The following is a 576,716-nucleotide window of genomic DNA, read 5'->3' as shown; positions in this document are numbered from 1 at the left end:
GGGATCGGTCCCTCCTGATAACATGTCCAAAGTACATGAAACGAAGTCACGACATCCTCTTTTCTAAGGAGCATTTTGGCTGTACTTCTTCCAAGACAGATTTGTTTGTTCTTCTGGCAGTCTGTGGCATATTCAATATTCTTTGCCAACACCATAATAGCTGCCAAGCATTTATTAAACTTGGGTATTGGTTTTTAAATTGTGTTTTAGGTGAAAGTTTACAGCACAAATTAGTTTCTCATTCAAAAATTTATACACAACTTGTTTGGGGACATTGGTTGCGATCCCCACAATGTGTCAGCACCTTCCCCTTTCCCGTGACACTCCAGGTTCCCCGTGTCTATTTGTCCATAAACCTGGATATTCTATGATGAACAGCCCATTACTTCCTGGCCATTGCCAATTAAGGTCATCCTTTTGTTTGTTCACTAATTCATTTATTCATGTAGCATTGACCTGTTTTGTGTCAATGTTGTGCTAAGTACTATACATGAATGATCACATGCTCTCCCAGTAACCCATGAGGTAGGTGCTATTACTATCTCTATTGTTACATATAAGTAGGGGTATTGATTGCTTGTGATTTTGTCTGTTGTCACACAAGTATTCTGAATTGAAAACCATGTCTTTGACTCTTAAACCAGTGTTGTTAACCATGATGCCATACTGCTCTTTTTATCCTGTAAAACATTGTCTATAGGATATTAGTTCTAAACCCTTGTGTCTTCTTTCCCCACCAAAAATTCTTGTGTGTATTTGGGATGGATGGGTGGTTGATGGTGGGGTAGAGATATGTATGTGGAAAGGAAGCCCAGCCCATTATGACTGTTGGTATGCTGTTGTCCCAGCAGCAAGACCATGAGTCCATCCCCTCGCTAAGCTGTGAGCTCCTCGAGGGCAGACGGTGGCCTTTATCTCTGGCCTTCACCTCTGGCCTCTTTGCACCTGGACCTGGACTTGGACCTGGTGATGTCAGCACTCTGCTCTGGGGCTAGGACTTTGAAAACTGCTTTTCTTCTTGGTCACGTGGCTCCCTGCTGTCAAAAGTGAGCACAAGAGGGAGATTGGAAGGCAAGAGGAGAGAAGGACTTTCTCTTCAGTTTGCTTCCTCTTCTTGTCAAAATTGCCACAGCAACGGAACTTTATTCTGGTGGCAGCAGTTGGTTCTATCTCCAGCTTCTCTCATCCCTTCCCAAACCAGCCTCATTATGCCTTCTCAGAGGTATCAGCCTCGCTGGGTGGTGTTCTCTACGGAGTCTGAATCCCAGGTCCACAGCCCCTTCTCAGAGCTGCTGTTGTGTCACCAGCAGCCAGGCAGCAGCACTCTGTCATCGGAGGTCTGAGCTTTTGAGATGTCAGCACCCGCTGTGCCAGGCCTTTCCTTAGAGGTTCAAGTCCCAGCTTTGTGGGGCTCTGATAATCAATCCCAGCCTCTTTTCCTTTGTTCCTTCAACCCTCTGGGGGATGGGTAGCTCCTCCCTACAGTTTTTATCTTTGGGTTAGCTCAGCATTGCCTTTCTATTCATTCAGCTCTCCAACACTTGTGTAACCAATTTCCTATATTAAATTCCCTCTGCTGAAATACTTTCTTGACGTCTGTTTTCCTGACTGATACATGTTGGTGTCCAATAAAGGTGGGTTGCATGAGAGACAGAAAACTGCATTTTGAAGTAAGAGCTAGAAGATTCCAGGGATCACACTGCAAGTTGGTGTTCTCCTTGGCCAGCATCTCCAGGATGCCTTCCACATTGTGTTATTTCATATAGGAGATCCACAAATTCTACCTCTCGTGATCATGCTGCCCAGGCTCTGGAGAGTAGTGGTGGTTGAGGAAAAATACAATGGGCAGTATTTGACACATTGGAAATGTGGGCAAGGGTAATGAAGATTAGGAGCATCGTGGAATGTCTGAGGTTACTTGAAAAAGGGGATTTAGGGAATTCTTAGGAATACCCTCTGTCTCACCTAGACTGTTAGTGGGACGCTTGGATGGCCCCCAAGGTCCTCAGTTTGAGGAACGTTGCTCTGGGAACACCTGGTATTGGAGGTGATCTCCAGAGGTGATCTGAGGCAGGCCTGTATTTGCTCCATTCTGAACAATCTCTATCCAGCTTTGCTTCTCTCAAAAGACTCTACCTATCTCTCTTGCATCCGTCTTCTTCAAAGTCTCTTCCATCGTTTCTCCTCTCCTCTGGAAGTCCATTATGCCAGTGATTTATTATTATTTTTATAATTATTACTATCATTTATTGAGAGCCCAAACATGCCACACTTTGTGCTGTTGTTGTTGTTATTAGGTGCTGTTGAGTCCATTTTCAACTCCTAGGGACCCCATGTGACAGAGTAGAACTGCCCCACAGGGTGTTCTAGACTGTAATCTTTATGGGAGCAGATCACCAGGTCTTCCTCCTGCGGAGTGGCTGGTGGGTTTGAACTACTACCTGTTGGTTAGCAGCCAAGCGCTTAACCATTGTGCCACCAGGGATCCTTTTAATCATTGTGCTCTGCTGTTTATATACTCTAAGGAGGGCAGTTCTACTCTGAAACACTGGGGTTGCCATTAGTCAATGGCAACTAGTTAATGTTTCTTTGGTCAAATCCAAATTGTTGGCCCTCTGTCCTCCTTCTGAACTCCAGATTCTGACTGGTCCAGGTGGCTGCCTCTCCCACTTGAGTATCGGCCTAAACAAACCCTAGTTAGATTGATCTGCTGCATAAACAAGCCAACACAAAAACACAGCACGTTTCCCCAGCCAAATAGAAATGAATTTTGCATAATCTGGGGTTTTCTAGATATCGACACATCTGCTTCCCTCCCAACATTGATAATCAAGTGTTGATTATATGGCAGTCCCATCAGTGAGTCTTGTATTCCAAAAGGTACTCCTTATTCCCTCCTCAAAAAGATAGCCCTCTCCACTTACTGGCAACGGCAGATGTAAGATGCCATGTGTTCGGATAACAAAGAAGGCACAGCAGTTTAAGCATAGACAACTTTTAAATTAAAAAAAAAAAAATGCTATATCTATAGCTTACAGGATTTAACTTTCAAATATTGGAGTACAATCTGTCATTTGCTTATCAAACATAAAATAATCAAAAGTAAGTATCAACTTTTATACAAGTTATCCTCAGTCAGGGGCAGTTTCCTCCCTGGAGGATATTTGACAATGTCTGGAGACATTTTTGCTTGTCATAACTGGGAGGTGGGGGAAGTTTTACTGGCATGTAGTGGGTAGAGGCCAGGGATGCCACTAAATATCCTACAATGCACAGGACAGCCTCCCACAACTAAGAATTGCCCAGTCCAAAATGTCAACAGTACTGAGGTTGAGAAACCCTGATCTAGACTGTTTGAAATTGTGTGAATTTTGTGTCAGTTCCCTATTTAAACAAAAAGCCCAAATCGAAACCTGTTCCCATCAAACGGATTTCAACTCATGACCACCCCATGTATTACAGAGTAGAACTGCTCCATAGGATTTTCTTGGCTGCAATTTTTACAGAAGCAGATAGCCAGTTCTTTCTTCTGAGGTGCTAACCATCAACCTTTAGGTTAGTTGTTGTTTGTTGTTGTTAGGTGCTGTTGAGTTGATTTCCACTCACAGTACCCTATGTGACAGAGTAGAACTGCCCCATAGGATTTCCAAGACTGTAATCTTTATAGAAGCAGACTGCCACATCTTTCTCTTGTCCTGTAAAGATTACAGCCTAAGAAACCCTATGGGGCAGTTCTACTCTGTCCTATAGGGTCGCTATGCATTGGAATTGACTCTACAGCACATAACACAACAAAGGGTAATTCTAGCACTTCTGCCTCAGGCTCTGTGAAGGAGTTCCAGCCAAGGAGGCAGGTGGAAGCTGAAACCCACTCTATGCTCTGCTCCTCAAGCCTTGGTATGACTTGCTCCACCCAGAAGAATGGCTGCTTTTATCCAACTCATAGACCAACAGGGGGCGCCTTTTTCAAGTTCCCACAAAGGCATGGAATAGACTAGCAGCTGCCCTGAATACTCGGGGTCTGTTTATTTGCTTGATCTGCCTGTCTAACTTCTTACTGCTTATCGTCAACCTTTGGTTGCCCAGGGCCATCCACACCCAGCAGGATGTATCCCCCAAGAGGCCACACCCATGACCCTTAGGGTTTCTCATAGTATGACTCAAGAGCCACCTGCACCAGAATTATCTGGGTGGTTGTTAAAAATGAACCCCATCCAGATGGCCATATTCATACTCTCTAGGGGTGAGGCCTTGTAATCTGCATTTTACAAATACCCCAGAAGATTCTTATGCCCTCTAAAGTTTTGGAAGGACTCCTCAGTGTTCACTGCGGACCCCTCAGACCTGGGGGCCTTAAATCTATCATTGCCCACTTGAAAACTCTTGGCTCTGTAACTGATCCTCTGTGCTCTTTCAGTGGTCCAGACTCAGGGGTTGTGCTCAGTCTTGCCATGTTAGAGGCCTGGTTTTCTTTCTGGGATTCTTCACTCAGTTGGCGCCTCTGGTGCTTTGTGCTGCCTCAGGTTGTTGTTAGGTGCCCTTGAGTCAATTTGACTCAAAGTGACCCCACATGACAGAACTGCCCCATAGGGTTTCCTAGACTATGATCTTATGGGAACAGATCACCAGGTCTTTCTTCAATGGGGGCCTCTGGGTGAGTTTGAACCACCAACCTTTCGATTAGCAGTTGAGCACCTAACCGTTGTGCCCTCAGGGCTCTAGAGCCACTCATTCTGGTGAGATGAAGATTCTGGCATAACTCAGGCCTTAGCTGACTGCTCTGGACTCTCACTCTTGCCTGTCTGACCCTTTGGATCCTGCTAGCTCCTCTGGAACTTCACCTCCCAATCTCCTCTGGCCTGGCCAAAGTCCTGGTCACAGAGAGACTCATTCTAATAATACTCATCTCTGTGATCCCCTCAGAGCCTGCCTGGTCCTAAGGCACAGAGGCCCAGGGGACCAGACACAGGCAGAGAGAGAATGCCAACACTGTCTAGAGATCTTCGCTTCCTTCTCAGTACATTTCCTTTGCTGTTTGGCCCAGGCTTGCCCACAGCTTATAGTTGCGGAAACATGTAATGGGGTTGCTGGTTTATAGGTTTGGGGAACTGCAAGGAAAACCTCAATTCTCATATGTGAGTCACTCAGAGTAAATGTTAGGGCTGAAAATGCTTTCTTTTTTTTAAAGCAAGTTAAAGAAGCCAACAGCAAAAGGTTGGATATTTGTATTTTAGTGTTAAATATGTCATGTGGTAGCACCCACAGAAGCCTCAAGGTTGAACTGCTTTTCTTCAGGAGAAATGATTTAATTACAATGATAAGCCATCATGGTAATAAGTAATATGATATTTTGCAGGTTACCTATATTGTATTTTATTTGATCTTTGTGTTTTTTTTTTTTTTGTGTGTGTGTGTGTGTGTAATACTAATGGCTAAGTTACTCTGTGCCAGGCATTGTGTTAAGACCTTTATGTTAATTCCTTATAGGCATAGACAGGTTAAGTAACTTGTTCAAAGTCACGTAGCCTGTGAGCAGCTTAGCCAGGATCCACACCCAGGCAGTCTAGCTTTAAAGTCTGTACTTTTAACTATAAAGCTATAACTAGCACATATCAATGTAGGAAGATAGATTTAATATCCTTATTTTACACATGAGGGACCTGAAGCTGAAAGAAGTGAAGTGACTTATCCAGGTGAATCACTATCATCTTTTAAAGTTGGTGGCTCAGGATGTACAGGGCATACCATCTGTGCTTCAGTGCACATGCCCTTACAGCTAGTGGGGGACCTCCTAAAAGATGGGAGAAGACCATGAGAGTGGGCCAGAGAAAGCCCATTTCTTGCTGATCGGGCTGGCATTTTGATATTTTTTTGAGTATTTACTGAGAATCAATTGTGTTCACACTAATTTGCATGTGCTTATATAGTCAGCCATTGTACTAGGCTTGGAGAATACTGAGAGGAATAAATTATAGTCTCTGGCTTCAAGGTGTTCATGATTTAGTGTGTATGGGGCAGGACAAGGGGGCGGATAAGACAGGGAACAGAGGGGCACCTAAATCTGCAAACAAAGTAACAGGAAATGGGCCAGGGTGCAGAAACAAAGCCATTCCCCAGAACAATGTAGCAGCGTATTAGAAAATAGCCCACAAACTTTTTAAAGTTGTCTTTCAGAAGCAGCTGGATAAAACCAGCCCCAGGGATATGTGCAGAACATCCACCTGTGACCGCTGTGTAACCTTCCACCAGGAGCAGTGAGGGGCTGCAGCAGCAGCCAGGGAATCAGATTTGGGGAGAAAGAGACTGTGCAGGCATGGCACCCCCATAATAAGTCCTGCTACAAATCCCAGAGGCCTCCTGGACAGGAGACATCTTAGGAAGCTGGTGCGCATGCCCTGTAGTTAACATATCCCCACCTATGCCTATGAATAAACATGAATCTTTTCCCACCCAAGAACTTTTAAAAACCCAGGCAAGCCTTTTGTTCTGTGAGATGAGGGTAAGCGTAGCTTAGGCCCTCCTCGTCTCCACTTGCAAGCCTCTTCAATAAAGCTTTGCTTGTATGGAAAATTCTGCATGCCTTACCGGTTCATTCTTGACCAGTGAGAGGCAATAACCTTATTCGATTCTGGCAACAGGGCAGGGGGGAGGGGGAGGGGGGTACAAAAAGACACAGGGGGAGAGAGAATAAATCAGAAATTATAAACAATGGTTTACATGCTGTGAGGGAGATATACAAAAGTATTACGGGATTATAGATAAGAGTGTGTGAGGAGTCAAGAAAAGACTGTGGATTGGATTTGGCAAATAAATATTTCAAGATATGCTTACTGAGAACTTTCCAAAACTAATGAAATACATGAAGCCATGGATTCAAAAAGCTCGATCAACTCCAACAAGATAAATTCAAAGAAATATCACACTTAGGGAAATCATAGCACAATTATTGTTAAATCAAATACAGAGGGAAAATCTTAAAATTAGCCCTGGAGAAAAAGGACATATTACTTTCAAAGCAGCAACAGTAAGATGGATAATCGACTTATTTTCAGAAATGATAGAAGCCAGAATACAGCAAAATTATATCACTAAAGTGAAAGAAGGTGACTACCATCCTGAATTTTATATCCAGCACAAATATCCTTCAATATTGAAAGCTAAATCTATTTCAGGAAGACAAAAACTGAGAGAATTCATCACCAGCAAGCCTATCTACACCAAAAGAAAATGAAAGGAAGTTCTTAAGGCAAAAGGAAAACGATCTGGAACAGAAGCAAGGAAATGCAATAATAAACAGAGAACAACAGAAAAAGCAAACATGTAACACATCTAAGTGAAATTAGACTATACGAAGCAAAAATAATGATTTTTTTCAGGGTTTAGAATGCACATAGAATTAAAATGCTTTCATACAAAAATGGAAGGAATATAGAGGGAGTTAGCATTCTAAATTTCTTGCATTGTTCAGGAAGTGGAGAAGAACACATTGATAGTAGACACCAATACATCAGGGATATATCTTTAACTTCTAGGGTAACCACTGGAAGAATAATAAAAAAGTGTAATTAACAATTTAGTAGGGAAAAAGGAATAATGAAAATCTTGATTAATGTAAAAGAAGACGAGAAAGGAAGGAAAAAAACAAGACTGGTAAATACAAATCAAATAGTAAGATGGTAAATTTAATCTCAAATGCATCAGTAATTACCTTCAATATAAATGGACTAAAGACTCCAATTAAAAGATACATATTACCAAACTGGCATTAAAAAACAAAACAAAACAGCACCTGTATGCTGCTTTCAAGAAGACATTAAATACAGGGACACATAAATGTTGAAAGTGATAGGGTGGAAAAAGATACACCAGGCGAACCCTTACCGAAAGAAAGCTTGAAGCAGGCACAAAGACAAGAAGCCCTATTAAGGCTTAAACAAGGACATTTTGTATTGTTAAAAAGGTCAATTCCACAGGAAGATATGTTGTTATTGATGTTGCTAGCTGCTGTTGAGTTGGCCCTAAACTCATGGCAACCCCATGTACAATGGGATCGGAGCGTTGTGATCCATAGGGTTTTCATTGGCTGGCTTTTTGGAACTAGCTTGCCAGGCCTTCCTAGCCCATCTTAGCCTGGACGCTCCTCTGAAACTTGTTCAGCGTCAGAGCGACAGGGAAACCATCACTGACAGACACGCGGTGGCTGCGCATGAGATGCCTTGGCTGGGATCAAACCCTGGTCTCCCACATGGAAGGTAAGCATTCTACCACCGAACCACCAATGTCCCTTACAATGAAATACTAAAAGGCAATACAAATGAACAAAGTACTGCAAAATGCAACAACATGGAAGTTTCTTGCAAAATAATATTAACTGAAAGAAATCAGACAAAAGAGTGTATACCATATGATTCCGTTTAAATGAAGCTCAAAATCAGGCAAAAGTAGCCAATTTAGAATGAAGTCAGAATATTGGTTACCTTTGGGAGGGTGTCTTGGAGAGAACAGGAAGGAGGCTTCTGGAATGCTGGTAATATTCTCATCCTCAATTTGTGTAGTGGCTACTTGGTGTGTAAATTCTGTAAAAGTTCATCAAGCTATACACTTAGGATTTGTGCTCTTTGCTATATTCATGTCCTATGTCAGTAAAGAGGAGCCTTGGTGGTGCAGTGGTTAAGTGCTCGGCTTAAGGTCGGTGGTTCCAACCCACAAGGCACTCCACAGGAGAAAGATGTGGCAGTCTGCTTCTGTAAAGATTACGGCCTTGGAAAGCCTGTGGGGCAGTTCTACTCTGTTCTCTAGGGTCACTATGAGTTAGAACCGACTCGACTGCAATGGGTTTGGTTTTGGGGATGTCAATAAAAGGTTTCCCTAAAAAAAAAAAAATAGAGGGGAGTAGCATTCCAGGCAGAGGAGCTAGCAAAAGCAAAGGCATGGGGGAATAAATAATACAGTGTGTGGAAAATTACAAGTAGCGTGACGTTGCTGGAGCATAAAGTGTGAGGTAGGTTATAGCAGGGCTGAGGGGAAAGGGGTTGCACTGGCCAGATCGTGGGAGGACTTGCACACTCCATTAAAGAGCTTGGACTCCTTTTAGAGCAATTAGGAGACTATGAAAGATTTCATGCGAGAGGTGACATAATAAGATTTGAAATTAAAAATAATGTCCTGTGTCAACTGGTGAAGAGGGACAAAAACAGGTGCAGGGCAACTGGTTTGGATGCTCTTGCAAAATTCCAGATGTGAGGCAATGAAGGATTGAATCAGGGCAGTAGTCGTGGGGGTATAAAGTGAATAGGATTTGAGAAATATTTAGGAGACAATATTAGTAAGACATTATTGCATGTGGGAGGTGAAAAAGAGCAGGGTTGAGATGATTCCTAAGTTTGCAACACAAATGACTGTGTGGCTGGCGGCGCCACCAAATGAGGCTGAGAAAAGCCAGAGGGAGTCTGGAGAAAGGGCAGAAGGCAAGTTCAGTTTTAGACAGGTTTTGCAGGTAAGGCAGTACTCAAGTCAAGGGGAGAGTCTTTGGGAGGTATTTTGCGGTCTCCTGTGTCCTTTTTTGTGTGTGTGTGTCCTAGACTTGGTGCCAGATTTAAATGCTGGGTCCCTGATGTCCAATTACTGTTTGGTTTTCTTGCCTCTTCTGGTCATTGTGCACATTGAAGTCACAAAGTCAGAGTTGTCAGTAGCACAGCCAGCGGCAACCGCTGCCCTGGGGTCTGAAAGACTTCATCTCTCTTTCCGCCACGGCTCTGGACAAAGGCTGTCTTATGCACCATCTATTTCAGTCGTTTTTATGAGCACCGTGGAATAGTTTCAAACTGTCCCTTTTAAGCATTATCTCTTGGCAGTTAAGAAAATAGATCCATTGCAAGCAGTGGAGTTTCTGAAAAGGGGGTTAAAAATAGCTCAGGGCGCCAGGCTGCTCTTGAGAAATTGAGCCCTTTGCTTGCGCTTTTGCCGGTTTATAGTTCAGCCTTGCACCTGGAAATCCATAGCTTCTCCTCTGCCAAGGAGCAGATGCAAAAGGGGGAAGCATGGGCCAGGGGCCTCTCTTCACTTGGGGCCACACTTGGAAGTCTGTGAATGCTGAGAAGGCACCGGGGTAAGCAGGAGAGGGTCAAGAAGAGTGAGCCCATCAAGATCTTACATTTGAAAAAGCCTACCCAATATTAGAATGCATCTTTATATTTAGAAATAAAAGAAAATAAGCCTTTTAGTTTTGTCATACAAATTATAGGAAGTAAATCCAGTAAAGTCGCCCTGGCTGGTAGGGATAGGCTTAGCGTGCATTCTGTCATTTAATGCCTATGACAATGCCATGAGGTCATTGTTACTGCCCTTTCCATCTTACAGGTATGAAAAATAACGAAGAGAATTGTTGAGTGGCGTTGTCTACACAGGCAATCGTGTCATGTGCTGTATACCTTTTATTTCTTTGGCTTACCTTATTGCTCTGGCTAGAACTTCTGGTACAGTGTTGAAAAAGAGTGTTCAGATCAGATATCCTTGTCTTGTTCATTAAGTGTGATGGTAAATGTAGATTTTTTTATAGATCCTTTTTATCCAGTTGAGGTAGTTCCCCTCTATTTCTCATTTGTTGAGAATTTTTTATCATGAATTGGTGTTAGATTTTATCAAATGCTTTTTCTGCATAATATTATGGTATGGTTTTTCCTCTTTAGACTGTTGATATAGTGGATTATATGTATTGGTTTTTAAATATTGAACCAGCCTCAAATATCTGGAATACATCCTACTTGGCTGTAAAGTTAGTGTTATTATTTTTTCATGTGAGGTAGAATTCTCCAGTGAAACCATCTGGACCTGGAGATTTCTTTTTCAGGAGTTTTTAAATTACAAATTTCTTTAATGGTTTTAGGACTGTTTAGATTATCTATTTCATCCTGACTAAGTTTTGGTTGGTAGTTTGTTGTTTTTGGGGAATTGAACTTTTTCTTCTAAGTTATTAAATTTATAAATGTAAAGTTATTCATAAACCTATTGCCCCTGAGTTGATGCCTACTCACGGTGACCCCGTGTACTACAGAGCAGAACTGCTCCGCAGGGTTTTCTTGGCTGTAATCTTTAGGGAAGCAGGTCTCCAGGCTTTTCTTTTGCAGTCCCACTGGGTAAGTTCAAACTGCCAATCTTTTTAGGTTAATAGTCAAGGGCACACTATTTGCACCACCCAGGAACCGAGTCATTCATAGTATTCCCTTATTGTCCTCCAGAATCTATAGTGACACCGCCTGTTTTATTCCTGGTATCGGTGATTTGTGTCTTCCCTGTTCTTGTCTTTGTCAGTCAACAACCATATTTTTTTATTAAGGAGAGACATATACAGTAAGGACACACTTTTTAAATTGAGTCAGTTCATTTAAACAGTAGTTTATGCAGTACTTTTGTGCAAAAACTGTGCTAAGGACTGAGGGTAGATAATAACTGGATCCTTTACCTGGCCGTAGGACAAAAAGTTTGTTTTTCATGACAACAATGTTGTTGTTGTTATGTGCCATTGAGTCAATTCAGACTCATGGTGACCCCATGTGTTACAGAGTAGAGCTGCCCCATAGGGTTTCCTGGGCTGTAATCTTTATGGCAGCAGATCACCAGATCTTTTCTTCAGAGGAGATGCTGGTGAGTTCGAACTGCTGACCTTTTTTAATTAGCAGCAGAGAGCTTAACCATTGTGCTGCCAGGGCTCTTTATAATAACAATACACCAAAAACCAGACCAAGCCCATTGCTGTCGAGTTGATTCCGACTTATAGTGGCCCTATAGGACAGAGTAGGACTATCCCATAGAGTTTCCAAGAAGCGGCTGGTGAATTCGAACTGCCGAATTTTTGGTTAGCAGCCTGAACACTTAAACACTGCACCACCAGGGCTCCTATTACCATTTAATGGATCTCTTATAATTTCCCAGGTGCTTTACCAAAACCTTCCATGGCTTATATCTTCTAATCCTCACAGTATGCTATCGAGCAGGTGCTAGGAACTCTTATGAGCTCCTTGTGTGAATTAACATAGTTCATCCTTACTACCCTATGAAGGAAATCATGTTATTATCTCTGTCTCACAGATGACATATATGAAGTCCATGTTTCCAAGAAAATGCCTTTGGAAAGTTATGGGGATGCAATTTGAACCCAGGCCCCTGAGTGAGGCTCATTCTCTCCGTCCGCATTTTGGACAGATGGGCTGCAGCTCTTCAACTCCATCAACATCAATGTTCTGGTGAGCAGACCACATAAACTGTCCCCTTTCCCTCAGCCTGTCTGGGACCTTCACTTGGGGTTGAGGGGCCCATGACAAGAGGATTACCCAAGCTGAGAGGGCACTCCCAAATGGGTTAGTCTGGCGAGATGAAAAGAGCGTATGCTATGGAGTTCGTCAACAAATCCTGGATGAAATCTATTGTGCAAAACCCTTTGTTCTCACAAGGTTGCTCTGATGTTCTAGGTGAAAACGTAGATAAAACTTTATGTCTATTGTAGGCCCTCAAAGAAGGTTCAGAAGAGAAACCTTTGGACAGTTTTAAGGCAACTCATGACTGCTTAGAGTGAGAATTTCCCTAAACAAATGATCTTGCATTTTCACATCTAGCTATCTCTTCTGCAGAAACATTGGCTCATGTCCCAGATATTTATATACAGGGAAGTTCGTTGTAGCTGTAGCTGCAGTAGAAAAAGATGGAAAACAACTTGAATGTCCAAAGATAGACAAGTGGCTAAATATATATTATGGAGCATCTATGCAATGGAGCCACTGACAAAACAGCCAGCACGGACAGTACATCAGCCCACAAGGTTAAGTGAATACAGAAGTCTCAAAACAATTAGTATAACTTGATCTTATGTTTAAAAATGAGACGACTTATAAATTGGGTTTTTAAATATATACCTATAGATTGTAAGGAGCCCTGGTGGCCCAGTGGTTAAGAGCTAAGGCTGCTAACCGAAGACCAGCAGCTTGAATCTACCAGTCGCTCTTTGGAAACTCTATGGGGCAGTTCTACTCTGTCCTATAGGGTTGCTATGAGTCAGAATAGACTTGAAGGCAATGGGTTTGGTTTGGGTTTACATTTGTAAGTTTAAGTATGTATTTTTTAAAAAACTCTATCACCTATTGTAAACCTATTCTTAACTGCATAGCAAAATGCCTGGAAGGATTAGACACCCAGCTGTTAACAGTGGATACCCTTGGGGAAGGGAATGAGATTGGGGAGAGCACAAAAAAAAAAAAAAAAAAAAAAAAAAACCCACTGCCATCAAGTTGGCTCTGACTCATATTGACTCTATAGGACAGAGTGCAACTGCCCCATAGAGTTTCCAAAGCTGTAAATCTTTATGGGGAGAGACTGCCATGTCTTTCTCCCTCAAAGCGGCTAGTGGGTTTGAACCACCAGGGAGAGTACAAGGAGGTTCAATACAGAGCTTTTAAACAATTTATAAATGTATTTGGTTTTTTTTTAAAATTCCATAATGATAACGTATTTGTTTACTGCTCTGAAGGCATTGGCGAAAAACAAGGCTCCAGGAACTGATGCAATATCAGTTGAGATGTTTCAACAAACAGATGCGGCAGGCACTGGAGGTGCTCACTCGTCTATGCCAAGAAATATGGAAGACAGCTTCCTGGCCAACTGACTGGAAGAGATCCGTATTTATGCCTTTTCCCAAGAAAGGTGATCCAACCAAATGTGGAAATTATAGAAGAATATCAGTAATATCACATGGAAGCAAAATTTTGCTGAAGATCATTCAAAAACAGCTGCAGCAGTATATCAACAGGGAACTTCCAGAAATTCAGGCCGGTTTCAGAAGAGGATGTGGAACTAGGGATATTATTGCTGATGTCAGATGGATCCTGGCTGAAAGCAGAGAATACCAGAAGGATGTTTACCTGTGTTTTATCGACTATGCAAAGGCATTCGACTGTGTGGATCATAACAAACTATGGATAACGCTGCGAAGAATGGGAATTCCAGAACACTTAATTGTGCTCGTGAGGAACCTTTACATAGATCAAGAGGCAGTTGTTCGGAAAGAACAAGGGGATACTGATTGGTTTAAAGTCAGGAAAGGTGTGCTTCAGGGTTGTATTCTTTCACCATACCTATTTAATCTGTATGCTGAACAAATAATACGAGAAGCTGGACTATATGAAGAACAGGGCATTAGGATTGGAGGAAGATTCATTAACAACCTGCGTTATGCAGATGACACAACCTTGCTTGCTGAAGAGGACTTGAAGCACTTGCTAATGAAGATCAAAGACCACAGCCTTCAGTATGGATTACACCTCAACATAAAGAAAACAAAAATCCTCACACCTGGACCAATGAGCAACATCATGATAAATGGAGAAAAGATGGAAGTTGTCAAGGATTTCATTTTACTTGGATCCACAATCAACAGCCATGGAAACAGCAGTCAAGAAATCGAAAGATGCATTGCCTTGGGTAAATCTGCTACAAAGGACCTCTTCAAAGTGTTGAAGAGCAAAGATGTCACCCTGAAGACTAAGGTGCGCCTGACCCAAGCCATGGTATTTTCAATCACATCATATGCACGTGAAAGCTGGAGAATGAATAAGGAAGACCGAAGAAGAGTTGACGCCTTTGAACTGTGGTGTTGGCGAAGAATATCGAATATACCGTGGACTGCCAAAAGAACGAACAAGTCTGTCTTGGAAGAAGTGCGGCCAGAATGCTCCTTAGAGGCAAGGATGGCGAGACTGTGGTTTACATACCTTGGACATGTTGTCAGGAGCAATCAGTCCCTGGAGAAGGACATCATGCTTGGCAGAGTACAGGGCCAGTGGGAAAGAGGAAGACTCTCAATGAGATGGATTGACCCAGTGGCTGCAACAATGGGCTCAAGCATGAGAACGATTGTAAGGATGGCGCAGGACCGGGCAGTGTTTCGTTCTGTTGTGTATGGGGTCGCTATGAGTCGGAACCGACTGGACGGCACCTAACAACAACAACAACATACCTAAATAAGAGTATAAATAGTGTGAAAAAAATAAGTAAAAATTCCTAATGATGCAATTTCAGGCACTAGTACTTACAGGTTTTGGCAGTCAATTTTTATGGGGATCCAGGATCCCTAGGTTCTGTTACTGGCTCCGACACCACCTGTGTGGTTTTGCACAAGTCTGTTTTTCTCTGAGTCTCATTTTCTCTTAAATGAGGAGGCTTAACTACAGTACTGATCGTTAAGCATTTTTATTAACTTTCAAGAAGCTGACTACTCTTTCCAAATGCATTTTTTGTGTGTGGAAGACCAATACACTAAGTGAATCAAAGTGTGTCAACAGCCCAACCGGTTGTGCCCCATATCCATTTGAGCACTAATGTTTTCTGACTCAAGTTGCAGGCGGTGAATCCAAATTCACCAGTCAGAGCTGACCTGCCTCTCAGCTGAGTGGAAAATAACTAGGTGATTTTAAGTGACCCACAAAGGCTTACGTGTGACAGTTGCTCTTGCGAAGCATTTCCCTGAGCATTAAGCCCGGATGCTGGCAGCTATCTCATGGCTCAGGGACTGTTTGGGATCCAAGGAGACCATGGCTGTCTCTAGAAAGTTCTGTGAGGACCCTGGCTCTTTAGAAGAACCATCCATGGGTGGTTTTCAGGGGAGTCAGGTCTGGTTTGGTGGTCTACTGTGCCCAGGCCTCCCAGGCCCAGCCCGAGAACTAAAGCTTTCCAGCCTTGGGGCTGCAGCAGGAAGGCAAGGTCACGTGGAGAAGGAATGAGGGCAAGAGAAGAGGTCAGGCCAACAAACACCATGTAGTGAAATATGAGTAAGACTCCTCAGTGTCCTCCCCTGCTCTGAAAAGTGCCATGTGAATTTCCGTGGAGTTTTCTCCAGCCTCCTTTTCTATAGCTGGTGTGATAAGGATTATTTTGCCCCTTTTAAGAGGAAAGCTAGATGCCCCACAATTCTATGCTTCAGGAGATTCCATGGACAGTAATGTCCACATCCTAAGTTATAATAAGCAACACAAGAATAAAGCGTGGATCCTGTGCCCACAGGATTCCATTTGTATCTGGCCCAGATTGGCCAGACTTGAACTCAAAGGAGGTGGGAGTCCCTAAGGAGGGGAAAATGGATGTGCAGGGACATTTGAGTAGATTCTTTCCTGCCCCAAGTCTTCTCCAGGGACAGAAGCAAAAGGTTGACAGCCAGCATTTCTCACTTGCTGGTCTTACTCTACCCATGTGTGGGATGGAGATCTGGGGCCTGGGTGAATGACCTCTTACAGCCCGACCCCACTCCTACTAAGGCACACCAGCCTCAGCACCAGGAGACCTGGGCTGAAGTTCCAGTTGGGGTACTTGCTCACTGTGAGGCTAGTCACATGCTGTTATGGGTTGAATTGTGTCCACCAAAAAGAAATGTGGAAGTCCCAGCCCCATACCTCTAAATATGACCCTGTTTGGGAACAGGGGTGTTCTTTTTTTATGTTAATGAGGTCATACCACATTAGTGTAGGTCATACCACTTTAGGGTGGGCCATAAACCTTATCACTTCTGAGTGGTGTCTTATAAAAAGGCAGAATAGACGCAGAGACACACACAGGTGGAATACAGATGCCATATAAGGACCCATCTACAAGCAAAGGAATGCCAAGAATTGCCAGCAGACCAGATTCCGCAGAAGGAATCAACACAGTCAATACCCAGATTTGGACTTTTAGCCTCCAGAAATGTCAGCAAATAAATTTCTGATCTTTAAAGCCACCCACTTGCAGTATTTTTTATTACAGTAGCACTAGGTAACTAATACTCATACTGACTCTGGTCCTCAGTTTCATTTTTCAAAAAGGCATCAGACTAGATGCTTTTCAAGGTCACTGCCGGGGCTAACTCTCAGTGATTCTAGACAAGATTGTAAGGGCCTTGACACCAGTAGGTCCCTGGGTAGTTCAAATGGTTTGAACTCAGCTACTAACCGAACTAACCGAAATGTTGGTGGTTCAAACCCACCCAGCAGCACCATGTAATAAAGGCCTTGCAATCTACTTCCATAAAGATTATAGCCAAGAAAACCCTATGGAGCTCAGTTATGCTCTGACACAAAAGGAGTCACTGTTATGGATTGAATTGTGTCCCCCCAAAATGTGTGCAAACTTGGCTAGGCCATGATTCCCAGTACTGTGTAATTATCCATTATTTTGTCATGTAATGTGTTGTAAATCCTACCTCTGTGATGTTAATGAGGCAGGATTATAGGCAGTTATGTAAATGAGGCAAGACTCAATCTACAAGATTAGGTTTTGTCTTCAGTCAATCTCTTTTGAGATATAAAAGAGAGAAACAAGCAGAGAGACAGAGGAACCTCACACTACCAAGAAAGCAGCGCCAGGAGCAGAGCGTGTCCTTTGGACCCGAGGTTCCTGTGTTAAGAAGCTCCTAGATCAGGGAAATATTGATGAAAAGGACCTTCCACCAGAGCTGACAGAGAGAGAAGAAAGCCTTCCACTGGAGCAGCCACTGTGAATTTTGAATTCGAACTTCTAGCCTCCCAGACTGTGAGAGAATAAATTTCTCTTTGTTAAAGCCATCCACTTGTAGTATTTCTGTTATAGCAGCACTAGAACTAAGATAGTCACCATGAGCTGGAACAGACTTGATGGCAATGGGTTTGTTTATTTTTTAACACTGTTTGCCACCAAGTCGATTCCAACTCAGGGCAGCCCCGTGTGTATCATTTTAGAACTGTGCTCCACAGGGTTTTCAACGGTTATGAAAACGGCTTTTGGAAGTAGATCGCCAGGCCTTTCTTCCACCAGACCTTTGAGGCTTTGGCATTCCCCACTTGCAGCTCTCCTTCCACCTTCTCTCTGAGACAGCCTCAGTTGGCCTACACGCTGATGTCCTTGACATTCTAATTAGTTGGTGCCCAACTATACTTGTCAGGAGTCTACACTTAAGGAAGGTTCTGGTCATGCCAGCTGCTCTCCTCATTGAAATGGAGCAGCTGGCACGATAAGAGGGCAGGTAAAAAAGGTACCTCATCCTCTGCAAGCCAAAGTGTAACTGCGACAAGGATAATGTAACAATGACTGAGTTAAGTATTTTACACATGTAATACATATTTTTTTACTTATGACCTATAGGCATTATCATTTCATTTTACAGATGAAAAAAACTGAGGCTCAAAGAAATTAGTTTCTTGCCAAAAGCCACTGACCTCAAGGCTCACACGCCTAACCAACACAGTGTCTGACATTGCAAATATTATTTTGCTATGTTGTCTCCTTTCCCATCCAACCTTAGGGTTAAAATAGCACCTTTTCTCTCTCCCTACTTTCCGTTCTGGTTGGTTTGGGGCCCTGCCTAAAGCTGGTGAGTTATAGGGGAGGCAGGGCAGTAGCCATAGGCAGTATGACCTCGGAAGCTGGGCAAGGCCTGGAAGAGGAAGCCCTTCCCTGGGGGCCCTCCCTGTGGGGTTTTCCCCAAGCTATGAGACTTTCGAAAGCTCCTCACTCTTGTGCAGGGATTGAAATGAGCTCAAGGTTTGTTCTGGAGGCTGCTGTCGAAGGTCCTGCAGAAAACACCATTGTTTCCATTGTTCCAGAAAGCAGGCTGGGTCAGCCTTTCCCAAGGGCAGAGTCCTTGGGCAGAGAGACAGGGCAGAGGACAGGAAGTGGTGGCAGCAGGGCTAGGGGCTCTCCAGCTGCTTCTTGGGCTCCCCCATAGGCCACTGTCCCTCTCTCCCTGAATGGCTGTAGCTCGATCTTGCAGTTTTCTGATTATAAAAGTAACTGGTGATTTTTTTTTAACTAAAATAATACAAGACAGAAGTGTGTAAAGTAAAAAGGAACAGTTCTTCTCACAATCCCAGGCATTTGTAGGCCCCTGGCACAGAGCCGACTTCAACTCACAGCTACTCCATGTGTGTCTGAGTAGAACTGTGCTCCAGAGGGTTTTCAATGGCTGATTTTTTTAGAAACAGATAGCCAGGCCTTTCTTCTGAGGTGATTCTGGGTGGACTTGAACTTCCAACATTTTGGCTAGCAGTTGAGTGTGTTAACCTTTTGCACCACCCAGGGACTCCTTTTGGTGTATTAAAAAAAAGTATAGCATTCTCTAATTCCTCTGTTCATGTACAAACATCATTGTTGTTAGGTGCCGTCCATTTAGTTCCGACTTACAGTGACCCTATGACAACAGAACAAAACACTGCCTGGTCCTGCGCCATCCTCACAATCGCTGTTCTGCTTGAGCCCATTGTTGTAGCCACTGCGTTAATCCACCTCGTTGAGGGTGTTCCTTTTTTTTTTTGCTGACCCTCTCCTTTACCATGGGTGATGTCCCTCTCCAGGGACTAGCCCCTCCTGAAATATGTCCAAAGTACATGGGGTGAAGTCTCACCATCCTCCCTTCTAAGGAACATTCTGGATGTACTTCTTCCAAGACAGGTTTGCTTGTTCTTTTGGTGGTTCACGATATATTCAATATTCTTCATCAACACCACCATTTAAAGGCATCAATTCTTCTTCAGTCATCCTTACTTGTTGTCCAGCTTTCGCATGCATATGAGGTGATTGAAAACACCATAGCTTGGGTCAGGAGCACCTTAGTCCTCAAGGTGACATCTTTGCTTTTGGACACTTCAAAGAAGTGTTTTGCAGCAGATTTGCCCGATGTAATGTCTCCTTTGATTTCTCGATGGCTGCTTCCATGGGTACTGACGGTAGATCCAAGTAAAATGAAATCCTTGACAATTCTAATCTTTTCTCTGTTTATCATGATGTGTCTTATTGGTCCAGTTGTGAGGATTTTTGTTTTGTTTGTTGTATAATCCATACTGAAGGCTGTAGTCTTTGATTTTCATCAGTAAGTGCTTGGAGTCCTCTTCACTTTCTGCAAGCAAGATTATATCATCTACATATCACAGACTGTTAATGAATCTTCCTCCAATCTTGATGCTGCCTTCTTTTTCTTGTAGTCCAGCTTCTGGAACTGTTTGCTCAGCGTACATATTGAATAAGTACGGTGAAAGGATGCACCTTTCACCTTTCCTGATTTGAATGTATGCAGTATCCCCTTGCTCTGTTCAGATGATCGCTCCTTGGTCTCTGTACAGGTTCCTCATGAGCACAATTGAGTGTTCTGGAATTCCCATTCTTCACAATGTTATCCATAATTTGTTATGATCCACACAGTTAAATACCTTTGCATAGTCAATAAAACACAGGTAAACATCTTTCTGGTATCCTCTGCTTTCAGCCAAGACCCATATGACATCAGCAATGAAATTCCTGGTTCCAAGTCCTCTTCTGAATCTGGCTTGAACTTCTGGCAGTTGCCTGTCAATGTACTGGTGCAACCATTTTTTAATTATCTTCAGCAAAATTTTAATTCGGTGTGATATTAATGATACCATTCAATAATTTCTGCACTCTTTTGGTTCACCTGTCTTTGGCCAGGTAGCTAGCTGTCTGTCAAATTTCTTGGCATAGAAGAGTGAGCACCTCCAGTGCTGCATCTGTTTGTTGAAACATCTCTCTTGGTATTTTGTCAATTCCTGGAGACTTGTTTTTCTTCAATGTCTTCAGTGAAGCTCGGACTTCTTTAATACCATCAGTTCTTGATCATATGCTACCTCCTTTTGGCATATAGGAAACCCTAATTCTTCTATACACATACAAACATTATAAACATATACATTAAATAAAAGGGATCATAATAAGCACATCATTCTTTATCTGCTTTTGCCACTGAATGATATGAGAGTATGTTTCCCGTCTATATAAAAGGATCTCTCTCATTCTTTTAATGGCCGCACAGGGTTTGATTGTTTCATTGCATGGATGAAGCATAATTTATGTAACTAGGCTGCTATAAATAGACTTGTATTTTGTTTCCTATTTTTCATTCTTACAATGCCATAAAGAAAATTCTTAGACATAAATTTTTGTCCTTTTGTTGAATTATTCCATTAGGAGAACTTCTTAAAACTGGAATTTCTGAATCAAAGGCTAAGCATATCTAATAGTTAAAAATTGGATGTGTATCTCCAGATTGACCTGCCCAAATGTTAGATATTATAACATCTCCATAAATGTTGGCTATCATAATGTTCCCACCAATAATGTTTGAGGCTGCCTGTTCCCCAACCTCTGCCAACTAAGCTTTACATATTAAACAGAAGGAAAAATTGTGTCTTGTTTTAAATCACATTTTTTTTTTTTTTTTTAAATCATGAGTGAGGTTGACTATATTTTTGGTCATTTTCTTTGGTTGCCGTGTATGTTGTTCCTGTACTGGAGCGTCCTCATGGGATCCCAAGAAAATGATTTCCTTCACTTGTATCTGGACTTTATTTAACAAGGTGAACTCTTTGTATTCTAGGTTTTCAATTATCTGGGGGAAAAGCAACCAGTAACTATGAGACTTGGAGGCTGGTTATAATCATCCTCTCATGGCTCCATCAATTCTTTGAGCAATCCATTAATTTACTCTTTCATTCACTTGGAAATTATTCCCTTAGTAATCCACTAATCTGTTTTACTCATTAGTCGTTTTTCAAGTAGTGACTGAGCATCTGCTGCCTGTGAAACGCCAGGTCTCCTGGGGACTCAGAGAGAAATCCAATGTGGTCCCTACTCTCCCTGCCTAATGGTGAGACCAGTCCTGTAAATGCTGCTACAGGAATTCAGAGCCAGCTGTGTGGAAGGAATGGACTGTCAGGCTGTGATCAGGGAGGACTTCCCAGAGGTGGTGTTAGCAGATGGATGGATTTGGGCTTAAAAAGCTGGAGACAGGATCCCAGCAGGGAAGTAGATAGGGTTGTTGTTGTTGTTGTTAGGTGCTGTCAAGTTGGTTTTGAGTCATAGGGACCCTGCGGGAGAGAGTAGAACTGCCCCTTAGGATTTCTAAGGAGAGGCTGGTGGCTTTGAACTGGCAACCTTTTGGTTAGCAGCCAAGCTCTTAACCACTGCACCATCAGGGCTCCAGAGTGAGGGTAGGAAGAACTTTATAGGTTGAGAACTGTATGTCGTTGTTGAGTGCCCGCAAGTCGGTCCTGACTCATAGTCATAGCGTCCCCATGTGACAGAGTAGAGCTGCCCCATAGGATTTCCTTAGCTGTAATCTTTACGGAAGTAGGTCTTTCTCCTGCAGGGCTACTGGGTGGGTTTGAACCACCAACCTTAAGTTTAGCAGCCAAGCGCTTAACCTTTGGACCACCAGGGCTCCACTGAGAACAGTATAAACAAAGGCAAAGATAGGAGCCTTAGCCCAGTGAGAGGATGGCTGGTGGAAAGGTTCTTCTTAAAAGCGGATTAGTGGAGATGAAGCAGGATTGGGATAGTGGCCTGTGACTGCTGTGCTAATGAATGTGGACTTTCTTCCAGAATCCCTGGGGAGCTGGAGGAAGGCAGGGCTGTATTTCAAGAAGATGGATGGATTGGAGGGAAAAAGACCGAGGCAGAAATGTTAGTTATGGCCATTGCAGTAGTGAAGGAGAGTAACAAGAAGAGCCTGAATTAGGACGCTCAGTGGGGAGACGTAAGACGTAGGATAGCAGGAGAGAACTGGACGAGGAGTAAGGAGACTGGAGTTTCACTCCCCATGCTGCTGCTAGCTTGTTGGTTTCAGAAAAGTCAGAAGACGGTCTTTCAACAGCTTCCAACCCAGGTCTATGTCACTCCACTAATCACCAGCCCATTGTTGAAAACCTGCTGGTTTCAAGGTACTTCATGAGGTGCAGGGGCAAATATTAAACGGGAAGTAATAGTTGCATGCAACAAGGAAGGCAGCCTGGGCTAAAGGTAAGAGTGTACATGAAACCGTAGGAGAAGAAATGAGATGTTGAGATAGTCTCTTTTTTCTACTTCATTCTTTTGACAGCTGGAAAGCAATTCCATAGGATGGGTGCACCATAAGATGGAAAGGTAGATGAAACTTTGCAATTTTTTAAATTATAAACAATGTTGCCACGGAACTCTATATGCACCAAATTTTGAGCCTAAGTGAGAGTATTTTTGAAGGGCAGTTTCTCAGTAAGGAGCCCTGATGGTGTGGTGGTTAAAGTGATCAGCTGCTAGCCAAAAGGTTGGTGGTTCGAAACCACCAGTGGCTCCATGGGAGAAAGATGCGGCAGTCTGCTTCTGCCGAGATTTACAGCCTTGGAAACCCCACGGGGTCTCTATGAGTCAGAATTGACTCAATGGCAGTGGGTTTGGTTTTTCTGGTTTTGCTGAATTGCCCTCCCAAAAGGATCACCTTTATTATTCAGATAACTACACTGAGGTACAGGGAGGTTGTCATTAGTCCCTGGTCATATCGACACTACTGATGTTATCAGAATTTGAGCCTAGTTCAGTCATCTTCAAACCTCTCTTCTTTCCTTGACTCATGGCGACTCCACATGTTACAGAGTGGAACTGCTCCATAGGGTTTTCTTGGCTATAATCTTTTATATCAGCAGATCACCAGGCCTTTCTTATGTGCTGCTGTCGGGCAGGTTAGTACTGCCAACCTTTTGGCTAGTAGTCGAGTGCAAAACCTTTGTGCCACCCAGGGACCTACTCTATGTGATAAGTTACTAAAACTCTTTGCACTATAACTCTCTGATATTTATTATTCTTTGGTCCTCCATCCCATGGCCATCAACAGGAAAAACCTTCCAATGAAAGTGCCTTAGGCACCTGTTTGGAAGACAAAAAATGGGCAGTGAGGAGGCCAGAGTTTCACTCCAGGGTCAGCACTGGAAGGGTATGTTAGTCACCTAGTGCTGCTATAACAGAAATACCACAAATGAACGGCTTTAACAAAGAGAAAATTATTCTCTCACAGTCTAGTAGGCTAAAAGTCCAAATTCAGGGCAGCAGCTCCAGGGGAAGGCTTTGTCTCTGTCAGTTCTGGAGGAAGGTCCTTGTCATAAATCTTCTCTTGGACTAGGAGCTTCCCAGCACAGGGACCCCAGGTCCAAAGGACGTGCTATTCTCCTGGCTCTTGCTTCTTGGTGGTATGAGGTCCCCATGTCTCTCTGCTCACTTCTTTCTTTCATATCTCAAAAGAGATTGGGTTAAGACAATAATCTTGTAGGTCTCATCAATATAACTGCCACTAATCCATCTCATTACACCATAGTGGTAGGATTTACAACACATAGGCCGATCACACCAGATGACAAAATGGTAGACAATCATATAATGCTGGGAATCATGACCTAGCCAAGTTGACAAATATTTTGCGGGGACACAATTAAATCCATGACAGAGGGGACAGGACAATTCCCCAAGACTAGAGCTGGTGGTGGCATCTTGAATGTGGTGAAGAAGGCCGGCTGGTCTTCAGTGGGAGGAAGACAGCCCAGCCTGAGAGGGAGCCCTGAGGGTTTTCTGGGAGAAGTTATGGGAGGTTCCCTGAGAGTCTGCACCTTAATCTAGCTAAATCTTTGATAAGACAAGGTCAGCTTCAAATTCTTCCTGTCAGCCGAATTACCTTGGGCCCTCGTGACATCACTGCCCCAAGAGGTGATAGTGAGGCAATGCTAGCGTAGGTGTCAGAGTACATTTCCCCAGGGCCTCATGGGATTCAGCTAAAATTCTTGGCTTTACTCCCTTTCTAATTCAGCTTGTCCCTCCAGCTCACCTCCACATGCCATCTTCATGGAGACATGAAGTGACAATTCACAAAGTTGGAAGTTCCCGCATTGAAATTCACCTGCCCCAGGTGTTTGTCGTAAACTGTGTGAGTCGGCTGCTGGGTCAGAGGGCAGACTCTGGAATCAGTCAGCGCCCTGCTGGAACCTCAGGCAAGTGACTCAAAATCTCATCATCTGTAAAATGAGGATACGACTGACTAACACCTACATCACAGGGTTATTGACAGGATTAAGTGAAATTCTTTTTTTTTTTTTCCCCATTATTATCAGACTACTGAGGTAGCTGGAGTCAGGGTGTCTGACATTTGGCACAGAGGTAAGAAGAAAATACTGACAGCATTTAAGGGATGCTGATCCTGGGTCTTTACATGTATTGTATTAGCTATCCATTGTTCCTTAAATACCCCCAAAACTTAGCAACTTAAAATATTAAACACTCATTATTTCATGAAGTTTTTGTGGACCAGGTTCTGGGAGCAGCTTAGCTGAGTGGTTCTGGCTCTGGGTCCCTCATTTTGTTCCTATAAGGACGGCAGCAGGGGCTGCAGTCATTTGAGGGCTCGATTCTGGCTGGAAGATACTATTCCTGATGGCTCCCTCATGTGTGCTGGCTGTTGGCAGGAGGCCTCAGTTCCTCACCATGTAGACCTCTCCATAGTGCTGCTTGAATGTCCTATGATGTGGACACCGCAAGGAAGCTGCAATGTCTTTTATGGCTAGTCTAGGAAATCACACTCCGTCAATTCCATAATATCCTATTGGTAACACTAGTCAACCCTATTTAGTGTGGGAGGGGACTAGACAAGGACACAAATTCCAGGAGTCAAGGATCACTGGGGGTCATCTTGGAGGCTGGCTAAAACCAGTTGCAGCCAAGTCGACTACTGACTCATGGCGATCCCATGTGTGTCAGAGTAGAACTGTGATCATAGAATTTTCAGTGGCTGATTTTTTCAGAAGTAGATCACTAGGACTTTCTTCCAAGGTGACTCTGGGTGGCTGGAACCTCTAATATGTCAGTTAGCAGCTAAGCACGTTAACAGTTTGCACCACCCACACCCATGTATTAACTCCTCTAATCCCTGAAATGCACCAAGGGAGGCTTAGTTAGAGAAGACCGAGTGGAGGAAGGAAGCGCTCAGTGTGGGAGACTCAGGTTTTGAGGGCATAGGAGCAGAGCTCCTAGACTCAGTGCTCTGTGCCAACGTCAGCGACCTGACATGACGCCCGCTGTCCAGCGGCAGTGTTGTCCACAGTAGAGAAGGCTGGTCAAGAGAGTTTGAGAATTGTTCCTGTTTCTGCTTCCAAACCTGAATCTTTGGCTGGAGAGTCTGTGAGCTACCAAATGGAATATGCTGGACTGCTTAAATGAGTTGGAGATGTTCTATTATCTGCAGTGAAGACCTGCAAGGAGACTGTTCAGAGCAGAAAGGTACATGTCATTCTCGTAGGCTGAGCAAGGCAAGTATGAGAGGGCCATCAACACCACATGGACGGCCCAAAAGTTACATCATCTGAGGTTTTATTAGCATGAACGTAACCCATTGCCGAGGAGTCGAAACCGACTCATAGTGACCCTATAGGAGAGAATAGAACTGCCCCATAGGGTTTCCAAGGAGTGGCTGGTGGATTCGAACTGCAGACTTCCTGGTTAGCAGCTAAGCTCTTAACTACGGCACCACCAGGGCTCCAGCATCAACAGTGAAGGAGGTGAGAGTATGCTCCTTCTCTGCGCTGGTCAGATGACAGCAGGAATATGGCGCCTGAAGGCCGTTGTTTAAAGAAGGGCAGTAACAGATTGGAGCATGTCTAGAGGAGAGGAGCCAGGGTGGCCACATGCCTTGAGGACTAGGGCACGTTTGCCCTGGAGAAGGGGTGACACCAAGGGTGAGCTTTTTTCATGTATGTGAAGAATTCCCTTGTATCATGGTGCAGAGAAGTTGGACAGACTCAGATTCAAATCCTGGTCATTTCTTCTAAGTGGCCCTGAACCCAAAACCCGTTGTTGTCAAGTCGATTCCGGCTCATAGCAACCCTGTAGGACAGAGTAGAACTGCCCCATGGAGTTTCCAAGGAGCGCTTGGTGGATTTGAACTGCCAACCCTTTGGTTAGCAGTCATAGCACTTAACCACTTAACCACTACACCACCAGGGTTTCCAGGCAAGGCTCTTAGTTTCTCTAAGTCATGTATGGTAATACCTGTTGCTGTTGTTGTTGCCATTGTTGTGTGCCGTTGAGTTGATTCTGGTTCATAGCAACCCTGTAGTTGATAATGACAATACCTGGCATGCAGTAAATGCTTAATAAATGTGGGTTCCCTTCCTCTCTACCCTCAGTATCGATAAGGATTGTAAGAAGCAGATCTACACTTAGTCTGAAAATAGAATGTAGGCAGTAAGCGCCTTGCCCTTGAAGGAATTCAAGCACAGGATGGACGGCCCACTAGACTGTCTACCCTCATCGAGACCTTTTGGAGGGTTGTGTGCCATGCTAAGTATGTTACATGCATTTTCTTATTTATTCCTATTGACAATTTATAAAGTAGACGTTACTATGTCCATTTTACAGACAGGGAAACTAAGGCCCAGAGAGGTTAAATACCTTCCCATTGTAAGTGGCAGCAGCAGATTTCGAATCCAGAATTTGTCTGACTCCAAAGCCTGTGCTTGTAACCTTTATAGTCTGCTGAAGGTGGGGGTGAGGAGGTGGGAGGGTGGGGAGGGTGAGGATTAGGAGGAGCTGGCATGGATGCCCTCTAAGACTCTTTCTAATTCAGACCTTCGAGATCTTCAGTTTCCTTGGGGCTGTGAGACAAAGTTCCTGGCTCAGGCTGTGTGCCCCCGCCAGCCTCCCAACCCCTACAGAAAGTCTGACACACGGCTCCCATCTCCCACTTCTGCATGCTTGGAAGGAGCGAGACAGTGAGGGGGTCTGAATACTCCCCAAATGCCATGGCAGACCGTCCCTGCAGGGCTCCAGGCAGCCAGCATTGTGCAAACAAGAGAAATAGGCCCCAGAATCTTTTCTTTGCTGGAGAATTTACACGCAGGACAAAGAGAGCCATTATCCGTGCGGCCACAGGGGTGGCTGCCCAGGCCTGTGGCCAGGTGTCCCCTGCGGCCCCATCTCTCAACCTCTTTCTCCCTTTGTCAGTGGGATCACAGAGTCTTGGCCCTGTTCCCTTCGCAGACATCCCCCAGCCCCCTCCAGACCTCAGTCCCTGGCCACTGCTTTTCTGAAATGAACTTGGATCCCCCACAGACATCCGTAGACCAGAGTCAGTTGTGGGCTGATGGGAAGTGGTCAGTTTGGGGGTTCCGCTGCCTCTGTCTCCCTGCTCTGCATTGTGACCAAGTCTGACCCCAACCCTGTTGGTGGTGGCTCTGGCACCCTGAGTGGTTTCCTCAGGCTCCTCCAGGACTTCCCATTGTCTACAACATACAGGTTTAGCTTCTCAGTCTGGCCTACTAGGCTTTCCCGACTGGACCCTGCCTCTCTTTCCTTCTCCCTGCTTCATAGTCTATGCTGTGGCATGGAACCAGCTTCTAGTAGCTTCCTGTCACCTGGCATGCATTTCCCACCTTGGTGCTTTCACTCATGCTTTCCTTTTGGCTTAGAATTCCCTGCCAACTTTTCTTCTGGCCAGGTCTTCCTCATCTTTCAAAATCAAGTTCAAGTGTCACTTGCAAAAGGCCCCAGTGCGCCTCCACTGTGCTGCTTTATGGGCAGTGTTGACTCGCTTCCATTGTTACCTGCCAGAGTCAGTGTGGTGTGCTGGTTACGAGAGGGCCTCTTGACTCAGACTACCTGGGTTCAACTCGACCCTGCCATTGACCAGCCATTGGCCTTGGGAAAGTCTTGCTTGCCTCAGCTTGTTGCCCATAGAATGGGAATGGTTGGTTGGTTGCTGTCAGGATCTTATGAGATCACACGTGTGGTCGTACAGCCACTGGCACATAGTAGACATTCAATCAAAGACTACTACCATTTATTCAGAAAACATTTACCAAATGCTCTCTGTGTGTCAGGACCTGAACAAGACAGATGTGGTCTCACGGTTCATGGAATCATGCAAACAGACCACCGAGAGACTTCCCAACCTCTGAAATACAGGTAAAGGAGAGGATTGGTTGAGATACAACAAAATGGAACCTGGAAAGGGAGTGCCATTTGGGAAGATTCTGTGTCCACATTGTTTGGGCGAGATCCATGAATTCCAGGTAAAGCTGGGCGAGGCATAGGACCACATGCATTTGTCCCCACTGCCACCACCACCATCTCACCCCAACGGGCTGCTGCAACAACCCCCTGAGTTCCCTGCCCTCAGTTCTCCACACAGCATCCAGAGTGAAACCTTTAAAATCTGTTTCCCTTGAGCAAATCTTCCAGGGGCAACAGCTTCCCCTCCCTCTGAGTAAATGGCAACATCTTTGGCACATTCTACATGGCCCAATGGAACCTAACCTCTGGTCAGGGGCAGATGATCCAATAAGCAAGGTAAGCACAATGCTTACGTCGCTTCCTGGATCATCTGTAGTGAAATTGTTCACTACAGGTTAGTAAGTAAGCACAAGTAAGCCTGTGCTTACCTTGCTTACTGGTCATCCACCCGTCAGGGATTGTAAATTTGAAAAAAGGCTTTAATTCTGTAGGAACATGCTGCGGCGTTGGGAGAGAGACAGATGCCAGCAATACCTAGAAGCAGAATCTTTGATGTGGTTAAAAAAAAAAAGTGAAATTATTCACTGGAGATGATTTGGTAAGCAAGGTAAGCACTGTGCTTACCTTGCCCATTGGATAATCTGCCCCTACCCCTGTTATCAATCCAACTTCTTCGAGCACTCACCCCCTCCGTTCCACTCTCCTCAAACACATGATTTTGCTCATTTTGACACGAGGTGTTCACACAGGATGTTCTTGTGCTTGGAAGGCTCACCCCCCAGGCACCCACTCATCACACTCCTCACATTCACACCTCCGCTCGAACAGACCTCCTCTGGCAGCCTGTTTTATTTTCTTTATATCAAAAGTATTTATTTGTTTATTATCTCTTTTCCCCACAAGAATATAATCTCTTCAAGGGCAGGGACTCTATTGTCCTGTTACTTCCATATCTGCAGCACCTAAAACAGTGCCTTTCATAAAGTAGGCTCCATACATGTTTGTATCTGAATGAATGAATGAATGAAGAGGGGAGGCTGCCAGCTGAGGAGTAGGTCAGCTGGGAGTGGCACCTCCCCTGTCAAGAAGAACACTAGAGAGGCAGAAGATGGGAGGTGAGGCCTCTGAGGGAGATCGTCTCTGTGGCAACAGAGGCTCAGCGGCCCCCCTGGCTGCTCTTGGGGTAAGGCCAGAGGAGGCAGGCGAGCTGATGGAGCCTGTGGGGACGCCAAGGGAAGCAGAAACTCAGTGCCCAGGCTGGCATCCAGCTCAGACAACAGGACGCCTTCCCTCACACCACTTCATTCTCTGGGCTTGGCACACCCAGCAGATGGACTCGCGGCAGGGACCTGGAACTCAGCAGGGTCGGCTTTGCTCGTGCAGGACAACTCCCCAGCCTTCAGCTCTTGAGCCCGTCAGAGGCTCTGGGAGCCACGGACTCCTGGATTGTAAAGCTGGACAGAACCTCACGGGGCAGAGGGCCACCCTGCAGCAGACTGCAGATAGGACACAACGATCACAGTACCTAGAATAGTAATAATGTGGGCAGTGGTGGTTCAGTGCTGGAATTCTCTCCCTCCACGTAGAATTCTCGGCCAATGTCCCTCATGTGCAGACACTGCCTGTCTGTCAGCAGAGGCCTGCATGTTGCTATGATGCTGTGCAGGTTTGAGCAGAGCTTCCAGACTAAGACAGACCAGGAAGGAAGGAAGGCTGGTGATCTACTTCTAAAAACCAGCCAGTGAAAAAACCCCGTGGATCATTTGGGGATGGTGCAGAACCAGGCAGTGTTTCCTTCCATTGTGCATGGGGTTGTTGCAAGTCAGGGGCTGACTCCATGGCAGTGAACAACAACAAAGAGTAGTAGTAACAATAGTAGAGAAACAGCAGCCACCCTGCCTCTCCCTGTGTGCCAGGAGTGCTACTTATCTCACCCTATTTAATCCTGACCACAGCCCTGGGAGAAGGCGGCTGTTTGTTTTCCTTTAAACGTGAACCGGGAACCCTGGTCGCGCAATGGTTAAACATTGGCAATTCAAACCCACCAGTGGCTCTGCGGGAGAAAGACCTGGCAATCTGATTCCCTAAAGATTAAACAAAAAAAATTGCTGTTGAGTCAATTCTGGCTCAAAGTGGCCCTACAGGACAGAGTAGAGCTGCCCCATGGGGTTTCCAAGGCTGAAATGTTTACAGAACTAGACTGCCACATCTTTCTCCCTTGGAGACACTGGTGGGTTCGAACTGCTGACCTTTCAGTTAGCAGCCAAGTGCTTAACCACTGGGCCACCAGGACTCCTCCCTAAAGATTACACCCAAGAAAACCCTATGGGGCCGTTCTACTCTGTCGCATGAGGTCATTATGCGTTGAAAAACATTCAACAGTATACAACGACAACAATAAATGTGACCCGAAGGCCAGAGAGGTTAAGGGGCTTGTCCAAAGTCACACAATCAAGAGATGTTGGGCTTGGGACTCAGGGCCCCGTCTCCTCTACTCCTATTCTGTGCCTGGCATATAGATCCCTTCTGGGCAATCAGGTCAGGTCCCTCGAACCCCCTCCTTAGGTGTCTTACCAGAGAACCCTTCTTCCCTATGCAGCGTGTCACACTGCGTGTCTTGTCCTTTGTGTGTGGCTGACTCCAGGCCATTTTGGAATCATATTTTATCTTGATATTTTAGTAATGAATACCCATTGCCATTGAGTCAATTCCAACTCACGGTGACCCTATAGGACAGAGTAGAACTGCCTCATAGGGTTTCCAAGGAGTGGCTGGTGGATTTGAACTGCCAGGCTTTTGGTTAGCAGCCGAGCTTTTAAGCACACATCATTAATTCTTTTGACAAACATCCACTGAGCTCTTGCTCTGTGCCAGTTGCTGGAAGGGTAGCGATGAGTAATAGCATCTCTGCCACTTACTGAGGAGTGTTTCCTCCATGCCAGGCTCGATTCAACGTGCTTTGCATGTATACACTCTTTCAGTTCCCACAACAACCCTATAGGGTAGGAAGTTTTGTTGTTCCCATTTTTCAGATGAGAAGACTAAGATACAACCAGGTTAGTAAGTGGCAGAGCTAGGATGAAAGCCAAGCTCACCTGACTCGGATCTCTTAATCATTGGTCTATACCAAGCAATAAGGCCTGAGAGAAGAATGGGCATGGAGCCCTGGGAGTACAGAGAAGGGAGTGTACATCCAGTTTGGGTTCTCATGCAAGTGGGCAATGAAGGATGTTAGGGATTCCACTCGAGAGAGAAGGCAAGGGCGTTCCAGACAGAGAGATAAAAGTCTGGACTAAATTATGGCAGCCTTAAAGTTCCTAGTGGGTTCGTACCAGTGATAGTTTCTAAGTTCCTTGAAGGCAAGAAAAGAATCTTGTTCAGCTTTGCGTTTACCCACTGCTCAATAAGTATTTGTTGAATTAAATAAATTAGATGAAAGATTTCATCTATCTTGGCTCCTAGTGTGGGGACAAGAAAGGAAGAAACGGGTGTTTGCTGAGTACCCACTAAGTACCAGCCCTTTTTCTCATGTGTGTGTCAAATGGTACTCGGACAACCCTGCAAGGTGGGTATCAGCTCTATTTCTCAGCCTTGGAGACTGAGGCTCAAACAGGAAGTGCCTGTGAGAGACAGAGGCAGCAACACGCCTCCCACTTAGGCCCGACCAACTCCCAAGCCCACTTCCTTCCCCCTTTACCTCAGTGAGACCTCTGGAGCTGTTTCCGCCTCCAGAGGTGACAACTGTGAAGTGAGCGAAGAGATGTCTTGTGACATCATCTCCTCTTTGCCCTGTGCACTTCCTGTCTTCCCCTCCCCCATGTCCGCTGTGGAGTCTTCCTTGTCTAGGACAGTGCCTTAAACTCAGATCCTGACTTTCCTCATATCTCATCCCCTATTGGAGCATACCCTTGTTCCCTATGTCCCACCCCATGTCTCCCAGGCCCTGCTCTCCTGAGAACTGATAATCCTCTCTCTTCCAGAACCATATGGGTTATAGAAGTTTCAAGGGGATAAGCATCCTTTTTTTCCCCCAAAACTAAAAATTTATATTACAAAATCACTCCATGTTCATTGCTAAAATTTCTTGCAGATTCTGAAAAGCCACGTTCCCACTGTGTGATCGGGAGCAAGCCTCATCAGCTCTGAGCCTCAGTAACCAAGAAATGCCAAAGGGAATAAAAAATATATATACTCTAAGTGCACAAAGAGTTTGTAGATACAAATCTGCTCATCACAGAGAAATCAGAAACTACCTGAATGCCCATTAATAGGGGATTGGTTAACTGAATTATATGGATTCATACAAGGCCTGATAAAAAAACATGATGGGACTGAGATACTTCATTGAGTGAAAAACTTCTTGATTTACCATTGAATGATAAAAGTTGCATTATAGCAGATATGATATTTTCTGCTTGCCCCTCTGATCCTCTCTCCTCCTTTCTCCACCCTGCTCTGTGCCCTGGGAGATTAGCCTTTATGGACTGGTCAGTGGGTCCCATGCCCTCTAATTCTGGCTGGGTTGGCCAAGGGGAGGCACCAGGGCAGGGTGAGAGTGAGGTCAGGTATTTATTCCTCTGGCTCCTTCTCTGCTGGTTTGCTGGGGCTAGCTGTATCTCTCTGCAGAGGGCTGACAGTCAACCATCTCCATCCAGCTCTGGTTTCCAGTAACCATTCCCTCCTCCTGCCCTTCAGACCTTGAGATGATAATGGCTCTCCCCTTTTGCTAGCCCTAGGGTACTACACTATTCCTTGCTGGTTTTCCTAACCTCTGCCCACACCTTCGTAAAAAGCCTCTGTATTAAATTCTCCTCACCCATCCAGTTCGGCGTGCCATCTATTTCTGCCAGGAACCCAACTAATATAATACTATAATCACATTTATGTAAAATTATGTTTATCTAGAGTCCATTCTCATCATTCAAGGTAGCTATGTCCTATAAAGTTGCTGTGAAAACCAAATTAGTAAATACTGAACTACTGCTCCTAGCAGAAATACAGGATTAGGTTCCGAGAGCCTCTAGTCAGAACATTATCACCAACTGATCCCAATACATAACCTTGTTTTATGTGCGTTTTACACACAGGGAGAGAACGAGGGGGGAAAATCTGCTCAACCCTCTAGAACAAGTGAGAAGTGGCCCTCAATCAGCAAAAGATAAGTACCTGCATTTAATCTACCTCGAGGATCCAAAAATACTCCTTCTGGAAACACCTCTCTCCCACTTACCTGCTCCTTTCCCGCTCTGCACTGGGTCCCAGCTGGCTGCATTCCCTGGGCCAGAAGAAGGAGCTTGCACTTGTCCTGAGCCATTCTCCTGGCCTTGGAGAGGGAACAAATCAACAAACAAGTTCCCTAAGCCGGGAACTCAGGGCAGAAACAGCTCCTTTGCATAGGCATATTCTCATTAGCACAGTACAACTAAGAATATACCTGAAGTCTAACTTCAATTGTTTCAGCTACATGGCAGAGAAGCAGGTTCATGACATTTGACATCACTCTGCCTATTAAGCAGGGTACTCTCCTACCCAAATCAGGGGCCTGAGGACTGGTGTCTCCACCCACGACACCTAGCCACCCACAACAAGGGTCCAAGAAAAAGTGGTACCTCCCAGTCCTTATAGCCAACAGCACTGGGTGTCCATAGTCTGGCTGCAAGACCCACCCACCTACAGGATCTAGGGAACAGGGACTTTCCTCACAGGCAGTCAGAGGCTGGTATCAGCCCCCTGCCTTGCTCAGCTCATGACCCCCTGCTGCAGCCAGGTACCTGTGCCTAAACCGATCATCCCTGCTCGTCTAGGACTGTAGGTGAGAGCCTGCACCACATACCTGGTGACTGACTATCTGGACACCTGAGCTGAATTCATACAAGAAAACTGAATGGATTCCTGGGCTCACATGCCTAGTAACACCTCTAACCACCTGGTGATAGGACATTAGAGCTTCAAAGACACCAATAATCAAACTAGCTCACTTGAGCAGCCTACTTGGGCATATCAAAACAAAACAAGAACACAGTAAGCAAACATAAAATAAAATAAATACATAAAGTAAATAAATACAATAACTTATTGATGGCTTGGAGACAACAGTCAATATCTAATTACATAAAGAGGCAGACCCTAATGACCTCAGCAAGCACCCAAAACAAAGAATCAAGAAATCTCCTGGGTGAAGAAAATTTCCTGGATATAGAATACAAAAGATTAATATACAGAACTCTTCAAGAGATCAGGAAGGATATCAGGCAAAGTGCAGAACAAGCCAAACAGCACAAAGACAAAGCATTAGAGGAACTTACGCAGAGTAGACAAGACTTAATAAGCTGCAAGAATCCATACAGAGAGAGAGCAAAGAGAAATTCAGAAGATTAACAATAATATTTCAGAATTAGGCAATTCAATAGAAAATCATTAAGAGCAGAATTGAGGCAATGGAAGTCAGACTTAGTGAGATTGAAGATAAAGATATTCGAGGAAAAAATAGATAAAAAGAATTAAAAAAAATGAAGAAAACCTAAGAATTCTGTGGGACTCTATCAAGAGGAATAACCAAGTGACTGGAGTACCAGAACAGCGTGTGGGCGGGGGTGGGGAACAGAAAATACAGACAGCGTTTTTGAAGATTTGTTGGCAGAAAACTTCCCTGATACCATGAAAGATGAGAAGATATCTATCCAAGATGCTCGTAGAACCCCACACAAGGTAGATGCCAAAAGAAAGTCACCAAGACATATTATAATCAAGCTTGCCAAAACCAAAGATAAAGAGAGAATTTTAAGAGCAACTAGGGATAAATTGTGGATCACAACAATTTATGGATAACACTATGAAGAATGGGAATTCCAGAACACTTAATTGTGCTCATGAGGAATCTGTACATAGATCAAGAGACAGTTGTTTGAACAGAACAGGGGGATACTGTGTGGTTTAAAGTCAGAAAGGTGCACGTCAGGGTTGTATCCTTTTGCCAATCTGTATGCTGAGCAGATAATCCGAGAGGCTGGACTGTATGACAAAGAATGGGGCATCAGGATGGAAAGAAGACTCATTAACAACCTGCATTATGCAGATAACACAAGTTTGCTTGCTGAAAGTGAAGAGGACTTGAAGCACTTACTGACGGAGATCAAAGATTGCAGCCTTCAGTATGGATTACACTTCAACACAAAAAAAACAAAAGTTCTCACAACTGGGCCAATAAGCAACATCATGATCTCAAAAACCTGTTGCCGTCGAGTTGATTCCGACTCATAATGACGCTATAGGACAGAGTAGAACTGACCTATAGAGTTTCAAAGGAGCACCTGGTAGATTTGAACTGTTGACCTTTTCGTTAGCAGCCATAGCACTTAACCACTACACCAGCAGAGTTCCCATAACATCGTGATAAATGGAGAAAAGTTTGAAGTTGTCAAGGATTTCATTTTACTTGGATCCACAATCAACACCCATGGAAGCAGCAGTCAAGAAATAAAGAGACACATTGCATTGGGCAAGTCAGCTAAAAAATACCTCTTTAAAGTGTTGAAAAGCAAAGATGTCACGTGGCAGACTAAAGTGTGCCTGACCCAAGCCACAGTATTTTCAATCACATCTATGCATGCAAAAGCTGGACAATGAATAAGGAAGACCGAAGATGAATTGATGCCTTTGAATTGTGGTGTTGGCAAAGAATATTAAATATACCATGGACTGCCAAAATAACAAACAAATCTGTCTTGGACGAAGGACAACCAGAATGTTCCTTAGAAGCAAGAATGGCGAGACTGCCTCTTACATACTTTGGACATGTTGTCAGTAGGGATCAGTCCCTAGAGAAGGACATCGTGCTTGGTACAGCACAGGGTCAGTGAAGAAGAGGAAGACCCTTAACGAGATGGATTGACTCAATGACTGCAACAATGGGCTTAAGCATAATAATGATTGTGAGCATGACGAAGGACCAGGCAGTATTTTGTTCTGTGGTACATAAGGTCGCTATGAGTCGGAACCAACTCAACGGCAACTAACGACAACAAAAACAAGGGAAAAACAAAAAGTTACTTACAAAGGAGAGTCAGTACAACTGAGCTCAGATTACTCAGCAGAAACCATGCAGGCAAGAAGGCAATGGGATGATATACATAAAGCCTTGAAGGAAAAAGATTGCCAGCCAAGAATTATATATCCAGTAAAACTGTCTCTCAAATATGATGGTGAAATTAGGACATTTTCAGACAAACAGAAGTTTAGGAACTTTGTAGAAACCAAACCAAAATTACAAGACATACTAAAGGAAGTCCTCCACTTAGGAAGTCAGTACCATCAGATAACATTCAGTGTAGTTATTGATAAAAACTAGAACACAGGACAGAGCAACCAGATATCAACCCAGATGGGGAAATCACAAAAATAAATCCAAGCTAAAACACTCAAAACAAGGAAACGGAGACATCATTATGTTAAAGATGACAACATTAAAAAAAAAAGAGGGACTAAAAAATGTAGTCATAAATCTTTCATATAGAGAGGAAGTCAAGGCAATATAAAGAAATAAAAGATTGGTTTAAACTTAGAAAAATAGGGGTAAATATTAAGGTAACCACAAAGGAAACTAACGATCCTGCACATCAAAATAAAAAAACAGAAAAACATAAAGACTCAGCAAATACAAAATCAACAACAATGAAAAAGAGGAAAAGAAAATTCATAAAGAAAAGCGACTCAGCACAGAAAATTAAGTGGAACAAAGAAACTGTCAACAACACACACAAAAAAAGACATCAAAATAACAGCACTAAACTCATAAAAAAAAAAAACCTATCAATAATTATGCTGAATGTAAATGGACTAAAGACACCAATAAAGAGACAGTTGAGTGGCAGAAGGGATAAAAAAAACATGATCGGTTTATATGCTGCCTACAAGAGACATACCTTAGACTTAAAAATACAAACAAACAAAAACTCAAAGGATGGAAAAAATGTATCAAGCAAACAACAATCAAAAAAGAGCAGGGGTGGCAATATGATTTTCTGACAAAATAGACTTAAAAGTTAAATCCATCAGAAAGGATAAGGAAAAAAAAATAAAATAAAAGGAAAGACACTATATAATGATTAAAGGGACAATATACCAAGAAGGTATAACCATATTAAATATTTATGCACCCAATGACAGGGATGCAAGATACATAAAACAAACTCTATCAGCATTGAAAAGTGAGACAGACAGCTCCACAATAATAGTAAGAGACTTCAACACACCACTTCCGGTGAAGGACAGGACATCCAGAAAGAAGCTCAGTAAAGACACGGAAGATCTAAATGCCACAATCAACCAGCGTGACCTCATAGACATACCCAGGACATTCCACCCAACAGCAGCCAAGCATACTTTCTTTTCCAACGCACATGGAACATTCTCCAGAATAGACCATACATTAGGCCATAAAGCAAGCCTTAACAGAATCCAAAACAGAGAAATATTGGAAACTATCTTTTCTGACCATAAAGCCATAAAAGTAGAAATCAATGACAAAAAACAAGGAAAAAAAAATCAAACACATGGAAACTGAACAACACCTTGCTCAAATGCTATTGGGTTATAGAAGAAATTAAGGACTGAATAAAGAAATTCATGGAATCGAATGAGAACAAAAATGTGAAAAACACTACGAAAAAGACACTTGTTCACAGTATGAGATCTGAAACAAAAAAGGCAGCGCTCCACCTTGTTTGGCCTCAGCTAGGAAAAGGTGCTCAGGTGACTGAAAATTTTTTCTACTCTGCACATGTCTGTGAATGACAGTGAAAGCGCTGCAAGCATTGATTGTGGGGTTACAAATGAATTCTAGGGTGTAAGTGAATTCACGAATATAGAAACCACAAATAATGAGTATCACCTGTGTGTATCCAATTAGGGAGGTGTGCAAGGATGCTCATGAAAACATTGCTGTCACGGTGTGATGGGGTTTGGGGGGGATTTTTCCTCTTCTTTATAATCTTCTGAAAATCTTTTTTTTTTTTTTTACTTTCTACAACAAGCAGGCATAATCTGTGATTCCAGAAAAGAAAAACAATAAAATAAAACAGTCGTTGTAAAGGTCAAATGAGAGCAAGACAGGAAAAGTGCTTTGTACGTTTTGGCCTGTTGTTCCAACTTAAGGTCTTGATGAGTGAACCAGTTAGGCCAAGGGTACTTAGGATGTTTGCATATGAGACCTAATATCTGATTTCCTCAAGGAGGCGAATGCTTTGCCTCCAGAGTGGAAGAGCTTCATGGAAATGACCCAGCCCCGCACTCCCTGGCTTTCCCATTTCGGAGCACCTCAGCAAACAGATTCAAGTTCAGACCAGCTGTCTCCAGTTCTCTGCCCCATCCTGCCCTCCAGGTCAGCGACCCATACAGCCCTCCCCCAGCCCCCACTGGGTGCAAGGGCAGAGCAGCCAGATGAAACCGAGGGTGATGAACTTGGAGTGAAGCTGCCCCTCCTGGTCTCGTGGGTTAGCATGTCTGTGCCAAAATAAGAAGAGGGGACATCCAAAGGAATGCCTCCTTTCTCGTAGAACTTGGCTATGAATTAATCATTGTTTATTGGGGCTGTGTGATCTTTAGTCCCAAGAATGGTGCTAAGACATAAATCATAGCTCTTTGGGGCAGGCTTGAGGAGGGGGCCCAGGATAGCTACGAAGCCCTGTTCTTCTCACACAGGAAAAAAAATGAACTTGTTTTCAAGCGATTAGGAGTGGATTTGGGCTATTTATAATTTGCTGTGGAGTTAAGGCGTTTCTGCAGCTGGGCCCAGGAGATAATCAGCACAGTTTTCTTCTTGAGCCAGGTCTGCAATACAGACCCCTCTTCTCCAGGAGCCCACCCCACGCCTCTTGCCCCAGGCCTCCAGAGTCTGGCCTCCCTTGAACATCCAAGGAAGCAAAGGGTGCATTTAAAAGTAGAAAGGCCAGAATATCTCTGCTCAGAGATGAAGGCAAGGATTGTGACCCGCTGGGGAGACGGGTTCATCTAGAACAGGCGTATGGAATGTCCACAGGATTTGGCACAAAGGGCCTTTTAGAGATGTGGGGAAGGGGCACATGCCACGGGCTTCTTTTCCTTCTGCCAGAAGTTGCTGTGGATAGAAAAACAGGGTCCCAGGGAGGGCAAATTCCAAAGTACTCGCCTTGTGAGTCTTGGCAGAGGAGCCAGTGTAGAGGCAAAACCTCGAGAACAGGACTAAAAGGACCTAAAACATAGTCTTGCCTCTAATGACTAGCTGGTGACCCACAGCAAACCCTTTCATGTTTCTGGGCCTTTGTTTTCTCATGAATAAAATCGGAGGCTAGGTTCAGTGGTTTTTATGCTTTTGTTGTTGTTAGGTGCTGTCGAGTAGGTTCCGACCCATAGTACAACAGCCTGGTCCTGCATCATCATCCTCACAGTTGTTGCTGTGTTTGAGCCCATTGTTGCAGCCACTGTGTCAATCCATCTCATTGAGGGTCTTCCTCTTTTTCGCTGACCCTGTACTTTACCAAGCACCATGTCTTTCTCCAGGAACTTGTCCCTCCTGATAACATGTCCAAAGTACGTGAGAGGAAGTCTCATTATCCTAGTTTCTAAGGAGCATCCTGGCTTTTACACTTTTAAATGCACTGAAGCTCCTTTGAAAATGTTTTCTTCTGGAAAACAGTTTGGTGAGTCCGCAGAAAGTTAAACACAGGACACCATACCAAACCAAAAACCAAACCCAGTGCTCTCGAGTCAATTCCGACCAAACCCAGTGCTCTCGAGTCAATTCCGACTCATAGCGACCCTATAGACAGGATAGAGCTGCCCCACAGAATTTCCAAGGAGCGCCTGGCGGATTCGAACTGCCGACCCTTTGGTTAGCAGCCGTAGCACTTAACCACTATGCCACCAGGGTTTCCTACAGGATACCATATGACCCAGCAATTCCACTCCTAGGTATACACCCGAAAGAATTGAAAACCAGGACGCGCACAGATACTTGTACACAAACGTCCATAGAAGCATTATTCGTGGTAGCAGAAACAATCCAAGTGTCTGTCAAGAGGTGAATGGATAAACCAACTGGATAAACAAATTGTGGCCTATTCATATAATGAAATATTATTCAGTCATAAGAAGAAATGAAGTACAGACCTGTGCTACAATGTGGATGAACCCCAAAAACATTATGCCAAGTGTAAAATGGCCACATATTATACAATTCCATTTACATAAAATATCTGGAATAGGCAAACCCATGGAGACAAAGCAGATGCGTCATTCCCAGGAACTGAGGGAAGGGGGAACGAGAAGTAACTGCTTAATGAGGATGGAATCTCCTTTTGGGGTGATGAAAATGCTTTGAAACTAGATTAAGGCAGTGGAGGTTGCACAGAATTGGGGGCATACTAAAAGCCACAGAATTGTTCACTTTAAAATGGTTAATTTCATGTTATGTGTATTTCACTTTAAGAAAAAGCAATCTTGCATAAAAGTGGAGCATGTAAAACAGACACAAGCAGAGAAATTAGTTGAAGTGGAGGGGGGAGGGGAGGTCGAGACCTGGAAGCCCACCCACTTGGGTGAGGATGGTGAGGTAGGGAAGAGCCTGAGTGCCCAGGACCCTGGGAAGACATGACATCAAGTTCGGTTTTATTTGAAGCGCAATGGAAAACTTATTGGAAAATCTGAGCAGAAAAGTAAAATGTCCAAAGTATAAAGCTCTCTCTCGATGCCCCACGGATTTGCCAAACTGAGGTCTGGTTCCCTCACTGGCTAGCCTGAGAAATAAACATGTGCTACCCTCAAATCCTTCTTTGGATTTACGCAGGGACATAAATAAATGCCTATAAGGAGCTCGGGTGGTGCAACAGTTAAGCGCTTGGCTGCTAACCGAAAGTTTGGCAGTTTGAACCCCCCAGTTGCTCTGCTCAAGAAAAGACCTGGTGATCTGCCCCCATAAAGATTACAAACTCTATGGGACAGTTCTACCTTGTCATATAGAGTTACTATGAGTAGGAATCTACTCGACGGCACCTAGCAACAGTAACAACAAGGTGTAATACATGGTAGTACCTCAGTTTTTTATGCATGTAATAGTATTTAATTTTTTATATCAGATCTCCTAAGAATATAATACCTCAAAGTAAAGGAGTAAGTCTTCCATGTGACCACTTCAGCTTCCACCGCAGGAAAGAGGAGGAAGTTTTTTTGTTTTTGTTTATATTTTAGAGCAGTTTTAGCTTTCCAGAAAAATTGTACAGAATGTACAGAAAGTTCCCACATATCTCTCTCTCTCTCTGCTGCACAGTTATTTCCTGGGAGGGAGATATTTTTAGGAGGGAGACCTCTCGGTGCCCCTTTAAACCACACTGTAGGCATGGCCTGGCTCAAGCGTGCGGCTGTTCTTGACTATCAGCTTTCATCATGGAAGTAGCGTGGGCAGGCTGAGGTACCATATGTTGCCAGGAATGCCTGACCAGAAACTCCTCTCGGGTGTGTCCCGGAACTGCCTCCCCTTCACTTGACCCCAGAGCTCCCAGCTTCCTGGCCTTTCCAATCTTCTAGAGGCAGGAAGAAGCCCAAGCTCTGCATGAGGCCTCTCGAGTTTAACTTCACAGGTTTGCCACGTGCCCCTGAACAAACTGTCTAACCTCTCCATACTTCACATCAACATGTCCCCATCTACATGAATTACCACCAAATCCTACCAGAAGAATTAGGATAAAGTTACGGCAACACTTGGAATTCATTGGCAAATTGTGCACTGTTAATGGGAAGTACTCTGGTGGCCATTTTTTTTTCTTGCTTGAGGAGAAAGTCCCTTGTTAATCATTGAGACAGGCTGAGTAAGCTTGTTCCTTTGGATTTGGTGAGTAAGGAGGCTGTTCATGCTACTTCATCATATTTCCTTCCTCCTCTCCATGGGTACCAACACTCCCTTCTGCAGGACATGCTGAGGAATTATCATGAGTCAAAACAGGGAAGAATGATGAATAAGTTATTTTTCTGGTCTGCAGTCAGGAGGGCAAATTCAGTCCCAAAGTTAGCAGTTCCAACCGTCTTGAAAGGTACAGAGACTCTTGGGCCATTATACTTGGTATTTTAATATGAAAACTGCCTACCTGCCCCACAGAAATAGATTTTTTTCTTCGGTTTACCTCAGCACCCAGTCTTTTCAGGCAGTGGGGTATTGTAGGAACCATCTTGGCCAGGAACTGTGAGCTATTGTCCCAGTTCTGACACATTCTCCTGTGAGACTTTGGAGAAGTCACTTAACCTCTCCCTGCCTCCCTGTCTATTAAGGGTGTATACAGACTGCCGAGGCAGCCTACTGAGCAGCCATCTCCACTTCCAGAGAGCAGGTATTTTACTGCATTCTTTTGATCTAAGGACTCCAAAATTCGATCCCAAAAATTTGCCTGAGAAACATTTACACCACGGGAGCTCAAACCAAGTAATGAGAACTACTGAAAACAAGTCATCAGCCTGTGTCCTGAAGTTACCTCTTCCTGGGAGTCTCAGGAGGTTCCCTCTGCTTTCCCTAAATTATATCTTCCTTCTTTTCCCTTCCCTTCCCTTTCTTTTCTTTTCTTTCCCTTCCCTTCCCTTTCCAGAGGGCAAGGCCCACTGATCCACAGAGCCTGTGTTTGCACAGGGCTGAGAAATTACACGTGTATCAGGTAAAATCACACCCAGGAGAGGATACCACTCTATCAATCAGGACTGAACGTCTAGCCTTCTCTTCTCAGAAGGAGGTCTCCCAGATGAAATTATCTCAGTGATTGTTTCAAGACTCCCAAACTCAGTTGAAGTCAACAAAACTTGATTAAGCTACCCCTGGGTGCCAGACGCTGTGCTGGGTGGTGGAGATTTGGAAATCAGTCAGACAGACTTCCTGCCTTGAGGATTCCCCTGTCTGGTGAGGGAGAGTTACCCTAGTAGAAGGCCACAGGTATTGTGGTGGGGATAAACATGAGGAGCAAAGAGAAGACAGACAAAAAAGCTCAACTTTCTGAGAAAGGTGCAATAACACCTTGATCAAACCTTTCTCGTCTTTTTTTTTTTTTTTTTAACAGCTTAAGAAGCATTTCACACATGGGATCTCACTCATTCCTCGCAACCACCCAGCGAAGCCAGTACAACCGTGATTGTTCCCACCTGATAGATGGGGAGACTGAAGTCTCATGGGGGATAACAGGTAACTACCCAGCTTCCCATGGCAGATATACAGCGGTTTACTACTGGTGAGAATAGCAGGAATGCTTCCATCGACTGAGTACTCCCTCTGCCACGCTTGTGCTCAGCCCTTCAAAACATGATCTCTTTTCCTTCTTGCAACTCTTCAAAGCTGGCATTGTTAATAGCTTTTTTACAGAGGGAAACTGAGGCTCAGAGCTGTTTAACTTCTCCCCATGCACCAAGTGGAAGAGCCAGGAACCATACCTAGCTCTATATGACACCAAAGACGGGGTTCCTAACCACAATGCCATCCCGCCTCTAAAGAACGTGGGTTTTAACATTAAAAATACCTGAAATCAAATCCCAGCTCTTTCGCTAACTGACTGCGACACTGAGCAAGAGAGAGGGTGGTAAGGATTAAGTGAAGCGACACGTTTAACTATAGTGCCTGGCACATAGTGGGTACTGAATAACATTGGCTTTTTTTATCATTATAATAAACGGTAGCAAGTTGCATAGGAGCCCTGGTGGACAGCTAACTGTTAAGCACTTGGCTGCTGACAGGTTGGCAGCTCGAACCCCCCCAGCGGCTCCACAGGAGAAAGACCTGGCGATCTGCTCCTATAAAGATGACAGCCTAGGAAACTCCGGAACAGGTCTACTCTGTCACATGGGGTTGTTAAGAGCTGAAGGTCGACTCGGCAGCACCCAACAACAAGCAAGTAGGTCAGAGAGCCAGCTGAAGACCCCAGATCCTGTAATCCCTCAGCTAGAACCTTCCAGGTGGGCTGCACCTTGGGTTGTGAGTTGTGAGTAGCATCTATGCCACCTTTGTTGTTACCTTGCTGCCCGGGACAGACCAGGTCTGAGGCCTGGACCTGCCATCTGCCATGCACACTTCTGTGCCAGCCCAGGGCTGAGGATGCAGCAGCCACTTGTGGGACAGCAAGGTGTAGCAAAGGAGAGCACTGTCTGGGAGTCAAGAGAAGTGGGTCCTAACCCAGTGTGGCCACTCGACAGGCTCCTTCCCCTCTCCTTGGGGCCTCAGCATCCTCACCTGCAGATCAAGAGTTTCACATGCAGTGATTGCCAGGGTTTGAGTGGTCTTCTCAAGGAGGGGACTTCTCAGCTGCCATCTCAGTGTAGTGTGGTAAACGGTATGGGTTGTGGAGTCAGACTGCCTGGATTCAAACCCTCAGACTACTGCTGACTCAGTGTGTAACCTTGAGCCAAGAGCTTATTATCTCTCCAGTCTTTGAGTTTCTCGTTAACAAAAACAGAGGATAATAAAAGAGCTTGAGTTATGGGGCTGTTGTCAGGATTAAATGAGATAACGTACCTGGTACAATTAAGTGCCCAGTAAACGCTGACTATTAGTGTTCTTATGATTATGAGCATGAACACGTGACTTCTCGGCTCTAGATGACAGATCAAGAGTAGTGAGAAGAGGTCTAGTGGAGCCAAATGTTACTCACCATCCATGGCGCTCCTTTGACAATCCAGTCGTTGTGTGCCATTGAGTGGGATTTTGACTTATAACGAGCCCATGTGACAGGGCAGAACTGCCCCATACAGTTTCCTAGGCTATAATCTTTATGGGAGCAGATGGCCAGATCTCTTCTCCCATGGAACAGCTGGAGGATTAGACCCGCCAACCTTTCAGTTAGCAGCCGAGTACCTAACCACTGCACCGCCAGGGCTTCCCATTGACAATAGGAGTGGTAATGACCTACCGGAAATGCTGCGAGGATTATAAATGTAATGTGCCCAGTGTAGTACCTGACCCATAATAAATGGACATTGGTGGTGGAATTATTCCTATTTTAAATCTGTTCCTTCTCACACATTGTTGGCGAAAGTGTAAATTTGTTCAATTCCTATGACAGGCAATTTGGCAATAGCTATCAAAACTCCCAATCCATCCACCCTATGACCCAGCAACTCCACTCCTAGTTACAGATACACAGTTGGTCATATTTGTCCAAGGTTATTGTTTGAAGCTTTGGTCGCAAAGGTTCACCAGTCTGTTGTTGTTGCTGTGTGCCGTCAAGTTGATTCTGACTCAGAGTTCACCAGTTTAGGGCTGATTAAATAAATTACAGCACTATGAATTGGAAAGCTATGCAACCATAAAAAAAAAAAAGCGATAGGGGAAGCTCTTCATATTCTGATATGAAAAGATCTCCAAGATAATTGAGAAAATTAAGGTATAGAACACTATGTACCGCCATATAAATGTTCGCCATTTGTATAAAAAGGAGTCGGGGTGTATAATCATATTAACATGCAAATGCTTGTATACGCACTTTTAAAATATCTCTGGAAGGATACACAGCAGGAAGTCTTTCTGAGACAGAGTCAAGGGAGGGAGCCTTTTCACTCTATCTGTCTATCTATCTGTCTATCTATCTACCTACCTATCTACCCACCAGTACCAGTTGTTGACAAGTTGACTCCAACTCATGGTGGTCCCGTGTGTGTTAGAGTAGAATTATGCTCTATAGAGTTTTCAACAGTTGATTTTTTTGGAAGTAGATCTCCAGGCCTTTCTTCCGAGGCCCCTCTGTGTACACTCAGCCTTCAACTTTTCAGTTAGCCACCGGGTGTGTTAACTGTTTGCACCACCCAGGGAATAGATAGATAGATAGATAGATAGATAGATAGATAGATAGATAGATAGATAGATAGATAGATAGATAGATAGATAGATAGATAGATAGATAGATAGATAGATAGATAGATAGATAGATAGATAGATAGATAGATAGATAGATAGATAGATAGATAGATAGATAGATAGATAGATAGATAGATATAGATATACACACACACCTTGAGAACGTATTGTCCACTAAAAAAATTAAATAAAGTAAAATTTTATTAAGGAAGGAAGGAGGGAGGGAGACATTAGGGAATGACAGAGGAAGTAGTGGAGGAGTCTCTCTCTGGTCATCCTTCCGGGCAGACTAAGAAGGATCAGATGCAGCTGCTGGCAAGCAGGCCTGCCCTAGTCAAGCAGGGGAGAGATGGCTGAACACCTATGTACTCCATCTAGCTGAGCTTGCAGACCTAGATGAGGAGGGGGCACTGACTTTCGGGACAGAACCGGATAGTAGGAGACGTCTGGCAGCCCTATTGGACCAGCTGTCGTTTGACAACAGTGTGACAGTGAGATTCGGCTCTGCCCTTGTTTCAGCAGCTGCATCTACACTCATGGTCCCCTCCTGGGTGGGTGCCCCCACTCCCAGAGTGATGGGCCCAGGGTGAACTTGTAGTCACTCCCTCTCTCCCTCTCCGAAAAAAGAGCATATGCATAAAAGGAAGGGCCAGTTGCATTTTGTCCTTCCATTGTGGGATTTCTTAGATCAATTTACATGGCAAATGTAAGAGCCAATGGTACTAGGTCTTCCAGGAACCGGGAAGTCTTAAACACATGAAGGCAGAGGTGGTGACATTTGCTCCCTAGGCTAGCACCTCCCTGACTTCAGGGACAAATGACTTAGAGAACCATCCTCTTCAGCCTACATTTATTAAGTTCTTGTCTTGAATGGTGTGAATTTAGAGATGAATACACGGTGGTACATATAGATATATATTTCTGATTGTTTTCACAACATTTGACTGTATGCAAATCTCTTTCCCTAGGCTTTGGCATACACTACTATTATAATTATATTGTTAATACATACAATATGTCAGTTTGTATAAAATTCATGAATACATCCATGGAAAATAATAAGAATGAATGTAACAGCAATTTGTAGGGTTTTCTTTCATATTCTTTATCTCATTTGCCCTACAAACAATCTTCTAAGGTATGTATTGATTCAACATTTACTGAACACCTATAGGGTCGCTAGGAGTCAGAATCGACTCGACGGCCACAGGTTTATAGTTTTTATTATGTCCTAGACACAGTGGTAGGTCCTGGAGATTCGAAGATAAGACGACATGACCTTGGTACTCAAGGAGGCAATTGTCTAGACATAAAGATTGACACACTAATGGGTGAGGCAGTGATAGATATATATACAGGGAGATGTGGACCACACAGAAGGGGCACCCAACCCAGCAGAGGTGTGGGAAAAAGATCAGAAAAGGCTTCCCAGGGAAGGTGTGGCTCCAGCTGAGCTTTAAAGGGTAAGTGGTTAAAAGCTATGGGTAACCAAAAGGTTGGCAATTCAAATCCACCAGCACCTCCTTGGAAACTCTGTGGGGCAGCTCTATTCTGTCCTATAGGGTTCCTATGAGATGGAAGCAACTCAACGGCAATGGGTTTGGCTTTTGGTTTAGGACAGGGAAAGGGACCCCTGGGTGGACTAAGGAAACCCTGGTGGCATAGTGGTTAAGAGCTACAGCTGCTAACCAAAAGGTCGGCAGTTTGAATCCACCAGGCACTCACTGGAAACCCTGGAGGGCAGTTCTACTCTGTCCTATAGGGTCGCTATGATTTGGAATCGACTCAATGGCAGTTTTTTTTTTTTTTTCAGGTGGAGTAAACTGTTAAGCACTTGACTACCAGCTAAAAGGTTGTCAATTCAAACTCACCCAGAGTCTCCTCAGAAGACAGACCTGGTGATCTGCTTCCGAAAAGTCACAGCCTTGAAAACCCTATGGAGCACACTTCTACTCGGCACACGTGGGGTTGCCATGAGTTGGAGTCAGCTTGATGGTAACCAACAAACCAAAAACCAAACCCAGTGCCGTTGAGTCAATTCCGACTCATAGCGACCCTATAGGACAGAGTAGAACCACCCCATAGAGTTTCCAAGGAGCGCCTGGCGGATTCAAACTGCTGACCCTTTGGTTCGCAGCTGTAGCATTTAACCACTACACCACCAGGGTTTCCAACCAACAACAAGGACAGGACAATGAGGGAGAGGGCTGGCCTTGGACTATACAAAGAAATCTTCATCCTTAGTGGGTTTGAGGTGAGGAAAGAGTAAGGAAGTGGTAGGCGAGAAGATGGATGAAAACATACAGAAACTTTTGAGAGTGGGTGGAAAGTTGAGAGAGGGATGTTGAGACACCGGCTCATAGAACTGTATCCTGACAAGTCTTCAATTCCCAGATCAAGTTCTCCTACCCTTGTACTTGTCATTTGAGTTGAAAGTAGACAAATTAGAAAGTTGAACATGCCAGTCCCAAACAATGGCCTGATACCATAAGTCTTGACCTTGCATCTACATGGACCCAGACCGGGGAACCATTGAGTCAGAGGTCTGAAAGTGTTTCCCAGCATCCTTCTCCTGTGAGCTACAGCCAAACAATAGGAGAAACTCAATGCATCTTAGGTGGCTGTCCATAAATTAATGTTACACATTCCTCAGGAAGTTATTTGTTTTTGAGTTCAAGACCTATTCATTTTTGCAAGTAGTGGTCTGTCTAGTCCTCTCACCCAGCACAGCAGGGCTGCTCCCTCACACAAGTCTGGACAGGGCCCTGAAAACCACCTCTGGCTTTACAACTCACTGTCCCACACCCTAGGAGGAGGGCTGTGTCTGGACCTGCTTGAGGCTGGGAACAATGAAATCTGCCTGGAGCCTACTCAGCCCAAGCCCTGAGTGGAAGTTGGCACAAGCCTCAGATGTTGTGCCCTGGCTGGGCGTGGGGTCCCTCTGAGTGAGCAGAAGGAGCATTCTGGCAGTAAGAGAGGGGTGGTTGTTGTTGTTGCTGTTAGTTGCCACCAAGCTGATTGTGACTGTTACAGAGTAGAACTGTGCCCCATAGGGTTTTCTTAATGGAAAGAAGCCCTCGTGGTGCAATGGTTAAAGTTCTTGGCTGCTAAGCGAAAGATCAGCAGTTTGAGCCCACCAGCGACTCCATGGGAAAAAAGACCTGGCAATCTGCTCCCATAAAGATTACAGCCCAGAAAACACTATGGGGCAATTCTACCCTGTCACATGAGGTCCCTGAGTCTGAATTGGCTCAGCCACAACAACAAAAGCAAACTTAATGGAAGCAGATTGCCAGGAATTTCTTCCATGGCATTGCTAGGTGGGTTTGAACAGCCAACCTTTAAGTTAGCACTTGAGCACAAACCGTTTCCCCCACCTAGGGGCCTTAAGTGAGGGGTTTAAGAAAAAACCTTTTGCTGCCAATCGATTACAACTCATAGCAACCCTAAAGGAGAGAGTAGAACTATCCCATAAGGTTTCCAAGGCTGTAATCTTGGGAAAAAGCGTGGCTCGAAAAGACAAAGTAAAGCATTACAATGAAATGTGCAAAGACACGGATTTAGAAAACCAAAAGGGAAAAAGCATACTTGGCATTTTTCAAGATGAAAGAACGGAAGGAAAAAATTCAAGCCTCAAGTTGCAATACTGAAGGATTCTATAGGCAAAATATTAAATAATGCAGGAAGCATCAAAAGAAGATGGAAGGAATACACAGAGTCACTGTACCAAAAAGAATTGGTCGATGTTCAGTCATCTTAGGAGACAGCATATGATCAAGGATCAATGGCAATGAAGGAAGAAGTCCAAGCTGCTCTGAAGCCACTGGCAAAAAACAAGGCTCCAGGAATTGACAGAATATGAATCGAGATGTTTCAACACATGGATGCAGTGCTGGAAGTGCTCACTTATCTATGCCAAGAAATCTGGAAGACAGCTACCTGGCCAAGTGACTGGAAGAGATCCATATTTGTGCCCATTCCAAAGAAGGGTGATCCAATAGAATGCGGAAATTATCGAATGGTATCATTAATATCACACACAAGTAAAATTTTGCTGAATTAAAAAATAGTTGCCACAGTATATTGACAGGGAACTGTCAGAAGTTCAAGCCAGGTTCAGAAGAGGACCTGGAACAAGGGATATCATGACTGATGTCAGATGAATCTTGGCTGAAAAGCAGAGAATACCAGAAAGATGTTTACCTGTGTTTTATTGACTACGCAAAAGTATTCAACTGTGTGGATCATAGCAAATTATGGATAATATTGCAAACAATGAGAATTCCAGAACCTTCCATTGTGCTCATGAGGAACCTCTACATAGACCAAGAGGCAGTCGTTTGAACAGAACGAGGGGATACTGTGTAATTTCAAATCAGGAATGGTATCCTTTCACCATACTTATTCAATCTGTATGCTGAGCAAATAATCCGAGAAGCTGAACTACATGTAAAAGAATGCGGCATCATGTTTGGAGGAAGATTCATTAACAGCTTGCGATATGCAGATGACACAACCTTGCTTGTTGAAAGTGAAGAGGACTTGAAGCCCACAGCCTTCAGTATGGATCACACCTCAACACAAAGAAAAAAAAATATTCACAACTGGATCAATAAGCAACATTATGATAAATGGAGAAACGATTGAAGTTGTCAAGGATTTCATTTTACTTGGATCCACAATCAATGCCCATGGAAGGAGCAGTCAAGAAATCAAACGACGTATTGCATTGGGCAAATCTGCTGCAAAAGACCTCTTTTAAAGTATTGAAAAGCAAAGATGTCACTTTGAAGACTAAGGTGCACCTAACCTAAGTCATGGTATTTTCAATTCATATGCATGTGAAAGCTGGACAATGAATAAGGAAGACCAAAGAAGAACTGATGCCTTCAAATTATGGCGTTGGCAAAGAATATTGAATAACCATAGACTGCCTTAAGTATGAACAAGTCTGTCTTGAAAGTTGTACAGCCAGAATCCTCCTTAGAAGGGAGTATGGTGAGGCTTCGTCTTCAATACTTTGGAAAGGTTATTAAGAGGGACCAGTCCCTGGCAAAGAACATTATGCTTGGTAAAGTACAGGATCAGCAAAAAAGAGGAAGACCCTCAATGAGGTAGATTGACATAGTGGCTGCAACAATGGCCTCAAACATAGCAACAATTGAGAGGATGACACAGGACTGGGTAGTGTTTTGTTCTGTTGTATGTAGGGAACTGACTTGACTGCACCTAACAACAACAATCTTTATGGAAGCAGACTGCCACATCTTTCTGCCTCGAAGCAGCTGGTGGATGTGAACAACCAACCTTTTGGTTAGCAGCCAGCAAGGGGTAGTGGAGGGAAATTTTCCTCTGCTTCCTGGTGAGCAAAGCGAAGGTACATAGGATGGTGTCCTGTGTTGGGGTCCCCAAAGCAGGCCCTGAGATGAGGGCCCACTGCAGGTGAAGGGGGCCACACAGGCTGCCAGCCACACTCCTACACCAGCCCAGGGTTGAGGAGGCAGCAGGCTTTTGTGGGACAGCTAGGTGTAGTAAAAGAGAGCACTGTCTGGGAGTCATGAGGAAGGGGAGGCAGACTTATTGTTGTGGGCTCAGAAGGTGGGACTAGGACCAGTGGGCTCTGGTTGGAGTGGTTGTCTCCAGGTCAGACAATAAGAGGGTGCATTGTCTGTGGGGAACTTAAAAACAATGGTAAAACTGATGAAAAACCTGCCTGCTTTTATTACCATTGTAAACTGGAAATTCCAAACAACTTCGGTGATTGAAATATTCACTCCTGCTGGGGCAGACAGCTCCCAGTGCCCCTCTACCACTTGACACACCACTGCCGATAGGGAGAAATTACAGGGAGTTAAGTTAAAAAAAAAAATTTTTTTTTTTTGTAAGTTTCAGCTTTGGTAAAGATCTTTCCAACAGACAGTAATGGAATGTACTGTCTTGGGATTGATGAATTATCCATCACTGGCAATATACAAATAGAGGCTGGAAAACTACTGTTTTAGGATGTTATTAAGTAGATTACTGAATTCAGTGGGGAATTACCTTAGATGACCTTGAAGGCACTAGCCAATTCCAAGAGTCTATACAACCAATGGCAAGTGAATGATTGAGACCACTCTGTTGAACTTAGAAAAAGGTCTTTGAACAAAAGGAGGGTATTTGGGGTCTTCCCCATGAGGATGTGAGTAGCAATGAGATACAAATACTCTAGGCTCAACTCCTTGAACACTAATCCCCCACGGGCCTTAGAAATCTGGAAAAGAAGATGTAAAGTCTGGGGTTATTAATGGTCAGAAATATGCCAAGGTCAAGGGGGCACGGGATGGACTAAGGGAGGCAAAGTTTCAGAGTCCAGAAGGTCATGTAGAAGAAGACCTGAGTACTTGCAAAGGGACCCCAAAGTGCATGTGATCCCATCACAGTAACCTAGGGCAGGTTATTTAAGCATAGGTCCCCCTCACTGGGCTGTATAAATGAGTTAATATGCAGGAAGCCCTCAGAACAGTGCCTGCCACAACAGTGCTACATGTTAGCCGTTATTATCTTTTCTTAGGGGATCTCCTCTAGACAGCTGTAAACCTCTTTCTGCTCTCCCACATTGCTATGAACTAGCCCTCCCAGAATGTGAGGGCCAAGTTACTTCCCACTGTATAAGTTTCCTAGGGAATAAGCATGGCCTGAGTGAAAGAACTGAGAGAATGCTTTTCTTTGATAGGTAGTGAGCTCCTTATCACCAGAAGTACTCAAGCACAGATGAGATGACCACTTCCAGACCACTGGAAATGTGGTAGGTATAAATGATCTTTCAGACATTTTCCAACCTGGGACTGATCTTAATACAAAGTGTTCTTGCAAGCAAGTGCCCAAAGTTTACCAGTTCCCAAAGCCCCCACCTGAGTGGGGACTGAAGTAGAATGTGGGTGGATGCAGTGATCTGGCAGCCGGCAAGTGAAACCAGACACTAGAGAAGGTGGAGCCACCACCCGGGTATCAGATGACCTTGAAATCACAGTCTTAAACAAAAGAGATGGGTGTGGACGCCCACACCAAGGCTGGCACGGGGCATCCAATAGGTGGGGGCTTCTCTTGTTATTACATACCCAACTAAAAAAAATTTTTTTTTGCCAGATCACTGTTTCTTTTTCGTACAACAGTGCTTTTGCACAAAATGGTATCCAGGGGGTTGAGGAGTAAGATTATTTTCCTTTCCTGCCAAGAGATAGTCCTCAGGCACTTGCAGGAGTGGATCTGGCAAGCACTGTGATCTCATCCCATCTTCCTCACACAGGTTCGGTGAGTGTTGCTGGAGGCCTATGTCCCAGACCTTCCGTGGATTGCAGAGTCTGGAGATGCATGGTTTCTCAGAATGTATGCCTGAGCCCCTACTTTGTTTCCCTTTTCTGGAACATAATAGCTACCAACATTTTAGGGTTCATAAGATAAAAAATATTCAAGATACATTTGCAAATTCCAGGTCTTCAAAGCACAGAACCATAAACCCTTGTACACTGTGGGCAAGATTGGATCCCATCTTCACAATATTGTGTGAGGATGGTACTATTATTATCCTCATTTTACAGAGGAGTGAACCGTAGGGTAACTTTGCCCTGGAAAGTGGTAGAGCCTGTAGTTCCCTTCCTCTTAGTAGGATGCAAAATGTAGCAATTAAGAGCATAGCTCTCCATTGTCATTAAGAACTGGACTCAAATTCTAGTTCTACTGCTTTGTGGTTATGTGACCGTAGGTGAGTACTTAATCTCAAGTTCTCTCTTTGGAAAAAGTCTCTATCTTAGTTCCTGGGACACTGTGGTTCCCGTGTTCTCCTTCTGGGCATCTCATTGCTCCTTCTCTTCAGTTCCGTTAACTTCTCTCCTAGCCTCATACACTAGAAGTTCCAGACAGTCTGTTTTCCTTCCTCATTTCTTCCCTTATTTCTATTTATTCTCATCTCCTTGGCAGCCTCAGTCATTGTTGCAGGAAAAAGAGGGATGGAGAACTTCACACTGGTTCTTAAGATTTCCACTTGCAAATATAACTCATCACTTGTACTCACATTTCATTGCACAGAGAAAATCACGAGACCATATCTAACTTCAAGATGGCATGTGTGCTTGAAGGAGAGAAGCACCAGGTGAGGAGAGTCTCAGAACATTCTTCGAGAGCCACCTTATACATATTGGAGTCAACTATCACCCCTATCCAAAAGAGTTCCTAATCTGTATTTCTTATCCACTGTGAATCTTACAACTGATCATGTTTCCTTCTTTGCTTTGGCTGCTAGGAAACTCAAAGCCAAATTTACTGCCCATTTCTACCTATTTTATAGGATTTTATGGCTTGACGATTATGTATTGACCTTATGGTTTAAATTTAATATTTAATTTCCCTTATTTTTCATTTGTGCAGTTGCCCTTTGGATTTTTTTTTTTTAATCCTTTTGTTCATATTTGTGTAGAAATCTGGAAGGCTACATGACAATATGTTAGTACAAGATTACATATGCTACATAGATTAACTGTGGATTTCTATGGATGATGAATTGTAGGTAATTTGTATTTTTTTTCCCTTTGAGGGGGCTGTAATGTCTAATGTTTTCGGGATTATTTCCTAATGTTTTAGGGATCAGGTACATAGACATTATTTGAGTGATTTTTTTAAAAAGGAAGTTTCCCAAATGAGAAAAAACAGCCCTTCCTTGCCACACCCGTGACCAGAGCATTAAATTCACAGGATCTGCAGGGTGTTTGGGAGTGGGGGAACCTGTTCTCCACCTGTTCTGTGGGTTTGTGGCTCCCGGGTATGCCAGGCCTTACAACCTTGCACCAATCAGAATGACAGAATTTCCCTTTACAAGTTTAAACGGTTTTAGGGCACTTGATTAGTTCAGAATTAACTGACTCTGCCCTCTTGGGAGAGGGGTAAGCAGAGTTTGTGTATAGAGCTTTCAAAAGGGATTAATCATGGCTTTGGGAATTGTGGTGGTGGTGGGAGGGGCTATGGGAATGTTTACACGTGGTATTACTGTCCACCATGTAAGCAGCACCACCTTCACCACCGTGTTTTATGTCGTCAGTCTCCTAGGAGGGAAAGGTGGTTCGGCCATGTTTGTGAGGGTGGAGAAGCTGGAGATCCAAACATGATCAGTGACTCATTGAGGGGTGCCCAGCAGGAACCAAGCCATGATTTAGGGTTCTTGATTCCATGCCCTGTCCTAGTGCCAATCTTCTTTTTTTTTCAGCTGCTAACCTGAAAGGTTGGCAGTTTGAACCCACCCAGTGGTTCTACAAGAAAAAGATTGGCGACCTGCTCCTGTAAAGAATACAGCCTAGAAAACACTATGGAGCAGTTCTCCGCTGGCACATGGGGTCACTATGAGTCAAAAATCGGCTCGATGGCACTTAGGAACAACAGATGAGTGCACACTGCCTCAAACAGAACAAGGGCTCCCTCACTCCCCTTCCATGAGACTATTTTAAAAATTCTTTTGTCAACATGATCTTTTCCCCAGAATTTTTCCTTTTAGAAATACTCAAAGCTCTTTCCTGCAGTCTATTCCTATCTATACCCTCCCTGGGGGAGCAAGGTTCACGGCAGGCTGCTACCATCTCTGCCTCCACATTGGGGTTACTGCTTGGGAAAGTCACCACCTTGTGTCCCCAGAGCGATTTGTATTTTGCGGGTTATCTTGAGCTCTCGCCTGGGTGGTTAAGCCATCTTCATTCTAGGCGTCCTCCTCAGTCCAGCCTGAGCCCACTGCTGCCACGCACCCCCTTCCTCTTCTCATGCGCTGCTCCAGCCACCTGGGCCTTGCACCATTCCCCATTTGTTACGCACACCTCCTAACTGCACAATGGCTTCACCGCTGGAATGCCTTCCTGCACCCTTCTCTCCCTGTTCATCCAACACCTTAGTTTATCAATCACTTACAGAGTGCTCACTCAGGGCCAAAGATTAAATCAATCTCACAAGACCCATCATTTCTTTACTCATTCAACACACAATTATTAAGTACCTACTATGTGCCAAGGGGAGCCCTGGTGGCACAGCAGTTAAGAGCTCAGCTGCTAACCAAAACGCCAGCAGTTCAAATCCACCAGCCACTCCTTGGAAACTCTATGGGGCAGTTCTACTCTGTCCTATAGGGTTGCTCTAAGTCAGAAGGGACTCGACGGAACCGGGTTTGGTGTTGGTTTTTACGTGCCAGTGAGCCCCGGAGGAGCAGTAGTTAAGTATTCAGCTGCTAACTGAAAGGTTGGTAGTTCAAACCCACCAGTCACTCATCGGTTGGAAGATGTACCAGTCAGCTTCCGTAAGAAAAAGACCTTGGAAACCCTATGAGCCAGTACTGCTCTGTCTTATAAGGTCAAGGTCACTATGAGTCAGAACCAACTTGATAGCAATGGGTTTGGTTTGTTTTTTTTACTATGTGCCAGGTAGAGTCCTTGGGTGATGTAAACAGTTAACTCACTTGGCTATTAACCAAAAGATTGGAGGTTTGAGTCCACCCATAGGCACCTCAGAAGAAAGGCCTGATGATCTACTTCCAAAAACTCAGCCACTGAAAACCCTATAGAGCACAGTTCTACTCTGGCACACATGGTGTTACCATGAGTCAGAATCAACTCGACAGCAACTGGTACTGGTAATGTTCCAGGCACTGAGCTAGCTTTGGAGTTACAAAGTCACCCAAGACAAGGACCCTGTCTTCAAGGAGCTCACAGTCTAGTGGGTGAGACAGACGTGCAAGTGAACGTGTCAAAATCAGAGCTGATCCAAATAATTTGCTTTCCTATTGGAGAATTTATGGGAATGTAGAAGAGGTGTTGTGTTGTTGATAAATGCTGTTGAGTCGGTTCTGACTCAGTGACCATATGTACAACAGAATGAAGCATTGTCTGGTTCCTGTGCCATCCTCATACTTGTTACTATGTTTGACCCCATTGTTGCAGCCACTGTGTCAATCCATTTCGATGAGGGTCTTCCTTGTTTTCGTTGACCCTCTACTTTACTAAGCATGATGTCTGTCATGGATAGAATTGTGTCCCCCCCAAAATATCTGTCAGCTTGGCTAGGTCATGATTCCCAGTATTGTATGATTGTCTACCATTTCATCACCTGATGTGATTGCCCTATGTGTTGTAAATCCTATTTTTTTTTTTTTTAAGATGTAATGAGATGGATTAGTGGCAGTTGTATTGATAAGATCTACAACATTAGTGTCTTAATCCAATCTCTTTTGAGATATGAAAGAGAGAAACGAGCAGAGAGACATGGGGACCTCCTAACACCAAGAAAGCAGCGTCAGGAGCACAGCACTTCCTTTGGACCCGAGGTTCCTGTGCCAAGATGCTCCCAGACCTAGGGAAGCCTGATGACAAGGACCTTCCTCCAGAGCTTACAGAGATAGAAAGCCTTCCCTTGGAGCTGGCACCCTGAATTTGGACTTCTAGCCTACTGGACAGTGAGAGAATAAAATTCTCTTTGTTAAAGCCATCCACTTGTGGTATTTCTGTTATAGCAGCCCTAGATGGCTAAGACAATGTCCTTATCCAGGGACTGGTCCCTCCTAATAACACGTCCAAAATACGTGAGACGAAGTCTCACCATCCTCATTTGTAAGTATCATTCCGGCTGTGCTTTTGGAAGAAGTACAGCCAGAACAGAAGAGGGGTTAGATCAAGGGAAAGCTTTGGGTGGGATGTAAGGTTTAAGCTGGGTCTTACAGGGTGGTATGTCAGCTGGAGTTCTCGGTTGCAAGCAACAGAAAGCTGCTCTGGCTAACTTAAACCAAAAAGGCGAACATATGGGAAGGAGAACAGGGACTCACAGAATTGCCAGGTGGCTGAAATGACCAGATTTGGAAAATCAGCAGAATCAAGGGATCCACGGGAGATAAGTGAGTACAAATCTTAGCAGAAGCAGAAGCCACACACGAGGAATAGGCTGGTTTATCCTTGTTGCAAGGAGCCCTGGTGGCATAACGGTTAAGCACTGGGCTGCTAAATGAAACCCGCTCCGTGGCTTTTCCGGAGAAAAGATCTGACAATTTGAGCCTGTAAAAATTACAGCCTGCGAAAACTTATGGGGTAGACCTACTCTGTCACAAGGGGTTGCTAAGAGTTGAAATTTACTTGACGGCACCTAAGAACAACAACATCCTTGTTGCTGCTGGGAACATCCTTGTATCATTCTCTCCGAATCAAAGTCCCAGAATAAAGTGTATGATATGCCGAGGAAAGTCACATAATCAGCCGCTAGCTAGGCCAGGATGAGGAGTAGAAGACGACTCTGGTAGCTTTGGCTCCTTTAATGGGACTTGGCCATTCCCTCCCATCAAGACAGTAGAGGATTCCCTGAAGGGATATCAAAATTCTAACAAGAAGAAAGTGATGTTGGGTTGTTGTGTTGTTAGGTGTCCTCGAGTCAGTTCCGACCCGTAGCGATAGTATGTACAACTGAAAGAAACACTGCCCAGTCCTGGAGCCATGCTCGCAATCATTGTTATGCTTGAACCCATTGTTGCAGCCACTGTGTCAATCCATTTCATTGAGGGACTTCCTCTTTTCCTCTGACCCTGTACTTTACACCAAGCATGATGTCCTTCTCCAGGGACTGATGCCTCCTGACAACATGGCCAGAGTATGTAAGATGCAGTCTCGCCATCCATGCTTCTAAGGAGCATTCTGGTTGTACTTCTTTTAAGACAGATTTGTTCATTGTTTTGGCAGTCCATGGTATATTCAATATCCTTTGCCAACACCACAATTCAAAGGTATCAATTCTTCTTCGGTCTTCCTTATTCATCATCCCCCTTTCACATACATATCACGTGATTGAAATACCATGGCTTGGGTCAGGTGCACCTTAGCCTTCAAGGTGACATCTTTGCTTTTCAACACTTTAAAGAGCCCGTTTGCAGCAGATTTGCCCAATGCAACATGTCATTTGATTTCTTGACTTCTGCTTCCATGGGCATTGATTGTGGATCCAAGTAAAATGAAATCCTTGACAACTTCAATCGTTTCTCCATTTATCATGATGTTGCTTATTGGTCCAAGTTGTGAGGATTTTTGTTTTCTTTATGTTGAGGTGTAATCCATACTGAAGGCTGTGGTCTTTGATCTTCACCAGCAAGTGCATCAAGTCTTCTTCACTTTCAGCAAGCAAGGTCGTGTCATCTGCATATCTCAGGTTGTTAATGAGTCTTCCTCCAATCCTGTTAGGTATAGGACAGCAAAAAAGAAAAAAAAAAAAGACGAAGGTCCCTTCAAGGATGTAGGATGTCAATAGTAGGCAGCAAGGAAGGAAAGGTATTCCAGGGATGGAACAGGCTCTGCAGAGGTGTGGAATGAGAGAAGTTCAGGGTTGTTGAGGGAATGGAAGAGTTCAGGGCCATTGGAGTATTGCAGAAAGAGATATTGAAAGATAAGGGTAAACAGGTTGGAGCAAATTGCAGAGGGTCTTGAAAATGCCACTATAAAAAGTCTAGGCCTTATTCTGCAAGCAAGTGGCAGCCGTGGAAGTGTTGTGAGAAGGTAAGTAGTGATGCCTGTGACCGAATATTAGTTAGAGGTTGTGTCTCTCACTTGTTTTCTCTGTCTGCTTAAACAGGTACTGGCTGTGCTGTGATAATAACAGTGAAAGCCACAGAAGCGCTTTAGGAGAAGAAAACGAAGGTGTGCAGTCGGTGGAGGACATTACCCTCTCCCTGTAAGATTGGATCCAGCATCACAGCTGGAACCAGATGGCCCCCCTCAGGAGCCCAGTGGCAGAAGCCAGAACTCAGGGCAGGAATTGAGCTAATAAGATAGGCTTCACTGGGAAGAAAAGCTTTCAAATTGCTTCATTTGCCACCGGATTCACTCTTCCTTATTAGTTAACGTGCAAGGAAACTGAGAACTGCCCGGGTCTCTGTGGAATGAAATCTGGGGTGGTACTGTACCTGCCCAGTAGCAATTTCCACCTTCTGCTGTAAAAGCACCTCTGATTTTAATTTGAAGCTCTCCGACCCCACCTCTATCAGATTCTAAATCCATGGGTTTTGGAAGGGGCTGACCCTCTGCTCTACTCAGGGCCCCTCTGGATGGGTATGGGCTGCCCAGTTTGCCATAATCCCCACCCAGCTGCTTTGCTCATTTAGGTTACCTGCCTGACACCTGGAGGCATATGATTCACTGAAAATGTCTCAAATGCCCCAGACGCTTAGATATGGCTGAGCACCGGCTTGTAGGATTACGCCACTATTGTTGATGAGATTATTCCCTGGAGCTAGATGTATACAAGCTCAAAATCCCTAGGGGTCAGTCTTTTTTTGTTGTTGAGAATATACAAGGCAGAATTTACATCAATACAACAATTTCTACATGTACAATTCAGTGTCATTGATTACATTCTTCAAATTGTGCAAGCATTCTCACCATCTTTTCTGAGTTGTTCCTCCCCCATTAACACAAACTCACTGCCCCCTAAGCTTCCCGTCTAAACTTTTGAGTTGTTGCTGTCAACTTGATCCTGTATAGATGGTTCTCAAAAGGGCACGATGCTCAAGGCGGACATTCTTTACCAGTTAAGCTAAACTATTGTTCAGTTTTAAGCTGACTTAGGGGGTATTTTTAAAGATTATCTCAGGGCAATAGTTTTGAGGGTTCATCCAGCCACCATGGCTCCAGTAATTCTGGATTTAGTGGGAATTTGAAATTCTGTTCTGCATTTTCCTCCTTTTAAGCAGGAATCTCCATAAAGTCTTTGATCAAAATGTTCAATAATGGTAGCTGGGCACCATCCAGCTCTTCTCGTCTCATGGCAAAGGAGGTAGTTTTTCATGGAGGCAATTAGCCACACATTCTATTTTGTCCTCCTATTCCTGACTCCCTTTCTTCCTTTGTTGCTCCAGCAAATACAGACCAATTGTACCTTGAATGGCCGTTTGCAAGCTCTTAAGACCCCTTGGGGTCCATCTTGTAATACCCATACTAGTAATTCCCTTTGGGTTGGGAGCAAAGGGTAAGTGTATGAGAGGAAGAAGAAATATGAGAAAAGATACCCTTGTCCTCCTTTGGTTGGTTTAATCCTGTTACCAAAAGAGCACAGACCCTTGGAGCCACAGTGCCTGGGTTTGAAACTCAGCTCTGCCAGTCACGGTCAATGTGCTGTTGGTCAATATGCTGAGCCTCAGTTTCCTCATCTGTAAAAGCACTATACATTCTCATCTGTGAAATGTAATGAATTCTCATCTCTTAGGATCATTATGAGAATTAAATTAGTTAATAAATTTAGAACAGTGTCTTGCACATAGTAAGCACTCAATAAACGTTAACTAAATTATATGTTATATAAGTATTGTTTCCATATTCATATATAAATTTATAAGACCATGATGACAGAAATATGTTTATATGCAAACTTATACAGCAATATTTATAGAAATGTCATTTATCATGCTAAATTTATATGTTCCACATATGTTCATACAAAGTACATTTCTATAAAGTAAATCTTTTTATCAGACTCTATTATAAAAAATAATGTGTTTTTAGTAATTTGGCAATTTCTGCTTAGAAAGTGAAAGCAATGGATAATGACAAATCACATGAGGCCCTGGCAATTGCTATTCTTTGTTATCCATATGGTTTTACCCCCTCACTAATTACAATTTCCATAAATGCACATACATACTTCTAATGAGAGTTTAAGTTGCTACAAGTTTTTTTTTTTTTAATACAACAAAACCTTTTCCTTTAAAACACCAATAGCTCTGGAGAACCAGACCTTCACCATATCGGGAGTTAATGAGTGGAGTGATGTCAAAGCCCAACACGGCTGTCACCTCTTTATCAAGCCAAAGAGTTTGAACAGTTGAGGCATATTTATAGAAACATCTTTTATTATACAAAATTGATTGTTCCAGATAACATGAGTGCAAATTAAATTTCTATAAAGCAAATCCTCCTTTTCCGCTAATAAAAAACACAATTCTGTGGCCATGAGTTGGAATCTACTCGAAGGCAAAAAAAGGTTGATTCTAACTCATGGCCACCACATGTGCTATCGAGTAGAATTGCTCTATACAGTGTCTTTGGTTGTAATCTTTATAGAAACAGATTGCCAGGCCTTTCTTTCATGGAGCCACTGGGTGGGATTGAACTGCCAACCCAACTGCCAAAGGTTACTAGTCGGACACAATAATTTACAATAAAAATAGAGTATGTGTTCTCAGGGTATAAATAATTTGGGTACAAGATTTTTGCTTGGTAAGGAATTTTTTTTTTAAGGAATTAGCAATGCTGAGTTTTATGATACCCTGCAAGTTTCCTGTACAGAGATGGGATAGCCTGATATTAAAGCCCTTGGCCTTAGAAATCAGGTATTTACAAGTTGTGTGGCCTTGGACAAATGGCTTCTCCTTGCTGATAGGCCTCAATACCCTCATCTTTAAAATAACAGGGATCACGGTACCCACCTCCAAGGACGATTGTGAAGATAATATGGAAAAGAAACCTTGTACAAGGCCTGTTGCTTTCGGATGCCATCTAGTCGATCTCCACTCATAGTCATCCCATGTGATAGAGCAGAACTGCCTCATGGTGTTTTCTAGGCTGTAAATAGCGACTCTATGCACAACAGAAAGAAACACCGCCTGGTCCTGAGCCATCCTTAGAATCGTTGTTATGCTTGAGCCCATTGTTGCAGCCACTGTGTCAATCCATCTCGTTGAGGGTCTTCCTCTTTCCGCTGACCCTGTACTCTGCCAAGCATGATGTCCTTCTATGGGGACTGATCCCTCCTGACAACATGGCCAAAGTATGTAAGACGCAGTCTCGCCATCCTTGCTTCTAAGGACCATTCTGATTGTACTTCTAAGACAGATTTGTTCCTTCTTTTGGCAATCCATGGTATATTCAGTATTCTTCGCCAACACCACAGTTCAAAGGCTTCGATTCTTCTTCGGTCTTCCTTATTCATTGTCCAGCTTTCACATGCATATGATGCAATTGAAAATATCATGGCTTGGGTCAGGCACACCTTAGTCTTCAAGGTGACATCTTTGGTCTTCAACTCTTTCAAGAGGTCCTTTGCAGCAGATTTACCCAATGCAATGCGTCTTTTGATTTCTTGACTGCTGCTTCCATGGCCATCGATTGTGGATCCAAGTAAAATGAAATCCTTGACAACTTCCATCTTTTCTCCGTTTATCATGATGTTGCTCATTGGTCCAGTTGTGAGGATTTTTGTGTCTTTATGTTGAGATGTAATCCATACTGAAGGCTGTGGTCTTTGATCTTCATCAGTAAGTGCTTCAAGTCCTCTTCACTTTCAGCAAGCAAGGTTGTGTCATCTGCATAACGCAGGTTGTTAATGAATCTTCCTCCAATCCTGATGCCCTGTTCTTCTTCATATAGTCCAGCTTCTCGTATTATTTGCTCAGCATGCAGATTGAATAGGTATGGTGAAAGAATACAACCCTGATGCACACCTTTCCTGACTTTAAACCAATCAGTATCCCCTTGTTCTGTCCGAACAACTGCCTCTTGATCTATGTAAAGGTTCCTCATGAGCACAATTAAGTGTTCTGGAATTCCCATTCTTCACAGTGTTATCCATAATTTGTTATGATCCACGCAGTTAAATGCCTTTGCATAGTCAATAAGACACAAGTAAACATCCTTCTGGTATTCTCTGCTTTCAGCCAGGATCCATCTGACATCAGCAATGATATCCCTGGTTCCACGTCCTCTTCTGAAACCAGCTGAATTTCTGGCAGTTCCCTGTTGATATACTGCTGCAGCTGTTTTTGAATGATCTTCAGCAAAATTTTGCTTGCATGTGATATTAATGATATTGTTCTATAATTTCCACATTCGGTTGGATCACCTTTCTTGGGAATAGGCATAAATATGGATCTCTTCCAGTCAGTTGGCCAGGAAACTGTCTTCCATATTTCTTGGCATAGACGAGTGAGCACCCCCAGCGCTTCATCTGTTTGTTGAAACATCTCAACTGATATTCCATCAATTCCTGGAGCCTTGTTTTTCCCCAATGCCTTCAGAGCAGCTTGGACTTCTTCCTTCAGTACCATCGGTTCCTGATCATATGCCACCTCTTGAAATGGTTGATTACATCTCAATACCAAAACCAAACCAAACCAGTGCCGTCAAGTCGATTCCAACTCATAGAGGCCCTATAGGACAGAGTAGAATTGCCTCATAGAGTTTCCAAGGAGCGCCTGGCAGATTTGAACTTTTGACCCTTTGGTTAGCAGCCATAGCACTTAACCACTATGCCACCAGAGTTTTCTACATCTCAATGAATCTGTTAAAAGGAAAAAAGACTCCAAAGTTCACCTGAATAAGCACCCACTAACCAAAGATGGGACATTTAAACATCAATAAGTATAATAACCTCAATGTATTTAAACATATCAAATATATCTAAATCAATGAGTTCATAATGATGCTAACAAACAAACAACCTTCACTGGTCACCTTCAGAGGATGCAAGGGATATTTTGAAAATTTGTAAATATAGGGAAAGAAATAAGCAAGCACTTATACTAATTTCCAGTACTATCTATACCTCAGGTAACCATATAGTAGATGAGGGGACGTCTCTCTTTACAGATATATTCCAGCTATTAAATGAAGAAGTAATGACAGAATTGGAACACTACCACTTTGCAACTTCTAAAGAATTAATGGTTCCAAATAATGGTCATTAATGGCTGATAAACATTAGTGATCTAGGCATGATCACCAATGGCTAATAACCTCCCAAACAGAGAAACAACCAGATGCCTCCTGATAGGAAAACACAATACCGCCTAGGAAGCAGCCTTCAAAACAAAACCTGAGTCAAATCAAGCCTCTAGCTCTAACTACCAATTTACAGTAAATACAGGGGACAGAAGATTATGTTAAACAACACCCTGAGAATACAATCAGAAGAATCCAGAACGTGGAAAACTCTACAGAACAATCCAGCTTCTTCAACTAAAATTTGCAAGAAAAAAAGAAAGAGATGGAGAGGAAAACAACAGACTAAAAAATATTTAAGAGCTACATCAATCAACTTCAACTTTTGGACCTTATTTAGATCTGTATTTTTTTAATGTAAAAGAAATATTTATATAAAAGTTGGGAAATATGAATGCAGACTGGATATTTGATGGTATTAAGAAATTCCATTGATTTTTTTTTTAGATGGAATAATGGGTTTGTGTTTTGTTTAAGAGTCTTTATCAATTTGGAGATGTATACTCAAATATTTAAAAAAAATATGATGTCAGTGATTATTTCAAAATTATAGGGGATGGGGTGGGGGAAACTGGTGGGGGAGTAGAAATGGAAGTAGGATTGGTCATGTACTGATAATTGTTGAAGCTGGTTGGTGGGTACATTAGGTTCATTTTATACGTGTGTGTATTTTATATATGATTCTAAATATTCCTAATAAAAAGTAGACATACACATATGTATTTGTGTATAGGGGGTGTGTGTGTGTATATATACACAAACATATATACACACATATATCCACAGCAGCATTAATTTTAAATGGCTCTGAACTGGAACTAACCCAAATTTCTATCGACAATAGAACAGGTAAATAAATTATGGCATATTCATACAATGGAATACAACACAGTAATGAAAATGAGCAAACTATAACCACATGAAGCCACACTCGTGGATATCATAAACACAATTTGTGCAAAAGAAACCAGACCCGAAAAAATACATACTGTGTGTTTCCATTTATAAGTAATTCAAAAATAAGTAAAAATTAATCTAAGGTGCTAAAAATCAGGATGGGGGACCTCTGGGGAGGAGGATGGAGATTACAACTAGCAAGAGCACAAGGGGCTTGCGGTGTATCACCAATGCTGTATTCCTTGACCTGAGAGGTAGATGCAGGGGTTTATTCACTTTGTGGTAATTCGCTTAAAAAACGTAAAAATAGGCTCTGAATGAAGGCCTGAGGAACTTTCCTTTCACAGCACCTCCTGTTACCTTTGAAAGTGAAAACTCGGAAGGGCCAAGGTCAGGTACCCAACAGGAAGGTTGTGGTGGCCAATATTAACTATGTGGAAGAATAGCAGTTGAGGGGAAGCAGGAACCTAGTCAACAGTAGGAAATGCCTGTTCAAACCAAAGTTGAAGGGACAGTCCAAGGTCAGAGGTTGGTGGGAAGGCAAGGTCAGGCCACCAAGAGTGCATCGCCTGTTCTCTTTCTGGAGGAGGTGCAGTGGGATGGAGGTGCACAGGGTAATGAGCAGCCCTGAGCTTACTGTGCAGGCCCAGAGCAGGACCAGGGGGCTTCCACCAAAGCAGACATTGGGGTGTATTCTAAAAGAGGGATGGGGCTGAAAATGGGATTAAGAGCCAAAGATCAGGAGAACTGGCCCAGATTGGGAGGGAGCTCAGTTGAGAGCTGAAAATCTGGAAAGACTGTGGTCTATGGAGCTGAAGGTCACAACTTGCCTTTGTTGGCCATTGGCCAGGGAAGTGGAATGGAGTAGCGTGTCCATCTCTCTTAAAATATATGGTCAGGGTGGAGGTCAAAAGGACTTTTACATGGATCAGATTTACAGCAGTGGGGCCTTTGCCCAGCGGTCAAGTCTTAAAGGCAGAGAACTCTGAACTCAACCAACAACACATATAAGAAGGCTTGGATTCAGAGACAGAGAAACCCGGATTCAAATCCTTGCTTTGTGACTCAATAGCTAGGTGAGTTTGAGCAAGCCATTAAACTTTCTGTAGCTTATTTTCCTCATCTGTAAAATAAGCATAATAATACTTAATTCACAGGCTTGATGTGAGGAATAACGAAAAGGGAGTGGGCGCAAAGTGCCTGCCAAGGACTCGCGACATAAATGGCAGACAGCCTAGAATAACGACTCTGAGAGCATTGGTGGGCACACACTGTAAAATCTATTTTGGCAACTCTGCTGCTACTTGCCATCTTCCCTGATTCTCAGTTGTACTTGGTATAGATGAGATTGTTGGACTAATCAGCTCCAGCGTAGTGAGCTGTGACTGTTGTGTTAGTTTAAGCTGTGTTAAGATTCTGCAGCTTCTCCCAGATTGTTCCCAAGGTGCTAGCTCTTGAGAAAGGGCTTCTTTGAGGGACAGTCCCTGTCTTCCAGCCTGGGAGGGAGGAGCTGGCATGGAATGACCCAGACTCTAGCCCAGCTATCCTCTGCATCCTACTTTGGCCGTAGTCTTTATGAGGATTCTGTGGAGCCCCAGCTGGAAGAAATCAAATCTCTTCCCCCGTTCTGAGCTTCCCAGCAGCAGCCAGCAGCCAGCTCTGCGGGCCCTGCTGGAGAGACCAGGTGGGTCCCAGCATACCAAATAATTATTTTGCCTGCTGCATCCTGCCTTCCCAAAGGCCTCACTATCCTGCCTCCTCGCTTGATTCTCTGAACTCCCTCTTGCTCTGTCTACAGACTGCTTCTGCCTGAACTTCTGAAGACGAAGCAGGAACTCATTTCAGCCACATCTCTTTGTCCCTGAAGTCCTGCTGTGTCCTTGATAGCTTTTTTCAGTTTGGGTACCATGATCATTCAGTACTTCAGCTGCTTCATTTCACCAGATTGTTTGACAGTTGTTGCTCCCCAAATTTAGAATAAGTCTGTTATGGATAGAATTGTGTCCGCCCAAAATACCTGACAACTTGGTTAGGTCGGGATTCCCAGTCTTTCTTGGTTGTCATCTATTTCGTGATTGATGTAACTTTCCTATGTATTGTAAGCCCGAATCTCTGCCTGCAGTTAATGAGGCAAGGTTTGGTTATGTTAAAGAGGATTAGAGTGGGATGTAACACCCTTACTCAGGTCACATCCCTGATCCAATGTAAAGGGAGTTTCCCTGGGGTGTGGCCTGTATTACCTTTTATCTTACAAGGGATAAAAGAGAAGCGAGTAGAGAGTGGGGATCTCATGCCACCAAGAAAGCAGTGCCAGGAGCAGAGCATGTCCTTTGGACCTGGGGTTTCTGCACAGAGAAGCACCTAGTCCAGGGGAAGACTGATGACAAGGACCTTCCTCCGGAGCCGACAGAGAGAGAAAGACTTCCCCTGGAACTGACACCCTGAATTTGGACTTCTAGCCTACTAGACTGTGAGAGAATAAACTGTTTGTTGAAGTCACACACTTGTGGTATTTCTGTTAAAATAGCCCTAGATAACCAAGACAAAGTCTAAACGTATAAACACAGTTCCTAGTATTTATGGCACATTCATAGTCATCTATGGTGGCTGTGATTTCAAAATTAGGACTGTTTTAGTTATCTTCCTTTTTATTGGCCACACGATGGAGTAAAAATAGTGATTGAAATCTGAGTGTTCCCATAGGTTTTCCTACTCTGTGCCTACTAAGGAGGACTCTGGCTTGGACAGCTTGGGTCTCTTATCCTCCTCCCTGCTCCAAGGAGGACTTACTCTTGTTAGTTCTTGGGATTTCGTGATGGATAAATATAAGAAAATGGAGAAGATCTGCAAGGGAGGTAGTTTTTCCTAAGGGATCATAGGAACAGAGGCACAGGGGCAGCTGCAGTGTGTGAGGACAGTGGGTGGTCAGGGAGAAAGGTGTTCACAGTGTTTGGTGAATACAAGTGATTTTGTCATTACTTTATTCACACGAGCTACATTTCTTTAACCATAACTCTACTTCAGAACTGGACCACATGGGTCATGATTTTATAAATGACACAGCTGCAATGAGCAGAGACTCCACTCAAGTTTCTCAGAAAAGTTGGGGAGATGTTAAGGATATAGAAAGGCAGGAACTAGAATTTGTGCATGGCTGGCAGAGGAAGAACTCCAGGCAGATTCTTCTCCTGGGCGACGTGGTCTCTCCCATATGGCTTCTCTGCCTCTCCATTGCAACTTTTTTCCTCTCCTCCACTGAATGGTTTCCTCTCATTATACATGGCGCTGTGAGTCAGAATCAACTCAATAGCAATTGGTTTTTTCTTTTTTTTCTGTTTACACATGGTTCACACGACTTCCCTACTCTTAATGAATTAATGCACAAGAATTCCTGGAAGAAGGAATCTGATTGTCTCAGATCATCATTTTGAGCTAGCCCACATCGTAAGTAGTTGCCAAGATGATGGACTGGCTGCCTTGGGTCTGGTACACACTGCCGATCCAACAGGATTTTGTTAGAAGTGGCAGGTTCAGTTGGAAGAAAATATGGCCTCTTTGGCTCTCCTTTGAGCAGGGGTGTTGGTGGCATTTTCACCTTGTAAGGGTGTTAAAAAGGAGCCCTGGTGGTGTGACAGTTAAGCACATGGCTGATAAGCGAAAGGTTGGTGGTTTGAGCCTACCCAGCAGCTCCATGGGAAAAAGACCTGGTGATCAGCTTCCATAAAGGTCACAGCCAAGAAAACCCTATGGTAAAACCTGTGACATATGAGGTGGCTATGAGTTGGAACCAACTCAACAGGAACCGAACAACAACAACAAGGTACAAAAAACTGAAAACCCAAACTACTTGCTTATTGAGTTGATTACTTACTATTCATGGTGGCCCCATGTGTGTCAGACTAGAACTGTGCTCCATAGGGTGTCCATTGTTGGCAAAATGAGATCTTATGGTCTTGGTATAGTGGAAGGCTCAAGCCTAGATTCTGGTCCTGACCCTGTCTAATGTTGTGACCTTGAGTATGTCATATAACTTCTCTGAACCTCAGCTTTCTCATCATGACACTTTCGCCATCATCATCCCGGAGCTGTTGGAAGGTCTAAATGAAATCATATGTGAAAAGGCATGGAGAATTTCTAGGTGCTTTACAGATGAAATAATACTAACATTTTATTGTAAGACAACCTGATTTTTTAAAAAAGCATAAATATGAAAAATATGTATTTGTTATAATAATATATGATAACAAATACTCATTTTTCGTATTAATGCCTTTTTAAAAAAATCGACATGCCTTACACTTGCCACATTATAATTGATGTGAACATTTAATGCTGGAGTATTTGTTTCCCCAAATGTTATTAAGTCAATGGCATATCTTAAAATCAATGACAGGTCCTACAGAAGGTAAACTGTATTTGCCTCCTATTGCTGCAGAACAATCACCACAATTTAGAGTTTAGAACGACGCTCATTTATTATCTCAGAGTTTCTGACAGTCAGTAGTCTGGGCATCGCTCATCTGGGGCCTCTGCTCCAGGTCTCACAAAGCCGAAGTCAAGGTGTTGGCCAGGGCTGGTGGCTCATCTTCTGGGCCAGATTCCTCTTCCAAGCTCACTGGTTATTGGCAGAATTCAGTTCCTTGCAGTTGTAGGACTGGCCTGTAGGACTTCCTACAGGCCACTCACAGTTCCTTACCACATGACACTCTGTACAACATGGCAATTTGCTTCTTCAAAACCAATGGAGAGTGCCTCCACTGCTTTAATCTCTGGCTTCTTTCATCTCTGACCTCTTGCATTTCTGACCTCTAAACCCTCATTTAAAGGGCTGCCTGATAAGGCCAAGGCCACCAGGATACTCACCCTCTAGACTAACTCAAAGTCAGTTACTTAGGACCATCAGCAAATTCCCTTCACCTTTGTCTTGTAAGGTAACCTATTAAAAAAAAAAAACCTAATAGAAGGCATGAAATTCCACTATATTTTCAAATACCTCACACTCAAGAGTGTAAACCAGGAGGCAGGAATCTTGGGGGCCACCTTAGAATTCCGCCTACCACAGTACCCCAAAATCAAGGTAATATGGTAGTATTATAAGGAAAAGACAGATGTTTCCCAACTTCCTTCTGCACCTTCCTGCTCCACCCTGAGGGATGTGCTCAAACTCCTAGTAGAAAACTTACTGATTTTACTCTTTGCAGCCTTTCCTCCATTTCCCCCAGGCCAAGTAGTCCAGGTTGGAAAATAAACTTGAGTTTGCTTACCAATTCTGCAGTTGCTGCCTGGTGTTTTCTGTTGAGGAAGATTATCAACACTGCATTTGAAGGCTCCTCAGATAAATTACATTCTAACGCCGAAGGCACTGCCTGTAATGGATTCCCTTCTCTCTTGTGCATCTAGAATCCTGTTCATTGTGTAAAATCCTTAGGAGAACTGAGAAAACCGCTATCTCTGTGTTATCTGGCTCAAGGAGGAGCCCTGATGTCTGCCATGGGGCCGGTGAAGGGAGTGATAGCTTAGGTGCCACGCATCAGCAACCTCTGATTCCCAGCCTCCAGGTTCAGTGCATCGCCACCTCCACTGGCACCTTTCCTTGAACACCTCCAAGGCCTCCTCTGCAGTATGAGCAGAACACACAAGAGACAGTCCTTTTAATAGCTGATCAACTAAGAAGTCCCTCCCTTTACACTCACTTTCTAACTCAACTGTGCTCTTCATTACCCTTCTCTTTTCCTCCAAGGATTAGGAAAAGTCAACAAATGGAAAAGCATCCCTAGAGCTGAAAATGAAGGTGCTCTGGGGGTCTCTGGACAAATTGTGATTGTCCACCCAAAGCTTGGCTTTGCTTTTAAGGGACCGGTAATATATTACTTCCAGTAAACAGAAAGCTTTGACAACTTCAATCAAATCAGCACAATTCCTTCCCCCTTATTTAGCCTATTAACAGTCAAGCTTATTCACACTGATCTCTCCTGTAAATACCTGGGGTGTTTTTTTTTTGTCTGTTTTTGTCTACTTGTCTGACTTGACTGTGAGTTTCTTGAGGGAAGGGGACCATATCTTTTTCTCTTTTCATTTCCATTGCCTGGAATATGGCCACACAAATTCTTGTTGATTGAATGAACAAATTAATGAATGACTTTACTAAGTTCTTTCCATGCAGGTACTCAAGACCAAATAGTCTCGTTTTTGTGTTTGGTTTTGTTTTTTAATAAAGTCCAAAGGTGTTACCTCTCTCCTTCCCTCATCTTTAGAAGGCAGTCTGGTTTAATGCAAAAAGAAAAAAAATAAAATGTGGGAAGAAGGTAAGTGAATTGCACTAGGATCTGAAAGGAAACAGATAATGCTCCTGATTGTTCTCACGGGCTTGTAACAGGCAGGATATAAATACATGTCAGAGAAGAGGAAATTCAAAACAGACACAGGGAAACAGGTTCGAGGTTTTGAAGAATGGTATGTTGAGAACTGCTTACTCAAGGGCAATTAGAATTTGACCTTAGGAGGCAACAGCATGGAATCAGAACCCAGAAGTCCAGCTCCAGTAGAGTCAGGTCCCAAAGGGGCTCAGTTTTAAGGGGTCCTCAGGAAGAAAACACAGAAACTTCCGAGACGAGAGAATGAGGATATTCCAGGAATTGGGAGAGAAGAAGATCTAGAGCTAAATGCAAAAACAACATTCAATCCTGAATATGCCTAGTCAATGTAGCAGTTGGATCATTGGCTAAGATAAGGAACAACCCATACCAAATTAAGAAGAGATTTCATGCATTCATGGTTTCAATCTCAAGACCAGAACTCAAGAATGCGGCCAACCTCTTAACTGGACATCCTCCTGGACCAACTATTGACTGCATCAACTCTGGACCCTGGCTTGGAGCCTTTACATATGGAATTCTCAACACCATCTTTGACTTGCCTGGTAGAGAGTTTATGGATCAGGTGCAAATGGTGTCAAGTTATTCCCAGATGATGACCTACAACACTGTCAGAGCCTGCAGTAATACCATCATCGCAATCCCTCTTGTGGCTCGTGAAATTCCAACATTCTTGGAAGCTGAGAAACACGTGAGAGCAGTTCTTGGGGTAGATTTCCAGTATGCCGGTGCTATTCGGCATTCTCAGGCTTTGAAGGTGGCCCCAAAGGAATTCCTAAATCTCTCAGCTGCCACAAACGACTGGAACAAGAACACCCTGAGAGTACTCCTGCTTCCTCGCTATGCTGGTCACCAATTCCGCTAGGAGGGTCCAGCGCGGAGGTGACGATACCAACTTATGGTAAAAGCTGTTGCTGCTATTCTGAAAAGCATTAGTATCATTGGCTACACAGTGTGAACCAACCCCTAAAAAAAAACCAAAAAACAAAAAACTTGACAAATCATGTTTCACTTTGTTGTTATTATTTGAATGAGATGAAATTTTACAAACCCAGGAGCTCCACCTCTTCTTTCTTATTTCACTGGAGCATAAATTATTTTCCAAGGGAGGAGATTTGAGTTAAGGATGCATGGTTTCCCCTTCACAGAGAGTCCGAGCTGACCAAAGGAGAGTGCTGTCTCTCTTCTTGGTGACTCCCTAAGCCTACTCCCCGCCCCCCCCCACCCCCCGCTAAGCTTTAATTTTCAAGATGTTCATGGGGGAAAAAAAGAAAATAATTATAGTCTTTCACCAGACCTGCCATGGGTTATTTAAATTTACCTTGGTTTTAAAAAAAAAAAAAAGGAATTGCTTTCACTCAAAAAATACATGTATAGTTAACACACAGATGGCTATTTTGAGTTCATGAAAATGATTTCCCTTGCCAATGGCAACTTGTAACCGAAGGAAATCAATGTCCTTTAACTGTCATGTGAACTAGAGGGTTGTTATCCTAGATGACAGGACTGGGTCTGCAAATTGGGCTTCCAAACGCTCCAGGAGTTCGGAGGCCAACACTTTGCAAGGGAACCGTGGGCCTGATGCTGGTGTCTGGTTAACTTCCAGACCAGAAATACAGGGTTTACAACAGAAAACCCTACAGGTAAAAACCAAGTGCTTGGCTACCATGGAGCTAGCAAGTTGAGCAAAACGTAGGAAGAAGGAAGAGAGGAATTCTCAGACTACCCGCTCCCTCGAATCTTGATCCTTAACTGTCCTTATGTTGTTGCCTTTCTGGTCATGCTTCCCGGAAGAATCCAGATGCTTCCCAGTCACCTACCTGCTGCATTCTGACTCTGGAAAATGCAACTGCCTCCTGTTCCTAAAGGACTCTAGGAAAGGACCCAGCCAGCTCAGTCTTCCCTAAGTTGTTTGTAGTGGACACGTAATGGCTAGCTCATAAAGCAAGACCCTTGCTTCCATGTTTACTCTCCTTGATAGGAGAAAGGGTTGCATGGTTTAGAAATACTCAGGCTCCAAGTCTCTCATTTGGAGCGGCCAGAAAAGGGGCACAGGAAAACTTCCTCAACTGGCTTCTGGTACTAAAGAAAGGTATTTCTAGAATGGAGCCTACATTAAAACTCAAATCTCTTCTAGGGCTACACAGGAAATAAATGAGAGATAAGTGGGGGAGATTATGGCAAATGACAAAGACCATTCCCTGCCTAAAGGCATTCATATTCAGGCTTTTGTTTCTTTTTTAAAATAATTGGCTAGGCAAACCAAACACAGCTGTGGGCCATCTTTGGTCATTGGTCAGCAGCTTGCAAAGTCCTGCCTAAGTGGTCCTCTGAGCAGGTTGAATGTGTCTTGGGGGTCAGACACACCCTGGAGCCACCCACTGGTGACTTTGGACGATTGTCTTCCCCTCTCTGAGCCTCAGTCTCTTCATTTGTAAAATGGAGATAATACCAACCTCATAAACTCTGTATGTGAGAACGAGACGGGATTCTGTATGGAGAACTCTACTGTGCCTGGCACAGGTCTAGCAGTGGCAGTGAACCCACAAGCCACACTCACACATCAATTCCCCAATACAAAAAGTAGCTCCAGGCAACCAGCCCTATCTTGTCTAAAGCTGTGGAGCCTCAGCTCGCATGCCTGCCTGCCTGCCTGCCTGCCTGCCTGGCCCCTCGCCTCCTGTTCCATCCCTGGGTCTCTCTCCTGTCCCACAGCTTCTCTCCTTCACGGGGCCCAGTACTTGTTTCTGGGACCCAGTTGCAGATTCAGTTTCTCTGCCTTGACTTGAGGCAGGGGGGGTGGGGGAGGCGGAAGGGAGGGTCTTTCTTGGAAAAGGTTTGCCTCTGTCCTTCAGATCCCACTGGAGGCACCTGACCCATCCCTTCAAGTTGTGCTGCCTCAGGCTGGGTTCAAGCCACAGCACGCATCACTGGGGAAGAGGGCTGTGGAACCGAGAGAGAACTGATTAATGACTCGGTGCTGAGGGACTCTGCCTACCAGATCCTTCTTGTGGTCCCATCAGTGACCAAATTCTCTATGGCCTCCGAATCTTCACAAATGCTGTCTCCTTGCTCCCCTGCTTTCCCCCTAACTCCTACTCATCCAATTAGTCTTAGTTTAAATGTCCCTTCCTCAGAGAAGCCTTTCTTGACTGATAATTATAAATTCACCTCCCACATTATATTCTCTCAGAAAAAATTTCTGTCATTGTATGTATCATAATTTATACTTAAGTGGTGATTTGTTCAAGATGTTTTTCTTCCCCTATATTTACTAGGATATATGTGAGAGGAAAACTCCATATAACAGAACAGAAGTTTATTTTTCTCTCACAAAAAACATGGAATTGGTATGGCGGCTCTGCCCACAAAGCCTCTTGTTTGGCCGTCCCTGGGATGTTGCCTCATCTATACATTCGGAGGTGGCTCAGCACCATGTCCTCATACCTGCCAGTGGGAAGGATGGAGGGGAAGCAGGAAGTCACATCCTTACCCTTTAAGGGCAGGAAACCAGAAGTTGCACACATCACTTCCTCTCATATCCCATTGGTCGAAACCTGGTCATAAGATCATATGTAGCTACCAGATAGGCCAGGAAACGTAGTCTTTATTCTGGGCACCCATTTACTCAACTAAAAACCAGGGATTCTATTGCTAGAACAGAAGAGACAAGTGAATGTTAGGGGGACAATGAGCAAACTCTACCTATCATCACCTTACACTGTAAGAAACATGGCTCCAGAGACCCATCCTTCTCTTTGTCAAGGCCTTGTACTCAGAGTCAGGTGTAGTCCCAGGTGAGAGATGGTGGGCGCTGGGTTAGATGAAAGAGTGGAAATTTAGAGAAGTGGGTGAAGTAGAACATAGACATGGGTTCAAATCCTGTTTCTACCATTTAACTAGCTATAGGAAGTTGAGCCTCAGCCTTGTGATCTATAAATTGGAGATTAAAATGCCACATTGTGGGGTTGCAATAAGGATGAAATGGGCTAATGACTGTCAATGTTTAGCACAGTGCCTGCCATATATTGCACACCTAAGAACTGGTGGCTGTTAACACTGCTATGTAGCCCCTCACCCATGTAGGACCTAGCACAGGGAGTATCAATCACTACTTGTGGATGAGTAAGTACGCAAATTGGGCAGTACTTGTGCTCTAAAAAAAAAAGCAACATTTTCCAAAGTAGACTGGTCCCTGCTGGATGTCTAACAGACATCGGCTTCCTAGTGGCCCCTTCTTCACACGCTCTTCTTTCCCAGGAAACAGCCCCTTCCGGGATTAGACAGGCTGAGTTCTGTGGAGACGGCCGGTGGCTGATTTTCAGAGGTCCAGCACCCACACCCAGTTCAAATACCGCCTCTTCTGTGAAGCCTTCCCTGACCCTCTTCCTCCCACTCGCTTCCTGCCCAAGAAGGCCTGGAAGAGTGAGTCACTTCCCCTGTGCTCTTGCTGCTCCCTGCCTTTGTTCCTGTTTGAGCCTGTGAGGCTTCTCTTTCCATTCTTTAACTACCCAGAGCCTTGGGCCACTAAGAGGAGGTTGCCTAGACAAGATTAGTCAGAATGCGGTTGAGCAAAGTCTTGAGGGCACACATGGGCCGCACTTTCACTAATTCCCAGAGGGAATACTGGTTGCTGAGGAGGAGATCAGAGGCCAAGGAGAAGGACCACCAGTGTAGCTTCCCAGCTCAGACAGTATACATTGTTCAGAAGGGTAGAAATGCCACACGCTACAGGTGATAATTTTGTTTCTAGGGAAGCACCTGGTTCTGTCGTTGGGCTGTGCTTGCTGCAAGGAGGCTGCCTGGGTGGGCCTGTGAATTCTGACTTTGCCCTACCATACATGCCCCCTCTAGGTTGGGACCCCTCATCCTGGGCCCCATAGACCCCACTGACGTCTTCCTTCAGGATGCCCCGGAAGATTCTTCTTGTCTCTGAGAAGGAGGGGGGAACCTTTACTGTTTCATTTTGTAATTCCTAAACCTCAAGTGTCCTCAAGGTCAGGCTTTTGACAAGACACTCGAAACCTTTTTCTCTAATTCTTCTGTCTCATCCCCTCGCTGAGGCACAGATGCAGGGCCTTTCAGTTACTTGAATGTGAAAGGGGTCACAAGGCAGCAAGAAGCATGGCTGAGTGCTTGGGGGAGGGGGATACTGGCTAAGACTTCAAAGGCCTTCTACCACATCACGCTGTCTATCATTGTTCCTGCTAGTTTCCCTAGTCAGACTGAGAGCGACCTGAGGGCCAGAACTGGCCTTATTACTTTTTCATTCAAGGCCTAAATAGGGCCACATCTTAGACAGAAGTTTATTAAATAAATGACTGTAAATGTGAATGAGCAACTTCCGTTGGGAAATGACCATAGCCTACATTTGTAAGCACTTCACAGATCTGCCTCCTTTATTACTTTTTTTTGGTCCTAAAAACAACGTCGGTGAGGAAGGACAGGCATTATTATTTATCTCTTTATGGGGATGAGAGAATTAAGAGACTTGCCCAGGGTCCTCTTGCTGTCTACAATAGGTCTGATACTGAGACCGAGGTTGGCTTCCAGGCCTGTGTTCTTTCCATTAGCAGGGAAAGCAGGAAAGAGAGAAGGAGGGAGTGTGTGCTCTTATCAGAACAGGGTCATCTGTTCATATGCTCAACTGCCCTTTGAGTAAATAGTGCTCTTCTTTAAGGGTCATATTGAAACCTGGAGTGGGAGAATAATTTGAAAAAGAATGCTAATGTTGAATGACTCCTCACTTGGTCATAGCAGCTAATAGGAGCCTTCATCACTTTTGCCTAAAGCATAGATAGCTCTCCAACTATTTGGTCTCAGGACTCCTTTCCATTCTTAAAAATTATTGAAGAACCCCAAAGATCTTTTGTTTATATGGGTTGTATCTATTGATAGTCACCATATTAGAAATTAAAACTGAGGAAGTTTTCAACGCTTATTATTAATTTGGAAACGCTGGTGGCGTAGTGGTTAAATCCTATGACCAAAGGGTCAGCAGTTTGAATCCGCCAGGCGCTCCTTGGAAACTCTATGGGGCAGTTCTACTCTGTCCTATAGAGTCGCTATGAGTTGGAATCGACTCGATGGCACTGAGTTTGGTTTTTGGTTATTACTAATTCGCTTAAAAATAAAAATGTTGTGTATATACGAAGTGGCATTGTTTTATATTTTTATATCTTTAATACATGGCTTTATAGCAGACAGCTGGATTCTCCTACCTGCGTCTGCATTCAGTCTGTTGAGATGTGTTCTTTTAGTTGAGAAATATGCAGAAAATCCAGCCTCTCACAGATAAAAAAAAAAAATTTTTTTTTTTTTTTTTTACTCACAGATAGGTACTTGGAAATGCAAGAATTATTTTAATAGCCTAGTCAATAATTATGAATATTCTTTGCTACTACACAAGGCTCTACATGTGAAAATTTCCTAAAGGCTAGTTGAAACGTGGAATCTGAAACCACATCAATAAAATGTTCATACTGTTACATTAAAACCCATTGATTTATCTTGCACTTTGAATGGCTCTTTAACCCATACTGATTTGTAACATCATGCACTGGTCATTTGGAAATTATTACTGAGTTATGCAGTTCTTTCAAAGGTAAGCCCCTCTTTTATACAATGTACAAAAAAAATACATTCATTAATGTCACCACTGATATTAGAAAAGACTTTAAGTATTGGAAATCTGTCAAGTTCATAGTGGCAAATACAAGTTTATTCCCAAATTATAATCACTTGAAAACCCCAATTTTATCATTAGAAACAGTCTATGCTAATTCATGTCAGTTGTTTTCCTTGATGGGGCAGGCTCACTTTGTTTTTACCAGATTTTTAAGCAGGCATTTAAGAAAACGGCTGCCAAATCACCAAGTTTGGATAACTACAGTTTGTCAGTCATTCTCTCAAGTAAAAATTGCTTTCCATTGGAAAAAAGGGATAGTTCAGCTGGCAACTGAAATAATTGTAGAAGTACTTTTCTTCAAGACAACCATGGTATTTTGCAACAGAAATGATTTGTGAACTTCTCATTCCATGACATATTAGTATGAAATAGGCTTTTTTTTTTTTTTTCTGAGAATGCCTGGTGGTGAAGAATACAATGACTGCTAGTACAGTTTGGTGCCACTGCCTTGAGTTATATACCATCTATTCAAATGTCAACACAGTGAAAAGGCAAATAACGTCTTAGTATTATTAGGAAAACAGCTTTGACTTTGCAGACTCTCCGAGAGGGTCTTGAGAATCACTGGGGGATCCACAGACCATCTTTTGGAACCACTGACCTAAACCAATAACCACTGGTGGAAATTCAGAGTCAGAATTCAGGGTATGGAGCTCCTCACCCACCCAACAATCTAGCACAGGGAGCATCAATCATTATTCGTTGATGGATTGGTATGCAAATAGGGGGAAATCCAGGTTCTGGATTACTCTTGGTTTCAGGGGATTTGCATTTAGTCCCCAGGCTTCAGTATGGCCCTGAAAGAAGAGCCCTTAATCTGAGCCTTGGTTGTCTCTTCTGTAAAATGGGATAATAATATAATACCTTTCTTACAGAGTTTTTATGAGAAGTCATAACGATAACGGTGAAAGCACATTGCTGTGGATAACACTCTAGGTATATAAAATAAATTAAACAATTCTTTCAGGGTCTGTGAGTATTCTTGGGAGCGGGAGAAACCTAAGACTCATGTCATATTGCCAATATGACCACCTGTTCTACCCATGTAACTCAAGCTAGAAGGAGAACTAGCCCTGCTTCTAAGCACATGCATCCCCACCAGTGAGTAGAAGGTGCTTTGAGCCCTCTTCCCTACCCATTCCTTTGCCACCCACCTTTGGATCTCAAGTGAGCCCTCAATTCCACCAGCAATCCTGTATTTCTTTAGTCAATTTACCCTTCCACTTCCCAAGACAACCACAGCAGAAAATGTACGGGTTCTAGGGTCAGGCAAAGAGTTCTTAGATATGACACCAAGAGCACGATGATCCACACAAAAAAGAAAAAAATTGATAAGTTGGAGGTCATCAAAATTAAAAATTTTGCTCTGCAAACGACTCTGGTAAGAGGAAGAAAAGACAACCTACAGACTGGGAAAAAATATTTGCAAGCCACATGTTCTTTTATCTAGAATCTATAAGGAATTCTCAAAGCTCAACAACACAAAACACAAACAGTCCAATCAGAAAATGGGCAAAAGACATGAATAAACATTTCACCAAAGAGAATATACATATCCCAAATATGTGCGTGAAAAGATGCTCAACGTCATTAGCCGCTAGGGAAATGCAAATTAAAACCACAATGAGATATTCTAGTTGTGATATTATACTATAGTTTAGCAAGATGTTATCTTTGGGGGAAACTGGGTAAAGGGAACATAGGACCTCTCTGTATTATTTCTTACAACTGCATGTGTATCTAAATTATCTTGAAGTAAAAAAATATGTATATATATAATTTAAAAATAAATTAGGTGATGTCGTGCCTCTGTTCCACACCTCCAAAAGCTTCCCATCGTACTTAGAACACATCTTGTCTCACAGGGTCTGTCTGACCCCTGCCTCCAGTTTCATCTCCTGCCACTCTCCTCCTCACTCACTCCTAAGAATGCTCACTTTCTTGTGATTGCTTGGCAACCCGAGCTTGTTCCTACCTCAGGGCCTTTGCATTCGAAGTTTCCTCTACTGGGAATCCTCTTTCACCAGGTCTTTGCACGATTTACGGCCACCATTTTTATTCAGGTCATGATCAAATATAATGTCTCCAGAAAGGCTTTTCTTGACCACACTATCCGAAATAGCACCCACACTGTCACTCCTATCACTCTCTCTCACTTTAATAGTATATATGTATTTGCTTATTTGCATATTGCCTGTCTTCCTCCCTAGGCTACAAGAGCAATGTGGGTAGGGTCTTTGCCTGTCGTATTTACCACTACACCTTCACATCCATGACACAGGGTAAGTGCTCAATAAATATTGTTGAATGAATGAGTGACTATAAAGATGTCAGACTGACTTAGGTAAATCCTCGCCTTGTCACCCATTACCCTGAACTGATCCCTGCTTACATTTCTTGCAAAGCAAATCTACTTAGGTATGGTGGAAATAACTCCAGAAATAGGAAGACCTAAGTGTGAGTCCCACCCCAACACTAAGCTGGCAACGTACGTTTGGGCAAGCCTCATCACCTTTTGGAGTCTCTTATTTCCTCATCTGAAGTAAGGGTTGTCCTAAGGAGCCCAGGGATAATATCAATAACTCTTCCCCAAATCTGCTCCTCCTGACTCCCATCTCAGCACATGATACCATCGTCCACCCACCCACCCAAGCCAGGAATCAAAATGAATCAGACTCAGCAACTTCCTTCTTTACTGCCCCCACACCCAAGAAGTTGCCAAGTCTTGAGTAAAAAAAAAAAAAAAAATTTTTTTTTTTGTGTTGAGTAGCCACTCATAAATCTCTCCCACATCTCTCTTCTACCTCTTGCTCCCTAACTCTCCTTCCTTACTCGTTATCTCTTGCCTAAACCATTGCAATAGCCTCCCTAATTGGTTCTTTCCCATTCATTATCCATACCACTGACAGAATAATCCTTCTGCTGTGTGAATCTGATTATATCAGTACCATGCCTAAAACCCGTAAATGGTCCCCCATTGCTTTCTGGGTAAAGAGCACATTTCTTACAGTGGCACTGATCTGGCCTCTCTGTCTCTTACACTTCTCGTAAGCTCCAGCCATATACTGAAACAAGCCATTCTGAGTCAGACCTCCCTGACTTTGCACATGCTGTTTCATATGTCTGGATGCTCCCCCATGCTGTCTGACACCTACGAGATTGTGAGACTCAGCTTAGCATCACCTGGTGGGCATCCCTGTCGTGCCAATCTGCTGGGTGCCCCTCTTTGTTCTTTCATGATAACCCATGCCTGACTATCATGGCACAGGGCTTAGCACATAGTAATCACTTAAGAAATGTTTCTCAAATGAATGATGTGGGTTAGACATTAATAAGGATGTTCAACCCCCAAAATACCTTTACAAGCTTCGACCCTGCCTAGGGACAAAGGGTCGGGCAAGATGACCTCTGAAATCACCCATCTTCATGGTTCTTCCTGCTCAGCGTGTGGTGTGATCGTGGCTAAAGAATTAATTCTGGACTCAAGGAGATGTGGATTTGAATCCCAGTTCTACCACCAAGTGGCTGAATGACCTAGAGTCTCAACCTCAGTGAGGAAAATAATGGGACCTCCACAAAGGGTGGTTGTGAGGAGTCAATGAAATGATGCAGGAAAAACACTTAGAATACTGCTTGGTACATAGTAAGTGTCCAGTAAGTGTTAGTATATCTCCACCTAGTGGTCTTTGTACAAGAAGAACAAGAGGCACTGGAGAAGTGAGGGAGGCTGGAAAGGGGCAGCTCTCTGTGAAAGCTTGGCCAGAAGAACTGTAGCTCCCTCAATGCAGAGCAAATGAAGTAGACACAGAAAGTCAGAGAAGGAAGTGGGTAGGAAGGGGCTTGTGGGAAGTGGACCTTCCTCTTGTTCATAAACATCAAGGGCAGTACTATGGCCAGCCAAGGTTTAGGGGCCTGGGTAGGTATTCCCAGCCCACAGGTGGGTTGGTATGCACCTAGGTTATTATCAGAGTTAGGGAGAGTGGAATCCTAGGCTCCCTGCCAGCCTATGACACTCCTATGTAAAGGTCATTTTTACTGCTTTCATTCCACCAATACCTCGAAAGCACTTAGTCGATGCCAATTATGGGCCATGCTAAAAGGTGGGTACAGGGTGAGGACTGAAAGGAAAATCCAAAATTATCAGCCTGGTATATTTCAGAGTATTATTGGCTTTGGAGTCAGGGAGGCCTGCGTTACAATCTGGGTGAGCCAACTACCAGCTGTGTGACATGGGCTACGTCATTTATCTTTTCTGGCCTGCAATTTTCTCGTCTGTAAAATCAGGATAAAATACCTGCTTCAAAGCATTTTAGGGTATTGAGATAAAGGTGAAAAGTGCCTAGTATGTAATAACCAAAACAAAAAACAAACCCACTGCCATCAAGTCAATACCAACTCATCTAAATTGCATCTCCCTCCCTTTTATCCAAGTTGCTAGTTTTTTTGCTTTTTTATTTTTTATTTGTTTGTTTGTTTCATTCTTAGTGCTTACGACTTAACGTTGTTGTTCGGTGCCATTGAGTCGATTCCGACTCATAACAACCTTGTGTACAACAGAACGAAATACTGTCTGGTCCTGCACCATCTTCACAATCATTGCTATGCTCGAGCTCCTTGTTACAGCCACTGTGTCAATCCATCTTGTTGAGGATCTTCCTCTTTTTCACTGACCCTCTACTATGACTTAATAGTTTATATAGTTTACTTGTTTATTTTCTGTCTCCCTCATGAGAGCAGAGACTTTGTCTAGTGTTTTGTTGGCTTCTACAATCTTGGCACCCAGCAGTACCCGGGGGTGTTGAATAAATGAACAAATAATTTCTTCCACTTGAATGCAAACTCATGGCAACAGAATTGTATTAGTTATCTATCACTGTATAACAAATCACCCCAAAGCACAGTGGTTTCCAGCAACCACCATGGCTTCTGTGGAACAGGAATTGGGAAGCAGCCCAGTCAGGTGGCTCTGGCTCAGGGTCTCTCATGAGGGTGCAGCTCAGATGTTCGCTGGGACTGCCATCATCTGAAGGCTTGCCAGGGCCTGGGGGATCCACTTCCAAGGTGGCTCACTCATTTGCCAAGCTGGTTCCTCTCCACATGGGCCTTCTGCAGGGTAGCTTGACTGCTTCTTGACATGGCGGCTGGCTTGCTCTAGAGCAAGCAACCCAAGAGACCACGAAGGATGCTGAAAATGGCTTTACAATCTAGCCTTTTGCCACCTGGAATTAGAGTCATATATCATCACTTTGGCCATATTCTATTGGTCACAGAGGTCAATCCCAATTCAGGTGGGAGGAAACCATATATAAGGGCATGAATACCAGGAGGTGGGGATCACTGGGCACCATCCTGGAAGGTGGCTACCATAAAGATAGTTAATTTAGCAACGTGGTGCCAGTGCCTGGCACATGGTTGGCATTCAAACAGTATTTGTTCCAATCAGTGAATAAATGAGCATGTCAGGCACTGCCTTCAAGGAGCCGGCATTCTAGTGGAAGAGACAGACACATAGAGGTATTTATAATGCTGTGCCCGGTAGCAGAAGGTGGTCTAAAAATTCCAGGAGGAGCATTCAGTCAGTGGGAGGAGAGGGTCAGGGAAGAGTTCCCAAAGTAGGTGACATGTGGCCTGCATTCCAAAGGATGAACTGAAGTAAACCAAGTGAGGAAGGGAAGGAAGGATGTTCCAAGGAAGAGGGAACAGCATGTGCAAAGGTCCAAAGAAAGAAAGGAAGACATGAGCAAAAGGAGGGTGAAAAGGATAGAGAGGGGATCCCGTATCAGCATTCATGTTTATGCCCCTTTTCTGTCTGTAGTAATAGTAAAATAGTAAAGACCAGTAGGATAAGGAGGGAAGATTGAAAACGAATACCAAGATGATGTGCTGTTGAGTCTTATTAACCCACCATTGTTTCTATCCAACATGTGTGGAGCACCTACCAGCCACGGGGCTGTTGCTAAGTGCTGGAGATTCCAAAATTACACTATATATGGCCTTTGTTGGAAAGCAGCTCAGGACAGGACGGGGTGGGAGGAAGGCATGTTCACGACTGACAGCCATGTGAATCAGAGTGCCAGAAGTTCCTAGTGAGAGGCACGTAGTAAGGGTTCAGAGGGCCAGAAGCTATCGCAGCCATCTGGAGGGAGACTGGGTACACATTCAGGACCTAAAAACCTCTAGAAGACCAACTGGACCCATTTTCCACAAAGATACAGGTCTTTGTATGACGGACCTGGAATCTTTCTTCAGGACGCTTCTTCCTGCACCACCCTGAGGCGCAGTCCCACCCTGTTGACCTGAAAGCTCAGGGGAGAAGATGACCTGGGGTGTGCTGGAGGGAGCCGAGTGGGGTTCTGGAAGCCTCTCCTGCTTGCTGGTCTCCTTTAGAGGCATAGGGATCAGGCTTGCCTGAGCCACTGGCTGGAGAAGTGCAGAAAGGAAAATGGGGACGTAGCAGCCTGGGCCCCTCCAAGCCCCATTTCTAGATGGTTAGGGCTTAAATAAATGATTGCTTCATCTTTCTTCTCCTCTGGGGGGAGGCTAACCCTGCATCTTTGTTCCTAAAGTACTTCTTACAGAGTCTCTACTGACACCCATCGTCAAGCTTGCCAAGCGAGGAGCAGATAATTGTTCCAGTTGAAAATGAAGGGTGTTAGAGGCAGGAGGCCCCACCCGACTTGTCCAAGTGGCTTGTGACAGGGTGCAATAGGGCTTTTGACCAGCAAAGATGGGCAGGAAAAGGCCTTGGGAGCTGGCCTGGGAGTGGAGGCCTATAGAAGGAGCCTGAGAAGGAACTTGGGGAGCCAAATCCGGTTCCACAAGGAAGGGGCTAGGCAAGGCAGTATGGAAGAGCTGCACACAAATCCAGGACATTTGAGTCCCCATCTGGTACTTGCCACTGCATCGTGGACCTAGCTCAAGTCTCACAAGACCCCTTTGGGAATTTGAGGAATTTAGATCCAAAGGAAGTGGGGCAACCAATCCCACCCTTCCTGAGCAATTCACTATCCCAGGCAGCACTCCCCAGGATCTGGAAGCCTTGATGCCCCCTTGCCCATCATGTTTCTACCCTAGGTCATCTGACCTGCCATCATGGCACTGTTCTTTACACTGAGCATTAGCTTCAAACCCACATCCCTGAGACGGTGAGAAACACCCTCTCTCTCTGGGCAGAGAATCAGTTGTGCCACAGGCCACATAGAGCATTGCATTGGGAGAAAACAGACCCTGCTTTATCCTCACCCATGTTAGTCAACAAGGTCAGAAGGTGTTCTAGCTACAGCAACGCCCAAGGAGGGAAGAGGTCAGTTCTCCAAGGGGTGAGAGTGGGAGGCAGTCAGGAAAGGCTTCGTAAAAGAGGTATTGTTTAAGTTGAGCCCTCGGGAGATGTGTCTGCCAGACACTGGACTGACAGGGAAGACATCTTGGGGAAAAAAAAAAAAAACTTCAGCAAAGGCAAGAGCAGCCTGCTGCATGGGCACCTATGAAGAGTTATAGGTGACTCTACAGAGCTCAAGGCTAGGAACATGGCGAGGGATAAACCTGGAGTGAGAGGCAGAGTCTGGGTCACCAAGGATTCTTTGGATCAAGCTAAAAATGTGCATTTTCTCTGCAGGTCAAGATGTGGGGAGTCACTGAAGAGTTCTAGAGACTAACATTGGATCAGGCCTTGCTTTTTAATGGCTGTGTGAGCCCAGACAAGATCCCGAGCCTCTCTGTGCCTCTGAAATTGAGACAGTGAGAGTATGTTCCTCATAGGGTTTTTAGGGTGGTTGTAAGAGAGATTATACATGTAAAGAGCTCAGCGCAGTACCTAGCCTATAGTAAATGCTGGACTAATCATAACGGTAAGAACAATCATAAACGACTACCTCTGCCTCATTTTAGGATGACCTCTCTAGTCTCCAGGCAGAGAACAAAGTAGAAGGGAACAAGAATGGACCAGAGAGACCCTCTGGGAGGCTATTGCTTTATTTCAGGGGTGAAATGGTGACAGCGTCAACTAACATGAGGCATTGGGGCGGGACTGCGCAAAACCGAAATGAGAGATGTTGAGAAGACAGAACCCTCTGGAATGGATGATCATTGGGAAGTGGGGGTGGTGAGGGAGAGAGTGGGCTTGCCTGGTAGTCGCTGAGAAAGAAAATACAGTTTGGGAGACCAGAAAGGAGGATGACATGTTGAGTTTGAGAATGTTGACAGCCCGGGAGAAAGCAGTGAAGCATACATGTCTGCAGAACGGTAGTCTAGGGAATGCAGCTATGAGTCAGAGGCACGAAGCTGGTAGCTGAAGCCTTTGAGAAGACATGATGGCTCAGGGGCTGTGGTAGTCTCAGAGAGAGGAAGGACAGAAACTTGCCAAAATATTTGAGGGGGTGGGTTGAGGTCTTCTTCTAACCCACCACATCAGGTAATAGAGACCCTTGAAGTTCTTGTCTATATCACCCACCAAGAATGCTGGATTTTTTTTTTTTTTTTGGTAAATTAAACTTTATTTTCCATACACTAAGGGCAGTTTCTATTTAAGGGTTGAAAAAGTGAATAACTCTTCATGTGGACTATTTCCTAAATACAGATCTTCCCATCCTGGGTAACAGGGTCCTTTTAACATCTGAAATTTAAAATGGGCATTGCCCCATCCAGTAAGCTTTTAACCCACACTCTCTGCGAACAGTTCAAGGTCATCAGATAAGTGCCTCACCTGCTCTGCTGAGCCAAAGCCCACCTGTCTTTCCAGACCCAACACAAATGCCACCTCTTCTGCCCACTCTTAAGCGCGATCATCCCTTCCTCCCCTACTCACAGGCGCCGACGTGGAAAGGGTTCTAAACTATGTTCCACAACAAAAGCAAGGAGACATGATTTATGGCTCCAGACTCTGCTTGCAGTTGAGAATTACCTGCAGAGTTTTTTTTAATGATACACCTGCCTGGGCCTGTCCCTGGAGCTATCAGAATCCCCAAGGAGAGTCTCCGTGAGGCCGGGGTTGAGAAACACCAGGCTGATTAAAGAATCAGGTGTCCTACCTGAGTAGCAAGGTCGCTGGGGGTCAAGAGATGAAGCACCAGAGATCTGAGTCAAGTGCAGACCCACCTGCAACCCCCAGCCCCCATGCCCCATGAAGGAGGCACTTCTGTGGCTACACACCGTGATGGCAGCAGCCCGTTCTAGCTCAGCATGCCAGACCTGAGAGGGCTGGCTAGTGTGAGCCCTTTGCATCTTTTCTAGACAGCCACTGTCCAGAATTGAGTGGAAAAGGCCGCGAGCTGAAGTCTCGACAACTTGTGGTCCCTGGTCATCCCTCTGCTATGAAAAACCCTTCAGGAATAGTCCTTCCTGGTTAGAAGTTCTTCCCTCAGAGATCTTTGTGAGATAGGCCTGCGGCCCAACTGCCTCATCACCTTCTGTCTTGTGTGACCGTTAGCATGTCCCATCCTCGTCACTATTGACATTTTGGGCCCAACGATTCTTTGCTGTGGGTCTTTGCACTACAGGATGTTTAGCAGCATCCCTGGCCTCTACCCACTAAATGCCAGTTAACAGCTCTCCCCCTTCCCCAGCTGTGATAACTGAAAATGTCTACAAACATTGCCAAAGGTCCCCTGGGGGCAAAACCATCCCTGATTGAGAGCCACTGTTCTAGAGATAACTCTGAGGGCAGGGTTTGTATCTGCTGTAGCTCTCTGGCCTCTTTCAGTTCTTGTCACCCACAGTGTCTGGCATGAGGTGGGTGTTTACTCAGTGATTGCTAGATGAACTGCTTTCTGTGCCATGATTTGTAGATGTTGGGGCAGGAGGGCTTTGTCAGATGTTAATGAATGATTTTTCCCTCTATTGCCTCCTCCCCATCCAAGTATGTGGCAAGCTCTGTGCTTCTCTGCCTCTAGTGAGACTTGCAACCCGACTTCTCACCCCCACTGAGGTGAACAGGGTTTAGAACAAAAGGATTTTCTTCTGGCCTAAGAAGAGATTTCCAATGGATTGGCTAAGAGGTAAGAGAAACATTGGTGAATCCCAGGAGTCTTCCAGAGCTGTGGCTGGAAATGATGCCCCACGAAGCTTGGTCCTGGTCCCAAGGCCTGCGAGCTTGACCAAGACCTTGGGTCCCAGGTGTGGCACTGAAGCAGCAAGGACTTCCCGGAGCAGAGATAATGGACATCTGAGTGCATGGGGGACTGATGACTGGCAGGAACTTCCTGAAACCTAGGCATTCAATATGATCTCCAATCCCTGACCCAGACTCTGGAGGACTCAGAAAAGATCAACTTTAAGAATAACTGAGGTGCTATGCATGGTTGGAGTCAAAATCATTGATTTTTAGGAAATAAAGAGGTGCCCGTATTTCTGGCACACCTGAGTTTCTGGCTTGGGATTCGTGGCCATGATAAATATAAATCTCCATATTAATAATAGCTAATATTTATTGAGTGCTTACTATGTACCAGATGGTGCCCTTTTGGCTTTTGGTGTATGACATTTTTTTTTTAATCTTCAGAAGAATCCTATCAGTAGATACTACTGTAATACCCAAGTTACAGAGGAGTAATAGGAGGGATAGACTAAGGGACTTGCTCAAGGTCTTATAGCAGCCAAATAATAACAATAGCAGGCATATATAGCACTTACTGTGTCAGGCACCATTTCATGTGCTTTACATGTATTAACCTACTTAATCCTCACAACAACCTAATGAGGTAGGCACTATCACTACTCCCATTTTGCAGAACAATAAATGGGGGAACAGAGATTAAGTAATGTGCCCGGCTCATACTTGGCTGACATGGAATTGAACTTGAGGAGCCTGGCTGCAAAGTCTGTGCAACTAACCATTAAGCTGGACTTTGGAGACACCAGGACCCAAACTCTTAACACTGCTCTGCTGGTGGATGGATGGCTGGATGGCCAACTGGATAGCCACAAATGACTGAGTGGTACAACGCAATTTTAGTGGAAACCAAAGGGTTGGTTAGAACCAAAATAGCTGCTCATGCCCTGGAAAAGAAAAATCAGGCAAAACTCTTGAGTTGTTGGCCTAGCTCTGGCATTTCTTTGCAACTAAGACGGAGTCCTAGACCAAGTTACCCACTCATGCAGTTATTAGCTTTCTTCATCCCTAAAATAGAGACATTAATGGTCATCCAAGGACTGATAGCTAAGGATGGCAAGTCCTTGTAATATGTCTGTTGGAGACATTGAGCAAGTGGAATATGCTGAGAGGACCAGGGGAAGGAGGTGAAAAACCATGTCAAGAGAGAAACAGTGGAAGGAATTTGAGAATGTTCAACTAGGAGAAAGTCTGAGAGGGAACACAGGTGTCTTCAATAACCCTATGGATCAAAGGGTCAAACCATCCAGGAGTCAGTATTGCCTGGATGACACTTCGTTCTCAGCCACCCAGAGCACTTTAGGGTCACACTTTCTTGGTTTATGTTCCATAGTAAGCTCCCCAGATACAATGGGTGACTTTGTTTAGACCCTAAGTTAAACTAACAGTAAAGACCTTTTTTAGATAATCAGAGAAATCCAAATGTGGATTGAATACCGGATGATAATAACGAATTAATGTTATTTTAATGGGTTTGATATTGGCATTGTAGTTATATAAGAATATTCTCCCTCCCCCACCCTGTCCTCCCTTCTCCCCTCACTCTGCCCCCACCTTACTGCTCCCCCATTCCCCACCCCCCGCCACCAACTTCCATTTTTTAAAGATGCATTTAAAAGTGAAATGATTTACTATCTGGGATTTACCTTTTGCTTCAAAATACTTCAGGAAAAAAATAGGTTGGGATAGATGAAACATGTGTGGCAAAATGTTGATGGTTGTTGAAACTGGGTGATGATTACATAGGTCATTGTATCCTCTACTTTCGTGTATGTATGTCTGAAAATTTTCACAATAAAAAATGTATGTGCGATTTTCCCCCAAAGAGATAGTGACAATTAGGGAACGCAGAGGTTACATGGCTAAATTTGCCTCTGAGATGGCTTAATAGATTTCATTTAATAGAATCCAGTAGTCAATACAAGTGTAAAGGCAGGGGTCCCTGTCTAGGTCACTTGACTCATTTTCTACGTACGCTGGCTTAAGCCTCACCTGAGCCCTTTATATGAACACAGCCCGGGTGAGTCATGTACCATTCTCTAAAGCAAACTGTCTTTCGTCTCAAGCAAACCGCCTCACCCCAGCCATTTCCTTAATCAAGAGCCTCCTTGTCTATGGTTACAATGAAGGGCTTCTTAGCACATTTGTCCCCCCCAAATAAGGGCTTCGTCAGGGTCAAATTTAGAGTGTCCCCCAGGCACGTGGGAAAAATCTGCTATAAAATTTGACACCTTGAAAATCTGGCAACGAGCCATGGCAATGATCTTGTGTATCAGTCCGTCTTCTCCATTGAAGGCAGAGACTGTTAGTGCCTACCACAGGGCTTGAAGACTAGCCATTCAGATACATCAATTAATACAGATAAAAATCGGAACTCTTAGGTGTGGAACCGTTGTGTACAGCGGGCCAGCTTTGGCATAAGAAAAGAAGTGATATAAGTAAATATACATACAAACACATACATATACATAGTTGCATGCATTTCCAAAGACAAACAATGGAAGGATACCTGCAAACTAAAATTATTGTCTTAGGGTAAGGGAAGAGACAAGGTTAGGCAGGTAGAATCAAGACTTCTGTGACAGTACCTGCTATGTCTTCCATGACCAAAAAAAATTAAACTAAAAAAAACTAAAGGGGGGGAAAAAAAACTACCTGGCTACACATTTTGACTTTGGGATGATGCAAGTGTTTTACATACATTTTTAAAAATGGGCAGGGGACGGGGGATGCAATCTCTAAACCCTGAAAACTGCTGAAACAAAGAACCTAAGTGTTTACCCAGGTGGTGGCATAATCCCATAGAGAAAAGAAATAACTTCAAGAGTTATTTCTTCAAGAGACTTTCCAAGTCATTATTTTGATGATATATTCCCACAACAGTAGCTCTTAACCTGGGGCAATTTTGTCCCCTCCCCCAAGGGACATTTGGCAATGTCTGGGGACATTTGGGTTGTCACAACTGGGGGACTGCTACTGGCACATAGTGGGTAGAGGCCTGGGATGCTGCTAACCATCCTACAATGAATGCACAGGACAGCTCCCCACAATAAATAATTACCTGGCCCAAAATATAGTATCAAGGTTGAGAAATTCTGCCCTATTTGTAAAGGCAAAAGGAACTAAATGCTGTCTTTTCAATATCACAATATCAATATGACTGCTCATTTTCGTATTGTTCTTAAAGTTATTTGGTAGGTTTATGAGATTATTGTCAGGTAGAGCAAATAACTAGGTAGAGCAAAATTTTTAGAGTAAGAGTGTTAAATGTTCAAACTCAACCCATAAATGTTGGCTAATCTCACAGTAACCTCAGGCATTTTCCCAGTGCCATTTTTCAGAGGCGCACAAAATTTTATGCCAGTTGACCTGGGTAAAGTTCAGACCTCTTTCAAGAGAGAGCACACTCAGATGTTGGAATGCACTAACTGGGACAGAAGAACCTGCATTACATTAGTTTGACAGTTAAAAGTCCTTCTGACCCAGTCAACCAAAGCCAAGCAATCATAAAGACACCTATACCCAACAGTAACCAATGAATTATCTTTCTCAGCTTTTATAATCCCTCCCTTCAAATTAAAGACTTCTTACTTAACCAATCACTCAGAATTTTGTTAGTGTTTCCCTCGCTGCCTTTAAAAGTCTTTCCTTCATTTTTCAAAAATGAGCTTCATACTGATTAGGTCCAAATGCTCCTCTGTTAGCAGATTAATCACTTGTTTAAAGAACTCTCTGTTTCCTCGATTCAACAAGAGATGCAAGTATAAAATCAGAGAAATTTAGGTTAAAACTGTTTTCTTAAATTTTCCTATGTCTGCTGCTTCAGCGTTCTTTGGGGCACTTCCTTTCTCTCCACTGGGGCATTTCATCCTCCTGGGTCTCTCCAAGTAGCCTTCTGGGGCTTCTCACAGCATGGTGGTCTCAGGATATAGATGAACATTTTGCGTGGTGGCTGACTTCCAACAGGCAGAAAGAAAAGCCTCCCGAAACCAAAACCAAACCCGTTGCCGTCGAGTTGATTCCTACTCATAGCGATCCTGGCCAATTAAAGACTGTGCCTAGAAGTGGCCCAGCATCGCTTCCACCATATTCAAAGCAGTTGAGGGCCTGTCCGAATTCAAGGGGGGTAGAAAAACAGATTCCACTTCTTGATGGAGCCTAGATGGAGGGGGGGGGGCGGGGAAAGGGGCAAGCTCACATTGCAAAGAGTATGTGGGAAGGGAGATACTGTTGTGGCCAACCTTGGAAAATACAATCAACCATGGTGGGATGGTGGGGTGATGGCTAAGGAGGTAGCAGGGCCCAGCCTCCCCAGCAGTGGTTACAAACATGGCTTCTGACTCCAGGAATTGCAAGGACTGGTAAGTTCCCAAACCACTTCCCACCTGGAATCAGCTTGCCAACCCTCAAGCCTCTCAGGGTCAGAGTCTTCCAGGACTCTGAGTTACTCCTCAGTTTCAGGTACGGCTACATTTGCCCTGAGAATGGTGTGGCGGAGTGGGCAATATCTGGGAGCTGCAAGAGGAAGTCCACAGCCCTCTCTGCATCGGTGGAGACTGAGTATGGAAATCCCAGTCCTCAGGTGTACCTGGCTTTCACCTGACCTGAGCCCTAATGAGGAGAGCTGCCTGCAGGCTGTGAGGAGGGCAGGGCCTAGAAACCATCTCTCAAAACCACTTAGTGACTGCTATGTTGCTATGCTATGCTATGCTTTGCCTTTTGGCCCACATCTGCCTGTTAATCATCCTGCCGAAGGAGTAGAAAGATGAGGCAAAACACTGGAAAGTTCTGGCAAGAGGGGTACTCGAGGAAATTGGAGGAAGCAGGACACAGAAAGGATGGTGGGATGGCAGCGCCTAACTTCAAAGGAACAAACGTTCCCAACACACTCTTTCATCCAGAGAGCTTCTCAAATATGTTAAGACAAGCAGCTCTGTCCATTCGGTTCCTGTGCTTGGTACATTCTAGGGATGAATATGTTTGTGAAGGGAAGAGCATGTAGGAGAAAGTGGGAAGAGAGATGACGGACTGTGGGCAGGGAGTGGAGTGCAGGCAGGGAAGCTCTCATCAATGCAAGAGCCTCTACCCTAGTAGCGATGGTTTTAGCTAGCTCTGTGGGGCCCCAGACCCTTTCAAGAGAAGGCTGGCTGATACTCCATTCCCTGTTTACTGATTTGGCTAGTGGGACTAGTGTGGAAGGTGGCTGGTCTCTCCCCTCCCCACCTCCAGGGTTTAACCCTGCTTGTTTCCAGAGGAGGCATACATCTCTTAAGGCTCAGTCTGACTCTACTAGGTACTCCACTGCACCCATTTGGAGAGGGAGCAAAAAGAAAGAGGAGGGGAGGATGAAAGGAGCTTCAATCTGAGTTTCCTCTGCAGGGGGCAGGCCCAAGGGCAAGAACACAACCACATTTGGGACCAGGATCAATTCCTGAAGAGGAAACGAAGCTTCTTTGCTCTCATGTGGTTTCCACTCTGGCCTCTTCTGGATGTCTGAAGCAACAGTGATCTCTTGGTAAGCGCAGTTGGAGAGTTATGGCCTGGGTTTTAGCAGCTCTCAGTAAAACTAAAGAGTTACTTGGTAGTCTACTCCATCATCTTAACCAAGCCTTCCAGGTCCCAAAGAGCATCGTTGCCCATGATGCTGGTCGGATATGGTTACCTTTCATTTTTGCTTGCCAAGTCTACCTTCTACTTTTATCTGATACCAATTTCTTCGGGAAGAAATTTGGATTTATTTCGGGAAGCTACCTCTTCCTCACTTTATGAGGTCCTGGTCAGGAGCTCTAGCATGATGTGGCACAGTACAGTGGACAAATGACCTGATCTAGTCCAAGAACTCCACCCTCCCCAGCATACAGACTAGTTCAGGGTGGGCAGGTGATGCAAGCTGGGTCAATGAGGAACTTCCCTAGGATTTTATGTATGGATGCTGGAAGAGAACATGGTCTGTCCTCTAAATGCAGGGGCTATAAGGACTCCGTAAGCCTAGGGGCGTTGATGGAGCCTGCCTGAGAGAAAGAGAGGACAGCATAGTCAAGACATGCAGAGAGAGAGAAATCTGACCACACCATTTGAGGCCCTAGAGGGGGCTCTAAACAGTCAATTTCAGAAAGAGTAACACTGTGCTCAAGTCTTTCTCAAGCAACTCTTTCAAGAGCTTTTTTTTTGCCAAATAATAGATGGTGGCAAAGATCAAATTAAGAATATCGCTTTCCCACTTAAACTTGTTTTTTTAGATGTTCTCAGACAAGTGCACTTAAATCAAAATGTGGGAGTTAGGCAGAGCGTGGAAGTCAGTAAATAAAAGATTTTAGGCTAAAACCTATGCCAACCTATTTTCACATGAATAGACTCAGAGCCTACTCGGGTTTTCCCATGGAGTTTCTTGCCAAGGAAGCGACAAGCCTGACTTGCCAAAGCCCTTGACCCAGGCCCTAAGCTACGAACCCACACCAGCAGGGAAGGACTGTAAAAGCTCTGCAGCCCTAGAGAAAGACATAGCTCACTTACATTAAATAAGGCAGAGCTTCCCAGAGGGAAATGCAAAGGGCACAGAGTATGTTGGCCAAGGGAGATGGTCCTCCAGGGCCATCAGTTGGGCCGACCACGTGACAACCCACTGACAGAGACCAGAGTCTTCCAGGTCCTGACCATTGCTATGGACCAGCAACTTGTATATGCCTTTCATCTCTTTTCTGAAGGGGGATTTGTATGGCAGGTTTCCTGTTCCTACACCACCATTGTGTATTGGTGTAGGACAGCTAGGGGGATGGATCACTTGTGTTTTCATTTCATGTGGTCCCACCACAAGGAGCTATGCCTGGATCTGATTGCTTATGACTGAGAAGCTCCTGGACTTTGAGCTGAATCAAGGTATTTGGGGTTGTCTCCCTTGGGGAGGGAGTAGGTGTGTCTGTGTTTGAAAACAGGAGTGCCGATTAATATTTGGTGGCTGTTATGGATTGAATTATGTCCCCCAAAATTACATATTGTAAATCCTAGCCTCTATAAAATACCTATGGTTATAATCCCATTTGGGAATGGGTTGTCTTTGTTATGTTAATGAGAGAGGATTCGCATAGGGTATGTCTTGAGTCAATCTTCTGAGATATAAAAGAGGTTAAATAAGCAAGGGAGTAAGCAGAGGCGAGGAAGAGAAAAGCCAAGCCAATGAAGATTGTCCAGGAACAGAAGCTCAAAGACACAAGGACCTTCCCCCAGAGCTGAGAGAGAGAGAAAGCCTTCCCAAAGCGCTGGCCACCTTAAATTCAGACTTCTAGACTCCTGAGCTGTGAAGAAATAAATTTCTGTTTGTTAAAGCCATCCACTTGTGGTATTTCTGTTATAGCAGCACCGGGTAACTAAGAGGGGCCCTAGTGGCACAGTGGTTAAGAGCTTGGCTGCTAACCAAAACATCAGCAGTTCGAATCCACCAGCTGCTCCTTGGAAACAATATGGGGCAGTTCTACTCTGTCCTATAGGGTTGCTATGGGTCTGCAATGGGTTTTTTAGATCACTAAGACTGGCTAAAAGCATGGGCCAGGACAGACTCTGTTACAGGTCAGTCAGTGCTAGTTCTTCCTGTCTTTCACACTAAGACTATTTTTCTCTGGGCACATGGCTAGTCCATTTTTAGCCTCCCGTGCTGCCAGGTGTGGCCATGCTGCTGGTTCCCAACTGGAAATGAGCAGAAGTAATATAAGCAACTTCTGGATCATGCCCTTACAAGGAAGGGGCATATCCTCTTCCCTTTTTCCCACCCCACTGCTGGAATTCACATATGGTTGTGAACTATCTTGGACAATGCAGCCAAAGGCAGTCCTAGGAATGGCAGATTCAATGTCAAATCCTCAAACTTGCAAACTGGTCTCAAGCTGTATTCCTTATCTTTTGAGGCTTTTATAAATTCTGCAACTCTGAGAAAGTATAGCAAACATATCCTATAAAAGTGACTATAATACTGGGCAGGTATAAAAGCAGTAACCTTGGGAAGCTATAATATTAAGAGTAAAGATTAGAATGAAGGGACTAAAACAAATTTGAAGTCACAGGGTTAGTATCTGGATTACTGGTTTCAGTACAAGTGTCTAGCTTTTCAAGTGGACTAAACAGTGTTAAGATTGGTTGTTACTCAGTCTCACTCTACAAAGTTTCTGGTAGAATTAGCCAGAGATTCAGAATGCTATCAGCCATGTGGTGTTGGAAGGTGCTGGAAGAGCTTAACACTGTAGTGCACTCAGCCTTTGGCCCCCAACCGGTTACACGCAAGTTGATTTCGGCTCATAGCGATCTTATATGACAGAGCAGAACTGCCCTGTAGGATTTCCAAGGCTGTAAGTGCTTTTGTTTTTGAATCTTTGCAGATGCAGACTGCCACATCTTTCTCCCAAGGAGTGGCCGGTGGGTTTGAACTGCTGACCTTTCGGTTAGCAGCTAAGCATTTTAACCACTGCGCTACAAGGGACCTTCTCTTTGGCCCCCCAGAATCCCCGAAAGATGTGAGTCCCTCAGATAATACAGTCCTCAGGTTAGGGGACAGGCCAAGCTGAGGCACTCTTTCTACTGCAACACGGCCCATTTTTTGCTACGGGACTGCAGCATCATGGCAGGATGAGTTTATGCCAAAAATCCATACACTTAATTGAAAATATGCTCAGACTTCGTCCACCTCCAATGTTTTGAGCCACAGCATTGGCAAGGCCCCTTCTTACACAGGAGGAGGAGAAAACAGCACGTGGGCAGACATCCAAGAGCAAGCAGAATCTTCCTCTGGCTTTCACATGTCTCAGAAAGCCATTTCCCCACAGTATAATACTTCCTGTAATCACAGTGACTTCCTGGGCGTGCGTCATCTGCTTAAGGTGTTTAGAGCATGTAAAAGAATCTGATGTATTAGATTCATACATTTATGTATATAAGAGCTGGATTAAAAATTTGTAATTGATGTTTAAATGTCCAGGGAAATTTAATTTCTTAAATTCTTAGGCTTTGGCAGATTATGTGTAAACAATGAATAAATTATTTGGAAATGTTGAAAGCTAAATATTAAAATAAATGCAGGTTTAGAGAATAATGGATTAGCACATTGGTCATTAAAAAAGAAGACAGGTAACTGAGTTTTTCTCTTTGTATTAATGGCCACTCAGACTTTAATACTACGCCTAGTTAAAAGTGATAAAAAAAGGTATTTGAATTATTAACATTTTTTACGGGTCTTGGTTTCCTTAGCTATACAAAGTAAGCTAAGGGGTTGGACTCAGTCATTGCTCAAGGTTTCATCCATCTCTAAAATACTGCATGTCATTAAAATTCAGAAACTCTTGTTCATGTTGATAACATTTTTCCACCCTGAAATAATCAGCTGCCACAGATAAATGGAAGCCAGATCCTCCACAACAACTTAGACCTTCAGCATGCCTTTCATTCTTTTATAATGTCACAGCTGCCTCTGCGCAAATAGACTGTCAGCATTACATCAAGGCACGTGTCTGATTGGTAGGTCAGCCAGCCACACTTACATACAATCAAAACTCAGCCTGTCTCACAGATAATTACCAGCTTCAGCACATCTCAGCTGCTGCCAGTAAACTTTCATATTATGTGCACCAGCTTCCCATAGCATTGAAAACAAAAATCCTTCCAACTTCATATGCTGTTTTTCATCAGAGTTTACAAAGACCTAACATTTGAATAGTCTTTTAATTCCCATCCTTACAACCACCTTTGTTTTACAGATGAAGAAACTAAAATTCAGAGAGGCTACATGGCTCCTCAAATCACACAGCGGTAGGGCAGGACTCCAATTCACGTGTGTCTGACTCCAAGACCAATGGCTTTTCCGTAAAATTATTCCCAACTCGTAACATCTATGCACCATTTAGGGTTATCATGAAAGATGCTGGCTAACTTCGCATATTTTTTTTCTGCAAATACTATAGAAACTCTGAGTAACACTAATCCCAATACCTTCTCTCCACTATATTAGCTCTGGAAGAGGTTGTCTCTAAGGGTTGGACAGGAAAAAAAAAAAAAAAAGTGTGACTTCAATTAAAATGAATCAAAGAACTGATAGGAGCTCCAAAATTGTGATGTCTTTCTGCCTGCTGTCTGTGCCTAGTGCCTAGCTCTGTTAAGGTTATTTCCTCCCTACTGTTAACTGCCAAATGTTAACCGTCAACTGCCAAAGGCTGCCTCCCTGATGACAGACCTGGTCACATGACTTCCTTTGACCAATGAAACGTGAGCAGGCATGGCATGTGCCACTTACCAGTAGAAGCTTTAAAGAGCTATTGCACATTTCCACTTTCTCTCTCTTCCTTTTTTCAGATGATCAGCATATTCTAGACAGAGGGTGCTCCCACTAGCTTGGTCCCGTAATGAAGCAGCAGCCAACCTGTGAAGATCAAGAAGGAGAAATAAACCTTTGTTTTGTAATCCACCGAGATTTGGGGGATCGTTTCTTTTTGCAGCATAGTTTAGCTTAAGCCAGCTGATCTGAGCACTTACACCATTGTATTAGAAATGTATGTCAGTTGGATCCTTGTGAACAGGTACTGTTTCTTGACTACCTTTCAATTTCAGAACCTAGCAGAGTGCCTCACATGTAAGAGGTACCAAATAAATCTTTGATGGCTGGCTGGCTGGATGGGTGGGTGTGGGCGGGTGGATATATGGGTGTATGGGCAGATGGGTGGGTGGGTAGAAGGAAGAAGAGCTAGATGAGCACTAGGATCACAGAATACTACGAGTTCGAAACCGAGCACATATTCCTCAGAATGGAATCATGCATCAGTAACGGTCGCCTGGATGGTGTTTTGTGCTCTGATGCCATCATGTCCACTGCTATCTGAATAATCATGTAGGACATGCTGATTTCCTCACATCTCCTACCATCCAAATCTGCACTTCCCAAACAATGTCTCTAGATATTGTTATTTGTGTCTCCATGGGCCAGCAACCAGTAAAACATAATAGGAAACATGGCGCAATAGCCATCTGCCCTGTCCCTGATCCATTAAATAGGGGTCTCCTCCCGCTCACTATACCCTTGTGTGCGGGAAATAGGCAGATGCAGGCAATAGCTCTTGGCCCAAGTATCCACCAAGCAGACACTTGTATTATTTCTTTGTTATGTCCCTTCCTGCTCTTTTCTGCATGGTTCCGTTCTGGCAGAATATCATAGTAGTTCAGAGTACAGTCTCTAAAGCCAGGAAGACCTTGACTGAACCTTGATTACATGAGTTGCTGCCTGTGAAACCTTGGGACAAGTCACCAAATGTCCTGAGTTCCTCACCTGTAAAATGGGGGTGAATAATATCTATCTGATGTGATTATCGTAAGCATTAAGTGAGAGGTTGTATCCTTTATACACAGAAGCCCTGGTGGTGTAGTGGTAAAGCGCTTGGCTGCTAACCATAAGGTCGGTGGTTCAAACCCGACAGTCTCTCCATGGGAAAATGATTTGGCAGTCTGCTCTGTAAAGATTAAAAAACCAAAAACCCATTGCCATAGAGTTGATTCCAAATCATAGTGACCCTATAAGACAGAGTAGAACTCCCCCATAGATTTTCCAAGGAGCGCCTGGTGGATTCGAACTGCCAACCTTTTGGTTAGCAGCTGAATTCTTAACCACTACACCAGCAGTGTTTCCCCATAAAGATTACAGCCTTGGAAACCCTATGGGACAGTTCTTCTCTGTCCTATAGGGTCCCTATGCATCAGAATCAACTCAGCAGCAACGGGTTTGGTTTGTTTCCTTTATATACTGTAATACACTGAATGCTTAATAAAGGCTAATATCCTTGTTGCTGTTATTGCTATTATTATGGATATCATTCTCACTCTAGTTCTTGAGATCTGCCTTTGATCCCTATTTCAATGACCCATTCTGATTTCTTTCTCTGACTTACCAACCTCATCCTCTATCCTCTACTCAACTCTTAGCTCTGTGAGGGTTCTCTTGACTGTGGACTGCCTGAAGCTTAGAGCAATCACCCCCAGTCCCAGCCCCATGAACCCCCACCACTGGTGTAGCTTCCTGGCCCTTTCTTCCCTGCTAAGAGGAACACAGATCAGGATACATGCAATACATAAATTCATCTCTGTTCCTGAACACTAATCAGGACAAGTTACTGAACTTCGACATACAGAACTTTAACATATAAATGGCTGAGTTTTTGGAAGTAGATCACCAGGCTTTTCTTTCTAGGCACCTCTAGGTGGGTTTGAACTTCCAATCTTTTGGTTAGCGGCTGAGCAGATTAATGGTTTACACCACACAGGGACTCCCTCCTCTGACTACCAGGTTGGTAAGGAGCACTCTATCTTACCAGTGAACATTAGCTCACCTTAAAAATTGTGGGGAGTCTACCCACAGATTGGGGGGAAAGGGGTCATAGTGGAGTAGGAGAGAGAGCAAAGGGTATTATGGCAGGTGGCCTTACACAAGTCTGTTCTTATGAATTTTGTCCAACATAAATTTCAGTGACTTCATTGGAAATTTTGGTCCATGAAAATGTTTTTCCTGAGGAAACAGAATCACAAACACAAAAGGCAATTCTCAGACAGGGCACTGCATGACTTGTTTCTACTTGAACACTTTCAAGTGATTTACCTCTTAGAAAGATGAGGAAGTCCCAACATGTGTGCTAAGCGCATCATGGAGTTTGGGGACAGGAAGAAGAAGCTCTAATACTCAAATCAGGCTTACCATGTGCCAAACGCTGTTCTCAGCACTTTCCATGTATTAATTCCTTTAACTCTCATAACAGCCCCATGAGATGGGTTCTATGATGATCACCCACATTTTGCTGATGAGAAAACTGAGGCACACAGGTGTTAAATAGCTTTCCAAGTGGTAAGCTTGCCAAGTGATCCCAAAGTGGCAAAGCTGAGTGTCATGGATTGAACTGCGTCCCCACAAAATATGTGTCAACTTGGTTAGGCCATGATTCCCAGTATTAAGTGGTTTCCTCCATTTTGTAATTGTACCTTTATGTTAAAGAGGATTAGGATGGAATTGTAACACCCTTACTAAGGTCACATCCCTGATCCAATGTAAAGGGAGTTTCCCTGGAGTGTGACCTGCACTACCTTTTATCTTACAAGAGATAAAAGGGAAGGAAAGCAAGCAGAGAGCGGGGACCTCATACCACCAAGAAAAAAGCACTGGGAGCTAAGCTCGTCTTTTGAACCCCAGGTTCCTGCATGGAGAAGCTCCTAGTCCAAGGGAGGATTGATGAGAAAGACCTTCCTCTAGAGCCAACAGAGAAAGCCTTACCCTGGATCTGACTCCCTGAATTTGGACTTCCAGCCTACCAGACTATGAGAAAATTAATTTCTCTTTGTTAAAGCCATCCACTTGTGGTATTTCTGCAATAGCAGCACTAGATGACTAAGACACTGAGCTACGAACCAGGCAGCCTGGCTCTATAACCCGGCCTCCTAACCACAGTACTCTACGGAAAGTCATATTAGCTGAGCCCCCGGTGGCACAAACAGTTAAACTCTCGGCTGCTAACTCAAAGGTTGGTAGTTTGACCCACCCAACCACTCTGCAGGAGAAAGAGCTGGCGATCTGCTTCAGTGTACAATTAACCCACTGCCCTTGAGTCATAGCCACCCTATAGGACAGAGCAAACTGCCCCACAGGGTTTCCAAGGCTGTTATCTTCATGGAAGCAGATTGCTGAAGAGCAGCTGGTAGGTTCAAGCTGCCAACCTTTAAGTTAGCAGCTGAGCACTTAACCACTGGGACACCAGGGCAATCAAGAAATTGGTATGGAGCAGTTCTACTCAGTCACATGGGATTGTTAGGAGTTGGAATTGACTCAATTCCACCCAACAACAACATCTGCTTTTCTATATCTTCTCTAATTGAACCTGAAAAAACCCTAGGTAAGTATTACTCTTATTTTACAGATGAAAAAACTGAGAATGAAAAAAAATTAAATGACTGTATTAGTTTCCAAGGGCTGCTGTAACAAATGACCACAAACTGGGTGACTTGAAACAACAGAAATTTATACTCTCACAGTTCTGGAGGCCAGAAATCTGAAATCAAGGGACCACGCTCCGTCTGAAAGTTCTAGGGAAAAATCCTTCCTTGCTTCTTCCAGTGGTTGCCAGCAATCCTTGACATTCTTGGCTTGCAGTTGCATCGTCCCAATCTCTGCTACCATTGTCACATGGCTGCCTTCCCTCTGTGTGTCTGTGTCTTCACATGACCTTCTTATAAGGACACCAGTCATTGGATTTAGAGCTTAGCCTACTCCATTATGACTTCATCTTAACTTGATTACATCTGCAAAGACACTATTTCCAAATAAGGTCACGTTCACAGGTACATGGGTTAAGACTTCATCATATTTTTGGGGGGACACAATTCAACACCCAGCATTTACCAAAATTCACACAGCTGGTAACCCAGGATTTGAATTCAGAAACAGAATCCCACCTTTTAAGGTGGATGAGCAGCCAAAAGATGTTACTTTTTCAAGGAGAAAGAAGCAGTGGCCATTTCAAGCACAGTTGTCCTATGACAGAAGTCCCTGGGTGGTATAAATGGTTAATGTGCTTGGCAGCTAACCAAAAGGTTGGAAGTTCAAGTCCACCCAGAAGGGCCTCAGAAGAAAGGCCTAGTAATCTGTCGTTGTTGTTAGGTGCCATTGAGGCAGTTCCTACTCGTAATGACCTTATATACAATAGAGCAGAACACTGCTCGGTCCTACACCATCCTCATGATCATTGTTATACTTGAGCCCATCGTTGCAGCCACTGTGTCAATCCATCTCATTGAAGGTTTTCCTCTTTTTCACTGACCCTCTACCAAGCATAATGTCCTTCTCCAGGGACTGATCCCTCCTGGTAACATGTCCAAAGTATGTGAGAAGTAGTTTTGCCATCCTTGCTTCTAAGGAGCTTTCTGGCTGTACTTCCCAGCCAGACTTGCTCATTCTTTTGGCAGTCCATGGTATATTCAATATTCTTCACCAACGCCCTAATTCAAAGGCATCAATTCTTCTTTGATCTTCTTTATTCATTGTGCAGTTTTCCCATATATATGAGGTGATTGAAAACACCACGGCTTGGGCCAGGCACACTTTTTAGTCTTTAAAGTGACATCTTTGCTTTTGAACACTATAAAGAGGTCTTTTGCTGCACACTTGCCCAGTGTAATGTGTCATTTGATTTCTCGACTGCTGCTTCCATGGGTGTTGATTGTGGATCCAAGTAAAATGAAATCCTTGACAGTTTCAATCTTTTCTCCATTTATCGTGATGTCGCTTACTAGTCAAGTAGTGAGAATTTTTGTTTTCTTTATGTTGAGGTGTAATCCACACTGAAGGCTGTGGTCTTTGATCTTCATTAGTAAGTGCTTCAAATCCCCTTCACTTTTGGCAAGCAAAGTTGTGTCATCTGCATAATGCAGGTTATTAATGAATCTTCCTCCAATCCTGATGCCTGGTTTTTCTTCATGTAGTCCAGTTTCTTGGATTATTTGCTCAGCATACAGATTCAATAAGTATGGTGAAAAGATACAACCCTGGAGTACACCTTTCCTGACTTTAAACCATGCAGTATCCCTTTGTTCTGTTCAAACAACTGCCTCTTGATCTATGTACAGGTTCCTCATGAGCACAATTAAGTGGTCTAGAATTCCCATTCTTCGCAATGTTATCCATAATTTGTTGTGAATCCACACAGTCGAACGCCTTTGCATAGTCAATAAAACACAGGTAAGCATCTTTTTGGTATTCTCTTCTTTTAGCCAGGATCCATCTGTTATCAGCTATGTTATCCCTGGTTCCATGTCCTCTTCTGAACCTAGCTTGGCTTTCTGGCATTTCCCTGTTGATGTACTGCTGCAACTGTTTTTGAATGATATTTAGCAAAATTTTACTTGTGCATGATATTAATGATATAGCTCAATAATTTCTGCATTCAGCTGGATCATCTTTTTTTGTGATAGGCATAAATATGGATCTCTTCCAGTTGGTTGGCCAGGTAACTGTCTTCCAAAAGACAGGCTAGGAAGAAGGACCTGGTGATCTACTGCTGAAAAAAATTAGCAAGTGAAAACCTTATGAATAGCTGCAGAACATTGTCTGATATAGTGCTGAAAAATGGGCACCTTAGGTTGGAAGGCACTCAAAGAACGGCTAGTGAAGAGCTGCCTCCTCATAGTAGAACCCTGCACATGGCTGCCTTCTGTCTCTAGGGTCTTGGCTAGCAGCCCTTCTCTTCTCATGCCATGACCTATCTTTGCTCACCCAGTTAGCTCTGTGGCCTATTTCTTTCTTCAAGAATTACTTCATAACTTTTGCCAAGTAACTACCACATGCTAAGCACAGCAATCATGGAGTTGGACAAGTTAAAAAAAAAAAAAAATCCCTTCAAAATGTGCAGAGCAATATTTGTGATCCCTGTAGAAAGACCGGAAGAAAAATTAAGAACAGAGTCTCAGATCTGCCCTTTGCCTTGCATACAAGGTGGTTTCCTTTCACAACAACTGCCCTAAATCCTGCCTTCCTCTCTTGGGGCTGGATCCAGTAGTGGCTTTCTAGTTGGTTTTTCTGCATCCAGAAATTTCCACAGCCTATTCACATAAAATCTTCTCAAACCTGCTTTTTGTCATCGCATCTTAAGTACCTAAGGTTGGTTCCTGATTGCCAATAAAATCCACTCACCATGGAGAATCCTGGTGCCAAAATCAGGGAAAGAGTGAGTTAAATGTTGGTAAATGATGTAGAGGTGTTAATTAGGCAACATAATTAGATACTGTTGAAAGAGCCGAGCTATAAAATGCAATAATAAGCTGCCCATACAACCAAATGGGTATAATTAAATGTAAAAGCTCTTTCCCTCACCCTTTCCGCTGTGTAGGCCTTTCTGCTCCTCAAGCCCAAACCTGCTGGTTCCAGTGCTTCCATCTATGTTTTGTTTTTGTTTTTGTTCTGCAGGCCCTGGGGTCTTGGCCCTAAACCCTTGCTCAGCTGCCTCCTCCTACTCTATACCTTGGTGTTCCTCCCCCATGCTTAGCCTTCCTTGTGGCCGCATTTTCCAAAGGAAAACCACGAAGTTTAAGAATTTTACAGAACACCAAAAACCCAAACGAAACCAGTTGCCATCACGTCGATTCTGACTCATAGCAACCCTATAGGACAGAGTAGAACTACCCCATAAGTTTTCCAAGGAACCCCTTGTGGATTTGAGCTGTCAATATTCTGGTTAGCAGCCGTAGCTCTTAACCTCTACGCCACCAGGGTTTCCTTACAGAACACATGGTTACAAAAAAACAGCAAAGGTAGTAAAGTTGAAAAGCCTACAAATTTCTTAGACACGACCTCTTTTCTTTAGCTCCTAGATCCCTCTCAAATGTTGACTGGAAGCCCCAAAGGGTATTAGGACTCAGCTCCGAAGGTGGGGTTCACCTTCTTGACCTCACTCCCACCCTGAAATGATCTTCTCAACATAAAAATCAGAACGAGGTATCACTCCCCTCCTCAAAACCCTTCCATGCCTTGATTGTGCTTAGAGCAACCTCCTGGCTCCTTATCTGGGCCTCCGGGTCCTCCATGATCTGGTCTCTGCTCTTCTCCAACCTCGTCTTTGCCATGCACCCCTTCATACTCCATGGTCCAGATTAATCTGGTCCTCTTGCTGTACTTTGCATACTCCCATGTCTTTCCACCTCAGGCGCTTTGCATTGACTAATCCTTCTCCCAAGAGCACCCCTCATCTATGTGGATGGCTCCTTTTCATCTTGTGAATCTCACCTGAAATGTCATCTCTTCAGAGAGACCTTCTGTGATCACCTTATCTAAAGGAGACCCCTCACCCCAGTCATTCTCTATCCTATTGCCCTCTTTTGTTTTCTTTAAAGCACTAACCACTATCAGAAACTGTCCTGATTATTCACGTGTTTTTCTCTTGGCTGTCCCTTCCCCTGCTAGGCTGTAAACCCCATGAGGGCAAAGACTATGTCTGTCATAGTCACTGTCATGGCCCCCAGAATCAGACAGTGCACAGTCCATAAATATTTGTGGAACAAGGGAACATGTTATTTCACCTGCCACTACCTGAGTCTTCCAGAACATGTAAAGAACCACTAACCAGTTGCCATTGAGTCAATTCTGACTCATGGCAACCCCATGTGTGTCAGAGTAGAACTGTGCTCCATAGGGTTTTCAAGGCTGTGACCTTTCAGAAGCAGCTCACCAGACCTGTTTTCCAAGGTGCCTATTGGTGGGTTTGAACAGCCAACCTTTCAGCAAATAGTTGAACACTTAACAATTTGTGACACCCAGGGACTCACTCCCTATGAAACACTTATTTACAAATGGTTAGAGTAACTTGGAATTTACTACTAGTTCTCTGTTGAGAGAATCCATAACATACCACCCTAATCAAGTGGGGCAAGTGAATACCAACGGTAGAGGAAATAATGGAAACCAGGACTCTCCTGATAGGAGCTATGTGAAAAACACAGCAACACTTCTGTGATATTGCCACCAAAGAAGATGTATAATCTGAATCAAATCATGAGGAAACATCACATGAAACCCAAACAGAGGGACGTTCTATGTATAAAAAAAATGTATAACTGGTCTGTAATCTTCAAAAGCATCAAGGTCATGAAACCCAAAGACGGAAGAACTATTTCCAGCTGAAGGAGACTAAAAGAGGCTTGACAGCTGAACACAATGTGCCATTCTCAACTGGATCATTTTGCTAGAATCACTGGCAAAAATCAAACGAGATCTGAGGATCAGATAGTAACTGCCAATGTTAATTTCCTGGTTTTCATGGTTATATTTTGGTTATGGAAGACAGACAAAGAACTGATGCATTCAAACTATGAAGAATTGATGTGTTTGAACTGTGTTGGTGGTGAGAATACTGAATGTACCGTGAACTGCCAGGAGAATGAACAAGTCAGTCTTAGGAGAAATACAACCAGAATGCTCCTTAGAAGTGAGGATGGAGAGACTTCAGCTTGCTTATTTAGGACACGCCATCAGGAAAGACCAATCACTAGAAAAGGACACCACGAAAACAGGGGAAACCCTCAATGAAATGAAGTAACACAATAGCCACATCAATGGACTCAAGCGTATCAACTATCACGAAGATGGTGCAGGACTGGGCAGAATTTCGCTCTGTTATGCATAAGGTCACCATAATTCGGAGCCAACTAGGTGGCAACTAACAACAATTTCAGTTATGTAAAGAAATTATTGAAAAGTCATACTGACAAAGATAAGCAATTGTGGTAGCTTGTCTCTAAAGTGGTGGGCCTCCACCAATTACTCCTCTCTATATACATACATACAGGAGCCCTGGTGGCACAGTGGTTAAAAGCTCGGCTACTAATCAAAAGGTCGGCAGTTTGAACCCACTAGCCACTCCTTGGAAACCCTATGGGACAGCTCTACTCTGTCCTATAGGGTCACTATGAGTCAGAATCGACTAGATAGCAATGGGTTTACACACACATACATACATATATATACATATATATATATGCACACGTACAAAGGAAAACTGTGGCAAAATGATTAAGCGCTCAGCTGCTAACTGAAAGGTCAGTGGTTCCAACTGGGGGCAATTCTACTCTGCCCTGTAGGGCTGTTATGAGTTGGAACCAACTCCATGGCACACAACAACACACAAGTATATACACAGTATAACTTCAAGCCATTTCTCTATCGAGAGATACAGTCTATTCCTTCACTCCCTTGAAGTTGTTCTGAATTGTGATGACACTACAGATGTCATTCTGCGTTATTTCCATGACAGAAGCCTAGGTAATAAGAAGCTTTGCAGCTTCTGCCTGTCCATAGAACACTTACTGCTATGTAAGAAGTCCAACTATTCTGAAACCACCATGCTGTGAGGAAGCCCAAGCTAGCCATGTAGAGAGACTGTGTAAAAAAGAGATGCCCTCCAACTGCCACCATTTGAGGCATCTCAAGCAAGCCTGCCCCACTGAGCCCATCAGGCCCCAGAATTGTGAAAGATAATGATAATTTTTTGTTTTAACCATTACTAAGTTTTGGTATTGTTACACAATTATAGATAACAAGAACAGCAATTATATTTGAGTGGCAATGGAACTATGGATATGTGCAAACATCTCAGTGTTTGTTTTTTGGCATTAAACATACACTAAATTTGTAATTAAAGAAATCACTTATTTTCCCCCAGCACTTTAAGATAACAGCATCACTGCCTAGGGTGTACCGCCCAGGATAGGGCTATATCCATTAGACACAATAATTTATTCATCATGATACTGTTAGCATCCAACACAACTAAAAATGCAACTTAACATTTACTAGATGTAGTAGGTGGTTAATAAATATTTATGAAATAATTGGTGTGTGGGAGAGCATTGGATAAACTCTTCCAAAATGAAAGGTTTTTACTTATTTATTTACTTACTGTGGTATAGTGAATTACTTAATATGGCCCTTCCAGCCGTAGTCTTTGTAACTCCCACCAAATGACTGGGTGGGACTATGCAAATGAGGTGCTTGTGGCCCACCAAAGGGATTAGGTAGCTTGCTAATAACATAACTTAGGTGCATGGCACTCTTGTGAGGGTAGGACCATGCAAATAAGGTGTATGAAACCCTAACAGAGGGGATTAGTCAGTTTTGCCATCCTGTTAGGCTTAAAACAAACCATCCCAGAGGCGGGAAGGGGAGACCTCACAACCACCAAGAAGAGATGGGAGTGGGGCACATTCTTTGGACTCTGGATCCCTTTGCTGAGAACCTCCTTGAGCAGGAGACTAAGAGAGAGAGCTGTAATATCGATGGTGAGAAGCAGGGACAGAGACATGGTGACAGCAGAGGCAGCAGAACCAGAAGACCAGCAGGAGGTGGCACAGTGGGTGTGCTGACTCATGGAGCAAGAGAGCTGAATGCCTTTGGGTAGGAGGCTTGCTAGCAGAATGGGTGCCTCCAGGCACTTATGGACGGAGCTAAAAGAGCTTTGCAACACTTGCCCAGGCAGGGCAGAGGCCAGGCCCAGGGGCCGAGGGCCAGGGAGAGGCCTGCCTAAGGCAAGGCTGAGAAGAGGCTGTCCTGATCGAAGAACTGTATCCTCAGCATTCCTGAAATTGTATTGTGACCTGTTACTTCCCTAATAACCCCCAAACTGTAAGTATGGTCTGTGAGTTCTGTGTGGCCATTGCAATGAATTATTAAACCCTGGGAGAGACAGACGGTGTCAGAACTGGTTAAAACGTTGGAGGGTGGAGGCATGTCTGACCTCTGCCTCATGGGAATCAACCTTGGGCAGTTGGTGCCAATGGTGATTCTCCTCCTCCTTTGTGAAGTTAGATGAGGTCAGATGCCTCCACTGCACCATGTTATACTTACTTATTATTACTATTTTTTAATTTATGTTTATGTTAGTCTGGCAATATACTTTTTTCCCCCTTACATCTACTTTAAATACTCAGCCTTGAAGAGACCAAAAAGAGAGGCCATGTTTTGAAGCAATGACTTATTGCTTTTTTTTCTATAGAATTATTTCTCCTTATGATTATCACTTCTGCTTCCTCCCATGACTCTTCCACTCTAGCTGTGTGGACATTTTGCCCCCACTGCTCAACATTTGCACATTTCTAGGTAAAGATTCCCAGGTGGCACAAATGGTTTGTGCTTGACTGCTAACCTAAAGGTTGGTGGTTTGAACCTACCCGGCAGTATCACGGAAGAAAAGGCCTGGCGGTCTGCTTCCATTAAAATTATAGCCAAGAAAACCCTATGGAGCAGTTCTACTTTGTAACACATGGGTCTGCCATGAGTTGGAATCAGGCTTCAGACTGATTCTTCCCAGTTCAATCATGGCCGAGGAAGTGACACTGGAACAGACTTGAAGTTTTAAAATTTGAGTGAACCAGAACCATAATCAGAACAGGAGAAACTATAGGTCGAAGCCCTGCTAAAAATGTAATATCTCTTTTAGAAAACAAGGGCAACATATGCATTGCATAGCAACCAAATCTCTTCCCCATAGGATTTTGTGTGGAGGTGGAAACAGCGGTCCCCTGCTCAAAGAGGGCAGCTGACCACACTACTTTGAATGCGTGTCACTCTCCTCAGCGCTGGCAATAATCCAGTCTCAAGCATCAGGCTTCTAAAAGGGCTCACTATGCCTCTTCCGAGTCTCCTGTTCCAGGACTTTAACTCGTAATTTTACCTGTTCAGGTTATGGGTACAGATCGCCCAAATTTTCAAAATTTGGATCTGTTCTGGTTTTACTTTGTCAGCCATGGCTAAACCTGTTTGAACTGGTTAAAAGCCCCGTTCGGAATTGGCTTGACGGCAGCCAACAAAAACAGGCGAAGGTAGCATGAAAAATAAAATTATAAACCAATCTCTTTTGCGACTAAAACTTAGATGAAATACTAACAGCCCAAATCAATCAATATATAAAAAGAATCAAGGATCAATTTCAAAAAACACAAGGATAATATAATATTAGGAAATCGATTACTATTAATAAACTACATCACTGGATCAAAGGAGAAAAATATTATCAATTTTTCCACCCTGGCTTTTTAAAAAAACATTCTTAGTAAACTAGAAGGACATCACGGTGGGTAAAATAGAGCGCCACTGAAAACAAGTAAAACCCTCAATGAGATGGACTAACACAATAGCCACAATGATGGACTCAAACATACCAATGATCATGAAGATGGCACAGGACCAGGCAAAGTTTTATTCTCTTATACATAAGGTTTCCATGTGTAAGAGCAAACTCAATAGCAACTAACAACAACAACTCCAGAAAAAAATCTGTGGCTGAGGAGAAATGCCTTTATTGAGCTGGCGAGTGGTATTTGGCTTCTGGGTCAAGAATCAATCAATCTTTATCTCTCCCTTACCCACATAATTCCAAATGGTTCAACGAGTACCCATGCTGTTGTTGTTAGGTGCTGTTGAGTTGGTTCCGACCCATAGCAACTCTGTGTACAACAGAACAGAACGCTGCCCAGCCCTGTGCCATCCTCATGATCGTTGTTATGCCTGAGCCCACTGTGGCGGCCGCTGTGTCAACCCATCTCGTTGATGGTCTTCCTCTTTTTCGCTGACCCTCTACTTTACTTTTTTCTGCTTTACTTAGCGTGATGGCCTTCTCCAGGGACTTGTCCTTCCTGGTAACATGTCCAAAGTATGTGAGATGCAGTCTCGCCATCTCTGCTTCTAAAGAGCATTCTAGTTGTACTTCTTTCAAGGCAGATTTGTTCATTCTTTTGGCAGTCCATGGTGTAGTCAATATTCTTCACAAACACCGCGATTCAAAGGTGTCAGTTCTTCTCCTGTATTCCTTATTCATTGTTCAGCTTTTGCATGCATATCAGGGGATTGAAAATACCACGGCGTAGGTCAGGTGCACTTTAGTCTTCCCCCATGCATCTGTCAGTTTGTTGTACTGTGGGGGCTTACATGTTGCTGTGATGCTGGAAGCTATGCCGCCAATATTCAAATACCAGCAGGGTCACCATGCAGACAGGTTTCAGCTGAGCTTCCAGGATAAGACAGACTAGGAAGAAGGACCTGGCGGTGTACTTCTGAAAAGAATTAGCCAGTGAAAACCTTATTAATAGCAGTATCCATGCTAGTAATCCTCTATTACACCCAGATTTGTTCTCCTTAAATCTAATTGTATTGGTATCACTTTGTTTGCATCGAGATTCTTTGGGGTTATACAGGGTTGGTTTGCTCTGCAGCCTCACCAAACAGCTGCCTCTGGAGCCACCTGCTGACACAGTTTAGAATCTCAGCTGACACATCACAGCTAACATGGGAGAAGTACAATCTAGACTCCACTCTATCTCCTTTACTTGCTGTAGCACCAGAGCCAAATTGTCCAAAATATTTCTCCCCTCTCCCAACCTCCACATCCACCTATCTACCACCTTCAAGGAGGTGTTACAATCTCCTTTAAGTATCTATTTTAATACAGGAGATACTCTGCTTTGGGGATCCATGATTCTTGGGTTTCCAGTATCTTTGGAGCTCTGTGCCAGTCCACTGACTCTCTCCCTAAGCCTCTGCTGTTTCACACCACCCTGGGGCCGTACTGAGTCAGATGCAATGGCATTCAGAACAAGGGTTGTTTCAGTAAGAATTGTCTGTGTATATTCCCAGGCCAACTAATGCAGGGGCAGTGGGAGGAATCCATAAGGTTTTCATCAGACGTCATGTGTGGTGAAGCAGAGGGCCAGCAAGAGTGACTGTCAGTGAGACGGACGGGCACAACAGCCACAATGATGGACTCAAGCACGCTGGTGATCTTGAGAATGGCACAGAACCAGGCAACGCTTCATTCTGCTGTATATAAGGTGTCCGTGAGTTGGAGTGGACTTGTTGGCAGCTATTTATCAATTGAACAATTAATCTATCTATACGGTAGGAGGGGGAATGATGGGGAAGAGAAAAAGAGCCAAGAATCAAAAGTCACTGAAGCTTAGGGAAGCTTGATTTCTTGCTGAAGGGTTATTAATTTTGTATGTGAGACAAAGAATTTGCTCTGATTACTACATCACACTGCCCCTCGCCATGTGGCATCATTGGCATTTAGTGATTCTATCATTTTAACCATCTGCTCTTTTAAAATGCAAATATCCCTGGGAAGGATCAAACCTATTGATAACTGTGAACTGTTCTGATCATATAATCATATCAGTACCAAACCCATCTCTCAGAGACAGAATTCCTGGGCTTGTGGAAAGGAGGAGAGATTGTTTTCCTGGTGGTGGTGATGGCGGTGATGGCGGTGGTGGCGATGGCTGCGGCGGTGGTGAATCAGCAGGGCTGGGAAACTGGTGGCCATCTGAGGTGAGCAGTAGGACGCAGGGAAAGAAGTTCTGATTGCCTGGCAGGAGGGCTTCAAGGCTTTGAACTCGTTTGTTCTGGTTCGATCCCCTGCTGAGAATTTGCATTTCCACCCTAGATAAACTGAATCATACTCTATATTTTAACAAGATCCCTAGGTGATTCTTATGTATAATAAACTTTGAGGGCCACTGCTGTACTAGTGGTTCTCAGAATTGGTCCCTAATCAGCAGCACTAGCATTGGCTGGAAACTTGTTAGAAATGCAACTTTTCAGAAGGGGTTCAAGCCAGAACAAACTGGTTAGAAGCCCTGGAAGACTCCCAAGCAGATAAGAGCAGATTTTGTAATTTTACTGAAGGCCTCAATGGGGCAAGTGTCTCCCCGGAAACGAGGCTGTTCTCAGTGCAACTCAAAGTCACCTTTGACCACAAAACCAAAAACCAAAACCTGACTGCAAATCTCACTTAACCTCCCCTAAAAGGGCCCTCCTTCCCTGGTCTACCTCTCAGGTCTATTGCTTTCCCCTCTCCCTTCCTCTCTCACTTCTGTGCCACGCACAATGTAAAGAAAAAAATAGAGGAAAAGAAGGAGGGAAAGACATGGGCAAATTCCTAGCCCTCCGCCCACCCCACGAGTCTATTAATTTCACCCTTAACTAGGTTACGATGTGTAAGGGAGTGCAGTTTTGGTGGATTTTCTAGTCCTAGAAAAGGGGTTTTAATTGGTGATCCTTGAGCCCCTCATGCTTGGCTGGGCTTCAGACTAGGTGTGAGAAGACCTTAATACTGTATGAAAAAAATTGATGAATCTGTAATCTTACTTTCTGGAGTGTTTTGTCAGTCAGGGCCCAACACAAAGGGGTAACTGAAGCTGGTTCACTGGACTGTTTACCAGGGTGTGGACAGGGCTACGCACCTTGGAGCTATCAACTTAGGGAAGCCATTCTGCCTGTAGGCCTGAAGGAAGCAAGGGAAGGGAGTTATTGACATAACCCAGGGAGAGCTGTGTGGCCTCTGCCAAACCACAGTGGGCTAGGAGGGTGCCAGAGAACGGGTACACTGCCTCCCTCATCTCCAGCCAGCACCTCTCACTGACCAAAATGAAATGGAGTTAGAGGGCAAGGGAGTCTGGGTCATGTATCCTGTAAAGATCAGTTTGGTGGGACACAGAAAAGTTTGGAGAAAAGATTTGGAAGAAACAAATGGAAGACAAACAGCATAAAGGTCTATGGCTGTTATCAAATTCTTGAAGTAGTACCTGCTCATCAAAGTTCATAAGTATTGTCCTTCCATCCCAGGCGGAAAGCTTCCTTCTTCCCTTTCTAGCCCAATTCCCCATTAAACCCACATTTTCCTTCTCTTGTGATGGTACTTTAAACACATTTTTTAAATTATTTTTTTTGGTGAAAGTTTACATGGCAAATTGGGTTCCCATTTAACAATTTCTATATATATTATTTGGTGTCACTGGTTACATTTTTCTATTAACTCTCTGTTTCTGTCCTTCCTCCCTTTTTAATTGGATTACTGACTTCCTCATGGAGTTCTAGAACTCTGTACAGATTAAGTAAATTAGCCTGTTATTTGTGACTTTGTTGCACACCAATGGCTTGTCTTTTTACTTTATTTATTACACCTATTGCCATCAAGTCAATTCCTACTCATAGTGGCCCTATGTGTGTCAAAGTAGAGCTGTCTCCATAAGGATTGAACCATCAACCTTTAGATTAATAGTCAAGCACAAACCGCTTACACCATGTAAGGATCTTCACTTTATTCAAAGTGATTTTTTGTGTGTATGTGCAGGAAATTGTTTTCCATTACCATATATTCCCTGTTACCTTCAAAACCTACATCACTTCCAGAATTCATAAAAACATTACCATTTCCCATGGTTTTCAATTTTGTGATTTTTTGTTCTTTCATTTTGGCAAATACTCTCATCTCCCAGCTTGTCTTTCAAGGTAGACATATCTCAGTCATCACTGACTATTCTTTCCCTCACTTTTGACACTGAATCAGTCCCCAAATCCTGTGATTTCTCCATCACAGTGTACTTGAACTCTGTCTTCAAATCCTTGTCTCCTCTGCTACTACTTTAGTTCTTAATCTTATCATATCTTACCTGGTATCATGGATTGAAGTGTGTCCCCCCAAAATATCTGTCAACTTGGCTGGGTCATGATTCCCAGTATTATAATGACTGTCTACCATTTGATGTGATTTCCCGATATGTTGTAAATCCTATCACTATGGTATAATGAGATGGATTAGTGGCAGTTATATTGATGAGATCTACAGGATTAGAGAGTGTCTTAAGCCAATTTCTTTTGAGATATAAAAGAAAGAAGCAAGCAGAGAGACATGGGAACCTCATACCACCAAGAGCAGAGGGTGCCCTTTGGATCTGAGGTTCCTGCACAGACAAGCTCCTAGACCAAGGGAAGATTGATGACAAGGACCTTCCTCCAGAGCTGACAGAGAAAGCCTTCCCCTGGAGCTGATGCCCTTAATTTGGACTTGTAGCCTACCAGACAGTGAGAGAATAAATTTTTCCTTGTTAAAGCCATCCACTTGTGGTATTTCTATTATAGCAGCACTAGATGACTAAGACACCTGGGCTATTGTAAAAGTCTCCAGTTTGTTTTTTCTCCTTATCCCTCCATCCTCCACACTTATAAACACCAACTAAATTGAACTGAATTCCTATTGTCTATAAATTTCATTCCTCAGCTTGGGCATATGTGATCCATTAAAATCTGCCCTTTTCCAAGAAAAAGACATAAAGGGCATCCAAATTGCTCAAGCAGAAGTAAAACTGTCCCTATTTGTGGATGATATGATACTATACATAGAAAACCCAAAAGGCTCCACGAGAAGACTACTAGAACTAACAGAAAGATTCAGCAGAGTAGTAGGATATAAAATAAAAGTACAAAAATCAGTTGGATTCCTATATACAAATAAAAAGAATGACGAAAAGGAAATCAGGAAAGCAATACCATTTATAATAGCCCCTAAAAAACAACAACAACAACAACAAAAAAACCTGCTGCCATCGAGACAATTCCAACTCATAGCCATGCTATAGGACAGAGTAAAACTGCTCCATAGAGTTTCCAAGGAGCACCTAGTGGATTTGAACTGCTGATCTTTTGGTTAGCAAACTTAGCTATTAACCACTATACCACCAGGGTTTCCATATTAGCCCCTAAAAAAATACAATACTTAGGAATAAATCTAACCAGGGATGTAAAAGACCTACACAAAGAAAACTACAACACACTACTGCAAGAAATCAAAAGAGACCTACATAAACGGAACAACATACCATGCTCATGGATAGGTAGACTAAACATTGTGAAAATGTCAATTCTACCCAAAGTAATCTACAAATACAATGCAATCCTGATCCAAATACCAACAACATTCTTTAAAGAGATGGAAAAACTAATGATTAACTTTATATGGAAAGGGAAGAGGCCCCAGATAGGTAAAGCACCATTGAAGAAGAAGAATAAAGTAGGAGGACTCGCACTACCTGACCTCAGAACCTGCTATACAGCTACAGTAGTCAAAACAGCCTGGTACTGGTACAATGACAGACACATTGACCAAAGGAAGAGAATTGAGAACCCAGATGTAAATCCACCCACCTACAGTCACCTGATCTTTGACAAAGGCCCAAAGTCCATTAAATGGGGAAAAGACAGTCTTTTTAATGAATAGTGCTGACAAAACTGGATGTCCATCTGAAAAAAAAAAATGAAACAGAACCCATACCTCACACCATACACAAAAACTAACTCAAAATGGATCAAAGACTTAAATATAAAAACCAAAAACAATAAAGATCATAGAAGAAAAAAATAGCGTCAACACTAAAGGCCCTAATACACAGCATAAACAGGATACAAACCATAACTAACTATACGCAAACACCAGAAGATAAGCTAGATGGCTGGGATCTTCTAAAAATTAAACTCTTGTGCTCATCAAAAGGCTTCACCAAAAGAATAAAAAGATAACCTATGGACTGGGGAAAAAAAAAATTTTGGCTATGGCAAATCTGACAAAGGTCTAATCTCTAAAATCTACAGGAAAAACCAACACCTCTACAACAAAAAATCAATAATCCAATTAAAAAATGGGCAAAGGATATGAACAGATACTTCACCAAAGAAGGCATTCAGGCAGCTAACAGATACAGAGGAAATGCTCAAGATCACTAGCCATTAGAGAAATGCAAATCAAAACCACAATGAGCTACCATTTCACCCCGACACTACTGGCACAAATCAAAAAAACAGAAAACAGCAAATGTTGGAGAGGCTGGGGGAGATTGGAACTCTTATGCACTGCTAGTGGGAATGCAAAATGATACAACCATTTTGGAAAACGATATGGTGCTTCCTTAAAAAACTAGAAACAGAAATACCATATGATCCAGCAAACTCACTCCTTGGAATATATCCTAGAGAAATAAGAGCCATCACACAAATAGACACGCGCACAGCCATGTTCACTGTAGCATTATTCACGATAGCAAAAAGATGAAAACAACCTAAGTGCTCATCTACAAATGAATGGATGAACTACAGTACATATAAAAGATGGAATACTACGCAACAGTAAAGAACGATGATTAATCTGTGAAACATCTCACAACACGGATGAATCTGGAAGGCATTACGTGGAGTGAAGTAAATCAATCACAAAAGGACAAATATTGTGTGAGACCACTACTATAAAAACTCATGAAAACGTTTACACACAAAAAGAAACAATTTTTGATAGTTACATGAGAGGGGAGAGGTGTTAAGGAAAAAACACTAAATAGACAATAGATAAGTGGTAACTTTGGTGAAGGGTAAGATAGTACACAATATTGGGAAAGCTAGCACAACTTGACCAAGGCAAGGTCATGGAAGCTCCGTAGACACATCCAAACTCTCTGAGGGACCAAATTAATAGGCTAGGAGCTGTGGGGACCATGGTCCTGGGGAACATCTAGCTCAACTGGCATAACATAGTTTATAAAGAATACGTTCTACATTCTACTTTGGTGAGTAGCATCTGGTGTCTTAAAAGCCTGAGCGCCATCTAGGATTCTCAACTCGTGTCACCCCTTCGGGAGCTAGGAAGAATGAAGAAAACCAAAGGCACAAGAGAAAGGTTAGTTCAAAGGACTAATGGACCACAAGTACCACAGCCTCTACCAGACTGAGTCCAGCACAACTAGATGGTACCTGGCTACCACTACCGACTGCTCTGACAGGAATCACAGTAGAGAGCCCCAGACAGAGCTGGAGAAAAATGTAGAACAAAATTCTCACTCTCAAAAGAAGGACCAGACTTGCTGGTCTGACAGAGACATTCTTGCAATCACAGAAGCAAGGTAAACCAAGAACACAGTGGGGATCAACCCAGATGGAGCAGAAGCTCCCACAGACTGCAGAGCCCCAAGAGTATGGCTCACGGACATCCTTTTAACTCAGTACTGAAGTCACTCCTGAGGTTCACCCTTCAGCCAAAGATTAGACAGGCCCATAAAACAAAACGAGACTAAATGGGCACACAAGCCCAGGGGCTAGGATAAGAAGGCAGGAAGGGACAGGAAAGCTGGTAATGGGGAACCCAAGGTCAAGAGGGGAAAGAGTTGACATGTCATGGGGGGTGGCAACCAATGTCACAAAACAGTATGCGTATTAATTGTTTAATGAGAAACTAATTTGCTCTGTAAACCTTCATTTAAAGTGCAATTAAAAAAAAAAAAAATCTCTGCCCTATTCCAGTCTGCTCACCCACTATAGTGCTGGCTTCTGCCTTCCTCTTCGACCAATATGAAAGCTGTTTTCCATTAATCCTGAACTTCTGACCATTTGTCAAACAAATGACCTTTTCAGAACTCTGTTTATACAAGTACTACTCTTCTCTCTGCCTGATAGGTCTTTTTACCTAATAGAACCAGCAAACTCCAACTCATCTTTAGAAAGCTAGTTGATCTCTTCTGCAAGGCTTTTCCCCTTTCCCCTGCTCCTCTGGGGACAGTTAGTCTGCTTCCCGCAGAATCGAAGTAATTTAAAAAATTTCTGTTCCATCATTATTTTCCTTTTACATAGAAGTCTTCCCCAGCAGCTATTCCTGGTTATCAATTTTACCGCAGTGCCCAGAACAGGAAATGCACAGTGCACAGTACAGATCAGACCGGGAGCTCTTGTTTTGAAGAAAAGGCGTGTATCAGGTTAGTTAGTAGAAAAACAGTGTAAGTCAGTGAATTCCTGGGGAAAGGATATAGTCAAGATAAGGGTGGAGAGGCTGCAGAATGTTTACATTCTTGCAATCACAGAAGCAAGGCAAACCAAGAACACAGTGGGGATCAACCCAGATGGAGCAGAAGCTCCCACAGAGCTGAATTCAGCAAGCTCAGCTTTCAGCTGCCTGTCTGCTAGCCCTTCCCCTCCATGGTTTTGATATTATACTAATAACTTAAAAAAAGAACTTGCAAAAACAGGAAAAAAAAAAACCCAAACCCAGTGCCACTGAGTCGATTCCGACTCATAGCGACCCTACAGGACAGAGTAGGACTGCCCCATAGAGTTTCCAAGGAGCGCCTGGTGGATTTGAACTGCTGACCCTTTGGTTATCAGCCATAGCACTTAACTACTATGCCAAAAGCACACAATAATCAGATCCAGTGTAGTCCAGTTAGTGTCACACTTTGGGGAGGTCCTGGAATGAGTCTGGAAAAACTTTGTGCTCCAAAGGAGTGAGGTCAAGGGTGAAAGAATTTGAGTTTGAGTTATATAAAAAGGCGTTAACTTGGGTCCATGCCGCTGGAAGAGCTTTTGGATACTGTTACCTAGAAGCTTCTCCTGCTGTTTTTGTTGGCTTCAGTCCTGTCAGTCTCCCCCTCTTCTGATTTGGTTAGGGCAGCAATAATCTCATCAGCTCCATAGAGTGTATCATGATTGGCCTCAGCCAATCACAGCAATCTGTTAACCCTTGGCAGTAATTGGTCTAGTCAGTGGACATGTGACCCAATGAGATGGAAGGGGAAGTCTACTGGGGGTTTTTGAAAATATGTTTCTCATTGATAAGAGAGACATGAAAATAAAACCCTTTTTGCTCTTCTTCCTTTCCTTTTTGCTTCCGATACAGCGGTGTTAGGATACGACGGGAGGAGTTGCTATAGCCATCTTGTAGCCATGGAGTGACAAACCTGAGGGGAGTTATTATCAAAATGCCGAGGGTGGTGCAGAGGAAGGAAGAAAACAGCCTGGGCTCAGGAAGGTATCACTCAGCTACTTATTCCACCCTGGAACTGCCTGCCTTAGACTTTTCTTAAGTAAAAAATGAAAAGCTGTTATGGTTCAGATGACTGTAAATTAGGTAGTTTGTTACTTGAAGCTGAAACATTCTTGTTGTGTGCCACCTAGTCAATTTCAACTCATAGTGACCCCCGTGTGACAGAGTGGAACTCTGTCACCTGTTCGTTTTTCTTGGCTGTAATATTTACGGAAGCAAAGTACCAGGTCTTTCTCCCACTTCCTAGAGGACCCAAATCAACACAGTTTCAACTGTTATTCTCATTGACACTGATGCCTGGAAACTGCTATGGACTGGGCAAAGACAGAAGCTCATTCTCCTAGTGGCCTTGTCAGCCGGCCAGGGACCAGGGCAATTGTGTTAGGATCTATTCAGGTTGATCTTCTCAGAAAGTCATCAGCCAGTGACAGTAAATATTTGTTGAATAAATGAATGAAAGCACAAAGGAAATAACAGAAATGGAAGAAGAAGTAAAGGGGTTGTTATAGATTGAATTGTGTCTCCCCAAAAGAAATGTGGAAATCCTAACCTATCTACCTGTAAATGGAATTCTGTTTGGAAATAGGGTTTACTTTTGTTGTGTTAATGAGGTCATAGCAGAGTATGGGGGGTGGGGGGAAAGGCAAGACTTGCTGTGGAGTTGATTCCGACTCATGGTGACACTGTAGGGCAGAGCAGAACTGCCCCATAGGGTTTCCAAGGAGCGGCTGGTGGATTTGAACCGCCAGCCTCTTGGTTAGCAGCCTAACTCTTAACCACTTGGCCACCAGAGCTTCTACCAGAGCAGGGTGGGCCCTAAACCTAATCACTTATGAGTAGAGCAGGATAGATACAAAGACACGTACATGGGGAAGACAGATACCAAGGAACATCAAGGAAAGTCAAGTCATCAGATATTAGGAGACAGGGCCATAGAGAGAACTGACATGGCCACGACCCTGATTTGGAATTTTAGCTTCCAGAACTGTGAGAAAATAAATTTCTGTTCTTTAAGGCAGTCACGAGATGGGCTATGATGGACAGGAATATGGTGCCAGAGGAGCACATGGTAGGAATTTGACCCTGTCAGGGAGGTCATGGAGAGCCTTTGTGAAGAAGTGATGTGTGAGCTGAAATCTGAAGGATGAACAGGCTTTTACCAGGTAAAAGAAGACAGCAGAATCAGATTTATCTTTTTTGAGAAGACCACGGTCTTCAGTGAGGAGAATGAACGAGAGAGGGGCGAGGATAAACATCTGTAGGACCGTTAAGAGGCTATGGCAATCCTGCGTGTGAAAGGTGATGGCTGCCTGAGTTAGGAGGGACATTGGTGGTTGAGAGAAGTGTCTGGATTAAGGCTCGTTTATCAGTAGAACTGGCTTAGTTACGGATTGGTTGTCGGACATAAAAGAAAGGGGGGTGACAAGAAGGAATTCTGGATTTCTGCATTAAAGGATGGATGGTTGAAAGAAGGCGTACTGGCAGAGGACCATGGTTTATGTTTGTGCATATGCGTATGGGGAAGGACAGTGAGAGAACGAAGATTATAGTTTTGATTTTTGGTATGTTGGGTTTGAGGTTTTACTGAGACTTCCAATATGAGATATTAAGACCATTGGTTATAAGAGTCAAAAGCTTAGAGGTGTGACGTGGACTGGAGATACAAATATGTTTGTCATCTGTCTGGGTGGTATTTGAAAACATGGGAGTGGATGAGATCGCCTAGACAGAGAACATTGGTTTATCAGAAGAGAGGGTCTAGAACTCGATTTAAGGAACCTCAACATTTGGGAAGACTAGGCTTGTAAAGGAGACTAAAAGGACTGACTAGAGGTTTTAGGGGAAAGCAGGAGAGCATGCTTTCATCTCAAAAGGCTGTTTCAAGAGGAAGAGTACTCAGCAGTATCAAGACTTCTGAAAACGGACCTAAGAGCTGAAGAATACCAACTGCACAAACAGCATGGAGGTCACTGGGGGTTTGTTGCAGGACAAATGGGCTAACAGCTGAGTGGGAAGGGATGAAATGGAAACATGGTGTTCAAAAAAAAATTAGGGAGTATTTTGGAGTGGGGCTGGAGTTGAGAAAAAGGTTAATTGAAACTTTTTCGAGAAGGTGGGAAGAAAGAGTACACACAGATGAAGGAATTGTTTTAAATGTAACAGGGGTACAGATTTCAGTAGAATTATAGGTTTGATTTCGTGGAGGTAAAGGGCTTGGCTTCTATTTTCTCTGTAGTAAAAGCAGAGAGATTAATTGCTTCTCCAAGTATTTTTAGTGCCATTGTTTGTAAATTAACTGTTTTGTATGCGGATGAATGTCTCAGCTCTCCAACTGTTTCACAGATGGTTAAGTATATATCGGTGAGAACAGAGACAATAGCTGCTTAATAAATACGCTATTGATTTTGATTCCTATGATGATGATGATAAATGTGATGATGCCCTGATGGCAGGGAAAAGGATAAGCTCCCACTAGACCCCTAGTAGAAAGCACCCGACAGGTGAAGAACGCGATCTTAGCACAGGTGTTGGGATCCTAGCTAAGTCAGAGAATCACAGAAAACACAGGGAAGGAAAATCCACCGGCATCCTTCTTCTTCTCCGGGCCCCTAAGGGTTAAGATCAACGAGAGTTGCCATCACTGTTTCCTAGAGAGGCTCCAGCAAAGCCGGTCGGGGAAGGTCGGGTAACTTCCTTTTTCTGTCCTGTTTTGAGAGCTTAGGACCCTGGGTCGGTGGGGTCAGAAGGAGCGGGGGTCTCGTTCCTCCGGGACAGCAGGGCCTGGTGGGGGTGAAGGGCGCCTTGTGTGTGGCCCCCAGAACAGTGAGTTCCTTCTTAGGGGGACGGGAGCTGAGGGCTGCGGGCTGAGCACTGGGAACAGCACCGCCCCGGCGGCGGTCTCAGCCCCCGAGAGGGACCTCAATGCTGCCAGGGGGCCGAGGCCCCACATCTTCGGCCAGACTGCGCCTGCCTCGCCTGCCGGCTTCCCAGAGATTCTTGTCTGCAGAAGTCGATCCCGGTCTCCGGGGACCTCACCTCTGGTCCCTCTATCAATGGTTCTTTAAGCTAAGCTGCAGGCGGTGGATTTTCTTTGGCAGGCTCTTCTGATCCAAAGCCTGGCCCACCCCATCACCTGCTCGCTGTAGGACGGTCAAAACTGCCTTACTCTGTGGAGTGGCATCTTAAGAACAGCCTTTTAATATCATTTATAACCTAAATTTTGCAGCCGTTTCGTTGCACCAGTGTTATCAAGGGTCCCAGTCTATTACCAAAGTTAACAGAGAAAATGTTGGACCTTTTTACCCAGACTCTTGCTTCCTTTGCGTATACTTTGATAGAATAATGTAATTCAGACAGCAAAACATATTACTCCATTTGAACATGGTTCTCTCTCTCTCTTTTTTTTTTTTTTTTTTGCGTTCAGTGGTGTGTGTGTTTCACTCAAATACCATGAGGATATTTGTAAATTAGACTAGCTTCACCTTTGCCCATAACAAAGCCCTAGCTTGCTGGGTGTGCTTTGGGAACACAAACTCACATTGGTAAATCTGTTTTCCAAAAATTCAGTCAATGTATTCCAAAATGAGGTACTCTGAGGCTCATTTGCAGTTTTCGGTTATGCCCAAATCTACTTCCTGCTCTAGTTTACTGTAATACATATAAGAGTGTAGACATCAAGTCCAGCAGGCTTGGGGCTGAATCCTGCTCTGCCTCTTACTGGTGTGTGACCTTGGGAAACTTTCTTAACAAGTTTTTCACTCACCTGTAAAATACTGAGAGGGCTATTGTGAGAATGAAATGAGAAATAATATGCGTAAATTCTTTAGTTCACCACCTGGCACCTAATGGGCAGAAATAGGATGAAAGTCATAAGTATGCCAAGTTTTTTTCATACATGTGCCTTCGTTTATCCTGTTTTTATTTTCCCCCAATGATACCATTATTGAGTTCCTCAAATGAATGTCAAGTCCACATACAGCTGCCCTCCAGTGGCAAATCACATTTTCTGGTCTCTTAAAGTATGTCAAAAGAGCCCTGGTGGCGCAGTGGTTAAGTGCTCAACTGCTAACCAGAAGGTCAGCAGTTGGAACCTCCTGGCCACTCCATGGGAGAAAGCTTCCATAAAGATTTATAGCCTTGAGAACCCTATGGGGCAGTTCTACTCTGTCCTGTAGGATGGCTATGAGTTGGAATCGACTCAGTAATGGGTAAAATAGGTCAAGAGTTGTGGCTGGTTCCAGAAGATAAAGTTTAGGATGAAGTGGATATTGTAATTATTATAGATTTAGTGAGAGACAAGGAAGGAAGAGGCCCATCTTTAACCTGCCTTTTTTATTTAGGGGTTATTGGCTATAATTACTCCTCTCCTGTTTTGTCCTAATTTCTTGTTACTAATTTTATAAATCTTAACTTTTCTTTGAAATTGACTTCTAAGTTTTCTTCCTTATGTCAAGGACCAAGTCATTCTTTTGAAACTAAACAGAATACTTTCTCTTTTCTTTCTAAGTTTCTTGCCATGTATTTACTCTAAAATGCTTCTTATGCCTGCATATTGATTCCTTACAGTTTTTATAAGTTTTATTGTTGGTGCCATCCTCAAAAAAAACTTTTTATTTTTTTCAATTAAAAGAACATACCAGTGTTTCTAAGCTGTGGTGGACAATAAGTGCTTGTGTTCATTTTTTTTTTTTTTCAAACTTAATTCTCAGACCTTTAATGTGAAAATTTAAATTTTTTATTGCTATTTCCTTAGAAAAGGTAAATTGGATTAACTGTTAATTCTAAACATTCGCCTTTGAAATAAGATTTTCTAAAAGGGCTTAAGACCGTGTTTCTTATTTTCAGTGTGGGGCACAGAACATTCTGTGCATACAACTGTCTTGTTGCCACAGTGGGAAAGAAAAGAGGAGGGATAAAGCTTAATAAATACCTTCAAACATGACCTGTTTCCTTCTGCAGTATTTCTGATCCCTAACCTGGCTGTGATCATTATGATGGAGCACGAGGAAGAACGGTTGGTCTCAGAATCTGATGGCTTCAAGGAGAGAAAGAGTTTGAAAAACTCTTGTACAGGTGAGGGATTAAGAAGATGATCTGAACCCTTGGGAAATTCTGTATCATACGGTGTAAGCTATGGAGTGTTGTGGAAGGAACAGGGCATTAGAATGAGACAAACTTTAATTTGATTCTTTGTTCTATTACTTACAAGCTGTGTGAACTGTTTCAGCCTCAGTTTTCTCACCTTTAAGAAAAAAAAGTAAATGATAATATCTGTCTGATTTTTTTTAGGATTATGGGATAACACATGCAAGCTACTTGTTCTTTATAAATTGTGGCAATTATTGTTATTTCTATAGTTGCTTAGATTTTAACTAAGGTATTGTCTAGTTTTCACCTCAGATGGGATGCTACCCAGTTTCTCCTCTACTCCGATCTCCTTTTTTTTGAGAATAAAGTTTAATGTACTTAATTTTAGATTAACAGTCCTCTTGGAAATTGCTGACAACACAAATACACTAGTGTTGCTACTAAGTACAAAAATTCCAGCATAAAACTATTTTAAGTGACCTGCTTCTGGTGAATACATAGAGTAAAACTAGCTTACAAAACTCTTTTATATAAAATAATTCATGAAGTTTTACTCTGCTGTTCATTTGTCTTCCATGACAATTCAGAATTTCCTTTCCTCTGGCAGATTAGGGAATATGTTTAGAATATTTCTTTATTCTTTCAGGAGATGAGAGTAAGAATCATTTGGAAACTGTTCAACACAATAACCCTAAGACAAATAAACTTAAAGAGAAACCGTCAAAGTGGTCTAAAAGAGATGGCCCACGAAATTCTAAGTATGAGGATACAAAGGAAACTCTATTGGTATTGTCTAAAGGCGATGAGATTTGGTGTCATCATTACTATGAGAATAACGGCAAGTCAGAGAGTCAGTGGGAAAATTCTATAGGAAGAGAGGAGGAAAAATCCAATCATTGGGAATGGGACCTAGAAGAACACGCCAATGTCTCCATCCAGAAGAATACATCCTCTGGAGGCAAACCCTACAAATGTCCTGAATGTTGGAAAAGCTTCAACAATAGTTCTCATTTGCGTATTCACCAGAGGACCCACTCAGGAGAAAAACCTTATAAATGCTCTGAGTGTGGAAAATGTTTCAGTAACAGCTCTCACCTGATTCAACATCTGAGAATACACACAGGAGAAAAGCCCTACCAGTGTGGTGAATGTGGAAAAAGCTTCAGTAATACCTCCCATCTCATTATTCATGAGAGAACTCATACAGGAGAGAAACCCTATAAATGTCCTGAGTGTGGGAAGTGTTTCAGTAGTAGCTCTCACCTTATTCAGCATCACAGATCACATACAGGTGAAAAACCATATGAATGTCCTGTGTGTGGGAAATGCTTCAGCCACAGCTATGTCCTGATAGAACATCAGAGGACTCACACCGGAGAAAAACCTTATAAGTGCCCTGACTGTGGGAAGAGTTTTAGTCAGAGTTCCAGCCTGATTCGCCACCAGCGGACACATACAGGTGAGAAGCCCTACAAGTGTCTTGAGTGTGGAAAAAGCTTTGGCTGTAATTCTACCCTAATAAAGCATCAAAGAATACATACAGGAGAAAAACCCTACAAGTGCCCAGAATGTGAGAAGAATTTCAGTCGAAGTTCAAACCTTATTATACACCAGAAAACACACATAAGAGAGCAATTCTATGAAAGTTTTGAATGTGAAGAAACTTTGCGTCAGGACTGTGATGTGATAGGAGAATGCAGAATCCAGCCAGGAGAGAAACCATATAAATGTTGTGAGTGTGGAAAGAGTTTTAGCCTTAGTTCCCATCTTATTAGACATCAGAGAACACATACGGGAGAGAAACCTTACAGATGTTCTGAGTGCTGGAAAACTTTTAGTCAGAGTTCCACCCTGGTGATTCACCAAAGGACACACACGGGGGAAAAACCTTATAAATGTCCTGATTGTGGTGAATGCTTCAGTCAAAGCTTTAACCTTATCAGGCACCGGAGGACCCACATAGGAGAAAAACCTTACAAATGTGCCGACTGTGAGAAATGCTTCAGCAGAAGCGCCTACCTCAATCAACATCGGAAAATTCACACAGAAAAGTCTTTTGAGTCTCCTGAAGTTGAGGATTTTCTGCATGAGTGGACTTGGAAAAACTCTTCAGGGGAAATGACCTTCATCCCATCATTTTCAGTTCCAAATTCATCTTTCTCTTGAATCCCAGAGTCGTCGTCGTCTTTTTTTTTTTTTTTAATTGGACCATTACAACTAAGGTAGTCTATGAACTTTATGCTACAAAGTTTCTTTGGTGTGCTTGCCAAAATGTCTGGAAAAGAAGTCAATGTACTAGTTTAGAGGATGGAAGACACACATAACCATGTCATTGGATCTCTCCAGTGGAAGACACCACCAAGAATGGAGAAAAAGAAGAAATTTTTATTTTATTTTATTTAAAATAAGATTAGCTTCAAAGGAAAGTGTAAAGAGTAATCCTGGGAATAACAAAAGGACACCTGAGGTCTTGCAGCTAGGGTTTCTACTGAATTATGCTATTTTCCCTTGCCTTACTGGGTGGAGGGAGATCATTACTGGCCCCCAGAGTTTAGCCAGAGAAAGATTCTTTTTGAAAAAATAATGTGATTTCTGGCTGTTTTGTTGAGTCCTAAGAAAGAAAAGACTCACTTGTTTTAAATGCATTTTTATCTACTTAAAATCAACTTTTGTAGCATCTAAAACTGCACTGTCTTGATAGCCTCTAGCCGCATGTGGCTATTTAAGTTTATATTCATTAAAAATCACAGTTTAAAATTTAGTTCCTTAGTCACCCTAGCCACATGCCAAGTGCTCAGTAGTCACATGGGATTGGTAGCTCTTGTATTGGACATCATCACAGAAAGTTCTTTCTCCCAAAACCATTATTCTTGACAGATTTGTAAATATTTCCTGTAAGACTAGGAACTGTGCTCTGGGGTTTCTGCTCTTCAGTGAGACTACAATATAGACTAAAAATGAGAGAATTTTGAAGCCACCACATCTAGATACTGGATGTTCTAATAACTGGATGTTTTAATTTATGTTCAACCGACAGTGATAGGAGCCCATCATCTCTTGGCCAAAGCCAAATAAGGAGGCAGGATTCTTGAATTCTGCTCTTAAATTGTTGATAGTTATTTCCTCTGAGTTCCCTTGTTATGTAAATCAAAAAGTGAGTTCTTTTTCTAAAAATTAACCCACTGATTCTCAGCCACTGTCCAGGAGACAAGACTCCTGAGTTCCAGTCTTGGCAGTTTTCTTTTGCCTCTGGACTTTGTTAGTATATGGATCTGATAACTCAGACCCCATCTTCCCTACTTGTCTGTTTTATAGGAATGATGCTTTGAAAAGTATTTGCTATTTCCTATTCACTCCCCCATTTTTCTTGCTATTGCAAAGGTAGATGTGAAGGAAGGGCAAGAATCTTGAGATGCCCAGAATTTCTTCTCATTTTTTGATTCAAAATATATTTTATGAAGAATATGGTACAGATGCAAATTAGGAGTGTGGAGCCAGATAGGGCCAATTGTAGCTCCTGCAAATGGCTATAGCTGGTGGGTCACGAATTGCATGGGGATTATATCTTCTTTCAAGATTGTGGTACAGCTGACTGGCAAGGCAATTATGTCTTTTTGTATTGTCATGTGATTAAAAACACAACAAAAGCTAACAAAATAAAAAATAAAGATATTTAAGAAGTGTTTGGGGATGATTTTCTGCTTTCAAAAATGGGGGAAACATCAGGCATTATAGCTTTTATGTGACCTCAGCCTAAGCATCATTATACATTTGTATGTTATAGACAACCAAACCAAACCCATTATTGTGAGTTGACTCTGACTCATGGCAACCCCATGCGTATCAGCGTAGAACTGTGCTCCCTAGGGTTTTCAATGGCTGATTTTTGGGAAGTAGATCGCTAGGCCTTTGTTCTGGGTGGACTCAAACCTCCAATCTTTATCTGCAGCCAGATGAGTTAAGCGTTTATACCACCCAGGGACTCCATATGTGTGGACCAGTTTTTATAGTATTCATTGCCACACACAGCTAAGAGTTTGATTAATGTTTGATAATTAAATTTGAGGCATTGCTATTGAGGCTGGAACTCAGTTGCAGGGCAGCAGCTGTTGGAGTGGTGCAAAATCTTTGGTCACGTGATCTCGGGCAAGTTACTCAGCCACTCTGAACCTCAGTATCTTCATCTGTAAAGCTGAGATAATGCGTAACTTGCAGGGTGGCTTAAGGGTTACATAAATGTTCAAAAAGCATCTAGCACAGTATTTAAAATACAGCAGGCTCCAATAAATGGTAGTTGATGATGATTATTATTAATTGAAGCTAAGTGGGAAATGTGGTCCACAAATTTCTAAAATAGGAGTAGCAATCCAGTGACATATTTAGCTATGCAGACCCAAACCACTTTTATTTGATTCAGCTTGTTTACAACAGAGAGTTCATTTTACTGAAATTATTTTTGTCCATGAAACAAAGGATTCTGTTTAAGTCTGGAAAGGAGAAGAAAAATATAGCAAGTTCAATTTAAGTTCATTTGCACCTGAAAAGCTTAACAAGTAAAATTTATGTCCTATGACCATAACATATACTATGCTTTATGACTGCCACAATAATATAAAAACCATGTTTCACAAACTTTGATGCCTATAGGAATGCAGATTAGGAGTGTGGAGCCAGATAGGGCCAACTGTAGATGGGTTAAGACAGGCTCCATTAGTAAAACAATTTGGCAAGACTCCTAGTCTGTTTGGATTGAAAATTAGGAAAACATAAGAGATTTATCACTTATAATGGAGAATGGAACATGGTTAAATTTAATCATATTTGACAATTTTGCCTCAATTTATCAGCAAATAGGTTTTTTTTTTTTAGCTCCGTGAGAAGTAAATATTCTGTATCTTCTGTTTTCCTTGCTAGCACAAAGGATCGAGCACCTGAATAAGCATTTATTTATTCTTTTTAATTAAAGGGAAGACTCCTATTTTCATATTTTTTCCTACTCAGAGCAGGAGCTCGCATGTTTTTTTCTGCAATGGGATGGAGAGATCCATGTCAATGCATATCTTTACATATAGAGCAGGGAACTTACTCCCTACCTGCTGCACCACCTACCAGAACATAGGCAAGCATCACTTTCAGACTTGAGGTAACGGCTTGCTCTGCTCATCCCAAGTCATCCCAGTTGGGTATACCAACTGGGCTGTCTCCATAGTGCTCTACAATTTTCTTCACTGATGATGACAGGTAGTGGAGTACGATTCTGTGGTTACTGGCCTTATATATTAGGCCAACATATTAATCTTGGGAAATCCTGGTGGTGTAGTGGTTAAGAGCTAGGCTCCTAACCAAAAGGTCGGCAGTTCAGATCTACCAGGCGCTGCTTGGAAACCTTGTGGGGCAGTTCTACTCTGTCGTGTAGAGTCGCAATGAGTCGGAATTGACTCGACGGCAATGGGTTTGGTTTTTTTGGTTTATTCATCTTGGGCAGTCTCTCAGTTTCTAAAATGACAAAACTGGTATTACATCTTTGTTCGTATTTGAGTTTATATAACTGGTTTCATTCATTCATTCACTCAACAAATGTTTACTTGGTGCCTAACATGTATCAGACATTGTTTAGCTGTGGTCGGGTAACAGTGAGAGGGGCGAATGTAAGGATGGAGCAGTGGTAGAAAAACGTGGAGCTCTTCAGATGACTACTTTCTCTTTGGAAACTCTGGAACTATACTTATTCAGCTGAACCCTCCATCTTCATACTTAATAATCTGATAATCTGAAGAGGTAGAGATAGATATGGATTAAAGTGAATCAGGTTGGCTCTATGAAAATGTGAAGTATGACAGTGTTTTGTACTTAGTGGTGCTCAATGGTTACTGAGTAGATGTCATATGTTTATATGTTTTATGCTAATGTTCAAGAGTATGCCCTTCCAGGGTATACATTATCTCAGTGATTATGCTCCTACTTAGACTATAAACTCCTTGAGTACAGCTAATGGATTTCATTTTTGTAACCCCAAAGCCCACCCTGGCGTGTGCCATGTTCATTGATTTTGGTTGAAGAGGTGAATGAATAAATGAAGTCTACTGGATTAGGCTGTATAGTCTCAGCATCTCCTCAGTCCTCTCTAAACTTTTCCTTGGTCTAGCCCACAGAGGCTGGTCTGGCTTGGAAGTGAAACTGGCTGCCCTGGAAAGTTGGGTGTATCCTTACACTAACCCTAACCAAAAACACCACCAAACCCATTGCCTTTGAGTTGATTCCTATTAATAGTGACCCTATAGAACAGAGTAGAACTGCCACACAGGGTTTCCAAGGCTGTAAGTTTAGGGAAGCAGACTGCCAAATCTTTCTCCTGAGGAGCAACTGGTGAGTTCAAATTGCTGAACTTTTGGTTAGTGGCCAAGCACATTAACCACTGCACCACCATGTTGTTGTTGTTGTTAGGTGCCGTCGAGTCGGGTCTGACTCATAGCGACCCTGTGCACAACAGAACGAAACACTGCCCGGTCCTAAGCCATCCTTACATTGTTATGTTTGAGCTCATTGCTGCAGCCACTGTGTCAGTCCACCTCGTTGAGGGTCTTCCTCTCTTCTGCTGACCCTGTACTCTGCCAAGCATGATGTCCTTCCCCAGGGACTGATCCCTCCTGACAACATGTCCAAAGTATGTAAGAAGCGGTTTCGCCATCCCTGCCTCTAAGGAGCATTTTGGCTGTACTTCTTCTAAGACAGATTTGTTCGTTCTTTTGGCAGTCCATGGTATATTCAATATTCTTCACCAACACCACAGTTCAAAGGCGTCGGTTCTTCTTCGGTCTTCCTTATTCATTGTCCAGCTTTCACATGCATATGATGCGATTGAAAATACCATGCACCACCACAGAGGACCCTTAAAATGGCCTGGTTGTTCAGAATCCTATGGAGGTAAGACCTTGAACTTTGGAGTAAGACTATCTAGGATAGGTTCAAAACATGGTTTGAAATTTAGGTTTCACTTATTAGCTTTGTACTCTGAATTTACCTTGTAAGATTTGTTAAGCATCAAATGAAATGAGGTACCTGGTATATTGTAGGTGTTAAGGAAATAACTGATTTCCTTTCCTGTCCACCCTCATTCTCATACTTCTGCCAAGGATAGGCTCTGGATTGGTTATTTCTAGGTTTCTAAAACAGATATTAATAACACTTAGCTCATGGGTTTGTTGTGAGAATCAATGAGACAATATACATAATGTGCTTAGCATTGCTGGTACTCAGCAATCACTCCACAAATGTTAACTGTTTTTATTATCATTGTAAAGTGGCTCTACTCAGTCTTTGGATCATCTTTGAAAGTAGCCTCAGAGACGTGGGTTCGGGCACTGGGCACCCACTAAAGTGGTGCCATTCATTTTTTTATTGTTTCCCTCATGAACAGAAGTGTGTAGCAAGCTGCTGAGGAAGCTAATAGTATAACGTATCTATTGTAATATGGCAGATATTTGAACAACTACTGCCTTTTCTATTTAAAAATTACTGTACCTTTCACCCTGTTGGCTCTTTTTTTGTTTTCTTTTACTGCTCTCTGGAGCTAACCTTCTCTTCTGCCTTCTCTATCCATATTCTAACCCAAATTTAGGCTTTTTTTCTACCATTTCATTTTGTTCCTCCAATCCCTTATACTGAAGTAAGCTGGCATCAAGTCAAGCCTGAGGACAATCCAGATGGTGGGGTTTGGTTATAAAGAAGTAGATGGGATACGGATTTCTGGCCATTATGACATCATGGGCATGTCGCTGCTTGCAAAAAGAGGTAGCTAGTGGACACCAGGACAGTCCAGTTGCTAATCTAACATTATCTGACTTACGTAAAATCAGCAGACATTCTAGGATTTGTTTAATAGGCTGAGGGATGGAGTACAAACTTGGTTGAAAATAACCATGATTAATTTTGTGTCAATTAAAGAGCTAAGTCATGGATAAATGGTCAGATTAAAAAGAGTATTAGTTGAGTAGATTGACAAACACAGGTGAAAGATTTTTTTCCCTTATTTTCTTATCATTAAAGTAATATATGCTAATTGCAAACTATACAAAGAGGTATAAATTAGGAAATGCATAAAAATAAAACAGCCAAAATGAAAATGACAGATTGTCATTCTTTCTAGAGATCATTCACCATGAAAGTCTTGGGTTCTTTCCCCCAACAACCCCTTTTCTAAGCAGATACATGAATATTTTTAAAAATTGGATATATGTGTATATATACTCTATATGTACTATTGTCTTGATTTTCTTACCTTTATCATGTCATTTTACTTGTTTTAGAATTCGTTTAACTACGAGATTTTTAAGGGCTTCATGATATTATACTGAATGGACATGCCATAACAATTTAACTGTTCTAAAGTTTTTTTTTTTTTTTAATGTTGGACAACGGAAACCCTGGTGGTGTAGTGGTTAAGTGCTACTACGGCTGCTAACCAAAGGGTCAGCAGATTGAATCCGCCAGGTGCTCCTTGGAAACTCTATGGGGCAGTTCTACTCTGTCCTATAGGGTTGCTATGAGTCGGAATCGACTCCACGGCACTGGGTTTGGTTTTTTTTGTTGATTTTGGACATTTATATCATTTCTAGTTGTTTGCTACTGAAAATAACTGCCTTGAACTGGGCTTTTTTTTTTTTTTGCTACCTAAATATAAGTGAACATCTGTGTCCCCTTAGGATGAATTCCTACATGTGAAATTATTGAGTCAAAGAACATAAAATGCTTTTAAAGACATATTACCTGTTTTTCCAGAAATGTTTAGCAATGCAAATTACTCCAGTGAATTCTATTTGTTAAATGGCCTTTTCTGGGAAAGAAAAACATATAGTTCAAGGCCAGTGTATTAAAATGATGAAAACTTTTTTAATACATTTTGTTTAGATAGGTTTTTTTTTTTTTTTTCTTTTTAAATTTTGCTTTGTATCAACTGAAATTCACTTTAGGTTAAATCAATTTAGGAGCTATTTAGATTTTCCTTGTACTGTCCTAGGTACAATTCCAGTGGATGTCACTTAAGAGCAGTTCCAAGAAAATGAGATAAGGCCCAAAGCCCAAAGGAAGAATAGTTGAGGAGAGGTCTAGGTGAGTTGTTTAAATACATGCATTACTTTCTTTTCATTTGCTTCTGGACCAAGTTGCTACCTGATGCAGAAAATAAAGTACAGCCCAAATATAGGAACCTAAGTTAAATTCAGGTTTAGCAAATGGATGAGTATCTTTTAGTTTTTAAAACTGGTGTTGAAGGTAAAGCATAATAGAGACTTATGAAAAGATGCCAAGTTAGACTGCTCAGAAAAAGATAGAACCATTGTCTTTCCAGTCCTACCACTATCCACATTTCAGTGAGAAACATATTATTGATGGCGGCACACATTAGTGTTTTACTCATGGAAAACACACACACACACACACACACACACACACAGGATGAAAGGATGAAAGGGGAAAGGAAATGTCATTGACACTGACAGAGGTTATACTTGGTAACTCTTACTAATTTTTCAAACCTCAGCTTAAAAAGTAACTTCCTTCTGGTAGGCTACCTTCCTCGACCCTGGTTTAGTTTATATCTTCTTATCCTCCAAAGCAACATGTGTTTTCTCTTTCATTGCCATGCATGTCATCTGTCATTACGTGTCTACTGATTGTCTTTTCCACGAAATTCTAAACTCCAGTATGACAGGTACTGTGTCTGCTTTGTTCACTGCTTTATTCCCAGAACCAAGCACAGGGCCTGACACAAAGTTGACACTTAAGACATTTATTACATTGACTTGGATTGATGCATGCTCTAATTATGGCTTTACAACCAATATTCAAAGAGGAAAAAAAAAAATGAAAACACAGTTACAAATTAATATAATTGGCTCCATCACTTGCAACTAGAATTTGCAAAAGATTGCACAAATGCTGAGGGGAAGTTGAAGAAATGATGGGGTTGCTGCTACCTGAAAGTCGGCGGTTTGAACCCCCGCAGTGGCTCTGCAGAGGAAAAGGCCTGACGATCTGCGCCTGTAAAGATTACAGCCTGGGAAGCTCTAAGGGGTAGTTCTACTCTGTCTTTAAGGTTCCTGTGAGTCAGAATCATGACTCGACAACACCTAACAACCACCACTGCCCCCACCGCATTTTTAGATGAGGTGAATGGTGAGCAAGAGAGTTCTGGGGGTTTTGATTTAGTGTATTTTAAGTTAAAACATTAACGAAAACAGAATTGCTTAGTTTGGTACAAAAATGGAATAAAATGAAAAATGCTTACCACATACAGCTGAGTATACAGCTATGAATAAGACGTGGTCCTTGCCTTAGGGGGTCGTATCTCATGCAAGAGACATATATAAATAGATAGTTGTAATACGGATTGATGTCTGCTATGACAAAGAGGCAGAGTTACGGAAACTTTAAGAGGAAGACATGATGATTAATCTTGGTCTTAAAGAATGAGGAGTTTCAGAAAGGGGGACATGGCTTTTTCCAGCATTGAGAATGGCACTCAAAAAGGCACAAGGCTTGGCATGCCAAACTAGGCCAACCAAATCAACTGAGGCGGTTAATCCAAGGAATGGAAAGACCAGGGGTGCTCTTTGTTTTTAAGGTAATTAGATTGTGTTAGCAGTTTCAGTGGAGCCCTGGTGGTGCAATGGCTAAGCCCTTGGTTCCTAGCCGAAAGGTCAGCGGTTTGAACCCACCAGTGGCTCCATGGAAGAAAAGGCCTGGTGATCTGCTCCTGTAAAGATTACAGACTAGCAAACCCTATGGGCAGTTCTACTCTGCCCCATAAGGTCTGCCATGAGTTAGAATTGACTCGATGGCACACAGCAACAAGATTCGTGAGTCAGATTTCTCGAGTTTGGACTCTGGGTCTGGTACTCACGAGCTGAATGACCACTTCTCTGTGCATCGGTTTTCTTGCCTATAAAATGGGGCTAATAATAGTACTTACCTCGTAGTGTTATTATGATGAAATGGGGTAATATTTGAAAAGCACTTAGAATGCTGCCTATACTATGTAAGTGTTAGCTCTTGTCACAATTGCAAATGCTTGTCTCATGGATCTACTCCACAGCAATATTACTTTCTGCCAGTAAGTTGCTGATTTTGTGTCAAAGTTTACAGCCTTTGCTCCAGGCCGGAGGAACAGACTTTTGTATTGGAATAAACAGAGCCATGGCAAGATTCGAACAGGTAAGAAATGGTTAGACAGCATTTAATTCAGTTCAGAAAATGCAGGCACCCAGAATGTGCTCCATGCTAAGCATTACAAATGCTCCTTTCCCCCCAAATTCAGGAGTGGATCTTGAACTGCCCAAAAGGTTATCTGAGGACCTAACATTGGACGAATGGCCCTGTAGAGATAAAAACACACGAAGAAAGTTGCTTTCAAAAGACTTAAAAAGTTGCCTATTTAGAGGATGTGGAGAAATGAGAACCCTCACCATTGCTGGTGGGAATGCAAAATGGGGCAGCTGCTGTGGAAAACAGTTTGGCTATTTCTCAAAAAGTTAAACTAGAACTACCATATGAGCCAGCAATCCCAATCCTAGGTATATATCCAGAAGAACTGAAAGCAGGAACACAAACGGAAACCTGTACACGAGTGCTCATAATCACAACAGCCAAAAGGGTGGAAACAACATACATGTCCATTGGTAGATGAATGGATAAAATGTGGTACATGCAAACAATGGAATATTCCAAAAACCAAAAACCAAACCTGTTGCCACTGAGTTGATTCCACTCATAGCAACCCTATAGGACAGAGTAGTACTGCCGCATAGGGTTTCCAAGGAGCGGCTGGTGGATTCCAACTCTGACATTTTGGTTAGCAGCTGAGCTCCTAACCACGGCACCACTAGGGCTCCAATGGAATTATTACTCAGCCATCAAGAGGAACAAAGTCTTAATATGTACTGTAACATGTATGAGCTGTGAAAACATTATGCAAAAGGACAAATATTATATAACCCCACTTACACCCGAAATGGAGCCCTTGTGGCGCCATGGTTAGGAGCTACAGCTGGTAACCAAAAGGTAGGCAGTTTGAATCCACCAGCCACTTCTTGGAAACCCTATGGGGAAGTTCTGCTTTGTCCTATAGGGTCGCTGAGTCAGAAGCGACTAGACGAAAACGGGTTTTATATGAAATAGGCAAATATATAGAGGCCAAAATTTATTACTGGTTACCAGAGGTTGGAGGAAGCCGGCAAGGGAGACTCATTGCTTAGGGGGCAATGCGTTTTTTGTTAATCATGATGAAATAATTTGGAAAAGGATGGTGATGATGGCTGCACAAAATGACAAATGTAATCAATGTCACTGAATTCAACAAAAATAGTTGAATTGGAAAAATTTTCTACCACAGTAAAAACACGGTTAAAAACAATACATAAGCAAATAACTAAATAACATAACTGAAGATCATGGTAAGTGTTATAATGGTGCTCTGGAAATATTATGGACAATAAACCTTTGTCTTCTTAAAAAAAATATCTATTGGAGAACAATGACCATTTAACACAAGAATTAAACTGAAAAATTATTTAATAAGAAAAAATCTTATGACAATCTCAACTACAGGGTAAGCAAGTAAATTATTCTATAATATTTACATTCTCATCTCAAAGAGTCAGCTGCTCAAGTCTTTTTATCATTTTAGCGATATGGGAACTCACAGATACCAATATGGATTTCATTGAAGAATTATCTTCAGGAAAATGATTTCCCAATTGAACTGATCTCTTAAGTCTTTTTTAATTTGGTACGTGTTTCAAACAGCCAAATTCGTTGATACCAGTGAAGAATATGTTAGAGCAAGTGTCTTAGGCTGGGTTCTATAGAGAACCAAAAGCATGTACATATGTATAGAAGAGAAATTTAAAGAAATGGCTCACGCGGTCGTAGAGTCTAGAACGTGCCAAGTCCATGGGTCAGGGTGGAGGCTTCTCCTGATTCATGTAGCAGCAGGGGCTGGCGAACCCAAGATCTTGAACCCAAGATCTCATCGCGGAGGTGATCATATCATTACACGACTGCCAAACTGTATCGTAACTGCCAAACCACTGAGAATCATGCCCCAGCCAAACTGACACATACCCTTAATGCTGACAGCAATCAAAGTCTTGTTTTTATAATGGCGGAAAGTTAAAGCAGTATTAATAATTAATTAAGAGTACTGGGGAACACGAGATTTGGGGATCAGGGTTTAACTTTTGGCTTCATCGTTTACAAGCTGTGATTTGGTCAAGCCATTTAACCTCTTTATCATTTTCCTCATTTTTAAAATCAAGATTGTTTTGATGGTTAAATGATGTATGTGGAAGAAATGTTTTAATAAATAACTTGTTTTTTTTTATCAGTTAAAACAACAATATTTGGGATGAAAAGTGGTAAGGCAGATGCCATACTTTCTTAAATCCTGTAGAGTATCTGGTACAGAACTGGAAAGGGTCTTAAGACTTCATGAGGAAATTACCCCTCTCCTAGAGATGATTTATGACTTGTCCAAGGTCACAGAGCTGGTAGTGGCAGCCAGAATCTAGGTCTTCCTACTACACCTCTGTCATTCATCATTCATTCATCTAGTAAATTCTTATGGAGGATAAACTAAACGCAAAGCTAGGTGTTGTGAGTGATTCTTATTGAGCACAGATGCTTCCCTCAAGACTTAAGCATAAGTGAAAGGATCAAGAAAGTATGAAAAAACTATTTTGTGACTTGGTGAGGGTCAAGGGAGACTTGTTGGAAGAGATGCCGATTCAGCTTTGCTTTCAAAAGCAGGAAGGATTTGTACATAAGAGTCACGGAGTTTAAAGAAGGCAGTCCGATGGTAAAACAGTGAGCAAAAACACTGTCTTAAGCATCAATAAATATCTGTGGTATTGAAAACCAAAAAAACTCATTGTCCTCGAGTCCATTCTGCCTCACAGCAACCCTTTACGGCATAATAGAACTACCCCATGGAGCTTCCAAAGAGCGCCTTGGAATTGCTGACCTTTTGGTAAGCAGCCAAGCTCTTAACCACCGTGCCACCAGGGATGACAGCGGTGTAGTGAAGGTGCTAGGGCAGGGAGTTTCCTATTTTATATCTGGGGCTGCCTCTCACAATTATCGTTGCCTCTGGCACGCTTGCCCGGAAAGTTTCTCTAGGACACAATTCATGTGGCCTCCCCCAGAGGCCTTGCAGGACTGCCTCGTTTCCAGGGTGCCTTGGCCACCCCTCAGGGCACTGATGACACACCTCTGTACATTTATTCTTTGTCGTCCCCCCGCCCCCATCCTCCCACTTGTTTCTCATTTCCTTGAGAAAATAAGAGCTGTTCTCTTCAGTGTATCTTTGACCTGAGCACAGTGCCAGATGCTAGGAGCCTAACAATTTTGGGGGAAGGAAAGTAACACGTGGCCCACTGTCTCCTGTCTTCTGGCAAACATTTTTTCCAGTCTGTCAAATTCCTCAAGCACCCACAGTTCTTTGTACGGACCTCTACACACACCAGGCGCAGTACACGAAGTGTGTGTCTGATTCATCTCTACGTCCCGGGAACTCACGAAGTAAGCGCTCAATAAATGCTCGCGGAGTGAATGGAGACATTTAGACTTTAGACGGCTGACCTCCCGGGAGGGTTTTCCGCAGAACGAGCTCCATCTCGGCTTGTGGAGGAGCCCAGCGGCTGGGGCTGAGGCAGGCGAAACGATGCCTCCGTCAGGAGCTCGCTGTGCCGCCGGACCCCACCCCACCCCACCCCACCCCACCCCACCCGACCTCACCCCACCCCCGCAGCCAGCCGGAGTCTTCCTCCTGGTTCCACCGGGCGGCGGAGGCCCCATCCCCACGGCCCCACCCCATACAGCACGCAACATCGCCCTAGCGCCTGTGCTAGCGTCACCGCGCGGGCTCCGCCGCCTGCGATTGGCTGAACGCCGCATAGCGCCATCTCGGCCTACTCCGGGGTGCGCGCCCTCATTGGCTGGAGGCGGCGGCGGCGGCGGCGGCGGGGGGCGGACCCGGCGTGAGGGGCGGGGCGGGCTCGCCTGGAGCCCCGCCCCCCGGTCCCTCAATGGGGCCCGGGGGCCCTGCCGTCCAGCCGCTGAGGCGCGCGGGGACGGGCGGTGTGCCCGTGTCTCCCTGCGGTTACTCTGGTTACTGCGGAAGCGCTGCCGGGGAGGACGTCGCCGCCGCCCGGGAGGGATGCTGGTGTGAGGAGGCCGCTGGGAAGCGCCGCCGCCGCCCTGTGAGGAAAGATCTCTGGAGACCGCAGTTCCCCAGCGGGAAAACCGAGTCGCGGACTGGAAGGTTCGGGGCTGGGAAGTCGGGGGCCGCAGCTGAGGGGAAAGACGCGGAAGTGTGGCCGGGCTTCCTGAAGCCTCAGTCTTGACTCCTTGGGCATCTCTGAGAAGGAAGCCAGAAACTTGCTCTGTGGAGGTGGGCCGGGCAGTGTCGCCGGCTGGGGCTCTTCCTCCGCGCTCGCGCTTTCTCCACGCCGCCGGGGGAGCGCTGTCGGAAGGGGCGAGGCCCAAGATTTCCCCGCGCCTGGATATTTCTGGAAAAATTTCTCTCGTCCCTTTTCTGGCGCTGGTGATTTCACCCTCCGACGAGCCAACATCTAAATCATCCTCCTCACCAGCAGCCACCTCTGGGAAGCCCCCGGGAAAGGGAACAAGGGAGTCCCTGCAGGAGGAGCGTGCCTAATCGGGGGCCACCGTTCTGTGAACCCTGGCGTGTACTCCCGGCCACCTCCCCTCCGCGCCTGGGGTCCCTTTTACTGACTGTCTATGCTTTGGACACTTACTCTGATTTCATTCGACATCCGTGCTCGTGTTTACAGGAGTTTGGCTTTTTGGTCCCATATTTTGGGGAGAACCTCGAATGACCAAAACCTTCCAAGTCAAAAAGCAGCTCCCCACTGACCGGTGCCACCAAAGAAGCCTTGAGCCATGTGGACCTTTCTGGGCATTGCCACTTTCACCTATTTCTATAAGAAGTGCGGGGACTTCATCACCTTGGCCAACAAGGAGCTCTTGCTCTGCGTGCTGGTGTTCCTGTCGCTGGGCCTGGTGCTTTCCTACCGCTGTCGCTACCGAAATGGGGGCCTCCTCGGGCGACAGCAGAGCCAGTCCCATTTCGCAGCCTTCTCGGATATTCTGTCAGCATTGCCCTTCATTGGCGTCTTCTGGGCCAAACCCCCCGCTGGATCCGAAAAGAAAGAGCAGCCAGAGTCTAGGAGGGTAAGTTGGCGTCCTGGTGGGCAAATGAATGGGTGGGTCTCTTTTATTTTTAAATTAGGATTGGGGCCCCCCAAGTTTAAGTTTTCTCCCACTTTAAAACAGCGAAAGGTGTTAGGTGGGAGACTCTGGTATACATTCTCATTTAGCTGGACTTTTTTACAAAGGAGCTCTGAGCACTTCCGTGGCTACATCCTTGACGTTCTGGGGAGTGACTGAAAATCTTGGTATCATTTAGGGTTAGTTGAGCCTCAGATGAAGGTGGAATATTCATTTGATTATGAAAGGTGAAATCAAACGGTCAGATTTCATTTTACAGGAGATCAGAATCACTTTCTGTGATGAAAAAAATAAAGCCATTTTTATTTAAATCCTTGGGTAAGGATTGTATTTATACCTGGGAAGAAGAAACCTGCTGTCGGCAGGTCCACTGCTGAAGTGACAACTGGCTGTGGAAAGTGATGGAACAAATTGAGATCAGGCAAGAGACTACAGAATAGGCCAAGTGAGGGGATGATGGTGGTTTGGGGTTAGCAGAGTCAAAAGGCTCACCATTTTAAAGCTGTGGGCGAAAAACTCTCCTCCACCCATCAGGGGTGTTCCTAAGTCAAAGGACAAGCCTTCAAACACCTGTGATGGGATTAGGCTCTCCGCGTGGAGCAGAGGAGGGAAATGGTAGGAGATGAGGGGGAGAGGTCACTAAGGCCCCATCATTTAGGGCCTATTTACCATGGGAGTTTGAGTGTTTTCCCAAGAGCACTAGAGGCTTTTACACATGGTTGTAACATTTGATTTTAACTTTTTGAAAAGAACATTCTAGTTGCTGAGTGGAGAATGGATTGCAGGGACTGATTGATTACTCAGTAAACAAGGTAAGCAAGGCTTTACTTGTGTTTACTAATCTGTGTGTATTAGTAAGTAAGCACAAGTAAGGCCATGCTTACTTTGCTTACTGGGTAATCCGTCCCTGTCAGGGATTGTCCATTTGATAAGAGGCTTCGATTCTGTAGGAAAGTACTCTTGTGGGGTTGGGAGAGAAACAGATGCCAGCAGACCTAGGAGCAGAATCTGATGAGGTGAAAAAATGTGAAATCTTTTACTACAGACTAGTAAGCAAGCCCTTGCTTACCTTGTTTATTGGATAATCTGCCCCTGAATAGGAGTATCAGAATGGAAGCCAGGGACATCAGACAAGAGACTACAGCATAGGCCAAGTGAAGGGATGATGGTGGTTTGGGGTTAGGTGAATGGTCCACGGAGTAATTTATCCTTCGAGGGTTCTGATCTACATTGAAACCTTGGGCATACTGCTTTATTTCTGTAAGAATCAGTTCCCTGTTCTCAGGTGGGCGCCACCCCAATCTTATAGGTAGTTAGGGAGTTAAATGATTTAATGCTTGCAAAATGCCTGGTCCATAACTGCTTAATAGTAGCTATTAGCATTAGTCTAAAGGTAATGTATATCTGTTAGGAGCCTTTTGAGTAGTCAAAAGGAATTTAGCTGTGTGGTGGGTGTGGATTGGAGGAATGGAAAAGGAGGCAGAGGGAATCCTTAATTCTCAGTTTGAAATCTTTATTGTCTGAGGTGACCTCTGCTCCTCCACATGGCTGAATGCCTCAGGCTGTGTGCTTATTTCCAAACCTGGGAGTTGTTAGACTGTGATCTATTGACTGATAAGCTCCCATTAGTGCTTTCTGTACTGAGCAGGCTCTGAAAGACTTAACTGTCTCCAGAGTTCCCGTTCCAGAATTTTGTGTGTGTGTGTGTGTGTGTTTAACAGGGAAAACTTTGGAAGAAAAATTAATCAAAATTTGCTAAGATGACAAAAGGGGCTTCCCAGAACGGACTAAATACTCTGTTCTGGCCATACTGTTGGGAAGAATAGATTTTATTGTCTTCTCCCCTTGATCAATGACAGAAGGTATTTCTCTAAGAGAAATTATAAAAAATGGAATGGACAAGTTCTCAATCCATTGTAGAGGTAAAAGAAGGCTAGGTGAATATTATTGTTGCTGGGTGCTGTCTAAGTCAATTCTGACTCAGTGACTCCATGTGACAGTAGATTTTACAATCGCAAGAAGGGAGTTAGGGTTAACCTGTCCCTTTATTGCCTATTAAAACCCCATCAAATGACATTTAGTCTTACGTTAATCATTACGTTCAGAGAACTCAGGAAGATGGTTCCTTGCAATTCTGTGTCTCAAATGTTTTCACATTTGTGAATCCGTCCACCAAGAACAAATACTACAAGATGAAATTATTCACTATGGGAGGAAAAAAAAAACAAAACCAGGCATTACTATTCTTGATGTGCATAAATCTCAAAAGAGAACTTTTTCATCTTCTGATCAAAGTTAAAAATTGTCCTATCAACCCAGCCAGTGGTGGGGTTTAATATTTATCCTTGTTTCTGAATTTAAGGACCTGCTGTTTGATCAGACTCTCTTGGAGTATCAGGAGTAAAGGAAGGGATAAATTAAACATGTCTTTAAATGTTAAGAACTAAAACTGTAAATTCCAAGGGGCAATATGAGTTATGTTGTTCTTTTGGAATTTTGTTGAATGATCCTCAATTAATAGATTAATAACCACCATTTGAAAATCTCTTTGTTATAAATAGTAGTGATTTTTAGATTAAGGAACATTTTTGAAGCGAAACTCCAGAAGGAGAAAATGAAGGTGAATAGTAGAAATATCTAAGAGGTGTTGAAATAGTTTGCAAAATGAAGTCAAAGCAGAAGTTAGTTAATAAGTGATTTGTATCTGGTAGGTGCTCAGTATATATTTGAAGAATTGAGTAATTGATGTAAGTCAATTACTGTAAGTCTTTGAAGCCCCTTATAAATGTTTGCTATATTTGGCTTGGTGAGGATTTCCAAATGTCTGTGTGACAGCCGTTTTCTAAATACCATGTTTGGAAAAGAAACAGTTTTATTGAGATGGTATTGTACATTTTTTATTTAACCAACATTTTGATACCACTGATTTGTACATAATATTTGGATTTAAAAATGGAAAGTCCATTTGTTTGGTAATGTTTAAGTTCTAGCTTTTTTCTAAGATGCAAAAGTCCATTGTGTCTATATAGTAGTAGTATGATTTAAGGGTAACAAATGTGGAAACGTAATTCACTTTTTTTTTTAAACAGCGTAAAAAAGGAGTGAATATTTCAGAAACAACCTTAACAGGAGCAGCAATAACTTCTCAAAATGATCCTGAAATTATCATCGTGGGATCTGGCGTACTTGGCTCTGCTTTGGCAGCAGTGCTTTCCAGAGATGGAAGAAAGGTGACAGTAATTGAGAGAGATTTAAAAGAGCCTGACAGGATAGTTGGAGAATTTCTGCAGCCAGGTGGCTATCAAGTCCTTAAAGACCTTGGTCTTCAAGGTAGGTTCATATTGATTTCAGGAGAGTTATGTGGTATAAACTCTTTAGACTCTTATGACCAGCAAAAAGATATTCCGTTTTATTTTTATTTATAAATGAATTTATGAATCTAGAGCTCAGAGGAGTGGTTTGGGCTGGCTGGAGTTACAAATTTAGAAGATGTCAGCATATTAGTAGTATTCAAAAGCCATGGCAGTGATCAAGACCAGCTAAGGAGAGAGAGTATAGGGAGAAGAAAGCAAGTCCTGGGAAACGCTGATATTTAAAGGTTGGGTAGCAGAAGAAAAGCCCTCAAAAGAGACTCAGAAGGAACTGGCAGAATGGCAGAAGAAAGCCAGAAGTGTTGGGTGTTACTTAATCTAAGGGGAATGTTTCAGTAGGAGGGAAAGGGGTATGTATCAAGAAGGGAAAGGACAGCCGTATCATGGATTTGCTAATGAAACGTCAGGTGAGATGAGTATAGAAAAAGGACCATTGGATTTGGCAATTTGGAGGTTATTGGTGACACTGAAAAAGTGTTTCAGTGGAGTTATGGAGGCAAGACCTAGAAAAAAGTAAAAAAACAAAAACAAAAACCAAATCATTTGCTGTTGAGTCCACTCTGACTCATATAGACCCTACAGAGAGAAGTAAGTGGGAGATAAAAATTTTGAGACTAGAGACTACTCTTGATTTTTTTTTTTTGATAGAAAACATTAAGTATGGCAGGGACGAGATGGGGATGTGAGGACAGAAAAGGAGCATTTTGATACTAGCTTGAGGATGATACAGTAGAGAGGGAGAAACTGATGATGCAAGAGTGGGAGGAGGTGACCAAAGGTGTGAAATTCATTTAACGAATATTTATTAAGCATTGCACAAATGGTAGGTACTGCTCTGGATGCTGAGGCTGTGGTGGTGAACAAAACAGACCAAAATTACAGCCCTCATGGAGTATACATTCTAGTGTATGGGGGGTGATAAAAGATGCTAAATAAGTATATGTTAGTGATAACAGCTTTAGCAAAAAGTCAGAAAAGGGGGGGATAGGGAGTTGGGTGTAATTTTAAATAGAGTGGTTGAGGAAGACCTCATTGAGAAAATGACTTTGGAGTAAAGGAGTGAAGAAGGTGAGGGAGCAAGCCCTTGGGGATATCTGAAGGAAAAGAATTCCAGGCAGAGGGAGCATCTAGTGGAAAAGTCCTGTGGGAGGAGCAAGCCTGCTTTGTTTGAAGAAGGAGGAAGGAGGATAGTGTTGACTGGAGTTGGGTGAGTGAGAGGGAGAGCAGTTTAAGAGGTCAAATAGCTAATGGAAGACTGGATTCCATAGAGCTTTGTAGCTACTATAAAAATTGGCTTTTAGTCCAAAGGCAGGCCAATGGACAATTTAAAAAAAAAAAGGGGAGTTATATACTTGCATTATAAAAGTATGATTTAAAAGTATTGTTTTTATGTGGAGAAGAGAATAGATAGTAAGGTGGCAAGGTCAGAAGCAAGGGAGACCCATCAAGGGAGACCCATTAGGAGCTTGGAACATGGTAATCGCAGTAGAGTTGTGGGAAGTGGTCGCATTCTGGGGGAGCCAGTACTGCTTGCTGATGGATCAGATGTTAGGTATGAGAGAAGAGAGGAAGCATAATATTTAAATGAGACTAGCAGACACAGTCAAGAAGAAATCCAAGACTGAACTCTGTAATGTACAGAGATCAGTACGGAACTGAGGAGGAGCCTTCAGCGAGGAAGAGGAAAGCAAAGGATCACAGGGTCATGGGAGCGAAGTGAAGAGAGTGCTTTCCAGCCACGTCCAGCACTACTGAGAGGTTGAGTAAGATTGACTGCTGATTACTGAGAGGTTGAGTAAGATTGACTGCTGATTCTAACGGTGTGGAAGTCAAGTGGAGCAGCAGGAACAAAAGCTTGTTTGGAGTCATAGCACTTGAGGAGCTTTGCTTTAAAGAACGTACGGAAATGTGGTAACTGGAGGTGAATGTGGGGTCAAGAAGTGTGTTGCTTTCTTAAAAATAAACATTAGGAAATAATCCTACCCTTTCTGTTTGGATTGGGAAGTCTACTTTTCATATATTCGTTCTTTATCAGCTTTTTAAAAGAGTTTCCATTCAGTTTTTACTTTATTCTCTTTTGCCAGTACCACACATATTCATATTTTGAAAAATGATGATAAGGACCAAATGTTTTCCTGTGTCCTTATGGATAGAACAGGTTTACTCAGTAGAGGATTGTGGCTTTATTTCACATCGCATTTTTTTCCTTGTTTTTTTGAGGTAATGTGGAATTACAGACCTGAAGTAGTTTCATGTATGGTTATCTTTATTACAGATTTGCTAAGACTGCCATTGTTCGCCAGAGCATTAAGATTTCTGGTATAGCTATGTTAATTGTCCAGTTCTCCAAATGGTATTATAATTTCATGAAGGCAGGGACTCATTTTTTATACCATTGTATCCTTCTTGGCACCTAGGATAATTATGGACGTATAAAAAAAATTGATTCTTTTAAACCAAATTGATTTGCAGATACAGTGGGAGGCCTTGATGCCCAGGTTGTAAACGGCTACGTAATTCATGATCAAGAAAGCAAATCAGAAGTTGAAATTCCCTTCCCTCTGTCAGAAAACAACCAAGTGCTGAGTGGAAGAGCTTTCCATCACGGAAGATTCATCATGAGTCTCCGGAAAGCAGCTATGGCTGAACCCAAGTAAGACCACAGCTTCAAATGTACAGTGTTAAATAATTAATGCATTTAAATTTGGCTTCTGTATAGATGCTGTTTTATAAATTTTCCTAAGTTTTGAGTATGGGCTAGTATATAAGTAATACATTAAAATAAATGATATGTTAGAATGGAGTACTAGATCTTTGTTGCCTTTAACAATATCACATAGCGAATTTCCTTTCGAATGACATAGAGGTATAGAGAATTTTTCTTTGACTACTTAAATTTTGTGGTGGAATTTAGAGGATACAGTTGTTGTAACTAATGAGTAAGTTGGTGTGTGCTATTTGGGAGCTTGGGGTTGTAGTTATGATACCTGCTACTGAAAGTCAGGTCAGGACTGCAAGAGATAGTCCCTGTCCCATCGTACTAAGAATAAGAATCTAGTCTGACAGGACTGGTTTCTTCTCTCGATTACGAACTTGTGTTTGCCTCTCACCTTTAAATACTATAACTGAGAAGGTTTTAGATAGGAGAACCCTCGTGTGATTGACGTAGTCTTAAGTGTTGACAAAGCAAGTGAAGAGATAATTATCCTTAGGACTGAAAGGACTTGATATCCATGGAAGTAGAATACTTCCATTGTAGAAAAATTGAAAAACACATCAAAATATAAAGAAGATTGTAGAAATTATCCCACGATTCTTGTTAACAGAATAATTAGTTAAAAATTTGGTAAATAAAACTTCATTTTTTTCCCTTTTGTGTATGAAAGGTGCCTGGGTATATAAAACCTCTCTCTGTGTATATTATTGCCTAATCAATTCAGATGAAAATCTGTTTTTAAAAATACTTTTCTTTGTTATTAGTAATATGTATTTATTGTTAATAAGTTAGAAAATAAAAACCACACAATTCTAAAGCCCACTAATGATGCTTTTCTCTGTCATTTCAGACCTTTTTATATGCACATCTGTGTATGCACAAATACGTGCAATAGATAGCATTTTTTGGAGCTTGATTTTTGTAGTTTCATAGTATTCCATGTTGTGGATGACCTACAATTTATTTATTGAAATACAATTTATTTGTTAGACATGACACTGTTTCTACTTTTTGGACTATTAATAAAATAATGTTGCATCGAACATCCCAGTATGTGAAAGTTGACACCATCTCTATAAGTAGAATTGTTGGCTAATAGCTTCCCAAGCTGATTGAAGGAGGTAGAATAGTATAGTAGCAGTGTATGTCATTTACAAGTTTTATAACCTTCTAGCCAGTTATTTTGTGTCTGTGTGTTCTTCTCTGACGAATGGGAATAATACATCTACCCAGAAAGGTTGTAAGAAGTTCATGAGATAATACAGGTAAAGAGCTTAGTGTTTGTTGTCTGGCATCTGGTTTAAGCAGGCAAAAATTGTACTGTTATCATTATTATGAAGAATTTTACAGGTTACTCCCTGTGGTGATCAAAATAAAATGCCCTTTTTTTCCCCTGAATTCTTGCCAACACTTAGTCTTACTTTATTTTAAAACTTGCCAGTTTGCTAGGCATTAGTGGGTAGTTTTGGTTTTAATACATATTTTATCATTAGTAGACTCGACGGCACTGGGTTGGGTTAGCGAAGTTGTAAATTTTTCCAAATGTTTTACAGACATTTGTGTTTTTTCCTTTGTCAATGGCCTTTGTCCAGTTTTTATAAGTTAATTTTAACTGAAATTATACAAGAGTAGAAAATCATTAGGATAATTAAATTTTAAATGATAAAACAGTATGCTTTTATTTGTAAATTTTAGTAGTATTTGCAAAATTATCTGTGGTACATGGGTAAACTAAAAAAAATAAGGACTTTGTCATATCTAATTTAAATTGCTCACGTGTGCTATGATAGAAATTTATTTATCCTTTAGTGCAAAGTTTATTGAAGGCATTGTACTCCAGTTACTAGAGGAAGATGATGTTGTGATGGGAGTTCAGTACAGGGATAAAGAAACTGGAGCCATCAAGGTAAAATTTATCAAAAATACCTCTTCCCAGAGATTTTTGTTTCCTTCTACCCCCTTATAAAAAAAGTAGGCTCATCAATTTATTATTTGTCAAATGGACTGATGAATATCAGGATCATAACACATTGCTCTTCAGAGCACCTCAAGATGCTATACAAATACATTTTTAAATAAACATCACTATGTTAACATTATTAGAAATGGAAATGAGAGAATTTCTCTTTGGGGTGATGGTTACATTTTGGAAATAGACAGTGATAATAGTTGCACAGCACTGTGAGTGTGATTAATGCCACTGGATTGTACAATTGAAAACGGTTTAAATGGCAACTTTTATGTTGTGTATATTTTACCACAGTTTAAAAAAGTACCTAATCAAAAATATGTGGGGAGACATCATATATACACAACTTAACTGAAATGAGAAACGTACACCAATAGAGAAGCAGAGGGGAACTGCATGGGGAGAAAAGGAAGAATTCAACATAAAAGAAATGATTACGTTAAAACAAACAATTGTTTAAATCAGAAGGGCAAAAGGTAGGAGGATCTTTGAGGAAATGGCAAACTAAAATAGTTCCCAGTATTTGCTCACGTTGGCCTGACAAAAAGAGAAGAGAACCAAGGGCTAATCTGTTGATTTTTCTGGGCTGTTCCGTATTGTATTTTAATGAGGGAGATTTCTCTGCTCATAGTATAGTAATATAAACATATACACCCATGTGTACAAAAATTCTTCTAAGCCCTAGCCACTGGCTGAAAGCACTATATGAAGTTAGAAAATTCTACGATAAAAGAATCTGGCTCGTCCTTGGAATTTATAATGAGATTCAGCTGTCTGTTGTCCAGGCTTGTCCTGTAGTTGTTTCCCTTCCTGCTCTTCAAGTGGAGAGTAATCTTAGATGGTTTGAATGGTAGAGTAGGAAGGAAGGCAATCTTCAGGGACTCAGAGAAGTGTCTCTAACGATTGGTGCTACCTTAACTTAAGCTCCACATGTCAGCTGAGTAAGTTTCCAGTATGTGCTCATGTTGACCTGACAAGAAAAGGGCCTAGGGCTAATCTGCTGATTTTGCTGGGCTGCAGCGTTATCTCCAAATACTTTCGATAATGTTACCACGCACATATTTCAATTTGTTCATACACAATTTTAAAGAGGAGTTCTGTTGCTGTGTATTTCTAACCTTTTATCGAGTATTCTTTATTTCTGTCACAGGAACTCCATGCTCCATTGACTGTTGTTGCAGATGGGCTTTTCTCCAAGTTCAGGAAAAACCTGATCTCCAATCAAGTTTCTGTTTCATCTCATTTTGTTGGTTTTCTTATGAAGGTACTGTAGGAGTGTGATTGTAGAAAAATAAAAGCAACAGGAAATTTGAAAATTACTAAAATACTTTTTTTCTCCCCTCTTATAAAAAATTTTTTTTTTTTTTTTAGAATGCACCACAATTTAAAGCAAATCATGCTGAGCTTGTCTTGGCTAATCCAAGTCCAGTTCTCATCTATCAGATTTCATCCAGTGAAACCCGAGTACTTGTGGACATTCGAGGAGAAACGCCAAGGAATTTAAGAGAATACATAACTGAAAAAATCTATCCACAAATTCCTGGTAAGAAATAGGATTTCACTCCCACCGCAATGTACAGTCTGAAAGCAGCTCTCACAGAAAACTCTCCTTCATCTCCGGTTCCTGCTAAGGCAGTATCTAAAATAGGCCAGAGAGAAGGGTGGCAGGTGAAAAATGCATCCAGTCATTCAGATACGCTGGAGCTGAACTGTTTAGGCTAGTACAGGGAAGGAAAAAAAAAAAATTCCAAGTTAAAAAAATACAACTTCAATATATTTTTGTTATGTTAATAATGAAGTTTTCAGTCATTATTAATTTGGCATATATAGTAATAAGAAAATCTTGAAGGCAATCTTAGGTCTCTGAATTCTTGAAATATCTCTTATACTTAACTGTATTTATGCTTGGTTTTTGAAATAATGGTAGCTACCATTTGTTGAATGTCTACTACTTAAGAGGTGTTTTAGAAACATAATCTATACAACCACTGTATGAAGTAGGTGGCATCACTATCCCCATTTCACAGAGGATGGAACTAAGGGTTTAGAGAGGTTACTTAGCTTCTCCAAGGGTAAAAACTATTAGTGACAGCAGAGCCAATGTTGAACCCAGGTCTCTTTGCCCTCATAACAGGAGTGCTTAGAGGGACCTTTGAGATCATTTTAGTTTTGAGTTGAATACAGAAAGGCTTCATGAGATTTCAAAGATCTTTGTAAAGACGCTCATAAAAATGACCGTTTTACAATCCAAAGTTTTCATGATACTCGCTTTTTTTGAGAATGGGAAGATAAAGGGAAGAATGTAAGAAATTGTTGAGAATTTTGATAAAATCGGAGCGAAACTTTGTTTGCTAATTATGACATGGTTGTAATTACAGGAAACTATTCTTGGTATGCTGTATATTTTGTTTAAATATTATGGTTTTTTCATGTTAGTTTTTAGACCAAGCGAAACCACTCTGTTTAGTAACTAACAGGGCATTAACAGAAATGAAGTGAAATGAAGGTATATGTGGACCAACTTAGATTTTCAATAATGACATTTTCAACATATATTAAAATATTTCAAAATATTTTCATTTAGTTAAGTCACTTTGAAGCTTGCAGTTGAAAAAACAAAGGTTATGCATATTTAGGAAAAGGATTGTCAAATTATCTGATATTTTTCGCATTTTTGTCTCCTTTTACTGTAGACGTGGTGTTTTCTCCAATTGAACAGTTAATTGGAGCAGCATGCCCTGAAATCACATGGGGAGGTCATTTGTCGGTCTATGTTAAGATTAGTTGGGTCACTGAGATTCTGTTCCTTTTATGGAATAGTTGCTGACATAGGGATTCTGCTCCTACGTTCCCCTGTGATACTGGGAGCTGTATGAAAAGTTCATTTCTATACAGGTAGAATCTGAAAACTCTGAAACTGGAAAGTATCTTAGAGATGAGCTAATCAGACCTTTTCATTTTTGAAGGAAACTGAAGCTCAGAGAGGTAGACCTGGCCTGTTGCTCTACATTTAATTCTTTTCTAGTGTGTACACCCTTCTGTGAGTTGGTAGTGTATTTCCTCTGATATTAGCAGAGCATGGGTGTGATGATGAATTAACTATTAAACATGATGACTATTACAGTTAACATTTGGGAAAGAGGTGGGTGGTTTTCTTCCATCTCATTTTGTCTGAATTTGCCTCACTCTGTTGTGAAGTTTTTTTTGTTCAGCTCTATGTCTGTTTACATTAATTTTCTCTTAGAGAAAATTATTCCTTAATATTAATGAAAAACTAAGTTGTATGAAAAAAGGCTTAACAGTAAAATAATTAGTTCTTATTTTAAAAATGTATATGTAACAACCATAATGGATATATCATAGATATTTGTACTTGATAAGAAAAGATAATTTGAAACTGAAATGTTATAAACTGTTTATTCGGGGGGCTGGGGTTTATTGCAGATCACCTCAAAGAACCATTCCTAGAAGCCATTCAGAATTCTCGATTGAGGGTCATGCCAGCAAGCTTCCTTCCTTCTTCACCAGTCAACAAACGAGGTATCATTTTATCGGACTTGACTTTTATAAAGGAGTCACTAAATGACACATATTTGATTAAATGTATACTGCAGGGAATTACGTGGGACAGAGAACTGGTTGCTGTACATTAGCACTAGTATATTGAAAAGTTTTAAACAAGGTAGTAACGTGATTAGATTTGTTTTAGAAATCTCACTAACATCGTTTTGGATGGTTTGGAGGAAAATGGGGGAGGCCATTTGATTACTCCATGTGAATGGTGAGAAAGGCCTGATCTAGGGTTATGGCAATAAAAATGGGAGGTCGGAAGTGTATTTGGGCAATAAATGGGAGGTAGAATGCATTAAACTCAGTGATTAGTTGGATATTGTAGAACAGGGGAGTGAGGCCTCTTGATTGATTCTAGTTTTCAGGCTTAGATGAATGGTGTTTGGACAGTTTTGTCAGCCATTTGCTGATGTAAGAAATACAGAACAAACAGTATAAGTTTTAAAGAAGTGGGGGAGAGGTGATGGTTTCACTTTTGGAAATACTTAGTATGAAGTGCTGCTAGGGCATTTGGAGCTCAGAAGAAAGGTTGGAACGGGAGCTGTAGATAAACTCTGGTTCTTGACTGTAAAGAGACTGTAGTCTGCTATGGAAACACATGGACAGTAAACTATAAACTATATTCACATAAACTATAATGCAAAGCAGAATGAAGCAAATGCCAAGTCAATGTAAACAATATGCTGTGGGAACATATTCTAATTGCTGGGAATGAGACTGTTCCATGGAGAAGGAAGAATAAAAGCTGGGCACCATTTGTGCCTTTTTAATGAAGGCATTAGAGTAATACAAAAAAATCTGAATTAACATTTAGAAGCTACCTATAAAGCCAAAAACTATGAACATCACAGAAGAAAAAATAGGTTCAATGCTAGAGGCCCTAATACATAGCCTTAATAGGATATAAACCATAACTAACAATACACAAACACTGGAATATAAGCTAGATAACTGGAATCTTCTAAATTAAACACTTAACGTTCATCAAAAGACTTCACAAAAAGGGTAAAAAGAGAACCTACAGAGTGGGAAAAAATTTCTGGCTACGACACATCTGACAAAGGTGTAATTTCTAAAATCTACAGGAAAATCTAGCATCTCTACAACAAAAAGAACAATAATTAAAAAATGGGCAAAGTATATGAACAGACACCTCACCAAAGAAGACATTCAAGCAACTAACAGGCACAAGAGGAAGTGCTTGTGATCACTAGCCATTAGAAATGCAGATAAAAATCACAGTGAGATACCATCTCACCCTGACATAACTGGCACGAATCAAAAAAACAAAACAGCACATTTTGGAGAGGCTGTGGGAAGATTGGAACTCTTCTGCATTGCTGGTGGGAATGTAAAATGGTAACAACCATTTTGGAAAACAATATGGTGCTTCCTTAAAAAGCTAGAAATAGAAATACCATATGATCCAGCAGTCTCACTCCTAGGAACATATCCTAGAGGAGAGCCATCACACGAGTAGACATATGCACACCCATGCTCACTGCAGCATTGTCCACAATAGCAAGCAGATGGAAACAACCTAAGTGCCCATCAACAGATGACAGGATAAACAAAGTGGGGTGCATACACAGGATGGAATAAAGAGCAGTGATGAATCTGGCAGTGAATGTTGCTGTGAAGTGCGGAGACATCTTGGTTTTTTTTCTCTTGTAGAAGTCTTGCTTTTTATGCTTGATGCCCGTCGTCTTTTTGCCTATATCATTTCAACAGATGCCTTATAACTGTTTGGACATGGTGTGACTTAACATTAGCGTCGCATGTGAGTTTCATGAGGGTAGAGACCATTCCCTTGTTCTCACTGTATCTCCAGTCCCTGCCACATATTAGGTGCTCAACAGATACTTGTTGATTGAATCAACTCTTGAATTTTTGGCTTAACAAAATTTTGTCATTTTTTCCCTTATATTTCCACATGCTTTTTAGCTCCTAGCTCCTATCGGTAACTTTTATAGTCTCTTTTTTTTCTCAAAGGATGCTTCAGGAGGTGATAATTTTAATCCTTTCTTTATAGGTGTTCTTCTTTTGGGAGATGCATATAACATGAGGCATCCTCTTACTGGTGGAGGAATGACTGTTGTTTTTAACGATATAAAACTATGGAGGAAACTGCTAAAGGGCATCCCTGATCTTTATGACGATGCAGCTATTCTCCAGGTAAGATATTAAATTACACTTTGACAAAAATGTCTCCAACTATGTTTCTTTCTGGGGCTGAAAGGAATGGGGTTTTGATGGAGAGATCTGTACTTGGGAGCCTGATGCTTAGTCATGGTTCTTAGGCAGTCCTGTTCAGGGTTAAAGACCCCGACTTGCAGCCTGGGCATCTACAGAGTTGCTGAATTTCTCTATTAGAACTTTGTGGGTGATACTGGATTCCTGGGTCACTTTGCTCATCAGAATTGTGAATCTGGCTTCAGAGTCACATAACCCATTGCTCTGGAGATTTTTTTTTTTTTTTTGAAAATGATAAAACAGATACACTTGCATTACTTGTAGGAAGGGCTCCGGATAAGGATCAGTTTGAGGGGATTATAAACATCAGTTCATACTTTTTTTTTCCTCACTTACCATATTATATGTGATTTTTCTTTTTAAGGCCAAAAAATCATTCTATTGGACAAGAAAAAAGTCTCATTCCTTTGTTGTCAATATCCTTGCCCAGGCTCTTTATGAATTATTTTCTGGCACAGATGGTAAGTACAGATATTTCTAATGAACTCTACTAAATGTCAGATTTTTAGCACAGGAAGAGAGCTTCATTACAAAAAAGTCTGTCATTAGGTCAAACATATTACCTGAGTTTGCTGACTCCCAAGTTAGTGACCTTTTTTTTAACTTCATCCTTGAGCAAGACTTTTAGCTTCTAAATGTCCCATATCCACCATTTTGTCTGGAATGTCTGTTTTCTTTCCTCAGATAACATTAATAGTAATAGCTCAGTAACGTATTCATTGTTAATTCCTCTGGGCCAAACCAGGTCATGCATATCCCCAAATGCACAAGATTGTGATGGAGGCTCTTCTGGCCATGTATTAAAGGCAACACAGTTGTCAGTCTTTTTCTGAACGTTAGTTTCAGTCTGTTTTCAATGTATTTCATACAATGAACGAGCTTCGAGTCTAGCTTCTCCCCTCTGAAAATGTCCAAGCAGCAGAATGCATCCACCCTTTACTCGTTTGAAATATTTGAGTTCTTCGTTTCTCTATTACAGTGGGGCGATGGTCAAAGTATATGCTCAGGCAAATGTGACTTCGCAGAAGCACCGTTAGAAATGGAGGAAAAGGCAGTTCTGTCCCTTCCCAACCACAGCAGTGTATGAAGCAGCTCACTGTAGGTTCATGAAATTCCAAAAATCAGACCCGTTGCCATCCAGTCGATTTTAACTCCTAGTCATCCTAGAGGACAGAGTAGAACTGCCCCATAGAGTTTCTAAGACTGTAACCTTTTTTTTTTTCTTGTGCTTTAGACGAAGGTTACAGAACAAACTCATTTCTCATCAGTTAGTACACACATTGTTCTATGACACTGATTATAAACCCCACGACATGCCAACACTCTCCCTTCTCAACCCTGGGTTCGCTATTACCGGCTTTCCTGTTCCTCCTGCCTTCCAGTCCCTGCCCCAGGGCTGGTGCACCACTTTAGTCTTGTTTAGTTCCATGGGTCTGTTCAATCTTTGGCTGAAGGGTGAACCTCAGGAGTGACCTCATTACTGAGCTGAAAGAGTATCCGAGGGCCATATTGTCTGTCAGGCCAGCAAGTCTGGTCTTCCTTTTTGAGTTAGAATTTTGCTCTACATTTTTCTCCAGCTCTGTCTGGGACCCTCTGTTGTGATCCCTGTCAGAGCAGTCAGTGGTGGTAGCCAGGCATCATCTTGTACTGGACTCAGTCCTGTGGAGGCCATGGTAGATGTGGTCCATTAGTCCTTTGCACTGATCTTTCCCTTGTATCCTTAGTTTTCTTCATTCTTCCCTTGCTCCAAGACTGTGACCTTTACACAAGCAGACTGCCACGTCTGTCTTCCATGGAGCGGCTGGTGGATTCAAACCACCAACCTTTCAGTTAGCAGCTGAGTGCTTAATCACTGCACCACCAAGACTCCTAAAACTAAATATAACTCAAATCTGATTAGTGTATTTGCAACTAAGCTATTTGTATAACCTGACCAAGGCCCTAGTGACTAGTGCTTTAGTCATCTGCTTCCACAGCATGATGCAGTACAACAGCTTTCCGTAGCCACCACTCTTGCTGAAAGAAAAAAACACCTCATTGATAGTGCTTTGTCAAGCAAATCTCTTCCTAATTGGCATGGAAGTTAAAATGGCTGCTTGGAGAAGTGAAAAAGAACTGAGCTTTGAGTTTTTCTAAGCCTGTCAGGAGTTCTTGCATTATGAATTTGAATCTGCCAACAAAACATTGAAAAAAGTTATGGAAGATTGGAGGAGGGAAGAACTTTATTAAAGTTTGCTTACTGAATCCTGTATCTGTCCTAAAGAAAAATCTAGGTGTACCTAAAAAAAAACATTGATTCTAAACTATTAAAAAGGTTATATTGATGGATTATACTATGTTGTGAGAATTTAATGAATTACTTTGGTAGGTATTGAACATACTATACAGACATACCAAAACAAAAGCCACCCCATTGCCATCGAGTTGATTCCAACTCACAGTGACCCTATAGGCAGAGTAGAGCTGTCCCATAGGGTTTCCAAAGGAGTGGCTGGTGGTTTTGAACTGCCGACCTTTTTAGCAGCCAAGCTCTTAACCACTGCCCCACCAGGGCTCCACACAGACATAAGGTAGTATTATTTATTACTATTCACAGCCAATCTTTTTATTTGATAATTTACTGCTCAATTAGAGGTATGAGTTGGGCATCTTAAGACTGGGAATGTGGTTTCTAGGATTGTGTTATACAACAAAAAAGTTGACAAAGTATTTTGCATCATATAATGAATTTAGAACATAAGGAAATAGCTTTTAAACGGTTCTGAGACCGAAATGTTTGGTATATTAATTTATATATTAACAGAAAAGAATTCATACTTATATTGCTATCCATAATGTTGACTGTAGAATTTAAAAGAAATCATGGATTGTTGAAATTCCAGGACTCGGGTTTTTTTTAAATTACATATAAGATTTGCTATTTGTTGTATCATTAATTTTTCTGACATATCATTAGTGCTTTTACATAAACGTGCCAAAATTTTGGTTGCAAATAATTTTTAAATTTTATTTTAGATTCCCTGCATCAGCTAAGAAAAGCCTGTTTTTTTTATTTCAAACTTGGTGGAGAATGTGTTGCTGGTCCTGTTGGGCTGCTTTCTGTGTAAGTTCTCTAGGTGGCACAGAGAAACAACTATGCCAGATTTTCTTGGGACATTTCAGTGTATGATTTATTGTAAATCTTTTCTTCCTTAGACATTTGGTCATTGTATTATTCATTAGCATGTCATTCACAAGGTAGCCCAGAGAAATGAATACAGGCAACATTTAATTCTGTGTTTTACTTCTGGGAACAGCATTGATTAGAAGTGGGGGTAGAAGAGACTAACTGCCCGTGGATCTGTCCATGCGGTCTGATGTTGTGGGAGCCATGGATAATTGAGAACTTTGTATTTAAATATTAATTTGATAGAAGCACAGGGACTCAGGAAACTCAGTCATAGTTTTGATGGTGCAGACATATGTGGAACTATTTCTTGAGAAGTCTGCAAAGTGAAATTCTTTGTTTTTTCTCATTCACTTATAATCTGAATGTAAGTATTGTCATCTTTTGAAAAACCTAGACTCCCATAGGCCAGGCCATCCAGTGCTTCAGACTGGGATTTCAAAATGATTGAAAGAAACTAGCTCAAAGCCTGAGACTGGTGTAAACTAGAGTAGGAGGAGTTACTGAAAGGGGAGATACATTCTAAGTGTTTCTTGTAAAAAAATTATTTGTGCCTGCCATCAAATTTAGCAGGGAGACACAAGCTTGTGTAAGTTCTCCAAAATGTAGACTTTTGTGTTAGCTTTATAGATGATGCTTAATTGGTGACTTTGATATTAAAAACCAAAACACCAAAGCATTTGCTGTCAGGTTGATTCTGATCGTGGCAACCCTGTATGGGTCAGAGTAGAACTGTGCTCCATAGCATTTCCAGTGGCTGATTTTTCAGAAGTAGATCACCAGGCCTTTGTTCCAGGGGTGCCTCTAGGTAAACGTGAACCTCCATCCTTTTGTTTAGCATTGAGCATGTTAATCATTTGCATCATGCAGGCACTCCCACCTTTTATATTAGCTGATTCAGAACTGCTGTCTTTTTATGAGCAAATTTTAATTTCTGGGTTTTACCAATGTATTTTTCTTTTTTTTTAATTGCAGATTGTCTCCTAACCCACTAATCTTAATTGGACACTTCTTTGCTGTTGCAGTCTATGCCATATATTTTTGCTTTAAAGCAGAACCTTGGATTTCAAAACCCCGAGCCTTTTTTAGTAGTGGTGCTGTTTTGTACAAAGCCTGTTGTGTAATAGTTCCTCTTATTTACTCAGAAATGAAGTACTTGGTTCGTGAGGCTTAAAGGAGAGCCATTTGTGAATGAATATTTGGAACTCACCAAGTCTTAAGAGACTTTTGGAAGTGGATGTATATAGCGTATACTATATTCCTTCTAAAGTGAAACTCTTGGATCAAGATTAGAATTTGTTTTTGAAGTTATTTGTATATAAACATGTAAATATATCCTTTAATTTGCAACTTAAAATGAAGGGTAAAATAAGTTAGATATTTAAAAGAAATGACTGTTACCATAAATTAGCACGAATACTAAGGAATTAGTTTTTCTTCTGCATTCACTATTTGGGACGCGTCATTATGGGACATGCAAATAAAACGCAGAGCGAACTCACTTGTGCTTTTTGTTTCTTGTTGTGGATTTCTTTATATAGCTTCATGATAATGGTAAAGAAAATCGTAAAGAATACCCAAAACATCTTTCTTGTTTTTATCCAACTTGTTGATGTCCAAATTACCAACAGTACAATGGCTGCTCCCTGTTCAGAATAATTTTCATGCAGAAGGTATACTCTCCTGGCTGCTGGGGAAGGAAAGAAGAGGCTGGAAGGAGCAGCTGAAGTTAGGGAATCCTATAGAGGGATACTGGGAATTCCCCAGGGTATCTGGGATTGGAAATAGACCGTGAGCCTCAGACACCACTAAATGTTTCTGTGGCACGTGGTCGTTACATCTGCCTACATGTGTCTGCCAGCCTGCTAGCTGTTGTTGTTGGGCTCACTGTGCTACCAGGTTCATCTCTCACCTTCCAAACATGACTTTTTACAGGGTGAATATATAGTTTTTGAAACATAAGCAGAAAGCAGCAGGACAACTTTGGGTATTGGCAGTATTATTTTGCTAAAAATTGGGAGTTGCACAAAAAGTTCTCTTGAACATAAAACTAAATGGATTTATACATAACAATTCAGCATTTATAACAGGCAGTACAAAAATGTGTTCTGCATCTACATAATATAAATTGCATATAATACCATGATTTAAACAATATTAATTATATTAACTAGTGCTGTGAGATACATCTTACTCAGAATGTCTGATGTTTCCCCCAATAAAAGGAAAAAAGCAGTTATATGAGCAGTTGTGTTTCTTTTCATTTCCAAATTCATTTTAGTGATGGTGGGAAGGTTTAAGGACAATCTTTTCACTGAAGATGTAGAAGAAGAAAAACGTTACAGCACTGTTCTGAACTCATCAAAAATGAAATTAGGCACGTGTGCTTCAGCTACCTACAAAATGAAATAGAAGAGTTAAGTTATTCAGTGTTACAGAATTCAGAACAAACTAAAAGATTTCCACGAGTTTCTCCTATTTATGGGACCTTAAACAAAGAATGTAAGATATCCTTTGGAGTAAGGTGAATCAACTGTCTTTTTCCAAAGTACTTACTATGGTGGAGAAGGGAGGAACACCTTAGAGTGAATGAGCTACTGGGCCTCCCTCCTGCTGAGTCCAAAAAAACAAAACCAAACCCGTTGCCCTTGAGTCAATTCTGACTCATAGCGACCCTACAGGACAGAGTGGAACTGCCTCATAGGTTTTCCAAGGATTTGAACTGCCGACCTTTTTTGGTTAGGAGCTGGGCTCTTAACCACTGTACCACCACTATAATTACCATCTTTTTACAAAAAGGTCATTAATACTGTTCTTTACTATCACTTACCCTCCTGGGTAGCTTTGTGTATCGAACATAATCCTCCAGGAACAAAAGGGCACCTACAACATCTGCAGGCATTTCAGGTACCTTCTGGCTGTAAGAAAGAACAGTCTAGATCAATTAACTGCTTTATACATAATATATCCTCAATCGACATATGGAAGGACTAAATAAATAGTAAGTTATCAACTGAAATCAGAATAGACAAGTTTATGGAATATTCTCTTGATTGGGACAAGTCATCATGCTGCTCACACATCTTTATGAACTTAACCTACAGGATGAAACCTATACTTCTCACTATGGTTTACATGACTCTTAACAATATGGCTCCTGCTGTCTAGACTAATCTCCCTCTGTCTCCATCAGAACTGCAAGGTTCAGCAACAGTTGGCCCCTGACAGGTCCCTGAGCAAGCCATACTCTTCCACCCCTCCAGCCCTTTGCAGCTACATTTGCTGTGTGTGCTTAGTTGAAAGCAAATTCCCAGACAGCTTTCAGGTCCTTGCTCGGGCACTTCCTCTGTAAAGTCCTCCCTGACCCCTCTGGGCAGATGCTGTCTTTCCTGTGCTCATTGTACCTAGTCTATTCCTCAAAGCCTCTAATTTTTCAGTTGTTTGTGTGCCTGGTTCCCATCTAGAGTACAAATTCCTTAAGGGCCTGGGTCATGTCTTCATCTTTGTATCTCCAACATCTGGGACTGTGCCTGGCACATTCTTGTGTATTTGAGGTTGTCAGATACACACAGCATCTGATAATTTTCCATATGGGATCCTCCTCATATTCATCCAACAACTATATTGCCTAGCACCGTCCGAGGAGGTGGGAATACAGCAAAGTACACACCAGTCTGCACACAGAGCTTCTATGCTTTCTTGTTATGTCTAAAGGAGTTTCTAGGTGTTAAAACAATTTCCAATTAATGTACAACTTGGCATTTTCTAATTAGAAAAGAGTTGCATAGTACTAGATTATCTATTTCTCTGAGGAGTTTTTGATTTTGAAAAGAAGGTTTAAGAGGGGTTGCACCTCAAAAAGCACCCCGTGCTCTCAGTATCTCAATGTGTGATCAGGGTCATATCTGCTTAACTTCAAGGAATAAGGGTTACTATTTTGGAATGAGAAGAACAGTTAATGCATTAGACAACAAACACACACCTGGACATTTTTATTTGACATATGGTCAGACTTGTTTCAAAGAGCAGATGTTTTGCTAATTCGTAAAATAGAGCAAAGGGAGCTTGGAAGGATAGGGAAGTCTCAACAATGCAATTCTCACGATCATGAAATGAGGCCAGTTGTAAAGGACGGCAGTAGGCACCTAAAAGACCTAAGCACGTGGTGCAGCACTGCAGAGGGGAGGCCAAGGAAACCATACAGCTGAGGAGAAACAGGAGAATCAAGTGGGTTTTGAAGATTAGTGTCAGTAAAGCTAATGCTGTGATTAACTGAAGCTTCCCAGAAATTCTGAGAAAAAACAGCCGGAGTTTGCACTCGGTTTGCTTGTTTTTAAAGCAAGAACAATGAGGCGAGCCAGGCTGCCTGCTTCAGGTGGAGAATAGACCATTAAGAGGCAGCACAGCCTTCAAGTCCTAGTCTGCTTCTCCTCTGCTTTGTCAATTAGGAAAAATAATCTTTAAATTAGAAAGGCTAGGGTGAACATACAGCCTATGTTGTTCGATATTTTAATCAACAGTTTGAAGACATACTGAAGTGTCCTACCCAAATTAATGATACGATTGGAGGAATAGCTAATATTGATGACACAAATAGAATTCATGAATCTTTCATGTTTCAAAATTAAGATAAACTTTTTCCTACCACCTTACCCCCGCACTGAATTAACTTTTTTCATTATCAAAGTAACAGTCATATTCCAAATGCTCCTGTCAAGTGAGGAAGCGGAAAAAAAAATCACTGATTAAGCCACTGTCACAACACTGTTGGCATTTAGTGTACGCCCTTCCAGTCTTTTATCCAAAGCCTTTGAAAAACTGTAATGATATAATAAATCAAATAGCCTTTTTTTCAGATAATACTATGCCAATGATGCTATGACTGTCTTACACAATGCATTAAAATTTAATATAGTTCTATACTTTTGACTCAGAAAAAAATAAATTGATCAAATACACGATGGGGAAGAATGGGCCTGGCAGCAGCTCATGGAAAAAAGATGTTGGGATTTACAAGACGGCAAAATCAATATGAGCCACTGGCACGCAGTGGAGGGCAGGAGCCTGCTACTGCAATTTCAGTTGCACAGAAGTATGTTCTGGGCCCAGAATGAAGGCACTTATGTGATAGCCTACCCCCACCGAGGGGAAGGCTGTATCTGGAATCTTAATACAAGTCTGGGAGTCACATTTTGAGTGGCCAGTAACAACCTGGAACTCCTAGGAGAGGAACTTGATATGGTGAGTAGTCTCACCTCAGCACGTGAGACAGGTGAAAGGGGATTACCTAGAGAGAAGACCTAAGGTACCACTGGACATTAAAAATTCAAAGTGAGGAGGCAGAGCCAAGATGGTGGAATAGACAGATGCTTCCAGCGAGCCCTCTTACAACAAAAACACGAAAAAACAAGTGAAACGACTATTTATGACAAGCTAGGAGGCCTGAACGTCAAAGGCAAGCTTAGAAAACGAACTTTTGGGGCAGGGGGAGGACGAGAAGGTTCAGAAGCGGAGAGGAGTTACCGGACCTGAATGGTGGGGAGCCCTCAGGCACCATTCCCGGAAGCAGCGGCGTGGGCTGGTATAAGTGTTTGGCCACAGTTTCCTCAGGGAAAGGCAGCTAGCCACACAGCCTACTCACACCTCTGGAACCAGAGAATAACTGCGCTCTAGGCAAAAGCTAGGTACTTGAGTATTTTCATGCGCCCCTGCTGCTCCCAAGCCGGCGTCAGCGGCTGATTTCCTTGGGCCCAAGATGGGCCCTGTTGAATGCCTAGAGCCATGCTCCCGGCCTTGGAAAAGGAATAAATTTGCAATTGGGGGAAAAGATAATTTGCCAGCTCCGCTAAACGGGGGAGCTCAGGACAGAAGTGGCTCCTGTCAAGGCATAAACAGTCTGTGGACATTGAGTACCTTTCCTCTCTGGATGGACCTGTGTGGGCCTATTTCAGGAGAATAGGCCCTTGTTGGCAGACTCCAACCGTTCCAGCTGTGCGGTGGAGAGGTGGGTGTTTGATGTTCGACATTGCTTTGCCAATAAACAGGGTCCTCACCTACCCACATCAGGGGACCAAGGACTGGTGGCTCCACTCAGGTCACCCAGCCACCTGCAACAGGGGTCCAAGGATAACTGGTACCTCCCAGTCCTTACAACCAAAAATACTGGGTGCCCACGGTCTGTCTGCAGAACCCACCCACCTGTATGCACTAGGGAAGAGGAACACGCTTTCCTCAGAGACATGTGGGGGATGATTCTCAGCACCCTGCCTTGTTCAGAGTGTGACCCCCTGCTGCAACCAGATAGTGGTACCTACAACAATCACCCCTACCCCTCTAAGACTGTAGGACATAGCCTGTACCACACACTTGATCAGCTATCTGGACACCTGAGCTGAATTCATAAAAGAAAAGTGAATGGACTCCTAGACTGATACACCTGATAACAGCTCTAGCCATCTATGGACAGGATGTCAGAGCTCCAAAGGTAAAAATAATCAAGCTAGCTTACTCCAGCAACCCATCTGGGCATATCAAAACAAAACAAAGAAAGAAGCTACAACACAGTAAGCAAACATAAAAGAAACTAATACAATAACTTATATATGTCTTGGAGACAAGAGTCAATATCAAGTCACATAAAGGAACAGACCATCATTGCCTCAACAAGCTCCCAAAACAAAGAATCAAAGGATCTTCTAGATGAAAGTGCATTCCTGGAATTACTAGAGGGGCAGAATACAAAAGACTAATATACAGAACCCTTCAAGACACCAGGAAGAAAATGAGGCAATATGCAGAACAAGCCAAGGAACACACAGAAAAAGCACCTGAAGAAATTAAAAAGATTATTCAAGAATATAATGAAAAACTTAATAGGCTGGAAAAGTCCACAGACAGGCTGCTATGAGAAATTCAGAAGATTAACAATAAAATTACAGAAGTGGACAACTCAATAGAAAGTCAGAGGAGCAGAACTGAGCAAGTAAAAAAAGCTAGAATTTCTGAACTTGAAGATAAAGCACTTGGGACTAATATATATGAAGAAAAATCAGATAAAAGAATTAAGAAAATGAAGAAACCTTAAGAATCCTGTGGGACTCTATCAAGAGAAATAACCTACGAGTGATTGAAGTACCAGAACGGGGACAGATAACAGAAAATACAGACAGAACTGTTGAAGATTTGTTGGTAGAACACTTCCCTGATATTGTGAAAGATGAGAAGATATCTATCCAAGATGCTCATCGAACTCCACATAAGGTAGATCTTAAAAGAAAGTCAGCAAGACATATTATAATCAAACTTGCCAAAACCAAAGATAAAGAGAGCATTCTAAGAGCAGCTAGGGATAAACGAAAAGTCACCCACAAGGAGAGTCAATAAGATCAGACTACTCGGCAGAAACCATGCAGGCAAGAAGGCAATGGGATGACTTATATAAAAAAATTGAAGGAAAAAAATTGCCAGGCAAGAATCTTATATCCAGCAGAACTGTCTCTCAAAAATGAAGGTAAAATTAGGACATTTCCAGATAAACAGAAGTTTAGGGAATTCGTAAAAACCAAACCAAAGCTACAAGAAATACTAAAAGGAGTTCTTTGGTTAGAAAATCAACAATATCAGGTATCAACCCAAGACTAGAACACTGGGCAGAGCAATCAGGAGTCAACCCAGACAGTGAAATCAAAAAAATAAATCAAGATAAAAAAACGCTCAAAGCAGGGAAACAACGATGTTATCACGTAAAAGAAGACAACATTAAAATAATAAAGAGGGGCTAAGAAATGTAGTTATAGATCTTCTATATGGAGAGGAAGACAAGGTGATACAAAGAAATAAAAGTTAGGTTTAAATTTAGAAAAATAGGGGTAAATAATAAGGTAAACACAAAGGAGACAAACTATCCTACACATCAAAATAAAATACAAGAAAAAAAAAAGAGACTCAGCAGAAACAAAATCAACAACAACGAATATGAGGAAAGGACAATATATAAAGATAATCTACTCAGCACATAAAATTAAGTGGGAAAAAGAAACTGTCAAGACATAAAAAAAGACATCAAAATGATGGCACTAAATTCATACCTATCCATAATAATGCTGAATGTAAATGGACTAAATGCACCAGTAAGGAGACAGAGAGTGGCAGTATGGAATAAAAAACACAATCCGTCTATATCCTGCCTACAAGAGACACACCTTAGACTTAGAGACAAAAACAAACTAAAACTTGATGGAAAAAAATGTATCAAGCAAACAACAATCAAAGAAGAGCAGGAGTGGCAATATTAATTTCTGACAAAAATAGACTTTAAAGTTAAATCCATCAAAGGATAAGGAAGGACACTATATAATGATTAAAGGGACAATATACCAAGAAGATATAACCATATTAAATATTTATGCACCCAATGACAGGGTTGCAAGATACATAAAACAAACTCTTATCAGCATTGAAAAGTGAGATAGCTTCACAACAGTAGTAGGAGACTTCAACACACCACTTCTGGTGAAGGATAGGACATTCAGAAAGAAGCTCAATAAAGACACGGAAGATCTAAATACCACAATCAACCAACTTGACCTCATAGACATATACAGAACACCCCACCAAATGGCAACCAAGTATACCTTCTTCTCTAGTGCACATGGAACATTCTCTAGAATAGACCACATATTAGATCATAAAAGAAGCCTTAGCAGAATCCAAAACATTGAAATATTACAAAGCATCTTCTCTGATCACAAGGCTATAAAAGTAGAAATCAATAACAGAAAAAGCAGAGAAAAGAAATCAAACACTTGGAAACTGAACAATACCCTGCTCAAAAAAGACTGGATTATAGAAGACATTAAGGATGGAATAAAGAAATTCATAGAATCCAATGAGAATGAAAACACTTCCTATCAGAACCTTTGGGACACAGCTAAAGCAGTACTCAGAGGCCAATTTATATCAGTAAATGTGCACATACAAAAAGAAGAAAGGGCCAAAATCAAAGAATTATCCCTACAACTTGAACAAATAGAAAGAGAGCAACAAAACAAACCCTCAGGCACCAGATGAAAACAAATAATAAAAATTAGAGCAGAACTAAATGAAATAGAAAAACAGAAAAACAACTGAAAGAATTAACAAGACCAAAAGCTGGTTCTTTGAAAAAAACCAACAAAATTGATAAACCATTGGCCAAACTGATAAAAGAAAAACAGGATGGGATGAAAATAACCCAAATAAGAAATGAGATGGGCGATATTACAACTGACCCAACTGAAATTAAAAGAATCATATCAGGTTACCATGAAAAATTGTACTCTAACAAATTTGAAAACCTAGAATGGATGAATTCCTAGAAACACACTACCTACCTAAACTAACACAATCAGAAGTAGAACAACTAAATAGACCCAAAACAAGAGATTGAAAAGGTAATCAAAAACTCCAAACAAACAAACAAAAAAAGCCCTGGCCCGGACCACTTCACTGCAGAGTCCTACCAAACTTTCAGAGAAGAGTTAACACCACTCCTACTAAAGGTATTTCAGAACAGAGAAAAGGACTGAATACACCCAAACTCATTCTATGAAGCCAGCATATCCCTGATACCAAAACCAGGTATATATATAAAAAAAAAGGTATAGACACCACAAAAAAAGAAAATTACAGACCTATCTCCCTCATGAATTTAGATGCAAAAATCCTCAACAAAGTTCTGGCCAATAGAATTCAACAACATATCAAAAAAATAATTCATCATGACCAAGTGGGATTCATACCAGGTATGTAGGGATGGTTCAACATTAGAAAAACAATGTAATCCATCATATAAATAAAACAAAAAACAAGAATCACATGATTTTATCAGTTGATGCAGAAAAGGCATTTGACCAAGTTCAACACCCATTCATGATAAAAACTCTCAGCAAAATAGGAATAGAAGGGAAATTCCTCAACATAATAAAGGGCATTTATACAAAACTGACAGCCAACATCATCCTAAATGGAGACAGCCTGAAAGCATTCCCCTTGAGATCAGGAATGAGACAAGGATGCCCTTTATCACCAGTCTTATTCAACACTGTGCTGGAGGTCCTAGCCAGAGCAATTAGGGTAGATAAAGAAACAAAGGCATTCAGATTGGCAAGGAAGAAGCAAAAGTATCTCTATTTGCAGATGACATGATCTTATACACAGAAAACCCTAAGGAATCCTCAAGAAAACTACTGAAACTAACAGAAGAGTTCAGCAAAGTAAGGGGATACAAGATAAACATACAAAAATCAGTTGGATTCCTCTACACCAACAAAAAGAACATCAAAGAGGAAACCACCAAATCAATACCGTTTACAATAGCCCCCAAGAAGACACTCAGGAATAAATCTTACCAGAGATGTAAAAAACTGATACAAAGAAAACTACAAAACACTTCTGCAAGAAACCAGAAGAGACCTACATAGGTAGAAAAACATACCTTGCTCATGGACAGGAAGACTTAACATTATAAAAATGTCTATTCTACCAGAAACAGTCTATAGATTTAACGCAATTCCGATCCAAATTCCAACAACATTTTTTAATGAGATGGAAAAACAAATCACCAACTTCATATGGAAGGGCAAGAACAAACCGGGAGGCCTTACTTTACCTAATTTTAGAACCTATTATACTGCCACAGTAGTCAAAACAGTCTGGTACTGGTACAACAACAGACACATGGACCAATGGAACAGAATTGAGAATCCAGACATAAATCCATCCATTTCTGAGCACCTGATATCTGACAAGGGCCCAAAGCAGTTAAATGGAGAAGATAGTCTTTTTAACAAATGGTGCTGGCGTAACTGGATATCCATCTGCAAAAAAATGAAACAAGGTCCATACCTCACACCATGCACAAAACCGAGCTCAAAATGGATCAAAGACCTAAATAAAAAATCTAAAATGATAAAGATCATGGAAGAAAAACCAGGGACAATGTTAGGAGCCCTAATACATGGCATAAACAATGTACAAAACAGTACTAACAAGGCAGAAGAAAAACTAGATAACTGGGAGCTCCTAAAAATCAAACACCTGTGCTCATCCAAAGCCTTCACCAAAAGAATAAAAAGACTACCTACAGAGTGGGAAAAAGTTTTTAGCTATGACATTTCCGATCAGCGCCTGATCTCTAAAGTCTACATGATACCGTAAAAACTCAACTACAAAAAGACAAATAACCCAATTAAAAATGGCCAAAACATACGAACAGACACTTCACTAAAGAAGACATTTAGATAGCTAACAGGTACATGAGGAAATGCTCAGGATCATTAGCCATTAAAGAAATGCAAATCAAAACTACAGTGAGATTCCATCTCACTCCAACAAGGCTGGCATTAATCCAAAAAACACAAAATAATAAATGTTGGAGAGGTTGTGGAGAGACTAGAACACTTATATACTGCTGGTGGGAATGTAAAATGGTACAATCACTTTGGAAATCAATTTGGCGCTTCCTTAAAAAGCTAGAAATAGAACTACCATATGATCCAGCAATCCCACTCCTCGGAATATATCCTAGAGAAATAAGAGCCTTTACACGAACAGATAATATGCACACCCATTTTCACTGCAGCACTGTTTACAATAGCAAAAGATGGAAGCAACCAAAGTGCTCATCAACAGATGAATGGATAAATTATGGCATATTCACACAATGGAATACTATGCATCGATAAAGAACAGTGATGAATCTGTGAAACATTTCATAACATGGAGGAACCTGGAAGGCATTACGCTGAGTGAAATTAGTCAGTTGCACAAGGATAAATATTGTATAAGACCACTATTATAAGAACTCAAGAAATAGTTTAAACAGAGAAGAAAATATTCTTTGATGGTTACGAGACAGGGGAAATAGGGAGGGTGGGAGAGGGGTATTCACTAATTAGATAGTAGATAAGAACTACTTTAGGTGCCGGGAAAGACAACACACAATACAGGCGAGGTCAGCACAACTGGACTAAACCAAAAGCAAAGCAGTTTCCTGAATAAACTGAATGCTTCAAAGGCCACTGTAGCAGGGGTGGGGGTTTGGGGACCATGGTTTCAGGGGACACCTAAGTCAACTGGCGTAATAAAATCTATTAAGAAGACATTCTGCATCCTACTTTGGAGACAGGCGTCCGGGGTCTCAAATGCTAGCAAGTGGCCATCTAAGATGCATCAACTGGTCTCAACCCACCTGGACCATAGGAGAATGAAGAACACCAAGGACATAAGGTAATTACAAGCCCAAGAAACAGAAAGGGCCACATAAACCAGAGACTACATCAGCCTGAGACCAGAAGAACTGATGGTGCCCAGCTACAACTGATGACTGCCCTGACAGGGAACACAACAGAGAACTCCTGAGGGAGCAGGAGAGCAGTGGGATGCAGACCCCAAATCTCATAAAAAGACGAGACTTAATGGTCTGACTGAGACTAGAAGGACCCCAGTGGTCATGGCCCCCAGACCTTCTGTTGGCCCAGGACAGGAACCATTCCCAAAGCCAACTCTTCAGACATGGATTGGACTGGACAATGGGATGGGGAGGGATGCTGGTGAGGAGTGAGCTTCTTGGATCAGGTGGACACTTGAAACTATGTTGAAACTATGTTGGCATCTCCTCCCTGGTGGGGAGATGAGAGGGTAGAGGGGGTTAGAAGCTGGCGAAACAGACATGAAAAGAGAGTGGAGGGAGGGAGCGCGCTGTCTCATTATGGGGAGAGCAATTGGGAGTATACAGGTAGGCGTATATAAGTTTTTGTGTGAGAGACTGACTTGATTTGTAAACTTTCACGTAAAGCACAATAAAAATTAAAAAAAAAAAGAGGTGATGTTGTAAGGGTAAGAAAAAAAACTTTTTTTAATTATCCTTATGACATCATTTTTTTTTTTTAATTTTTATTGCGCTTTACTTGAAAGTTTACAAATCAAGTCTAAGAGACTGCATTTATTTTAATTTCAAAGGGTAGAAAAAAGCTCAAAACCCAAACCAAACTAAATCCATTGCTGCGGAGTTGATTCCAACTCATAGTGACCCTATAGAACAGACTGGAACTGCCCCATATGGTTTCCAAGAAGCAGCTGGTAGAATCGAACTGCCAACCCTTTGGTTAGCAGCCAAACTCTGAACCATTGTGCCACCAGGCCTCCAAAAAAAGGCCCAGTGAGTGAAATTTTCAGGTATGGATTTCTGATCACCACAATCGGGAACTTTCTAGTGATGAGAACAACTGACTCTCTACCAGTGTACTGTGTTGAGGAGAGGTCAGGAGTGCCTCACAGATGATCAGAGACCAGACGACTACCTGTCAGGGACGCCTCAGGGCTGATTCATGCACTTGGTGGGAGGTACATTAAATGGCCTCTGAAGTCACTTCCAGTTTTAGGATTCAGTGTTGCTTTGGAGGATTTGAAAGAGCATTTTCATTTATTAGTCTTTAAGTCACATTGGCAAAAATGACAAAGTGATAATCTTTCAAATTCTGAATGTGCAATGTGACAAAGAAATGTCTTTAGCCAGGCCTACCCCTTGGTGGGGAAGGATGTTCAGGACTCAGCATCTCATGTAAATAACTTATTTTTCTATCCCACAAAAAAGTCACATTTGGAATTTGATGAAGGAATAAAAAAATACCAGGAATTAAAGGTTCACCAGCTTGGTATCCTTCTGTGTTATTTCTGTTTCATTACACACCCAGAACTTGGACATTACGCAGGATTTCATGCTGATGTGTTCTCTAACTCCCACTGAAGTATGGGGGACCGTTTCTGGGCAGTGAGCCAGCTGGAGTTCACGGGCTCTCTGAGGGCTGAGAACTGGATTGAAAAAGTGGAGCACCAGGACGGCACTTTCCTCCCCTTGGTGGTTACTGACCCTGGGCACAGCTCCAGATTCCTACTTGGAAAATCACTGGAAGTACACCTATAGGAGTGTCCAGAGAGTGACTAAGGATGGGCACACCTTTAATTTCTCCAAACCAGGAGGTGTGGCCTGACTTGTTTTACAGAGAAGAATAACCAGCCATTTCCCATCCCTACTAGGGAAATGAAAAGAGGAATCTGGCTTACACGGTTTACATCACATTTTGCAATGGTAAGTTGCATTTATTCCCAGTTGGCCTTTTGTACCTTGTACACTGCTCCACTGTGGAGCGGATAAACTGGCCAATCAGCGCCAGGAACTGTTCAGTGTACCGGGAATGAAACTGCTTCAGCAGAGTGAGGAGTCCCAGGACAAGTGGTGGCCAATCGACAGGATCGGCAGGCTTTCGGCAGACCATTCCTGTGAGGGAACAAAATTCAACACCAAGTGAGGGGCTTGCCTCTGGCAACACTTGAATATGAGCCACTGGGATGCAGCAGAGTGCAGGAACCTGCTACTGCAATTTCAGCTGCACTGAAGCACGTTCAGGGCCCAGTTCAATATTAACTCTTGTGACACCATCACTAGCAGATGGCTACCTGGAGGAAAGGACTACTCTGACTACATTTTGAATTAGCCACAGGGATAGTGGAGGCTTCCAGTGGTCTGATGGTTAACCAATTTTTATAATCACCATTACTGTTTTTTGTTTTCATTACACAATTAACAGATACCATTGTGGAAAATATTAAAGATATACAAAAGTATAAATGAAAAAATAAAAAATCGCACATTGCTGACTTCTGCTAATTCTGCTAATGCAGTTCAGATGACGTATCTTGAACTGCTCCCATAAATGAAAACAACTAAAATGCTAAATAAAATACAAAAAGTTCCTTCCGACACAATGTTGAGCACTGTATAAGAAAAGAATCTTCACAAGACAGTGAAAGAAGGAAATGTGTAAAGAAAGTGAGTGCCATAGCCAAGCTTTTCACCAAGGGTTTCTGCCAAAATGTGGAGACTTGGAACTTTTGCCTGGATGTTGCATGGGGCACAGGAGATCAAGCTTAGAGTCTTTAGGAGGAAGCCAAACAGGACAGTCCCACACAAGTGGGACTACAAAGGTCTTTAACTTCAGTGGAAGCGTAAATAAGAAATAAATTTCAGAAGGGAACAGCAAGGTGCCTGCCTTGACCTTGGTGCTGGGTAGAAGGAAAAAACGTGCCTGAAAATTTGTAACCACAATTTAAGCCTCACGCAGACACACAGTCTGAATTCAAACGAACTGTGTGGTCAGAAAATCTTGAAATGGCGAATTTAATGAAGAGTGGGCCTGGATTGGTAATACTCCCACAAGAAAAATACAACATTAACCTGGGTCTCAAGTAATTCTCACAAAGTTCCTCAGAAAATGAGAGGTCGTACTTAAAAATCACAAGGTACCAGCAGAGAGAGAGTCAGCAGAAAAACAGCTGTATGAGATCACAAAACAACCAAGAAGTTGTGAAAAAGAAACAAATTGAACTTCTGAAAATAAAAATTATATCAATTAAAAGGTAAGTGTACAGATTAAATAGTTTATTAGACACAGCTGAAGAGAAAATTACTGAACTGGATGCTACAATTACTTGGATTATAACCTAAAGAGAAAATAAGATGGTAAATATGAGAAAAGAAGTTACAGTACATGGAACAGAGTAAGAAGGTCTAAAATGTCTAACTGGAGTTCCAGAAGGAGACAATAGGGAAATGGGGGAGAGGCAGTATTCAAAGAAATAATGGCTGAAAATTATCCAGGACTGTTGAAGAATACCCATCCTCAGATCTAGGGAACACAAGTAGGAAAAATAAAAAGAAATCCATACCTAAGCAAATCATAGTAAATCTGCAGAACATAAAGAAAAAAAGATACTTTAAAAAGCTGCCAGAAAAAAAAAAAACAACAGATCTTTTAAAAAGAGAAATGATCTAACTAACCAATGGCTAACTTCTCACAGGAGCAGGAGAAGGCTGATGCAGAATTATATCTTTGAAGTGTTGAGAAAACATAATAGCAAAAATACTTTTCCAGAACAAAGATGAACTAAAGAAATTTTCAGACAAATGAATGTGCAACACCTCTACACTGAATATTATAAGACACTGTAGAGAAAAAGTAGACAATCTAAACACTTGAAACAGGGGTGGGTTAACCAGTAAGCAAGGTACACACAGGCTTACAGTAAGCAAGGTATACATGGGCTTAATTGTGTTTACTTACTAATGTGTAGTGACCGATTTCACGTGGGTTGATATTAAACCCACTGTTTATATTTCATGAAAGGACACCATATTGCAGAGGTACAATGACATATTTTATTAGCACGCATTTAACTAAAAAAAAAAAAAATCTCATATCTGACATAGTATTGTATATAAGCAGCTATTTGATTCAATATTAATTTATTGTTACTGTTACTTATTGCAAAGAATAAATATACAGTACCTAGGTTTTTGTTGTATTGAAGTTTTGGCAACTGGGCGATCAAAAATAGAAAGTTGACAATTGGGAAATAAGGTAAGCGCTTTGTTGTTATATATATCTGGGAAGAGAAAAGTCAGAAAAATAGATGGTTTCTTCAAACTGCACAATACCATGGAATGCATTTTCAACTGTAAAGCTTCAGTTTCATTCCAATTTGCTCTTCAGACAGGCTACCTAAAACTATGATGGTTCCATTAATTTGCTGCCTTCAGATTTTTATTTAACACCAAACCTAAACCAAACCTGTTACTGTCAATTTTGACTCACAGTGACCCTACAGGACAGAGCAGAACTGCCCTATAGGGTTTCCAAGGCTGTAATCTTTATGAAAGCAGACTGTCACATTTTTCTCCTATGGAGTAGCTGGTGGGTTCGAACCATCAACCTTTCAGTTAGCAGCCGACAGCTTAACCACTGCACCACCAGGGCTCCTATTTAACACCACTGACCCCCAAACATGAATACCTATATAACGATTAGCCCTTTTGGGAAGGGAATACATTTTGCTTAGCTATTCCAAAAAACCAAACCAAACCCACTGTTGTTGAGTCGATTCTGACTCATAGCAACCTTGTAGGACAGAGCAGATCTGCCCCACAGGGTTTCCAAGGCTGTAGTTCTGTATGGGAGGAGATCGCCATGTTTTTTTTCCCACGGAGCTGCTGGTGGGTCTGAACCACCAACCGGGCACTTCAACCATTGTGCCACCAGGGCCCCATGATTCCCATTAATGTCATTAATAAAGGGAAGGGGAAAAAAGGGTGATGGGCAACATAAAGAGACAGCAAACTAAACTGCATTCAAGGCCAAGCTGGAGGGATGATAGAGGGGGAGCGGAAAGGAGGGAGAGACAGACAGACAAGGACAAGACCCGTGTAGCGGGGCAGAGAAGTACATAAGCAGAAAATAAGCAAGTATCTCATGTGTCATTTGCTTTCCCTGGCAATGTCACAGAGCGGTCTCCTTCCCTGTCAATATGGCAGAAAGACCAAGTCAGGCACATACGGCCATTTCTACCCTCCCAGCTCGTCCTTGATTCCATGGGAGGTGGGAGTCCACAATGGCTGGAGGCACAGACTACTGGCCCCATCACTTACCAGTGTGGAGCTCTGGGCAAGTTTCTAACCTCTCTGTGCCTTAGGTCCTTCAGATTTCATAGTGTTGTTGTGAGACTGGGATGAGCCATGTTCCAGGTTTAGCATGGTGTTTGGCATCCAGTAAGAACTCAAAAAACACTAGCTGCTATTCAAGTTCATAATCTTTTATCCAAAACCCATGGGATCACATAGGCTCCAGAATTTGAAATTTTATCGATTTTAGAAAGGTATTATAGAGCCTCCGGTAACAGCCTACGATCAATATTTCTGCATCAAAGCATATGATTATTCACACTGAGGGGGATACATAAGGAGTGTAAATAGCTTTATGTCAGTTTAGGATGGGTTTTGACACCAAATGAGATCTGCCACCAACTTAGGAAAAAAACATTCAGTTCTCAGAGGGTTTTGGAGATCAGAATTGTGGAAAAGAACCTGTAGCCTCGTGTTACGATTGTGATTAGAGTCAGCCATGGAGGGAAGTATTTTTGTGCAACAAGGATCAATGCTACCTGTTATGTGAAGTTCAAACATCAAACCCTGGACAAACCCGAACTAATCTCTGACATCGACACGAAGTCTTTCAGTTTTTAACAAGCTTTGATGAGCACTTCGTTCCCCACAGTCCTGAGCCAGGGGTGACAGGTGTGATCATCCTCATAGTATACACTGGGAACTGGAGCTCAGAGAGGGCAGGTGACCTGATAAGGTGGAGGCTCTGGGATCTGAGCCCAGCCCACTGAGCTGCTACCTGGGCCCAGCTGCTCTATACTGTCTCCCACCACTACGTGTTTTCATCACCAACCTTATTCAGTGGATTGTGAATACCAGCGGCCTCCAGATAGGCTGTGATCTCATATAAGAGTGTGTTATCTTCTTTGGGGTAAGGAAGTGAAGGGTCCTGATAGTGGGCCTCAATATCTGCTAGGAGAGCCCTAAATGAAGGAGAAAAAAAGAAAAACCAAAATAGTAAGAAACATTAGACATCAATTTATACAAGTTCCTACAAGCCAGTGATGTTATCTTTTGAGGCTTCAGTTTATCTGTAAAATGAGAACCTGTTCCAACTCTCAATTTCCATGCCTGTGACTGGTTCTAAGTGGAAAATCTGACCTAGAGTTCCTTTATCTTTCAGACCCATTGTTGTCGAGTTGATTCTGTCTCATAGCAACCTTATAGTACAGAGCAGAACTGCCCCATAGGCATTCCAAGGCTGTAATCTTTACAGAAGCAGACTGCCACATCTTTCCAACTGCAGACCTTTTGGTTAGCAGCCAAGTGCTTAACCACTGCGCCACCAGCGCTCCTCATCCAAATTTTTACGAATTGACTGACCTATTTTCAATACCTAGTTTGTGAAAAGCACCGCTTTAGTAACCACGAAGCATGGATTGTTTACCTTTGAATATAAGGCTCAAAATGAGAGCAAGGTGCTGGTGAGGTGCAGGACGTGACTGCACTCCAGTGCACGCGTGCCTACACCCCTCCTGGTGATTACCACACTTTAACCACCTTCTGGATAATTAGTGACTCAGTTCTGTAGAAAGCCCATTTGGATTTTGGTGATAATTGCTTTTGCAATATGGGTAAGTACTTAGCACAATGTCTGGTATGTACTATATGATCGATATCTTAGCTGAATTAAAAAAAAAAAAATGAGACCAAAGGACAACGTGACAATACTGAGAAAAGAGGCTTTTGAAGATGGATTTTGATTCTCCACAGGAAGGAAGCCTATGAAATCTGAGAGACTTCTTATGCAAAAAGAATTTAAAAGAGTTGGTACTGAAGAAACTGGAGAGCCAGTTGATGTTGAAAGATCCAGGCCCACAGATGGCGGTTTCAAACCCTGGTACTTACTTATTGAGATTCTCCAGAGCAGCTGCCAGATGTCTGGAGTCAAACCGACAGGAGAAATTTAACTCATTTGCAATCTGCTGTCTCAGGATCTGCATCTGTCCCACCTGTGAACCAGAACCAGTGAGGAGAACTAGGACACATTGGCATCTCAAAGTGACAGTAAGAAGGCAGACTCCCAGGTGACACATTTTCATGGGAAGGATCACAACGTCCTACAGAAAAAGTTAAGGATTTCCTGGACTCCTCCATGGGTCATTAAGGCCAGACACTTGGCCCTTAGAAGGCACAAGAGACCTTTCAAGAAAAGTATGGATAGACTTCTGTACGCCAAGTTCACATAACCCCCAAAGTCTAGTATTTTACAAAGTGATCCACTACTGCTCATTCATTCAGGCATTTTGAAGCTGTATTTTCCATCTTTTGGATTAAGGTTTAGCAGCTACTAAGAGAAGCCCTACTTCTTTGTATTTGTCCTATGTTGACCATTCTCAAGTCCAAGGATGCCATTCCATTCTCGTATTCTAAAATTCAGTGGAAATAAATCTTGGGATTATAGATTATGCACTAATCCAGATTATATAATAATCTACATAAACTCTAACAAGAATGCACCTATAACAATAACGACTCCCTTGATGTAGGGATTCTTTAGCCATTTTTTAATGCTCTGAACCCCTCGGAGAGTCTGGTGAAGCCTATGGGCCCTGTCTCAGAGTAGTGCTTCTAAATGTATACAATAAAACACACAGGATAACAATGGAAGCCAATTATAACAAATATAATTATTAAACTACTAAAAAACAAATTTGAGCTATATTAACATGGCAGGTCTAATAACTCCTGTAATTTCAAAGTAGTGATGAGAGTAAACACTATTTGGACAGTTCAACAATTGCTGAGTGGGACGAAGTTATCTTTGGGTCAGGCTGAGATGGAGTACAGCCTGCTCCCCAAAGCTTCCTTCCATCATAAGTCAATAATATACTCTAAGTTTCTGTGCCAGCTCCCTTTTTTTCCCTACTCTGAGAAAGGTATCCTATGAAATTGGCTGTTTTACAATGCCAGGAACGAGAAGGTGTAAATGAACACAGTTCCTCTGAGTTGTTGTTGGAGGCAAGGTTAAGAAAAAGAAAGTGGCCTTCTCTAAGAGTAAAGAAAAGCTATTATTTAGATAAACAGAGCGTACACCAATTAAAAACTGTTAAATGTAGATAGGAAACTTAAGGGGCAGTGAGTTTATGCTAATAGGGGAGGAACAACTCAGAAAGAGAGGATGAGACTGATTGCATGACTTGAAGAATGTAATTAATGTCACTGAATTGTACCTGTATAAACTGTTGAGTTGGTGTATGTTTTGCTGTGTATCTTAACAATAATAAAGTGTCAAACGATCTTGAATGTACTACTTTCGACCACTATTCTTACTAGACTATTATTCTACTTATGCATAAAAAATAAAAGTCAATCCAAAAAGGCTACTTATAAATAAGAAAGCTTGTATTTATAGAAAAATATATTATTTAAAAATTACAATAGGGCAAGGTCTAGAAAATAGCAGGTCCTTTCAGCCTCCTCCACACTGCTCCTCACATCTTGTATCTGGCCCCAGTAATTTCCTGCTTAATTCTAGGAACTCTATGTCTAGGTCATTCTATGTCAAGGATTCCCCTGAAAATATCAGTCTAGAAATGGAAATAAAGTCAGTTTCATACAACTTGCTCTTATTTAATGCACCCTGAACCTTAGTGGTCACAATTTTCTTTTTGTGCTCACTGACTACACTCCACTAATAAGCTACTGGAGAGGTCAAGGAGCCTGATGACAAACAACTCATTTTACCTAGACATTTGTCTATTTAAAGATATTTGGCATATCACACTTTCTCCATGATTTCTCTAGAGTTGTACTGCCTAATACGGTAGCCACCAGCCTCGTGTAGCTGGATAAATTTAAATTAGTTAAAATGAAGTAAAATTAAAAATTCCGTTCTTCAGTTGCATTAGCCAAATTTCAAGGGCTTAGTAGCAGCATGTAGTAGTGGCAACTGTTCAGAACAGCAAAGAATGTTTCCACTGTCGAGAGAGTTCTTTTGGCCAGTGCTGCTCCAGATCAACACTGACTGAGTGATGGCAAGTTCCTTCATTCAAAACTAAAAGGCAAATGGGTCCTTGGGGCTTTTACGTAAAGATCAACGGTTCAGGCACAACCGCTTGGCTACTACTGCATTACCATCAATTGTCTTTAACTAATAACCACCTGCAGAAGCTGCTGGACCCACCCAGCAACCAAGAAGAAGCCTGCAAGCCTCTCCAAAGAATCACTGGCCTCCCTAGGCCCCTACAGAAATGAGACCTGGCAGTCTGTCCAACCGCAGGTAATTTTTGACTCCTTCTAAAAGGTTTCCTAGCAATTAGAAAATCGTTCGAATAAACTTGCATATCTAAAAATCAAGAGGTTACGGGAATGTCAAACCTATATAACAAGAGGACACTTAGCAGAGCCAAAGTTTCCTTGGATTACTTATTCATGTGCTTAGCATTCAAGAAACACTGTCACTGAAATGATGGAAAATATATTGCACATTCGGGTGAGACACCAATGAATACTATCTTAACAAGTAACATTTAAGTGGGAACAAACGAATGGAACTTATCCAAATTCCCACAGCGTTTTAGACTTTTTTTATGTATGTCAAACTTTTAACCACAAATCACAGTTCTCTACTGGAAAATCTACCCCTAGATTTAAGTAGGCTTTCTGAGGATACAGATAGTGTTTCATTTAGCTCTAGTTGACAATGCTTTGTACATAATGGGTGCTCAGCAAAAGGTTGTTGACTATCTTGATCACCAGATGAGAGAAGGGCACACAGGAGATCACAGTGTAAAGGCAGAAAGGTTGATGATCAGATTCTAAAATAAACTGGATTTCCACCCAGCAAATTAATCTCATTTCTCTATCTTACTCATTTCCAAAGACACTATATTCTGCTCCCAATGTAAAGATAATTTATGACCCAAATAACCTGGCTTTCTAACACCTAGGCAAACATATGAGGGGAAAGAGATAGTATGTCCTATTCTAACAGCTACTTAAGAGCAGATGAGATCTGTAAACTGATGTTGTTGTTAGGTGCCACTGAGTCAGGTCCAACTCATAGCGACCCTGTGTACAACAGAACGAAACACTGCCTGGTCCTGTGGCATCTTCACAATCATTGTTATGCTTGAGCCCATTGCTGGCAGCCACTGTGTCAATTCATCTCATTGAAGGTCTTCCTCTTTTTCGCTGACCCTCTACTTCATCAAGCATGATGTCCTTCTCCAGGCACTGGTCCCTCCTGACAACACGTCCAGAGTATGTGATATGTACTTGCCTGCTTCCAAGGAGCATTCCAAGACAGATTTGTTGGTTCTTCTGGCAGTCCACGGTATCTTCAATATTCCTTGCCAACACCATAATTCGAAGGCATCAATTCTTTTTCGGTCTTCCTTATTCACTGTTCAGCTTTCGCAAGCATATGAGGTGACTGAAAATACTATGGCTTGGGTTAGGCTCACCTTAGTCCTCAAAGTGAAAGCTTTGCTTTTTAACACTTTAAGGAGGTCTTTTGCAGCAATTTGTCCAATGCAATGTGTCCTTTGATTTCTTGACTGCTGCTTCCATGGGCATTGACTGTGGATCCACGTAAAATGAAGTCCCTGACAACTTCAGTATTTTCTCCACTTATCCACTTACCAGCTAGTAAACTGATAAGAAATTCAATGAGCTTGTTAGGTAAGAATGGAATATTACTGACAGAGGAAAATTTTCACTGGCTTGCATGGAAGCACCTCTTGCAAAAATGCATTTCAAAACAGTTTTTTGCATAAAAAGAAAACAACAGACCAATGAAAAGCAAAGGCCATAGTCAAGAATAGCCCCAGAAAGGAAGATAAAGAAAAAAATAAATTTAGAAATGATGATAAACTGAAGTATTATATTTTCATTTTAATAACCAAAAAGGAAGTGTAGCTTTCTTTGGGCATCAAAGTTACAATAATAATTTAGAAAATACAGTACTGATTATCGCAGTCAACAGTTGGTTCCCTCTCCCCCACATCATACCTTCATTATAGCCTCGAGATAAGCTGTCCAAATCTTCTGTGTTTTGGCAATGGCGGAAAAGTAAATTTTATTCGAATTTGCTGGAAGGTTAAAATATAATTTTCTACTTAGTAAATTTAGAAAGGCTGTGGTGCTATCTTTATCTCAGAGTAGTTTCAGGACACTTACCTACAATACTTTTCAGGGGGCTGACAGCATTCATGAGGGTTTTTAAAGTATCCTGAACAGTTCTGTCTCTCAGGATAATTTTCTGAAACATACTGAGGAAATTCTAAAAACAAGAAGGCATGATCAAAGAACAAACACCATGTGCAGAATGAATAAATACTCCAGTTAATTAAAATGCTACAAAGAACAGAGACTGTGCCTAAGTCATGCCAGGCCTATAAACAGGATGACAGAGGAAAGCAGTAACTTTGGGTTCTTATTAGAAACACCCCCTGTAAAAAGAGTTACTGGTTTCAAAGACAAAAGGTACTTCCCAAGTTGAAACCCACAAAAGCAAATTACTCATAAAAGTTCTACATTGGCCAAAAACATTCTAGTTTTTTTTAGTTCTTATCTATCTATCCTGATGTTAATATAAGCAAGCATGAAAGAAAAGTTAAAGGAGCTTAAGCTGTCTCGCAAGACCTATTCCCATCTTTTCCAGGGTAGCAGAATGTAAAAGCCTCACCTGTAACTCTTTTACAATCATAAAGCACAGAAGCCTGTCTAACCCATTCAGACCAAAAGTCCCCAAGGTGGTCTGGATTTCTGAGAAGAGGCGGCTGCTGGTCACTTCTTGATGAGTTTTCATATCATACCAAGTATTCAGCTGGTCAATGTGACATGTCATTCTAAAACAAAATAAGTGAAAAACTCAAAAGCAATTCAGAATTCATCCTAAAGAGATGTGGGACTCATCAGGAATTGGGGCATCAAATATGAATTATAACAGTCACGTGATTTGTGTTTTCTAACTTCTGTATCTGCATCAAATATATCTTCACGGTGACTGCCCAATGGGCCAGTAAATTAAAGTCCGGTTAAATCATTTTCCTATCCTAATCTATGGTTTGAGTGACATATTTCCCCTGAGTTGAACTGTTGTTTTGAGCCACAATGACAGGACAAGGTTAGGCTTGGTTGTCAAACTGAAGAGTTTAGAGTCCAGTTGTGTCGTCATGTGGTCGTTTTTTTAGTTTCCAGAGACAAACCAGTCTGTGGACATTGCCATTTTGGTAAAGAAAGGGACCTGGAATCCTCACTGTGAAAACATATGATATGATAGAAACTCAACTATGCACGCACAGCTGGGGAGTAGAAATCATTTTTTCCTGGGTCAACCCACCAGCTGTTCCACTTAGTGGGCACGTGCCCAGAAGTGAACATGAGGCAGAAGACATGAACCTGCCCTTTCCTCAGATGGTCTTAGTACCAACTGCTTCACCTGAGGTTCAACTGAACAGCAAGGAGGAAAACCGTGCTCCACTGTACTAACTGAGAGAGGCAGCATGTTAGTCCCCAGCATGGTGTCCACCTACAATGTTCTCAAGGGCAGTTCTGATTATGTGAGTTTTTTGCCCAGCTCTTGTTGACTCTAGAACACTTGGGGCCCAAATGTAAACTGGGATTCACTATATGTCAGAGCCATGCAGTCTGTCTTTGAACAGTGCAGCGCGTATGAGCTGGGCTTGGAGTCAGAGGGCTCGTGTACTGTAGGTCCACCACTTATTAACTCTGTGGTTTCGGGCAAGTGACTTAGCTTTTCTGTGCTCCAGTTATTTCATCTTTAAAATGGGAATAATAACAATGCCTGACAGATGAGACTGCTGTAACGAGGAAATGAATGTATGTGTATAATATGCTGAGACCAGTGCACAGCATAAGTGCTAAATAAATGTTAGTTCTTACTATCAAAAGTGCTTGTGTGTTGGGCTAAGAAACAAGGAGGTAATCTTAAATGGTCAGGATAAAACCCAAACCAAACTCAACTGCCATCAAGTTGACCCTGACTCATAGTAGCCAAATAGAGTAGAACTGTCCCACAGGGTTTCCAAGGCTGTAAATCTTTATGGAAGCAGACTGCCACATCTTTCTCCCATTGAGTGGCTGGTGGGTTCGAACCACCGACCTCTCGGTTAGCAGCCAAGTGCTTTAAGCACTATGCCACCAAGGCTCCTTTATGAGCTGACAAATGCAAGATCCAGTGACCAGTTTGGGGTAATGTGCCAGTTACACAAGGTACAGCTGAGCAATTTGTGACAAAAAGCCTTAATGTACTGGGGAGTCCATAGGGCCATGTGAGAAGAACATCAGAAGGCAAGAGCAGCAAAGACTAAAGAGTGGCCAAAGAGACCTTAAGCTTGTTTCAATCTATGTTTTGTTGGACAGGGGCCTCTTTAGTCACACTGGGGAAAAGACACAGCCTCAAAAAGAGTACATTGTAATAAACCCATTACCAGGGATTCAACTGTGGCAGAAGCAAGGGTGTGATCTGAGATACACAAAACATGTTTGGAGACTTTGACTGTCCATGTCAGCAAGGTCACTGGAATTCAGAAACACCTACTTTGGGTCTGTGATCCGCAAGATTTCTCTACAGAGTCGACCAATAAATGTTACGGACTCGTCCACAGGGGTAAACTTTGGTATTGGAATATGAGTGGATTGGTACATACTTTGCCAGTCTTGAATCTAGAAAACAAAACCACAAATATTCAGTACATCTTTGATAAAGTAACTTAGTTATCCTTTTTCCACATACTCTGACAAAGATAATATTGCATGAAGAGTGATAATAAAAGGTCCTTGATATTGAAGAAGAAAATTTTAAAAATGTTTTAGCAGCCTCACAAAATGTCATATATGACATTTATAAAAAAAAAAATTGTGAAAAAGTGAAGTGACTGAGGAGAAGTGTGAAGAGGAAACTCAGGAACTTCTGGCTTTTTGTCTTATGAGATGACATGTATCAGTGTAATCTAAAAGTTCAGAATATCCTAAGGCTGGAAGATAATCTTTCTGAAATGTCACCTGAATCATATCAATTCCTACTTAAAAACCTGCAGAGTGGCTCCTTGTTAGCTACTGATGAAAATCAAACTTTTTAGCTCTGCCATTTAAGAATTTTGATGCTAACTGGCCATGTCAATTTCCTTTTGCGTGACTATTTTCTGTTCTGCCCAGTAGAGCTCGGCAGCCTCCAACAAAGCCTTGCGTTTTACTACCATGCTTCTGATCCTGCCATCTCTATTTCATCATCTCCCCAACACTGACCCACCAAGGTCCAGTTTGAGCACTATCTCCTATATGAAGCTTCCCCTATATGAAGAAATCCGGAGTCTTCTGAACTCTTGACCGCTTCGATTACAACAGTCACAACAGCTTTGTTTTGTAGCCATCTGAGTACAGTATATTTGCTTTCTCCTTAAGGAGCTTTGGTGGTGTAGTGGCTAAGTGCTGGCTGCTAACTGAAAGGTCCGTGGTTCTAATCCACCCAGCAAAAACACCCTGGTGATTTGCTTTGTAAAGATTACAGCACAGGAAATCCTACGGAACAGTTTTACCCTGCCACATAGGGTCACTATGAGTCAGAATCGACTCGATGGCAACAAGGACAGCTCCCCAAGGCCTGGTGCCACGTCAGTTTTTCTGAATTCCCCACATGCCTGAAGGAACTCCCAAGGTATTCATGACTATCTACAGCTTCCTGACTTTCAGTAATTACTTTTTGGTATTTCTGAGGTTTGGGGTTGTATTTTAAATGTCAAAAAGAACAAATACAGTCAGGGATTTAAAAAAAGATTTAGATACCTTTGTTCTTAAGAAGTTATTACACTCTTGTTCCACATTGTAATTTATAATACGAGATACTTCTTCCTGCCAGATCTTCAGACCATAAATGTTGACATAGTCCTGGATGTATTCAAAAGAACGATGGAATCCATCCATGGTAGCCCCCAACTCTTTCAGCTTGGGCATCAATTCACTTGGCTGTGCAAAAACGGAAAAGTAATTCTATTACATTGGAGTAGGCTGTCAACCATTAATACTTACATGATACACCCAATAAGAGATCAGAGTCATCATTTTGGAAATACTCATATTTAATCTCAAAACTGATGTAAGACATTCAGCAACAAACAGATTTCAATAATTTGGTAAGAAAACCTCAAAAGAATGTAAAAAATGGTGTGGATTATTTCCCTCATACCAATTGATGAATATATCTAATCTGAAAACATGATATTTCAAATTGGATTTATTGAGGTGAAAAGTACCCCACATATAAATTTCAGGCCTCATTTTTCTTTGCTGAGAAAAATGACCATATTCCATAACAGATATAGCAAAGTAAAAAATTACAGCCTTTAAAGTTCCTATATGCCTTAGGGTTATGAAATTCTTTTAACTATAAAAGGAACTCTGAATGAGAAACATTAGTTAAATGTTAAATTCTTAAACTTGTGGATCAGCAGGTGAAGGAAAGAAGCAGGGGTTTCAAAAAGGATTTTCTCATAATGCGAATAGATTATAATAGAAGATCAAAAAGCACTCCAGTTGCTTGTATTGAAAATCATATACATTAGATATATATCTGACAAGAAGAAAGGCCTGACTCATAAGCGGTTCAAAATGGTGTTCTAGTCCATTTTGCAAGCTGAGTGGGGAGAAAGGATAGCGCCATTGCGGTCATTTGGTACCTTGGCTCGAGGGTTGAAGATCAGTCCCCTATGAAGGGCAAAAGCAACACGTTTAACGAGCTCCTTCCTTATTCCATCTTCCAGCAACTGCTTTGGATCTACCTACATGCAAACCAAAAAGTAGTAAATGGCAGTTAGGGAAAGCTCCATCTTAAATAAACCCAGAGGAAAAATGGTCCCCAGAATCCACAGTGGAACTTTCCCAGCTCACCTCTAAATGATTTGGATTGTTTTCCTTCCCTGCCCCTTTGACCCTGGGCAACTTGGATGGAATTATTAAACCTCTAGCCTTCTTAGGACTTGGTTTGACTCACTAAAATTCAGGATGCTCGTGTTAAAACAGAACTTTTCAAAGACTGGGGGAGAGGTACGGTAATTTTTAAACTGCCTCCCATTTTTATCATTTCATTAATACAAACAAGTGCCTTTCCTTATCACTAGGAGGAGGTGGTGGAATGAAAAGCTGAATTTAGTTGTGTGTCATTCCTCCAAACGTTATCTCAAGAAATCGATATCCACACGAGGAAAATCAAGTTTAGTGTTGGACCGCTCGGTAGATTGAACAATTCTCTTTCCTTTTGGAAACCCTGGTGGCGTAGTGGTTAAGTGCTACAGCTGCTAACCAAAGGGTTGGCAGTTCGAATCCACCAGGCGCTCCTTGGAAACTCTATGGGGCAGTTCTACTCTGTCCTATAGGGTCGCTATGAGTTGGAATCGACTCAACGGCACTGGGTTTTTTTTCTGGGTCTTTCCTTTCAGTGTTCTTGGTGTGCTGTTTGTAATTAGGAAGATAAAATAGGAGAAAGCATATCTACTACCTAACTCTATAAGCTTCATTTGCTCATTTTTTCTGTAATGAGAAAGCTTTTTTCATTCCCTAAAATACAGTAGGATCCAGAAAACAGCAAATAATTATACCACACTTTCTTGAATTCCCTGAGACTTGTTTCTCTTAGGAGCTATGAGTTGGAATCGACTCAAAGGCAATGGGTTTGGGGTTTTTTTTTTTTTGGTTGTTTCTTTTACTTTTAATTTGTAAAGAATCATTATCTTAAAAAGTCATAAAGAAGACAACTGATGGATTTTACGTGGTTTTATCTTTAAACTTAAGGAAGAAAATTCTAATAATGGTGCCAACGGTTAAGTGCTCAGCTGCTAAACAAAAGGTTGATGGTTTGAATCCACCCAGTGACTCCAAGGGAGAAAGACTTGGCAATCTGCTTATGTAAAGATTATAGCCAAGAAATCCCTTTGGGGCAGTTCCACTCTGTCACATGTGGTCCCTATGAGTTGAAAATGACTCGATGGCACCCAACAAACGTCTTTTACTACTACGCCATAAAGACTAGCATCAAAACTTTTACCTTGATAATGCCAACCAAAGTTGTTTTCATCATTAAGATGCCTTCAGTAAAAATGGAAATAGCATGAGTAAGCTTGGCAACCTTTAACAAAGAAAAAGAGGTATAATGAAGTACTTCAGGCAAAAGACCCATCATTCCCATGGAAAGCTAAAACAGCTGGCTAATAGTCCTGGAGTGGTCAAAGAGAATAGAAATGACTATGCAGTTTCTATGCACTAGGACCCCTGTGTACACACGTCTCAGACAGAAATGAGGCTTTGGGGTATAACTGAAAGACTACTGTTAGATATATTGGGTAACTGAGTGAGAAGACATTAGCTGGCTCTTTAACATTTGATAAATCATTTCCCCTTCTTTGGGCTTCAGTTTCTGTCACCCATCCAATGAGAGGGCAGGACTCAATAATATGGATGGTCCCTTCCAGCCAGAAAAAGACAACTAAGACTCTGAGAAGGTAATTTCCCCTTCGCTGTCCTTCACATTTTTTTCAAGCAACACCAGGGGTCATTGAGAAGGCAGACAGAGGCTGTATTTTTGAGTTAGAATAAACATGGCCATACCATCTAAATAAATTCTTTTTATTTAGATGGATACCAAGCTTAGTAATCTAAATTCCTGATGTACTTCCTTGGAGTTGTGTCAGAAGATGTAAAACAGACACTGGACATTGCTTTTCCAATTTTCAGTTGATTTTACTTTTCACAGCTTTAAGTTCAGAGAGAAAGAAAAGCAGGGGGTATTGGGGGAGAACAATCTCTGAGGTTGTGTAACTGCTAACTGGGCTTAAAAGTCTGGCCTATAGGAAGTGGTTAATGGGATATAGATTATTTTGAGCCACTGGAATGGTGTATAAAGCAGTAACTTGAATATGAAAAGTCTAGAGAATTTAGCCTAAAGAGATGGGCTGATTTACCGAAGTTGTTCACGAGGAAAGTGGTCAGCTAAGCTCCATTGCCACTAAGTGCCAAGCAAGGCATTAAATGACACCAGGAAACGGAGGGATTAAAGGTCTGATGGTACAAAAATGGCACACCATGGTTATCACTGAGCACAAGAAAAACACATCAGCCTTGGTCCTGTGGTCATGGGGACAGCCATGCAGACAGAGGAGGGCCTCTCAAGGTCCCTTTGGAACCTATGAAATTTCGTGGTTTTTAGTTTTACGTATCAAAGGGCAAAAGTTGCAGGAACACAGCACCTCGTATCGTGGGCCAAGCTGGGCATAGTCCCTCAGTTTGTCTTTGTCCAGGCGGGTAGGCACTTCAATGATATCGTGGGTCTGAAGCTTTATGATCTTCAGAAGAGAAGTAAACATGCTTTCTGGAATGATCTGCAAAACCTTTAATGAAAGAGAAAAGAGGAAAAACAAATGGCCATCTATTTTCTTTTTCTTAGCTGATGAAACACTAGGATGAAGGGTGCCAGCATTCACAAACAACATTTTGCACAGGAAGGGATGCTGAGAAGCTTAGAAGAGCTGTTTTAATAACTGCTACCAGGCTCGTCCATAAGGTTTTCAGACGGATGAATCATTAAGATGACTCAGGACTGGGCAACGTTTCTTTTTGTCATATATAAGGTTGCCATGAGTTGAAGTTGACTCAGTAGCAACTAACAACAACCATTCACAGGGTTACATTCCTTCAAACGTTATCACAGAATATAAAGCTAATCATCAGAAATATCGCCAAAAAAAAAAAAAAAAGGCCATTCCCACAGTACAGATTTTAAAAAGACTGAGGTCCAGAGATGCTAAGTCATATTGCCTTAGATCACTTAACTAGTGACACAGCAAGATTTTGAATCCAACGTAAATTTGCTTTGGTGAATTTCTTACCTTTCTCACATAGGACACCAATTCGCCAGAGTAATACTGAGACACACTGAGAAGGTCAGGGCTATTTGCTTGGTTAATGCGAAGAAGAGGCAGGTCAAGAGCAGAGGCAAGCTGGAAGACAAATGAGATCTCTGTTTCTTTGCAAGGGAGGCACAGCGGTTAAGAGCTCGGTTGCTAATGAAAAGATCAGCAGTTCGAATCTACCAGCTGCTGCTTAGAAATCCTATTATTATTATTTTTTTCTTTGTAAGAGTCCAAGAAATCTCCCTCTTTCAGAAATGGCAATGAGCTACAAAGCTCTTGGGCTCTGAGCAACAACCACTGCATCGTATCAATATCATTAATAGCTTCTAACTTTACATGAAGGAGCCCTGGCGGCACAGTGGTTAAAGCACTCGGCTGCTAACTGAAAGGTCAGTGGTTTGAACCTACCAGCTGCTCTAAGGGAGAAAGATGTGGCAGTCTGCTTCCGGAAAGATTCACTGCCTCAGAAACCCTTTGGGCAGTTCTACTCTGTCCTACGGCACCATTATGAGTCAGAATTGACTGGACAGCAATGGGTTTATGGGTTAACTTTACATGAAAGAACAGAGATGCCATTAAAAAAAAAGATAGTCATCTGCTATGGTAGTGGTCCTCAAAGTGTGGACCCTAGCCCTGCTGAATATCAGCATCACCTGGAGCTTGTTAGAAACGCAATCAGAAACTGAGGGGTGGCGCCAGCCTTCTGTGTTTTAACAAGTCTTCCAGGTAACTGATGCAAGTTCAAGTTTGAGAATCACTGCGGTACAGAAGAAAACCACTCCTTTATGGATATCAAGGATCCCCGGTGGCACAGTGGTTAAGCATTTACCTGCTAACCAAAAAGTTGGCAGTTCAAATCCACCAGCCTCCTTGGAAACCCTTTGAGGCAGTACTACCATGTTCTATAGGGTCGCTATGAGCCAGAATTGACTTGAAAGCAAGGGGTCTGGTTTTTGGTTTACCGACAGCAGACATTTCGGTTGATGGACAACTGTACTTAGTCTAATCTAAGAGGCATTAAGAGTAAGAAGTGCCATTATTTTATGCACCAGTAAGAAAGAAAAAAAAAAAAAAATGCTGACAAGTAAACTATGATAAGCCATCAATTGTAAACCCTTTTCCAATTACAGATATTAAAATATGAAAAAAGTACATCTCAGAATTGATAACTCCTTCATAAGACATTGAATAAATGATTTGTTCATTTAAGCAAGGGTCATGTCTGTATTGTTCACCATTACCCTCTCATCTTTAGAGTAGGCCCTAGCTTGTAGAAGGCACTCAATAAAAATTGTCTGAAATCTTCAAACCACGAACTGAAACTATCTTCTAAAGTCATTTTTAAACAACTGTTTAGCTAAGCTAGTAAAGAATGTTCACCATGACAAGCGAGCTCTTTTAAAGAACTATCTACATGAGATCAAGATGTCAACAGTAACTCTAAAGCACAGATGAGGAGTTCAGGAGGTAGTGAGTCTAAGTCAGTGGCCGTGAAACAATATGGTGGAGACAGCGAGAATGATGGCACAGCATGAAGGACGTAACCAGCGTTACTGAATCGTACATGCAGAAATGGATGAATGGATGTCTGTTCTGCTGTGTATATTTTCATGAAAATTAAAAAAAAAAAAGAATTGTTTGAATAAATAAGTAAAAGGACTTAGTTCATGTGTAGGGAATAACAGAAGACCACGGGACTCACAGTTTTAGCACATTAATAAAACCGCAAAAAGCTTTGCTTCATTCAAAAATAATTTTTCTGTACGAAACTCCAACTTTATTATTCATTCAAAATTCTAACATTTCTGGCATCTTTTGAAACTATGCTCTTACGGAAAAATTGCTAACAATTTTCAGTATGTAAAAATACTAAAAAATGTATCTAACTTTCCAAAAGGATGAAATCTTGGGCTGAATGAATGAAGGAGGTAATAACGAAGGCCAACACTTCTCTAGGGACGGAAGAGGCAATGCCACGGTTCTTTCCTTACCTTTAGGAATGTAGCCCTGAGTTTAGTAACCATGGATGGGTTTACCCTTATGCTCTCTTGCATGATGGATGTAAAACTGTAAAAAGAGATCAAGGAAGAAGACGTTTGTAGTGTCCTTCATCAAGGGCGAATGCCAGGCTGTCTTGTCTTGATTTGGGAAAAACTAGGTAGGTGTCACCGTGTTCGCGTTACCTGTCAATTAACTGCCAAGCAAAGGAGAGGTCCCCAACGATCTGCATGGTAATCAGGACCTCCTCCTTGATGTTAATGGTTCTGATCATTTGGTGAAGGAACTTTCGAGTATCAGCAAGAAACTGACGTACTTGCAGATTGGATTCCAACTGGTGAAACTCCTGAACCTGTGTTATGAAAGTACATTTCATTTTCAAAATTCTGAATAAGCACACTACTTACTAATGACTGATAAAATCTGCATTTCCAATTACAATTTTAGAACTATATAACCCAAGTCATAAAACAATGCATGTGTTTCTCTGATTAGAAAATGTCCCACTACTTATTACTCTGTATGACACAGTAAGTGAATACTTCTATTGGCCATTTTAGTATCAATGAACGTATTTTGTAAAATCCTTCTAATTCTGAAGATCTGTAGGATTGTTAAAAAAAAAAAAGTTACATCATAACTAAGGCACTGACATTTATATATTAAGTTCTTTTGATGTATTCTTTAAAACAAAGTAATGATTTCACAGCGCCCTGAAATTTCGATGTGTAGAATTCCTGGGGCCTGGGCTATATGCTAAAATAAATAATACAAAAGATATAATGCATTCAAGTTTTTTTTTTTTAAATTGTGCTTTAAGTAAAACTTTACAGCTCAAGTTAGTTTCTCATACAAAAATTTATATACCCATTATTATGTAACACTAGTTGCAACCCCTATAATGTGACCACGCATTCCTCTCCACCCCGGATTTCCCCTGTCTGTTCAACCAGCTCCTGTCCCTTTCTAACTTCTCATCTCATCTCTGGACAGGAGTTGCCCATTTATTCTCATGTATCTACTTGTACTAAGAAGCACACTCTTCACAAGTATCATTTCATGTCTCGTAGTCCAGTCTAATCTTTGTCTGAAGAGTTGGCTTCAGAAATGCTTTTAGTTCTAGGTTAGCAAAGAGTCCAGGTCCCATGTCTTCCCGGCTTCCTCCAGTCTCAGTAAGATCATTAAGTCTGGTCTTTTTACCAGAATTTGAGTTCTGCACCCTACTTCTCCACTGTGCCATCAGGGACTCTCTGTTGTGTACCCTGTCAGGGTGGTCACTGGTGGTAGCCGGGCACCATCTAGTTCTTCTGGTGTCAGGCTGATGAAGTCTCTAGTTTAATGTGGCCCTTTCTGTCTCTTGGGCTAATATTCTCCTTGTGTCTTTGGTGTTCTTCATTCTCCTTTGCTCCAGCTGGATTGGAACCAATTGATGTATCTTAGATGGCCAGTCACTAGCTTTTAAGATCCCAGACACCACACAGCAAAGTGGGATGCAGAACATTTTCTTAATAAACTGTTATGCCAATTGACCTAGATGTTCCCTGAAACCATGATCCCCAGATTCCTGCCCCTGCTACTCTGTCCCTCAAAGTATTTGGTTGTATTCAGGAAACTTCTTAGCTTTTCGTTTAGTCCAGTTGTGCTGACTTCTCCCGTATTGTGTGTTGTCCTTCCCTTCGCCTAATTCTTGTCTACTATCTAGTTAGTGAATTTCCCTCTCCCTCCCTCCCCACCCTCCTAACCATCAAAGAATGTTTTCTTCTGTATTTAAACCACTTCCTGAGTTCTTATAATAATGGTCTGATACAATATTTGCCCTTTTGTGACTAAGTTCACACAGCATAATGCCTTCCAGATTCATCCACATTCTGTTTCTCAGGTTCATCGTTGTCCTTTATCGTTGCGTAGCATTCCATTGTGTGAATATACCACAATTTGTTTATACATTTGTCCATTGATGGGCATATAGCTTGTTTCCATCTCTTTGCTATTGTGAATAGTGCTGAAATGAACATGGGTGTGCATATATCTATTTCTGTGGTGGCTCTTATTTCTCTAGGATATTTTCCAAAGAGTGGGATTGCTGGATTGTATGATACTTCTATTTCTAGCTTTTTAAGGAAGTGCCAAATCATTTTCCAAAGCGTTTGTGCCATTTTACATTCCCACCAGCAGTGTATAAGTATTCCAGTCTCTCCACAACCTCTCCAACATTTATTATTTTGTGTTTTCTGGATTAATGCTAGCCTTGTTGGATGAGATGGTATCTCATTGTAGTTTTGATTTGTATTTCTCTAATGGGTAATGATTGTGAGCATTTCCTCATGCATCTGTTAGTCACCTGAATGTCTTCTTTGGTGAAGTGTCTGTTCATACAGAAGGATGAATATCCAGATGGATATCTAATTATGCCAGCACCATTTGTTAAAGAGACTGTCTTTTCCCCATTTAATGGACTTTGGGCCTTTGTCAAATATTAGCTGCTCATAGCTGGATGAATTTATGTCTGGATTTTCAACTCTGTTCCATTGGTCTATGTATCTGTTGTTGTACTAGTACCAGGCTGTTTCGACTACTGTGGCAGTATAATAGGTTCTAAAATCAGGTAGTATGAGGCCTCCCACTCTTTTTCTTCAGTAATGCTTTACTTATCTGGGGTCTCTTCTGTTTCCATATGAGGCTGGTGATTTATTTCTCCGTCTCACTAAAAAATGTCATTGGAATTTGGATCGGGATTCCATTGTATCTGTAGATCACTTTGGGTAGAACTGACATTTTCACAATGTTGAGTCTTCTATCCATGAGCAAGGTATGTTTTTCCACTTATGTAGGTCTCTTTCGGTTTCTTGCAGTAGTGTCTTGTAGTTTTCTTTGCATAGGTCTTTTATGTCTCTGGTTATATTTATTCCTAAGTATTTTCTCTCCTTGGGGGCTATTGTAAATGGTATTGATTTGGTGATTTCTTCTTCAAAGTTCTTTTTGTTGGTGTAGAGGAATCCAACTGATTTTTGTATGTTTATCTTGTATCCTGATACTTCGCTGAAAACTTGTTAGTTTTCTTGTGGATTCTTTGGGGTCTTCTGTGTATAAGATCATATCATCTGCAAATAGAGATATTTTTACTTCTTCCTTACCAATTTGGATGCCCTTTACTTCTTTTTCTAGCCTAACTGCTCTGGCTAGGATCTCCAGCATAATGTTGAGTAAGAGTAGTGCTAAAGGACATCCTTATCTGGTTCCTGTTTTCAAGGGGAATGCTTTCAGACTCTCACCATTTATAATGATGTTGGCTGCTGGCTTTGTATAAATGCCCTTTATTATGTTGAGGAATTTCCCTTCTATTCCTATTTTGCTGAGAGTTTTTATCTCAGATGAGTGCTTTGTCAAATGCCTTTCCTGCATCAATTGATAAGATCATGTGGTTCTTGTCTTTTGTTTTACGTGATGGATTACACTGGTTGTTTTTCTAATGTTGAACCATCCCTGCATAACTGATATGAATCCCACTTGGTCACGGTGAACTATTTTTTTGATATGTTGTTGAAGTCTACTGGCTAGAATTTTGTTGAGGATTTTTGCATCTATGTTCCTGAAGGATACTGGCCTCTAGTTTTTTTTTTCTTTTTTTTTTTCTGGTGTCTTTACCTGGTTTTGGTATCACGGATATGCTGGCTTCATAGAATGAGTTTGGGAGTATTCCATCCTCTTCTATGCTCTGAAATACCTTTAGTGGTAGTGGTGTTAATTCTTCTATGAAAGTTTGGTAAAATTCTCCATGAAGCTGTTACGGCCAAGGCTTTTTTTTGTTGGAAGTTTTTAAATTACCTTTTTCAATCTCTCCTTTTATTATAGATTTAGTTGTTCTACCTCTGTTTGTGTTAGTTTAGGTAGGTAGTGTGTTTCTAGAAATTTGTCCATTTCCTCTAGGTTTTCAAATTTGTTGGAGTATGATTTTTCATAGTATTCTGTTATGATTCTTTTAATTTCAGTTGGGTCTGTTGTGGTATCGCCCATCTCATTTCTTATGTGAGTTATTTGCTTCCTCTCCTGTTTTTCTTTTGTCAGTTTGGCCAATGGTTTATCGATTTTGTTGATCTTTTCAAGAAACCAGGTTTTGGTCTAGTTAACTCTTTCAACTGTTTTTCAATTCTCTATTTCATTTAATTCTATTCTAATTTTTATTATTTGCTTTCTTCTTGTACCCAAGGATTTCTTTTGCCTCTATCTATTTGTTTAAGTTGTAGGGCTAATGTTTTGATTTTGGCCCTTTCTTCTTTTTTGGGTGTGTGCATTTATTGCTATAAGTTGACCTCTGAGCACTGCTTTAGTCCCAAAGGTTCTGGTAGGATGTATTTTTATTCTTATTTGATTCTGTGAATTTCTTTTTTCCATCCTTAATTTCTTCTATAACCCTGTAGTTTTCTTGCAAGGTGTTGTTTGGTTTCCATGATTTTCCTCGTTTTTTCTGTTATTGATTTCTATTTTTATAGCTTTGTGGTTAGAAAAGATGAAAAGCATCCCAGTTTTATAAAGTTGTTTAAAGTTGTACTATAGATACAAAGATATAAAAAGCAATGAAAACAGAAATAGTACAGAGTGCAATTGTTCTGGAATGGATAGGGAAACGCTGGTATGCCAGCGGTGGAGTATTATATCATGTTCCCATTAATAATAACCATCCCAGAATCCTTACAGAGATAAAGCCTGTAAGAAAGCTCACAAAATGAAGAAAGTATTACTTTCATCTCTGCAAAGACGTACAATCATACCAACTGGAACGGGTTACAGATTATGAGCATAGATGTTTTAAGCAATAGAGTTTATGGTTATTGTTCTGATGCTTTTGTTATTCTTCATTTTAAGTCTACTTAAACATACAAATAAATTTTTAAGGATGGTAAGGCACAATCATGTTTGGGGAGATTAAAAACAATGAACTTTTTTTTCAGAAAATACAACACGTATAAGCTTATGATCATTATACGACTATTTTCATTTTTGTTTATTACTTTCTAGATTTTTTTCCCAATGCACACACTTTTTACAAATCTAAAAACAGTTATTAGATGCTGTCAAGTTGGTTCTGACCCATTGCGACCCTATGTACAGCAGAACAAAACACTGCCGAGCCCGGCATCATCCTCACTATCATTGGTATGGTTGAGCCCATTGTTGTAGTCACTGTGTCAATCCAGCTCGTTTTCACTGAACCTCTACTTTACTGAGCATGATGTCCTTCCCCAGTGACTGGTCCCTCCTGATAACATGACCAAAGTAAGTGAGACCAAGTCTCTTCATCCTTCCTTCTGTTGGTAAAGAAGAGGTAAAAGCACTCTAGCTGTACTTCTTCCGAGGCATATTTATTCGTTATTCTGGCAGCCCATAGCATATTCAATATTCTTTGCCAACACCATAATTCAAAAGCATCAGTTCTTCTTCAGTCTTCCTTATTCATTGTCAAGCTTTTGCATGCATGTGAGGCAAATGAAAATACTATGGCTTGGGTCAGGTGCACCTTAGTCTTCAAGGTGACATCTTTGTTTTTCTACACTTTAAAGAGGTTTTTTGCAGCAGATTTGCCCAGTACAACATGTCATTTGATTTCTTGACTGCCACTTCCATGGGCGTTGATTGTGGATCCAAGTAAAATGAAATCCTTGACAGCTTCAATATTTTCTATTTATCATGATGTTGCGTATTGGTCCAGTTGTGAGGATTTCTGTTTCTTTATGCTGATGTGTAATCCATATTGAAGGCTGCAGTCTTTCATCTTCATGAGTAAGTGTTTCAAGTCAAGTATATACATGCAGTTTTGTTTTCTGCTTCTTCCTCCTGATCACAATTTCCCCAATGTTTCTATATTATTTTTGTAACTATTTTCCTCAAACTATTTATTTCCTCAGGTTGAAATATGAAAATTTTTCCTACCATTCTCTTCATGCTGATATTTCCCTAATTTAACAATCCTGTATATATTACAGAAACCCTGGGGGCATAGTGGTTAAGTGCTGCGGCTGCTAACCAAGAGGTCAGCAGTTCGAATCCATCAGGCACTCCTTGGAAACTCCTTTGGGCAGTTCTACTCTGTCCTACAGGGTTGCTACGACTTGGAATCGACTTGACGGCAGTGGGTTTGGTTTTGGTATATATTACAGGTGCCCTGGTGGCGCAGTGGTTAAAGGGCTGGGCTGCTAACCAAAAGTTCGACAGTTTGAGCCTACCAGCTGCTCTGTGGGAGAAAGATGTAGCAGACTGCTCCTATTAAGATTTACAGCCTTGGAAAACCGAAGAGGCAGTTTATTCTGTGTGACAGGGTCACTATGAGTCGGAGTTGATTTGACGGCAATGATTGGGTAGATAATGCTATAGTGAGCGTATTGACACACAGTGCTTTTGTTTTCTGATGAAACATTAAGATTATATTTCAGAAGTAGGATGCTGGAAAAAAAAATAGCACCTATGAACCAAAAAAGGCCCAACAATAGAAAAATGAGCAAATATTTTTTTTTAGACATGCATTTTAAGATCCCTTATTGACAGATCCCTCAATTCCCAGTCTTCAATCTCTGTAAAACCTCTAATATGACGATAATGATTATACTCTATTAAAATTTCATTCAGCTGTGCAAAAAAAAAAAGTAGTAGATTGCTGGGTGAGTCCGAAAAGTACGATTCATGACCTAAAAACTGTCATTTAAAAAGACTCTCCTTACCTCCTCCAACGCCTGGATTAGTTGCACAGTTTTTCTGCCCGCAGCAGTAGAATCATCATAATTTAGAGATAAGATTTGTTTCGCGATCTCTCTGAACCAAGCTTGAAGATTTTCTATTAATACAGAAACAAGGAAAGGCTGCTAAAATTTCAGAATTCCTGTAACCGTGGCTTTGAGTTTGAGTAATCTTTGGTAACCCTGGTGGCGTAGTGGTTAAGAGCTACAGCTACTAACCAAAAGGTTGGCAGCTCAAATCTACCAGGCGCTCCTTGGAAACCGTGTGGAGCAGTTCTATTTGGTCCTATAGGGTTGCTATGAGTTGGAATCAACTTGGCGACAACGGGTTTGGTTTTTGTTTTACAAATCCAGTTCTCAGTCATGGAGCTTTCACTATGTGCCTAACAGTGCCCTCAGGAGCTCTCCAAACTGTACCACTAACCACAAAAAGACCTGGAACGTGTGACCTAGTAGAAGGAATCACACTTTCTACATAAATAACAGTCTATAGTAGCTGGCAGAAATGGTGAAAGGCCGAGTACATGTCATCAACAGTACGTGCAAAGATGGTAGTGGTGGTGGGGAGAAGTCGGAAAGGAACTGAGCGACGTGCCAGAGTTCCCGGGAGAGTTTTCTGGAGAAGTGAGGCAGGGTAAAGGCTAGAGAGGCAGAGATGGAGAAAGGTAGTCTATCTAGATGAAGGGACGAGCACTCAGAGCTTCATGGCAGTAATGACAATAGCATGTCTGGAGGGGAGAGAGGAGCCCATCATGCCAGGAGTGGGAGGTACGAGCGGTGAGTTGTGGGACAGGTCTGGAGAGTTTAGTGGTGACATCTGCATTCACAAAGCAGCCACATTTCACAAGGCAGAGAAAGGGAAGGAGAGCAGTGTACTCTGAGTACTGCAAAGTGTTAGGTGAAGTTCTGTGTCTCATTTAATCATCATGATCTGTGGAGGTACGAATTATTACTCTTCACAGACGAAGGGGCCGATGCTCAGAGGTATTAAGAATGCTGTCCAGGAATTGTCACACTTACCTGTCCAGATTCAATGTCTGCTCTTTTCACCTCACTGAGTTGATTCCTTAAAACCTTAAAGCTTTTTTTTTGGGGGGGGGGGGGTTTGTTTTACCAATTGCATGTTATCACTTTATTAAAAAGATCTAATAATTTACAATCTAAGTTATTTCAAGGATTGGCACGAGGGACACTAGCTATAATTTTTTTCTTTGGTAGGACTGAGGGACAACTATGTAACAGTAGAAAGAGCATGAGATTTGGAGCCTGAGGTGCTCAGTTAGAATCTGGGCTCTGGACCTTTGGTATCCTCAACAAAACGTTCACATTTTAAATCTTTGGCTTCCTTAAATGTAAAATAAGGAATAAGAGGCTTATCTGATCGGGTTGCAAGGATCAAATGAGAAATAGCTGTGAAAGTACTTTCTAAGCTGAAATATGCTATAGAGCCACAAAAAAGTATGTAAGGTGGTGGTTTCTGAATGACCCATGAAACAAAGCTGGTACTACAGGCACCTAACGGAGCACAGTTCACTCTGACACACACAGGGTCGCCACGAGTTGGAGGTGAACGGATGGTTTAAGAGAGACCACAGCAGAGATTAATGAGCCTGATTCTAAATAACTGATTTAGTCAGATTGTTACAGGTGGTTCTTTGCTTTTTAGTCACAGTATGGTAACCTCCAAACCTGTTGCCAATTTATACCACATCATTGGAAGTTGGCTTACTTTCTCCAATAGGAAGAATAACACAATTTAGAATATATTCTGGACCAGTCACTCAGCCCTGGTGGCACAGTGGTTAAGAGCTCGGCTGCTAACCAAAAGGCTGGCAGTTCAAATTCACCAGCTGCTCCTTGGAAACCCTATGGGACACTTCTACTCTGTCCTATAAGTGCTGCTATGAATCAGAATAGACTCAATGGCAATGGGTACTAATATGGTACTCAGCATCAAATAAATCATCAATATGATTAAAATATGATAAATGCCAAAATACAGTGGTGACAAGCTCATATTGATTAAAATAGTAATTTTTTAAAAATAAAAAGCTATACTATTAAACAATTGTACTGCACTATTAACTTCATTGGAAATAAATCTAACAGTTAAAATAAACATTAAGCATTAAAAAAAATTTTGTCATCTTAAAGGTCAGAACTGTCTTCCAGGGCATTTTGAAAGGTCCCATCTATATAAACATTTGAAGTGACACCATAATTATGCTATGGAGAAGATTTCCTAAAGAAGCAGGATTAAAATCATTAAAGTAAAACTTTAGCTTGCTTATAGTTTGAAGTTCTGATACCTGCTAGAGCATTGGTAAACCCTGACAACATTCTGCTGAGTGAAATAAGTCAGACACAAAAAGACAAACACTATATGATCCAGTTATGTGAAATATCCAGAACAGGCAAATGCACAGAGACCCAAGTATTAGTAGTTATTAGGGACGAGTGAGAGGGGGAGCTGGGGAGGTATTACTCGAGGGTACTGGGTTTCTGTTAACGGTGGTGAAAACATTTGGAAACAGAGAGTGATGATGGTTGGACAACATGGGAAACATAATTAAGTCACTGAACTGTACACATAAAAATGGTGGAGATGGCCAATGTTTTGATATACATCTCATTACAATAAAAAACCCCACAGTAGTCTGCAGATCCCATTTTCTGCCACTAGATGGCAGGTGTGTTGATAAAAGGCATCAAGAACCCAACAAGTTTAGAAGACAAGCAGCTCGGATATCACCTATGTTGGTAGTTATGAATACTCTTGGGTGATAAATCCTTCCTAGAAGACTATGAAAGCTATAAATCCTCTTCTCCCATCACTTAAACGCACAGAAACTTACACACATAGTTTTACATACTATTCACAGGGGAAGCTATGATTCTCTAAACCCTATTTACAAACTACAGTATCGGAACCTTTGATTTAGCCTAACCCCATCTTTCGAAGATAAAGGACCTGAAGTTCAGAGATGATAACAACATTGCCCGAGGGGGCACAAAGTTAGAAGCAGCCAACACTAAACTTCAGATCTTTATCTGTTGTTGTTGTTGTGTGCCATGGAGTCGATATTCAACTCACAGCAACCCTGCAATGTTAAAACAGAAGAGGGCAATGTTACAGCATAAAATGATGAAAACATAACGACTTTTTATTATGCCTGTTTCTAATACTTCAAATAGTCCGTCTATACATTTCAAACACATCATTATTTCCTCTTCAGCAATTACCATTTTTCTCCACTCTGGTTAGGGGTTTCACTCCTGAAAAGACATCAGCAAGCTCGGTCATCCGCTCCGAGCCTTCCTTCTTAAAATGCTCCCACTTGGCCTGCTTTTCTGAAAGCATCTGCTTGAACATCTGTTGAAGAGACAGAAAAGATTTATTAACATTGGAGAAAATACAAATTAAGTAGACTACTAAGAAAGCCTGAGAGAACCCCAATTTACTACAATATATACAAAGATAACTAAAGAACCCTGGTGGTGTAGTGGTTAAGTGCTCAGCTGCTAACCAAAAGGTCAGTGGTTTAACTGACCAGCCGCTCTGCGGGAGAAAGACGTGGCACACTGCTTCTGTAAAGATTACAGGCGATGAGGTCACTGTGAGTCGGAACCGACCTAACGCAGGAAGTTTGGTTTGGTAAAGGTTAACATTTAACATCACGCCATCCTTGAAATGTTACTTAGGTTCCTTTGGAAGCTCTTGCTTCTTTTCTCAGGGTAGTGTCGCAGGCTAGGACAGGGTCCTGTTTCACGTCTCCAGGGAACCACATTCTTTTTCATTACAGCATTTACCTCAGTTGGCATTTACAGTTCACTGGCGTGACACTGTGATTAATGTCCGTATTCCTCAGTAGACTGAAATGTCCAGTCTTGTGCCTTTTTGCCCACCATGGTATCCCTAGTGACAAATGTTTGCTAAATGTTTAATCTTGTCCCCTTTCTACAAGAACTACCTCAGGCAGCTAGAGTCTGTAGCTTAAATCAGAGACACAGGCGCTAAATCATTGTTACATATTTAAAAAAAAAACTAAGACTTTGGCACTTATTTATTTAATATTTTTACCTCTTTGAGTATAAACTCAAATTGTGCAGTATCCAGCAGCAACTGGAAGAGGATCCTGGGATTGTACCTACAGTCTGTTAGAATCTGGTCCTTGATTTGACGGAGGCGTTTGTTGTTTGGATCACAGGCTAGAAATGGGAAGAGGAGGCTTAGCTATTTATTAAGTGTGTACAAAGTATCTATGAAATACACAATAAATTCTTAAAATACTGACTTTCATTCATTTTAAGCATTTGAAAGTCATAAGTGAAACGTACACCAATGAAATAAATTACAGTACATCATGCTTGGAGTACGACCGAACTGCTGAATGTGACAACTGGATCTGACATGGAATGTCATCCTTGATAGGCTGTGGAGTAAGAAAAGCAAGCTGCAGATCAGTGTTTCCACATTTTGTAAGCATTTTGGGGGAAACGTAAGTATATTTTGTACACATATTATAAAACAATACGTGTATATGTACATATGCATGAGTGTAGTTTATATACACACATTAAAAGGACCAGAAGACAACACTCGCCATATTTTTAATGTGGTTACCACCAGAGAATGGATATGAGGCTTGGAGTGTGAGTGGAGATCAAAGGAAGGTCAGGAAGGGGCTTTCGCCTTTATATTTCTCTACTGTTTAAGTTTTACATGAGCATATATTATTTAAAAAAACTAATGATACAATAAAAATCATAAACACAGAAGGCACCCTTAAACATCATGAAGGCCCAAAGGCATGGCAGGCACTCAGAACTTTGTGGACTATTCACTACCCAGGCATGAAGAGCTTAGGCAAGCAGGCCAAGGTCACAGTGTTAGACAGTGACTGACCCAGGGGTAAAGGCCAAGGACACAGTGTTAGACAGTGACTGACCTGGGGTAAAGGCCAAGGTCACAGTGTTAGACAGTGACTGACCCCGGAGTAAAGGCCAAGGTCACAGTGTTAGACAGTGACTGACCCAGGAGTAAAGGCCAAGGACACAGTGTTAGACAGTGACTGACCCAGGGTTAAAGGCCAAGGAAACAGTGTTAGACAGTGACTGACCCAGGAGTAAAGGCCAAGGACACAGTGTTAGACAGTGACTGACCCCGGAGTAAAGGCCAAGGTCACAGTGTTAGACAGTGACTGACCCAGGAGTAAAGGCCAAGGACACAGTGTTAGACAGTGACTGACCCAGGGGTAAAGGCCAAGGAAACAGTGTTAGACAGTGACTGACCCGGGGGTAAGGGGCAAGGTCACAGTGTTTGACAGTGACTGACCCAGGAATAAAGGCCAAGGTCACAGTAACAGTGACTGGCCCAGGGGTAAAGGCTAAGGTCACAGTGTTAAGACAGTCACTGACCCGGGGGGTAAAACACCAGAGGTGACGTCTTGATTTCTAGGCCAGCCTATTGGCTGCCAAGCTAAACTATTTCAAAGAAAAGAAACGATACATTCAAAGAAATGTAGACAATAAAAATACTGATATTTGTTGAGATTAGTTTATTGGGACAATTATTTATCTCAAAAAGAACAAAAAAGTAGGATATGGCAAGGATACTTACAAGAAAAAGCTACCTGAACTGGAAATAAGACCAAAATAACAAAATTAACAATAGAAACTGTCATTAATTAGCCATAAAGTTCACAGTTGAGTAACACATAAGGTCTTTGGTGCCACACTAGCGTTGTATGTGTGAATTCCCTCATTTTCCCCATCAAATATCATAGATGGCAGGCGAGGTTGACAAGAAGGCCCTTGGTAGTTGCAGTAATATTACATACATATATGCCCACTTTCCTAGATCTCTCCCTCCCTGTCCCCCCTGCCCCATTTATATCACAGGATAGCTGGCATGTGCAGAATGAACTTTGGTATATGAGCACGTGTTACAGGGTATTTTGGGCACTTCAGCTACGGTGAAGCCTGTGGAAGGCCATTTTAAATACTGATTTTTAAGTTATTTCATTGAGAAGGGCTTGCTTTTCATAGGGAACTGCAGAGTTCTGATTTACCATGTATTCTCCAGAACGATCTGGGAAGAAATACACTGGAACTGGTGACTTTGATTACTCAGAGAGGAAAACTTTTTCAGTTTACACTGTCTAACTGAAAAAACAAAATTAAGAAGTTCCACTTGTCTGTATCAGTTCTAATTCAACAAGAAGACTTCTGATATTAATTTACTTTCATTTTTGGATAGGGGACATACTAATCTAGTTGACAGAGAAATACTCTGTATTCCTCAGTGGGCATTAACGATTAGCTAATTAGCTCCTCAGCAGCAACTAGGTTTGGTTCCAGTGTTTCTAGGGTCTGACCATCTCTCTTAAAATCAAACCATAAAGAATTAGAACCAGAGAACTGACAGCACACATCCTACAACCATGGTGACCTTGGGGTCAGTCTTCAATAGCCAATGTTGCCTCAGAGTGTTTCTTTAAGAGCACTTCAGAAGTATCTGAAGCCTAGGCACAATGACCCCAGGAGGTTAATAGTATCTGGTGTGCCTTCTCTCCTGCACACCATGATCAAAACACCATAAAAGCTAAATAAGCAATTATTTTTCTACCTACGGCTCACAACCAGATAGGCGAATAATTTGTCCCTGGTAAATCATGACCTTGTGCAATCAGGTCAGACAACTGGCCAGGCACAAAAATGGAAACCAGATGTGGTTGATGATAAAAGCACAGGCCTCTGGTGAGCCGAGGTTTTCCCTGGCATGGGTGCAGAACCGGGAACCTACTGGCTCGGCTGTCAGGCACAGTCGCGCAGAAGACGAAGATGAGGCTGAGTCAGTGGAAAAGCAGACTCAGTTTTAGGATAGGATAAAGTAAGGGCCTGGATTGTTTATATGCTGGTGAATTTAAGGCTTTTGGTGAAGAAGACTGTAAGCTGAGTCAATGTAGTAAAATCTCAAATTAGAATTAGAATTTATGCCAAAATAAACTCTAATTGACAACAGATCCATTAGATGATTAAAAACTTCAGCCACAGTATTCCTGCTGTGGGTAAATCGTGAATTGGAAAGGGATCTAGGCCAATAAGCAAAATGACGAAAAAATTTAGAAAGTAGTATTTGTGAGAACGGGTTTAAGATGCTGGGGATTTCTAGTCTGAGGGTAGAAGGCTGATGAGAAATCCCACACATTTTCAAAGATACGAAGGCTGAGGAAGTCCAACTGCTGTTCTCACTTCTGACCACTCGCAGGAAGTGGGAACCGATGGGAGCCAGAGTGACTGTGTGGTGACACGTGGAAGAACATCTCGACTGAGGGGTGTGAGATGAGGGGCTTGGGTGCTAACTGAGGGAAGCAGCAGAATAATCTCGTATGGACAGATTTTTTAGAGACATGGTTTTAGCTGAAAGAGCAAGGAAGGGCTGAAAGCTGTACCGTCTCAGGGCGGGTCCTCAAGAAAAGTTTGTTGAATGAAAAACAAAAAGCAGAGGCCTTTCCAGGGCTGCTGAATTGCACCGCTCTGAGGGGGAGGGATATACAGCTCTGGATGACCGAATTAATTTGTTAATTAATGTTGATCAAGCATTTACTAAGTGTAAAGAATTGTGTCAGCTCTGAACAAGCTCAGAGGTGTGACTCAGCCCAAGCAATTTATTTTACAACTACGAAACCAGGAGTTTGGGAGTCAGAGATGCCTTGAGCAGGGAGGTTAAATTTCCTCATATTCCCCAGGACCTAATAGTACCTGACAAAGAACAGCTATTCAGGTATGTTACTGACTTGTCCAAGCTGACACAAAAATGACCGACCTAAAACAGTAACTTGATTCTCAACCAAGGGCTCTCTAACTGCTAAACCACACTGTATCATGGAGTAGATATAAATTCTGAAAGCCTCTCTATGGAGCAATATAAATGGCCGTCTTTCGTGCATTACCTGAGTCTGCTGTATGAAGCATTAGCCATCGGATGGCAACGTTGCAATCTCTCAGGCAATTCAGAAGCCTTGGGATGTTGTCCAGAACCATCTCCTCCCTTAAGCAGCCTTCCTTCAGAAACTGCTGCACTTGCGTGTGCACTCTTTCACTGACAGTAGCGTATCTGCTTGCCTTTGGGGGGAAAACTTGAATTATTTTCAAAGAAAGAAAGAATTATTTATCTTGAAAATGAATCACATTCAAATGAATTCCTTGACACATAATAACATCTCTCTCTACATGAGGTAAATCCTGTTTGGACTCAAGTTTACAAGGCACAAAGGCAGCCGGTTGATTGGGTTTTTTTTTTTTTTTTAAATAATATTTTATTGTGTTTTTGGTAAAGGTTTACACGCAGTTTAGGTTTCCATTCGACATTTCTATACAAGTTGTTCAGTGACACTGGTTACATTGTTCATAATGGGTGAACATTCTCCTTATTTCCTTCCTGGTTGTTCTGTTTCCATCAATCTAGTTTCTCTGCTTCTGACATTCTTTTCTTTGTTTTAAAGTAATTGCTGACTGTTTGGTCTCACATAGGTGGTTTTTTTAAAGAAGCACAGTACCTACAGGTAATATTATTTTTTGAGCCAAGTTGTTATTTAGCTACAAGGTGACCTAAGGGGTTATTATTTATTTATTTTTTAAAACAAATTAGAGGTTCTGTTCCACATTTTTCTCCCATTCTATCAGGGTCCATCTATTGTGGCCTTGATTAAAATGGTCCGTAGTGGTAGCCAGGCACCATCTAGTGCTACTGGTCTCAGAGTAGATGAGGCCATGGTTCATGTAGACTATTTCCCTGCAGACTAGTTTCTTCTTTGAGTCTTTGGTTTCCTTCTTCCTCTTTTACTCCAGATGAGTAAAGACCAACAGTTGTATCTCAGACCGGATGTTTTTAAACAGAGCATTAGAATTAAGAGACTAAATCCTAGTTCTGGCTGTGGCTAAATACGGGTATGACTTTGAACTTAACCTCTGCATTCTGATTTCTTTAAATGTCAGATGGAGAACTGGATCAGGTGACCCCATAGGTCCCTTCTATTCTTAACTTGGATGAAAAGAAACATAAAGGCAGAAACTAAATTGCTTATTCTTCCTATTATTATCGGCTGAAGGAGGCAGAGAAGAGCAGAAATCAAAAGATAAGACTTCTATAGGTATATGAAAGCTAAACTAAACAATGAGCCTCAGTCTTTCAAAACTGAATTTTCAAGCCAGCCTTTTGGCAATCTATTCATTCTCCTTTCCTAAAGGAAGAGTTCAAATAAACTTTAAATGTCATTAACCTAAGTCAAGTTAGTTTAAAACTATCACAAGGTATTTCATCAGAAGACTCTGAAGAAACTTCTTAAAATGTCATAAATGAGAAAATGCAAATGTAGAATGGCTATTTTAGTAATGAAAGATTAAAGCTCTGATGCCAGTAAGTACAGAAGTTCTGTTTTCTCTAATATATTTCCAGGAGGTATGCCAAAATTGAAATTATTTTGTGCATTATTTATGGAATTCAATTTACTTGAATAAAACATGCTGAAGTGTTTGGAGACAACACTGTTCTATCCACAGTGGAAACTCAAAAACCCAGACAGCCAGGCGGGGTGACACGCTGGTTTAGAAATAACAGTTATGCTCCCTAATAAAAGATTTTGTATTTGTTCATCTCTTATACAGGCATTTCCTTCTGCTCTGTGTTCTTGTTAGGGAGACAGGATATCACCGTTTAAATTTTGAGATGAGTAACTTGAGCCTTGTTGCTTAATTAGGGCATCAGAGATGATGAATTTAAATTATAGTGATAGGACGTACTGTGTACATTCAGTTACCATCTTCAACATTCATCCTACTGATAAAAGATATTAATTTCAGATACTGGTGAAATCAGCTTTGCCCATAAGGGCATAGTCTTTAAGCAGGGTAAACTAAGTCAATTGAGACCCTATATCACTGATTCATTTTAGGATCGTCAGTCTTCCTTAGGACATTTACACACATCACATAATTAAAAAATTTATAATAGTCTACCTTATTCGAACATGCAAAATTCACCCTTCGTTAATCACTGCACTAAAACGTCTATGTGGACATTTTCCAAATTCCTTGGGAAATCTACTGTGCTTGTTTCGTACCTCAGATAGGAGGCTTGTGGTTGTTAGAGAATTCTCCCTGGTTAACCAGAACCTGGAGCCCTGGTGGCGCAGTAGCTAAGAGCTTGGCTACTAACCAAAAGGTCGGCAGTTCAAGTTCACCAGGCACTCCTTGGAAACCCTGTGGGACAGTTTTACTCTGTACTATAGCGTCTCTATGAATCGGAACACATTCGACGGCAAAGGGTTTTGGCTTAACCAGGACCTACCTGTTCTCTGACATTGGCAAGGTCCAGGGTATTGTTTAAAGCTGTTTTTGCAGCTTTGTACGGTTCCCAAGCATCTGCTAGATTCACTGTGATTCCCATGTAAATACTAATTACCTGAAAGAGGAGACATTCCTTTAGTATTTGTTAAACACTTACTTCAAGGCAAGGGCCTGGGAGAAGACAACATTATGACACTGCCCATTCCTTCAAGTCAAAGATCGTATTTACTCCATTCCAAAGAGAAAAACAAGGTTTTCCAAAGGCATAGCTAAGTATCCCTCCTATCTGCACTTTAGAACAAGAGTGACAATGTTGCTATTCATGGAAAAATAACCAAAAGAAGGCTTTCTTTTCTTTTCAGTCCACCAGGATGTTTTTATAGGTGTGTATGTAAGCTGGATTTTGACCTTCCGTCAAACTGAAAACGTTTCTGATTAGAGTATTATGGTCAAAACTTCTTTATTAAATTTAGACACATAAAGCCAGACTATCAGTGGCTTCCTCTCAATGGTTCAACTCCAAGCTGATAAGTATGATTCATTTGTGGACAGGAACCATCATCTCCTAATTGAAGGCTGTTCTTCCCCTACTGCCAGTAAAGTGCCTCATCCAGGTCCCTCATCACAGATAATTAATGTGATTCAATAGCTGGTAAGAAGTAGAACAGGACCTGCTGACAATGTGTCTGCCCTTCAAATCTTGGTGTTTCCAATTCATAGTACTTTGTTAAACCCTCCATGTGTAAAGAAAACATTTCATACATATTAAGTTCGCTGAGTCATCTTTATTCTTTAAGAATTAATATTTTTAACTGAAACAAAAACATTAACAAACTTACAAGCACATCCCTACCATAGATAGCCTTAACAGCCCCATTACTGCTGGCTTATAGATAAAACTTAGTATAAAAGTGAAATCCTCATTCACAAAATGACAAATCAGACAAATTTTGCTAGCTTAGATGGATAAAATAGAAAAGAATAAAAAAAAATTATGTAACTTAGTTGCAATCTCTGTAGCTAAGGGAAGATACATTTTAATATGTGGTTTGACCTTGAGAATCTCCATTGTGGAAAAAAACTAACAGGTTCTTCAGGAAATTTTACTGACCGGTTTATTCCTTCATGTTATGATGTATAAAATTCTTAACACAGTAATTTTACCACGGTGATTTTATGTGCCATTATTTATAAAACTATGCCCTCTGGGTAAAAGACCAATAGAATTTAAAGTCAGTATTCTAACAAATAACTCTAATACTAGAGTGAACAAAGGGTACTGTAATACTTGCCCAATTATCTGGAAAGTATTTATCCACTATCTCTCTCATCTTTGCCTGATGGGTGTGCAGAATGGATGGGTCAAAGTAGAGAATCACGTATAGCATAGCAGCTTGATTTGCCAGGGCAGTGCTGCGATGCTCAGGCAACGGGTATGCAGAGACCTGCAACACAGAGCCCACGCCCGGGAGAGTTAGCTGTTGGCAACACTCGAATGTATATGGGCTCCATATAAGTGACCTAGCTCTAGGGCCTATCAGTCTCTCACCAGCCCATCTCCTGTGAGGATCCTGGACACTGGAATGAACTGTGGCATCGCTAAAGCACAGCCTTCTTTCTTACCCCTAATGCCACAATATTCTCTCTTCCTTTTAGCCCGAAAGTTGTCCCATTTCTGTGTCTTTTCCAACACAGATAATGAAGTCAAATGGTAGCTGTCTCTGGTATCTTTGAAATAAGTGAATGGTCCACGTAGTGGAGGGGAGACTGAGACAACTTGCAAATGCTGCAGTACCTTACAGCCCTGCTCATGCCACCTCCTTAGCTGCATTGCCTGGTCTGCCTTTGTGGCCTGCTGCCATCTTGCTAGTCCTGCTACACACTCCAAGACACCCTGTGCTTCCCCACCACAACGTTCACCCGGCTTTATCATAACTCCTTAGCTGTCTTCTTTCCTAAGCTACAAGCTCATTATGGGTAGGGACCATAGCCTGCCTTCTTCCGTGACGTCCCCAGAACTCAGCACGTGAACTGGCACATAACACACACTCAGTAACTCTTTCTTGAATGCCTAATTAAAGAAGTGCAACTTCTTTGCAAATACGGTTCAAATCCCATCTCCTCCCTAAAATCTCTCATTCTAACAAAATTAACATCCCTCTTTCCGCTACCCTCCTGTAACATAGCTCAAGAGGGTTTACATGGTTTCTAGCTGTTCTTCCTCTTTTGAGCAAGAAGGAAGGAAAGGAGTAACTGAGAAGGAAAGTGAAATCTGCCTCTTAAACTATTAAGATCGTAACAGATTTATTCCCCACCTGGTTGTAAATATCATCAGATCTGAGTCGACCAATGACCATACTAATGAACAAGTCACTGATAGGCACTCTCTGGAAATAGCTCTCAGGATAGTTGGGTGGTCTTTTGGCTCCTGGTTGGCTGGAATAGCCTGTACTTCGAAGCAGCTTACAAATATCGTCCATGTTTGAATCAGCAGAAGATCGGGCAGCACTGAGTCATATTCACAACAGGAAAAGACCAAACACACCTGCATATCAGAAACTCAAAAATACAGCAAGGCACAAGAATTCCAGTACAACCCGACTACAGTTTTAGACATGATCATGAGTCAATTTATATCATTAAGATACAAAATCATACTTTCAGAAAGCCTATTATAATATGGCAAACTTACAAGATGTGTATTAGTTCTACGTAAAAGCCCACAGTCTCTTTACCAAAATCCTTGGGTCTGGATTCATTTTGTAATACAGCATTTTTCAAATGTAAGAAAGTAATGTGGTGCACACATCATACTTAATACTCCAGCAGGGTCTGAGTTGGCATCCCACAATCGACACATTAGTATTTCTACAATAAAATTTATGAATATGCACACAAATGAGACAAATAGAAACTATATAGCTTCACATTTGTTCTGGTCAGGTTTTGACTCCAACTGATTTGAGCTTAGATCAGGTTTTGCTGCCAAAGGAGTTACTGTGTGCCTGTGTTTTCAAAGCTCTCTGGATTTCAGGACTGTAGATAAAGAATGTGAACCTGTACCGACATTTCACAAATTAAAAAATAATTCTAAAAAAAATTACGTCATTTTAAAGTAGGATATATACTAACTGGTTTTCAGTGGCAAGCTGCTGCTTCTACAGACATCTAATACAAACATCCATGCTTTTAAGGGTGGTTTAGAACAGCAATCCCTGAAAGAAATGAACTAGCCTCAAAGAACTGTAGACTTGGCCATGACCTCCTCTTTACACAAGAATCTCTGTTATGCAACACTGACTTGCAATTGTGCAGTGTCATTTTAATAACAGATGTTCACATTCCAATGAATTAATAACTGTGCCCCCAAAAGGGCAAAGCCATATTTTCGACGGTATGAGCTTGATGAAAAAAAAATTTTTTTCTTCTTCTTTACATTATTTGTTATTTCTGTCTTTCAAGGTACTTTTAGAAATACAGGCAAGGGTATTCCAATTTCCTTTAAAAACGCAGATGCAAAATAGCTTGTGGTCAGGCTGAGCAGATGCACTGTGCATACTGGTGGGCACTCCCCTCACATCCTGATAAAGCCCACAGACTAGTGGAGTAACCTAGCACTGACCTGCTGCAGGGCGGCTGCAGGACCCGGAGCAGCTGAGTGGATAATGTCCTCAGACAACCCCCTCTCTTGTCCTATTTATTTTGTGCTAATCTGTAAGCTTGAAAATGGTCATTCTAGTCTGGAAGTTCCTAACGGATGCCTGCTCACTGTCTGCTGCTTCTCAGAATCTTCCGTATTTCTAACTTTGACCTTGTATCCAGATTTTGACTCGTTCGTTCAACAAACTAAAAACCTGTATGCTGGGTACTGGCACTAAAAAGTTGGTTGGGGGCTCCTGTTTTCAAAGCCCTCCTTCTTGAAGAGCTACACCTCTAAACAGACATAAGCAACCCACAGCTGTGGATGTGAGCTTTTGTTCAGCTTTTGTTTCTAAGCATGTGAGACTTCACTTCCAACCTGACCCTGAGTGGTAACTTTCCAAAGTCAACCTGAAATGACAATAGAAAACTCATTTAATTCCCTTATGTCCTGCCAAGGAGTAATATTAGAAAACTTAAAAAAACCCAAACCCAAAACCAAAAAGAACATTCATAGTGCTGCTGTGTGCCCTCAAGTCAATTCTGATCATAGCAAGCTCGCGGGACAGGGCAGAGCTGCTCCACAGTGTTTTCTGGGCTGTAATCTTTATGGTTACAGATTGCTAGGTTTTTCTCTCACAGGTCCGCTGGCTGGGTTTGAACTACCAACCTTTCAGTTAGCAGCCGAGAGCTTAACTATTTGTGCCACCAGGACTCCTTGGATTTCCAAAGTTCTTTAAAATTTATTTTCAGTGTTAAGGAAATTCAGCTTCCTTTTTTTTTTTCTTTAAACTGAGATACTATTATGGATATAAGAATCTACACGGTATAGTAATAGCCTATACTATATAGATTATTATTATTTATATATAAGAATGGTACAGTGGTTAAGAGCTCAGCTGCTAACCAAAAGGTCAGCAGTTCAAATCTACCAGTCGCTCCCTGGAAATGCTACAGGGCAGTTCTACTCTGTCCTATAGGGTCACTATGAGTTGGAATCAACTTGATGGCAATGTGTTTGGTTTTTGGTATACAGATCATACAACATATAGGTTATTATGATATAGGGAGCCCTGGTGGTGCAGTGGTTAAGAGCTTGGCTGCTAACCAAAGGGTTGGCAGCTTCAATCCACCAGCTGCTCCTTGGAAACCCTATGGGGCAGTTCTACCCTGTCTTATAGGGTCACTATGAGTAGGAACCAACTGGATGGCTATAGGTTTGGTTTTTTTCCTTTTCTTTTTGGTTTATGATGTATGCGCTATAATAATTGTTAAATTCTTACAATATGCTCAAAAGAAATGAGATTCTCATACTTCTTCCCCCAGCCAATACTGCTGCTGTTCACAATAAGAGCACCATGGAAACATGCAATGCATTTTACCAATAGCAGGGCTTTTGGAGTGTGCGGTCCTAGCCCAGAGATACCTGTATCGGTAGTAAGAAACCAGCATTCTCTCTCTGACTTCTCCTTCAATCTTTTGGTCAATGACCAGCAGCATCACTCCATATAAGTACAGTGCTTCACACTATGAAGAAAAAAAGACAATGGCCTAAATCATAGGCACATGTACTCTTAATGGACTGAAGTTGTTTATGGTTAGCAAAAATCAATTTGCTGACATCCCTCCTAAAAGCTCGATATTGCAAGGAGAATGCAGGCTTCCTTGAAGGGCTCTCACCTGTACAGAATGGGCTTTGAAAAGTTCACGCAAAAGAAGTTTTAATTCACAGTGATTATCTTTCAGCCGACCTGTTTTTGGTATTTTGCTTAAGGTATCAAAATAGAATCCCACTATTATAAATATCTCTTTATCATGAAGTCATTCATTTATTTAATAAAATTTCTTCAGTGATCTTTTTTTACTAGCTACCAGGCCAGATGTCAGGAATACAAAAGATAAAGATAGGGTTTTTACACTGACAAAGTTCATGACTGCTACTTAGTCTTCTATTTACTTGTAATTTTGTTTACAGTCTACTATGTTTTAAACTCAGATACAGGCCTGCCAGTTAGAAGACAGTTAACGGCTTATTTTGCATCTCTTTAAAGACCAGTGTTCTGTATGTACTTGGGACTTGAGACAAGGAAAGTGATGCCAAGTGTGATACTACTGAACTTCTGTTTTGAATGGTCACTATTACTTACTAAAAGCTGTTTTCCATCTTCATTGAGAAGCACAGTTTCTAAGGTCTGCTGAATGTAAACACCTTCATTGAGGTCATCTAGATATCTGAAAAGGAAACCATAAAGCAAATCACTCACTGATAATACGAACTTTAACGTTTTTGAAGAAGAAAAGATCTTTTAAAGACAAGGCAGGATACCAGGTATTCTGGCCTTTAACTAATTCATGGTCCTTCATGCTCTTAATAGGGTCTTGCGAATAGGAATTCATAGTGATTTAGGACCATAGCTTGATATTTATGGCTAATCCAAGTAAAAGGAATTATATTCTAGTCCTGATTTATGAATTACAAATGTTTCAGGAATAATGGCATAAGAATACATAATAAAAAACTAAAACAAAAACCCATCGCCGTCAAGTCGCTTCCAACTCACAGCAACCCTACAGGACACAGTAGAACTGCCCCACCGGGTTTCCAAGGATTCGAATTGCTGACCTTTTGGTTAGCAGTTGAACTCTTAACCACTGTGCCACCAGGGCTCCAAGAATATGGAATAGCTAGTTTAATGAATAATAAATAATGAATTAAGAACTATAGAAATCAAAGACCTAAATAAAAATCTAAAACGATAAAGATCATAGAAGAAAAAATACGGACAACACTAGGCACCGTAACACATGGCATAAATAATATACAAACCATAACTAACAATGTAAAAACAACAGAAGAGAAACGAGATAACTGGGAGCTCCTAAAAATCAAACACGCTCATCAAAAGTCCGCACCAAGAGAGTAAAAAGAGAACCTACAGATTGGGGAAAAATTTTTGGCTGACATATCCAATAAGGGTTTAATCTGTAAAATCTAAAAGATACTGCGACACCTCAACAACAAAAAGACAACCCAATTAGAAAATGGGCAAAGGATATGAACAGACATTTCACCAAAGAAGACATTCAGGTGGCTAACAGATATATGAAGAAATGCTCATAGCCATTAGATAAATGCAAATCAAAACTGCTACGAGATATCATCTCACCCCAACGAAGCCGGCACTAATCAAAAAAACACAAAATAATACATGTTGGGAGAGGTTGTGGAGAGACTGGAACACTTATGCACTGCTGGTAGGAAAGTAAATGTTACAAAATGATACAACCACTTTGGAAAATGATTTGGCACTTCCTTAAAAAGCTAGAAATAGAGGTACCATAGATCCAGCAATCCCACTCCTTGGAATATATCCTAAAGAAATAAGAGCTGTCACAGGAATGGATACAATGGAATAATATACAATGATAAAGAGCAATGATGAATCTGTGAAATATCTCACAACACAGATTAATCTGTAGGACATTATGCTAAGTGAAATTAGTTAGCTGCAAAATGACAAATACTGTACGAGTCCACTATTATAAGAATGCAAGAAAAGGTTTAAACGCAGAAGAAAGCATTATTTGATGGTTATGAGAGTGGTGAGGAAGAGGGAGGGAAATTCGCTAACCGTATAGCAGACAAGAATCATCGTAGGTGAAGGGAAGGACAACACACAATACAGGGAAGTCAGTACAACTGGACCAAAGCAAAAACTAAGAAGTTTCCTGAACACAATCAAACACTTTGAGGGTCAGAATACCTGGGGCTGAGCCTGGGGACCACGTTTCAGGAGACATCTAGGTCAATTGGCAGAACAAAGTTTATTAATGTTCCACATCCCACTTTGCTGTGTGGTGTCTGGGGTCTTAAAAGCTAGGGAGTGGCCATCTAAGATGCATCAATTGGTCCCAACTCACTTGGAACAAAGAAGAATGAAGAACAGCAATGATACAAGGAAAATACTAGCCCAAGAGACAAAAGGTCCACTAAATCAGAGACTCCATCAGCCTGAGACCAGAAGAACTAGACGGTGCTTGGCTACCACCAATGACCACCTTGACAGGGAACACAACAGACAATCCCGGATGGAGCAGGAGAAAAACGTGCAGCAGAACTCAAATTTATGTAAAAAGACAAGACTTGAAGGTCTGACAGAGACTGGAGGAACCCCTGAAGCCATGGCTGCAGGATGCTCTATTAACTCAGAACTAAAACCATTCCCAAAGCCTACTCTTCAAAGATTCGACTGGACTATAAAACAAAAAATAATACTCATTAGGAGTGTGCTTCTTAGTTCAATCAGATACGAGAGACCAAATCGGAGGCTCCTGCCTGGAGGCAGGAGGAGAAGGCAGGAAGGGACAGGAGCTGGCTGGCTGGACCTAAGAAACCCGGGGTGGAAAGGGAGAGTATGCTGTCACATTGTGACAATGCTGTCACAACCAATGTCACCTAACAGTGTATGAATTTTTGCATGAGAGATTGACTTGAGCTGTAAACTTTGACCTAAAGCACAATAAAAACGGAAAAAAGAAGAAAAAAAAAAAAAAAAACTGTGGAAGAGACAGGAAGTTAACTGCAAAAAAACTTCTATATATTTTTTTACTTCTCATACCTAATACTTGAGAACACAATTACAAACTACCGGGTTGAAAGCCATATGACTTAGTATAAACCAAAATTATTCTGATACCTCACAAGCAAAGGAAATTATCATAAAATTCTGAAATACTTAAGATGACTAGTGCCACATACGATTTGGTATGATGTAAGCTAGTAAGTGGCGCTGTTACTCACACATGTCCTAGTGTGTCCCTTCTCCCTCTCCTCTACTGACAACCAGAAGAAGCTATGACTAAATGAATCATACCTGTTTAAGTCTACAATGTATTTATGCACACTCTGAAATGCTAAATAAAATCTGGTCACAATTTCGATGTTGTTTTCACGAAATTCTTCATCTAAATCCTGTAGCTCTGGCTTAGCTTCCAGTTTGCTTTCCCATAACTCTGGACCCTAAGAAGAGAAACAGATTTATGTGCAAAGGTCAATAAAAGCATACTTGCTGGTCATAATGCCTAAACAGTCCTTTAAAAAACTGTTCTTATGCTTTAAAAGGGATATCAGAAAATGTAAAGCAGAGCAAATGAAAGTAATGAAGATAACAGAAGCCTAGATATAAAAACTTGTTGAAGGAAATGGATTTGAAATGTAACCAAGATTAACATGCATTTAAGCTTGGGGCACTTCACTGTGAAATGTATTATTTCAAAGTTACTTTTTTTTTTTTTTAATTTTATATTGTGTTAGGGCTTCTATACAATCAACAAAACCAAAATAGCTATATCCAATTTTCAAGTTAGTAACTGATACTAGGTTTCGTTCAAAAGCTTTCCTCTTCAACTCTTTCTCCATAGTTATTCAATCTCTCAGAGTCTCATGGTTTCCAGACAGCAGTTTTAGTAGAAAGGGCAGTTGTAAAAATGCAGTCGAGGAAGATTACCTTAAAATAGCTGAAATCAAATATGATATCACCATATTTCTGTTGGTCGGCTCGGTCCTTCAACCTGAACACAGCAGGAATAAACTCAGAGAGCCTCAAAAGTTCAGCAATGATGGCGTTGCCACAGGAAACAATCCTCAGGATTGCTTGGCCACAGAGGTTGTTCTCAGCTAGAAAATCCAACATAGTGAGGGTGGCCAGCTACTCTCCTCACCAGTGGGGATGTCTAGTTGGCTTCAGGGCTGGAGCCTGAAGATCATGAAATGAAACCAGGGCTGCTCATAGACTAGCTGCTCCATCAAAGAACCTGTATCCAAAATTAAAAAAAAAAAAAAAGAAAGTCATCATTTTTAAAGGAAGCATGTGTGTATACATACGTAACACATACATGAAATTTTTCTTCCAAACTTACTAGAAAAATTGCAATAAATAAAGAGTTTTGCTATGGAACTCATGTTTTGCATGCGGCACTCTGGGCTTTTTCAATCCTTTACACACTTCTCCCTTTAAGAAAAGACGTGACGTTGCTGATGACCTGGCTTGGGAGAAGGATCCACTGGGCACGTGTGGTTCTAAGTACCCTCAATTGCACAACCTCTTCCGTACTGTTTGTTATATTAGCAAGTAATTGCAAGCAATCTAAATGAAGCTGGGAGAAGCATCCCTGTACAACATTTTAAGGCATTTGTTCAATTCTTTCCTGGAGATGGAATTGCAGGGTTATGGCATAAACACGTTCAAGACTCCTTTTAAAAATACAGATGCTGGGTTCTCCAAAATGTCGTGAAGATGGTTTATAAATACTAAATCAAAGCGGTCCACAAGTCTCCTCTCCTACAATTTAGCACTCAGGCGTTTAGCACTGCCATTGGGATCGGTTACTTGTATTCCGCAGCACTGAATGAGAATGCTTACAGCACTTAGCATACTGATACTGTCACTATGGCTAACAGGTTGTTCTCCTGCAATTTCTTGAAGGCAAGGGTTGCTCTCCTTTATTCAAGCACTCCTTGCTGAGTACCTCTCTGCCAGGCTGGATGTAACAATGTTTAAGCAACTACATTGCAATGCAGCGGTTCTCAAACCTGGCTGAATCACAGTGTCATCTGGGGTCATGGGGTTTGTGGTGAAGTAGGTTAGAGGCAGTCTCCTATTTTTAACAAGTTCCCTGGATGATTCTGATGTAAAGCCAGGATTGACAAAGACTGATCTTGTGGAAGACTGCAGCAAATAAATATAAAATGACGATATTCGCCTCTGTATCCTCTGTGCTTAACTCACTCCCTGGCATTGATGCACACGACAATTACATAAAAAATAACATGAGGGATATGAGAGGTGACGCCTGCCCCCTCCAGCTGCTTATAATACTGTTGAGAGAAAAGCCCTGAAGAAAAAGTCAGAGAAAGACGTGAAGTGCTTGAGTGTGTGGTCAAGATAAAGAAATACTGGGTGCAGCTGCCATTACCCTGTCAGCATGGAGCCTTTACTTGATCTTATCTTGGCTACAGTATTCTTTTTATGATAGATGATCTTTAAGAAAGTGGCATCGTCTAGGAAATCAGGGCTAGAGAAGGAAACCCAGAAGTTAGAAAAGACATAGTTTAGTAGATGACACTTAAAAACTTTTCTAGGGCTCCCAGCTGGAACAAAGGAGAAGACCAAGGATACAAGGGAAAGATTGGTCCAAAGGACTAATGGACCACAACTACCACAACCTCCACCAGACTGAGCCCAGCACAACTAGACGGTGCCTGATTATCACCGCCAACCGCTCTGACAGGGATCACAATACAGAGTCCCAAACAGAGCAGGAGAAAAATGTAGAAATACAGAACAAAATTAAAATTCAGACACACACACACAAAAACCCCAGGCTTGCTGGCCTGACTGGAGAAATTCCGAAAGTATGGCCCCCAGACATCCTTTTAGCTCAATACCGAAATCACTCCCAAGGTCCACCCTTCAGCCAAAGATTAGACAGGTCTATAGGGCCAACAGAAACCCTGCTGGCGTAGCGGTTAAATTTTACGGCTGTTAACCAAAGGTTCGGCACCAGGCGGTCCTTGGAAACTCTATGGGGCAGTTCTACTCTGTCCTATAGGGTCGCTATGAGTTGGAATCGACTTGATGGCCGAGGGTTTGGTTTTGGTTTTTTGGTTTATAGGGCCAACAATAACACATGTGAGGGATGTGCTTCATAGTTCAATCATGTATACGAGACTAAATGGGCACACCAGGCTGAAAGCAAAGACGAGAAGACAGGAAGGGACAGGACAACTGGACAAATGGAAACAGAGAACCCAAGATGGAGAAGGGGAGAGTGTTGACACATCGTGGGGTTGGCAACCAATGTCACAAAACAATCTGTGTATTAACTGTTTAATGAGGAACTAATTTGCTCTGTAAACTTTCACCTAACTCACACACTAAAAAAAATTCCTCTGAAAAAATATTATTAAATAAAGTTCATAATTTCTTAAAAATTTTTTTTTCCTATGGCAAAGAATTACAACGATGAATTTGCAATGCAGAGGGCAGACAGAGGGTTGATTTTTAAAACACGCAAAGCGATCTCACAAGCTGACAAGAAGAGAGCAAATAACCCAACAGAGAAACAGGCAGAAGATATAAAAGGTGAGTTCAGGGAAGAGTAATCCCAATGACAGACAACCATCCGAAAGATCCTTAGTTCACTGGCAGTGAAGGAGCTACAAATCAAAGCCAGTGCCAAAAACCACTTTACTTCCATTAGGTTGGCAATGATTAAAACGTATAATAATATCTGTTTCAGGTAGGAACTGGGGAAATACACTACTGGTGGAAATGTGAATTATTAGTCTTGAGAAAGTGAACCAATACTTACTGAAATTAAAAATATACACACTTTTTGACTTAGTAATCTCATGCCTGGGAATCTACGCCAAGAAATAAAAGCAGCAACATATAAAGATACAGGTCCAAGGATGCTTCCTGCAGAATTGTTAGTCATCTTACAAAATTTGAAGACAAAGTAAATACCCATTAGTAAGGAAACTGGAATTTAAGTAGCCATTAATAAGTAGGAATTAGAACTACACCGGTTAAGTTGGAGGATTTCTGAGAGCTATTACTAAGGGGAAAAATAAAGATGCAGAAACATAAATAGGATGCTTCCATTTTATAAAACAAAAAAAAAGTGATGTAATTAAAAATTATGAAAGTATACCATATAGTCCCCTGAAATAAATCAACTCAACTTGGTTTGGCCAAAGAATTAGTACATAGTTGATAAGAGGAAAAAAAAAAAAAAGAAAGAAAGAAAATCTTTTTTCTCTTATCGTAATTTTACTCTAAATTTTGTGTAATATAAAACTGGTACTTTGGGGGAGTACATGATTTCACCAAAACTGTCAATTTGATAATACAATATCCTGTACTTCAGAGTGGACTTTCATAGCCTGACCTTAAAATGGTAATTTTTGCACAAAAGTTTCAAGGCATCATTTTCTTCTCAAAGGCTCTCCCAACCATTTTTGTCACCATCTTTGTTGTATTTCTTGTCTCTATTGTTAATTTAGCTAGGTCATCATTTGTCAAGTTCATGGAAGCCTGTGTCTTTTGCAACATTTGCACTTTCACTCTGCACTGGTATTGTACTCTATACATATGATATTAACCATTAGGAAATAGCTAGCAAAGATAAGCATTTGGCCTCACAGACATCATTGGCCAGGAATATTTGAATAAAAGTAGTCAGCTCATTATCATTTTTATGTCAATACCATCTTTTATTTCCACAGGCAGTCTTACAACACATGGACTCAGATACTGAATGCTGAAATAGTGACTACACTGTACATAAAACCAGAATGTGGAAAGATGACAAAAATTACAAAAAATTGTGGCTTCTGGCTTGGGTATCTTCTGTAGCTTGCTTGCCACAGGGGAAGCAAATTGCCATGTTGTGAGACAGCCTTTGGAGAGGCTCATGTGACAGGGACTGAGGCCTGCCAACGATCACAGGAGTGAGCTTGGAAATGGGTTCCCACAATCCCAGTTAAGCCTTCAGGTGAGACCCTTCAGATGTGAGCCCATGCTCAGCTTGACTGCACCCTTCAGAAGAATCCCTGAGGCCAAGGTATTGGGCTAAGTCATACCCTGGCTTTCTAAACACAGAAAATGTGAGATAATAAGTAATTGTTGTCTTAAATTACTAAATTTTGGAGCAGTAATAATTATCTGGGTGAATGGCATTCCAGGTAGGGATTAAAAGTGCAAAGGCCTCAGGACAGGAATGTGCTTGATGTGTTTAAGGAACAGTAAGATGGCTGATGTGGCTGGAGCCTAGTGAGCAAAGGACAGAAGGAGAGATCAGGAAAGGTGGATGGGGTTGAGTTTGAGAGCAAGGAGATATGAGAAGCCACTAGGCTGTCTAGAGCTCTCATGACGGCATCCTATAATACACATAAGGCATGGATTTTTAACAAATCCTTTTAGTTTTCTCTGTGATGTTTGCTTGTTAAACCACACTGATCTCTAACAGGCTGAATTTCAGTAAATTCTGAAGGAGAACTTAATTTTCTGCAATGATATGGACTGGCATGGAAAATGAGAGAGGAAAAGGGAAAAATAAAAGACAACGGGCAAAACAGTCCCCTGTGGAGGGTCCTCTGAAGAACACCAAACTAAACCAGGTCTCAGCAGGATGAAAACTCTAGACACATTCAGAGAGGGGCAAGCGATAGTTAACAGGTCTAACTGCTACCTGGTTGTGGATAACGAGATAGGGCCAACAGTGGGGCCCTGGAGCAGTTTAAAACAAATCAAGTTAACTACTTTCTTCCTCACTCCTTCCCAACAAGCAGACAAACAGACACACTCAGCACCTTCAAGTACATATTCAGAGAAGCTGACGCCTCAAGTTCAAAACAAAACTAACTGGGATAATGACATAGACTTTTGCATGTCAATCTCTTGTTTTAATCCTTATGCCCTAACCCAAGAATTACAACGTAGCCAATTTCCAGAACAACATTAGTAGGAGAATAGGAAAATAAATGTTTGGCAACAGTGAGAGAAATGTTATGGACCTTTAATATATAGGTTAATCACCTTGTCTAAAATTCTAAAAAACAAATGTTTATCTTGACTTTTTTAATATAAAAGCAAGATATGGTTATATTTAATGCCCTTTCAGGGAAGTGCCTGTAATCTGCCCCAACTCATGAAGAACAGTTGAGTTTTCCTTCCCTAACACTGCTAGCATCTCTAGCTAAATTTTTGAACAAGCTAAAACAAGATTAACTGAAAGAAGGAAATCACTTAGTTACATTACCACGTACTAGACCATGTCATCTGCACTAGTTCGATTTTTCATGTTAACAAATGAAATTACCACAATTTGCACAAATTATTCTTTAGCTAGAGTATCTGGTAAACAGCCCCCACTGTTGACAGAAAAACTGGCCCTGAAGAACAGAACCTAGGAACCATCATTCAAGATGCCCAAACACCTTGCCTCCATCTCAGAGTTAGGAAACTTTACAGAAGGGGCAGTGGTTCAGCGGTAGCATTCTCGCCTTCCGTGCAGGAAATCGAGGTTTGATTCTCTGCTGATGCACCTCACGCTCAGCCATCATCCGTCAGTGGACGTTTGGGTGTTGCTGTGATGCTGAACAGGTTTCAGTAGAGCTGCTAGACTACGATGGACTAGGAAGAAAGGCCCGGCCATTCTGAAAAGTAACCAACGAAAACCCTACGGATCACAATGGCCTTACCCCCAGGCAATCATGAGGACGGCACAAAAGTGGGCATTCTGTTCCACTGCACACGCGCTTGCCTTGAGTCGGGGGTCCAATCGATGGCAGCTAACAACCACAGAGTATGGTGAAAATAAAAACTGTAGAAAAAGCTGTCTATAACCAGCCTTTGAGGGGTTCTCTTGATGCTAGAGATGAAGGAAATTCATAAAGACCGTTTTACTCAATATAGGCTGCATTACTACTAGTGTAAAAAAGAACCAGAGTCCACTCAATTTTCTAGTTTTTTTTTACAAGTCATCCAGAAAAGAGGTTGTAACTTTATTTTTAAGAATGTGGCACAAAGCTGGGCTTTTCAGTTTGGAAAGTACTCCTAGACAAAAGACAGCACGCTTTCATGAAGAAAGGTTGGCATCATCACACCATGAGTACAGAACCGAAATTCTGAAGAAAATTAAATTATTCTGAGACAAACTACTGTTTACCCTACTCAGAGGACAAAGGATGATGTCTATTTTTATCATTTCACAAAACCTCAGTTCCATAAAGAAGGAAGCACTGGTTTCCACAAATCCATTATCAAAAACAAAATATAGTGGTTGCTGACCAAGATGAAAGTGACAGGCATATCTGTTTCAGAAATGTTCTGAAATGACTCTGATCATTCTACTCGGATTTATGAATCCAGGTGAAGGAAAACTGGGGGTCCCTCACTGTGGGCAGAGGCAATAAAACTCGCCCCTCCCTCCCATCACCTATGTTTGAGAAAGAACAGTGCACTTCGAATTAGAAGACCCGATTCTATTACTGGCTCTGTCACATTTTTTTTTTTTTTAATGGTGAGACCATAGGCCTAGAATTCTTTTTTCGAAATGCAAAGGACAGGACTTTGGCGCTATTATGTCACCTGTGAGGAAATTAAGGTGCAGAGAGGGGCAGTGATTTGCCCAAATCCAGTCCATCACAGAACTAGAATTCAAATCCTGGTCCGTTAGACTGTAAAAGTTCTCATTTTTCTTGAGAGTAAAAAGAATTATGACGTTCGCACGGCACTGCTCCGTAGAACTTGGAAGAATCAGATAGGAGCCCAGCATGGAAACATCGCTTCCTAAAGCGCCAAAGGAATGTGCAACATTTTTTCCATCAAAGTGGAAATGAAGAGCCTGGACTGCAGCCCCCAGCCACCTGCTGCCGCCAAGTCCTCGGCCCTAGGGCCCTCCCTCCAGACCCCCCCACCCCGACGCCAGGGTGGCCCAGCGCCGGGACGGAGGACGGGAAGAGGAAACGTGCAGAGGAGGGCGCGCGCACCTCGCCCGACTCACCTGTCACTAGGGCCGCGCCAGTGGCGCTCATTCAGGGCCGGCAGTCGCACACGGACTCGCGACCTCCGCTCCCCCTACGCAAGGGTCCCCTTAGATCCCCAGACTGGTACAGCCACCGGGACTGACCCCGGCTTCCGCTCCCGGAGCCTCTGGCCGTCACGTGACCAAAGGGGCGGTGGGCAGAGCGGGGCGTCACGTGACCACGCTCCGGCGACGGCTGATGACGCAAGGGCCCGCTCGCCGTTCTCAGGGGCAGTGCAAGGGGGTTAGGAAAGGTGTGGGGTACCGTCATGGGAAGTCAGGGTGCAGCCGGACGGAGATAGGTCGGGCAGCCAGGTAAGGCAAAAGCGGGGTCGGCGGTGGAGAGGGTGGCGGGAGTTGTGTCCTCGCTCCTGGGCGCTCTGCGCGTGCCCTGAGCGGGAACTGTCGACTTGGGTTTGGTCCTGGCTCTTTTCACGCAGTGAGACTGGGGCAGTTTACCTCCCTTTCCTAGGCACCGTCTCTCCAAACTTCAGTCTTGAGTGTGTGGGGAAAAGATCACGAATTTTTGATCCAAATAAATCAGGTTTTAACTTTTTACAAGCACGGCCTTGGACAAGTCAAGTAAATAAACTCTTTGGGCTTCAGCTTCCTTTTCTCTTACGTAAATTGTTGTGAGGATTAGCGATAGTGACAGGGAAGCGCCCACAACTACTTTATGGCACACTGTTGGAGAAGGAAGCTCTATTGTATTTACTCCTATTTTTATTATAGGGTCGCTGTGAGTCCGAATCGACTTGACACGGTGGGTTTAGTTTTTTGGTCTTTACTCTTTCCATTGTTCTTTCTTCTTGGTGTTCCAGGACCTCTTCTTTTATCATTTCCTTTCTGTTTCGGAAACTTTTTCTTTAGTCATTCTTGTAGGGTAGGTTTGCTGGTGACAGATTCTCTTAGCTTTCCTCCACTTAATAACAGGGCCTTGAACCGGTTCGTTCTGGTGTGAAGCCTGCTGAAAATTTGCATTTCCACCTGTGATAGTCAGAATCAGAATCCACAGTTTAGCAACATCCCCAGGTGATTTTTATAGATCCCCAGGTGATTGTTCACTGGTTCCAAGCCTTGCTTGAGAATGTCTTGATTTCCCCTTTATTCCTGAGGGACATTTTTGCTGGACGTAGACCTCTGGGTTGACAGTTCTTTTCTTTCAGCACTTGGAAGTTGTTGTGCCATTTTCTTCTGGCCTTCATGGTTTCTGGTGAGAAACCTATCTTTCAAATTATTTTCCTCTATAAGAAAGGCAGAAACTCTGGTGGCGTAGTGGTTAAGTGCTATGGCTGCTAACCAAAGGGTCAGCAGTTTGAATACACCAGGTGCTCCTCGGAAACTCTATGGGGGCAGCTCTACTCTGTCCTGTAGGGTTGCTATGAGTTGGAATCGACTTGACGGCACTGGATTTAGCTTCTTCTTTTTTTTTTAATAGGAAAAGTTTTGTTTCTCTCTCACTGCTTTCAAGATTCTTTGTTTTTAGTGTTCTGAGGTTTGGATATGATGTGCCATGATGGTATTTCTTTGACCTTACACTATTTGTAGGTCCCTGGGTGGTGCTATGAGTTGGAATCAACTCCAGGGCGACCAGTTCCCCCGACCCCCGCCCCAGGTGGCACAAGTGGTTAAGCTTTCAACCACTAGCCTAAAGGTTGGTGGTTTGAAACCATTAAAATCACTAAACAGCACCACAGAAAAAAAGGCCTGGTGATCTGCTTCCATAAAGATTACAGCCAAGAAAACCCTATGGAGCAGCTCTACTCTGTAACACATGGGATCTTCATAAGTTGGAATTGACTGGACAGTAATGGGTTTAGTTTTTGAGTTTTTGTCTTGTTTGTGGTTCACTCAGATTCTTGAAACTGTAGGTTTATGTCTTTTGTCACATTTGGGAAGTTTTCAGCCATTATTTCTTTGAGCACTTTTTCCTCTCCTCTGGGACTCCAATGAGATGAATGTTAGATACTTTCGTATAGTCCCATGTGTCCCTGAGGCTCTGTTCTTTTTTTTTTTCCCCTCAGTCTATTTTTCTCTGTTGTCGAGATTGGCTAATTTCTATTCTTGTCTTCAGTTGCATTGATTCTTTTGTCTGTTGTCACCATTCTGCAGTTGGGTCCATCCGTTGAGATATTTATTCCGATTATTGAACTTTTTTTAGTTGTAAAATTTTCATCTGGATTGTCTTTATATCTTACATTTATTTGCTGTGACTTTCAGATTTTTTATTTGTTATAAGCTTGTTTATAATTGCTTTTTTCGGCATTGTTACGAAGGCCACTCTAAAATCTCTGTCCGATAACTCTAACATCTGTGTCATCTTGGTGTTGGTGTCTGTGGGTTGTTTCTCATTCAGGGTGAGGTTTAGCACTTCTTGGTATCACTAGTGATTTTGGATTGAATCCTGAACGTTTTGGGTATTATATTATGAAATGCTGTATATTATTTAGATTTTCTGTTTTAATAGGCCTTCTGTGACACTGAGCTGCTGAGGGAAGGAACAGTGGCTTGTTACTGCTGGATGGTATTGAAAGTCCAGTTCCCCACTCAGTCTTGTTATGACTGTGAAGGGGTGGGAGTGCAAGCTCCCTGCTAGGACTCCCCGGTACCACCGTGGCTGGGAGGGGTACGGTGCCTTGTTACTGCTCTCCACATAGCCTTCACCGTGGGAGTTGGGGGACGGCCGTGTTACCCCTAGGTGGTAGATGAAAGTCTTGGCTGCCCTCTAGGCTTCCTCTGACACCAGCAGGGCAGAGGTTGGGGTGGACATACAGGCTCCTCAGACAGTGTCCACTGACACAGCAGGAAGGGGGAAGAAAGGCTATGCAGGCATGAAAGTTCCAGCATCCCACTAAGCCTTCTCTGAGGCTGTGCCCGGAGGAGTGCCTCATTACAGCCCAGCAAGGGCGAAAGCCTAAGCCTTTGCTGATGGGGTTGAGGCTGCAGAGTTTTTGTTGTTGTTTGCGTGTTTTTGTGGTGTTTACCTAGAGTAGAGCAATTGTCTAAAAGTTTGGCTTGCTGCTGTTGTTGTTAGGTGCTGTCGAGTTGATTTTTGACTCATAGCGACCCCATGTGCCGGAGTAGAACTGCCCCGTATGGTTTTCTTGGCGGTTTTTTTTTAATCTTTTCAGAAGCAGATCGCCAGTTCTTTCTCCTGTGGAATGGCTGGGCAGGTTCAAACAGCCAGCCTTCAGGTTAGCAGCTGAACACTTAACTGTTGTGCCTCCAGGGCTCCTGTTTTGGCTTTCTAGGCCGCCCCTTTCTTGCTTCTTTGGTTAGAAAGAGCAAGCTATTCTTGGGATTTTTTTTTTTTTTTTGTCTGTGTTGTTGTCCTGCCTGGGTTGTTGGGTGCTCAACCACCCAGTCTGGGATAATGAGGCAAAAAGAAAACCCAAGGAACTCACCACTGTGTTCTTCAGCTCTCCTGCTCCTAGCCAGTCTGCCTTCTTCTTTCCACCTTTCAGAGTCTTATGTTGGTTTTACACAATGTCCAGGGTGTATAGGCAAAACCAGTCATCTAACTCAGACAGCCTGGCTCCAGAGGCTGCATGTTTAATTGCTATTCTATATTGCCTCTACAGTGTAGCTAATAAATATTTTAATACAGACATGTTTCCTATTATCTCTAAGCGAAAGTGATATTCCAGGAAGATACATCCTGCTTATACTGTGGGTTTGGCCCTGTTATTTAACTGTGGTTCATATAGTACAATTTTATAACCATGCCGCTCAATCTGTGATGTCCGGTATGGTAGCCACTTGCCACAGGTGGCTATTTAAATTTAAATTAATTGAAATTAAATAAGATTAAAAACTCAGTTCCTTGGTCACACTAGCCACATTTCAAGTGCTCAGTATCCACATGTGGCCAGTGGCCATCACATTAGAGAGTGCAGGTTATAGAACATTTCCATCATCACAGAAAGTTCTATTGGGCAGTGCTGCTGTAGATAGTTTAGGCTTACCCTAGAATCAAGATTGACTGGAAAACTGAATACTTAGATCATTCTGGTCCTTGAAGGATTGTGTTTTTTTGTGTGACAGTTGGTGCTATACCAGGGAAGCCCCCAAATCTACATGGCTTTGCACAATTGAAGTTTGTTTCTTTCACACGTAGAACCTGTCTGGTGAGCAGATTTCCTCCATGCAGTGATTTAGGGTCCCAGGCTCCTTTCATCTAGTAATTCTCTATCAACATAAAGCTTCTTAGGCCACGGTGCTTGCCTGTGTCAAGCTCTCAAATGGAAAAGAGTATGGGGAAAATGTGGTTTTCACGGGCAGGGCCTGGAAATGGCTTACATTTTTCATTGGCTTGAATTCAATCAAATGGCTACACCTAACTGCAAGGAAGGCTGCAAAATGGGGTCTAGCTGTGTGAATGGTTAAAGAGGAAATGGGCTTAGTGGGTACCTAACTGATCTCTGTCATGACTATCCTGTCTTAGCTTACACTGTGGAATAGGAAACAATCCTGGGAAACTTGCTATTACTGCATTGATTGTAAGCATATTATTGAGGATATTTTTCAGTATGACCCTGTTACAGTTTTGGAGAGATATACTGTTCTAGGTGCTGAGGACACACATACAGCATTTCCATTGCCATAGAAAGCTGTATTTTTTCTAAGCTGGTGTACTTCTTCTTTATGGGGAAAGAAAATTCTAAAACTTTCATTTTTGTTTTGTAAGGAAGCTCACAGTCATACGTGTGTTGCAAGTATAATACTGTATATAATCCTAAAGCCTGCATGACTGTGTTCTAATTTTCTCATGTACTTGGTTTTCCATTTTATCTGTTTTTATTTTTTAATTGGGCTTTAAGTGAAAGTTTACAGAGCAAATTGGTTTCTCACTGAACAATTAATACACATATTGTTTTGTGACATTGGTTGAGAACCCTACGTCATGTCAACATGCTCCTCTTTTTGACCTCAGGTTCCCCATTTGTATTCATCCAACTTTCCTGTCCCCTCTTGCCTTCCCATCCTTGCCCCTGGGATGGTGTGCCCATTTAGTCTCATATATGTGGTCGAACTATGTGTGTTATTGTTTGTTTTATAGGCCTGTCTAATCTTTGGGGGAAGGGTGAGCCTCAGTAGGGACTTCGGTGCTGAGTTAAAAGGGTGTCCAGGGCTCATACTTTTGGCATTTCTCTAGTCTCTGTCTGACCATTAAGTCTGGCCATTTTTGTGAGATTGAATTTTGTTTTACATTTTTCTCCATCTCAGTCCAGGACCCTCTGTTGTGACCCCTGTCAGAGCAGTTAGTGGTGGTAGCTGGGCATCATATGGTTGTGCTGGACGTAGTCTGGGGGAGGTTGTGGTAGTTGTGGTCCATTAGTCCTTAGACTAATCTTTCCCTTGTGTCTTTGGTTTTCTTCATTCTCCCTTGTTCCAGATAGAGTGGGACCAGTAGAAGTATCTTAGATGGCCGTGTACAAGCTTTTAAGACCTCAGTGGCTACTCATGAAAGTAGATGCAAAACATTTTCTTTATAAACTGTGCTATGCCAGTTGAGCTAGATGTTCCACGAGACCATGGTCCCCAGCTCTCAGCCCAGTAACTTGGTCTCAGGTAGTTTGGACGTGTCTGTGATGTTTCTATTACTTTGCATTGGTCAAGTTGTGCTGACCAATGTACTGCATTACCCTTCACCAAAGTTACCACTTATCTGTTGTCTGTTGTTGTTAGGTGCCATCGAGTTGGTTCCTGCTCATAGTGACCCTGTGTACAACTGAACAAAACACTGCCTGGTCCTGTGTCATCCTCGTGATAGTTGTTTTGCTTGAGCCGGTTGTTGCAGCCACTGTGTCAGTCCATCTTGTTGAGGGTCTTCCTTTTTTTCAATGACCCTCCTCTAGTCCCTTCCCCAGGGACTAGTCCCTCCTGATAAAGTGTCCGAAGTATGTGAGACGAAGCCTCGTCATTCTCGCTGCTGAGGAGCGTTCTGACTGTGCTTCTTAAGAGGCAGACTTGTTTGTTCTTTTGGCAGTCCATGGTATGTTCAGTACCCTTCACCAACACCACAACTCAAAGGCCTTTGTTCTTCTTCAGTCTTCCTTATTCATCGTCGTCCAGCTTTCACATGCATATGAGGCTATTGAAAACACTGTGGCTTAGGTCAGGCGCACCTTAGTCCTTAAAGTGACATCTTTGCTTTTTAACACTTTAAAGAGGTCTTTTGCAGCAGATTTGCCCAATGCCCAATGCTACAATGCGTTGTTTGATTTCTTGACTGCTGCTTCCATGGGTGTTGATCGTGGATCCCAGTGAAATATAAGCTTTGATCACTTCAATCATTTCTCTGTTTATTGTCTAGTTAGTGTTTTTCTTTCCCCATCCCTCCCCTCCCCTCCCCTCCCTCATAACCATCAAAGACTGTTTCTTTCTGTGTTAAACTTTCTATGAGTTTTTATAGTGGTGGTCTCAGCAGTATTTGTCCTTTTGTGATTGACTTGTTTCACTCAGCATAATGCCCTCCAGATTCATCAATGTTGTGAGATGCTTCGCAGATTCATCAATGCCTTTTATCGTTGCATAGTATTCCATTGTGTGTATGTATCACAGTATGTTTATCCATGTATCTATTGATGGGCACTTAGGACTTTTCTATCTTTTTGCTGTTGTGAATAATGCTGCAGTGATCATGGGTGTGCATATGTCTATTCATGTGATGGCTCTTACCTCTCTAGGATATATTCCTAGGAGTAGGATTCCTGGATTTTTTGGTATTTCTATTTCTAGCTTTTCAAGGAAGCACCATATCATTTTCCAAAATGGTTGTACCATTTTGCATTCCCACTAGCAGTTCACAAGAGTTTCAGTCTCCCTGCAGCCTCTCCAGCATTTGTTATCTTCTGTTTCTTTGATTTGTGCCACCAATGTCGGGGGTGAGATGGTATCTCGTCGTTTTGATTTGCATTTCTGTAATGGCTAGTGATCACGAGCATTTCTCGTGTCTGTTAGCTGTTTGAATGTCCTCTTTGGTGAAGTGTCTGTTCATATCCTTTGTGCATATTTTAATTGGATTATTTGTCTTTTTGTTGTAGAGGTGTAAGATTTTCCTATAGATTTTAGAGATTAGACCTTTTTCAGATTTGTCATAGCCAAAAATTTTTTCCCAGTCTTAGGTTCTCTTTTTAGTCTTTTGATGAAGTCTTTTGATAGGTATAAGTGCTTAATTTTTAGAAAATCCCATTTATCTAGCTTATCTTCTGGTGTTTGTGTGTTCATTATGATTTGTATCTTATTTATGATGTGTATTAGGGCTCCTAGGGCTAAACCTATTGTTTCTTCCATGATCTTTATAGTTTTTGGTTTTATATTTTAGCTCCTAGGGCTAAACCTATTGTTTCTTCCATGATCTTTATAGTTTTTGGTTTTATATTTAGATCTTTGATCCATTTTAAATTAGTGTGTGTGTATGGTGTGAGATATGGGTTCTGTTTCATTTTTTTTTTACAGATGGACATCCAGTTTTGTTAGCACCTTTTGTTAAAAAGACCATCTTTTCCTCATTTAATGTACTTTGGGCCTTTGTCCAAGGTCAGGTGATCATCGGTGGATGGATTTACATCTGGGTTCTCAATTCTGTTCCATTGGTCAGTGTGTTTGTCGTTGTACCAGTACCAGGCTGTTTTGACTACCGTAGCTGTACGGTAGGTTCTGAGGTCAGATGGTGTGAGGCTTCATACTTTCTTCTTCTTCTTCAATAATGCTTTTCTTATCTGCGGCCTCTTTCTTTTCCATATAAAGTTAATGATTAGTTTTTCCATCTCGTTAAAGGATGCTGTTATAATTTGGATCGAGATTGCATTGTATTTGTAGATTGCTTTGAGTAGAATTGATCTTTTCATAATGTTAAGTCTACCTCTCCATGATCATAGTATGTTTTTCATTTATGTAGATCTCTTTTGGTTTCTTGCAGTAGTGTTTTGTAGTTTTCTTTATATAGGCCTTTCACATCCTTGGTTAGATTTATTTCTAAGTATTTAATTTTTTTTAGGGGGTTTATTTTCCTGATTTCCTTTTTGTAGTTCTCTTTATTGGTGTGTAGGAATCCAACTGATTTTTCTGTGTTTAACGTATATGCTGCTACTCTGCTGAGTCTGTTAGTTCCAGTGGATTTCTTGTGGGGTCTCTCTATGTATAGTATATAATCTGCGATTAGGAATAATTTTACTTCTTCCTCAACAATTTGGATGCCCTTTATTTCCTTTTCTTGCCTTATTGCTCTAGCTAGGACTTCTAGCACAATGTTAAATAAGAGTGGTGATGACATCCTTGCCTTGTTTCTGTTCTCAGGGGGAATGTTTTTTGCCTCTCTGCATTGAGAATGATGCTGGCTATTGGTTTTGTGTAGATGCCCTTTATTATGTTGAGGAATTTTCCTTCTGTTCCTATTTTATTGAGAATTTTTATCAGGAATGGGTTATTGGACTTTATCAAATGCCTTTTCTGTGTTGATTAAGATGATCATATGATTCTTTTCTTTTGTTTTATGTATGTGTGGTGTATTACATTGATTGATTTTCTAATGTTGAATAATGCTTGCGTACCTGGTATGAATCCCACTTGGTAGGAGTGCGTGGTTTTTTTTTTTTTTAATGATGCTGAATTCTGTTGGCTAAAATTTTGTTAAGAATTTTTGCATCTGTATTCATGAGAGATATTGATCTGTAATTTTCTTTTTTTGTGATGTCTGTGCCTGGTTTTGTGTCAGGATTCTGCTGGCTGCGTTGAATGAATTTGAAAGTATCCCTTCCTTTTCTATGCTCTGAAATAATTGAGTAGTGCTGATGTGAGTTCTTCTTTGAATATTTGGTAGAATTCTCTTGTGAAGCCATCTGGGCCTGGCTTTTTCTTTTTTTTTTAATTAACTTTTCAGTCTCTTGTTATAGTTTTGTTCTGATTTTTTACTTCAGTTTGCGTTATTTTAGGTAGGTAGTGTGTTTCTAAAAATTTGCCCTTTTCCTCTAGGTTTTCAAATTTGTTGGAGTGCAGTTTTTTCATAGTGCTGTGTTATGATCCTTTTTATTTCAGTTGGGACTGTTGTAATGTCCCCATTTCATTTCTTACTTGGTTTATTTGCTTCCTCTCCTGTTTTTCTTTTTTTGGTTTGGCCAATGGTTTGTCGACATTGTTGATCCTTTCACAGAACCAGCTTTTGATTTTGTTGATTCTGTAGTTTTTCAGTTCTCTATTTCATTTATTTCTGCTCTGATCTTTATAATTTTCTTTCTTGTGGTGGCTATGGGCTTCTTTTGCTGTTCTCTTTCTATTTGGTATAGTTGTAGAGCTAACATTTGTTCCTTCTTTTTGATGTGTGTGTCTCTTGCTACGAGTTGACCCTGAGCACTGCCTTTGCTGTGTCCCAAAAGTTTTCATATGATGTGTTTTCATTCTCCTTTGATTCTGGAAATTTTTGGATTCCATCTTTGATTTTTTCTATTACCCAGTGGTTTTTAATCAAGATGTTACTAAGTTTCAAAGTTTTCGATTTTTTTTTTCCTTGCACTTCCTGTTACTTATTTCTACTTTTATGGTATTGTGATCAGAGAAGATGCTTTGTATTATCTCAGTGTTTTGGGTTTTGTTCAGAGTTGCTTTGTGGCCTAAGTTGTGGTCTGTTCTGGAGAAGGTTCCATGTGTATTAGAAAATTATGTATACTTTGCTGCTATTGGGTGGAGTGTTCTGTATATGTCTATGTGGTCAAGTTGGTTGGTTGTGGCCTTCAGATCTTCTGTATTATTGTTGAGTTTCTTTCTAAATGTTTTGTCCTTTACCGAGAGTGGTGTGTTGAAGTCTGCTACTATTGTGGAACTGTCATTTTCTCTTTTCAGTGCTGTTAGAGTTTGTTTTATATATTTTGGAGCCCTATCATTGGGTGGGTAACTATTTATTATGGCAATGTCCACTTGGTGAATTGTCCCTTTAGTGATCATATAATGGCCTTCCTTGTCTTTTATGATGGATTTTGTTTTAGAGCTAGTTTATCTGAGATTAGTATTGCCACTCCTCTTTTGTGGTTGATGTTTGCTTGAAATTTTTTTTTCCATCTTTTAGTTTTTAATATATTTATGTCTTTGTGTCTAAGCCGTGTCTCTTGTAGACAGCATACTGAAGGGCCCTTTGTTTAGTCCATTCTGTCACTCTTCTATCTCTTTATGGGTGCAGCGAAGCCATTTATGTTCAGTGTGATTATTGATAGGTGTGAGTCTATGCTGTCATTTTGAAGTGCTTTGTTGTGTGTTGCTAACTTTTTCTTTGTTCCTGTTACTCTATTGTGCTGAGTTCTTTTTGTTTGTGGATTTTATTTTAGTTTCTATAGATATTGTGTTTTCTTAGACTTTGTTTTTCTTCTTTATTTTGATCAGTAGGTTTGTCAACTTTCTTTGTGATTACCCTGAAGTTTGTCCCGTCTTACTAAGTTTGGGCCAGTCTTTTATTAGCTGATATTGCCTTTACTTCCTCTTCATTTGAAAGTTATGTACTTGCACCGTTTATTCCGCCTTTTATTGTTCGGACGTTGTTGTTATGTACAGATTGACGTCTTTGGTTCCCTGTTGTAAATCTTTTGGTTTTGTTTTATCCTTTACAGTCCATTACCTAGGTGGTATCTGGCTGATGCTGTCCTGTGTCCTACATTCAGGTTGTTGTCTGATGTTGTTTTGTTCTCTAATCAAAGGGCTTCCTTTAATAATTCTTGCAGGTTTGGTTTGGTTTTTACATATTCCTTTAATTTCTGTTTATCTGGAAGTGTCCTAATTTCACCATCATATTTGAGTGAGAGTTTTGCTGGATATATTATTCGTGGTTGGCTATTTTTTCTTTCAAGGTTTTATATATGTCATCCTATTGTCTTCTTGCCTGCATGGTTTCTGCTGAGTAATCAGAGCTTAGTCTTATTGTTTCCCCTTTGTATGTGACTTTTTGTTTTTCTTGAGTTGCTGTCAGTATTCTTCCTTTGTCTTGGATTTTGGCAAATGTGATTATGATATGTTTTGGTGTCTATCCTATATGGGGTTTGTTGAGCTTCTTGAATGGTTAACTTTTCATCTTTCATGATATTAGGGAAGTTTTCTGTCAGCAGATCTCTCTGTGTTTTCCATTTTCTCCCCTCGTTCTGGGAATCTGATCGCATGCAAATTTTTGCTTTTGATTGTGTCTCACCTATTTCTTAGATTTTCTTCATTCTTTTCTGATTTTTCCTCAAGTGGTATGCAAGGATTTGTCTTCAATTTCACAGATCGTGTCTTCCATTGTTTCAGGAGGGAAAGGAGAGAATGTGATGTGTGGAGCAGGTGCTGTGTCTCCTGTTGGGAGCTCCATAAAGTTGTCTTCCTGTGCATCCTATCCAAGTTTGTTGGTGACTGTGCTCCAGGATGGTGAATCCGTGCCTTGTTAGCTGGCAGGGGACCTCCACTCTGTAACTCTCCTCATTCTCTGTCAGTTTCTTCTTCCATTTGGTGCTTGATCTAGTTCTTTATCCCTTCATTTGATGCTTAGGGTACCAGAATTGATGTTTGTATCTGTTTTGCTTATTTTTTTGGGTCTTTGCTTCAGAGGTCTTTGCTTCTGTCTATAGCTCCATGTTGACTCCCTCAACTCTTTGGTCTTGATTTTTATGAATTTATGTTTTTCCATCTTATTGCATGCATGTCTCTCTCTATATACACACATACTGCAAACAGTCTCAATTTGTTTGGTGTAATAAAGTGAGGTTACAAATAAACATTCTCTTTTACTAAAACTCAAATGTTGAAAAATTATCGTCGGTTTTTCCGTCATATTTTTTCTCTGAGAAACTTTAAAACCACAGAAAGTTTCAGAAATAATACAGTGAGAATCCTTGTTCCCATCTCCCAGATTTCAACATCTGTAATGTTTTGTCATGTTTGCTTCAGATTTGATTTTTATGATACAATTAAAAAAACTGATAACATTTAAAGTCCCATTTGACCACCCCCAGACGTAACTGGATGTATTCTTTAAGAACCTCTACGCTATGGCTTCAAGAGAAATCTACTTGCCTTTCCATTTGTACCACTTTGTCAAAGTGATTCATGTCATGCTTTACTTCCTTATGGCCTTGTCTCATTGTCTTAGTTTGGGTTCTTTAGAAGAGCAAAACCAGTGAGATGTATATGTGTGTGTGTATATATATGTATGTATGTGTATGTGTACATACGTATGTATAAAACCCAATGCCATTGAGTCAATTCTGACTCATAGCTACCCTATAGGATAGAATAGAACTGTCCCATAGGGTTTCTAAGGAGTGGCTGATGGATTCAAACTCTGAACCTTTTGGTTGGCAGCTGAATGCTTAACTACTGTACCACCAGGGCTACGTATATATGTATATGTATACGTATACGTATATGTACATATGTATGTATGTGTATGTATATACGTTGAGATGAATCAGCAACAGGTTTGATTTTTTTTTTTGGTATATGTGTGTGTATACATACAAAGAGAGAGAGAGAGATTGATTGATTTACTTCAAGGGTTTGGTTCATGCAGTTGTATGGCAGGCAGGTCTAAAATCTGTAGATTAGGCGGCAGGCAGAGACTTCTGCAGGCTTATGTCCCAATGTCTGTCAGTTGGCAGCAGATCAGAGACTTCTGCAGGCTTACGTTCCCAAGATTAATAGGTCAGGCGATGAGAAGAGTGCATGGTAAAAAGAGAAAGTTCTGCCAGAATATCTATGTATATTCTAGTGGCAGACCGCACCCCCAAGGAAACTCCTTTTCAATTGATTGGTTGATCCCATCAGATCACATCGTGGAAAGTCATTGCATTACATTATATTAGAGAACAGCAGCCAGTTGAGTGTCTGGCCAAACCACTGAGAATTGCAGCCTAGCCAAGTTGACACATAAAATTCACCATCATCTTACTGTTTCCTTCATCTGAAATGCTCTCCTCTTATAATCTCTACCTTTCTAAATCCTAAATGTTCTTTATGGTTCAGTTTAAGCAACTTCTTTTCTGTGAAGCTTACTTTTCCCTCAGTTATGTGTGCCATCACTTCCTATTTTGAGCCTCACAGTAATGGGTCTGCGTAATCTCTTTCTTTTTTTTTTGAACTCCATTCTACTTGGTTTATTTGTCTAAGATGGCACTTGTTTTCTTCCAAGCTTCTGTTATTAATATTTGTATACTTATTCAATTCCCTTATTTAGATTGAAGTTTTCTTGAAAGGGAAAAATGGCTATATCTTTGTAAATAATGAAATCTGTTGTAAGACTAGAAATTGTTAAAAGAATGAATGAATGTGTAGAGAAAAACAAAAGTCATCCTGAAAAGGGTTGTGACAGACATGGGTTGTATTTATTCTGGAATATAGAGTAGTTACAGTTGTATGGAATGAATGTTTCACTTGTTTATCGTGTTTACATGGTATTGTAGAAAGTTTGGATACATTGCTTTAGATTTTGAATTTTATTTTATAGGCAACAGAGACTTAAAACTGACCCTTCCTTATTTTTATTACTTATCTTGATCACTGGCATTCTTGTCCGTCTAGCCAGTAAGTATGAAGACCCTAAGGAGGAAGCAGTCTGGGTTATGAAAGGACTAGCAAGGGCCAGATGATGTAGAGTAGTGGTCTTCAGGGTGGAGATTCCCAGACCAGCAGCATCAGCATTACCTGGGAATTTGTCAGAAATACAGATTCTTAGGCCCTGTCTCAGAACTACTGAATCAGAAGTTCTGGGAGTGAGGCTTAGCAATCAGTGTTTCAACAGACCCGCCAGGTGATTTTGATTTGCTGACACTGCAGCCTAGGTGCATCAGAGTTACCTGGAGGATGTATTTAACAAAACAGATCGCTGGGACCTGAGAATGTACATTTCTAGCAAGTTTACAGGTGATGCTGGTGCTACTTGGTCAGGGATCACACTTTGGGAACCACTGGTATACGTCATTCTTCAGCTCTTTGACCTGTACTCTGAGTCAGGAAGTCATTAGAGGATTTGGAGCAGGGGAGTGACATGAACTTCTGTGCACTTTCAGACATTTGCTCTGGCTGCTGTGTTGATCATCGGGTGTAAGAGGCAAGGTTGGGAGCTGGGAGACTAGGTAGGAGGCTGTTGGAGTAATTCAGGCAAGAGATGTTGGCCTGATTCAGGGCAGTAGGAATAGAATTGGTGAGAATGGTTGAATTCTGAAGATATTTGGACTACAGAGCTGACAAGATTTGATGGTGGGTTTAATTTAGAATCTGAGAAGAGAAATGTCAAGTAGGACACCAGGGTTTTTGGTCTAAGAAAATAGAAGGATGAAGTTACCATTTGGTAAGGTGGAACAGTTTGCAAAAGGAACAGGTTTGGGAGGCAGGTAGGTCAGTAGGAGAAAGGCGATAACCAGGTGTTTAGTTTTGACAATTTTAAGTTATATAGAGAGAGATTTTGCTGCTAGCATTTAAATGACGTGGGCCTGGCTGAGAGCACTCTGTGGGTGGGAGTTGATGGAGAAGAGAGATAAGTGCTTTGAGCTCTGAGCTCACCACTGGTACAGTTTTGGGAAGATGCACTATTTTAGGTGCTGGGGATACACACGCAGAATTTTATTCTTCATTCTTCAAACCTTCATCCAGTGGCTACAGTGTGACATATGCAGTTGTAGGTGCTACAGGATACATCAGTGAACAAAGCAGAACAAATCTTTAGGGAGCTTACAGTCTAATAGGGAATTAGAGACAACTATTGTAGCTGGGTGCCATAGAGTCACTACCCTGTATGACAGAGTAGGGTTTTCTAGGCTGTAATCTTTAGGGAAGCAGATTGCCAGGTCTTTCTTTTGCAGAGCCACTAGGGAGGTTAAACTGCCAGCCTTTCTGTTAGCAGCCCAGTGCTTAACCATTGTGCCACTAAGGGCTCTTAATAGAGGTGATAAACATAATAAGTAAAAGAATGTTGTATGGTGATGCCTGATACCTGCTATGAAGAAAGTTAAAACCAAGGCAAGAGGGTAAAGAATGCCTGGTGGGTGGGAGACATTGGGAAGGGCTTGCTATTTTACATAGGGCAGTCAGGGAAGGCCTCATTGATTTGAAGGGAGACCTTAGGGAAGTGAGGGAGCTGGCTATGTAGCTATCTGAGGGACAGACATCTTGGCACCAGGGACAGTGAGCGAATAAGCCCTGAGGCAGGAGTGTACTTGTTTTATGTGTAGATGGAGAAGAAAAAAGAGGCCCGGGTTCTGAACCCTGGGACACTCAGGCTTACGAAGCTCAAACAGATAGAGAGGATAGGCAAAGGAGAATGAGAAGAAATGGCCCATGCGGCAGGAAGAAAACCAGGGATGCCTGTGCAGAAGTGTACCAGGAAGGACGGAGGGACTAACTGTGTCAGGTGCTGTTTGGCGATAGGTCACGTAAGGGCTCAGCATTGACTATCGGATTTAGCAGCAGTGACCTTGATAAAAGCAGGTACAGTGACTTGGTAGAGGTAAAAGCCTGGAAGGAGTGAGTTCCAGAGACACTGGGAGATATCGGATGAATAGGCAAAATGTGGCATATACATACAATGGGATGTTACCCGTCACCCCGTCAAGTGGATTTGACTCATAATGACCCTATAGGACAGGTAGAACTGCCCCATAGGGTTACCAAGGAGCCGCTGGTGGATTCAAACTGCTGACCTTTTGGTTAGCGGCTGAACTTCTAACCACTGTGCCACCAGGGCACCAACGGGATGTTACTTGGTCGTAAAGAGAAATGTGCATGCCAGGGCATAGGTGAACATTGAAAATATTCTGCTGAGTGAAGTAAGTCAGGCACGAAAGGACACATACTGTATGATTCCACTCACACATGTAGGCAAAGGTACAGAATCCAAAGTAGCTTAGTGGTTACCAGGGGCTGGAGGAGGAAAGAGTAGGGAATTATTGCTTAATGGGTACTGAATTTCTTTTCAGGGGGATGAGATAGCTTTGGAAATAAATAATGGTGATAGTTGTACAACATTGTGAATTTAATTAACGTCACTGAAACACCGAAGTGTCATTGTACACTTAAAAATGGTTAAAATGGCAAATTGTATATATATACACACATATATTTTACCACAAAAAAGAATAGTAATAGTCAAAAAAAAAAAAAGAGAGAGTGAATGGGAGGAGAGGATTTGGAGACAAGGATAAACAGGTCTTTGGAGGAGTTCTGCTGTAAGGGTGAGCAGAGAAATTGGGGTGGCCTGGGTGGTGCAGATGATCAAGTGCTGGACTGCTCATTGAAAGCCTGGCGGTTCAGACCCGCCCGGAAGTGCCTGTGAAGTAAGTCCTGGTGACCTGCTTCCAGAAGGCCGGAGCCCTGAAAACCCTGTGGAGCAGGCCTGCTCCGCACACGGGGTCGCAGTGAGTCGGAATCGACGTCACAACAAGCACCAGCAGCAGCAGCCGGAGGAGAAGGTGGGTGCAGGGCGGATATCGATCGTCGAGGTGGGAGAAGCACCAGCATAGTTGTTCGCGGAAGGGAAGATTTAATGGTGCAGGAAAGCAGGGAGAACTGCTGGGAGAATGCCCTAGAGCAGGGAAGAAGGGATGAGAGCTGGTGGGTAAGTGGGAGTGTTGACCTCACACAATGTGTATTCATTTTGACAAGAGGGCAGAGGAAATGGAATCCGGTGCTGGTAGGTGGGTAGGTAAGCAGTGGGAACTTGAGAAGTATTTCTTCTGACTGGTTCTATTCGCTCAGTGAAATAGCCAAGAAGGTCTTTAGCTGAGACTGATGATTGGAGAAAGACATGTTAGAAGTTTGAAGAGAGAGTTCATAAAAGCATAACACGGTCAGGAAAATTCAAGCAGTTTTCTGGAGTTTGTGACTGCTTCTGCACTTCAGTCTTACGTGCCCCTTCCTCTGCCTGAAGGCCCTTCCCTTCCCCGTCATCGGTCTCCCTGGTAAACTATTTCCTGCCTTGTCCTGTAAGATCAGGCCTATGCTGCTTTCTTTGACTCCCTGAGGCAACGTTAAGCATTCCCTTATTTGTGCCTCCATTTTGCAGTAACTCCGAAATTGCATTAGTCATTTATGCCTATCCTGTGACTGACTGGGGAGCCCCTGGGGAGCCAAGCATAGTGCCTAGAATGGTGCCCGGCACATAGTAGGTTTTCATCCAATTAGAACAAATGAACAAAATAGTGCTTTAAAATGATCATAATAGTGCTTTAAAATGAAAGTCTTAAGAGTACTTGTCTCGAAAACTACTGTGTTTCCATGCCTAAAGAAGTACCTGGCGTTTAAATAAATACTCAGTATTTGTTAACTGAATGATTTGAATTGATGATGAATTGTATGGTGGGTATGTACCTGTCTATAGTATACTTATGCATCTCTCTGCCCTTCCCTTTTAATATTCTTTGTGTTATTGAATGCACCCAATGATTGGCATGGTAAGGTACTCAATGCCTATTTGTTGAAAGAATGAATGAATGGATCTAATTAAAAAGGACCCATAATTGAGAAACTACTGTAGCAGTCCAGGTGTGAGATAAAGGTGTGGTTATGATGGAGGGGATGGAAATGCCAGAGATATGACATACTTCCCCATTTAAGAAAGGAAGAGCAGGAGGGGAAGTCCTAATGCTAATTAATTGTTGTTGTGTGCTAGACCACACATTTTAAAGATGACAAAACTGAGGTTTAGAGAGGTTTAAGCAATCTACCCATGGTCACTCAGTAGTAAAGTAGCAGAGCCTGAATTCCTGCTATGTCTATCTGTTCCAAGGAAATACCCTCCTTTCTGCTATCATACATCCTTAAGAACAGCCCTCTCTTCTCTTTAAGCCGTGCAAATTCTATCCACTTTTCTATTTGGTTTTCAGTGGATTGAATTTCAGATGGTTTCTCAATGAAGCAAAGATGTCTATTCCTGGCTGCTTTACATAAGTGGTCCAGAGCTTAAAGAGCTGGTGGTTGAAGACCAGATTACCCAAAACCCAAACCAAACCCACTGCCTTCAAGGTGATTCCGACTCAGAGCGACCCTATAGGACAGAGTAGAACTGCCACATCTTTCTCCCGCAGAGTGGCTGGTGGGTTTGAATCACTGACCTTTTGTTAGCAGCTGAGTACTTAACCACTTTGCCACCAGGGTTCTTGAAAATTAGATTAGGGAGTTTTTAATAGCAAATAACTGAAACTGTTTGTCTTAGTTATTCTCTCACAGTCTAGGAGGCTAGAAGTCTGCACTCAGGGTGCCAAGTCCTGGGGAAGGCCTTCTTTCTCTGTTGGCTCTAGAGGAAGATCCTTGTCATCGGTCTTCCCCTGGGTCTAGGAGTTTCTCAGCACGGGGACACCAGGTCCTCATGCTCCGCTGCTGGCTCTTCCTTCTTGGTGGTAGGAAGTCCCTCTCCTCTCTGCTTGCTTCTCTCTTTTATATCTCAGAAGAGATTGACTCAAGATACAACCTAATCCTGTAGATCGTCCTGCCTCATTAACATAACTGCCTCTAATCCTGCCTCATTAACATCATAGAGGTTAGGATTTACACCACATAGGATAATTATATCAGATCACAAAATGGAGGACAACCACGTAATATCGGGAGTCATGGCCTTGCCAAGTCGACACCTTTTTGGGGGTCATAATTCAATTCATAATACTGTTACAGTGGATGAGATACCTGACACAAGTTTATAGAGAATTTCTGCTTTTACTGAAACAGAATGTGGGATCTTGCCAAGTCTATAAATCTATTCTAACCCAGAGGCGCTTTCAGGAATATATATATTTTTTACAGTTTCAGATTTAATATGTATGTATATTAAAAAAAAAAAAACTAAACCTGTTGCCATTGAGTCAATTCCAACTCACAGCGACCCTATAGGACAGAGTAGAACTGTCCCATAAAGTTTCCAAGGAGCACCTGGTGGATTCGAACTGTCAGTGTTTTGGTTAGCGCTGTAGCACTTAACCAGTACGCCAGCAGAGTTTGCGAGTGTATATCAGATAAGTTAAAAGTTATGTTTTCAAAATTCTGCCTTATTAAAATACTTTGAGTTTTTTTTGTTTTTTGTTTTTTAGGAAAATGTCTTTCATGGATCATATAAGTGCTCTACTTTTTCTAACTTATTTATATTTTAGGCTTTTAAGGGACTGTATCGTTGTTAGATGCGGTTGAGTTAGTTCCGACTCACAGCAACCTTATGTACGTATAACCGAACGGAATGTTGTCTGGCCCTGCGCCATCCTCAAAATTATTGTTATGTTTGAGTCCATTGTTAACGGCCATTGTGTCAGTCTATCTTGTTGAGGGTCTTCTTCTTTTTTGCTGACTCTCTACTTTACCGAGCATGATGTCCTTCTCCAGGGATTGGTCCCTCCTGATAACATGGCCAAAGTAAGTGAGACAAAGCCTCACCATCCTCACTTCTAAGGAACATTCTCACCGTACTTCTTCCACGACAGATTTGTTCGTTAAGGACTATAACCAGAAAACCCAAACCTGTTGCTGTCGAGGCGATTGATCAGGGACTGTACTGTTGTTGAATTCTTCAGAGAAGCAAGGATTCTTTTAGAAAAGGGTAATCTCCCTCCCTTAAAATATGAAGACAGTTAAACTTTCTTAGCTATCTAGTGCTGCCATAGTACAATACCACAAGTAGGTGACATTAAAGAACAGAAATTTACTGTCTCACAATTGGAGTTCAAATCAGGGCATCGGCTCTGGGGGAGGGTCCTTCCTTGGCACTCTGTGGTTTGTGGATGGATATTCACATGGTTTCCTCCCCCTCTGTGTGTGTGTCTGTCCTGCACTTTTTATAATATACTGCTTGGAAGTGATTAGGTTGAGGACTCACCCAACTCTGTTCTCACATCATTAAGATAACAAAAGAAAGCCCCTATTTCCGAATAGGGTCATATTTGTAGGTACAGGGGTTAAGACTTCAGCATAACCGCTTAGGGGACACAGTTCAATCCATTACACCTTCCCCCAACAGAGATTTCTCATACGTGTGTTTGATGTGCAGAATGATGGCACAATGCTTTGGGATCCTCTCAAGGGATATAGAACGTAGATAAGTCTGTAGTAGTTGCAGAAGGTTGGATACAGTCCTTTGAATGTTTGCAGCAGTTTTATTTTCCTATGTAGTTACTATTCTGACTCATAAATCTTATTTCATTGTGTTTGAAAACTTAGGTAATACTTTCAGGATGCCGGGGCGTTCAAATTCAGGGTCTGCTGGCTTCATCTCCTTCAGCGGTGTCGAATCTGCTCTCTGCTCCTTAAAAAGCTTCCAGTCCTGCATCGGCTCTGGAATGGACGCAGCTTCTAGTGTTGCTTTGGATCTTGTGGAAACTCAGAGTAAGTAGTACCTAGAACTTACTCCTTTTGTGTGTACCTTGAGGTAACGCTGTGTGGTGGCATTCGTCACCGGATCCAGATGCTGCTAACCTTTTGAGCCTCATGGGACAGTCATTTAATCCCTTTGGGCATCTGTTTTCTCATCTTGTTCCACATACCGCATAGTGTTGTACTGAGGGTGAGGTGAGATAAATTGATTGATGTGTGTTCAAACAGTTGGGGACCACTAAAAACTGCACTAGAAACCTATAGGCAGAGACATGAGTGAATGGCCTGGAAGTTGCCGTGAGATAGAGTCGATGCGACAGCAGCTAGGCTTTATTTTTTTAATCATAAATGATAGCCAGCAATTAATAAACTTAAGGGTCAGAGCTCAAAAGAAGGGAATGTGAATTGAAGTACAGAACGAAGATGAGTCAGCCTGGAGGTCTGTTTGAGGCTTAAAAGTTTGAGCCCGACTAAATCACTAATTCATCAAATACTACAGCCAGAACTGTAGAGATGAATGAATATATGTCTCTTCCTTCAAGTTGCTTACCGTCTAGCTGGGAAGTAAGACACAGACATGTTATTTTGATCATGAAGTGCCTATATTGTGATGTTTTGCCAGGGAGTTTGAACCTTATCATGGAAAGTTTTAAAGTAGAGGAGGAACGTGGTAAGATCCCAGTTTTAGAACAATAACCCTCACGGCAATACTGAGGATGCTGTGGATTATCAGTAACCACTTGGGAGGTTATTACAGTAGCTCAAGTGAAAGAAGAAAATAACTTCCACTGATTAGTTAAGATGAAGAGGATTTGATTTATGTGATTTCTGTATTAATTATACCCATGCCATAATATAGGCAGGATAGTGTGATAGCAAGAGGGCTCTGGACACACAATGCCTGGGTTTATAACTCGGCTCCATCATTTACTATCTTTGTGACCTTGGGCAAGCTTCGTAACCTCTATTTATCTCAGATTTCTCAGCTGTAAAAGACATTGTTGTGGGGATTAAATAATACTTAGAAAGTTCTTAGAGCAGTACTTGGCACTTAATAAGTGCTCAGTAAATGTTAGCTATTTTCTTATGACTTAATTTTTATTTTATTTTGCATAAGTAACCTTTTATTTAGTGGGGGCTTTGCTTTTTGGTATTGGTTTTTTTTTTTTAATTTAAAAAATAGCTTTATTGAAGCTTTAATTTATGTAGTATAAAATTCATTCATTGTAAGCGTACAATTCTGTGAACCATAAATTTTTAATGTTAGCTATTACTATTTTAGTAATTTGGTTTGTGTTTGAGTTGACTGTGTTGGACGATAGTGAATGTACTGGGAGAAATTAAGGTGAAGAGCAAGGGGGAAAGTCCATGAATTATCTTCAGAGCAGAAATAGGCTCTTTTCCCCTTAGCCTTATAAGAATGGGCACATTTTATGTTGATTTTTTGGGCTGCTGAACCTTATCACAAAGTAGAATGAGCTTTGATAAAATAGATTGTAGCGATCAATTAGGAGTCCCTGTGTGGCACAAATGGTTAAATGCTCAACTACTAGCTGAGAGGTTGACGGTTCAAACTCACCTAGAGGCACCTCAGAAGACAGGTTTGGCGAACTGCTTCTGAAAAATCACAGCCATAACCCTATGGAACACAGTTCTACTCTGACACACATGGGATCACCACGAGTTGACTCAATAGCAGCGAAAAACAAGTCATCAATAAAGTACCCTTTTCTCACTTTGCTCTGCCATTTCTTATCAGCATATTAAATTATCAAACAAAGCTGTCTTGGAAGAAGCTTAGCCGGAATACTTTTTAGAAGCGAGGATGGCGAGACTTTGTATCATATACTTTGGTCATGTTATCAGAAGGGACCAGTCCCTGGAAAAGGACATCATGCTTGGTAAAGTAGAGGGTCAGCAAAAAAAAAGAAGGCCTTCAACAAAATGGATTGACACAATGGCTTCAACAGTGGGCTCAAACATAGCAAAAATTGTGTTGTACATAGAGTCGCTATGAGTCGGAACTGACTTGACAGCACCTAACAACAACAACAGAGGAGGTTCTTGCCTCCGAGAACTTGAGGGGTGTCTTAGTTATCTAGTGCTGCTATAACAGAAATACCACAAGTGGGTGGCTTCAATAAACAGAAGTTTATTCTCTCACAGCCTAGTAGTCTAGAAGTTCAAATTCAGGGTGCCAGCTCCAGGGGAAGGTTTTCTCTCTCTGTTAGCTCTGGCAGAAGGCCCTTGTCATCAGTCTTTCCCAGTCAAGTAGCTTCTCAGCACAGGGACCCTGAGTCCAAAGAACATGCTATTCACCTGGCTCTTGTTTCTTAGTGGTATAAGGTCCCCCATGTTTCTCTGCTGACTTCTCTCTTTTCTATGTCAAAAGAGATTGACTTAAGGCACAACTTAATCTTGTAGATTGAGTTCTGCCTCATTCACATAACTGCCACTAATCCCACCTCATTGATATTGTACAGGTAGGATTTACAAGACATAGGAAAATCACATCAGATGACAAAAGGTTAACAGTCACACAATACTGGCAACCATAGCCTAACTGGGTTGACACATTTTGGGGGGGACACAATTCAGCCCATGACAAGGGAGTGGTGATGTATTTTGGTGTTCTTTTTCTGTTTGGTTGGTTGCATATCCCTGTACCAGGTGGTTGTCCCTGTTCAGCTTTCTAGCTCATTTGAAATTATCGCCTTTACCTGTGTTATTTACAGCATATGGTGTGAAGGCAATTTGACTTTCATCGCCCCCATGTTTTTTAGTTTTTTTCTGCATTTGGTGGTATTATAGTAATACCTTCTTTATTTGACCTAATTGAAAAATGAAATTTGTTACATTAGGAGAGTTTTCAGATAACTGAGGCTTAATTTTCAGGTTTTAAATTTTATTACGTACTTGTCTGCTTTCTTAAGCAGAATATACTAGCCAAATTTACCAGAGTTGCTGTTACTAATATCATCTTTAAGCAACTGAATTTTAGTGAGAGTTTTAATTTTAGTTAAGGAAATCTGGAGGACCGCCCCCTCCTTAAAATATTAATGTATCTCAGGTTTGTGTCCTTTCTCTTCTCAGTCTGTGCCAGGGCATGTCCATGGATGGACTTCATACGTTTTGGTTAACATTCTGCAATTCTGCATAAAACCTATATGCATTTTTCTGGGGTGAGGCTTGAAAGTTTGTTTCAGATTCTTGCTAAATAATTGTGAGGACCATTTGGAAGAAAAGGATAAATTTTAAATTGCCCAAGGGTCCAGTAGGTGAGAAAGCTTTGTTGGAGGCCTTCTCTGGTTTTTTCTCTAGGTATTGCTTGTCTTCCTATGACTCTGTAGCCACAGGGCAGAAAGACTTCGGTTATTATGATCAGGGAGTTAATTGAATTTAGTTGAACTTGTCATGATCTTGAGGATGATCTAGCTGAATTTATTGCACAGTTACTATGTGCTAGGCAATGTGCTGTTTTTACGTGTAATCTCATTTGATCCCGAGTCTATGAAGTGGGGACTATTGTTATCCCCATTTTATACCTGAGAAAAGGTTTAGGGAATTAGTTTTCCTAAAGTCACAGTGAAGTACGTGGTGGAGTAGGGATCTGAGCATAAGCAGCCTGACTCCACTATTTCTGACCTTAAGCATTACCCTTCATTGAAAATTGATTCTGCCAGTTTGATGGCATTTGGAGGCAATGTAACATTGAAATCACATTTTTATTATTTTGTTGAGAGTAATGTTACCTGATTTTTCATTGTTTTTGGAATACTGAAATGAGATTGCCTCTCTCAGCATTTGTACCTTTCTGGTAATGAAGCTCTCAGCAGCTGGCCTTGGGCATTCTCATGTTCTGCAGCCGGATGGCACTCTCTTGGCTTAACCTTTTCTGTCTGTAAAGACAGGTGAACCTGGTCAACTCCAACCAGAGGAAGAAACAGGGCCATTGTACTGGCTGGAGACTGTCTACTTCTGAACTTGGGACGGCAGGACAATAAACCCTTTTTTGGTTAAGTGACAGCGGTCAGGTTTCCTGTTTCGTGCAGCTGATTGCAGTTCTGACTGATACAAGTGATACAGTGAATGGATGAATGATAGTTTTTGCTCTTTCATGTACCCAAAATTTCACTCAGCTGCTAACCAAAAGGCTGTAGTTCTAATCTACCAGCCACGCTTTAGAAATCTTAGGGGGCAGTTCTGTTCTGCTCTGTAGGCTCGCTATGTATAAGTTGCAATTGACTCACAGCAATGGGTTTTGATTTTTGGTTTATAGACCTGATGCCTCTTTTCTCACCTTAATCCCCACTCAGTCAAGAAACAAAGTTGTCACTTCATGGCAGTTACTCCAGAGTTAGCGATGAATAAATAACTGCCATCAGGCTAAGAATTACACGGTCATGGACATTCGTGGTCCTCGTGAATCACTGAACTTCCAAATTTGCAATGTTCAGCATTTAGTTGAGTAAATAATTCAGACTGTGGCTGCTTTGGGGTAATCCAGTTTTAATCCTGTTGTAAGATAATTCTTAAAGCTAGAAAATTAGGTGATTATGGAAAAAAATAAAACCAGAAAATTGCAATAACCTTGTTTTATGAAAAAGAAGTAATTGAATCTTTTATGTTAAAAATATTTTGAAAATTACCGAATAATTTTATATGTCAGCACAACTGGCCTGACATACTCAAGACCTATCAGGAAAAGTTACATTCTGGATTTCTGCTGTATTGTATTTCTCTGTCTGGTGCACTGCCTCTTATAGGCAGGGCTCTAGTTAAATGATTGGGTTTCTTTTTTGCTTTGCATCTGTACTTTATTCTAGAATTATGTTATTGAATCGAAGCAGTTATGAGAAGTAGGTGGTTATACTAGTGGTGGGTGGTCACAATGACGATAAAAGCACCAGTAGATAAAAGAAGCCAATGCTTGTATTTCATAGATAGCTTTTACAACTGGAGCCAATTATAAAAGCAAAACGGTATTATAACTTAAATGCATGGAAGCTATTGAAAATACATACTTCATTATGATACCTGCAGTACTAGAAGTATAAAAGGCCATGTCTACAGTGTATCAAAAATCCAGCTCTGTAGAAAACCTTAGTTCTTTGCAGATGTCTTCCTCTCTTGCAGGACTTCATTGCAGTGACATCTTTGTAGACTCTAGTTAATTGGGTGAGAGGAGCTTCTGATGACAAACTGAATTTGGGAAAGAGAGTGAAGTTTGTTAAAGCTATCCCAAGGAAAATTGTCACAATTATTTGGATCAGAACTTGAATGCAGTAAAGTGTAAACCAGTGTTTTTTATTTGTTTAGGTCTGAAGAAAGATTTATAGAATTCGTATTTCTTTTTCTCATCACTCTTTTCATGCAAGGAATGGCAGGGTTGGATGACAGAGTTTCCTCTGAATTTGAAAGGATTCTCCCCCTTCACCGATGTGAACCAAAATGAGTGAACACCCCATGTGTTAAGATTAAGTCTGAGGAAGTTTAGATTTGTTTTCAGATTACATGCTCAAGAGGTCATCTGCGAACACATGATCTTTTACTATATGTGTGTGTGCATATATATATATATATATATTTTTTTTTGCTGCTGTTATCTATTGTCTGTCTCTGCCCTGAACGTAAGCTCTACCACAGCAGGAATTTTTGTCAGATACCCCCGCCGCCTGCCCATTGCCTAGTTAATTGGCGAAGTGAAGTATACAGTAAAATGCAGTTCCTACAGGGTATCAAAAATCCAATTTGATAGTACATGATATACACACAGTAAATGAATGAATATATTTAAAACCTAATAGGAAAACTACTCTAAAACATTTCCTCTAGTTGGTTGTCTAACTCATCATGTAAGCACATACGTGGGCATGTAAATGTGCATGTGTGTGTTCATTGACACATACATAGATATACCTACACACACAGTGCATCCTGGCATTGTGCTCATCTCTTCCCGTCTCCATGCTCAGTGAGGTCAAGTTGGTAGCTTGAGATTGGCCACAGTGGGACTATTAACCTCATAGAAATGGGCAAGTGTCACTCTGCTCACATTGGAGCATATTTGCATTTGATCGATATGTTTAGTAAAATGCTGTAAAGGCTAGAAAGCCCATACATTAGAGGAGCTTCAGGGTCACCCTCTTCCTTAGCCTGCGAGATTTCATGTATGTTGATTTGTGTCTTGGAAGTATGTTCGAGATGTCCCCATTGAATGGATCACTGCTGTTGTTATATTGTGTAGTCTTGACCTGGAAACATACTTCCTGATGGAGGCATTTATGAAAGTGTTGAAGTAGGGGAAGAAAAGGGAGCTCTCATTGCTTACCGTATCAGAGGCGTAACCAGGGTTTGGCAGGTATTGCACTAGCCCCAGGGGTGTGGTGCCACTGAGCAGTTTCTCTTAACCCATAGCTACAGAAAATGGTGCCTATGGCAAGCACTGAACATCTGATACCCCTGTTTTAGATCACTTTACCATGATATCAGCTCAAAAATACAAGTCAAGCTGGTTAATGTTTTAATTAACACATTACAGTGCTTGGTGCTTGAGGAAGGACGTTGAACCTTACGGGGTTAATAGAAGCTGCTCAATGCACTGAGCCCAGGGCCAGTGCAATACCCTAGATAGGCCACTGACTGTAGGCAAATACAGCTAAATGATTGTGCATGTGATGCAGATCACTGAAAGAGATAAATATCCTCATTCTACAAATGGGAAAATGAGGTTCAGTGGGCAGAAATAACTTGCCAAAGGGCATGCACCCAAGAGGCAGGAATTTGAATTTGAACCCAATTCTGCCTAACGCCAGGGCCCATGCCCTCAATTTATCTGATAACCCTTTCTGTTCTTCCCCCTTTCTGATACCTGTTGATGGATGGCAGTAATCCTTAACAGCTGTTAGGATGTCTTAAAGCCAGTGACGTGCCAGGCATTTTTTTCTCCCCATATAGTCCCACTAGTTCTTATTGCAATTATATAAGGTTTGTTTTATTACTTCCTTAACTCAAAAGTTTTTTGACCAAGGTCACAGAGCAGTAGCAGAGCACCTGACTGGCAAAGCAGTGTGGCACTTAGCCCCATACACTAACAACACAGTTCCTTCTGTGTAATGACAAAGAGGAAAATTCTTTTTAAAAAATCAGATGAAAGGTGTTTTTGTGTTTTTAAAAAAGTATTATTTATATTTTATCTTTGGCCACTGGTGGTGTAGTGGTTAAGAGTTCAGCTGATAGCCAAAAGGCCATCAGTTGAAATCTACCTGTGGCTCCTTGGAAACCCTATGGGGCAGTTTTACTCTGTCCTATAGGGTCATTATGAGTTGGAATCGACTTGACAGCAATGAGTTTTTTTAATGGGGATTTATTATGGGTTGTTGTTAGGTGCCATTAAGTCGCTTCCAACTCGTGACGACCCTCTGTACAACAGAGTGAAACACTGCCAGGTCCTTCGCCATCCTCACAATCGCATTTATGCTTGAGCCCACCGTTGGCAGCCACCGTGTCTATCCATCTCAATAAGAGTCCTGCTTTTTTTCGCTGACCCTCTACGAAGCGTGATATCCTTCTCTATGGACTGATCCCTCCTGACAACATGTGCAAAGTATGTGAGATGAAGTCTCACCACCCTTTCTTCTAAGGAGCATTCTGGCTGCACTTCCTCCAAGACAGATTTGTTCATTCTTTTGGCAATCCGTGGTGAATTCAGTGTTCTTGGCCAACACCATAATTCAAAGGCATCAATTCTCCTTCGGTTTGAGACCTTATTCATTGTCCAGCTTTCGCATGCATATGAGGCCATTGAAAACACCATGGGTTGGGTGAGGTGCACCTTAGTCTTCAAGGTGACATCTTTGCTTTTTAACACTTTAAAGAGGTCTTTTGCATTAGATTTGCCCAGTGCGGTACATCACTTGATTTCTTGACTGCTGCATCCGTGGGTGATGATTATGGATCCAGGTAAAATGAAATCCTTGGCAACTTCAGTCTTTTCTCTGCTTATCATGATGTTGCTTATTGGTCCAGTTATGAGGATTTTTGTTTTCTTTTTTTATATGGAGGTGCAATCCATACTGAAGGCTGTGGTCTTTGATTTTCATCACTAAGTGCTTCAAAGTCGTCTTCACTTTCAGCAAGCAAGGTTGTGTCATCTGCATATTGCAGGTTGTTATTGAGTCTTCCTCCAATTCTGATGCCATGTTCTTCATAGAGTCCAGCTTCTTGGATTATTTGCTCAGCATACAGATCGAATAGGTATGGTGAAAGGATACAATTCTGATGCACACCTTTCCTGTGTGTCTGTGTGTGTATCAAGTCTAGGCCCCTGGGTGGTGCGAACAGTTTGTGTTTTACTACTTACCTAGAGGTTGGCAGTTTGAACCCAGCAGGTACTACAGAAGAAAGGCTTGACCACCTGCTTCCCTAAAGGTTGTAGCCAAGAAAACCCTACGGAGCAGTCCTATTCTTTAACACATGAGGTTACCATGAGTCGAAATCGACGCAATGGCAATGGATTTGATTTGGTTTTGGTGTATCGAGGTTTATATTTTAAAATGACAAAACCCAAACTAATCAACAAAGCAAGTCTTTCAAACTACTTATAAACCACCTATATTAATGTTTGTGATATTACCCATCATATTAGAGGTTTTGGTCTGTAAGGTTAGCTTTCAGAGTTCATTTATTTTCTCCTAAGTGTATTATTAAACGGATTTTAAGATTGTTCTCCACATACAAATATTTAGATTCAGAATGTAGAAATTGAGTGTTATTGTTAATTTATGAACTTTTTTTTTTAGAGTTTGCCCTTCATTTTTGTTTAAGAACTGTCTAATCACCTGGAGGGTTTGTTAGAAGATTGCTGGACTTCACCAGTAGAGTTTCAGTAGGTATGGGAGGAGGCCGGTAAATTTTTTTAAACACTCACAGGTGATGCTTATGCTGATGGTCCAGGGGCCACACTTAGACAACCCTGGTCTAGTCATTATTTCCCATCTGTTAGGAAAAATACACCACTAGGTGGCACCAGAACACTTCTGGTGAGGTAGACATGGGCCTTACTGTCTGGTGTTGATTGCAGTTTTGGATTGCGTAAAAGCTACAATTACTTAATTATTCAAATTTAGTAACTTGGAGCCTAAATTAGTCCATATATATAAAAAGTAGAAACATGTTGACTCTATCAGACCAGAAATGCTACAGGACTATTAAGATTACAACATTTTAATCATCCTTTCCAAGGAATCATCTCTTGTTTCTGCTATCCGGATTACTCAGTTTCATTTACCAGTGAAAGATGCAGGCCTGTTGCAAAATAGATGTATACATTTCATATGAATCATAAATAAAAATAGTATTTATCATTCCAGGTTAATGGATCTTGGTTTTGTTGCTGTCAGCTATATTTAAAAACGACTTTAAAAAGATTTACACATGCTGTTCACATGAATGTCATGTAATTGTACCTTTCTACCGTCGGGCTGATTGTGTTTGTCCAGACAGTTATGAGATGTTAAAAAGTGTGAAATGTAATTTCCTTTCCTATTGGCTTCCTTAGTCAGAAAGTTGAATAGCTTCCTTCTTAGGACCTCATCAGAGGAAGGCTTTGGCTGCTGTTTGTCTCACCTCACCTCATGTTACCTTGGAGTCTCACTCCATAAATTTCCAAGCAGCCCGACGCCCCCAGATTCTCTTTCTTCCTCTGACTGTAACAGGTTGGCATGGTTTCACCATGTGATGGAATGCGTGGAAGTAATTGCTTGCTGTGCTCTCCTGTTGGTTAATTTAAGCTTTTTTTTTTTGGGCTTCGCATTAGGATGTCACTTTTCGAAATAGTAAATGAGTCACATTTTAGTTTTTAAAACGGAAGATGTATAGTAACTGAATACCTTCTGAGTTTTTCTAGACTCTCAAGAATAATCTTTCAGTTGGTTCTGTGTTTTTACCTTTGCAGCAGAGGATTGGGTTAGGTTGCAATGACCTCACAGGGTGTGAAAATGACTAGGACAGAAAAAACTGAATTGGAGTCACTCAGCCAGATTAAAAAATGAAACTAGCACTTTATCATATACCTTTGATCATTGGTAAGAATATGATGAGTTTAATGCTAAGCAACGATGACAAATCATGGCAAAAGTGGAAGAGACTTCAGGATCCTTTTTGAAATATCAGGTTCCTCTTTAAAAGATATTAATATTTCATGTCTGACATTAAGCAGAAAGGGGCTTTTATTAGGTTGGTGATTAACATAGCTGAAACCAATTTGATTATTTCAGGGAAGATTATTTTATTTATTATCTAGATCTACTCTTTCTTCCTGTACTTTACAAATGAAATTATATATTTGTGTTATAGAAACATAAGGCAATGTTTATATGTTACCAGTTTATCCAGTGCCTTCGAGTTGATTCTGACTCGCAGCGACCCTACAGGGCAGAGTAGAAGTGCCCCATAGAGTTTCCAAGGAGTGCCTGGCAGATTCGAACTGCTGACCCTTTGGTTAGCAGCCATAGCACTTAACCACTACACCACCTTACAGCGCGTTTAATAAAAATATAACGTGAGCCACATATGTAATTAAAGTTTTTTTGGTATCCTCGTTACAAAGGTAGGAAAGAAGTGAATTTTAGTAATGTTGCATTTAGCCCAATATATCTACAGTGTTATTTCAACAAGTAACCTATGCAAAAATTATTGATGAGCTATTTTACATTTTTTATGTACTAAGTTCAGAATCTTACAGCATATCTCAGTCCAGACTAGCAACATTTCGTATGACCGATGGCAGCGTGTGTGGAAGATGGTCACCGTATCAGACGTCAGCAGATACACAGGATGTTTCGCTTTTCAGCGACTGTCAGAGAAGGGCAAGAAGTGAAAAGCTTAGTTTTGCAGCATTTAGTAACTTTGGTGGCTATTCAGACTTAACTAGTGGGTAGAACAAGATTACTTACCGATTTCTTCTGTACTTGTCCTTCTTCTTGCTGGTGTGATTGGTATTTTAGGTTTTTCCCAAAATTGTTTAATTGGCTTAAAATTACTTACTTCTGGTGATGCGGTGAATACTTGCTCTGTTTGAAGTGGCATGTGCTGATATGAGTCCACGTGTAAGGTACACTCAGTTTGTAGATGACGTGGCAAATTAGTTTCTTATGGCAGTGGGCAAGCCAGAGAGATGACGCCGCTTACACGGCAGCAGCCAGAAAACTTGAGTTGCTGTAAACAGTTAGGCCTGTCAGCAGTTGACCTTGGAAATGCTAATTTGCTTGTCCCTTGGTGCGGCCTCAGGCCCTTGATTTCTCTCCATGGGTGGGGGTCATGAAGCTAATGTGGAGGAGAACTAGAGGCACTTGGGGCAAGCTCCAAGCAGATGTGCTTCTTGCTTAATACTTGCATGTGACCAAGTTGCAAGGGGCATGCTCCTCGCATACACTGCATCAAAGGCCTTTTAGAATCAGATGCTTACGCCTCGACTGAAGTTGAGAGGGTGCTTCGTTTACCTTTGAACCTGCCTCCTCCTCCCCTTTGCTCTAGCGCTCACCTGCTGTAGTGGTAATTGATTAAAGAATGGCACACACTTGTCATTTTCATCACTATTGCGTTAGATTCCTTAAGCTTATTGAAAGAGAACATGGAAGACATAATATAGCCCCCTTTGGTTTTGTTGGAGCTCTGGTGGTTAAGAGCTTGGCCACTAACCAGAAGGTTGGCAGTTCAAATCCACCAGTTGCTCCTTGGAAACTCTATGAGGCAGTTCTGCCCTGTCCTATAGGGTCGCTATGAATAGGAATAGACTCGAGGGCAATGGGTTTTTTTTTATTTTGGCTTTGTATCTATTACTACCATTGTAGTGTCAGCTCCAGAATAAGTGAGGAAAAAGAAATGTTATTTGGAAAAATTGTACAGGGTGAGAAGAAGTTACAGGCAGTGTCCAGTAGGTGGAAGAGGGGAAGAAAGAACATTTATAAAATCCAGAGTTACTGTCTATCAAAACTGCTGGTGGCAGCAGCGATGGTTTCCTTTTCTTTTGGGCAGTGCTTGGGCTGGTAGATTTGCTCTCTTTACTGTCCAGTACTGACTCAAAACAGGTGTTTGAGTTTGGTTGGTTTGCGCTGTTCTTAGGTAGTTGTTAGCACTTGGCCTTGGGTCATTCACCAGTTGTTTATTGATCCATGCCCTCAAAGAGCAAATAATTTAATGAGCAGATAAGGCAAATGTATATACGTGTACACACATATGTATACACACACAGATACACATCTATGTCGTTGTTGCTGGTTGCTGTGGAGTTGATTCCGACTCGTGGTGACCCCACGTGTGCAGAGTAGAACGGTGCTCCGCAGGTTTTCAAGGCTGTGACCTTTCAGAAGCAGATCGCCAGACCTGCCTTTCAAGGCATCCCTGAGTGAGTTCCAACAGTTAACCTCTCAGCTGGTAGTAGGGTGCTGAGTCATCTGTGCCACCCAGGGTGTGTGTGTGTCTCTCTCTCCATCTGTCTCTGTATGTAAATACGCATACATATATAGGTAAAAAAGAGAGCGGGAGCATGCTACATGTAGTAAATGATATGCTCCAAATGAGGACATTATGAGTCTGTCCTGTTCAAGAATCAGGTGAACGGCATTTTTATATTATGATCTAAAAGCCTGATTTTATATCCAGGAAGCACAGTATTTTGTAGGCGGTACTTAAAGGCAACGTAATACTAGTAAACACAGTGCTGTTTGTGTGCCTGGTGTGTTCTCAGTGTCTCATGTGTATTCATTTAATCCTTATGGCAATTCTGTGGGGTAGGTAGTTAATAACATACCAAAAACCAAAACCAAAACCAAACCCAGTGCCGTCGAGTCGATTCCGACTCATAGTGACCCTATAGGACAGAGTAGAACTGCCCCATAGAGTTTCCAAGGAGCGCCTGTGGGATTCAAACTGCTGGCCCTTTGGTTAGCAGCCATAGCACTTAACCACTACGCCACCAGGGTTTCCATTAATAACATAACTATTACTATTTTACGTATGAGAAAATGAGCCTTGAGGTTGACCAAGGACTGTATATGATATCTCTGCTCTGTAGGAGTTATTTTATCACAATAATCGATTTCAGATTGGAAACACAAATTTTAATTATTTACTCCTTGTGTATCTTCAACCCATTGTCCCTGTGTGACTTTCCGGAATTGCGTGGGCTCTGAGATAAGTCCTCTTATCAAGGGAGTATTCCACACCTGTGCTGGTGTTAGAGCCAGCCCTTTTCTAGAGCTCTGCCACCTTTGGGCCTAATGGTGAGCTCTTCACTGTGACAATTTGGAGAGTCCATTCTGTGCTCATTCTCATTACGGACTTAGAAGATTCCCTTACAGGGTTAAAAAACAGAAGCTTTTACTAGGACTGTATTTATAAACACTGATTACCATGAATTGCCTCTATAAAATGTCCTGAAGTTTGATCATTTCAGTAACCATGACCTTAGAATTGTTACCAAAGGCATCTGGCATTAGCTCTCTAAAAAAAATGGTAGTTTAATGGTCTGACTGAGACTAGAGGGACCCCAGAGGTCATGGTCCCCAGACCTTCTGTTAGCCTAAGACTGGAACCATTCCTGAAGCCAACTCTTCAGACAGGACTTAGACTGGAGTATAAGACAGAGAATGACATGGGTGAGGGGGTGAGCTTTTTGGCTCAAGTAGACACATGAGACTGTTGGGCAGCTCCTTTCTGGAGGTGAGATGAGAAGGCAGAGGGGGATGGGAGCTGGTTGAACAGACACGGGGAATACAGGGTGGAGAGGAGGAATGTGCTGTCTCATTAGGAGGAGAGCAGCTAGGAGTACATAGCAAGGTATGTATGAGTTTTTGTGTGAGAAACTGACTTGATTTGTAAACTTTCGCTTAAAGCACAGTAAAGAAAAAAAAGGTAGCTAGTAATTACTATACTCATTTAAAAATATTTAGCATAGTTTACATCAATGTTCATGATATCACTGGCTACACCCTTCCATACGCACTGTATGCTCTGGCTTTTGTTTTTTTTTAATAGAGATTTGGTTAGTTCCACAAGTATATGCTCTGTCAAGACTCTTTGCCTTTGTTCACATGACTTCTTTCTAGAATGTCCTCTCCCTGGTCCCTGCTTACCAAAACCCAAACCAAACCCATTGCCATGGGTTGATTCCGACTCATAGCGCCCCTCTAGGACAGTGGAACAGCCGGGTAGGGTTTCCAAGGAGTGGCTGGTGGATTTCGAGCTGCCAACCTTTTGGTTAGCTGCCGAGCTCTTAACCACTGCTTAGAGGACACCTGTAGAATTGAGTTTGTGTTTTTTTTTTTTTTTCCTTTGGTACGGGGCCCTGGTGGTACAGTGGTTAAGTGCGTAGGCTATTTGTATATCTTCTTTGGAGAGATTTTTATTCAGGTCCTTTGCCCATTTTAGAAATTGGGTCATTTGTCTTTTTATTGTTAATAATGTTTTTTATTATAAGAGTTCTTTGTATATTCTAGTTATAATTCCTTTATCAGGTATATGTTGTTGTTGTTAGGTGCCATCGAGTCGATTTCGACTCATAGCGACCCCGTGCACAACAGAATGAAACACTGCCCAGTCCTTTGCCATCCTTACAATTGTTGCTATGCTTGAGCCCATTGTTGCAGTCACTGCGTCAGTCCACCTTGTTGAGGGTCTTCATCTTTTCTGCTGACCCTGTACTCTGCCAAGCATGATGTCCTTCTCCAGGGACATATCCCTCCTGACAACATGTCCAAAGTATGCAAGACGCAGTCTTGCCATCCTTGCTTCTAAGGAGTGTTCTGGTTGTACTCCTTCCAAGACAAATTTTTTGTTCTTTTGGCAGTCCATGCTACTTTCAATATCCTTTGTCAACACCACAATTCAAAGGTGTCAGTTCTTTGTCTGTCTTCCTTATTGTCCAGCTTTCGCATGCATATGATGCGATTGAAAATACCATGGCTTGGGTCAGGCGCACCTTAGTCTTCAATGTGGTATCTTTGCTTTTCAATACTTTATGTCGAATAGATGTGATGCTTCTTTTGATTTCTTGACTGCTGCTTTCATGGCTTTTGATTGTGGATCCAAGTAAAATGAAATCCTTGACAACTTCAGTCTTTTCTCCATTTATCACGATGTTGCTTATTGGTCCAGTTATGAGGATTTTTGTTGTCATTTTGTTGAGGTGTAATCCATACTGAAGGCTGTGGTCTTTGATCTTCATCAGTAAGTGCTTCAAGCCCTCTTCACTTTCAGCAAGCAAGGTTGTGTCATCTGTATAATGCAGGTTGTTAATGAGTCTTCTTCCTCCAATCCTGATGCCCTGTTCTTCATATAGTCCAGCTTCTCGGATTATATGTTCAGCATACAGACTGAATAGGTATGGTGAAAGGAGACAACCCCGATGAACACCTTTCCTTACTTTAAACCAATCAGTATCTCCTTGTTCTGTCAGGACAACTGCCTCTTGTTATATATAAAGAACATGAGCACAATTGTTCTGGAGTTCCCATTCTTTGCAATGCTATCTATAATTTATTATGATCCATACAGTCGAATGCCTTTCTATTGTATCAGGTATATAATTTACAAATACTTTCTCCTATTCTGTGATTGTCTTTCTGGTAGTGTCCTTTGAAGCATAGATCTTGACTTTGATGTAGTCCTCTTTTTTCCCCCCCTTTTTTTGTTTTTGGTGTTGGATCTAAGAAGCTGTTGCCAAATCCGAGGTCACGCAGATTTGCCTCTATGTTTTTCTCTAGGAATTTTATAGTTTTAGTTCTTACATGTAGCTTTTTGATCTATTTTAAGTTAATTTTTGTATATAATTTGAGGTGAGGGTCCCATTTCATTCTTTTGCATGTAGCTATTCAGTTGTCCCAGCACATTTGTTGATGGACTATTCTTGGTCCATTGAACAATCTTGGCACCCTTGTTAACAATCAGTTGACCATAGACACATGGATTTATTTCTGTGCTTTAAATTCTATTCCATTTGTTTCTATAGCCATCTTTTTGCTGTCTTGATTACTGTTGCATTGTAGTAACTTTTGAAATCAAAAAGTGTGAGCCCTCCAACTTTGTTCTTCTTTTTCAAGATCATCTCGGGCTTTCAGAAAAAACCGACGGCTTCCAGGGTCTCTTGCCATTCTTTATAAATTTTAGGATCGACTTTTCAGTTTCTACAAAAAAAGCCAGCTGGGATCCTGATAGGGATTGTATTGAATCTGTAGATTGCCCTTTTAACATAATAAAGCCTTCCAGTTCTGAAAATGGAATCTTTTTCTCTTTATTTAGATCTTTTTTCTTTTAACATTATTTTGTAGTTTCAGTATACAAGTTTTGCTTATTTTTGTTGATTTTATTCCTAAATGTTTTCTTCTTTTTGGTGCTATTGTAAATGGAATTGTTTTCTTAATTTCTTTTCAATTGTTTATTGCAGAAGTATAGAAATACAATTGATTTTTGTATTTTGATCTTGTATCCTGCAGCCTTGCTGAACTTATTAGTTCTAATAGTTTTTTAGTGGATTTCTGAGGATTTTCTATAAACAAATCATGTCATCTGACAATACTACTTCCTTTCCCGCCTGGGTGTCCTTTATTTCTTTATCTTGGCTACTTGCCCTAGCTAGAACATCCAGTACAAAGTTGAATAGAATTGGTGAGAGCAGGCATCCTTGTCTTGTTCCTGATCTCTGGGGAAAACGTCCAGTCTTTCACCATTAAGAGTGATGTTAGTTGTGGATTTTTCATAAATGCCCTTTATGAGATTGAGGAAGTTCCCTTCCAGTCCGTTGAGTTTTTTGTTTTTTTTAAATCATGAAGGGGTGTTGCATTTTGTCAGATGCTTTTTCTGCTTCTAATGTGATGATCATGTGGTTTTTGTTTTTTATCCTATTAATACGATTGGTGTATTACATTAATTGGTTTCCAGGTATTAAATCAAACTTGCATTCCTGGGATAAATCCTACTTGTTTTGGCTTATCATTCTTTTTATATGTTGCTGCATTTGCGTGGTGAGCACTTTGTTGGGCATTTTTACATCCGTATTCATAAGAGATACTGGTCTGAAGCTTCTGTGTTCTTGTGATGTCTTTGACTGATTTTGGTAACAGAGTAGTGTTGGCCTCATAGAATGACTTGGGAAGTGTTCGCCCTCTCTTGTATTTTTTGGAAGAGTTTGTGAAAGATTGGTATTAGTCATTCTTTAAATGTTTGGTAGAATTCACCAATGAAGTCATCTAGGCCTGGACTTTTCTTTGTGGGAAGTTTTTTGATTATGAATTCAGTATCTTTACTTGTTACAGGGCTATTCAGATTGTCTGTGTCTTCCTGAATCAGTTTGGGTAGTTTGTGTCTTCTAGGAATTTGCCCTTTTCGTCTAAATTGTCTAATTTATTGGCATAGTATTCCTTTATGATCCTTTTTACTTCTGTAAGGCCAGTAATAACGTCCTCTCTTTTGTTTCTGAACTCCATTAGCTCTTTAGTTCATTCTTCAGTGACTTTTTGTTAATAGCTGGCTCTGTGCCAAGCACTATACTGTATGCAGGAGACTACATTCACAGGTGAGAAACAATCTCTTCTTACGGAGCCTACATTTTAGTAGATAATGTAAACGTGTATCAATCTGGGTCCAGTCAGAAGATAGAAACCATGCAGTGACTTAAACAGGTGAAATTAATATAAGGAATATTCAAGAGATGAGGAAAATATAACTGTAATATATAAGAAAACTGTGTATGGTACCCTGGTGCTCAGAGAGAGTATCTAAGGAAGGACAAACTCAGAAGGGTAGGCCCTTCCCAGGCTGGGGTTCAGAGCTCACTGGAGAAGGTGTAGGTGCAGCCCTCTGGGTGGCAGAGAAGTGTGTTGGTTTGCCTGATCTACAGTTGCTAGGCAGGCAGGGATCTACAATTCTGGGGCACAGCTGGACATAGGTGAGCCACAATGGGTGACTGTGCACAGCAGGAAGAGGGTGTGGGGAAAGTCGCATGGGGAGGGAATCTGCAGCCTGGCATTTACGAGGTGAGCCACAGCTGGTGACTGGGTATGCGGGGTGCAGAAGGAGTAGTGGTGTCAGTATATCGGGAGGCCTGATGTACACAGTGTTCCTGGTGGGAGGTCTGTGACATTGGGAGGACTGCAGGAGACAAACCACGGGCCACGAGGGAGAGAGCAGAGGGATCTGGGCAGGAAGTCTAGAGCATGTGGTATCCGTATTGAGAGGTCCATGAGAAGGTGCTTGTGATCAGCGGGACAGGCCAGAACTTTGTGGATACGAGGGACCATTGTTCTGGGCATGTGGCTGGGGCAGCACACTGCTGGATGTTCTCAGATGCACGCCACTGACCTACCATGCAGCAGTCAGAGATTGCAGGAGAACACCCTTCTTCCTGCAGTGTCCTTCCAGCGCCATCTGTTGAGAAAGCTTCACACCATACTCACTGCACTGGAGAAATGATTAGGGAACTCCATCCATCATCACATAACATGTTTTAAAAGGTGCATTTAGAGCCAAGAGACGGTAGATAACTGCACCACAGCACACAAGTAGGCAAGTGGAATAAAGCTTTAAAGGGGCTGTGATATAAGCCCACATGCAGGAAACAATGGGTGTACCATGGAGGTAGCAGTCTTTCTGGCTGGGGACCTTTAGGAGAAATTTCTTACAGGAGATGATGACATTAATAAAGATGAGTAGGTGTTTCCCGTAGAGTGGGAGAGGGTATTTCGGAGGGAAGCAAACATGAGAAGAGGTGAGAAGAGTTTGCTGTCAAGATCTGTAAGGCAACCTAAGAGGTTTCCCGCCAGTTTCTTGGATGCTGGCAGAAGACAGGAGACCCATGGATTGGAGACAAAGGCGTTTGTTATTTATGGCACAGCAAGCAGTATGAGCATCATGTTCAAGTAGGCTTCCCTTCCCTCCTCCTCCTCCCGCCCCATGCCCTTCATCCAGTGGAGGTGATGTGGAGGGGCCTGGATGATACTGCACATGCAGTGGGTTTCCGTCACAGCCAAGGAACCTCAGATGTAGAAAATCCAGATTTTTTTATGAAGGACAGTAAATCTGCCTGATATTTGCCTTGGAAGGAGACATCTTTATTATACTACCCTCTGCTTGGGAGGGAGACACTATCTCTTATCTTCCAAGGCTTTGTTCAATATACAAACATCTTTGAAAAGATAGCCTGTCACAAAAGGGCAGTTAGTGCCTCCACCCACAGTATGCAGAAGCGTGAGACCCACAGAGAACTATCTCAACATCAGGCGGGCCAGAGAACCACAAGTAGCTCAGATTAAAGCTTTACTTCAGTTTCAGTTTGGGCCTAAGAGTTTTACCAGCACACATTGCACCTCTGATGGACACAGAGATTAGGCCGGCTTTATCTTTGTGGAGACGCACAGTCATCGATGGATAGGTAGGTGGACGGATGGAGGTAGGGAGGTTGGTAAGAATTTTTGCTTTAACTTCCCCACGTAGAGTAGCAGGAGATGTAGGAAGACCATGGATGTTGCTAGAGTTCCTTTCTTCTTCCCTTTTTTTATAAATGTTGTTGTTGTTGTTAGGCGCTGTCGAGTCGGTTCCGACTCATAGCGACCCTATGCACAACAGAACGGAACACTGCCTGGTCCTGCGCCATCCTTACAATCGTTGTTATGCTTGAGCTCATTGTTGCAGCCACTGTGTCAATCCACCTTGCCGAGGGTCTTCCTCATTTCCTCTGACCCTGTACTCTGCCAAGCGTGATGTCCATCTCCAGGGACAGATCCCTCCTGACAACATGTCCAAAGTATGTAAGACGCAGTCTGGCCATCCTTGCCTCTAAGGAGCATTGTGGCTGCACTTCTTCCAAGACAGATTTGTTCGTTCTTTTGGCAGTCCATGGTATATTCAATATTCTTCGCCAACACCACAATTCAAAGGCGTCAACTCTTCAGTCTTCCTTATTCATTGTCCAGCTTTCACATGTACATGATGTGATTGAAAATACCATGGCTTGGGTCAGGCGCACCTTAGTCTTCAGGGTGACATCTTTGCTCTTCAGCACTTTGAAGAGGTCCTTTGCAGCAGATTTGCCCAGTGCAATGCGTCTTTTGATTTCTTGACTGCTGGTTCCATGGGTGTTGATTGTGGATCCAAGTAAAATGAAATCCTTGACAACTTCAATCTTTTCTCCGTTTATCATGATGTTGCTCATTGGTCCAGTTGTGAGGATTTTTGTTTTCTTCATGTTGAGGTGTAATCCATACTGAAGGCTGTGATCTTTGATCTTCGTTAGTAAGTGCTTCAAGCCCTCTTCACTTTCAGATCCACCTGACGTCAGCAATGGTATCCCTGGTTCCACGTCCTCTTCTGAATCGGGCTTAAATTTCTGGCAGTTCCCTGTCAACACATAGCTGCAGCAGCTTTTGAATGATCTTCAGCAAAATTTTACTTGAGTGTGAGAATAATAATATTGTTTGATAATATCCGCCTTCAGTTGAATCAGTCACCTTTCTTTGGGATAGGCATAAATACAGATCTCTTCTAGTTGGCCAAGTAGCTGTCTTTCAAATTTCTTGGCGTAGACGAGTGAGTACCTGTAGCGCTTCATCAGTTTGTTGAAACATCTCAGTTGGTATTTCGTCAATTCCTGGTGCCTTGTTTTTCGCCAGTGCCTTCGGTGAACTTAGGACTCAGAATTAGTGTTGTAAGGACTACAGATAGCTGTGAGTTAAAATGCCAGTTCGCTACCTACTACCTGTGTGAGCTTGAAGCATTTACTTCACTTTTTTTGAGCTTCATTGACTTTGGGTATAAATTATGGCATATTCCCTTTTCATGGTTGTTGCTGGTTTGTAACAGTTTATATGTTTTGTAGTGGAGGATTTCATGTACATATATGAAATACGTGAAATATCCCCAGGTTATGAATGCGATCCATTCCTAACTGTGTCTCCAAGCCGAATTTGTAGGTAAGTCAGAAGAGGTGCAAAGTGAGGCGTATTTAACCTTAAAGGTCGAAGCCTTTTCAGTGATGTAAAATCTGCAGAGGCAGCAAGTGAAGGTGATTGTGATGACGAATTTGTTGTGAGTTCAGTCATTTCCAAGTGAGGGCACGTTTACGTATCATGAAAGGACAGGGTGAAGTCTGGGGACTTACTGGTGTGTGTGGTATATGTTACAATTCAGTGATGTTAATTACACCCACCATGCTGTGCAACCATCGCCACTATCCATTTCCAAAAGTTTTTTTATCACCCTAAACAGAAACTCAGCGCCCCTTAAGCAATAAATCCCTGCTCTTTCCCCCCCAGTCTCTGGTAACCAGTGATACACTTCTGTCTTTACGCATTTGCCTATTCTAGATATTTCATATACGTGCAGCTGTACAATATTTGTCCTTTTGTGTCTGACGTATTTTGCTCAGCACAATGTTTTCAAGGTTCATCCATGCTACAACAGGTATCAGAACTTCGTTTCTCTTTCTTGGTGAATAATTTTCCATTGTATGTACGACCACGTTTTGCTCATCTGTTCCTCTGTTGGTGGACACGTGGGCTGTTTTCACTTTTGGCTGTTGTGAACAATGCTGCAGTGAATGTTGGTGCACTCGTATCTGTTTTGAGTCCCTGCTTTCAAGTCTCTTGGATAAATACCTGGGAGCGGGATTGCCAGGTCATATGGTAATTCTATGTTTAAAATTTTGAAGAACTGCCAGACTGTTTTCTGCAGCGGCTGCACTGTTTCTCAAGTCCAGCAGTAATGCACTAGGGTTCCAGTTTCTCCACATCCTTGTTTTGTTCAAACAGCAGCCATCCTAGCGAGTGTGAAGTGGTGTCTCATTGTGGTTTTGATTTACATTTCTCAAATGACTAACGAGGTTGAGCATTTTATCATGTGCTTGTTGGCCATTTATGTATCATCTTTGGAGAAATATCTGTTCAAGTCCTTTGCCCATTTTTTAAATTGGGGTGTTTGTCTTTTTGTTCTTGAGTTGTAGGAGTTCTTTATGTATTCTGGATGTTAGACTCTTAGCAGATATATGGTTCTCAAATATTTTCTCCTACCCTGTAGGTTTTCTCTCCGCTTTGTTGATAAAGTCTTTTGATGCACAAAAGTTTTTAATTTGATGAAGCCCAATTTGTCTGTTTTTCTTTTGTTCTTTGTGCTTTTGGTGTCACATCTGAGAATCAATGTCAAAAACGAAGTCTTAAACCTTTACCCCTAAGTTTTCTTCTAAGAGCTTTAGGAGTTTGTCCTTATATTTAGGTCAGTTATCCATTTTGAGTTAATTTTTTAATATGGTGTGAGGTGTGGGCTGATTCTTTTGCAGCTTGAGCTCTAGTAGCCTTAGCTATCTAGGGCTGCTGTAACAGAAATACCACAAGTGGATAGCTTTAACAAACAAGTTGACTTTCTCACAGTCTAGGAGACCAGAAGTCCAAATTCAGGGCGCTAGCTCCTGGGGAAGGCTTTCTTTCTCTGTGGGTTCTGCGGGAAGGTCCTTGTAATCAATCTTCTCCTAGTCTAGGAACTTCTCAGTACAGGGACTCTGAGTCCAAAGGACGTGCCCTGCTCCCGCCTCTGCTTTCTTTGTGGTAGAAGGTCCCTCTGTTTCTGCTCTCTTCTGTCTTTTATATCTCAAAAGAGATTGACCCAAGATATAGTGTAATCTTGTAGATGGGGCCCTGCCTCATTACCATAACTGCCTTAGTAACATCATAGATATAGGATTTACAATAGTTAGGAAAATCACATTAGATGCCAAAATGGTGGACAGTCACACAATATTGGGAATCATGGCCTAGCCAAGTTGACACACATTTTTGGGGGACACAATTCAATCTATAACATAAATATATATATATATATATATATATATATATATATATATATATATATATATATATATATATATATATATAAAACATAGGCCTAGTCCTATTTGTTGAAGAGACTATTTTTCCCAATTGAATGAACTTGGCACCCTTGTTGACAATCAGTGTGTCATGGGTGTATGGGTTGATTTCTGGACTCTCAGTTCTTTTCCATTGGCCTTTGTCTATCCTTATACCAGTACCATACTGTTTTGATTACTGTAGCTTTATAGTATGTTTTGAAGTTGCAAAGTATGAGTCCTCCTTCTTTGTTCTTTTTCAAGATTATTTTGGCTATTTGGAAATGCTTTTTTCTCACCTTGGCTAGTCAGACTGTAAACACTTGCTTTGGTTATAAAGGGAATTCCTGGGAAAACAACTTAAAGTATATAGTGCCTGTTGGAAGGGGAATGGCACTGAGAATATGTGCTGAGGTAGAGGGGGAGGGTGTGGTAATAAGGGCTGTGTATGTTTGGGGTGGGGGGCATTATCTTTTTAGTACGGAAAAAAACTTTATGAGATGGTTTAAGAAGCAGAAATGTGTTCTAGTTTTAGAAAAATTACTATGGGATTTTATTTCAAGCAGAGGGATCAGAGCCCTTGTGGGATGGATTAAAATAGAAGTTTAAACCAGTTCACAAAGAAAGGTTGTATAACATGCGTTCCACTGAAGACGAATTTTTTTGTGAGTGCTCTCTTCTCTTGAAATGGTGTCTTCCAGGACTCTTAGGTAATTTCAGAGTTTGTTGAGTTTGAAAGAGTTACTCTGTATCTGCCTTATCTTTGTGGTCTCAGTGCTAAGCTTCATGAGGGCCTTTGGGTCTTGGCTGAAACTTAATAATGTTGAAATAGGTAGGGTTGCTATCTGCAGCTTGTTTCTTATTTCACAATTTCCAAAGTGCACTGTGTGCCTTTATTTAGGTACTTAATAATTTGGAAACAAAGTGTAAATAGTAGTTCCTATACCAGAGCCCTGCCAGATGGATGTTATCTCAGCAGTACCCAGAAACCTTCTCTTAGACTCAGATGATGTCGGAGGGACCATACAAGGTCTGATAGGTGATTCCGTCGCTCACCTGTGAAGCAGTTCCTTTCCTGTTCTTTTTTTTCCTTAACTTTTCATTCATGTATTTAACAAATATTTGTGTCTTCAGTCCAGTAAATCTGTTTTTTGCTTTTCGTTTTTACCCCTCTTGGCCGTATCACCAGTGGGGAAGCCTCTCAAAATATAAGCAAAATCCTCACATAATCTGTCCCTCACGTTTCAATACGCTTACAGCACGAGTAGAACCGTGACTGCCATATGCACAGGGACTTTAGTATACTTTTGTTCTGTGTTTAGGTAATAGTGTTGGTTCCAGTTAAACACCGTGGGAATGCATTTCTCATACGAACGGTGGGAAGACATATTTGTCAGAATTTTATTTGTTAGTTTAACTGAGCTACCTTCTGTTTTTCATTAAGAACACATTTTAAATCTAGAGCTGGAAAAGAAATGAGGTCGAATAATAGGACAGAGACTCAAACATTTATTAGGGTATCTGTTGTGCATTTATCCAAAGATGGCCCCCAGCAATTTCTCTCATCATGAGATACACATACTCAAGACAGACAGCTTTATCAGCTAACATGTAGTATTTATGTACAGTTCTTTTTATAAGCCTTACAGTTTCCAGTCAAAACACCATTTTCCAAGGTTACTCAGATCAGCCCCCCCACCTCTTTCAATAAGGTTCCGTTATGTATTTGTAATACAGTTTGATTCTTTTGTCACAGCCTGCATGGGATCTTCTTGCCTCTTCATTCTTGATTTTTGGTTGTTGTTGTTTGCTTTCTGTAAACATTAAATTTGTTTGCGAGGTAAATTTCAATGGGTTTTGACACATTGCAACCTCTTTTTGGAAATATATGCTGTTCTGAAGGTATACTGGCATGTTTGCTGGCAGCAGTGTTGGGAGTGGAAGGCTGAGACCAGGACCCTGAATGAGGCCACGGTCAGGTTTATAGGTCAGCAGTCAGAGCTAAGGAATTTTCTGTTTCCAGAGGTCAAGAATAGCCCATATATCAGAATTCTTCGGTAGTTGGAGTTTGGAGATGTTTGGGTTTAGAAGATCAAGAATATCTCAGATTATAGGGTAAAGAGGTGAGTTTGTATCACCACATCAGGAAATTGATATTGGAACTTAAAGTGATGGCATATGGCATCTAAATGAAGGAAGTGCACAAGACTACACGGTACACAGGCAACAAGTGTGACCCTTATGGTAGCTGCAGTGAGTTCTGAACTGAAAAAAATGGGTTGTAGATTATAAGTACTTGAAACCCCTGCAAGAATGTTTCTTAAACTGTGGTCATAGCCTGCCTTAGAAACACTTCGGATGCCTATTAAAAATTTGCAGTATCGGAGCTTCTGGAAGGAGAATCCCGTAATCAGCATTTTGAAAGAGCATCCTAAGTTGCTCTGATAAATGCTGTGGTTTGAGAACCCCTTCCCCTATAGTGGAAACCCTGGTGGCGTAGTGTTTAAGAGCAACAGCCGCTAACCAAAGGATCAACAGTTTGAATCCACCAGGTGCTTCTTGGAAGCCCTATGGGACAGGTCTCTTCTGTTGGAATTGATTCAACGGCAGTGGGTTTTTTTAATAGTGAAAGGTGAGATGCCTGGCACAAAATCGGTATACCCTCTGGCTACTACTGATGACTACCCTGACAGGGAACACAACAGAGAATCCCCGATGGAGCAGGAAAACAGTGGGATGCAGACCTCAAATTCCTTTAAAAAGACCAGACTTAATGGTATGACTGAGACCAGAGGGACCCTGGAGGTCATGGCCCCTGAACGTTCTGTTAGCCCAAGACTGGAACCATTCCCGAAGTCAACTCTTCAGACAGGGATTGGACTGGACTATAAGACAGAAAATGACACTGATGAGAAGTGTGCTTCTTGGCGCAAGTGAACACACGAGACTATGTGGGCAGCTCCTCTCTGGAAGCGAGATGAGAAGGCAGAGGGGTACAGGAGCTGGTTGTATGGACATATGGACATGGGGAATGCAGGGTGGAGAGGAAGAGTGTATTGTCACATTAGGGGAGAGCAGCTAGGGTTACATAGCAAGGTGTATGTAAGTTTTTGTATGAGAGACTGACTTGATTTATAAACTTTCACTGAAAGCACAATTAAAAAAAAAATTACAGGTCAGAAAATTAAAAAAAAAAAAAGGTGCTCCCTGTGTGTTTATTACGTTGGATTGCAGGTCGATTCTAATATCATCTGATTACAGAGAGTTAGAGGGCTGACTTTGGAAGTAATATTAATAAAAATATCTAATGCTTATCAGGTGCTTATTCTTTGCTGGGCTCTGTGCTAAGTGCTGTTTGTGGATTATCTCATTTAATTTGTATGAAAGAGACTCTTATTATGCCTCACTTAACAGAAAACCAAAACCCACTGCCGTCGAGTGGATTCCGACTCAGCGAACTGCCCCGTAGAGTTTCCAAGGGAGTGCCTGGTGGATTGGTTAGCAGCCGTAGCACTTAACCACTACGCCACCAAGGTTTCCCACTTAACAGAAGATAGGTGAAATTAAGATTTAGAAAGTTTAGATAACTTGTCTAAGATCACAAAAAGGTCATAAATGGTGACTTCAGAATTCAGACCCAGGCAGCCTGCCACCAGAATCCAAGATGTGAGCCACATTTTGAAAGCTTTGCTTTTGGGAGTTCATGCCATGCAACCCTCTGTTTTACAGATAAATTAACCAGTCCCACACAGAACAGGAGACTGCCAAAATCACACTGCCATTTTGGCGCTTCAGCAACTACAAGTGTACGTGGGTTCATTTTCTTCTGTAGTCTGCACTCTAGGAAGCAGTGTTTATAGTGCTGCTCTTGGATATAAGAAGAGGAAGGTATCTTAGAATAATTCTAAAATTGTCAAGAATAGATACAGTGCTTAAAATAATTTGACAACTTCATGTCAATCTAAAAGTACAGTACCATAGAGCATAGGACTAAGATCACAGATGCAGGCCCTTAGACTCCAAATGGACTTTACAGGTCAGCTACTCTGTCTCTTCCAAACCTGGCAACTGAGGCCCAGAACGATTATGTTATTAATTTGAAGTCTCTGAGCAAACTGTTGACCATCCTAGCTGTCCTGATTGAGCCCAATACCATTTCCACTTTTATTCTGCTTCTATCTTAAGTATTTTCATGGAACAATTAAAAAATTATCATTAGAATTATTTAGAGCAGTTTGCATGCACCAGGCACTTGTTGGAAACTCAATGGGGCAGTTCTACTCTGTCCTATAGGGTTGCTATGAGTCGGAATCAACTCAACGGCAATGGGTTACGGGTTTTATTCCATTTACACGAACCTAATCGCATAATGGTTAAGTGCTATGACTGCCGACCAAAAGTCTGCAGTTCACATCCACCAGGTGCTCCTCGGAAACCCTGTGGGGCAGTTCTGCTTTGTGCTGTAGGGTTGCTATGAGTTGGAATCGACTCGACGGCAGTGGGTTTTTTACAGAATTAAAAATGGCACCGATGTGCACTGGCAGATGACAGTCTGTAGCTGAAATTAGCAGCAAGTCTAGTCAATTTGGAAAGAATGTTGGTTGCAGTTGCAAACATAAAAAAAAAAATACATGTAAATAAATGATTAGAACATTTAAGTAGTTTGCTTTAAATCCAAGGCTTTTGTAGAATGCGTTATTTATGGGCCTTACATTCAGTTTTGGTTTTCTAGCTTAATAAAAGGCCTAAAATAATTGAGGAGTGTAAAAATAGGAAAACAGCTGGTTGTGTTCTAGATTTAGTGAAAACAGTATTTCGAAGTAAATTTCTGTCTTAAAATTGTGTGACTTCGAAAAGAATCTCAGAGAAAAGGGAATTTACAGTTTTAACTTGAAAATGTACATTAGAACAGGGGTTTTCAAACTTTTCACCACGCAGCAGAATCACGAGTTTTATTAAAACAGATTGCTGGGCCCCACTTTATAGTTTCAGTGCATCAGGTCTGGGATAGGGCCTGAGAATTTGCATTTCTAACAAGTTCCAAGGGGATGCTTCTCATCTGGCGACCACACTTGAAGATCCATTGGATTGAGAAGTTATAATAAAAAGCAATTATACTGTGATGAGGTAAAGACTAAATGTTGGTTTCTTTGATGTCTATTATAACAATAAAAATTTTTCTATTGACTGATAATTTCATAGTAGTAAAACTATGATGATGACACTTAAGGGATTAGAATATTATGAAGTCCCTTCTAAGTCCTTATAATACGGTTAAATGATGTTAAATGTGGTTTAAATTATATGGCTAAATGTACTTTTGGTAATATAGTTGTCTGCATATTAATAATCCACGCGGGGAGTATATTAATGGAACTCTGAGTCACATTCTTGCCAATTCTTGGTATGGGCAGTCTTCTTAGGTGGTCTAATAAATGTGCAGTGATATCTCTCAGTAGTTTTAATTTGCATTTCCCTAATAACTAATAATGTTGACTTTCTCTTCATGTGCTTATTTGGGATTCATTTATCTCTATGGTCAAGTGTCAATTCAGATATTTTGCTTATGTTTTATTGGGTTGTTTTAGTCTTAAGTTTTGAGAGTTCTTCTTATATTCTGGATACAATGCCTTATCACATTTATAATTTATGAGTATTTTATCCCAGGGTCACTATGAGTTGAAATCGACCCCACGGGTAACGGGTTTGGTTTGTTTTTGGTGCTTGTAAAAATGGCGTGGCTGAGGTGTCAGACCTCCTTGTCTACCTTCATAAGGGGGAAAGAGAATTATTATTAACTTCAACAGCCCAAGGCTGATTCCAGTGAGGTGGAGGTCAAACATATCTCCTCGCGGTAGCGTTTTTACTGTTCCTGGCACCAACCATCCCTCCCATGGCACTCTGTACTCTTCTGCTGGGTTCGATAATTCGTTGCAGTGACCACATAGAATTCACAGACAGTTCTCATGATGATGGGGTTTATTAGGGAAGTAAAAAAAAATTAGGGAAGTAGCAGGTTACAATTCAGGATCAGAAACAACTCAGGATACAATTCTTAGATCAGGACAGCCTCTTCTTAGGCATGCCTGCAGGCAGGCCTCTCTCTCTGGCTGTTGATCCCTCGGCCAGACCTGCTGTTTGGACAAGTGTTACAAATCGCCATAGCTCTGCCAGTTAAGTGCCCCCACTCCACCAGCAAGCCTACAGCCTGAAGGCACTTAGCACTCTTGCTCCTGAGCTGGGAAGCCAACTGTGCCGTCTGCTGCTAGTCTCCTGGTTCTACTGCCTCTGCTGCTGCTGTTTCTCTGCCACCGCTTCTCGCTGTCTGTGGCCATCTCAGGTGTTACAGTTTTCTCTTGTCTCCTGGGTCTAGGAGATTCTGAGCACAGGGATTCCGGGTCCTAAAGATGTACTGTGCTCCCAGGTCATCTTTCTTGGTGGTAGTCAGGTCTCCTGTCTCATTTCTCTCTCCTTTTATCTCTTGTAAGATAAAAGATGTGATTCAAGAAAGGGCCAGTAACTCCAGTAAAGGTAGGGACTGGAGTGCTTCTCACCCTAATCCTGCCTGATTAACATAACAAACAACCTAATCCTGCCTCATTAACACATGAAAAAAACCCAAACCCTTTGCCTTTGAGTCGGCTCTGGCTCATAGTGACTCTGTAAAAAAAAAAAAAAAAATTTTTTTTTTTTTTTTTAACTGAGTAAAACTGCCCCATAGGGTTTCCAAGGAGCACCTGGTAGATTTGAACTTCCAACCTTTCGATTAGCAGTTGAGCTCTTAACCATTACACCATCAGGGTTTCCATTAACACCTAGAGGTCAGGATTTACAATGCACACAATAGAGGATAATTACATCAGGTCAACCTGATTGTAGGACAACCACACAATACTGGGAATCATGGCCTAGCCAAGTTGACACATAACCCCAACCATCATAGGTTCCATACTCCTTGTTTGTGTGGTCTCATCCAATCGTGTCGGAGTCACAAAGACTGTGGCTAGAAGGACCATATTAAGTAATTCACTGCACTGCAGTGCTCTTAACAGTGTTTCCTTGAGTACAAGTTTTCAATTTTTATGACATCCAATTTATTCATTTATGCATTGTGCTTTTGGTGTGAAATCTGTGCCTAACCCAAGTTCAAAAAGATTTTCTCTTACATTTGCTTCTAGATGTTTTGTGTTTTTAGGTTTTACATGAAGGTCTATGATCCAGTCTCACTAAACTTTTGTATATAGTATCAGTATGGATTGAAATTCATCATTTTTTTCCCATGTGGGTGTCCAGTTGTGCCAGCGCCGTTTGATGAAGACTGTCGTTTCTCTGCTGATTTGTATTTGCATCTGTGTCAGATCAGTTGTGCATGTGTGTATGGCTCTGTTTCTGGACTCTGTTCTGTTTTGCTGATCTGTTTGTGTCTCCTTATGCCAGTGCCAGACAATCTTGATTACTGTGGCTTTATCCTAAGTCTTAAAACCTGGTAGTTAACCTTACAAACTTGTCCTTTTTTGGACTATTCTAGATCCTTTGCATTTCCATAAGAATTTAAGAATAAACTTAAATCAGTTTTTTCAAAAAAGTCTAATAGAATTTTGACTGGGATTGTGTGCCCTGTAGCTAGGAAACTCCCTCAAGACAATAAGGTGAGGGCAGTTGTAGGCTTATTTCATGTTTCTGGTCTCTCAGGGATCACTCTCCTTCCTTCTTCTTACACAGTGTACCGTGCCTTGCATAATATTGTTTCACATATATAATATTATGTTACATATTTTTCTTCTTTTTTTTTTTAGTTGTTTCAAGCAGGGGAACAAATCTAATTCCTACTGTTCTACCTTGGCCAGAAGTGGAAGTACTGTGATAGGTTTTTGATGAATAAGAGAGTAACATCAGACTTGCATTTAAGAGAGAACCTGGTAACAACGTGGAAGGAGGGTTGGAGGGAAAAGAGATTGGAAATCATTAAGGAAGCAAATCGGTAATCTAAGGAAAAAAACAGTAAAGATTGAAATCAAGGCAGCAGTAGCTGGGAAGGAGGAGAAGAGAACAATCATTGGAACGATAGCAGGCAAAGTTGATGGAGCTTGGTGGCTAGATGTCAAGGTTGTAGAGAGGGAGGAGTCAGAGATGATGTCAGGTTTTTAGGGCTCGCATACGGTTTGGTTCTGTTTGGGTTTGCAAGACTAGGTGCCTGTATGTGGGGTGTGATTGATTGGAACCTCCCATTTTATAAATACTGCTGCAGTGTTATAATTGATACTCTTGTGCTCTTGGTGTTCGGAACCAGTTACTCAGTGAATATTAATAGTTCATTATTTCTTACTTTACAGTTTATTGTAATTGTCGTCCAGAAACAGATTCATTAGTTGGTGATTATTCCCATTACAGAAGTATTTTAATTCACCCAACAAAAGAATTCTCTGAGAGATTTCTAGTAAATTTAGGTATTTGTGGATCATTATTTCTTTGATTAAGAGGCTTTTAAAGAAGGGAGGACAATATTGGGAGTCATAGCTGATTTACATCAATTAAATTGGAAATAAGTCTTAGAAATGATAATACAGGTAATGAGAAAAAATGAGAATTGCCTTATGAAAGAAATGCCTCACAAAATCTCACAGATACATGTTTTCAGGTACTTATTCTATGTGGAGATGCAAATAAAAGGAAATGTGCTGAGTCAGACAGGACAATTATTAGGATATTTGTAGTATATTACCATAGGCCTATTTTCTGGAGATGTCAGTGATTTAAATCTTAACAGACTGATTTGCCATTAGTTTCATGAAATCAAATTATTTTACTTTGCAAAAATAATAAACATAGGAATTATCCTCCAACAGGAGGGAATATGAAATATATAGTATAGGCATACCTCGTTTTATTGTGCTTCACTTTATTGCGCTTCACTGATATTGTGTTTTTTATAAATTGTGAAATTGGGCCAATTAATAACCCTGCAGTGGCCTCTAAGTGTTCACATGAAAGGAAGAGTCCCATGTCTCTCACTTTAAATCAAAAGCTAGAAATGATTAAGCTTAGTGAAGAAGCCATGTTGAAAGCCGAGAGAGGCCAAAAGCTCCAAGCGCTTCGCTAAGTTGTGAATGCAAAGGAAAAGTTCTTGAAGGAAATTAGAAGTGCTACTCCAGTGAACAGACAAATGACAGGAAAGTGAAAAAGCCTTGTTGCTGATACGGAGAAGGTTTTAATGGTCTGGACAGAAGATGAAACCAGCCACAACAGTCCCGTAAACCAAATCCTAATTCAGAGCAAGGCCCTAACTCTTTTCAATTCTCTGAAGGCTGAGAGAGGTGAGGAAGCTGCAGGAGAAATTTGAAGTCAGCAGAGGTTGGTTCATGAGGTTTAAGGAAAGAAGCCATCTCCATAATGTAAAAGTGCAAGGGGAAGCGGCAAGCGCTGCTGTAGGTGCTACAGCAAGTGATTCAGAAGATGGAGCCAAGATCACTGATGAAGGGGCTGCAGCAAACAGCAGATTCTGAGCGTAGACCAAACAGCCTTGTATTGGAAGAAGACGCCATCTAGGACTTTCACAGCTAGAGAGGAGAAGTCAGTGCCTGGCTTCAGAGCTTCAAAGGACAGGCTGACTCTGGTTAGCTGCTAATGTAGCAGGTGGTTTTACGTTGCAGCCAGTGCTCATTTACCACTCTGTAAATCCTAGGGCCCTTAAGAATTATGCTAAATCTGCTCTGCCTGTGCTCTATAAATGGAACAACGAAGCCTGGATGACAGCACGTCTGTTTACAACATGGTTTACTGAATAGTTTAAGCCCACTGTTGAGACCTACTGCTCAGAAAAAAGATTCCTCTCAAAATATTACCGCTCCTTGACAATGCACCTGGTCACCCAAGAGCTCTGATGGAAATGTACGAGGAGATTAATGTTTCCATGCCTGCTAACACAACATCCATTCTGCAGCCCATGGATCAAGGAGGCATTTTGATTTTCAACTCTTATTATTTAAGAAATACATTTTGTAAGTCTACAGGTGCCAGAGATGGTAATTCCTCTAATGGATCTGGGCAAAGTAAATTGAAAACTTCTGGAAAGGATTTACCAGTTTAGATGCCATTAAAAGCATTTGTGATCATGGGAGGAGGTCAGAATATCAACATTAATAGGAGTTTGGAAGAAGTTGATTCCGACCCTCGTGGGTGACTTTGAGGGACTTGGGACTTCAAGGAGGAAGTAACTGCAAATGTGGTAGAAATAGCTGGGGAACTAGAATTAGAGGTGGAGCCTGACGATGTGACTGAATTGCTGCAATCTCATGATAAAACTTTAATGGATGAGGAGTTGTTTCTTATGGATAAGCAAAGAAAGTGGTTTCTTGAGATGGAATCTACTCTTGATGAAGATGCTGTCAAAATTGTTGAAATGTCCACAAAGGATTTAAGAATTATATGAACTTAGTTGATAAAGCAGCACCAGGGTTTTCGAGGATTGACTCAGTTTGAAAGAAATTCTACTGTGGGTAAAATGGCATCAAACAGCATCACATGCTACAGAGAACTCTTTTGTGAAAGGAAGAGTCAGTCGATGTGGCAGACCACTGTTGTCTTATTTTAAAGAAATTGCCACAGCCACCCCAACCTTCAGCAGCCACACCACCCTGATCAGTCAGCAGCCCTCAACATCAAGGCAAGACGCTCTACAGCAAAAAGATTACCACTCAAAACCTAAGTGCCCATCAACAGATGAATGGATAAAGAAACTACGGTACATACACACAATGGAATACTACACAACAATAAAGAACAATGATGATTCTGGGAAACATCTCACAACTTGGGTGAATCTGGAGGGCATTACTGCTGAGTGAATTAAGTCAATCACAAAAGGACAAATACTGTATGAGACCACTATTTTAAAAACGAATGAAAAGATTTATATGCAGAAAGAAACAATCTTTGATGGTTACCAGGGTGGGGATAGGTGGGGAGGGAAAAACACTAATTAGTCAATGGATAAGTGGTAACTTTGGTGAAGGATAAGACAGTACATAACATTGGGGAAGTCGGCACACCTTGATCAAGGCAAAATCACAAAAGCTTCGTAGGCACATCCGAACTCCCTGAGAGATTGAGTTACTGGGCTGAGGGCTGGGGACCATGGTCTCGGGGAACATCTAGTTCAATTGGCATAATATAGTTTATAAAGAAAATGTTGTACATCCTACTTTGGTGAGTAGTGCCTGGAATCTTAAAAGCTTGTGAGTGGCCATCTAAGATACTCCACTGGTCCCACCCTGTCTGGAGCAAGGGAAAATGAAGAAAACCAAAGACCTGAGGGAAAGAGTAGTCCACAGCCTCCACCACACTCAGTCTACAATTACTAGATGGTGCCTAGCTACCACCACTGACTGCTCTGACAGGGATCACAATAGAGGGTCCTGGACAGAGTGGGAGAACAATGTAGAAGAAAATTTAAGCTCATAAAGAAAGACCAGCCTTACTGGTCTGACAGACTGGAGAAACCCTGAGAGATGGTCCCTGGACACCCTTTTAACTCAGTAGTGAAGTCATTCCTGAAGTTCACCCTATAAAGATTAGACAGGCCTATAAAACAAACAATAACACGTGTAGTTCAGTCATGTATATGAGACTAAATGGGCACACCTAAAACACACACTCAGAAATTATGAGTCACTGAAGGCTCAGGTTATGGTTAGCATTTTTTAGCAATAAAGTATTTTTTAATTAAGGTATATACATTTTCTTTTAGACATCATGCTATTGCACACTTAATAGACTACAGTATAGTGCAAACATAACTTTTATATGCACTGGGAAACCAAAAAATTTGCATGAGTTGCTTTATCGCGATATTCGCTTTATTGCGGTAATCTGGGACCAAACCTGCAATATCTCCGACGTATGCCTGTAGTTCCCTCCCTTGGTGGTTGTGCCCCTTCCGTTCTTAAAGAAGTAAGTTCCCCAGGACAGTACTTCTTATTTAAACCAAAATTTGAGAGTTAGGTAAAAAAATAAGAGATTGTAGTCCCTGCTGTCATAAATCTTAGGGTCTAACAAATTTCTTATCAGGTATCTTTGAATTTATGTTTGTAGTTTTGAGGACTCGATCTCTTTTTAATTGAACAGTGCCTTCATTAACTTTGCTTTAAAGTAGGCTGACCCCATTTGTAATCTTTTTCCTGGTAGAAATTTATTTAAAATGAGTACAGAGACATGCTGGTCTAAGAGTTGGTATTCTTGTGCAAGCTAAAGATATTTATTAGGTGGCTATCTCATTTGTGAACTTATTTGATATTTTTATTCATGATCACTGTAGCTCCCTTTTTTCTTTCCTTTTTTTAAACTAAGGTGATTGCTCTGGTAGAGTAAAGATGCTATTTAAAAGAATATGCATAGATCTCAGCAAAACTTTGACAAAAAATTACAATAAAGAAATGGATTTATGCCCAATAGGTATGCATTAGTGAGGTAGTTAGGAGCCTGGGCTTTTTTTTTTTTTTTCTGTTTTTTTAATTGTGCTTTAAGTGAAAGTTTACAAATCATCCTCTCATAGAAAAACTTATATACGCTTTGCTATGTACTCCTAGCTGCTCTCCTCTTGATGAGACAGCACATTCTTCCTCTCCACCGTGTATTCCCCGTGTCCATTCAGCCAGCTTCTGTCCCCTTTTACCGTCTCATCTCGCCTCCAGACAAGAGCCGCCCACATGGCCTTGTGTGTCTGCTTGAGCTAAGAAGCTCACTCCTCACCAGTATCATTTTTTGTCTTATACTCCAGTTCAATTCCTGTCTATAGAGTTGGCTTCAGGAATGGTTCCAGTCTTGGACTAACAGAAGGTCCAGGGACCATGATGGCCGGCGTCCCTCTGGTCTCAGTAAGACCATTAAGTCTGATCTTTTTATGAGAATTTGGGGGCTGCATTCCACTGCTTTCCAGCTTCATCAGGGATTCTCTTTGTGTTCTCTGTCAGGGCTGTCATTGGTTGTAGCCGGACACCATGTAGTTCTTCTGGTCTTATGCTGATGTAGTCTCTGGTTTACGTGGCCCTTTCTGTCTCTTGGGCTCATAAATACTGTGTGTCTTTGCTATTCTTCATTGTCCTTTGCTCCAGGTGGGTTGAGACCAATTGATGCATCTTAGATGGCTGCTTGCTAGCGTTTAAGACCAGCTTGGGTTTTCTTATTTAATAGACCTTGAATTAACTCTTTCCTCTCCAGCTTGTTGGTTCAAGGTATTTAACCTTAACCTGTCTGATCTCAGCTCCCTCAACCATCTAAAGCTGAGAGTTAAATCACTTTTTGGGGAGGTTATGAGGTGTAAATAAGTTAATGTGTGTGCAAGAACACTTCAGATACGTTGTCGTCGTTACCTGGGACTCTTCTAGGGAGGGGCTGAGACAGCTCTCTGTTTGGAAGGACTCTAATAGTTAGAGCTGTTTAATGGTGAAACAGGTTTCCCACCACACTGAGAGGCAAGCAAAGGCCAGATAGTCCTGTCAACGCTTTTAGAAATTTTTGCCTGGAGTGGAAATTTGGAAAGGTTCTTTGAGGAAAGAGACAGTAAGTATTTACCTTGTTCATTGCTCTCTGTAGGGCACCCAGCAAAGTGCCAGGCACATGGTTTGTGCTGTGTAAATATTTGTTGAGTAGAGTGAATAGAAGTTTCCCCAATATTCATACTCTTTTCTTTAGCATTGTTCTTTTCTTGTTTTTAATAGGGTCCATATTGTTTTCCCAGTTGTGTTTGTTTGCCTTTATGTTGTTATTTTGGAACAGATATTTTGACATGAAACTGAAGCAACAGTTCACTGTATTTTGTCCATTTCGTGTGTACTTATTGAAAAAATAGGGCATAAAGAGAATATCGATAAGATTTTCAATATGAAAAATTTGAGAGTAATTTTCCCTCAGATTTAGCCACTGTGTGGATCATAACAAATTATGAATAACATTGTAAAGAATAGGAATTCTAGAACACTTCACTGTGCTTGTGCAGAACCTGTACATAGACCAAGAGGCAGTTGCTAGAACAGAACAAGGGGATACTGTGTGGTTTAAAATCAGGAAATATGTGCATCAGGGTTGTATCCTTTCACCATACTTTTTCAATCTGTATGCTGAGCAGATATTCTGAGAAGTTGGACTATATGAAGAAGAATGTGGCATTAGGGATTGAAGGAAGACTCATTAACAGCCTGTGATACGCAGATGATACAACCTTGCTTGCTGAAAGTGAAGAGGACTTGAAGCACTTACTGATGAAGATCAATGACTACAACCTTCAGTATGGATTACACCTCAACATAAAGAAAACAAAAATCCTCACAACTGGACCAATAATCAACATCATGATAAATGGAAAAAAGACTCACGTTTTTAAGGATTTCATTTTGCTTGGATCCACAGTCGGCGCCCATGGATGCAGCAGTTAAGAAGTCAAGAGATGTATTGCACTGGGCAAATCTGCTGCAAAAGATCTCTTTTAAAGTGTTAAAAAGCAAAGATGTCACTTTGAGGACTAAGGTGCACCTGACCCAAGCCATGGTATTTTCAGTTGCCTCATATGCATGCAAAGGCTAGATAGTGAATAAGGAAAACTGAAGAATTGATGCCTTTGAATTATGGTGTTAGTAAAGAATATTGCATATACCTTGGGCTGCCAGAAGAATGAACAAATCTGTCTTAGAAGAAGTACAGCCGAAATGCTCCTTAAAATCAAGGATGGCAAGACTTCCTCTCACATACATGTTATTAGGAGGGACCAGTCCCTGGAGAAGGACATCATGCTTGGCAAAGTAGAGGGCCAGCGAAAAAGAGAAGACCCTGGACGAGATGGATTGACACAGTGGCTTCAGCAGTGGTCTCAAACACAGCAGCGATTGTGAGAATGGTGCAGAACCAGGCAGTATTTTCTTCTGTTGTGTATAAGGTCGCTGTGAGTCAGAACAGAATTGACTCAATGGCATCTAACAATAGTAACAGCCATTCTTAATTTCTTATTTCTGCATTTCCTATTTGTTGTCGTTGTTAGTTGCTGCTGAGTCAGTTCCAACTCATGGCAACCCTACGTGTTACAGAGTAGAACTGCCATACAGGGTTTTCTTCACTGTAATATTTACGGAAGCAGCTTGCCAGGCCATTTCTTCTGCGATAGTGCTGGGTGGCTTTGAACTGTCAACCTGTAGGTTAGCAGTCGTGCACAAACAGTTTGTTCCATCTAAGTGTTTTAATTTCTGTAGTCCTTTTTAAAAGGGGTTGCCTTACTTATAGAATATTCCCATAGGATTACATTCCCAAGAACCTTATAACAATGGTTGCCTCTGGGGAGAGGGCTTGGGGGATTGGAGACACCACATTGTTATACTGTTTGAATTTTTTAATGATATGCTTTATTAACTTTTTTTTTCTCTTGTGCTTTAGGTGAAGGTTTACAGAAAAAACTAGCTTTTCGTCAGTCTTTTGGACTTATCTCTCCCTTGTGTCTTTAGTTTTCTTCATTCTCCCTTGCTCCTGAGTGGGTGAGACCAGTGGGGTATCTTAGATGGCCGCTCACAGGCTTTTAAGACCCCAGACACTACTCACCAAAGTAAAATGTAGAACATTTTCTTTATAAACTATGTTATGCCGGTTGAGCTAGAGGTTCCCAGAGACCGTGGTCCCCACAGCCTTCGGCCCAGTAATTCGGTCCCTCAGGGGGTTTGGATGTTTCTGTGGAGCTTCCGTGACCTTGCCTTGTACCAGTTGTGCTGGCTTCCCCAGTATTGTGTACTGTCTTACCTTTCACCAAAGTTACCACTTATCTATCGTCTATTTAGTGTTCTTCATCTCACTCCTCCCCTCCCTTGTGACCATCAAAGATTGTTGCCTTTTGTTTGTAAATCTTTTCATGAGTTTTACAGTAGTGGGCTAGTACCATATTTGACCTTTTGTGATTGACTTATTTCATTCAGCATAATGCCCCCAGATTGATGTATGTTATCAGATGCTTTGCAGATTCGTCATTGTTCTTTAGGCTGCGTTAATACTCCATTGGGTGTATGTACCATAGTTTGTTTATCCATTCATCTGTTGTTGGGCATCTGGGTTGTTTCCATCTTTTTGCTTGCTTTATTTTAAAAATATTTTTTAAGAAGTGGGTTTGTTAACTCCGTGATTCAGTAGAAACTAAGTCCAATCAAAGATTCATATTGGGGAGAATTGCAAAATACATTTAGTTTACAGCAAAATAGCCTTCATCTATTAAAAGCCTACTATGCTTGAGGCAGGATCCTGGTGGTGCAGTGGTTAAGCGCTCAGCTGCTAACTGAAAGGTTGACAGTTCAAAACCACTAGCTGCTCCGTGGCAGAAAGATGTGGCAATCTGCTTCTGTAAAGACTGCAGCCTAGGAAACCCTACAGGGCAGTTCTACTCCGTCCTGCAGGTTTGCTATGAGTTGGAACTGACTCGACAGCAGCGGGGGTTTGAGGCACCATGATACCTGCTTTGCCTGTAGTCTCATTTAATTTTCTCAAGGACCATCTGAGGTGTAAGCCTCTCTCCCTTCTTTGCTGCCACAAATTCATTCCAGAACTTTGTTGTTGAACCAGAAGTCAAAGCCAGGCTGTTTTCTTTAAGCCTTCTGAGTCTCCGAGCCTCAAACTGTAGATAAGACAGCCAAGGACTTGAACACCAGACAGAAATAGCATTCACTGAACTATGTTGGTTAGGAAATGCTGCTGTAAATATTGCGTGCTGAGTTGTCTTCACTGTTTCTTTGTAATCTGCCAGGAATTAACCCATACCTGTTGATACCGAGTCAATTCCATCTCACAATGACCCTATAGAACAGAGCAGAACTTCCCCATAGAGTCTCCAGGGCTGTAAATCTTTATGGAAGCAGAATGCCACATCTTTCACCTGAGGAGTGGCTGGTAGGTTCAAACTGCTGACCTTTCCAGGAATTAGGTAGGGAAAAATGGGCAAGAAGCACGTGAAAAAGGGCTTAAGACGAATAAAAGGTAGGCCTGAACCTGAGGATTTGGGGGCCTTATAATAGGTAACAAAGGGGTTGTGGATTCTTTCCTGTGGGTATGTGTTAATGATAAGATGCCCACCAGCCTGGGATTCGGAAAAGCAGTGCTGCTTTTGATGACTGGCAGAAGGTAGATGGTATCCAGCGATTAACTTCTGTGGTTTTATGGGCTTAATTGATCATAAAATATGCTCAGAGCTGTATTTTGAGTTACACTTTTACCATGGTAGTTTACAGAATATTAACTGTGATTTCTAAGGAAGTACCTGTCTATTTAATGAAAGATGTTCCGTATTTTTCTGCGGACAACGCTCACCTGCGTCTGTTGTCAGCGGTGCCCTCCCCCGCGGGGTACTTTTGTAAGCATGTTATGCTAATTTTGTTTCACAGCAAAATGTGGAAGAGGATTGGCATGATGGCCCTTGTGGTGGTGCCTCGAGGGGGGAGGACATGGCTGGCAAACGGAGACAGAGGGAGTGCGGTATTTGCATAAAAATACAACAATGGCCTCCTTTACTCTGGGGTCAGAACTAGTTAAGTCAGTCAGTGGCTCCCTTTCTCTGTCTCTGAAGGTAATGTTTAGGAGGATTCCTTTAGCCTGAGAACAGATGATTCAATATTCCATGTCCTTTGCTTGAAATGCATTTTGCTTATTTCTTTGTGCTTCTTACCTGCTTTCATGAAGACTTTAAGTCAGACCTGAAATCAGCCCCTAACTCCATCATTTATTAATTGTATGACCTGGGGCAAATAATTTAACCTCTGTAAGCATCCATTTCCTTATCTCCAGCGTATGTTTACCAATACCTAATTTACATTGTTTTAACAAAAGATTGGATAAGGTGGTATGTTTGCGGCTCAGTGAAGTTTTGTTCTTTTTTTTTTTTTTTTATCGATCTCTTTCTCCGACGTTCATTCCCAGGGTTTTTGTTTGACTATTGTAACTATCAGTCAGCCTCTGCAAAGAGGAGTGAGGGTGTTTGTTTAGTCTCTGCCCTGGTCTGGTGAGCATCTGGCGGGTACTTACCCATCCTTCAAGACACAGTTTAAATCTGTCCTCACCTGTTAACCTTTCCTACCCTCCCTCTGTGGGCAGTGTTAGCTGCCTCTTCCCCCTGCTCCACAGCTTTTTTTCCCTCTGCCCGGCATGTAGTAAGTGCTCAGTAAGCATTTGCTGGGTAAATGAGTTTCTGGACAAGGTGGTGGTTGGGAGGGGATTTTACAAAGCTTATTAGGTGTTACCGTCTTGCTAGTCCCCTTAGTGCTTTGATCTCAAGTTAATAAAAACAGCTGAGAGAGCTAAGGAGATGATCTTTACTTGATCCTTTTTGGTCCCAAGGACAGAATACTTTCAGTGTTTAGGCTAATGACATTTGCAGAGTAGTTATCCGTTTTGTAATAATTATAACGGAGTCCCTGGGTGGTGCAAATGGCCAAGTGCTCCACTGCTAACCAAAAGGTTGGTAGTTTGAACCCACCCAGAGGTGCTTTAGAAGACAGGCCTGGCATTCTGCTTCTGAAAGGTCACAGCCTTGAAAACCCTATGGAGCACACCTTTACTCTGTACACATGGGGTCACCATGAGTTGGAATCAACTCGATGGCAGCTGACAGCAACAACAATGATAATTATAAAGACAGATAATATTTAAGTAGTGTCTGCTGTGGACCAGGCTCTGTGCCGAGCATTTTGCCTGTGTTATCTCATTTAGTCCTCATGTCAACTTTATGAGCTAGGTACGAGTTGGAATCAACTCGATGGCAATGGGTTTTATTGTTATTGTATCCATTATATAGAAGAGGAAACTGAGACTCTAGTAAAGTGACTTACCAAAAACTACATAGCTAGCAAGGAGCCCTGGTGGTATAATGGTTAAGTACTCAGCTACTAACTGAAAGGTTGGCAGTTTGAATTCAACCAGCTGCTCTGCTGGAGAAAGACCTGGCGATCTGTTCCCATAAAGAAGACAGCCTAGAAAACCCTGTGGGGCAATTCTGCTCTTTCACATGGGTCATTATACCAACAACAGCAAGTAATATAGTCTAGATTTGAATGTGATCTGACTCTATAGCTGGCTTTTTGGGGGCTACTTTTATACTATACAGCTTCCCTCTTCTGTAGTATTATGGTAAAAGAATTATAAAAGTGAGTAAAATGAAGATGACTTCAAAGGTGAATATTTCTTGAGTATTTATTGTGTTTATAGAGGAGCCAGTCGTTTACTAGTTTGTGTCATACACGGTTGTTTCTTCACTGTTATTTCCAGTAGGGCGCGGTTATCAAATGCAGATTTAGTTTTCATTTTACCACACTATGTGTATATGTGAAGGAGTAATTATGACTTTGAAGTAGAGTGAAGTGAGAAGTAACTTAAGTTTCTATTAAATATTGCTCAAGGAGTAAGTCATTAAATTCCACTTCTGATGACTGTGTAGAGATTACTTAGTACTCGGCTGCCAGGACACACACACAGACACACACACGTAGGCGTACATGTAGCTATATGTTGGTAGAGTTAGGTAGAGCTATGTTTTCAGAGAGGAAGGGATTATTTTCTGGAGGGAGGGGGATGGTAGAGGAGGTATGGTTTATACTGTCATTTGTTTGAGCGTACCCAAAAAGGATAAAATGTCTTCCTTGCAAAATATAGAAGAATCAAGTTTTAATTTGAAAAGGTTAAGAAATACTTGTTCCCTAGTTCGGAAAGTAATATCTCCCTACTATTTTTTTATTTGTCCCATTCTAGGCGATTTAAAATACAGTCAGGCAGTTCCCTTCCTCTTTTCTTTCTTTCTTCCCAAAATGGACATATGTACTTTATGACATTTAATATTTTTCAGAGTCTTCTGAGTATGTGATTCATATTGAATTGGCATCAGCAACCCCTTAAGAACAAAAAATGTCTGCGTTGTCATAGCCTGGTAGCTTACTAATAAAATACATGGAGTTGAATTTATTCAATTATATGTAATGGGTAGGGTTCCTGTGCAGACTTGCCTTACATGACTTTGTAGGATAAAAAAAACCTCATTCTGCAGTTTTTATTTGTTAGGACAAAATTTCCGGAAACAGCTTGGCCATTGGCAAAACTGGAGTTGAATCAGAGACAAAGTTGGAAGGGATATAAGTAGATGAAATTTGTCTTGAGAGTGTTCCTTGCTCTCTCTCTCTCTCTCACACACACACACGCATACACGCACACACACACGCACACACCCCTAGTTGTAACGGTAAAGAAGTTTTATGAACCTATATGGCATATTTGATCCTATTGTAGAGACTGAGGGAGGATCCTAGAAAAGGACTTTGGGGCTAGACCCTAGGGAACCGCAGAGCAAGGCTGGTGGATATCTGGTAGGGCAGAGAGGGGCAGATGTGTATGGGTGTGCCAAGGGAAAGGGAGAGGAAAAATGTCTTCATTTTCATATCTTCCACTGAAGGCAGTGCTACTGAGGACCTTAACTGTGCTCTGGGACCTGTTTTCAGTTCAGCTTTCCAAACCTCAGGGCTGGGACTCAGGGAAAAGAGTTGATTTCTCACTGGTTCATGTCCCAGGGTATGGCTACAGGACAGCTGTGGCCAGGGAGGAGGCTGACTCAGAATCCAAAAAAATCCATTGCCATGACATATAGGACAGAGTAGAACCGTCCCATAGGGTTTCCAAGGAGTGCCTGGTGGATTTGAACTGCCGACCTTTTGGTAAGCAGCCATAGCTCTTAACCACTACGCCACTAGGGTTTCCCTGACTCAGAGTAGTGAGTCAGAAAGCTACATGGCTTAGCTCTGTCACCTTCCATTCTCGCTGAACTGGTTGCTAGCTGGATGGAAAGCTTGATTTGTCTATTGATAGGGTGTCCTGGGGAAGCCGAGATAAAGAATCTTCTGCTCCCCCATCTGCTGCTGCTTTTTAACCCGTGACCTAGAAAATGGCATTACACTGAGGATATGAGATGTGAAGAGACCTTAGACAGTCTTGGAGCTTGGGCTGGATAAAGTCCCTTGTATTCCTGCCGTGCAGTATAAGAATCACCATATTGTTTCAGTTTAATGCCTGGGTCCTTTAGCCACAGAGGACCTGGAATCTGTCTTACTTGGGCCCACATCTCTAAACGTTAGTTAGCTTGTCTCCTCCCTTCCTTTTCTTTCTCAGCTCTATTCCTTCTCTTTCCTTTTGCCCCTGGTTTCTCATATTTGGGGCATCTAGCATTGGTTTTTACCATTTTACTTTCATGCCTGCCCCTGCTGCAGCCATCGTTTCCTCTCATTGAGGTCTCATGAATTTTGTTTTAATCTGAATTTGATTACAACACTAACTGGGCCATTCTGCTTAATGCTCGACTGATCATGTAACTCTAATACCTATTCAATACTTCAAAAATTGGAGACAACAGTAGTAGTTATATCTGTGTTAGTAGGTTTTGACATTAACAGGTGGATGACGTGTCTAATGAGTAAGGTGGCTGCATAAATTGTGTAATTATAGATTTTTGTGTGACTTTAGGAAAGTTGTATGCAAGCCAACTTCATCCATTCAGATACATATTGATACTATGTAAGTATCAGAGCACTTCAGTCTAAAAAGAAGCCCACCTTTAGTGATTCTCATTCTTTATTTCTCTAAAGAATGATGTTAGTTCTGTGGTCTTTCCTGGCTCAAATAACACTTCTAAAGTTTTTCGAGTAAAGTTTTTGAGTAATATCAATCCATGGTGTTTGCAGTAGTGTTTGGGATAGTACTGGCCAGGGCCACTGGATATAGACATGAAAGTTTATAGGCAGATCGCCCTGGTTTACTGGTATACTTGCAGAAACAGTTACAATTTTATAACCTAAATCAGGGCTTATCTTGCCCTCTGGATTTGATTTGATGGGGCAAGGGTAGGGGGACATATTTCAGCTAGTTATTGTACCAGATTCTTGGAGCAGTTGCTTAATTAGTGGGTAAGATATGTTATGCAGGTCTTGCTGAATCATCCAGTAACTTCCCATGAGATTTCCCCGTGTGTTCGTTGGCTTCCAAGTGAATGTTCAAATATAACTTAAGTTTGCTTGATTAACACAAGTAAGCATTGACTGTAAGAAATAAATGCTCACAGAATGATGGCACATTGAAGAAATGTGAATATTTCTAGCCTCCCCAAGACCCTGTTTGGCTGGTGGGGGGGGCGGGGGGGACAGTCAGGGGTATGGATAATAAAAATGGTTTTCACTCTGAGCTCTACCCAGAAGTACCTCTGCAACCTAAAGCCTTCCAAGACTCTTCTCTTTAAGATTTCAGTGAAGCTGCCAGACTAAGAGTAGGAAAAAATGCCTGGCAATCTACTTACAAAAAATCAGCCAATGGAAACCCTGTGGATCACAATGGTCTCATCCCATTGTGCTTGGGGTTGCCATGAGCTGGGGGCCAACTCATGGCAGGTTAGTACTACCACTACTGCTATAAAAGAGTTTGCAAAATAAAATGAATGGGATGATAGTTTTCATTACCAGCGTCCCATGGATGCTAATAAGACCTAAGCCAGATAGCAGTTTGAAAAACAAGACTGAAGATATCACCACAAAGGAGACAAAGACTGATGAGGAGGTCAGTCATGGGCCTAAGGGAAGAGTCTTAGAGGCCAGCTGTTTTTACAGGCAGCCTCAACTAATGTTCTAGGCTCAGGAATGTTCGGACAGGTTTGCTGAAGAATATAAGCAATGAATAGTATAGCCTGAGGCAACAAAGGACAAACACAAGAGGAGATCAGGAAGCTAGTTCTAAAAGTGATGCCAAGTCAGGTAAACTTCAAGGTCAAGTCTGAGTATCTTGGTCTGCTGCAGAAAGTGATGGAAGAGACCAGAGACTGAAGACTAGAACTAGGAGAGACGTCCACAAGGATATCTTGAAGAAAGCCCATGAGAATGTCCATATCAAATAGCAACCTACCACAAGATAAATTTTAAGATTGTTTTTGTGATTCTTTTGTTCTTTTTGATAATTCTTATTTCTCTAATGCAATAATAACCTCTTTTTAAAAATCCGATTTGTTACACATGTGTCAGAAACAACACAGTAAGAAAGGTGGTATTAGATGCCACTATGAACTACTAAAAATTTAAGATGGATTATATTGGTGTAACCTTCTTCAGATACGATATTTCAAGTGGAAAATAATAGTTGCTATCTTTTTTTTTCTTTTTCTTTTAGCTGAAGTGAGTAGTGAATACAGTATGGAGAAGGCGATGGTTGAGTTTGCTGTAATGGATCGAGAACTAAACCATTACGTAAAGGCTGTTCAATCTGTAATAAATCGTGTAAGTTTAATATTTATGTTTATTCATACACACTCAGTTGGTTATGCTTGGTTACAACTTACTGACCTAGAAATATGGACACAACATCAAAATTCTTCTCCAACCTTTAATATTTCCTTATCCTTAACTCTCTGCTGCCATCAAGTCGATTCCGACTCTTAGCAACCCTAAAATACAGAGTAGAACTGCCCTATAGGATTTCGAAGGCGCCTGGTGGATTCGAACTGCTGACCTTTTTGGTTAACAGCCGTAGCTCTTAACCACTGTGCCACCAGGGTTTCCCCTATAAAAAATAGCAGCTGTTAATTTCCTCTTAACCAGGAAGTCTCATAGAATAGGAATCTTAAATATTTTCCCAGCTAGGCCACCTAGGTTAATTAGGATATTAAATCTCTTTTAGATTTTTCTTGTCTTGAATTTTTTTAGTGCGGGCATTCTTTGAATATGAGTAAATTGTTTATAAAATATTAGAAATTGTATATGACTTGTATTTTATTGTTACATCTGCTTAAACATACAATTTAGACCAGGTTCAGTTACTCATTCTCCAGTTTTAACTACTCTGCAGCTGTTGTGCAATATATTCAATCAGATAATGTGAAAGATTTTTAAAGCAAGTTTAAAAATGAAGAAGGCTGGCATTTTGGTTTTTCCAGGAGCCAGACTTATCTTTGTTGAGTCCAGCAGCATAAGGCAGTTAAGGTGGGAACACAGCAACATCCTTTTCAGTACTGTGTTGAGTAAGAAATGAGCAATGCGATTGCAGTCATGTTTCTGAGAAGTCCTTTGTTCTCGGAGCAGTGGAAACTCCCTGTTGAACTGATTTTAGTATACCTGTGTAATAGGATGTTCTTGTGCTTCTGGTTTCTTTATTTGTCTTTTCATACGCGTAGCTACGGGAAAATTCCAAAAATACAAATGTTTTCCAAGATTGGCTACTATTCATTGGAATATAAATTTTTAAATATTATTTAAACCTAAGCCAATTAAACATGTATTACACAGTTACATGAAGTTTTTCTGTTTTTTATGGTTAGTATTCATTAAGCATAGAAGTCTCCGGGTGATGGAAACAGCTAAGTGCTCAACTACGAGCTGAAAGATTAGCGATTTGAACCCACCCAGAGGTGCTTCAGAACATAGGTCTGGTGATATGCTTCTGAAAGGTCACAGCCTTGGAAACCCTATGGAGCAGTTGTGCTCTGCACACGTGGGGTTGCCGTGAGTGGCAACTAACAAGAACAACAACAACATTTAATAAGTGTAGTATTTGTGACTTATTTTAAGAATATCTGCTTATACCCAAATACTTAACTAGTTTAACTTGTAAAATTCTGATATTTCTAGCCACTGTGACTGTGGCCCTGGTACTGTGGTTCTTCTGTAGGAAAATGTGAAAATAGCATCCTGTTGGGGCCTATGAAACTGGATAACAAGGCTCTTACAGCACAGGTTCTCAGCCCCAGCTGAACCCTAGAGTCAGCCAGTCCCTACCCTCAGAGATTCTGATTTCCTTGGTCTGGAGTAGGGTTGGGACACTAGTATTTTTTAAAAACTTATTCTAGTATGTATGCAGGGCTGAAAACCACTGACTTCAAAGAACAAAGCTGTTTATATAGAATGTACCTGGTATTTGCTACCAAAGATGAGAGTTAGGCCTATAAGTTGAGTTGGTCTTGCTTTGACCCTTACATTCTATGGAGCTAATTTGATGGGCCTTTTTTATCTTTAGCTTTCATCTGTGCAAATATAACACCGTAGTATATTTCATAGGTAGAAGAAAAATCAAGTTTTGGAGTCAAAGAACTTAATGTTGATTTTTTTTTCTTTTAAAATTAGAACCCATAAATATTTAAGATATTTTTAAATTAAGAATTAAACTCTTCCCACTTCAAGAAACTGAGTCACTTGCAAGAAAAAGTCAAACACAAAGACCACTCCCCCCCCCCCCCCCACTATTCGGTAATTCCCGGCATTCCTTCCGTTTTACCCCTTTATCTTCATCCCACTGTATGGGGAGTGTTAATGCTCTGAGTTTTATCTGACCTTTTAGCCCTGCTGTCACACTAGACTAGAGGACATCGGATTTAGTGATCCCAGCGCTTGGATGGGAAGGTCCCTCGTCTTTCATAAGAGGAGAAGCCATGTTTTTATTTGCCCTTTCCCATGCAAAGCAATGCTCTCTGTGTAAGCTTGATATACTACCAAGAGAGTAAATCATGTAGTTTTATAGGATTTCTCAGACCTGAAACCATATAAAAGTATATAGCGGGGATATGACCATTATTTTGAGGGAAATGTTTTCTGCCTTTTTATATACATGAAGTTCTGGGCATTGCTATCATCCTGTTTGTTTTGGTGATGGAAAAAAAATGAACAGTAGCTTGGGAGGGGCCAGGATGGTATAAATACCACAAACCCACTGCCATCGAGTTGATTCCTACTCATAGGGACCCCATAGGACAGAATAGAACTGCCCCACAAGGTTTCCAAGGAGCAGCTGGTGGATTCGAACTGCTGACTTTTTGGTGAGCAGCCCAGCTCTTAACCACTGTGCCACTAGGATGGTATATTTTTTTTAGAGATAGCACCGAACTAGGGATTAGAAACCCTTCCAGCCCTGGTTCTTCCACTTTCAAAATTATGATCCTTGCTCAGTAAATCTCATGGAGCCTCATTTTCTTGGCCTGTGTCTTAGTTATCTAGTGCTGCTTTAATAGGAAGACCTCAAATTAATGGCTTTAACAAACAAATGTATTCTCTCAGAGTCTAGGAGGCTAGAAGTCCTAAATTCAGGACGCCAGCTCCAGGGGAAGGCCTTCTTTCTCTGTCAGCTCTCTGGGAAGGTCCTTGTCATCAGTCTTCCCCTGGGTCTAGGAACTTCTCAGTGCGGCAACCCTGAGTCCAAAGAATACGCTCTGCTTCTGGCTCTTCTTGATTTGTTGTAATGAGGCCCATCTCCTCTCCACTTGCTTCCCTCTTATATATCTCAAAAGAAATTGACTCAAAAATCCTGTAGATTTTTGTCCAGCCTCATTAGCATAACTGCCTCTAATCCTGCCTTGTTGTAGAGGTAGGATTTACAACTCAGAATAATTACATAAGATCACAATACTGGAAATCATGGCCTAGCCAAGTTGACACATATTTTGAGGGGACACAATTCAATTCATGACAGCCTGCCTGTTTCACGTGATCATATGTGAGTCACATTAGACACTGTATATCAAAACACTTTGAAATTCTTAGAATTTGATGGCAATATAAGATGGTATTATTATTACCTGTGCCCAGATTTTCAGGTATACTCCATAGAGACGTGGAATAAGACCTTTCTTAGAAACAAATACTTTGCTCACTTTATAGGTACTTTTTATTCTCTTTGACTTGCCCTACTCTGCAATTCAAGAACCACCTAGCATTTAGGTATAAGCTAATTAAGTTACAGTGTAAGGTGCTCCTGGCCTCTAAGAAGCAGAGATTCTTTTAAGTTAGATTGTTAACAAAGAGTGCAGATAATAGAAGCCCACGTCAGCCCCTGTAACCTCCCACTCTGTCATAGACTTTTAGAGTTATAGTACTTCTGTTACTATAATATTTGCCCAGGTTCTGATCCACTCTTCTGAAGTTAATTTCAAAATATCTGTGGCTTTTCTTTTTATGTATTTTCACATACTTATAGAAAGTTTAAAAAGAAACCTTTTTTAAAATCACTAAAGAGCTGTAAGATTTTATTTTTAAATAAACATCTCTCTTCCACTCCTACCTTCACAGAATTCTGAAGTTATATACTTCCTCAAAGGTGTTAGAAGTTTACTTTGGCACCTTAGACATACAGGTTGGTTTACCAACAGATCCCTGGGAAATCCCTTCAGCATTCAGCAAAAACTCTCAGATTGTCTTTCTTTGTGTTTTCAGAAAATAGAGCTACTACATTCTACAATGCCTGAATATTTTCCTTAGAACAGCATCTATGTTAGTGCTCTGAAACTAAAATAAATAAATAAATAAATAAACTAGGACTTTGTTCCAGCTAGTTTGTAGAGGAAATACTATGCAGTGAGCACTAAAAAAAAAATTCCCTGAAAGTCTAAAAGTCATTTATAAAAATTTTCTGCATAAATGGATTATATATATACCTGTCAAAAAAATTTCCTAGAACCTCAAAGAGCTCCATTGTCAGACAGCCCCAGAGACTTTTAGTTATGAGACCACACATGTGGTGAAAACATTTTGAAAGCTGTGACACGGCACACAGATATGCTGTGTTATAGTTACTTGTTTTGTCACTGTTCCTGCGAGGGAAAATTCTGTTTCATGTGGAAAATAGAGTAATGTCCTCAGTATTAGACTCCTGATGAGCCAATGACCCCCCCACTTGATTTCTCAGCCTTAATTATTCAAGTACATTGAAGGGGCACCATTAGTTGCCTTTTTGTTCTGAAATGTTCATTGAGCAAATACTACTAAACACCTATGTTCTTTCGGCACTTCTAGGTGCAAGAAGTAGGACATCGAGGCCCACCTGGCTCTCACCTTCAGGATGTCTTCAGTCTAGAAGGGGAGACAAACTTTTAACAAAGAGCAATACAGACATCATTTAATGACTGTTGTGATGTGTGCAAGGAGCCCTGGTGCCACAGTAGGAAAGCACTCGGCTGCTCACCAAAAGGTCAGCGGTTCGAACCCACCAGCTGCTCTGTGGGAAAAAGGTGTGGATCTGCTTCCTTAAAGATTAAACCCCATTGCCTGTTGCCATAGAGTTGATTCCACCTCATACAGACCCTAAAGGACAGAGTAGAACTCCCGCATAGGATTTCTAAAGCTGTGAATCTTTACGGAAGCCAACTGCCATATCTTTCTCTTGGGGAGTTGCTGATGGGTTTGAACCACTGACCTTTCAGTTAGCAGCTGAGTATTTTAACCACTGCACCACCTGGGCTCCTTAAAGATTACAGCCTTGGAAACCCAGTGGGGCAGTTCTACTCTGTCCTATAGGGTGGTTATGAATCGGAATCAACTCAGCGGCAATGGGTAGTGTGTGCTACGAAGGAAAAATAAAGTGTGCAGGGAGAGTTAATAACTGAGGGGCTGTATGACGCGCTGGGAGATTGGGGGATTCCTTCCCGAGGAAGTGATATTTAATCTGCATCGAAAGTCAAATATGACTGGTCACTTCTCTGTCTCTGTGGCTTTTGCATGAAATGGTGGCCTCTTATTTCTGATTGTCCTAATGTCAGAGTTTCAGAGGGCCTTGATCACTCCAAAGACTTAATTTTGAGAAAAAAAAGCCAGAGAAATAATGTCATAAAGTACTTGTATGTATCGAAAGGTAAAGAGAAGTTGAGCAACCTAAGGTTTAGCCAGTGATTCATCCCCTAACAGCTATTGAAGTACCTTCTTTGGTCAGTAATGTAAGTCATGTTGGTAGTTGATTGAGAATAGATTCCTTCCTGATACTCTGCTTCTCAAGCCATTTCACTAATCAGACATGGTCAGTGAGACTTCTTACGACGTATTGGATAAACACAATGGCAATACAGTGTATTTCTGATTCTGTGTTTATGTCCTTGTTTTAAACTAAACCTATAGTTCCCATCCTGTGGGCTTTTGATTCCTGAAGGAGGGGTAGGTAACAATGTATTTAGTTCAGGGAATCCTCAAATTCATAGTCTGGCATGTGTTTTTTCAAAGAGATGATAAAAGTCCAACCACTATCATGTGGGTGGTCCTTGCAGTGTTTTAAAACCGTAATCTGCATGATGAAAAAGGACAGGAACCACTGAACTAAATGATAAATGACATAACAGGTTCAGATTAGTTTCAATCGGTGAGAAAATATATATCCTCTGTGTTTTTTGATGAGCAGTATAGTCCTAGACTGGCGATGGTGAGGATGACGTGGGAATGAGCAACGTTTCATTCTGTTGTACATAAGGTCACCGTGAGTCGGGGATGACTCGACAGCAGCTAATAACATAGTCCTGCTATTTTGTTAGGTGGCGTCGAGTCGATTCCAACTCAGCGACTCCCATATGACAGAGTAGAACTGGCCCATGGAGTTTTCTAGGCTGTAATTTTTATGAGAGCAGATAGCCAGGTCTTTCTCCCACAGAGCTGCTGAGTGGATTTAAACTATCCACCTTTATGTTGGCAGCCGAGTGTTTCACTGTTGCACCACCAGGGCCCCTAACATAGTCCTGGGGCTTAGCAAAAGTAGCTGGAGCTTGCGATTCACATTATGTTTTGAGTTATATATATTTTTACCATGTTCTTTAATTATGTAACTTTACTTTAACAAACATTAAGTCTTAAAATAATTGTTAGGCTTTGCTTGAATGTTGTTATTTTTGTGTGTGTTGCTTCAGCAGGTGAATTTATTGGAAAATCCAGACCGTTCGTATTTTTTCCCCTTTTCCTGTAAGACTCTCTTTTGTGCATCTTTTTTTTGTGTGTGTGCTTTAAGTGAAAGTTTACAATTCAGGTCAGTTTCTCATGCAAAAACTTATACAGATGTTGTTACGTGACCCTAGTTGCTCTTTCTACAATGTGACAGAACACTCCTCCTCTCCACCTTGTATTCCCTGTGTCCATTCAACCAGCTCCTGTCCCCCTCTGTCTTCTCATCTTGCCTCCAGACACGAGCTGCCCACATAGTCTTGTGTCTACTTGAGCTAAGAAGCACACTCCTCACCAGAATCATTGTGTGTCTTACAGTCCAGTCTAATTTTGTCTGAAGAGTTGGCTTTGAGAACGGGCTTTTGTGCATCTTACAGATGATGTCAGATTTAAAGTATCTAAATCGGATCGCAACCCTGTACTTGTTTTTGTTTTTTCAAGTCATTATTTTATAACAATTCCAACCAAAAGCCTGGGGAGAATATTTTTCCTCTTAACCTAACAGGAGCAGTTAGGTGCTAGATTGGTTTACTTGGGTTTTTTCTTATAAATCTGCCCATGGATATACCGTAAGTACAGTGGGCTTTACTTAATGAGCTAACATGAGCGTTTTACCTTCCTTTTGAAACTAGTATGTTGAGATTTAGAAGAGTGGAAATATACTTCACATAAGCTGTCGAAACCAACATGGTCTTACATATAATAAAAGAATGAGGTGGGTCAAAGGTATAGTTTACCTCAACCTTGTCATTATGCAACTAGTTTAGAATGTTTTTGACATATCACTTCCCTCTGTCTCCCCACCCTTTATTGACTGGTAAGCTTTGCCTTTTGCAAAACTTATTTTAAAGTCACTAATATCTACTACTGTAACATGAAGCCTAATGGGGCATCTTGCAAGCTGGGAGTTACCATTTTTGTTAAACCAGATTTGGGGACAGTATCTCATTTTGGTATCTCACTTAGAAAACCAATAATTGATCTTATGGTGTCTGCAGTGAGTTCCAGGCCAGAGGGCGTGATTTATTAGATCTGATTACCTATGACTGAATATGAGAATGCACCCCCCCCCACTAGACACTGTGAATCATTGACAAAAGAGGAAGAAGGGGAAAATTAGTGTGGGAGTTGTGAGATTCAAGGACAGAAATTCTTGAGCATGAGAGAAATTACTCTTGTCAGGGGACTAGCAAGAAGGTGAGAGATAACAGAGGGGTGAAGTTAGGGAGAAATCCCTTGGAGCCAGATAGGGAAGTACCGGAGATTGCCCTCTTCTCCACCCCCTGTCCCCAACACTGAACACTCCACAATAGTCTCTTACCTCCTTTCTTGTCAGAAGTTTTCAGTTATTCATGTATGAGCCTTTTCATCGATAGGAACACTTCCCAGGTGTGTAAATTAATAAGAATATAATACAACCACTTGCCCCTGGAATATGTTTATTGCTGTGATGACTGGTAGTTAATTTGTATTATGATGCTTTAGAACCCCCTCTACAGTTACTTCTAAATTCAGCTTGCGTTTGGTAGCATTCTGTCTAATATAGAGAGTCAGGTATAGATATAGTATTCTACTAATGGAGTTGCTTCTGTGAGAAAGAATCTAAATGTAAATCTCTTAGGTTACCAAGTAGTTTGCTCCATAATACTAATTAGTTGGGATGTGAATAAATAGGAGAAGGGGATTTTATGGTCAAATAAGTTTGGGGAATGCTTGATTAAATAAGTTTCCTTAAAGACACCAACACCTTTAATACACTTTTATGCAATGTGATTCTCCAAAGGAGGGATATGCACTCGTCTCAAGTGATCTATGATAACGTTTTTGGGGAGGGACTGATATCCTGGAACGTGCATTGAGAAATGCTGCCATAGTCTCAACCGCCTTGTTTTACAGAGGAGGTTAAGGGATAGGCGTGGCCATTTGTCTGTGGCAGACCTTCTGTGGCATATTAGGTACCTGGGAAGGTGTCAGACTTCCGCCCTGAGATGAACCTCGAAGATGAAGGTCAGGAAAGGGCCAGGCCTCTGAAAAAATGATGCATTTGTTTCAACCGTGAAAAAGAAGGAGGAGGTTTAAAAAACTTGGAGTGATCGCTTGGCTATCAGAGTCTCTGAAGCCAAGAAGACCCCACTGTGGACCGTGGAGAGTGGAGAAAGGGAAATGTTTTGGAGAGAAGGTCAGAGAGGAGACGGGAATAGGCAGAAGGATGCAGCAGCAGTGTGGGCAGGAAAAGCACATCTAGATCTTGGAAAGGCCCGTTTACCACAGCAGTCCAGCTAGGCACTGGCGCGCCCAGTGTGTTCGTTGGGTACTTGGCTGCAGTGGTGCCAGGCAATCCTAGCAGCTAGTTTCCTGAATCATTTAAAAGATATGAATGTTACTTTAGTACAGCAGCAATCAGTTGCCACTGAGTTGATTGTGACTCATGGCAAGCCCATGTGTATCAGAGTAGAACTGTGTTCTACAGGTTTTCAGGGACTGATTTTTCAGAAATAGATCACCAGGCCTTTCTTCCAAGGTGCCTCTGTCTGGACTTGAACCTCAAAACTTTTGGTTAGCAGCCGAGTTTATTAACCGTTTGCACGACCTCTTGTTAAGTCCTGTCAGGTGGTTTCTGACTCAAAGTGACCTTATGCACAACAAAGCAAAACACTACCTGATCCTGTGCCATCCTCACAATTGTTGCTATGTTTGAGCCCATTGTTTCGGCCACTGTGTCAGTCCATCTAGTTGAGGGTCTTCCTCTTTTTCTGTGACCCTCTATCTTACCTACCAAGCTTTATGTCCTTCTCCAGGGACTGGTCGCTCCTGATGACATGTCCAAAGTACATTAGACCCTAGGACTCCTTAATACAGCAAACTGCTAGGTTATTTCTGAAATTCAGGAATAGTCCATATATAGCATTAAACCCTTATTTTAAAGAGTCACTTTAGCCTCCTTCCACATCAGATGTTTTATTTATAAGAATTGATGAGTATGAAGGAGTCTGGGTCTTTCCGCACAGTCTAACAGTGGTGCTGATGGGCAGTGGAAGAGGGTGGCCTGACTGTAGAGATGAGGTGGGGGAATGGATTCACCTGGGGCATGGATATCCAAATGCTAAGGTTTACGGTAAAATGAATGCATTTTCAAAGTGTAGAATTGAAAGCAGTTGCCTGTTTATTACTGTCATAATTAAGTTATTAGTGCCGGTAGGGTCCTTAGTCCAGTGCAGATACAAAAGCCTTTCAACATATGTACGCAAAATACTTACAAAAGAATTTTAATTGCTAAATAGTTTGATAGAGAATCTCCTAAAAATGCTTAAGAGATTCAGAGTAAGGAAAAAGATGTTTGGCTTAAACTCTGTCTTTTCTACGTCCACCTCTGCACCTCAGTTTCTTCTTAAAGTAGGGATGATAATATAGGCTCTAGAGTTGTGATAAGGATGAAAAGTGATAGCATGAAAGCACCTAGAACAGTTCTGCCACTTAATAAATAGGGATTTCCATTGTAGTTGTTACTAATTTATAAAGTTGCTCAGACAGGCCTGTAAAAGAGAAGTCATTTCCCCTGACCAGATTCAGATAGGCTCTGAAGAGGAATTTTCAATTAAAATAGGGCGAGTAGGGTGGTCAGCAGGAAACCATTGGCAAAGGCCAGAGATGAAGTTCTTTGAGAGGTAGTAGGAAGGAGCCCTTTCTTTAAACGGTGTCCTCTGACAGTGGGTCAAAGGGAACAGTGTTTGTAGTCAGTGTTGCAACCAGGAAGGATTAGGCTCATCTCGGTAACCTGGCTAGGGCAGAGGCCCCTGAGAAGCATGGCGTTTGACCAACTGGGTTTGAAGTCTCCTGGCACAGTGGTTAAGAGCTTGGCTGCTAACCAAAGTGTCAGCAGTTCGAATCCACCAGCCACTCCTTAGAAACCCTATGGGGCAGTTCTACCGGTGACTCAATGGCAATGGGTTTAATCAGTAACTAAGGAGCCCTGGTGGCAGAGTGGTTAAAGTGCACACCTGCTAACTGAAAGGTCGGTGGTTTGAACCCACCAGGTGCTCCTTGGGAGAAAGATGGGACAATCTACATCCGTAAAGATTTACAGCCTTGGAAACCCTATGGGGCAGTTCTACTCTGTCCTATAGGTTCGCTATGGATTTAAATTGACTCAGCGGCAGTGAATTTAGTGTTTTTTGTTTTAATCAATAACCTGGTGGTACATTGGTTAAGCACTCAGCTATTAACCACAAGGTCAGTGGTTCAAACCCACAAGCTGCTCTGTGGGAGAAAGACTTGCTGCCTTAAAGATTACAGCCTAGAAAACTGTATGGGGTAGTTCTATGCTGTCATATGTGTTGTCACCTTGTGTTGCTCTGAGTCAGAATTGAGTTGACGGCACACAATAACAGCAACACTCAGTAACTCTACTTACGTCCTATGTCCCTTACCATGTGCTACTTAATGGCAATGAGGAGGCCATACTAGAGATAAGAGCCTTGGTAATTTGGGAAAAACTTGACATTTTCTTAGATATTTAAGTGAGGGTTTTGAGGACATGCAGCTGTAAAAAAAGCATTTCCCTCTGTGCACGTGAATATGTAATAATCATGATGTTTCTCAAACTATCTTATTTACATCTGTAATTTTTTTTTTTTTTACTTTGTTAGTAACACCTATTTACAAAAACACTGGGAGAGAAAAATGTGTTGGGTATTTTCCCCTGATGTATCATATGCAGATTGTCACTGGCAACTCTAGTGCTCAATCTCTGCAAATTGTTGACAACAGAGAATGGTAGGATCATAAATGGAGAGGCTATAAATGGGTTTTATTTTTTGAGCCCCTGTGTGAGTTCACAATTGTGCTGGTGAGGAAAAGCTCTTTCATTCTGAATTAGAGCCAGCTCTCTGTGAAATGTCAATGAGGGAATGGAGAGGCTTTCTTTCTCTTCTCGGTAGTAGCGCTTTAGCTCTCATCCTTTTGTGTTGCGACCAACCTGATATTTTAGTGACTGGAGCTTTTTGAATTTATTTTCATTTATTTCAGGGCATATTTTGTCCTTTTTTTTTTTTTTTAAGGAAAATGTCAAAATTTATGTCACATAACAGAGCATTCTTTAAAATAAAATACTCAGTGGAGGGAAATGCAAATCAAAACCACTACTAGATACCAGCTCACACCCACTAAACCAAAATCAAACCAAACTGTTTGTGCCACCCAGGGGCATTCAAGCCATACTAGTTGCCATGGAGTAGATTCCGACTCATGGTGACCCATATATTGCAGAGTAGAACTGCAGTCCATAAGGCTCTCAAGGCTTTGACCTTTCAGAAGCAGATTGTCAGGCCTCTCTTCTGAGGAGGCAGATTTGCACCAGCAGCCTTTTGGTTAGTAGTCAAGCTCTTAACCATTTCTGCCGCCCAGGGACTCCTCACACCCACTAGGATTGTTATAAGTAAAACAAAAAACTGGAAAATAACAAATGTTGGCAAAGATGCAAAGAAATTGGAACCTTGTGCATTGCTCATGGGAATGTAAAATGGTGTAGCCATTGTGGAAAAGTTTGACAGTTCCTCAAAGTTAAAAATAGAATTACCATAAAACCAAACCATTGCCATCAAGTCAATTCCGACTCGTAGAGACCCTATAAGGAGAGAGTAGAACTGCCCCGTAGGGTTTCCAAGGCTGTAAATCTTTCAGGATGCAGACTGCCACATCTTTCTTCTGCACAGTGTCTGCCAACCTTTAGGTTAGCAGCTGATGTTTTAACAACTGGGCCAGCAGGGCTCTAACCCAGTAATTCCACTCCTAGGTATATACCTAAAAGAATTGAAAGCAGGGACTCAAACAGATACTTGCAAATCAATGTCCACTGTAGCCTTATTTATAATAGCTAAAAGATGGAAACAATCCAAGTGTCCATCAACAGATGAATGGATAAACAAATGGAATATTATTCAACCATAAAAAGGAATGAAATTCTGATACACGATGCAACATGGATGAACCTTGAAAACATTTTGCTGAGTAAGTCAGTTACAAAAGGACAAATATTATATGATCCTACTAGAATAGGCAAATTCATAAAGACAGAGAGTAGATTAGAGGCTATCAGGGGCCGGGGGAAGAGGAGGATGAGGAGTTATTGCCTAATGGGTACTGAGTTTCTGTTTGGGGTGATGAAAAACTTTTGGAAATAGTGGCAATGGTTATACAACATTGTGAATATAATTAATGTCACTGAATTGTACATTTAAAAATTGTTAAAATGGTAAGTTTTATGTTAATATATATTTACCACAATAAAATAAACCCTCAGTGAAAATGCTTTTGTTCAGTTCTCATGGTATAGAGTAATAACAGTTATCATTAACAATTTTTAATTTATTTGTTTTATCCTTTATTTCATCTTAAGATAATCATTTGAATATCTTCAGATAGAAGAGGATATTTAGAAGGATCGAGTCTGTTACTTGAAATGTGGAAAAAGAGCCAGGTGCAGTTTAATGTAATTGTACCAGACGACTGATTCCAGACATTCTGATTTGCTTCCTTTTTGCTGATACCTGTGAGGTCTCACATGTTCCCGTGCCTGCCTTCCAGTTGCCTCAGCATTGCCTCAGCTATCTGGGGTCCTTGGACTGTTACTGGTACCAAAAAGCAAGCCCCGTTTGCCCATCAGGTTACCCTCTGTCACCTGACATGAAACAGAAGCTAAAAGTGCCCCCTTTAATACCAAATAGAAAATCCAAATGGACACGATCTTGGGCATGCTCAGAGCATCCCTCTGGCAAAAGCAGAAATTAAATGTGATACATGAGGTCTAGTTAAACCTTGTTCAAAAAGGCCTCAGCGAAACATTGTATGCTCATTTTTTTTCCTTAGGGCGAAACCCTGACGATACCACTTAAAGCACCTATAAATAACAGATGAAATTAGAATATGCTAGGCTGTATTATCTATAGCAGGGAGGGAATTGCTGTGCCAGAGTATGGAATTAAAAAGCACTTTGCCTACGTAATATCAAGTGTTGTAAGTGATCCCATTACAGTTGTAAATATTTGCTATTAATGTTCAATTTAATTATCGTGTTTTCTTTTATTCCTAGCCATTGAATAGCTGTGTGACCTTAAGCGAGTTTCTTATGCCCTTTCTGCTCTCTGGCAAAATGAGCTTAGTGATAGCTGCCCCTACCTGCCTACCTCAGTGACTTCTTGATCACTAAGTGAGATAACATATGTGAGAGGACTGTAGAGGCGAAAGTGCTATATAAATGCAAGGTCTTGTTGTTCTGTCTTGTTAACTTTTAACTTCTTTCTCTTACAACAATGTCTACTACATGTGGGTTTAAATTAGTGAGCTATTCTAAGCCACCTAAACTTGGGATAGTGATAGGTGACTTGTGTCTTTTATCCACAGCTTAAACTGGAAGGAAAGAATGTGCAAGGTTTACATTCACTTTTTGCCCTTAATTTAGTCATCTTTTTGGTAAATGTTTATTCCTGTTCCTCCCCACCTCTGAGAGTTTTACATAAATCTCATATAACAGTTCAGCAAGTGACTAATGTAGATTGGGCTAACTTAGTCACGGAGTCACTAGGTTACGAAATACTTAAGGTTGAAACATCTATATATAACAATGAGGAAATAATTTAAAGCAATTTAAACTTTCTGATCTGATGGTTTTAGTGATTAACTCATTGGGCAACAATAAAGAACAGAAGTAATGAAAAATCACAAAACCAGACAAAATTAGTCTGAAAATAAAGTCTAAGTATACCTTAGTCACCTCTATTTCCCAGTCCCCTTTTCTGAGGAGTTGGTGTTTATTAAGAGAGTCGGGCTAGGAAATGCAGATCTGGTTTCTAATCCTAGTTCTGCAGGACTGTGACCTTGGGCAACTCACGGAACTTCTCTGCACTTTAAGCTTCCTCATTTCTAAAATGGGGGGGAGACAGTGATGATAGTGTTTGCCCTGCATACCTCACTGGGCAATTTAGATAAAATGAGGCCTTAGATATGAATGTGTTTTGACCAAATAAAGTGAAAGATGGCCCATGTCCTCATCAGGAGACTTCCCGATTCAGCCAGAGGATTGGAAGAGGAAAGATATATTCCCAGAATTTGGATTTGAATCATGAAAATAGTTATTTCCTACAAAAATAATGTTCAGTGGCTAGGCTTTCAGGCTAGCCCATTAAAAAAAAAAAAAAAAAAAAAAACCAGTTCAATAATAAATAGTTCTTGGTAATTCAATTTCTATAAAACTAACAAAGCCATTTGTAATGTGGGTATCAGTTTGGTGTTTAAGGTGTTCTGGAGGGCTTAGCTAGGACTGGATAAGAGAGAGTGAATTCACTTCTCTCTGTCTTCCCCAGCTATTTAGTATTTGTCTAAGGCTGTTGGTGGTTTGGAAACCTGGGTGGTGTAGTGGTTAAGTGCAGCAGGTGCTAACCAAGAGGTCGGCAGTTCGAATCCGCCAGGCGCTCCTTGGAAACTCGAGCAGTTCTACTCTGTCCTATAGGGTCACTATGAGTCGGAATCGACTCGACGGCAGTGGGTTTGGTTTTTTGGGTTTTGGGTTGGTGGTTTGCTTAAACCGGATTTGGAGATATCATCAGTTCATACCCCAGTCCTCTGGCCTTTGTCAGAGAGTCTGACACCAACTTTCTTTGCCTCCGGTAAGGGATGAGAAGCCCTGTGGGATACTTGACTTCTTTAATGATCACAGTAGCCTCACAGGTTAAGAAGAGTGGGTATTCTCGACTCTGAGCCTCAGGGAAGTTAAGGAACAAGGTCACATGGCTAGAAAGTCTCAAGAGTTGAGACTCGAACTTCTATTTTTTTGAAACATAATCCAAGGTTCTTTTCATAATATCTCCATGCCTGAGACAGAATTCATTCAATTCACTTTTTCAGTTGAGATTAAGAATACTTTTTCCCAGCCTCAGTTATAAAGTATGCTTATGACCATACACATATTTTTCTGGGAGATTAAGTCTAAATGAAAGGTGGGTGTGACTCCCCATACTGATTTGACAGGTGTAAGGGTGGGGTTCTGTCACTATTAAAGAACTACTTGAGGAAAAAAATATTGTTGTATGGGGATGCTATATGAAAAAGAAGAAAAACTTTAGAGGAACTGGTGTTATTATTAATTTTTTTATTGTACTTTAGATGAAGGTTCACAGAGCAAACTAGTTTCTCATTAAGCACTTAGTACACATATTGTTTTGTGACATTGATTGCCAACCCCACGATGTGTGAACACTCTCCCGTTTTCGACCTTGAGTTCCCTATTACCAGCTCTCCTGTCCCCTCCTACCTTCTGTCCTTGCCCCTGGGCTGGTGTACCCATTTAGTCTTCTTTGTTTTATGGGCCTGACTAATCTTTGGCTGGAGGGTGACCCTCAGGAGTGACTTCATTATTAAGCTATAACGGTGTTCAGGGGCCATACTCTCAGGTTTCTCCAGTCTCTGTCAGACCAGTAAGCCTGGTCTTTTTTTGTGAGTTAGAATTTTGTTCTACATTTTTCTCCAGCTCTCTCCAGGTCCCTCTGTTATGATGCCTGTCAGAGCAGTTGGTGGTGGTAGCCGGGCACCATCTAATTGTGCTGCATTCAGTCTGATAGAGGCTGTGGTAGTTGTGGTCCATTAGTCCTTTGGACTAATCTTTCCCTTGTGTCTTTGTTTTTCTTCATTCTCCCTTGCTCCAGACAGGGTGGGACCAGGGGAATATCTTAGATGGCTGCTCACAAGCTTTTAAGACCCTAGGGGCTACTCACCAAAGTAGGACTTAGAACATTTTCTTTATAAACTATGTTATGCCAATTGAGCTAGATGTTCCCCGGAGACCATGGCCCGCACATCCCTCAGGCCAGTAATTGGGTCCCTCGGGGAGTTTGGATGTGTCTATGAAGCTTCTGTGATCTTGCCCTGGACAAGTTATGCTGGCTTTCCCAATTTTGTGTACTGTCTTATCCTTCACCAGAGTTACCAGTTGTGTATTGTCTAGTTAGTGTTTTTCTCTCCCATCCCTTGTAACCATCAAAGATTGTTTCTTTTTGTGTGGAACCGGTATTATTGACCCTTCTAAAATGTATTGTGGCATATTGTAAAAGTGGCAATGATGTGTATGTAGAAGAATTTTAGGGATGTGGATTAAAATAAAAATGAAATAAACCTTTTTGTTTAGTTTTAATGTGATGCTTTATGTGTATATCTGTTAAAATATTCACTCCTTTCACAACAATAGCAAGTCTAGCTAACATTTCTCTAGTGCTTGCTGTATGCCAGGCAATATTCTGAACTGTGTTTAGTTAACTTAGGTTGAATACCTTTTTCCTTCTTGCCAGGTTAGCCTATAGATTAGTTAATGATCACTTCTTAGAAGCAGGGAGGGAGAAATCTCTCCATGGAAGAAGGCAGTGTTGTGGCCAGTGTGTGGAGTTACACGGAATGTGTTACAAATATTTCACTGATCTGGTAGAAAGAATGCTGCCATTGGAGTCAGAAGACCTAATGTCGTCCCTGCTCCTTCCATGCCTAACTGTGTGACATTGGGCTGGTGACTTAGGCTCTTACATCTTCGGTTTCCGTATCTGTAAGGCGTGGATGGGAATACTTGAGGGGGCTTTTGTAAGGGGTAAATAAGATAATGTAGGGAAAGTACTTAACTTCATGTCTGTCACAGAGTAGACCTAAGAGCTCAGGCAGCTAACCAAAAGGCTGGCAGTTCAAATCCACCAGCCGGTTTTTGGAAGCCCTATGTATGGGGCAGTTCTGCTCTGTTCCATAGGGTCGCTGTGAGTTGAAATTGACTCAGTGGCAACAGGTTGGTTTTTTTTTTTTTTTTTAATTCTCTTTACACAAGGTTGTTGTGAAATTAAATTGGGATGCACAATATGAAAGTTGGCTTATAAATTTTAAAATATTATCCCAATATAAGACAGTAGTTTTCATTGACTGCCACCTCCTTGAGCACTTCCAGAGTTAAATGTGTGGGGCATAAAGGAAAATAGGTTCTGGGCAGAAAACCTGGATTTTACGGAGTGGCTATCAATCTAGAAACATGGGTAAATACACAACAAATGATATTATATTACAGTGTACTTGGTGGCCACCCTGTAGTTGCAGCTCCGGCACCTATTAGGTATTTGGTTTAGGAAAGTTATTTAGTCTCTGAGCAATGAAAATCAAATTATATAAATTATTATAAAATGTGTTTTATAAACTAGGAAGCATTTCACTTTGATTTTTGTTTTGTTTATTGTTTTAATCTCCCTGTAGTGTTTCATTTTTTTTTTTTCCTTAGGTTAGTGATGGATGGAATTCATTTTCATTAAGTCAGAAAATCTTTCTTATAGGAAGAGAATGGAAGGCAGAAGGCAATTTGATAGTTTCACTAGTGGAAGTACCAGGAAGCCATATTAATTATAAAGAAGACAGCCTCAGAGACTTTGATAAGCTGTTGGGCTGCAGTGAATGGAGCAGGTAAAGGATAAAGGGTCATTAATAAACTGCTAGAGTATTAATAACTCTAGAATCTTTGTTGTATTGGATGAGATGTGATAACTGAGGGGAAAGATCCGACCTCATATCCTTGGTTCACCCTCATTCTATGCTTTAGATATGTGGGATAGTCTAAAGAGCAAGGGATTTGAAATCAGACTTAATACTTCCTAGAATTCTCTTGACACTTTTTTTTTTTTATTATCCTTTAGATAAAGGTTTATAGAGCAAATTAGTTTCTCATTAAACAATGTACATATTGTTTTGTGACATTGGTTGCCAAACTCACTAGGTATCAACACCCTCCCCTTCTTGACATTGGTTCCCCATTACCAGCTATCCTGTCTCCTCCTGCCTTCTAGTCCTTGTGCCTGGGCTGGTGTGCCCATTTAGTCTTGTTTTGTTTTATGAACCTGTCTAATCTTTGGCTGAAGGGTGAACTCAGGAGTGACTTCACTACTGAGTTAAAAGGGTGTTCGGGGGCCATACACTTGAGCTTTCTCCAGTCTCTATCAGACCTGTAATTCTGGCCATTTTTTTGTGAGTTAGAATTTTGTTCTACGTTTATCTCCAGCTCCATCTGGGACCCTCTGTTGTGATCCCTATCAGAGCAGTCAGTGGTGGTAGCCGGGCACAATCTAGTGGTGCTGGACTCAGTCTGGTGGAGGCTGTGGTAGTTGTGGTCCATTAGTCCTTTGGACTAATCTTTCCCTTGTATCTTTGGTTTTTGGTTTTCTTCATTCTCCCTTGCTCCAAACAGGGGGGGATCAGTGGAGTATCTTAGATGGCTACTCAGAAGCTTTTAAGATCCCAGACACTACTCAACCAAAGATGTAGAACATTTTCTTTTTTGTTGTTGTTATTTCACTTTAATTTTTTTTTTATTTTTGGTGAAAATATACACAATACGTACAGCCATTCAATAATTTTTACATATACAGTTGACAGTGGGTACAGACTTCATATTATCACAATTCTCCCCATCTCTCCCCATATTGTTTCACCACCATTAAGGCTCTCTGCCCCTTCATGTTCTTGTCTGTGTTTTGGAGTTACTGTTGTCCATTTAATCTCATATAGATAGTTCTTTTAAAAAGCACAGTGCTCAAAGTGAACCTTCTTTACTAAATGAGCTAAATTGTTGCTTAGTTTAAAGATGCCTTCATTGGATAGTTTGGGTTCCAGGCTTAAAAATTGCTTCCAGGCATTGGATTCAGTGGTTCCTCCAGTCTCGATGTATCCAGTAAGTCTGATTTCCAGTAAGAATTTTGAAGTTCTGTTCTACATTTTTCCCTCCTTTTGATCTGTTGTTTAGCTTTTGCCCTATTCATTAAACAAAAATATCAACCAGCATTCATCATCAGTTACCACCCTAGGTTGGCTAGGGATAGAAGGGTTTTGTAAAAATCAATGAAAGCATTCTGTGAGAATCAATTGTCACATGGAATTTACAATAAAGGACATTGTATCTTTTATTATTATTTATAAATTGTGTCGTCCATATATTTTGTATAAGTAAAAAAATATATAGGTGCACGCTTCCCCCACCCCTGAGATCTGATTTTTAAAAACATTTCCCAGCACAGCACTCTCTGTTATCCACTCCCCCATGTGGGCTGAGTACCAGAAGACTATTCAGCGAACAAAGCTGGAATATCAAGAGGGAAGAGTTGAACAGAGCTGCAGAAAGAAACATTGATGACAGACAACGAAGAATAATTCTTGGGTCCCACAGGATTTCTAATTCTCTGTTCTAGTTCTTCCTGCAATCTGGCTTGCATCTTTGTTCCAAATATGACTGAATCCTTACCCCATATTTCTACTTTTTAAAAATAATTTTTATTGTGCTTTAAGTGAAAGTTTACAAATCAAGTCAGTCTGTCACATATAAGCTTATATACACCTTACTACATACTCCCATTTACTCTCCCCCTAATGAGTCAGCCCCACTCCCTCCTTCCAGTCTCTCCTTTCGTGACTGTTTTGCCAGTTTCTAACCCTCTCTACCCTCCCATCTCCCCTCCAGACAGGAGATGCCAACACAGTCTCAAGTGTCCACCTGATACAAGTAGCTCACTCTTCGTCAGCATCTCTCTCCAACCCATTGTCCAGTCCCTTCCATGTCTGACGAGTTGTCTTTGGGAATGGTTCCTGTCCTGGGCCAACAGAAGGTTTGGGGACCATGACTGCTGGGATTCTTCTAGTCTCAGTCAGACCATGAAGTCTGATCTTTTTATGAGAATTTGGGGTCTGCATCCCACTGATCTCCTGCTCCCTCAGGGGTTCTCTGTTGTGCTCCCTGTCAGGGCAGTCATTGGTTCTGGCCGGGCACCATCTAGTTCTTCTGGTCTCAGGATGATGTAAGTCTCTAGTTCATGTGGCCCTTTCTGTCTCTTGGGCTCATAGTTATTGTGGGACCTTGGTGTTCTTCATTCTCCTTAGAACATTTTCTTTATAAACTATGTTATGCCAATTGAGATAGATGTCCCCCAAGACCATGGTCCCCAGCCCTCAGCCCAGTAATTCAGTCCCTCAGGAAGTTTGGATGTGTCCATAAAGCTTCTATGACCTTGCCTTGGTCAAGATGTTCTGGCTTCCCCAGTATTGTGTACTGTCTTACCCTTCACCCAAGTTACCACTTACCTATTGTCTAGTTAATATTTTTCTTTTCCCGCCTTTTCCCTCCCTAGTAATCATCAAAAATTGTTTCTTTCTGTGTGTAAACCTTTTCATGAGTTTTTGTAATAGTGATCTCATACGTTATTTGTCCTTTTCTGATTCACTTATTTTGCTCAGCACAATGCCGTCCAGATTCATCCATGTTGTGAGATGTTTCGCAGATTCATCATTGTTCTTTATTGTTGTGTAGTACTCCATTGTATTCATGTGCCATAGTTTGTTTATCCATTCTTCTGTTGATGGGCACTTAGGTTGTTTCCATCTTTTTGCTATTGTGAATAATGCTGCAGTGAATATGGGTATGCATATGTCTATTCGTGTGATGGCTCTTATTTCTCTGGGATATTTTCCTAGGAGTGGGGTTGCTAGATTGTATGGTATTTCTATTTCTAGCTTTTTAAGGAAGCACCATATCGTTTCCCAAAATGGTTATACCATTTCGCATTCCCACCAGGAGTGCATAAGAGTTCCAAGCTCCTCATATCCTCTCCAGCATTTCTTTATTTCTGTTTTTTTTAATTCTTACCCATAATATTTGGGAGAGATGGTATCTCATTGTAGTTTTGATTTGTATTTCTCTAATGGCTAGTGATGGGGGCATTTCCTCATGTGCCTGTTAGCTACCTGAATGTCTTCTTTGGTGAAGTATCTGTTCATATCCTTTGCCCATTTTTTAATTGGACCATCTTTTTATTGTAAAGGTATAGGATTTTCCTATAGATTTTAGAGATTAGACCTTCGTAGGATTTGTCATAGTCAATTTTTTTTTTTTCCCCAGTCTGTTAATTCTCTTTTTACCCTTTTGGCAAAGTCTTTTGATGAGTGTAAGTGTTTAATTTTTAGAAGATCCCAGTTATCTATCTTATCTTCTGATGTTTGTATTTTTAGTTATGGTCTCATGATACTTTAGAAGTTAGCTTATGAATTTAGAGAAAAATATCTATTAATTTCCAGTTGCTATTCAGTCAGTTCTGACTCATGGCAACCCATGTGTGTCAGAGTAGAACTGTGCTCTTTAAAGCATAGGGTTTTCAATAGATGATTTTTTGGAAGTAGATCACCAGGCCTTCCTTCCTAGTTGCCTCTGGGTGGACTTGAACCTCTAATGTTTTGGTTAGCAGCTGAGCTTGTTAATGGTTTGTACCACCCAGGGACAGGCAAAAATATAATACCCCCAAAATAGATATTTTACTTATTTTTTTCAGTTCCTATAGTCGCATTAAACAGACACAGTGATTAAGAAAGAGCTCGACTGCCAACCAAAAAGGTTGGCGGTTTGAATCTACCAGCCACTCCTTAGAAACTCTATGGGGCAGTTCTGTTCTGTCTTATAGGGTCACTATGAGTCGTAATCAACTCTGTGCCAGTGGGTTTGGTTTTATTTCCTGATTACTTAGCAAGAACAGAAGGAAGAAAACAATTAGCATTTCCTCTTCTTTTCCATTGCAACAGAAGTGGTGAACTAGTTCTTTTGGTTTTGAAGATTCTCTAGTTCATGGAGTTAGTGACTGGAGGACTCAGGGAAGACATGGAACATGAGAGAGCAGCTCTTGTAGCCCTCAGCTTGGCTTCTGTGTAGCTGGGGTACTTCCCGATGGTCTCATATGTGGAAGGCCAGTGTGCAGAAAGAAATGGCTTCCATGAAACCTAACACCATCCCATTCTCCCTCAGTCTTTTGCTGTCCTCAGGATAGATAGCACCTAGTGTGTATATCCTCTCTCCCCCCCCCACCCCCCCCCCCACTCACACAAAGACTGGAGCAAGGGATACTTCTTTAACCATCCCTTAAATATTTCATTGTTTCAATTCTAAAGGAAGATGCCTCCATACAACCAGATAAGCTTTGTTGTCACCAACCACTGCTGAGTTGTGCAGAAAAGAGAAGTTTATCTAAATGCGTATGAGAAAGTTGAGGTCTTCATTATTTAGAACTTTGATTGCTAGGAACCTTGAATTGGATGTCACATGGAATAAGTCAGGGAGGAGAATATAATAGAGGCTTTGTGTAATGAGAGCTGCATTAAAAGAATTTCAAAATCAGTCATAAAGCAAAGAGGATATGAAAGAAAATTATGCTACAGCGAATAGGAATAGTTTAGATTTAAAAAAAGAATCATCATCAGTGGCATCCCTTTACATAAAACACAGTGTCTCCTGGATTAAAAATGCAAGCCTTTGGAGGCCATTTCTCGGTTCTGCCTGCCCCCATGTCTTTGAGGTGAAAGCAGAAAAGGGTAGAACCTTAATCCTTGGTAGTAATGCTTATGTTGAGTAGCATCTGGGAAATTCCTCTGTGGTTATCATTTTGCCAGTGTTGAAACTAACCTGAAAGTTGGTTTGGTTGTTCAAAGGTCTCCTTATTCATGTAGTTAGAATATTTCATTTGATAAACATTACCTGGCTTGTCATTTCAAAACCTGCTTGAGAATTTTCGGAATGAGTAATGGACAGGTTTAACTTCTACAGAACTTGTATGTATATATGTATGTGTGCATGTATGTATGTATGTAGTTAGAGAATGCTCTTGAACTTAAGCTGCCTCCATTTAAAAACATAATGCCTGTGTCACAAACTCAGGATGATCATGATAAATGGCAGCAAAAACCATGGTTCTTCACGTAAAAACTAAGACATGCGTAAATAGCTCTCTTGGACAGGCTCTTGGGAATCTGCATTATAAAGCTGCATTTAGGAGAGAGAAAGGAAATAACACAGTTGGGAGGAGGTCAGAAGAAAAGGAAAAAGGCTATAGTTCTTTTCTCACAATTGCTCTTTTCCGAACACTGATTCCATGTAGTTTCATCCTTTCAACCCCTTTTTCTCCTTAGTATCTTGGCCTGCATGTCTGACATACAGAACATATGTGGTAATGAATGTAGCAGCATATTTGAAGTACCTAGTACTAGGTACTTTATACACATTGCTGTGTATCCTCACAGTGACCGGGTATGGTAGATAATGTAACATTCTTTTTGTTGTTCTACCTAGCACTTCTTACCGTCTGGTTTATTATATATTATTCTTCTGCCCAACTAGAATGTAAAGTCCATGAGGGCAGGAACCTGGTCTCTTATGTTTTCTACTGTATCTTCAGCACCTAGAATAGTGCATGGCTCCTTGTAGGCACTTGGTAAATATTTGGTGAAGTCTAGGGTGAGTTGGGAAACCCTCGTTAGTGTAGTGGTTAGGTGCTACGGCTGCTAACCAAAGGGTGGGCAGTTCGAATCTGCCAGGCGCTCCTTGGAAACTCTATGGGGCAGTTCTACTCTGTCCTATAGGGTCGCTGTGAGTCGGAATTGACTCGGCGGCACTGGGTTTTGGTTTTAGGGTGAGTTACCCATTGCTGTCGAGTCAGTTCCAACTCATGTCAACCCCATGTGTTAAAGTAGAACTGCTGCACAAGGTTTTCTTCACAGAAGCAGATCGCTAGGTCTTTCTTTTGCAGTGCTGCTGGTTGGGTTTGAAAATCAACTTAATGGCACCTAACAATAACAGGGTAAGTTAAGTCATGGACTTTGTAGTTTAATGGACCTGTCTGCTGTGAGTCCCAGCTGCAGCACTGGGAAGCACTTCGACCACTTGCAATTAGACCACTCCTTACCCTTAGTTTCCTAATCTGTAGTATAGGGATATAGTGGTTCTTACCTCTCAGGTTGTTTGTTTCTTTGGTTGTTTGGGGGGATTAAATGAGATAATTTACATGCAGTACCTAGCCCAGTAAACCAAACCAAACCCAGTGCCGTCGAGTCAATTCCGACTCATAGCGACCCTATAGGACAGAGTAGAACTGCACCATAGTTTCCAAGGAGCACCTGGCAGATTGAAACTGCCGACCCTTTGGTTAGCAGCCGTAGTTCTTATCCACTATGCCACCAGGGTTTCCTCTAGCCCGGTACCTGGTCCATAATAAACAATTAATAGAGAGCAGCTGCTGCTACTGATGTTGCTGTTAATTTCAGTATAGCACTTGTAAGACTGCATTATAATTGCTTTTTTCTTGCCCATCTGCACTGGATTGTAAATTTGGCTACATCTTCAACTTGCTATTGTAATAACGATAACGGTGTGATAATAACATTACCAGTACCAGTATTAGCAGCTATTATCATTTGGGGGCCCTGGTGGCACAGTGGGTAAGAGTTTGCCTTCTAGCCAATAGGTCAGCAATTCGAATCTACCAGCTGCTCCTTGGAAACCTTAAGGAGCTATTCTTCTCTGTCCTATAGGGTCTCTATGAGTCAGAATTGACTTGATGATAACGGGTTAGGTTTGGTTTATTATCATTTGGGTGCTCACTGAGTGTCAGACAGTATTCCGTAAGCCAGCACTGTCCAACAGAACTTTCTGCAATGATGGAAATGCTCTGTATCTACCCTGTCCCAAGTAGTAGCCATGAGGCACATATAGCCTTGGAGCTCTTGAAATACGGTAGTATGACTGAGGAACTAAAATTTGTTTTATTTTATGTAGATTTAAATAACCACATGTGACTCTTTGGATTTCAAAACTCTAGTTCTATACATGCCTTAATTCACTTAATACTCACTATAGCTCCATGAGTTAGGCAGAGTTGAGGACCCTGAGGTTCTGAGAAGTTAAGTAACTTGCCCAAGATGACACAGATACTAAAGTCAGAGCTGGGACCTGAACGTTCCAATCCCTAGGTAATCTGATCCCAGGGCTACACTGGCAGCTTCTACACTGTACCTCCTTCATATCATTCTCTAGAATTGAAGTCCCATGTAGGCAGAGCCGAGGTCACATGCCTGTATTCTTGCTGCAGGGGAGGCTGAGGAAGCAGATTTCTGGTTCCTACCCCAGTGAGTTAGCACTCATAAGTTGGAAATTCCCCAAACATAGGAAAGGTGTTCAAAAGATTCTGGACAGCCACTGCACACCACTTCACTGCTCAACCTTTCAGACTCTTCTTCCAGACTTAAATTTGCAATTGGTGTCAACAACAACAAAATGCTCCCTCCTCACATATTGCAGCTCTCGTAAAAGTAAAAAATGCTCTCCTCCTTCCCCAAAGGGACAATAACCCAACATCTTTCAGTTTTTGTTTCCAAGTCCAGGATGTTTGGGCGGTGCTCTTTTTTTTTCTTTTTTGTTACTGTTTCATCATGACACTCTTAACTAGTGACCTAAACTATGACATTAACTGCCACCAACTTATTTTTTATAAAATATTAGGGGAAAAGAAAAGGGGGAAATTAGTTAAAAGCATAAATATATACATGTCAAACCAAGGAAGATATATGAGCAGATACCTCAGTCTTTGTTTTTGCTGTTGGTCCGGAACCCCTAGTTGCTGTTTTTAACGCCTATTCTCCTGCCCATGTTCTTTGTCCTCAGCTAGCTCTCAGCCGATGGTGGGTTTTTATCTGGCTTAGATATCCAAATCTGCTGCAAAAGACCTCTTTAAAGTGTTAAAAAGCAAAGGTGTCACATTGAAGACTAAGGTGCATCTGACCCAAGCTGTGGTGTTTTCAGTCACCTCATATGCATGCAAAAGCTGGACAATGAATAAGGAAGACTGAAGAAGAATTAATGCTTTTGAATTGTGGTGTTGGCGAAGAATATTGAGTATACCATGGACTGCCAGAAGAACCAACAAATCTGCCTTGGAAGAAGTACAACCAGAATGCCCCTTAGAAGCAAGGATGGTGAGACTACGTCTCACATACTTTGGACGTGTTATCAGGAGGGACCAGTTTTTGGAGAATGACATTACGCTTGATAAAGTAGAGGGTCAGCGAAAAAGAGAAAAACCCTCAACAAGATGGACGGACAGAGTGGCTGCAACAATAGGCTCAAGCATAACAAGGATTGTGAGGCTGGTGCAGGACCAGGCAGTGTCTCGTTCTGTTGTACATGGGGTCGCTGTGAGTAGGAAATGACTTGATGGCACCTAACAAAAACAACAAGATACCCAAGCCTTCATTTCGGAGGATCTGAGTTCTGAATGGTCCTGTCTGTATGAAGTTGCTTCTGTCTTCCATTCTCTTTGACTACTGAAAAAAAAAAAAAACCAAACCCGTTGCCATTGAGTTGATTCTAACTCATAGCAACCCTATTGGGCAGCGTAGAACTGCCCCATATGGTTTCCAAGGAGCACTTGGTGGATTTGAACTGCCAACCTATTAGTTAGCTGCCATAGCTCTTAACCACTACGCCACCAGGGTTTCCCACTAGACATGGCAAAACCAGGAGATGTTCCAGGGTCCAGACGTGAACCTCCCTTTTCTTATTCTATAGCAGGAATCTTATTTACCCTTGTTAATCAAGATGTGTTACCTAGACCAATTCTGTAACCTCCCTTTTCAGCTGTCTGTTCAGTGTCAGGAGGAACTCAAAATTGCTAGATTGCAGTTTAAGCTTCCAAATCAGTGGAAGCATTGTTGAGTCCCCTTGGTGGAATCATTCTTCTCTTGAGTATGGAGACTCTTGAACCAGTAGAACCAGAGTTGCAATGATGGAGGAAAAATTACAAGTTGGTCATTAGGTGTGATGCAGGGAGGAGGAAAGGTATAAGTAATTCTACTTTTGACCCTTGGCTCCTAGAACCATGTGTTCTGGCTATAGTAGAAACAACGTCGTATATTATTCCCAAGTTCCAAGCATCTTGTGGGATATTACCCTAACCTCACGAGGTGTTGTCTCCCAGAGGTGGCACTGGAACTGAATCTTCAATAGATGATTTCAGCATTCTGAAAAATTATCTTTCTGGATGATGGAATGTATGGTAAGACCAAGTAAATTCCGTTAGTATCAACACTTTGCTGTACTTTTTTCACTATAAAATCTTGAGTGAGATACCATGATGATGAAAAAGCATTCAATAATTCCATGGATGGCAAAGATAATCTCCGTGGACAGGAAAGACAACTTCAAATTTGGAATAAGTATGCTTTTGTTAGAGAAATAACAAGTGGCCACCAGAAGTTGAGGTTATATGCCTGAAATCAGAGATGTTTTCATGAAATTAATATATGGGGTAAGAGTTCATTCTGAGTTGTTAGTTGGAAGCAAATCCAAAGCAAAACATACAGTTGAAAGTGATTGAATGAACTGAAAGTGTCTGTCACTGATTCAGTATGGCCTTGGGCAAGGCACTTATCTACTGTGGGCTGCCCATTTCTCACATCTATAAGTTGAGATAATGATACTTGTGTATGAAAGGCTTTGAACCATTCAGATAAAGATGCTATGCAAGCAAAGTGTTTATTAATCACAATAATCATCATCTCACCTTCTCCTCAGCATGGCCTGTGTTTAAATTAAGCCGTGCTTAAAAAGATTAAACCCGGGTGGCGTAGTGGTTGAGTGCTACGGCTGCTAAGCAAAAGGTCTGCAGTTCGAATCTACCAGGGGCTCCTTGGAAACTCTATGGGGCAGTTCTGCTCTGTCCTATAGGCTCGCTATGAGTGGGAATCGACTCGATGGCAACGGGTTTGGTTTGGTTTTAAAAAGGTTGCCTAAGGAATGGTGCCCTCGATAATTGTTATCTACTCCCCTGACATCTGGTACTTTTCCTTCGTTGTACTCATCATAGTTTGTGATAATGTATTTGCCTGAAAAATAATTTTTTTGTCTCCCCTAAAATACATCCCAAATCCTATGGAACAGGGACCATGTTAGTTTGTTTACTGTTGTATTCCTAATGCCTAGCATAGTGCCCACATGTGGTAGACATTCAGTAAACATTTATTGAATGGATGAATAAATGAATAAACAAATAATGCATGTTTCCATGAATTCTGCTGCCCCCGCCCCCCTGCCAAAAACAAAAAACAAAACAGAGGCAAGGTCAGCAGTTTGGTTCCCCATCCTTCTAATATGGGAATTCTGTGTAAATAAGTGACCGTTGTTCATAATCCTGTAATAGGCATGGTGCCATGAGAAATTGACTAATTTCCAACAGCATAAATGTTTAGTAACAGATGCACGTAGATGGCTGGCTGCCTCATTCAGCTCCCATCTGTTGGACGAGTGTCTCTTCTAACAGTACTGGCTGTTAGAACCAGTAGTGTTCTCATACATGAGTGTTTAAGTTTTTTCATTTTGAAAAAAATTTTGAAAGGCTTGAAAGAAGAAAGGTATTTCTCTGTCTGCTTGGCTGTTGCTCAGTAATGGTGCATTACAGCACCTTGGCAAACAGTGAAGTCCACTCCATGTGTCATAATGCTCTACCAGGAAGTATTATTATCTCTTAAGTGTTTTGTCAGAAGTCAGATGCATGCTAAATAACATCACTAGGAAACACACTCAATTAAAAAGAATTGGGTTCAACAAAGTTCAGTGCAGGTTGTGCAACTGACAACAGAAACTGGCATGAGTTGAAGGGGTATAATCCATGTTGGTCATCATTAGCGTGACTGATTTTTTTTTTTTAAACAGGGAGCAAAGGCGGTGTATTAAATTCTAGAAAATATACTATGTCTCCATATATACTTGCAATTAGATAATACCCAATGAAACTATCGTGATTCTCAGCCTGGACATGCCTTTTAATAAAAATCTTACCAGGCTTTTTTTGCTATAAAAAGTGGAGACACTCTTGGCCTATATAAATTTACCTTGTGTATGACCAGTTGGGTTGGTGATGTGTCGTAAGTGTGGGCCAACTTCCCTGGGTGTTTCAGGGCTTACCATAAGGTCTACCACGCAATAGGAACTCGGTAAATATTGGTTGAATGAGTGTTCTAGGATCTTTTGAGGTAATTCTCTCTGGATTTCCAGGATGAAAGCAGATCCCTTAGCCTTAGATAAAGTTGACTATGAAATACTCAGTGTATTGAGCAAAACGCACAGTAAATTGCTTATCAGTAGTATGTGCTAAAGACTGTGTGATTTCCAAAATATAAATCATTAGGGTATGTTATTTTGGGAGCTAGACATCTAACAATGATTGTTTTGGAGAGAGTAAATCCTTCCCAGTGTTGGTTCAATTACAGGAATGACTAATTTTATACTGGATTCTCAAATGATTCAAAAAGTGTGAATGACTCAGCCCATTAATATCCTTGGCCCTTGGGATCTCCCCTCCCAATGAAATGATGGCTGTAAGGCAATAATGATTATTAGAGGAGGGGACCTTGACTTTGGCCTGTGGTAATAAAATGACATACTTTGAGTAATTGCATATGTATACAATATTTTTTTTAAAGAAATGAGGTATATCATCATCGGATGTATATACATTTTTTAAAATGAGGTTATAGTGTATTGAAAGTAATATGTAGTTTCAGAGTGGGTGACAGTGGAGTTCTGCCTGTTGTTTCTACCACTTATTTTTGTTTCTGCATCTAGCCTCCTCTGTTCAGAAGGACAGAGCTACCAAAGGCCTGACTCAGTTGTATGTCTTGCTGACTTGAGAGAAATGCTGTGGTCACAAGAGTGTTGGGTTCCAGTTAAATATAGCCAAATATTCACAAGTGGTTTTGAGTTTAAACTGAGCTGTTGGAGAGTCTCTGAAAGTTGTGGAGGTCTTTGTGCTTATTTCTATCACCATTCCATCTCTTTGAAACAATTCATCAAAGACCTGGCTATGTGGAGTCAATCTTTGTGTATGTATCTGTTCTTGCTAAAGTCACCACTGTCTCAGTGACCAAGTCCGGTGGATGGAGACTTCTTAATCCTTATTTTTAGCTTGATTTCTCTGGAGTATTTGCTAAATCTTGAAACTCCATGCTAGATTTTTGGACACTTTCTTAAACTCTTGTACTTTTTTGTTTTAGACTTTTAGCTGCCCCTTAAGAAGCCCTGGTGGTGCAATGATTAAGCGCGCGGCTGCTAACCAAAAGGTTCATGGTTCGAACCCACCCAGCGGCGCAGTGGGAGAAAGGCCTGGCGATCTGCTTCCGTAAAGATTACAGCCTAGAAAACTCAGTGGGGCAGTTCTACTCTGTCACCTGAGGTCGCCGTGAGTCAGAGTTGAGTCGATGGCACCTAACCGCAACAACAAGCTGCCCGTTAAATGTGGTATTCTCCAGAGTTCTGTCCTTAATCCCTTTTTTCTTCTGTTTTTTCAATCTTGTTGGTAATCCCATTCATTTCCATGGTTTTCATTAAAAACCATACACTGATTCCTCCACGTGGGGTTTCCAGGTCAGTCTTTCTGAGCTCCAGACCTATATTTCCAACCACCGTGTAGATACACTAATGGTTGTAACAAAAATAATAACAACAATAACAGTTATTGACTGCTCTGTGTCAGTTAGGTGCTTGATTGCTTCATTCTATTCATGTCTTATAGCAACACTGCAAAGTAAATATTGTTATTATTTTTTTGTTTACAAATGAGGAAACTTGGGTTAGAGGCATTTAGTAACTTTTCTAAGGTCATTCCGTTAGTAGCAGAGCCTCGTTTTTAATCTCAGCTCTAGGCCCAAGATTTTAATCCTAAACAGTTTAGATTAGCATGTCAAAATGGAATGCGTTCTGTTTCCCCTCTCCTTCCCAACACACACATATCATCTTCCATTATTTATTCTCTGTTGTGATTGAAAAGGTCACATTTCATCTCTAAAGTTAAAATCTGGGAATTGTACTAAAAAAAAAACCCACTGCCGTTGAGTGAATTCCAACTCATAGCGACCGTATAGGACAGAGTAGAACTGCCCCATAGAGTTTCCAGGGAGCGCCTGGTGGATTTGAACTGCTGACCAAGGAATTGTACTAGACCCCTAAATATCATGGATCACAAAAGTACTTTTATTTTTATGTCCAAAATATCTTATTTGTTCTTTTAGAGGCTTTAGACTCATGACCTTCAGGCTGATGTGTTGATTGGGCTATACCATAATGTTTTAAAAACCAGACTATATCTCATAAAAATCAAGATTTCTAACTTACCTTTAAAAACCAGGTTTGCATTAATGTCATTGGATTGTATGCTTAAAATGGTTAAAATGGCAAGTTTTATGTGATGTGTTTTGTCACAATAAAAAACAAACAAAAGCCTGGACTTGTTGTCTTACGTGGCCGCAATCATCTGGAGCTGAGTAGCAGCTTTCCCTGTACCTGGGGCTGGTACCTTTTACTTCAACACAGTCCTCACTACTTCCAGTTTTCCAACATTTACCTTGGGTTGTCTCAGATACTGGCGTCTCTAACCCCATAGGCATTTAGGACACCTGGCAAAGACTATAGTTGTGTTTTCCCAACAGGTTCCCTTCCTTGTTTTCTGCCCTACTATTTGAATGATTTTTCTCAAATGAAATCTGTTAAACTTGCTTTCTTTTAGTGTTTCAGAGTTATGATTCCTCATTGGCACCTTCTTTTTAATCCCTTTCTCCGCTGCCCATAAGATTAGGTCCCAGTTGCATAGCCTGGCTCCCAAAGCCTTTCACCACCTGCTCCCATCAGCTTTTCTCACTTTCTCTCCTCTTCAGCTCCAGTGCTTGGCACATAGAGGACACTCACTGAATATTGGATGGGTAAGTGGGTGGTCAGGAGCCTTGGTGGTGCAGTGGTTAAGTGCTCAGCTGTTAACCAAAAGGTCGGCAGTTTGAACCCGCCAGTCGCTCCTCAGGAGAAAGATGTGGCAGTCTGCTTCTGTAAAGATTACAGCCTTGGAAAATCCAAGGGAGCAGTTCTACTTTGTTCTAAAAGGTCACTATGAGTCAGAATTGACTCAACAGCAATGGGTTAAGTAGGTGGTACAGAGAAACCTGACTTCCTTTTCCCAAGGACAGTACTAAATTCTCTTTATGGAAGTATAGTGTCTGTTAAGTTTACTTCTCAGTACTTTCTATCATTTTAAGATCACAATGGTATAAAGATTAATAATCTGGAAAGCAAATTGTAGTATTCTAATTTTCATTAACACAGTGTCTTTTAACTCACTGGGATTTTAAGACCTGTATGAATTGTGGTGTTGGCGAAGAATATTGAATATACTGTGGACTGCCAGAAGAACGAACAAATCTGTCTTGGAAGAAGTACAACCAGAATGCACCTTAGAAGCAAGGATGGCGAGACTACGTCTTACATACTTTGGACATGTTATTAGGAGGGATCAGTCCCTAGAGAAGGACATCATGCTTGGCAAAGTACAGGGTCAGCGGAAAAGAGGAAGACCCTCAACGAGGTGGATTGACACGGTGGCTGCAACAATGAGATCAAGCATAACAGCGATTGTAAAGGTGGCGCAGGACTGGGCAGCGTTTCATTCCGTTGTGCGTAGGGTCACCATGCGTCGGAACTGACTCGACGGCACCTCACAACAACAACGACAATATCTAAGGACTTTATCCTTGGGGAAGAGATGGACTTTAATGATTTAATAGATCTTTTCCTCCTACCCAAAATGTGTGTGAGGTTTTTAAAATTTGTCTTAGAAAAAGAGGGCCATTCATACCCTATTACACTAGGTGACAGCTGTGATCAGCTTCTCAAAGAATGGCTTTTTTCTTTCCCCTTTTGGTATTATATGTCCATTTCCTTTAAAAATACAAACAAAACAAGAAACCATTAAAATAATAAAAAGGTTAGTTTCCATTTATTGCATTGATTTCAACAGATGCTGAGCTGAGTATTTCTGGGCTCTCATTCTGATAGCTAGCTGGGGGAAGTTCTCTTTGCAACAGAGAGCTATGCCAGCTGCTGTATCAATTGTTTTGAGAAGATACTTGCCGCAGTGATTTTATGTGCTTGAGAGCAGTTCTCTTGAGGTTCTAACTGTGAAAAAAATATTTTGGATCACTAAATTTGGTTTATTCAGGCTTTCCTAGTCATATTTCAGATCACCATATTGTCAACTTCAAAAGCCTTGTCCCTCCCTCCTCACTCTCTCCAACCTTCTACCCAGCTCCTCAACGGTGGTTGTAGTTGAACTAGGGGAACTAAGTATACTGAATGGGTTAGAGACTTTGTTAAAAATAAAATTTGTATTTTACTTACAGTTTGCTCAGATGGGATTTTATCTGATCATCCCAGATTAAATAATAATTTCAGACTGATCAAAAACCTTGAGATGGCTCATCTCTATGCCTTCCTATATAGTTCCATTAACGTCTTAGGTGAATGTGAATTGATTTTATTTATTTTAAAAGTGAACCTTTGTGCTATTTTAAATTGTTTTCAAAAGACAAAATATGCATTTACACAGGATAATATGGCTGGGCTGGCAAAAACAAACAAAAAATAATACATATCTTGTTTGAAGCTGGAGTAACATGTGAGTCCACTTTATTTTGTCAATCCAGAAAGAGAAGCCACCATTTCTTGTGATGACCCTTTTCTGAGAACCAGCAATTTATTTTCTGTAGATTCTCCAAACTCCTCCTGCTACGGTTTTGAACTTGCTTCCTCCTGTTCTATCCAGAGCAGAGGTAGAGATAGCTAGTCACTATGTATAATAGCTCATATTCTTGAGGCATAAGGCATTATTAGATCGCTTTTCTCCCTTCTCTTTTCCAAATAGAATTGTATTGGTTCTTTAACCTTACAGGTCTTATTTTAAGTTCTTATTACATTTAAGACTAATTGAAGCCTTTTGTGTTTTTCACAACCCTCTTTGATAGTGGCCCCAGCACTGATTGAATAGCATCAGTACAATGAAAAGAAAGCCTGTTCCCACATTCTGTAACTGTAAGTGTAAATGTAGCCACTTGGGCTTCCTACAGAATTTCCACTGTGTTGTTGTTGACTGCTGTCAGTTGGCCCCAGCTCGTGACGACCTCATGCCAATGGAATCGGACTGTTGTGGTCTGTAGGGCCTTCGCTGGCTGATTTTTGGAAGTAGATCACCAGGCCTTTCTTCCTCATCTGGCTTAGCCGGCAGGCTCTGCTGAAACCTGTCTGACACCACAGCGACATGTAGACCTCCACTGGTGGATGGGTGAGGGCTGTGCTGTCAGCGCTTTGGTTGGCAGTGAACTGGGTCTCCCCCATCGAAGGCCAGAGAATTCTACCGCTGAACCACCACTGCACTCAGTTTTCATTTTAGATTTAACTAATTGAAATTTATAACAGCTACGCAAAAGAATATATTACAGTCTTTTTTCCATAACAAAGGATAATCAAAGCAGATAATTTGTAGGTATCTTTTGATTATACATGTATTGTTACTCAGATTCAGGAAGATTAGCCATATATGCCACTGACTAGAACCAAAACCAAGATTTTCTGTATCTGTCTTGTAGTCTTAGCATTGCCTCTGACTAATTGGATGATTGTAGACAAGTCATTGACCTTCTTTCTGTATCATTTTATCACTTGAGAAACCAAGGAAGGAGGAGATCAAGATTAGGTGATCTCTTAGTTGTCTCAGAAATTGTACTGTGTGCTGGAGCCCTGGTGGCATAGTGATTGGGTTACAGGTTGCTAACCAGAAGGTTGGCATTTTGAATCTACCAGCCACATAGAATTGCTATGAATTGAAATTGACTCGGTGGCAACAGCTTTGGGTTTTTTTTGGTACTCTACTATTACTAGTAACGGTTAATAAATTATAGATGTTTGTTGGTAAGTATATTTGGGACTAATAAGATTAATTCATTCAAAAACAAAAAAAAATATTGAGTAATACCTGTGTGTTCTGAACACAGGCAATATAGTGATAAATGTGCTTTCAGAAAGTTTGTATTTTATTAGGGGAGAGAGACATATAAAAATAAGTGCAATGGAGTATTAGTGGTGCTGTGATGGAAGTCTGTCTGAGGTATATCATGGCATGGCAGAGAGTTTGGTGAGTTATGCTTGATAGTGGCAGGAGTATCAGGAAGGGGTCAGTGATTCAGGGAACCAATATGAAGGCCTAACAAAGAGCAATTTCAGTGAAGCAGTAGAGTCAGCAGCTTGACTGTAGTGGCTAAAGTTTGAGGATGGGGAAGTAGGGACAGTGGTAAATGATGATCTTTTTCCCCTAAACAGCTGTAATATGAAGAGGACATAATTGAGGGACACAGGATTATAAAAGATTGTTTTCAAATGTGGAAATGCCAAGTTGATTTAAAGTTTTGGGGGGAAAGAACTGATAAAGAGGGAAAGTTTGTTCTGAAGAAGAATGGAAAATATGTAATTAAGATCCAAGTTGAAAAGGTTGAAGATGAATAGAGGGGGAGAGGTATGGATAGATTTGTGATAAAGCAAACTGAATGCTCATTGGGGCATCTAGGAGGTAGATAAATGGATGTTCACAGTAAAAGTCTTTCAACTTCTGTCTACGTTTGAAAATTTTGTAATAAAATATTGAGTGAAACAAAAAAAGAACTTAGGTTGAACAGAACAAGGGGGACATTTATTCGTTATCGTGGCAGGAAATTGTGGAAGGTCAAGTTTAAAGCCTCAACTTCTTTTGTAAAGAAGAACTTATTCTCATCTGCTCAGGCAGATGACCAGAAGAGGACCCTTGAGGAGAATGCCAGATGGAATAACCACTGTGGAGCGTAGGACCGGACCGAGCAGACCCAGATAAAAGGAATGAATAATGATGCTCGGGTTCAGGTGAAGCTGAAGGACACAAGAGTTGAACTGTTGTGCCATTTTTCCCCAGTACTTGTTGGGAGACCGCAAATTAGTAGGAGCACTGAAGGCCGATAGTTTGAGGTAGTGAAAGTCAGACGAGTGGATGGGGTGACTGATTTCCTCCACTATTTACCAGCGATGTATCCTGGGACAAGTCCTGGCCTCACTGATTCTCTGTTGGGGGGATTCTGTTTTCTACCTCCTGGAGTTTTTATTTGAGTATAGTGAGATAAAAATAATGTTACTCAACTTTGTTAACACTATTATTGTTAACATTTAACTAAGATAATTTTATTGTCTTCTTCAGGTAAAAGAAGAACGTCCAGAAAAAATACCAGATTTAAAATTATTAGTGCAGAAGAATTTTGTGGCGCTACAGAGTAAGAATTCTGATGCAGACTTTCAACATAATGAAAAATTTGTGCAATATAGACAACAACTGAAAGAACTAAAGAAGCAGTGTAAGTCGACATGCTTTGCTTTGTTTTGGCTTTTGTAAATTAGGGAACTGCCTTGATGATCAGCCCCAGAAAAAAGTTTGCCTATCTGCTTGGCTTGATCCTTCTTCCTGAATTGCTTTTTATTGTTGTTGTAATTCTGTATTTTTGTCTAAAGTTTGGTTCAAATCAGTCTGTTCATTTCTGAAAGCCAACAGTTTCCACAAAGTGCTAAGAAAATTCCCCAGCAGACAGAGAAAGTCATACAGCATTGTCCCAGTGCCGGGGAGGGGATTTAGGAAAACAAAATTAAACTGAAGGACTTTTCTGTCTTCTTGGTTCTGTTTATTAAATCAACAATGGTGTTTTTCAAATTTTATATTGCTGTGCCAAGCTTTAAAATAACCATACTTTGATTCTAATTTAGCTACTTTGGAGTAGTATTATCAATGTTTTCTCAAAAAAAAAATTTTCTTTGCCTTCTCAAATATGGACCATAATCCACCTTGATTCCTTCTATCTTTGTGGTAGTATACATTTCATATGATTTCTAAATTTGTTGCCTTCTTAATTCTATTATACTTGGCCTTTTTTTAAATGAACGTAATTTTGATTTAAAAATTAGAGTGGGGAAAATTTATGTATTTTGCAGTTTTTTAGAGATTTTTTGCCAGAAATAATATATCTTTTCTGTATGGTGAAATACATATGTCCTTTCTTTTTCCCTGTGACCCACATAACGATTTTATGTAAGTTTATTGTTTTTATATTAGCACCTAGTTAGTTCTGGCGCCTTTCTCATTTTAGGATCGAAACTTTTATTCCGTAAGGAACTGATTAGTGAAACAAACAACTTTAAAAAAGAAAATTAGTCTCACATCACCTTCATATACACACACATTGGACAGGAATGTTGTATAATATGAGATAGAAATTTTCATACCCTCCGTTGTGCTTAGTGTAGGGACTCATATTTGGGAATAGGCTTTCTTTTAGATACAAGCATTTTCTTTAAGCTGATGCTGAGATCTCAAAAAATGACTGAGGAAGCTGCTTTGCTTTTGTCTACTTTACAAATAACTTTAAGTTTCACAATTTGGAATGTTTTGTAATCATGATGAGACTCTTGTTTTTACGGTAGATTTAAATTGTAAGCGTTTTTCCCATATTTTAATTCTTCTTTGTGTTCTTCATTGAACATCCCAGCTGCCAAAATCTTTCTAATATAATTGGCACTATTCCCCCAAATGGGTGATAATATCCCACATAGGTAATAATTTGCTTTCTGGTATTAAAGATGCTAGTGGGTTTCAGTTTAAGTGTTGGTCAAAATAAGCAAATGCATTTTATTTTACTGCTTGGAGCCAGTAATCACAAATATGGCAGATTTGGCATTCAATCATAATTTCTGACATTTTAGGTGTTTTATAATACAGGTTGAAGGATAAATACCCCAAAATATAAGTGTCTTCGTTCTTTCTTACTATTGTCAAAGTTATTATTCCGTGTTGGAAAACCACATACTTTTAGAATCATATACTCATGGGGAAACACTTTCTAATTAAGAACATATAACTCAACAAAATGATTAATGTTGAAACCGTAGTTATTATTTCTTTAATTCTGTCTAAAATGAAACAGAAAGGTTTCTCCTGGCCAGCAGTATACATTATTTGATAGACCGTGAAGCCTGTGACGAAGTAAATTTAGATGGAAAGAAATACTTCCTTATATAGAATTTCCCTGTGTATGGTAACACTAGAATTAAAACAATTTTCCCTTTTATTTCCCCTAAAATATTCTTTTAAGAAATTGTGTTAATTCTCAAATAACAGAACTAGCTAAATATTAATACTCTTTTCAAGAGCTCTGTAAGATACATGTACCTTACTTGCAAAGTGTATTTCTTAGTATACTATTGTTAGCACTCTCAATTAAATTTGTATCATGTCTAGTGGATTTTAGCTCTTTAGATTTAATGCTGCTTTGAGGACCCACCGTGTTTGTGTAGACAGGCCAAAGGGACTATGCTTTTTAAATGAGCCATTGAATCTGTTTGTTTTGAGATACGTTCAGGAGGTAAGACATTACAATGGTAATAATTTAAAAAATGGGAAAATAGAAGCCAGGGAGAGATACTTAGTTTAAGTTGCCTTTTTTAACAAAGTAAAGGCTGAAGTGTTTTCTGATCTGCAGATATCTGAAGGATTCTTTCATGAAAATAGCCACCACATTCTCACCAACTTCATTGTGCAAGAACATATATACATGGGGTTAAATTTTTACCAGATAAGAATATAATCAAAGAAATATCAGACAGCTCCTAGGTGGGGAGAAGTCAAGATGGAGATTGAAATAAGGTGGTCTGCAAGGTCAAGTGGCCAGACCTGAGGAAGCACCCTGCAGACTGGGATAGCCTATGTGTACTTGGCCCTACAGTGATAAGTTAATCCAGCTTTAGCTCAGCAGCTGGTTCTCAAACTTTTTGCTCTCAAGATCCCTTTATATTCTAAAAATTTATTGAGGGCCCCCAAAGAGCTTTTGTCCACATGGGTTATATCTATTGCTATTTATCATATTAGAAATCTAAACTGAAGTATTTAGAAATTTTTTTAATCCATTTAAAAATGACAATAATAAACCCATTACATGTTACCATAAACAGCGTTTTGGATGAAATGTAACTATATTTTCCAAAGGGGAAAAAGAAATTATTGAGAAGAGCAGCATTGTTTCACATTTTTGCAAATCTCTTTAATTTCTGGTGTAATAAAGACAGCTAGGTCCTCATATTTGCTTCTGCATTCAGTCCGTTGTGAAATGATGTTTTGTTGAAGTATATGAAGAAAATTTGGCCTTATACTTAGGTAGTTGGACCCGTTGAAAGGGTCTTGTGGACCAACAGGGTTCTTACTTTGAGAATCATAGATCTAGACTGGGACTCAGAAAACTGTGGCCCATGGGCCACATCCAGCCTGCCTCCTGTTTTTCTATGGCCTGAATACTAAGGATGGTTTTCATATTTTTAAATTGTTGTGGAAGAAATAAAATGAGAAATAATATTTTAAAACATGAAAATTATATGAAATTCAGATTTCAGTGTCCATAAATAAAGTTTTATTGGAACACAGACACATTCATTTGTGTATTGTCTATGGCTACTTTCACACTGCAGGGGTATAGTTGAGCATTTGCAACAGAGACCATCTGGCCTTCAAAGCCTAAAATATTTATTATCTGGCTCTTTACAGAAAAAGTTTGCCAACCCCTGATCTGGACCTATCCAGAAACAAGGGCAGCATTTTTTTTTTTTTTTAAACTTTACATTTTCCCTAAATACGATACATTTGCCTCAGGTAGGTTTAGAAAATGTTCACGTGCCAATTATATGCAAGACACTACAGAGTCCCTGAATGTGGAGAAGATGATATATACAAACATGAAATAATGTGAGAACCATTCAGAACAAATATCAAATCAAAAGCAAAGAAAATGTCAGGAGCAAGCTTTGTGCAATGTGGGACCTAAGTGAAGAGAATCAAACCCGGAATACAGATTTTATCTGTAGTACCAGTATTGTTAGTCACTGGATAGTGGCTTCCTGGAGCAGTGTGTTCAGAGTGCTTCTGAGGCTGGATTCAGGCCCAGAGGAAAAAGTGCATTGAAGATTATGGTGGGAAAGGAGAGGAGCATTACAGATGTCTGGTAGTTACCATCTCATACGCTATACTCATTTAGTGATATTCTAACTCTAAAGGTACCAAGGTGTTTTTAGTTGCTGTCTTATCTAGTGCGGCTATAACAGAAATACAAGTGGATGCCTTTAACAAACAGAAGTTTATTCTCTCACAGTTTAGGAGGCTAGAAGTCCAAATTCAGGGTGCTGGCTCCAGGGGAAGGCTTTCTGTCTTTGTCTGCTCTGGGGGAAGGTCCTTGTCATGAATTTTCCCCAATCAAGGAGCTGTTCAGTGCAGAGACCCCAGGTTCAAAGGATACACTATTCTCCTAGCTCTTGCTTCTTGGCGGTATGAGGTCCCCTGTCTCTCTGCTCGTTTCTTTGTTTTATATCTCAGAAGAGATTGATTTAAGACTCAACCTCATCTTACAAATTGAGTCCTACCACATTATCATAACTGCCTCTAATCCTGCCTCATTAACATCATAGAGGTTGGATTTATAACACATGGGAAAATCACATCAAATGACAAAATGGTGGACAATCACACAATACAGGGAATCATGGCCTAGCCAAGTTGAAATACATTTTTGGGGGGACACAGTTCAATCCATGACAGTTTCCCACGCAACCTTTTTTTTTTTTTAAAGTGGTTGGGACCAGGGCGTGGAAACCTTGGTGGCATAGTGGTTAAGAGCTATGGCTGCTAACCAAAAGATCAGCAGTTCGAATCTACCAGGTGTTCCTTGGAAACCCTATGGGGCAGTTCTGCTCTGTCCTATAGGGTCACAATGAGTTGTAATCAACTTGATGACAGTGGGTACGAGGGTAGAAAAGGAGCCCTGGTGGCACATTGATTAAGTGCTTGACTGCTAAATGAAAGGTCAGTGGTTTGAACCCACCAGAGACTCTGTGGGAGGAAAGACCTGGCGATCTGTTCCCATAAAGATTACAGCCTAGGAAATCCTATAGGCAAGTTCTACTCTGTCATATGGGATCACTATGAGTTGGAATGGAGGCCTGGTGGCACAGTGGTTAAGAGCTCTGGTTGTTAACCAAAAGGTCAGCAGTTCGAATCCACCAGCCACCCCTTGGAAACCGTGTGGGGCAGACTCGACAGCACACAACAACCAGGCACTTAATCGAACTTTTTTGAAAAAATCATTTTATCTTTTGGATACCCACTGTCGTTTACATTAGAAATATTACTTCCCAGGATTACTATCAAGATTAAATGAGATAATGTAAACCTTGCAACGTCACTTTAGATTTAAGTTGCTATTGAGAAAGTTAGTACAGCACAGTGAAAAGAATATGAGCTTCAGAGCCAGAAAACCTAAGTTTGAGTCACTTAAAATATGTAACCTAGTCTCCCTACAAATTCCACCCCCTTTTCTTAGTCCTAATTCTTGGGGTCATGCACATGAAGATTGATTAAAGATAACTTTTACACGTCTAGACAAAATGACTAGGATGGTGATGGCGATGATAATGTTAACTGAGCTAGGGAACAACTTCACAGAAAAGAATTCCATTTCCCTAAATGGGAATCATATTCTTGCTAACCCGAGTTGTGAAATAAACAATATGATTCGGTTCAAGGCAGACTTAACCAGACTTTCTTGGATGAGATTATTTTAATTTATCTGAAAAATATGTTACAGTAATTTTCTCTCCCCTTTGCCTTATTTACTCAAATTGTTTCCACTGACTATTACAACTCAAAGTTTCCTGCAATTTTAACACCAGGAAAACATAATTTGATTGTCCCGACACCTCTGTATAAACACTTTCTCAAGTCTTTAGAAGTCATCAAGCAGTCTCTCTGGCATTCTTTTTATTTTTATTTGCCTGTTATATGATTAGCAGACATCAGAGTCATAAGTACAGGTCAGCAGAGGCAGAAATTGAGGCCATTAGACAATAAGTGATTCTGAGAAACCTTCAAAATATAAGGACTTGCTTTGTGGTCAAAAATAGAGTTGACTGCAAATCTGAGGACCTTAGTGTTAAAATAATTTACTATGAATTGTAATTTTGTTGGTACACTTAAATGCTAAAAATAGAGCATATCCTTTTTTTAATGAAAATTTGCAATTTTAAGATGTTCATCACAAATTTAGATAATATATTTAGGTCATTTTTATATGTAGAATATAAAATACGGAGAAAACCGAATCCAAGAGTAAAACTTAGAAATTTTTTTGAGTGACAGTTACATTGGTATGATATATACAGGTATACCTAGGACATAGTGGTCCAGACCACTGGAATAAAATGAATCTTGCAATTAAGTGAGTCACATGAATTTTTTGGTTTCCCAGTGCATAGAAAAAAGTTATGATTATACTGTAGTCTATTAAATGTGCAATAAATAGCATTATATTAAAAAAAAAAAAGTACATACCTTAATTAAAAAATACCTTATTGCTAAAATATGCTAACCATCATCTGAGCCTTCAGTGAGTTGTAATCTTTTTGCTGGTGGAGGATCTTGCCTGGATGTTGATGGCTGCTGACTGATGAGGGTGGTAAAATGAATAATTTCTTTTATAAAGATCAGCACAATAGTGGGTTCCAGTGAGGAAGGGGTTAAAGATGTCCCAAATGTCCAGCTTTTCCAAATTGCTGTATCATTCCATCATCTCTAGCATCAACTACTCCCTCTCCCCTCAGTACTCTTCCTGCCGTCTTTGGGTTCCCTAATTCTTTGTAATGCCTGACAGAACTCAAGAACCATATAAAGGAAATGGCTCACGTGGTTGTGGAGGCTGGCAAGTCCCAAATCTGTGGGTTAGGTCCTAACCCACATGGCTACTGGTTCACAAGGCTGCAGAAGATTGTGCATCAGGTCAGATGATAGACTGCTGGCCCACGAGGCTGTGGAGGCCAGCAAATCCCAGAATCAGCAGGTCAGACAGCAGGCCTCTGGCTCAGGTCCCAAGAACTGGAGGGCAATTGATCAAGAATCAGACAAGGGATCCAGATACAGAGAGAAAGAGCCCTGCCAGGGCACACACATATACCTTAGATGCAGGCCACACCCCAGGGTAGGTTGTAACTAGAGTAAGGGTGGGATTTGAGTCATGCCCTCCTACAAGGCTACAACCCAAGACGCACCCCACACAACTCCTGCCTCATCAACATGTAGAGGTCAGGATCTGCAGCACATAAGATGGAGGACAACCATACAATATTGAGAATCATGGCCTAGGCAAGTGGACATAACCTCAGCCATCACAGGTTCCATATACCTTATTTGCATAGTCCCACTCAATCATTGTGTGTGAGTCACGAAGACTGTGGCTAGAAGGGCCATATTAAGTAATTCATTACACTGCAGTGGTGGTTGCTGAAGGTTGGAGTGGCTGTGGCAATTTCTTAAAATAAGGTAACAGTGAAGTTTGTTGCATTGGTTGACTCTTCCTTTCACAAAAAATTTCTCTGTAGCATGCAATACTGTTCGATAGCCTTTTACCCACAGTAGAATTTCTTTCAAAATTGGAGTCAGTCCTCTCAAACCCTGCCGGTGCTTTATCAACTAAGCTTACGTAATATTCTAAGTCGTTTGTTGTCGTTTCAACAATGTTCACAGTATCTTCACCACGAGTAGATTCCATCTCAAGAAACCACTTCCTTTGCTCATAAGAAGCAACTCCTCATCCATTAAAGTTTTACCATAAGATTGCAGCAATTCAGTCACATCTCCAGGCTCCACTTCTAATCCTACTTCTCTTGCTTTTTCCACCACATCTGCATTACTTCCTCCACTGAAGTCTTGAACCCCTCAAAGTCATCCATGAGGGTTGCAATCAACTCCTTCCAGACTCCTGTTAATGGTGATATTTTGACCTCCTCCCGTCAATCATGAATTTCCTTAATGGCACCTGGACTGGTGAATCCTTTCCAGAAGTTTTGAATTTACTTTGCCCAGATCCATCAGAGGAATCACTGTTTATATGACAGCTATAGCCTTATGAGATGTATTTCTTAAATAATAAGACTTGAAAGTCAAAGTGCCTCCTTGATCCATGGGCTGCAGATTGGATGTTGTGTTAGCAGGCGTGAAAACAACATTAATCTCCTTGTACAGCTCCACCAGAACTCTTGGGTGACCAGGTGCATTGTCAATGAGCAGTAATACTTTGGAAGTGATTTTTTTTTTTTTTTCTCTGAGCAGTAGGTATTAACAGTGAGCTTAAACTATTCGGTAAACCATGTTGTAAACAGATATGCTGTCATCCAGGCTTTGTTGTTCCATTTACAGAGCACAGGCAGAGTAGATTTAGCACAATTCCTTAGGACCCTAGGATTTTCAGAGTGGTAAATGAGAACTGGCTTCAACTTAAAGTCACCAGCTGCATTAGCCCCTAACAAGAGTGTCAGCCTATCTTTTGAAGCTCTGAAGCCAGGAATTGTCTTCTCTCTAGCTGTGAAAGTCCTAGATGGCATCTTCTCCACTATAAGGCGGTTTCATCTATACTGGGAATCTGTTGTTTGCTGTAGCCCCTTCATCAGTTATCTTGGCTGGAGCTTCTGGGTAACTTGCTGCAGCTCCTACATCGGCTCTGGCTGCATCACTTTGTGCCTTCATGTTATAGAGATGGCTTCTGTCCTTAAACCGCACGAACCAACCTCTGCTAGCTTCAGACTTTCCTTCTCCAGCTTCCTCACTTCTCTCAGCCTCCACAGAACTGAAGAGAGTTAACGCCTTGCTCTGGATTAGGTCTGGTCTGGCTGGTTTGATCTTCTATCCAGACCACTAAAACTTTTTTCATGTAAGCTCTAAGTCTGTTTTTCTTTCTTATCATTTGTGTGTTCATTGGAATAATACTTTCAATTTCCTTCAAGATCTTTTCCTTTGCATTCACAACTTGGCTAACTGGTCAAAGAGGCCTAGCTTTCAGCCAGTCTCAGCTTCCAACATGGCTTCCTCACTAAGCTTCATCATTTCTAGCTTTTGATTTAAAGTGAGAGGCCTGTGACTCTTCCTTTCATTTGAACACTTAGAGGCCAGTGTAGGGTTACTCACTGGCCTAATTTCAGTATGTTTCAAGGAGTAGGGAGGCCTGAGGAGAGGGAGAGAGATGGGGGAATGGCTGGTCAGTTTGCTTCTTCTATAGACAGTCTTATCATGTCTCTAACCTGTTGCCACTGAGTTGATTCCAACTTACAGTGAGTGACTCTTTAGAACAGAGTTGAACTCCCACATAGAGTTTCCAATGTTGTAAATCTTTATGGAAGCAGACTGTCCCGTCTGTCTCCTGCAGAGCAGCTGGTGGGTTTGAACTTCTGACCTTTCAATTAGCAGCTGAGTGCTTAACCACTGTGCCACCAGGGCTCCTTATCATCTAGCTGGCCCTGAATTTATCTTCCTTTCTTCCTTGATGATCTTGATGAAGCCCTCACCATTCACTTGCTACATGACTGTTAATTTTTGGGAAATGCTAAAAATCCCAAGTTTCACAAACTGGGTTGACTTTTTCAAGCTGAATTGCATCCATGGCTTCAGCTTATTGAGTAAAATTTCTGCCCTGTGCAAATTTTTATTCTTTCTGGATTTGCCCCCACCCTCCTCCTCCCTCCTGAGTCAGTTTCTGTCAGATGCCCTTTCTGTGTGCCTCTTCCTTCCCTCCTGCATTCTTTGTGTCTCCTACCCTGTACGGTTGCCCTTTTCCATAAATCCTCACTTACATCAGTGCAGATGAATGCTGTCATTCCCCTCTTAACGGTGAAACCGCGTCAGAGAGGTAAAGTGATGCGCCCAAGTCACAGAGGGAGTAAATGGTGGAGCTAGAGGACAGGAGAGGCCAGGGATGGAGTGAGATCTTTGGGGAGAGGTGTCGCTATCCTCCCTCTTCTGTTTCATAAAGTGCTACTTCTAAGGAAGTTTTACATTTTAAAGGGGTTTTGGGATTACCAAATAAATACTTCAATAAATAAAGGGGGAAAAAGGTGAATTCAGTTGTGATAGAGTTGTAGCAGGATATCAGGGAGCTATTTTGTAGTGAGAAGTAGCTTTTCTTAATGTCGTTTATACTGAGCAGTAAAGACATATCTACTCTGCCTTCAGCATAGGTTTATCCCATTCCCGTTGGAAAATAGTTATAATAAAAGTAGTAGCCAGGCTTTGTATGGTGTCTGCTACACAGAAGATACTTAATGAAAACTTGCTGAATTAATGAATAATTACAAGCATTGTTTGAGTATGTCTACCTAAGCATGGGGTATGGTACTTACATACTTTATATACATTATTGTTTATTTCTCACAACTTTACAAAGTAGCTGCAGCCCCATTTTATAGATTAGAAAGTAGGCAAAGAGAGGTAATATACCATGCCTCGGATCTTAAGTGCTGAAATTCAAGTCCAGGTTTGGGTGACACCAAAGCTCTTATTCTTTCCTCTACTCTTAATAACACTTCCATGTTTGTTTGTTTTTCTCTTCATTCAAGGAATCCATTCATTTCTTGAAAAACTGGCTTGTCGTAGGACTCTTAACCTGCTTGGATCGCACAGATCGTAGCACTACATTGATGTACTCTGATAACACTGTGGGGGATCTGCTTCATCTAGCTGAGAGGGAAGCTCATTGCTGGTCACTTCTATTTAAAGATCCCAGTGTAGGAATGACATCAGACTTTAGATCGCTGTTTATTCATATGTGCTTCATAAAAAAAAACCAAAAACCCGCTGCCGTCGAGTCGATTCCGACTCATAGCGACCCTATAGGACAGAGTAGAACTGCCCCGTAGAATTATAGGGCCTTCGAAATAGCCCATAGAGAAACAGGTAGTACATCCCATTTTATAGATAAAGAAATGAAACTCATAAAGAGTAAGTGGTTTGCTCAAGGTTGCAAGTAAATTACAGAGTGAAACTTAAAACTGGGCCTTCTCTTCTAGAATCCATGGTTTTGTCAATACAAACGGTGTTTCCGGTGTGAATAGTTGCTAAATTAGGGCAGAGGAATGGGGTATTTGTTACGCTACAAGTTTAGAACAAATTCCATGAGCTTTATTTAAGCACAGCAACAACACTGTCTTACACATGCATCATCTTAGTTAACCTTCGTAACATCCACGTGCAGGAGAGGAAGGCGTGAAAAACGCGGTACTGTTTTAGCAGCCTGAACATCATATAAAAAGACTTTCAGGTGACATATTTACCCAGTGTCTCACGGTCAGGAGTGCATAAGGATAGCAAACATGTTCAGGAGGAAAGGGGAAGTTTGAGTGAGAGATAGCTATAATTAACATTATTAGTAAAGAAAGGCTTAGTTATCAAGGGACAAATGAGTCAGCAGCAATTTTAAACACAGACTGTGAACTGTGGGTGTTTCTCTCGTTGTGGCTTATTTTGAGAGAGTGTGATGTCCTCTGTACTCAGAAAGCAGCCTGAATTGAGAATAAAACCAAACAAAACCCGTTGCCCTCTGAGTCGATTTCAACCAAATATTAAGTGCCCTGGGGGTGACGTACATCATATTAAAGAAAATAATTATCTTGTCAAGTTGTATTTCCTGAGGTTGAAATGATTGAAGTTTTGTAATTGTTAGATATACTGGGAGTGTCAGGCAAAGTTGCTAAGCATTTCTAAGTATTTCTTTTCATTTCTTAAAGACAAATGTATGTGTTATTTGGCTTTGTGAGGCAGCTGTAATTGAATACTGTTGGATGTGTGTGACAGCAGTTACATAGGGAAGAAAACTAGCTTTTACTGCATAGAATCAGAGCCACTGGTATGGAAATGCGTAACTATTGAACATTATTTGTAATCAAGCAAAGTGGTAAAATTTTCACATTAAAACAGTAAGACTGATGACTTGCTATTTTTCATTTTAATATAAAATTTCAGGTATAGGAGTCCCTGGGTGGTGCGAATGGTTACTCTACTTGGCTGCTGACTGAAAGGCTGGGTGTTTGAGTCCACCCAGAAGCACTTCCAAAGAAAGTCCTGGTGATCCGCTTCCAAAAAGGAGCCACTGAAAACCAACGTGGGGTCACCGGAAGTTAGAATTGACTGGGTGGCAACTAACTGAATGTGGCACAATGGAAAGGGCACAATATTGGGGGTCAGAAGACCGGGTTTGCTACTAAATGAGTGGGTGGTATTCCCTCTAGCAGTGCAGCGTCACTCTCGAATTTGAGTGTCTCCAGGTATGAGAGGGAAAGACTTCATCTCTAAGGCAAGGCTTGGAACCTGTTCGTTCTGGGTCCAACCCCTGCTGAGAAGCTGCATTTCTGACAGGCTCCCAGCCCAGGCCCGTGTTCACCCCAGGTATCCTGTCGCAGCCAACGCCAGCGAATGACCTGGTGCGAAGCCCCGCCGTTAGGGCCCCTTCCAGGTGAGGATGGATCCGCATCGTGCTCTTCATTGCTAACACATGCTGTATCCAGACTAGAAAGAACCACAACTAATATTAAAAAATAAACAACCCAGTTAAGAAAGTTGGCAGAGATTTGAATAGACCCTTCACAGAGGAAGACACACAGATGGCCAATAAGCATATAAAAAGGTGGTACTGAAAGCACACAGGCTTTCACAGAAGAAATACCCCTGGCTGGTGGCATGAGCCTTCTGCCCTAAGCCCACCTCCCTCCTGCGGTCTTTTCAGTACGTGTGTGTGCATATTTAGTGAGGCTGTATAGTTCTATAGTCAGAAAAAACAAAACCAGTTCACTCGGAAACAGCTACTAGCTAACAGTGGCAAGCGTCCCTGGGAGGATGAAAAGAAGTAAGTGTAAAACAAAACAAAAAGCTCATTCCTTCTTCCAAGATTTGCAAAGAACTGGAAGAAGACAGGTGCCCGGATGCTCCAGGACTGCTCCTAGGCTTATCCTAAGTGTGCCCCTTCTTTCTCTGCCTGCGACAGCAAGAGAAGCTTGACGGTCACCAGCTGGTCCCCTCTATTCACGCACATCTTCCCCATTACATATGTGTTGTTGTTGGTTTATTTGCCTGGGCCTTGTCACGCTGCCCTTGAAATATCAGAAAATATTAATAGTTCTTGTAGAGAAGGGTTGTTTCTATATATATTAAAGCTGCTTTTGAACATATTGAAAGTAAAAGAGGAGTGTTTATGGGTTGCATGTATACATACTTGTCACTTCCAAGGCATGTTCTCTTTTACCAGGTACTTGCCATTATGTGTTCTTGTTGACGGCTTAGTGTGGTGGACAGATATTACTATGTAGTTCCTGTTGTACAGTTGAGATTCTACCCGGTCGTGTGCCCTGCCCCAATCTTGTTCCATATGCCTTTGCAGCTGGGCACCGCTGAGTTCCAGGGGGCGCTGTGCACACTGTAGTTCATACAGTAGCTCTTGCCCGAGCCCTACAAGTTCGTGTCTCCAGCAGGACTCATCCATGTTTTCTAAGTCCGGCATCAAGTCCATTCCATTAAAAAACTAATCATGAGGAACTGATAGCTGATACGAAAAGACTTTTAAAATTGCAAAAGACTCGTGGCTGTAATTATGCAACCACAATTTACAAAGCTTTCCAATGGGTTAGGAGTGTTACTACTGCACCGGAAGACTAGGGAACGGATGCTGAGTAGGCAGTACAGAGGGGTAGGAAGTTACCTATCCAAATCTTTCTCTAGGTGAGGTTTCCTTATTTTTGATTAAATAGATCCCATCCAAAAAGGACTTAATGTTTTCCTGCCAAGGACTGAAATTTTTAAAGTCAAGTTGAATGAGGTATAATTTACAAACAAAAATTTCACCCTTTATACTGTACAGTTCTTGAGTTTTGACAAATGCGTAGTAATGTAACCACCAGCATAATCAAGATGTAATCAACTGTTCTATCAGCCCCGCAAATTCTCTTGTGCCCCTTTTTAGTCAACACCCCTCCCTCATTCCCAGCGCTGACATCCACTTTTTTTTTTTTCCTTCCTATAGTTTTGACTTCCCAGAATGTTCATTAGCTATATAATATGTAGACTTTTGAGTGGCTTCTTTCATTAAGCGGAATGCATTTGAGATTTTCCATGGTCTTACTTGTATCAGCATTTTATTGCAGAGTAATTTTCTGTAGTGTGGGATGTACCATAGTCTGTTTACCCATTGACCTGTTGAAGGACATTTCACTTGTTTCCAGTTTGGGACCATTAAGAATAAAGCTGCTATAAGCATTCATGTGCAGGGTTTTGTGTGAATATAAGTTTTCATTTCCCTTGGATACGTATCCAGGCATGGAATTGCTGGGTTGTATGGTAAGTATGTGTTTAACTATTGAGACTGACAAACTGTTTCCCAGTATGTCCTCCTATTTTGTATTCCCATCCAAAATGTATCAGAGTTCTAATTTCTCTGCATACTCACCAGGACTTGTTATTTTTCTGTTTTCGTTTTTAATTTTAGCCATGTGACCTTTTGCTTAGCAGCCGAATTCTTAACCACTACACCACCAGGGCTCCAGTAATTATGTAGTGGTATGTCATTGTGGTTTTAGTTTGCATTTTTCTATTGACCAGTGATGTTAAGCATGAAGTTCTTTTTTCATATTTAAAATTTTCCTATGATGTTCATGTTTCTCTATTCATTTATCTCTCCATTTATTCTTTAGTTCATTCAAGAAACAACATACATGGTCTGTAGCAGTGGTTCTCAAAGTGTGGTTCCCAGACCAGTAGCATCAGCATCACCTGGAAACTTATTAAAAACGCACGTCATCAGGCCCCACCAAAGACCTGCTGAATCAGAAACGCTGAGTGCAGTTGAGTTTTAACAAGCCCTTCCAGTGATTTACCTGCACTCCACAGATTGAGAACCACTGATCAGTAGCAGTAGTAATCATCGATCCCTGGGATCAACTGTGAACCTTGAAAAAAAACATTAAAGCTCAAGCTCCACCCCTAGAGATTCAGATTTAGTTGGTCTCTGGTAGGGCGGTAGGCATCATTGTTTATTTTTTAAGTTCCCCCCAAACCAAAAATCCCAAGCCCATTGCTGTCGAGTCAATTCCGAATCACAGCGACCCTATAAGACAGCATAGAACTGCCCCATAGGGTTTCCAAGGAGCCGCTGGTAGATTTGAATTGGGGACCATTTTGTTAGCAACCAGAAGCTTAACCACTGCGACACCAAGGCTCCAACTGCTAATATACAATCAGGATTCCAAATAATTAACGAGGGTTCTAGAGAATAGGAACCTGACACTAATTCCAGCTCTCATGCAGCTTACTGTCTAAAAGAGGAAATCCATGAATAAATGGCACAGTTGTAAACATGTGTAAGTATAAACATATATAAGTTACTCAGTAATTAGCTAGTGAATTGAATTGCACTCGGTGTTCTGGGTTTGAATAGAAACTAACTTTATTCTTCTATATCTGAGGGCCTTATTTTTATATTCCATGCTGCACTTCGTGTTCATTCATTCAACAAATGTTTACTGAGTGTGCTGGGAATACAGCAGCAAACAAAACAGACACATCCCTGCTCGCATGGAGCTTATTCTGGGTTTTGGCACCAAACTAGCGTCTACTCGCTTTACAATATTTTGGTGGAAATGTGGTACATTTCTTTATAGCTCTAAAACAAAGGTGTGTATACAGAAGCATAATCGATAACCTTAATAATGATTATATTTATGTATTTCTTCTGTGTAAGTGCAGCCCTTCAGAGTTATTTGCTTGGTAGCTGTTTAAATTTACATTAGCTATTAAATCTTTTTTTCCTTGATAATTTTTTCCATTTATTTAATTACCTACATTGGTTGATAACGTCATTAAGAATAGAGATTGTCCAAGCCATGGAAAGATCCTTGATTTTGGAATAAACAAATATGAGTTCAGATTCTGGCTCAACCAGGTAATGGTGTTCTTTGATCAAATCAATGAAGTTGTACTTTTCTGTAATGTCCGGGTAATAATAATAATGCTAACTAGCCCACAGAGTTGTATAGGGATTAAATCAGGGATTGCATGTGAAAGTATTTCAAGAACTGTAACTCACTTCCCCAAGTACTAGTTATCTGGTCTTTTTGTAGGTTGTTAAGGGCATTGACTGTAATGATTTGTATTTCAAAGGAGGTCCATTTTAGAAAATATTAGTAGTAGTTGACGTGAATTCTTAAGTGCAAGAAAGTAAGTAAGCTCAGAGTGTTTTACTCATTTTCTTAAAGCGTTAAAGAGATTTTAGCGAATGATAGAATACTGCTAGATTGTCGAGCAGTTGAGGAATGTTCTGTAATTGGCAAAGATGTGAACAAAAAAAATGTTGATGGAGTGACAAATCATTTTTCAGTACATTACCGATTTTGGCAGCCTTGTCTCCATAGGGAAGAAGCACAGGAGAGGAATAGCACTACTCACGTAATGAGCCAACCGGGTCTGCGGTGAAAACTGACTCCTTCTGTTAGGAGAGAGCAGATGGAAGGTAGCTGCAGCTATCACCTTGTGCCTTATGGGCCTTTAATATGTATGTCAGGGATTCTCTTATAGATTAGATCTTAACTGGAGAGAATTGACTTTGCTGTTTGACCATGGCTATATTAATGCCTTTTTTTTTCAATCGTATGATTTATTTCAAGTTATATATGTATGTATATATGTGTGTGTATATGTTGACTTATTTCAAATTATATATATATATATATGTGTGTGTGTGTGTGTGTGTGTGTGTGTGTATGAACAGGCAGCCTACTATGTGCAGAGCACAAGGAATATAAGCAAGTAATGCCTTGGGGTTGGGAAAAAAAGAGAGTCTGGTCACTAGAGATTGCAGGGCCCTAGAACTTGACATCACAAAATTTGGAGAAGAAATAAGAGTAGGATGGGGCTTGACAAAAGGTTCTGAGTAGGATTTTCTAAAATAAATGTAGTCAATTTATTTTAGAAAATAAAATAATAAAGTTTTCAAAGTCAGAGAAATTAATATTCTCTTTACCATGGGATTCCTCAGTCTTTACATGCTGATTCGCATTTGGCGGAATGTCAGTATAGTGAAAGCGGGACTTGTCGGCCTGTACCCTGAGTGCGTAGGACAGAGTTAATGTATATTTGAAATGAATGGAAGACTACAAAAGGGGGCTGTAATATTCAGAATTTCTCAGACTTAGTTGGCCATGGAATCTTTTTCCCATTGGACAATTGTTCCATGGAAAAATACTTTGATACACACTAGTCCTGGGAATGAGAGGATAGAGCAAGACATTGTGTCTCTTTTCACCAGGGTCACCTTGGCAGAACTGGGCAGCAGCCATGCTGTAAGTACAAAGTGTTGATTGGAGGTTTTCTCAGACTTTATGGCAACCTTTCTTACCCAGTTTGACCACTGGGTGCTTCCTGGTAGAAGGCACTTCCTTCCTCTTCCCCTGGGGAGGACTATTCTTTGACCTCATTTCACTTGCATAAAACAAGAAACTTAAAAGTTAGACCCAAGAACTTTTACTACCTTCCCACACTCGTCAGCCTTAACCACCTCCACCGCTAGGATTGGGTGATAGCATTGATTTTTTTTCTCCCGTGCAGAGTATTAAGTTGATCATGTGTCTTACATTTGATAGTATTCTAGAATCAAGAAAATATAGTTTTTTTTCTTATTTAGGTATATTTTCCTTCTGCTTCAGAGCACAATGGTTGAATTTTACATTTTTTGATTATTCACTTTCTTTCAAGTAGTTAGTAAGCAAAAAATTATTCTTACAGAGAGATGAGTAAGAATTATTAGCCTGTTAAAGAGATGTGCTGTCTAATCCGATACCTCAAAGTCCCTGCCAGCCCCCCTCTTTCTTCCTGCCCCCATGGTTCCAACTACTCAGATTTCACCATCAGCCTACCGGTGGTTCCTGCTCCAGATGGGATTCCTGCCAGTCTTTGCCAGGGTGATTGAACGGTCCGCAGTGTAAGTCTGATCACGATCATGCACCATGTCATCTGTCAGCAGCTCCCCATAGCCTTTGGGGTAAAGACTCCTCTGACACCAGGCTCCCATTTCACCTTTCTCACCTCTTACTTCTCAAAGCCCTTTGGTAAGCCACATGGGGTTACTTAGAGTTCTCAGAAGGTTGCATTATTATCTAAATAATAACTTAGGTTAAGTGAGTTGCCCAGCATCACATAGTTAGTATTCAAGTTAGATTCAAGCCTAGGCCAGGACTGAGGTGTGCCTGACCCAAGCCATAGTGTTTTCAGTCACCTCGTATACATGTGAAAGCAGGGCACTGAATAAGGAAGACCAAAGAAGAGTTGACGCCTCTGAGTTATGGTGTTGGTGAAGAATGTTGACTATACCATGGACTGCCAGAAGAATGAACAAATCTGTCTTGGAAGAAGTATAGCCAAAATGTTCCTTAGAAGTGAGGATGGCGAAACTTCATCTTGCATAACTTTGGACATGTTATCAGGAGGGACCAGTCTATGGGGAAAGACATCATGCCTGAAGGAGACAGCGAGAAGCAGTGGCAGAGAAATAGCAGCAGCAGGGGCAGGAGCCTGGCAGGAGATGGCATGGTGGGCTTCCTGGCCCGAAGATCAGGGAAGCTGAGTGCCTTCGGGCAGAAGGCTTGCTGGTGGAGTAGGGTGGCTCCAGGTACTTGGTGGAGCTAGGTTTACAGTCTCCAGGAACTAGAGTTGAGCACCTTTGGGCCGAGGCTCACTGGCAGAGTAGGGTCCCTCTGGGCACTTATCAGCAGAGCTAAAAGAGTTTTGTAACACTTGCCCAAGCAGGGCATAGGCCAGACTGAAGAGCCGAGAGAGAGTTCGAGGGACCAAAGGGAGGTGTGCCTGCGGGCACCGCTGAGAAGAGGCTGTCCTGATTGAAGAACTGTATCCTGAGCATTCCTGAACATTAACTGTAACCTGTTACTTCCGTAATACACCCCGTAACTGTGAGTATGGTCTGTGAGTTCTGTGTGGCCATTGCGATGAATTATTAAACACAGCAGAGAAGCAGAGAGTGCTGTGGCAGGGACGGTTAATGTCAGAATTGGTAAAAACGTTGGGGAGAGAGGTATGCCTGACCTCCACCTCGTAGCATTCAGCCTTGGGTGTTGATCTTTATTCTCCCTTCCCTTTGTGAAGTTAGAAGGGGCCAGACGCCTCTACCACGCCGTTTTTCAGGATGGGACAGTTTCCAGGGGTGTTAAGAGAATACTGTTTAGACAGGTTAGTTCAAGTTTTCTGTAGGACAGTAGTAGGAAAAAGCTTCATAGTGGTGTTTAGGGGCCTAATTTTTAAAGTCCTTGAGTAACATGCTGGGAGTGTAGATTTAAGCACATCTATTTTTTTATAATGGGGGACCTTTAAGGATGTTTTAAATCTGGAGAGGGATATCTAATAACTAAGATTAGGAAAATTAGCAAGTGGAATTATTTGACAGGAAGTGGAATTTGAGGCAGTTTATGGTAGCTTTGAAATATATTATTTTGTTTAGATAATGTGCAAAATGGTAACCAGTACTGAAGTAATCCAATTTACGTGTAATATTTGAGCATATATTATACTGTCCTTAGCTCTATCAGTGAAGTATCCTGTATCTACTGATTTTGGTGATGGTGCATGCCAGTACAGACTCGTCGACTAAAATATATGAACTTTCTCATCTTGATTGACTCATTCCACTTGAATTGCAAGTTCCCCCATGTCCCTACCTCTAAAGATAGAAAGTATATTATTATGTTTTCAGAATAACAAGCTTTGAGAAGTTGTAAGCTATTCTTTTTGTTCTGATGGCCATTGGCTTGTAGCTAAATTCTGATAATCGCATGGGCAGGAGACTGGAGGTCATAGTGTGAGAAGAAGAAGAGACCCTGAAGGAACAGAGAGAGAGTTGGGAGAAGACAATTAGAATTATAGGTTATAAATATCAGCAGTGTAGTTAACAAAACACACCAACTACATCTGATAATCAAGCTTAAGCTTTGATAACATATTGATAATTTAAGGTAACTAAAAAAAAAAAAAAAAAAACCCATTGCCTCAAGTCAATCCTGACTCATAACGACCCTATAGGACAGAGTAGAACTACCCCCGTGGGGTTTCCAAGGAGCACCTGGTGGATTCGAACAGCCAGCCTTTTGGTTAGCAGCTGTAACTCTTAACCACTTCGCTAAGGTAACTATTAGGCACCTGAATATTAAAGGTACAGAATGTGTGCCAAGAGTCTTTAAAATGTTTTCCTTGTAATTATACTTTTGGGAATCAATTCTTATAAAACAACCCAAAATGCAAATGTTTATGTATAAAGATAATTGTCAAATATAGTCAATAGGAAAATTTGGAAACAATCAAGAGGTTTGTGAAAATTATCCATTTACAAAATGAAATATTTAGAAAATGCTTTATCATATAATGTTAAATTTTAAAGCAGAATAAATATTGTATATGCATTCTGATCACCATTACTGGATAAGGAAATACAGTAAGCCATAAACAGAAGTAGAAAAAGGCACAGGACATGAGCAAAGAACAGCAGGTAATGCAGTTAGATCAGATCATAAGTACATGGGAGATAAGATTACAAGGGTAAATTGGGACTGATTTATAGAGTTACTTGTTGCTTTGAATAGGACAGTTTAATCAGTAAGTAAATGGGGAGGATTATAAATTTTTCATGAGGTGAGCCATATAATTAGATTTGAACTTTAAGCAGTTAAATATAATTGTGATACATAGGACAAATTCGAGTGAGAAGAGGTCTTGTTACAGTGGTCCAAGCAAGTAGTGATGATATTCTGAACTATGATGAGGGAATTAAAAAGAAAGCAATGAATACAAGGGGTGTTGTGGAAATAAAATCTGTAGGACTTTTTCACTAGTTTGAAATAATAGTAGACAAAGGAGAATAAGGAGTTGAAGATGGCTCTGAGGTTTCTAGTTTGAGTAACTTAAAATGGTGATACCATTAAAAAGCGGTATAATGTCTCATGGAAGAGCTGGTTTTTAAGTAGGAAGGGTGACTTTACTGTGGAGCATATTGAATTCAAGGTACTAGAGCTTGGTATACATCTTGAGCAAATGGTTGGACATGACCTTTGTTGTAAGACCTTGGCTAAAGTGGAGGGAGAGGATGCTCTTCACCTGCTCCCAGGTAATAGTTGGAGACATGGGAGTAGATGACCCAATGCAAGAGGAAGAGTACCAGCAGAGCCTAAGGAGAGGAAGAAGAGGAGGAGCCATCAAGGAAGGCTCAGGTAGGTGGCTAGAAAGAAACCAAGGGGCTTATGGGCCAAAAACATCAAAGACAGGGTTTGTCTTCTCAGTACCGTTTTCTTAGTTGAACTTTCTTTTACCTAGGATGCACAGAATTCTCAGTCTTGAACTGAAAATTATACATAATTTTTACATGTTAAAAATTCACAAGTTAAATTTCATAATCAAATAACATGGGGGAAGAGGAAAGGAAGGATGGAATTAACCATTGTTTTTTAATATTTATGCACTGTTCCCTGTCGTAGTAATGATTAAGGGTTTGTGTTGTTGCTTCTTTTTCCTCTCTGAGATATGGTTATTTAAAGCAATAAAGAGTAAAGGTTACACCTGCCTTCCCTATTCAGTTTCATAAGCAAGAACCATATTGTGTAGTTGTTAAAAAATTCTCATAGCATATATGGAGATAGAGATGAGATGTACTCATTTATTAGATAATGAGATTTTTTTAATTAATCAAAAAGCCAGCAATCTTTTTATTTAGAAATTACACTTTAATCATAATTGTAATTCTTAAGATTATTTAAAAATAAACAGTAAACATGTGAATTATTTTCATTAACTGTAGACTAATGTTCAAAACTATTCTGGAATAGAGATCGCAGCACTATGTGTTTAGTTTTAAGTTAAATGGTCATGGGCTTCTAGCTTTTGTTGTGGAACAAACCACCCCAAAATTTAGTAACTTAAAGTAACAACCATTTAGTTGGCTTAGTCCAACCGTTTGGACTGGGTTTAGCTGGGTAATTCTTTTCCTGGGTTTGTTGGGCTTACTCACATATGTGTGGTCAGCTGCCAGATTGGCTGGAAGCTTCTTGGTCTACGGCACCCCCAGTCCCCAGCTCCATGTGGTCTCATTCTCCAGCAGACTAGTTCAGGCTTTTTTACCTGGTGGGAGAAGAGAGATAAGAGCCTCAAGAGCAGAAGCTGAAGATCTCTTGAGGCCTAGGCTTGGAAATTGCACAGTGCAACTTTAGCCACACTTCAGTGGTCAGAGTAATCACAAAGCCTGCCCAGATCCAAGGTAGGAGATGGGAAAATGGACTCTGCCTCTTAATAGCAGGAGGTGGGAAGTATTGGGCCAGCTTTTCTGTCTCCCACGCCACCTCATATTTGTTCATTTTGAATACTCAGATATCAATTTCTAACTGCTCATATAGCATTGGCTGCGTGTTAACCTGCTCTTCTCAGTATGCTACCCCTGAAAAACAAGGAGCACTTGAAGTAATCGCACTCCTGTGATTCATCCATTTGACCAGGGTCATGTTTATTTATTCAGATATCAAAACAACTGGAAGAAATAACTTAACATATAAGTAAAACTAAACTACAGCTGGTTTACTTGGATTTATCTTTGAGTGACTATTTTGTACCTGGCACAGAACTTGATGTTTAGGTAAAGAGAAAAAAGGATGTGACATATTCTTTTCTTTCAAGAAGTTTATGATGGTCAAAATTTATATCCATTCAGTTCAACAGATATTTATTATTAATGTGCTAAGGGCTGGACTTTAATCAGAGATAATACATAGATGGATATGACTTAGTCCTTTTAGGGAAGCAGAGAAACAGATAATGTAAAATAACTATAAATCAAAAGCAAAATGATAACTGTCATGAGAGAAATATAAACTGAGTGCTATTGAATTGGAAAAAGAATGTTGTTGTTGTTAGGTGCTGTTGAGTTGGTTTCAACTCAGTGCCACTATGTACAACAGAACGAAACACTGCCCAGCCCTGCACCATCTGCCTAGTTGTTGCTCTTTTGGAGCCCATTGTTGCAGCCACTGTGTCAGTCCATGTTGTTGAGGTCTTCCTCTTTTTTGCTGACCCTCTGCTTTACCAGTCATGATGTCCTTTCCCAGGGACTGATCCCTCCTGATAACACGTCCAAAGCATGTAAGATGAAGTCCCCCCATCCTTGCTTCTAAGGAGCATTCTGGCTATACTTCTTCCAAGACAGATTTGTTTATTCTTCTGGCAGTGCATGGTATATTCAGAATTCTTTGCCAACACCATAACTCAAAGGCATCAATTCTCCTTTGGCCTTCCTTTATTCATTGTCCAGCTTTCACATGCATGTCAGGCAATTGATTGAAATTACCATGGCTTGGGTCTGGTGACCTTATTCCTCAAAGTGACATTTTTGGAAAAAGAATAGGAGAAGGTAAATGACCAAGTGCTAAGGTATGTGATTCACATAATTAACAACTGAGAAGGGAAAGATCTTTGAAACCAGAGGGTGATGGCTTCATAGAGAAAATGAGTTTTGAACAAGACTTTGAAGAAGAGATAGAATTTGAATAAATGGAGAGGTAGGAATCTGTCTCTATTTAGGATTGAGTTCAGTGGATTCCCAAGAAAGTAATTATTTAAAGAGCCTTTTAAAGTGGCAAATATTAAGGAGCATGAGAAAATACAACTACAGAAAGACTGTGTAGAAAACATTATGCTGGGAAGATGGCTGGCAAAAATTTTTCCCTCCAAAGGTGCCAAGACTTAATTTTATGTCATCAGATATTGATGTACTTCGGTTGGAAAATTCAGTAAAAAATTTTCCTTTTACTTTATAGGGGCAAGTTTCATTTTTATTGTGTAGTAGCTGGTGGTGTAGCGGTTAAGAACTACAGCTGCTAACCGAAAGGTTGGCAGTTTGAATCCACCAGGTGCTTTTAGGAAACCCTATGGGGCAGTTGCACTCTGTCCTATAGGGTCTCTGTGAGTTGGAATCAACTAGACAGCAGTGGGTTTGATTTTTTTTGATTTAGTGCTCTCTTTAGTCATATATTGATTAAAAAAAGAAATAATAATGTTTATCCCTGCTGACAAGGAAATCCAAAATTAACAAACGTAAGGAAACCCCCATTGAGTAATATCAACTGGTACTTTCTACAAGTATGTTCTGGATCTGTTTAAGAGCTAAGCTGATAGAAATAAATTGGGGGATTTCCATTTCCCAAATTTGACAGGTTCACTTGCTTTTCGAACTTTATATTCTAGTTAATCTATTTAAACATTTTTAACTATTTTTGAGAAAGGGAAGAATCGATTAAAAGGCACTTTATTTCATGCCAGTTGAATAGCACAGTGTTTAAAAATCCATCAAATGTCAAAGTGCCCAACGTAACTAACTATATGACTAGTACTGGTAACAGAATACAAGAATCATAATTTGTACTTTTGTAAGGCAAAGGCAGTATTTCATTGTTACAGCAGCATTTAAAAAATGTGAAGTCCATGATCTAGTTTATCGTTGCCTTTTGCATGAAAACAATGATGTTTGGCTAATGTTACCTGATGTAACTGCTTTCATGTGATGAATTTCTACAGCGTTCTTTGAGAGAACTTTTCTACTACTTTAGTTATTTCCAGTGATGGAATTTTGAGAATGTGTAATAAGTTTTATCATTCCACTTATTATAGTAGCTGGTATATGTGTTCATTTCAAAGTTACCATATCTCAGGGCTATTAGAAATTGAAAATGAGATAACATGCGAAAGTATTTTGTAAATTGCAAAGGCCTTTGCAAATAGATGGAAGGTGGTATTAGCATTCTGAGCTTAGCTTTGGTTCTTTCAGGGTTGAGAGCCACTGGGCAGCAGCTAACGATAACAGCATCCAGTGGTAGTAGCTCATAGCTTTGACCCTAAAGCCAAACTGTCTTGAGTTTAAGTTGAACCCCTTGCTAGCTATGTAACCGTGACATGTATTTAAACCTTTCTGTGCTTCAGTTTCTCCATCTGTAAAATGAGATAATAATAGTATGCCTACTTCACAGAGTTGTCACGAGTAATGAGTTAATATCTGAACGTCATTTAGAACAGCGCCTTGGCACACTGTTAGTGCTAGTTATTGTCACCTTCACCATCATTATCATCACATCCTGGAGAATAGATAGGTGATTGCTGTTAGATAAATTCAAATCACGTTCTTCTTTATGGAATTCCTCTTCTACTCCTAATTTTCCATTTTCCTCAGAGAGCTCGTTGAGGACAAGGACTGAGTCTCAATCAGTTTGTATATCCTTAGCATCTGGTATAGTTCTTGGCTTATAATAGACATGCAATAAATATTTGAATGACTAAGTGAATAGATTGAACAGTATGCTGACACACATGACCTAATATTAGTTTAGGAGAAGTGTGGAGAAGAAAGTAGCATTCAGTGACTGCATGTTAATCTTTCTGATCTAGCTTATTCTTTTCAGCCAACTAAGTTGCTTATCTTGTTCCTTTCTTCCTCACCCTTCTGACCTCTCAGAGATCTTCCCAGCATTAGAGAGCCTATTCTTCCCCAGGCTGTGTGTATGTCTGTGGGGGGGTGGGGGGGTAGGGCATGCATCTTAATAGTAGCATACTAGACGCGCTGATCTACTTTGGTTTTTTCCTTTAACGTATTTTGGATCTTCTTCCATATCAGTACATGTACAGCTATCTCCCTGTTTTTAATGGCTACATTGTTGTTAGATGCTGCCGAGTTGGTTCCGACTCACAGTGACCCTGTGTACAACAGAATGAAACACTGTCGGGTCCTGCACCATCCTCCCAATCATTGCTGTGTTTGAGCCCATTGTTGCAGCCACTGTGTCAGTCTATCTCATTGAGAGTCACTTACATATCCCAGGTAAACTGCTCTCATTCTGCTTCCTATTGTTTGTGGTCCTTTAGAATGTTCCTGTCCTGCCTGCTTTGCATTGTCAGCCCTTTGCAGTCTCGAATAATCTCATATTTTCATTGACTTAATTCTTCATAACTTCCAGGAGAGTTCTAGTTTCTGATGTTCTATTCCATTGACATGTGCTTGTCAGACCGTGAATTCCAAGTTTTGATGTGAAAATATAGTCATTATATTATGCCAGTTACTTACACGTCAAATGTTCTGTAAATATTTATGAATTGATTATGCTAAGTGGGGAGAATCCTATATATGTAAGTTTGGGTGAAAAAGAGAGGGCTGTTGCTTTCTAAATATTTTATAGTTCTTGCCTTTATGTGAAATATTCTAATTAACATTATCAGTGTCTGTCACTACATATATGAAACTTTCTCAGTGTTCAAACCCAACCTATTTGCTCCTGCTTTTATCTTAGAGATGCTAACACAATTTGAAGGTACTGATAAGATTTTATGACACATTTCCTAGCTGCCTAGATTAGAGTCTTCCTGGTTCAATTCTGCCAAGCTGGGTGAGTTAGATGCGGAGAGTCATGTAAAGGATGCTCTCCTGGGGTGATGAGAGAATCTCAGGGGCTTGGTTGAGCTGGAAAGGTGTCCCCACAGAACTGAGGCTGTGAGAGCCAGGCGGAGCTGTGCAGAGAGGCCTAGTTCATAACCAGGCTATTATGTGCACGTCTCTAAACAGCAAGGCGGGAAGAGAAGAGTGGGCAGTGAAGTGGTAGCCAGGCTGAAGTCTGAGCAAACCGTTGGAAGTAGCTGCCAGAATATTATTTTGACATCTTATGTAGTTTGTAAAGTCAGGGCAGTCGATCAGGGGAAGAGATACAGTGTCATAGAAAGCACTGCCTCACGGCGTATAAGTGATGCCTCTCATAAACCCACTAGTAGAAGAACTTATTTCTACACACTGAATAGGCTTGATCTGCTATATACACTTGTGCAGTTTGTTATGCACTGTCCAAAAACACCTGGCTCTGGAGGCGAGGGGTGGCTGAATTCTGTCCCGTGTTCACATTATCAGGCCATGTACCTGGAGTGCCTGGAGGAAAATGTGTCTTTCTCTAATTCGTCTGCTAATTTAGATGCCTGGTATAGGCAAGCAGAGGCCTTGTTCCAAAACATTTACCTCATGTTGTAGACTCAATGTGAAGAACATTCTCTAATCTGCCTGTTAAAAAATCTTAGCTTCAATGTGTAATAATATTTTCTGATTCCAAAACTGCATTGAGCAGTCAGTGATGGCTACTAGGCATAGTTTTAATTCCCTTTTGTAAAATAAGAAAGAAAAGAACTTACATATTTGGCTTTGAAAAGAGTAGACCCCTTTATAAAATAGAAATCTTGAACATTTGAGCTCTTTTTTCATTTTAGACTCTTATTTCCAGCTATATAGTTTTTCTTTTGAGGACACTGAATCAAAATGATTCATGCCATAGAAGAATGTGCTTCCAAGCTTCATAGGGTTATCCACATCTAAACCTTGCACAGGAAATTAGTAATGTTATTTAATCACATTCTTACTTGGACAAAGGGCTAGCAGTTCTGAAATACGATTTGACTGCCCATATCCTTCATAGGCCAACGTTTATCTCTGGTATTTTTATAAATAAGCATTTTTATAGAGTGACTTAGCTCAAATTTTATAAAAAATATTAATGTCTACATGAGGTCCTTATACTTCCCTATTTTTCATTTTATGTTCTAAATTGCCTGGAGGTCTGGAGGTCTACAGGCCATATCCAGCCTGAAATTGATTTTTGCTTGGGTTGGGTAAGAGTTGTGCTTCTCAATTAGTTACTGTTTTGACCGTTTTCTTTTGTCTTACCTTTGGTCCAACTTATGCATTTATATTAAATGTCTTTCCTTGGAAGGCATTCAAGTTTCCATTCCTTGTTTTATATCTAGGATGCTGTTTGAGCATAGAATTAAGGCAGGAAATTAGAATAAAATTCTGCCCCCAAGAGCTTTATAGAGAAGCATTTTACACTGAATAAAAAACTCTTATTTATAGTATTAAAAAATGTTTTTTGAATATTGTAATTTTGTACCAATATCACCCCCTGTAGTATTCTTCATATGTAATTACTATTGGCTGGACTGTGCCTTACACAGATAATGCAAGATTGGTGGACAGAAGTAGGGAACTGTACCAAGGTTTAGAGTATCAAGGGTCAATAGTAGGCCAGTCGCTTTAAGCCAGAATATACACGAGCAGTGAGGTTAAGAAAAGGCACGGATCAGAGCCAGATTGCTATGAGTCAGAATCGACTCGGTGGCAATGGGTTTGGTTTTGGTTTAGGTAGACAGACACAGAATAGTTACAGCATCAGGGGCTCATTGGACCAGGAGAATCCAGAATCTGGGACTAGAAAATACATGAGCATTAAAGAGATGAGATCAGAATCAGCAAGAAAAGACATTGGGACCAGACAAGAAGCTGAGTGATGGGGCTCAGGGTCCCAGACAAGGAAACGGGTTACTGGGGAGGCAGTACAAGGCTCTATATGAAAGAAAGGAGTTTGCTACAGAGCAACCATCTTTGCCTCTCCTTAGATTTCAATATTTCCTTTTATGGAGATTTAACTACTCTTTATATACCTCTAACCTATACTTAGACCAAGAGGCAGTTGAACAGAAAAAGGGGATTGTCTTAGGCTGAGTTATCTAGAGAAGCAAAACCAGTAAAGTGTATAAATATACAGAGAGAGAGATTTATTTCAAGGAAATGGCTCACACAGTTGTAGAGGCTGGAATGTCCCAAGTCTGTGGGTCAGGATAAAGGCTTCTACTGATTCACATAGACGCAGGGGCTGATGAACCTAAGATTGCCAGGTCAGAGAATAGTGTTCTTGCTCACAGGCTGCGAAGATCTGTGAATCCCATGATTGACAGGCAAGACCACAGGTAAGCTGCTAGCTAGCTCAAGTCCCAAGAATTGGAGGTTAGACAAACAGGAGCCAGCTTGCAGGATTCCGCAGGAGCAAAAAGCCCCCGAGCCTTGACAGAACATCCACTTATATTCGATGCAGGCCACACACCCAAGGAAACTTCCTTTCAACTGATTGGCTACTCACAGCAGACCCAATCATGGAGGTGATCACAATATCGTACCACTACCAAACCACCGAGAATCATGGCCCAGCCAAGTTGACACACAACCTTAACCATCACAGGAATACTGCATGGTTTAAAGTCAAGAAAGATATGTGTCAAGGTTGTATCCTTTCACCATGCTTATTCAGTCTGTATACTGAGCAAATAATCCGAGATGCTGGACTATATGAAGAAGAACACGTCTTCAGGATGGGAGGAAGACTCATTACCATCTGTGATATGCAGATGACACAATTTTGCTTGCTGAAAGCGAAAGAGGACTTGAAGCATTTACTGATGAAGATCGAAGACCACAGCCTTCAGTACGGATTACACCTGAACGTAAAGAAAACAAAAATCCTCACAACTGGACCGATAAGCAACATTGTGATAAATGGAGAAAAGATGGAAGTTGTCAAGGATTTCATTTTAGTTGGATCCGCAATCAATGCCCATGGCAACAGCAGTCAAGAAATCAAACTTGCATTGGGCAGATCTGCATATTGCATCGGTCAATTCTGCTGCAAAAGATCTCTTTAAAGTGTTAAAAAGCAAAGATGCCACTTTAACGACTGAGGTACACCTGACCCAAGCCATGGTATTTTCAGTGGCCTCATATGCATGCGAAAGCTGGACAATGAATAAGAAAGACCAAAGAAGAATTGTCGTCTTTGAATTAGGGTGTTGGTGAAGAATATTGAATATACCACGGACTGCCAGAAAAATTAACAAATCTGTCTTGGAAGAAGTACAGCCAGAATTCCCCTTAGAAGCAAGGATGGTGATACTTCATCTCACATACTTTGGACATGTTATCAGGAGGAACCGTTGCCTGGAGAAGGATGTCATGCTTGGTTAAGAGTCAGCAGGAAAGAGGAAGACCTTCAGTGAAATGGATTGACACAGCGGCTACAGCAGTGGGCTCAAGCATGACAATGATTGTGAGGGTGGTGCAGGACTGGGCAGTGTTTTGTTCTTTCGTGCATAGGGTCACTATGAGTCGGAACCAATTTGACAGTACCTAACGCCACCACCGCCACCACCACCTGGGACTATCAGGTAAAGATGGGTAGGATTAGTAATTAAGAGTCAGAAAGTAAAGAGATTCTGATAAATTATTAATAGTCTCTTCACTAGACTCATAGCGACCCTAGAGGACAGAGTAGAACTGCCCCATAGGGTTTCCAAGGAGTGGATGGCGGATTCGCACTGCCTACCTTTTGGTTAGCAGTTGAGCTCTTAACCATTGTACCACCAAGGCTCCAGTAGTCCCTTAGGCTTTCAAATTCTGAAAGTTCTTCACACAGTTAACATAAAGGTAAGAGACATAGCTTCAGAAAGCATGGGTTTCAACCAAGGTGTTTTGTGGACATAAAGTTTTATATTCCATCTGGTTGCTCAACAGATATTTATTAAGCACCTACTAAAAAAAAAAAAAAATTTTTTTTTTTTAATTTATATGCTAAGCCCAATACTATGGGAATTAAAGGTTCTAGTCAAGCCAATTAGAGACTCTTTTAGGAGTTCCTGGAGCCCTGGTGATGCAGTGGTTGAGAGCTTGGCTGCTAACCAAAAAGGTTGTTAGTTCGTATTCACCAGCCACTCCTTGGAAACCTTATGGGGCCATTCTGCACTACCCTATAGGGCCACTATGAATTGGAATCAAGTCAACTCCGATGGTTTTGGTTTTGTTTTGGAGTTTCCAGCTTTTTCACTACCAGGGTACCCCTTTCACAGCTGTTCCTCAGGAGCCATGTGTTTTGGAAGATTCTGTGCCTTAAATAACTATACCTGTGGGAGGCTTTTTCAGCCTGTTAAAAACAGCTTTTGAACCTCCATTACAATTTTGAAGGAGACCTAGTGGTCTCAGTTTCTTTATTCCGAGCACGGGTCTTGGATTTGGCTAGTCCATGTACCTGGTTCTGTCATTATAGCTGAAGAGCCACACGAAGTACCTCGGCTGTGTGGCTCTTCTGCAGACTTGCCTTGCTCAGATTACCAGTTGCTTGCTCACCCAGCCTTTTTATTATGCCGCCTTTGTAGCAGTGGCCATCCACATGTAAAAAGCATTGCACTAGGATAGAAAATAAAGACAAAGTGTCTGTGCTCATTAAAACAGTAGTCTCCACACTTTTTGATTGTTCATCTTGAAGAAATCATTTTCAGCATACTCTTCAACACATTGTTTATTCATGCTTATACACGTTCAACATACATGTCTCTATGTATATTATTGTTAGTGAATCTTAATTTTTTCTCAAATTTTAAATAGAAGTTGTAAGATTTTGCATATACCCTGAGGTACACACATCCCACATTTGGAAAGCTTTGTTGGGAGAGCTAACTTTGATATTGTCTACTGACCAAAATACTAACTAGGTATAACTCTAGCATAGATTCTACAGATAAGGCTGAGGATTCTAACAGGTATGAATAGACAAGTGGATTTAATTAGGGAAAAGTCCTAGCATCTATTTGTCTCCCTCTCTAATTGACTGTACTTTTGAGTATAAAAACTACATACATTTGGAGTAGAAATAGCATATTCTGAAAAAAAATAAGATTTTTCTAATCAATCAGATGTTAGCCATTCATCATTTCCTTTCCCTAACCCCAGTGTTTTTTGAACACCTTCTGAGTGTCACGTACATGACTAGACCCTGCCCACTCACTATACAGGATATCACATAAGGATTCTGTTTGATATCTGTAGACCACACTTTATACTGTTTTTGCTACTTTAGGCATTTTAGTGCCCTCTGGCTATAAACCAAAAACCAAACCAAACCCAGTGCCGTTGAGTCAATTCCAACTCATAGCAACCCTATAGCGACCCTACAGAACAGAGTAGAACTGCCCCGTAGAGTTTCCAAGGAGCACCTGGCAGATTCGAACTGCCGACTCTTTGATTAGCAGCCATAGCACTTAACCACTACACCACCAGGGTTTCCATCAGAAAATGTGATTGGTTGTGGACTCTTAGCACAGAGCCAAGTAAACTCCATGAACAACAATCCACTAGAGGTACTTTAATGGTACAAATTTTAAAAAGAACCATTAATAGTATACTTCCGATGTATTTTGCTGTTTAGGGTTTGGAGGAGACAAGGGGGAGATATAAGGAAGTGGAAGAATAGCCCAAGTTGCATTTTAGTGTTTCCAGTGTTTCAAAGCCTGGTTATAAATGAAAGATGAGCATTTCTATTTAATTTATCTGGCTGGATTCCTGCACCTAATGGCTGCATATATATGTACCACAAACATTGTGAAGAAGCAACCATGGAAACACTTGTTTTCTTGTTGGGCTAAATTTACTTTGGGTTGAATATTAACACAGTGCCTGGCAGTACTTTAAAAGCAAAAATAGCTTAAGCGTGACTCACTCTGAGTCATTTACTGCTGGTGCGGCTATACTGCCTAGAGCTTGACATTGAACAAGTTGGCAGCCTGTATTGCTACATTTTTTTCTAGGAACTCTGAACACATTTCATTCTTGTGAATTTGCTTGTGCAACGATATTAAACAGAGTAATATGTTTATTTTGCTTTCAAAGTCAAATTAATTTGAGAATGGTGAAACTGAAGTATTTTTCTTGGGCTTTCTGGAAGAGCTAGATTCTCAGAATTCTTCTGTGGTTAAAAGACTTTATAACGAATTAATAATGTGTCATGGAAGTTGTTTTAGGTGCTTTGGGCTTTTCTGATTGAAAACCATTGTAAATATGAGCCTAGTAGTACTATCAAGTAGGATTCATTAATTTTCTGACATTACCCAGCAAGATGGATTGTACCATTCAGAAAGCTTTTTCTGTCTTCTTTTTTCTATCAGTACAGTGAGGTTTGCGACGTAGCCAGCCTCATGGTCAAGTCGAGTGTATGACTTGTGAACTTTTTTCTTGTTATTAGAGGTTATATAATGGGAAGTTCATTGGTTTTGAAAGGCAGACCAAACCCACCCATGGGATTTCTATTGGCCCTTTAAATGAACTGCGTGCCTTTCCCTGAGTAACCCATGTGGCTGAGGAGTGAGCTTGAGTGAGTAGCTTGTTGGCTGACTGTGGGAAAGCCTAGGAAGGATCAGTTGATCTCATTTGGGCAGCGGTCAGGAGTGGCTGAGAACCTAAAACTATATATATGAAGGTGTTTTTTCCTTGATGTTGCAATCTTTATTTTAACATGTTTTTGTGTTCAGTGTTTGGAGTTGCCTAACAGTATAATTTCAATTGAGGTTTAGTTTCAGCTCTTTGATTATAAACTGTAGGGAAGACAGGTTTTTTAAATACTTAAAGGCACTAGCACTTCTCCCTTAGGATTTCAGTGGCTTGTGTAGCGTTTTCCTGTGACACCCTAAAACCAAAACGAGCCTAACCTAATACTTGATATTATTTTGAAATTGACTTACCGTAAAAATCTTACATTAAAAGATGTAACCCTCTCAGAGGATTTCAACATAATTGCATGAATTGTGTTTCATATTACAACTTGTTCTCTACTTGACTTCAATGAAATTATTAAAAGGATTCTTTCAGAAGGATCTGGTGAGTTAGCATCATTATTTAAAAAAAAAAAAGAAAGTAAAGAACTTACTCATAGTGTTGCTAAATTTTCAAAGTTAGCTCTCTCAACCACACCCACAAGCCCTGTGAAAGACTGAAATGCACTTATTCATTTGTGCTGGCTTAGAAATGTCTTCCCAATAAAGTAAAAAGTCAAAAATTCATGTCGACATAAATTTTCCCTGAGCTATATGATGATGATGATGTGAAAAGCTAACATTTGGAAATCGAGGTGCTGCCAAGTTGTGAATGTAGTATGTAGTTCCTTATTCTGTAGTTACAGAGATTCTGGCAGACTTGGGCCCTTTAACCCATGTGGATTCTAAAAATATCCCCAAGATGCTTTTTGTATCCCAAAGAGTTACCATCCCCCTGCCCTAGATGTGGAGGAGAGAATGCTAGTCCTGCTATTCCTTGTTCCTGGTGGTCATGCTGACCCGCTGCCGCTGCATTTTGGAGGCATATAAATAAATGAGTTATTTGTATGGCTTGAAAATGGGCTCTACAAGGGTTTAGTTAACCAACCTGCTCATCTTGTAAACTGAGCAGGCTAGTCTAAATGAATCTTAGAGTAGCCAGAAGCCACTCTGTTGTTGTTGTAGTTACATAGATGTGTTTTGTCCATGGAAACCCTGGTGGCGTAGTGGTTAAGTGCTATGGCTGCTAGCCAAAAGGTCAGCAGTTTGAATCCGCCAGGCGCTCCTTGGAAATTCTGTGGGGCAGTTCTGCTCTGTCCTGTAGGGTCACTATAAGTCGAAATTGACTCAACGGCACTGGGTGCGTTTTGGGTCTTGTCCATAGAATGTATTAAAATAAGATAGCACATAAAAACTCTCCACACAGAGCCTAGCATAAACTGGGCACTCAATAAAAGCTTATCAAATTTGAATTTATTTATACTGCGTATGTCACAGTTGCTCACCTTATTTGGTCTGCAAAGCCTTGTCTCTTTCCTTTCATTCATACACTCAGACATTTATTGAGCTCTTCCTATGTGCCAGAGACTGTAAGATATTTGAGACAAAATATTAATAAACCTTTAAGAAATACAGTCTTAGCTTGGTAAGGCAGACGTGCAAATAAATTATTAAAATACATTGAATATATACTTTTTTTTTAAGTCTGAGTACAGAGATGCCAATCAATAAAAAGGGAGTTGCTTATAAATAAAAACAGATGTGCTCCAAAACACAATATAAAATAAATAAGCCATTTAAGGACCTTCCTGGTGAAGCTTGTTTGCTTCCTGTACCTTCAGGCCCCTGCTTCTCAGGAGATGCTAGCAAACTCCAGGAATGGAAACAGTGTGAGCAGGTTATACCTCAATGGCATTACCTTGCAGTTGTCATGATTTTTTTTAACCAAACAACTACTGACCTTTGAGTACTTACTGTGTAGCCAGCTCAACTCCAGGTGGTAGCATTATTCCCATTTTATGGAGGAGGATATTGAGGTTCATAGAGATTGAGTAATTTACCCAACTTCATATTCATGATTCAAACCCAGGAAGTCTGGCTGCAGAGCCCAAGCCCTTAACCATTACGTCAGCTGCCTCTTGATTGGCTTTGTCGAAGAGAAAGAACGAACTCAGGAGTGGGAGAAAAGGGAAAGTTAGCACATCACTGAGAAGCCTATCTCTTTTGTGAAACATTCAATTAAAAAAAAAGAGTGATTATTTTGGAGTACTTTTGCTAAGTCTTGTGTTGCTAAAACAAAGTTGCTTCATCAAGTGGACCAAATTTGGGAGTGATTTGCCACAGATCCAGCATATCTTTCTTAAGGTATATGTGCTAATCCCTAAAGTGAGCTGAGCCTGAGAACCTAATCTTCTTACTCATTACGTCAGAGACTAAAATCAGCTGTTAAACCAGTGTTGGTTTCCACCACTTACAGAGCCACAGCCGGCCAGTGCCTGGGAGCAAAGTTGTTAAAAGTAAAGCTTTCCTTACATTGACGGGCAGCAGTTCTTTCATCTGGGGCTCTTTTGGGCACTCTGACAACCACGTTCTGTCCTTCTGACTCCATTCACCTCAGACCCAGCAATTCTTTCCTACAGTCAACACTACTAAAAAGTTATCCGGAGCTCTGCAGCTCTTGTTTCTTTCTTGGCTTTGCCTGAGTTCCTAAGAGCTGGAAGAGAGGTAGAAGAAGTGAAAATAATCCTTTCACCCTGTTCCCGTTGCTGGAGTGTGCAGGCATCCCCCGAGGAGCAGGGGTCCAAAGGCACAACAAGCAAATAAGCTTCTCCAGGGGGTCCCCAAATAGCCTGCTGCTTTTATTGTGTTTTGGGGTTCAGTTGTTTTTATTTAAGAAGGTACTGTTTTTATTTCTTGATATGTTTTACAAGAAAACGCCTTTCTCTTAAAATGGGAGCAAATTATACTTACTTGAAGAAAACTGCCTACAAGGACATTTTATTTTTCACTTCAGGCAGTGCAGCTTTGGCCATTATGGACAAAGGATCATACTTTTTGGTGAGGTGTAAAGTAATACACTTTGACTGGAGAGTGAACACATTTCCAGGTGCAATATTAACATTTTCTTATTTCTCAAGTAATGATTTCAAAAGATGAATGCCTAATAAACTTGTTACAATTTCATTAAAATGTATCCTGAGTCTATGAAGTTGCCCACACATTTAACATTTTGCCTTTATTTGTACTTTTGGTTCCATGCAGCTTTCTATTATCTATTTGTAAAAAAAAAAAAATGCATAGAGTTACCATCAAGAAAACCAGAACCAGACATTTTGTCTTGAGCGTTTTCATGGCACATTAAACCCACATTGGAAGTCAGGGTGATGCCCTGTGGAAATAAATGCCTTCCTGCTCTGAGGTGTTATGACTTGGGACTCAGTCATCTTGTGGCCCAGTCACTGTGGCACTAACTTTTAAACATGTCCAGTCCGGACATTTTAAAAATAACATTTTATAAATTCACCAGAAAAGGAAGGCGACCATACAGTTACCAGATGCTAAATTCTGATCATGGGGTATTCCCATGGGTCACTTGTAACTGAAGACAGTGCATCCTTTGTAATTGAAGATAGTGCAGATGAGGACATGGGATGGCAAGGAACAGAGAGTGGAGAGGGGGACAGCTGCTGTCCCTGCGATGTGCCCCTCGTATCTGTAGCTGGGATTAGTTCTAGATCTCAGTCTTGATGCTTGGGGGCCCTAGGGATTTGGGAAGCTGGTGCAGGCATTGTGGTCCACTCTAGATTATTGTTTTCCGAGGTTTCACTTTCTGACTACTGGAGGAAAGAATGCCACTGTCAGAGAGGGAGTGAGTGACTCAAAATAAAAGCATGGTTTTGGTAATGAAGAAGGGGGCAACAGCGAGGGTAGGGTGGGGTAGGTTTGGGAGAGTCAGGAGAATAAGCAGGAATATACCCTTTGCCATCAAGTCGATTCCAATTCATAGTGACCCTATAGGACAGAGTAGAACTGCCCCATAGGGTTTCCAAGGAACAGCTGGTGGATTTGAACTGCTGACCTTTTGGTTAGCAGCTGAGCTCTTAACCACTGTGCCACCAGGGCTCTAAGCACAAATAGGGGACTGATTTTAGGGAGGAGAATGAGGAGGAAGACAGGAGAGGAAGAGACAACTTTCTCTCTTCCCCTTACTCCTCCCTATTTGACAGTCTGGTTATTTCTGCTTTCTCCTTTAGCTTCCTCTTTTCTCTGCCTCTTTGATGGCACTGCCCTCCAAAATGGGTTCTCCGCATCTACTCACTTTAGTGGCCCCATCCCTCTCTGCAGAGGGTCCATCAGTGAGGACCACATTCACAGCCGTGTTTGGCACTGTCTGAAATGCCTGAGGTCACTCTGACTCATTTTAGAATCAGCCTTTACTACCTACCCCAGGGTCTTCGCCCAGACTTCCAGGTCGTTTCAAGTGAGAATGAACCCCCCTACTTACCGTCATCTGTCCCCAAATTCAGTGGACAGTCTCCAGATCTGTGAGACAGGAGACGCGGGAGAGGGCCTGCCGTGCCTAGACATCAGGGTAGAGATTTTATAAACAGAGTCTGAGTCTGCTCTTTAGACGACTGTGAGAAAGTGTGAGTATTTTCCCTGATTTGTGCATAAGGCAACTCAGGCTCAGAGAGACCAAGTCACACAGCTAACAAGGAATGCTGACCGGGCTTTCTGCCTCCAAAGTTGATACTTTGATGCCTTCCAAATAACTAGTTAAACGTTTACTTACCCTGCTTTATGTTTATTAATATCTTTTTTCTAAGCTACAGCATTAACTCGGTTTTTATTTAAATCTACATAAATATTAACTGCAATTAATACTGAAAGCCAGGAAACCTCTTTTATTTTACTAATAAGCTATTTTCATGTTTGCAAAACTGACTAAACTTTAATTAGAAGTTTAATTATAGCTAACCTTTTTTGAATTACTTTTCTGATGATTAAAATGTATATATTGTAGAAAATCCAGATAATATAATATAAAATAAAAGTCACTATAACCCCATCACCCAGACAGAACCACTTTTTTAACTCCTTAGTCTTTTTTTTTTTCTCTATAAAACACATAATTGCAAAAAATCGGGATAGTGTGTATGCAGTTTTGTGTTCTGATGATTTCACTTGGTATAGTGTGAGCTCATTAAATATTTAAAAACATAATTTTAAATTCATGTCTAATTCATTTTTGGAAGGAGCCCTGGCGACACAACAGTTAAGCACTTAGCTGCTAAATGAAAGGTCTGTGATTCAAACCCACTAGCTGCTCCTCAGAAGAAAAGACCTGGTGATCTGCTCCCGTAAAGACTTCAGCCTAGGAAACCTTATGGAGCGGTTGTACTCTGGCCTATAGGGTTGCTGTGAGTCAGAATTGACTTAACAACACCCAACAGTAACATTCCATTTTTGAAGGTACCATGATTTATTTTATCCTCTATGGATCATTGCCCTCTATAACTATTACACTCATGGTAGTATGTCACTGGATGACAATTGATACTATCAATTATTTAAGTCAATTTGTTGGATTAAGAACAATATCTTGTTGAATGTGTTGAGTCTCAAGTATGAAAAATGCACAAGTTTTAGGTCATTTCTTTGACTTTCATTTCTGTATTGTAAAGATTAAATAAAATTATGGTGTATTTTCAGGTGGGAATTATTTTCTAGTAATTGTTTTAAATGTTGAAATAGTAGTGTTTTTTCAGTTAAAAAGTTATTCCTTTTGAAAGTACTTGTTTAATCAACTGCCTTTTATTAAATCCCTTTCAGTACAGGGTATTAATTGGTGAGAATAGAAAGAAGAAAAAATATGCTTTCTTCCTTCAGGACACTTACAGTTCAGTGCAGGTAACATATGCAAACAATCAGTATTATAAAGAAATAATTACTAAAGTAAGGCTGCAAGCAATGTGCTATGGAAACACAAAGAAAAAGTGATTAATTCAGACCAGAGGGATAAGGGAAGACTTCCTGGAAGAGCTGACATTTGAGCTGGGCCTTGAAATGTGGATAGAATTTCATCTGGAGAAGGCAGTTAGGGGCATTCATTTGAGGCTAAGGGTGCAGTATAAACAGCTACTGAAATGAAAGTACAGGCTTCAGAGTGTCTGGGGGTACTGTGCCCAGGTGGTGGGAGCAGGTGGAAGGGAGGGAGGCAGAGAAAAGTAGTGGCAGATTGAACCTAGAAAAACAAGGGGTCAAACAACTCTCGATCAGTTAGTATGTGCTTGGCCCCATGCCAAGTACCTTCTTGTTATATCATTTGATTTACATAACAGTCTTGCGAGATATTAGTATTACTATTCTCAGTTGGAAATATAAACTCAGAAAGCCTACGTGATTCCTAAGCGGAATCCATCAACTTCCTTTAGTGGCCTCATCTAACTCTGCAGGAATTAATGCATGTCTTATAAGGACCAAAAGTCAACCTAGGCCTGAAGTCCATGCTTCTTTTCTTTTAACCACTACAACAGGTTGGGATAAGATTATAGAAGGCCCTGAAAAGTGTATGACGGTGTTGAATAGTCCAAAATAAAACTGTAAAAACCCGTTGCTGTTGAGTCGATTTCCACTCATATGACCCTATAGGACAGAGTAGAACTGCCCCATAGGGTTTCCGAGGAACTACTGGTGGATTCAAACTGCCAACGTTTTGGTTAGCAGCTAAGCTTTTAACCACTGCGCCACCGGGGCTCCATAGTCCAAAGTAGTCCAGTTTTTAGGGACTGCTGTTGTTTGTTATTGTTAGGTGCCGTAAAGTCAATTTTCGACTCATAGCGATCTCATGTGACAGAGTAGAACTACTCGATAGTGTTTTCTAGGCTAATCTTTATTGGAACAGATCGTATGGTTGTTCTACTGTGGAGCCACTGGGTGGGTTTCAACCACCAACCTTTCAGTTAGCAGCTGAGTGCTTAACTATTGCACCACCAGGGCCCCTTAAACAAAACCCAAACCAAACCCATTGCCATTGAGTCTATTCTGACTCATAGTGACCCTATAGGATAAAGTAGAACTGCTTCATAGGGTTTCCAGTGAACACCTGGTGGATTTGAACAGCCAACCTTTTGGTTAGTGGCTGAGCTCTTAAGGGCCCCTTGTGTACTGCTAATAAATGTGATATCTGACCAGTGGAGGTATTTCTAGTGGCAGAGTGCAAGGCAGCTTGGAAGAGGAGATATTGTAAGATGCTAGTTAAGATAGAAGACTTTCTTACCACAAAAATTCAAGTAAGACATGGAGGATCTGAACTACTGCGGTGGCATGGAAATGGAAAGGAAAAGAGAGATGGAAGAGGCTTTAATAGAGAATCTAAAAACTGATGGACTGAAGGTGGTAAGGGTAGTCTCAATTTTTTTTTTTTAGTCACATGTCCTTAATAGTAAAATATTTTTAACATATATCTAAAATGTTACACAGAAGTTTTAATCCTTTAATTTTCACTCCAGTGGGTAGTCTTGTGTATCCTCACTTAGGGAGCACTGAAATAGGTAGCCATTCATTAAGGAAAATGGGCAGGAGGAAAGGATAGAAGAGAAATAGAGTTTGTTTTGGGATGTACTTGAGTCTGAGATGCCTAAAGGACAAAGTTCCTTTGGAGATGCTTTATGCAGAGTGGGAGCAAATGTTAAAGATGACGAGAAGGAAAATGACCTGGAGCTTATGTTCTGGGGAGAATTTGGCTTTATGCCCAAAGTTGAGTCCAGTATATTTTTTCCTGCTTCTACTTTTTATATAAGCATAATACTGAATTAATAATTCAAGAGTCAGCTTTACACTATTTATAGCGGCATGTCTTCAGTTAATTGTTCCAGTATTTCATCGCTTGACTCCCAACTAAATATTTATAGATTTTTGGAAATGTTATTCTTGGTGGTCTAAATTAATGAGTGAACATTGTTAAAATAAATCTTTTGTGTAGTCTAAAACTTAAAGATCTTTTTGAAGACCTTGTAGATTGTAGTTCATTGACCCGTTGAGACGTCTTTCTTTAGAACGTTCAGAGTTATCGAGCCTAAATGTGTCCACCAGACAAAGAAATTCATCCAAAGATGAATGTTTGTAAAGACATCAGAGCGTCTTATAAATGGCTGATGCTTTACAGCAACTTTCCCAAAAGTACAATCTCGTTTTTTTCTGGCTGGCCCACCCCGTTGTTACACCTTGATAGCCTAGCCCAGAATCCTTTCAATTTAACAAGCCCCTACAGTTAGGATTAAAGACACAAATGCTGGTTGATGTTTTCGGTTTGACTCATTTTGGTTGGATTTTAATTAAGAATACTATTTTTTAAACTCTCATTCAACAAAATCTTTTATCACGGATACTCAAAGCATGTTACTGTTTCCCCTTGGGGAAGTGGGAATGAGAAACAACTGTAGTTCCTCTATGTCTCATGAAATCCAATTCATTTTCTTCCTTTTGTCTATTTTCTGTTCAGTGTCAATATCAGGATTTTCAGTGACTATTAAATGCACTGTGTTTTTCAGTATTTTTCCATAGACACTTCCAGTGTTGCAACTCGAGGCTTGAATTTTTTCTTCAGTTCTTTCAGCCTAAGAAATGCTGAGCATGTTCTTCCCTCTTGGTTTTCTAACTCCAAGTCTTTGCACATTTCGTTTTAATACTTTGTCTTCTTGAGCTGCCCTTTGAAATCTTCTGTTCAGCTCTTTTACCTCATCATTTCTTCCATTCGCTTTAGCTGTTCTACTTTCAAGAGCAAGTTTCAGAGCCTCTTCTGACATCCATTTTGGTCTTTTCTTTCTTTCCTGTCTTTTTAATGACTCTTTGCTTTCTTAATGTATGATGTCCTTCATGTCATCCCACAACTTGTCTGGTCTTTGATTGTTAGTGTTCAGTGTATCAAATTTATTCTTGAGATGGTTTCTAAATTCAGGTGGGATATGCTCAAGGTTGTGCTTTGGCTATCGTGGGCTTGTTTTAATCTTCTTCAGCTTCACCTTGAACTTGCTTAAGAGCAAGTGATGGTCAGTTCCACAGTTGGCCTCTGGTCTTATTCTGACTGATGATATTGAGCTTCTCCATAGTGTCTTTCCACAGATGTAGTCAATTTCATTCCTGTGTATTCCATCTGACAAGGTCCACATATATAGTTGCCGTTTATGTTGAAAAAAGGTATTTCCAATGAATAGGTGATTGATCTTGTAAAGGCATTCAACTATGTGGGTCATAACAAATATGGATAACATTGCTAAGAATGGTAATTCCAGAACACTGCGTTGTGCTCATGTGGAACCTGTACATAGACTAAGAGGCAGTCGCTTAACAGAACAAGGGGATACTGCATGGTTTAAAATCAGGAAAGGTGCGCATCAGAGTTGTATCCTTTCACCATACTTATTCCATCTGTATGCTAAGCATATAATCCAAGAAACTGGACTATATAAAGAAGAAGGCATCAGGATTGGCGGAAGACTCATTAACAGCCTATAATATGCAGGTAGCACAACCTTTTGTGCTGAGAGCAAAGAGGTCTTGAAGCACTTATTGATGAAGATCAAGACCACAGCCTTCAGTGTGGATTACCTCAACATAAAGAAAACAAAAATCCTCATAACTGGACCAGTAAGCAACATCATGATAAATGCCGAAAGGATTGAAGTTGTCAAGATTTCATTTTACTTGGACCCACAGTTAACGCCCTTGGAAGCAGCAGTCAAGAAATCAAACGACACATTGCGTTAGGCAAATCTGCTGCAAAAGACCTCTTTAAGGTGTTTTTAAAAAGCAGAGATGTCACCTTGAGGATTGAGGTGCACCTGACCCAAGTGGTAGTGTTTTCAGTGGCTTCATATGCATGCAAAAGCTGAACAATGAAAAAGAAGTCTGAAAAAGAATTGACGCAGTTGCATTATGCTGTTGGCGAAGAATATTGAACATACCGTGGGCTGCCAGTAGAATGAACAAATCTGTCTTGGAAGAGGAACAGCAGAGTGCTCCTTAGATGCGAAGATGAAGACTTCATCCCAAGTACTCTGGACATGTTATCAGGAGGGACCGGTCCTTGTAGAAGGACATCATGCTTGGTAGAGTAGAGGATCAGCAAAAAAGAGGAAGACCCTTCCGAGATAGATGGAAACAGTGGCTGCAACAATGGGTTCCAATATAGCAATGATTGTGAGAATGGCGCAGGACCGGGCCGTGTTTCCTTCTGCTGTGCACAGAGTGGCTGTGAATTGGAACTGACCTGGTGGCACCTAACAACAACAACATTGAACGCCCAGCCAGGTTGGCAGTGCTACGGTAAGCCGATCACAAGCTGATCTGGGAGAATACCTTTTCTATTTTATTGCTTAATGGAGGGATAAAAGGCACAGTGAAGTTACCAGGCTAGGTCAGGTTCACAAAATGAGTCTTTGGTACACTGGGCCTAGTAGATTTGCAAAACAAGTAACTAAAAGTGGAAACATACCTGTTGGAGAACATGGCAAAGCAAAACCAAGAAGATGGGTCTTGTATTGGGATTTAAAAACAAAATCTGTATGAGACCAGAGTGACAACAGCAACACTAAAACAGATGACAAGTTTAGGGGGCAGTGAGTCCAAATTCATGGGGTGAAACAACTAGAGCAGAAATATTGAGAATATTGACACAACGTAAGGAATGTAATCAGTGTTACCGAACAGTATGTGTAGGAATTGATAAATGGGTGCACGTTTTGGGGTGTATATTTTCACCAAAAATAAAAGAAAATTAAAAAAATAGAAGCAGCAGCAGCTGGGTCTCCCTGTTCTTGCCCCTGTCTCCCTTAGCCAGCAGGGGGCAGCAGCATGAGCTATTAGTACTGGTGACAGGATCAGCTTTTGCTCTCTCTCCTCTTCACTGAGCTCTGTGTACAGAAGGTAAATTGCCCTGGACAGCACATTTTTGAGGTCCTGAGTTAGAGGGTTAGGGTATTGAACAAAATCACAGCGTGTCCTGATGGTTCATAAAAATTACATTATGACTTGCCGTTTAAGTTTTTATTCTAGAGAAAATTTGAGAGAACAAATATTTCGGACTGTGAACTACAGAATAAGCACTAGATTCCCAGGACAGAAGCATCAATTATGTGATACATTAGTAAAAGATGTTTATAGGGGTTTACAGGTAATAGCAGGATGATCTAATAGGAGGTGTAGAGGCACGTGATAAGTATTCAGTAGATGAATGATTGCTGACATCCCTTCAAGACAACGACGGGTTTCCATAACTTACCACTGAGTTCACAGCCTGTTGCTGCTTCGTATTCAAACCAAACCAAACCTGTTGTTGTCGAGTCGATTCTGACTGCTAGTGACCCTGGAGGACAGTAGAACTGCCAGTGTGAAACAGCAGAGTGTGTGTGAGAGCAGTGCCATGAAAGTGGCTGAAAGCCTCTGCTCTCATTCTGCCCCTTCATATTGGCAAGTGCACGGACCCGAGCCTCTTTGCAGCCTTTGGTGCTCCCTGGAACAGTTTTGGCTTCCTCTTGTGTTTCCACAGAACTCTGATTATGCTCGTCCATAGCACTTTTGCATACTGTAGGCTGCAATCCACTAGTACATGATGCAATCAATGGAAAGTGTTGTCACCAGCATTTTATTAAAAGGAAAAGATACTGAACATGGTAGATTAGAAAATACCATTGTGTGTCATGCATAGGAAGACTATTGTTTCATAAGACTTTTGTTTCATTTAAACATACATTTGTACGTACTGGGTTGTGATGATCAGAGCCCTGGTGGCGTAGTGGTTAAAGTGCCCGATTGCTAACTGAAAGGCTGGCAGTTCGAACCCACCAGCCACTCTGTGGGAGAAGGATGTGGTAGTCTGCCTCCATAAAGATTACACCCTTGGAAACCCTATGGGGCGGTTCTCTGTCCTAGAGGGTTGCCAGGAGTCAGAATCAGCTCAACGGCAGTGGGGTTGGGGTTGTGATATAAAATATATTTCTTACTGCAGGCCATGGAAAAATGAAAAATTTGGAAAACACCTCATTTTTGCATGGATCACATCGGCATGTGGTTATCAGTTCATGAATCTCTCCCCTCTACAGACCATGAACCTCTAGAAGGCAGGAACCACATTGTCTTTGTCTCTGTATCCCCAACACCTGGGACAGATCTGCCTGGCACACAGTAGTCATTCATTAAATGTTTGTGGAGTGAATGAATGAATGAATGGGTGTCACTTAACTTCTCTGAAGCTCATATTTCTTTCTTATAACTTAAAATGTTACCCACCCTATCTCACAGGGTTACAGTGAAGATCAGTTGAGATAATGGATGTGAAAGGGCTTTATGTAAAGCATTATGCCCATAATAAAAATTCTCATCTGGCATAATTTTTTTGTTGTTGGGCAAGTAAGCCTCAGGAGCTTTTAAAATCTTCACTCAGTGTTCTAAATATGACATACCGACTGCAGTATTATTAATAGCACTCTGATATCTTGCTTTCAATGTAGAATTAGGAGACAATCTTGAAGAATTTCGTATATGCTTTTTAAAAACTTTTTACCATGGAATTGTTTCAAACACATGAAAGTAGACACAGCACAGTGTGAAGCTCTGGGTACTAACCCCAGCTGAGCAGTTAGCAACTCCGGGCCGATCTGTTTCACCTACACCCTCACCTATTTCCCCCACCCATATTATTGTGAAAGAAAGATTTGAATTTTTTTTTTTTACCCTTTTGAGTATGTAAAAATATTCCTAACATTCTTTTAAAAATCTAATGGTAAGTACTAAAAAATGTAGGTTGGTAATTTAGCCTCCAGTACTGTTGTGCTGTTGGGTGAATGAGTTGTTCCCTGACAGGAACTAGCAGGTAAACAAAATAGTTTATTTCCCAAGATTTTCATATGATGGTGACAAACTGCATTGCAAAACAGTGGTCGCATTCCAGACTTGTAATTAGTTCTGGAGGTTCACTTACACTGCTGTCAACTGTGTCATCTTCTACAGGAATGAGAAGTAAGGAGTCTGGAGCATGACAAACCACGGTTAAACTTTCAGGACTTTTGTTTTCTAGCGTATAATACTCCTCAAAGGAGCCCAGGTGATGCAGTGGTTAAACGCTCAGCTACTAACTAAAAGGTTGGTTGTTCAAACCCACCAGCCACTCCCTGGGAGACCTGGTCCTGTAAAGATGACAGTTCTGCTGTGTCCTATAGGGTCAAAATGAGTTGGAATCAAATCGATGACATGCAACAAGACTCCACAAACTTTTTGACATCTAGCCAGACAAATATGATGTTCAAGTGAGACTTTTGAAATACTGTAAAACCATAATAACCACTGTTTTAAGACCCAGCCCAGGGTTATAACATGTAGCTAAGAAGTCAGAATCCACTTAGAAGAAGAAAAATTGAAAAGTATCAGAATTATTTACTTGATTAATTTTATTGATCTTTTTCTTTTTTTTTTTTTTTTTTGGTTTTTATAATGTGGTGATTCTGGCCTTGGTGTGATAAAAATACAAATAATTTTATGCCTTCAGGGTGCTTAGTTCTGTCAAGTATTTATGTAGAATGTGTCTTCCGTAAAGTCAAATGTGGAGTTTTGACTTTAGCAAGATACTGCTGGGTTTTGCCCACTGCTAACAATTGAATAGTCAGTAAGTTTGCATGTCTCAATTATTGTAAGATTTTTATATATTCTTGAATTTTTTTCCAAAATAAAATGAATATAAATGCAGTTTTCTTTTTAAATAATCTGAGCCACATTGGCACTAATACAGGGAAGTTGCCCCACATGCAAGGGGTGGGGGGAGTGGAGGGCGTAGGGCACAGGAGAAATGAGGAGGTGAAAGTCATGTGGTAAGGCGTCATGATTCCAAAAATGTTGTGAGTTGCAGATCTAGGTCAGTTTCTGTCAAAGGCATCACCATTCTCTCATTCTCCCCTGCTGGAAGCCTAGAAATCTTCACTTTCTCTTCTTTTATTCCCTAAATCCAATAAATAGACCTCTATTGATTTTTTTTTTTTTTATTGATTATTTGGAAACCCTGGTGGCATAGTGGCTAAGAGCTACAGCTGCTAAACAGAAGGTTGGCAGTTCGAATCTACCAGGTGCTCCTCAGAAACTCTATGGGGCAGTTCTAGTCTGTCCTGTAGGGTCGCTATGAGTCGGAATCGACTCGATGGCAATGGGTTTGGGTTTTTTTTTTTTTTGTTTCACTATTTATTTTTAAAAAATCTCTTGGCTTTATCTTATCATTCCCATGGCCAGGGCACCAGTTCTAATGATAATCACCGTATGTCTGGACTATCATAGCAGTTTAGAAAAAATGAACTATTACATTTTCACCATCCTATTTTATATACATTTAATTTGACTATCCTATTTTATATACATTTAATCCTTAAAATAATCCTATGAGGTAGGACAGTCATCCACATTTTTCAAATCGAGGAAACTGGGCGAGCTCTTTCAAGTACGTTATACTGCTAGAGTATCTCCTTACTCTGAGTCTTTCTTCCCCTGTAATGATTCTATACAAGAATACCAAGATAATTTCCCTAAAATACAACTTTTAACATAATAACTTACTTAATAAAACCTATATTTACTGATCTAGCACTTTACAAATTACCAGGGATTTTCACATGTATTAGTTCACTCTGTAAACGTTGCTCTGTGAGATTCGTATTACTACCTTGCAAAATAACCTGTAATCACTCCTGTTACCCATCAAACTAATTATAAACGCTTCACACTGATGGCATTCCATGTTTTATGCAGTAGCTCTGTGTTCATTTAATCAGTCCTCAATGTAAACTGGAGTTGGCTATAACCAGGTGAACTTCTTTATGTTTCTCTTCAGGCACCATTATAATTTCTTTTCTGCAGTCTGCTCAAAACTCAACTGTCATCCACCACCACCATCTCCCCCCATTTATTTAAACTCCACGGGTTCTACAGGGCCCATTTGAAGTCCTACCTTTTCCAAGATGCCTTCCCCAATAAATTTTTGTCTTCACATCTATTTTTTTCTTCTTGATTTCCATTGTCATCATACATGTTTGCACTTGAGTATGCATTTTTAGTTTTTTTTTTTCCTAACTGCAATGTGTGCTTGTTGTATAAATATTATACATAATGTTTTAAAGTAATAAGATAACTCCTCTGGCTTCCTGATCCCTGTCCAAGATGTAACCACTGTTTTGTGTTCTCACAGTCATTTTTCTGTGCATAAGCAAGATTATGTATTGGGCACGTACACACATAGGATTGTAATATGTATATATATATATACACACATATATACCCACACATAATATACACACTGTATGTATTTTATACACACACACATGCTCCATTCTACAACTTTGTTTTTGCTCTTGACATGTATCCGTCAGTGAACGACTTTGATTGCATTTAAATACCTCTTTATAATATATTGCCTCAGAATGTTTTCATGTCAGACTATTATGTGCATGTACATCTTATCCCCTTTCCAAAAAAGAAATAGGAGACTCCTCAAGGGCAGGTTTAATTGAGTATTCTCTTTTCCATTCTCTTACTCTTTGCTCTTTGTGCATTTATTGCATATTTCACTATTTGTGCTATAAGAAGTCAAAATATTTGCCTCTCATAACCCCTGAGGAGCTTATAATCTAACAGGTAAAACAGCACAGTTATATGTATTAAGAAACATCAAGCCTAACGCACAGAAGAAATTGAGAAGTGACATCAGATTTCCATTCCCTGGAAATACGGCCAACTAGGTTATTTGAACCAATCCTTTTGCGAAAAATGACTGAAAATACTGAATTGTGAAAGAAGACATCCTCAGAGCATCAAAGGGCTGAAAAGATAAGGAATCAAAGGCTAAAATCTAAGAGAAAGTGAGAGTCCAGAGAGGCTTAGAGAACTGAAGCTGCTTTTTCCCTGAGGCCATTTGCCGATCCAGGCAATTTTTGTTTTTGTTTTTTTTTGGCCTGCCTCATAGATAGTGAAATGATAAAGGAAGCTAGGAAATGATTAACATAAAATTCATAATTTCAGCATGGTGGGAGCAAGTTTTCTGTTTATTGACCTATGCGGTGGCTACACAGATCAATTATTTTCTACACTGAGCATTTTTTTTATATACATGTTATAATTTACAACAAAGAATTGAAAGTAAAGAACAAGTTACAAAACGATGTATAGAGTATGATTCCATACACATATGTGTGTATATGCATAAACAGGTGTATATGCATGTATACAATATAAAAATCTGTGTGTGTTGGGGTGGAAGAGTGTGAATGTGTGTGTGTGTGTGTGTTTCCTATGCATAAAATAGGAAAAGATCTGAAAAGTACTGACCAAACTACTAAATGAGGGCACTCTTAAGGAGTAGAATGAAGATGGGGAAGGAACTAAAACTTTTTGTTTTCTAGCACGATGGTTGATTTTTGGAGCCCTGGTAGCGTAGTGGTTAAGAGCTCGGCTGCTAACCAAAAGATCGGCGTTTGGAATCCACCAGGCACTCCTTGGAAACCCCATGGGGCAGGTCTACTCTGTCCTTTAGGGCCACTGTGAGTCAGAATCGACTCGACAGCAACGAGTTTTGCCTTTTTTTTTAAGTTGACTTTTAAAAGTTATAATCATTATTTTGTATTTTTTTTCAAATCATGTTTAGAAAAAGATAAAACTTCTGCTTCCATACATAGATATAACAGTGCCCCCCTGCCATGCTCCATACCATTTGGTACATTATCTTTTTTTTTTTTTTTTAACATGTCTTGCTCCTTTGCTAGACTGTAAGGTCTTAAAAGGACTGAGACAGTGTCATGTTTATTTTTATATTTCTCAAACCTAGTAAATCCTCGGTACATCGTAGAAGGCCTGTAGATATTAGTGAAAAAGAATAAAGAAATGTACTTTAGGAAGAACAAAGGGCTGTAGGCATTCAGTAGATACAACATTTCTTTAGAGGCTATCGTTATACTTTTGAATATCATTTTGTACCTGGCACAGCAGTGGGCATATAGTTGGCACAGTAAACACAGGTTGATTTGAATTTAACCAACACTTTGTGGAACCTGTAGGCAAGTGTGGAGTCCACCATTTGGTTCCCCTCTTGATCCCAGGAAGCAAGGAGATGAAAATACCCTCTGAGAATTAAACTGAGAGATGAACACCTAATAAATTGGAGGCAAGAGAGACAACATGATCTTAAGAAACACAGAGACTCCCTGGGCAGCAAAATTTGACTATAACTGAAGTGAGGGTATTGGCATCTGGGGGAAAACAAAACACACACACACACACACAATCTCCATCAGAAAAGCATTTTCTTCGTCTTTGAAACAGAGAAAAGCTACTAATTTAATTGTTTTGGTGCCTAACAAAGCACTGTCTGACCAACAGCACCTGCCAGGTGGAGGCAAGCATATTGTCTGCCTGGCAGGTGTGTGACCCTGTTGCAGAGAGTGGCAGAGCCTGCTGCCACTTTGCACTGAGCCCTACATAATTAACTTCACCTGCTCTGCTTCCCGGTGCACCAAGCTTCCTTCTGGTGATGTGCTTCCTTCCCAAGAAGATCATGGGCTCTCAGACTGTTTCTTCTATTTTTCACTGTAAATTAATAAGTCGCCTTTCTTTTTTACACATCAGTGTCTCGTGAGTTTTGTTAGTGTGAGTCAGAATTCCTGGGTCCAGTCAGTGAGGCCGGTATCTGAGTCTGCAAGGCTTATCAAGGTAAATGCAGCCTTATGGGCATCTGTTGGCACGCATCGCTGGACTTCCCAGCTGATGTCCATCCGCGTCATCAGCCGCCATGTTCCCTTTCCATTACACACTTCACCAGAATCATTCCTCCCAAGAACAGTGCTTGCTTACAAACATCTTAACCAGTGTGCACATTCCAGTTAGAGTACTAAACAATATTATCGCAGTGACAGTAAGTCCTTTTCTTCTGGGTAAGTATGAACCTGCTTGATTTGGCAAATTTCATCCCTGTATGGATACATGGACTATATATCGTAGATGCCACCTCATGTCGACCACAACTCAGTTCCAGCTCTGGCCTCTCAGTCTCTTCTGGCCTCCTTTCTGGCTCTCATCTCTCATTGTGAACATGGATCTTGGTGTCATACTCAAGCCACTTCCTAACCTGGGTCTCGCTTGCAGCAGTGAAACCTAAAGAAGGCGGAGGCCACAGTGCATTTGGCAAGATTAAGAATAAGGATGCACGTAGAGCAGACAGCAAACGAGGCTATAGAATTTTTTTCTTCCGTTCTCATCTGACCCTCTTTCCTCATAACAGTCCCAGTAGCCTCAGAAAGGATTTCCAGTCCACATGCGCTGTTATGGAAAAAATAGAGCACAAGTTCTCTATGACGTGCTCAACTCCTCTATGAGTATAACGGAAGTTAAACCAAATTGCACTAAATTATTAACAGCAACTTCTTGCCAAAAATGCCATCAGCATAGGTACCTGGACAAAACCCATTATAGCTCTTAAATAAATCCTGAAATTAAAAAAAAAAAAAAAGAATATTGTATCGAAATTGAATATCAAATCAATATACTGCAAGCTGGAACTTTGTTAAACAGCATTTCCCCCTTCCCCACCCATCAGAATAACTGATCACTAAATTTCACCATAAATTTATCAGTAATTTACCTAGAGCAATTCTCAGTTATCACTGTGATTTAAAATGATAGTCCTTTTAATAGTAGATTAAGATCTCACAAAAATTTCAGATAAAACCCCTAGGTAAATATGGAATCTTGAAAAGTGATTTTCTGGAACTTCATTCTTCAGAACTGTTTAAATTATTTTTACAATCATAATTTTGTTGATACAATTTGAGTTCTGCTGCAAAATAAGAGACTGTTGGATTACTGTTAAAATATATATATATATATTTTTATAGTAATCCTATAAAAAAAAAAAATTCATGAGGGTTTTATCCCTATACATTATTACAGAGCGGTTCTTGTATTGCTGTTTAACGTGCGCAGTATGGGGCTGAATTTCTGACTGGTTCGGTGCTGATTAACCAGTCAGTGACTTTGCCAGGCCCTTTATCAAAATTCACCGATCCGTTTCATTTTCCTTAGATGGATGTTGCTCATGAGGACCAAGGTCCACTTTTCATCCCCATTTGAGCAAGGTGCTTCTTACCAAGGAAATTTGTTTCACAGCCAGAGACATCTTGGTTGTAACATCAGGAGCTACACTGTAGACTACAGTACGGACAGTTTGGTCAGAGAATACTGAAACACTCAAAATCAAGCCCATTGCTGCTGCTGAGAAGACTTGCATACTGGTCTTTTCTTAGTGAATTAGTAACAGCATCTTATGATACAAAAGTTAGCATTTTTAAAAAGCAAACCAGGCAGTAGAGTATGTTATATGGCAATAGGGGAGTTTACCTCCCCTCCAAAAAAAAAAATGAAGAAAGAAAGAGGAAAAATCATATTCCCTTCCTTCAGTAAGTGTTTAATTGATGGGGAGAAGATAGACATGGCCAACATTCATAAAAAATCACCAAGCACTCTCAAAACTACCTGTATATTCCATTACTTGTGTACATTTCCTCATTTTACCATAATATATTGTAGAGATTCCTGCAAAAAGGAAAGTACATTACTTGGACCATAAACAAAGAATTAAGTAAGCCTGAGAAAGATAGTCACCTTTCCTTGCCCACACCCTTCTCATAAGCCCAGGTCACTGCCTTCCCTTTTCTTTTTCTCATTCCTTCTGTCGAAGGTCAAGGCCTAGAAAAAGAGTTACTAGACCGAACTACCAAGACGACTGGTGGAACAGTACTATCGAAGGTCAAGGTCTAGAAAAAGAGTTACTAGACTGAACTACCAAGACAACTGGAACAGTATTGTCCTGAAGTTGGGCAGTATTATGGGGAGGTGAAGTTTGCAATTTTCAAAATTCTGCTGACATCTTCATACACTGATACCCTTTGTAGTGAACCCCCAACTGTTTGCACGCACTGGCTGCATGAGGACCCTACATCAAACTGCACAGTAGATAGAGGTTACTTTTCTCTCTTTTGCCTTTCTAAATTCTCTTTCCAGCATCATCTTTTTCTTCAGTTTTCCTGTTGTTAGGTGCTGTTGAGTCGATTTTGACACCCGGTGAACCCCATGTGATAGAGTAAAACTGCCCCGTGGGGTTTTTTAGGCTTTAATCTTTATGAAAGCAGATCGCCAGGTCTTTCTCCCACGGAGCTGCTGGGTAGATTCGAACGGCCAACCTTTCAATTAACAACCAAGCACTTACCCACAGTGCTACCAAGTTTCTTCTAATTCCTGTGATTATTATTATCCTTCTTGGTAAAAGGTTTACCACTAACACTTGATACCATTAAGTAAGTTCGTGTGTGTGTGTGTGTGTGTGTGTGTGTGTGTATCTACATATAGACATTTTGCTTTTCTCAGTTTGTGATACATTTTAGAATATTCCTTTTTAATCAAGTAAGCTGCAACAGGAATGCTTCTTAGGTTGTTAGGACTATTGACTCCATTTGATAGTCTGAAAATTATCCTCAAAAAATTTACATACACATAAAATGCTGGGTACAATTTCATGGGGTCTGGGCCCCCTAGTACCTATTTATGGACCCCACTCGCTTCAGAATCCCTGTCCCAATGATGAAATTCCAAAGATATCTGTTTCTGTGATCACTGGTGATATTTGAACATCTATTTACCTGGTCCTCGCTGAATGCCTGCCCTGTGCCAGAACTGTGCAGGGCACTATGATACAGTGAAAAGACATGAGGCACACGTCAAAATACAGAAAGTATAATTTACAAAGTCAATAAAATATAAGATGTTACCATATGCTAGGCCACAGAAGAGACTTTTAAGAACTTTTAAAACATTGAAATTATACTTGCTGCATGCTCTGGTTGTAATGCAGACACCCACATTTATGTGAAAGCAGTAACCAAAATAACCACTTCAAATTAAAATAAACTCACCTATCACTGGAGTTAAAGGAAAGATTAAAACTGTAAGTAAAATCTGTCAGAGGCAGTAACATACCTGGCGTGTCAAAATGTGTAGGTGGGAGGAGGTTTCACCAAAATTAATTTTTTCCATGAAATTGTTTTAGAAGAAAATTGTTGCTTTATTAGAGTGGTTGGCGGATTCGAACTGCCGACCTCTTGGTTAGCAGCCGAGCTCTTAACCACTAACCACCAGGGCTCCTACTGAGCCACCAGGGCTCTTTAAATATTAAAGCACAATCATAAGAGAATTAAGCAACAATGTGAGAAAAATAATAACAGAATAAAAAATAAGAAAAGTACTAAATAAAAAAAGAGCAACAGAATAAACTAAGGATAGGAAAATGGATATGGCAATAGCAGAAGTAATTAGAAAAACATAAAAACATCAATTGATAAATCTAAAAGATAGTTCACTAAAAAAAGAAAAATCAAGATAAAAAGAAAATTTGAAATTAGGAATAAGAAGAGGCATATAACCATAGTCCAGCTGTAATAAGACTTGCTGACTTTTTCAAATGCTTACTGTGTGCTGTGTATTGTTCTGGGGCTTTGCATGTGGTATCTCACGTGGTAGGTACACAATCATGAAGCAGGTACGGGGAGTATTGTATTTGACAAGTAAGGATATAGAAGCACAGAAAGGTCAAAGTAGCTTGCTTTAGGGCACCCTGCTAATAATTTAGGGCACCTAGTCTGGTGCCAGAATCTGCTTTCCTAACCACAATGTTGTTGTTCGGTGCTGTCAAGTCGGTTCCGACTCATAGCAACCCTGTGTACAGTGGAATGAAACACTGCCCAGTCCTGCGCCATCCTCATAATCATTATGTTTGAGCCCATTGTTGTAGCCGCTGTGTCAATCCATCTCATTGAGGGTCTTCCTCTTTTTCGGTGACCTTTTTTTTTTTTCTACGTTACCAAGCATGATGTCCTTCTCCAGGGACTGGTCCCTCCTGATAAAATGTCCAAAGCTTGATCTTAATTTTCTGATTTATTAAAGTTCTCAAAAAAACAAGTTCCTGAAGATGAATTCGGGGTCAGGGGGTAGCTTAACTTAACACGTCTGAAGAGTAAATTTGGACGATAGCTTCCTGACACCATGGCTGAAAACCCACTGGGAAGACTGCGAGGAATCCTTTTCTCACCTACACGCAGTCTTTCCCAGGAGATCTCTGGGAGGAGGGTTTGGAACCCAAGTTGCATTTGGTTGCCAAAATAACTTGCAGAAAATCACTTTAAAGAATTTTCTGGTAAAATATTTCCCTGTTTGTTCCCAAACCCATGAATGGACTTTGAGAGTGGTCATACGTTCTCATTTCATCTGCATATATTTGCAAGGCTGGCTGTTTTCCACCTGTGACCGCCCTCCTGCCCACTTCGCTGAGGTTCGAGGACCCAGAGATTCCGTCAAGCTGAAACACTCAGTGCTTCTCTGGATGGTACATGATCAAGGCTGGCAAGCAATAGCAGCAGCAACAAAAGTGCCCCCAAATACGCCACTGTCTTCATTTCTTTTGGTTTGGGATATTTATTTTTATCTCAAACATTAAAGTCAGGCCTGAGATTTTTAAGCTTATTTGAAGTTAGCATGGACTTTTAAACACATTGAGAAAAACTGATATATATGTACGCTAAGTGTCACTGTGAGTCAGAATCGACTGGACAGCAGTGGGTTTTTTGTTGGTATGGAAACATAAAGCTGTTCACAGTGTACTTTCAGAAAACAGAATGCCCTTCTCCATCACCCAGATTTTTCTAGAGCTTTTGTTTTTAATTAAACTGAAAAGGACGGAGATGCAGTTATAGGTTCACGATATCATTGCATTTCTTTCCATCCTTGTATTTTAAAAAATAAGTTTAGTCTCTCTGCTGATATGTAGCTGTTGAAGTGTTTACAGCACATCAAACCTATTTTAATTTCCTTATTGTAAAGTGAACATTTATTAATTTAAATTAGCCCCCTTTCACTTGTTTCGCTTTTATTCTCATGAGTTCACATTTGTCTGAAATTGTTAGAGTGATAATTTTTTCCGCACCTCATTTATTGTCATATGCATCTTCCAAGCATCTCTTATTAAGGTTTTATAATTTAAATTAGCCTCAATCCTGATCCTTAAACAGTTAGGTTTATGTTGACAGATTGATAACAACGTTGATTATAACATTAACCTGCATATACTGAATATTTACTGGGTGACATAAAAAAACTGCATGTGCAATGTGATCCCATTTTTATAAAGTATATTTTAACATATGACATATAATATATGGAAAAAGATATGGGAAGATATATGCCCAGCTGTTAAAAGTGGTTATCTTTGATGGTGGGACTACAAATGACTTTAATTTTCTGTTTATATGTGTATGCTCAAAGTTTCTATTAAACATGTATTGTTTCCATAATAAGAATAATAATAAAAATTAGGGAGCAATATACCTATAGGACAAACCAGACAAATGTCAGTAGCTTTCCTATATAGGACAGTACCCATTGAGGGGTAACAAGCAAACAAAAAATTTTCCAGAAATGAACTCAAGAAGTTCATTTGAAAAGGTCTTTTCAAAAACAAAAACAGTGGATAGTAATATAATGAGAATACAAGGTATTTTTGAAGTGGCGGAAGATATTTGAGTATGTTTAAAAACTAATACCAAAGAGAGGAAAGTTAAAATTACACACAAAGAAAGGAATGATGTTTCTTCGAGTAGAATCAGTAGTGTTTAGTGCCTGTGCCCATGTGGAGCCAGCAGATAATGATATTTCCAAATTCCCATGTGAAGTGACTGGGCAGAAGAGAATTCAATTAGCAATTAATAGTTATTTTTCTAAAACAGCTAATTTACTCTTTATTACCCTCTGAAAGTTATCTTTCTTAAGCTCACTTTTTAGATAAGGAAGCTGAGGCTCATTCAGCAAAGTCCAGTAAGTTGCCCAACTTCCGACACAGCCTAAATGTCAGAGCTGGAATTTGAACTTAGATGCGTACACCTCCAAAGTTTTTTTTTTCCTTGCAGTATACTTACTACACTATACTACCACCAAAAGACAGGGACCCCAGAAGGGGGCCAGGTTTAGGGTTAGGACAATGATTCTGGCTTTGTATTGTCATTATTACAGTGGTGATGGTGGTGGAGATAGGTTGGTAGGTGGGTGGGTGGGTAGGTTGGCAGGTAGGTAAAAATTTGCTATTTTAACCATTTTTAAGCATACATTCAGTGACATTAATTACATTCACAATGTTGTGTAACCATCACCACCCTCTATTTCCAAAACATTTTCATCACCCCAGAAAAGAAACTCAGTAACTATTAAGCAATAACTCCCCATTCCTCCCTCACCCCAGCCCCTGGTAACCACTAATCTACTTTTGTCTTTATGTCTGTTGTGTAAGTCAGATCATACAATATTTGTCTTTTTGTATCTGGCTTATTCACTTAGCATAATGTTTTCAAGATTCATGTCATAGCGTGTATCAGAACTTCATTTCTCTTTATGGCTGAGTAGTATTCCATTGTGTGGATAGACCATATTTGTTCATCCCTTCACCCGTTGATGGGCAGTTGGGTTTCCACCTTTTGACGATTGTGAGGAATGCTGCAGTGAACATTGGCGGACGAGTCTCTGAGACCCTGGATACTGGCTTTTTAACTTGCTGAGTTTAAGAGATATACACCATACCAACTTGGAGGGAAACCTCCAGAAATGTGCTCTGGAGTCTGAAGGAAGAGTCAGTGGAAGTATGCTTAGGTGTGGCCTCAGGAGATGGTCGAACCCTGCAAATAGATGAGATTGCCCAGAGGGAGGGAGTAGTCAGCAAAAAGAGACAGAACCGATTCCGGGAACCCCAACTTTTAAGAAGCAGGCAAAGAAAGAGAAGCTGTGTACTGGACTGCAAAAGAGTGGTAAATAGAAGAAAGAGGACCAAGCAGGTGAAATAACATACACTGTATTTCATCAGTTTTAAGGCATATGTTTTCTCATATGTTAATATTGCTGAAATCCAGATGAGGTTTTATAACTGACAGCATTTTTTCCCTTAGTGCATAACAGTGGGATATTTTATAACAGAAGGAATATTTTAATTTGGTAGTTGATGATTTAAAGATCAATTGTTTATCCATTTCTAAATTATTTTATAACGAAAGCATACATTCAACTTTTGTTGTCTCTCTAAAGCAGTGCAGAGGTTAGATTAAATGACTAGTTACATGTTAGATGGGCAGTTCAGGAGTTAGGAGCTCAGCTCCGGAGCAGAATGGGACAACGCAAAGCTTCTTTACCTACCAGCCTTGCCCTTGGCAGATTTTCTACCACCTTAAGCCTAGGTTTCCTTATCTGTAAAATGGGAATGAATAGTACCTATTTTTTAAGATTGTTATGAGGATTAAATGGGATAGTACATAGGAAGTACTTAGAACAATAGCTATTATTCTTGTTTTCTGTTATTACTATTTCAGACTGGAAATAAATAACTATCCTTCCCTGCCTATCCCAGTGCACTGCCATGTCTCTCTGAGTAAAATTAGTTTACATTTAAAATAGACATGTGTGATGGGAGCCTATGTATGCTTGTGTGAGCTGCACGTCTTGAGGGATGCTGAACTGTTTTATCTGCTAGAGAATTTGAATTAGCAGTTGTACACAGATTCTGAATCTTCTTGTGCTCTGCCGAAAGCTTTGCTTATACTACATACATAATTAAGTCAGTACTAACTGATGGACTTTAAACCCTGAGGGGCAGGCTTTCTTTTAGCCCTGAGTAAAAATGATGCAGTCTTTGTGGATCGGTGCTTGGGGAATTCCTGAAGTATTTCTCAGATGGGTTTTGCAGGGTTTTTTTTGTTTGTTTGTGTTTTAACTCTGATCTGTTCCAGGGAATGTTGTACTTTCTCAGACGTCATACTGGGTGGGAAGTGGTAGCTGCAAGAACATTAAGTGGCAGGTGTGGATCATATTATAAACACCCCTCTTAGTCTGTCTCATTAAGCCAGCATCTCATGTGACTTATCCTTATGATAGAATTGTTATATTAGTGTGGTATCTTTTTTCCAGAAAGCTTAAGATGAAGTCATATAAAACCCAGTGCTGTCGAGTCAATTCCAGCTCATAGTGACCCTACACGACACAGTAGAACAGCCCCATAGGGCTTCCAAGGAGTGGCTGGTGGATTTGAACTGCCAACCATTTGGTTGGCAGCCAAAGGCCTATAGGCAGTCTGATTTATAAAGTAATTGCTATTGTATTTCCTAAATGTTCCAGCATGTGAGAGAAATTTCGAAAAAGTTCATTCCTTTGGGGAAAACTGATGTCACTTTCTCACTCAGTGAAATGGCCCTGTGTGTTCAGTTAACCAGCAATTCCCGCAGATTATTTTTTTTGACCATCATAGTCATCATAACTTCTCCTGTAAGATTATATTTTGTTTAAGGAGCTCCTCAGAAACCCAGAGAGAATAAATCGTTTCAGGTCTATGCGTGTGCTTCTAGGTCGTCACTAGGCATCTCTCTTAACGTAGTAAACTATTTTTCTTTTAAATATTCAGTTAAAATTCACCTTTTAGAATTAGGCTTCTAATGCAGTCCTTACCGATGTGGAATTATTTCATTTCCTTTGGCTTTAATGATTGTATTTAGTAATTCAGGCTTTAATACCTCTGTTTACATCTGAGTGTCAGTCAGTCGTGTTTAAAGTTGTCTGGAAACAAAGGTCTTCTGAGTTGTTTCATATTCCACTGAATGGCTACCTGCATGTCAGAGCACAGTATTTGAGTCATTAGTGTGCCACGAAACATTTTACCAAGACATGTAATGCGTCATCACATAATTGAATTACAACGATGGTTGAAAATGGGACTGTGTACAAAAGTAAAGAGTGCTTCCTTTTATAAGAAAGAAAATGAACAATACTCATTCAGATCCTGAGGTTTTATTAGCTCTGACTTGCCAAAAGAAAGAAATTGAGCAAGTAGCATGGACTTCCCCATATATAACAAACCCTGAATCACTGCCATTGTTTTATATAACTGACCCACATAGGTTCTTTGCTGTATTCTTTTATCTGTGCACCTCAGTTGTTTGTTTTGTATTGTTTCATTGGTAAAATGATGGGCTATCATTTGATTAGCTCATACGTCCCTCTTACTTCTAAAATGCCAAAAGTCTTTAAGCCCAGTTTCCTTGGGGCCTTAATCCTCTTGCTAATTTTTGTGGCTGAGCTGTCCGCAGTCAGTCTCCTTGGGTTAAGTGGCGGGTTGAGACTATGGAGTTTGTGAAGGCAGTTTGTTCCAGGAATGAACCCATTCCTTCAGCAGACTCAGGCCGTGCGAGGCGTGTCCGAAAAGTGCTTACAGCCTAATAGAGAGGTGTGGTGGTTTTCAAACATGGGCCCCCAAATTCTTTAACCTTCTTCCCATCAGAAAGTAGGGATGTGCTCCCTCCCAGTCAATCTGGGTTCTGTGATGCCTGAAAATAAAATATGGCAAAAATGATACACTGTATCAGTTTCTGGGCCCAGTCCTGAATAAACTAGCAGCTTCTACTTCCTGTCTCTTGGGACGCTCACTCTTGAAGCCCAGCTGTCATGCTGCGAATGAGCCGAAGCTGCCCTGTGGAGAGACCCAGACAGAGAGGAACCAAGCGCCAGCACCAGCTTGTCACCTGTATGAATCTTGGAAGTGAATCCTCCAGGTGCAGGAGAGCTGCCCCAGCAGACATCACGCAGAGACGAGATGAGCTGTCTCCCCATCAAGCCCTGCCCACTTGCAAATTCATTAGCAAAATAAAATTATTGTTACAATGTTAAGCCACTAAGTTTTGAGGTGATTTGTTGTTGAAACAAGGAGGTAGACACATAATTTTGCGTGAGCAAATTTGAAGCAGTGTAGAATTACTATGGCAGAGATATGTACTGGGTATCACAGGAGCACTGAGGAGAGATACCTAATTCTACCTTCTTTATCAAGGAAGACTTCCTCAGTGAGATGACTGCTGAACTGAGTCTTGAACGAAAAAGGATTAGCCATGCGGAGGAAAAAGGGTGGGGTGTTTTGGGCAGAGGGGACAACAGTGTGATCTGAAGTAGAGCAGTTAGGTTTGATGAAGCATAAAGCTAGAGTCAGGAAGTACTGACTGGTGTAGCCAGAGAGGTTGGGAAAAGTTGAATCGTGCAGGGCCTTTATGCTCGGCAAGGGCAAATTGTGTACAGACAATTGAGTGTTTTTATTCTTGTTGTATGGAGCCTTGGAGCAATCTAATCCGATTTGTGTTTCAGACAGATCCTTCTAATGACTGTGGGGAAGGTGGATTTGAGAGTATTAAGGCTGGACGCAGGAAGACCAGTTAGGTGACCGCTGCAGTAGCACAGACAGGGACAATGAGAGCCTGAGTTAAGACTAATGGTGAGAATGAGGGGGAGAAAATAGATTCAAGAAATATTTATTTGAAATAAATATTTAGGATGTAAGAAGGGCAATACTTAGTTGATTGTGGAGAGAAAGGCAAAGTGAAAGAATACTTCCATATTTCTAAGTCATGTGACTGGCTAGATGCCAGTGTCACCAGAAGGGAGCGAGGGAGAATACGAGAGAGAGAGTAGGTATAATTCAGCGGGCAAAGCCAATGAGTTCAGTCTTGACATGTTGGACTTGAGAAATCTTGGTATCCATGTAGAGACATTCAGTGAAGCAGTTGGAAATACAAGTCAAAAATTAAAGACTCTAGTGGGAAATAAGGATTTGGCAATCATTGTCACAAAGGTGTTAATTGAAATTATTAATGGACAACCTAAGTGGAAAAAATAAGAGGGCTTAGGATAAAACTCTGGGAATACCCTGACATTTAAAAGATGTCAAAAGAAAATGAACACATAGAAGAGGTGGGAAAAGAATGATCGGAGAAGTTCCAGGGGTTGTCACTGAAACCAAAGGAGCAGAGTTTTAAGAATAAAGAGATAATCTTTGTCAAATGTAAACAACTGATCCAAGAAAATGAGGATAGAGGAGAAGTTACTGATGACTTTAGCCAGGCTGGGAGAAGCCAGATGTCAGTGGATTAAGAAGCGAATGGGAAGTAAGAAAGTAAGCACAGATGAGATAGCCAAGGCAATAAAGAATAACTAGAGAAGCTTATGAGAGCATTTTTGGTTTTTTTTTTTTTTTTATGGTGGTAGTTTTTATTGCCTTGGAGGTAATGGAAAAGATGTGAATACTTTTATGACCCAAGAACCTCATGCCAGTAAAGAGGAAGAAGTTGAAGAGAAGAATAAAGTCCCATTGGAAATGGAAAGGAGGTCAAGGGCAGTCCTTTGAGATTGGAGAGATACAATAAGAGTAGGTATTATTGTTAGGTGCTGTTGAGTCAGTTCCAACTCATAGTGACCCTGTGTACAACAGAATCAAAAACTGCCTGGTCCTGCGCCATCCTCACGATCCTTGTTATGCTTCAGTCCATTGTTGCAGCCATCGTGTCAGTCCATCTGCCTCAGGGTGTCCTCTTTTTCGATACGCCACTACTTTACCAAGCATGATGTACCTCACCAGGGATTGATCCCTCCTGATAACGTGTCCAAAGTATGTGAGATGTAGTCTCACTGTTGTTGCTTCTAAGGGACATCCTGCTTGTACTTCTTCCAAAACAGATTTGTTCTGTTCTTTTGGCAGTCCATGGTATATTCAGTATTCTTCGCCAGCACCACAATTTGAAGGCATCAATTCTTCTTCGGTCTTCTTTATTCGTTGTCCAGCTTTCGCGTGTATATGAGGCTATTGAAAACACCATGGCTTTTGTCAGGTGCACCTTAGTCTTCAAGGTGACATCTTTGCTTTTCAGCACTTTAAAGAAGTCTTTTGCAGTAGATTTGCCCAATGAGATGTGTTGTTTGATTTCTTGACTGCTGCTTCCATGGGTGTTGATTGTGAATCCAAGTGAAATGACATCCTTGACAACTTCAATCTTTTCTCTCTTTATCACGATGTTGCTTACTGGTCCAGTTGTGAGGATTTTTTTTTTTCTTTATGTTGAGGTATAATCCGTACTGAAGGCTGTGGTCTTCGATCTTCATCAGTTAAGTGCTTCTTCAGCAAGCAAGGTTCTGTCATCTGCATAACGCAGGTTGTTAATGAGTCTTCCTCCAATCCTGATGCCCCATTCTTCTTCATATAGTATAGATGTACACAGTTTTGTAGGAGTACAACAGGAAATTCAAACTCCTATCTGATAAAGACTTAATTTTTTTCCTGTAAAATAGGAGACAAGCTTGCCCACTGAGAGAAGGAAGTAAGGCAATGATTAATAGCTGGATTGATGAGAGTGATGAGTTTTAGAATAGTATTTGGGGGAAATGCAAACAAGAGCTGGATCACAATGGGGAAGAGGGATCAATAGGTGACCCTGAGAGCCCAGTTGATGTTGGAGATCATAGTTTTGTACTAGTAGTCATCTACATAGTTATGTGATTTTTCCAAGGGAATGCACCCCACTCCCACCCCACTTATACCCCTTCTCTGTTCTCATTTGGCCTAACGGTGGAAAAAATAGGTCCCCTTCACAGAGGAGACCTTGCTTCCTTCTCTGTGAAATCTTCTCTGTGAAAAAATAGAAAATTTTTTCACAGAGAAGGAAGCAAGTTCTCAGGGAGGTACCAAGTTTTGTTTAAGGCAAGTAGATAGGGCATTCTGTGTAAATCTGGAGGATGTCTTTTTTTTTTTTTTGTGGCTTTTTTTTTTTTTTTTTTTGAATAATGGCATGCAGGTTCCAGAAGGCAAAATGGAAAAGATTTGGAAGGGAATCAAGAATGAGAAAAGCCACAGAGGAGAAAAGGCAGAGCAGCAATAAGAGGATGAGGGTGTAAGGGAGAAAAACTGGGAGGTTGAAGGGATGGGCAGGCGATGTGACCTGCCTTTTATTCAGTGACTGGAGATTACACATGAGAGACTTGGTTGGAAGGGCTTGCATCAAGCACACTGGTCATACATATGACCCACAGTTGCAAGTAATTTCTGGCCGGCTCTTAGGGTTTTGTAAAGGGGAGGTGAGAATCCTGTACTAGTCAGGGAATGACTCATGGTGTTCAGACCAACAGTGTGGACTCTGGTTGAGGTGAGGGCTGCCCCTAGGCAATGGCTGCCTCAAGTTTTGCAGTGGGGCACCCAGGGAGTCATGGAACAGCATCGTTTTAGTCTTCTCTAGTCCACTCTTGTTGTTGCAGCCCACACAAATTTAACAGTAATGATCATCATAAAAATTATAAGTTATGTTTACATGGCCTTTGTAGTTTATAAATTGATGTTCTCTACAACTCTGAGAGGACAGGTGATGCTATCCCCATTTTACAAGGTAGAGCGCATGGATCTCAGGGGTGAAGGCACAGGTAAATGGATCAGATCAAAATAGCAACCAGACCTTCTGACTCCTAATTTCCTTAAGCTCTGTCACACCGCAGTTTTGGAGCTGAAGCTAGATTGGGTTCATCAAGTCCAACCTCCTCTTTTAGAGATGAAGCACCTGACATAGCAGCCTGGTAAAGTGAAAAGATTCCAGATACCACAGGCTAGGTTTTGAGCGAAGCAGACCTTGAGGTGGCGATTAGCAAGTTTGTTAGAAGTGCTCTGGGGACCACCATCCTGGCAGGGAAGGGAAAAAACAGGGCTGGGGCAAGGGAGAGGTCAAGCTGTGTTGATGCAATTTCAACAGAACCCTCAGCTGACTCTACAGGGAGTTCTGAAGATGGGGTGATACCCTTGAGAGCTATCCTGAGCTAAGGAGATAAGGCCAGGCCTTCATTCCCCATTGACCATTCACCCCAGGAAGGGGGCATGACCTTAGGCACAGCGTCTCTCTTTGGCCTCAGCAGCTCCCAAAGGAGGCTGCCAGCAGAGGGCTTTCTGCCGGTGGCACTTCCAGCAACTTCATTCCTGAGGAGCATCTGGAAGGCGCCTTACAGTGCCCACCATGGTGGACTTTGGAGTTACCTAAACATGGTGTAAATCCTGGCTATGCCACGTCCTAGCTGCTCAGTAAGGGTTCTTTCCTCTAAAATAGGAAAAATAATGTGATGACTAACTAAGCCCCAATTTCCTTATTTGTGAGATAGGAAGAAGAATTGTGCCATCCTTTGGGGAAGTTGTTAAGAGGATTCAGTGAGATCACAAACACAGTGCCTATCACTTTTAAAAAGAGTTATTATCATACCTTATTCAAAGTGTCTAGTTCAGTTCCAGATATAATATTTGCCATAGAAATTGCTCAATAAATGTTCCATTTAAAAATCTTTAAAATGTTCCAGAGAGGTTCAGTGACTTTCTAGAAGCCAAAACAATGTCAGAGCCAGAGCTGGAATGCATTCTACTCTTGGGTTTGGGTTTCAAATCAAGAAATATGGGAGGCGATATTCTCTGATGAGTCAGAATGTGATGGAAACGAGTGGGCCCCTGAACGTGACTTTACCTAGGAGAGCGTGGCTCCTTAGGCTAAGTCACTGATGTTAGACCAATGTGAATATGTGTTTTGCAGAATAGAACCAAGAGAATAAAACTAAAGATGAACTCGTCAGGTATAGCAGTACTCTACCAAGACATCACCGTGGCAAAAGGACAATTACAGCTCGGAGAAGGTTGCTTTAATTCATTGAGACTGAATATAGATGTGTATGGTTTTCCCTCCAGATCTAGATATTAGTCCTGCTGGCTCCCCACTTACTGGGTGTGGGACCAGGGATCATTCAGTCTCCCTTTCTGGGCTTGACTTTTTTCTATAAAACGAGGGCCTGGGTCGAGATGGGCTTTAAGACACCTTCCTGTTCTATCATGGTTTAATTCTTTAATTCTAAATATATCCCGCAGCACAGAGATTTCAGGCGAAACATGGCCGTATTCTCAGATGATCTTATTTGCTCTGTGTGTTCAAGGGAGCACGATGTATTGAATGAAGCTTACAGAGAAAAGTGCAGATGGCTATGACAAAGAAACCCCGATGTTTACATTTCCGTGAAGAGGAGGAGAAAATTGAAAATCACTCTTCTGTGAGTCAACCAAAGTACTCCACTGTCATCACAACCATGTCCTTACCTGCAGATTTTTTGGAATTATCCAAAGTTCATTGTTTAACATTCATTGACAAATCACTCTCGTTCAGGATACTGTACAGAGCAAGTTTATGCAAGCTGAACCCCAGCCTTGTTAATCTAGGGAGAGAATGGGAAGGTGATCAAATTCAGGAGGCTGGAAAAGCTAGGCTTGTTTTCTATCAGAAAACTGCACTGAGGTGGTCAGATGTAGTGTAGATCAGTGTCATAAAGCCTTTATTGTTTATCTAAGTGTCTGGGTTTTTTAATTTTTTCCACTTGGCTGCTATGCTCTGATGTTATTATTCTCATGTAATTGAGTTTATGAGTTGAGTAACTTTTGGAATACTGGTAACTACACTCTCTCACCGGAGATTCATCACACTTAAGGCATTTTAATATAACTCTTTCACTAGTACTTGGGAGCCCTGGTAATGCAGTGTTTAAGAGCTCGGCGGCTAACCAAAAGGTCAGCGGTTTGAATCCACCACTTGCTCCTTGGAAACCTAAAATTTTCATTTGAATTCTAGAAATTTAATGTAATAAGTATATTTCCACTTTTAAATTTCTTTTCCTTGCCTGAGCCATTATGCATTTTCACAGAGCAAATATTTAATCCTTAGGGTTTCGTAACCAGGGGATTTAAAGATTAGCTTTGAAAATAGGTCAGGAGAAAACATCTGCTTTGGTTAAAAGCTAATCAGGTAAGGAAATAAGAAAAGCAATTTAGAAGCTTTTGAAAAGCATCCATGAAACCAATTTTATGTAAAGTTTGAAAGCTGTTGTCTGTGCAGCTGATGTAGATGAGTCAGATTTTCCTTGAGTTTTGACACTCATTCATTCACCCAGTCATTATTATTCATCCATTCATTCACCAGATGTTGCTGTGGACACTGGGTAGCAGTGAGAATTCAGATAGTCAGTGCTCCCTGTGTACCAGGCCTGTGCCAGGGGCTAGTCAGTGCTCCCTGTGTACCAGGCCTGTGCCAGGGGCTAGTCAGTGCTCCCTGTGTACCAGGCCTGTGCCAGGGGCTAGTCAGTGCTCCCTGTGTACCAGGCCTGTGCCAGGGGCTGTAAAAGTTGGAACTCAGTGCTTATAGCTCCATAGCATGGTGTCGTGGGGAGTCCTCAAGAGCCACTGAGAGTGTGTGGCTTCAGGTGAGACCCTCTCCATTTCCTTACCTCTGAAACGGTAATTATGTTTGCTTCATGGCTTTGACGTAAGAATCAAATGTAGTAGTGGTTTTGATAGAGCTTTAAAAAGTATCAGGTGTATTATATAAAGACAAGTAGTAATTGGCTTACTGTTAGTGATTTTGACCATTTCTTTGACCATTGCTTCTGTGAAAAGGATTGGAGATGAGTGTGTTTTTATTGTTCTCTTGAGCTAGAGCTGTATGTTTACGATAGTCAGACTTACTGTTTCCTTCTCGTGTGTAACAACCCCACTTCCTGTCCATGGGACAGGGAGTTGAGGTAGCTGGGAAAATGATAACTAAAAAAAAAAAAAGCTACAGCTGTTAAAACTCATTAAGGTAATACTATTTAACTCATTATTAAATCGACAAGCATTGATTAAGTACCCAGACTAAGGGGCAGAGAGAGGGCTGAGATATCAGATGGCACCTATCTTCAGGAAGCCTAGACTTGACTTTGAAAATTCAAAGTGGCCAAATATGAATCATTACCTTTGCTGCAGTTTCTCGAGGATCTGCAAGAAGGTGACCATCTGGCTCTCTAACATTTCTGCGGGCCCTCTCTTAGACTTTGAAATGCCCAGTTATACCTGTTGGATTATGCTTCTTATGAGGAAACTAAAAAAATATTTCTAGCTTCGTGTTTGATTTACTGCTAGGTTCGAGGTCAACCATATTGAAGTTCTAGAATAAGGTAAGAGATCCAGCTTGCCCTAGAGCAAACCCAATCCTGGGCTCACTCAAGGATCTTTCTCAAATACCAGCTCTAGAGTAGACAGATTTCTGTGTTTTACTAACTACTGACTCTCCAGTGCCCAGACAGTGCCTCCCTACCACTAAAAATGTTTTGAATGATGAAAGCTGCAGCCTACCACTCAGATTGACGGCTTTTGGGAGAAGGGCCTGTTCTTTACCCCTCCCTGAGTTTCCAGTGTCTGGTACATAACTGGCACTCTGGATGCTTGTTGAATGGACACATGCACAAGTGGAACTCAGTGGACGCCCCACCCAGGGCTTCCCAAGCTCTGCTCAGAGTAAGCCTTGCTAATCCGAAGGGATTTGCCACAAATATGAAATTTCTTTGAAGTCTCTTTTTTAATTTTAGCATTTCTGTTTATTTTAGATTTCCTACTTCATGTTCTTTTCAAAAGATAATCCTCAAAAGGTCAAAGTGTATTCCAAGAAGCTACCTGTGTGTTTCGCCTGCAGAGTCCCATCTTGTCTGTCACGCTCCAGTGGCACTGCTTACCCCGTCCCTGCAGCATAGCCCAGGACAGGGAAGGCCATGCTTGAAGACATCCGCAACCATGTAGGAGACCAAAAGGCCCAGAGAGAATGGGCCTGGTGTAGGAGAGAAAGAAGGACAATTTGCAAAGTTATTTTCGGGGAGTTTACTATGTTGTCTTCCAGCCTTTGATGACTCTTCCAGCTCTTTATAAAACAATTGTTGTCGTTGTAGTTGCCCTCAAGTTGATTCGAACTCATGGCGACGCTATGTGTGCACAGTCGACTACTGCACAGAATTTTCAAGGCTGTGGCCTTTCAGAAGCAGATCACCAGGCCTGTCTTCTGAGGCACCTCTGGATGGGTTCAAACCACCAACCTTTGGATAGTATTGGAGCTCTTAACTGTATGTGCCACCCAGGACTCCTTTATAAAATAAAATAACACTAAAAAAAAGTCTGTGGCACTTTACCTTTTCCAGTACCTTTTCACATGCAAATATCTCTTTTGCTCTTCAACCCTGTGGAAGTGGTGTTTGTTTTCATTGGTACTGTTTGTACAGATGAGAAATATCAGGCTGGGAGGAGGGCCCAGTCCAGGATGAAGTACGTGAGGCACTCGCCTCAGGCGCAGAATTTAAAGGCATGCCAAAAACTCAGTAATCAAGACAAGTGATATTTTATGCAGTATTTTAAAAAATCAGAATTTGTGCAGGATCCGACAAGGCCAGGATTAAGGGGAGGTGAGTCATGGTGAGACCAGGGTCGGTTCCTATCTTTGTTTGTTGTTGTTAGGTGCCATTGACTCATTGTGACTCATAGGGACCCTGTAGGACAGAGTACAGCTGCCCAATAGGGTTTCCAAGGAGCAGCTGGTGGATTCGAACTGCCAACCTTTTGGTTAGCAGCCGAGCTCTTAACCACTGCACCACCAGGGCTTTTATCTTTATTTAGAAGTTGGATTCATTGTGGATAGTTTGCATTAATTTTGATTTTTTAAATATTATATTGAAGTATCATTTATCTTGATTACTGGATTTTTGGCACCCTCTTAGATTTTGCTCTTGAGGTGAGTGTCCCGCTCAGCGCACCCTAGTCAAGCTCTGCCTGAGAGATTAAGTGCCCAAGATCATATGGCTTGTAAGTAGCAAAGTCTCCATTTGAACCAAGGTGTTCTGACTCCAAATCATGTACTCTTTCCATTACACCACACAGCCACCCGAGATGCCTCATCTGCTTTGTCTCGGAACATCTGTTGGGTCTGTTGTTCTTTAAAATTTCTTCAGCTTATAAGCTCTACTATCTGAGAGTGTCTTTGTACTCCCCGTTGGCCTTTCCATTGCCCCTCCTCCCCTTTTTTCCTGTAAATACACCCTCTGTTGTTTTAAATTATTTGATTTGTAAGCATTTCTAGATGAATCTTATCTCAAGGACACAGTATAGAATAGTTGCCTTGCCTAAAGCCATATTCTGTGACTCAAATTAAAAACAAATGAATATAGCTCCTGCTACTGGGGGTGGGTGGGATTTGTTCTTCAAACATCATCAAATTGTAGGCTGAAATAGTGGCTAGAATAGCAACTAGGAGTTCAGTGTGTCTTACAAAGTCAGAAGCCCAGCAGACTTTGAGTAATTCTGGAATAATGAAATAGTTCATGATAACAGGGATGAGTAGAGTTAACACTGCAGAGGGGGAGGTTGCATAGACTATAAACCAAAAAACCCAAACCTGTTGCCATCGAGTCAATTCCAACTCATAGTGACCCTGTAAGACAGAGTAGAATTGCCCTATAGTGTTGCCAAGGAGCTGCTGGTGGATTCAAACTGCCAGCCTTTTAGTTATCAGTTGAGCTCTTAACCACTGTGCCACTAGGGCTCCACATAGGATTATTAAAAAAAAAAAAAAAATTTTTTTTTGAGGTATAATTTATCTCTTTTTAATTTTATCTTTTTTGTTAAGTTTTTTTTTCAAAGAGTAGGTTTCCTTACACTTGGCTTTACTTCTTACTAATTTTTAGTCATCTGTGAGAATTTTAGTTTCAGTACGCTTGTTGGGGATGAATACAAAAAGGAAGTTTGGGATTAGAAATAGAAGGTAAAATGAAAGATCAGTAGCAGACTTGTTTTTCTTTACAAATTAATTTTTAGAGGTAAAGGAAGGGTCCCTGGATGGTGCAAATGGTTAACACACTCAGCTGGTAACCAAAAGGTTGGAGATTTAAGTCCACCCAGAGGTGCCTCAGAAGAAAGGCCTCGCAATCTACCTCTGAAAAATCTGCCTTTGAAAATCCTGTGGAACATGGAGTCGTCATGAGTCAGAGTTGACTGAATGGCAACTGTTAGAGGTAAAGGAAGTTGAAGGGCGAGGAAACCCAGACCTTGGGATTATATTGCAGTGCCTGTTGAGAAGGAGGAAGGAGAGATGTTAAGAATTACTGTAACCCTGGAAATATCATAGAATAAAAACTCTGACTCATAAATGAAGGCATTAAACATTTAGGTTAAGGACCAAACACAGAGGGAGGAAAAGATCCCTTTCCTAAGCATATATATGCTTTTTTCTGTTTGTTCAGTGAGTATAAATCTGTAGAAAGGTGTTTGTTCATATGGTGTTTTCTTAATTTTAATAATACTGTATTGTGTTTTAGGTGAAAGTTTACACAACAAATTAGGTTCCTGTGTAACAGTTTTTATACAAATTGTTCTGTGCCATTGGTTACAATTTTTGCAATGTGTCAGCATTCTCATTTCCATTCTGTTTGTTCTGTTTCCATTGATCTAGCTGCCCTTCTCCACCTTGCCTTCTCATTTTTGCTTTTGGGTAAATGTTGACTGTTTGGTCTCATATAGTTAATTGTTTAAGGGAGCACATTACTCATGGGTGATATTGTTTATTTTATAAGCCAATCTATTATTTGGCTGAAAAGTGACCTACAGAAATAGCTTTAAATCCAGGTTCAAAGGCTATCTTAGGGTGGTAGTCTTGGGGGTTGCTCTAGTCTCTATCGATCCAGTAGGTCTGGCTTTTTTTAGGAATTTGAGTTTTGTTCTACATTTTTCTCCCATTCTGTCTGGGACCTTCCGTTGTGTCCCTGGTCAGAACACCCGGGAATGGTAGCTGGGCACCATCTAGTTCTTTTGGTCTCAGGTTAGAGGAGGCTATGATTTGTGTGGGCAATTAGTCCTGTGGACTAGTTCCTTCTTTGACTCTTTGATTTCCCTCATTCTCTTTTGCTCCATATGAGTAGAGGCCAGTAGTTATATCTTAGATGGTCATACGATATTTTTATGGGAGATTGTAGGACGTAAGACTAGAAGGTAAGGACCAAACTGCCAAGGGAGTTGAGAGCTAAGCTAAGAATTCAGTATTTTATCTTATAGGTCATATTGAACCAAAAAGAAGACTTTCAAGTGGGAGGTGGACTAATCAAGCTAATACTTCCAAAAGTTTAATCTGGTGGCATTATGACAGAAAGAGAAGAAATGAGCCGGGGAGAATATGTATTTTTGTGTTAATACAATAAATATTTATTGAACAACCAATATTTGGATGATAAAATTAAAAATAAAATGAAAGGGAAGGACAGCTGTGAGATATGTTGCAGAGGCAATTGGCATTAGCCACTGGGACTTATACTGGTTGTTAGGAGGAGGAAGAGATTTAAAAAAAAAAAAAAAAAAAGAAGGACCCCAAGGTTTTATCATGCGTGTCCTAGAGAATGGTCAGTCCATTAGCTAAAAACATGCAAAAGGAACTGTTTGGGGAGTGAAGGGAAAAGATCTTACCTTCTATTTCAAACAGATTTTTCTTTGAAGCAATGGTGTGATGCACAATTAAAATATCTATTAGATTGTTGGGGATGCTAACCTGGAATGTGGGAGAAAGTTTAGGGCTAAAAGTGAATTATCTAGAAGTCACACATTCAGATTTAATAGTTGACGTTTGAGCAGGAACAACAGAAAGGGCTAAGGTAGACACACATCCTCTGGCTGGCAAGAGGAAGAAATGTCATAGGAAAAATGTTCTGAGATGGAGAAGAAGCAGGATCACAGAGTAGTGCAGAAGCCGGGGGAGGAAGTAATTTCAGGAAGGATGGTGTGGTCAGCAGAGCCAGGGCCTGCAGATCGAGGCTAATGAGTAATCACCGGAGTAGTCTTGAGCTTAGAAAATAAAAATCAAGATCCAGGAAGAGGAAGAATGTCAAAAAGTGGGAAGCTGGAAGAAGAGGTAGTTCTATTGGATTGCAGGAACTTCAAGTGATGTTAACTTGATAAAAAAAATTTTCCTGGATGACTAGTAGACATTTATCTCTCTCGTGCTTTATCAATTTCAAAGACTTTTTTAAAACTATTGGGGGAAAGATCATGTCGTATTTTTTATGTATTACTTTTCAAGTGTCATAATTATTTTTTTCCACATGATATGCACTTCTAATGCATGGTTAACTTCGCTCATTATCCCAAAATAGATTAAGATGTATTTGGCCCTTTTAGTTGGAGTCAGAGAACTTTGGTCCATATATGGTTGATTTAGTGATACATGTCCAGTGGCATTCCAGAGCAAGGATCTAAAATGCTGTTTTACTTTCTGTCTGTGTCTATGGAGCAAACAAAACCATACCACTTTAAAATGGGACTCCGCCATATTCCACTCCTTGCTTGATTAATTTCCGCTGTCTGTCATAACTTGATGAAGAGAAGCGTTTTACAGCAAGGGTTCTGATAGATGTGAACATTCAATGATCACAGCTTTCTACAAAAGCATTAAGATTCTTGTTTTACGCGTCGAGTGTTTGCTTCTTGGCAGTAGTTCATGGAATCTGACTAAATCTAAAACCTTGAAAGACGAGCTTGAATCATTTAGGTCTGTATTGCAAAGGTTAACTTAGTGTACTTGATTCTTAGTAACAAGCGTCCTGTATCAGACATCGTCATCACCATCTGTAGTTAAAAACGTCAATCAGTTCATTGCTCAAGAACCTTTTACAAAACTGGGATTGTAACAAGACCATAACTGGTTGGCTTGTCCTCTGGATCACTGGGTGGAGCAAAAGGTTAACATGCTTGCCTGCTCACCAAAAGTTTGGAGGTTCGAGTCCACCCAGAGGAACCTCAGAAGAAAGGCCCGGTGATCTACTTCTGAAAAATCAGCCACTGAAAGCCCTAAGGAGCACAGTTCTCCTCTGACGCACGTGGGGTCACCGTGAGTTGGCGTTGACTTGACAGCAGTTGGTTTTTGTCTTCTGGAAGCCCTTGTTCATTTGTTGGTTCACTCACTTAACATTTGTTGAGTACATGTATACTTTATGCCAAGGTGAAGTAAAGGAAAATCACTGCCTGTAGTGTTCTTCAAGACTAGTATCTTTACAGTAAGTACAGAGAATTGCAATGCAGTATAGTAAATGCTGTAGTAGCAGTAAGCATAGGGGGCTATAGGAAGAAAGAGTGACTGGAGTGTGATAAAGAGAGAGGTGAAAATGAAGTTGGAGATAGTGTACAGCATACAAGATGCAGGAGACAGTTTATGAAAATCCTTATATGACTTGCTGAAGAATCTAAATTTTATTCTGAAGCCAGTGACCTACAGTGAATTATTTTAAATAGACAGGACATGGTCAGCATTGTGTTACATGTCAGATGTTGTTGTTGTTAGGTGCTGTCGAGTCATTTTCTACTCATAGCAACTCCATGTGACCAAGTAGAGCTGCCCCATAGGGCTTCCTAGGCTGTAACCTTTATGGAAGCATATCGCCAGGTCTTTCCCGCTCAGAGCAGATGGTTGGGTTTAAACCTCTAACCTTTCGGTTAGCAGCTAGTGCTTAATCATATGTGTCAGCAGGGCCCCTTACATTTTGGATAGGGTGAAGAATATATTTAAGGAGGAGTGGAATCTGGAGGCAGGAAGGCCAGTTAAGAGACTATTACAGTAACTGAGGTAAGTAGAGGGTCTAATTTAAGGTACTAAACCCGTTGCTGTCCAGTCGATGCCGACTCACGGCCACCCTAAAGGACAGAGTAGAACTGCCCCATAGGGTTTCCAAGGAGCACCTGGTGAATTCGAACTGCCAACCTTTTGGTTAGTAACCGTAGCTTTTAACCACTATGCCACCAGGGTTTCCAATTTAAGGTACTAGCAAGGTGGAAATAGAAAAGAGAAATTGAATTTGAGAGGTATTGGGAGGTAGCAGTAACCAGTCGACTAGAAGCAGTGGGCGGGAAAGAGGGAATAAAAGACAGGGTAGAGTCAGGGATAAGTTTCTGGCTGAAATACCTAGGCAACAGTGGTACGTCAGTCAGTGGTGTCAGCCTTTGGCCATCTCTGACACGAGGTTGCAACAGCTGAATCATCAGAGGCTGGCTCAGTCCGTGACATGAATCCTACCTGGTCATCTTTGAAACCAACAATGAAATGGCTTTTGGCCTCCTAAAACGGAGACCTTTGGAGTAGTGTTGAATAGGCATGAGTCAGGTTTCATAGGTTGGAACTCTCAGACTTCGTCAGGATTCTGGAGGACGCATGCTTGCTGTTTTTGCGGTGGGATACCCTTGTGGTGCTGGTTTTCAGACCTGCCGTTTAATAACTCTGTGATCGTATGCTTTGCGTTTCACCCTAATGATTATTATACTTAGCACTTTGTATCTTCAAAGAACTCAGCAGCATTAAATAATTAATCTGCATAATATCGCTGTGAGTTAGTAGGTGGGGATTAGTGCCCCATTTTCCAGATGAGAAAACCCAGATGTACTCAGTGACTTGCCCAAGGCTATACAGCCTCGCATGGGCAGGACAGAATTTTGAATCTGCACTTTCCTTTATCTTATCACACTTGTACTAGAAGTTTATTGTCAGTCTTAACTTATTATGCCATGTTTGCCGTTTCACTTATTCATAAGTCTCAGCATTTAGATCTAGAAAAAGGTTAAGCGGAGTACAGGGAAGAGTGAAGGTGGCCAAATGACTAAGCCCTGTGTGTGTGTGTGTCTGTGTGTGTGTGCATGTGCGCGAGTAGACGTGCATTTCTTGGGAATAGTCATTTTTAAACCAGATCTCAACTCCTAGACCTCATTTCATCTAGCAGACCAGCCAGTCACAGTGTCATGGAGTCTCCTGTGGCATTCTAGTGTACCTTTAACACTATATACGGATAGCAGTAAAACAATTGTTATTGAAATTGCCCTTTTTTTTTTTTTTCTTTCATAAGGCAGCGTGGTGTGGTAGAAAGAGAACTGACTTTGGAGCTAGACAGACCTACCTTGAAATTCCTCCCAAGAGAGAGCTGGGTGACAAGAGGCAGGATGCTTATCCTTCAGCTGTGTGTGAGGGTCAGATGATGATGATATATGTCAGCTGCCTAGCATGGAGCCAGCACCTAATTATTGCTCCATAAATGGTAGCTTCTAATTTTATCAATACTGAAGGGGCCATTGATTTTGCTGTTGAACGACAAGATCGGGTAAATTCAACTTTTCAGGAATTATTGTCTCATAAAGAAACCAGTGAAACACTTTGATACTGAATCAACCAGATACTGGTATCATCCCTTATTCACTGACAAATATGGGAAGGTAATTTCAGTAGGTCAGTCATCAGTGTGTGCCTTCCAAAACATTATAGTCATGTTACAGTAAACTTTTTATATTGTTGCGTCACAAAGATTTATTGAAGTGATAAAAGTTATTATGGAAAACAGTGTGCGGTAACCGTGGCAACAGTTATTTGATCTCACAGTAATTAGCTAAGCATGTACTTGCGCAACACTTTCACAATGCCTTCCTGGTTAGTTCATTACACAAAATTAGCTTTTGTTTGAACAGCCTTCCTACAGTCTCCTAAACTTGTTTTTAGTTCAAAAGAATTGGAAAGTGTGTTTTAAAACCACCTTTCCAACTTGCAGTTTATGGACATATTTGAGGTTGCAACTGGTTTTTATGTAACTCTTTATTTGTACTACAGTATGATGATGATTCATCGGATTCATCTATGAAGTGTTGCTTTCGGTTTAGTAGAGTGGACTAAGACTTGGTCAGTAAAGTTGGACACCAGTTTCTTAATTCTGACCCCCCTGTACCTGGCTCAAATGGCAGATTTTGTTCACTGTTCTTCCTGTTACTTAGTTTCTGTTCTTGTGAAATGGTTGCTGTATGATAAGTGCTGGAGTCGTGAAATCACACAGAATGGTCATTTCCTGGCAGTCTGTTTGTCACCTGAGGGACCTGGGGCTAGAAGATGCCCAGGCTTTTCTGGAGCCTCCTCTTCCTCCTCTAGGTGCCTCTCTGCCCTGTTCAGCATAACTGGTGCTGGGCTCCATCCGGTACCTCTCTTTTTGCAAAGTGGATTGTGTGACAGATGATTCACCTGAATGATGTCATCCTCGGAGGATTTTCAGAGACCTTGGGGCAGTGGCCTCTCAAACTGCATTCAGGAAAGACGAATCTGCTCTACACCCCCTCCCCACTCACCCCTGAGATGCAGGTGAGGCATAACCTATCCTGTTTGGAAGATTGGAGATTCCTAAGCACAAGGGAGGAAACCCTGGTGGTATAGTGGTTAAGAACTCCGTCTGCTAACCAAAAGGTCAGCAGTTCGAATCCACCAGGCACTCCTTGGAAACTGGGGCAGTTCTGTTCTGTCCTATAGGGTCGCTATGAGTTGGAATTGACTTGACGGCAATGGGTTTGGTTTTGTTTTTTGAAGCACAATGGAAACCCTGGTGGTGTAGCGGTTAAGAGCTACAGCTGCTAACCAAAAGGTCAGCAGTTCGAGTCCACCAGGGGCTCCTTGGAAATCCTGTGGGGCAGTTCTACTCTGTCCTATAGGGTTTCTGTGAGTTGGAATCCACAATGGGAAGCACACCGGAAAGCTACAAGCATTCAGGATTTCAAAACAAAAAAAAAATGCAAGGAAAATAATTTTAACTTATTTGCTAAGAATGAGGGGGTTCCAAAGAAAACTAGCAAAAAAGGAATTTTAGGGGAAAAAAATCAGTTTAAGTCCCTTGTATTGATTTCATTTTAATTCCTGTCAGCTCAACTCTGGTTTGGTTGTTGTTTTTTATTTAAGTTCAATTTAATTTTTTTTAATAATACTAGCTTTTTTAAAAATAATACTAGCTTTTAAAATCCAGTTGCTTTCTGAGATTATTTAATCTCTTGATTAAATAGATGTCATCTGCCAGTTTTCAGTTAGGCAAATCGTTTTGCATGTGGGCTGTAACAAACATTCCTGGTTCTCTGCAGATCTACCTAATTAGGTTGTTTTTTTTTTCTATCCAGAATAAATATATCTTCAGTTTCACTGACCATGATTGGAATTCTAATGATGATAACCTATTTGATCTTGATTGGTCTTGTTTGCTTGTTCTTTGACCAATCTGATGATAATAAAACTAATAACAACAGAATAATAAGCTATCTTAGGTGGCTTCAGCGCCTAACTCATGCTGTTTTCTCATCTCCCCCATCCGTGCTTTCATCCTGTTTGGCATCTCAACTGAAAAGGCACCTACCTGAAGGCGTTAGTCAGCCAGAGCTCTACCTCCCCCTCCAGGGCCTCTGCCCTGCTGTAGAGCTCTGGGTCTCTGCCAAAGAAATGAAGAGCAAATGGAAGCTTGCAGAGGTCACTCAGCTAGTAAGTGAAAGAGCTTCCTGTCCTTCACAGACCTGCCCAAATGCTGTCACTTCTGTAAATTCTTGTGTTATCCCCCCAACTGTGACCACTGCACCACACAACTCTGGGGGACCCCATTCACGTGGGCTACAGTGTCAGTGGCACCCCCAGAGCTGTGAGACTCGGTAGCCTTGGTAACATCTCCCTCAGTATTCCTCACGGCAGTTACCGCGCTCTGCCCGACAACACGCTCCGCCTGACAGCCTGTGTGCAAGCCCTATTTCCCCTGCTGGGTTTTGAGATGCTTGAGAGAGGGCAAGTGCTTTCTTCATCTTTGTGTACCCTGTTGGACCTCACAAAATGGTTGTTGAATGACCGGCTGTCCTGTCTGCTATTTTACAGTTTGAGGCCCTGTGACGTGGGTTCTATCAACCGTCCTCTTTCTTGCATAAGTTTCCTCCCTCTACGTTCACGCTGGCGTCTTTCCTGCCCATTTTGGAGGAAACCACATACCTCCTGAAATTGCCTCTTTCTAGCTCCTGCAGTCAAGGTCATGATGTTCATGAGGTACTGTGGAGTGGACACGATGGCCCAAGGACCTTGAAAATGTTGGAGATCTTGAAAAAAAATTATTGGCTCCAAAATGCAAAAAGAAAAGTAGAATCAAAAATACATGTTTAAGCAAGCCAATATAAAATAAAATATTTTGTCACCTTAAGTGTTTAACAATAATTGCTGGGAAACCATGCCAAGAAAACCCAAAACCAAACCTGTTGCCATCGAGTCGATTCTGACTCATAGCGGCCCTGTAGGACAGAACAGAACTGGCCCACAGGGTTTCCAAGGAGCACCTAGTGGATTCGAACTGCTGACCTTTTTGGTTAGCCGCTGATCTCTTAACTACTGCACCACCAGGGCTGCAGAAATTTATAGAAATCATAACAAACTATAAGTTAAATGAGTAACTGATACCCAAATAATTTCAGGAACAAAAAATATAAAAATTCTTAAAAATGTTTTGGCCGGGAGATTATTTTAATATGGGATGTGGATATAAGTTTCAATATGCTTGAAATGATGTTGAGGGAGGAGCCTCTAAAAAATAAACATACTTAAACTAAAGGATCTTGAAAAAAACTTATATGGTCTGCAGTGCTGTGCACATAGCCCAAGAAATACTTGCTGGATTTTAACTGGTATTAAAATCAGATGATTACAGTTAAATGATGCTTAAAATTAAAATAATCACAGTTGCATGATGGTGGACCCTAGTGTTGTAGAAGGGAGGGTGCGTGAGTATTTAATTCAGTTTTATTATTTTATTTTTTGGATAAAAAGAAAAAAAGAGTGAAGGGAACTTCCCAGTCAGGAGGAACGAGTGCCACATTTCTGCAGACATGTCGTGCAATCTTTGGGGCCCTCAGATGGCCCCAGGTGGGCATCCTGAGCCCTCTGTTCTGGCCCTCCACTTTGTTGGCCACCCTGTCTGGTTCCTTCAGAGCATTGGAAGTTGGGGGTGGCACAGAAGCCCTCCGGGCAGAGTGCTGGAGCAGATGAGGCAGAGGGATGCAGTAGCCAGGTCCTGCCAACAGTCAGGGCACGAAGGCACGTGAGACGCTTTTACTGTTTGCTTCTGGAAGGCAGGCCGGAACTGACCTTTCACTTGCCCTTCGTACCGGGATGACTCAAAGTGCTGATCCATTGTTTTCTGGACTAACTGTGTAGTGACCATGTTGACAGTGTGGCAGGGCCATTTCCTCTGCAGTGAGTACTGAGTATTTGAAAGTTGACTTTTGGTATGCTCTTGCGTTGGCTCGGTGGGGGTTTTCTAATCTTTTGTTTCTTTTTCTTTTTGTTCTGTAATATAAATTGCCGTTCCAAAAGCTGATGTTTGCTTTAAGCTGTTCAGAAACTGCTATAGACCTAAATAGCTTTCAGTAGCTATATATAAAGGAGCCCCAGTAGTGCAGTGGTTAAGCCCTCTGCTGCTAACTGAAAGGTTGGCAGTTGGAATTCACCTAGGGACTCCTCAGAAGAAGAGACCTGGCAATTTGCCCCTGTAAATATTACAGATGAGAAAATGCTATGGGGCAGTTCTGCTCTGTCACATGGGGTTACTATGCGTTGGAATCAACAGCATTCAGCAACAGCAAAGCTATATATAGTGTTAGTATGCCATTGCTGCAGAAGGTTCACACCTGATGTATCTCCTTAATAACCATATAACGAGGAATCATCTCACAATGAGAACCAGGATAGAACTGAAATTGAGGCACATTCAGCTGGAGGTTAGAGTCATAGTTAAAGAAGTGAAAATATAAAGCATATTAAATATATCTTGTATTTGTATAGTCATGATAGTACATCTATAACCACCCATGGAGTTGGGGTTTTTTTTTTTTTCCTTTTTTTTAATATATGGATTCATGTGATCTACCATCTCTAAAAGTTTAGAACTGTCAGTTAAATTTATATATACATCTTTCAAAGGAAATCATCAAAAAGGACATTCCACTCTTATTACAAAGCTATTTTAGGGGTAAATATTTTGATGGATGTGGTTCAGTGCACCTGGAAGCTGAGACATGGCTGAGCCCGAGGCAGTTAGCACAGATGGAGCCTGAGATATTTCAAGGGCTGTTTTTCCCCCCATATATATTGCAAATGGCTGCATTGTGGTAGCATGAACACTAGTGTTCCCTATGCCACTGTCAGAAAAGGAGCTTCCTTGTGAAGAATGGTCTTTTTAACAACGGTAACAACCACACTAAGATTTCTCTCACAAATAACTTTACGATGCAGTATGTTATGATATGAACATTTTATTAAGTAGAAGTACTAGTGAGAATCAAATCAGTAACTGGTATGAGTGAAGTCAGCATATATTTGTACCAGGTACAATGTAAGTGTTTAGGATGAGGGGATTTGCTGGTCAGAAGGCAGAAAGATGTGTTAAAGTGGAAAGATTGCTACTTTGATTTTTCTTTCTTGAAGCTTAGAGTTGAACCACTAAGCCGACTTAATCCTAACTTATAATTTATTAAAATAATTAAGTACGTCTTTCAACGTTGCTATTAAAAAATAAGCATACACATTTAAAAGTTTGGCTGCTTTCCCTACTTGCCTGTCTTCTTGGTAGGCGGATGGCTTGTTAAATGACGTTTTAAGATTATAACTTTTTCGCTCCCTTTGAGCTAAAGTCCTATCTTTCATCAGCCTTAGAAGGTTTGTCTTGTGAAGATGGTATGTTACATGACTTCCGTTCTTCCCTCATCATTAGAGAAATGACTTAATATTCCCGGTGCAGTCATTGCATTCTTCGTAAGTGAGCAAGAAATGGCTTGAACCATATAACAATGAGCATGCACTTTATTTCTCATTTTTCGTTTTCCTGTTGGATATAAGTTCCTCGAGGGCAAAAACTATCTTTATGGCCTCATTTAGCAGTCGTTGAATAAATGCCGAAAGCCTCATTGCTAAGAAAGCAACAGTTTCCTTTCACACCCCAAACGCTATCAGCAATCAAGTGGTAAAGATGATCTTTTGAAGAGCTCACCCAAGCTGTCTTTATTAACACCACAAACGGGAACATGGATAATGAAACCTGCAGCTGTCGAGTCGATTCCAACTCATAGCATTCTCTACTCTCTCACTTTGCTAGAAGTTGGTCCATTGTGGACTTAGTCTTGTGTTTCTAGAGAGAACTAGGCCCAAATACTCCCTCAGAGAAAGCCTCCATAATTCAGCAATTGAATTTGGCTTTCTAAAAAGTGTTCCTAAACTGATGAAATGTCCTTTCAAAACATTTACCTAAAATGTCCCGTGACTGCAGCATCTGCTAAGCCTATTGTGTTCTTTCATTAAACCATTTTATTGTGCTGTGTGCAGACTGCTCATTTGAAGCCATAAAGCTGAGCGGACTGCAGGCTTTCTAATAAGCAGGATTTTTTTTTTTTTTAACAATGAGAGAAACTGCATCATACATAATATTGAAACAAAAAATTCCTTTTCAAAAATGATCCTGTTAACCCCATTTAAAAAAAAAAGTCTCTGTTTGAAGCCCTGCTGATGACAACACAGACTGATGTTGAATGATGTTGAATGTGTAACTCCTGCAGTGCTCTTGACCCCTCCTCCATTTTGTAGGTTTCTGTCTGTAGATTATTTTAAGGTGCAGGCGTCAGTAGCAGTTCACCAACTAGTTGCGGAAATATTTTTATTATAAAATCCAAACTTAGGTAAGGAAAATCTGGTTATAGATCAGCGTCATTCATCTACTGTGTTTGGATTAAGTAGGCATGTTTAATTTAGTGATTTAAAACAATCTCAAATGCCTATCTGGCTGGCTGCTGCCCTGCCAGCCCTGGGGCTTCCTGAAGAGGAGCCCAGCTGCAGAGACCACAGACTTTCAGGAAGAAAACCCTGCCCACCGCCCCAGAAGGGGTCAGTGAATGCATGTGTCGGCTTTCCGTTTGCCTGCAACCCTTGTGCCAATTATAAGTAGCTTAACATGGCTTTAGAGAATTCAGAGTTTTTGCCGATGACAGTCTGTCTTCTTAAAACAAACAGATGAGATACAGTTAGCTATTTGCCCAAGCTGTGCAGGGCACTGCAAAACAACCGCACAGGTCATTCGACCTGGTGCCAATGAAAGGACACTGGCCCGGTTTGTCATTTTTGTGATGGTGCTTTAATACTAGGGACATTGTTGTTTTGGAGACAACTGAACCAAGTGGAGATTGAGCTATCAGTTTATTTTATCAGCTGAGGCAAAGATGAAAGCTCAGCCAGTAAATGGCTAGAATATCAATGTGTTATGCAGCAAGCTGGCAGAGCAGAACATTGGGTGCACTGAGAGAGTGACTCAGGAATCTCGGAAGGCTCCGGTGTGCTTCCAAATCTCCCTCCACAGTCTGGCCAGCTCACAGTTTGCAAACTCAAAATCCTACAGGGGCCAGGGATGTGAATGGGTAAAGCTGATCACTGGAAACTGGTGAGCTAGGCGGCAAGAACAAGAAAATAAATTATTTTTTTAAATTTTCAACAGAATATACACAGCAGAAACATAAACCAATTCAAGTTTCTACATGTACAATTCAGGGACATTGATTACACCCTTCAAGTCACGCAACCATTCTCAACCTCGTTTTCTGAGTTGTTCCTCCCCCCTTAATATAAACTCATTGTCCCTTAAGGGTCCTATCTAATCTTTTGAGTTACTGTTGTCAATTTGATCCCATGGAGACAGATCTTAGAAGAACCTTAATGCTCAAGGCAGACGTTCTTTACTAGTTAAGCTAAACTACTGTTTGGTTTTAAGAAGGCTTCAGGGAATTTTCTGGTTTAAGGTTTAAAAATTACTTTAGGGCAGTAGTTTTGGGGGTTCATCCAGCCTCCATGATGTAAATTTGGACTTTTAATGAAATCTCTTAATTTTAAAATATTAGCTATTGATTCAAATTTTGAAAGCAATGTGTAGCTGAACAAAACCTATCTGCAGGCTAAATACACATAGTTGGTAGGTCACATACTGGCCTGTGCTCTAACTAATCCCCTTTATTCCAGAGTCAGTACTTACCCTTTTGATTTCTCACTTTTGACTATTAATTTTAAAACACAGATATCCCTGAGACAGCCAGTACTTCTTCAGTCCACGTCAATGAAGATTTGTTCATTTCCATTAAGGTCAATCCAGCACATTTACTGTGCATTGTCTCTGTATTGCACTCAACTTCTAACCTAAAGGTTGGCGGTTCTAACCCACCCAGCAGCACTGCAGAAGAAAGGCCTGGCAATCTTCCATGAGAAAACCCTATGAAGCACAGTTCTACTCTGTAAGACATGGGGTTGCCATGAGTCAGAATTGACTTGATGATAAGTTTGGTTTTGTTTGTTTGTTTGCTTTCTATGTATAATGCACTGTGCTTGGGCCCTGGCGATAATGACAGCCGATGCCTTCAAAGTATCAGTCTGATACCAGTGACCTGTTAACACATGCATGGAGCCCCCAGTGTGGAGCCATCTTGGGCAACCCTGGGCTCTTCCTCTTGCAAACATTTTTTACATATGAATGCAAACTGTGAAAACAGATTTGATGAGGGTAGCTATGCTATTATAAGAAGGCAGTATCAACATGATAGTTGAAAGAGCAGATCTTTTAATGACAAACTGCCTAGACTAGAACCCTGATTCTGCTTCTGGGTACCTTTGTGACTTTAGGCATATTATGTAGTCTCTAATCTGTCTTTGGTCTCACTATCCACATCTGTAAGTGAGGATAGTAATAATATCTACATTATAGTGTTGTTGTGATGATTGAATAAGATAACGATATGTGTTAACTCTAGCACAATGCTTGCAGCATGGTAAATGCATAGTAATTATTAACTACTGCTGCTGCTGTTGTTTTTAAATAAGAAAGCACTGAATTTAGAATGTAGACTCAAGACCCAGATTTAAGCTCCTGTTCTGCCTCTTAGTAGCTATGACTGACGGAATTGCTTAACTAGCCTCTGTGAATATCAGTAAAATTAGAATAACATAAAGATTAAATGGGATTACAGGTAGTCCCCAATTTGCAACGGGTTCCGTTCCGGCAACTCCATCATAATTCAGTTCTGACATAACTCAAATACCTCGTTTTTTTTTTTTTTTTTTAGTTTTCATTATTATTGCCTTTTATTATCAGTATCTGTATAAACCTTAGCACTGAACATCTTCGTGTGAACATCTGAGAACGATGACATCAGCAAATCATGCCCTGCAACATTGTATGTAGTACGTATCACTAACGATCATATGTACCCCCTCAAAAAAAACCAGATGGTCATAAATGCGGCTCACTGTAACTTGACCTGTCATAAGTTGAGGACTGCCCGTATGTATTATACCACATAAAGAGATCCACAAAAGAAAAGTGTTACGTGTTGCAGGGGGACAGGCACTTCCTGCACCAACACAGCACAGTCACCATGGAGACAGTAGAGGAACCAGGGCCCATTCTGCCCTCTCACAGTTCTGACTCAGGTGCCCTGAATCACGCCCTATCCCGGTTAATGCTATTGACTCTAGAATGAGTAAAATAAACGTTCAGGAAGTAAAAATCATGCTTCTGGGTACCTCTACTTTGTTAAAAGGAGTCCCTGGCACAGGAATGGATTACCCAGTAAGCAAGGTAGGCATGTGCTGAGGGCATCAACAGAACAGGGGCACCAGTTGTTCAAACCAAAGGACCCATAGATGCCATGTAGACAGGGCACAAGGAAAAGTGATCGCACAACAATGATTCAAGAACAACTTGATTCATTATTCTTATTATGAATGGAAGTAGATAAAATTAAAGAGTAATTTGTTGTAATATTTGCTTTTTGATCATTAAATTTTCTTTTATGACATCTTTTCATTTGTTCATTTATAATTATAACATTTATTATGAAACAAGCATCAAAATTGAAGTATGAGCTGTTTAAAACAAATTGGTGAACATCAGTTTTTCATTGTGGGAGATCAACAGGATTTTACTAAAGTTCACTGGCTCATTTTCTTTGTTGTAGAATATGTGGAATATTCTTTTTGTAGAAAATGTGGTACAGTAGTCCCCCCTTATCCCCAATTTCAGTTACCTGTAATCAACCTCAGTCTGAAAATATTAAATGGAAAATTCTAGAAATTAACAATTCATAAGTTTTAAATTGTTCACTGTTCTGTGTAGTGTGATGAAATCTCGCACTGGCCCACTCCATCCTGCCTAGGACATGGATCATCCCTTTGTCCAGCATATCCATGCTGTATAAGCCACCTACCCCATTAGTAGCCGTCTCAGTTATCGGATCGACTGTCTAGGTATCGCAGTGCTTTGTGTTCAAGTAACCCTTATTTTACTTCATAATTGCCCCAAAATTCAAGAGGAGTGATGCTGGCAATTTGGATATGCCAATAAGAAGCCATAAAATGCTTCCTTTAAGTGAAAAGGTGAAAGCTCTCGACTTAATAAGGAAAGGAAAAAATTGTATGCTATGGTTGCTTAAAATTATAAGCTTTATAATTGTTCTATTTTATTATTATTGTTGTTAATCTCCTACTATGCCTAATTTATAAATTAAACTTTATCATATATATGTACATATAGGGAAAAACATAGTATATGTAGGGTTCGTTACTATCTGTGGATTCAGGCATCCACTTCGAGTCCTGGAATGTATCCTCCATGGATGGGGGGCTACTGTATATAGTAAAAATCTTGGTACCCTGCATCCACTAAAAATTTTGTAATCTGGTTCATCTCATTCTGCTAAAATGAAATATACTGCTTTTGTGTTCAATTGCTAATATTACAGGCACATTTAAAGAGAAGTTACATTATGAATAACTAAGGTACACACACACGTATATATCTAACTCATATATCCCATTTGACTGCATGAGTAAGCAGAGAAGGGGGCACCACCGATTATCAGTGCTTAGGGCCCTCAAATCCCTTAATCCAGCTCTGCCTGGGTGGCACAAACAGTTAAGTGGTTGCCTACTTCACTGGAAGGTTGGTGGTTCCAACCCACCCAGAGGTACCTTGGCAGACAGGCCTGGCAATCTGCTTCCAAAAGGTCACAGCCTTGAAAACCCTATGGAGCAGTTTTAGTCTGCACACATGGGGTCACATGAGTCGGAACTGGTTCCGTGGCAACTAACAACAACAGCAACTTTGTTAAAAATATTTCCTAAAGAAAGAATACCCCTTTGAGTCACAAACTCCCATATTAAACTTGTTTTAGATGAGCTCCAAACTGTGGCTTCAGAGAGTGAGAAATTCCAACGGCATAGCCTGGGATTGTGAGACCCACAATCCAATGTAATACTCCTTATTTTAGAAATGAGGAAACAGGACCAAGCGATTACGTCCTTTATCCAAGATCATTGAACCAGTGGTCCTTGCACTACCCTGAGAGATTTAGACTCAGTCATATTTGGGATTTCCACGTCTCTCTGACCCCCCACATTTTTTGAAGACATGTCACATAAATTTATTTCAGTGTCTTTAAGTTGGAGCCCTGGTGGCATAGTGTTTAAGAGCTCGGCTGCCAACCAAAAGGTCAGCAGTTTGAATCCACCAGCCACTCCTTGGAAACCCTAAGGGGCAGTTCTGCTCTGTCCTCTAGGGCCACTATGAGTGGGAACCAACTCGTCAGCACCTAACAACAACAGCATCATCTTTAAATTGCTTCAAAGTAAATGACAGAATGGATATGAAGGCACTTACACTATTTCTACACCATGCTCAATAAATGTTCCTTGAATCTGAATCTAAAGAACTTTACTAGATCACTTTATTCTGTGATAATATTAGAATAAAATAATATATTGAGCAAAACAAAACAAAAAAATGGTGTAGTCCAGAGTAAACTTTGTTTTGTAGGGAAAAAAAAAAAAAAGAACATTACAACCAAATGAAAATAAATTGATCAACACAGTAAAAACCTTGTTCCCCTCTTGGAGCTTGTGGGAAGAGAGCCTAATTTATACACATCCTTTTTATAGCCCATGTGCTAATTGACTCAGAGAGAACACCTGTGTCATTTATTTTTAAAAATCTTACTAAAATCTACATCTCAGTGAAATTCTAGGAAAGACTAGCAACAGCTGGCCCCACATCTGTTTGAATGATGCAGCGTGAAAAGGATTCTAAATATAGTTGGAATTGGACTCCAGTGTACGTCTGTGCTGTACTACAAAGTGTCAGTTGAACTAGATCTGAAGGAGCTTATCATTAAAATAACCTAAAACTAAAATGGTGTGGTTTGCTCTGGAAAGCAACAAATATTTACCTTTAAGCAATCGTTGGTAGTAAACTTGAAATCTAACTGGTCCATTCCCACTTGCCAGCTGGAGAGAAAGATTATACCAGAGCTTAGGAGAGGAAAAATAAATCACATCAGTGTGAGAAAGTTGATTTTTACAAGAAGTCTTCATCACATCCAGTAGCTTAGAAATGCCTTGTTTTTATTCTTCTCAGTCCTTGAGTCTCGAGACACTGGACTTAGCGGGCTGTCAGCATGCATCCTTCCTTCCCTTCCCGTTTTTTCCTTTCCTCCCTCTCCCTTCTTCCTTCTCTCCTTCCCTTGCTTACTTTCTTCCTTCTTTCAACAAATATTTCTTAAATGCCCACTCTGTACCAGGGACTTTTTATACCCTGAGGATGCAGAGAAGGATAGGGTAGATGTCGTTTCTACTCTCATAATGTTTTAAAGTCTAAGTGATATAATGGATAAAACCTAGTGCCTTATTATACTTTAAACATGTACATTTAGCCCTGGTGGTGTAGTGGTTAAGAACTTGGCTGCTAACCAAAGGGTCGGCAGTTCGAATCCACCAGTGCTCCTTGGAAACCCTGTGGAGCAGTTCTTTTCTGTCCTATGGGGTCACTATGAGTCAGAATCAACTCAATGGAAATGGGTTTTTTTGTTGTTGTATCTATAAAGCTCATAGTAGTACCTGGCACACAGGGCATGGGCTATAAATATCATCTATACATGCACTGAGTTTACAGAAGTAAGAATACAAGGTGCTGTGGGGCCTGTAACAGCAGACCAAATTTAATAGCTACCATTTATTGAGCACTTATGATAAGCCAGGAATTCTTCGTGTATATATATATATATATATACATTTGTCATATTTAGTCATTACAACTTTCCAAGGATAAGAATTATTATCCCAATAAACAAGTGAGGAAGCTGAAGCTGCAGCTCAATGCGGGCAAGTAAGTTGTCCAAGGGTTACATGGCTGATAAGTGACTGAGTCAGGGTTCAAACTCAGGTTTGTCTTGACTAAAACTTGAGTCCTTAACCATTGGGATTTACTGGAGAGTCTCATGTGTGCATCTCCAAGGTCAGTTGCCACAGGCCACTCCAGGCGATGGTGTCACTAGCAGCACCTCTGATGCCTGATAAACTGATTTGCACTCACCTCTGAGCACCTCACCCTCTGGCTTCTTCCCATGGTTCACAACACGACTACTAAGGAAAAAAAAAAATGTCAAAAGGAATTAATCATCAGGAAAGACTGAAGGACTTTGCCTTAATGCTTATTTTCCTTTGTATTGATATGTCTTTACAACGGTAACAACACTAACGGAAATTATTCAATGGACAATCTCTTTCAAATTTGCCCAATTTTCAGAGCCTTTAAATAGCATCTTATATGTGTGTCATCCACCTTATATTTGCATAGTGCACTCTACTATGGAAAGCATTTTCGTGCCCATGAATTTGCTTAAGCCTCACAATCTAGGCAGTAGCATCACTTCTTTCCATTTTGTAGATGAGGAAACTGAGGCCTAGAGCAAAGAAGTTGCCTAAAGCCAATAGTTCATTTCTAGCAAAGTGGGAACTCAAACTCTGGTCTGATTCCTTTGCGTACTGAGAAAATCAGTTTATGTAGTGATTGTAAGCCCCTGGACTGAGGGCCATGTTTTGTTGTTTATCCCAGAACTTTAGGAGATGCTGAGGAGGGGTGAGCTTCTCTGACCTCACCACATACAGGAAACCTTGAGGTTAATAAGATACAGAATCTGCCTCCTGGTCTCTGGTGTTGCCCCGAGCCCAGTGTCACTGTTTTGAGCCTGCTGCTGCTGGCTAGAGACAACTGAAAACTAAAATTTATTAAAATAGAGTACCTAATTAGGACAGCTTTCTCTGCCAGGCCCTTTTCAATCAGTTGTCTTCTCTCCAATATCATTAGTCTTTCCATCTCTGCTGGCTTTCTTCTCAGCTTAGAAACCCACTCAAATCTTTCTCTTTAAAATGACAGGTAGGTAAGGTAGACAGACAGATATTGTCCTGCATTTTGTTAATGCCCTTCTCTCCCTTTCCCTTCTCAAGCACCTTCTTAAAAGAGTGGTCTGAATTCCCAGACACCCCGTGCTCACTTCCATTCACTCCTCAACCATGACCACCTGATCTCCGACCCAGTCCAGTGAACCCCTCTGGAAAGTATCTCCAGTGGCCTGAAGGTGGCCAGATTTCTCAGTCCAGGTCTTACTGAGCCTCTTTGCTTCATTTAAAATGTTGGTTACCTTAATGCTGCGAGAACCCCTCTTCCTCTCCTTTTTTGGCTCTCCTGTCCTCCTCCGCCCACACTTAAAATACAGTTTCTTAGGATTCTGTTTCTGGATTGCTCTTCCTTCTGTTGCCATCATTGTGTCATTTCACTTAACGTCCTGGCTTCAGCCCCCCAACTTCACGTTGCTAAGTGAGATTCCGAGCCACGATCCTGTCCTTCCGGCCCCGCTTTCTACTTGGATATCTCATGAGCATTTCAGCTTCAACATAGCCTTTTTGCTTCCCAAGTCAGCTCCTCCTTTATTCACTACCCCAGTCAATGGATCAGCCCCGGAACCAAAAAACCTGGAGTCATATAGATGAGCCCCTTTCTTTCTCCTGCACTCAATAATCACATTTCAGTTATTTTTCCTCCTAGATGTTTCTCAAATCTGTTCTCTCCCTGTGCCTGAAATGCTTCTCTCACTCGTGGTGGTGGTGCTGCTGCTTGTTAACCTGGCTAGTGAGCTCATATTCATTCTTCTTCTTTTTTTTAATACTGTTTTATTGTGAAACTTTGCACAGTAAATTAGGTTTCCATTTGACAATTTCCATCAATTGTTCAGTGACAATAGTTACATTTTTCACAGTGTGTCAACATTCTCTTTACTTGGGTTCTGGTTGTTCCATCTCCATTACTCTAGTTTCCCTGCCCCTTTATCTTCCCATCTTTGCTTTCGAGTAAATGTTGACCTTATGGTCTCCTTTAAGACTCATCTCGGACTTGATTACCCCTTTACTTCTGTGTTTATGTGTGACTTTCTTAACACTCTCCACATCCTGTGTATCTGTCTTCCCCCACTAGGCTATGAGTTTTTTACTGTTCCCTAGTTTTATTCATCTTTGTACTCCCAGAGCCTATAACAGTACCTAAAACTTACTAAAATGTCATCAGTAGATGTTTATTGAACTAAATCAAACTTTCTTTCTAGAGTAATCAGAACACATGAAAAGCATTGGAAAAAGGGGTGCTTTGGAGAAAAAAGTAGGCAGTGGTTATCTAAAGCACCTATTTCTGTAGCTCTTACAGGAATACTGGATGTTAACTAGTAGACTTTGTTCAGCTTCCCATTTTTGCCTTGTCACACGCAGCATATGTGCCCCTTTCTCTTAGCGAATCTGCCCTGTCTGTCCTCTTAGCCTAGCTAACTCCTGCGTATTCTGTTGGATTCAGCTCAAGGACCCCCCTCAGGATGGGTTAGATGGCTCTCATCCATGCTGGTGACTCTAGCATGACACTTACCAGATGGTATTATGGTTGTCTGTTTCCTGCTTCCTTGTCTGCCTACCCCACTAAACTGTGAGTCTTGCTCCTCTTAACGCTCAACGTGTGTGACATACCTATGCTTACTCAATGTCTGATGACTAATGAAGGCTACACTAGAAAAGCAGATCTGAGGTGCTCTGTTATGGAAATCTCTAGGGTATAATTCCCCCTAGAATATCAAGATTAAGTTTCTTTTCTTGAATAGGACCTTAAAGCCGTGTATTTTAGGTGTTTTCAAATTCTGGTGTCTCCAGTTAACAGTTGTTAATCAGACTAGCTGATCAACTACTGGGCTTAAATCAAAGCATTCACTATCAAAGCCTTTTTGTTTATGAGTACAAATACACCATTGATGTTTCTGAGAAGAATTATTTTCTCCCCTGAATGTTAACTAGCCAGAAAAGCTGGTGCACACATGTAGAAAAAAAAAATTATATTTTCTACTAGTAGTCCATATATCTTATGCTATGAAAATGGGTTGAGATGTCATATTAAATAGAAATGTCTTAGTTAAGTCATAACTGAAACCAAAAGACACAACACAAGTTAGCTTTAGGGGGAAAAGAGGCTATAAAGAAGTAGGAGCATCTCATGAAACCCAAGGGAAAGGGGACTAGGACCAGGATTTGAAATAGAGCTCTTTAGGTCTTTCTCATAAAATCTCTCACTTCTGCTTTCCATGACTGGCTTCTTCTCTATATATGTACCTTACCAGCTTTCTCAGTTTCCCTGGACATCTGGCAGAAGATGGCCACCTCAGCCTGAGCTGTTTAGTTGAATTGAAAGAGGCTAGGTTGTATAGCCTCTTTCAATTCAACTGAACAGCTCAGGCTGAATTCGAATTTCTCAGTCCCGTCCCAACCTCTCAGAAGAGAAAAAGTGGTTGGCGCAGAATAGGTCAGAAGTCCGCTGTGGTCCAGGCAGCTGTGGTCAAGGGGACAGAGCCGTATGAATACAAAAGAGACAGTTCTCAGACTGGATCATCATGAACTAGACAGACGACCTTTACCACCACTAAAACCCAGGGAAGCATGAGTGAAAAGTACAAAATAGTAGCATTTATTCCAGTTTATATATCCCAGTTTATATATAGGCTTGTTTGTCTGTTTCCTCCACCGAACTATACACACCTTGAGGCCAAGTGCTATGTCTTATGTTTAATTCCCTGGTACTTGGAGCAGTGTGTGGCATAGGCATTCAGTAAATATGTATCAGATGAACAGAAAAGATATGAGCTCTCCCCTCATGGGAATTATAGTCTGGTAATGAAAGCAGGCAATAAACAAATAAGTAAAAAAAAAGCTATAATTTGTGGTGAGTGTTACAAAAGTTTTAAAAGTGGCAGAAAGGAATGAGAACAGTCAGTTCAAACAAAAATAAGAGAGAGAAGAAAGAAAATAGAGAGGTTACCAAGCAAAAATCTTTTTAGAAGGTAGCTAAGGGGGCTAAAACCTAAGGTAGCAGCCATCAACTTTGCTTCTTCATCCCAAGAGACTGGAGATGGTAATCATAAAATATTCTGTTTACATTTCATTCCATTTGTAACTTTAATTTTAAAAGAAGTGTGACATACATTAAATGCACAGGTTGCTAAAAAATTATAAAGAGCTGAAGGAAAATTATAAATAAATATAATTCATGTTTGCAATATCTTTTCATTTTTATCTAACAATTTTAGATTGATCAACTCCTAGCCCAGAGTTTGATGTAATTATAAAACATTTCTTTGAGATGGTGAATGATTAATTAAGTGCACAATAGGAGATATACTTTGGCCAGCTCTGCAAAGAGATTTGGATTAAGATTACAAATAACACAATGAAAAAGACATGTTCTCTAAAGAACAAACAGGCAGAATCAGATGATACACCAGAAAACATGTTTTGTCAATATGAGGGAAAGATTGTATCCAGTGATAGTAAATGAGGCTACAGGAGAAGGAATCTAGGAAATGTGTTTTTCTACAGTTATGTTAGAATACTTGTTGCCAGTATCTAACAGGAGAGAGAACTATTTTGGAAGCAAGCCACATCTTCTAAACAATAATTAACAAGGTTTTTGCATAGCTATATTAATTAGAGTAACCAGCAGGAGCTTCCGTGTAAACAACTCCAGATCTCAGTGGTTTATCACTGTGTATTTCTGCCTATGTGAAGTTCAGTGCAGATGAGGGGAGGGGGAAGCTCTGCTTCATGAAGTTCTTCAGGGACCCAAGCTCCCTCCATCTTGCGGCTCCATCTTCCTGAGGATTCCCTCCGTTCAAGCTTGTTCATGGGCAAAGAGCGAGGTTGTTTTAGGCCTAGACGTGGAACACTTCACTTCCACTCACATTTCGTCGGCCAGGACTGAGTCACATGTATCACACCTACCTACAAAACAGGTTGGGAAACGTGTAGTTGGAGGCTTAGGAGGAAGAAGAAAATGGTGAGCTTTCGCAGTGTCTGCCACATTAGCGATATGTAGATTCAAGAAGCTGTGGAAAAGATGTTGAAAGGCTAATGTTGTGTAAAAGCCCTTGGTATTTTCAAAAGAATTTTTGTTGATAAAATTTGAGATTCTTTCAAACACATTACTTACAACGAAATGAAAGATAGGTAGTTGGAATTCAGGAAATGTCACTTAGAAGCCTCTTAATGCTGGTAGTGTTGTTGGCGTCTACAAGCCACCTGTAATTCCCTGGTTCTATCAGTGCTGGAAAATCCAGAAGAAAATTAAGAGCATACAGATTCTCAAAAGTACTGATTATCTCGTCAGAATATCGTTAGTTCATGTGTTTCCAAAGCACAACTGTGATAGTGCATGCCATGAAAACATCATTATCTCCTCTCAGAGGTTTCCCCAAGGTGAAAAACGAGTTTACATTGTTGACAGGTCATGCTTGTTGAACACCTCCTTTAGTCTGGAGCAGCGTTTCCCAATCAGGAATTTAGGGAAGAGTGCAGTGCCATAGTTTGAGTTTGACCTGTCCCTGTGGAATTGGTTCGTGTCTGATTCCATATGCTCCTTGCTCTGATCACAACCGCTGTGTCTCAGCTCTGTTTCAGGGCTTCTGCAAATTTAAATTCTACCACAGTAATAGCTTACACTTCTTGAGCACTTACTATATTCCATTCTAAGTACCTCACATCCTCACAGAAATCCAGTGGCATGTGTTATTATTTGCCTTGTTTTGCAAGGGATGAAACTGAGGTACAGAGATGTCAAATAACTTGCCCAAAGTTAAAGAGCTAGCAAGTGTCAGCTTGAATTTAAACCCAGGCATACTAGCTCCGGAAGTTGTCCTCTTAACCGTCAAACTATAGTATAGGAAAAACTTAAACAACATCAAAGGCAGCCAAGGGATTTCCTGGCATTAAATATCAGGGAAACAGAATGTCGCCCCACCTTGCACTTTTAGGGATCTTGTCTGTTAGTCCACATTGGGAGTAAACCTCTGCCCAGGAAGTTTCAGATTTTATCAAGGAAGATACAAAACTATAGGCAGTTTACAGTGTGAATCTTAATTGTTATAATCAGGACTGGCTAAGATTTAAGGGCATAATTGCATTGTAGGTGCCCCAAATTTAGTTTGGCAATAAGTTGTCTTAGTGCTGACCAGCCAAGTATTCTTGGTTGGGTTTTTATATACTGACTCTGATTGGTTATTTTTGAAATTTATTTGAATTCAATTCAATAAATGATAATTGAGCATCTGTTTTATGGAAAACTCCATGCTAATTATTGTAGGGAATACAAATGTAAGGGAAGCCTAGTCATCAAGGATACTGATCAGTAGAAGTAGCAGAATGACCTTAAATGTGAGTGAAGTCATTGAAACTTTAGGTCTTAAATCTTTAGCTGATAGATATTGTGATCCCTGAAGAAGTGGTCCTCGTTGTAATTGTACAATCATATTTCCTCCTGCATTCTGTGTTAATATTCTTTTTTTTTTAAATAACAGCCTTGTTGAGATGTAATTTATATACCATATGATTCACTCATTTAAAGTATACAGTGCAGTGGTTTTTAGTATATTTACAGAGTTGTACAGTCATCATCACAATCAATTTTAGAATACTTCATCACCCCAAAAAGAAACCTCATACCCATTATCAGGCACTTCCCACTTTCTCCCAAGCCCCCTATACCTAGGAAGCCACTAATTTACTTTTCGTCAATAAATTTGCCTATTCTGGGCATTTCATATAAATGGAATGTACAATATGTTATCCTTTGTGTTTGGCTTCTTTCACTTTGCATAATATTTTCAAGTTTCATCCATGTTGTAGCATGTATCAGTACTTCATTCCTTTTTATTGCCAAATAACATTCCATTGTATGAATATACCACATTTTGTTTAACCATCTGTCAGTTGACAGACATTTGGGTTGTTTCTGCTTTTTGGCTGTTTTGAATAATGCTGCTGTGAACATTTGTGTACAAGTTTTTGTGTGGACATACGTTTTCATTTTCATTTTTCTTGGTATATATCTAGTAGTGGAATTGCTGGGTAATATGGTAACTCTATGTTTATCCTTTTTAGGAACTGCCAGGCTGTTTCCCAAAGCAACTACACCATTTTAGATTTCCACCAGCAGTATATGAGGGTTCCACTTGCTCCATGTCCTTGTCAACACTTGTTGATATCTGTCTTTTTGATTGTAGCCATCCTAATAGTTGTGTAATAAGTGGTATCTTACTGTTATTTTGATTTGCATTTACCTGATGGATTAATATTTTAACATTTATTTTACTGATCTAAGGCAAAAGCGTAAAGCTTATACTTTCAAATTACACACAGAATGAAAACTCTAACATTACTGGATTGACTCTCTAAAACAAAAAAATACAGTTCTCTACAGGATGAATGGCATTTGTGGGGTTAGAGTTACGCCTGAAAGAATATAAAGTAAAATGCCACGGAGTTAAGATTATGCATTCATGGGGGAAATATGAATTCATTCCCAGTATTTCAAAGCCTTTATCTGAGCTGCTCAAGTCCTATTATTGACATTTGCTGATAATCCAGACAGCACTTTGGCTAAATCCACAGTGTGATGTCAGTCAGTAAGCCCTTGGAAGTGGAGATGCGTGTCTCTTCTGATTCTATCAGTTGAGATTAGCAGTGGTTCACGGCACAGTGACCTTTTTCTCCTCTGTGATCCATCAGTCTGTGTCTCACTGGGGGCCAACAGTCTGTCATGTGAAACTACTTAAAATAGGTTGGATTTCTTAAATGTCGTTTTGTAGTGACATCAGGTTTGGGCTGCAGAAGAAGGGGATAGCAGCTTTTTATTGCTGAGTTCTCTCTTGTGTTTCCATTACAAGCCTGTCGTTTTAGCCGATTGCTATAGGCCTAACTACTCCGTAGGCATTGTGCCTGTCACCACTTAGCTGTTTGGAGCTCCTAGTGTGGTTATCTCTGTGTTTCTGTCAAACTAAGAAAAGGCGCGGGGCTTAGGAGGTGTCACAGTTTTCTTACCGAGATTTCACCAGCAAGCAGATCTGTAAAAAGAACATTCACTAGGCTCATTTGGTGAGAAAAGGACAAAAAAAAAAAAATATTGACCAGAATCTAGAGGATTATTTTTTTAGAGCAGGTCTCAGGATCTCTCAAAAGGTACCCCCAGAAAAGAGACCCTAGCAGTAGACGGGCTCTTCCTCCCTGACCCACGGGGAGAAGGACCACTCAGATCTGAACTTTCCCCGTAAGACGGTATGTCCACGTCTCCAGGTAGCGCAGCTCTGCCATGAGTCTGAGGGCGACAAAGGAAGGAAAGAGAAAAAAAAAAGCGTGGTAATTAATTCCTTCAGAGTATATCATCCTATGTCCTGCTTGCTTTTTTAACTTTTAACATGGGTTTGCGTGCCTTAATAGGGAGGAGGGGGTATTAACTAGGTTTTTGGGCAGAGGATGAATTGTGTCTCCCCCCAAATAAAGAGAAACAATCACTTTATACATTTGCTGATTTTTGTTGTTGTTGTTTAAAGCTTTGGTGAATTCTGTCTTGAGTGTTATATTAACTGATGTCTTATTTTGGCTGAAACGTAAGCACGTCATGACCCAACGGTAGTGGTCGCCCCTGCTGAAGAGCCTGGACCACCTCGCAATCCTGCTGTGCCTTCAGAACTATCAAAGAAGAGTAACATTTGTTAAAGTATTAGTAGGAGCTATTTTTTATAGCTCAGATTCTGCTTTTCGCAGATGTATAAACCTTGAGTAATAATCATAAAAAATAGTAGCTAGTACTTAATGAGGATTTAGTGTGCCCTATTTTTTTTTTAGGCATTATAGTGGAAACCCTGGTGGCGTAGTGGTTAAGAGCTATGGCTGCTAACCAAAAAAGTCAGCAGTTCAGATCCACCAGGCGCTCCTTGGAAACTCTGTGGGGCAGTTCTATTCTGTCCTGTAGGGTTGCGATGAGTTGAAATCGACTCTACAGCAGTGGGTTTTGGGGTTTAGGCATTATAGTGACAGCTTTGCTTAGACATCTCATTTCATTCTTTCTACAGCCCTCTGAAATGAGTAGTTATTATCCTCATCTTACAAACTGAGGTTTAATGAAGTTTAATGGTTGCCTTACCCAGAACCAGCACTCTTAGCTCCCCAGCAGACCACCTCCCCTGGTGCATGATACGTTTCATGAAGACTACATAGCCCTGCCCTCCTGTACCACATCACAGACTAGAGATGTGGAAGGAAGGGGGGAGGAGAGAGAGAGCCAGAAAAGAGAGAAATTAATATGAATGAATGAAAGAAAGAAAACATACCTCAAACAGAGAAATAAATTGATGTGGATGTTTTCTGCCATGGTAGTTTTTATAAAAGTTTCTAAGGTTTCCTTTCCCTCCCTCTTATTCTTGCACACAAACAAGGCATTAACTGGTGAGGAGAGGCAAACTCAAGCTGGCTGTGCCCATAGGAAAATGGCAAAGCTGTATCTTTCATGTAACAAGAATGGATGAGGGATTTCGCTTGTTCTTTTGGTTAAGAAGTTAGTATGAGAAGGAATGTCACTTACTCCAGTTTTACTTTAGGAAACCAAGCAACTCTGACTACTTATTTTGATAGAAAATACATAATGTATTTAGGAAATTCAGAAGTATTTTCTTTCTCATTGCAAGCGCAGTTATTCCGAGTCACCCAATTAAATTATCTCTTCACTGAGCCATTTTATTATGACATTTCCTAAAATCGGTGAACAAATTAAAATCTCTCACATTCACTCACACACTCCCCACATACCCTTTTTCAACAGCGTCTGTTTCATACCTTTCCTACTTTTTAGTCAAGGTAAGCATCTGAGTGTAATATAACTAAAGTTACGTTTTCATAAAAATGCCTGGTCACGAGGCAGCTCTTCCAGCCAGTGTCGTCTTTGCCATAACGCACAGAATTCCTGGAGCACATCTCACCCTGTCATCCCTTCCCTTGGAAAGATAGTTCTTTAATCTCCTTGATAGAGTCTCCACCAAGTAGCAGTCAAGGAGTCCTAGCAGTGCAGTGGTTAAGCACTCTGCTGCTAACCAAAAGGTTGGTGGTTCGAACCCACCAGCCAGTCCACAGGAGAAAGATGTGGCAGTCTGCTTCTGTAAAGGTTACAGCCTTGGAAACCCTTTGGGGCAGTTCTACACTGTCCTGTAGGGTCGCTATGAGTCGGAATTGACTCGACGGCAACGAGTTTGGTTTTGGTTAAGTTGAGGCACTTCCTGGGACTGGCAACTCATTGCATTTTGAGGTAGTTCTAAGTAGTGGAAATGACCTTTTTTGAGCCAAATTTTGGGTTCTTTAATGCATACTTTTCAATACTAACTCTTCCTTCCAGAATGAGACACAGTAAAAAGCTTGAACGAATATGTTAACTGATAAACATATATTGATTACCTACAGTATGCAAAGCAATTATAAAATGTTTCGGAATATACATAATTTGCTAAATAATATTAACCCCTGATGTGGAAGAAAAAACATGGGCTCAGAGTCAAATAATGGCAAAAATGGGGCTGGCTCTATACCAGGTACTGTTATAAACACTCCACATCAGTTAACTCATGAATCCTGACCACAGCTCACTGAGGTATGTTTTCTTAATATCCCCACTTACAGATGAGAAAACTGAGACCCAGAGTTCAGAAATTTGCTCAAAGTCACCCAGTTGGGGAGCATCAGAGCCAGCGTTTGAAACCAGGTGATCTGGCTGCAGAGACCCTGCTCTCGATCCCTTGGCTGTGCCGGTGCTCAGCCAGGGCTTCAAATCCTGGTGCTGCGCCTTGTCAGCCGGGCAACAGGGAAATTTACTTAAGCTGCCTCCGCCTTAGTTTCTTCGCCTGTAAAGATGGGCCCGGCTATTATAAGAATTAAATGGAACATGACCAGTCGTTCTTAACAAGGATTGCACATCACATTCATTGATGCTTTTTGTTTTTTTGTTTTTAAAGTTTAGGCCCCACCTGGTTTTCTGATTTATTTAAACACTCTGAGGTATGAGGTTTGCTGTCAACGATTTGAGGTTTATGTCAACATTGCTTCAAAACAAGCAGGGTGTTTTTTTGAGTTAATCTTGATAACTACAAAATTCAGAAGAGTATTAGTCAGCATTGATAGGATGAAGTTTTGGGTGATAATAAAGAGTCTGACTTCATAATTGCGTGGAGGTTGTTCTTCAGATACTTAAGATGCATTTCCTTGCCCCACTTGTTGCTGAAATATGTACCGCATGCGTACTCAGAGCAGGGCATTTCACAAAGAGCTGATGCAAGTGAAAAGGAATGTGTTGTGATTTTTTTTTTCCTGTGTTTGATAGCTTCTCTATGTGACCCAGTGAACTGTTCTGATAATAAACCCTTAAAATATTAACAGCACCACCTAGAAACACTTTGCAGTTTGACATCTGTACACAGTGGAACTCACAAAATTGTAAGCGTTCTAGTTGATAAAGGTTTCAAAATCGAGCACATTGGCAGAATCGTGAGATTATTTATCAGTGTACTTGCATTTTGAAGAGCGAGAGAGGGATCGTTAAGGAAAAGATAACAACTCCTGTGCACATACTTTAATACATTGATTTCATGAGAATTCTGGGTAATTAGTTTCATTGAGAATAAGTGGAGAACTTTTGAGTATGTGGCAAGAGAATGCCATGGAGCTTGAAGAATGTTACTCTGACCACGTGATTCTGGCTTTCTTGATCTGTCACCAAATCACTGGAAGTACATGGCATTCAGATCTCAGTCTAAGCCAGATTAAAGATGACAAGGCAGATTCTGAGACTTAAGAGGTTGTGGTGTCTCCATAGGGTGACCCTGTTTCGTTCAGCAGTCATTCATTGTCACTTTCTATGTACTAGGCAATGGGGATACAAACATGCAAAGGACATTGTCCCCACATTCAGGTTCAGTCGATGGGGGAAACTGACAGGTGATTTTAGTAGAGATCAGCAGGTGGTTTGGTGTAAGATGGTCCGGAGAGCCTTTGAGAGTAGAGAGGAGGGTCACCTATTCCAGCCTGGGAGAGGAAGGCAGGAGGGTGAAGATACAGGTGCTCTGAGGCAGCTTCCTGCAGGAGGAGATGCTGAGATGAGTCTTGAAGGATGGACTGGCAGTGGCATGGTTAAGAAAGGATGGAAGGACATTCCAACTGGGCTTTATAGCCTTGTGAGCAGTTCTTAATCATCCTACCTAACCAGCATTCGCCTCTACTCTGTCCAGACAATGTCCAGCCTGACCTACTGACTTTACATCCTATCATTTTTTCACTGTTAAAAAAAAATCATTTCTCTGACACATAATTAGCTGGCTTTGTGAAATACGAGTTCTGAGGGAAAAAGCAGCAACAATGCCTGGGCTGTGTCTTTTTGTCCCTAAAATGAACAGTCCACAGAACTTGTTTAACCTGACCTCTCCCATCACAATTTAATCAGGTTTGACGAGGGAATGTGCTAGAATCCCAGTAGCACAGGCTTGTGGGAAGTGGGGCCCTGAGGAAAGTCTTGCCTGCCGAATGGTTGACATCCAGAGAGGAAGGTAGCATCAGGGAGAGCCCAGCCATAAGCAGCGTCCAAAGTAGTCATCGGACCTGAGAGTTGTTTTCCTGGCCAAAGGCAGTGGCCCAAGATATCCAGGGCTTTTCTAGTTCAAGAAAAGCCTGAACCCCACAACTGAGAATGTGGGGTGGGCTGGGAGGTGGGGAGCAGAGGTAGGCAGTAAAACAGTGGATAAGAACACAGACTGTGGAGCCAGACAGCCTGTATCACTTCCTAGCTTTAAGACCTTGGGCAGATTACTTCATCTCTCAGTGCTTTGTTTTTTGCCCTAAAATAAGGCATCATAATAGCACCCCAAGAGCTCGGGCTGCTATTCAAAATGTCGGCTGTTAGAATCCACTAGCCACTCCTTGGAAACCCTATGGGCAGTTCTGCTCTGTCCTATGGGGTTGCTAAGAGTCGAATTGAATCTGGATTCCATTCAACACGGGGTTTGGTTTTTTTATCCTTCAGTGCACCTGGTGGTTGTGAGGATTAAATGATCTAACTCATGGAGCAGTCTGTCTGAGCGGTTGTGAGGATTAAATGAACTAGCATCTGGAGCAGTCTTTCTTAGCTATTGGGGGACAGGGTCCCAGTTTTCTCGGAAAGGAGATCTAAGCATGATATCAACCAATTGCCGTTGAGTTGACTCTGACTTATGATGGCCCTGCTGTAGATGTGAGTATGTGCAGTTTAAATGTAAAACCAGTTGCTGTTGGGTCAGCCCTAACTCATGGTGACCCTGTGTGTATCAGAGTAGAGCTATGCTCCATAGGATTTTCAGTGACTGACTTTTCGGAAGTAGATCACCAAGCCTTTCTTCCAAGGTGCCTCTGGGTAGACTCGAACCTCCAGCCTTTGGTTTAGCAGCCAAGCGTGTTAACCATTTGCACCACCCAGGGACTCCGTGCACAGTCTCAGGACCTCTGCAATCCGTTAGGAATTTGGTACAGCACTCCACTTCCCCACAAGATATTAGTTTACCACACAAGCCAATTGACTGATTTAGCATTCATTCAACACATATTTATTGAATGTTTCCTATGTGCCAGAATACACTGGGGATAAATGAACGGAAGTGGCTCATACAAAGGCCCTGATGTGGGAGTAGGCCTGGCATGTTTAAGGAATTGCAAGGAAGTCCATGTGAAATGAGTGAGGGGTGACAAGGAGATGAGGTCAGAAAGGTAATGGGGGTCAGATCATGTAGGGCCTCACAGGCCATTGTAAGGACTTGGGCTTTTGTTTTGCGGGTAGGTCAATATGGGATAAGGATTGAGAGAATAACAACTACTACTGATTATTGAATTTATATAATATGGCAGGCAATGTGCCAAGTGCTTGACCTGTGTTATCTGATTTAATCCTTAAAACAATGATGTAAGGTACTGATACTGTACCCAGGGAGGAAACTGAGACAAGGGGTTAGGTAGGTTGCCTGGGGCAGTATTTCAACCCAGATCTGGGTGACTTCAGGATACTATACTGTCATTTCCCATAGTTTACTGTCAGATTGGTAGTAGCAAGACTATCTTCAGACTCCACTTAACTATGTTTTACTCAGAACCTGGGTAGAAACTCAGTTTCTGTGCTTTTGAAGGACTCTGGAAATGGGAGACTAAGAATCTGAATGTGCAGCACTTCACCACACAAACATTTCCCTGGGGCACTAGCAGGTGAACACGGTGTCCAAGCTGTAGCCTCATGCCTCCAACATCAGTTCTTTTCCACGTGGACACTTCAAATGTGCTCACTCTTTCCACATCTAAAGACTCCAGTGTTGCTAAGTGCTTTTTGAGGGCAGAGTGGAATCAAAGCCCAAAATACCAAAGGTTCAATTTCCTGTTCCTGACCACACTAGGCCATAAAAGGAGGCAGCTTTCAGAACAGCTGTTTCACCCATGACCCTGCAGCTCAGCTGTGACTCAGAGGAACCTGTGGGAACTGTCAGACCCCTTACTCTGCAGGATGTTGTTCTGAACTGAATGGATGTCCTCGAAGTCAGGTTGAATGTTCGAGACCAAACCACAGTGCAGAACATGAAGGACAGGTAGAAGTCTTGTTAAAAATAAGATAATTTTGCAGGACCCACCCTGAAATCATTTTAATTCATACTCAACTAACTTGAAATTTTGTGATAACCATTGAAGGAATGGAACTGTAAGATAAAGAGAAGAGAGTGTTAGTGTCATGGACTGAATTGCGTCCCCCAAAAATATGTGTTAACTTGGTTAGGCCATGATTCCCAGTATTGTGCGGTTGTCCTCCATTTTGTGATTTTCCTATGTGTGGTAAATCATAATCTCTGCCTGTGGATAAAAAGGATTAGGGTGGGACGTTATGCCCCTGCTCAGGTCACATCCCTGATCCAATGTAAAGGGAGTTTTCCTTGGGGTGTAGCCTGTACCACCTTTTATCTTACAAGAGATAAAAGGAAAGGGAAGCAAGCAGAGAATGGGGGACCTCATACCACCAAGAAGGCAGTACTGGGAGCAGAGCACATCCTTTGAACCCGGGGTTCCGGCGTGGAGAAACTCCTAGTCCAAGGGAAAATTGATGACAAGGACCTTCCTCCAGAGTCGACAGAGAAAGCCTTCCCCTGGAGCTGGCACCCTGAATTTGGACTTCTAGCCTCCTAGACTGTGAGAAAACTAATTTCTCATTGTTAAAGCCATCCACTTGTGGTGTTTCTGTTACAGCAGCACTAGATGACTAAGACAGTTTTTTTTCAACAAGTATATTAATTAAGTGCCTATTATGTGCAAAGTACAATGCCAGGTGCTAAGAATGAAAAGATAAATGGCTTCTACCCCCAACTTGCTGTTTGGGAGAGACAGGTAGTTTACAATGCACTGTAAGTGCTCTGTTTGTGTTATATTCCAGTCGCTATACACAAATTCAGCTGTGCACACTCAGCAAATATGAAGAAAGAAAACAACTGCAGTTCAAATAGTGCAGGAAATTCTGTCCGTTTCCAGGCTGAGCATAAGATGAGAGATGTGAATCTGCTATTCCCTCTCTTGGTCCAGCTTCCTTATCTTTCTCACAGTGTAGAATTTCATTGCATGGAATGCGATTATAGTGCTCAAAGATACAAAGTTTTCATAGAACATGGCCTTGAGATGCATGTCAACTACTTCATCTTGTGTCCAGCCAAAGAAAGAGCATTCTTTTCCAACCCTAAAAGAAATATTGGCTGCATTGGACATTTCTAAGAGATTGTTGGGTTGGTTTTGACTCATATGAGATTTTCATCTTATATTTGACTTGAGAGCTCATTTTGACACATAAGATTTGACTTCACTGTAGTGGCAAATGTAGAGGCTGGGGTCAACAAACTGGTTGTGAATTCCAGTTTCTGATTGATTTAGACTGTGGGCAAGTTATTTGACTTCTATTAGTGGCTAATGATAGGCCTCGTTTTTTTTTTTAATCTATAAAATAATAATTTTATTTCTTCCAATAGCATTGTTGTGATGATAAAATGAATAATATATTTAGGGATCCTAGCAAAATATTTAGTATAATAAGTGATAGTTCCAACCTCGTTCCTAATGAGTGTGGACTTAACCTGTGGGAGCCCACAAAGGTTTTTAGGCAGAGGATTGACAAGATCGATGTAAATTTTAAGCAAGGTGAGTCTGGCATCATTGTGATATACGGTCTAAAACGTTGAGAGACTGGAAACAAGGACATGAACTAGCAAGTGGTTACAGTGACTGAAGGCAGTGGAATGAAACTGCAGAGGAAAAAGCCAGGTTTGGGAATTTTTAAAGTAGAATTGACAAGATTTGGGGACTGTTTGAGTTAAGAGGTAGGAGAATCATCAAAGTGAAGGATGGCTTTGAGTTTTCCAGCTTGGGAGGTTGGATAGACAGAGATATTGAATTAACTGGTGTAGGGAATATTAATAGGTACTGTTTTACTACAGGCTGAAACTATATTCCTGACACTGAACTAAGGAATTTAAAACATGATTTCACTTAGTCATCATGCCAGTCCTATGGTTAAGTATTGTCACTGCCATTTTACTATTGTGGAAACCTGAAGTCAGAGAAACTTAATGTCATATAACTACTAAATATCTCCCAAGGATTTGAACATGGATTTGTCTGACACCAAAGCCTCATCTTAAACTACAGCAACAGACGAAGCCCCAGTCTGCAGGAGGGGAAATGAAGAAGAGATGGGAGAGTGGAGATAAACTTAGTTTTGGAAACATTAAAGTTGTGTTGCTTATGTCAAGCAGCGATATCTTGAGGGCAGTTGGATAATCAGACCTGTAGCTCAGGGGAGGAGACCTGGTGGCGCAGTGGTCAAGAGCTATGGCTGCTAACCAAAAGGTCGGTAGTTCAGATCCCCCAGCCGTTCCTCGAAACCCTATGGGGCAGTTCAGCTCTGTCCTACAGGGTTGTATGAGTCGGAATCAACTCTAGAGCAACGGGCTTGATTTTTGTTTGTTTGTTTAGCTCAGGGGAAGGGTTGGGGTAAGATAAAAGGATTTGGGAGTTGGTAGCATATGACTGAGGCCACGGGGGATGAATGAGCTCACCCAGCAAGGAGATGTACAGTTAAAGAGAAACCAAACCAAACCCACTACCGTCAAGTTGATTCCAACTCATAGCAACCTTATGGGACAGAGGAGAACTGTCCCATAGGATTTCCAAGGCTGTAAATCTTTACAGAAGCAGATTGCCACATCTTTCTCCTGCAGAGTGGCTGGTGGGTTCAAACTGCTGACCTTTTGCTTAGCAACTGAGCGCTTAACCACTGTGCCACCAGGGCTTCCAGTTAAGAGAAGCAGATCCTAAACAAATGAAGGTTAGGAGTTTAGAAGCTCTTGTATACCCATATGCAATGTAATTTCTTCTGGGCAGAGTGTTACATTGTGCTTTTGGTGTGTAAACAGATGCGGATTACCCAATAAGCAAGGTGTAAGCAAGGGCTTACTTGTAGTTACTCCCTAGGTGAAACGCATATGAAATTGTTCGCTACAGATTAGAAAGTAAACATAGGTAAGCCCATGCTTACGGTGTTACTGGGTCATCCGTCCCTGTCAGAGATTGTAACTTTGAAAACAGAGGCTTTGGTTCTGTAGGAAGGTGCTGTGGGTTAGGAAAGAGATGCCAGCCATACCTAGAAGCAGAATCTTTGATGTGGTGAGAAAATGTGAAATTGGTCACTACAGACGATCTGGTAAGCAAGGTAAGCAACGAGCTTATCTTGCCTATTGGATAATCCGCCCCTGTGTATAAATGTGATTGGCATTTTTTTTTCCATCAGCTGTGTGTTGAGTGTTCACTGTGCGTCAGTCCTTGGTAGAGCTTGGTTCCTGCCTTCACAGAGATTATAGTCTAGTGGAGAGTCATAAACTAAAAAGCAATTAAACAATAATAACAAGCCATAAGCAATTACAGACAGTATAGGCTTAAATGTTATTTTAGGGTGCTCTTTTAGGAGCCCTTGTGGCACAGTGGTTAAGAACTCAGCTGCTGACCAAAAGGTTGGCAGTTTGAATCCAGCAGCCACTCCTTGGAAACCCTATGAGTTGGAGTTGACTTGATGGGGGAGTTTTTGTTTTGTTTTGTTTTTTAGGGTCTTACATAGGATTGGCTCCCATCCCACTCCTATTCTGGGATCTCCATTGCCCAATTTAAGTTGTTTTTTCTCTCTCTCAGTCTCAAACCCCAATGGATACGCTTGAATCTATATACATAAAGTGATATGATAGGGCTCCACTGTAATAAACATCTTAGTTAGATGTACACACTGGAAAAAACACTGGTATTTCTTAGTTTTTTTCCTGAATTGCATAATTGCTCTAAGAGACCTGCATAAAATTGGAAAGTAGCAAATTTCTTTTCCACTGACCATGGGAGCAGAGAACTCCTAAGCCTTCATGCTGTACAGTAAGTAACACAGTCTGAGATAATGGCCTTTGCCTTGATAGTCAGTCTCCATTTTGAGAGTTAATTTAACATAATGGTAAAAGCACGAACCCTGGAGCCAGACTGTCTCAGTTTGAATCAGGGCTTTGAACCAGTTCATTCTGGTTCGACCTCCTGTTAAGAATTTGCCTTTCCACCCTAGATATACTGAATTGGAATCTACGTTTTAACAAGATCCTCCAGGTAAATTCTTATGTATATGTGTCTTAGTCATCTAGTGCTGCTGTAACAGAAATACCAACAAGTGGATGACTTTAACAAAGAGAAATTTATCCTCTCACAGTCTAGGAGGCTAGAAGTCCAAATTCAGGGTGCCAGCTCCAGGGGAAGGCTTTTTCTCTCTCTGTGGGCTCTGGAGAAAGGTCCTTGTCATCAATCTTCCCTGGTCAAGGAGCTTCTCAGCTCAGGGACTTCGGGTCCAAAGGGCATGCTATTCTGCTGGCTCTTCTTTCTTGGTGGTATGAGGTGCCCCTGTCTCTGCTTGCTTTCTTCTTTCACATCTCACGAGATTGGCTTAAGACACAATTGAATCTTGTGTATTGAGTCCTGCGTCATTAACATAACTGCCACTAATCCGATGTCATTAACATCATAGAGATAGGATTTACAACACACAGGAAAATCACATCAGATGACAAAATGGTGGACAGTCACACAATACTGGGAATCATGGCCTGGCCAAGTTGATACACATATTTTTGGCAGACACAATTCAATCCATGACAACACATAACACTAATACCTAACTTTACAGGTTGTTTGCTATATATCTGCCAAGTACAGTTCTAAGTTCTTCATATGTATTAACTCATTTGTTACTCCTCGTATCACCTCAAGAATGTAGGTACTATTACTATCCATATTTTATAGATGTGGAAACTGAAACATATAGAGGTTAAATATTTTCCCAAGTCACATGTGTAGGTAAGAATCATCTGGGGCTCTTGTTAAAATTCTTACGTATACGTAAGAATCACCTGGGAATCTGGTTAAAATGCACATTCTCATTCAGCATGTATGGGGTGGAAATGCAAATTCTCCGCAGGTGATGGAACCTGAATGAGCCCGTTCAAAGCCCTGGTTCGAATTCCTGATCCACCAATCTCTATAAGTATGTGACCCTGGGCAAAATATTTAACCTCCCTGTGTTTCAGTTTCCACATCTGTAAAATGGGAATAGTACCTACATCTTTGGGGTCATGTGAAGAATAATAAATAAGTTAACATATATAAAGGACTTAGAACTATACTTGGCAGATATATAGTAAGCAATCTATAAAGTTAGGTATTGGTGTTATTACTGTATTATACCAGCTGAAAAAAGAGCATTTTATATGGTAGCCACTAGCCAGTGAGGGCAGAGTTCCCCACCGCATTGTTATTCATTCACAGGTCAGCTCTCCTATCACTTAGCACTCAGGGAAGAGTCCAGCATGTTGTTTCCTCTTGCTCTCTTTTAGCACTGAGGATCACTGTGGTCCATGGGAAATCTAGTGCATAGTCAATTTCAAGCCCCATAGCCAGAGATAGGGGATTCTGTCTTTTAAGTAAAGAAGCCCTCTTCCTTGGAATCACATGTCAGGTGCTATGTTTAGAAATCTTCCAGCAGCAGTCTGGGAAGATAGCTGAAAGTGTGGTGTATGGCATGAAGCCTTGTGTATGATAAGGAAGTTAGGTAGCCAGCCACCGTGTTGTCTCTGTTCCATAATGTGTGGTCAGATCAGAGAGGGATATGATTCTTATTTCTCTAGTTGAACTTTTCTGTCAGTCCTCTTGGGCTGCCAACTGGAAGACCCTGGTTGACAAGTCTCCTGTGTTCATTTGTTTCTAGACACAGCAAAGAACAAACCCTAGGTTTTTAAATAGATGGTATGAGCTCCAGCTCTGAGCCAGTTGGTCACACCTCATATTGTGATACTGCTGAACATCTCCCTCAGTAAGTGTCTTCCCTAACTTCCTTAGAAATCTCATGACACATACCTCCCTCCAGCAGGAAGCTACAGAGTTGTTGATTTGAAATTCTTAGGAGAATAAACTTGTCAATTTCTTGGGCTTATTTCTAAAATCCTACTAAGTAGAGTTATGAAGGGTCTTCTGACCCAGCAATGATGTAATTTGCTCCCCGGAGGGTATGCCAGATTTAATTACTGTGTAAGGGTTAAAAACCACTACTGGAGTCACAGAGGTCAGACACCAGAACCAGCGACAGATCTGTTTGGTTTGGCCCACACAGTTGTATATGCATATATCAATTAGTTGCAACATACAAAAATTGGGAGGTTTCACATAAAACCTGCGTTCTCACCTTTTTTAAAAAATGTCAGGTCTGGACTAATGGACCACATCTACCACAGCCTCCACCAGACTGAGTCCAGTAAAACTAGATGGTGCCCGGCTCCCACCGCTGACTGCCATGACAGGGATCACAATAGAGGATTCTTGACAGAGCTGGAGAAAAAATTTAGAACAAAATTCTAACTCAAAAAGAAAGACCAGATTTGCTGGCCCGACAGAGACTGGAGAGTATAGCCCCCAGACATCCTTTCAACTCAGTAATGAGGTCACTCCTGAGGTCCACCCTTCAGCCAAAGATTGAACAGGCCCATGGAACAAAACAAGACTAAAGGGGCACACCTGCCCTGGGGCAATGGCTGGAAGGCAAGAGGGAACAGGAAAGCTGGTAATAGGGAACCCAGGGTAGAGAAGAGAGAGTGTTAACATGTTGTGGGGCTGTTAACTGATGTCATAGAACAATATGTGTACTGTTTGATGAGAAACTAGTTCTGTAAATCTTCATCTAAAGTACAATAAAAAATAATGAACAAAATGCCAGGTCTGGCAACACTGTTCTCTGCCCCCCCCCCCCCCCCATTCAAATGTGTCAGTTCTTCAGTTTTTCTCCTTCAGTGCTGAGCGTTCACATACATACGAGGCGATTGAAAATACCACGGCTTTGGTCAGGTGCACCTTAGTCCTCAAGGTGACATGTTCACTTTCTAAAAACACTTTAAAGAGGCCTTTTGCAGCAGATTTGCCCAATGCAGTGCATCTTTTGATTTCTTGACTGCTGTTTCCATGGGTGTTGATTGTGGGTGCGAGTAAAATGAAATCCTTGACAACTTCAGTCTTTTCTCCATTTATCATGATGTTGCTTGTTGGTCCAGTTATAAGGACTTTTGTTTTTTTTATGTTGAGGCATAATCCATACTGAAGGCTTTAATCTTTGATCTTCATCGGTAAGTGCTTCAAGTCCTCTTCACTTTCAGCAAGCAAGATTGTATCATCTGCATATCGCAGGTTGTTAATGAGTCTTCCTCCAATCCTGATCCCGCCTCCAGTTTCTTGGATTATTCGTTCAGCATACAGATTGAATAAGTATGGTGAAGCATACTTCTTCTAATTTTAAACCGCACAGTATCCCCTTGTTCTGTTCAAACCACTGCCTCTTGGTATATGTGCAGGTTTCACATAAGCACAATTAAGTGCTCTGGAATTCCCATTCTTCATAATGTTATTCATAATTTGTAATGATCCATGCAGTCAAATGCCTTTGTGTCATCAATAAAACACAAGTAAACATCTTTCTGGTATTCTCTGCTTTCAACCAAGATCCATCTGACATCAGCAGTGATATCCCTCTTTCCATGTCTTCTTCTGAATCTGGTTTGAATTTCTGGCAATTCCCTATTGAGGTACTGCTGCAACCATTTTTGAATTATTTTCAGCAAAATTTTACTTGTGGGTGATACTAACGATACTGTTTGATACTTTCTGCGTTCTGTTGGATCACCTTTCTTTGGAATGGGCACAAATATGAATCTCTTCCAGTCGATTGGCCAGGTAGCTGTCTTCCAAATTTCTTGGCATAGATGAATGAGCACTTCCAGTGCTGCATCAGTTTGTAGGAATATCTCATTTGGTATTCCGTCAATTCCTGGAGCCTTCATTTTTGCCAATGTCTCTGGTACAGCTTGAACTTCTTCCTTCAGTATCATTGACTCCTGATCATATACTACCTTCTGAAATGATTGAACATCGACCAGTTCTTTTCGGTACAGTGACTGTGTGTATTCCATCTTCTTTTGATGCTTCCTGCATCATTCAATATTTTGCCTATAAAATCCTTCAGTATTGCAACTTGAGGGTTGAATTTTTTCTTCAGTTCTTTCAGCTTGAGAAATGCTGAGTGTGTTCTCCCCTTTTGGTTTTCTAACTCTAGGTCTTTGCACATTTCATTATAATACTTTGCCTCCTTGAGCCGCCTTTGAAACCTGTTCAGCTCTTTTACTTCATCATTTCTTCAAGTCACTTCACTGTATGTTCAAGAACAAGTTTCACAGTCTCTTCTGATATCCATTTTGGTCTTTTGCCTTCTTTCCATCTTTCTTTACTCATGTTTATTTCCTAGCCCCATAGGCATTGGAGTTCATAAATCTTTCAGAGCCTAGTGCTATTTTCTTTGCAGTATAATCCCAACTGAAAAGAGAAAATTCTTGTCATTACCCTCCATGACCTAAATATAACAAGATAATAAATACTGAGTCTCAGGCCTTTGCTCTCTGATTTAAGATGAAGAACCCTAAGTTAAACATTCTTTGTGTCATGTATTTATAAATCACACAGTTGAAAATTTGTCCTCACTTAATGTTTTTCCTGAGTCAGAGAACAGTCATTTTCCTTTGACCTTTTTCTGTGGTAGCATTTTATGCTGTTCTGGTTACTACCAGCAATACAGGCTAAACAACAACCCAGAGCTTAACCCTCTGACCTCGTCCTTAGTCATCGACTTTTGGCTGCTGATAGATTTGAAGTCAGGCTGTATCTGAGGAAGGGAACATGGAGATCTAGAGGAGAAATAAGATACCTGTTTCACTTCTAGAGGGTTGAAAACTGAGCCATGGTACCAGACAATAAAAAGGTAATGCGTGCAAAGTGTTCATAAATAACTTTCATTGGGAAGCTATTTGCCTCCGTCTTTCTGTTTGGCACATCCAGGCTGTCTTCCCCAGGTTCTACGGGCCTCCCCCATTCAAGCACATGAATCTCAGGTGGGGACATTCGCCCTAACTCAAGTTCTTCCTCTTTTGCACCATTTTTTAAATTCTGAAAGTGGAAGAAGTGCGTTTTTCTTAACACCTGCCAGCTACATGAAGGCAATTTGAGCAAAATAACATGAGGCAAGTGCACAGCAGTCCATGAAAGAATTGTGTTATGAAAGTAGAAAGTGCAGTTATTGCCCTGTAGAAGTGTGATCAGTTTACAAAAATTTATTAAGCACCTTGGGAACTTTGGATAGAAAATCATAATGTGAATATTAGTCATTCATTCCATTGTCATCCTTGTCTCACTTTACCAGAGATATGTTTTACTAGTTTGCTCAGATTCCCGTGACTCCAGTTTCACATGAGGTCGAGGACTTCTCAATCGAAGTCTTTAGTGGCTTCAGTAGGTCTGAAATTTCAGAGTATTGAGCAAGGCCTACACTGAGCGAGAGCATGACCTAATAAGATTGGACTGTCAAAACAAGAAGCACCAGTCTGAGGTTGAAAGGTTTTTAAGAAGGAAATGTTAAAGCTCTGCTGTGAGAACCTCGAAACGATAATAAAGCATGTAGGTTAGAAGCCTGTTTCTTTTTTACTTTTACTAAGATAGCTGGTACACTCACCCTATTTAAACAGAGACACTGATGCGGAATGAATTATGATTAAACAGAAACAACAGATGGTATCTTTCTATTGGGAAACTCTAATCATTTGTATAACAAGTAGGATGAGGCATCAGAAAATACATGAAATATTTTGCTCAGGCTGAAGAATACTTGGAGAGACTAGCTCCAGAAATGCCCTAAGAGAGAAGATACAGCATCCGTTAGGAGCTCAGACTCTAATTGGAGAGAAGTGGGTTCTGTTCCCAGCTCATCAGCTGTGAGATTTCGGACAAGTTGTTTAACCTTTTTGCTCCTCAATTTTTACCCCTGAGATGAGAATTGGAGCATTTTTGGACTGCCATGGGGTTTGAAAGAGATAATGCGTGGAGAGGGCTTGAAACAATGCCTGGCATGTAAGTGCCCAATAAATGATACCAATTATTATTGGGTAAAACGGAAATGTGTAATAGCTTTCTGTTTTGAATATTCAATATGGTTTCCGAAATAAAGACCAGTATCATAGATAACTTCAGTTCTAATTTTTCCATAATTACTCTGAATTCCTGGTTGCTTTAAGCCACTTAATCTTCTCATTCATTCTCCAGTAATTTCTCATTCTCTCAGCCAGTACTGTTCTAATGAATAAATGCCTAAGACCAAATCCGAACGGAGGCTTAGGCTGACTTTGAGACTGAGTCACTGTGATTTATTTCAGCTTTCTTTTTTTTTTTCTGTTCCTGTACTGAGGATTTAATACTTAACACTTGCACTATACCTACTGCTGAATTACAGTGTGATAGTTAATGAGATGTGTTTATGAAATGTCTTACAGTTTGTAATAAATCCATCACTTATAATAAGAAAACGTTAATAAAGAATATAGTCTATTGATGAATTTAGATAGATTACAAAGGGGGAAGAACCAGTGCTAATGGTGATCTCATTTTTAATATGTTAGATAATTTGATGGCTCGGAGTTACGCCCTGGTCACTAACTGCTCTCACGCTGTCTTCTTTGTGTAACTGGGGGGAAGATTTGGTTCTAGGGGCTCTACTGAGGCATTTGGGTTGCCACCAGCAGAGGGCTTGATCTGTGCAGCCACAGCTAGAGACAGAAGCAAATAATTCCTTTCCAAATAATAGAAACCATGAAGAAAGCACTCTCCTCAATTCTGGATGGAATTAGACACCAAATAAGAATTCTCTTTAGCTCACCTCTTTGTTTCATGTAAAACACAGAATCTTTGTAGAAATCTGAAAAAAGATATATACATATGTGTGTGTGTATATATATATATATATATACACACACAAACTGTTTAATGTTTCATTTTTCCCCATCAAATCTCCAAAGAAGGGAATCTGTTTTCACCTTGGACTTTGAGAAACATGGGCAATAAAAAACAGTTCGTTTGCTCTAACCTTGTTTATGATGTCACTAGAAATTCTTGATAAAGTTGTCCACGTGAGTATGCCATTTAATTAATAGACCATGCTTTCTTTATTCGTGATATGTTGTGCAATGCATCAGGCATTTCCCCTTTCTTTCCTGTAAATTGTAACTTTCTGGTGATTAGCATTTGAAGTCTTTTCCTGATTAAGGAATTGTCAGCTGAAATCATCAGGGATTTCCCCTCAGCTGTTCTGAAAGAAATCTGGAGAATTTAATATGTTGCTTGGAAATTAAGAAATTTGGAGTAATTGTGTGATCGTAAATGGTGAAATAGAATCAAGAGATGATTGGCTTTCTTGAAAATAAGATAATGACAGGGTTACAGACGATATAATTAATAAACTTTAATGTCTCTGTTTTATGCTTTTCAAGATTTTTGTTCTATTTTTGAGATAAAGTAGGAACATTAAAATAAAATAGCATTTCCAGGGTAGTTATTCAGAATAGTGGAAAGAAAAAGATTAGCATGTGGTACACAAAGACCAATAATCAAAGAGGGTAGCAAACATGCAGAAATTTTAAAATAAAATTTAAGATGCTTGGAAAGTGGGTTTGTTTTATTTAATTTCTTGATTTCCTCACAGTTAACAGAAACCTTCATGGTTTGAAGCATTACTAGAAAACCATCTAAAGTATATACCCTTGTTCCCTCCACAGTGCTACGAAAAAAAAAGATGGCAGACTGGGGTACAGGAGAGCACTCTAGACAAAGCAAAGAGGAAGAAGCCTGATTTAGGTGCAGATTGGTTGCCATCAAGTTGATTCTGACCTAATGATGACCCCATGTGTGTCAGAGTAGAACTGTGCTCTGTGGGGTTTTCAGGCTGATTTTCCAGAAGTAGATCACCAGGCCTTTCTTCCAAGGTGCCTTGGGTAGACTTGAACCTCCAAGCTTTTGGTTAGTAGCCAAGTGCATTAACCATTTCCCCCACCCAGGGACTCCTTTACATGTAAGGGGTACACCCCTTGCCTTCTAGTAGATAGTAAGCTTTCTGCCCAGTGACAGGATGGGGTGAGGCAGGATGGGATAGGGTGGGGTGAGCAGGGGTCAGCTGGTTGGTGCGATAAAGGATGAGGACCCTATTTGAAAAGAATCGTCAGAGAAGACCTCTCAGAGAAGTAACCTTTGAGCAGCGCTAGAAGGAACCAGCATAGACAGCCAGAGAAAAGTTCTGCAAGTATGGTGGAAAGGAAGTTGCACATGCAAACGCCCTGGGGCTGGAATGAATTTGATGTTCAAGAAATGATAAGAAGGCAGGTGTAGCAGGAACATAGAGGAAAAGTGTAGGGAGAAGACCTGAAAGGTAAGAAGGGGCAGATCTGATAAAAGTAAGCTACAGGGAGAAAATAATAGCCGTTGGGTTCATTTTACCAAAGCTTCCTACTACAGTGTTTGAATATTATCCCAATTCTAAAAATGGCGTGTGAAAAACACTTAAAAGGAATAATAAGGGTCTGTGTGCCAAGTTTGAACCAACTGCAAGTTCCAAATTTGTATTTGATGACAGATAGGGCTTGCCCTGAGTGGTATCTCTTGGAAAGAGAAGGCCCTCACGACTTGCCAGCTACACCTCTCCTGTTGTCAGCTTCCACATAAACAAAGGAGACTGGCGCTCAGTATGGTGGCCTCAAACCCTGTGATGTGTCTTCTCCCTTCATCCTCAGCCCTAGCATATGCATTACACATGCGCCGAGAGTTTCAGGGCTCTTTATGCCCCATATTCCTCCATAGTCAAAATGTGATACTGCTCAGTCTCATGACAAGGAAGGAACCCCACCCCCACCCTGCCACACACACACACACAACTTTACATTCCTTCTCTCCAAAGGTAGGAGAAATCAGTTTAGCAAGATAAAGTGAGACATGGAAGGGAGCCAAATAATAGACCCGAGATTCCTGGGAAACCAAGCTATTACAACCAACTGGTGGCAGAAAACTCGGATGCTTTCTCACTGTGCTCTTCCAACCCACTGAGAACTCCTGGGCAACCCAGTCTGAACACCTTAAGGCTAGATAGCATTTTCAGGGTAGTTATTTAGAATAGTGGAAAGAAAAAGATTAGCACGCGGTACACAAAAACCAGTAATCGAAGAGGGTAGCAAATATGGAGAAATGTGAGTTGGATGGATGTAGGAGATGATTTGTTCAAAATCAGTTCGCAACTAGAAGCAAAGTCTTCAATGCCTAAGTGGATACTGAAGCAGCAGGCCAATTCCTCCTTGCCCCTAAAAGCCTCTACAGACCCTATAAAGCAGTAACGTGCCTTTACGTTCTCAGTTTCCTTTCAAAGAGCCTTGCGTTTTTAGGCACTTGACCACTCCCTGAAAATAACCAAGCCCAGGTGGTGCGTGTCTGCCGATTTTCTTTTTTCCACCTCTGGTAGTGGGACTGTGATTCTGACAGTAGCTTTCCTTCTTAATAGTAAGTATCTTGTAGAAATCTATTGAGTGCATTCGCTGCGCATCATTCCTGCACAGCATGCCAGCTGTTGATGACACAGCACTTCAGTAAGATGCTAGCTGTAGTCTCGCTGAGGAAATAGGCAGGCGTGAGAAGCATTGTACCATATTTTTACACAAATTACGCATGTTATACAAGAAATGTTTTACTTAATTTCATCATTTCTGCATGTCATGTGTGGGTGCATTGTATATGTGGGCGCATTATTTATGTCAGCATGTTATTTGAGAAAATACGGTAACAGCAGAGGTATGAACAAAGTGTCATGTAAGGCAGAGTGAGAGCAACTGATTGTAGGACTGAAGGAGGGCGTCAAGTAACTAGACGTATGTTGAAGGGTTTAGAGGATGGAGATATAATTAGACACAGAGAATCACATGAGCCAAGACAGAAACAGAAGAGCGGGCGTGCATAGCATATTCCTTCAACATCGACATTTTCATGAGACTGGAACCTTCTTTACCTTTTTTTTTCCGTGTGTGGGGGCAGGGAAAAACAGATGGATGGAGAGTACAGAAATAGAGAAATAAGGACAAGGGGGAGTAGAGAAGTAGACAATGGGAAGCTCCAAGTAACAAAGCAGTAGTATATGGGCCTCAGGAAGTTCTTTACCTGGAGCTCCAGTCTCACATCAGCAATGTGGGAAAGCTTCTATCTGGTAGGGTTGCTCTGAGGATGAAATAAGGTGCATTATAACATAGTTGTTAGGAGCTAGGCTTGAAGCCAGAAAGGCCTGCCTTCAAATTGTGCTACCTTCTTGGGCTAGCTAAGTAATTTTGCATGTCCCTGAACCTCAGTTTCCTTGGCTATAAAATGGGAATAATGGCATCTCCCTCACGGGCTTGTGAGGATTCCATCAGCTAATGCTTGGCAGTGCTTATCAGCACAGCGCCAGATACATGGTCAGCACTCGGCAAATGTTAGCTCCCCTCCTCCATCATCACAGATGACAGACCTTTGCTGAAGGGTAGTTCCTTTCCCCTAAGGAAATGTGATAGCTGGCAATTTTAAATCCCTTGGTAATTTTGTCACTGTAACTGTGCTAAGAGAGCAGCTTGACCTTTTTAGCAGTTATCTTTTCCATGGAGGGGATCTCTCTTTCAGGCTGCACTGTGTTTGTCTTCCTTTGTTGAACAGTAGCCTCGTTCCTGTCAAATGCCTGATGCTGACGAATGCCATCCCCAGGCAAGTAGGTGAATAGCATTCACCACTCCTGGATTCAACTCTTCTAATTTGAGGTAACTTCCTACCTTCAACAGCATACCCTTAAGCTCTGTACAACTCAGATATATACAGTGAAACCTGTGAGAGCTGGAACTCAACAGGACTGCCTTGTTTTTCTAAGTCTTTCCAAGTTTTCTGCCTTTGATAGGGTGCAGTTACCACTTTTCTGTCACTCTATTTAGCAGAACATATTTGAGTTTTCCTTTTCTGACAGGTTTCCACCTTACACGGGTTCCAGCTTTTGCAAGTTGACTGTATTTATTTATTTATATATATATGTATATATAGACACGTGATATTGTATATATGTATATACTATACTGTGAGAAGCATATGACCCAAGGCCCGGCACTAAAGTAGGTAGCTGCCCTGTTAGGAAAATAGAGCTATAGAACTTGCAGAAAACAGGCAACATTATGAAGAAAGTATATTACAAAGTACAAAGTCTATTCCAAGTATGTTTATGACTCTGGCAATAAGTACCTTGCCCACCCAGGAAAGGGAGAGGAAGCTGGAGTTTTCAGGGGAGGCTCCAGGCTGTAGGAGCTGTATTATGACCAACAAGCATTTCTTAGAATAACCATCATTTTTGGTTTTACAACATCGCCCCACCTTCCCCACAAACCCTAAAGGTGAGGGAAAATAAGACTATGCTTTAAAGCAGTAGTTCCCAAAAGATGGCTTCTTTGTACCTCTACTCTTGCTCTATACTCTGAAATCTCCCCTACTAATCTGCATTTACTGATAATAATTTATATCTTGCATGTTTTATTAATCAAAGACAGTTGCCCGTCAGAGATCTTGATCAGCATAAGTCATGTTAACTCGGTATAGCAACACTGTTATTGAATTGCAGTTATTAAAAGGAAAAAGAAGAAGCTAGGCTGTTTTACTTATTATGAATCTAGACTGTAAACTCCTGTTAATACCATGTACATATGTGTATCCAGAAAAGGTGCAAAATCCAGAAGCCATACAGGAAAAGACTGATAAAGTGGACTACGTAAAAATTTAAAAAATTATTCATGGCAAAACATACCCTGAGTAACATCAAAAGACAAACTATCAACTGAGGGGGAAAAAATGTAATTCATGTAGTAAAAGCTTAATTTCCTGCACAAAGATTTCTTATAAACCAGTAGGAAAATGCCAAGCCATTGCTTTTTTAAAAAGTTAAAGGACATAAGCAGGCAATTTCGGAAAAAGAAATACCTATCACCAATTAACATATAAAAAGATGTTTAATCTTACCAAAAAAAATGAAAATGTAATAAACTTTTTTAACTATCAGATTAGTAAAGACATACATGTCTGATAACACTCAATGTTGTAGAGTATAGGAATTTACAAAAATTGTTAGTAGGACTGTTGATTGGCACAACCTTTTTGCAAGGAAGGTTGGCAAAATCACTTGAGTTTAAAACGTACCTACCCTTTAATCTAACAGTGACACTTTGAATAATTTAAGAGATAGATCCACATATAGAATCAAAGGTATGCGTGCAGTGACTATGCAGTGATGTTCAGTGCAGCATCTGTTGTATCAGCCAAAAACTAGAAGCAAAATTTCAGCTTCTGATCAAGATGAAGTAACAAGGACCAGCTTTAACCTCCCACCTGAAACAAACAAACAAAAAAGGACAAAATATAAGGAACAGCTGCACTCAAGACACTGTACATCAGTCATTGAAGGGCAGTGATCTCTGAAGATAGAAAGCAAATGAAGTGAGCCCATGATTGACCCAGCTACCGCCTAAAGAGAGTTCCCAGAACATTGCACGTGGATGGGGAAACCAGGCAGATCTCTGTGGTTGCCCTGAGTGGAGAAGATGACATTAGGAGTTCAGGAAGGCCAGGATGGCTAGAGGAGAGGAGAGAGCTACACAGAAAGATGGCGACTTGAAAGAATCTCCCCTGAGTATTTAGTTGAGTACCAATGAGCACATGCATGTGAGGAAACTACTCAAGGCCAGGGAAAGAAGCATCTGAAATATTAGAGAGAATGGTGCTTGGAACTCTCAGTAGGCTGGGAATAGTGCCTGTATCTACACAAGGAAATGAAGAACACCATAAAGGGTAACTACATGGGTGTGTAAATATATATATGTATAAATACATGTATAAAGTTTCTTTTCCTTATTAGTTTAACCTCTTTGAATGACAACTCGTTGCGTCAAGTCAATTCCAACTCATGGCGACCCTATACAGCAGAGTAGAACTGCCCCATGGGGTTTCCAAGGAGCACCTGTTGGATTTGGATTGCCGACCTTTTGGTTAGCAGCCGTAGCTCTTAACCAGTACACCACCAGGGATTTCCTTTGAATGATAATCAACTTTTTAAAGCGAAAATAATAACAGTATATTTTGAGGTTTATGAAATATGTAGAAGTCAAATGAATAACAGCAGTAACACAAAGGCCAGGATAGGAGAAATGGAAGTATACTGTTTTAAGGTTACAACGGCACTGGGTTCTGGGTTTATACTATACATGGAGCCCTGGTAGCACAGTGGCTAAGAGCTATGGCTGCTAACCAACTGCAGTTCAAATCCACCAGCTGCTCCTCGGAGCCCGTATGGAACAGTTCTACTCTGTCCTGTAGGGTTGCTGTGAGTTGGAATTGACTCAACGGCAACGGGTTTTTGGTTTAACTGTACAGGAAGTTCTTGGAAGAAGTACAACCAGAATGCTCCTTGGAAGCAAGGATGGCAAGACTGCCTCTCACATACTTTGGACATGTTGTCAGGAGGGACCAGTCCCTGGAGAATGACATCATGCTTGGTAAAGTAGAGGGTCAACGAAAAAGAGGAAGACCCTCAATGAGATGGTGTGACACAGTGGCTGCAACGATGAGCTCAAGCATAGCAACAACTGTGAGGATGGCGCATGACAGTGTTTTGTTCTGTTGTGCATGGGGTCGCAATGAGTCAGAGCTGATTCAATGGCACCTAGCAACAACAACATGTATGAAGTAGTATGATATCACTTAAAGGTAACTATGATAAGTAAAATAAATGTATTATAAAATAACGCAACCACTATAATACCACAGCAAAGTGCTAATATATAATAAGCCACCAAAGAAGATAGAATGCAACCATAAGAAGTACTCAATTGAAAAGATACCAGGAAAAAAAGAACAGATAAGACAAATAGAAAACAAATAGCAAAGTGGTAGAATTGAATCTAATTGTATTAGTAACCATGTTAAATGTAAAAGATATGACATAGTGGTTAAAAGACAGAGATTATTAGACTGGATATGGAAAAAAAAAGACAACTATGTGCTGCCTACAAGAAACCCATCTTAAATATAAAGACACAAATAGATTAAAAGTAAATGACTGGAAGAACATGCTGACAGTAATCAAAAGAAAGCTCAAGTGACTATATTAATGAAAGTACATTAAGAAACTGGGAAAAGGAGCAAATGAAACCCAAAGTAAGCAGGTGAAAGAGAAAATAAAGATCAGAGTGAAAATTAGTGAAATAGAAATCAGAAAATCTATAGAAAAATTCATTGAAACCAAAGAGCAAGTTATTTGAAAAGATGGATAAAATCAATAACCCTCTAGCCAGAATGAGGAGGAAAAACAGAAGGATGATACAAGTTACCAGTATCAGGAGCGAGAAGGGTGATGTCAGCCAGATACTCCATATACTAAAGGGATAATATGTTAGCATTAGGAACAACTTTATGCCAATAAATTGAACACAGATGAAATGGGCAGATTCCTTGAAAGGCTCAACTACCAAAGCTCTCTTAAATAGATAACACGACTAGTGCTATATCTATTTTTAAAAATGAATTTGTAGTTATAAGCATTTCCCAGAAAGAAAACCCCAGGCCCATGTGGCTTCTTGGTGAATTCTACCATATAAGGAAGAAATAATTCCAGTTTTACCCAACCTTTTCCAGCAAGTTGAAGAGGAATACTACCCAATACATTCAGTGAGAGACCAGCATTACCATGATACCAAAATCAGAGAAAGACATTACAAGAACAGAAAACTACAGACCATTATCCCTCCTGAACATAGATGTAAAAATTCTAAACAAAATTTTAGTAAATCAAATCCTAATACATATAAAAAGTATAATTCAATGTGACCAAGTGATGTTTATTCCAGGAATGCAGGGTTGGCTTAACATTTAAGAAGAGGTGTAATTCACCATGTTAACAGACCAAAAAAAAAGAAAGAAAAATCATGTGATCATTTAAATAGATGCACAAAAAGCATTGGACAAAATCCAATAATGCTTCTTGGTAAACACAAAACTCTTAGTAAACTAAGAAAAAAAGGAAACTTCACCCTGATAAAAGGGCCATCTTTGAAAAACTTCTAGCTCACATCATAGTTAATGGTAAAAAACGGGAAATTTGTTCCCCTACAAGAAGAAAGGATGCCTGCTCTCAAGACTTCTATTTAACATTGTACCGGAGGGTCTAACAAGTGCAATAGGGCAAGAAAAAACAATAAAGTCACCTGGACTGGAAGGGAATTAACAAAACTGTATCTATTTGCAGATGACATGATTACATATATAGAAAACCCAGTGGAATCTACAAAAAAGCTACTAATAAGTGAGTTTAGCAAATTTGTAAGGTACAAGACGAATAAACAAAAATCAACTGTACTCTTACATACTAGAAACAATCAGAAATTGAAATTTTTTAAACGCACTTTATAACATCAAAAAATATACCTATGGCTGTATCTGACAAAAGGCGTGCAAGAGCTGTGTACTGAACACTGTAAAATATTGCTGGGAGAAATCAAAGAAAACCTAAATAAATGGAGCAATATACCATATTAATGAGACAGAAAATTCAATATGCTTAAAATGTCAATTCTTACCAAAATCTCAGCAGTTTGGGTTTTTTGTTTTGTTTTTGTTTGTTGTTTTATTTTAATTTTTTTGTCGATATCGGCAACCTTATTCTGAAATTCATATGGAAATGTGAAAGACTGAAAAGAGCGAAAATAACTTTGAGAAAGGACAAAATTGGAGGACTTACTTTAAGACTTAAAAAGCGACAGCAATCAAGACTGTGGTAAGATAGACAGCAGTTAAACAGGTAAATGAAATAAAATAGAGTAAAAAAATAGACCCATATGTAGGTAGTCAGTTGGTTTTTCACAAATATGCAAAAGACAGTGCAGTGGTTGTCCATAAACATCCCAGTACAGTTCAATGAAGAAAGGACAGTCTCTTCAGTAAAGTAGTCCTGTAACAATTGGTTAACTATATATTTTTGAAAAAGCTTTGATCCACATCTCACATCATATACAAAAAAATGAATCATAGATCTAAAACTCTAAAGTTCTAAAAGAAAACATAGGAGAAACTGTGACATTGATTTAGGCAAATATTTCTTAGAACACCAAAAGGAAACAAAAATATGAATTGGACTTCATCAAAATTAAGAACTTTTGAGTTTTGAAAGACACTCAGGAGAATGGAAAGATGAGTGACAGACTGGGAAACAGTATTTGGAAATCACAAATCTAATAAAGAACTTCTATCCAGAATATGAAAAGAACCCCCAAAACTCAATAATAAGAAAACAATCCAATGAAAATGGGAAAAAAAAAAAAGGCTTTGGAAAGATAATTGAAGTGAACAGACAAATGAGGAATATACACAGGTAAGCAGATCAGCACAAGTAATGATGCTCGACCTGATTAGAAAAAGTATTGCCTTCCAGTTGATTCTGACTCATAGCGACCCTACGGGACAGAATAGAACCGTCCCACAGAGTTTCGAAGGAGCACCTGGTGGATTCGAACTGCTGACCTTTTGGTTAGCAGCCGGAGCTCTTAACAAGTACGCTACCAGGGTTTCCAGCCTGATTAGTCACTAGGTAAATGCAGATCAAAACCCTGACGAGCTCCCTGTACACTCCTGTTTGTTGTTGTTAGCCGCCATGAGGTCACCCCCAGTTCATGGCAACTGTGCTCATTCATGAGTTTCTGATCAGGCTGTGGTACTCCACAGGGTTTTCATTGTCTGGTTTTCAGCAGTAGATCTCCAGGCCTTTCTTCCTAGTACATCGTAGTCCAGAAGCTTCCCTGAAACCTGTTCAGCATCACAGCAGCTCAAAAGTCTCACTGACGGACAGGTGGTGGCTGCTCTTGAGGTGCATTAGCTGGGAACCAAACCTGGCTTTGCCACATGGAGAACGGAATTCTACTGCTGATTTACACCTCGTTAAAAAGGGGGGACAAGAAGCTACTTAAATGTTCATTATTAGGGGATTAATTAAATAAATTCTGAAGTTAATCTACATGTGCCAATATGAAATGATCCCAAAAATATATATTAATCAATGAAAAAAAGCGAGGCACAAAACAATACATATTAATGTATGTCCTTTTGAGTGAAAAATAGGCATTATATATGTGTGTGTGCTTATATATATTATGTGTATACATATACATTAAAGTGTGTGTATGTGTGTATCCTAAGGGGTTTCAGTGGTTTTTTCCGAGGATTGGGACTGTGGTTCTGTGGAAAAGAGAGGGAGACATTCACTTCTCATTTTATTCACTTCTGTTGAATTTTTTTACCGTATGTGTGCGCAAGTATTCTTTTATAAATTTTTTTAAAACCTGTTTAAAAAAGTTAAAGAGGGAAAGAGAGAAAAATCAAAGTTGGCGATGATCATTTAAAATATACTGTAATTACCAGCTGAAGATAATATAATTACCAATTGAAATATAATCCAGTTTAGTTTTTATTCTTTTAATCCTTATAAAATATCCTTTTTTTAAGAGGCTATGAAGACCGTCCTGGGTTAAGAAATTGGGTTATGGGTTTGTCTCAAGTAACTAAAATGTTTTATGAGCCTTATGCCTTATTTCTTGATCAGATTGAAGTAGGAAAGTATTATTTTTAAAAAGGCCTTTTAGGTTGAGCTGAAACATCTACTTTTTACTAGGATGTGAGAGCTACGGCTGTATTTCAAGAGAAAGAAATGGAACTGAGGAGATCAGGCCTGCTTTTCCATACAGGTGTTGGGCACAGAATAGAGCAAAAGAAAAGGTGTCAAAAGTAAGATTTCTTTAAGAATATTATAAAACTTGCACTTTTGAACTGAAAGACCCCATTTCTCCAACATGGTGTAAGTAACCACAAAGTCGATGTATGTAATCATTGGAGGATTTAGAGGCAAAACTGTAACTAATTATCAGAAGATTATCATGAATGGTTTTACAAAGACTTCTTGACAACTCTGAATGGGTTGGAAGGATTAATGAATAGGTAGCCTGGGAACTCCCTTTGAATCTTTTGAGATTAGTATGCATTAAAGAACTCCTCCTCAATAAAAGATTGTCATACTCAAGAACAGTCGTAATTATGGGTGAGGTTTTCCAGCACAAGGAAATGCATTTTTTAAAACTGTTTGCTTCAGTGAGACAAACTTTTGAGGAAACAGCACAGGCCATTTTTCTAGATTGGATAACATCATGCAAACACTCCTTGCTGACCCCTTTCTCTGGACTTCTCCGATAGTTTTTTAGTTATCACATTCAACGTGACAGTCAGAATCTTGTCCACAAACAGCGATGTCCTAAACCCGACTGTGTGAACCGTCATGATGCATCTATCTTTATAAGAGATGCCTGAATTATTTATAAGGTCATGTCATTGGTGCAGAGCAGGGTGGGGCTAAGTATAATGAACGTATTCTCCATTTAAGAATCAATTTCTATGCCTGTCTCATCCAATTCTAGTGAAGAGAGTAAAGTAGATGTGTAGCAGAGCACCTAGAGAGTTATAAATGTATACATGACCAAACAACTTGAGGGCCCAGATGGTGCACCTTGTACCAGGCATGAGGAGTATCTCAGTACATATTTTCACTGGAGAAAATCTGGGCGCTTAGCCCCACTGGTTTGGGAACTTGATTAGCTGCCAAGCCAGAGGTGGGTGATGAGTAGTCCTCTCGTGACAGCGCAACTCAAACTGTGGTCTTGAGGATCCTCTGTATGACTCACAGACTGGTGCACAGTCTCAGCGTTGAGTGTTTGGTTGCTGGCGTGAATCAGTGGTTGATATCCATCCTTGGTGTTTCATCAGAGACGGCATCAGCCTTTTCCATTCATTCCAGTCAGCTGGGCTTCCATTTTCTGTGTGTGGTGGTGTTTTCTTTTTTAGTGGCAGGGGAGTTATAATCTTGAAATGTTACAGCTAGAAATACTATCCAAGGTCATCTAGTCCCAACCATCTCATAGATGAGGAGATTTCTAGTTACTGGTTCAGTGAGACTAGAAGTCAGGCCTCTAGACCCCCAGTTCAGTGCCTCCTCTACTGCCTACATTGCACCTGCCCTCTCATACCAGCTGCAGACCAAAGACATGTGAGAAATGTTGTCCAAATTCACTCAAGATTGAGCTGTGACCAAGATAGCCATTTTATTAGTTTGGATCAAGAGAAAACCACTGTTGAATCATGTTGCAGCAAAATCAAGGTACGTCCTCATCGTTCCATAAAACCCCACCTGGGACACCAAGTCTGAATTATAGCAACACCAGCCTGACCTCAGTCCGCAGCAAAGCATCCTTTCTTAATAAGTTACCTCGGTGAGAAGATAGGTACAATGTTCTTGGACTCTGGGACAGCAGCAGCTCACCACTGCAGGAGCCCTCAGCTGTGAACAGGGCTGGCCACATCAGCTTGGCCCTTCCTTCAAAGCTGCCACACAAACCTTCCAATTGCCATTGTTTTTTGATATCCTGTTTCCTTTCTTTTTAGTTACCAAGAACAGTTCCCTTTGAACAGATACTGTGCTTTGTTTACATTCGGGGTTAGGTATTTATGTTGATTTCCACCTGGAGTCCACGTCTGCCTGTGATTATAGACACCCTCATTCCCAGGTGATCTGATTCTCCAGCAACACACCTGGCTAGCTTGTGCTTCTGAACAAATTTTGAGAGTCTGGAGGGCATTTTTTACTTGAAGGAATAATCCTTTGTTGTCGTCTCGCCTGGGTATAAAGCAAAGCTAGTGGGTAACTTCTTTATCTTGTGGCTCCAAATCCACTGCTGTGGAGTCTATTCCAACTCATAGCGACCCTATAGGACAAAGAAGAACTGCCTCCATAGAATTTCAAGGCTATAAATCTTTTACAGAAGCAGACTGCCACAACTTTCTCCCATGGAGCAGCTGGTGGGTTTGAACTGCCGATCTTTTGGTTAGCAGCTGAGTGATTTAACTACTGCGCCATCAAGGTTCCTTCTTGTGGCACCATCACAGTATAAAACCCAAACCCATTGCCGTCAAGTCAATTCCGACTCGTGGTGACCCCATGTGTGTCAGAGTAAAACTGCACTCCATAGGATTTTCAATGTCTATGATCTTACAGAAGTAGATAGCCAGGCCTTTCTTCTCCAGTGCCACTGGGTGGATTCAGACTGCCAACTTAGTGGCCAAGAGCAAACCATTTGCCCTACCCAGGGACCTCATCATAGTATAACCCATTGCTGTTGAGTCAACTCCAACTCATTAGAGTGGTAAATAGTGTGGCTTCTGGAACCAGGCTTATTAGCTGTGCGACATCAGGCAAATATACCTCTCTGTGCCTTGGTTTCCTCATCTGTAAAATGGAGATAATATTCGTAATCTGCCTCATAGAGTCGCTGTGAGAACACATCGTGAATTGAGTGAATTCATGCAGAATATTAGCTTAGCACAGGGCCTGGAACTCAGTGAAATGATGGGTAGTAGTGGTAGCGGTGGTGGTCATATTAGTAAGAATGGTTGTTATTGCCACTACTCTCCAGCCCTCTCCAAAAGAACCACCACTACCTAGAACCACAGACCTTTGGGCCACTGATTTGGGAGTTAGAGCTTAGGTGGGTAAGCTGAAGGGATGGGGGAGGTGATAAAGACCTAGGAATGGGAGGGATTGAGTAGCTGTAAGTAGGCAGGTCAAGTGGCTCTCAGAGGGATGAAAATGAAGCTGCTCTTTTGCTAGAGGGAAACAGAAGGAGCTTTTGACCCTCCACGAAGAAAAGTACAAATCTACTCCATTACTGTTTCGGCATTCTCAAATCTCAGAGAGAAAGGCTAGCCTCAAGAAACACAGTTCTACAACACAGGCTTTAGGAATTAATGGACCAAATGATAAGCTAGCGCCTGGAGGACTCTACATTTAATTCCATGTCTAGTGACATTCATTTTGTAAACCTTGAATGTGTACTGAGTGTGAAGGAAAACAATTTAGATTCATCCCAATAAGAAGAGGCAGCTGTTGACAGGGGAAGCCTGCTGACCGAGGATTTCAACAAGCAGTGGTCCTTCCTGGTGCTGCCTCCAGCAAGCATGTGACCTGGAGCCTTCACCTCTTGCTCTAGGCCACATTTCTAAAATGCAGGGTTTGGACAAGGCTCCTTTCAGCTCTGATGTAATAACTGAGTCTACTGAAATAGAAACCCACCTTACTCCCTTGGCGCATTTGGTTTTTGTGTTTGCGCATACGCACACATGAACTCTGAAAGAGGTGGTAAAATGTCTTATTCAGGAAGAAAGGTTTCTCATAATTTTCAACAAGTCATTAGACGTCTATGACTGTTTCCTCACCTGTAAAACGGTTATCAGTGCCCTGGGCCCTACCTCATAGGGTGCTTGTGAACATTAGATAATAAAAAGATTGTAAAACCCTGTGTAAATGTCAAGTTCTGTGTAATGGGAAAGAGGAACCTCAAATAGGGGAGGAAAGCTCAGCATGTGAAAGATGATGCAAACTATGGATTTTCTCCCTGACATTTAAAAAAAAAAAACACATATTTTGAGAACCCCTGAAACTATTGCCCTGAGATAATCTTTAAACCTCAAACCAAAAATTTCCCTTAAAGTCATCTTAAAACCAAAGATCACTTTAGCTTTAGTAGTTAAAAAGATCTGCCTTTAGCATTGTGTTCTTTTAAGAACTATCTATATTGGATCAAATTGACAACAGCAACTCGAAAGATCAGATAGGGACCTCGGGGGGCAGTGAGTTTATGTTAATGAAGGAGGAACAACTCAGAAAAGAAGGGTGAGAATAGTTGCACAACTCAGAGAATGTCATCAATATCACTAAACTGTACACGTAGAAACTATTAAATTGGCGCATGCTTTGCTGTGTATGTTCTCTCAACAATGACAAAATAATTTTTAAAAATACATATTTTCTTCATTTTTATCAGAAAATAGCAGTTCTTTGTATGTACTTTTATGCTTATGCATTTATAATAATAGCACAGTTTGGGGGACTACAAAGTCAGACCATGTGGTAAAAAGGTATTTCCCTGCTTCAGAACCCAAATCCCCTTGCAAGGAATTTAAGACAAGCGTACTTTATGTCAAATTCCATTTCATAGGGAAGTTGCAGTGTCTAGCATGGACCACTTCTTGCTGTCAGAACTTTATTTGTAGGGACAGAATTGTGGCAGTTTAGAGTGCAATGGAGGCAGTGTGGCCCCCAGTGTGCTTTTTATAAGCTTCAGTCAGTTACAGCCTTTGCAAGGGCAAGTGATGGTTCCGTATTTCATCTATTTGGCAACTTTCTCTAAGGAGATCAAAGCTGCTTTGTGGACTTAATCTATTTAATTCTCACCACATCCACACCATGTAAGTAGCTGCTCTAACTCTGCTGATACGAAACCCACAACCAGATACTGGTCTTACGCTATTTAGTCTTAGGAACCTTTGATTTCAAAATTCTTTGGTTTCTCATGAGCATCCCCTTTTCAAGGGCGCCTACACAAGCAAATCATCAAGAAGAGGAGTTGGAGTCAAACTTTCCGAATTATCTTCCCATTTGTCCATATCTCTAAAGTAGACCACTTTGAGAATTTTGTGAAGGGCATGCAGTGTTAGCCTCCAATTCATAGATTCTTAGGAAATTGACAGATTAACTGAGCATTCCTATTCAGTGTTAGAGCTCCTAAAATTTTTGACTTTAGGTACGATCAGTTTTAAGGTCACATTAATTGCATGGTTTATAGAACCACAAATCCCTTGGTTTGGCTAGTTTTGTGACCTTGAAAAAGATGCCTACCTTGTGTGAACTTCAGTTTTCAGTAAAACATGAATAAGAGCCCTTGCATCACAGTTGTCTCAGTTAAATGGGGCAGTGTATATATAATGATTAGCACAGGGCCTGGCTCACAGTAAGCCTTCAATAAATAATAGCACTTAACTTTGCAAAGCAAACAGGTTCTTAGATTAGTTTTACCCTTGTTAAGACTTTCACTCAATGTTTAAGCTCTAGTCAAGCAAATCCAGGTATGTTACAGGTTTTCTTTTTGAAAGAATGCTTAGTATGTTGCTGTAGCAAGCCTGCTACCTTCTCCCTTCACTTCAGTGTTGCATTTGTGTTACAAGAAGCTTTCTCAGGAAGACATTTCTGTACTTTACCTTGGATTTGTGTCAAAACAAGATTACGTTTTTACTTGCCCCGTGAGAAGCTATTTAGTCTTGTGAACCTTTGATTTCAAAATTCTTTGGTTTCTCATGAGTGTGGTAAGCTTACATGAGGTATGCTTGGAAATACGTAGTCAGTTTGGGTTCTGGTGGTGGGGGGAGCAGGAAGAAGAAAGGGGGGGCGGTGGATAAAATGATCTAATGCCTTTTGGAACTTGCAAGAGGCAACGTCTGAATGGAACACTAAATGTGAATCCAATATCCAGGCATTTATTGTTGCCAGCAGCTTTTGTTCCTAAATGTGGGGCCATTGAGTTTGTTCCAACCCACAGCGACCCTTTGTACAACAGAAGGAAATTCTGCCCGGTTCTACCCCATCCAATTGTTGCTGTATTTGAGCCCATCGTTGCAGCCACTGTGTCAATCCATCTTGTTTTTCCTAACCCTCTACTTTACCAAGAAAGATGTCCTCCAGGGACATGTCCCTTCTGATAACATGTCCAAAGTACGTGAGATGAAGTCTCTCCATCCTCGCTTCTAAGGAGCATTTTGGCTGTACTTCTTCTTCCAAGGCAGATTTGTTTGTTCTTCTGGCAGTCCATGGTATATTCAACATTCTTCGCCAACACCATAATTCAAATGCATCAGTTCTTCTTCAGCCTTCCTTATTCATTGTCCAGTTTTCCCATGTGTGTGAGGTGACTGAAAATACCATGGCTTGGGTCAGGCACACCTTAGTCTTCAATGTGACATCTTTGCTTTTCAACACTTTAAAAAAGGCCTTTTGCAGCACGTTTGCTCAGTGCAATACGTCACTTGATTTCTTGACTGCTTCCTCCATGGACATTGATCATGAATCCAAGCAAAATGAAATCCTTGACAACTTCAGCCTTTTCTCCATTTATCATGATGTTGCTTTTTGGTCCAGTTGTGAGGATTTTTGTTTTCTTTATGTTGAGGTGTAATCCATACTGAAGGCTGTGATCTTTAATCTTCATCACTAAGTGCTTCAAGTCCACCTTACTTTCAGCAAGCAAGGTTGTGTCGTCTGCATAAGGGGCAGGTTGTTAATGAATCTTTCTCCAGTCTTGATGCCCGGTTCTTCTTCATGTAGTTCAGCTTCTTGGATTATTTGCTCAGCATACAGATTGAGTAAGTATGGTGAAAAAATACAACCCTGATGCATATCTTTCCTAATTTTAAACCACACAGTATCCCCTTGTTTTGTTGGAGGAACTGCCTCTTTGTCTATGTACAGGTTCCTCATGAACACAATTAAGCGTTCTGAAATTCCCATTATTTGCAGTGTTATCCATAATTTGTTATGATCCACACAGTCGAATACCTTTGCATAGTCAGTAAAACACAGGTAAACATTTTTTCTGGTATTCTCTGTTTTCAGCCAAGATCCATCTGACATCAGCAACGGTATCCCTCATTCTATGTCCTCTTCTGAATCTGGCTTGCATTTCTGGCAGTTCTCTGTCAATTTACTGCTGCAACTGTTTTTTACTCGTCTTCAGCATAATTTTACTTGGATGTGATAGTAATGATATTGTTCGATCATTTCCACATTCTGTTGGATCATCTTTCTTTGGAATGGGCACAAATATGGATCTCTTCCAGTCGGCTGGCCAGGTAGCTGTCTTCCAAATTTCTTGGCATAAACTAGTGATCACTTCCAGCATTGCATCCATTCGTTGAAACATCTCAGTTGATATTCTGTCAATTCCCGGAGCGTTGTTTTCACCAGTGCTTTCTGTGCAGTTTGGACTTCTTCCTTCAGTACCATTGATTCTTAATCATATGCAACCTCCTGAAATGGTTGAACATCGACCAATTCTTTTTGGTACAGTGACTGTGTATATTCCTTCCATCTTCTTTTGATGCCTCCTTTGTTGTTCAGTATTTTGCCCATAGAATCCTTCAATATTGCAACTCAAGGCTTGAATTTTTTCTTCAGTTCTTTCAGCTTGAGAAAAGCTGAGCATATTTTTCCTTTTTGGTTTTCTAACTCCAGGTCTTTGCACATTTCATTATAAAACTTTGTCTTCTCAAGCTACCCTTTGAAATCTCCTGTTCAGCACTTTTACTTCATCATTTCTTCCCTTTGCTTTAGCTACTCGATGTTCAAGAGCAAGTTTCAGAGTCTCTTCTGACATGCATTTTGGTCTTTTCTTTCTTTCCTGTCTTTTTAATGACCCTTTGCTTTCTTTATGTATGATGTCCTTGATGTCACCGTACAACTTACCTTCAGTCATTAATGTTCAGTGCATTAAATCTATCGTTGAGATGGCCTCTAAATTCAGGTGGGATATACTAAAGGTCATAGCTTGATTCTCATGGTCTTGTTTTAACTTTCTTCAGCTTCAACTTAAATTTGCATATAAGCAATTGATGGTCTGCCCCAGGCCCTGTTCTGACTGATGATATTGAGCTTCTCCATCATCCCTTCCCACAGATGTAATTGATTTGATTCCAATATATTCCATCCAGCAAGGTCGACATCTATTGTTACTGTTTATGTTGTTGAAAAAGGCATTTCCAATGAGTAAGTTATTGGTCTTGCAAAATTCTATCATGCAATCTCCTTCATTGTTTCTAACACCAAGGCTGTATTTTCCAACTATTGATCTTTCTTCTTTGTTTCCAACTTTCACATTCCAATTGCCAGTAATATCAGTGCATCCCGACTGAATGTTAGATCAATTTCAGACTGCAGTCTTGTAGGCATATGGATATTATCATATCACTGACAACATTGTATTTCAGGATATATTTTGAAATGTCCTTTTTGACAATGTGATTCCATTCCTCTTCAATTTGTCTTTCCTGGCATATTAGACCATATGATTGTTCAATTCAGAAGGGCCAGCATCAGTCCATTTCAGCTCAATAATGCCTAGGATATCGATTTTCAAGGATTCCATTTCATTTTTGACAGTTTACAATTTTTCTTGATTCATGCTTCATACATTCCCAATTCCAATTAATAATGAATGTTTGCAGCTGTTTCTTCTCATTTTGAGTCGTGGTACTTTGGCAAATGAACGTCCTGAAAGCTTAACTCCATCCACGTCATTAAGATCAACTCCACTCTGAGGAGGCAGCTCTTCCCCAATTGTCGTTTGAGTGCCTTCCAGCCTGGAGAGGCTCATCATCCGGCACTATATCAGACAATGTTTTGCTGCTATCCGTAAGGTTTTCACTGGCCAATTTTTTCAGAAGTAGATCACCAGGCCTTTCTTCCCAGTCTCTCTTAGTCTGTAAGTTCCACTTAAACCTGTCTACCATAGGTAACCCTGCTAGTATTTGAAATTCCAGTGGCACTGCTTCCAGCATCACAGCAACATGCAAGCCACCATGGTAGGACAAACTGACAGATGAGTGTTGGTTAGACAGCTGAAAGGGTGCTGAATTAAGCCACTTAGCAGAGAGGTCTGAGTCATCTAGCAGCAGCTGTCTGTGCCTCACTGGAGGTGTTTTGATCTTTGTCATCTCAGTGCATTTGTTAAGTACTATCTGTAGCACAGTGCTCCAGGTTGTGCTAAGTGAGTTACCCAGATAAGGGTCTCTTCCCTTGAGAACAGCACTGAGGCAAAGGGACCTAGAGGTTGTTGACACGGCAGCAGAACAATCCAGATAGGCAGTAGAAGATAGGGAACGCCCGTATATTGAATGCAGAGAATCACATCTTGCAGCCAAAAAGGAGCTTGGAGAGAGCCAGTCTACTTCCCTAGCTTAGATCAGTTCACATGGCAAGTAGGGAGCAGGTTGTCTCACTTAACAAGACAGAGTTCTTCCCACCTCACCCTACTGGAGCAGAATTGTTTCACCCAAGGACTGAAATGTGACAATGTCTGCCATATTTAATCAGAAAAGGCTTTAGGAGAGAGTTGGCATTTCAAGTACATCTTGAGATGAGATCTTTAGAGATCAGGATAGGATATAGGGGATGGTGGGCAGAGTGTGTTTGAGAAGAACTGAGCCCAAAAAGGTTATGAAATATCTTGAGGCAACCTCGTAAGAAGCCTTGAAGCAGTGGATGAGGTTCTTGGTCATGTTTTGTATCACAGAGGGGAGTCATGATAGGACCCTGAAATGGTGACCATTCATGACTGTGACAGGCATGACCGAGTGGTTGGATGGTGGAAATCAGCCCAGAGGGTTAAGAAAAACCATTGCCACCATTTCTGGACAGCTATTATGTGCCAAGCTTTAAAGATTAGCATTTTATGTCAGATGTCTGTCACCCTCCGAGCAGCCCTGCTGGACAGGTATTGTTGCCTATCTGCAGATAAGGAAACAGACTCAGAGAGATTGAGTAACTTGCTGAAAAACATAGAAGTATTGAGGGAGCCAGTATTTAAGCCCACACTGTCTCCTTCCAAATCTTTCTGCTACTCCACAAGGCCTCTAAAGAACATTGGGAGGAAAGTTATGGATAGCCAGCCAGAGGGTAGCTAGAAATGTCCATGTTTATCCCAAACTGGGATTCTATATTTTATGAGGGGGGAGGGGACGGGACACAAGCTTGTGCAATGGTTTGAGTTATGCTCAAGAGAAAAAAAAAAAAAAAAAAGACAAGTGAAAAATGACTATAGAGATTACTTTTTGGCAGGTCATCGACATAGTAACATGACCCACCAAGACAGAGAAGAGTGAGGATCACAGAAGAAAGATAAGCATCTGTCATATATAATAAGAGTTACTGATGATTTAGTGAGTTTAAGATTGAGAACTAGTATTGCGTGACCAAAGGGGAAAGTTCAAAGTGGATAGGTGGGTTGATGTGTCATCTAAATAGTAATATAGTGACATTGGGTGAGGTAAATCCTCAAAAACATCATTTAAGGACCTATTATAGCACTGTACTAAAGCACTGAACTAAGAAATTGTAGCAAAGAAGTGAATAGACAGGACTAGGAAAATTACAAACTAAGAGAGGCCATGATGTTATCATACCACATCTTGTAATGGTAGAGAACAGGGAAAATTAAGCCTGTTAAGACCCCACTGCCAGTAGGAAATGGATCATTGAAATGGTTTGAAGAAGATAGGAAAGGCAGAGCATTGAAACAGAAGACAAAGCCAACATGCCCAGTATCCTGGATTTCAGGAAAGAGGGAAAGGCAAGGGAAAGAATACCTGTTGAGCATTTTATTATGTGCTGACAGCATTAAATAATTAATCACTCCAGTAAATTAAATACTCAAATTTTCAGACAGTGCTTACAGCAGTCCTGCCACGTAAGTGTTATTGCCGCACTTTACAGATGAGGAAACTAAGGCTCTGAGAAGTGGTGGCTTGCCTAAGATCAGACAGGTAGCTGAGACAGGATTCACCCAGGTCTGACTTTGAATCCCTCGTTCCTTCCACACTGCTCCTCGACTTCACCGCGATTTGGAAGGAAATTGGTTATATACAGAGTCCGAAGCTATGAAAGGATGATGAGGATCAGAATGGATTTGGGGCAGGGATGAGGATACTGGTCGCCTTACTGAGTGAAACCACTGGGAAGTAGAAATGGGAGAAGTTGGCCATAAGGAAATTCACGTGTGTGGCCTTTTGCTGTCTGGCACGTGCAAGGCTTAAATCTTAGTTGCATCCTACTCTCCCTTTTGAGAACATGAGTTCCTTGTTTGAAAATTATTTGCAAGCCACTTTTCAGTCTGCATGGGAATAGGGTTGGGCTTCCAGGTTGATATATCTTCAAATTACATTTCCAAGAAAAATACTGGGTCCACTGCGTAGTTTTTCGCATTTTTAACTGATGGTCCCCTTGGCAAACATAGCCATTCACACCCAGCGAGTCATCTGGGAGCTATGGGAATCCTTTCCCCAACTAGTACCATGCTTTTGCCAGCTGTGTTTAGAAATATCCCCAAGTCTCATTTTCTTACCCCTTTCAGTGACCAAGGAGCTCTGGTGGTACAGTGGTTCAGAGCTCAACTGCTAACCAAAAAGGGTGGCAATTTGAATACACCAGCCGCTCCTCGGACACCCTGTGGGGCAATTCTGCTCCATCCTATAGAGTCGCTCAGTTGGAATCAGCAACAGGTTTGGTTTCAGTGACTGATAAGCCACTTGTTTTTTAGATTATATATGTATATGATAGCAACTAATTGGTAGAAGACCTTGCAAAAATAATTCTAAATTGGAAAAACAGAGTTAGTCTACATGGGGTTTTTGTAATCTTGAAGTGTGAAAAGAAGAATGGGCAAATGTTTTGCTTTAAAAGTGGGTAAGTGCAGGGCACATCTAAGTCAATTGGTGTAATAAAATCTATTAAGAAAACACTCTGCATCCCACTTTGGAGAGTGGCGTCTGGGGTTTTAAACGCAAGCAAATGGCCATCTAAGGTGCATCAATTGGTCTCAACCCACCTGGAGCAAAAGAGAATGAAGAACACCAAAGACACAGGGTAATTATGAGTCCAAGAGACAGAAAGGGCCACATAAACCGGAGACTACGTCAGCCTGAGACCAGAAGAACTAGATGATGCCTGCCTACAACCGATGACTGTCCTGACAGGGAACACAACAAAGAACCCCTGAGGGGGCAGGAGAGCGGTGGGATGCAGACCCCAAATTCTCGTAAATGACCAGACTTAATGGTCTGACTGAGACTGAATGACCCCAGAGGTCATGGTTCCCAGACCTTCTGTTAGCCCAAGACAGGAACCATTCCTAAGGCTAACTCTTCAGAGAGGGATTGGATTAGACTATGGGATAGACAATGATACTGGTGAAGAATGAGCTTCTTGGATCAAGTAGACACATGAGACTATGTTGGCATCTCCTGTGTGAAGGGGAGATGAGAGGGTAAAGAGGGTCAGAAGCTGGCCGAATGGACTCAAAAAGAAATAGAGGAGAGAAGGAGTGTGCTGTCTCATTAGGGGGAGAGCAATTAGGAGTATATAGCAAGGTGTTTATAAGTTTTTTGTATGAGAGTCTGACTTGATTTGTAAACTTTCACTTAAAGTACAATAAAAATGAAAAAAAAAGTGGGTAAGTGGGACAAGATAGTTTCTTTTAACAAACAGTGCTGGCATAACTGGATATCCATCTGCAAAAAAAAAAAATAAACAGGACTCATACCTCGCACCATGCACAAAAACTAACTCAAAATGGTCAAAGATCTAAATATAAAATCTAAAACAATAAAGCTCATGGAATTAAAAATAGGGACAACACTAAGAGCCCTAACACATGGCTTAAACAGTGTACAAAACATTACTAACAATGCACAAACACCAGAAGAGAAACTAGATAACTGGGAGCTACTAAAAATCAAACACTATGCTCATAATAAGTCTTCACCAAAGAGTAAAAAGACAACCTACAGACTATGAACAGGGACTTCACCAAAGAAGACATTCAGGCGGCTGACAGATACATGAGGAAATACTCATGACCATTAGCCATTAGAGAAAAGCAAATCAAGACTACGATGAGATACTGTCTCACCCTAACAAAGCTGGCATTAATCCAAAAAACACAAAATAATAAATGTTGGACAGGTTGTGGAGAGACTGAAACACTTATACACTGCTGGTGGGAATGTAAAATGGTACAACCACTTTGGAAATCGATTTGGCACTTCCTTAAAAAGCTAGAAATAGAGGTACCATACAATCTAGGAATCCTACTCCTTGGAATATATCCTAGAGAAATAAGAGCTGTTACACAAATAGGTACGTGCACACCCGTGTTCATTGCAGCACTCTTCACAATAGCAAAAAGATGGAAACAGCCTAACTACCCATCAATGGATGAATGGATAAACAAATTGTGGTATATTATGGTATACAATGGAATACTATGCAATGATAAAGAACCAACAATGAATCTAAAAACATCTCCTAATATGGATGAATCTGGAAGGCATTATGCTGAGTGAAATTAGTCAGTTGCAAAAGGACAAATATTATATGAGACCACTATTATAAGAACTCAAGAAAAGGTTTAAACACAGAAGAAAACATTCTTTGATGGTTACAAGGGTGGGGAGGGAGTGAGAGGGGAATTCACTAACTAGATAGTAGACAAGAATTAGGTGAAAGGAAGGACAACACACAATACAGGGGAAGTCAGCACAAATGGACTAAACCAAAAGTTGAAAAGTTTCCTGAATATAACCAAACACTTCGAGGGACAGAATAGCAGGGGTGGGGGTCTGGGGACCGTGGTTTTGGGGAATATCTACGTCAATTGACATGACAAAGTTTATTAAGAAAATATACTGCATCCCACTTTGGTGAGTGGCGTCTGGGGTCTTAAAAGCTAGTGAGCGTCCATCTAAGATGCATCAGTTGGCTCCAACCCACCTGGAGCAAAGGCGAATGAAGAACACCAGAGACACAAGGAAAATATTAGCCCAAGAGAAGAAAAGGGCAACATAAACTAGAGGCTCCATCAGCCTGAGACCAGAAGAACTAGATGATGCCTGGCTACCACCGGTGACCATCCTGACAGGAAACACAACAGAGAATCCGTGACGGAGCAGGAGAAAAGTATGGAGAAGAACTCAAATTCATGTAAAAAGACCAGACTTAATGGTCTGACTGAGACTGGAGGAACCCCAGAAGACATGGCTCCCGGACTCTGTTAACCCAGAACTGAAACCATCCCCAGAGCCAACTCTTCAGACACAAGATTAGACTAGACTATAAGAAATAAAATGATGCTCATGAAGAGCATACTTCTTAGTTCAAGTAGATACATGAGAATAAACGGGCAGCTCCTGTCCGGAGGCGACACGAGAAGGCAGAAAGGGATAGGAGCTGGTTGAATGGACACGGGCTGTCCGGGATGGAAACGGGGGGTATGCTATCACATTATAGGGCTAGCAGGTAGCATCACATAATAACGTGTGTATAGAGTTTTGTAAGAGAAACTAACTTGAGCTGTAAACTTTCACCTAAAGCGCAATTTTTTAAAAAGTAAGCGTCCGAGGCATAGTAAGAAGCGTGTTTCGCCTCACTGGGAAAACGTATTCCAGCCATCGATTTAATTTCTGTTGTTGCTGACTTCAGCCCTACTCCCCTTCTAAGTGTATGGCAGGTCTGAACATAATCTTTCTTTGTAGTCCATCGACTCTTATAAAATAATGCTGTGATTATAAGGTTTCCTCAATGTAATTTTCAAAATGTAAGTAATAACCACATTGCACCTACTTGGGTAAGCAACTCTATTGCTCAATTTACACTTCATATTGGTCATCGTGAAACGTGGTTTCATCACTTGAAATCCAAATTTTATTTGCTGGGTTACTAATGGCCATTTATTTCTCTAACATAAATTCAGGATATTTTATAAGCTGGGCTTGCAAATAGGTTGACTCTTTTGAAGGCAACAGGTCTTCCTTGAGATCAGTTGAAGGGATCACAGTTGAAGGGATCACTTGAGCTGACTGCCTAAACATTCAGGAAAACTTTTTTTTTTTTTTTTTAATATAGTTTGATTCTTCACAGGGTCAAATTTTGATAAAGACTATGTATTTTAGAGTAAAGGATTTAAGGCTGGAATGGGTTTTTGAGATTGGAGAGTCTACCTTCCTCCCTACCCTTTATTTTTCAGTTTGGAGAAAGGACAGGGTCAAAAAGGTGACACACAGCATGGCCCTCAGGGTCACATAGCTGGTTGGTGGCGGTGCACTTCCCACCAAAGTACTATTTTCTTCTAATTGGCAAAGAGTTGACTTGAAGGTACTGTGTTTTTGTATTCTAGATGTTGCTTGGGGGCGGGGAGGCGGGGGGAATTGCCTTTTATGTAAAAGCCCTTGAAAACATTTCTCATATATAATCAGATCAACAGAACACGAAAGTTTCTTCCTGCAAGATTTCCCAAAGTCCCCTTTGCTTGAATTTTCTTCTCACTTTTCTTTGGAAAATCATGTCCCTTTTGCACTTAGAAACAACAAGTCTTGCTTATTCTGACAGCCGTGTGAAACACCTATTACTTTAAAATTCCCAAGCTGAGTGAAAAAACCAATGGCCCTTTTATAAATTGCGTTACTAATGGTGGCAGACATTTCATCAGAGCCTCAGAAGCAACACAGAGAAGAAGAAAAGAAAAACCAAGTTAGCAATTATATAGTTAACATTGTACTGGATGAAAGCCTGCCTTATAAAGCCCTGAGTGTTGTAAACTCTACCACTTCTGAATCTGCCTGCAGGCTGTCGATCCTTTGAAAAGACAGTGCCTGTTGTCAGTGTTGGAAAAACGTGGTATGAGCTGAAGCTCTCACATTTTTTGAATGAAGTTTATTACAGGAGTAATAAATATATATGATGGAACTAAATATTTATGGAAAAGGTTTGGTAATAAGGACTGAATCAGGTCATCACGGTCTTCCAACATCTTAGGATCTGAATTCAGACCAAAGGTTTTTAAAGGATTCCCTGAAAACTTAATTACAGCTCTAGCCCTGGATTTACAGTTGACATAAGGGCAAGGATGAGGAGACAAGCTGGAAAGAGCCCCCAGTACCCCATCACAAGACATGACTTACCCCAAGAAGTCTTGTCCAAAAGGTTGTATGTTTGTAAGTCACATGAGGATACATTTTTTAAAGTGCCCAGACACCTCACTGCTGTGGTCGGTGTCACTGTTTAGCAGCATCTGGCATCATCCAGGTCTGCCTTGTGTCACATGCATGGACCCCAGCTTCCTGTCCCCCAGCCTTCCTGAGTTAACCACTTAGTATGAGCTACCCTCCTGCTAGAAATGGCCTTGCCCCTCAGGGGGCCCATGGTGAAGCCCATAGGATTTCTCACAGTGCATTTTAATGGCACTTTCTGTTGCAACACTTGCCAGTGAGTCCTTTAGATCAGGGACTCTTGTCTTATTTACCTTCGTGTACTTACATAGGGCCTGCCAGGCGTTCTGGGCACTCAGCTTATGGTGGTGGGTGGGTGACTGGCAGAGGAGGCAGCAAGCTCCTGTGTAGGTAGATTTTAGGGGGAGCCCTGGTGGCACAATCGTTAAGCACTTGACTGCTAACCGGCAGGTTGGCAGCTCGAACCCACCCAGTGGCTCTGTGGGAGAAAGACCTATGAGACAGTTGTACTCTGTCATGTGGAGTTGCTGTAAGTCGGAATCTACTTGATCGCCATCAACAACAATTTAAAAATAATAGTGGAAATAATGTCAAGTCGTATCAGGAAACCTGACTTTAAAATGCTTCTATTGCTTAATTTATCATAATCTATGTATTATTTGTGCTTATTATTGGAGTTGCAGCTCTAAAACTCCCCCACTGAGCATGGTGGAGTGGCAAGCATGCGTGCTCGCTCTCCTGTCCTTGCCTTGCACATCCTATCTCCTTTTTCTTCAAGATTCTTGGCCAGCGTCATGGCCCCTCCTCTGGTCATTTTCAGAAGGCTCTCTGTGAGCTCCCACGGCCCTCTAAGCTCACCTCCTTCCTGGTGTTCATCACACTATGCCATAGTCATGTGTTTACTTGTCTGTTCCAACCTCGGTGCCCAGGAAATAGTAGGTGGTCAGCCGACATTTACCAAATGAAAGTTGCATGAATCATACCTTGGGCTCTTAAATGAAGAAGAGAAAATAAATGTTCTTTAAATGTTACTCCTGATCCTAGGAAACTGTTGCCCTCCAACCGTGTTGTCTTTTAATAAAACATGAACCGTAACCATATTCAGGGCTCTAAGTTTCAGTTATCCGAGCACTGTGAGAATGCTCCTAGACTGTCGTTATGAAACTAGGTTAAAATCTGATTCGTTACATTTGATTGCCATCTTTGTATTAACTCTGAAAAATAAAGTACAGTATAAGAGAAAAAATATTTTTAGTATTCTCTTTAGTTAGCTCTCACCTATCAATGTGGTGTGTATTAAAGTGCGTTTGACGGGATTACATTCTTTTTCTTTGTTCTTCGCTGTTCTGCTCTCCTCAGAGGTTGAATCATGTTTTTGGAATGGAGTAGTCACAAGCTTTTTTATCATTAGCTATTTTACTATCTAATTTAGAATAAAGAACAGAATGGCAAAATTAGATACAAGAGGCTCCTGTGTGTCATCAAGTAATCTGGGCTACTTTGGGTAACAAAAAGAAAATTCCCCTCAAATAATTTCTGGTTCCTTTGGAACCAGCTTTGTTAAGATGGGTGGCCTTAAATCTATCTTCAGAGTCTCTTCTCTGCCTCAAAATGGACCCAACAAAGTTTTTCCTGACAATTAAATTTTCCCTTTTCTTAATTTCATTCCATTGCTCCTAATTATGCCCCTTGTAATTAGTGTGCTAATTATAATTAAATCCCCTGTGCAATCCTTCTGCCGCCTTCGCTTGTTTTTAGACTGCCCCTGAACTCTCTAATTGCCTGCTCCCTCACCAGGCTCGCTGGCTGTGGGCAGAGTTGAGCACCGCAAAGTGAGAGTCTTCCCCGAGGTAGTTCTGCCTTAACCAATCCCCTCACCACACTTCGTTTCTTTTGTCTTAAGAGAAGTTTGAGCCCAGGAGGAGAGTTGTAGTCAGAGAAGTGAGAGAGCTATGCTGTAACATGGCTGCCTTCTGTGGTGCTGGGGGACATCTGGTGCCTTCTCACTTCTGCATGATCTAGAACAGACCCACACTCCAGACTGGAGATTGTGATGCCTTGTAACTCAGAAGCAGCATCTCCACTACATGCTAAAAAGGTAGTTATTTGAGATCTGGTGGCACAGTGGTTTAGCACTCAGCTGCTAACTAAAAGGTTGGTGGTTCGAACCCACCAGCTGCTCTGTATGAAAAACATGTGGCAGTCTGCTTCCATGAAAGATTACAGCCTCAGAAGCCCTCTGGAGCAGCTCCACTCTGTCCAGTACGGTCACTGTGAGTTGGAATTGACTCAATGGCAGCGGGTTTAGTTTTGGTTTTATAGGGTTCATAAGGCATGTTCTCGGAGCCTTTTTATCCTCCTCTTTTTTTTTTTTTTTTTTTTTGTCTCTTTACTTCCTTGCTTTTGTCCCTGAGTACCAGCCTGTTCTTTTACCCTTACAGCAGTGCTATCGTCTGGGACTTAGGAATGTGTGTAGACTGCTCACCATAGTGATAAGGCTTGGACCTCATAGCCTTTGAAAGTTAAAAACAAGATCAGCCAGTCACCCTGCTTTGCCCTTTCAGTTTCCAGAATTCTGTTTCTCACTGTGTTTTTGTTAGTCTTGATCCCTTTATTGTTTTGTTTTTTCCCTCTGATGAGGGCAAAACATTTTATCTCCTCATCAAAGTACCCTAAAGAGTTAGGTGGCAAGCATGAGTGATAGCCTGCTGGGAATGTAATACCTAGCCCCCAATTTAGGGCAGAGCCAAGTAGTACCTACGTCTAGACTTTTTCTGAATACCCAGGTGTGCACAAATCACAGAATTCCTCTCTCTGGATCTTGAGCAGAACCCCTCTGCTCTGCAGAAGAGCTAAGGAGAGAACAGAGGAGTTTTTAAGCCACCAAAGACCCCTTAAGATTCGATTCCATGTACTGACACTGAGCTCCTACCATGACTACTTACAAAATTGGCTGTTGTTGTAGGGTCAGTTCTGACTCATAGCAATCCCGTTAAAAAAAAAAAAAGCAGTCTCTGCCCCTGAAATACTTACTGATTACTGGGGGAGACTGAGGCATACACGGATAATCATAAACAATTCGGTGAGCTCAGGGGTGGGGGTTGCTGAGTGGGAAGGTTTCCCAGAGGAAGGCAGAGGGTCAGTACAAACTCTCCTGGCTTTCTTCTGTGCATCTGTGAGGTGCAGCCTCGGCACATAGACATCACCCATTAAAAAAAATTGCCATCGAGTTGATTTTGACTCATAGCGACCCTCTAGGGCAGAGTAGAATTGATCCATAGGGTTTCTGAGGCTGTAAATTTTTACGAAGCAGACTGCCACTTCTTTCTCCTGTGGAGTGACTAGAGAGTTCCAACCATGGACCGATCGGTTAGCAGCCCCGCACCTAACCACTGCACCACCAGGGCTTCTTCATAGTCACAAAAAAAAAAAAAAAAAAAAACCCCACTGTTGTCAAATCAATTCTGACTCATAGTGACCCTATAGGACAGAGTAGAACTGCTCCATAGAGTTTCCAAGGAGCACGTGGTAGGTCTGAACCGTCACCCTTTTGGTTAGCAGCTGTAGCTCTTAACCACTATGCCACCAGGGTTCCTTCATAGTCACACTCACTACCAGTTCCCTTTCTGCCTCCCTATTATGCTCACTCTTCATTGTCTCCTCCCCAGTGGCATCACTAGGGGGGTGCAGGCCACATCTGGTGACCATGTCAGAGGGGTGACACCAAAATGACTGTCTATAAAAATTTTGTGCAGTGTTTCAAAAGAAATTTATTATTTTTTATAAAAAATCCCTGTAGTTAGAACAACAAAAACGTTTTTTGTAAGCCCAGCTTGCATGTATCAGTACACCTATAAGGCTAAACCTCTGTGCCAATTTACTTTTTCAACTTGCAGATGCGCTCCAGTCAGAGCTGTCATTATTACCCAATTACTGTGATGCTTCACATCGCCTGGTGTCGTTTGCTCTCTACGTAAGCACACGCTGTTGTTTTCATTGCTGCCGGTGTTTTTTAGTCTCTGATTCTGTCAAATTTTCTGATTTTTAGCTACAATATTGTGGTAACTAGTATTTTTAAACCCCTATCAATAATTTTTTTGAGAAATGAAGTAGTAATTAGAGGAAAAGGAGAAAAATCAAGAAAGGCTTCCCGCCCAGTTACTGATAATGTTGTAACTAACAATGTTGTAATTGAATGTAGAAAGATTTTACCCAACAGTTTTGTTGTTAATATTCCTATAATCTAAGAAATATTACATTTAAGCAATTTGCAACTTAAAATTGATAATAAACATTACTAAGGATTCTGTATGGTCTGGTATGGGAAGATGTCCCCAGGTGGGGGAGGGGGGTGACACCATGAGTTGCCACACTGGGTGACACCAACCCTAATGATGCCACTGTACCTGCCCTGGAATATGTGAGTCTTCAGTACGACAAAATCTGCCCTTGACACCTTTGGGCGTGGATAAGGAAAAGAGCCAATGTTCCACACTAAGCGTGTTGCCAAGCGCTGTGAATGTCATGAAGGAGGAAGTTTTAAAAGTATGATTTCTTCATGTTTACAAAACGAACAGATGACTCATGTATTGTACACATTGACAAGAGCTGTGTCCTAAGCTGAGCCTGATTTTGAAGTCATGTGTCTTCCTTTGCATGGGAGGAAGGTTTGAAAGAGGGTGGGAAGTGGGGGAGGGGTGGGGGAAAGGAAGGAAGGCCGAGAGAGGGACTGGGTGCTTAGGGCCTGGAATCAGCAGAGCCTTTGGTCGGTCTCTGCGTTGTTAAAGATGGCCCTTCATCCTGTGGGTCCGTTCGTCCGTCCATCTGTCCGTCCATCCTTCTCTCCGTCCTTCCTTCCCTTCTTTCTTTCTTTTCTTCCTTCTCTCTCTTTCTTTCTTTTTTGTTTTACCTCTTCCTTCCAGTTGGCTTTTTTTTTGGAAGGGGACATGTTTCTGTTACACTAACTTTAGGCAAGATGCTGAAAACTGCACACAGATGTCCAGGAAGACCAAGGCATCTGTGGATTCATTACTCTTAGGAGTTCAAGGCCCCTGACTGGCTCTGACCACTTTGCCAAGATATGGAGCTGAACTACATTTAAAATAGCTTTGCTGACATTGTTGTTGTGAGGATTCTTAAGTCTCACTAAATTTGGACCCTCAGGTTTTGACCTTTTCTAATTTCTTCCATACTGAATCTTCTTTTGGGGTTGTTCTCCTGGCTTCCTTTTTTTTTTTTTTTTAATTATTTTTTTTAACATGAATAATACTTTGTATGACTTTTTCAATGGATCAAAAATAAATCTTGATAGTCTTTATCAAATTGCATGTAAACAAAGGAAAAATAAGCTTATTTAGTTAATACAAAGATTCTTTGACATTTTGCAATTACCATGCTGGCTCAACCCTATGGAGTAACATATTTAATCGAAGCTGGGGGCTGCAGGAGAGAATGCGGACTGGTTACCACAGTTGTGGAGCAGCCATGGGTTCTGACAAGGGTTGTCACCAGCCCTGCCGCCACCTGAGCTACTTAGTTACACGGCTCCCTCCTCCCTAAAATAGACGTCTTCAGGGGTTCTTGACCTTTTATCCTCTGAGGATTAAAACTTATAATTGACCTTGAGAGGCTTTACAGAACAAAGTATAATACTAGGGCTAGCTTTATTCCGTTATTAAAGCCTTGCTTTCTGTACAGGTATTTCATTATTGTTTGGGGGAGATGTTATATAAATTAAATTGTATTTATTTTCTTGTAGGGGAGCAAATAAGTTTGAACTGTTGTTAGGATAATACATCTAGAAATATCAGGGATTGAAATGGTACATATTGGAGGTTGAAATAGCCCCAGTCTTACTCAAAATCAAAATGTTGCTGTTTTAAAGTTGAGCAATTATAAATGTTAAGGTTCCTTTTAAAAAAATATTATGATCTCTGGACTTTATATCGTAATTTGTTTTAGTTTGACATGTTGAGTAAGCAAATCCATCCATCCCCACTGCTGCCAGTCTTAACTCGTAAATATTACCTGATACCATGAAGAGTACTTATCTAAAAGGTGCAAGCTGCCTTAGTCATGTAGTGCTCCTGTAACAGAAATACCACAGGTGGGTGGTTTTAACAAAGAGAAATTTATTTCCTCACAGTAAAGTAGGCTAAAAGTTCAAATCGAGGGTGTTGGCTCCAGGGGAAGGCTTTCTGTCTCTGTCGGCTCTGGAGGAAGGTCCTTGTCCTCAGTCTTCGCCTGGTCGAGGAGCTTCTCAGGCGCAGGGACCCTGGGTCCAAAGGATGCGCTCTGCTCCCGGTGCTGCTTCCTTGGTGGTAAGAGGTCCCCGTCTCTCTGCTGGCTTCTTTCTTTTGTATCTCAAAAGATTGCCTCAAGATACAGTCCAGTCTTGCAGATTCAGTCCTGCCTCACTAACACAACTGCCACCCATCCTCCTTCATTAACATCATAGAGGCAGGATTTACAACATATAGAAAAATCGTACAACACCAGGAATCCTGGCCCAGCCAAATTGATACACATATTTTTGGGGGGACATAATTCAATCCATGACACAAGCTAAATGATCATTCTCCAAAAATCTCAGGTATTTTTCCTTGAGCCCTTTACTAAACCAAAATAAAAAACCAAACTTGTTGCCATCGAGTTGATTTCAACTCACAGAGACCCTGTAGGACGGAGCAGAACTGCCCCACAGGCTTTCCAAGGCTGTGATCTTAACGGAAGTGGCTGGTGAGTTTGAACAGCCAACCTTGCAGTTAGCAGCTGAGCTCTTAACCACTGTGCCACCAGGGCTCCTTAGAGCCCTTTACTACCTGTTGACATGCCCTGAACACGATGGACTACATTTTATTCAATTTTCTTTTAGTCTTTTTCCTACATAGTTTTAATTTCATTTTTCAACTCATTTTAAAACATAAGCATTTTCCCATAACCATTAAAGATTATTTTTGATAATTATCATGTTTAGCAAGTGGTGGTGCCATAAACCAAAAAATAACCCTGTTGCTGTTCAGCCAGTTCCGACTCAGCAAATTGAGTCTGTCCGATATCTAGGTTTCCCCAGTATTGCTCTGTTACAAAACTGCTGTAATGAATATTATTACATGTACACACTGCCCTGCCTTGGTAAACTCCGCCAACCTAAAATAATGTACGCACGTTTTTAAAAATAGTATTTTATTGTGTTTTTGGTGAAAGTTTACACAGTTAATTAGGTCCCCGTTGATCAATTACTACACAAATTGTTCAGAGACATTGGTTACATTTCTCACAATGTGTTGACATCATCATGAATTTCATTATGGATGTCTCATTTCAGTAATCTGGTTTCCCCGTCCCCTTACCCTTTCATCTTTGCTTTAGAGTAATTGTTGATCATTTGGTCTCATATAGATGATTTTTTAAAGGTGCATAGTACTCGCTTGTAATATTCTTTATGAGCCAACCTATTGTTTAACTAAATGGTGACCTTAGCGGGCAGTGTCAATTCAAGGTTTATGGAGCTCCTCAGGGCAATCGTCTCACGGAGTCCTCCAGTCTCAACTGGTGCACTAAGTCTGGACATCTAAGAATTTGAGTTGTGTTCTGCATTTTTCTCCACATCTCACAGAATCCATCTGTTGGGGCCCTGATGAGAACCGTCATTAGTGGTTAATTTATACATTTTTTAATACGTGCTTATTATTGCACTTTGCTGTGGGCATGGATGTGTTGTGACGGGGGAATAGAATCAGAAATGGTCTGCAGACATAATGTGGAATGTGTATTTCTTGGAATATAACCTTTATCATCTTGCTTTTCGGTGGTTTGCTTTTGTTACAGGAGTGGAACACAGTAAAGTGGTGCGACCTAGACTGTATGGCTCCCTTTCTAGAAAACTAGTAATTAGATAAAGGACCAAAGTGGTCTCTAAAATATGTGTCTTCTTCAATGTCTTCATGTTATCATTGCGGTCAATTCATATATGACAATATTCAAACCATTCTCTTGTTTCAGGACAATTTGTCCAGTGAACTTGTATTCTGTTCCTGCACCTTGCCTTGCTCATTGAGAATATTAAGATGAATGAGATAGAATTCCTCCCCTTGAAGAATTCACACTCAGGTAGGGAAGATAGAGAAGTAAATGGAAGACTACAGCATATATAAAAGGCACCCTGGCTGAGGATGGTCCGAGATTGCTAGGTGAAGGGAGCTGAGGCACAGAATAGCATGGCAGGTTTAAGTGAACTGTAGTTAGTTTGGGATGGATGTGGAAAATGGAATTGAGGTGGGTAGCAGTAGAAGAGGTTGCTATGGACCAACTAATGTATAGTTTTCTTGTGCTTAGAAGCCATGCTTAGGAGATGTTATGGACTGAACTGTGTCTCCCAAAAAGACGTACTGAAGTCCTGACCCCTGATACCTGTGAAGGTGACCTTGTTTGGAAATAAGATCATTGAAAATGCTATCAGTTAACATGAGGTCATACTGGAGTAGGATGGGTCCTAATCCCATCTGAGTGGTGTCCTTATAAAAAGAGAAGAGATACAGAGGGAAGACAGCCATGAAATTACTGAGTTATGCTGCACCTGCAAGCCAAGTAATGCCTGGCACTACCAGAAGCCAAGAGAGACAAGAAAGGATCTTCCCCTAGAAATGTCAGAGAGAATTGCCCTGCCAACACCCTGAATTCAGACTCAAACCCAAACCAGACCCATTGCTATTGAGTCGATTCTGACTCATAGCGACCCTGTGGGACAGAGTAGAACCACCCCAGAGGGTTTCCAAGGCTATAATCTTTGCAGAAGCATACTGCTGCATCTTTCTCCCGTGGAGCAGCTGGTAGGTTTGAACCACCGAGCTGTTGGTTAGCAGCCGAGCCCTTAACCACTGCACCACCAGGGCTCCTTATTCAGACTCCTAGCCTCCAAAACTGTGAGACAATAGGTTTCTGTTCTTTTAAGTCACCCAATTTGTGGTACTTTGTTATGCCAGCCCTAGGATTTTGGAAAGGTGACTAGCCAGAATACAGAGAATAGATGGGTGAAAGACTGAGGCAGAGAGATCAATAAAGAACTTTTTATGATAATCTAAATAGAAAATGCTAAGGACCTGAATTAGGACAGCAGCAGTAAGAATAAAGAGAAGGAGACAGAGTCAAGATGGTAAAGGTAGAAAATGGACAGGGTATGGGTACAGTTGCATATACTGTCTTGCATATCTGCATGGGTAGAATTTATGGCAGTTCAAACCCACCAGCCGCTCCTTGGCAACCCTCTGGGGCAGTTCTACTCTGTCCTTTAGGGTCGCCGTGAGTTGGAATCAACTCCACGGCAATGGGTAAGATCAAAAAACATGAAAAGAGAAGCTCAAACGAGATTTCTTCTCTTCCGATCTTTGTTTATTTTAAACTCTACTGTGGAGCTAAATACTTGAGAGCTGTAGACCTTCTCAGAGCTGGCTAATCAGTTTTCCTATCATGTGATTTTTCTAGTTAATTGCCCAGAGCAAATAAAATGTGCACATTAGATTTCCTGCTTTTGCTTGGTAAACCTCTTATAAAGAGGTATCAAATGCAAATTCTGAGTTCAGGGATGTTTTCAGTATTTATTGACTTGAAATGAGTATTGTGTAACAGATCTCGACTGATTGATTTTTGTCCCACCAGTTGAATGCAGTGGGCTTTGATTATTCTGAAACCCTCATACTATGACAAATTAATACATGATGTCAGATGGGAACAAAGGACAACAGTAGATAAATTAACAAGTGCACGATTATGCGAAAGGCTCCGTCTGATTACACTGTCAGCTCGTTTGGAGGAAATAATCTGAAACTCATCATTCAGTGTACTTTGAAGACTTTCAGAGGAGAGTGTGGAAAGAGCCATGGCAGGAAAAGCCACAACAGATTGAAGAGGTTGATGGTGCTGTGTCAGCTAACCACGCTGTGCTCACTCAGGCGCCATCGCGCCCTGGGGCGTGGAAGGGCTCAGCCCCGTTAGAATTCTGGGTTAGGCTATCTTGTGGTTTCTCTTTGGACAGTTTCTCAGCACATTAAATTTTTATTTAATTGAACATGTGTATTTCAGGTACCCACTATATGCTAGCTCTGCAGGAATCCTGACTAATAATATTAATAAGCATCATAGCAGTATTTATTGATTGCTTGCTATTTGCCAGGCACTGTTCCAAGAGCTTCTCATACATTAGCTCATTTAGTCCTCATACAACTATTAGTAGCTGCTATTGTTAGCTCCATTTGACAGTTGAGGAGATTGAAGTAAAGAAAGGTAAAGTAACTTGCCCAAGAGCTCTCAGCTAATATGATGATGGAACCAGCTCCTCACTGTCTGAGTGTCCTCCCTCTTCTTCTCATGCCTCCCTGGAGAGCCTGGCTTAGCCATCCCCTTCTCCGGGAGGAGCACCTTTATTCCCCACCCCACCTGCAGAGAAACTCTAGGTTACTTCTATATTTTGTACAAAACAGATACATTATTTGTATCTGTCTCTCCTACCAGAGCCAACCGTGGTCCTCTTTGTATCCATACCAGGCATTCGGTTCAGTGATTGGCACAGAGCAGGCGTTCAATAAATGCAAGTTGAGTTGAGTTGTCTTGAACACACAGTGTTTTTCTCAAGGAGCTTTCAGTCTACTCGGAAAGTAAGATCCATCCACATGAAACAATTGAATAATGAGGCAGTTTAAGCGGAAAGAGTCTGGAACAGACAGCTGGTATTGTGGGGCTTCAAAGGGAGATTCACTGTGGGGATTGAAGAGGATAGGATAGGAATATGGATAGGGAGAGGAAGAGGAGGGAGAGGGAAGGAGAGGAGAGCCTTCTCCAAGTAAATAGACTCTGAGATGAGAACAGATTATAACTACAAGAAGGAGGAACATTGATCAGAATATTGACCTGAGGTGGCTATTAATGAAATACCCACATTTAAAGGGGCATCAGAGTTGTCTCAGAAAATGTAGGTTGGAGATTCTCCTCATTTACCCAGATCAGCTGTCAGCTCCTCCTAGAGGCTGACCCTGTTCCTCCTGGGGGCTGCTTCCCACGGTGCCTTGTACATGTGTAACCCTCACAAGACCACTTTGTGGTATACCTATCTGTCCTGTGTAGCTGAGCTCCCTTAGGGCAAGGATTGTTTTTCGCCAATGTCAAACATCGTTTCTGGCACATAGTAGTGGTAAAAATAATAATAACAGCAACAATTTACATAATGGTATAAACGTATCATTAAATATATACATTATATATTATATATTCACACACATATATATAAACATATAAAAACTCTTTGCCCCTCAGTCAATTCCAATTCATTGCAACCCTATAGGACAGTAGAACTGCCTCATACAGTTTACAAGCTGTACCTGGTGGATTCAGACTGCCAACCTTTTGGTTAACAACCGTAACGCTTAACCCCTACGTCACCAGGGTTTTCATATATGTATATATATGATAACACTTAGTGGATTCTTATTGTGTTCTAGCCATTGTTCTGATTGCATTAATGTATTAGCGCAACAAAATGTGTTTGTTGACATCTCGGAAATGACATGAGTGTTGTGACATCTGGGCATAATTCTGCATCTTAATTCTGCAAAAACTGTTCATACACAATGGAATCTTAGCCAGTGCTGGGAAGCTATGAAAACTAGGATTCAGTCCCCTTCAGAAGAAATATGATAACTTGGTCCAACCAAACAACTGGCCTTCAGAACAAGCCACCAGGAAGTTTCTCAGGTCAGGAAGAAACAGAGATTCAAAACTAGATACCCAACAGTACAAAAGAGTGAACATCAAATCAAAACACACGCGCACACACCTCTTAATTCCAGGCCAAGGGACTGAGCCTCCTGACGTACTTCTTTTTCTACATGGGGTCTAAGATGTGTCTGAGTCCACAGGTAGCCCTAGCTGTAAGTTACCAGGTAGAAGAAATGAGTCAGAGCTTGGCACAGACACCTACCCTTACACTATACCTATAGAGTTTCAAACTTGGATTCAGTGTTCTTTTGCACATGGGGGTGACCCCAGAATCTTCAGTGCATCAGCTCAGCCTCTCCAAATATACCATCCTAGAAAAGAGCAAGTAGAATAATCTGGACAGTCCAGCAAACACTGTAGCAGGCAAACATTCATAAAGTATTTTCTTCCTATGCTACTAACTTTAAGAGAAAAGTGCTTTCAGGAAAATATTCAGGATTAATTGAAAAAAGCACATAGGAGTCAACTTTCTTCTTGGCTGGCATAAAACTGCCCAGCTGGTGGCCAAATTTGGGATGCCTGAAGACAGACAAGTGACTAATACCAGGGCTGTGTGTGGCCAGAACCCAATGTATTTTCTGACCACAAGACCATGTCTGGATTCTCCTTTGTAATTACCACACTACCTACTGTAATTGTAAAACATATACTTACTTCCTGCCTTTGACAGTAATCAGGGTCCAAGGCTGCACCCCGAGCTAGAGTGAAGTTCTCTCTGTTATTTGCCTAAAACCTATAAAGCCATCATTGCGTGAGGGTGTGTGTGTGTTGCTACGTCTGTTAAATACGTTAAGTATATCCTTGTGAAAAGTGCCCACTCTGCTTGTTGGATGAAGCACATCACTAATCAGATGTGTATTGAACACCTACTACTTACTATATGCCAGGGACTATTTTCTATTCCAGGAAACATGAGTGAACAAGACAGCAAAGGTTTTGTTTCCCTGGAAGATAGGGATGGAGGGGAGGAGAGAGACAAGACAGTAGAGAAGAGGGATTTCTGCGACGCAGACAGTTGCAAGCGTAGTGTGGTAAGAGAATGCCTGGGTGTCTGCTTTAGCTTGGGACACTAGAGACACCTCTTTGAAGAGATAATGTTTAAACTGACATTTTAAAATGACAAGTTGGAATAGGACAAGCAAAGATCAGCGGGAAGAACATTCCAGACAGGTTAGCGTAATGGCCCTAAGATAAGAAGGAGCTTGGCATGTTTCAGGAACAGGAAAAAGGGCCAGTGTGACTTGAGTGCTGTGGGTGAAAGAGAGACTGGTCAGAGAGGCTGGGAGGGACAAGACCACGGAGGGCTGCAGAGGCCACTGTAGGAACCGTGTATGGGAGAGACACAGCCCCAGTTGAAGCACTCATACCAGGTACGAGGCTACTCCAGAGACCTGGTCAGGAGGCTGCAGTGGTTTGGACTGAGGGCTACAGTAGAGGAGAGAAGGGGCTGGATTTGGAACATGGTTTAGAACCAGAGTCACCAGAACCTGCCGATGGGTTGGATGTGAGGAATGAAGAAAAGGGAATAATGAAGAATGATTCCAAGGATTTAGGCTTGAGCAGCTGAGTAGATGATCACTGCAATGAGTAAGACCAAGGGAGAGCTATTTAGCTATTCACTAGCAGTCATAACTAACTACCCGTGAAACCAGATCTCGGGATCCAGTAAGTGCCCTCAACTATCCCAACTTTATATCACCAGGGCAAATTCATAGGCTTGACTGTTCAGCTTATTACTCCTTCAAGCGTGTTCATGATTTCTCCTTCCTCCTTTTGGTGTTCATTTTGTGATATCAGGAAATAATCACATTTAGGTTACCTAACGAGTACCCGGAAACCCTGGTGGCATAGTGGTTAAGTGCTATGGCTGCTAACCAAAAGGTCGGCAGTTTGAATCCGCCAGGCGCTCCTTGGAAACTCTATGGGGCAGTTCTACTCTGTCTATGAGTCGGAATCGACTCGACAGCAGTGGGTTTGGTTTGAACGAATATCCAGGAGCCCTGGCGGCCCAGTGGTTAAGCGCTCAGCTGCTAACCAGAAGGTTGGTTTTCTGAACCTACCAGCAGCTCTTCAGGAGAAAGATGGGGCAGTTCCACTCTGTCCTGCTGGGTCGCTATGAGTCAGAGTCGACTCGACAGCAGTGGGTTTGGCCTTTCTTTTTTTTTTTTTTTTTTGGTAACTCGTACCCCCATACCTCCCCAAGGGCACTCTGTAGATGCTATTTCCTGCCGGAGCTTCCCTTCGTCAGGCCAGCACTTGGGCACCCTGAGCCCAGGTAGCTAGATGTAAGGTGCGGGTCCCTGAGACTGCCCGTCTGGTGGGAAGCTGACACTGGCACTTACTTCTAACAACGTACCTCATATAGGTATATGGAAAATAGTGTAACTGGTGTTCTTGTTTTTCTCTTTATAATCAGGAAGATATGCTCCCTTTAATAAAAAAGATTAAACTGATTTAATTTAATTATTTCATTATTATGTGATTGACTGGAACCCTGGTGGCACAGTGGTTAAGAGGTACCAAAAGGTCAGCAGCTCGAATCTACCAGCTGCTCCTTGGAGAGCCTATGGGGCAGCTCTACTCTGTCCTGTAGGGTCAATATGAGTCAGAATCGACTTGATGGCAATAGGTTTGAGTTTTTGATTTAAATGTTATCATCTACACAGTGGGAATAACTATATGTTAGTTTTTCATAGATATTTTGTGAGGATTAAATGAGATTATACACAGTGCAGGTGCTAAATAGTATCTGATATAGAGCATTCAGTGAACTTGAAATATTCCTATTACTAATGAAATAATAATCTGGTGGAGAACCCTGCATCTTGCTTTCAAATGAAATATTTTTGATAACAGAGCCAATATACCAGTTTTACTAGTCATATTAGCACAAGCAAAAATATAGAGCAATATACTTACTTACTATGTATCTGCATGACGTTGGCTTAAACCTATAATTTCTCTGGATCTCTGCATCCTCATGTAGATGAGAGGCTTAGCATAGATAAACTCAATTTTAAAACCTCTGTGATTCTAGTAGGTGAGCTATTGTTTTGTTTTGTTCTATCTTCCTTTTTCCAAGTTTATCAAAAAAAATTTTACTGTTTCTTTTTATGTCTTTTGAGTCAGGGAAATTAGTGTAAGTGACACTGATGTGGCCTTTTGTTAGCACATTGTAGAATCCCAACGTTAATATCACTTTCTGTAAATACAGCTTGAGGGTGAGGAAACGTTCTGTCTCTGAGAAGATGAGCTATTGAGAGTCTTCTCTTTTTATACCCTCTGTCTGTGGCTGTTACTCATGGCTGGCATTTTTCCTCAGCCTCACTTTTGTTGTTACCTTCTTCTTTCGAGATCACTGATGCTGGTGGCCACCTACAATTTCTGAGTTCCCCATTCAGCCTTTCCTGGTGGTTGGCATTACATTTGAGTTGTGCTTTCTTGCTTCCTCTACCTTTTGAAATTTAAAAATAGAACATAAAAACCAAACCCACAGTCTTTTACATTGGCTGAACTCGGTTATTCATCTGACGGATTTTCTGGTGAATTTCACAGTATAGTATGTACAGTCAGAAATCTCCCATCAGCTCGATGGCTGTCCTAGAATAAACCCTGTAAGAAGTTTACAATAAGACACTTTTTTTTAGAATAGCAAACTCAGGAATGGGCTGTAGCAGCCACAGGAAGAGCCTGTGGAAAGAGAATCAAAGCAGCAGAAGGGCTCCCAGCTCTGCTCCTTGGCTTTTCTCCTTACCTGTCCAACCTTCTTGCGCCACTGTGAGGAGTCGCCGGGTTGATAAAAAGACCTGAGAGCAGCTGACTCTTGCTTTATCAGTACCAGGTCCTGGGGAGCACAGAAGCCCTCCCTACGTCGGAGGACTGTCATTTCAGAAACCTCACCCTACATCATAGCAAACATACCAAAACATGGCAACCTTCTATAACTGTGTTGCTGACAAAAATTTTTTAACATATTTTTATAATTTTGCTTTGGAAATAGGTTGGGTACAAATAACTGATTTAACTTAAAAGTGGCTAACAATTTCCCAGCAATTCTCTTCACTTACTTAGAAATTCTTATGGAGTTAAAAAATAAATTCAACCTGCATATTACTTTCAAATGAAATATTTCTTATTACCAAATCACCAGCTAATAGAGTTAACATAATATTACATTCTGTAGACCTTTAACATTTACCCATATCAGTGTGGTAGTTTTTCTGTTTTGTAGCCAGTAAAGGGTTTTCAAGATCTCAAACGTTTTTATAGGCCCCTAAAAAGCTGGAAGGCCTCAGGCACTGTACCTTAATGCCCAGTGGTTAAAACTGTCCCGCCTGGGCAGTTCCAGGCTCTGGGGTCTTCAGACCCCAAGGTCTTGCCTTCTTCAAGGAATCAGAGTTGGATTTAGGGACATTTCCCTAAGAAAGGGCAGGAAGCTGGCATACAAATAGTACTACCCTGCTAAAGCAAAAAGGCGAACCTCCCCCTCAGGAAAAAAAAATGACAGTAATTGGAGGCAGAACACCCGGGTTCCAGCTATTAATTCACCGTGTGACCTTGAACAAGAGCTGTGTGGGCTTCCGTTCCCCCCATTATCCTCCAGGCTGTAAAGTCAATCTTATGGCCTTTTTCCTCCCCCTGGTAGTACCTTTTCAGACAAACACTCCATCTGGCCAGGGTGGAGACATCAGTTCTATGGAGTTGAAAAATACACAAAACCGTCTGAACCAGAGACAGGCCTTGTGCTCTCACACATTCAAAGCAAAGCAGTTTTAAAATGTCCAAATTATTTTTACTATTTATAAAAGAAGGAAAGGAGAAGAAAGTGAGGGAAGAGGAGGGAGGAAGGACTACACCATCAACACTTACTTTTAAAAAAGCGAAAGATCTTTGATTTCTGTGCAGAATGAAAAGCTTTCCTTCCCCACATAGAAAGGGTGTCGTATGAAATACTCACTCCCACCTTCCCGTTCAGAAGTCCCCTCCCCTATCACCGTTTCTCCCTCAGTGAGGGGCAAGTAAGATGTAATGAAACGAACATGGACTTCAGAATGAGACACTGCTATGGCCAAAGCCAACTCATTTGCTCAGCAGTTCTCAAAGTGTGGGCCAGGGAACCTCTAGGGCTCTCTGAGAGCCAAAACTATTTTCGTAGTAATACCAAGATGTCATTTGCCTTTTTCACTCTTATTCTTTTCATGAGTGAATTTTCCAGAGCTACACGACATGTGATACCGTGACAGATGGAATCCATACCCAGATAGCAATACCCAGTTGTCTTCTGTTAAGCTGGACGTTAAAGACATTTGCAAAAGCATAAAACAATGCTGCTTTTCTCACTGGTTTTTTTGTTTTGTTTTGGAAAATATAGTTGCTTTTAATTTTTAAGGTGTTATTAACATGTAATAGGTTTGTGATTGTTATTTTAAATGAATTAATAAATACATATTTTTTAAATTCCTCAGTTCTAATTTCTAATATGGAAAATGTTGATAAATAGAACCCACATAAGAGAGTTCTCTGGGGTCCTCAATAATATCTAAAAGCGTAATAGGGTTCTAAGACCAAAATGTTTGAGAACTCCTACACTCCAACCCAACCCACCGCTGGCTAGTCAATTAACTCCTATGACTCTATAGGACAGAGCAGAACCGCCCCACAGGGTTTCCAAGGCTGTGAACCTTCCCGGAAGCAGACTGCTACATCTTTCTCCCTCGGAGAAGCTGGTGGGTTTGAATTGCTGACCTTTTGGTTAGCTGCCAAGCGCTTTAACCACTGCACCACCAGGGCTCCTTACTCCTGCACTGCCTGACAGTAATTACCATTTATTGAAGGTTTCCTTGCAGCAGGAGCTGTGCTAAGCACATTACATTCTTCGTCTCTTGTAATCTTTGCAACAAGGCCATCAAGTAGAGGCTTAAAAAGGCGAGGACTTTGCTAGCCCAAGATCACACAGCTGAAAGTGAGATACCAGAGACTCTGACTCCAAAGCCACGCCCTTTATTATCGGGCAATAAAACCAAACCAAACCCATGGCCATCAAGTCAATTCTGACTCATGGTGACTCTATAGGACAGAGTAGAACTACCCAATAGAGTTTCCAAGGAGCAGCTGGTGGATTCGAACCGATGACCTATTGGTTAGCAGCTTAGCTCTCAACCACTGCGGCCACCAGTGCTCCTGTTGGGCCCTATTTCCCCACAAATTAATTCTCTGTAACTGTGAAAAAGTTATTTTACTGCACTGAGGCTTAATTGCCTTATCAAAAGTGGGCAGAGTCATATGTACCCTGCAGGATTCTTTGAAGGTTAGGAGAGTTAGTATGCACCAAAGTGCCATAGACCCTGAGAAAGTGTTAATCTTCCTTCCCTCATTCCTTCCCATCTTTGGGGTAATGTTAGACCAAACGGGTGTAATGACTTCCGTTTCCCTTTTCCTCTAGGTGGTTTTCAAGCAGAGAGAGAGGCTGATGGACCAGAACGAATTGATGAAGATATGATTGTGACCCAAAGTCAGACCAACTTCATCTGCCCTATTACACAGGTACTGTTTCCTCCAACTTCCTCTGAAAGAAAAGATAATTGCTTCACAGAGGCAAAAGAATTCCTATTTGCTTTTTGATTTGATTTCACTGTTGGAGCCAAGGAGGGCGGGAAGCAGAGTAATGAGACTTCAAGAGTATGCATGGAAGGTTCTTGGGCTGGAAAGAGCTTACAGTCAATCATGCCCTTAAGGATCTAGGAATAAATTCACATCCACAGGCCAAGTGACATTGCTGGCTTCCCTCCATTTTCTTCTGTTGTCATCTGCCCTAAGGATCGAAAGCAATGAGAATGAGAAAAACATAGAGGGCCCAGGACTGGGAAAAAAACAGCTCCAGATAATTGGTGACTTGGAGAAGTTACTGGAAGTTAATCATTATCATTCCTGAAAACCTCATCTCTCCTTGATTGCAGTTGGAAATGAAGAAGCCAGTGAAAAACAAAGTGTGTGGCCACACCTACGAAGAGGAAGCCATTGTTCGCATGATTGAGTCTAAGCACAGACGAAAGAAAAAGGCCTGGTAAGTGGCTGCAGGAAGGTGGAGCCTTCCCTAGTGGTAGCTAATCAGAAGTTGTGAGTTAATACTAGAGGAAAAGATGCTTAAACATCTCCCCTAAATTACATTCACCTCCCGAATAGTGTAAACATGGAAACTGACTTTCTGTAAAAACAATACATGAGGAAAAAATTAGTAATCTGTTCAGGAAGAAGCTGGAGAACCCAGCTATTTGACCGCACCTTCAAAAAAGAGAAAAAAGAACTGGGCTGAGTTTTAATCATTAGATAACAGGAATTTTTACGAATTCGTGCTGTTAGAAAATAACCTGGGGAAAGAAAGATTTAAATAAATTCATGGATAATCGATGGGAGATTTTTTTTTTTTTTTTAATTGTAATGTTTGGGGAATTTTTCTATATATATATATATATTTTTTTTTTTTTTTTGAGGACCACGGCTCTCTTTCCTATAATGTGGTTTGTCAAACAAGGAATCCTGAGTTGGCCAGGCTGACTCTGACTCTGACGTAGTCTGGTATTTCCAATGCTCTTATCACAAATTTGTCACAGGAGTGGAATTGCAGGTGTGACCAGTTCTCCATATTCTTCTGATAAGGGCCCCTTTGATGTGTGGTTTGCTTGTCCATCACCCAGAAATTTGTGGTCCAGACCTAAAATTGGAATTCTCCACCACTCCTCATTGGAGTGTGGACTTAGAGATAGGGTATTTGAGACTGTAGAGATCTTGATGGCTGTTAAGTAAGTAATTTGCCCTATTTATTCTGGAAGAAGGACCTAATCATTGCAAAATTGAGACTATTGCCTGAGTGCATTGTTACCTGTTTTGAGTTCCTGATTTATAGTTCAGATGTCATGCTTCCCTGGTGAGCATGCCATTTTACTCTGTGAATAGAATTTTCTTAGCTTCAATTCAGAATTGTAAAACCTTTCCTTCCCTACTAATTTTTTTTTTAATGTTCGTTCGCTCATAATCAAAAATGGAATTTCTTAACGTAATTGCTAAGAATAGGTATTCCCAGAGAGCTCTGTTAACAGCTCCCCCTTCTTTTGGTTTGCGATAGCCTCCTAGAGTCAGGTTTGAAAAGGGCAGGCACTGATACAAAGCATGTTTCTCACCACACGTCCCAGGAAGGAGGGAACTACAGGGTGAACAGGCGTCACATTTAAATGAATCTTCTTAATGACACACTTTGACTTCCTAGTGCACTTTGCCTTTTGAATTTGTACGTGATATTTGGAAGCACTTGAGTAAATTTGTCATTTAGAGAAGCTTTCTTTTTTTTAATGTCATACTTCTCATGCTTCAGTGTCTGAACTATAATGACAAGTCTAATGGAAGAGGTCTGGGTGGTTTACAGAAAAGGTAGTATTTCTACTGGGCCTTGGAGAATGGGAAGGATTTCAGAGAATAGCGGAGAAGAGTCTTCTAGCCAAGAGGTCCACCCCATTCCAGCCCTGTTCTACTTGGTGGATAGTAATTGCAGTTATTGGATATTAGAGGGAGAATGGAAAAACGCTGTGGGCAATAAGAATAGGAAAGTAGCGTAACAATTCGTTATGAAAAAAGATAGAGGACCTTAAATGTCATGGTGAAGAGTTTGGATTTTATTAGTTCCCTCACCTATAAATTGCTGATAGTTGTTACTTGCCTCCCTGGTGCTTTTGAAGTTTAAATAAGGTATATGTAAAGCAGTTAGAGCAGTTCCTGGCACACAGTAAGACTCAGCAAACATTATGCCATTGTCTTCCTCCTCCTCCTCCTCCTCCTCATTATCGTCACCGTTATTCTTTAGGCAAGGGAGCACCGTGCAGGGTTTTGAGGGAGCAAGGTGAGCCAGTCTGGGGTTGAGGAAGTTACTCCCTCCCAATAGCAGTGCGAGGGACAGGTTAGAAAGGGCTGGGGTGAAAAGGTCAATTAGGATACTTCTGCAGTAGATTAAGCTAGAGATAATCGTCACCTGGATGGAGCCACCAGTCGTGGGTAAAAGGGATTGAGAATGAGAGTGATTGTGGAGGTACAATTGTCTGAGCGTAGGAGGGAGGAAGAAGTGGAGCAGGGCTGAAATTTCTAACCTGTGTGTCTAGAAAATACCAAAACCAAACCAAATCCATTGCCGCTGAGTCGATTCCAACTCATAGTGACCCTATTGGACAGAGTAGAACTGCCCCATAGGGTTTCCGAGGAGTGCCTGGTAGATTCAAACTGCTGACCTTTGGATTAGCAGCTGAGCTCTTAACCAGTGCACCATCTAGAAGATGGATGGTATGATTAGCCAACAGAGAGGGCATCAGAGAGAAGACGTAGGAAAGATGATGAGAGACTCAGTTCGGGTCATGCTAAGTTTGAGGTCCCAGCAATGCAGCCATTTGGACATACCCAGGAGGTACAGAAAGATGGGGTTTTGAACTCTAGCTAGAGATGTTCACTGTGAAGTTATCAGCATAAAGGAGTCAACCCCACTCACCTACTGTCACAGACGCAGCTGTGGAATGGAGGCAAGGGGGAGCCAGCAAGGACAGAACCTCAGACTGGCTCTGAGCTCTGTAAGGCCAGGGTCCAGCTCTGCTGCGATTCCCTCAGCACCTGGCACAGGGCCAGAGCCTCAAAAAGCATTTTGTTTATTAATTACAGAGGTAATCAGAAGACTCCAGGGAAGCGGTCTACGGCATAGCCAGGAGAGAGAAGAGCTGAGTATCAGGGGAACGGCAGGGTGTAGTGGGCAGGGTCTTGAAGACAAGGGGCATTTGGCAATAGATTAGAATTAGGGCCTCTTCAGCACTGACTCCAGAGGTGCCTGATTAAGCACAAGGTGGTGTCATTTCCCATGAGGCATGTTCGGGTCATGAGCAGTTCTGGGTTCCCTTTGTTTAACGTGTCTGTGACACATCCCACTGGAGACTCTCAGTCTTCCTCCCAGATTGTTCCAGTGATTTCTCGTCCGACTGGAGCTGTAGGTGCATCGTCTCACTGAGCTGACAGCGTTTTCTGTGCGCGCGTCAGGCCCTGGGACGACCTCGCTGCACTGGCTCGAATCCGAATAAAATTGTTGAGACTTCAGCCCTAACTAAATACAGTTCTTAGAAAAATTTCCTAAAATATGTGTCTTAATAAAGCTATTTATTATCTTCCTAATAAAGGCGTCTTATGATTTGCCTACTAATAAAGATGTTTCCAATTGTACCACAGCCATCCCTTTCCTTTTTAGTTTAGTAACAGGAGCTGTGCTAAACAAGCAGTTGTATTGAAGAGCGTGTCGGATAAGATTCAGTTAAAGTTGGGTTAAACGTGTGGTTGAACAGCAGACCCCAGCATTGAGCTCATAGTCCTTGTGTTACCATTTTACCAACAAGTCATTTATTTAACCTCTCGGAACCTCGGTTTCTTCATCTATAAAGTGGAGATAATAACAATGTCTCACAGAAATCAGGAATCAGAGAAATGGTGGGGAATTCCAGGCCAGGTCTGGTTGGACTCTGGGCAATGGAGAAGCAAGCTATGTATGAGAAAGCTCTTTTTGGACTACAGAGCACTAAACAAATGGCAGTAAGGTTATTATAAGGTCAAGACTGTTGGTGGTGTTATGACTTACCTCACTGCTTAGCGACACATTATTTTAGACTCAGAGGTTGCAGGCTAGAGTTACCCTCTGCATTTAGGTATGATGAGAATTCATCCCACTCAGATTTCCTGAGGTATCTCTAGGCCTTTCTAGAGCTTGCGGATTGGACTTTGGAATTCTTGGGACCCGAATCCAGGAACTCGCAAGGCTCAGGATCTTGTACTTCTGAGCTGATGCAGAGGCCAGTGTTCCCCAAAGCACCCTGGGACCCCTGAGACCCAGGTTTCCTCTGCTCGGCAGACACTCCTGAGCTTCCTATAGAATGCTCTTCCCTGTCAATGACCTGAGTTCAAGACCCAGCCTCTGCTTCAAGGCCTGCAGGTCTGACTCCTGCACAGTGATGATGCGAGAGCTTAAGATTGGGCATTGCCACGCCTAACTTGCTGACCAGGATGTCGGGGGGATTAATGCACTACTGCCTGCCTAGAGTGTTGTTTCTCCAGAGGAGGTGTGCCCTGATTCAGAGCATGTCCTTAGGGCCTTCTCCTCTTCTTTTTAGTTTAAAATTTTTTGTTCGTTTATTTGACACGTGGTGAGAAACAATGTTCTCACCTAGCCCCTACATCGACATCTCCTCCAGCAAGCCTTCCCTGAACCCTTATTTATGTGGGGCAAAATGTCATCCTCCGTGCTCCCCTGGCACCCTGTACATCATCAGCATCCCTGTGTCACACCGACACTATCAGTGGGGCTGGCTCTTCTCCACCAGCCTCTGGGGAGCAGAAGCCGTGGACTAGAGCAGGAACTGGTGCATTGTAGCGCCTGAACTGAGTTACTCAGCCCTTGACACACATCGGCCCACCTGCTTCTCAGGACAACCCTATGCTCTGCCTTCAGTTTTATAGAGGAAGAAACTGATTCACCGAGAATTAAGTCACTGGCCTGGAGTGTCACAGCCAGCAGGTTTGCGCCCAGGTCTTTTTCAGGCTGGAGACTGTGTTTTTGTCATTGGGCCATCTGGCTCCCCTTGGGAGGGCTATTTAGCTAATGCCTCTGACTCCTGAGGTGTGTATCCCCGGGTGAGCTCAGACTTCTCTCCTTAACACACAGATCACCCTGGGCTCCATCCCATGGAAATGAGCATGCACGCCTGTTCTGCAGCTGAGTGGGGTGGTGGTTCCTCCAGCCATTCTCAGAATGCTGTATACTGACTAGGACCAGCTGATGTCACCAGGAAGTGCTCCTCACCTCACTCTCCACTTCCTTGGCCAGCTTATTCACTGTCTGGCTCTCAGTGATAAAAACTTTGCTGTGCAGGGGCCTGGCAGTCAGACGTGGTCGTTCAATGGGTTGACATATGAAGTGAGGTTCATCCCAACACGTGTCATCCTGGCAACCTACTTCAAGTTGCATTTCCATTTCATAAAAGTTTAAGTGATGAAAATTGCCTGTCTGGAGTCATGAAAGTGTCCATATCCTCTTCATAAGGTCATACTTAAAGGAATTATTCACTTTGAGATTCCAGGGTGTAGGGGGACAGGCTAGGAAAAAAATTGTTGCTGTTGTTAGCTGCCGTCGAGTCAGTTCCGACTCATAGTGACCCTGTGTATAACAGAACGAAATGCTGCCCAGTCCTGTGCCATCCTCACAGTCGTCGTTACGCTTGAGCGCATAGTTGCAGCCATTGTGTCAGTCCATCTCGTTGAGGGTCTTCCTGTTTTTTGCTGGCCCTCTACTTTACCAGTCATGATGTCCTTCTCCAGGGACCGAGCCCTCCTGATAACATGTCCAAAGTATGTAAGACGTAGTCTTGCCATCCTTGCATCTAAGGAGCATTCTAGTTTTCTTCTTCCAAAACAGATTTATTTGTTCTTTTGGCAGTCCATGGTATATTCGGTATTCTTCGCCAACACCACAATTCGAAGGCATCAACTTTTTTTCGCTCTTCCTTATTCATCATCCAGCTTTCGCGTGCATATGAGGCGATTGAAAACGCCTTGGCTTGGGTCCGGCGCACCTTAGTCTTCAAGGTGACATCTTTGCTTTTCAACACTTTAAAGAGGTCTTTTGTAGCAGGTTTGCCCAATGCAATGCGTTTTTTAATTTCTTGACTGCTGCTTCCATGGGTGTTGATTGTGGATCCAAGTAAAATGAAATCTTTGACGACTTCAATCTTTTCTCCTTTTATCATGATGTTGTTTGTTGGTCCAGTTGTGAGGATCTTTGTTTTCTTTATGTTGAGGCGTAATCCATACTGACGGCTGTGGTCTTTGATCTTCGTCAGTAAATACAGAAAAAATAGAGACGTTTAAACTAGTAGAAAATATTTCTCAAGCATCCCCAAGCTTCACTTTAATGCAAAGCCATATATCAAAATGATGCACACCTGGGCCAAACCACCCTGCTCCTCTTTCATATAATTGCCTTTCTGTAACTATGGTGTAACACATGTCCTTGAACATATAAGGGACATCTCAGCATTTTAGAAATAAGTATTGCTATTGAGCATACTATTCGTTACATTGCTTAATACCTGTGTAATATAGACTTCTTGATGCAGAGATCAGAGCCAAGAAAAAGTTTCTCCTTCCTGTTGAACTGTTATGCATCCTCCCGCTAGACAACTTAGAGCTGCTGCGATCAGCTTTCTTCCCCTCAGGTTTTTATTTTTTGTCTTATATTCGTTGGTTTTGGTCCTAATATGCCTGTGCTTTTTGGAAAGCTGCCTCTGACGGCTGGACCCCCAAGCTCACAGATTAGAACTCTGCACAGGTCTAATCACAGAGAAGGGTCAAATGAATGCATGCATGTGCCTGGGTATGTGTTGGGTTGGGCATGAGGGCAGTGGTGGTTCACTGGTAGAATTCTCACCTTCCATGCAGGAGATCCAGGTTCAATTCCTGGCCAGTGCCCCACCTGCACAGCCCCCACCCGTTAGCCAGTGGAGGCATCCATGTTGCTAGGATGCTGAACAGGTTTCAATGGAGCTTCCAGCCTAAGACAGACTAGGAAGAAAGACCTGTTAATCTACTTTTGAAAATCAGCCAATGAAAACCCTATGGATCACAGCAATCTGATCCACAACTGTTCCATTGTGATGGGGCCACCATGGATCTGGGGCCAACGTGAAAGCGGCTAACAACAACAACATGTGTTGGGTATATGCAGGATATGAATAGATCGGTAACTTTAAAACTTACCAGAAGAATGATGATCTGGGAACAAATTATAGTCATAGGAGGTAATGAAGGGAAGGAACGTTATTAAGGCTCTGTGTTGCCTGTAACCCTGTGAAATAGGGATCCTCCCCTCATTTTTAATCTGGGAGAACAGAGGCTCAGAAGGTAAAGTGAGTTGTCCATGGCCTCATAACTAGAAGCAATAGTAGAGATGCAATTCCAACTGAGGTCTGCATGACTCCAAAATTTGGACGCTCTCCTCTACCAAAATCTGGTTCACACTGAGAAAAAATCAGGTGACTTAATCCAACCCGGTGCCTTCAGAGGTGACCACATCTAAACAGAGCCGTGTCTTCAAGTTCCACTTCTGTCAGGATGACTCACGCGTGGTTTCGCAGCCACAGCCAGTCCTCTGAGTCGTCAACGGCCCACTCAGTCTCTCCACTGCGAGGTCCAATAGGCATTTCAGACAGAGCCATATAAGTCAGGATTCTGGACTCCATCCCTCCGCCCTCACGGAGGTTGTAAGGCCCGTGATTGTGCACTGCCGTGTTCCCCATTGCAGCAGGGGTGCCCCCAGTTGCCCATTTGCTCGGGCCAGACCATTCGAATGAAGCCCAACTCTTCTCTTTCTGTTACCTTCCACACCTAAACCATCAGCAGGTCCTGCAAGTTCTGCTTTCAAATGTATCCTGAACCTGATCACAGCCGCCACCTCAGCCATGCCACCGTCATCTCCTGCACCTTTCCGCAGGGTCCTCCTCACGCTTCTCCCCGTTTCCGCTCCTGCCCCTACCTTGTGTTCTCCTGTAAGCAGCCAGGGTCATATTTTTGGCATGTGAACTAAATCCCACCCTTCCCCTCTCTCAAAACCCTCCAGTGTTTCCTCACCATATTTAAAATAAGATCCCAGTGCCCTCCTTTTTGTCCAGGGCACCATGCTGCTGCCTCCACCATCGTTCACCCTTGCTGTCGCCTCAGCCCGGGCCCCTGTATGTTCTATACTGGGCGCTGTCAGGTCAGCCCCAACTCACGGCGACCCGTGTGTGTCAGAGCAGAACTGTGCCCCACGGGGTGTTCAATGGCTGATTTTCCAGAAGTAATCACCAGGCCTTTCTTCTGAGGCACCAATGGTTGGACTCAGACTGCCCACCTTTTGGCTAGCAGCTGAGCACGTTAACCATTTGCACTACCCAGGGACCCCCAGCCGGGGCCACACACATCACTTATTCCCTCACTCCCCTCATGGCTCTGCTCAGGAGCTCCTCGGAACGGCTTTTTCTGACACCGAGCCCCGATGCTCCCTTGACCCTGCTTCATCTCTCCATAGCACTGAATGCGACCGGAAAGTGCAGCATGAGCCTAATTGGTCACTCAGTGAGCGTCTCCTCAACTGAAAGGGGGCTGCATGGGTGGCACTGCTGGGTCCCCTTCTCTGTCCCCAGCCCCTAGGCAGTGCCAAGCTGAGGTTGGCACTCAGTGAGTCAGTGAAGGAATGGCATTGGTTCTGATCTGTAAAACATAACATCTTTTTGTTAACATGTTAGGTTAGGTTATATGCTGTTAAGTCGCTTCTTGACTCACAGTGACCCCTGTGACAACAGAACTGCCCTGTGACAGTAGAACTGTGATCTTTACAGGAGGAGATTGCCAGGTCTTTCTCCCACAGAGCTGCTGGGTGGGTTCGAACTGCCAACCTATCGGTCAGCAGCTGAGCACGTAACCTTTGTGCCACCAGGGCTCCTTTCTGTTAACATAGTCCCATGTAAATACTCAAATATGAAAGAAGTTTATGCTGAGAGCTTGGCAGTTAAGCAAACTGACTTGATTGTATTGTATTTCTCCCTCACAGTTGCCCCAAAATCGGCTGTAGCCACACAGATGTGAGAATGTCAGATCTGGTCCAGGATGAAGCACTCAGAAGGGCAATTGAAAGCCACAACAAGAAAAGAAACCGTCACTCAGAATAGGAGAAAGCCACCTGGCCCACGGGGAGTGCAGCCTAGCTCCTGCCTCAGCCATCTGCCAAGCACCACGCTTCTCCCCGCAGTTAGGACTGTCCCCCTGCTTCGCTGGGGGGAAAACTTGAGGGTTTGAAGTATAACTGAAAACATTTTTCTAAGTTCCAAAACAAAAATTCCAAGCAGATTATAGTGTTTATTTTTAAGTGTTGTATAATTTTAAATAAAACGTTGATTGTCTGCGCTGTGTCTTGCCTGTGCTGTTCTGGCAGTGCAGGTGGTTCCCGCAGTGCTGGATTGGACCTGCTCGGCTTTTCTGGTACTTCAGACTGCTTTCTGTTACATTTTAACTAACAGTCTTTTAGGTGATATTTGAAATGGAAACATAGACCCCCCCCAAAAACACACACAATTATAAGCATTTTCTATCAGTAAAGAATAGCATTAAGGTTATAAGGCAAAACCAGTTTATTCATCGATGTTTACCTTGTATATTGACAGTTCCAAATATGTGGCTGATTTTGTCATTCTCAGGCATAGGATGGTCTGGCAGCAGGCTTGTCACTGCAGATAACTGGTGCTCATCATGGAAACTTTGCTGCGGCCTTCCGGGAGCCTAAGTGTCATCTGAAGCGACCACATCCTGCTGGGCTCTGCCTCACTCAGTGACTCCCCACGCGCCGCCATCAGTCTGGGGCCCCTCGGTGTCTTTAGCCCTAAAAGAAGGGCATCAAACAGGACTCTCTCTAATGTCCTTTCAGCCCTGAAAATCTGTGGACTTAGGCCAGCAGAGTCTTTAAACTGAGTATCTTTGATTATATTCTAACCATGTAAAGAGTGCTAATCTATTTATAGTCTCCACAGCAACTTTTTATCCACTAGAATATTTAATTCAACTGAACGAACCGTAGCCTGACTCTGCAGGGAGCCTGAGAATAACCAGTAATAGCTAACACTTATTGAGCGTTTACTTTGTCCCAGGTGCTATTGTACGTATCTACATATGATCAACCATGATCCTCACCAGCCCTATATAGGAGGTACAGCTATTTTTCCTACTTTACATATAAGGAAAACAAAGCTCAGGAAAGTTAAATAACCCTTCGAAAGTCATAGAGCTAGTACGTCGCTGTGCTGGGTTTAGAAGTTGGGTGGTCTGGTCCCAGGATTGGGATTCTTAATTCCATGCTATCCCCTATTGATTTATTTAGCGTATTGATGTATTAAATAAAATATGTTTAGATTTACATTTTGTAAATAAGCAAGCGTATAGATATGTACAGACAGGCAGACATATATATGCAAAAAAAAACTCATCAAAATACAGAAAATAACTACATTTGACATCTAATAGGCAGTGGAGCCTATGGAATAATGGCACATATCTGAGTTTAAAAGCACAGTGTTAAACAACAATATTAGGTTTGAAAGCATTGTCATGGAATTCAGAAGATACTATGACATTCAGTTGCCTACAAAGTGGTTTTGAATTTCCTAAGATGCTTTGATATGAATCAGACTTTGCTGAAGAAAAGATTACATTTAAGCCAGAACAACATGCTTTTTCATGGAATGTGGTTCTTTTGTGAAATACTTTGTTTCCTAAACAGATAAGAACAAGCATGAAATACTTACCCAAGGTTTGATTTGCATTTTCCCCAACTCTTTCTAAAAAAAATTCCAGAATATTTCTGTGGATACTAGTTAGAAAAATGTAAAACACCATTCCACTGTGAAAAGGGTATAGTATTTATATCCCATGAAGGTTATTCCTTCTTAGCCTTCATAAAATATTTCATAAATTTGTCTAGCCAATTAAAGAATCTGTAATTTTACATAAAATTTTATTTTCATTTTTGAAAGTTAACCCTTTGGTGGCCACTATCAATCTGGCTTATTCTACAGCAGGGCTTTGAACTGGTTTTAGGTGTTTTACCCATGGCCGATGATTCAAAACCAGAACAGGCCCTAATTTTTATAATTTGAGTGATCCAGAATGATAACCAAAATGGGAAAAATCATGGATAAAAGCCCTGGAATGGAAGACTTGGAAGAGGCGCAGTGAGCCTGTTCAGGAGCCTGATGCGTGAGACTGGATTTTTGGCAGGACTGTGGAGAGTGACACACATTCAGAGCAGCGTGGTTCACCGCCATTTTTGAGCGAAGCACCGCTGTTTCCAATTCGGCTCCAAATTCCATGGGCAAGGGATTTGGTTGCTCTTGTTTTCTAAGAAGGAGATTAGATTTCCAGCAGGACTTCGCCCCATAATTTTTCCCGTTCCAGTTAGCATGCCAGTTCACTCAAATTTTAAAAATTCAAGTTCATTCCAATTTTGCTTTCTGGGCCATGACTAAACAGGGAAGAACCAGTTCAAAACCCTGTTTACAGTGAAACCTGTGAAAGCTGGAACTCCACAGGACTGCCTTGTTTTTCCTGGTGTCGCAAGCTTTCCACCTTTCACAGGGTGCAGTCTTACCACTTTCCTATCTCTCGTTTTAGTGGAAAATATTTGAGTTTCCCTTCTCTTACAACTTTCTGCCATACACAGGTTCTGTTTCTTGCAGGTTTTACTGCATTAAATCTCTATAGCACTAATTTTAAACAGTGGAAACTTCCCTTCAAATGAAATCGTGTTTATCTGAACCATGAAACCCAGTATATAAGGCAGCTTAAAGGGAAGTAGTTCTAGTCAAAGAGGAGGTAGGAGTTCCACATCTCCACCCCTACCTAGAGCTCCTCCCTTCCTGTGGCAGCCCCAGAATCCTATCCAAGATTACCTGAAGGCCCCAGGAGTAGCATTTGAAAACGTCACTAAACATTTGTTGTTGTGTGCCTTTGAGTTGGTTCTGACTCATAGGGACCCTATGTGACAGAATAGAACTGCCCCATCGGACTTCCTAGGCTATAATCTTTACAGGAGCAGATTACCAGGTCTTTTCTACCATGGAGCCACTGGGTGGACTTGAACCACCAATCTTTCTGTTAGTAGCTGAGTGCTTAACCATTGCGCTACTAGGGGTCCAACTTAATTTTTCCTATTTCTATTTCTTTGAATTGTTCGTTCATTTTACATGTGGCAATAACTAATAGTAGTCAATAATTCTAATGAGCTACTTTTATTTTTAAAAAACATAATTGAGTAAAAACCTTGGCCAGTGCCTCTCAGTTCATGGTGCCATTGGGAAGGCTTGCGGTTCAGAATCAATGTGATCATCCAGTGAATGGCAGAATGGGAAACCGCTCAATGAGATGCATTGTCACAGTGGACTCAAACATACCAGTGATCGTGAAGATGGCACAGGACTGGGCAACATCTTGTTCTGTTGTACGTAGGGTCGCCATAAGTTGGAGCCAATTCGACAGCAACAACAACATAACAAGATCACAAGCAATGATGACCAAAGGAAGAAATATTTAATGAGGATTTTTCTTCTTATGAACAAATACAGAATTGGTTAAAAAAAAAAAAAAGCAAGCTACAATTATGAAAGGAAGCAACCCAAGGATCATCTTGGGCTAGTGATCATAAACAGAACACTAACTGGAAGTGCTGGCTGTTGGTAAGTCAGGATGCTACTGGAAAAGGCTGTCATGTGGAGTCAGGGGAGACTCCTGCCATCGGACCCTGTGAGGCCCTGAGCTTCGTTGTCAGGCTAGTTATGGTCACCACGGTTCAGTAAGAACGGGAGACACTGACTAGTTCAGAGAACTAAACAGGAACAAATACTAGGCTGAGCATGATACACTAAGTGAAATTGGGATATTTTTGCCCACAGGGAAAACACCAGGTTTCTCTTTTACACAAAAGATAAGAACAAAGGAACAGGCTACAAGGCAGTAACAACAAATGCGAGAGATTTAGCACCACCTTAGCACAAGGGCTCTTACCCTGGGGTCACGGACCCCCCACGGACTGTGTATAAAATTCAAGAGGTCTGTGAATTTGTTAAAGGAAACAAAATATAACTTTACCTTTGTTGTTCTGTGCCATCCAGTCCATTCCAACTCATAGCAATCCTATAGGACCAAGTAGAACTGCCCAGGAGCAGCTGGTGGATTCAAACTGCCAGCCTTTTGGTTAGCAGCCTAAGCATTTAACCACTTTACCACCGGGGCTCCTTTACTTTTACTAACCTATAACTGGAACTTAGCATTTCCTACAATTATAAATGTAGGCAGTGAACAGCAGTAGAATTAGCAGTACCTGTGACTTTATCACCAATAAAAAAAAAAAATCACAAATAATTTCATATTGCATTACGGTTGTTATAAAGATAAGTTCACATTCTTCTTTTAAAGTAGTCAGTTCACTTCTGACAACAATGGACTAACAAATCAGATTTACACTCCTGCCTCAACTAAAAACCTGTAGGATGCATATGAAACAATGGTTTTCAGACCTTGGGCAACGGGAAGCACAGGACAGTGATCCCTGAGGGAAAGAAACATGTTGAGCCCTCATTACTGCCTGGAGAGTTTACAAGCACCAGAGAGAGAGAGGTAGCTGAGGCGGGGCCTGGCGGCGTTTCTGAGTCGAGGAGACAGAATTGAGGGATCAGGGAGGCCAAGGCAGCTAGAATTTGCAGGAAAGACAGAGCTTCTCAGAGAGCAAGCTCCGGAGCTGAGCTCCCCCGAGTCTTTAGCTGAGTAATCATCAGCACATGCCTGTGAGGTAGCTAGCTACCTGAGGCCAGGAAAGAACCACCTAGAAGGGATTCAAAACCAAAACCAAACCTGTTGCCATCAAGTCAAGTAGAACTCGACTTTAGGACAGAGTAGAACTGCCCCACACCGTTTCCAAGGAATGGCTGGTGGATTTGAACTGCCAACCTTTTGATTAGCCACCAAGACTCCTAGAAGGGATTAGAGGGAACAAAAATTGGAGCTCACGCAGGCCCAAAGTAGTTCCTTTTCCCACCAGCCTGAGTGAAAACCTCTGAACTGAGATGGCATTGGGTAGAGAACTCAGCCTCAGTAGTGGGGCAAAGTTAACCCTAGACTGCAGACTTGTCTGGTCCTGCTTAACAATGCTTAAAAAGCAAGCCTAAAAGCAGGGGTCAGCAAACTTCTTCCATGATGTTATGAGAATATTAGTAAATATTCTCAGTTTTGTGGGTCATCTTCAGCTACTCGACTGTGTCGTAGTAGCCAGAAAGCAGCCATAAACAATACATAAATGAATAACCATGGCTGTGTTCAATTGGAGCTCTGGTGGAGTAGTGGTTAAGAGCTATGGCTGCTAACCAAAAGGTTGGCAGTTCAAATCCACCAGCTGCTCCTTGGAAATACTATGGGGCAGTTCTACTCTGTCCTATAGAGTGGCTATGAGTAGGAATCAACAGCAATGAGTTTGGTGTCCTAATTAAACTTTATTTATACAAAAAAAAAAAAATTTTTTTTTTTATAGACACTGAAATTTGAATTTCATATAATATTCATATGACATACCACAAAATATTTTTTAAATTTTGTTTCAACCATTTAAAAATGTAAGAACCATTCTTATTAGCGCATATCATTGGTGGTAGTGGTGCTGTTGAGTCGGTTCCAACTCATAGTGACCCTGCGTACAACAGAATGAAACACAGCCTGGTTCTGCACCATACAAAACATCATAAGCCATACAAAGACAGATTGGGGGCTGAATTTGGCCCAAGGGCTGTAGTTTGCCAACCGCTGCTCGAAAAAGATCAAAAAACTATTTCTAATTAACTGTGTCCCAGAAGAACTCTAAAAAAAATATAGAAGGGACTATGAAAAAGAAGAAGAAAGCTAGCACCCAAAATGTAAAACTCACAATGTCCAGTAGCCAATGAAAAAATAGCAACCACACAAAGAAGCAGGAAAATATAATCCATAATAAGGGAAAAGACCTAGCAATAGAAATAGGCCCAGAAATGATACGCACGATAAAATTTGTAAGCAATGACATTAAAACAGCTTTTGCAAATATACTCCGTATGTTCAGGAAGGTAGGGGAAGCCATTGGGATATTATGGAAAGACATGAAAGATACAAAAATGACCCAAATCAAATTTCTAGAAATAAAAATACAACATCTGCAATGAAAAATACACAGGATGGGATTAACAGCAGATTAGACACTGCAGAAGAAAAGATGAGTGAGCTTGAAGATATAGCAATAAGAGACTATCCAAATTGAGACACAGGAGAAAAAAGTCACAGAAAAAAAAAAAAACAGAGAAAAAATAAATATCGTTAAGCTGTGGGACAATATTGAGTGGCCTAAGATGCACGTATTTGAAAGAAAGGAGAGAGAGAGGGACAGAAAATATTTAAAGAAATAAAATAGTTATTAAACCCGGTGTGAGATCTTACTTACTGTGGTAATAAACAAGCACATTTACTGCTGTCATAAACAAGTCGGTGGCTTTAAAGAAATTTATTTTTTCACAGTTCTGGAGGCTAAAAGTCCAATTCTTTCTGTGAGCCTCCGTCCTTGTTTCTGGGGTCTGACAGCTACCCTGGGTGCTCCTTTGCTTGTAAATGATTCTCATATGTTGTCTGTCTTCTTCTGTGTATGTGTGTGTGTGTCTCTGTGTCCATCCTCGTCTTTTTATAGCTCAGAAGTGATTTAGATTTAGGACCTAGCCAATTCAGGCATCATCTAATTAACATAACAAATCAAACAGGATCACATCCACAGATTTAAATGTTAGGATTTTAACACATATTTTGGGGGTAGAGGGGACACAATTCAATCCACAACAACTACAAAATCACAAATTAAAATTTCAAAATATTTTGGTAACTGCACTTTCAAAATAAGTGGTTTCTTCGTAATCTCATGCTTTTAAAAAGCCTTGTTCTGAAAGGGGGCACAATGCTTCCCTAGACCACCCAAGGGCCCAGGTCACAAAAAACATTGAAAACCCTGTTGCTACTTGTACTCCACTCTGTGGTGGACTAGCTCTTGGGCTGGTCCTTATTCACACCTGGGCCTCTCCTGTGGTTCTGGGCATTTACCGGCAGGGTCTGCTGTGATTCATATACCCCCAGCACCTAGTATAGAGCCAGGCACCTCGAAGTTGCTCACTGAGCGTTTAGTAAAGAATACATCAGAAAACAAAATTTTCTATTGTGGTGCAATGGATCACTTTTGTGTGTCTTTTCTCTCCATGGTCTGGTAACTCTCACTGTGGTGATTAGGCAGAACTGTGCCGATAGAGTAATTGTGGCTCACCAAAGGAATTGGTTTATTTTGCCTTAAAAAATGAGCCATGCCAGGGGCAGGAAAGAGAGGAACCCACCACCACCAAGGAAGAACAGCCTGGAGTGAAGAATGCACCCTTTGGACCTGGGTTGCCTGCGCTGAGAAGCTCCTGAAACCAGGAGACAGAGAGAGAGAGAAAGACTGGCAGGAGACTGAGCAGTGGGCTTCCCACCCCCAGGGTGAAAAAGCTAAGTGCCTAGGGGTGTCTTCAGGGTCTTACTGGCAGGGGCTAAAAGAGCTTTGTAACACTTGCCTGAGCAGGGCAGAGGCCTATGGGCCAGAGAGAGGTGTGTGTGTGAGCACAGCTGAAGAGCCTGTTCTGATGGAAGAACTGTATCCTGAGTGTTCCTGAGCCTGGATTGTAGCCTGTTAAACCCACTGCCATTGAGTCGATTCTGACTCATAGCAACCCTATCCAACAGAGTAGAACTGCCCCATGGGGTTTCCAAGGAGCAGTTGGTGGATTCGAACTGCCAATCTTTTGGCTAGCAGCCTAGCTCTTAACCACTGAGCCACCAGGGTTCCTGTAACCTGTTACTTCCCTAATAAACCCCACAATGGTGAGTATTGTCTTTGAGTTCTGTGTGACCATTGCAATGAATTATCGAACCCAGTAGAGAAGTAAAGAGTGCCGTGGGAGGGATGTTTAGTGTCAGAATTGGTGAAGGTGGCGGGGACGGGGGGGGGGGGGCGTGTCTGACTCCCACCTCATAGGAATCAGCCTTGGGTTGTTGATCTTGATTCTCCTTCCCCCTTGTGAAGTTACAGGAGGTCAGATGCTGCCCCCATGCTGTTTTTACATCTATGTCCTTGGAAAATTAAAAAAGAAATACACATAAATGAATGCAGATGAAGTTTTGCCCAGACCAACGGTAGTCCACATCTGTCAGAGTTGGTACAACACATTTCCTGTACATTATTCATTGATCTTCCCAACAGCCCATGTGCAAGTGATGAAGCTGATGCCCAGAGGAGACAAAGTCCTGTCCAAAGTCACAGAGCTATTGAGTGACGAGGCAAGGCTTGGAGTCATGCCACCCAAGGCATGTCCCCCATGTCACAGCTTAACAGAGGAAAGAACTACTTGGACAAAAGGCAGATAATGTCCTGAGCATGTGAAGTCCATGAGGAAACCTGGCCTTAGCCGTTCAGATGGTCTCAGAATGAGCCTCCAAGGTCTTCTAACACGCTGTTCTAATTCCCTTTCATTATGAGGAATTGAAGTCCCTGGGCGGTGTGTGAACAGTTAACACGCTCAGCTGCTAACCAAAAGGTCGGTGGTTCAAGTCTACCCAAAGGTGCCTTGGAAGAAAGACCTGACAGTACTTCCAAAAAATGAGCCATTAAAAACCCTGTGGAGCGTAGTTGTACTCTGACACACATGGGGTCCCTGTGAGTCAGAGTCGGCTTGACAACAACTAAGAAGGAGAAGAAGTAATAACATACATGGAATTGAGGGCTTGATGTGTTAAGTGTATCTTAAAACACATTAACATAAATATGTAATTACTAGAAGAAATAGGTATTCTTGAAGCACCTAAAGTCATCCTGGGTGGCCCTTTGGGAAGCACTTGCCCAGGGCAGGCTAGGGGCCCTTCTCTCACACACCAGGGTCCTCCTAAGACCCTCCCTCTGCTAGCTGCCCAGCATTGAAATAAAGAAGTCACTTGCAAGTTCGGTGACACCAGCATGAAGTTTTGGCTGTTACTCATCGAGGCATGCCTGCCACCCACTGCGTTTGGGGTTACAGCACTGATTGTGAGAAAAGAGCCCCGTGGGGGGTGGGGGTTGGTGCTGACCAGTGGACCTGGGGTTTCACTTCAGAACTATGAGCTGGGAACATGACTTTCTGCCCATCCCGTTCACGCCCACAGAACTCAGCCAAGACGTTCCGCTTCTCCACTGAGTCAGTAACCATGAGCTCACCAGCATGTCCCCATCTGCTTCCTTGAAGCAGGTGACATCCCCACCAGCCATGTAGGGAGAAGTCAGCTCTGACCCCCTGGAGCATCTGCATTCTACACTTCTCTTTGTCCTGTGGCCTGTGATTGCCTTTGAAGCAATGGCCTGCATCTAACCAGATGTCAAAAGGCAAAACCCACTTGGCTTTCAGACCTGTTGAATGCCCACAAAGGAAAACAAGCTTCACCCTGCTCTGAGCTAAAGATGAGGTGACACCCGGTTGATCATTTACGATTCACCCAAGTGGACATTGAGCCACGGGTGTGAATGAGGCCGCTGCACAGGGCGCATTCATTATCCAGTTGCAGATGAGAAGCCAGGCTTAGCTGCTCCTCAGGCAAGCTGTGAGGTATTGCAACATGTTTTTAGCCAACCTCAGCTCTCTGCGGGGACGGGCACTCAGGGAGTGAGGTTTAGGGAAGTCAAGGGTCCTTCAGCATTTTTCCCAGAACAGCTGGACAAGTCAGAAGACAAAGTTCCAATTTCACTCGCTTTCTTACTAGCTCCCTGACCTGGGGTGACGCTGCCTAACCTCTCTGAGCCTCAGTGGCTTCAGCTGTGAAAAGGAGGTATTGTGTTAACCCTCCTCTGTGGAGTCCCTGAGTCATGCAAATGGGTAACATGCTTGGCTGCTAACCGAAAGGTTGGAGGTTTGAGTCCATCCGGAGGTGCCTCAGAAGAAAGGCCTGGTGATCTACATCTGAAAAATCAGCCATGGGTGAGGGGGAACCCTGAAGAGCACAGTCTACTCTGTCACACATAAGGTCACCACGAGTCAGAATTGACTCAAGGGCAAATAATAGCCCTGCTCTGTACACCTCTTGGGGCTGTCAGGACCAAAGGAGATCTCACATGAAGAAAAGCTTTAGAAAGTAGTCTAGTGAGCATGAAATGGTGTGGTTGTGAGCCTCGGGATAGGAACCGAGTGGACAGAGGCCCAGGTGGACGCTGGGGCAGCCCAGGACACATCGACCCCCTTTTCTGTGTTCAAGGGCATTGCAGTCTATTTGGAGCCAGGTGTGAGTGTATGAAAATTAAATACCACCACCAAGTACTAACCAAATTCATACTGGCTTAATATGGGAGTGGGCAGTAGGAAGGGAAGAGGATTGAGGGTGAGGTAGTTAATTTTTCTAAAATAGATTTTTATGTTTTTACATTAATTTGGTAGTCTTTTTAAAAATAATCATAACCAGTTAACTAGTTGTAGTCAAGTTAACCCCAATAGGGAAACACCATGTGTGTCAGAGTAGAACTCTTGTCCATAGGGTTTTCAATGGCTGATTTTAGCAAGTAGATTGCCAAGCCTTTCTTCCAAGGTGCCTCTGGATGGACTCAAGCCTCCAACCTTTCCATGAGCAACCAAAGTGCTTTAACTGTTTACACCACCCAAACCCCTCCAAAAACCAACTCGTTGCCTTCCCATTCGTAGGGACCCTCTAGGACAGAGTAGAATCGTAAGGTTTCCGAGGCTGTGATCGTTACTGAGTAATGAGCCCTGGTGGCGCAGTAGTTGAAGCAGTCAGCTGCTAACGAAAAGATCAGTGGCTTGAAATTGCCAGTGGCTCCGAGGGAGAAGGATGTGGCAGTCTGCTTCGGTAGAGATTTAGAGCCTTGGAAACCCTATGGGGTCGCTATGAGTCAGAATTGACTCGAAGGCAGTGGGTTTGGTTTGATTTTGGTAATCGTTACAGGAGCAGGATGCCATGTCTTTCTCCCACAGAGCAGCTGGAGAATTTGAGCCACCAACCTTTCAGTTAGTGGCTGAGCTCTTCAACCACTGTGTCACCAGGGTTTGCATTACCCAATCCATTGCTGTCAAGTCAATTCCAACTCATTAACTAGAACTGCCCCATATGGTTTCCAAGGAGCAGGTAGTGGATTCAAACTCCTGACCTTTTGGTGAGCAGCCAGGCTCTTAACCACTGCGCCACCAGGACTACCCACAGACTTCTAAATACTCACAGAGGATCAAATCATGCACCGTCAGGTTAGTGAGACAGTCAGTAGTCCTCCTCGAGTGAGAAAGGCCTTGTCTTAGTCATCTAGTGCTGTTACAACAGAAATACCACATGTGGATGGCTTCAACAAACAGAAATCTATTCTCTCACAGTCTAGTAGTCTACAAATCCAAATTCAGGGCATCAGCTCCAGGGGAAGTCTTTCTCTTCTCTGTCAGCTATGGAGTAAGGTCCTTGTCATCACTCTTACCAGGTCTAGGAGATTTTCAGGAGATGGACTCCAAGTCCAAAGGACAGGCTATGTTCTCAGTGCTTCTTTCTTAATGATATGAGATCCCCATGTCTCTCTGCTCGCTTCTTTCTCTTATATCTCAAAAGAGATTGGCTCAAGACACAATCCAGTCTGGTAGATCGAGCCCTACCTCATTAACATAACTGCCGCTAATCCCGTATCATCAACATCATAGAGTCAGGATTTACAATGCATGGGAAAATCACATCAGATGACAAAATGGTGGACAATCACACAATACTGGGAAACATGCCCTAGCCAAATTGATATTCATATTTTTGGGGGACATAGTTCAATGCATGGCAGACCTGCAGGCTACTGTGATAGGAAAGGACATTATACAAAAGGGACTCACTTTGAGCAATGAAGAAAGGACCAATATGGATAGGTAGGCCAGACCAGACCAGTTGCTGTTGAGTGGATTCCGACTCACGGCCACCCCATGTGTGTCAGAGTAGGACTGTGCTCCATAGGGTTATCGATGGCTGATTTTCAGAAGCAGATCACCAGGCCTTTCTTCCAAGACACCTCTGGCTGGACTCAAACTGCCAACATTTTGGTAAGCAGCTGGGTGTTAACCATTTGTGCCACCCAGGGACTTATGGACAGAGAAGAGGGAAATAAAGGCCCTCTCCCCAAGGTGCCGCTGTGAGCAAACTCCTGGGGCTGGGCTGCAAAGGATAGACGTGAAAGGACAAAGGAGTTCAGGCAAACAGGAAACGAAGTCCAAAATGGGGACTCGGAGCCAACAGAGGGAGCCCATGGAGGCAGATAAATACATAAAAATAGATACATACGTATTTACGGGAAATCCTGGTGGTGTAGTAGTTAAGTGCTATGGCTGCTAACCAAAGAGCCGGCAGTTCGAATCCACCAGGCATTCCTTGGAAACCACATGGGGCAGTTCTGCTCTGTTCTGAAGGGTCCCTATGTTGACTCGATGGCAGCAGGGTAGTGGGGGATGTATTTACAATTAATTTACTCTTTTCCAAAAATAACTATAACCAGTTAACCAGTTGCCATCAAGTCTATTCTGACTCATGGCAACCCAAGTGTGTCAGAACACAACTTGCTCCATAAAAAAACACTCATTGCCGTTGAGTCGATTCCGACTCATAATGACCCTATAGGACAGAGCAGAACCGCCCCTAGAGTTTCCCAGGAGGGCCTGGTGAATTCAAACTGCCGAACTTTTTGGTTAGCAGCCATAGCTCTTAACCACTACACCACCAGGTTTCCACTTGCTCCATAGGGTTTTATATTTACTGTGAGAGTATGCAAGGCCTGTAGCAAATACTAGGCTCATTTAAGAAATAAGGGGAAAAGAAAACTCTCAGGTTTAAAGAGGTGAGAGAAAACGACAATAACGGCCATAAGCAAAAAGACCCAGAGACAGCTAAACCACAGAAAATGTAGACAGAAGCTGTGCTGAGGAATTTAGTAAAATTTCCACATCTTAAAAATGCACTGGTTGGGGACTGGAAAGTGAAAGACAGAGTCATCCGTATCATCATTTTCTCCCCCAAGGAAACCGATAAGGGGCACTCAGAACCTCAGCATTGGCCGATGGGGTGGGGGCAGGAAATGGGTACCCACGCCCCCAGCCCTGAGATAAAACCTGACTTCTCCCCTCTCAGGTGAATGAAGCTTGAGCACAGCTTCAGGAGTGCTTTGCAAAAGATGCACTTTAAGAGCAAAATGGACATCAACTGGCCAACACCTTCTCACCTTCTCACCTTCTCTGGATGCCAAGTCTCTCCCAACTTCCAGTGGACAGAACAGGGGCTTGGGGGTTGGTATCCTGGACTGGTGTCACGTGGGGTCCTGAGACTGGCTGTGGATTGGGAGCAAGTCCGCAGTGTGTCTCAGGATCCTCATCCATTAGGTGAAAGTACAACGACTACAAGGACCCCTTGTACCCTTGCAGAGTCATTGGGGGGTGGGGGGCGGGGAAGGTGGGTTGAGTCAGTGTATCGCTTTCTACCAGTGTTGTCTATTTGCAGTATGAATAGAAAACTTGGAACCAGCCGTGAGAATGAGTTCCTAGGAACAAGGGCACTTTGTCTGTTGCCCTGAAGCAGCCTCCTGTCGGTGTTCCCCTAAAGCGGCTCTCCAGGACTCTTGGCACTGAGGTGCAGTTTTAACGCTCAGGGGTGCAAGAGTGACCAGGATCCTGTGGGCTAGCCTGGGCACCACTCACACCATCTAGGCAAAAGCGCATTCCCTGTTGCAGCAGATTTACCAACAAGCTTATGATGCATGTCTGTCAGTTGGAAGGTTTATGCCAATAACTCTTCAATGCCATCACTTTGGATTTTCAAATCTGTCCTCAGAATTTGAACTTGTAGTTGTCAGATTTTGTTTTGTGCAATACGTGCACGGCCACATGGTAGGGAGAAATATAGACCTGACTTTGTAGTCTATTCTTGGAAATGCTAAAGCAGTTTTCCCTGAAGGAACTCGACAGTCACAATTGTAGGTAGCAGATCTAAGGGCTTGAACCCCAGTCTGCCACTTACTAGATGTGTACTTGGAGCAAGTGTCTTTACATCCCTAGACCTCAGTTTACTCATCTGTAAAATGGGGTCATTGTGAGGATACAGGAAGTCACACATGTGAGGTGTGAAGGGAGAGTCTGGCATGTCATAAGTACTCAATAAATAGGAGCTATTAGTAGTTTTTTGTTCCATAGATATTTGTTGAGCACCTATTATGGGTCAAGCATCCGGGCTCTGGGGATACAACAATGAGCAAAACAGACAAAAAGTGAGGAGGGACTGACAGTAAGCAAATAGATATATAAAATGTATAGTGTGTCAATGGTGATCAGGGCCAAGGAAGAAAACAGCAGGGCAGGAGAACAGTGGAGGGGAGGTTCCATTTTGAATAGCGTAATTAGGAGAAGCTTCCTGAGAAAGTGATAATTGGGCAAAGACCTAAAGGAGATGGGGAAACCCAGGTCAGGAGTATTGGCTGTGGTGGCTCACAGCCGAGTCCCTCTCCCTTCCCCCGACAGCTACCATCCAATGACAGATTGATAAGGGACTCAAAGGGACCAACTCCTTAGGGCCAACCCAGCTTAAGAGCTGAAAGGAGCTGAGGCCCCCATTGTAGGTGCCTACCATGGAAACTCCCGCCTCCTCCCTACCTGCTTCCTTTACTGCTGTCATGATTGAATTATGTTCCCCCGCCCCCCCGCAAAATGTGTGTATCAATTTGGCTGGGCCATGATTCCTAGTATTGTGTGATTTTCCTCAATATTGTAAATCCTGCTTCTATGATGTTAATAAGAGAGGATGGGCAGCAGTAGTGTTAGTGAGGCAGGACTCAATCTACAAGACTGGATTGAGTCTTGAGGCAATCTCTTGAGATATAAAAGAAGCCAGCAGAGAAATGGGGGGACCTCATATCACCAAGAAAGCAGCACCTGGAGCAGAGTGCATCCTCTGGATCCTGGGTTCCCATACCTGAGAAGTTCCTTGACCAGGGGAAGGTTGAGGACAAAGGCCTTCCTCCAGAGCTGACACGGAGAGAAAGCCTTCCCCTGGAGCTGACACCCTGATTTTGGGCTTCGCTGTAAGGAAATAAATTTCTCTTTGTTAAAGACATCCACTTGTGGTACTTCTGTTATAGCAGCACTAGATGACTAAGACAACCGCCCACAGATGTTGTTCCCAAGAGCACCCCCGCTAAGTATACCTCCTGTAGGCAAATCTCCACCTCAGACGTATGTCCAGAAGACCAGACATACAATCAACCTATACTTCAGAACTGCTATTTACATTGTAAGGAGTCAAGACGGCACAATGATGAAGCACTTAGCTGCTAACCAAAAGATTGGCAGTTCGAACCCACCCAGTGACTCCATAGGAGAAATGACCTGAAGATCTGATTGCAGCCTGGGAAACCCTATGGGGCAGTTCTACTCTGTAATATGGGGTTGACACGAGTCAGAGTCAACTCAGCGGCACCCAGCAATAGCAACAACATTTACACTGTAGATCAATTTTGATACAAGTCCCGTGGATAGTGTGGGCTAGCCTGGGAACCCCTGTGAGTTCCATTGTATATCTGAGTGAGTGAATTGAAAGGATTAAACGACTTACTTGTAAATAACCTTTGAGGACAGAGAGTACCCAGGCCATTCTTAGCGCTTGGGGGTATGTGAACTCAGGATTTCCAAACTGGAGGTTCTCATTGTTGTTGACATTTCTACGCAGTGCTGGGCAGCCTTCACCATTCAGAGGTTCTTCCTTACTTCAAACTAGAAACCCTCCCTCGGGATGTGGCCCTACTTCCTCTCTCTTTTCCTCCAAGGAGCTGTGTTCTTGCCAAGAAAGAAAGTTAAAAGGGAACAGAGGACATATGGTTTTCCTATTAAGACTGACGCCCACATTTTATGAAAGCCAGAGGAAAATGTTCAAATAAGGACAACGGAAATACAGTTGCATGTCACAAACATTTTAAATCAATTTTTTTTTTAAAGGTAACCGAAACAACGGGTGCCTCTTTTTTGTCCAGCTTATTAAATTTTGGGAGAATTAAGAATATACTGGAGACCCCTAGAGGCAGTGGAGTACAGGAAAGCCCTGGTATTCAGAGTATGGCACCCATTCAGAGCTTGTTTCTGCCACTCACTAGAATGTGTGACCATGGGAAGTCTCTTCTCCTTTTGGAGCCTCAGTTTCCCTTATTGTACATTGGGGGGCACCAGCCCCATCACGCCTGCCTATGTCACAGTCTCGAGAAGAGTTAACTTGAGGATATGAAAAAGTTAGTAAACCAAAAAGTACTATAATAGTGTTGTAATAAGTGTTGAACTCCAGAACAATTTTCTGAGCAACTACCGAGGACAAATCCCACTATGATTTTTCCTTTTGGTGGAAATTATCAAACTGACACTAAAATTCGTGTGAAAATGCAAAGGACCTAGAACAGCCAAAACACTTTTAAAAAGAACAAAGTTAGAGGGCTAACATTATCTGATTTCAAGACTTATTATAGAACTACAATAATCAAGGAAGACAAAAGAAGAATTGATGCCTTTGAATTATGGGGTTGATGGAAAATACTGACTATACCATGCACTGCCAAAAGAATGAACAAATCTGTCTTGGAATAAGTACAACCAGAATGTGCCTTAGAAAAAAGGATGGCAAGACTTCATCTCCCGTACTTTGGACATGTTATCAGGAGGGACTAGTCCCTGGAGAAGGATATCATGCTGGGTAGAGAGTCAGCAAAAAAGAGGAAGACCCTCAATGAGAAGGATTGACACAGTGGCTTCAACAGGGGTCTCAAACATAGCAACAACTGTAAGGATGGTGCAGAACTGGGCACTGTGTCGTTCTTTTGTACATAGGGTCGCTATGAGTCAAAACCGACTTGATGGCACCTAACAACAGCAGTAATCAAGACAGTGTGGTATTGGTGTAAATAGATTCATGGGACTGAATAGAGAGTCCAGAAACGAACCTACATATTTATGGATAATTGATTTTTTTAAGAAGGCACAAAGGCAATTCTGTGGAGAAAGGAGAGTCTTTTCAACAAATGGCACCAGGACAATCGGATGTCCAGATGCAAAAAGTTGAACTTGGATCTATACCTCATGTCATATGAAAAAATGAACTCAATGGATCATACACCTAAAATATAAAACCTAAAACTATAAAACTTCTGGAGTAAAACATAGGAGAAAACCTTTTTGACCTTATATTAGGCAGGTATTTTTTAGATACCAAAAACATAACCCACAAAATAAATTTATAAATTGAACTTTGCCAAAATTAAAAACTTATGCCCTTTGAAAGCTACTGTTAAGAGAATGAAAAGACAAGTTACAGACTATGAGAAAATATTTGCAAATTGTATATCTGATAAAGGACTGGTATTGCAAATATATAAAGAATTCTCAAAACTCAAAGATAAGAAAGCGAGCCACCCAATTTTTTTAAATGGACAAAAGATTTGAACAGACACTTCACCAAAGAAGATAAACAGATACCAGGTAACACATTCAAAGATGCTCAGCACCATTAATCATTGGGAAAATGCAAATTAAAATCACAATGAGACATCACCATACACTTATTGCTGTTGTTGTGTTTGGTCAAGTCCATTCCCAGTCACAAAGACCCTATAGGACAGAGTAGAACTGCCCCATAGGGTTTCCAAGGAGCAGCTGATGGATTCGAACTGCCGATTTTTTTGGTTAGCAGCCTGGGCTCTTAACTACTTGACCACCAGGGCTCCACCTCTGAGCAACTACTGGGTACAAATCCCACTATGATTTCTTTTTTCTTTTTTTGGTGGAAATTCTCAAACTGATACTAAAAATTCATATGGAAATGAATTAATTTGTTGCCACCAGGGCTCCACCATACACCTATCAGAATGGATAAAATTAAAAAGATCGACTATACCAAGTGTTATCAGGGAAGGGGGACACCTAGAACTCTCATACACTGTGAGAATGTGAGATGGTACAACCACTTTGGAGAAACAGCCTGGCCATCTCTTACAAAGTTAAATGTGTACCTATCATATGGTCAAGGATTTTACCAAAGAGAAATGAAAACATATGCCCAGACAGGGACTTGTTCACAAATGTTCATAGCAGCTTTGTTTGTAAGTAATAGCCACAAACTGGAAACAACACAAATATCCATCAACCAGTGAAGAGGTAAATGAACTGTGGTACATCTGTTGAATGAGTACCAGGCCCTGACCAAGGTTGGGGCTCCCTGGCAAGGGAGCTGGCATGCCCACCACCCAGGGTGGTGGCCTGGGAGCCTCTGGCCAGTGATGTCTGGGGAGAGCTAGTTACAAGTAGGCTGACCCTTGGACCTGGAGCTGACCCAATCCTGCACACCTGGACCCTCTGGGACTGCCCTAGCCCTGGAGGAGAGGTGGCAGCCAGGTGGGGGTTCGAAGCACTGACCTTGTCAGCACTTGCCATGAGATCCTGAGCTGGCTCCTGGACTTCTCTGGCACAACAGAAATGTGGTCCCAGCTTTCATGCCCCTTCCTCTGGGGTTCTCCTTGACCACCTACCTGGTAGGTACGTGGTCTATGAGAGCTCATTTACTTTTCAAAGTAGCCCTGCAATGTGGATCTAAGCATGTGCATTTTAGAGATGAGGAAACTGAGGCTGAGTGAAATGAATTAACTTGTCCAGAGACATGTGGCTTTTTTTTTCTTTATACAAATTTTGCATTAAAGCAATTTAATAAAATGCAAAGCAATGTTTACATATACCTTTAACCATCTTTCCACATTTCATTACTTTTTGTGATTTAAACCAGAAACCATTGTGCATGGTTTAAATCTCAAGAAAAATGTTTTCGAGACACGTGGCTTTTAAGATGTGGTGCGGTATCTGAACCCTGGCTGGTTAGACTCCAAAGCCCGTGAGTATGCTGCCATGCTGGGCTTCCCAAGTCTCTGATGTGGGGATGACCTCCCTTTCTTTTCCTCCCTTGCGGGCTGGGCCCTGTGGGACAGAGCCCGGAGAGTGCTTTGCCAGGCTCACCTTACCCCCTAGCAGGATTTCTCCTGGGCTTCTGAGTAGGAGAGAACTTTGTGGGGTGCAAGACAGTGAGCTCACCCAGGGCAGTGGGTGCAGGGCCAGCGGCTGGCTGGCAGTCTGTGTTCGCCCGACTAGTTCGCGTTTGGGGCGTGCCACTTGCGAACCAGGTTGGGTTTCTTCTCCGTTCCCACGGAGATCGACCTTTTCTGGGAGGTATTTTGATGCTGCCTTTCCATGCCGACCAGGCGACAACTTCACTCACCCTCCAGAGGCCTCGGGCTGTGGCCGGTGGAATTACTCAGGGGAAGTCAGAGCTCATAATGGTTTGACTAATCCTCATATGTCAACACACAGCGGTTGTTTTCTTAGCACGAGGCAGGGCCTGGGTGAGAACTAGTGCCATGCCTCAGCCTTGCCCACCTGGGTCTGCAGCTGGGAGCACAGAACCGGCAGCATCTGAATCAGATACCAAGCCACATCTCCAGACCCCTGGGAGCCTGCGTTACCCAGCATATTAGCCTCCTGTTGTTGTTTTTGTATGCCGTGAGACGATTTTGAGTCACAGTGACCCTATATGCCAGAGTAGAACTGCCCCCTGGGGTTTTCTAATCTGTAATATTCAGGGGAGCAGATCGCCAGGTCTTCCACAGAGTTGCTGGTGGGTTTGAACTGCTGACCTTTGGGTTAACAGCCAAGTGCTTAACCATTGCACCACCAGGGCTGCTTCATTAGTCTCCTAGGGCTGCCTTGACAAATTACCACAAACCAGGTGTCTTACAACAACAGATTTATCCTTTCAGAGTTCCAGAGGCGAGAAGTTCGAAATCAGGGCTGTGTTCTCTGCAGAGGCTCTAAGGAGATTAAAAAAAAAATTTTTTTTACTGCACTTTAGATGAAGGCTTACAGAGCAAATTAGTTTTTCACAAACAATTAACACACGTAATGTTTTGTGACATTGACTGAGATTCCATTTTTTGCTTCTTCCAGCTTCTGGTGGCTGCAGGCTTTCCTTGGCTTGTGGCTGCATCACTCCAACCTCTGCCTCCGTCTTCACACAGCCTCCTCTTCTGCATCTCTTATGAGAGCCCACCTGAGATATCCAAGATCATCTTCTCTGAAATTCCTTAATTACATCTGCAAAAACCCTTTTTTAAATATGGTCACATTTACAGGTTCCAGGTGGACATATCTTTTGTGGGTCACCATTCAACCCACTAAGGAGCCCTGGCGGCACAGTGGTTAAGCGCTTGGCTGCTAATGGGAGGGATCATCAGTTCAAACTCACCAGTGGCAATCTGCTTCTGTAAAGTTTACAGCCTTGGAAACCCTATGGGGTACTACTACTCTGTCCTGTAGGGTCACTATCAGTTGGAATCGACTTGATGGCAAATGGTTTTTGGTTTATTCAACCCACTACACCCTGAAAGCTGCCTCTATCAGAGCCAATTCATGGCATAGGCACTCTCTTCTTGCTAGAGGCCTTTTTGACTTGTCCTTTCTTCTTCATCCCCACAGTAGCTGTCCTATTCAGACTTTCTCCTCTTTTGCTGGGTCCGACGCAGTAGTCTTCTAACCAGACTCCTTGCCCATACCCTCATCTCCACCTCTCCACCCTCTCTACTGCTCTGGAGTGATTTTTCTAGCCTGTAAATCAGCCCATATTGTCCCTGCTTCAGACACTTCGAAGGAGCAAGTCCAGTTTCTGTGGCATGGCTGCTCCACCTCTTGTCCGGATCTCCAGCCCGTATCTTCCACTCTGACTCTGTGAGGCCCCCGTGCCTTTCAACAGGCTGTTTCCCACACTGAAATGTCTTTCATGGATGTTCATTTTTCGGTGCCCACTTCCCTGTTCGAGGGGTATTCGAGGAGGTCTTCTCTAGCCCGTGTGTGTCCTGAGTGCCCTCCTCAGCCACAGCACTTATCTCTCACATCTACATTCACTGCCACACCCAGGGCTTCCTCAATACTTAGCACTTCTTAGGGGCAAGGATGGCCCATTCTTTACCTCCGTGGCTGCCAGCAAGCTCAGCAAAAAGCTTAGCACACAGAGGTGCTGAATAAGCTTCGTCCAGTGAGTGGCTGACTGAACGGTAAGTCGCTCAGAGGCAGAGACCCTGTTAAATTCATTGGTTTAATTCTGACAGCATCTTTCTATTTTTTTGATACATATTATAGTTGTGAGAATTGAGCTCCTGCAAGCCCTATAGCACAGTTCTTCTCTGTCGCATGGGGTTGCTATGAGTCCGAAGTCAGGCAGTTCTCCTCTATTGCTTGGGGTTGCTATGAGTTGGGCAGTTCGACTCTGTTAAGTGCAGGCTCTATGAGTCGAAAACCAGGCAGTTCTCCGCTGTCACGTGGGTTGCAATGAGTTGAAAATTGACTTGATGGCACCTAACAACAATGACAATGTACATTTAGAGGGGATAGAAGAGATTGGCTTTTGAAATCAGAAATACTATAGGCAAAGCCTTCCTCGGCCACTTATTCTCTCTACAACTCAGGCAGGTCCCTGGATTTCTTGGAAAAGTGGGACTGATTTTGCCCTGCAAAACAATGGCAACGTAAACACAGAGTTACCTTACAACTCAGCAATTACACTCCCAAGAGAAATGAAGTCCCGTGTCCACAAAAAAACTTGGACGTGAGTGTTCATAGCAGCATTATTCACAGTAAGTAGCCAAAAGGTGGAAACAACTCAAATGTCCGTCAGCCGATGAATAGATCAACAAATGTGGTCTACCCATAAATGGAATATTACCTGGCCGTAAGAAGGAATGAAGTACTGATACATGCTACAATACGGATGCACCTTAAAAACATGCTGAGTGAACGAAGCTAGGCACAAAAGGCTACGTGCTAAATAATTGCAATTATATTAAATATTCAGACTACTCAAATCTAAAGAAGAGAAACTACTTTCTGTGGCTCTTAGAGAGATGAGGGGATGAGGGAGGCGGCTAAAGGGTATGAGGTTTCTTTTGGGGGTGATGACAATGTTCCAGAGTTGGTTGTGGTGATGATTATACAACTCTATGAATCTACTAAATACCATTGAATTATATATACACCTAAATGGGTGAATTGTATGGTACGCAAGTTATCTCAATAAAGCTGTTAAACACACATACACTGTCATGGATTGAATTGTGTCCCCCCAAAACATGCGTCAACTTGGTAAGGCCATGACTCCCAGTATTGTGAGGTTGTCCTCTATTCTGAGATTATAAATTTATGTTAAAGAGGGTTAGGGTGGGATTATAACACCCTTACCCAGGTCACATACCTGATGCAATGTAAAGGGAGTTTCCCTGGGGTGTGGCCTGCACCACCTTTTATCTCTCAAGAGATAAAAAGGAAAGAGAAGGGAGCAGAGAGAGGGGACCTCATACCACCAAGAAAGCAGTGCCAGGAGCAGAGTGTGTCCTTTGGATGCAAGGTCCCTGAGAAGAGAAACTCCTAGTCTGGGAGAAGATTGATGAGAAGGCCGACAGAGAGAGAAAGGCTTCCCCTGGAACTGATGACCTGAATTTGAACTTTTAGCCTATTTTACTGTGAGGAAATAAATTTCTCTTTGCTAAAGCCATCCACTTGTGGTATTTCTGTTATAGCAGCATTAGATGACTAAGACATAGACACACACACAACAACACTGGCAGCACTGTAGAATGGCCGAGGGCCCAGGTTCTGGTGTCTAGCCCACCTGAGTTTCAATCCTGGCTCCACCACTAACCAGCCATGTGAGCTTGGGAAAAACTAACTAACCTTTCAGGGCTTTGGTTTTTTTCATCTGTAAACTGTAGAAAAATCAAAATACCTACCCCACAGGGCTGTTTTAGGATAAATTCTATGAGCCTTGTAAAGCTCTTGGCACAGAAAGATGGACAGAGTCCAAACGTGGCTATTACCGTCCCCATCTTGGGGCTTTTAGGGACTTGACTGCGTGTGGGCAGACAGAGGGCTCGCGTGTTATACAGAGTATGCACTCAATGAACATGGCTCCCCCTCATATCACAGGAGGCTCTGGGCAGTGGTGCACTCTCTCTTAGGAGGCAGAGGAGCAGGAATAGAATCCAAGTTTTCAGTCCTTGTCTCTGCTATCCGGCCCTATGCCATGCTGCTTTTCCTGTTGTTATGGATTGAATCATGTCCCACAAAATATATTTTGAAATCTCTTAACCCTGGCATAGGTGAATGAGACCTTGTCTGGATTTAGGGTCTTTCTTTGAAGATGTGATAAATTAAGTTAATGAGGTCAGGCCAGAGTAAACCTGAAAGCTAAACCCAATGCTGCCAAGTCAATTCCAACTCATTGTGACTCTACAGGACAGAGTAGAACTGCCCCATAGGGTTTTCAAGGAGTGGCTGGTAGATTCGAACTATTGTACTTTTGGTTGGTAGCTGGGCTCTTAACCACTGCACCACTAGGGCGCCTAGAGAGGTTGTAATCTTTTCTGAGTGGTGTCTTATAAAAGGAAGAACAGACATGGAGACAGAGTCATACAAGGGGAAGACGCCATGTGAAGATACGTCTACAAGCCAAGTAATGCCAAGCATTGCTGGCAGCCACTAAAAGATAAGAGACAGGCATGGAACAGTTTCCCCCTCAGAACTCTCAGAAGGGGTTGATATGGCTGATATCCTAATCTGGACTTCTAGCCCCCGGAACTATGAGACAATAAATTTCTGTTCCTTAAAGCCCCCCACTTTGTGGTGCTTTGTTACAGCAGCACTAGGAAACTAAGACACCTGTGGTCATGCCAACCAAATCAATGGGGTGGGAAGGAAAGTGTCACCACTGTTCTTGTCTTCCCATTGCCACCCAGGGATGGCTTCCAACGGCGTATGAGGACGCTTAGGATGCAGTGATGGCTCACTTGTGGTGGTTCATGCCCTCCTTCCAGGTCCCAGGTCAGTGGAGTCACTAGGGGGATGCAGGTGGTGCAGACTCCACCGGGTGACACCTGCAGAGGGGGTGACACCAAAATGACTGTCTATAAAAATATCCCTGTAGTTAGTTAGAACGACAAAAACATTTTTCGCAAGCCCAGCTTCCATGTATCAGTACACCTACCAGCTAAAACTCTATGCTAATTTTGAACCGTCTAATACGCTCTGGTCAGGACTGTCATTATTACCCAACTACAGTGATGCTTCAAATCACGTGGCTTTGTCTGCAGGTGCTGCAAGCACACACTGTGGTTTTTGTTGCTGCCGGTGTTTTTATAGTGGCTGATTTTGTCAGATTTTCTGGTGTTTTAGCTATAGTATTATGATAATTAGTATTTGTGAACCTATATCAATAACATTTTTGAGAATGAAGTAGTAATTAAAGGAAAACAAATCAAACTCCTTGTTGTTAAGTCAGTTCTGACTCGTAGCAAGCCTGTAGGGCAGAGCAGAACTGCCCCATAGGGTTTCTAAGGAGTGGCTGGAGGATTTGAACTGCTGACTTTTTGGTAAGCAGCTGAACTCTTCACCACTGTGCTACCAGGGCTCCAATTAAAGGAAAAGAAGAGAGAGATTCAGGAATTATGATTTAAGAGTAACATTCGTACAAAAAACCTTACTGAGGACTCCGTGTGGTCTGGTACAGGAAGAGGTCCATGGTGGGCGGGAGGGTGGTGACACCAACCCTAGCGATGCCACTGCCTCAGGTTGTCACTTCCAGGCCTGTGTGGCTGAGCTTGTTCCTCACTCGTCTGGCAGACTCAGCCCAGTGTGTAACCACAGCACCGATGAGCAGAGGTAAAAGCTCTGGGCAAAGAGAGGGATTACTGAAAGGCCTGAGCGAGGCCTGCCCTTCTGCAGCTTCCTTACGTACCTTTTCTCCAAGGCTTAATCAACTCGAAGAGGGGCAGGACTGGACTATGGCAGTGGAATGGAGAGGCTGTGTGACATTGGGCAGGTCACTTCCCCTCTCTGATCATCCATTTGTAAAATGGGAGTAATTGTGGCAGCCCCACCTATCAGGGAGATGTTGACAAGTGGATGGGAACATAGTGTGAAAGAGCTTTAGAGCTTGTAATTACTGTCATTTGTCAGATCCTCCACCTCCCAGGAGAGCATCCAGGGAGACACGGAAGCAGGAAATGTGTCCTCTGCACGCACTTCTGTGTCTGTTGGCTTGTTTCTCTGCCTCTAGCTAAAAAAAAAAAAAAAGCTCTAGGCTGTGGACTCCAAGAGAGCATGAAATGCCTTTCTTGTTCTCTAACATACACCATATTTTTATGCAAATAGCATGCACCCTCTGCGTTTGTCTGCAACAATGCCCTCCCTCTCTCCTACCCCAATAAGGAATTTTCATAATTGCTGCCATGTCAATTTTTTTTATATGTTGCTGTAAAAAAATTAACATAGTGTGTTTATGAAAATACCTCGTTGGGGGGAGGGCATGTTCAGGGTTGGATTATCTAGTAAGCAAGGTAAGCACAGCCTTACTTGTGCTTGCTTACTAATCTGGGTGAAGCCCACGTGGAATTGAGCACTACAGATTAATAAGTAGGCACAAGTAAGCCCATGCTTACCTTGCTTACTGGGTAATCCCCCTGTCAGAAAGCGTAAATTTGAAAAGAGGTTTTGATTCTATAGGAAGGTGCTGTGGGGTTGGGAGAGAGATGCCAGTGATACCTGGGAGCAGAATCTTTAACGTGGTAGAATATTGTGAAATTTTCACTACAGGTGATCTGGTAAGCAAGGTAAGCACTGTATTTTCCTTGCCTATAATCTGCCCCTGATAAAAAGAGGGGTCATTGATACTGTTTTCACCATCTGAAGCACTGAATGCACCTCCTGGTTTCACCTGGCTTTCTCATTGTTTCCCTGGGAGCTGAGCAATGGTCCATCACTTAACTGTGCTGATATATGAGGGGTGGGGGAGGTGATTCCTTACAGGGTAATGGAAACAGAGTTAATTGAAGAAATACATAACTCACTCAGAGGATGCCTGTCCCACCCTGTGTTGCTCTGAGTAACTCCCAGGTGGCTGAGCAATTGCTGAGTCTCTGAGCCACTTGGGCCTGGGGGTCTCCTGTCCTTGCTCAGCCACAAAAAGCTGGGCTGACTTTTCCATTAGGCACAAAAGGCACAGTGCCCAGGGCCTATGTTTTAATTTCTTTTAAAATCAGAAGAAAAAATGAGTGTAATAATAATGAATATGTAATAATGAATCCAGCCAGTATTGCATTCATTTTTAAACCAATATAGTTGTAAAATATAATTTTTATTTTTGGAGGAAGGGATCCATGGAGGTAAAATGTCTAGGACCCATGAAAGTCACAACGAGGCCCTTACAAGGAGCACACCCAGTGAACAGAGAATTGTCCTTTCCTCGCACTCCTTGAAGGGGATGTTTGGGAATAATCTGCTACTTTAAGCAGGCTGCAAAAATGGCCACAATTCTTTGTAGCACTTCTCATGAGAGAGATCAAGTTATTTAACCACCCCTTGAATCTTAAAAAAAAAAAAAATTTTTTTTTTTTGAATCTAGTCTGGCCTTAGCAGTTTCTTTGGCCAATAGATGTGGTAGAAGTGGCGTTCTGTGAATTCCGATCCTGGGTCTCAAGACGTCTTGCAGCTCCTATTTTTGGAACTCTGGAGCTTCTGCGTGAACAAGCCTGGGCTAGCTTGCTGGATGATGAGGAATCTGGCCCAGTTGCCCCTGTTGCCCTGACAATGACCAAACAACCCCCTGAAGCAGAGCTACCTAGCTGACTGCGGACACTGAGTGACCCCAGCCGACATCAGCAGAAGAACCACCCAGCTGAACCCAGCCCAAGTTGCTGACTCACAGAATTTTTAGCTAAATAAATATTTATTGTTTTAAGCCAGTATGTTTTGGGGTGGTTTGTTATGCAACAAAAGCCTAATTGATGCAGCTGCCTCCCGCCCTAAGGAAGGCTTGTCAGTGAGGAGGGGCAAGATGTCCTCTTCTTACCTACACAGGCTAACGGCTGAGTAGTCAACTAGGCCAGTGTTGTTCAGCAGACACGTATTGTGAGCCATGAACGTGAGCACAGGTGTAATTTTAAATTGTCTAGTAACCACATTTTTAAAAAGTAACCACATTTTTAAAAAGTAAAAAGAAATAAAAAATAGGGGCGATTAATTTTAATAATGTATTTTATTGAAGCCAATATATCCACAATATTAACATATAAAAATATAATCAGTATACAAATTATTAATGAGATAGTTTACATCCTTTTATTCATACTAAGTCTTTGAAATCCAGTAGGTGTATTATACTTACTGCTGCAACTCAATTTGAGATATGCAAATGGCCAACAAGCACATGAAAAGATACTCGATGTCATTAGTCATTGTTGTTAGTTGCTATCAAGTCACTTCTGACTCATGACAACCTCATGTGTGCAGAGTACAATTGCTCCAGGGGATTACCAAAACTGTGAACTTTCAGAAGCAAATCACCAGGCCTGTCTTCCAAGGTACCTTTTGGTGGATTCACACTGCCTGCTTTTCAACTAGTAATCCAGTGCTTAGCTGTTTGCTCCACCCCGAATAGGCACAAATCAGTTTAAGAACTCAATAGACTTTTAAAGCTAAAAAAACAAACCAAGTCAGTTGCCATTGAGTCAATTCTGACTCATGGTGACCCCATGTGTTTTCAGAGTAGAACTGCAATCCATAGGATTTTCAGGGCTGTGATCTTTCAGAAGCATGGCAGCAGGCCTTTCTTCCAAGGCACCTCTGGGTGGGCTCAAACTGCCAACCTTTGATTAGTAGCTGACTGCTTGACCATTTGTGCTGCCCAGGGACTCCTCTCTTATGGCTAGTAGCTGCCGTATTGGTTAGCATAGATCTAGGCTAGTGCTGCCAGATATTTGGAATTCACTAACTAGTCAACATTTTCTTAAAATTTTGAGGACCAATATTTCCAAATTTTTATCTAAAAAAAGAAACATTCCAATAACTACCACCAGCTATCATCATCACTTCATGAATGAATGAACCTTCTGATGATTTCAAACATAGAATGGATGTAATCTCAGGTAAATACATCTTTAAATTGAACACATTTAGCTCTCAGGAAAATTTACTATGTTATTTTTCTCATTTCGCCACACACAAGAGAAAATTTCACCGTTTTGCCACCATGGGTGATAAAAGCCATGGATCTAATCCAGTGGTCCTTAGAATCACCCGGAGGAGCTGTAAAGGTATCAATATGCCACTCTAGATCAACTAAATCTCAACCTCTGAGGGTGGACTGTGTTGTTGATGTTAGTTACTATTGAGTCATGGCAAGCCCAAGAACAATGGGATCAGACTGTTGTGATCCACAGGGTTTTCACTGGCTGGTGTTTGGAAGTAGATCTCCAGGCATTTCTTCCTAGCCCGTTTTAGTCTAGAAGTGCCACCAAAAGCTGTTCAGCATCATAGCGACACACAGCCTCCAGTGACAGAGAGGCGGTGGCTGTGCACGAGCTGCGCTGGCCAGGAATTGGACCCAGGGCTCCTGCCTGGAAGGCATGAATTCTACCCCTAAACTACCAAAGCCTCATGCAGGCATCCCCCAAAAAACACTGCCATAGAGTCAATTTCAACTGATAGCGACCCTATAGGACAGAGTAGAACTGCCCCATAGAGTTTCCAAGGAGCAGCTGGTGGATTCGAGCTGCCAACTTTTTGGTTAGCAGGCGAACACTTAACCACTGTCTTTCCAAAGATTTGTGTAGTCTGGATTGAGAACGATTGGTTTAGTCCAGAGATTTAACTCCTTTATTTTGGAGATGAGCAAACTGAGGCCAAAAGTAAGTTTGTACCAAAGCTGGGAGGTAGACCAAGATATCTGGGCTCCCAGGCAAAACATCGCTTTCATTCAGCAAGGATGTGATGAACAGGGCCCAGGGGCTTCCCTGGGTTTTTAGATCAGTAGCTCTAGTGGAGCCAGGGGGTGAGATCAAATTCAGCAGTGTGCAAAGCAGACAGTGCTCACAGAGGAAAGGGGTGGGTTTTATATGGAAACATACAATCCTGAAGCAGCACTTACTCACAGCAAACCTCCACCTTGAAAACCCAATGACTTTGTTCCTGGTGTTTCTTTTGACTCAAGCACGGTGGTGACTTGTTACCTCTGGAAGAGATGGAGCAACCCAAGCTGGGTTTTCCCTAGCAAGACTCCCTTTAATAGTTTGAAATGAAGGAGACTCCAATGGACTCTGTTTGTATCTGTGATGTAGGCTCTGCCACTTGCTAGCAGTGTGACCTTGAGCAAGTCACTTCACCTCTCTGGACAAGTTCCCACATCATGGGGTTCTTGATGCATGAATGCTTAGCCAGAACCAGGCAGGAGGTAAATTCTCAATAAATGATAGCTATTATTATCATGTCAATTATTTTATAAATATGGCTTACCGGAAACCCTGGTGGTGCAGTGGTTAAGGGCTGCAGCTGCTAACCAAAAGGCCAGCAGTTCAAATCCACCAGGCGCTCCTTGGAAACCCTATGGAGCAGTTCTACTCTGTCCTAGAGGGTCGCTGTGAGTTGGAATCTGCTTGGCAGCAGTCAGTTTGGGTTTTTTTTTTAGCTTAGTACATGCTGGGTGCTATTTTAAGACCTTTATAACAATGAACTAATTGACTCCTCATTACAATCATATAAGAGGACCACTATGATTATCTACATTCTACAGATGGGGAAACGGAGGCACAGAGTGGTTAAGTAACTTGCCAAAGGTCACACAGCTAGTTAGGCAGGACTCTGGAATCCTGACTGTTAACTGCTCCCTGAGGCTACCTACGTTGTTGTTCTTTCCTTCCCTCCTTTTCTGCCTTTTGGGCCCTTTCTGAGTGCAGACACTGGCTTGCAAGAGGTGGTGGCCATGGGAAGAAATGAGAAGTAGGCCAGAGAGGAGAAAAGAAGCAGGACCTGGGAGGGGCTATGTTTTAGTTATCTGGTGTTGCTGTAACAGAAATACAGGCAGTCCCTGTGTTATAAAGGTCTGACTTACGGACAACCCGTACTTAAGAACAGACTGCCATAGAGTCTGTTACCACAAGTGGGTGTCTTTAATGAACAGAAATTTATTTTCTGACAGTTTAGGAGGCTAGAAGTCCAAATTCAGGTTGTGGCTCTCGGGAAGGCTTTTCTGTCCGGTCCAGGGGAAGATACTTGTCTCGGCTTCTGTAGGCTCTGCATTCCTAGAGTTCTTGGTGACCTCCAGGTGCCATTTACCTTTCCCTCATTTGTGCCTGCTTCTCTGCTAATCTGCTCTTTTTATATCTCAAAAGTGGTTACGTTTAAGGCACACCCTACACGGATATGACCTCAGTAACAAAACAAAGAAAACCCCATTCCCACATGAGATAGGGTTTAGGAGTCCAACACATGATTTCGGAGGACACAAGTCAACTTGTAACAGGCTAACAGCTGCTGAACTCCTGTGCTGTGCCAGGTATAATGCTGGGTGCTTTGGGAACACGGCCTCATTCCATCTCCTGGTGCTGGGCCATGGTGGGAGGGTGGTACTTTATCTCACTTTATAGATGAGTCAAGGGAGGCTTCGAGAAGTTAAGGAACTTGCCCTAGATACTGAGCTGCTATGGGCAGAGCTGGGAGGCTGCCTCTGAAGGCGCTACATGGGTATGTGTGGGGCTCTGTGGGGAGGTGGCCTCTAGCCTGCCCTTATCTGCCTCCTCTTTCCCAACCAAGGAACCCTCAGGCCAGCCATGGCTGAGCAGTGCTGGGGAGGAAAGAGAGCAGATAGGGACAAGACCATGGATGGGAGAGTGCTTGTGGGCGGTCTGTGCCATTCTTCTCCAAGAGCTGCCCCATTGCATTGCTGGTGGCCAGAAGCCAACCATACATCCCCCTCTCCTTCCTTCTGTCCATCCACTCATTCATGCATCCATCCAGCCAGCCTTCCTTCCCTCTATTCTTTCCTTCCTTCCATGCATCCATTCATCCTTGCTTCCCTCTATCCTTTCCTTTCTTCCTTCCTCCCTTCCTTCCATCCGTCCATCCTTCCTTCCCTCTATTTTTTTCCTTCCATGCATCCATTGACCCTTGCTTCCCTCTATCCTTTCCTCCCTTCCTTCCTTCCTCCCTTCCTTCCATCCATCCATCCTTCCTTCCCTCTATTCTTTCCTCCCTTCCTTCCATGTATTCATTCATCCTTCCTTAACCCTCCCCTCCCTTCCCCTCTCCTTTCTTTTCCTTCCTATCAACAAAGGGTAACAGGGATATCCTACTAAATGAACTAGACGTGGTCACTGGCCTGATGGCACTTGCAGTCTGGTGGGAGTTGGGAGCAGGCAGTAAACAAATAAATGCATAAATAATTTCCCTGCACTAGTCAGTGATATAAAGGAGCTGTGATCGTGAGAGACTGGGAGCACCAGTGAGAGAGTAACCCAGAGGAAGTCTCTCTGGGGAAGTGATGTTTCAGCTAAAACCTAAAGGAAGAGTGAGAGTTGGCAGGAGAAGAGATGGACGAGAAAGAGGCTCCTGGAAGAGGACTCAGAATGTGCAAAGGCCCTGGGACAGAAAGTGTCTGCCACTTTTGTAGACAGAAAGTGTGGCTGAAGCATGGTGAGGAGATGAGAAGATGAAGTTAGAGTAAATAGGGGCTGGCCAAGCAGCCTGGGAGGGCTTGGGATTTTATTATACTAAGGAAGGAATTTAATGTTATGGTAAATGCTCAGAGAAGTAGCATTTGGCCAGCCCACTGAGCAGAGCCGTCCTTCTGGCTCTCCCTCCCTGAGCTGTTGGCTGTTGGGACCCACCCAGGCTTGGCATCCTTGGTCATCTGTGTTTTCTGTGCACAAAGGGGGAGTGTGGCCAACTCTTGGCAAGTGGCAGCACCTGCATTAGAGCCCATGCCACCTCATTCCATTGCTTGCAGGGCGCGTGGCAGTATTGAGAGCACCTGTGAGTCTGTGATCAGTCCTTCCTTCCACAAATGTGGTTCCATCGTCAATCCCTCAGGCTCACCCTCTCAGAGAGCTCTGGGTCCCACAGATGGGAGTTCTCCAGTGAATCTGGTTCTCAGCCAGCTTGCAACCTCCTTGGTTGCCTGAGTCCCCGCCCCCTCCTGCTGCCCACAGGCCCCATTGCAAATCTCTTCCATGGCACGCAGGCTCTGAATCCCACCACCCCAGTCCACCTCTTGCTGTCTCCCGAATCTGGCACGGGGAAGGTGTTTGTAGAACATACCCAAAACCCCGCAGAGGTGGCCTCAGTCTCTAAGATGAGGTGGGGCTTGGCTCTGCTGGCTCTGGAAAGAGACACCACATGTTCCCAAGAATCCCCTCTTCCCCTATCTGTGCCCTCTACCCAGGAAGTGCCCCCGCCTTTGCGTCCGGAAGTTACTCACATTCGCGAGCAAGGAGAGCACAACAGGCCACAATCAACCTAGTGTTTCCTGAGAGGAGCCCTCAGAGGGTCCGGCTCTGAGTCACCCTCAGGGCTGTTCCAGAGAAGGCTCAGTCCCCTCCCGCACCTCCCAGGAAGTGGCTCAGACCCCTCGTCCTGGCTGTCTGGGGGAAGAGAGGCTATAGCGCACGGTGGTTAAAATTAAAAAAAAAAAAAAAAAAAAACAGCTGGAGTTTCTTTATTCATTCCCTGATGGAGGCACAGTTACTTCCACTCACTTACTTTTAAAAACAGGGCTGCAGTGAGCAGCATCCTTGTACATGCCTTCTCTTGTTCATGCGGGGAAGTTTCTAGAGGGGACTGCCGGCTCCTTGACGACAGGGATTATAGCCCTCCCCTGCCCACCCTAATCCAGGAGTGGACACATAGCAGGTTCTTGATACTTGGACATTTATTTATTAAATGATTGAATGCAATAAATTCAGGACTACCTGGGCAGCACAGCCCATTGACGGTAGAGCAAGCTTTGCTAGCTATCTACCCAATATTGTCCCCTTCCCTTGCCCAGCCACAAGTGATGCCCAGAACACACCCAGCCCCAAGTGGTGGATCACGATTGTCATAAGCCCGTCATGACCATTCTTTGCCTGCTTTCCCAGCTCCCCTTGCAGCTAAGAATGGCCATGTGGCCCAGTTTTGGTCAGCGAGTCCTGGGTTGATGAGGAGTGTATGGGAAGGCATTGCTCTCCTGATTAAAAAAGAGAACTCTGGTAGACTGCCTGCAAAGACGGCCACAACAATGTCTCCCACCCCTGTACACATGCGCTTTGCAATGTGACTTTGTTGCTCCTCCATCAAGAGGTGACGTTTATTTGTCACCCCTTAAATCTGGACTGGCCTTGTGGCTTGCTTTGATTGTGGTGGAGGGGATGTTGCAGGACGTCCAAGCCCAGGTCTCCAGAGACTTTGAAGCGTCTGCCCTTGCTCTCTGGCTGTTCTGAACCACCATGCAAGGAAGCCTTGGCTAACCTGCTGGAGCAAGGGGTAGCAATTTTTTTTCTGTAAAGGGCCAGATAGTAAATATTTTAGGCTTTGGGGGCTTATGGTCTCTTTTACAGCTACTCAACTCGGCTATTGTAGCACAAAAGCAACCACTGATAGTATAGAAATGAATAGGTGTGGCTATGTTCCAACAAAATTTTATTTACACAATCAGATAGTGGGCCATAATTTGCTAACCCCTGTCTCAGAGGATGAGAGAGCCGTGGGAGGAGTGGCCTGACTAACAGCCAGCATCACACACCAGATATGTAAGTGAGGCTATCTTGGACAGTACAATCCCCACTGAGCCATTAGCCAAGTCCTTACTCATGAGTGAGCCCACGTGAGACCAGTAGAAGAACTGCCAGCTGATCCCAGCCCAAACTGTTGACTCTCAGAATCTTGAGCTACTAGATGATTGTTGTTTTCAGCCACTATGTTTTGCAGTGGTTTTTTACACAACAATATATAACTGATATAAGAAGAGACACCACTAGCCCAACTGTTTTGTTCCTATCTCTCCTTTTTCTGCCATGAAAATGGATGTAATACCTGGAGTTGCAGCAGCCATCTTGCAACCTTGAGGGCAAGACAAGCAGAGCCATGGTGTGCATGGCTTTGACATCATTGCACAGTTAAAATGACAAGAGCGCTTGTTTAGTTTTGAATTTTTTTATGTGAAGAAATAAACTATATTCATTATAATCCTATTAGCAGGATTTTCAGTGATTGCCAGTTAAAGAACTTCTTATACACGGCAAGTTGACAGGCCTCTGAGGCAGCTGGGAGAGAATCAGGGGGTGGGCCAAAGATTGTTGTTACATGCTGCCGAGTTGGTTCCAACTCATAAAAAAAAAATAGGTACCCTATATATAACAGAACGAAACACCGCCCTGTCCTGAGCCATCTTCAGAATGGTTGCTATGTTTGAGCCCACTGTTACAGCCATTATGTCAATCCATCTTATTAAGGGTCTTACTCTTTTTTACTGACCCTCTACATCACTAAGCATGATGTCCTTCTTCAAGGACTGGTCTCTCCTGATAACTTATCCAAAGTACGTGAGATGAAGTCTTGCCTTCCTCACTTCTAAGGAGCATTTTGGCTGTACTTCTTCCAAGACAGATTTGTTTTTTCTTCTGGCAGTCCAGGGTATGTTTAATATTCTTCACCAACATCATAATTCAAATGCATCAATTCTTTGGTTTTCATTGTCTAGTTGTCACAGATTGAGTTAAACCAAAAAATCCCAGTGCCGTCGAGTCGATTCTGACTCATAGCGACCCTATAGGACAGAGTAGAACTGCCCCATAGAGTTTCCAAGGAGCACCAGGTGGATTCAAACTGCCGACCCTTTGGTTAGCTGCCATAGCACTTAACAACTACACCACCAGGGTTTCCTGGGATTGAGTTATGTCTCCCAAAAAATGTGTGCATCATCTTGGTTAGGCCATGATTCCCAGTATTCTGTGGTTGTCCTCCATTTTGTGACTGTAATTTTATGTTAAAAGGATTAGGGTGGGATTGTAACACCACCCTGATCCAATGTAAAGGGAGTTTCCCTGGGGTGTGGCCTGCACCACCTTATATCTCTCTTGAGATAAAAAGGAAAGGGAAGCAAGCAGAGAGCTGGGGACCCCATACCAATAAGAAAGCAGCACCAGGAGCAGAGTGCATCCTTTGGATATGGGGTTCGTGCACCTGAGAAGCTGCCTGACCAGGGTAAGATTGAGGACAAAGACCTTCCTCCAGAGGTGACAGAGAGAGAAAGCCTTCCCCTGGAGCCGATGCCCTGAATTTGGACTTGTAACCTACTAGGCTGTGAGAAAAGAAATTTCTCTTTGCTAAAGCCATCCACTTGTGGTATTTCTGTTATGGCAGCACTAGATGACTAAGACACCAGTTTTCACATGCACATGAGGAGATCGAAAACACCATGCCTTGGGTCAAGTGCACCTTAGTCTTCAAAGTGACGTTTTTGCTTTTGAACACTTCAAAGAGGTCTTTTGCAGCAGATTTGCCCAATGCAATATGTCGTTTGATTTCTTGACTTCTGCTTCCATGGGCATTGTTTGTGGATCCAAGAAAAATGAAATCCTTGACAACTTAAAGGATTACAGAGACAAAAACCATGTGTGATGAGGGACTTTTGAGACCTAGACCAGGCCCTGTTCTATCTCCTCTTCTGAACCTTGACATGCCATGAGCACAGACATCCAGCGAACATCGTTCCAGTGGAGAGAGCTTGAGAAAGACCTGAATGAGGAATGTGCTCCCGTCTCCAGAGCAGCAGCCAGAGAGGCACCTGGCTCTGTCCTCTCTGATGGGACCTGGAGCCCAGGTTCCCTTAGCCGTGTCTTCTGTGAAGAGAAGTGACTAATGAAGGTTACGAAACTCCGAGGCTGGTGTGTGTTTACACATTTTTCTGCTCACTACCCCGGCCAGCTTGAGGCCGACCGGGGATGGTTGCTGGGAGTGAGGAGTGGCTGGCAGGAGGTGCTACTTGACTCACAGGGAAGAGTGAAGAGAGCACAAAGGTGAAGGCCATGTGGTTGTTTCAGAGGGAACAGATTGGTCCCTTCTCCTGCTCCTTTTATTCTATCTAGGATGTTCCAGTTCAATCTGGTGAGAATGCCTCTGCTCCTCCCCACAACCACACACACACCAGGAATGTGCTATCCCCTTTCACCCCTGAATGTTCTTTTTCTCCTCCATTTTGCAGATAATGGTAATGGCTAGTATTTATTGAGGTCCCTGGGTGGCACAAATGGTTTGTGCTCACCCTGGTGGCATAGTGGTTAAGAGCTACAGCTGCTAACCAAAAGGTTGGCAGTTTGAATCCACCAGGTGCTCCTTGGATACTGTATGGGGTGGTCCTACTCTGTCCTATAGGGTCACTATGAGTCAGAATTGACTCGACAGCAATGGGCTTGGTTTGGTTTTGGTGGTTCAAACCCACCCAGCTGTGCCACAGAAGAAGGGCCTGGTGATCACCTTCTGTAAAGATTACAGCCAAGAAAACCCTATGGAGCGGTTCTACTCTGTAACATATGGAGTCACGATGGCAATGGGTTTGGTTTTGTTTTTTGTTTTTGGAATGTTTACTGGCTGCTTACCATATGCCAGGCCTGTGCTAAGAGTTTTACTTAAATGAGCCAAGAAAATGCTTACAACAAGCCTAGAGGTGGGTTCTAAAATGCTCATTTGACAGAAGCGGAAACTGAACACAGTGCCCAAGGCCACACCACCTGTAAGCAGCGCCTGTCAGGATTAAAATCCAGGCATTCTGACTCTAGTGCTTAACCAGGACCCTGTCCTACCATGGAGGAGGAACTGAGGCTCAGAGAGGTTAAGGGACGTGTCTGACGGCGTGGAGCCCTGTACAGGTCCCTAGCTCCTGTTCTGTCCCTGACATCCCAGGCCATGGCGGCCCCTTGGCTTGCGTTAAACCTCCTGCTGGCACCACCCGTGGCCCCAGCGCTAGCCTCTCACTGTGGAGAAAGGAGCAGCAGACTAGGAGTTTGAAAATGGGATTTGAGCCTCCATAGCCCTGCTTGCTCGTTCACTGACCTTGGACAAAGAATGCTCTCACTTGTAGATTGAGACTTCAGTCTACCCTCCCACCTGAGAGGACTTCCTCGGTCAAGAGCCATTACGGGTTAAGACAGCGGTGTCGGTGTCGGTGTCGGTGTCGGTGTCGGTGTCGGTGTGGGCATCGGTGTTGGCGTCAGTGTCGGCAACAGTGTTGGTGTCGGTGTTGGTGTCAGTGTCGGCATTGGCGTTGGTGTCCGTGTTGGTGTTGGTGTTGGTGTCCATGTTGGTGTCAGTGTTGGTATTGGTGTTGGTGTCGGTGTTGGTGTCGGTGTTGGTGTCGGTGTTGGTGTCCGTGTTGGCATTGGTGTCGGTGTTGGTGTCTGTGTCCATATTGGTGTTGGCATCGGTGTTGGCATCAGTGTCAGTGTCGGTGTCGATGTCGGCGTTGGTGTCCGTGTTGGCGTCGGTGTCGGCATTGGCATTGGCGTTGGTGTCGGTGTCCGTGTTGGCACAGGTGTCGACATTGGCATTGGCGTTGGTGTCGGTGTTGGCGTTGGTGTCAGTGTCTGTGTTGGTGTCCGTGTTGGCGTTGGTGTCTGTGTCAGCGTTGGTGTCCGCGTTGGTGTCGGCGTTGGTATTGGTGTTGGCGTTGGCATTGGCGTTGGTGTCCGCGTTGGTGTTGGTGTCGGTGTCGGTGTCCGTGTTGGTGTTGGTGTTCCTACTGTTTAGCCGATGCCTCAGCCTCGGGGTGATCTTCTGGACTCTCCTTTGACCTGCGGGGCCTAGTTCTGGCAGCTGGGTGAGGTTGGGGTTTCCCGCCACTGCATTAGCAGCCTCCCTAACGGCTCAGGGATGTGAGGGTTTTGCAATCAGTGATTGCATCAGGAAAACTCTCTGAATGGCCTCATTCTCCCCTCTTCCTGCTGAGGTGCCAGCTTAGCCAGAGGGAGCATGGGGACCGAGGGGGAAGGATATTTCCCTCGCCTCCACCCGGACAGGACAGTGGCCAGAACAGGGAGACCTTGGAAAGGGCTGGCCCATTGGGGGGATATGAAGAGAATCAGGAAGCCAAAGTTAGAACCGGGGGTCGGGGGGCTATGAATGGGTGGGCAGCCTTTCCCCACCCCACCCTAAAAAACTCACAGTCCTGGCCCTGCCACTAATTAATTAACTATAACTCCGGGCAAGTCACACACCTCTCTGAGCCTCTCTCTCCTTTAGAATGGGAACAGTAATTTATCCCCGTGTCACAGGGTGGTTACCCCTTTGCCTCAAGTCCGACTCATGGCGACCCCCTGTGTGTCAGAATAGGACTGTGCTCCATAGGCTTTTCGTGGCTGTAATCTTTACAGAAGCAGCTCACCAGGCCTTTCTTCTCCGGCACTGCTGGGTGGGTTTGAAATGCCAATCTTTTAACGAGTAGCTGAGTGCAAACTGTGCCACCCAGGGACCTATAGGGAGGTTGTTGTTGTTGATGGGTGCCTTCAAGTCGATTTTTGACTCATAGTGACTCCATATGACAGAGTAGAATTGCCCCATAGAGTTTCCTAGGCTGTAATCCCTTATAGGGAGATTAGGAGGATGAAATAGGTAATGGCCATAAAGGTCCTTGCTTTTAAAAAGTAAATCCTAAGTGAAGGCTACCCATGATCATCATCATTATTATTCTGCGACTCTGTGTGGCCTGTTTGACCCCAGAAAACAAAACGCCCGTTATCGAGTCGATAGCGACCCATGGGGACCTCGCATGTGGCAGAGTAAAACCACGTTCCGTAGAGTTTTCAACGGCGGGTTTTTCGGAAGCAAATCGCCAGGACTTTCTTTCTAACCAGCACCCAGGGACTCCTCGACCCCAGAAGCACTATGGAAAACAGCTTAGTCTCCTTGGTCCCACCACCATGACCTGAGACCCTTCCACTGACTGCCCTGAACATCTTTGGGATGGGACTACACCCACCAAGCCTGTGGGGCAGTGGTGCGAATTCAATGAGAAAATGGGTCTTGAGGACCCAGCCCAGTGCCTGGCACAGAGGAAGTGCCCATCAATGGAGGCCTTTATTGTGGCTCAGGCTCGGATGGGACATGGCAGGCAGCGGAGCTGGGGAACAGAGGGAGCGATTGTGCAGAGGTGAATGGGGGAGGGAGGCTGCCTGGAGACGGGCATAGATTCCCTGCCTGCTAGGGCCCGGCTGAGCCCTACTTCCACTTTATTATCTACAGTGGCATTCATCCTTGCAGCCTGGGAACAAGCTAGGAGGTGACCCTTCCAGGACGCGCACCCTTGGGATTTTCCCATGCCCTCTGTTTGCTTGCAGGTTCCCACCCAAGGGCCTATAAAACACTGTTAACCCCCTCCTGCCCCATGAACATTTTCCCATAAACACCCTCTGGGACTTTGACTTTTCCAATGTATGCTAAGAGAGCTGCCCGTGGTCATCCCTGAAGGTAATGGAGAGGTGCCCCCAGCCATGTGTGCTGGAGCTGGCTCTCCAGAGGCCTACTGTATGTATCTCTTCCCATGTCCGCTTTCATTAACCTCATGTTGGCAGCTTGACCTGGGCCACGGTGGGAGTATTTACACCATGGAAATGGGCAAATACTGTAATCCAGATCGTATTGTTCAACATTTTCCAGGCCTCAAGAACTTGGAAATGAGGTGGTTGTTAAACTACAAAAATCTACACCCGAAGACTGTGTTTGGCCTTCAGTGGGGGAAACCAGGAGGCTAACCATACAGGTATAAAAGATGGTTAGGAACCCCCAAACTCCTAGCAGAGTGAACTGGAGTAACTTTTATAGAAAGAGCAGGAGAGTGTTGATAATTTAGAAATCAGAAATCTGATAAATTGTACTGATGTCTCTTTGGAGAAAGAAAGGGGGCCGGTCAGAGGAGAAGGATCACGAAGCAGCAGTTGGGCCAACGCCGCAATGCCATCTGTTACGGACTTTGCAATGCTCATCTAGCATGTATGTTGGTTACCCATCCTAGATTCTATCGACTGCCTTTCCCCAGAACCCAGACTTTCCCCTCCCATACAGCCATGTGCTTCATTGACTGCACCCCAGGGTGGCCCTCATTAATCCATTCCTATCACCAGTAATTGGTTCAGAGATAGGCACGTGACCCAAATCTGGCCAGTGGTGTGACAGGATGTTTGCTGGGTGGGGTCTCTGGGGAAATTCCTTTCCTAAAGGAGAAAACCAGAAGAGGTGCTCCCTTCTCCCTCTGGACATTCTCATATCGGGTTGTGATGTCCAGGCCTGTGTCAGCCAAGCTGAGGCCAGCCCAAGAGTGAAGCCAACACTGTGGATGGAGAGATAGCTCTCACCATCGTTGAGATGGTCAGTCAGCCAACCCCGGAGCCTGCCCTAAGTTTTCCTTTGGGTTTGAACGTCTTTAAGTCGAGGGTTTGGTTACACCTGAAAACATCCTCGTTGTCACTTGAAGCAGAGACCATTAGGGGTCCACCTACATCGGTTCTCCCTTGCTTTCGGGGCCCGTGGTAGATATATTTCCCAGCTTCCCTTGCACTTAGGCATGGCCATGTGGCTAAATTCTCACCAGTGGAATGTGAATATGAGTGGGTATGTCTCCTTCATGCTCTCTTCCCTTTCTAGCCAGCAGGAAACTGGACATGGCTGAGACCCGGCCTAACCATGCCTGTGCGATGCTGGACCGCAACATGGAAGGAACCTGTGTTTCTAAGTCCTGCCAACCAGAAACAGTTACCTCTTAAAGTTACCGGGGAGAGAAACAAAAATGTATTTCTTACTTCTTTCGGCTGCCTTCGTTACAGCAGCAAAGCTTTACCTTAACTAATACACCATCTGTGCTTTGTGGAGGGAGGCTTCCAGGGTAAACTTGGTCACAAACTTAAGGGCCAGAAATGGTTTCAAGCTTCTCAGCTTGAAATAGATGGCTGAAAAACACTTCCTGACATCCACCAAGTCCCCTTTTGCGGATTCGATTTGTACAAGTAACTTTCTGATAATGTGGCTTCCTGTGGGTGGCTCATCTGGGGAAAGCGAATGTGTTCTTTGATCTGCCGATGCACACATCCTGGTCTGCAGGACAGCTCCTTCATCAGTATACTTCTCGTTTATGTAACCAGCCCGGGAATCTGCCTCTGACACAAGTCCACTGTGATGAGGATGACTTCAGGTTGTGGAACCAGGTCCATGTGAGGACACAGAGCTGGCCTCTCCTTCCCGTGGGTCTCTATTCTCCTATCTGTCTCACTCTTCTCACGCTACAGTCTCTGTGCCAATGCCTTTCCTCCCCCATCACACTGTGCTCACTGAGGTCAGGGCAGCTTCCCACTTCTGACTTCTTTCTCTATCTCCCGTGTCTCGCATGATGCCTGGCACATAGAAGGGACTCAGTAAGTAAATGTGGGCCGAATGATGAGTGACTCTGGCCAAGCTCAAGGATCCTTCCCAGAGTCCTAGTCCAGGTTCATCCCAGCCCAGGAATGGTCCCAAACAGTCTTCAAACAAACTTTGATAATGAATGTCACTGAACCATACGTGTGAAGATTGTCGAGATGGCAAATGTTTTGTAACATTCATACTTAGCACAATAAAAAAAAACAAAAAATAACAAGCTTTGATAAATCGAATAAATTGAATTCTATTTTATGGGAGCTAGGTAAGCCCCCTTCAAGCCCACAGATGGAAAACCAAAAACCCCAAACCTGTTGCTATTAGGTCAATTCTGACTCACAGCGACCCTATAGACAGAGTAGAATGGCCCCATAGGGTTTCCAAGGAGCAGCTGGTGGATTCCAACTGCCGACCCTTTGGTTTGCAGTTAATCACTGTGTCCTCCAGGCAAAGCCATCTCAATTCCACCCCAGAGTTAAGCAGAGGTACTTACTCTGTAGTTTCTTTCTTTCTTTTTTAGGTAATATTTTACTGTGTTTTTAGTGAAAGTTTACACAGCAAACCAAGTTCCCATTGAACAATTGCTATGCAAATTGTTCAGGGATATTGGTTACATTTTCCACAATGTGTTGACATTCTTATTCATTCCATTATGGATGTTTTGTTTCAGTAATCTGGTTTCCTTGTACCCATACCCTTTCATCTTGGCTTTAGAGTAACTGTTGACCATTTGGTCTCATATAGATGCTTTTTTAAAACTGTGCAGTACTCACTGGACTCTATAGTTTCTTATACAGAGGGAGTGGAACAAGGAGGAAGAGAGCCTGGGGAAAGAAGTGGAGAGAAGGAAAGTGGGAAGCACAGGTGTCTTGAGGTGGGCCAACCATGAGTTTGACCTGGCTCCCAGCTTTCTAGCTGTGTGACCTTAGGCAAGTTACTTAGCCTCTCCGAGCCTCCTTTTCCTCAGCTGGAATATCCACTTACAGGGCAGTTGTGAGGGTAAATGACGTAATGGCATGCACAGTACTGAGCAGAGTGGCTGGCACTGAGTCTTTGTGCAGCATCGGTGGGCTCCTTCCCAGAAAAGGCAAACAATCTAGGATCAGACACCCCTAGGACAAGAGTGTGCCTGAACCCACAGGCTATGTGGACTACTTAACCAGGTGCTGTAGAGTTGATTCGGACTCATGGCAGCCCCACGTGCTGCAGAGTAGAGCTGCACTCCATTGGGCTTTCAAGGCTGTGATTTTTTGGTAGATTGCCAGGCCTTTCTCCCGAGGCATCTCTGAGTGAGTTTGTCAAGCACTTAACCATTTGTGCCATCCAGGGACTCCACTTGTGGACAACTGAACCCATTGCTGTCGAGTAGATTCCTACTCAGAGTGACCCTACTGGTCACTGTAGAATTGCTCCATAGGGTTTCCAAGGCAGTAATCTTTTTGGACACAGACCGCCACATCTTTCTCCCATGAAGCAGCCGTTGGGTTCAAACCACTGACCTTTTGGTTCACAGCCGACTGTTTTAACCACTGTACCACCAGGACAACTACCCCTCTGCAGTCTTTCATGGGAAGCCAGATTTTTGTCTACCAGGTTTGCCTACAGTGAATTACAGCATCTGTGCAAACCCCTTGAAGCTGCTCCTTCTGGGTTAATAGCTGCCGATTACCCAGACCAGAGGAGAGAAGACATCCAGGCAAGCCGGAGCAGGCCAGGGCCGCCTGGGAGAGCTGACGGCCCACGGGGGCCTTCCTGCCCTCCCTGCAGTGCCCATGAAGAGGTCCAGGGAGACGGCACACAGTTCGTGACCACATATAACTTGTCTCTGGCCTACTTCACCCTTTGGTTCATGGTCTCCAGCCTCCTCGGGAAGATTGCAGAAAAGCCACAGGCCTGGCCTTTTAAGGGAAGCCCCAAGAAGCAAACAGTCCTACGTCCTTAGCTAACGAAGAGAGACATGCTTGGCACGCTGCCACAGGCATCAGCAGGCTGAGCGAGGGGAAGGCCATGTTTGAAGAGGCAAGATGAGGTACTGATGCAGGCCTCAGATCAGATCATGGTGGGATGGAAACTGGTTTTTAATAAGAAAAGGGAAAAAGCAGCCTGTAGGATATATGTGCATACATGTATGTTTTTGATGACAGCTTTCTGGGTCACAGTGATTCACTGCCACGCAGAACTAGTAAGCTCTGGGCATAGGGGCCTCCCTAAATCCTGGGAGATGTTGAAAGGGCTTATGGGGCAATAACATGTGTGCTTAGAAATCGCCTTCTTTCCTGTCAGCTCAGGTCACACTGGTCTGGGCAGAGGACAGTGCTTCTGATCAGGTGGGCCCTGAGCACATGGTTATGCAGGTGGAAGCCTGACCTGCAATCTGCTGGCCAAGCCCTCACCCTGGTGTGAGGTCACGTCCATCTAAATAAGGGGTGCCCTTTGCTAATTCCAACTCATAGTGACCCTATAAGACAGAGTAGAACTGCCCCATAGGGTTTCCAAGGAGCAGCTGGTGGATTTGAACTGCCAACCTTTTGGTTTGCAGCCATAGCTCTTAGCCACTACGCCACCAGGGTTCCTTTGTTAGTTAGGATCTGTATTAGTTTCTTAGGGCTGTCGTCACAAAACGCCAAACCGGATTGCTTATAAGAAAGAAGTTTATCACCTCCCAGTTCTGGAGACTAGGAATCTGAATTCAGGGTGTTGACAGCCATGTTCTTGCCAAAGGCTCTAGGGAAGATCCTTTCCTTCTTTTTTGTCTCTCCCAGCTTCTGGTAGCCCCGGCATTCCTTGGTTTGTAGATGGTAGATGTGTCTTCACATGGCTGTCTTTCCAGATACCTCTCTGTGTCTCTTTTCTTGTATAACGACAGCACTCAAATCGAATTCCACCACTCATCTGTCAGTTTGTCATATTGTGGTGGCCTGTGTGTCGCTATGATGCTGGAAGCTAAGCTGCCAGTATCTCAAATACCGACAAGGTCACCCACAGCGGACAGGTTTCAGTGGAATTTTCAGACTAAGATAGACTAGGAAGAAAGGCCTGGTGATCTACTTCCAAAAATTAGTCAGCGAAAACCCCATGGATCATACCAGAGTATTATTCGATATAGTGCTGGGAGATGAACCTCCTAGGCTGGAAGGCACTCAAGATACACAGGGCAGTCAAAAATCTCACCTGGTTGTTCAGAGCTCCAGTTGTGAATATTCCAATGAGCAAGGAAGAAGACGCTTGGTCTTTTAGGGCCCAGCCTTGGAAGTCTCACAGCATCACTCTAATTGTACCCAACTGGTTAAAGCAGTCATGAGCCTGTCCAGACTCAGCTGCTCAATGGGAAAAGCATCAAAAAATTTACAGCTATGTTTTAAAAATTGCCACAGTGGTCTTCTGTGCTGGGCAGACAGGATGAAAGAAGGGGCAGCCCTTGTACCTAAGCCACCCTGCTCCCCACCTGTTCTCCCTTTGGGTTGGGGCACAGCCATTTCCAGACTCTGGTCCCCTCTTTTTTCTGACATCCATAGGGTCTCATGAGAAGAGAGAATCTCAGGGGAGCACCTCCTGAGAAGCAAACTCCAAGGTTTCTGGGGTCAGGCTGCTGACATAAATGAAAGGAGGCTGCTAACAGAAATGTCAGACAATAGGGAGTGGTGGGGACTGTGGTGATGCCTCCCTCCCCAAGGAATTGCTAAAACACTTTGCTGGCCAGACCAAACATGGCTGCAGACTGGATTTGGCCTGTGAGCTCCTGGTGTGAGGCTCCTGACATTAAACGCAAGAATCAGTTTCAGAAATCAATGGGACCTCAGAAATTGTCAAGGCCAGTGATTTTCAAATTTTTTTTTTCCTCTAAGTCAGTGGAAGCCTTTTCTCAAACAAGATGTTTTGGTAGAAACATGATGTAGGACAGAGAGATATGGAGACCTCTGAAGAAAACTGAGGTAGTACTGGGGAAACAGCCAAAAATCCCACCTCGGCCTCTTGCTCATTCTCTGAGGTGCCACTGTGAAGCCCTAGGTTCAAAGGAACCCAGTTTGAAAACCACCAATTTAGCCCCTTCATTCAGAAAGAATGAAAAAAAGAAAGAAGGAAGGAAGGAAAGGAAGAAAGAATGGAAGGATAAAAAGGAAGGAAGAGAAAGAACAAACGAATGAATGAATGAACAAAAGAAAGGTTGAAAGAAAGAAAAATGAGGTCCATGGAGGAGAAGTGAGCTGCCTAATTCACACGGTGAGCTAATGGCAGGGCCAGGACTTGAACTCAGGTCTTTTGTCTCAAAGGCCTGTGCCCTTTCCACTGGCAATAAAACTAGTGCCTCACATGCATACAAAGCATCACAGTTGACAAAATGATTTTCACCCGTATGAGGCACCCCATGCTGCCTTCCATCCTCCAGCCCCCTCCCAGCCTACAGCGGATGTGGAGAAAGCAGGTGACTGGCCAGGTACCCAGTGGTTAGAGACCTAGCCAGTGGGAGTGAGGAGAGTTCCAACCCAAGCAGGGGAGAGGGCTGGTCTTTGTCCAGGTGCTAGAAGAGGAATTAAGGCAACAGCGAACCAGATGCCAATGGACAGGGAGAACTCACAGAATGAAAGCTGCAGCAGGTGACTTAGAAGAAGGTGAGGAGTGTCTCGCCATTTGACCCAAGGCAGGTATGGAGCTGTGCTTGTCACTGGACCCAGGGCACCCCAGATTCATCCCTGAGAAGCTTCCAGTTCGGCCACCCCAGCAAGTGCGTGCAAGCACAGGATGGGCCACCAATGAAGACAGGTAATAGATCATCCACGGCCCTGCCAAGGCCACCTCCTCTGTGATGTCTTCCCTGATCCTTCCTTCCTCCCCCTGCCGCGTTATCCTCTCCCTTTTCTAGGCATTGGATTCTAATTGCGTGTCTACCTTTCTGTTAATTCTGCCTGCCCCTCTGTGGCTCCTTCCTTGAAGGGCATGGACTGTGCTGATTACAGATCAGGTCAAGAGGAGCAGTGGGCATGTAAGGAGGTGGGACAGAGGGTCTAGATAATGTGCCCAGGAATTTTTCATGGGAGTTCAGTAGCTCCCTTAGACCTGGGCCATTCAGGGCCTTACCCTGGCCCTCCTTCTGGCCACATCTACCCCCTTGGAGTGGGGAGTATGCAGGGGGAAGAAGGCTTGCCTTCCTAGACTGCACCTGCCCTTCTAGAACAAATCCTAGGTACCCAGGACCCCAGAATTCCCTATCCCAAAGGCCTGGAACCTGTTTCCTGAGCTCAGGGGGTCTCTTTCCCGGGTCCATCTTTCCAAGGTGACCTGCTGTCACTGCTATGTGCACTTCTAGGCCTGTGGGTGGTCAAGGAAGGGCCCAGGTACAGTGACTGTCGGGGGTGTGGATGGAGTTGGGATATGTTAGCTGGGATGTCCAAGGCTATGCCCTGGAGGCCCTTCATGGGGAGGACGGGGAAGAGAAGAGGAGTCACGTCTCCACAAATGTTAGGGGAAGACCTCTGGGAATCTAAGGCTTCCTGTGCTCTTAAAAGACTTATTTTTTGGATAGAATTTCTCTTTATTGGAAGACCTGTTGTTATGTGCCATTGAGTTGATTTTGACTCATAGTGGCCCTATATGACAGAGTAGAACTGCCTTATAGGGTTTCCCCGTCTGTAATCTTTATGGGAGCAGATCACCAGCTCTTTCCTCTTGTGGAGCAGCTGGTGGGTTTGAACCACCAACCTTTCGGTTAGCAGCCAAGCTCTTAGCCATCGTGCCATCACGGCTCCTTACTGGGAGATTAGGATAGTGCATAAAGTAGGAAGAGCGAAGTTTGGAGCCAGCCCGACCAGGGTTCCCATTCTAACTGCCACGTTCTAGCTGTGTGAACTTAGACAAGCTAATCAACTTCTCTGAGCCAGTTTGGGCATCTGTACAAATGGTGGCAATAATAACTATTTTGTGAAATTTTATTGAACATTAAACAAGAGAATATGAAAGGGTCTAGCATATGGTACTGAGCCCTGGCAGCACAGTGGTTAAGAGCTCAGCTACGAACCAAAAGGTTGGCAGTTTGAATCACCAGCAGCTCCTTCAAACACTACGGGGCAGTTCTACTCTGTCCTATAGGGTCGCTATGAGTGGGAACCGACTCCATGGCAATGGGTTTGTTTTGTTTTGTTTTGTTTTTGGTTTAGCTTATGGTAGGAGTCCGTGAGTGACATAAATGCTTAGTGCGCTCGCTGCTAACTGAAAGATTTGCCAGTCGAGTCCACCCAGAGGTACCTCGGAGGCCTGGTGAGCCTCTGCCGAAAGAACAGCCACTGAAAACTCTGTGGCCCACAGGAACGCACAGGGGCTGCTGGGCGTCAGAGTCGGCTCTACAGCAACAGGCTTGGTTCTGGTTTAGCAGATGGCGGGAAATCAACAAATGTTTCTTTCCTAACTTTCAAAATCATCTTAAATACCCATATTGTCTTGGCTAGATATGTTTCCCTTTTTTTTTTTCTTTCTTTTTTTTGGTCATTTGTTTAGAATTTAGGGTCAAGGAACAAAATGTACTTGGCGCACAGTACTCATTATGTGTGGCTGCAAAACCTTGTGTTCTTTGAAGCAGAGAAATGGAAACCTGTGAACCCTGGAAGCTATGAGAAAGTTCCCTGAGTTTAGAATGTGTAAAATGCTTACAGCCTTCCTAATCTTGCTGCCATGCACCTACCTGGCACGTGGGGAAAATGAATTAAGCCCATGCTCATCGGTAGCCCCACCTTGTCCAGAAAAATCACTACAAGTTTCCCCACATTACACAATATATGAGTTCCTGAAAAGGCAGACGCAAATCAGTCTTTCTCCCCAGTTCACCATGTATTGAGCATCCAGTGCCAGCTTGGCATTGTGCTGGGCTCTGTAAGATACACTTACGCACAAATGCACACGCGTGTACACGCACAGACTTGATTTTGGCTTTCAAAGATCCTACAGTCCTACCGGATGCAAACAGTTAATGTGCTGGGCTGCTAACTGAAAAGTTGGTGGTTGGAGTCCACCCGGAGGTGCCTTGGAAGAAAGGCCTGGCAAATCTTTTTTCTGAAAAATCAGGCATTGAAAACCGTGTGGTACAGTTTCACTCTGACACGCATGGGGTGGCCATCAATAGCCATAGTCTCCAAGGTAACTGGTAAGGGTCTTACCAAGTTCTGCTGTAAAGGTACCAAAAGAGCACCTAAGGGAATCATGTGATCAAAAAAAAAAAAAAAAACCACCCCAAACCCTGTTGCCAGCAAGTCCATTCCCAACTGCCACACAGGGTTTCCAAGGCTGAAATCTTTACCGAAGTGGACTGCCATATCTTTTCCCCAGTGGAGTGGCTAGTAGGTTCCAACCGCCAACGTTTCGGTTAGTAGTGGAGTGCTTAACCACTGCACCACCAGGGCTCCTTTTAAACTAGTGGGCAGCTAACAACAAAACTTACTAGCTATTTGTCCAGTCCAGGTTACTTAATCTTTCTAAGCTTCAGTGTCTGCTAACCCAAAGGTCGCAGGGCCTCCATGGGAGAAAAGAGCTGGCCATCTGTTTCCGTAAAGATTACAGCCTAGGAAACCCTATGGGGCAGCTCTACTCTGTCACACTGGGTCGCTATGAGCCTAAGGGTTGTTGTTAAGAATGAAGTAATACATGTAAAAGTGTTTGGAGCAGAGCCTGGCACGTAGTAGGCCTCAACTGACATTAAATATTATTACTTGGATTTTCATCTTCTAATCTCCAGTGTCCAGCTTAATTAGTGATTGCTGAATGAAGGGAGGATTAATATAGAAAGGAATTTATCCTTGGTGCTTGACCTGGTTTTAGAAAATTAAGTAGTTAGCAGCAGAAGTGCAAGGGCTCTATGATAATAGTTATCTATGCTGAGCGTCCAGGGACTGCAAACTGACCTGGTTCTCTTAAAGAAAAACGACAAATTCCAAGCTTTTTTCCTGGACTTTTGTGCAGGCTCTGGCACATATCTGGTGCACGATGAAATCACTTTGCACGGATGCACCCACACGGCCTGGCAGGGTTGCCCCCGTGCAGACAACATCGCGGCGGTGGTCAGAATGATTCCTACTCCGTACCCACCCACCCCAGGGCCGGGGCTGGTACGGGGGCCCCAGACCCTGTGGCGCGTGGGGAGGCCGAGGAAGGGGCAGGGATCCGGCAGCGGCCACGTGGGCCCCTTCCGCCAGCTCCCCACATCCTTTGTTTCCCACCGGCCCTGGCTCAGGAAGCTCTTTCAGCGAGTCACCGCGAAGGGGCGGCCCGGGAGCCGGGAGAAGCTATTTCCGTGCAATCCCGGCGGGCGGCAGGAGCGGGAGGGGCGTGGAGGTGGAGGCAGCGCAGAAGGCCCTGTGTTTGCTTTTATTTCATCCAACAGAAGGTTCTATTTGTGGAAGCGAACAGACGCTGGGGATTAGAGATGGGAGGGGGCAGGAAAAGGGGGAAAAAAAAAAAGCCACATCTACTACCACGCACAGGTCTTCCCCGGAACTACCGCGTGGGGGTGAATGACTGATTCTGGAATTTAACACCTTCCCCAGCCCGCCCCTTCCTCGGGCTGCAGCCGGGCGTCGGCGGCGCCTACGGCTCCAAGCGGAGCTCCCGAGGCGCTGGGCGGTGGGGGTATCCCCGGGGCTAAAGGCGTAACCACTGGGCTGCAACAGCCGCGGGTGCAGAGAACCGTGGTGCGCGCGCCCTTCCGCCGGGCTCGGGGACTCGCGCGCCCGCCTTGCTCCGCAGCCCATTGTGCTCGGTGTGAATGGGGCGCGCGCACCAATCCGCGGCCGCCTCACCCCCTGCGCCCCGCCCCTCCCGCCCACTTCCCGGGACCCTGACGTCACAGGGACGTTTCCTTGGCCCCCTCCTCCGGCTTCTAGTGCGGAGCCGGCCCCCTGCCGAGTGCGCGCGCCGCCTCCAGGCCAGCCCAGCCCAGCCCCGGGGGCGTGTGCGCGCGCCCAAGCCGGGCCGGACGCACCACCTGCGCCCGAGCACGCTGCCCAGAGCATCCCCTGTCCCGGGCTCCCCCCATCCCCCGCGCCGGCCCAGCTCCACCTCCTATGCTCCCCCCTCCGCTCCGGTGATTGCTAGCCGGGCGGCAGGGTCGGAGTCGTCGCTGCCACCTCATTGCACAACCCGGCTTCCCAACTGTTTACACAGCCCGGTCTGTGAGTGTGTGTGTATACAGCGTGAGTCACCGGGAGGCGGAGGAGGTGGAGGAAAAGAAGGAGGCGTGCACTGGCCGGGATCGGTGCGGCGACACACTCACTCACACTCAGTCACTCTCTCCGAGCGCGTCTCGCTAGCTCACACGCCAGGAGCCCAGGAGCGCACAGGATCCGGAGCCCCGCGGAAAAGTTGCTCCAGCTTGGCTCCGAGACTTTTTGCTTTGGGAAGTACATTGGATCCGAGGCTTATCGGATCCCGCGGAATCCTGTACCTCGCGGCTCGGGACCCAGGGAACGCCAGCCACCGCCTCTGTCTCCCGGACTGTTCGCAGCCGCGGCAATAATAACGGCGGCCGTCCCCGGCCAGGCGCCCGGAGCCGGTGCCCGTGGGGATCCGGGGAACCGAACCGGCCTTCACCCCCTGGACGCGCGGCCAGCGTGGTCTCCGCGTGCACCGCGAGCTCCAGGGAGGGACTTCTGCTCTAATCCCCGTGAGGGCAGAGCCAAGCCCGGGCTGTATACTCTGTCCCGCGAGCTGGAAGAAGTCGCGGCGCCGAGCCCGCAGCGCCTTCCCGCGCGGGTCGCCGGACGCACAAAGCCGGCGCCGCCTCGGCCCGGGACGGGATGCGGGCCGGCCCCGTGCGCTCGGCCATGAGCGGCGCCGCGCAGTCCCGCAGCCCGGTCCTACTTCTCCCGGGCGCCCGGGGCACCCCGGCCAAGCGCCTGCTGGATGCAGACGACGCGGCAGCCGTGGCGGCCAAGTGCCCGCGCCTCTCCGAGTGCTCGAATCCCCCCGACTACCTCAGCCCTCCCGGCTCGCCCTGCAGCCCGCAGCCCCCGCCTGCCGTGCCGGGCGCCGGCGGCAGCTCTGGGAGCGCGCCGGGGCCCAGCCGCATCGCTGACTACCTGCTGCTGCCCCTGGCCGAGCGCGAGCATGTGTCGCGGGCGCTGTGTATCCACACCGGCCGAGAGCTGCGCTGCAAGGTAGGCGCCTGGGGACCAGGATCCAGCGGGGGGCTGGGGGGCGTGGAGGCGGGCAGAGGGGCTTGGGACGCCGCAGGTACTACCAAGGCTTGGGGCAGGGCGAATAAGTGGGTCAAGTGCGGTAAGGCGGTATGTGACTGGGTCATCCTTTTGGGAGAAAGAGGGGTCGTGGTATAAGGGGGGCTCGGCGGCGAAAAGTGCAGCCCTCAATTGTTTTATCGCTATATTCCTTTCCTTGGCGCCCAGCTCAGCGCGTGGCGTTCCATATAAGTTGTGGAATTGAAATGAATTCCAGGGCCATGCCATTCCCCTTCCCTCATTCTCCTGCTCCCCCCCCCCCCCGCCTCCTTGTCCTGGAAAGAGGCCTGCCTTGGGTGCCTCCTCGGAGCTTGAAGCAGCTGGCAACTCCCGGGCCGGGATTTCTAGGCGCCCGGGCTCAGCTGCGGGTGGTAAAGGGTGGAAAGACTGTGTTGGGCTCCCGTCTGGGGGATTCTGGCTTGACCCGCGCTGGGACGAGAACGCCGCCAAGACCGTCCCCGCACTCCCGGGACCTTCTAGCTGGGGCGGGGGGCGAGGGGGCGGGGAGGGACCTTCCCAGAGTAGGACTGTTGGAAACGCTACACCGGCGAGGAACCCTCACTTTTATTCACTTATTTATATCCCGGCCAGCGATCTGCATTTGAACATTAGGGATCCCCATCCCGCAGCAGGAGATACAACTCTTAGAGACAGGGTCCGCGAGATACCACTCTTAGGGACAGGGTCCGCGCTTCCTCCACCAGAGCTCATGGACGCAGGGCATTTCTGCCGCCCACCCTTTGCGATCCTGGCACTCCCCACCCCCCAAGCAGTCCTGAGAGCCTTCACCCGAAAGAGGGGGTCACCCCAAGTTAAAGTCGCTCCGGGTTTTCTGCAATTCACCTGACTCTCCCAGTCCCTGGGCTTGCTGCTGCCACCTACTGTCCGAGGGGAATGAAATTTCAAATGCACGGTCAAGTCCAGTTTAAAAGGGAAAAAAGTCTTATTTTCTGTGTAGCTGAGGCTCAGAGCTGTTTTGGGAAAAGTATGTGTGTGTTTGGGTCTGGGGTGGGGCGAGAGGAGGGGGCGTCGGAGGGATTTTTCTGGCTGGTGCCAGAGCAGCCAGCCCTCAGAGGTGGGGTGGGTCTAGCCATTGTGCAACTCCTTCCAGTTCCTCTGAGCAGATAATAGCTGAATCCAGATGGTGACAACCCGTGTGTCACCGTTTCCAGTAGAGTCTAGGATATGAGTAACCGAACCAAACAAAAGGGCCTTAAAGAGTCCAGCCAGCTTCTTAGAGGAGATACTACCCATTTCCTGTGGGGTGGGGGTTGGGTGGGGAATAAACAAAGGAAAAAAAAGAAATGTTCACAGGATCCCATGCCCCTGCTGTGAGACTCTAACTCAGGGAGGCTTATACCTGAGTCAGACTGCTGACCTTGGTGTCACAGGCTCCCTCTTGCTCCAGCTCATCCCTTCCTCCTGACTGATGACAGAGCTGCCTGTTCTCTGGCCCCTGCCTCCCTGAGGAGGCTGCAGCGTCAGTCACCATGTGTGCCCTTTTTGTGAGCACTTTGGGTCTGCAGGAGGACATGCATTTCCAGAGGCTGATTTCTGTTTCTGGGGACCCCAGGAGGTGCCTTCTATCAGCCACTTTGCAGCCTTGCCTGCAAACAAGGAAGGGCCACAGAGTGTGGGGGCTTTGGGGCTTGCTCTCAGGAGCTGGTGGAAGAGAAACATGTAGATATAGACAGTTCAATCAAACCATCCCTATGAAGGGGGTGACTCTTAAGATGTTTGCTATCCCAGAGTCCTAGGTGTTACCAGTTTTAATGATGTTAGGGGCAACTGGGAGTCCCTGTGTGGTACAGTTAACATGCTTGGTTGCTGATCAAAAGGTCGGAGGTTCAAGTCCACTTAGGTACGTCAGGAGAAAGGCCTGGCACTCTACTTAAGAAAAATAAGCCATCGAAAATTCTATGGAGCACATTGCTCCTCTGACACATGTGGAGTTGTCATGAGTCAGGGTTGCCATGAGTTGGGATTGACTTGACAGCAACTGGGGGTGGTGGTAGGGGCAGCTGGGGCTGCATAGGGTGGGGTGGCAGAGAAAAGGGGTACATGAATGGCATCCTTCTGTAGTCAACCAAAGCCCCAAAACTGGGAACCTCAGCCCAGTCCTGGATTTGGGTGACAGCTTCTTCTTTTCCTGCCTCCTAAATGGACCACCCTCTCTCTGCAGGTGTTTCCCATTAAACACTACCAGGACAAAATCAGGCCTTATATCCAGCTGCCATCACACAGGAACATCACTGGCATCGTGGAAGTGATCCTTGGGGACACCAAGGCCTATGTCTTCTTTGAGAAGGACTTTGGGGACATGCACTCCTACGTGCGAAGCCGGAAGAGGCTGCGGGAAGAGGAGGCTGCTCGGCTCTTCAAGCAGATCGTCTCTGCCGTTGCCCACTGCCACCAGTCGGCCATTGTGCTGGGGGACCTGAAACTTAGGAAATTCGTCTTCTCCACGGAGGAGAGGTGAGCGGGCATTTTGGAGCCACAAGGCAGGTTGAGCCAGTTAGGGGCAGTGTTTTGGTTTGAAACAAAACCAAGGGCTGAGTTGTCCCAGATTTAGAATTTAGAAGTCCTGCTCACAAGGAATCATGGCCAAGATTGGTTTACCCTGTATTCTCTTGAACGTGGCCTGGGGACACCTTGGTGCTTCTGGAGGATGCCATGTGATGACAGGTTGCCCTCCCCACCTCCACCCCCGGGACCAGGTTCATTCCCCAGTGTCATCAGAAAAGCCAGTTCTTCTGGGGTACGAATGGCAACCTGTCCTTCACCATGTTGACTCCTAGAGGAAGCTTTCAAATCTTTGCTTATGCTGAGTGTTTTTTGCTTGTTTTTGGTCCCAAGAAGGCATCACAGAGCTAGTTAACCTACTGTATTTGCAGAATCCCACCCGCCTCTCACACTCTGCATTCCTGTTCTGTCTCAGGCTTGGTCCCTATTGCCTTCTTCACATCCTGTGGTGGCTTTTTAGACCTCTTATGTGACTACATCTTCAGAAAATAGCCACGGTGAATAATAAATGGAAATTGGCTGGGATCGATTGCTAAATATAGATCATGGCTTACATCAAAAAGGATAGAAGAGCGTGAGAAGAGAGGAATGAGACATTAAGCCTTAGAGTTGAGGTTTCAGACTCTTAAGAGAATTCAGGAAGCCACACATACAGACTGTACCTGGTTTTAAGAGACGGACCACGTTCCTGGTGGAAAGATTGGGAGCAATAGCATTGTAAAATTGTAAAGGTGGATATTTTTTGTTTGTTCTGACTGTTTACACAGGGCTTATCCCACCTGTGCATTTTTTACCTTTAACTCCAGATCGAATGAAAAAGTACAGAGTTGCGTTGCCCTAGAGCATGACTTTGTACCTAACCTTGCAATATGTATTGGAACACACTGATTAGCAAAGAAAAGCAAGCTGTTTGCAATGAAGACGTTTCCAATTCCCGGCACATGCTGCTTTGATATGGTGATGCGTTTTCTGAAACATGCCTTACACACCTCCTTGCTGGCTTTTGAAATCCGCGTTGCACAGGCGAATATCATGGGCATGGAGTTTGGCAACCCAAGGGTTAAGCAATGGCAGGCTGACGCTATTCGGGTAACAGGCACAGGTGCAGAGTTTTAGTACTACAGCAGCCAATCAGGGCCAGACGGTGTGGGTTGAGTCATATTTTCCGTTTACAGAACCAATGGGTATTTTACATAACGACGTGGAGGTCATGCTGAGGACAGACTGAAGTTAGCACATGTATACTACACTCCAGGGAACAGGAAGGCAGGAAGAAAAAAAAAAAAAACCCAGACCTTGAGAGGAAAAGGAATTGACCCATCAGTCAGCACCAAATGTTTGTGCTTGACTTCACAGGGGCCTTGCTGAAACAGCTATTTTGGAGATACAGGGAGAGACAGGCTGCCAGTGGATATTAGAAGACCCCCTTGTAGCTTTGGGGGCTCCAAGAGAGCTGGGTGGCTGGATCTGAATAAGAAGGCACCTGCAGCTTCATACGAGTGCCTTTGACAGATAGTTTTTGAGACATTGGTTGTTACCTGTGCAGATAGATTAAATATGTTCACGTGTTGGTGTGCTGTCCTGGGGTGGGTGTGCATGTACGTGGGTAGCAGTTCGGGGGCGCTGCTTCCCTCAAAATTCACCCACCTCTCCATTTAGGCTAGGCAGTCTCTGTAGTTAAACAGGCCAATAAATGCAGCTCACGTGCCTTGCAACCTTCCCATGACAGTTACAGTTACCCACTCGGGCCCACGTGGACAAAGTTCCCTCTGTGTGTGTAGATGTGGGTGTGAGCAGCAGTGCTAACAGCCTGTGGGCAATGACAAGGACTTTGGGCCCTGTGTTCTGTGAAGCAAAATGTGTACAGTGTTCAGGCGTAGGATATACTGCTCTTCCTTGAGAGCTTTTATAGACAATGTCAGCATCCCCAAGACAAGCTCCTGGTTCTAGAACGTGAACTTGGCAAATCGTGTAAGCCCTATTAGGATATCTCTTACAGGCTCCAGTGTCACGAACAGCGTTTGGGGCTTTGCTCCATACCCTCTATCCCAGGCTTGCTCTAGGTACTTTCAGATGCGATTGTAGTTTGCATTGGTTCGTGAAATCCCGGGTCCTGCACTGCTTACTGGGCCAAGGGGTAATGGCATTCCCTGGGCCTTAGCCTGTATGTGTGATTGTGAAGGCCCTATTTTTCATAGCAGCTGGTCAGGAAGTAATGGCTTGGCTCCTCTCTCTCTTTCTCACAGAACCCAGCTCAGACTGGAGAGTCTAGAAGACACACATATAATCAAAGGGGAAGATGACGCTCTATCAGACAAACATGGCTGCCCAGCCTATGTGAGCCCCGAGATCCTGAACACGACCGGGACCTACTCTGGAAAGGCAGCGGATGTTTGGAGCCTAGGGGTGATGCTCTACACCCTTTTGGTCGGACGATATCCCTTCCATGACTCAGACCCCAGTGCCCTTTTCTCCAAAATCCGACGTGGACAGTTCTGTATCCCCGACCACATTTCCCCCAAAGCCAGGTGCCTCATCCGCAGCCTCCTGAGACGAGAGCCTTCAGAGAGACTCGCTGCCCCCGAGATCTTGCTCCATCCCTGGTTCGAGTCCATCTTGGAACCTGGCTATGTCGACTCAGAAATAGGAACTTCAGACCAGATTGTCCCACAGTACCAGGAGGACAGTGACATTAGTTCCTTCTTCTGCTGATCCCAAAACCTCAGAAACCTCATAATTCTCACACATGGCATTTCCATTTCTAAAGATGGACAGATCTTCCGGCGTTGTGCCAACCAGATAGGTGACTACGTCAAGAATGTAGCTGCTGAGTTCAACGTGTTGTCTCTTCTAGTTTGTCGTGACGAGTGACTTTATTGATTTGAGCAGCAGACACTCTTTGGCTGCCCTGAAAAACTTGTTTCCTTTCTTAACAAACCCTCGCAAATCCCCTTTTGTCAGATTCGGGGTCCCTTATCTTTTGTAGGTGGTAAAGAATATGGACATCCTACAAATAGTGAAATCAGCTTGAACGTTCTAAAAGGTGATGAACTGAATCGCACCGTGGCATTCTGGGCAATAACCATATTTTAACAGGGTGACGATGAACTATCTGGGCCAATTAACTTGCTGCCTTTGAACTCTTCTTTGGTGGCTAGACTTTTGCTACCCCAGTGTCCCTGATTGGAAGGGTTGTGTGTGTTTTTTGGCTGAAACACTCACTCTTTCTTCACGCTCACTCTTACCAAGGACTCTGCTCCATGTTTGGAGCAGACGATAGCAGGAGCATAGGAGCCTGCCTGGACCACAAACCCGGACTCTCACCTCCATCTCCTGCCAAGACCTCATACGCACTAATGCCTTCTCCCTGACCTTGACCTTGAGACCCCCCCCAATCCCGTTTAGCTGTGAAAGCACTTACCAGCTAACAACGGAAAAGTATCACAAAAGATCCGAACTCCTGGCGATTTCAGAACTCTGAGCTCAGACAGAGAAGCTGCAGGCTTTTGAATCATTTGAGTGTTTGAAAGTGTTACCTTTGTGGTTTGCCCTCAAATATGTTAGCACTTAATCTCCCCGCCCCCGCCCCATCCCCCCCGCCCCCGCCAGCACTATCTCAGGGTGGGCGTTTTGCCTAAGAGAAGAAAGATAGGAGACTCCCCAACCCCTCCCAAGAGCAAATGTAAAACACCTCTGTGCTGCAGAGAAAGTGAATTTTGGAGTCTTGTGAAGGAACCTCAGACCCAGCTTCCAGAATTCCCCTTTAACCCTTCGCGGATATGGTCTGCCTCTGGCATTGCGTGCACGCCTGTGGTTTCGCATGATGGGTGGTGAATATTTCAGATGTGGCGTGGCTTATGAATACATCTGTGGGGTCTGCTTCTGGAGTGAGACCGTTAAGCCCCAAACCTTCGAAGGTGGAAGGGACTTTAAAAGTACCTGGTCTGCCCTCTCTCCTCTGCCACCTCCCAATGCAGGATACCACCTCGCACCCCCACCCCCACCCCCACCTCACCCCTTCAGCTTCTTTCCCAGGTGGGAATACATCCTCTGTCTGAATGCTTCCAGAGATGGGAACGCGATACCTACAAAAGATAGCGCTTCATGGCGTAACTGCAGCTCACGTTAAAAAAACAAGTACAGATGAAATACCAGTAAATGTCTTGAGCAGTGCTGAAATCAGGTAGTTAAACGGGTAAATGAAACATACTGTATTCAAGATATGGCAAAAAAAAAAAAAAGCAGTCATTTTCAAGGGCTATGCCTCGGCAAACTACTAACATGCATTGTGAGAATGCTGTGGATACCTCATGTACCATGTACTTTGTACATACATTTTACCTTTTATACCTGTGTCCGATATTTTTTGTTGTGTTAGCTCTGAGGCTTGTTTTGTTGTCTGTGTCTGTCTCAGTAACCTGCGTGTCTAAAACCACGTGAAATGTGAATGAGTATTGGCAATATGACCTTGACCGAATCGTGGACGCGAGGATGGGGAGGACAAGGCCTCTGCTGCACTAACGCTCTTGTGGTTGCTTGACTGTTGTATCTGTGATACATTATCTGGCTGAGGACTCTGGGCTGGCAGGGGCTTCTGCCGGGAAAGCTAGAAACACTAGGTCCTTCCTGTACGTGTGTATATATTATGGACATGGCGACGGTCATCCGACCTGTAGAGAAATTTTAATAAATCTGGTTTCGTAAGTAGGTGTGGTTGATTTCTCTGGAGTTCCATCTGCCTCTGCCTTTTGCAATCTCCTGCTTGGGATACAAAGGCTCCTGGCCTCGGGGATTGGAGTCTCTTGGGGGAGACAGAAAAGCAAACAGGATTATCATAATGTGTCACCTTGGACAGAATATATGGACCCTCTGGCTTTTGTCATCCGAGTGGGCAAAGTCATTATGATGGGGGAGCCACTGTGGTGAGATGAGGTTGATGAGTGCCATGGGTTGAACTTAAAGATGAGAAACATCTGAAAAGGGTCATGTGTAAATATGACTTGTAAGAATCCCTTTGGTTTTTAATCTTTTTTTTAGGTCAGGGGGCCTTGAGAATTTGATGAAAGTTATGAACATGCACAAGAGTGTACACACGTGTACCCAATGGAATTTTGTGAACCATTTCAGAGGCTCACATATATCCCTGAAGGCTGTTCCTGCAACACGCCTCTCCCTCCACGTTAGACCTAATTCAGATAGTGTAATTAAAGCATTTTCTTTTACTTTTCTTTCCTATAAAGGTAAAAATGGAGGGAAACACTAAAGGTAGATTCATTTGAATCACAAAAGAAAAGAAAGAGAAAGGACTTGGGTCTAATTAGGTTTATGGCTCCACTGGAGTCCTGGTGACAGTGGTTGAGAGCTATGGCTGCTAACCAAAAGGTTGGCAGTTCCAATCCACCAGCTGCTCCTTGGAAACCCTCTGGGGCAGTTCTGTCCCTGTAGAATCAGTGTGAGTTAGAATCAACTCGATGACAATGGGTTTTTATAGCTCCACTATTACATCAAATTTTGTTCTAAATGAAAGAAATCAGTGTGTGGGCTGGATTTTTTAATTTTTTTAAGTAACAAACATGCAGAGAAATGCACATGTAAGTGTATAAACCCATTGCCATTGAGTTGTTTCTGACTTATGGCGACCCATGTGTTACAGAGTAGAACTGAGCTCCATAGGGTTTCTTGGCTGTAATCACCAGGCCTTTCTTCCATCGCCCCACCTGGTGGGTTGGAACTGCCAACCTTTTGGTTAGTAACCGAGTACAAACTATTTGCACCACCCAAGACCTTTGTAAGAGTATTTAAAAAACCCAAACCAAATGTACTGCAGTTGAATAGATTCCAAGGCATAGTGACTCTAGGACAGAGTAGAACTGCCCCATAGGGTTTCCAAGGAGAGGCTGGTGGATTTGAACTGCTGATCTTTTGGTTAGCAGCCTAGCTCTTAAACATTGCACCACCAGGGCTCCATTGTAAAAGCATAGCTCAGTGAATTTTCACAGACCAAACACGAAGAATAGTCAGATCAAGACAACAAAGCATTGCCAGCACCCCAGTACCACCCCCATGCGCCTTTTGCTCCCTACCTGCAGCCCCCTATGAGGTTAACCACTGTGCGACAGAATTTTAACTGTAATTGTGCATACAAATTAGAATAAGGACTAATTCATCAGCTCTGGGCTTACATAAAGAGGAGTACAGAAGTCACAGATGATACAACTGCCCTTTTCCAGGACTTGGGCTGAGATCATCTAGGAAAGCAGACCTATGACACTGAAGAAAACACAACTCAAGCTGCCTCATGACCCAGGAACTAAAGAGATGGAAAGAATACATCAGAAGCAACATGGGAAGTGGCAAAGTGCTGGGAGTAGCTTAGGAACTAGGAAGCTGGGAATTGGTCCAGGACCATCTGGGGACCATTTGGGGAATAGGGCCCTTAAAACCCCAAGTTGCTGGACCAGGACTCAGAGCATACACTGCAGAATCTTCCCATCCCAATGAACCTGAACGAGGCTCGGCATAAGTCCTCGGGCACATGGAACACTAATACTTTGGACTTCGTCGAGCTTCTTAATCTAAAGATTTCAAAACACTTCGCAAGCAATTAAGGTTACAACACTCCTTTGTAGTTGTTACATGCACCAAGAAGAGAGAAATATGGGTCAGGATTGGTGGAGATGACACGTGATGCCGCACATCCATAAATTTGATCTGTTGTAAGGTTGGAACAAATCTGGGGCAATAGCAACCAGTTGCATCATGAAAGATAGGAATAAGGGTGTGCTGAGCTGGAAAGCTAATCACCACTTCACTTTTATTTTCCTTTGCGTCCTCAACATAGTTGTCATTTCAGCAAGTCAAGAACATCTCAACAACCTCTTTATTTATATCATATTTTCTGGAACTTTCGCTCATTCTCTCCCTTCCCCATCCACCTCTCTCTCTCTTGCTCACTCACTTGTTCGCTCTCTCTGTCCTTTTATATCTACAGAGGTCAAGTGAAATGCCCCATTTTAAAGACTAGAAAACCGAGGCTCAGGTGTAGCTTGGTAGTCACTCAAGGGTAAGCAGCTCAGAGCGGGGCCATGACTTCGCACCCAATGTTGTTGCTGTGTATACACACATTACACAAAGTCTTCTGGTGAGAATGACGAGTGGAGAGGATGGTTTAAGATAAATACAAATACAGGGTCTTTAGCTCCATTAACGTCCTCAAAACCACCCGGTATATTAGTCATAAAGGTGGGAGGGTTACTGGAGATGAGAGATCCGTTATTCATTCATCATACCTCTACTGTGCTGCTACCATGAGCCAGGTGCTGTGGCAGACCCTCGGGAAACACTGACAACCAAGACTGTCCTCTGGATGGAAAGCTATACAGGGCAGAGACCATGATAACCTTGTTCCCTCCTGCTCCCCAGTGCTCAACATAGTACCAGCCACAGGAAACTGTCCAATGCCAACACTAGATGGCTGGCTCGCTGGCTGGGTGGATAGATAGATAGATGGATGGCCTAATGAACCTCCAAGTCAGAGAGTAAGAGTGCGGACTAGAAATCATAGGGCTAAGACCTTGTCCTGGCTCTAGAGTCCTCTGACCGTGTGACCTTGAACCAGCCGATCTGCACTCTGGGTTTCAGTTTGCTTCTCTTTAAACAGGAGCGACGCTGTGTGATTTTTCCCATCCCTTAGGTTCCCATTCCGTGACAACAGAGTCCTAATTTGCTCTTTGTCAGATGGACTGTAGAAATAACTTTGTCTTCCCTTTAAAACCAGGCCTAGGCAGACTGAGCTGGATGATGGATAAGGAAGTTCAAAGAAGAATTGAAGCCTTTGAATTGTGGTGTTGGCAAAGAATATTGAATATACCATGAACTGCCAAAAGAATGAACAAATCTGTCTTGGAAGAAGTACAACCAGAATGTTCCTTAGTGGTGAGACTACGTCTCACATTCTTTGGACATGTTATCAGGAGGGATCAGGCCCTGGAAAAGGACATCATGCTTGGCAGAGGGTCAGCGAAAAAGAGGAAGACCCTCAACAAGATGAACTGACACAGTGGCTGCAACAATGGTTTCAAGCATACAATTTCGAGTATGGTGTAGGACTGGGCAGTGTTTTATTCTGTTGTACATAGGGTCACTATGAGTTGGAACCAACTCAACAGCACCTAACAACAATGGGCAGGATGAGTGAGTTTCTTGCTAATTTCATTTTGGATGAAGAGCAGCATTGTAGCGATGTTGTTGTTTTTGGGTGCCAAACAAAAATAAAAAAACAAACCAAACCTGTTGCCATCAAGTCGATTTCTACCCATAGTGACACTAAAGGACAAAGTAGAATTGCCCTATAAAGTTTTCAAGGAGCAGCTGGTGGATTTGAACTCCTGACCTTTTGGTTAGCAGCCATCGAGTCCATTTTCAATTCACGGTGACCCCATGTGTGCAGAGTAGAACTGCCCCCGGGGTTTTCTAGGCTATAATCTTTATAGGAGCAGATCTTCAGGTCTTTTTTCCTGTAGAGCCACTGGGTGGGCTCGAACCATCGACCTTTCAGTTAGCAGCTGAGCACTTTAACCATTGCACCACCAGGGCTTCTTATTGTAGTGGTGGGGATCATGGAATTGGCTCTTCAACCTGGCTTTGGCTGGGAAAGGGAGGGCAAGTGTTTAGTTACCTATGCTATTCCCCCTCCAAAAAACAATGGAAGATCAGGATCCCAACACTAAGCCCTGGGTACTGCCCACCATCATATTTCAGCTGGTCCTTGAATGCTCTGGATGAAAACTTGCTGGTTCCTAGAAGAGGTAGGAGAAGAGAAAGATGCAGCCAAATATTATACCCCAATTCTGCTAGACATTTTACAGGGCATATCGCATTTTATCTGGGGCCCTGGTGGCAGAGTGGTTAAGAGCTCAGCTGCTAACTGGAAGGTTGGCAGTTCAAATCCACTGGCTGCTCCTGGGAAACCCTATGGGACAGTTCTACTGTGTCCTGTAGGGGAGCTATGCGTTGGAATCCACTCGATGGCAATGAGTAGTAATGAGTATCTCATTTTATCTTCTCAGCAGCCCTGTAAGGTGGGTGATTTGTTTTTGTTTTACAGATGAGGATGCTGAGACCCAGAGGCTGATGAGTTTGCTCAAGGTCACACAGCTAGTGAGTGGGTGGGTGGGACTCCATCCCCAGCCTGTCTGACCTCAGATCTTCATCCTTCACATTGGGGCTGGGGTGCCAGCCCAACAACACAATGTCTTTCTGAATCAGTCAGTTTGCTGGGAGATTTTTAGCAAAGGTACTTAGGTGGTACCTGAGTCAGCCCTGGTTTTAGTCTGAGTTCCACAAGCTGAGAATTAGCAAGTGTTTGTGATATACTAAGAGTTGTGCTAAGTACTTCATATGAATCAGTAAACTCCTTAAAAGGTGGTGCTATTATCAACCCTTTTATAGATGAAGAATCTGAAGCTCAGAGAGGATAGATGATTTGCCCAAAGTCACACAGCACAACATTCATTTACCAGAGCCTTTAGCCACAAAGGGTTACTGCCGCTCTGTTTTAGAGCTGGAAGGACTAAAAATGACGTAGTCCTAAATGCAATGTGTCAGGAAAAGTACACAAGTGGGAACGTGAGTGAAATCTGAATAAAATCTGGAGTTTAGTTAATAATAATGTCTCAAAGTCAGTTTCCCAGCTGTGACAAATGTATCACAGTAACATAAAATGCTAACATTAGAAGAAACGGAAACTGGGCAAGGGATATACGTGAACTCTACATTATCTTCACAACGTTTCTGTAAATATAAAATTATTCCAAAATAAAAAGCTTATTAAAAAAAAATTTACAGGTAGTCCCTCAGTTAAGATGGGATGTTGTTCTGACCAATCTCTCGTAAATCAATTCTGACGTGAGTCTATTTGAAACCCAAACCAAACCAACAGCCGTGGAGTTGATTCCAACTCACAGCCCCCCATGTTTTACAGAGTAGACTTGAGCTACATAGAGTTTTCTTGGCTGTAATCTCTATGAAAGCAGATTGCCAGGCTTTTATTCTATGGCATCACGGGGTAGGTTTGAACCATCACCTTTTTTGGTAGGAGCCCTTGTTGTGTAAAGGTTAAGCACTCAACTGCTAACTGAAAGTTGGTGGTTTGAACTCACCAAGTGGCTCCTTGGGAGAACGACCTGGTGATCTGCTCCCGTAAAAACCCTGTGGGGCAGTTCTACTCTGTCACATGGGGCTGCTATGAGTCAAAATCAACTTGAAGACACCTAACAACAACAAAAGTCTAGCGAGAACTGATTGCGCTGCCCAGGGACCTTTGAGGGGCTGTTATCATTCTTGAAATTAGTCAAATGTTGATCCGGAAGTGAAATCAGGAGAAAGAAGAAAGCCAAGTGGCCAGAGACCGGAGGGCTGTGCTCTCTGAGGGACAGTGCTTTGTTGAAATGCATCTGCTGTATTTATCCATGCCTGAAAGCCAGGACATTATCATCTCTGTAAAGGGGGCCTTCTGGGTTTCAAGCCTATGAATGAGTGAGTGAATGTCAGGTGATGCCATGCGTGCACTGACACACTTCTTCATTGTTTTTCTCATCCGTGTCAGCCCCTGAGGTCTCTGTGAAAGCTCCCAGCCTGCCTCCTAATCCTGCAGCCCTTCTGTATGTGAAGCTGGAAAAATGAACTTGGGATGAACCCGGGGTGTGGGGGTCCCTCGTAATTCTGTACTATTATTCCCTCAGGCAGGAAGTCTTCCCCCTAGCCTTGTTGAAATTCCAGCTCTTCCCATTTCCAAATGGCTTCTAAGGGGAAAAAATAAAAAGAATGTTCTAGAACGCTGTGCTGGCCCATGGGTGATTTTCCGGAGGAGCAATTTCCTGGATTACGCGGCCCCTTCCTCCAGCAACAAATCACATGAAACAAACTCCCCTCAGCTGTAAAGCCCAAATGTGGGAAAAAGAGCTGACACACAGGGCCCAAAAGTTTTCATAAAGCTGACATTTCTCTTGAATAGCAAATTCCTGAGTGTGGGCAGTTGACCAAGACCAGGAATTCTCATTAGCTGGGGACAATCCGTCATGGCTGGAACTGCGAAAGGCAGCTGGAAGCCAAGGTCATCTGTGTGGGCAGGAGCGGTCCACAGCTGATAATTGGGCGTGATCTAGGCAGAGTGGTGGGTAAAATACCAAAATGCTTCTGTATTGCTTAGTAATTTCCTTCTCCTCCCTCACAGATCCCACACTTCTCTGGGGCCTCGCCATCTCCTTACAAGCCAGCAACAAAAGGGTTAATGCAGACACAGCCAGAGCCTTCTAGGCAAGGTCCAGCTGAGGTCTCTGGCTCCTCCCACCTCATCTGATGGATCCATGCCACTGGTAGGTAAATATATTAAACGCCACCCCTCCCTGGGCCCTGGAAAAACCAAGGCCTCAGATGCCAGCCTCTCTTCTTCCTGCTTCCTGAGACCACATCCTCTGATCTCACCTCATTAGAGTTGAAGGACATCTAGGAAATGAGTTAAGCTGATCATTTCCCATTCAGAAGCCCAACCCCACCCCTTTCTCTTCCAGGCTCCCTACAGAGTCAGCAGTAGCTGCTTTCGTTTACCCTCATCTCTAGTGTTTCCCGGTTTTTCCAGAGCAGAATTAGTCACTTCCTTCTCTGTGTTTCCATAACACTTAGAAGCCACCATATCGCTGTGATCCAATTTTATCTCAGGAACACTGTGATTTTTGATTATGGACATATGCGATCTTGTGAATATTTCTTTTCCCCTTTTTGCTTTGGTTGCTGGGAAGCTCAGAGCTCAACTTGTGGTTTCCCTTGATAAAGTGATTGATAGGCACTTTGTGAACTTTTATGTCCAGGCTTCCTTTCCCTCATTTCTTTATTTGTATATATTTGTATTGTATTCATCTTTGTACCTCACCTCAAGTTAAAAATTTTTTTTTTGGCGTAAATAATACACATAAATAAAGGCATCTATTTTAAGTATTTGGTTTGATGAGTATTGACAAATGTATTTATCCATGTAACCTAGCGACCCTATAAAAAAAAAAATTTTTTTTTTTTTTTTTTTTTTTTATAGCGACCCTATAGGATAGAGTAAAACTACCCCATAGGGTTTCCAAGGCTGTAATCTTCATGGAAGCAGACTGCCACATCTTTTTTCCACGGAGAGGCTGGTAGGTTTGAACCACCAACATTTCAGTTAGCAGCGAAGCACTTAACCACTGTTCTACCAGTGTGAGGATATGGAACACATTTCTATCACTCTGAAGTCCCCTTGTGTCCTTTCCCAGTCAATTTGCTACCCCACTCGGGTCCCAGGTAGCCACTTATCTGCTTTCAGCTACTCTAGATTAGATTTGTCGTTTTCTAGAATTTCATATAAGTGGGATTATATAGTATGTAGTTTTTTGTGTCTGGCTTTCTTTACTTGACATCATGCTTTTGAGATGCATCCAGGTTGCTGTGTGTACCACAAAATACAATACACAGTAGTGGTTCCTTTTTATTGCTGAGTAGTTGTCCATTATATGGATATACCATAATTTGTTTCTCCATTCATCTGTTGATGGACATGTGGGTTATTTCCAATTCTGGGCCATTATGAATAAAGCTGCTCTGACTGTTTATATACAAATCCGCATGTTAGAAATTTTTTAAATAAGAAAGACAGCCAAAAAATTAAAAAATTGAAACCCTTTGCCGTTGAGTCAGTTTTGACTCATGGAGACCCCACGTGTTACAGGGTAGAACTGTTCCATAGGGTTTTCTTGGCTGTAATCTTTATGGAAACAGATTGCCGGGCCTTTCTTCCATGGCACTGCTGGGTGGATTTGAACCAGATATCAATAAATCTACAAATTGGTACATATTGAATTATTGTTTTTGATTTCAGATTCCCTTCCTGGAGTGGGCCCATTTACTAACTAGAAATGCATCTGTCTGCAGATAATAGAAAGCCTAATACTAGTGGGTGGAGCAAAGAGATGCTTTTTTCTCCTCACATAGCAAGAAGTCCGGAGGTGGGTGGATGCTGATATCGGTTCGGCTGCATGACAGTAATGTCAGGAACTGGACTCTTGCTCATTTTCTTCTTCCACATTCTTACACTGTGACCTCATACTTGCAGGATGCAAGTTGTCATCTCTAGGCATCGTGTCCACGTGTAAGTCACGGAAGAGGGACAGAGGGAAATGGAAGGACTGGGCAAGGCAGCTGAGTCTGTTCCTTCTTATCAGGATAGTAGAAACCTTCCCAGAAATCCAACTGTGGCATCACTAAGGGGGCTCAGGGGGTGCAGACCCCAGTAGGTGACACTATCAGAGGCGTGACACCAAAATGACCATCTATATAATTTTTGAACAGTGTTTCAGCAGAAATTTATTTTTGTTTAATGAAAATATCCCTGTAGTTAGTTATAACAATTTTTTTTTCCCATAAACCCAGTTTAAACCAAAAACGAAACCCATTGCTGTCGTGTTGATCCGACGCATAGCGACCCTAAACTCAGCTCACCTGAATCAGTATACCTACGAGGCTAAAGCTCTACGCTAATTTACTTTTTGAAACTTCATATGCACTCTGGTCAGAGCTGTCATTATGACCCAATTACAATGACGCGTCCAACCACGCGGTGTCATCTGCACGCGCAGCGAGCATAGGCTGTTTTTTTCGTTGCTGCCGGTGTTTTTGTAGTCGCTAATTTTGGCAGATTTTCTGGTGTTTTAGCTACAATGCTGCGGTGATTAGTATCTGTGAACTTGTATCAGTAATCTTTTGGAGAATGAAGTAGTAATTAAAGGAAAAGAAGGAGCGATATATAGGAATTTATGATTTATAAGTAACCTTAGTACAAAAACCATGACTAAGGATTCTGTAGGGTCTGGTACGGGAGGAGGCCTATAGGTGGCGTGACGCGGTGAGTTACCGCACTGGGTGACACCAACCATAGTGACGCCGCTGAAACCCATTTCAGCGGGCTCCTGCTTATATCTCATTGACCAGAACTGGGTCACGTAACCACCCTTAAGTTGCAAGGAAACTGGGGGGCAGGGTTGTCACATCTCATGTAGCACAGTGAAGGGCACGATGCACCGCAAATAAAGGCAGGGTTCTGCAGCAATGAAGAAGAGTGGAGCCGGTGTTGGGCGAACAACTACAGTAAAGCGTCTGTCGCTCACACAACTCATCCTCATGCCTTAGCGTGGTGCCTACGGCACAGGGGTGCATATAAAATGTGTTTTTGGCTTGGTTGATTTCGGCAGCTCCCTCAGTGGGGAAGACAGAGTTAAACCTCGAATCACAGAAATAGGCATTTCAATCCGAGTCCTGTCAAATAATCATTTCTCAGCTTCAGTTCCCTGTTGTTGTTGTCCTTGGGTGCTGTCAGCTGGATTCCCACTCACAGGGACCCCATGTACAACAGAACGGAACACTGCTTGGTCCTGTGCCATCATCACAATTGTTGCTATATTTGAGCCCATTGTGGTAGCCACCATGTCAGTCCATCTTGTTAAGGGTCTTCTTTTTTTTCACTGACCCTCTGCTTTACCAAGCATGATGTTCTTCTCCAGGGACTGATCCCTCCTGATAACATGTCCAAAGTACGTGAGACGAAGTCTCGCCATCCTTGCTTCTAATGAACACTCTGATTGTACCTCTTCCAAGACAGATTTGTTAGTGCTTCTGCCAGTCCATGGTATATTCAATATTCTTCGCCAACACTGTAATTCAATTCTGTAAAATGGGAATAATTATTCCTAAATTGCTTTTGTGTGCTGTCCAGTTATACTGACTAGCAGTGACCCTATAGGAAGGAGAAGGAAGAACTGCCACATAGGGCTTTCTAGGCTAAAATCCTTACTGGAGCAAATTGCCAGGTCTTTTCTTCTGCTGAGCAGCTAGTGGAGAAACTGCTGACCTTTTGTATAGCGGCCAAGCACTTAACCATTGCCCCATCAGGGCTCCTTATTCCTAAATGAAGCTATGGTAAATGAAAGAACTTTGCAAAGGACTCTCTTGGCTGCTAACTAAAAGGTTGGCGGTTTGAACCCTCTAGAGGCTCCGCTGGAGAAAGACTTGGTGATCTGCTCCCATAAAGATTACAGCCTAGAAAACCCAATGGGGCAGTTCTACTCTGTCACACGGGGTCGCCATGAGTTGAAATCTACTCAAAGGCACCTAACAACAATAACGACAACAGATATTAGTCAAAACTACTATTATCGCAGATGCCAAAAAGACTAAGCTTTCTCCTTAGATTCTCTGCCCCTTCTCCTGCTCTGCCCTTTCTAATGCCAATGAGATTCCATGGATTTCAGGGGAGAATTGAGAGTGTTCATGCTCACCTCCTTCTGAGCATGATGAAGAGGCACCTCTCTGACTCCAGACCTGTGGCCAAATGCAGTGATTCTCCAGTGCATTTTTTCCCGACCCTTTGCACTCTTTTAACCACTGAGTTTTGGGTAGAATCCCCATTTATCACACTGATACTCACTTGGCTGCCTTCCAGCACCATATCACGGGGTTACCAGGGGTTTTTACTTCCCTGACCTTGTTCTCTTATTACTCTTAAGTCAAAGTTGTCCAAGTTCACCCAACCGTGGTGTTCTCCTGTGGAGAGTGTCATTGAACACCACATTGGCCTCCAACCACTGACCCATTTAACCTCCTGGCTTCTGACTTCTTTCTGTCCCCTTGTGGTCTCATCCTCTCTCTCTCTCCTTCCTGAGACTCTTTAATGTACCAAGATCTTCTCAGTCTTGACATTATCACTTGGCACCCCCCACCCCAGCTTTTTCACAGTAATTTCTTTTCATCATACCTTCATTTCCAACTCATTCATTCTTCCACCTATGTGGCTTCAGTTCCCGTCACTTCCTGGAGTAGATGACCTCCCAAATGGCAAACACTTGTGCATGTGTGAGACCTTCTCTTCCTGGTGGGCTTTGTGGAAGCCATGCTCCAACTGACACTCCCAGTAGTCCCCATGGCTCCTCCTCTTTTCTCTTCCTTTAGCCATTCTTTCTTATCTTCGTCAACTGTCACTCCATCCCCCACCTAACCCTTGAATGCTGATGTGCCCACTGTTCTGACCTCTCCCTATTTCTTGTCTTGATACACATTCCACCTAGATAGTTTCTTCTACTACTGCTCACTGATGTTGCCCAAATTGTATTTCCAGCTCAGATCGCTCTTTTCAGGGCAAGGTTTACCAATATGGAAGCTGAAACATATAGAGGTCAAGTAACATGTCCATGTTCACCTAAGCATTAAGGGGATGAATGTTAAGTCCAGCTATTTAATTCACTGATTTGTTCTCAGACTGTCTTTAGCGGAAGGGAGAGAAAAGGTGTATGAAAGGGACTAACATTTACTGAGTACTTACTATGTGCCAGAAACTAACTGTGCTGGACACTTCTGTTTGATTTGTCTTTTAGATTAGTTTTTGTCTTTTTCTGAGGAGCCCTGGTGGTGCAGTGGTTAAGCACTCTGCTTTTAACTTAAAGGTTGGCAGTTCAAAGCCACCAGCTGCTGTGCTGAAGAAAGATATGACAATCTGCTTCCATAAAGATTACACAGCCTTGGAAACTCCATGGGGCAGTTCTATTATGTCCTAAAGGGTTGCTATGAGTCAAAATTGCCTTGACAGCAACAGGTTTGGTTTTGGTTTGTCTTTTTTGTAGAGTTTCATATAAATGGAATCCTGCAGTGTAGTCTTTGGGGTCTGGCTTTGTTCACTTGGCATCGTGCTTTCGAGACGAACCCATGTTGCTGCATATACCACACATTACAGTATGCAGTACAGTAGTTTTTCCTTTTTATCTTTATTTAATCCTTTGTTATCTCATTAATGCCTATTTCATAGACGAGGAAACTGAGACCCAGGGAGGTAGAATAAATTGCCCTTGGTCACCCAGCAAGTAAGTGGTGCAGCTGATCCTTAAGCTCAGGCCTCCTGACACCAAAGTTAGGGCACTTACCTGTCTCTCCAGATTCAAGCAGATGACCTTTAAAGTGCAGTTAGTCCAGACCATGTGTCCTTTGATGCCATCTTTCGGGGCAGGGCCCTGATGGGAATAGCTGAAACATGGGCCACAATACAGCCGCAGGCACGGATGCTGTCTCGAATTAGACTGGGTCAGCACTTGCAGGCTTGGGTGTTAGCGGCCTGTAACATGACGCAGTGTCAACTCTGAAATATCTTTGGCTGGCTCCAGGAAGATCCAGGGCCAGCAGGACACCGGAGAAGCCAGGGTAGTCTGCTATCTGATGCTGTGCGTTCCTGCTAAGCTGGGCTGTGCATTGTTCTGGAATTACCTGGCTGGATGGGAAGGAAGGAGTTAATTTGCTTGGCTAAGCCAGTTTGCAGGAAGCCATGTGCTTTGGTTATTAAAGTCTGCCCAACACAACGTGGGAGGGAATAAATTGGCCCTTTCAGGAGCCTAGTTAAGCAGTGGAAATAGTTCCTCTTGGTCAAGCAGGGGGGTGGGGGTGGAACTGCCTGCAGGTTTAAGGTATGCCCAGTGCCAGGCTCATGGGTCTTGTTGGCCACATTCTCCTGTTAATTTGGTAAGATTCCCTCCTCCGTTAGTAGTAGTATCTTCGGTTAAAACAGAGACTGTATTGAATGCTTGACATTTAAAGGGAATTTGTCCCCAAAGCTTCCCAGTTCTCTTAATTTGTAAACATGGCTCCTTCTGCCTTGCTCCTGTATCACGCTTCTGAGAGTGAGAGAGTTTTGTGCTGACAAAGCTTCTGAGCTACCTTACCACAATGCCCCAAGTTTTTCTCTCTCTTTTGTTGTCCATTGTCATGAACAAACATTTAAAAAAGTCACAGCATACACCAAATAAAAACCCAGTGTTGGGTGGGAGAGTAATTTTGATACATACATTTAACCTTCTAAAGTCACTCAATTTCTTCTTGTAAAAAAAGCTTTCTGGATGAGGCATAAATATAATTCTGAATCATTAAAAAAAAGTCATAGGAGCCCTGGTGGCACAAGTGGTTTGTGGTCAGCTGCTAATCTAAAGGTTGGCAGTTCGAACCCACCCAGTGACTCCACAGAAGAAAAGCCCTGGTGATCTGTTTCTGTAAAGATCGCAGCCAAGAAAACACTATGGAACAACTCTACTGTGTCACATATGGGGTCGCCATTAGTTGGGGACTGACTCGATGTCAGCTAACAACAACAACAACAACAAAGGCATAGCACAAAAAAGACAGTTAAAGAAAAAATTGATAAATTGAACATTAAAATGAAAACTTCTGCTCTTCAAAAGATACTGTTAAGACAATGAAAAGTTTGTAAAGAAAATGTTCTACATCCTACTTTGGTGAGTAGTGTCTGGGGTCTTAAAAACTTGTGAGTGGCCATACAAGATAATCCTCTGGTCTCACCCCATCTGGAGCAAAGAAGAATGAAGAGAACCAAAAACACAAGGGAAAGATTAATCCAAAGGACTAATGGACCACAGCTGCCACAGCCTCCAGCAGACCGAGTCCAGACAAATAGATGATGCCCAGCTACTACCACCAACTGCTCTGATAGGGATCATAATAGAGGGTCCTGAACAGGGCTGGAGAAAAATGTAGAACAAAATTCTCACTCACAAAAAAAGACCAGACTTAAAGTCTGACAGAGACTGGAGAAACCCCGAGAGTATGGCCCCCAGACACCCTTTTAGCTCAGTAATGAAGCCACTCCTGAGGTTCATCCTTCAGCCAAAGATTAGACAGGCCCGTAAAACAAAATGAGACTAAAGGGTCACACCAGCCCAGTGGCAAGGACAAGAAGGCAGGAGAGGACAGGAAAGCTGATAACAGGAAACCCAATACTGAGAAGGGGAGAGTGTTGATATGTCATTGGGTTGTTGACCAATGTCACAAAACAATAAAACTCTCAAACTCACTGCCGTCAAGTTGATTCCGACTCATAGCGACCCTATAGGATGGAGTAGAACTGCCCCATATGGTTTCCAAGGTGAGCCTGGTGGATTTGAACTGCTGACCTTTTGGTTCGCAGCCATACAGCATTTAACCACTATGCCACCAGGGTTTCCCACAAAACAATGTATGTACTAATTGTTTCATGAGCAACTAATTTGCTCTGTAAACCTTCATCTAAGGCACAATTTAAAAAAGAAGTTTGAAAATCTCAGAGACTCCTCAAGAAAGTTACTGGAACTAATAGAAGGATTCAACAAAGTGGCAGGGTACGAGATCAACACACAAAAATCAGTTGAGTTCCTTTACACTTAACAAGGAGAACTCCAAAAAGGAAATCAAGAAAACAATACCATTTACGATAGCTCCCAAAAGGATAAAATACCCAGGGATAAACCTAACCAGGGAGGTAAAAGTCCTATACGAGGAAAACTATAAAACATTACTGTAAGACACCAGAAGAGACCTACATAAATGGAAAAACATTCCTTGCTCATGGATTGAAAGACTTAACATCGTGAAAATGTTAATACTACCCAAAGCGATCTATAGGTATAATGCAATCCCAATCCAAATCCCAGTAACATTCTTTAATGGAATGAAAAAACTAATTTCCAACATTATATGGGAAAGAAAGAAGCCTCCACGCCCCCGGCCGCCAAAAAAAAAAAAAAATGAAAAGAGAAGTTGAAGACTGGGGGCAAATAATTGCAAGACAAACAATCCACTTAAAAAATGGTAAAAAGATTTTTACAAAGAGTATATATGAATAAGCACACGAAAAGATGTACAACATTATTAGTCATCAGGGAAATGTAGATTAAAACCACAACGAAATACAAAGGAACCCATTAGAACAGCTAAAATTATAAAGAGAGACAATACCAATTGCTGGTGAGGATTTGAAACAACTGGAACTTTCATACACTGCTGGTGGGAATACAAAATGGACAGGCACTTTTTAAATATGGTAAACATTTAAAAAAAAAAACATATTTACAATTAGCCAACCAGAGTTAAAGAAAAAAAAAAAATAGTTGCCATTGAGTTGGTTTGATTCACAGTGACCTCATGTATGTCAGAGTAAAATGGTGCTCTATTGGGTTTTCAGTGACTAATGTTTTGGAAGTAGATCACCAGGCCTTTCTTTCCAGGTGCCTCTGGGTGAAACTTGAACCATCAACCTTTTGGTTAGACTTTTGGTTAGTAGCTGAGTGCTTAACTATTTGTACTACCTAGAGACTCCAGACTTAGTTTAGATAGTCCCAATTTTGTCTGCGATATCCAAAGCACTGTAGTCAAGAGCAGGTCAAATGTATGTCTTCTCACCATCAGGCCTAATCAGGGTATTCACCCTGGTGAGTCAAGTTTGTAGACCTTATTCATAGTCTATTTGATCTGGTACTTATTGGACTTGATGTCCAAGATGAATGCCAGTGTGACAAGTGTGTTGTTGCCGTCTATCTTCATGGCCAAATCCATGGTTAGGGGACATTGATGATGGCAGATGGTCAAGCTGTCTTGTCCTGGGTATGCTCCTCTGAGGTTAGTTGGGCCGTCTTCAAAGCTACAGCGTCTTGGACTGCTGAAAGGTGGGTGATACATGGATTTTCATTCTCCTTTTTTTGTGGCTTTTGACCTGTTTTAGCACTGTCTTCTTAGCCTTCCAAGCCTTTGCTTTGGTTTAGGTTTTGGTAGAGGCAAAGGCTCTCTTCTTCACTTCTAGTGCCATCTTCATAAAAATCTGGGACAACTACTTTGGAAAACAGTTTGGAAGTTTCTTATGAAGTTAAACATATACATTCTATGCAACTATCTGTCTTAGTTGTCTAGTGCTGCCGTAATAGAAATACTATGAGTAGATGGCCTTAGCAAACAGAAATTTATTCTCTTGCGATTTAGGAGGCTGGAAGTCAGAATTTAGGGTACCAGTTCTAGGGTAAGCCTTTCTCTCTCTGTTGGATCTGGAGGAAGGTCCTTGTCATCAATTTTCCCCTGGTCTAGGAGCTTCTCAGCATAGGGACCCTGGACACAAAGGACATGCCCCCTCCTGGTGCTTCTTTCTTGGTAGCATAAGGTCCCCCTCCTCTCTGCATGTTTCTCTCTTTTATATCTCAAAAGAGATTGACTCAAGATACAACCTAATCTTGTAGATTGAGTTCTGCCTCATTAACATAACTGCTTCTAATCCTGCATCATTAACGTCATAGAGGTTAGGATTTACAATACAAAGGATAATCACATCAGATCACAAAATGGTACACAACCATACAATATTGGGAATCATGGCCTAGCCAAGTTGTTACAAATTTCTGGTAGACACAATTCAATCTATAACACCATCTATCTCATTCCTAAAGTATTTAGCCAAGAGAAACAAAAGTATGAGTCTACACAAAGACCTGCACATGAATGTTTAAAGCAGCTTAATCCGTAATAGTCTCAAACTGGAAAAACCCAAATATCATTGAGCTGGTGAATGGATAAATGAATTATGGTCCATCCATGCATCAGAATACTACTCAGTAACAAAAAGGAACCACCTGCTGATATATGCATCAACATGGATGAATCTTAAAACCATTACGCTTGGTGAAAGAAACAAGACTCAAAAGTTTATATACTATGATTCTAAAACTACAGAGACAGAAATCAGATCAGTGATTTCAAGTGCTGGGGAAAGGAGAAAGGGATTGACTGCAAAAAACCCAGGAGACCTTATGAGGAAGATAGGACTATTGCATATCTTGATTGTGCTGATGGTTACAAGACTTCGTTTGTCAAAACTCATGAAACTATACACGAAAAAGGGTGAATTTTATTGCACATAAATAATGCCTGAAGAAATCTGCTGAAAAATCTCAGGTATTATGAGCTCAGGCTTTGGCATCCGGGGCTTGAGTTTGAAACCCTGTACCACCACATATTACTTTTGTGACCCTGGGAAGAGTCTTAATCTCTCTGTGTGTCCATTTCTACATTTATAAAATGGAGTATATTGGGTAGGCTAACAGCTGCAACGAAGAGACCCCAAATGTATCGTGTTTCAAGAAGGGTATTTTTCATTTACATATCAGTTCAAGGTGTTTCCAAGTTGGTGGTAGCTCTGCTCCATGCAGGCATTTGGGGATGCTGGCTTCTAGTGGCTTTGCCTTCCAAAACACGTGGCTTCCAAGGTCGTGCTGATGATCACTTAATCCTAGTCAACCAGGAGTTAGAGAGCAGGTGGATGTCTTTACGGACCAGATCTGAGTAGTGCCTATGATCTCCATGCTCATTACGTTGGAGAGAGCTCAGTCACATGGCCACACCTAGCTGCAGGAGAGGCTGGGAAACGTAGTCAGTTGTGTGCCCAGGATGAAGAGAGGAACATGGGTTTTGGTGTGCAGTCAGCAAATGGGCATAAATGGTATGGCATTTGGTAGAACTCAAGAGGTGGTAAAGTGCTTGGTATGAAACTCACTCATAAAATCTCAATAACATTATCCCAGCCTCAATAATATAATTATGATTCATTTATTGATATTCTAGAACAGGGGCCACAGACTCAAATGCCTATAAAACCATTGCTGTTGAGTAAACCCCAACTCATAGTGATCCTAGGGGACAGAGTAGAACTTAACCATAGAGCTTCCAAGGCTGTAAATCTTTAAGGAAGCAGACTGCCACATCTTTCTCCTGCAGAGTGGCTGGTGGATTAAAACTGCCGACCTTTCAGTTGGCAGCCGAGTGCTTAACTACTTAGCCACCAGGGCTCCATCAAATGCCTATAGGGACCAGGAATAATTGTGTAAATTTGGCTTGGGTTATAAAAATGGGGATAGTGGTGTCTATAGCTGACTGACCTAGAGAAAACCCATTCTGCTTAACCACCCCCCCAAAAAAAACAAAACCAAACCTGTTGTCATCAAGTCAATTCTGACTCATAGTTGCCCTATTGGACAAAGTAGGACTGCCCCATGGAGCTTCCAAGGAGTGGCTGGTGGATTGGAACTGCCAACATTTTGGTTAGCAGCCAAACTCGTAACCACTATACCACCAGGCTACATTCTGCCTAAGGGCCTGGCAATTCCCCTAAATGTAAATCCCTGTGTTGGGTGAACAAAATGCACCTGTGAACCGCTAATTGTGACTTACAACAAAATCTTATGTGTTGCAGACACTTGATGGTCAGTCTCTGAGTTAGATTCTGTTTGCTGGCTGGCTACTAAAATCCATTCTTCAATTTTTCCTATTAGAATGGTAGCATGGTACATGGCTACCCAGTTAGACTACATTTCGCAGCATTCATGTAGTTAGGTGTGGCCATGTGCCTGAGTTCTTGCCAGGGGAAATTATGTGTACACCTTGGGGGGCTGGAAATTAAGTCATCAGTGAAACATTTTTCCTTTCTCTGAGAATTGGACCCCAGCTGTGATGGTACCCAACTGTGACCATGCAGACAGCAACAATGTTGTAGTCTAGTGGATGGTAGAACAACAAGATGCAGCAACCTGGGTCCCTGAATGACCATGTGGAGCAGAGTCTCGTTGCTGACCTGGACAGCTCTGAGTCTTTCATGAAGAGAAATATCAGCATTGCATTTTTGCCATTGCATTTTGGATCTTCACCTACTAATATAGCTAGACTCTCATTTACTAAGTGACTTGTTCCTCTCACCAGACTTATGTTGTTCTTAGGTGCCATTGAGTTGATTCTGACCCATAGTGACCCTATGTACACAATGAAGCACTGCCTGGTCCTGTGCCATGCTCACAATTGTTGTACTTGAGCCCGTTTTTGCAGCCACTGTGTCAGTTTGTATCGTTGATGGTCTTCTTTTTTTTTTGCCGACCCTCTACCAAGCATGATATCCTTCTCTAGGGACTGATCCCTCCCGGTAACATGTCCAAAGTATGTGAGACAAATGCTTCTAAGGAGCATTCTGGCTGTACTTATTCCAAGACAGATTTGTTCGTTCTTCTGGCAGTCCATGGTGTATTCAGTATTCTTCACCAACATCATAATTCAAATGTATCAATTCTTCAGCCTTTCTTATTCATTGTCCAGCTTTCCCATGCATACGAGGTGATTGAAAATGCCATGGCTTGGGTCAGGTGCACCTTAGTCCTCAAGGTGACATCTTTGGTTTTTAACACTTCAAAGAAGTCTTTTGCAGCAAATTTGCCCAATGCAATAAGTGGTTTAATTTCTTGACTGCTGTTTCCATGGGCCTTGATTGTGGATCCAGATAAAATGAAATCCTTGACAACTTCAAAATTTTCTCCGTTTATCATGATGTTCCTTATTGGTCCAGTTGTGGGGATTTTTGTTTTCTTTATGTTGAGGCATAATCCATCGTGAAGGCTGTAGTCTTTGATCTTCATCAGTAAGTACTTTAAGTAAGCAAGGTTATGCCACTTTCAACAAGCAAGGTTGTGCCACTTTCAACAAGCAAGGTTGTGTTATCTACATATTGCAAGTTGTTAACGAGTTTTCCTTCAATCCTGGTGCTGTATTCTTTTTCATAGAATCCAGCTTCTCAGATTATTTGCTCAGCATACAGATTGAAAAAGTATGGTGAAAGGATACAACCTTGATGCACATCTTTCCTGATTTTAAACCACCCAGTATCCCCTTGTTCTGTTTGAATGGCTGCCTCTTGGTCTGTGCCTTATAAAAAAAAAAAACTCCTGCAATTCTAACCCATGAGTCAGCTAAATTCAAATCACTACATG

At 42.0% G+C, this 576,716-nt stretch overlaps 5 protein-coding genes and 1 long non-coding RNA gene across 11 annotated transcripts; 4 read left to right on the top strand and 2 right to left on the bottom strand.

The window, feature by feature from the left end:
• The first annotated feature begins 124,279 nt into the window (after positions 1-124,279).
• ZNF572 (zinc finger protein 572) lies at positions 124,280-141,358 on the top strand. 6 transcript variants are annotated; one of them, XR_007513327.1, is made up of 4 exons: positions 126,631-126,705; positions 133,474-133,644; positions 135,737-135,828; positions 137,856-141,358. XR_007513327.1 is itself a non-coding variant. In XM_049854346.1 (3 exons), the coding sequence occupies exons 2-3, from the start codon at positions 126,624-126,626 to the stop codon at positions 128,884-128,886; spliced, it is 1,602 nt and encodes a 533-aa protein (XP_049710303.1). In that variant the 5' UTR covers positions 124,280-124,313; positions 126,592-126,623; the 3' UTR covers positions 128,887-131,212. The 6 variants fall into 6 exon arrangements, 2 of the variants coding, with proteins under 2 accessions (XP_049710303.1, XP_049710302.1); XR_007513326.1 differs by having other exon boundaries at positions 137,813-141,358; XR_007513328.1 differs by having other exon boundaries at positions 135,737-137,931; positions 141,184-141,358.
• A 1,318-nt stretch (positions 141,359-142,676) lies between these two features.
• Positions 142,677-161,571, top strand: SQLE (squalene epoxidase). The gene is made up of 11 exons (XM_049854344.1): positions 142,677-142,968; positions 146,115-146,355; positions 148,869-149,049; positions 150,922-151,018; positions 152,232-152,345; positions 152,453-152,624; positions 154,526-154,621; positions 156,684-156,826; positions 157,269-157,365; positions 159,920-160,007; positions 161,046-161,571. Exons 1-11 carry the CDS (start codon positions 142,678-142,680, stop codon positions 161,242-161,244), a joined length of 1,719 nt encoding a protein of 572 aa, XP_049710301.1. The 5' UTR covers position 142,677; the 3' UTR covers positions 161,245-161,571.
• On the bottom strand, positions 160,141-226,905 carry WASHC5 (WASH complex subunit 5). The gene is made up of 29 exons (XM_049854336.1): positions 226,757-226,905; positions 219,694-220,000; positions 219,061-219,206; positions 216,334-216,418; positions 215,613-215,713; positions 212,863-213,055; positions 211,840-211,992; positions 210,549-210,662; positions 208,153-208,324; positions 204,279-204,406; positions 203,441-203,570; positions 200,183-200,295; positions 193,655-193,821; positions 193,463-193,538; positions 191,448-191,558; positions 190,809-190,949; positions 189,611-189,691; positions 188,247-188,348; positions 187,357-187,536; positions 186,113-186,237; positions 184,235-184,397; positions 183,727-183,829; positions 183,559-183,638; positions 179,452-179,555; positions 178,397-178,526; positions 176,456-176,552; positions 174,234-174,387; positions 162,901-162,988; positions 160,141-162,466 (listed from the first exon to the last, which is right to left on the bottom strand). The coding sequence occupies exons 2-29, from the start codon at positions 219,877-219,879 to the stop codon at positions 162,410-162,412; spliced, it is 3,480 nt and encodes a 1,159-aa protein (XP_049710293.1). The 5' UTR covers positions 219,880-220,000; positions 226,757-226,905; the 3' UTR covers positions 160,141-162,409.
• Positions 226,906-226,990: 85 nt separating this feature from the next.
• On the top strand, positions 226,991-498,336 carry NSMCE2 (NSE2 (MMS21) homolog, SMC5-SMC6 complex SUMO ligase). Its single transcript, XM_049854355.1, has 7 exons — positions 226,991-227,092; positions 246,926-247,090; positions 293,163-293,269; positions 329,620-329,773; positions 488,716-488,816; positions 489,230-489,336; positions 497,926-498,336. Exons 2-7 carry the CDS (start codon positions 246,940-246,942, stop codon positions 498,041-498,043), a joined length of 738 nt encoding a protein of 245 aa, XP_049710312.1. The 5' UTR covers positions 226,991-227,092; positions 246,926-246,939; the 3' UTR covers positions 498,044-498,336.
• On the bottom strand, positions 412,398-418,439 carry LOC126058936 (uncharacterized). The gene is made up of 3 exons (XR_007513329.1): positions 418,390-418,439; positions 417,248-417,329; positions 412,398-412,427 (listed from the first exon to the last, which is right to left on the bottom strand). It is a non-coding gene; the product is annotated as an uncharacterized LOC126058936 (long non-coding RNA).
• Positions 498,337-548,268: 49,932 nt separating the features above from the next.
• Positions 548,269-556,862, top strand: TRIB1 (tribbles pseudokinase 1). Its single transcript, XM_049854348.1, has 3 exons — positions 548,269-549,441; positions 551,702-551,994; positions 554,289-556,862. The coding sequence occupies exons 1-3, from the start codon at positions 549,082-549,084 to the stop codon at positions 554,752-554,754; spliced, it is 1,119 nt and encodes a 372-aa protein (XP_049710305.1). The 5' UTR covers positions 548,269-549,081; the 3' UTR covers positions 554,755-556,862.
• The last annotated feature ends 19,854 nt before the right edge of the window (positions 556,863-576,716 follow it).

This window comes from Elephas maximus, chromosome 15 (assembly GCF_024166365.1).
Source record: "Elephas maximus indicus isolate mEleMax1 chromosome 15, mEleMax1 primary haplotype, whole genome shotgun sequence".
Taxonomy (NCBI): Eukaryota; Metazoa; Chordata; class Mammalia; order Proboscidea; family Elephantidae; genus Elephas; species Elephas maximus.
Note: the sequence above shows the minus strand (reverse complement) of the source record. Positions and strands in the feature narration are given on the sequence as shown.

Bases quoted from the DNA above. Each gene is read 5' to 3' on its own strand.
- ZNF572 (XM_049854346.1), top strand. From the start codon at position 126,624: ATGATGGAGCACGAGGAAGAACGGTTGGTCTCAGAATCTGATGGCTTC. The intron at 126,706-127,366 runs GTGAGGGATTAA...TTATTCTTTCAG, and splicing joins TTTGAAAAACTCTTGTACAG to GAGATGAGAGTAAGAATCAT.
- SQLE (XM_049854344.1), top strand. From the start codon at position 142,678: ATGTGGACCTTTCTGGGCATTGCCACTTTCACCTATTTCTATAAGAAG. The intron at 146,356-148,868 runs GTAGGTTCATAT...ATTGATTTGCAG, and splicing joins TAAAGACCTTGGTCTTCAAG to ATACAGTGGGAGGCCTTGAT. The intron at 154,622-156,683 runs GTATCATTTTAT...CTTTCTTTATAG, and splicing joins TTCACCAGTCAACAAACGAG to GTGTTCTTCTTTTGGGAGAT.
- WASHC5 (XM_049854336.1), bottom strand. From the start codon at position 219,879: ATGTTGGATTTTCTAGCTGAGAACAACCTCTGTGGCCAAGCAATCCTG. The intron at 204,407-208,152 runs GTAATGCACGAA...TCCCATTTCTAG, and splicing joins GCTTCATACAGCAGACTCAG to CCTGTGATCCAAACAACAAA. The intron at 179,556-183,558 runs GTATGATGTGGG...TCTGGTTCACAG, and splicing joins ATCTCGAGGCTATAATGAAG to GTGGGACAGATGCAGATCCT.
- NSMCE2 (XM_049854355.1), top strand. From the start codon at position 246,940: ATGCCGGGGCGTTCAAATTCAGGGTCTGCTGGCTTCATCTCCTTCAGC. The intron at 247,091-293,162 runs GTAAGTAGTACC...TTTTTCTTTTAG, and splicing joins GGATCTTGTGGAAACTCAGA to CTGAAGTGAGTAGTGAATAC. The intron at 488,817-489,229 runs GTACTGTTTCCT...CCTTGATTGCAG, and splicing joins TCATCTGCCCTATTACACAG to TTGGAAATGAAGAAGCCAGT.
- TRIB1 (XM_049854348.1), top strand. From the start codon at position 549,082: ATGCGGGCCGGCCCCGTGCGCTCGGCCATGAGCGGCGCCGCGCAGTCC. The intron at 549,442-551,701 runs GTAGGCGCCTGG...CTCTCTCTGCAG, and splicing joins GCCGAGAGCTGCGCTGCAAG to GTGTTTCCCATTAAACACTA. The intron at 551,995-554,288 runs GTGAGCGGGCAT...TCTTTCTCACAG, and splicing joins GTCTTCTCCACGGAGGAGAG to AACCCAGCTCAGACTGGAGA.